Below are 448,711 nucleotides of genomic sequence, written 5' to 3' on the forward strand. Positions count from 1 at the left end.
TCTATAAAAGTTTATATCTGATAGAGACATCTAACTGCAGATTCCTTACTTTTGAATTTCCCGGGGTGTCCGACTGGATCCAGGAGATTTTTTGTGAGCAGTACTCCTGAGAGCTGGTGTTTGGCTCCACATGGCGTCAGCCACACGAAATGACATCCTCGTGACCTATATGGGCGCCACCTCGCTGCACTGACCTCTTTTCTTTGAGCTAGCCAACACTGATCCGAGAGAAGAGCTACCCCTCTATCAGTTTTTGACTGGATTTTTACAATGTTTTGTAATTATTTTTTTAGGAAGACTGGTTTTAAACCCTGTCGCGCCTTTCACCGCGCCATGTACGGTGCCAAAAGTAGGTTCTGGTTGCTTTTCCCTCTACTTTCTGGTAGAGGCCTTCATCCTATCCTATCCTAGAACTCCGAGCCCTCAATTAATTCATCAAAAAGGATAAAGTCAAGATGTTCATATTGGCTAAGGTCTTGTCTGCCCTGTACCCAGGACACTCAATGTGAGTGTTGGACCTGCCCATCGGTTTTACCTCTGGTTTACGGTAGGCCACAAGCATTTTCTCCCACTCCAGACTACAGCGGAACACCTGCATTTGATAGGGTTCACTATCAACCTGCTGAAGTCACACCTGACTCTGTTGCTCCCTTCCATCTGAGCTGTTCTGGATATTTTGCAGTTTTGGGCTTATCCGCCTGAGCGGCGAGTCCAGGATATTCAAGCTATGCTACCAATGTTTCAGCCTTTATCCTGGATTTCAGTGACTGAGGCTGCTGGGCTTCCTGCATCCTGGCAATGCCAGGTGTCCTATGCGGGCTCTGCAGTGGGACCTGAAGTTGCAGTGGGCGCATCATATGGGGAAATTCTGTGACATGGTCCAGATCCCAGAGGGAACTGTAAAGGACCTGCAATGGTGGCTAATGTAATGAACCGCACTTCGGTCGGAGGCAGACACTTCTCTCTTACCCAACTAGATCTCACAGTAGTGACAGCTGCTTCTCTGCTGGGATGTGGCGGCCACCTGGGATAAGTGGAGATCAGAGGACTCTGTTCTGCGATGGAATCTGGACTCCACATCAACCTGTTCAAGCTCTGAGAGATCAGACTGGCACGAAGTCTTTCTACCCTCCATCAAGGAAAGGCTAGTGCAGGTGTTCATGGAAAATACCACCGCCATGTGGTATTGCAACAAACCGGCTGCCGTGGGGTGGTGGACCCTCTGTCAAGAGGTCATATGTGTCTGGACACGGATGGAACAGCAGGACATTTCCCAGGTGGTTCAATACCTGGCAGGCTCCCTGAACGCCAGGGCAAGGGAGCTCCGCCGTCAAAGCCTAGCGAATCACGAATGGAGTCTCCTTCCGTAAGTGGGGCAAGGTCTCTTCCAACATTGAGGAGAGCCTTGCTTAGATCTGCTCACCTCTGCCAAAAACATGCAATGTCAGCAGTTGTGCATGCTGGAGGTTCCAAGGCGGCTCTCTATAGAAGATGCTGTAGGAAAGTGCCCCTTTTTGCATGGTTACCCCCACTTTTTGCCTGACGTGATGCAACTTGACTTGATGTGCCCTGGGTCCCTGTCAATCAGTTACCCAGGGCCTGTGTTCATTCCCAAAATTGCACCTTTGTATCCCCCAATTGGCACATCTCTGGCCACAGTTAAGCCCCTGGCTTAACTGTGGCCTGCTCGATACTTGAAATAAAACATAAGTATTCCTTTTTACTTACCTAATTGGTTTGGATTCTGTCTGTGTGTATTCACTCCTTATTTATTTTATTTATAAAGTTTTATATAGCGCGAAAAACTTCCCGAAGAATATCAGAGCGCTTTACAAAAGGATGAAAGGAAGGACATAAATGCAATATCGACACAAGTAAGAATACCAAACAAAAAAACTCCTACAATAACAGGTATTTTGCGGGTTACAGAGGGGGGGCACACTATACGGATAAGAAGAGCAGCATCAAAATGATGGTGTAATGGTTGTAGGATCAATGTCTTCTAGCAGGAGGGCCTAGTCCAATTAAGATAAGAATTTAGTCATTAGGAATCTTTTTGATTCCAGTTTGAATGCAGTCGTTGAGGAGATTCTGCATACTTCCGGTGGATGAGAGTTCCATATCTTTGGGGCAGCACCGCAGAAGGCTTGGTGACAGTTTTCTTTTTGCTAAGGATGAGTGGTTTCAAGAGGAAGGTGTCAACACTTCTTGACGCTCTACCACCACAGGATAGTTCAAGCTTTTGCGCTAGGTACCTGGGAGTTTTGAAGTGCAGGGCTTTGTGTTTCAGAACGGCAATCTTTAACTGGATTCGAGCTTCGTATGGCAACCATTTAAGAGATTTTAGGACTGGGGAAATGTGCTCATTTCGTTTAGTAAATGAGAAAAAACAAGGACCCCCTAAACAATGGATAGTTCAATTCCTAGGACAGGGACTTAAATGGTAGTGCCTCATTTCATTTGGTGCCAGTAACCCGTCTTGCTGCAGCGTTCACTGATGCCCTTAGTGGGGCCAGGGTGTATTTGGGAAGGCCACGTAGCGTAGCGCTGCCATAGTCTAGTCTCGGCAAGACAATCGCTTGGACCACCTTCTTGAAGTCAGATTGTGGAAGGAATGGTTTGATATTTCCAAGTGTCCTCCTCAAAAGATTAGCTCCCTTGCACACATTGCTGATATGATTTTTCATTTTCCGGTGCTTGTCCAGGGTGATTCCTAGAGATTTGGCTGAGTCTATGATGAGAGGGGTGCAGTTGAAAGCAATGAGGTGGTTCAGCCACAGGTCTGGCTTGGTGATGGTGTTTGGAGGAATGATGAGATGGGATTCAGTTTTGGAGGTGTTGAGCAGGAGATGGATCTCGGTTAACCAATTTTGAGTAAACAATAGGGTAGGTTTGAGTGAGATGATGTTTTTGGGGGATGATATTTTCAAGTAAAGTTGCGTATCGTCTGCATCCATATAAAAGAGCATGTTTGTGGAATTTAGTGAATTTGCTAATGGTTCCAAGAAGAGGTTGAAGAGGATGGGAGAAAGGGCTGTCCCTTGGACACCCATGAGTACTGGAGAGGGAGTGGTTTGCCTTGACTCTTTGTGATCTGTGGTGGAGGCAAGACTAGAACCATTGTAACACCCGACCCGAGAAGCCCATCCTGTTCTTCTGAATGGATAGGAGGTTGTCCTGATTAACTGTGTCGAATCCAGAGGAAAGGTCAAGGAGGATTAAGAGGCAGGAATCATTTTGGTCAAGCATTTTTAAAATGTCATCCATAATGTGCGTGAGAGCCGATTCAGTACTGTGCCCCTTCCTAAAACCAGATTGATGCTTGTCTAGGAGTTGGAAGTTCTCTATTTGAGCACAAAGTTGGGATTGTGTGTATTTTTCTAGGAGTTTGGCTAGGGTGGGGATGTTGGAGATAGGGTGGAAATTGAGGTCAACTTTATCTGCATTGGGTTTTTTATTTTTCTAGAATAGGTGACACCTGAGCTGCTTTTAGACAGTCAGTGATTGTCCCTTGTGATAGAGAAGCATTTACAACCCTTGTCCAGGTGGGGATGACAACATATTTGATTTCTTTGAAGATGGCTGGGGGCAACGGGTGACTGAAGTGGTTAGATGGGTTGCTATTCTGAAGAATCTTGTTGATGTCTTTTTCACTGAATGGGGTAAAGGTGCCCCATAATGCATAGTTCTTAGTGTTCAGGCTGATAGATTTTCACTTTACTAAGGTGTCAAAGGGTGGTGCAGACCCAGATGGTGGCAGGAGAGCCTTTATAGGCGAGCTCTTTGGTGATGAGTCTTGATTTCTCTGTGAAGAAAGCAGCAAGTTCGTCGCATGTGGGTGGGCTGCCTCCAGAGTCAGTGTTTTGGACCTACCACTAATTGCTGTTTGACCAGTTCGAAACGTTTCTTGGGGCAGTTGGCAGCTTGATCGAGTTAGTGTCTGAAATAGTCCGCTTTAGCACTCTTGATTTGTTTGTTGTAGAAGCTCCTAGTCTCTCTAAGGAGTTTTAGTTGGATTTCCAGGTACGTTCAGCTGCCCTAAGGTTTCGGCGTTCCGTGTTTAGATTGTCGTTGTACCACGGTTTGGATATTTTTGTTGAGGCATTTTTTTGTTGGAGTGGTGCAATGTCATCCATGATGTTGGAGATGGTCAAGTTGTAGGTGTCGGTGAGTAACTGAACCTCGACCAAGTAATCTTGGGAGGAGAGGGCAGATTTACAGTGGGCTGCTAGTTCATCTGAGTTTATTGATCTGAGGTCCCTTTTCCAGATCTTTGATTTAGTTGGTTGCCCCTTCCTCATCGACACCTCTCTGTTAATATAAGAGGATGCAGTGGTGGTTGGACCAATCGCAAGGGGTAATGGTATCCATTTTGATGGTATGCCTTTTCGAGATGAGGTCCAGACTTTCTCCCTTATTATGAGTAGGTTGGTCACAGTGCTGTGTAAGTTCTTGATCAGTTAAGAATGATTTAAGGCACGTTACCACATGGTCATTGGGGTTTGACCAGTGAAGGTTGAAATCACCCAAGAAGATTTGGGACATGCCAGAGTCGACATTGCCATAGAGTTCCATTGGTTGCTCGATGAAGGGGAGATTGTCTCTCGGGGGCGGGGTGATAAAAGTGTGGAGTTTACAAACCTTCCAGTTATTACTTGAGATGCTGAGACACGGGTATTCACAAGAGGAAGGCGAGGAGGACTCCATGTGAGAAATTGAGTGTCTTCCTATGAATACAGGTTAGGCCACCACCCAGCTTCTAAGCTCTGTCTAACCTGATTATGTCGTGAGTAGGAGCTACGAGGAGGTCTAAGATAGGAGTGGAGGCAGGATTTAGACACGTTTCAGTGAGGATAATGTCTGTCATTGTGTTGGATGAGGTCGAAGATATCGGGGCGTGTTTACTTGCAGACCTGCCATTGAGTAGAACACATTTAAGTCTTAACAGATTTATCGGTGAGGGGTCTGGATGACATTCACTCTCTTGAGGTTGTCTTTATGCATTACTCTAAGATTGTGAGGAGGTTCTCTGTTCGGATTTGAATAAATGGTAGTTATTTGTCTCTGTGGGATCATGTTGAAGTTGCACCTAGTAGAGTATGAGTTGTGAAGGTCATTGAGTTCATTGGATGCCAGGTAGGTCCCAAACCTTCTGGGGCGGGAGGGGCCATTGGGTAGGGGTATGGTTTTTGGGACGGAGGGGGCAACCGGCTGGCCCAAGCGATCCCTAACCGTAGATGAGTGAGGCTTTTGGCAGGTTCGTAGAGGAGAGGAACAAACTGATCACGCATAAAAGATCATTTGAGAGGGCTTTCAGGTCATGTAGTTCAGTAGTGAGACTTCAACTGGAGAGAGATAACATCCAGGCACACAACCACGTCTGAAAAGGGTGAAGGGTGTGTTGGGCATGCTAGCGGTGAGGGTGGGCCTCGGTATAGGCTCGTAGGTGCCAAGGTGATGGTGAGTAGATTGGTGGGGGGGGGGTGCGTGGAGTTGGTCATTTGGTACTGGCGGAGTTCCATGGACTTTGGATCTCAGGGTTGGAGCATTAACAAGGGTGGTAAGGCTATTGACCTGAGGGTCCGATACGGTCCAGACAAGAATGAGTGAGTGGGTTTGACCGATCATGGTCGCTGGAGGGCATTTGTATGAGGCATGGGGGGAGGGAAGAGGGATCATTTGTTGAGGACACTAACAATAGGTCGCACTGGGATCTCTCCACTCTAGGAACGGATAGAATCGGACTGGCTATCAGTGTGTCGAGTGAGCCCGAAAAGTTGCTCAATTTCTGAGTTGGGAGTCTAGAGGGTTCGGGGACGTCAACAGGGGACAGAGCCTCTGTGATCATCAAGAGTGATTTGGGTAGAGTGAGGACCTCCCAGAAGTAGTGGGGGAGGACTGATAATGTCCTGAATGATGATAGGGTGATTGTGGGTGTTATTGTGTTTCGCCGAGACCTCGTTTGTGAGTGACTGGAAGATATTGGCTTTCTTAACTAGATTGACATTGGAAGGTTGGATTAGGATGATACAATTTGTTATAGAGGATGATGGCATTGGCGTTTAGCGTGGACAAAGGCACTGTTAGTTTGGGACCAAGGGTGATTTCTTGGTACCTGGTATTCAGAGCGTAGAGTGGAAGACTTTGCGCCAACATGCTCTTTTCCTGGTGTAGAAAATATGGTCATTAACTCTAATACCCTTGTTTGTACAAAAGTAGATGTCCGAGATTAAGATTTCATGCCTAGCCCTGAGTATGTGATGCTTGTTTTTTGGTGTTTTTCGATAGGTTGGGTGGGCAGTTGATGATGAAAGCGTTGGAACCTGTAGGATCAGGAGTTAACTTATTTTTTAAAAGTGTCTATTGCTCGTGGTAGGGATTCGTCAGAGGAATATAGATGGTGTTAAGAGGATAATTTCAGAGTCAGATGTGTGGGGTAATGTCAATATGCCCTCCAAAAGAAGCAGTGGGTGGAAGCAGGGGAAAAACCAGCAACAAGCAGTGGGTGGAACCAGCCCAATGTTCATTCTATAACCAGCCCTTTTGTGTTGGATAAAGTTAACACGCCCATTCCAAGATGGCCATCAAAAGCAAAACCTTGATTGAGTGAATACAATAAATGCTTAACACACCCTCCTGGTAAGCCCAACTGCTCGACCACACTACCACAAAGGGAGCGGTTTGTGATTATGTAATTTAGCCTCTGCTATACCTCTGAGCATCCCCTGGACTCTGTGCACACTATACCTTACTTTGGTATAGTATATACAGAGCCAGTTTCCTACAGATCATTATATCTTGAGTGGTGCTCAGGCCTCCTGTATGCCTTTCAGCCCATATCGTCCAGAGTTCTCAAGAAGATCAGTAACGACTGGTCCCAAGTTATCCTTGTGGATCTGGATTGGGCATCTAAAGTATGGTATTCCGATCTCCTACAAATGAGCATCGACCCCCTTATAGGACTGCCACTGCAGGAGGATCTTCTTTCGCAGCAGCTCCTCCACATGAATCTGTCCGCACTTCGCCTTCTTACGTGGAGACTGAGTGGTGGCAGTTGACAGCTTTTGACCTTCCTCCTGAAGTCTGTAATTTTCTTCTGGCAGCCAGGCATCTCTTCAAAAAGACAGTATTCGCCTGCCGATGGAAAAAGTTTGTATCATATTGTACAGGAAAGTCTATTGACCCTCTTTCTCCCTCCCTTTTGGATATTAAACTTTTTATTTTGACCCTTACCCAGCAGAGCTCTGCTCTGGGCACTCTGAAAGGGTATTGTTCTGCCTTGTCTTCCTTCTTGCGGATGCCTGACCAACCCTCCTAATTTCAATCGACCATGGAAAATATATTTTGCCAGTGTCTTGTCTATATATTCCCTCCGTCCCCTTTCGTTGTGCCTCAGTGAGACCTTAATTTGGTTTTCACATTTCTGATGTGTGCTCTCTTCGAGCCTTTTCTCTGGTTGCACACTATCGCTACAGCCTTTCTCGCGGCCATTACATCTGCCAGGAGGGTGAGTGAGCTGCAGGCTTTATCATCCAAGCCTCCCTTCCTGTCAGTTTTTTCTGCCAAACTGGTGCTTTGCACTAGGGCTTTTTTCCTACCGAAAGTGGTAACACAATTTCATGTGGGCCAATCTGTTACCTTGACCACTTTTTATGCTCCTCTATATCCCTGTAAAGAACCATCCTGCACACCATTTGAGAGAACCGTCGTGTGGGGTTTGCTGATGCTCGGCAGCACAGTGACCTGCTTATGCCCCCCGAGGATCTGTGGTGAGGCGGAGCCACCACCTGTATGTTGTTGCCGTGTGGCCTGGCCCTGTGATTGCTGCCTAGCCATGCCACAGGCTACTTACCAACTTGACCTTCTGAGCGGTCCGCCTTTCCTTTGGGGGTGATCCAGTAGCACTTCACCTTCATCCTGTCTGACAAAAAGGGAGTTAGGAGGAACATATGCAGAATCACATACCTATCACCATTGTCTGTTTATAGGGTCCAAATGTTACCTCCCCGGACTTTTGTGCAATATTGAAAGCAATAGTCTCCCTCTTGGTCGCTCGCCAGTGGTATGGGTGAGCTACTTACGTTATTTTAGATCTCCACGCTGACCGATCACAGTCCAACTGGAGACCACACACCCAGCGCCGCAGTGCAACTGCACTCCCACCTAACTGGCCATGACTTAGTCGACATCTGGCGAATTAGGCACCCCAAAACGACAGCGGGCACCTGCGCGACATCTTCTCAAGAAGTATGGTCATGATTAGTCTACTGGCTTACTACTAGGGATGTCTGCGTGCGCACAACTGTCGAGCACTTAGCCCGGATGCTGTCGGTTCACACGCCGATTATCTTAACTCTCTTTGCAGTTGGTGCACTTGATCACCGTGTCATCTAGAGACTCCCCCAAAATACACCCCAATACCCTCTCTTTGATACCGAGCTACACAGCGCCTGTGCTGATTACTTCACACATAATGGCAACACTGTTGAGTCTTCTGGAGTGCTCTAAGAGGCCTTTAAGGTGTATATTTGAAGAATATGTATTACAGGCTTCTCCAACGAGTAACTTATGAGCTACTGGAAGCTCTCCAGCTACCCGTGAGTAGCTCTCCTGTCTGAAGTCCTGCCTACTAAATTAGAAGCTTTTGTTTGATTGAATTAGTATATGTGTACCAAAATTGGAAAGTGTGTATTTGATATGAAAATGTGTTTTTTCTGAAAGCACAATTTCCAAAATCTATTGGCAAATTATATTTGAATGATAAATCATGCAGCCTTGAGAGACTTATTACTAATATTACTTTGGTGCAATGGGGGAATCTCATCTGTGGCTGTTATGAATTGCCCTTGTAGAGGCATTTCAAATTGACTACATTTTTATTTTTTTTATTAACATTACTGCTGGCAATCCTAGGGGAAAGGATTTAGCTTAACTGCTAGGGCCATCGTGCTCAAATCTGGGGAACTGGGTTCAAGTCTCGGCAGCCACGCTCAACATCCTGTGATTCTGGGCAAATCACTTAATCTCCCTGTGCCTAGCCAAAATGAATGTAACACAGCTGGTGCTCATGTAAAGTGCTCGGATACCTTCGGGTCAAGTTCACACTATATAAAAGTTCGATTGAAAAAAATCCTGCATTGAGGAGATCACGGCTGGTAGGTAGCCTTGCAATGTAAACTTGTCTGATGTGTATAACACTAATATTGTGAGTAGCTCAGGATGATTTTCACTGAATGTAAGTAGCTCTTGTTAGTGAAAGGTTGGAGACCCCCTGATCTAAACAGACCTTGACTTGGGCACGCAAGGTGTATTATAAGCTTGAAACTCATTCCTTTGACACAGCAAACGTGCAATATCTAGCGCAGTTCTGCAATAAACTTCCAAATCTGGGGCCATATTATCAAGAAAGGACGCTACGGGGCGGAGCCGGGCCGGCTCCGCCGACCTTCTTCCCTCCCCGCCCGGTTTGCTAGCCTGCCCCGTGCGAAAACGGAGCCTCTGCGCGTCGGAAGGGGCACTGAGATGAGGCGTCTAACTCTGGTGAAAATCCGCGCTCCATGGCCGGGGCTGTGCTCCTTCGCGGGGTGCGGCCCGCCCGCTGCCTGCAGCCGGGACCTCGCGCTGTACTGCATCCGGCCGCCAGTTGAATAATAGTGGCCACACAGACCCGTGGGACGCCGGTCTCCCGTCATGGAGGCCACTCTACTCCTCAACATCGCTGGTGCCCGCAATTGAAATGATGCGCACTCCCTCTGTGCGTTTTGCTTCTTCCCCCCCCCCCCCCGGCATACTTCATCGGCAGCCGGACAATGAGACCTGCTCTTTGTTTCCCTGGAGGTACGCTGTTTGCCTGTCTACATCGCATTGCTATTGATGCTCCGGCTCACTGTTACCGGTGAAGACACAATGTTGCTGTGGTACTCCTTGGGCTGGGGGGCCCGTCTGCGCAGGCTAGTGTGTGGGGAGAGTGGCGACCTGTGTTGATTTATCGATGGGGCACCGGTGCACCTCGACCCCCTGTCTGGCGGGGGCCGGCGGTCCCAAAGCTCGTCTGCACTACGCCGAGGGAGTGCTCCCTAGAAAATGGCGACTCGATAGGTTCTGGCTAGTCATGGTGGCGGCCGGGTGTATTGGATACCGGAAGATGGCGACTGAATGCCCCCAGGGGATCAGAAGAATACGTTCTGGAACTGGCGTGAGGATGTTTTGATTGCCATTGGAGCGATGATTAACTGTAAGCCGACATCAGCTTTGCCCGTCACTCCTTGTGGGATGCATGTTGCAGCTCCCTGCGGAGGGGCCGCAGCCGACCGTGGATGCGACTTATTGACTTGTGTGCTCCAGTCTGTACTTTTTAGCCCGGCCCGACACTACGTGCCTGGTGTAATCTGTACTGTTGATCTTGCGGGCCCGTGGGAATCGAGTGCGCTCGGGGCGCCATTGTTGCTACTTGGGGAGATCTATACTCTCCTGTGGGACCTGAAATGCTGAACGATTAACACTATCCTGTTTTAACTGGGTGCTCCCGCTGTTGTGACTCTACTCTCTAAACAATTGATCGTTGCATAACATTATCCTGTTTCACTGGGTGCTCCTAATTTTATGGGCCCGAGCTTCCTGTAACAATCCTTTTTTTGAGACTGCCTCGCGGGTGGGCGAGCTCGATGGGGTGGGCCAGGGTTGGAGATGGTGATATTGCGCAGAGGCTGCTAACGGGCTGTTGGAGGGAGAGGGACACGAGAAGGTTTTTGTGATTGTGTAACCTTATGGGCTAACAAAGTATCGTCTCACCCTTCTGCAGCCTGGTTGTGTTTGATTTTGTATTGTTTATCGTACTTAAGGTAAGCGCCGGGTGGGAGGGGGTCGGGGGTTGGCCTGGGGTCCTCCTCCGCCTTATTCGGCACTATTTTCTTTCCTTCCTTATGGACTTTTCTTTTTTGGGGTTTTAGTTCTTATGGGCGACAGGCACACTGTTAGGGGGGGTAGGCCGTAGCCATCTACAGGAGTGCAGGGTGGGGGATGGGTTCTTCTTCTTTTTGTCCTTTTATTGTTTCTATGGCCCTTTCTTTTTCCTTCTATTTCCCTTTTCTTTTTCGGGATCTGGGTAGTATGTCTCTATAATTTTTTGTTAGTCTGTTCAGTTGGGGAGGGTGCTCCTATGGGGCTCGTAGGCATGAGGTATGGATGTTTTACCGGTGCTGGGTAGTTTTGTTTTTATTGATTATCCTGTTTCAGATGCGCCGGAGCCGACATTTCAAGCACAGTGATCCTGTCAGTGAATATCCTGCTCTATTGTAATTCCCTACTTTGTTGTTGATTGATTATACGTAACCGGATCCTGTTCTTCTTTAAACCTTTAAAAAGAAACCTTCCTTGCTCCTGACATATCTGTGTTCTGCTCAGGGTGAATGTTCTTTTACTTTGTTACAGGGACTGCGGGTGGCGGACCGTTGTTTTTGTGATATGCTTTACTTGCCTGGACCTAACTGTACTAGCGGCCGGCCACGCAGGTTGTAGGCCCGTACCTGTACCTGAGTAATGCGACAATAAAGGTTTTAAAAAAAAAAAAAAAAAAGAAAGGACGCTACATTGTCGCTGCTTTTATCGGCAGGAAACTGCTGCTAAAGCGGTGATAATGGGCTAGATAATATGCCCTTGTGAATTCCCATAGCAGCCCAGGTTAACACCAGAACATGGGCTGCTATGGGAATTCACAAGGGCATATTATCAAGCCCATTATCGCCGCTTTAGCGGCAGTTTCCTGCCGTTAAAAGCGGGGATAATGTAGCGCCCTTTCTTGATAATATGGCCCCTAAAGACCGCGTGGAAAGCGGAGAGCACTTCCTGCAGAGGGTGGCTACCGCACACCAATCGGAGAGGCAGATAGAGCGGGCAAGACTCTTGCAGCCCTGCTCAATAACTAATGGAGTGGTAGTTTGTGTATCGCATAACTACTGGATCCTGCTGGGGAATCTTGCTATCCTCAGAAGATATCGCCCAGATAATGCTTAGATTGTATGCTACTAATTACACCTCCACTGGCGAAGTGCCCCCTGGAAGGCTTGCTGACTAATTTGATTCTTTACTAGCACTTTCTTCATGTTTGAAGATTCTGCAAAAGCCTGGGCATGATAAACAGGTCTTTTATGCAAATAGTTATTCGTAGGTTTCCTGTTTTAAATGTGCACTGATAAGGAGATAATGCCAGCTGGGTAATTTTTGTGCTGGGGCATTAAAGTACTAGTCAGGCAGATAAAACCAAAACAGCCAGGTAGCAACACTATTGGCTGGTTCTTGTTGTATTTGGAGCCAGAATCGCTTAAACTGATTAGGTTGCATGAATATGGTGCTTCTATGCACTGGGCACAGCTGACTGGATTATACTGCAATACCAAATGGGATGATGGTTGGAGCTAATCAAACGCTCACCCCCAGTCAACTGATCTGGGTTTAATCCATCATTCTTTAACTCACTCTACCACCCCAGTTCAGACATGGCCATATGCAAATCAATCGGACCCTGTGCCTCATGGGAAGAGTCCAGCCCGAACTCCTAAGCCATGTCTTGCCTGGACCGGAAACAAGCATCCTGGGACCAGTTTCTGGCTAATCAACCATCATCAGCCAGGCTAGCTTGAATCCAGTGGCAAAGTGAGCAAGGGACCCACGTCTGGGCATACCCTGCCAACTTAGGGCGACAAAGCGATACCAAAGGGGATGATGGACGGAGCGTTGGAGAAAATCAAACACTCACCCCCAGTCTGTCTGATTATCCAGAAACCGGTCCCAAGATGCTGGTTTCCGGTCCAGGGAAGACCTGGCTTGGCAGTTCGGGCTGGACTTTTCCCATGAGGCACAGGGTCAGACTGATTTGCATATGGCCATGTCTGAACTGGGGTGGCGGAGTGAGATAAAGAATGATGATGGATTAAACCCAGATCATTTGACTGGGGGGGCGAGCGCTTGCAATGTTCAACACTCTGTCCATCATCCCCTTTGGTTTTTTTCTTTGACTGGATTATACTGGGCTGGTCCAAGATGGTTGTGTTGAGCGTTAAATGGTCTAGAATGGACTGGGCAGGGTCACACTGGTTCTGGTGGATATGAATGGAGCTAGAATGGAATGCAGCTGGCTGGGATCGCCCTGATGGAGGTAAGGGTGTTAGAGTGCATTGATCAGCGGTAGATTTGCTGGAAGTGTGCACACTGGGCGTCCCGGCTGTTTCTGATTCTGTCCATGGAGCTAAGATGCACTGAGTGGGTCAGCCTACTTCTGATTGGCTTTTTGCTGGTGTTAAAATGGACAATATTCTCATGTTTGTGCTACTCATTGCCCAAAACGTGGTAATTTGTGATATTTAGCTCCCAATATAGACTGCTTTGCTTATTTCTATTAGTGAAGAAGTGTCACTCATTTTGTCGCTCATTGGGCAGTAGAATGCCATTCATAAGTACACTAAAACCATGGGAATCTCGCACATAAGCAGTCTAAAAACCTTGCAGCTATGTACATACCGCTTACAGGCTACCAGATTTCCTATATGGATAAAAGTTAAACATCGCCCGGCCTTGTTCACCTTGCCTTGTGACTTGAGTTTGCGCACAAGAAAGTGTCACTCATAGTCGATGAAATGTCACTCATAATTACAGTGAAATTATGAAAATGTCACACAGCAATTTTAAACCCTGGCAGCTATGCAAAAGTCCCCCTCCTCTCTGGTGATTCTTGCAGTCTCTTACCCCCAGCAGCTTCTTGTATGCTTTGCAGTCTCTGCAGCACCCAATCCTGGACATTAGGCGGCATTTAACACATACACAAAGCGCATTCAACAGGTGAAGGGTGTTGGACAGCAGAAAAGCAACTGTTGCTAACCACACCCTTCAGTTCTTTTGTTATGCTAGCAACAAGAGGGCGGATCATCTTTGTTGGTGCAATTTTTGGAGTCCTTTTTTTATTAATTAAATATTATTTATGCATGAGCCACTCGCCTCCTACAGTAACCGTGGATTTTTACTTTGCAAAGAAAGTTATTTCTCCTTCAGAATATGGGTCGTAGCCAGCAGCAGCTGAGAGGTTGGGTTTTGTGTGGTTCTTGGTGTGTGCTTATTGTCCCTCTGTGTTCAAACATCTGTAATTGAACAACATTACCTTTGGAAGAAGATATTAATTTTCTAACCGAATGTCAACTCTCTCTACTCTGAATGGTTGATGCTGAGATGAGAGAACTTACAATGCAAGAGACTGCAGGGGTTGCTGGGGGCATAGTAGGCAAACTGTGGTCTGGGAGCAACCCTGCCTCCTTGCTACTCCTTAGGCCAGTGGTATCCAAACATTGCCCCCCGCCACGAGATCTGGGTTAAATCCATAATTCTTTTGCTCACCACGCCCCCTAGTTTAGACCTGGCCATATGCAAATCAGTGTTGACCCTGTTCCTTTGGGAACAGTCCAGCCCGAACTGCCAAGCCAGGTTTACCACGGGATTCAAACTACCCTGGCTGATGAAGGGGTGAAACCCCAAAACCCTTCCTAGGATGCTTGTGTCCGGTTCAGGGAGTTCTCGGCTTGGCAGTTCGGGCTGGACCGTTCCCATGAGGCACAGGGCCAAGACGGATTTGCATAGGGCCAGGTCTACATTAGGGTGACATGGTGAGCAAAAGAATGATAGATTTAACCCAGATCTCTTGACTGGGCTTGAAGGTTTAGATTTGTTCTGCATTCCATCCATCAACTGTGTGTCTTTTGCTCTCTCAAGTGGCACCACTAAGATTGCAAACATCTCTGTCTCAGCCCGGCACAGGACTGCTCCACTACTTTTAGTGACTCTACAGCATATATACAAGACTCTACCATAAAACAAGCATTGCAGGATTTACCATGATCTCTTTGCTTCTTCTCACAAGGGACACTTAGTGGGATTACCTCTAAAACTTCACTTGTTCTGTTAATGGTCTCACTCCGCTTTGAAATAGTCTGATATTGGGGCCTTGCAAGGTTTTAGTTACATTCACCATAGCCATTCTCTCCCTGAGGCTTGCCACACTTGAGTCCTTGCATGCTTCCTACCTATTGTCTCAGGGAGGGTGGGTGGATTTAAAGGTGTCTATTTCTTAGCTTTTGTTCTAGGTAGTGTGCTGTCCTGACACCAGTCATGAAATGAAGTATCCAATGTGCGCCTGCCAACTCTTCTTGCCAAAGGATTTCCAGAAATGTAGTACTACATAGGGATGAACAGTTATCTCTCAGCAAATTAATGCATGCTCTGGCACCTCTGGATTATTTAAATCTGTTTTACATTTATATTAATGAAACCTTCACCTACACCCACTAGTAATGTAAACTCCACGTACAACCAGACTATTACTAACGGAACATGAGATATTCTCAATTATTGCCACATTATCCCAGGCTTCAGTCTATTCTCAAGATGTCAACAGAACACCTCCTGAGTTAGAAAATAACTTCCAGCTTTGAAAAAAATTATAATTTCATGAAACTCTTGGATTCATATCTTATCATGATTTCCAATACTGATTCAGTTGATTAATCGCCTTTGTTATTTTGTAAAACTTTGTATCTTTGTCAATAGAAAATTATCATTGTGCAATAACACCCTCTTCTTTTAGTTGACAAACAATTGTTTCTGAAGGAATAACATCTTGTGTCACTGTCAATAGGGGGAGCAGAGGCTGAGATGAGACTCTTTGATGTTGGCACATTCCTGGCCCATCTTGCTTCTCTTATGGAGAGGTGAACTATCAAAGCTAATTCTGTGGGAAGAGACCCTTCTTTTTTTATATATATTTTTAATTTTAAAAATAATTTTATTACTTTCAACATAGAACATAAAACCGAAGAGAGACCCTTTTTCATCAGTCAATACAGAATATGAACCAGGGCAATCCACTGTTTCTCTTATTGTTAATCTTGTTTCAAGAGCCAAGACTCAGGCATCATGACTGGTGTTACCTAAGCTGCTTGCAACATAGGGGACTGTCGGGCAGAAGTAACCAAACAAGAATTCTCAGTGCTTATTATGAAAAATGATTCAGAAAAGGGGGTGGTGATGAACAGAGTGTCTGAATTAAGCAGACCACTCTTACCCAGTCCAAAGATCAGGGCTTGATCCATCACTGTTATTTAGCTCACTGCCCCAGCTCAGAACCTGGCTATATGCAAATTAGTCTGTCCCTGGCCCAGTGCATCATGGGAACAGGGCAGACCAAACTACCAAGCCAATTCTTCACCAGAAAGGAGACAAGCTTCCGGGGACCGGTTTCTGGCATTTCAGCCGTCGTCGGCCCGGCTTAATTGAATCCTGATGGAGCAGTGAGCAAGGGACTCATGTCTGAGTATACCCTGCCACACCTAGTATAAGAATTGGCTTGGTAGTTTGGTTTGCCCTGTTTCCATCATGCACTGGGACAGGAACAGAATAATTTGCATGTAGCCAGGTTCTGAGCTGGGATGGTGTAGTGAGCTAAAAAACGGTGATGGATCAAGCCCTGATCTTTGGACTGGGTAAGAGTGGTCTGCTTAATTCAGACACTCTGTTCATCACCACCCCCTTTTCTAAATCATTTTGTCCACCATAAGCGTGGAAGGGTATACTCAGATGTGAGTCCCTTGCTCATTGCACCATCAGGATTCAAGCAAGCCGGGCCGACGACAGCTGAAATGCCAGAAAACGGTCCCCGGAAGCTTGTTTCCTTCCCAGTATAATAATTGGCTTGGTAGTTTGGTTTGCCCTGTTCCCATCATGCACTGGGACAGGAACAGAATAATTTGCATGTAGCCAGGTTCTGAGCTGGGATGGTGCAGTGAACTAAAAAACTGTGATGGATCAAGCCCTGATCTTTGGACTGGGTAAGAGTGGTCTGCTTAATTCAGACACTCTGTTCATCACCACCCCCTTTTCTGAATTATTATGAAAAATGGGCCAACATTTATACCTCAAATGTAAACACAGTGACATTATTCAAATTGATATTGCTTACCTGGATGTTTTATAAAATATTATCTTGTAATAATTTTTAATGCATTTGTATTTTTTTTACCTTTAACAAAGGAAAAAAAATTTTTTATTTAAAAGTAACAAATGCGTTCAACCAACTCTTGACTTTACCTGCTCATCAGTTATAGTACTGTAGGCTACTGGTCCAGTTTCAGGTAGGTCTTTGAATCCTCAAAATGCGCCTCACATTGCCGTAGTAAGAAGCGTGTTTAACCACTAGTGCTCCACCTTTATCAGCTAGTCTAAAATAAATGTTTTGATCATTGACCAATTTATTCTGGATACATTTTTCTTTTTTAGGCATGTTGTTGAGCTTAATTTTTTTTATTGCATTTCATATTCTTGATATCACTTAAAACCAATGTTTCAAAATTTCTAGAATGTTATTTTTATACATGGTTGAAAGTTAGACTATGATATAATATCACTTTTCATCTTTGGGTAAGGTCTCCTCTGTGTTCATCCTAGCTGTAGAAAAACTGTATAAGCCTTAAAACTCTCATGAATTTGTACATGGCTACTTCATTTTCAAGGTCATTTGTATTGTATGTAGGTACAAATGAGGTATCTTTGTGTACTATACTTATTTTCTTATCTGTCAATTCTTTCCTGGAGATATTGATTTCAATGGTTTTTTTGTCTCGCTGCTGAGTGTTTGGCTTCCTTTTTCCTGTGTGTCCTTCACTTGAAGCTGAGCTTTTAAGCCCAAAATACTTTGGGTTGGACAATTGGTGCTTAATTTGGATGTAATGAACACGTTGAAGAATTTTATTTGGATTTAATTGAAGGAAACGAACATGTATTGATCATAATGAACGGACAAATAAACCAATACTGATTACTTTGCAAAAGATGTTCGTAAACTAACAGGATCAAAAACATAGAAGAACGTTGACAAAAGTGACTGTACTATTTCGTACTACAAGTGGTGTGGGCGAGGAGACGCAAAACCTAGTTGGTCAAGTGTATCGCGTATTTCCAGTATTAGGGTTCTTTGCCAGTGAACCCCACCAAAGTATTGTGGTTAGCCTAGTTTAAAGCAAGGAAGGAGCACTTAAGTAAAAATAAATAAGAGTTCCAGATGAAGGGAATCATTGTAAGCTTATACTGTTACTGCATTTAAAAGTATCGTCTTTAGAGATCCAAGGTGGTTCAGGGAGCACTATCATATATTAGGCGCAGCCTTGAGCACGTACAGGAGTGAAGGGATTAATCTATATATCCAGCCTGGCATTGGCAGGTGCAGTGTTGCAGTGTGGCTCTATCATCTGTAGATTCAGTATGGTGCTGGTTCAAGAGGGCTCTTTAATCTGTAGAGTCAGTCTGCTACTGGGGCAGTGGGCTCTCGTCTGCATAGACAATGTGGCACTGGTACAAGAGGGCTCTATCATCTGCAGTCAGTCTGGTGCAGGAGGGCTATATCATCTGAAGAGACAGTATGATGTTGGTGCAGGGTGCCTCTATCAACCAAACGAGTCAGTATGGTGCTGGTTCAAGAGGGCTCTATCATCTCTAGAGTCAATATGGTGTTGGTGCAGGGTGCCTCTCATCTCTAGTGTCAGTATGGCGCTGGTGCAGGAGGGCTCTATCATCTGTAGAGCCAGTATGGTGCTGGTTCAAGAGGGCTCTATAATCTGTAGAGTCGGTATGGTACTGGGGCAGTGGGCTCGATAATCTGCAGAGACAATGTGGTGCTGGTACAAGAGGGCTCTATCATCTGCAGAGTAAGTGGATGCAGTGGTGCAAGAGGGCTCTATCATCTGAAGGGTCAGTATGGTGTTGGTGCAGGGTGTCTCATCTGCAGAGTCAGTATGGTGCTGGTTCAAGAGGGCTCTATCATCTGTAGAGTCAGTATGGTGCTGGTTCAAGAGGGTCTATAATCTGTAGAGTAAGTATGGCATTGGAGCAGTGGGCTCTATCATCTGCAGAGACAATGTGGTGCTGGTACAAGAGAGCTCGATCATCTGCAGAGTCGGTCTGGTGCAAGATGGCTCTATCATCTGCTGAGTGTATATGGCACTGGTGCTGAAGGGCTCTATCCTCTGTAGAGTCTGTATAGATCTCATGCAAGAGGCCTCTATCATCTCTAAAGTCAGTATGGTGCTGGTTCAAGAGGGCTCTATCATCTGTAGAATCAGTATGGCACTGGGGCAGTGGGTTCTATCATCTGCAAAGACAATATGGTGCTGGTACAAGAGGGATCTATCATCTTCAGAGTCAATAAGGCGCTGGTGCAGGAGGGCTCTATCATCTGTTGAGTGTATATGGCACTGGTTCAGAAGGACTCTATCCTCTGAGGAGTCTGTATAGCTCTCATGCTAGAGGGCTCTATCATCTCTAGAGTCAGTTTGTCGCTGGCTCAAGGGGGCTCTATCATCTGTACAGTCTGAATTGTGCTGGTGCAGAAAGGCTCTATCATCTGCAGAGTCAGTATGGCAGTGGGCTGTATCATCTGTAGAGACAACATGGCACTGGTACAAGAGGGCTTTATCATCTGTAGAGTCTGTAAATCGCTCATTCAAGAGAACTATCATCTCTAGCGTCAGTGGGTGTGGTGTTGCTCTATCATCTGTAGATTCCGCCTAGCGCTGGTACAGGAGGGCTCTATCATCTGTAGAGTTTGAATTGTTCTGGTGCAGAAAGGCTCTATCATCTGCAGAGTCAGTATGGTGTTGGTGCAGGGTGCCTCTATCATCTCTAGAGTCAGTATGGTGCTGGTTCCAGAGGGCTCTATCATCTGTAGCGTCAGTATGGCACTTTGGCAGTGGGCTCTATCTGCAGAGACAATATGGCACTGGTGCAGAAGGGCTCTATCATCTGTAGAGTCTGAATTGTGCTGGTGCCGAAAGGCTCTATCATTTGCAGAGTCAGTATGGCAGTGGGCTGTATCATCTGTAGAGACAATATGGCATTGGTACAAGAGGGATCTATCATCTGCAGAGTTGTGCTGGTGCAAGAGGGCTCTATCATCTGCAGAGTCAGTATGGAGCTGTACTAGAGGGCTCTGTCATCTGTTAAGTGTATATGGCACTGGTGCTATATGGGCTCTATCCTCTGTAGGGTCTTTGTAGCACTCATGCAAGAGGGCTCTATCATCTGAGTCAGTATGGCACCGGGGCAAGATGGCTATGTCATCTGTGTAGGGTCTGTATAGTGCAAGAGGCTCTATCATCTGTAGTGGCCATCTGTAGAGTCCATATGGTGCTAGTGAAGTCCATATGGTGCTAGTGCAAGAGGCTCTATCATCTCTATAGTCTGTATGGCGCTGACGCAGAATGGCTCTATCATCTGTAGAGTCTGTATGGGGCTAGTGCAAGAGCTTCTATCATCTGTAGTGTTAATGTGGTGCATGAAGGCTCTATCGTCTGTAGAGTCAGTATTGCGCTGACACAGAGGGGTCGGTCATCTCTAGAGTCTGTATGGTGCTGATGCAAGAGGCTCTATCATCTATAGAGTCTGCATGACACTGATGCAGGAGGGCTCTATCATCTGTAGAGTCCTTATGGTGCTAGTGCGAGAGGCTCTATCATCTGTAGATTCAGTGTGGTGCTGGTGCGGGGGCTCTATCATTTGCAGAGTCAGTATGGAGCTGGTGTTAGAGGGCTCTATCACCTGCAGAGTCAGTAGGAAGCTGGTGTAAGAGGGCTCTATCATCTGCAGAGTCAGTGGGTGCAGTGTTGCACAGGGCTCTATCATCTGTAGATTCAGTAGGGCACGGGTGCAAGGGGCTCTATCATCTGCAGAGTCAGGCTGGTGCAAGAGGGCTCATCTGTAGAGTGTATAGCACTGACGCAGGAGGGCTCTATCATCTGTAGAGTCCTTATGGTGCTAGTGCAAGAGACTCTATCATATGTAGATTCAGTGTGGTGCTGGTGTAAGATGTCTTTATCATCTGCAGAGTCAGTGGGTGCAGTGTTGCAGGGGGCTCTATCATCTGGATTCAGTATGGCGCTGGTATAGGAGGGCTCTATCATCTGCAGAGTCAGGCTGGTGCAAGAGGGCTCTCATCTGTTGAGTGTATATGGCACTGGTGCAGAAGGGCTCTATCATCTGTAGAGTCTGTATAGCGCTCATGCAAGGGGGCTCTATCATCTCTAGAGTCAGTGTGGCACTGGTGCAGGGTGCTCTATCATCTGTATAGTCAGTGTGGTGCTGGTGCAGGGGGCTCTATCATCTGTAGTGTTAATGTGGTGCATTAGGGCTCTCATCTGTGGAGTCAGTATGGCACTGCTCCAAAAGGCTCTATTGTCTCCATAGTCTGTATGGCACTGGCGGAGAATGACTCTATCATATGGTACTAGTGCAAGAGGCTTTATAATCTATAGATTCTGTATGGTGCCGACACAGAATGACTCTATCATCTGTAGAGTCCATTAGGTGCTAGTGCAAGAGGCTCTATCATCTATAGAGCCTGCATGGCGCTGACGCAGAAGAGCTCTATCATCTGTAGAGTCTGTATGGTGTTAATGCAAGAGACTATCATCTGTAGAGTCCGTATGGTGCTAGTGCAAAAGGCTCTATCATCTGTAGTGGCCATCTGTAGAGTCCATATGGTGCTAATGCAAGAGTCTCTATCATCCTTAGAGTCCATATGGTACTAGTGCAAGAGGCTCTATCATCTATAGATTCTGCATGGTGCCGACACAGAATGACTCTATCATCTGTAGAGTCCACTAGGTGCTAGTGCAAGAGGCTCTATCATCTATAGAGTCTGCATGGCGCTGACGCAGAAGAGCTCTATCATCTGTAGAGTCCGTATGGTGCTAGTGCAAGGGGCTCTATCATCTGTAGAGTCAATATGGCAGGTGGTGCAGGGGTCTCTATCATATGTAGTGTTAGTGGTGTGCATGAGGGCTCTATCGTCTGTAGAGTCAGTATTACGCTGACACAGAGGGGTTCGATCATCTCTAGAGTCTGTATTGTGCTTGTGCAAGAGGGCTCTATCATCTGTAGGGTCAGTGTGGTGCTGGTGCAGGGGTCTCTATCATCTGTAGTTTTAGTGTGGTGCATGAGGGCTCTATCGTCTGTAGAGTCTATTGCGCTTACACAGAGGGGTTAAATCATCTCGAGTCTGTAGGGTGCTGGTGCAAGAGGCTCTATCATCTATAGAGTCTGCATGGCACTGATGCAGGAGGGCTCTATCATCTGTAGAGTCTGTATGGTGCTAGTGCAAGAAGCTCTATCATCTGTAGAGTCAATATGGCACTGGTGCAAGAGGGCTCTATTATCTGTAGGTTCAGTGTGGTGCTGGTGCAGGGGTCTTTATCACCTGTAGTGTGGTGCATGAGGGCTCTATCGTCTGAAGTGTCAGTATTGCGCTGACTGAGAAGGGTTCTATCATCTCTAGAGTCTGTATGGTGCTGACGCAGAAGGGCTCTATCATCTGTAGAGTGCATATGGTGCAAGTGGCTCTATCATCTGTAGAGTCAGTATAGCGCTGGTCAGAAAGGCTCTATCATCTGTTGAGTCCATATGGTGCTGGTGCAGGACGGCTCGATCATCTGTATAGTTTGTATGGTGCTGACCCAGAAGAGCTCTATCATCTGTAGACTCTGTATGGTGCTAGTGTAAGAGGGTCTATCACCCCTCGGTCCGCAACACTAATGTGCTGGCCCTCTGCTTGCGTCTCGAGTCTTGCCATCAGAACAGGTCCACCCATCTCTTCTGCACCGCAGGCACCTTGCCACAGACACTGCTGCCAGGGTACCACCCAATGAGACGAAGCCAACTTCTGACCTAATACTCCAGATTCCTCTGAGCAGAACATGCCTTGTCTGTCCCAGCAGGAAGGATGATAATCTCCTTCTGAGTAATGAGTTTAGGTTTGAGAATGAGGTAATGTGTGCCACTTTCCTTCAATGTGAATAAAACCAAATGAAATGTGTTGGTTTATATTTCTCTCAGCAGAAATGTGCCAACACGGGCTGTTTGTGTCGTAAACATGGGCCAGCTGCAATCCCCTTATTGAAATGCATCCATTAAAGATTACAAGTAGAATAAACACATATGAAAAGCACAAGCAACAGACCATTACAGGTGTCCGGTTTGGAACGAAGTGCAATTTGGGTGCACCTAAAGACCTTTTCAACCAGTGAGTACTGAATGCTAAGCATGGGTTTCAATGTATTCATAGCGCTGTGTTCTTCACACTCTTTAAAAAGTATATAATGTTTTCAGAAATCTGAACGTGCTTAATAAGCTTACAAATGCATGATTCTCTATTTATGGAATACAAAATTGCACAATCCTACTGTTATATAGCTGTCTCGTACCCCGCCACGCGAGAGGTCACAAAATCAGCATCGAACGGAAGTTATGCATTTGTATAAACAGGGTGGCCTACTTAGAATGGCATTTACACGGGTTCACACTCTGCAACTCTGGGCAATAGCTTGCTTAATCTCCACTATGGCCCCCCGCGGCGGGATGCCTGGCTTTCACCTTGGGGATGCCCAGTACGTGTTATCTCACAGGGAAAAAGCCAGGACGGGTTCCCAAAGCAAGCGCCTTGAGACCTTGCGGTGATAAGGCGCTATATAAGAACCTTTGACATTGACATTTACAGTCTGAAGTACAAATTGCCGTCAGTTTTAAATGCCCATGGGGGAAACAGTCTGTTTATTTGCTTGGTAAATACTCCAGGAAGTGTTCATATTTATCTAGTCATTGATTACACTAAAAAAGCAAATAGATGCACTCCCATTACTGTGAGCTTTAATTAAATGTTTCTGTAGCAATTTATGTTGCAGAGATTTGGAAATTATTAGCAATTATTGTGACATGCTCGTTTTCTTTTTGGTATGGAACTATGATCCTGAGTTAAACAGGTTAGGCCAGTAAGCATGTCGGGGCGTGGTCAGACACATGGCTAAAAAGAACAACATTTATTGTAAATATTTTGTTGTACTGTATTGCAACTTTATATAGCACTCACTTCCCCTATGTGGGGCACTGAAGCGCCTGCCTCCATGAGCAGCACGTTACACTGTTTGGTTGGAAAGCTATTTTCTTTGTTTTGGCCCAATGTGGGAAGTGTTTCCCAGTTGGACCACCAAGGTTCGCTTATGATGGTATGGAACACAGCGCTTAGGAGTGTGAAGAAAGAAGAAGTGAGACAAACAGGAGTTAAATTGAAGTTGTTCAGTAAGCTGGCAGCTTAGAACAGCCATGCAGGTCGGCTTGTGGTATTTATGTTCATAGTCCACTTACTGGTTACTGCAGTAGTATGTCCATTCTGAGATATTTTGTTTAAAGTTAATGGTCTTGGGCAGGCAGAGGTTGAGGGGATAAATGGTGGAGAGATCTTCTGGAATGGATTTAGTTAATATCATCTCATCTCTAATTATCACAGCAGCCTGGCCAAGCATCAGGAGTTAACCTAATGCATTTTTAGTGCTGGTGTCCGCATCGGTATACAACCTTTACAACGCAACTTTTACCACGACCTACCATTACCACGCATTTTTTACAACGCAGGATCCATGACAACGCATACCGTTACCACGCATGTATTTACAATGCAGGTACTTTTACAACGCATACCATTACAACGTAAGTATTGGTAAGTATATTATTTTATTAAAAATATTATTTGGTTTTTTTTGTAAAGGGGTATTTTTTGGGTTCAGGGTCAGTTTTGTTTTTTTGGGTAAAGGGGTATTTTTAGGGTTTAGGGTCAGTTTTCAGTTTTTGGGTAAAGGGGTATTTTTAGGGTTCAGGGTCAGTTTTCAGTTTTTGGGTAAAGGGGTATTTTTAGGGTTCAGGGTCAGTTTTCAGTTTTTGGGTAAAGGGGTATTTTTAGGGTTTAGGGTCAGTTTTCAGTTTTTGGGTAAAGGGGTATTTTTAGGGTTCAGGGTCAGTTTTCAGTTTTTGGGTAAAGGGGTATTTTTAGGGTTTAGGGTCAGTTTTCAGTTTTTGGGTAAAGGGGTATTTTTAGGGTTCAGGGTCAGTTTTCAGTTTTTGGGTAAAGGGGTATTTTTAGGGTTCAGGGTCAGTTTTCAGTTTTTGGGTAAAGGGGTATTTTTAGGGTTTAGGGTCAGTTTTCAGTTTTTGGGTAAAGGGGTATTTTTAGGGTTCAGGGTCAGTTTTCAGTTTTTGGGTAAAGGGGTATTTTTTTGGGTTCAGGGTCAGTTTTGGGTTTTTGGGTAAAGGGGTATTTTTAGGGTTCAGGGTCAGTTTTGGGTTTTTGGGTAAAAGGGTATTTTTAGGGTTCAGGGTCAGTTTTGGGTTTTTGGGTAAAAGGGGTATTTTTGGGTTCAGGGTCAGTTTGGGGTTTTTGGGTAAAGGGGTATTTTTAGGGTTCAGGGTCAGTTTTGAGTTTTTGGGTAAAAGGGGTATTTTTTTGGGTTCAAGGTCAGTTTTGGGTTTAAATTTAAATTACATTAAATTAAATTAATTAAATTACATTAAATGAAATTAAATTAAATTAAATTAAATAAATTACATTATATTAATTTTAATTAAATTAAATATTAAAAAATATTATATACTTACCAATACTTACGTTGTAATTGTATGCGTTGTAAAGGTATATGCGTTGTAAATACATGCGTGGTAATGGTATGCGTTGTCATGGATCCTGCGTTGTAAAAAATGCGTGGTAAAGGTAGGCGTGGTAAAAGTATGCGTTGTAACGTCATACATCCGTCCGCATCACTGTGCCAAAATGCTAAGTCATACATTTCTACCTTTTTGCACTTTAGCAGTACTCCTGGATATTGTTATTGAAACAAAGCAGCCTCAGGCCATAATGAGTCCGTGTCAGGTCGTGGAGAGGTGATTTGTTGCTATAGTGATGGCTTAAGCCCAGCTAATTTGTTGTGAGAATAAATTTAGCCTTTAAAAGCGCTGCCAGCATCAGGCAACCTAGTGCCCTAGTAGAGGGGTGGTCAGCTGCAACTATTAGCACATTGGAATGTTCAGAGCTACACTGTAGACAAAGGAGTAGCTCTGGGCTTATAATGACTGATATAAGCCTGAAACCCCAATATACCAATGTTTGTCCTCATATTTATCCCTTTTTAATTTAGAACATTCTATCCTCAGTGAGTGGAATGTTCGTATAGCCCTTCTGTCACTGGCTATACCTGTTGTTAAAGGCCCTCACCCTTGTTACAGACCCTTGCCTGCAGCTCGGGCCTATAACTCGGGTTCAGAGCTTTAACAAATGGTATAGCCCTCTGCAATGGGCTATAATGCTGCATTGGAGCACTGTGTGAGGCCAGTCCCAGCACGCCATGCCTGGGTTCAGAATGGCAGACAGTCGCTTGGCAGCACTTTACCTTTACTCTTGGCACAGGTGAAAGAGTTCAACACTGGGAAAGTCAGAACTTAACTGATTACAAGAGGCTCAGGATCATCTCAGGGGCCTTAGCTTGGGAAGTTAGTCAATAGTGCTGATGTGGCATCCTGTCGCAAGCCCACTGCTTGTTTTTTCTTGTGTGAAAGTGTCACACATTGAGTAATAGAATGTTACTCAGAAGTACATTCAATGTATTTAAATGGCACACCTAAGCAATGTGAGCACTTTGCAGCTGTGGGCAAGATGCATCAAAACTTGGGTCCACTTGATTATTATGACTCACCTGCAGGTTCAGGGCCATTTCACTACAGGTGTTCACATCCCTTCCTGGTAGCATCTCTAAGATAAACTTGTTTCTGGATCAGCATCTTGCAAGATAAAGTATTACAGCTCCTCACTATCATCCACCATGAAAAGAAATGCTCGCACACTGACTTCCACTATGAGCTGGACTCTGACGTGGCTATTCTGCTGTTGTGGTGTGCCATTTACTTAGATCAAGTTTGCTGCATTTCTACTATTTGTATATATATATATATATATATAACTCTAACCACTAGTGCCGTGGTTCCCAAACTGTGCGCCGCGGCACCCCGGTGCGCCATAATGAGGTGCCAGGGGCGCCACGCACACTAGGGTGACCAACCGTCCTGTAATTTTGGCCCTCACAGGGAGCAGCGCTGCTCCCTGATGGAGGCGCCTCGTACTCCTCCTGGGGCACAAGAGCAGCCCCACCCGCCCATTGTCATTCTGTATGTGACTGATTGCCACTTACTGAATGACAATGGGGCAGTCTGGAGTGTGGCAGCATGTAGAGGCCTCCTCCTTGCTCAGGATACAGCCGGACAATCTGTTAGAGAAAAAAGTAAAACGCCCAGGCTGCAACGTTAGAGAACACTTCATTTAAAGGAGCATGAAAAACAAGTTAATAATAAAAAGAACGGGTTATCGTTCTTTCTCTGTCCCGTCATTTTAGAACTGAAGTATTTTCAATTTTAGATTCAACAAAGCCATGGTTGCTGCTTTTTTTATTTTACTGAACTAGCAACCATTGACAAAGCCAATAGTCCTGGCTTGTTGTTGGTGTAATGATACTTGCTGTATTATATATCTGGATGCAATGACAGAAACAACATAATACAAGTCAGGCACAACACTATGCTAAGCGCAGATTTTTAGCCTAGGTGTTTTAAACTACGCTCTTAATTACATCCAACACCCCCTTTGAAGAGACCCCCCAGTTTTTTTACACCACTTAAAGCCCTGGAAACAACACCATGTTACAGTCACCTCACATCCTGGCACTGTGCATCATCTGTGACTCATGACTTCTACGTTTTCAGTCTGCCTATGTGCAGGAGTATAGTGAACCCTCCCCCACCCCACCCCTTGCTGTAGTTCGTTCTTGGTAGGCCTCTTCTGTTTGCAACTCTGCAGACAAAGGCGCAGCTCATGTGAAAAGGTGGGTGAGTAAATAAGTGAAGGAATGTCTGAATGGCTGGATGGATTACTGAAAGGATCAATGGATGAATGAAAGGGGGGAATGGATAGATAATGAAAGAAAGGATGGATGAGCGAATGAGTGGAAGTATGGATGAGAGAAAAGGTAAATAGATGGATGTATGGGTGGAAGGGTGGATGTATGGGTAAAAGGGTGGATGGATGGGTAAAAGGGTGGATGGGTGTGTGACAGGATGGATGAGTGAAAGGGCAGCTGAAGAGCGAGTAAATTGGTGGATAGGTGTGTGAAAGGATGGTTGGATGAATGAAAGGGTAGATGATGGGCAAGTAAATGGGTGGATGGATGAATTGATAAGTGAAATGGTGAATGGATGGATGAGTGAAAGGGTGGATGTAAGGATTGATGAGTGAGTGAAAGGGGGTTTTATGGACAAAAGGTTGGATAGATGAGTGAAGTGAAAGATGAGATTAATAATTCAAGCATTCCAACCATTATAATACCTTAATTGCGTCTCAGTTACTGTAAGGAGGACAACAGGAAGTACATACCCCCCACCGGTAAAAAAATGGTGGGGAGCCACGGCCAACTGCCGGTTAGGTCAAGGGAGCCACAGGTCAAAAAAGTTTGGGAACCACTGCACTAGTGTATGTAGTAGACCCTTGTACTCACTACCATCCCTTTGTGATTCCTAGAGTTTATCCATTTGTATCTCTTCCTTGAGTGACTTTACAACTTGTATATTTGCATTTTTTAGGTCTCGCCTTTACCATTCCGCAGGAATGGGAAATGGGGAGAATTCAAGTGCTCAAAATACTCTTCAAACTACGGCTTTTCCAGTGGTGTTTTCTTCGAGTTCACGTGGGCACAGGCACGCGCTTTAGTGCCATAAACTTTTTTTTCCCTGTGCCTTTCCTTTTTTTCATTGGCTCTTCACTTTGTCCACGCCTCATTGAAGCTGCTTCCTCCGCCCACCATCTCTCTGCCCTGCGCGTTCCTCTTGCTTCTTTCATTGTAGCTTTACAACATCGAGTCGTGCACTTTTTTAAACCGTAACACCCTGTCTTTCACTTGCTGAAACACGAACACCAAAACATCTTTCTGTTCCATTCACGCTCCGCAAACACGCACCCAAATACGCACAAACAGCCCAGTAGCTTCACAACATCGAGTCGTGCACTTTTTTAAACCGTAACACCCGGTCTTTCACTTGCTGAAACACGTACACCAAAACATCTTTCTGTTCCATTCACGCACCGCAAACACGCACCCAAATACGCACAAACAGCCCAGTAGCTTCACAACATCGAGTCGTGCACTTTTTTAAACCGTAACACCCGGTCTTTCACTTTCTGAAACACGTACACCAAAACATCTTTCTGTTCCATTCACGCACCGCAAACACGCACCCAAATACGCACAAACAGCCCAGTAGCTTCACAACATCGAGTCGTGCACTTTTTTAAACCGTAACACCCGGTCTTTCACTTGCTGAAACACGAACACCAAAACATCTTTCTGTTCCATTCACGCACCGCAAACACGCACCCAAATACGCACAAACAGCCCAGTAGCTTCACAACATCGAGTCGTGCACTTTTTTAAACCGTAACACCCGGTCTTTCACTTGCTGAAACACGTACACCAAAACATCTTTCTGTTCCATTCACGCACCGCAAACACGCACCCAAATACGCACAAACAGCCCAGTAGCTTCACAATATCGAGTCGTGCAATTTTTTAAACCGTAACACCCGGTCTTTCACTTGCTGAAACACGTACACCAAAACATCTTTCTGTTCCATTCACGCACCGCAAACACGCACCCAAATACGCACAAACAGCCCAGTAGCTTCACAACATCGAGTCGTGCACTTTTTTTAACCGTACCACCCGGTCTTTCACTTGCTGAAACACGTACACCAAAACATCTTTCTGTTCCATTCACGCACCGCAAACACGCACCCAAATACGCACAAACAGCCCAGCAGCTTCACAACATCGAGACGTGCACTTTTTAAAACCGTAACACCCGGTCTTTCACTTGCTGAAACACGTACACCAAAACATCTTTCTGTTCCATTCACGCACCGCAAACACGCACCCAAATACGCACAAACAGCCCAGTAGCTTCACAACATTGAGGCGTACAAAACATCTCTCTGTTCCATTCACGCATCGCAACACGCATCAGAATGGTAAACTTTTATGTGCACACAGCACTCAGTCACACTGCACGAAGGCCTCACTTGTACTGCATACATCCCTCACTTACACTACACACAGCACCCCGTCTGTGCACACAGCCCTCACTCACAGTGCACATAGCACTCAGTCACACTGCAACAAGGCCTCTATGTTGCATGTACATTAAGCATTGTTTGCAACAATACAAAACTTTTACAAACATCACAATACACCGACACTACATTTATACACACATTAGTCACATGCATGCACAAACTCGTGATCCTACTCTGTTCCCTGCCTTATATTCACTATCATTCATTCATCTGGACATTTCTGCCTTTCCCTCGCGGAAATACGCACCAAAACAACGAACATTTTCTAAAGTCTTTTCACATTTAGCACGACATGGCTGTCTTCTTTTTCCCCTCTGTAAGGTGGGGAGGGGCCGAGAGCAAAACGGCTGGGGCCTAACCACCCCAGGAGACTGAATTGCTTTCATCACAGTCGTAAAGATTCTAATCTGTTGTCGACCATCCGCTGGGAAATGCAAACGTAAACAAAAGAGACCTAAAGTCGCCTTCGCCCTGAAAACTATAAAACAAGGGAAGCAACTTTCGAAAGTATGTGTCAAGCACGACGTTTTTTAAACATTAAATTACATGCACGTACAATGGTATTTGATTTTTTTTCTTTAGTTTTGGACATTTTGAAAGTGCAAACTTACACACCAAACACGCATAGCAACATCCGTAACTGGCTGCTTAAGCCATTCACACACTACACAAAATAGATACTGCATAGACATTTTACGTTACAAATTTACAATACCACATTCAGTATGACCCTACAAAATAGTTCTACTATTATGCTATTCACTTTTAATTTTGGATAATAGTGTTGTGAGTGGTGCTTAAACATGAAGGCACATTTTTTTTCAACATTTTTTGGGCAACTATAATCGTGCAAATATTACGACATTCAACACACACAGTGCAGAATGCACACACTCAGTGCACACTGACCTAACTGACAGTGCACACAGGTTTTAGTCACACTGCACCAAGGCCTCACTTGCATTGCATACAGCCCTCACTTACACTACACACACCCCTCAGTCTGTGCACACAACCATCACTCTCAGTGTACACAGGCCTCACTGAGTGCATACAGCCCTCACTCTGCTATTTCTTTATGCATTTACTAACAATCTACACAGAACACCATCCCTCAGTATCTGACTGTACAATGCACAAAATCAATGCACACTGCCCTAACTCACAATGCATACAGCAGTCAGCCACACTGCACCAAGGCCTCAGTGGTACTGCATACATCCCTCACTTACACTACACACAGCCCTCACTGTGCACACACAACCATCACTATCAGTGCACACACTATCTTGACCCTATTCCGATGCTCCCTCCTAAGGGACACACATATTACACCACTTTGCCACATCTCTAAAACTATGTTGCATCTACCATCTCTCAGTATCTGACTGTACACACACAGTGCATAATGCACAAACTCAGTGCACACTGCCCTAACTCACAGTGCATACAGCACTCAGTCACACTGCACTAAGGCCTCACTTGCACTGCATACAGCCCTCACTTACACTACACACACCCCTCAACTGTCAGCACACAACCATCACTATCAGTGCACACACTATCTTGACCCTATTCCGATGCTTTGACATACATCACAATACAACACTAAACACAGCCCTCTGTCTGCGCACAGAACCATCACTCTCAGTGCACACAGCCCTCACTCATCTGATTGTACACACACAGTGCATAATTATCAAACTCAGTGCACTCTGCCCAAACTCACAGTGCACACAGCACTCAGTCACACAGCACCAAGGCCTCAGTTGTACTGCATACATCCCTCACTTACACTACACACAACGCTCACTGTGCGCACACAACCATCACTATCAGTGCACACAGTATCTTCACCCTATTCCGCTGCTCCCTCCTAAGGGACACACATATCACACCACTTCGCCACATCTCTAAAACTATGTTGCATGTACATTTAACATTTTGGGCAACAAATACAAAACATTGACATACATCACAATACAACACTACACACAGCCCTCTGTCTGCCCACACAACCATCACTCTCAGTGCACACAGTATCTTTATCCTATTCCGCTGCTCACTCCTAAGGCACACACACATCACACCACTTCGCCACATCTCTAAAACTATGTTGCATCTACATTAAACATAAGTTGCAACAAATACAAAACTTTGACAAACATCACAATACACCGACACCTTCTTTCTACACACATTAGTCACATGCATGTACAAACTCGTGATCCTACTCTGCCGCTCACTCATTTTGCGCAGCCAGCTCACACCACTTTGCCACATCTCTTGAACTATTTTACCTGCTATTTAGATACGAAACTGCCAATGCTTTGTACATATAATAAGCCCAGGTCTGCACAGCCTATCGTTCCGACTACGCTGCTCCTTCTTTTTGCTAACACACAGGGCACACAACTTCTAAACATATCACTAATGCATTTTTAAATAACCATCTACACACAATAACACCCTTCAGTATTTGATTAGCACATGCAGAAACACTAACACTATACATCGTTTTGTATCACACAGAACTCATCGATAGATTCAAAAGTAACAATATCTTTTTTTAAACTTAGAGGGTTGCACGTGCTCCTTTATTATACTTTTATTTTTAAAACGTCCAAATTAGGACTTTAAGGGTGATATATTTTTACATGACATGTAGCCGTACGTAGCTTTTTCACCCTTATTTGCCTTATTAATTATTGTAACAAAGCTACTTCGTAATATTACAATTTGATGAATTTAAGTTACAAATGCTCATTTTTTTCTTGCTGTTGTTGCTTGTTTCGTTGATGCGTCATAGTTTGTAGCCTGGGAAGTCGGTACAGGCGCCACTATCGAAACGACATCTACATACACATTCAAATTTTCACACTTGCAAGTTAGACACATTCTCGTCGGAGACATCTCCTGGGGGCAAGGAAAGGGTATTTACCCTTTCATCCTTTGTGCACTTCCAAACACCTTGCCGGCTAAATTTGACACTTCAGCCTATTTAAGATCACGAAAGGGTCATTGGGAGCCATAGCCTTTTTCGTCTGTTGACACACTACAGTCCCCGAAGTAACGACGCTGTATTTGCTCCGAAGACTACATATTCAAAGACACTACGCTTCCATTTGATCATGTAAGTGCATTTGTGTTTTTTTTTTTAATACAATACTTGCATTTTCTTTTAATTTTATACTGACTTATTCGTCTCTACATTTGTATATCTCTTTCTCCTCTCATCTTCAACATTGCTACTTCTACACATTATTCACTGTATCTCTCCACTTTCTAAACACATTTATTTTCTGCTACACTTTTCGGGACCTTTCACTGCACTCTCTTAACATGTATTTTATGCTGTGTTTCTGTCACTTTTTATCATTATTACTCTCTTATTTTCTCTTCCCGTCATTTTGATGCTTCCTATAACTCCATTGACAGCTCCGCAATAATGTAAAAAAAATATAGTTTTCTTTACTTCAAACAAATTCTATCGCTCGTACTGGACTTAGCATCATAAACTAAGGTAATACATGCTAATAAATTACATTTTTTCTTTTACAGATACAAGAGACTGTTTTAAAGTCATTCTGTCACAGTTGTGATCGTGGGAAAAAATATTAATTTTAGGTAAGTACATGGGGATGTTAATGTTGTCATAGAATTAACTGTATTCCGGAGACGCTTTTGGAGGGAAGTATTTTTGTGTTGGGTACTATATACTTTTTCTCGCTGGCTGTGTGCTACACATCACAGAACATGTACACTAGATCTCAACACCTAATCGTCATACACTTTCTTTCCGAAATAGCTGCGCACTCATTTTGGACAGGAAGCTCACACCACTTCGCCACATCTTACTAACAATTTATCTTGTACATTTACGGCTAATATTAACAGACTTTTTAAGGCCATTTGTACCATGCATGCCCAGCTCATCTTTGCTACTACGCTCTTCCATCCTTTTTATTAACATACAGTTCACACCAATTTGCAACATTTCATTAAAGCGTTTCACGCACGCCAACACGCACAACATGCACAAACAGGCCACAGACTCAATCTCTTTTCCATTCACGCATGTGAACACGCATACCTTGACAACATTTAGAAGTGCAGCTTGCAAGCATACCCTCCCTGCCTTACCTTCTGTCTCATTCATTCATCTGCACCTTTCTGCCTTACACTCGCGGAAATACGCACAAACACAAGCAGCACACACACACTCTCTCTCACACCCACCCCACACACAAATCAAGTGTCTCACACGGAAACACGCACACCATAGCTTGTCTCTCATTCATGGACACGTTCGGCCACCCCACCCTCTACTTTTAGTTCCGCACTGCAACACGCACAACAAACAGTCCACAGACTCTCTTGGAAAGGAACACGTTCTTTTACGCAATATATTACATGCTGGACTATTGGTATTTTGAAATGCTTACATTTTTTTCGTTAAGTACATGGGGATGTTAATGTTGTCATCGAATTAACTGTATTCCGGAAACGCTTTTGGAGGAATGCATTATTGTGTTGGGTACTATAGACTCCTTCTCGATACACATCACAGAACATGTACACTAGATCTCAACACCTAATCGTCATACACTTTCTTTCCTAAATAGCTGCTCAATCATTTTGGACAGGCAGCTCACACCACTTCGCCACATCTTACTAACTATTTATCTTGTACATTAACGGCTAATATTACCGGACTTTTTAAGGCCATTTGTACCATGCATGCCCAGCTCATCTTTCCTACTACGCTCTTCCATCCTTTTTTATTAACATACAGTTCACACCACTTTGAAACATTTCATTAACGCGTTTCACGCACGCCAACACGCACAACATGCACAAACAGGCCACAGACTCAATCTCTTTTCCATTCACGCATGTGAACACGCATACATTGACAAAATTTTTACGTGCAGCTTGCAAGCATACCCTCCCTGCCTTAGCTTCTGTCTCATTCATTCATCTGCACCTTTCTGCCTTACACTCGCGGAAATACGCACAAACACAAGCAGCACACACACACTCTCTCTCACCCCCCCCCCCCCCACCCCCCCCCCACCCACAATACAAGTGTCTCGCACGGAAACACGCACACCATAGCTTGTCTCTCATTCATGGACACGTTCGGCCACCCCACCCTCTACTTTTAGTTCCGCACTGCAACACGCACAACAAACAGCCCACAGACTCTCTTGGAAAGCAACACGTTCTTTTAAGCAATATATTACATGCTGGACTATTGGTATTTTGAAATGCTTACATTTTTTTCGTTAAGTACATGGGGATGTTAATGTTGTCATTGAATTAACTGTATTCAGGAAACGCTTTTGGAGGAAAGAATTTTTAAGGTTTCGTGAGCTTAAATGTACTATAGACTCCTTCTCGCTGGCTGTGTGCTACACATCACAGAACACGTACACTAGATCTCAACACCTAATCGTCATACACTTTCTTTCCTAAATAGATGTCATACACTTTCTTTCCTAAATCAATGCTCAATCATTTTGGCCAGCCAGCTCACACCACTTCGCCACATCTTACTAACTATTTATCTTGTACATTTACGGCTAATATTTCTGGACTTTTTAAGGCCATTTGTACCATGCATGCCCAGCTCATCTTTCCTACTACGCTCTTCCATCCTTTTTATTAACATACAGTTCACACCACTTTGCAACATTTCATTAACGCGTTTCACGCACGCCAACACGCACAACATGCACAAACAGGCCACAGACTCAATCTCTTTTCCATTCACGCATGTGAACACGCATACCTTGACAACATTTAGAAGTGCAGCTTGCAAGCATACCCTCCCTGCCTTAGCTTCTGTCTCATTCATTCATCTGCACCTTTCTGCCTTACACTCGCGGAAATACGCACAAACACAAGCAGCACACACACACTCTCTCTCACAACCCCCCCACCCACAATACAAGTGTCTCGCACGGAAACACGCACACCATAGCTTGTCTCTCATTCATGGACACGTTCGGACACCCCACCCTCTACTTTTAGTTCCGCACTGCAACACGCACAACAAACAGCCCACAGACTCTCTTGGAAAGCAACACGTTCTTTTACGCTATAGATTACATGCTGGACTATTGGTAGTTTGAAATGCTTACATTAGTTTCTGCAAACTTACACTACAAACATGGCAAACAGGTATTTTAAGCACATATGTATATTACATGGCCAGCCTATATTTTCGACTACGCTCTTCCCTCATTTATTTAAAACATACACTTCACACCACTTAGCAAGTTGTCAATAATACTTTTGCCTGGGCACAGATTGATTTATAACAGCCGGCTTTCATACTATAGACTTCCTCCAGTTCAACGTGTTCTTAAGTAGCACACCCTTCGTTCCGACCTTTTATTCACACAGCTAATACTGACAATTTCATAATAAAACAATAGTTGCCAGATTGACTTTCACATTGCTCATCTCTCTCGCATGCAAAATATCACCCACTTCCCCGCTCACTATCCTCCCTCACCATTTTTTTTTGAATGATGCCTGTAGAAAAATGCTTTAAAAAAAAATGCCAACTTACTTTAACAGGCTTTCTCACTATCATGCTTACAATCTTTCGCTTCATACTTCTCAGTCTTCTCTTACTCTCATTCTAGCCAAAATGATTTGGATATTTCTCACTTCATTAATTCTCTCTCTACTTCACGCACTCTACTTATTATGCAGGGCAACAAGCATACACTGTACACATCACACAGTTTCTCAATACTAAGTTGATTGTAAAACCACAAACAGACACACACATGCAATATATTATCATGACCTCTGTCACACTCTGAGACATAAGTATCCAACATTTCGAAACTACTATTGCATTCCCTGTTTTGTTTTAGGATTTAAAGTATTACTTAATTTAAAGCATATTCTAACAATTAATGTTACTCTCATTTCAGATCAATCTAGTGAGGTTCAATCAACCACAAAGCAAGGTAACTAATATTATTGTTTCTAAAAAAAATTAAGAGTTATTTATTTGGCTTACTTAAGTGAATAGACTTTAGAGTAATAAAGTATAGGGAGAAAAAAACCATGCATAGATGCTTAAAAGCCAGTTACCATCAAGGTAATACAAGATTTAATAGTAAATCAAATGGCAAGCAATGCTTACCAAATAGTACCTTTGCTATTTTGCACAATGTATCCAAACCAGTTAATACATGGAAGTCCAACGATCTAAATTATATAATGGACCTTGGAGATGCTTTATATCTACAAATGCATTCTATTAACAAAGAAACACTTATGCATCCAGATGATTTGCCTAAATATATAGAGCACAATAATATGTTTTATTCACTTACGCTACGCAACCCTTACTATGGTAATGTCCTTAAATCTTTTGATAAAAACTATCCAGATATTAGCACGGCATTACATTTAGGTGTTTCAAAGTACTGTGGGGTACTACTTTGTATGAGTGTATATGTTATTTCAATTTTTAGACATATGCAAAAATACTATGTTTTCGATTCACATAGCAGGGACAATGAAGGCAAGCCTCATTCAAATGGAACATGTATAACGTTAGAAATAAATTCTTTTGAAGGACTTTTGGAATATGTTGTAAATCTTGCAAAAAAATTGGAAATCCCTCTCAGGGTTGCCTACCATTTGAATTAACACCAATAGATATAAAAATAATTTTGAAAAAAACCTTCCAAAGAGCACTTACAGTGCACATGAAAAATAGTCATTTAACTCCAGTTACTAAAATCTTTGTACATACTACTCAAGTGACTGTCAATTCTATTTTAGAAGGGAGTTCTGTTACTTCGTACGCTTTAGCTCTTCAAAGTAAGGGGACTAATAGCAATACTAGTAAGAAAAATCTTTTGGCAGAGACAAGTATTTCCATTTTTGGGACAAATAAACAGTCTCAAATAAACTCAGACAACTTTTGCCTTTCAGAACATAGTGTGAAAAAAAAGAGAAATACCACTGCTGCACTAGGAACTCTTGACAATGTTGGCAACGAAGGTGTTGTAGGGAAAAAATCAACTGTAAGTTTACCTATTGTACAAAAACGCAAAGGAAATAAAGATACTTTTGTTTCTTCAGACGCATTACAGACGCAAAGTAAGGGGACTAATAGCTATACTAGTAAGGAAAGTCATTTGCCAGGAACAAGTACTTCTAATATGGGGACAAATAAAAACTATCAAATCAACTTAGATAACTTTAGCACTTCAGAACCTAGTGTGAAAAAAAAGAAAAATACAAATGTTGCACTAGGAGCCATTGCAAATAAAGGCGTTGAAAAAAACAGACCAACTGTAAGGTTAACGCTGGTACAAAAACGGAAAGCAAATAAACAAATCCATTTAATTATTAATAAATTCCATCGTGAAATCATGCATGGGCCAGAGTATGTTTGTACTATTTGCAACCAGTTGTGGCATAAACAAACAATTAAAAATACTCGCACCGTTTGTGAAACTGAAATTTTTAAAAGGTGTGACATTAGTAGCAAGAAAACAAATTTAATTTGTATGACTTGCTATGCTTACATCAGAAAAGATAAAATACCACCATGTTCCGTTCTAAATGGCATGGCATTTCCAAATGTACCAATTGAATTAGAATTATACGATTTAGAAGAAAGATTAGTTTCTCCTCGGATACCTTTTTTACAAATTCGTAGTTTACCACGTGGATTTCAAAAATCATTATCAGGTGCTGTAGTTAATGTACCTGCAGATGTAATGACAACTGTTACCATTTTACCAAGGCAAATGAATGATGCAATGACCATCCCAGTAAAATTAAAAAGAAAATTAATGTATAAATCGCACACGCATTATGAAAATATTCGACCAAACACTGTTAAAAGGGCACCTACATGGCTAGCAACCAATAGTGTCATGTTTAATGAATATGGTGTGACAATTAACCCCGAATGGGAGTATATACCTCCAGAAATCTACAATGTAACTGATAATTCTGAGACAAGCTATTCTTCAGATACATCTGACAACATGGAAGCAGGCAATTTAGATACTATGTTAAATAATGAAACAATTACCAGTAATAGTGTCAATGTATTAAGTTTAGCTCCAGCTGAATATAATACACCAAGAGGTTTATATGAGGATAAAGATTCTGAATTTTTGGCTTTTCCTACCATTTATTGTGGTGAACGAAGGCCAAACAATAAAGAAAGACATATACCGGTACATTATAGTACAATTTGTCAATGGGAATTAAGAAGTCATGATAGAAGAGTAGCAAAAAATATGACTAATGTTTACTTTAAACTTAAAAAATTACATATTAAGCAAATTCAAGGAAAAATTAATATTTCTATACGGAAAAAATATACAGATGGTAAAAATATTACTGCTAAAGACATTAAATATAATCTAGAAAATTTGTTCCAGTTTAATGAAGGTTATAAAGTTTTGAAAACTATACGGAGTTCACCTCCATATTGGGAAAGTTGTAAACGAGATCTATTTGCGATGATAAGACAACTTGGAATCCCAACGTTTTTTTAACTTTATCTGCTGCTGAAACAAAATGGCACCATTTAATCAATATATTATTGAGAGTTAAAAACTTAAATGAATGCACAGAAGAGGAATTCAATAACATGTCTTGGGAAACAAAATGTCGATTAATACAAGAAGATCCTATTACATGTGCTAGACAGTTTGACTTTCAAGTGAGGCAATTGTTTAATTGTGTTTTGATGAACGGGACAAATCCAATTGGTGAAATAGTTGACTACTTTTACAGAGTCGAATTCCAACAGAGAGGTTCTCCACATATACATGCATTACTATGGGTAGAAAATGCACCCGTCTATGGTGTTCACCATTGGAGGATGTCAATGCTTTTATTGAGCAATATATTCAATGTAATAAGTCAGATGACACTATTTTACAGCCTTTAATAAATTTACAAAGGCATGGCCACACTAAAAATTGCCGTAGAAAAGATAAAAGAACATGTAAATATCAATACCCCAAATATCCTATGTCAAATACTCTCATATTAGAGCCATTGACACTTGAAGGGACAGATAGGCAATGGAAAGATAATATTAAACGTATCCATGAAGCAATGAATACTGCAACTTTTTGCACACTTTCTTTTGATGATTTTTTAGGTGTTATTAAGATGGATAATGAAGAATATATAACTTCTATACAAACTAGTTTAGAAAAGCCTACCATTTTTTTTAAAAGAACACCAGATGAATGCTTTATTAATAACTACAATAGTACAATTTTGAAAGCTTGGCGAGCAAACATAGACTTGCATTTTATACTAGATGCTTATGCTTGTGCGGTCTATATTATTTCATATATCAGCAAATCGCAAAGAGGAATTAGCAAACTTATTGCACAAGCTGCTAAAGAAGTGAAAAACAATAGTAATGTCAAAGACCAACTTAAACACATAGCGAACAAATTCCTCAACTGCACAGAAATAAGTGCTCAAGAAGCAGCATATCTCATTCTTCAGATCCCATTACGCAAAAGTTCACGGGCATTTATTTTTATTAATACTAGCCGTCCAGAAAAAAGAACTTATTTAATGCGCGATATGGAAAGTATTAATTCGTTGCCAGAAAATTCAACTGACATTCAATGTGAAAATATTATTGTGAAGTACTGCAAGAGGCCCAAAAAATTAGAAATGTGTACTTTAGCTGATTATGCTTCAAATTTTAACTCTGCCATCCAAAAAAAGTATACCAGAGAAATAAATGATTCTGAAGATTTACTTGCTGAAACAAACTTTTTCAGCTCAGATAAGGAAGAAATTGAAATAGAATGTACTGAAGAGGATGTAGGAATGCAGAATATAAATAGCAAGTATTGTTTAAGGAAGCGGAAACGGAGGAAAATTATACGCTATTGCAGATTTAACAAAGACAAGGAGCCTGAAGAATATTATAGAGAACTATTAATGTTGCACTATCCATGGAGAGAAGAACATAAAATTATCGTAAACAATGACACTTACTACAAAAGATATCTACAAGTTAGAAATGTTGTTGATTCACAAGTTAAAATATATAACCATAATCACGGGGATGTTAGGAACATTACGAATGAAGAGTGTAATGAAAATCTTATATCCCCTCCTCTATCACCTCTATTAATACAAACAGTCAATGTATGTGATGAAGGGAACAATAAAGAAAATCATCATATATATGATGTGTCATTAGATTTAGGAATTAGAACAATAACTGAAGAACAAAGCTTAACTAACTCCATTCTACCTGATGATAAATACCTAAATATAATGCACAACCTAACTAGTCAACAACTAAATTTTGTTTACCATCACTTGTATTTGTTAAAAACTGAAAGTACTCCATGCTATACTTTTTGCACTGGAGGGGCTGGTGTTGGTAAAAGCTTTCTAATAACTGCACTACATCAAACATTACTACGCTACTATAATACAAAGGCAGGTGAAAATCCAGATAATATACATGTCCTACTTACTGCTCCAACAGGCAAAGCAGCACATATTATTCATGGACAAACATTGCATAGTACTTTTAAAATACCTGTCTCACAAAGTTTAAATTATAAACCACTAAGTCATGAAAATAGAACTTCTCTGCAAATGAAAATGATGCATGTTAAAGTTCTTATTATAGATGAAATTTCTATGGTGGGTCAAAATATGTTCAATTTTATACATAACAGACTACAAGAAATAAAATGTTCAAATGAACCATTTGGAGGAATTTCTATTATAGCTATTGGTGACTTTTACCAATTGAAACCTGTTTGTGACAGATACATTTTTCAGGACTCTAATAAGTTGTATGGTCCTTTAAGTATGAACTTATGGAAAGAACATTTTAAACTATTTGAATTAACTAAGATTATGCGTCAAAAAGAAGATCTCCAATTTGCAGAACTACTAAACAGATTAAGAGAAGGAAAGCATACTAAAGAAGATATTCTACTAATTAAGCAAAGAGAAATGCAACCTGATGAGAGTCTATTAGAAACAATCCCATATATTATGTCTACTAATGTTGAAGTAAATGAAATTAACAGACTTGTTTTGGATAAACATAGCAAGGAATATCCAGTGTATATTACAGTAGCTAACGATACTGTGAGTTCAGATGTATCAGAAAATGTAAAAAAAACTATACTTAACCAATTGCCTAAGGATCCAACGAAAACTATGGGACTTGCACATACATTACACATTGCTTTACAGCTCCGTTATGATTTAACTTGCAATGTGGATGTAAATGATGGTTTAACTAATGGCGCAACTGGTATAGTACAATTTGTTGAAATTATTAACAAGACACCATTTATAGTTTGGGTATCATTTGACAATATTACTGTGGGTCAAAAAGCAAGGCAAGAATATAAGCATTTATATCATGCCCAAATAGAAAAGTCATGGACACCAATACATGCTATAGCTAGACATTTCCAATACACTAAGAAATTTATCACTGTTATACGCAAACAATTTCCTTCACGACAAGCATCAGCACGTACTATACATCGCACACAAGGGGACACTATAGAACCACTTTATATACACTTCAATAAATCCAAAATTCATCATTTACATTATGTTGCCATAAGCAGAGCTAAATGTATACAGAACATATATGTTCGAAATTTTGATGAAACTAAAATTATAATACACCCAAAAGTTCATGAGGAAATGGAAAGATTAAGGACCGAAATGCAACTTGAAATAACTATACCACAATTAGAGACATACACCGCACATTTCAATATTATAACACACAATATACGATCACTTCAGAAGCATTTCACATCAATGATAGCCAATAGTAACATGATGCAAGCAGACATTATTTGCTTAACTGAAATCAACACGACAAGGAAGTCAACTGGAAATGATTTTAAGGTAGAACAATATAATCATATTATATTTGATAAATTTAATACATACAACACTAACCATGGGATGATACTGTACTACAAGAAAGATCTTTGTATATTACCTATTTATGAAACACACCAAGGGATAGACATTTTACATTACAGATTAATTCGACAGATTACCTTATTATTATAGTCTACAAACCACCACAGAAAATTATTACTGATCTTTTGGAATTTATTACCATTATCACTAATTTTTACCCAGAACACAAATTCATCATTATGGGAGATTTCAATGTGGATGTCTCTCAAAGCAATTCACAAACTCAAAAACTAATTGGATTCTTTGAGACAAAATTGCAATGTATACAACTTATAGACACTTACACAACAGACTACCAATCTATCTTAGATCATATATATACCAATTACATACTTCAAAATTATGGAACTTTAGAATGCTATTACAGTGATCATAAAGCACTATGGATTTCTATTTAACACTGTTTATAACATTTATTTCTATTTCAGATGATGACTATTGAAGAAATCAATAACATTACCTCCAATGACAACAAACCTTATGAAAAACCCATCAGAGTTAATGTGATCAAGTGCTCAAGTAAAACTAATTACAAGAACGCCAAACAAGAAAATAAAGTTCTATTTCATTTGGCTCTAGCAGATAAAACTGGTACAATTAAAGCAACGTGTTACCAAGAAAGTTTATATCAGCAGACACAATACAACTGTGGGCTACTAATACGCAATTTTATCATTAAAAACAAAACAATTCTGATAACAAAGCAAAGCAAAGCAAAGTTACAAAATTTCCGGCAATGTCTCTAACTCAATCCCTAATTCAAGAAGCTGAAAACATTTTGCAGCCTCCTGCACCATCCGCTTCGCCAATTAAGTAGAGGTCTTTTGTGCTGTGTGTCTCGCTGCTTCTGTTGTCAGTTAGTGTGTGTGGTATTGTCAGTGCCATTGCTGATATTTATGTTTGCTTTGTCAGTGTGCTGGTGTCTGTGTGTGTGTGTGTGTGTGTGTACACTATTTAGTGCTTAGATCTGATTTATTTTTGAGTGGGTGCTGTTCTGTGTATAGTCTCTGTAACACATTAGATATGCTGTTATGTTTCAGAGGCTTTCTATCAATTATAAATGATCTGTACAGCATCCAAATCTTAAAATTTAACAATGCGTGGAAATAGGTGTGCTAAATATACTCAGCTATTAGAAATGTTAATTTGTTAGGTTATCAAAGAGGAGCGCTGTACTCAGACATCAAAGTTCTTATTTTTTTAACATGGTTGGGAACAAGGCCGTTAATTTGAAAATAGCAATAGACCTTAATCACTATGTCTTCAATGCTTGAACAATTATTAAGTTGACTTCTGTGCTTTTGAATTTTAAACAATAATATTTTTTTTTAGGAAGAGGAAAGTAAACAGGTGCTCATCAATGGACAAAATACAGACATTAAAAGTATTACCTTAAAAGACTCCACTGATGACATCAAAGTCACATTATGGAGAGAAGCTACTCTATTCTCAATAAACATTGGAGAATATGTGATGTTGACTCATGTCACAGTACATGAATTTAATGGACAGAAAATATTGAACACGACAAGGCACAGCAAATCGAAAGTAAGGAACACACCCTCTCTCACGCACTCCTTACTCTATCACTTCCACACACACACACTCTCTCTTTCAAGTATACACAGTTTAACTATTCAAGACACTAACTCTCTCCCACACATTATCTCTCTACAACAGCCTCTCTCTACAACAGACTCTCTCTACAACAGCCTCTCTCTACAACAGCCTCTCTCTACAACAGCCTCTCTCTACAACACGCTCTCTCTACAACACGCTCTCTCTACAACACGCTCTCTCTACAACACTCTCTCTCTACAACACTCTCTCTCTACAACACTCTCTCTCTACAACACTCTCTCTACAACAGCCTCTCTCTACAACACTCTCTCTCTACAACACGCTCCCTCTACAACACTCTCTCTACAACAGCCTCTCTCTACAACAGCCTCTCTCTACAACAGCCTCTCTCTACAACATCCTCTCTCTACAACAGCCTCTCTCAACAACAGCCTCTCTCAACAACAGCCTCTCTCTACAACAGCCTCTCTACAACAACCTCTATCTACAACAGCCTCTCTCTACAACAGCCTCTCTCTACAACAGCCTCTCTCTACAACAGCCTCTCTCTACAACAGCCTCTCTCTACAACAGCCTCTCTCTACAACAGCCTCTCTCTACAACAGCCTCTCTCTACAACACCCTCTCTCTACAACACCCTCTCTCTACAACATCCTCTCTGTACAACACCCTCTCTGTACAACACTCTCTCTCTACAACACTCTCTCTCTACAACACTCTCTCTCTACAACACTCTCTCTACAACACTCTCTCTCTACAACACTCTCTCTCTACAAAACTCTCTCTCTACAAAACTCTCTCTAACACACACTGTAACATTTCGGTTGAAAAAAATGTAACTGTATTTCTTTACTAGAACAGGTAACAACGCCACCACAAGAAACTATTGATGTTGAAATATATGGAGTGGAAAGCACAAACGGAGATTGGAGCACTATAACAACTAAAATAACCAACACCGATATTTACCAATCAATGGACGTAGAAAATAAAACACTTATACAGTGGTTTATGTTGGACGAAGAGGTGGATGACATTGGTGAAGCCCTAATTCACTATTTGCCTCAAATATGTGAAGTTATATTTTGTAATGGCAAAATTACTAAAATTGTGAAAGAAAAGTCTGAAGATTTAATTTTAAACTGAACAATAAGAAAAAAAATGTGTACAAAGTTCAATAAATAAATATTATTTTGTGTTTTAAAAAAATAAATATACTAACTTGAATATAGCCACTTGCATGGTCATTTTCGTTGGGGGTGGGTATATATATATTTTTTTTTTTTTTTTGTTTTTTAAAACCTTTATTGTGCATAGTAAGCGTACAGATACGGGCCCACAACCACACGGGCCGGCCTCGAAAGCAGTCGGTAGCACAAAAAGTAAGAATAGAACGATCCAGCAGTCCCCATGAAAACCTACGTGATAAGTGTCCAAGACATGACTCAAACAAGGTGGAACCGCTAGGCACAGGAGGAGTAAGGTTAATTTTAAAAGTTTTGTAGATAAGAAGGATCAGATGCATTCAATCCACCTAAAGCAAATGGCAGGCAACGAACCAGCGAGTCAGCAGCAAAACAAAGGAGAGGAATTAAAAGCAAGAAAGGATAATAATCTTCAGGATAGATGCACAGTAAAACAGTACATGTCGGTCATCGCCCGCCCCACGGACTCAGTAAACCCAAATCCACGAAAATAACAACATCAACAGCGGAAAGAATAGGTATCACTACCCCGACGCACCTAACTGACCCAAAGGAAGAAAAAGAAAAGGAAACCAAGAAAAGACGAAAGGAAAAAGGGCCCATAGAAACTGAAACTAAAACAAAATCCCCATCCCCAACCCCCCACCCTGCACACATGCAGAGGCTACGGCCTACCCCCCCCTTAGCAGCGTGCCTGTCGCCCACAAACCGAACCCGAAATGTAGAACAGAAAAGGGAAAAAGAGAGGAAAAAGAAGAGACATAATTCACATAAGACCGGAGGAGGGCCAGTAGATATTCACAAAACCACCCTCATGTATCACTCCGGCCGCCCGATCCCAGACCCCGCGACCAGTACAATACCCATGTTCAACATCCCCGGCAGTCCATCAGCGTCCCAGCAGTACGATTGAGAACAGTCCTGACATGATGAGAGGCACACTTAACCCTGCCCCCTGCGATGCGCAGCAGCGACACAGTCCAGTCTCATGGCAGACATCTTGAAGGAGGCGAGCGAGCTAAGAATCCAGAACCGGGTGGGGGGACGACCAATAAAGTCCATACGAGACACAGCCATGTAGATATCAGCGGTGCAGGAAGTGACAACGTACAACACAGATCCACCAGAATCGACAAGCCCAGTCAATAGGAGCCGCGTCAGGATAGGGAAGCAATTCGTGCCGGGGACCTCCAGAAGGGCAGCTAAACATGGCGCCCGGCTGTGCGGCTCCAACCACATCGCATCTTCGGAAACTACAGTTCGCCCCAAGTTTAGCACCACCGCCGGCACCTCACAAATAACAGGATCTCGCACCTTCAGCGCGGCAATAGCAGCCCAAGAGGAGGAACAACCTAAGGCAGAAGCAGAGTGTGGCAAAGTGTCCTGCCCCTGTAGGCATCCACGACCAAACAATGGTGCTGCGGGTGAAATCACATCCAGCCGGTCTCCCAATACACGGGCAAATGTACATAGAGCCGCTCTCAGAGTAGCTAGGGCGCCCAAAACGTCACCGATCAGCACTGGTGCAGCAGTGAGAGAGGATTCAGCAGTCCTCCGCACGCCAGGCGAACAAACACAGCACTGACCCATAAGCAGTCCACCATCACCCTTCGTAGTCAGCTGGGCACCGCGCAGACACGAGCCATGGCACAACCAGGCTTGAGACACAGGGGAAGCACACTCCATTTGCACACAGTATCAGCGTAATGTGAGCAGGCAGCAGCTCCATCGGTGGCAGCCCAGAGTCCGCTATCCCAGGAAAGGAGAGCAGGCTGTAAGATGGCGCCCAGCCCAGCTTGTTGGGAGACAAAGTATCCAGCAAAGACGTCTCCGGGTGAAGGACACGATACAATGTGTTCCGCGCATCGGCGGCGTGCGGGTTCGCGAAGTGATGAAGCAGATTGCAGGGAGCAGGACGGGCCTTACGCCACCGTGTCCGATCCGCCGGCAATGGTGGCCGTTAGTAGAAGCAGGGCCGGCCCCAGTCCGAGAACAAAGACCCGGCCACCGCCGCGCAGCGCCAGGAGGAGGCGGAGACGTTCCAGTGTTCTCACTGCCGGGATCGAGCAAAAAACACACCAATAAATCCGGGGTCGCCTCCCGGTTCCGCCGGTGTTACACAACAGGAGGATCGACAACAGGATAGAGCGGAAAACGGGAGAAAGGCGAGAGGGTCGGCGGAGCCGAGGAATCAGGCGGCCATCATGGTTGTCGGTTAGTCTCCTCCTCCGGGGGTGGGTATATTTTTTAATTTTTTTTTATTAAATGTACCACTACAAGATACATTACATTAGCAGTTGCAGCTACGCTTTCACGAGGCACACACAGCAACAGCCTTCATTGCACGCTTTCACTAGGCATACCCACCACCGGCCGTAGGTGCACGCTTTCACCACATATTTTAACATAACACACACACAATTACAGGTATAAAAGCATGCTTTTTGGCTGATGAGTACTGCAGTAGTGTGCATAAATGAAACTGTTGTTGTGCTACATACGGCTGTGGTGGTGCAAAGTGATGGTGTGTAGTTGCTCAATTGTACTGTGGGGGTGCTGAGTGATAATGTTGTGTCGCTGCGTGTTGCATTGGTGGGGCTCAGTGATGCAGTTGTTGTGAGAAGTGCTACTGTTGGGGTGCTGAGTTATGCTGTGGTGGTAATCAGTTAACACCAACACAGCACCACTCATCACCACACCAGCACCACTCAGCACCACAACAGCATTACTCAGCAGACAAATGTCCCACAAACACAACATGTACGCTTTCACCAGGCACACACACCAACAGCCATCATTGCACGCTTTCACTAGGCATACACACACACCAACAGCCATTACTGCACGCTTTCAACAGGCATACACACCACCGGCCGTAAGTGCACTCTTTCACCACATATTTTAACATAACACACACACAATTACAGGTATAAAAGCATGCTTTTTGGCTGATGAGTACTGCAGTAGTGTGCATAAATGAAACTGTTGTTGTGCTACATACGGCTGTGGTGGTGCAGAGTGATGCTGTGTAGTTGTTCAATGGTACTGTGGGGGTGCTGAGTGATAATGTTGTGTCGCTGCGTGTTGCATTGGTGGGGCTCAGTGATGCAGTTGTTGTGAGAAGTGCTACTATTGTGCTGCTGAGTTATGCTGTGGTGGTAATCAATGAACACCAACACAGCAACACTCATCACCAGCACTGCACCACTCATCACCACAACAGCATTACTCAGCACTACACGAACATCACTCGGCAACACAACAGCATCACTCTACACCACCACAACAGCATCATTCAGCAACAACACAATATCACTCTACAACGACACAGCAGCACTATCACCACACCAGCACCACTCAGCACCACAACAGCATTACTCAGCAGACAAATGTCACACAAACAGAACATGTACGCTTTCACCAGGCACACACACCAACAGCCATCATTGCACGCTTTCACTAGGCATACACACACACCAACAGCCATTACTGCACGCTTTCAACAGGCATACACACCACCGGCCGTAAGTGCACTCTTTCACCACATAACACACACACAATTACAGGTATAAAAGCATGCTTTTTGGCTGATGAGTACTGCAGTAGTGTGCATAAATGAAACTGTTGTTGTGCTACATACGGCTGTGGTGGTGCAGAGTGATGCTGTGTAGTTGTTCAATGGTACTGTGGGGGTGCTGAGTGATAATGTTGTGTCGCTGCGTGTTGCATTGGTGGGGCTCAGTGATGCAGTTGTTGTGAGAAGTGCTACTATTGTGCTGCTGAGTTATGCTGTGGTGGTAATCAATGAACACCAACACAGCAACACTCATCACCAGCACTGCACCACTCATCACCACAACAGCATTACTCAGCACCACACGAACATCACTCGGCAACACAACAGCATCACTCCACACCACCACAACAGCATCATTCAGCAACAACACAATATCACTCTACAACGACACAGCAGCACTATCACCACACCAGCACCACTCAGCACCACAACAGCATTACTCAGCAGACAAATGTCACACAAACAGAACATGTACGCTTTCACCAGGCACACACACCAACAGCCATCATTGCACGCTTTCACTAGGCATACACACACACCAACAGCCATTACTGCACGCTTTCAACAGGCATACACACCACCGGCCGTAAGTACACTCTTTCACGACATAACACACACACAATTACAGGTATAAAAGCATGCTTTTTGGCTGATGAGTACTGCTGTAGTGTGCATAAATTAAACTGTTGTTGTGCTATATACGGCTGTGGTGGTGCAGAGTGATGCTGTGTAGTTGTTCAATGGTACTGTGGGGGTGCTGAGTGATAATGTTGTGTCGCTGCGTGTTGCATTGGTGGGGCTCAGTGATGCAGTTGTTGTGAGAAGTGCTACTATTGTGCTGCTGAGTTATGCTGTGGTGGTAATCAGTGAACACCAACACAGCAACACTCATCACCAGCACTGCACCACTCATCACCACAACAGCATTACTCAGCACCACACGAACATCACTCGGCAACACAACAGCATCACTCCACACCACCACAACAGCATCATTCAGCAACAACACAATATCACTCTACAATGACACAGCAGCACTATCACCACACCAGCACCACTCAGCACCACAACAGCATTACTCAGCAGACAAATGTCACACAAACAGAACATGTACGCTTTCACCAGGCACACACACCAACAGCCATCATTGCACGCTTTCACTAGGCATACACACACACCAACAGCCATTACTGCACTCTTTCAACAGGCATACACACCACCGGCCGTAAGTGCACGCTTTCACATTACTCGGCAACACACCAGCATCACTCCACACCACCACACAATATCACTCTACAACGACACAGCAACACTCATCACCTCCACAGCACCTGTCATCACCACAACAGCATTACTCAGCAGACAAACGTCACACAAACAGAACATGTACGCTTTCACCAGGCACACACAACAACAGCTATCAATGCACGCTTTCACAAGGCATACTCCCAATCCGCCGATAATACACTACATGACCCGCATCCCAGGACGACACAAGCAAACATGAGTCAATGCATGGCGACACGGACACAAGCAAAGTTTGAGCCAAGTCCATAATTACATTATCACACAAAGGGACTGTATACAATTTACATTAAAAAATCACAAAAGAACTCTCATTACATTTCAACAATTTGCATTGAAAGCTCGATCGTAGCAGCTCAGTCAGTGAAGTCTACTAATCAGACAAACGTCACAAAAAAAGAACAGAGGCAGTGCATACATACTAAGCCAATGGATACCACGACACAAGCCAGATACGGGCCAACAACGATCCAAAGAAGAGCCAGGTGCGAAATAAACAATTTACTGGGTGCGACCTCAGGCGAAACAACACTACAGGACCCGCATACCAGAACGATACGCGCAAACATGAGTCAAGGCATGCCGAAGAGACTACCTAAATACGAGCCAGTGATCGCATGAAAAAGGGCACTAAGAAGAAACGAGCCGGACACAAGCACAAGTGCGAAAGAAATAATTGCAAATTTCTTATTAACATTCAATGCACATAAAAGAAAATGATTATATTTTTAAGTGAAAATCCACAAAGGCACTCTTTAAAAAAAAAAATGGCAATTACCTGTCGATCGGAGCAGCTCAGTCAGTGAAGTGTAGAGATCAGAGAAACAACACACAAAGAGAACATAGACAGTGCATACATAATAAGGTTTACAATAAAAATAAAACATCACAACAAACACGGCAATGCATAGCGGCGACACAAGCCAGATACGGGCCAACAACGATCCAAAGAAGAGCCAGGTGCGAAATAAACAATTTACTGGGTGCGAACTCAGGCGAAACAACACTACAGGACCCGCATACCAGAACGACACGCGCAAACATGAGTCAAGGCATGCCGAAGAGACAACCTAAATACGAGCCAGTGATCGCATGAAAAAGGGCACTAAGAAGAAACGAGCCGGACACAAGCACAAGTGCGAAAGAAATAATTGCAAATTTCTTATTTACATTCAATGCACACTAAAGAAAATGAATATATTTTTAAGTGAAAATCCACAAAGGCACTTTTTAAATAAAAAAATAATGGCAATTACCTGTCAATCAGAGCTGCTCAGTCAGTGAAGTGTAGAGATCAGAGAAACAACACACAAATATAACATAGACAGTGCATACATAATAAGGTTTACAATAAAAATAAAACATCACAACAAACACGGCAATGCATAGCGGCGACACAAGCCAGATACGGGCCAACAACGATCCAAAGAAGAGACAGGTGCGAAATAAAAAATTTACTGGGTGCGACCTCAGGCGAAACAACACTACAGGACCCGCATACCAGAACGACACGCGCAAACATGAGTCAAGGCATGCCGAAGAGACAACATAAATACGAGCCAGTGATCGCATGAAAAAGGGCACAAAGAAGAAACGAGCCGGACACAAACCAAGTGTCAACGAAATTATTGCAATGTTCATAATTACATTCAATTCACACAAAAGGAAATGTATACATTTTTAAGTGAACATTCACAGCCACTCTTTCAATAAAATATCAAATAAAGCAATTACCTGTCGATCGGAGCAGTTCACTCAGTGAAGTGTAGAGATCAGACAAACAACACACAAAGAGAACATAAACGTTAAAAAGTATTTAAACAGAAAAATAGCTGTATGTTGCCGAAAATAGCACATTGAAGTGACGAAAGATCACAATCAGTACCCAAAGATAAAAAAAAGAGACACAGAAGTACTTCGGAAACACAAACATTTCATAATTAATTACCAAAAATATTTTTCGTCCTTACCGTTCACATTTCACAGAAACAATAGGTAAGTCACTTTGACGGAGTCAAACAGGAACGGTACAGTCAAAACCTGTAAATAAAAAATTATTATATAAAATTAACGTATTCAAAAACAAGCAAAAAACAGTACATCAACAGCCATCATTTGGCCTTACAGCAAGAATTACAGAAAACATATCGATAGCTGACATTTACAGTTCGACATGTTCATATAAACACTGCATCCAATAAAATAATTACATTTTATCATTATACCATTACCATAATCCAATATTTACATACGCGCAATAAATACATGACACAATATGTAAATAACTGTAAAATATTATATAATAAGTAGATATGGTAACGAATAAACAAGGCAGAATAGCAAAAACTCAATAATACATCTAAAAAATTGATAGATTTAATAACAATAGAAACACAATAAATAATACATTCATATTCATGTGGTAACTAAATTTTTTTTCAGCTTACCAGTCAAACGACGCAGGAACAAGAACGGAAGATGAACACGCCTTTGCCGGAATAACATTCACACCAATCTGGAAAGTTCCACGTTGACGCACGTCAAACGCAACGCTACGTCACAAAAAGTAGCAATGCGATTTGGCTAGAAATTACGTCACACTTAAATTTACATAAAAACAAATAGAAAAGTAGAACGCTAAATTCTATTACGTAACGGACGTAAAGGGAATACATAGCGTCCGCCATTTTGAAATACGTAAAATTTTAAAATAATTACAGTTTATAAACATTAAAAAACACATATGTATTAAAAAATAATACTTACCACAGGATAAACACTCACACTCACACAGCATCAAATATGTTACTTCACAAAATAATATTTTACTCACAAAGTACATGAAAAGTACACTATCAAAAAATAACTAAAATATAGAATTATAGGTTCATTAATATCACATTTCATAAATACTCCGCACAATTTTAAATTTTAGCTAAACAAACAACACAAGGACATATCAGGATAAATGGGAATAAAGTAAACTAACAACTAAAACCGAACTGCAAACTCAAAGGAACATCCACATGTGCACGTTCAAAATATGTTGCCTAACACTATTCGCATATTTCATTTCACACGAAAATAAGCATAAAAAACATTCAATAAACAGTTCGACATGTTCATATAAACACTGCATACAATACAATATTGACATTTTATCATACCATAATCAAATTTTTACATACGCGCAATAAATACATGTCACAATATGTAAATAACTGTAAAATATTATATAATAAGTAGATATGGTAACGAATAAACAAGGCAGAATTGCAAAAACTCAATAATACATCTAAAATATTGATAGATTTAATAACAATAGAAACACAATAAATAATACATTCATATTCATGTAGTAAATAAAAAAAATTTCAGCTTACCAGTCAAACGACGCAGGAACAAGAACGGAAGAAGAACACGCCTTTGCCGGAATAACATTCGCACCAATCTGGAAAGTTCCACGTTGACGCACGTCAAACGCAACGCTACGTCACAAAAAGTAGCAATGCGATTGGCTAGAAATTACGTCACACTTAAATTTACATTAAAAAAAATGGAAAACTAGAACGCTAAATTCTATTACGTAACGGACGTAAAGGGAATACATAGCGTCCGCCATTTTGAAATACGTAAAATTTAAAAATAATTACAGTTTATAAACATTAAAAAACACATATGTATTAAAAAATCATACTTACCACAGGATAAACACTCACACTCACACAACATCAAATATGTTACTTCACAAAATAATATTTTACTCACAAAGTACATGAAAAGTACACTATCAAAAAATAACTAAAATATAGAATTATAGGTTCATTAATATCACATTTCATAAATACTCCGCACAATTTTAAATTTTAGCTAAACAAACAACACTATTCGCATATTTCATTTCACACGAAAATAAACATAAAAAACATTCAATAAACAGTTCGACATGTTCATATAAACACTGCATCCAATAAAATATTTACATTTTATCATACCATAATCACATTTTTACATACGCGCAATAAATACATGTCACAATATGTAAATAACTGTAAAATATTATATAATAAGTAGATATGGTAACCAATAAACAAGGCAGAATAGCAAAAACTCAATAATACATCTAAAAAAATGATAGATTTAATAACAATAGAAACACAATAAATAATACATTCATATTCATGTAGTAAATAATTTTTTTTTCAGCTTACCAGTCAAACGACGCAGGAACAAGAACGGAAGAAGAACACGCCTTTGCCGGAATAACATTCGCACCAATCTGGAAAGTTCCACGTTGACGCACGTCAAACGCAACGCTACGTCACAAAAAGTAGCAATGCGATTGGCTAGAAATTACGTCACACTTAAATTTACATTAAAAAAAATGGAAAACTAGAACGCTAAATTCTATTACGTAACGGACGTAAAGGGAATACATAGCGTCCGCCATTTTGAAATACGTAAAATTTAAAAATAATTACAGTTTATAAACATTAAAAAACACATATGTATTAAAAAATCATACTTACCACAGGATAAACACTCACACTCACACAGCATCAAATATGTTACATCACAAAATAATATTTTACTCACAAAGTACATGAAAAGTACACTATCAAAAAATAACGAAAAGATAGATTTATACGTTCATTAATATCACATTTCATAAATACTCCGCCCAATTTTAAATTTTAGCTAAACAAACAACACAAGGACATATCAGGATAAATGGGAATAAAGTAAACTAACAACTAAAACCGAACTGCAAACTCAAAGTTACATCCACATGTGCACTTTCAAAATATCTTGCCTAACACTATTCGCATATTTCATTTCACACGAAAATAAGAATAAAAAACATTCAATAAACAGTTCGACATGTTCATATAAACACTGCATCCAATAAAATATTTACATTTTATCATTATACCATTACCATAATCCAATATTTACATACGCGCAATAAATACTACGATCTACAAATAAAAGATACAGTTGAATAAAATAAATCATAATAACAAATAATAAACACAGGATAAACACTCACAGTCACACCACATCAAATGTACTACATCATAAAATTATCTTTTACTCACAAAGTACCTAACAACTACAGTAGCTAAAAATTACCAAAATAAATATGATTATGTTCATTAATATCACCTTTAAGTAACAGTCGGAAAAAATTTATATTCTTACCTAAACAAACAACACAAGAAAATAGCAGGATAAATGGGAAAAAAGAAAACATACAACTACAAGAAAAATGCAAACTCAAAGGAACATCCACATGTGCACTTTCTAAATATGTTGGCTAACACTATTCGCATACTTCAATTCACACGAAAATAACATAAAATAAATTCAAGAAACATTTCCTAATGTTCGTATAAACACTGGTCATCCACGAAAATATTTAGTTTTTCTCATTATCCCATCACCATAATAAAATAGTGACATACTCGCAATAAATACATGTCACAAAATAAAGTACATACAATGCAAGAACATACATTTATGTTATACACAAAAAAACAAAATATTACAAGATTTCACATCCGAAAAATACATAGACTAAAACTACATACACATTCGCCGAGTTAATAAAAATTAGGTATGTAATAATTCGTATACAAACAATATATTAATAAAATATCAGTTGTCAGAAACATATACATAATATATCAAGTTTACAAACATTTAATTTCTTTAACATTAAGTGAATACGCTATTACAAATTGAGTCGCGAACACAACATTGAAGAAATTATAGAAAAACATAAATATACATTAATTAATTTAGACACACTATCAATAGTACATTCAATAAACTTTAAACATAAACATTCAAATAAACTCTTACCTGTTAAACAACGCAAAAACAGCACAGCAACAAGAACACGCCTTCCGCACACCACCATTCTCGATCTTCTGGAAAATTCCCCGGTGATGCACGCCAATCGCAAAACATCGTCAAAAACGTAGCACTACGATTGGCTGAAAAAAATGTCAATCAAATATAGAACACGGAAGTCTAAAGAAAAAAAAAACTAGACTGCTGACCTACTAAACGTAAGTAGCGTCAAGGGGACGTATTGCGTCCGCCATTAAAAAATTACAATCATTTAACAAAATTAATTACGTAACAAAACACTACACTAACACACACGCCACACACAAAATAAATTAACAAAAACATACATACAAAAATTAAAAACATAACAATTACATTTATTGCATACTATCATACACGCAACCCCACTCATCCACGCAACACCACTCATCCACACAACCCCACTCATCAACGCAACGCCACTCACACACGCAACGCCACTCACACACGCAACGCCACTCACACACGCAACGCCACTCACACACGCACCGCCACTCACACATGCAATGCCACTCACACACGCAACGCCACTCACACATGCAACGCCACTCACACATGCAACGCCACTCACACACGCAACGCCACTCACACACGCAACGCCACTCACACACGCAACGCCAATCACACGCAACGCCACTCACACACGCAACGCCACTCACACACGCAACGCCACTCACACACGCAATGCCACTCACACACGCAACGCCACTCACACATGCAATGCCACTCACACATGCAACGCCACTCACACACGCAACGCCACTCACACACGCAACGCCACTCACACACGCAACGCCACTCACACACGCAACGCCACTCACACACGCAAAGCCACTCACACACGGCCACTCACACACGCAACGCCACTCACACACGCAACGCCACTCACACACGCAACGCCACTCACACACGCAACGCCACTCACACACGCAATGCCACTCACACACGCAACGCAACTCACACATGCAACGCCACTCACACACGCAACGCCACTCACACGCGCAACACCACTCACACGCGCAACGCCACTCACACACGCAACGCCACTCACACACGCAACGCCACTCACACACGCAACGCCACTCACACATGCAACGCCATTCACACACGCAACGCCACTCACACACGCAACGCCACTCACACACGCAATGCCACTCACACACGCAACGCCTCTCACACGCACAACGCCTCTCACACGCCCAACGCCACTCACACGCGCAACGCCACTCACACGCGCAACGCCACTCACACGCGCAACGCCACTCACACACGCAACGCCACTCACACACGCAACGCCACTCACACACGCAACGCCACTCACACACGCAACACCACTCATCCACGCAACACCACTCATCCACGCAACGCCACTCACACACGCAACGCCACTCACACACGCAACGCCACTCATCATATTGTGCTGCTAAATTAAATACTTATAATGTCCCACAAGCGAGACCTATTGGCATCACTATACATCAGAAACACTACACCACAACATAACTCTACAACACCACAGCATCAAACAGCACAACACATGCTGCACTAAGAGGAAAAACAACATCATTCATCACAACACATGCAACACTCATCGCAAAACACATAAAATACTCACCACAACGCCGCAAAAAAACACACACTTGCATCGCTACACTCAACACTTGCAACACTCTACAAAAATAATGCATACGTCAGCAAACATAAGTACATCACTCTATCTACAATACCTGCATCATTCAGCGCAACAACTGCATCACTCACACCATACTCTGCATCAGTCAACACATCTCCAACATTCAGTCACACAACGCCTGTAGTACTCAGCGCAACACATGCATCACTCTACCTAACAACACCATCAATCTGCACCACCACAACACCACTCAGCACAACACCAATATCAATATGCATCACAACAGCACCACTCAGCATCAACACATCATCACACAATACCACCACAGCACAACTCACCACCAATACATCAACTACAAAATAAATTCCAGCATCACTTAGCACCACAAAAAAAAACACTCACCACAACCCAAACAAAACTATATTAAATATCACAGGAACAACGCAACATCAACGCTTCATCAATGTGCACTTCCCCATCATCACTCTAAAACACCAAAATTTTAATTAGCAGCTACACATATACACTCATCACCACCACAACACCAGTCAGTACCACCACAACTTCAAAAACTAAAAACACCAATAAACACCAACACAACAACACTCAGCACAAAAACATTATGCCATCCTATTTCTATTTTGCATTTTCCATCATTGCATCCCACTAGGTGATACACATCATAAATAACAATCATTTGCAATGCCATAGGTCTCCCATTTACTTAAATTGAACATAATGGCATTGTAAATTGTAGCGTTCTAGTGTTTCACGGGTCTCGGCCGAGACCCGGAAACACCACCACACAATGTATCACCTTCTGGCCAGGCGTGGCCAGAAGGCTTTAAATAAACGGACGGTCGTCGCTCGTGGCTTCCGGTCCAACCATCCAGCTAACTGTGTGCATGTATCATTCCTTTGTCAGCTTATCCCCAGGCCCACTTACCGGTTTGCCCAAGGTGTCCCCAGCTCCCCTACACTGGCGACGAAGGTGGTGCGAGGCTGCGTGGTGGCCCGAACCCTGACTGCGGAGCGGGGATATCGCTGACGGACCCGGCGTGGTCCTGTCGCCGCGTGGTGCCTGCTGTTTTCCCTTCGGCGGAGCGGTGTCTGGCGGCATAGTGTCCGGTAAGCAGCGTGAGCTGAGCTGCGTGGGGACCGGAGTGCACTGGGAGGCCGCAGGAGAGAGCGGAGTGATCCCGGATGCCGCTGCGCAAGGTGTGAGCATGCGCGGTGCCGCTGAGGCCGCGCTCTGGGAGGAAGCACGTGGGGAGGCCCCCGGCTGTGGCAGGAGGCAGTGCGGTGATCGCGGTGGCAGCGGTGTGGAGCACTGCGGAGGGTGTACGGCGCTGAGTGCGGCGTGAAGTGCCAAGCAGACCCTGGAAGAAGAAAAAAAAAAAAAAGCACTGGCTAGTGCAAATCGAAACTGCACAAGATACAATAAAAAGGGACAGTCTATTCACACGAGCGGCGGATAAAGGAGTAAAGGGTCTGAAACTTGAGTGGAGGCAAAGAGGAAGGAACATTGGTCATTTTGAACTGTGGTGGAGCATAACGCCTAGCAGGGCACAAATATGTCTAACCAACCCGATACAGCCAATGCGGGTGGAGCACAGCAAGCAGTAGCCCCAGCACAGAGAGTGGGGCCAGCAGGTCAGCAGGCGGTAGGGGCTGTGGTCCAGCAATCACCCCATGCCCAAATAAACCCCATTCCTCCATTCAGTGCGTTAATAGATCCCGGCACAGCAGCAATACGCTGGGGGGTGTGGCTAAGTCGCCTGAACAACTACTTCACAGCGACGAGGGAGAAGGACAATGAGGTTAAAAGATCTCTGTTGTTACATTTTGGTGGCGATGAACTGTACAAGCTATTTTTACATCTACCTAATACGGGAGCAGCTACAGACTATGATGGTGCCGTCCAAGCACTGAATGTGCACTTTGATCCGCAGTTGAACCCCCATTTTGAAAGGTTCAAATTCAGACAGTCAAGGCAAAGGGAAGGGGAAACTATGGATGCGTTCTATGCACGGCTGAGAGAGCTCATAAGCACATGTCCGGATGACGATCAGGATAAGGAGGTAACGGCGCAGCTAATACAGGGGTGCAGAAACAAACACCTAAGGACATTGATATTAAGGCAGCCACGCATAACACTGGACGAAATACTACTGCTAGCCCGGTCACACGAGCTATCGGACGTGCGAGCCGCAGCGATGGAGTCAGCCATCAATCCGTCAACAAGCTCGGATGTAACAGTCAAGACCGAGAGGGTCGATGCAGTACGGAGTTCTAACCGAGGGAGCAGAGGGTGATGGCCGACCAGGACACAGAGGCGAGCACAATGTGGTTCCTGTGGATATGAAGAGCACAATCGAGACAGCTGCCCAGCACGTGGCAAAAAGTGTGACAAGTGTGGAGGAAGTAACCACTTTGCTAGTGTGTGCAGAGGAGGTGCAAGAGGATCATCTCGAGGACGAAGACCGGAAGGAAAGAAATCAATAACTAAGGCGGTTCGGCAGCTGGCAGTAGAGGACACGAGAGACGACCACTCGATAAGAGGGAACAGAACACCAGCTCGTCACCCGACACGCCTGGATGACTCATCAACGGAAGATGAGGAGGAATGTTACTATGTCTCCTTTGTGAATGAGCTCAAACGGCGTCGTCGGCCCCAACCAAAGTGCCAGATCCAGATTGATGGGTCGGCTGTGACAGGAGTCATAGACACCGGAGCAACGATAAATGTAATGGGCATCCAACATTACAATGCATTGAGACCAAAACCCCAGCTAGTACCGTCGAAAGCACGAATCCTCACCTATGGAAGCACGACGCCACTACCGGTAAAAGGGAAGATGACAGTGCAAGTCAGAGCGGAGGATCAGGAACTAACTACGACATTTCATGTGATTGACAGAGAAGCAGACCTGTTAGTCGGCAGTCACACGGCAGAAGACCTCAAGTTAATTGTCTTCGCGAACGCAGTCAAGGAACTACATACGGAAGAAATCCTCCAGTTATTCCCGTCATTGTTCCAAGGATTAGGAACCATCAAGAGGCCCCCAGTCAAACTGCATATTGACAAGGCGATCCAACCAATTGCATTAAGGCACAGAAGGATACCGTTCCATCTTCGGGCGGCAGTGGAGAAAGAGTTAGCCAAGCTAGAGGAACAAGGGGTAATTGAAAAAGTGTCGGGACCAACGCCATGGGTGTCACCGATGGTGATTGCCGAGAAACCGAAACAACCAGGGCAGATTCGGATATGTATAGACATGAGGATGCCGAACAAAGCAATTAAAAGAGAGAGACATCTTACCCCTACAGTAGATGACATATTGACTGACTTGAATGGAGCACAATGGTTCTCCAAATTAGATCTCAATGCGGGGTATCATCAGTTGAAGTTGGCGGAAGAAAGCCGATACATCACAACGTTTTCCACACATCTGGGCCTGAGAAGGTATAAGAGGCTCAACTTTGGAATCACGTCAGCCGCTGAAATATTTCAGAACACTATCAGAGAAATTCTATCAGGACTTAGCGGAGTACTAAATGTCAGCGATGACATACTCATCCATGCCAAGACCAGCGAGGAACATCATCGAAGATTAAAGGCGACACTGAGAAGACTGGCGGAGTTTGGCGTCACGCTGCATAAAGAGAAATGTCAGTTTTTCAAGCAGTCGATAGAATTCTTTGGGTACGTGTTCGGAACGGAAGGAGTGAGAGTTGATCCCCGGAAGTCGACTGCCATCAAAAATGCTCCAGCACCGACAACTGCGTCGGAAGTGAGAAGCTTCATGGGGATGGCGCAATACTGCGCCAGGTTTATACCGCAACTTGCCACTATAGCTGAACCACTACGAAACTTGACGAAAAAGGAGAACCCGTGGAAGTGGTCACGGACGGAAGAAGATGCGTTCAACAAGATAAAGGCAGCGCTGCAGGACAGCACGACGATGGCATACTTTGACACAGCCCGTCAAACGGAAATACTGGTGGATGCCAGTCCAGTAGGACTAGGGGCGTTATTGACACAAGAAGCAGAACCTGGAGTATGGGTGCCATTGGCGTTTGCAAGCAAAGCCCTCACAGCTACAGAGGCCAGATACTCACAGATCGAGAGAGAAGCGTTAGCTGTGAAGTGGGCGTGTAATCACTTTCACTTGTACATCACGGGACAGCCATTCAGAATGATCACTGATCATCAGCCTCTAGTACCGTTGTTCAAAGGTACGGCTCCACATCCCCCGCCAAGGATCGAGAGATGGGCAATTCAGGTTTAACACTATCAAATGGATTTGATTTATAGACCCGGGGCCAAGAATCCGGCAGACTTTTTGTCAAGACATCCCCAGACAGAAGGTAGTGAGAAATTGGATCAGGAAACAAAGACAGAAAACTATGTAGACATGGTAGCCCAGCTGTCGTGCCCCCAAGCCCTAGCACCTGAAGAAATTGTGGGTCAGTATGGCGAAGATGCTGTCATCATGAGAGTCCAGGCCGCTATGGACACTGGGTCGTGGGAAAATTTCCTGAGGAACGTGGGTAACTGGGACGAAACAGATCGGAATCGGCTGTCCCAATTCTGGAGGATACACAATGAGCTAAGCAGAGCGAGTAATGGTCTAATACTGAGAGGAATGAGAGTAGTGATTCCCCGCACTCTGCAAGATAGAGCGACGAGATTAGCTCATGAAGGACATCAAGGAACGAAACGGATGAAGGCTAGAATGCGCAAGAAGGTGTGGTTTCCTTACATGGAAGACAAAGTGGATGTCCTGGTAAAGAACTGTCGAGCCTGCCAACTAACCAGTCTTCAAGAAGTGCCGGCACCCATCATAACGGAGGAACCGCCCCCAGCACCCTGGACATGGGTCAGTCTAGATTTTGGGAGCTTCCCGGATGGGAGAGTGACAGTAGTATTGGTTGACAGTTACACTAAATACCCAGTGGTAGAAGTTGCTCAATCCACAAGTTTCACGAACATACAACCGATACTTAGTAAGGTATTTGCGATGTTTGGTATCCCGCAGGTATTGAAAACAGATAATGGACCCCCATTTCAAGGACATGAGTTCAGAGAATTTCTGCAAGGTCTAGGGATAACACATAGGAGAATCACACCCCAATGGCCTCAAGCCAACGGGGAGGCAGAGCGCTTCATGAGGACTGTGAATAAGACTCTGAGGATGGCGCTAGTAGAGGGGACTGATCCCGAAGCAGCCTTGCAGCTATTCCTGAGGGAATACCGGAGCACCCCACATGGTACCACCCAGAGATCCCCGTGGGCACTAATGTTTGTAGGGCACAGACATGATCTGTTGCCAACAGCGGAGAACTGGAAGCAAGCGCCATACTCGCCAGAGTTGACTCACAATAGAAGGAGGATTACGAATGAGAAGGCAAGCAACAAGAGGAGGGCGCGGGATAGAACATTGGCGCCAGGTGATGAAGTGCTAGTGAGAATGCGTCGCCCAGGAGGAAAGTTTAGGACTCCATATGAAGTGGAGCCATGGACAGTCAAAGCTACTAAAGGTACAGCTGTGACCGCACAGAAGAATGGTGAAGAAATCACCAGGAATGTGTCATGGTTTAAACGAATTCCCTCCAGTGACAGTAACGAAGGTAATGATGACCCTGCGACTGAGTTGAACAACCAATCAGACGACGGCCAGAAGTCTTGTGATGGGGAGGATAATACCACCAGTCCACCATCCCCAGATACGAGAGCGCCTAGTCCTAAAGTCACCCGCGGACGAAGCTACCACCATCTCAGACCAAACCCCAGACCGAATCGGATGCTGGCGGACTTTGTGTGTTGACTCTGCAATGCTGAAGAAAAGAACATTAAGTGGAAATCTGACTTGGTCAGGGATGTAGCGTTCTAGTGTTTCACGGGTCTCGGCCGAGACCTGGAAACACCACCACACAATGTATCACCTTCTGGCCAGGCGTGGCCAGAAGGCTTTAAATAAACGGACGGTCGTCGCTCGTGGCTTCCGGTCCAACCATCCAGCTAACTGTGTGCATGTATCATTCCTTTGTCAGCTTATCCCCAGGCCCACTTACCGGTTTGCCCAAGGTGTCCCCAGCTCCCCTACATAAATGACAATAACTTTCAAAAAATGTTACTTTTAAAATAAATTGAAAAGGCATTGTCATTTACTATGCCAACAGCTTAAAGTTGTCTAAATGTAAGACTTATTGCATTGCAAATAGCCAATAGGGCTCGCTTTTGGGACCATCTAAGTGTTTATGCATGCGACATTTTATGTTGTTGCAACAAGGAAATTATGCTGCATAACTACTTATAAGGGCCCAAAAGCGAGACCTATTGGCAATGCCAATGCTTGTTTCCGTTTGTATCTTTTATGTAACTCATGTAATCCTAAATCCTTATGTATCGCAACTGGTTCTTTTGTAAAGCGCTTTGACACCTTCGGGTAATGTTCGCGCTATGGAAAATCGCATTAATTAAATTAAAAATAAAAAAAAGTTCGAGCGCCACGAAGAGCTTAATTTGACATCTACACCCTAATTAAAGAGTGATTCTTGTGCGCACGCGCACGGAGGCCCTCTGTTGTTGTTCCGCAGCAGGGCCAGAGCCGTTTCCGGCGCGTGCGCACTGAGGCGCACTATTGTTAGTTACTTCCGGTATGAGCTATTGACAGGTCTTCGCCTAAAATCACAAACCTCTGCGCATGCGTAGTCGGAGAAGTCAGGCAAATCCTCCGCGCATGCCCAGTGGCCGGGTCCGGCGCCCGCGGCCCGGTTGCTTCCGCGCATGCGCAGAGCGCGGCTCGGTGTAATGGCGTCGCTGGTGTCGGAGGGTCCCGGCGGCCCCGCCTCTCTGCCCGGGATCATCAGTCACTGCAGCGCGGGGCTCGGCCTGGGCCCCGCCGCCTGGAGCCGCTCCCTGGAGCGGGCGCTGGACGAGGCGGCGGGCAGCGGGGTGCTGAACCTGAGCGGCAGGAAGTTGAAGGAGTTTCCGAGGGGGACCCGGGACTTGAGCGACACCACCGGGGCCGGTGAGTGCGGGGGGCCGGAGAGAGGAGGGGGCCCCGGGGGGAGGAGGAGGGCCAGGGGAGGGGGGCCGAGGGGGTGTCACAGGCGGGGCGGGGGGAGGAGGGAGGGCCCGGGGTGGGGTGGGGTGGGGTGACAACTGCCGGCTCTGGGCAGGGGGGAGGCTGAGAGGCCAGGGGGGGCATGACATCCCCAGGCAAGAAGAGGATCAGGCATGAGGGGTGTGTGTACGAGAGAGATGGGGGTCCCACACAGAACAGCTGACACATGGAGGGATGAGGCTGAGACTGAGAGGGGCAGAGGGCATGGCATCCAGAAGAGGACCAGGAGTGAGGGGTGTGTGGGAGAAGAGATGGGGTCCCACACAGAGCTGCCGGCTCTGGGCAGTGATGAGGCTAAGTGTGAGAGGGGCTAGTGGGCATGGCATCTACAAGAGGATTTGGCATGAGGGGTGTGTGTAGAGAAGAGATGGGGGTCATGGCATCCCGAAGAAAGATCAGGCATGAGGGGTGTGTGTGTGGGGGGGAAGAGATGGGGGTCATGGCATCCAGAAGGAAGATCAGGCATGAGGGGGGTGTGTGGGGGAAGAGATGGGGGTCCCACACAGAGCAGTGAGGAGGCTAAGTGTGAGAGGGGCCCGGGGGCATGGCGTCCAGAAGAGGATCTGGCATGAGATGGGGGCCCCACAAAGAGCAGCTGACACATGGAGGGAGGAGGCTGAGTGTGAGAGGGCCAGGGGGGCATGGCATCCACAAGAAAGAAAGGTCGGGAATGAGGGGGTGTGGGAGAAAAGATGGGGGTCCCACACAGAGCAGCTGACACATGGAGGGAGAAGGCTGAGCGTGAGGGGGCAGGGGGGCATGGCATCCAGAAGCAAGAAGAGGATCAGGAATGAGGGGTGTGTGTGGGAGAAGAGATGGGGGTCCCCCACAGAGCAGCTGACACATGGAGGGAGAAGGCTGAGAGTGAGGGGGCAGGGGGGGCATGGCATCCAGAAGCAAGAAGAGGATCCGGAATGAGGGGTGTGTGTGGGAGAAGAGATGGGGGTCCCACAAAGAGCAGATGACCCATTGAGGGAGGGGATCTGCACAATCCTGTGGAGGGAGAGTGCTTCTGAGACTTACAAAATACACAGACTTATGGGACATGGGAAGTGGCAAGAACTACTTTTGGCAGACACTAAAACAGTGAAGATGATGAAGCAGGTTAAACCTACACCCACGGTGATGTACATTTTAGGATCATCTGTCCATAGATGACGATAGTCACACAGGGCGAGACATCAAGATGCCTATCACCTCTGTGCTGATGACACCCAACTCTACCTCAAGGCGTCCTCAGCACACGACATCTCACTTCTCGCCACCACCCTCAACTCCATCCAAGAATGGATGGCTTCTCATCACCTAAAACTGAATCCCTCTAAAACCGATTTCCTTCTTATCGCTACCTCAAACTCTCCACCCTGTTCAATCATGGATGGATAATCTGAACATTCTTGACAGTAAACCTACTATTGTTGTCAGTGCCAAATCCCTAAATCTCATCCTGGGCGAAAGACTTAATTTCCAATCCCAAGTCAACACCATGGCCAAGAATGCACGCTTCCAACTGTGCCTTCTCTGGGGTATCCAAGGTACGTTCCTGCACAAGGCCTGAAAACTCTTGTCCAATCTTTGGTACTCTCCAGACTGGACTACTGTAATTCTCTCCTTGCAGGCCTCCCCAAGACCCACTTACCTCCTTTAACATCCATCCTCTTTCTCGGCTGTGCGTTTTGTCTACGGGGCAAAAAGAAATGACCATATCACACCTATGCTTATAACTCTTCGATGGCTTCCTATTGAAGCTAGGACCATATACAAAACTGCTTCCATGACCCATAAAGCCATTCACATTTCCACCCCTCGCTATCTAGCAAACAAATTCAAAATATCAGCTGACACTAGATCTTTATGAAACAGTTAGTCTACTGCTTGAACCTCCAACTTGCAAAAACCAAAGGCTTATTGCGCAATCTTTCTCAGGTAATGTGACTAGAATTTGGAACTCGCTACTGCTAAACCATTGCATCACCAGTTCTTTCCGGATCTTCAAACTTGACCTTAAAACTATTCTCTTCCGAAAAAAAAATTCTCAGTAATCTGTCCTCTCTAAGATTCCCCCCCCAGGCATATGCCCTCACATTTAATGGTGTGACCCTGACTGTTACATGACTCTCCCTCTCGAGTTATAGCGACCTTTTCGTTGTAACTATGTAAATATGCATTTGTGTAACCTTAATTGCTTTAACTTTCTAAATATGTAATCTGTAATGAATATGTAACTTGTAAATACATAACTCACCATGAGTAACCGTAGTAGCTATATGTATTGTCACACTGTTACTCTGAATTTTTCATGTAATGTTCCTCGCTCTATTGTAAAGCAATCTGACACCTCTGGGTAATATCCGTGCTGTATAAAAATGCATGAAAAAATGGAGACTGTGTGGTACACAGGGCTTAAAACTGGGGGTTTCTAAAAGGGGCATAGTCGAGGAAACATAGCTAGGAATCCTTTGCAAGAGTTGTGGTTTATAAAATTGGGTATTGTTTAAAACATGTAAACTAAAATCATGGGCTTATCGTAACATGGCACCTGTCAAGTATTTTGATGTCTATACATGAGCTTTCTATTATTGTATCCAGACATATCTTACAGTACCGAACTTGCCCCTAAAGCAAACAAATGAAAACTATTGACTTAAGTCCTTGAAGTGTCTTAACGGCGCCCATTCTTCCTTTCACACCTCTTGACTTTTTAATCTTAGATATTTACACCCATTTGTTCCTCTGCTTTCCTGTTGAGCACCCTCTTATCGCTCTCTCACACATGGACTTCTTGCATCTCCTACACTGCACCCGCTAGCACACACAATGGAGCACCCTCTTATCGCTCTCTCACACATGGACTTCTTGCATCTCCTACACTGCACCCGCTAGCACACACAATGCATCCATGCACCTTTAAGCACTACATTTTCTTTTTCTTTTACTTCACTCTATTTCTACAGCAGTGTATCTCATTTCCTGCTTTTGCATAATGTCACAATTAAAATTGACACACATGACCTCTGTCAGTGCTCTCTGCAAAGAGGCCAAGGATTGGTTGAGCATGTATTATAAATACTGTTATAACCCAATGGGCAGGCAGTGTGACGCATAGTATCACAATTGCGATTGACACACATGACTACTTTGCTCTGTGAGCTCTGCAAAGCGGCCAAAGGAATGGATGAGCATGTATTCTAAATAATCTGAAAATCCACTGACAGGCGCTGTGAGAAACTCACACTGCCTCTGGCCTCGACTCTAGAGCTCTCAATCGTGGCCGGTTGTAATCACCCACCAACAAGTAGTTTACAAGTATAATAGGCTGCTTACATTTTTTACAGAAATCAACATCTGAAAGAACAAACGCTGTTAGAGAGTCAGAGTTTAAATAAAACATGTAAAATGTAAATAGAGGGGAGGAGCCAAGATGGCGATCGGGATGGTTGTATAAGCGCTTCGCTCCGTGCGCCCTCCCGCCTTGCACACATATCCTGATGCATATCCTAGGCAGCGTCTGTAAATTCGAATAAGTGAAGGGAAACTTTCACTTACCGTCTGCTTCTGCAGCCCCTCCCTGCAGGAGAACCGAAGAACTGTCCCTTGTTGTTTGGCGGCCCCCGAGGTGTTGAGACCGGGATCCCAAGTGAGGAGAGTGTCCGACCGGAAGTGAATCGTCAACGACCTCGGGTTCCGCTGCGACGCCTGTCGTAGAGATTCCGAGATCCGCGAACCGAAAGAGATGAGATCCACCCACTTCCCATAGGGGGCTACCCAGCGGAAGGCGTGATATGGCTGTGCCGGAAAGAAATTTGTGCTGCCCAGCTCCCCTTTGGTGAGATCCCCGGTCATATTCATAGCCCGCCCCGGGAGCCTCTGGGTGGCTCCCGAGAAGACACGGAGGCTGGTCTAGCCTTTTGGTGCCTCTCCTTTCTGTCGCCTGCCCCGACCTGAGATCCTGTTGAGAACCCTGCAGTGGCCGGGTGCTGGACCCGAACACACGGCGAGATGGAGGAACGGGAAACCGAAACGGCTGAGATGGCGGATGATGCCCTCCTGTGTGCCCGTCACCCGGGCAGGGAACCCAGTGCACGAGAGAATCCAGGGGTTTGGCACTGTGAGAGACCACCCACTCCCAGAGATGTCCTGGCTGCATTAACAACTTTGCACGCTACCCTGATCCGTGAGGCCCGAGACTTGGGGTAAAAAGTGGCCGCCGTCTTTGTTCCGCCATTTTGTGATGACACGAACTGTTCTCATGGTGGCGCCGCTGTGTCTGCCTTTGATACATTGACCCCGAATGAATCTGCTCTTGTGGAGTCGAAGATAGCTGTGGATCATGAGCTGGCTGTGGCTACACCGGTTATGCATGTGGTTGTCTCCTTGGAGCATATCTTTCAACTGCATGTGGAGGAACAATACCGGTCCATGGAGTGGGCGGCATTGGCGTGGTATCGGCGCTTTCTGCTTCATGTGACTTTTTGTTCAGGGATGGCGGGACTGTATTCTGATTTAAGACTGCTGGCACTGTTGATATCGTTCCGATCCGTCTCCCGCCGTGCATCATTGACGAGACTCCGGTGGCTTGTGTCCTATGGCACGACGGCATTGCCAAGTCCTCCCGGTGCGATCGAATCTTTAGTGCTATTTGATATCCTATCTGAAGACTGGTTCGACGTTGGTACTATCGACAGAAGAGGCCAAGGGTGACTTTGTTTGGGAACGTGGAGGGACTCATAGATGGTTTATGGTGATTTAAGGGGCGCTTTGCAGAGCTATAATTGATTGCGTTTTACATGATTGCTGCTATTTGTACTTTTCGTTCGCTGCTGTTTATATTTTTAGCATGCGAAGGTGGGAGGGGCAGGGACGTTAGATCGAGGGCCCTCCTCCTGTATATTTTCCTTTTTCTTTTCTTGTCTGTATTTCGGGTCTCTTATTTAGGGCGACAGGCACGCTGCTGGGGGGGGGTAGGCTGTAGCTATCCGCAGGGGTGCAGGGTTGGGGGTTGGGGGATGGGTGTGTTGTGTTGTTTTTCTTTTGTTTCTATGGCCCTTTGCCCTTCTCTTTTTTGATGTCGTTATCTTCATGTCACCCGTAGTGTGTTTCGCCATGAAGGATGGGACTTGTTCGCCATGATTATTTAGTGATTGTCGCGTCTCTTCTTCCGTGATGCCCCCTTCCCCTCATTCTCAATTTATGTCTATCGCTGGCGTAATTTCTTGCTTCTAGAATAGCTTTACTGGGGGTGTATATGATAGTGCGACATTGATACTACTTAATTTTTTTGTTATTGCAAAATGAACCGTCTATGATCCTTTTTTAGGGCTCGCCTGCTGATGCGCTTCAGCGCATAGCTGGCGAAGCTCTATAGGGGCTTATCCAGTGTTTATCCACTGGCGATTCCACTGGCGATTCCTTCAAGTGCATGTGCTTTTTAGGTCATTGCGCTTGCGCAAGCCCTAAAAAGCGCGTGCACAATGCCACCAGCCGCCTGCCTGCCTGCCTCGCATTACCACATCAAAGGCAGCCCTCCGAGCGCATTTCTCACCCCCTAATTATTCACGGCCGGCCGGCAGGCACATCAAAGGCTGCTGCTGCCGTGACTCGCATTTCTCCTCCCTCCTCCCCTATCACTGCCCAGGCCGGCCGTACTTTCTCTTTACAAGGGCGCCCATTCCTGAATCACTTGAAATCTCTCCACATTATTTGCATTTTGTTAATTAAAAAAATTAACTTCAACACAGCGTTGCACATTTTTCTCGACTTCGGAAGGATGAGTCCCAATCTCATTTGTACAAAGTGTTGTAATGGGATTATTGGAGAGTTAGAGAAACGTGCTCACAAGTTACATTTTTATGCAAATCATCTGAGTAAATAAACAATAGCATGGTGCCGTTTGCGTCCTTGACTTGATCTGGTTTTTATTTTTATTTTGCTATTATTCTCACAAAGGCTAAGAAGGTCTGCCTACTTTAGTATTAAGTGCTATACGTCGCATAAGCAACAGCTAACCATTCACTCACCCACGCAACGCCACTCACCCATGCAACGCCACTCACCCACGCAACGCCACTCACCCACGCAACGCCACTCACCCACGCAACGCCACTCACCCACGCAACGCCACTCACCCACGCAACACCACTCACCCACGCAACGCCACTCACACACGCAACGCCACTCACACACGCAACGCCACTCACACACGCAACGCCACTCACACACGCAACGCCACACACGCAACGCCACACACACACGCAACGCCACACACACATGCAACGCCACACACACATGCAACGCCACTCACACATGCAACGCCACTCACACATGCAACGCCACTCACACATGCAACGCCACTCACACATGCAACGCCACTCACACATGCAACGCCACTCACACACGCAACGCCACTCACACACGCAACGCCACTCAACCACGCAACGCCACTCAGCCACGCAACGCCACTCAGCCACGCAACGCCACTCAGCCACGCAACGCCACTCAGCCACGCAACGCCACTCAGCCACGCAACGCCACTCAGCCACGCAACGCCACTCAGCCACGCAACGCCACTCAGCCACGCAACGCCACTCAGCCACGCAACGCCACTCAGCCACGCAACGCCACTCAGCCACGCAACGCCACTCAGCCACGCAACGCCACACACACACGCAACGCCACACACACACGCAACGCCACACACACACGCAACGCCACACACACACGCAACGCCACACACACACGCAACGCCACTCACACACGCAACGCCACTCACACACGCAACGCCACTCAACCACGCAACGCCACTCAACCACGCAACGCCACTCAACCACGCAACGCCACTCACCCACGCAACGCCACTCACCCACGCAACGCCACTCACCCACGCAACGCCACTCACCCACGCAACGCCACTCACCCACGCAACGCCACTCACCCACGCAACGCCACTCACCCACGCAACGCCACTCACCCACGCAACGCCACTCACCCACGCAACGCCACACACACACGCAACGCCACACACACACGCAACGCCACACACACACGCAACGCCACTCACACACGCAACGCCACTCACACACGCAACGCCACTCACCCACGCAACGCCACTCACCCACGCAACGCCACTCACCCACGCAACGCCACTCACCCACGCAACGCCACTCACCCACGCAACGCCACTCACCCACGCAACGCCACTCACCCACGCAACGCCACTCACCCACGCAACGCCACTCACCCACGCAACGCCACTCACCCACGCAACGCCGCTCACCCACGCAACGCCGCTCACCCACGCAACGCCGCTCACCCACGCAACGCCGCTCACCCACGCAACGCCGCTCACCCACGCAACGCCGCTCACCCACGCAACGCCGCTCACCCACGCAACGCCGCTCACCCACGCAACGCCGCTCACCCACGCAACGCCGCTCACCCACGCAACGCCGCTCACCCACGCAACGCCGCTCACCCACGCAACGCCGCTCAGCCACGCAACGCCGCTCACCCACGCAACGCCACTCACCCACGCAACGCCACTCATCTATATGCAAAACGAAAAATGTCAAACTCTTCTATTGCGAGACCTATTGCATTTTCAATGCTTGTCTTACGTGTTACTTTAAATATATGACATATTCTGGATGTTGATCTGCCTTCGACCCCCGGACCGCTGTGACTTGTATATTATATTGCTCCTTTATCCTGATATGCGTAGCGGCCGGCCGGACTGGTTTTAGGCCCGTGACTGTCTATCTATGCTGATACAATAAAGGTTCTTTAAAAAAAAAAAATGTTAATAGAAACTACATCGCAGGCATGGATTACCATAACTGTTTTCACTGTCCCTGTTCAGAACTTGCTTATTGTTTTTGCCTGCAAAGTTAATGACAGGAATATAGGGTCCGGCGGTGACCCCTTTCAGTGTATGGTTTTAACTGCTGCTTGGTCTGAGAGTACGGGTCGTCCCACTTAAAGCCCAGATGATACCCACAGTCTCTGGAACAGGTTCCACACAGACAGGAGTCATAGACGGGTCAACTGTAAGGCTCGGCCCTAAGCAGGAACAGGCGGGTGACAGAGAATCCCACAGAGTGGGCGCAGAGTAGATTACCCACAGACACTGGGTAGTAACGGACCCCATGCTGTCACTGGATCCTGTTCCACACAAACGATATAGACGTATAGAGGCCCCGGAGACAAGGGAGCTAAACAATTTACCCAGTCAGGTGACTTGAGACACACTCGTTGGGCCAGGCTCACAGAGATACTCTGGTCACCAAGGTCTGGTGTCTGGCAGCAGGTGCAGGGGAGAAGGTGCAGAGACAAGACCAGTACGGTTGTGAGGATTGCCAAACTAGGAAGTAAATCAACGTTCTTAATGAGGCGTGTGATGTTAATTGAGCATTTCAGTTAAGGTGTTTTAAGAATTAGTGGGCTCAGTAACAATGAACCAGTTTGTTGTTCTTCTTGCACGCCGTGTTTGTTCTGCGGGGCCAACAAGATGCTAACCCCATAGTCTAAAAGTGCAAATCCTTCCACCAACTGTGTAATCTCTTATTGTTTTATTAGTATTTTAAAATCCTTTTCTTGTGATTTAATGATAGTTTACTGCCTTTAGCTCAAAGTTCTGTGATTCTGTCGTTTGCTACTTTATGTTGCTGTTTTATGCTCTCGTTTTTTGTACATAACTATTAAATATTTGATCCGCAGCAACCATCTGGGTTGACTCAATCAGTACTAGTTTTTGGCGGGTAGACGAGGCCATGAGTATAGTGAAATAAGGACTTGCCTTATTTGTTTGGCGGAAGAAGTCTCATAAATATATCCCCATTTATTGGTCAATTTGTGTGAAAAGTGTTTTCGTTTCATTGTTGATTTATTTGTCTAAAAATATGCATTTGGCATTGTTTACTTAGAAAAAAACGAATTTTCACTTTGTTTGCTTTTGCAGACATTGTTGATCGCCGTTGTGAACGGATTCCAAGTATTAACTAATGTTTAGCTTGTGCTAAGTACACGTTTTTAGTTTCTTCTTTTTTTTCCCCTCATTTTATGCTTTTGTATTGTAAAGCTTCCTGCTTTCACCAAGCCGTTAGCTGAAGGTTAACAAATACTGGCTGTAACTAGGTTGGTAATCATTCTCACAGGGACTTGTTACAATGGAGCACAAGGTTAGGGAGTTCTTTTTCTAATCCATTGTGTCCTAAAAGGAGGGTGATGAGGTCTTGAGCCTGTTCACAATCTTGGCTACGGAAGACTGAAATTGAGACATATACAATGAACCGTTGGAATAGTACATTAATTGTTTACAAAATGTAGGAAGTTTGATACATGTGCGGATATGGGTAAAACATTGACATGGATCTTCAGGTTCTTCTAAATGGGGGGATATTTTGATTCTTTAAGTGATTGATCCAAGCTCTTCACATAAGCATAGATAATTGATATTTTGGCGAATGCTGTGAAAGAATTTCTATAGAACAAATGTTTGAGCACATAATGGTATCAACATTGAATGTAATTGCGCTTCTGGAAGGTATAATTCATATGATTTTAGTGATACTTATTTATTTTTTACTATTTTATTTTGTAAGCATGCTAATGTTATGTTACTATGAATTTTAATGGCTTTCAAGAAAAATCACTAAAGCGTGAGTGATGCATTTGATTAGAATCCTAATTTGAAAACCTAGTTGAATTGAGCCCTGAAACGTGGCACATTTTTCAGAAATGTCCGAGTACATATCTATTATTGTTTGGAGTGCTGTATCACTAAATATTCAGAATAGTTCAATATTCGACAAACGCGTGCTTGTGATTGACCAGGTAACTGCAAGTCTTCTAGTAGGGATCACTTTAAACCACTCACTAGAAACTTGATGCCTTTCTCCAGCTGGGGACTGGCAAACGTTGTTTTTCAATGGAATTCCCAACAAGTTAATGTGACCAGAACTCAGTTGATGATCTATCTGTATGCTGGACCTTATCATTGGAAGTGAGACATTGCTAGAGATTGGGGTAACAAACAAATCTCAACTAGACAGAAGTGGTTAGCAGACATGGTGATTTGTATGGCGGTGGAGGGGATGTGGTACGGGGATGTCTGAGGAAGTTTAACACTGTCGGGGGTATATAGAGAACTTATTATGGTATCCGCAATGGGATCAAAAGTCTGATGAAGGTTAATTCCATTGCTGAGAGGTTCAGTGATGAATAATGAAGAGAATGATACTGTCCGTCTGGGCGGACAAAGCAAATTCTGAATCTATGCTGTTCTTTCGACCTGGTGTGTTACTGTGTGAATATATGGTTTAGGTTTGAAAACTGAATAAATACATTAAAAAAATGTTTGAGCTTTGCTGGCTTATGTTACAATGACTGTCTTTAAATTATATTTGTAAATAAGTTTAACGAATAAAGTATGACACAACTTGTGCAGTATATTTCTTCTACTCTTGACTGCTCTCTATTTCCTCTCTCTTACAACTCCAGACAATATGTGTGTACAGTTTGGTAAAGCCCTAATTTTCTGGGCATGGGTTGAGACCCCAATAGTCAAAGAAGTCAGTTAGGCCTCAGATTTTTTCCAGATTTAATTTGGGATGTTTAAACAGTTTCATAATACCACGATTAACAATCTGCAATTTTGTTTTCCAAACATATTAAAAAAAAATGTAATATTCAGGTCCTCAAGGTGTTTAATTATCTTTGTATTTGTATGCGATATGGATTGGTAATGAGTCATGAATCCAGAGAAGAATTTATACACTATAATTAGTGCTTTATATTGGCTGGTACTTTTTTATTTTGAGAGGGAGGGTACCAGCACTTCTCAAGAGCGACGTCATACTTTTAATTGGAGAGTACCTGCACTTCTCAGAAACAGATGAGTGTTTGGTGTCTGCATCGAGGCCCATCTACGAATCCATTGGTGGATGTCTTAGGGCAGAAAACAATGACCAACATCTGGTGTTTTTCTTTAGAAAACTGTCTTCAGATCGTTTTTATAGCTTTTCATAAGTTCACTTGCATCACTGTGTATGTAGTTTTAATCCCTGGTTCCAACCCTTCCTTGCCAGCTGGCACGCCTTCAGACAGCACAGCCTCACATACTTCAGTGGTATCTGGGGATTTGTAAGGGATTTGTACTTGCTTTCTTTCCCACTCTACACTTGCTTTATTTATTTAGTATTGTGTCTCACAGGTGCCTTCAAGAGCTCCTCAGCTGGTGTTTTGTTTATGGAAATGTCATGTTTCCTGCTTTGAAAAGTGGTTTTCAGTTAAACAACAAACACTTTCATTTACTTGGACATCATTTTCCTGTGGCGCTGTTCACTTCTAAAGTGGAGAGCTTTTACTTCAGCTGAGCTTAGAGACCATCTTCTGTATCGGTGGCTAAAACTGTACACCCAGTACGGGTCTCCTGTTGGCGTCCATCAGGGGTCAGTCCCTTCGGGTGCTGTTGGAGCTGACTGGTCTATGGGCCATTTAGTCAACAGACTCATTGTTGAGGGTCTCGGAACCCTCCCTGTCCGTTCTAAGGAATTAACTTTGTGTATTATAATTGCCAGCTCTGGTTTAAGATAAGTTTGTTAAAGCAATGTGTCTATTAAACCCAGATCTGTTGACTGGGTGTGAGTGTTTGATTGGTTCAGATGCTCTGTCCATCACCACCCCCTTTTGTACTGCTTTGTTCCCCATACGTTGGCAGGGTATGCTCAGACGTGGGTCCCTTGCTCACTTTGCCACTGGATTCAAGCAAGCCGTGCTGAAGACGGCTGGAATGCCAGAAACCGGTCCTCGGAAGCTTGTTTCCGGTCCAGCGAAGGCATGGCTTGGCAGTTCGGGCTGGACTGTTCCCATGAGGCACAGGGTCAGACTGATTTGCATATGGCCATGTCTGAACTGGGGTGGCAGAGTGGGCTAAAGAACGGTGATGGATTAAACCCAGATCTGTTGACTGGGTGTGAGTGTTTGATTGGTTCAGATGCTCCGTCCATCACCCCCTTTTGTATCGCTTTGTTCCCCATACGTTGGCAGGGTATGCTCAGACGTGGGTCCCTTGCTCACTTTGCCACTGGATTCAAGCAAGCCGTGCTGAAGACGGCTGGAATGCCAGAAACCGGTCCTCGGAAGCTTGTTTCCGGTCCAGCGAAGGCATGGCTTGGCAGTTTGGGCTGGACTGTTCCCATGAGGCACAGGGTCAGACTGATTTGCATATGGCCATGTCTGAACTGGGGTGGCAGAGTGGGCTAAAGAACGGTGATGGATTAAACCCAGATCTGTTGACTGGGTGTGAGTGTTTGATTGGTTCAGATGCTCCGTCCATCACCACCCCCTTTTGTACCGCTATTAAAAAAATCAAAGCACACAATAACTTATCAGTCACTTAAAACAACGAGACAAAGCTAAATGCTGCTATTAATGTAAATACACAAAAATCATTACATGTTGACATCACTTCAGGCCACCCTTGCCCTTTAAAATCACATATCTCACATAAAAGGTTGATATTCATGCCCTAAAGCGCAAACCAATGTAGCCAGGTACCAGGCCAAAAGCAAGGGAGAGCAGCTGCATGCTTGACGGGTACCTCCCAAATGCGTGGTGAAAAGGGCAGCTTTGTGCCTACCTGTAGACTCCACATAAACCTCTGTCACTTCTGGCCCGTGCGCCTGCCAGCCCAAAGCCCCAGTGCACCCGGGGCCCTCCGAGGGAGTTTCTTCGTCTCTGAGGCTTCTGGCTGAACTGTATTCGCACTGCCACACCTCCTGTGAGTGATGGCGCATTCCTCGGTGGCAGGTTCACCGCTGAGGCAGAGAGGCACAGCGGCATGAACCCCGGGGCAGTGCAGCAGGAATGTGGTGGCAGAGTCCAGGCCTGCGTGAGGCCCAGACTGGCATCTCTGAGTGATGCACCTGCAGCGGAGGGGGACTGGCTAAGGGGCCACAGCCTTCCAGGAACCAGTAACCTTCAGTCCATGTGTGGGCACTGTGGTAAAGCCTCACAGTCGGTTAATGTAAATCTGTTTTACGGAAACTTACAAAATAAACATCTGTGCCTTGATGGTCTCTAGATCACACTTGTATTTCAGCAAACATTTAGAGATGTATACCTGGTTAACTCTATTGCTATGTGGTGCTGACTGCATCGCATTTCTTCATCCCCCACATCAACATATTGCTTTTCCTTTGAAGGATGCACATATTTGACTTTTTCTCCCTAAAAAAGATTTGTATATTCACCATAACTTGCAGCGGCGTTGCCATTATGCCTTCGCGTTCCCTCTCCGCCAACGTTGTGGTTGTCCCCATACCCAAATGCTGGTTTCTCAATGTCTTCTGCAGCCAGCTTGGTGGCCAACCCACTTCATGTGTGCATTGCCTTCCAGGGAAATTTGCACAGTTAGTTGAGGCTACTGGTTCCTCCTGCCCCTTTGCCCAGTGCCGCCACTTGCTGCTGGGAATAGTCTTTCTGGATGGAAATGAACACCACTTGACAAGGCCCAATTTATTTTCCATATGACTTAGAACTGGAACAAATGCTCTGGTTGTTTTGTACTCTGCTGCAGCCTGTGGAACAGGGTTAATGGCCTTCAGAAGAAGACATCTCATTTCCAGTCTTGTTACCTCCACCAAAGCCTTTCTGAGTGCAGTAGCACGTCACTCCCTCAGGGCAACACATGTTGCCTTTGTTTGTCAAGGATGGGCTTTCATGCAGCATGTGGAGTGTAGCAGATGAAACAAAACCACCCCAATGAATTCTGCCCTTTTCTCCACCATGCAAAAATATCTGTTGCTGTGCTTTTACGGTTGAGTAGGGAGCAACTGGGAAAGTGTGTGGGGCAGAGAAGTGAGTAGGAAGCAGCAGAGGGGGGAGAGAGTAGGAAAACACATGCACTCCCATGGAGTACTAAAAAAAAACTGTTCCCTGATGTGAGCTGTGGAAGGATACAAGTCAACAGATTGAAAGAATGGTGAAGAATCTAAGCTCCCGGGGAATTACAAACCCAAGAAGAGGAACGAAAACCATCAATTAAATAGGCAAATCAGATTGACAGGAAAGCCAATCCATGATCAGAAATGGGCAATATATAGAGCGAGATAAAGCCCGCTCTATGTATTGATATTGTACAAAGTAGGTCGATGACAACTACTGAAAATTGTTTGAAGCTGAAATCCAACAATGCTAGATTCATGGAAGCCGTTTAATAGCCATATCTGTTTGTAATTTGGGGCATAGAACTGGCTCCTGGTCTGAACTGTTATAAATCGATGTGTTATGACCCTTGTTTTGTGCCTTGTTCGAAAAATTACTGCGCTTAAAAAAAAAAAAAGAAATATATATATTATACGAAAGGAGCAAAAACCTCAGTCTTAAAGATGTGTTTATTAAACTGTGTCACTGATCAACACTTTCCTGTTGGATTTTGATTGCCAGACTTAACTTTCTCGGACAGTTGGTCTGGATTACATTTTGCGAGGTAGAGCGTAGGTTTTATGTCCGTGTTAGGCGAGGCAAAAATGCATTCGCAAAAAAAACTGTTCTTCCAGTTTGTCTGCAGTTGGGCTTTTAAGTAGATGCTCGGTCTGGTAACATAAGATGAAAAAGCTTGCTATTAAATTTAAAATGATAGACTTTGAAAGAACTCTTATTTCTTTGGGGACTCAGTTTATAGTCTAATGAACTTTGTTGTAATGCATTTTTGTGAGTTTATGCAAGCCTGAATAAAAATTCAAATATCCATTTCTGAATGTTTGATAATATGGGTCTATGAAAGTCTGTTTTGATTTACCTCATCGCCGGTGTCAGTTAAATACCTATCTTGGCATGTAACCGTATTTGGCTGAGGTATTGTTGTGATTAATCCAGCCTTCTCTTCTTAGTTTGAAAGCAGTAATTCTATTTGCTTTTGTTGTTTTAATCATTTTAGTTGTTTGTCCTGCTTATCTCTAAATAGCATAATGTTTTTTATTCTAATTTCAAATGCATACTTTCGATACTTATCAGTTTGTTCATTATTTACATTTTTTTAAACTTTTGAGGGATTTTTATTTACCCATTCCATTTTATTCATTGCTCCTAACTGCGTCTTAATGAATTCAGTTTTTTATCTTCTTGCGCTTGATGTCCACCCATGCAAGTCCTCTTTGTGCGGTTTTGGTCAACTGACATCTTGTGCTGAAAGGTAGTTTACGGTACAAAAGGGGGTGGTGATGGACGGAGCATCTGAATCAATCAAACACTCACACCCAGTCAAAAGATCTGGGTTTAATCCTTCACCGTTCTTTAGCCCACTCTGCCACCCCAGTTCAGACATGGCAATATGCAAATCAGTCTGACCCTGTGCCTCATGGGAACAGTCCAGCCCGAACTGCCAAGCCATGTCTTCCCTGGACCGGAAACAAGCTTCCGAGGACCGGTTTCTGGCATTCCAGCCGTCTTCAGCCTGGCTTGCTTGAATCCAGTGGCAAAGTGAGCAAGGGACTCACGTCTGAGCATACCCTGCCACACTTATGGCGGCCAAAAGCGGTACAAAAGGGGGTGGTGATGGACAGAGCATCTGAATCAATCAAACACTCACACCCAGTCAAAAGATCTGGGTTTAATCCATCACCGTTCTTTAGCCCACTCTGCCACCCCAGTTCAGACATGGCTATATGCAAATCAGTCTGACCCTGTGCCTCATGGGAACAGTCCAGCCCGAACTGCCAAGCCATGTCTTCCCTGGACCGGAAACAAGCTTCCGAGGACCGGTTTCTGGCATTCCAGCCGTCTAGTAGTTTAGACTTAATGCTCAGCCTGTTAATAGTTGGAGAACACTGCAATAATCTTTATTAAGCCAGTACCTTTTGAGTTCAGCCTATGTCTATTTTCTCTCAAACAGATTTGTAATTAAATGTTTATGGCTAACTCAAAATGAAGAATTGTTTTAGCAACAGCACAGATCTCTACTGAATCTTGGCTGACATTCCATACATTTCTAACAGAATTCAAAGCTTGATTATGATGAACACCTGAATCGGTGACATTATTTTTCTTGAACAGATGTTAAACTGCAGGGACATTGTTTTGTAAGATGTTGTTTCACAGAATAATATCACCAGTCCTAATGTGGCTTTCGAGAAGGTAGAGGAGTGCTATGTGTATGCCAGGCGTGGCTCTGTCCAGTGCTCTTTACCTCAACCTCATACACTCAGGGTAGGATATGAGGATCGCTGACCCCTTCCTGCTCTCTTACTTACTGAATTCCCTCCGGTTCTGAACTTCAATTGGATTGTCACAAAATGGCAATGCAGGCCTCGATTAGTAAAAGAGTGCGTCTTATGCAAGGCACAAAGCAAAGGAGATTCTCCTTGAACACCGGTGAGTAAGCGGCCTATTCTAATGAGCGTCCTGCTCATGGTATGGAAATGTGCTCTGAGATCAGCTATACCTCCTCCCCTTTAATACACTACTCCATGTCTCTCTGAACTTTACAGATGGTCTCTGGGAGGTTTACCAATACATTACTGGTGCCTGTAGTACTTTGGACATTGAAGTTGGCACCTGTTCTATTTCCTTCAGAAGGATAACATTAGGTCTACGTTGCTTGCATTTAACAAGGCAGTCCTGTGCCAGTTTTTAGAAGTTCTGTTTATCACTTAACACTAAAGTGAGAATGTTTTCCCCTGCACCTTGGAGTCTAAATTTCTGCACACTGATGAGTCTCTTTTGGAGTTGTTCACAAATTTGTCAAGTGACCTCCATCCTGGATAATGTTTCGTGGAAGTGACAATTGAAGTCTGTTGATGGGTGGAGCTGCAGTTTTAACCCAGCTTCCTGTTTCAGAAGTAGGAAAATTAATAATGCATTCAAGTATTGCCAGTTTCCGCTCATGTTGTTCTGCCAGTTTGTGTTATGCAAATTAGTAGCACGCTTCTTAAATCTGTTTATTTAGGATCATGGTGCAAATAGTGTGACTTTATAGTTTTACACACCAGCTTTCTGGCATTCTTTTGCTGTACACTTTCAATTGTCTCTGCAGCCTTTGAAAGCAATTTGAATGTTTTGCAGTAAAAAGACCAACCTAACCGGGTTGATAATTGTATAGTTGGCAACATGTTGAAAGTAACCCAGGCTTTGAAGACTTCTTGAGCTAGACTAGCACCTCCCAAGGACTTCCCACGGAGGGAGGAATTGCTAGAGGTTCAAAAGTGAAGGCAGTTTGTTTCTTTGGGTGCTCGATGGACCGTTTAATGAGCACAGGATCCTGTGTAGAGACGGGTGTAAGCAAATAGAGGCTCATCTGGGCACTGATAATTGGGTGATTTAACAGCATTTATATAAGCGTGCCATCTGCCATGATATGGTCTTGTAGCACTTCTGGGCTGTCCTCACCTACCTTTAATTGTACACCAGAGTCCGATTAGGCTTGTTGATGTGTTTTAGGTATTTTGTTCTATTTGTCCCTATTTCTTAGTAACTGAGGCCTCTTTTTCTTAGTCTTTAAGTAATGAGTACATTCTTTTGTTGAGGACTGGTGACCAAACGTCTCTAAAGATTTCTACGCATATGCTAAATTGGTAGTTTGTTTGGTGAAGGCTGATGTGCTCTACTTACTTTTGCTTCGGGTTTATCATGTTGGGGATGTTTAATTGAGTGGTGTGATGTGTGTTTGAGCTGTTTGTGTTTGATGTCTTCATAATTTTATTTTTGTGTTTTTGATTTCTGCTAAGGCTGGTGGGCCAGTACTTTACTTTGCCAATGCGATTTCCTTCCATTCCTTCCCCTTCACTTGATTTTTTTTTTTGTCATTCTGGCGTGTTTAAGTAATGTCAGGTTACAGTAATTCAAGCCAAAACATATAGTCTAATTGCTCTAGTAAAAATCATATTTTCCAACGATGTGCATTAAAAACGAAAACATTTTTTTGCAGAAGTGGTTGAAGGTGATCATTTAAAATCTGACACAAAGCACAGGGTTGCGATCTAGCCATAGTCCAATGGTTTAGTACCGATGCCAAGGCACCTCGCTTGCAGGAAGTGGCAGAGGTTTCTCTGTAAATTCGAAACTCAATGTTGTTCCAGGTGGTGCTTGTGAGATGTACTTTTGTCATCAGTAAATTAGTATTTTAGGCCACTGCTGTGCACATCACTCATTTCACTGGTTTGAAAAACTAATTGTTAAAAGTACTCTTAATGGATTGTTCGAAAACTGTGAGCCTTATTTATTTACTTATTTATTTATTTTGGTGTTTTATAGAGTGAGAACTTGATCCGTTAGGGTATCAGAGTCTATCTATTTACTGGTATTGCTTTATTTCAGCTTTTCTGTGTGTGGCATTTTCTCAGTAACTCCCTGGAATCAAACTCACCCGCAGGAGATGTAGGCTGCTTGGGATGGCTGGCAGTCGTGCTCCTTCTCCAGGTTTGGCACGCGTCCTTCCTGTTATGTCATGCTTACACATGACTCGCTCTAGTAGTGAGCCACACGAGCATTTCCTGCAGCTCGAGGCTGCTGCCAAGTTTGACAGCATCACCCAGAGCGCCCTTCTTATTGCTTCAGACCCAAGAACTGGTCCACGGCGCTGTGCGGTTTAGACTGAGTCATGATTTACCATTCATGCTGGGAATAACATGCAGCCAGTTCTTGAAGCTTTCGAAAAAGTACTACTTTTGTGGTTCTGAGCTGGCCATGAGCATCGCCACTTCCTGGCCCAAGGTTTCCTGTCCTCCTTAGCAGCTTGCGGAGCATTGGTGTGGGGGTCCGACTCCCCTGTATACACTGGTTCCCAGCAGGCATCTATTACTTCATCAGCATTCGTGTTAGTACCAAAGCACTTTCTGTGCCTGGGTAGCGTCTATTTACAGTTGTAGGACTACCGTTGATCACTTGCGTGTGGTTATAGTTGGTTGAATATGGTTAGTAACGAATGCTTAAGAGTGTAGTTCAGTAATTGGTCATGTGAGTTAATGCGAGTGTCAATTGATTTAGCAAAAAAAAAAAATGGAAGTGTTTATTGATGGTTGTGGTAGGGAATAGAACTCCAGAAAGGGTGTGGACCAATGATTTTTGAGGGCCAGGCACATGTATCGGAGAGGCACAAGCTCTCCAGAGTATGGCTAGCTCGTGCCATGCAGGTCCAAAAGGACACTTCAGCTGCTGGCGGCCCGAGACCTTCTCTCATTTGCGTGGCCTTGTTCTTCCCCAACTAAGCTGCCTGTAGGAGGAGGGTGTAAGATATGATGGCAGGATAAAGAGTAGGGTTGGCCCCATAACTGATAATGATCCAGAATTTTGTCTTTACACATTTTCACTCCATTCGATAGGCTTCTGCTCATGGATGATGCGTGATTGCTCGCACTACTGTGTAGGGGAGAAACCTTAGGGAGCTTTCACATCTGTTAATTTCCGAGACTCTGATTGCAACTAGTTTATCATTGGACACTATTTGAAAGCTGCACGCTATATGGTGCCCCTGAAGGAGAGGAGATATTAAAAAATACTAAACAGAGAGTTTCTTTCATCTTTCATTTCGTTATTAACATTACCTGGTTGTAATGCTTCTGTGTGGTATGTTTTCCTTTTCGATACGGGTTCTGTTGTCTTCTTTCCTTTCTTGTAGCTTTTGGCTCGTTTGAGCATGATGTGGAGCATGAACCTTCAAGCATTCAAGGGTTGGCCGGCTTGTTTGCCTGTCCTTAGCACAGCTACTACTGTAGTCGCACCTTAAAAAACATTAAAAAAATATTATCAGCCTAAATTGTTGGAATATCCTCATTCACTTTGTTAAATATTGTCAAGCAGGGCACTCTATTCTCATAGAGAAACTGTAACTGTCGTGTCTGGAGTGTCCATTGTTGGTTGATGAGAACCACAATGTGCTCAATTTTCAGGATATCCAAATTTACTTACAGTAATTCTAAGTGGAAATTTATAAAGTGGTATCCTGACGATCAAGCATGATTCCCAGCCCTTGTGTGCCGGTGTTGGCTACCCTGATTAATTAACAGGTATTCTCTTTTCACACTTATGCCCAGTAGAGTGCTCGTCCACTGAAGGTACCCAGTGTATGGACATTTCTCTCACCATCTGGTTTCGTGCTGCTAAACACTTAGTGCTACAAGATGCAGATGGACCTTGACAGCTCTGGGAGCTGTTATTGCCAATTTGCCTGTGGCAGTTTTAATAGAAACACCAACGGAGACAGATACTGATACTCTCCAACCATTACCCTTTTCTCGTCTAGGTCTCGTGAGCTGTACGTCAACTATGTTGGCTGCTAAACTAAGTGTAGTATTGGTGCTTCTTCTACCCAATGGTAATTCCACAAGACAGCAGTAAACGTGTCTTCTTCCTTAGTGTGTGCTTTGTCTGAGCGACCATGCCTGATTTGTACACCATTTAATGTGATATTGAACATATGGCAAGTGTACCTAGCAGTCGATACAGAGCAAACCACCATGGTCCTTCAAGGCTGTGCCTTTCCTCACCTGTATGACACAGCAGACCCACTTCGGTGTGTGCTGCAATCTTCTCTTCATACTACCCACCTAAACCTGCTGAGTCTGTTCCATGAGTGTACTTTTCTGTGAAGAGTGGTTTTCTCTTTTCACACATTTTGCGAATCCTCCATATTTATGTATTAATTTGCAGCTGTTTTTTTTTATAGCTCCGCATATGTTACTTTGCAGCAATATGTTCATGATATTATTAACTTCTAGGAGTAACTTTTTCCACTGAGAAAAGGTTTATCACTTTTTTAAATATTTCATAGCGCCGCTCTGTGTCCATTGACTTATAATCCAGAACCATCAGCCTCTCACAGTAAATGTGGTTTTATTTGGCACTTTTTTTGTAAACGTCCACCTTTTTTTTTTTTTTTTTTTTTTTTTTTTTTTTCTAGCTTTGTGTTGATTGTACTGGAGATAGTCATTAGAACTATGCACAGTGTTAAAATGTTGCTCTATCTAAATCCCTCAGTGGCCTTTTCCAAGGACCAGAAGACGGCAATTGGACTGGCCGCCCTCCATGGGTAGACAAGTGATCACTTAAAAAATTGCGCCCCTCAGAATCATGGTCTTTGACGTGTTCCTGGTCCCTTAGATCAGATTGATCACTAAGAACATTTTTCCACTTTATTTTCCAAATCCTCCCTCTGCAGCTGATGAAAGATGTTTTTCATGTTGTTCTTCTCCTGCATTAATAATGGCTACCCGAATAAGGAAACAACTGAATTTGGAGTGCAAATTTAAGTGTGATAACTGATCCCATGATGAAGCATACAGATTATATCTCTCCTACTTTGGCCTTCTACCTTCTGGTCGAGCAAGGTTTTAATTTGGGACCCTCTTAGTGCTTGAGGCTCTGGATAATTGGGCACCCGTGTACCTCATCACATTGATGGTATTGCAGCTAGACACCAAAGGTCTGCTTCCAAAGGCGCAAGCTGTCCTCTTGGGGAGATATAAATGTTTTTGGAATAGAGGATGCTCTTCCCACACCACAAACCCTTGGGCCTTGAAACCTGAAAAGATTCTGGTAAAGCCTTGAAGTCCCCCAGCCCCTGATCGTAGTGGCCTCCTAACTTTATCAGTGATGCAGCCCTCACCAGACCAAGATCTTCCACCAACTTAAAGACAATATCTGTTGTCTAATCACTCTTTCACACACTTTCAACTTCATTCTGAAGGGACCACATGTCTGTGTTAAGTGCTATATAAAAAAGCGAAATGTAAAGCCTAGATTGTACAGTTAAGACTTCTTTTCCATGGTCTTACATACATACATCTACGTAGTGCATAGGGCATTTAGTCGCACTTAATTTTTTGTAGACTACTTCTTGCTTCTTTTGTGAATACATTTTCCCCAACTTTTCTATCATACCTGTTCTGTGGTCTGGTCTCATGGGTTCCAGCATCCACTCTTCTCCTAGCAGCTTCTTTTAGTGAAGTCCAGAGCACAACTGGCTAGAGGACCGGATCTAGTGCCACTCATTTGCTACTTTATTACCTCCTTTTGCTGTCTGTGGCAGCCAGTTACCTGTTTGCATAATTTTTATTGAGAATATTAACATACAAGTAGTATCACAGCATTATGAAATGCAAACCGAGATAATGATCCCCTTCCAGCATCGACATATAAAGTAAAAGGTAAAATATCATCAAGAAGTCTTTCTGCTGATTTTGAATGAAGGTGAGTCCCTCACTCTTTCCACCCTTAAGGAAATACTGCATTGTGTGCATGTCCAACACATGGTCCCAGGCCCTAAACCAGCACGTCTAAGTGGAAATTACTGTATTTCTAATATCACAGTTTAGCAGCAAAGTTGGTCGGTAGTTGGTACAGAAGAGCAGATCTCTTCCAGCTTTAGATATCCGTGTAATAAAAGCTGTATTAAATTCCTGACTGAGGTTTCCCTTCTCCATAGTGTTTATAAAAACCGTAGTTTGTGTGGCTGTAGGTTTATAAGAGTCAATCGGAAAGCTGTCTTCACCTGGTGCCTTTCTCTTTGGAATTGCGTTTATTGCTCCTGCAGTCTCATTCTCTGTTATAGCTTGATCCAACTCCTCTTTTGCTTCAGCTGTCAAGCAAGGTACCAGTGTATGATCTAAGAAGGCCTCCTCTTGCCTGAGTGTTCCATTTCTGATGTGTGTAGAGTCTGTTCATTTGGTGAAAAAAATGTGTCTCCTTGGTATTGGATGCATAGACCGAACCAAAAAAGAGAACACACTTGAATTGTACGCTTTGCAAAAACATGTCCGTAGTTCAGGTCGGACTAAGTGTTCAGTACCCATACTGGCGGACTCTTGTCCGATATGGTCACCACTGTAGGGCTAAGAATTGTGCAATTATTGAACCCCAGGAGCCCAGCCGATGAGGAGGAGATGAAAGTCCCCACCCAGCTTTATTTCAGTTTATCCGATTTTATTTATTTTAATTACAATTTTTTAAACTGTAAGGGATGCGTTTCTTGCATCAATGCGATATGCGGTTTCTTGGAGGCTGGATATACTAAGACCTTTTTGCACTTCACAAAGTTGGAGAGGTAATTAACATATGCTGTGCTGACCATTCCTCTAGATATTACTCAACAGATTCACAGTATTGTCCAATTCACTTATGTAATTTATATTTTTATCATTTTTTATTTCAGAGTGTAGAAACACACAAACTTTATTTTGATCAGCACATTGTCTGGTGGCAACCTTCAGGAAGAAATAGCATAACTTTATCAATAAGACAAACTCAGTTTGAAACCCTCCATTAAAGTCCACCTATGACAATAGAGAGGAAAACGTGCTCTTCAGTCAATGCCTTATGGGTCCTCTCTCCCTCGAAATTACTGGTGTTTTAACGGCATCCTTGCCACAGAAAAAACCTAAAGGGAATAGGTTGGAAATGGGGTAGCGTAGTCTAGATGGGCAGCCAAAACGGGAGTAGAGGAGAAGGACAAAAGAGCAGGAAAGGACCCCGAATTGAAGACTAGCAACACACAAGTTGTGGTTGGGAGAAAGGACTGAGAGAAACACTGAACTAGGACAAAAGAAAGAAGTGTAATGTACAAAAGGCTGGGAGGGTAAGGGACAGCAGGTAAATGACTTTGTAAGTGTTGGAAAGATAAGAGAGGCGGCATGGGAGCCTTGGTGCTAATCCTCAAATTGAAGACCTCGTAGGCACACCAGAGGCCTCTTGTTAATCAGATGGTTTTGTTGGTGTTTCCATTAATATAGAGTTACCAACCTCTGCAGGGAAGCCAGCAGACACCTAAGAAGGCGCAATTTGACTTTTGGGTATGATGAACTACTCCGGTAGCCTCCAGCTCCAATTGTATGCTGGTTGACTTTGCATGAATTCTATTTCAGCATGGACTCATCGCTGGGACATCTTCTCTGGATTGTTTCATATTTCCAGGCAGAGTACTTTTCAGCCTCCTCTGTTGCTTCTGATTGGCATTCATGCCATAACTCTCAGCCATCTGACCATGGAAGTTCTTCTCCCCCACCTTACTTCACATTGCTGTAGTGCACCACCTGAAAAGCCATTTTATCAGCAACATCTTTCATGCTGCTTGTGCTTCTGTTTCGGGGGTGGGATCAATGTTTCGGTTCTTGCTCTACACTTAATATACTTCACCATTTGACAAGGTGGCACACCATTCACATCACCTGCCACTTCTGATCAGACTACACATTGGTACCGGTGGCCTCGGTCTAAGGACATAAACTGTTTGTTCCTCCAGTGAGAGCATGAAATCTATGTTTAGTGGCTAGTCACTCCCTGTAACTCTATTTGCGCATTTCTAAAAATCATTACAGCATTTTTGATCTTTCTGTTAAACACTGTGGTGCATTCACTTCTAATTCCAACTCCGTTATGGGTGCACCATAGCCAGACTGTCACTACTGCGGTTCATGTTCATGTGATGTGATGTAATGTTTTGTTGAGCGTGGTCAAGGTACTTCAAACCTTTAAGTGCCCTACAGGATACAATCAGGGCTCGAGTTTGGGGTACACACAGGTACACGGCGTTCCCCCCACTCTTTTACTGGGTGGATGCCGTCCCCCCTGTCAAGAAGCTGGGCCCTATAGAAATATGCTGAACGTGTACCGATGTAATTTTCAGACACCGGTACTCGTTCAGCACGTGACATCATGACGTCATTTGCATAATGTCAGCCCCCCCACTTCTCTTTATAGGACCTGTGCCCTCAATACATTTGACAGTCGTTGTGTGAAATACTTGTCAATTTACCATTCACAATCTGTCTTGTTTGTATACAGTGATCAAATGTTTAAAGAAAGCCTTACAGACTGCCACCATCTTGTTCGTGCTTCATCTTTACGCAGAATTGGTTCAGTCCTGCAGTCGCCGTTAGTCTAGCAGCATTTAATGGAATAGAATGATGTTCTGTGCCTTTATTGGGCTTTTCGTTGAAGTGCACATGCTTGCATTCTTAGTAGTGCTTGAAAGTTTGCATTTTAAAATCAGTTAATCTGTCTAGATGTTGTATATTAGGCATGCCTTGAATAGGCCTTGCTTTTTCCTCCTGGTTTCTCAAGTTATCTTGTTTAAACTGTGAGTCTTGTTTGCATGGCAGTGGTCAACATGCTTGCATAGAAGCAGACCATGCTCATTTAACGAGGTAAATGCGGAAAATGCATTTGCATTCGTCATTTTGTTACTAGGTGCAAGTGGCCTGGTGCCCTCTATGGTCAGTGACATATGTACAGTCCATGTCACTGTACCTATACACGATGCCTGCATAAGAGATGTTATCACACAAATGTAAGCACACAATACAACTATTGCATTTTAGATACTTAAGTTTGTATAATTATATTATTTTAGCCAATCTAATTTTGGCTCTCACATGATTTGCTTTGTTACTGCTCCAAGCAAAGTTTTTCAACAAACTGATGTAGTTTCAGTAAGTGTATTTTAGTGTTCTTTGTAGTATGATGTTGCAGCTTGCCACTGAGTGAAATAGTGCATTACATCACTACTGCAAACTGTGCAAGCATTTCCTGTAATACCCCAGATGGTTTTAGATCTTAGTGAATGATATGGTGTTTTTTTATTTTTTTTAACGAAATTTGCAATGTTTTTATATGAGGCTGCTGTACCATACTCCGAGCTAGACTGGTGTTCATACTTCAAACATTTAAGAAGAAAAAATAAATTTGTTGGGCAAATTCCAATATCTTATTTTGGGAACATAGATTTCTGAGAGTCCGAGCAATGGTCTCCTAACGAGTACCACAGAAGCTACTGGTAGCTCGCCAACCCTTTGAAGTAGCTCCTCAAAGTCAAGCTCAGCCCAGTACATCATTCGGAGGGTTTATGCACATTAAAGAAGACAGCATCTCAAGACCCTTAGAGGGGCAGCTAGCCAAACAAATGACAGGGCTTCATTCAAACACACATGTTTGGCCTAGAAGGCCTGCTACTTGGCCAACTGTATCCACTCTCAATATAGCAAAGACACAGGGAGATTGGACATGTTGTAGTTCCCCCACTATCAAACTATGCATTTGAACGATGGACTTGGAAAGACGAGCGTTAGCAGTTACCATAGCCGAGTCACTTAGGTGTAGGCCCTCTGGAGCAGCAGAGAGGATGTGTGAGTTGATTCCATGATCCGCCTAGGAGCTGAGGATAGCAAGGGCTAAGTCCAGACCTGAGATCCAGTTCCGAGTGCTTTATTGTGCAGGCATGTGCGCTAATTTATGTGTCTGGCATTGTGTGTCTCCCTGATCAACCTTGTCGCTCGTTGAAATCCATGCCTGGTGTCAAGGACACAAAGTATGCCTGGCTTCCCCTCATATGGGGTTCACCATTGTTTGTTTCCGGCATACTAGTCCCATGCAAAATAATTGTCATCCTGAACATATTTTGTGCATTCTGGCAGCCATTAACATCTTGCGAGCGTGACTGGTCTAATCTTAGCTCTCACTGGCATAGTAATGGCCATGACTGATATATTCTGATTATCCTGCCCGTTATGCTCTCCAGCCTTGGCACAGTGGCGTTACTCATTTAAAGATGAGCAATTTTGGAGGCGTCCTTGACGTCATGACATGTGATTGCAAAGTCTGTAAATTTGAAGGAGATTATATCTACGTTAATGATTTGTACATGTGAGTACTGAATGCTGGTGTTTTGGCACTGCGTATATATAAATATAAAAATGTATTTTGAAGCCAAAAATGGTCTTTCTTTCAGATAAGGCATTTGGGAAATTGAGTTTGTTTACCCGAAATGGAGGAGGTGTTTTATAGAAAAAAATGTCTTTTCAGAAATGGAAGGCGTGTGCCTTTGGCTGTTATTTCATTGGAGGCAATACATATTATTTTTGTGATGTTTCTGTTGGTAACCCTGCTTGGAATATTTTAGTGGTCACTAGTGTATTGTTAGCGTATGTGGTCACTCTGCTAAAAAATGTGCTTGTAGCTCTGAACGATTTTCCTTGGGTAGAAGTAGCTCTCATGAAAAAAAGTTCAAAGCCTCTGGTCTGAGTAATGGATGTAAAATAAATCACTGCTAGTGAGGTTCTATGTGATGAGACTGAGAGAGTTAGAAGTACGTTCTCTTTAAATATTGAAGTTTGCTTTCCGCATCTATGCACATAATGACAGGGGTGGTTGCCAGTCATTGGATGCCTTCCCATTTTAGGTCGTGGTGCGCTTGCTGTATAACTCGCTTCTTGTGTAGTTCAGCATCTGCAGATTCCTCTGCTTTGGGCGTGTTAGGTTCTTGTGGCCAGACTGATGTCTGCTTTTGTGTGTTTGCCTACAGAGGTTCGTGGGTGAGGTGGTTAGAGGGGTGCACAGTAAGTGTGGGTGATGTGGATCGTAGAGTGAGGGTTTTCTTGTAAGACAGTGGTTCTTAGGGGGAGACTCATTTTCAAGTCCCCTACCTGACCTGTGAGTGAGTTATATCATGGGTTATCCCTGCAGTGTTCTGTACTGGGATGAGGATATGGGTCTCCTAACCTCACCCCGCCTAATTCATGCATGTTTGGTTTGTTTTGTTGTGTAGGGGAGATTCATTTTTTTTGCCCACAACCAATCTAAATGATTGCATGACAGTCTCCATAGTGTAGTGTTTGTTACTACTCTGTTGCTTCTTTGGCTGTGTTGCTGCACTAGCCTATTGTTAGTTTCTCATTATCCTCTAATGAGCACAGTCTGAGAGAGCAAGAGGCAGGCCCATTTAAGGGTTTGAGAGATGGACACAGGCCTTTCCCACTTGCAAGGCAAGCATGACCTTGGTGGTCAGCACCCTAACTCTGGCCATGGGATACCTTGGTGGCTGCTCCTGTGAGTCTACAGTAGTCTCATCCTAATGAGATCTATGCCTGGTGAGGGCAGTGAATACATTTAGGAGTGCCAAACAGACTTTATCAGGAACAGTAAGTTAACATCTAAGGGAGTGAAGCTGAATCCCCACTAATGGTGGGTTGGCCTCTCTGAAAGGGAGGAAGCAGGAAGCATCAGGTAGCTACTAATGAATGGAGCGTCTGGGGGAGAGGATGAGCAAGACAGACTAACAGATTATTTCTTGCTGCTTCTGCTTTCTTGCGCTTCGACTTGAGACGCTGCTACTTCATGCCCTTTACGATGCCGTCTCCATTTTTCTGAGACAATCCATGGTTGAGTACATGGTTAACTCTGCTCATTTCACTCCTGGATTTATGAAAAAAGCAGTGCTGCTAGCAAAAACATGTAACCTTTGTACAGGTACCCCATATTGGGGCCCCTTCTGCTAGGCCAAAGATCTCCAAGCCCTAGGTTTCTTCTGATTCTCTCTTGGTCCAAGAAGCAACTGTGTACCTTAGAAACACTGTCCTATCTTTCTGCAGAAGGCTTTGTAATTCCAGCCTAGTTAAACTATTGACTGTTTTACTTCTGCATTAGATTACTTATTTTGGACAGTGTTGATATACTTAATCTCAATGCCCCCTGGCACTCGGATGGAATGTTATAAAAATATACTTGTCCTAGGGGCAGGATGGTTCAGAATCTGCTAGTCCCGTAGGGAAATATGCTTGACCTTTTTGGTGTTTTGCAGTGAGATGACTAATTATGACAGCCTTCTCATTGCTTCAGAGCTCATATAATTGCCTCTCTGGTTAGGTTAGGTCTTACTTCAGAGCTTGGTTTTTAGCAAGGATTTTATTTTTACCTCTTTCCACAGGTTTAGCTAAAGGGAATAGCTCTAGGCAGGGGGTGGTAGTTCCAGAGCTGGAATGCCAGTTTATGCACATTTGCAAACTAACATTTGAGGGTACTAACTCACTCCTCTCCACACTAGAAAAGTTAGGAAATTTACCACTGACGAGGAGTGAGGGGAAAAAAGTGAATTTGTAATCACGCTCTAGATTTTTGCATGAGAATATATACATGTTTGGCAGGAATAGGTCGCAGTGCTCCCCAACATGAAGCTTGGGAGGAACATGTTGCTCAGGACAACCTGATATGTTGCTCGCCAACCTCCAGGATTTCTTTTTGTCAAACCTAGACTACACGCATGCATTTGTTTTTGAAGGGAGGATGAGCACACTCTCCTGATTTGTTGTTGACTCGGTGGCTAATACTCTGATGCTTCTACCCCGGAGGTGTTTGATGAGAAGATAAAGGTTCCAGTATCCTTGGATCTAAGTGAGTGAAGCTGAATCCCCACTAATGGTGGGTTGGCCTCTCTGAAAGGGAGGAAGCAGGAAGCATCAGGTAGCTACTAATGAATGGAGCGTCTGGGGAGAGGATGAGCAAGACAGACTAACAGATTATTTCTTGCTGCTTCTGCTTTCTTGCGCTTCGACTTGAGACGCTGCTACTTCATGCCCTTTACGATGCCGTCTCCATTTTTCTGAGACAATCCATGGTTGAGTACATGGTTAAATGAGAAACCATGAACACCACAATGAGAGTTGCAGCGATCAGTTTAGTTGAGATCATGTGTTGGTTCAAAAACCCCATCAATCAATTAGGGTTTGTATAGCGTGGCTACTCATCCGCGAGGGTCTCAAGGCGCTGAGGAGGGGAATGGGATGCTGCTGATGGGCCTGGGCGCTGGAGTGCAGTTGAAGAGCCAGGTCTTGAGATCATTTTTGAATTGTGTCAGCGACTGGGCTTGCGTGAGGTGGAGACGCAGGGTGTTCCAGGGCTTGGCGACAAGGTAGGAGAATAATCTTTCTCCGGTCCTGGTCTTGCGGATCTGTGGAATGGTGGCCAGGGCCAGTTTTGCGGAGCGGACATGTCTGGTGGGTTCGTGGAATGAGAGGTGGTGGTTGAGGTATGCTGTTTCTGTAATGTGGAGGGCTTTGTAGGCGTGTGTAAGGAACTTGAAAGTGACTCTTTCGTTGACTGAGAGCCAGTGCAGTTTTCACAGGTGTTCAGTGATGTGGCAGGGGATGTTGAGGGCCAGTCTGGCTGTGGCGCTTTGAATGTTCTGTAGTTTCCTGAGTAGTTTCTGGGTGATGCCGTCATTACAAACTCCACAGCACCATAATGGCTTTACTGAAAACTGGGAAGTTTGGTATCAAACCTCTCGTCACATTACACCCACTCTGATGCCAGTGTAGAATTTAATGAAAAAGGCACTCTGAGGGGTTCTTAGAGATGACCCCTGAAAAACTACAAGCCCCTGGTGGGTTCCCTGACAGGTACACACCAGCCTGCCACCGCAAGACATGTTTCTGGACCCCTGGGGTGGTAGCCTCCGCTCCCTGAGCCCGAAAACAAAGCATTTCCTGGGCGGAGGTGTTCACACCTCCCCCAGGCTTGGAAGAGCTATCTGTGGCAGGGGAGATTCAAAAGCCTTGCAGACTTTGTACTGCGACCCCTAACCTCTCCTGCTATCAGGAGCAGGCCCCCTTCCTTTCGCCCCTCCTTTTTGGCGGGAAGACGGGGGAGAAATTAGCCAGCCCAGGTAGTGTGCCTGCCTCTGCTAACCCCACCCATCAGGTGGGGTAAGCGATGTGAAGCCCACTCTTCAGTTCCCGCCATCTTGCAGATGTTGGTTCCTCCTGGAAGACTTCCTGGTACGAGCCTGCAGCTAAAAACCAAAACTTGCGATTCCCATTGAAAACAGGACACCCGATGTCAAAACAGCACCCTGCAGCCCTTGTGCCGCAGTGGGCGCACTTTGTGTGCTAAACCGGATCCCCCTGAGCCCAACACCAGGAGCTTTCTCCCACAACCCTGTGGCCTGCTCGTTAGCAGCCACCAACCGGAGGTCCCCTATCCCCCACTGGATAACATTGGGCCTCAGCACTCTGCCCCGGCTGCCCTAGTGCCGCTGAGGGTGCTTTGAGAGTGCATCCTCGACCCTGGGGATCCCTGCTTCTAACCCTTGAATACCATTTCCCACAACAAAGTACTTACCCGTTGACTGATAACTCTATTTTTCTCCATAGGATTGCATTAACTGCTTTTTCCTAAAAATTGTTCTGTGTGAAGTTTGTTTGTGTAGAACAATCACAAAACTGCAAATTTACTAAAAGTGATTTACTTACCTTTTGTCTAGGAGATGAGTGTGCTATCTAGGCATATCACACTGATTAGCAAAAGTAATCTGAAAATTAATCCAATAAGTAATGTGCGAAGTAATTTACAAAGTAGCTGAAGAGTAATTTCAAAACAGTAATTTACCTGTAATTCATTTAACTGCATTTGAGCCTTATTCAGTTGTAAAACAGTGCATAAGATATTGCAAAGCATTTATTTCACTTAACCTGCCCCAGGCTTGGCTTGGTTCTAGAAATAAAATAACTAAATATTTTTATACAAACAAAATTGGTCTGAGATCAGTCTTTGAGTGTGTGACATCATTTGCTGACTGAGTGTGTACAACAAATGCTTAACACTACCCTCTGATAAGGCCTTACTGCTCGCCCACACTACCACAAATAGAGAGTAAGGTGCTATCTACTTTTACCTCTGCCTACCTTTGGGTTCCACAGGACTTTGTGCACTCTATACCTCATTTTGGTATACTTTATACAGATATAATACCAAGAGTAACTGTGGGTCTACAAGTCCTGTCTGCAGTGCTGTGTCTCGTATTCAATTATTACAAGAAGAAAAAATAATAATAAACCAAAGTAACTCAAGTCCCACAGGATAACTCCACATTCGTGAAAGTACCCGTCAGTCATCGGTCTGTTCCGCCCTTTACATCATTTGGGCCTCCTCACACAGAGGACAACAATCCTGTAACTACTTTAAATCTGTAAAAGTAGATGCCTCAGTGTATATGGAGGTATGTGGCAGATACGCAAGAGACTGATGACTGAAAAAAGCAGTGCGTGCAAAAAGTGATGTGAAAATATAAAATTGGAGCGCTAGGAGAGAAAAGAATTTTTATTTTAATATCTCCTGAGTTTCCAAAGTTAAAAACCAGTGCGGAAATATAGCAGGTGATAACAAATAAGTAGAAGGGAGCACCGCGCTGTCCGTCGGTACTCCGGGCGTCCCTCTGGGCCATCTCGGGGAGGTGAGCCGTGTCCAGGTGAGGCGTAGTGCTTAACTTCTATTTATAAGAGTCACAAGGAGGATGAGTACCTGCTAAAGGACTCCCTGACCTGCTATAAATACATTTAAAGTAAGGTCTTCACTCATTTTTATTCTCACTTCTCATTTTGAGATCAAGCAGTAGCGAAATTGGTCCTGAGGAAAGCAGCTGGACACCACCTTGGGTCCCGAGTCTGCAGAAACATGTCGACCATTTAAATCATAGTAGTTATTTGTTATAACCTCTTGATATTATATATGGTTTTTATGGGGTATGTGACGGTGTTGGTCTTTAAACTCGCCCTTGGACCCTTCTTCTAACTGTAGTGCTATATACTTTATACAGAGCCAGTTTCCTACAGTGAAGGACTCAGTGGTGGTCAGGTATACGTCACACCCTGTGCTAAGAAGAGTTTTATCAACGCGGAAAATGCGCCATTTAGGACGTAATGGAAACTGTTACTGAATCATACGCACAAGTTTAAACAACCTATACAAATTAATACAACCCGTGGGTTAGTGGCAGGCAATCATCCCCTGACACAGATCCATACTGTGGCACTCTATTCTGGCAGCCAAGGTGTTTGTTCTTTGTGGCGTTGGGTGCTACTTATCCAGTGGACAAAATAAGCATAGCTTTGGCTACAGGGGATGTTAACACCCCTGCAGGCCACCCAGAGTCCTAAGGACGCACAGCTTGCATTTACCTTTCATGCCTATACTTTCCGAAGAGCTGGATAGCTTTGGGTGTTTCTGGTTAATTAGGCGTGGCACCCTGAGCTGTGAGCCACACACACACACACCTGTCTTCGGATCTGAACGTCCAGTGGTGTGTGGTGCAAGTCCTGACCTTGGGGGCTCCTTGGCGCTGATTGGCTGCCTCCTCGGTCAGTGAGATGTTTTGTCAGTTTAACCGCATGCGTGCGGGCGGAATTCCGCTCGTACGCGGAGTTTTGCGAAACCGCATTTTACGTGACGAGCTGGGCTCGTCATCAGCGTAGCAGGAGGCTACCTCATGACGAGCCCAGCTCGTCATCAGCGTGGAAGGGGTTAAAAAAAGAAAGGATTCCCCCTTGCATAATACTTTATGACGACAGATGACAGGAATGTGATTGCATTGTACGCTTTGCACGAAGGCTGTGTCTGAAAACATTGGCTGAGTCAGGCATCCGCAGAATTATTTCACGTTCTTTGTTTGTGCTTGGAATAACAATGAATCTGATTGCTGAACTTTCTGCTTCACGCGCGAGGTGTTGGTATGTAAGCACTTTGTATGTTTGGTAAAAAGAGAAGACATCCCATATAAATCTAAAAAATCTAAATCCGTATTTGTAAAGCGCAAACAACTACTCATCCTTAGGGTCTCAAAGTGCTGGGGGCCGTCGTGGAAATTAAGTGAGCTATTGCCCAGAGTCACATGGTGCTGAGCTGAGCTGCCGCTGGAGCCGGGGATCGAACCTTCAACCCTGTGCTCCGAAGTCAGCTGCCCTGGCCGCTGCACCACACCTCTCCTGTGTTTATTCTGTTTCTGTTGTTGAGGAACGACCTCCAGATTACACCCGTTTCTTGGTACTACGTAGTCTGATTGCCTCGTCCATTGTTAGCAGTGACTTGGAGATATCCCCAAACCTTCTGTGCTGTTGCTGTCCTCTACTTTTGCTGTGGCCCTTGCTTGGTTCCTGTCCAGATGCGATCTGGGAGAACTGAACACATCTTCCTTTTCCAAAGGATGCCCTTAGTTGGTGCATGTTCTGTTAAGTCCCGAGTAAAATGAGTTTCTTTGAATCTTGGAAGCCTGTCTCTATAAAGCAGTACTGTTCATGAGACTGTCTGATCAACTAGCCATTGTCAGGCTGTTTTGGTATGAAGTGGGGGAGAGCAGCCCTTTCTTCTGTAGCAACATCTTACTGCCACCCCTTGCAATTGTCGTAGGTTCTGACTTAAATTTGGTCTCCAATCTTCCACGGGCCTAATTACATGGTCCTTCGCTGCTTCATCCCTGTGCACAAGAAAATAAGAGTACTGGTTTCTATGAAAATGTTAACCTTATTTAATCACAAATATGTACGAGTCTATTGTTAATACTTTAATTCCTTCATACCCCAACTGATGCATCTGAAACCATTTAACGGTGGGATTATATGATTTTGTTGATGTGTACAAAGAATGCTATGGCTTTGGAGCATGAGCAAACTATGTTCATGTGAATGTGCAAAATGGTAAGTGAAACACTATTCCTTGTGTCTAGTAGCATCCTTGACTGTCCTGGATCTGGCCGTCGAGGAATCTACTAAACACCAGGACAGTGTTTGCACATTCACAGGACCTCATCTTGCTCCGGCTCCAAGGGCATAGCATTCTTAGTGCGCATGATTCCGGGCAGTAGATTTCCCCTTCATGTATTACCACTGCTGGATCTTCCTATGGAATGAAGACTGAGGACAAATGACTTGTTACTCTTCCTTTTGGAGCGATCCACTCGTTGTGGTATCTGAACCCACCCTTTTCGTTGTATGTCCTGCAGAGGGACCAAATTGAAGAAGGTGGTGCCCTTGCCTTGAATTACTGAGGCAAACTTGTATTCTGTCTCCAACCAATTACCTGAATGTATTCATGTATGTCTCCAGATATATTGTTCTGGTCCACAGTGGTGCAGCTTGAAGCATACCAGTGATGTCAATTTTCATTGCTCACTTACAAAATTCAGCTAGTTTCATCTTCTTCTAAAGGTTGAATTCAAAATAAATGCTCCTTTCTGATTCCACTAAAATGCTGGACTTTATTCAGGGATAACCTTCGAGAGGAAAAACAGTAATTGAGAGTTGGGAGAATTGGCTGCAGTTCCAAAGATGGCGGTGAGAGGTTTATTGCAGGCAGGACCCTGTAAGAGCTCTGAGAGACCTGTAGAGTAGCCAATACAATGCTGGAAGCCTTCAGGGGAGGGGGGGGGGGATAGACAAACATTTGACTTCATATCTGCAAGAGCTTGTTCATCATTTAGGTGTCAGCTTGATTTCCAATATCCCTATTAACCCACAGTGTACATTTAAAAGAAACCAAAAAACACTGCACTTTCCAGAATAAATTGAAGTACTCTTTTAGAAGATCCAAGCTTTCCTCTGTAGAGCTTACGGAAATGGAGAAAGTGGGTTATGATGGGCTGGAATAGGTCTGGCCCGAGAGTAGAAAAGTTGCATCTTTAGTTTGACAGAAGCTCATTCTTTGGTTCTAGTTGACAGTAGGTGTCTATTACAACACAAGCTACACCTTTCCACACATCTAAAGTGAAATTTAGGCTTCCAGTGTATGTCGAAAGATCTGAGACCACCCTCTGATCCTTTGGTGTAAGTTGCAGTTCAGTTGAGACCAGTTCCTGCCATGTTACAAAGGTCCTTTAATTGTAGTAGATGCCTAAGTTTGAGGCTTCAGACTAGAAAAGTAGAACAGTGTCCACTGGTACATCCCTGGCCATTTCTCCAAGCCATTGCAGAGTTATAGGGCCAAGTCACCCAAAGTGAGGGTTCCAAAAGTGCTGATTCAAAGGAGCCTTAAATCACACCGTGGTGCCAATTTCTAACCTTTTGGGTTGCTTTCAGGTAGCAAAGCAATAGTTTTGTCGCTGTAGGATCTTTGGTTCCAACTTTAGGAAATATACTGGGTCAGTGGTGCATCTTGTGCCATACTTGGACCCTGATATCCCAAACACAGCCAACATAAGCAAGTACATGGGCACTGCGGATAGGCCAGTATTGAGCAGTTCCTTTAAAAACCTGATGGCTACAAATCTTCATCAAGCACTAGCAGTTGTCCAGTGTTTGTTTTTTTCTTGTTCTACACACATTCCTGGAATATTTAGATCAAAATGTTTTAGTGCATCATTTAGCAAAACATTAATACTAGCTTACAGCAGTATAAGTTAAAACGTTTTGCAACATATTACAGCAGTATTAAACAATTTATTGTGGTGGGCATTGGAGCTAGCCTGTCCCAAAATCGAAAAAAATAAGTTAATCCTAGATGCCCAACCACAATTATCCAAAACAATTCTCTACGGACCTACAGATATTTTGAGGGCCTCCTGCTGCATTCATATATGCTGCTTCATATTTGAGGATAAGAGTTTTGTAACTTTAACAAACTCATTCAAGTATACATCGCAAAACAGTAACCAGTGGAGGGGGTAAGATGTGTTCCATGTGCCATGTTAGCAATTAAACCCATTCCTGGTGTAATCTGCTAAGTCTGACAAATCAGTTTCTATCTAGGTGAGTGGTACTTTAAAATAATTTTAAAGCATAATGTCTAACCCTTTAAGACCCTTTATGTTACTGTCTTTACAACTTTTGATAAGCCTCCCACCCCTTCATCACATTTTCTAGTTCTCTCTTTCTCTTTCCCTTTCTTTCTCTCTTTCTTTCGCTCTTTCTCTCTTTCTCTCTCTCTCTCTCTCTCTCTCTCTCTCTCTCTCTCTCTCTCTCTCTCTCTCTCTCTCTCTCTCTCTCTTTCTCTTTCTCTTTCTCTCTCTTTCTCTCTCTCTCTTCGAGATAATATATCTAACTTCTGCTGTAATCCTATGAACTGTAATTAATGCAAATAGCTTAGAAGGGAAAACCCACCCGTAGACCGAGCATCCGTCTAGATTTATACAACCCTTAATTCTGCTCCATGTAGCAGTTGAGAGATTACTTTTTTCTCAAGGATTTTAACACTTGCCATAGTAGAGTCCCCTAAGAATGTGCTCTTGAATGAAGCTGTCCCTTCAAAGCTTTAGGAGCTCAGAGTTATGTCTGTGCTAAATGTTTCCGCCACAAACAATTCTTGGGTCCCAATTTTTTGTGCGATTGGACCTTCTCTAGTGCGTTACACTACACTCTCCACATACTTCACTTGCCTATTGCCAAAGGCTGTAACCTTTGATTTAGCACAATTAATGGCTAAACAGTTTCTATGTACACGTCGCTAAATGCATCTTATTGCCTCTAGAGGCCCTTTTTAGGTCGAGCCTAACGTAGCGCGCATGCACTACTCTATTGGAGGCTTCTTGTAAGGACTTTAAACTTTTCTGTGTGGGTCTGACTCCTCCCACACATCAGATTGGCTTTTGCGTGTGTCTTTCACTAATGAAAGCACGCAAATGGCTAAAGGCGAGTGCCTGTCCTACCTCTATTGGTAATGTTGACTACCACAGCGTTTTGCTCTCTGGAGCAAGAAGCGGCGTGCAGGGCAGCAGCTGCATTCCTGTGCCCGCCCCACCACTCCTCTTGAGCTGCTTTTTTCATTAGCAGCCTGCGCTCCATGTTTGCACCCCCTCCGACTCTTCCTTGTTTGTTATTTGTAGCGCGGTGTGAGTCTCCGCTTCAGCTCAACATCCTGTGATTCTGGGCAAATCACTTAATTTCCCTGTGCCGGTCTTCCTGCGAAAAAATGAACATGACCGTGTGTAATGGAACTGGAACTTGTGTAAACCACTCAGATACCGTCGGTTAGAGTTGGCCTTCTATAAAAACTGCAAAAACAAATAAATACATTCGAGCACATTCTGATTCAGGATAAAGACTTTTGAAAGCCAAAACACAGCTTTAGTGTAGATTTTCATAGCGCTTACTGCCCCTGACGAGGCGCTGAAATGTCAGTGATCACAAAGCGCCCCTCCCTTTTTAACGACTTTATTGAGAAGTTGTCAAGAGATTACAGGACACCCGCAAAATGTTTACAATAAAGTGAATCTCCTCAAAACGAGAGGGTGACAGTCTGGTGCATCTTATAGGTTAATTGTTGGCTCGTAAGTAGAACGTGATATCAGCAGGAGTCAGCTGCCCCATCCCACCAGGACATATACCACCAACATACACACCAGCAAAACACACTACACACATACATCCCAACAACACCCATCATATCACAACTCACCACTACATTCCACACCATGTCACTTCCATTGCGTCACTACACTAAGCACAATTTGCACACAAACTTTACAGTACTGAACACAGCAGCTACATTGCTCTACAACATGCTTTAAAAACATTGCCAATATCTCTGACTAAACACTTATAAGGTCCCAAAGGCGAGACCTATTGGCTATGCCAATGCTTGTTGTGTTTTATTGAAGTCCATTGCATTGTCTGCAATTTGTGTTGTCCCAGTTTAGGCAGGTGGATACCCTCTGTGCCATATGTGCGGCCTCCAAAGTTATACATGCAAGGGCAAATGGACAAACCTGTTTGAGGCCAGTTCAGCTGAGATCCTTGGTGACCCACCAGTCCCTTTATCTTTCACTTCATACCAAGTGTCATTGTGCAGAGTCCTCATTGTTTCCATGAAGCCACCATCTAATCAGAAGGCTTGAACTTCAACCCACAGCAGTGTCTGTGATCTAAATCTCTATATACACCAGTGTAGGCACCGCTTCTTTCACTTAATCAATTTGTCACCCATGAATTGAGATTAAAACAATGATACCTAGTTAACTTAAGAGCTCTAAATTCTGTTTTCTTGTACCATATTGTGCTGCATCTGATGTGGCACCATAATGTGTGTGGATTCTCCCTTGAAACCCCCCTGCTTCCTCAGAGCAGCTTCCAGGTGACTATAATGTCGCTGCATATTCTGAACATTGTCTCCAGTGTTGTAAGATGATGGTGTAGGCCCACTCTGTGTTATCTGAAAAGTGCACCCTGCAAGAGCTGATGTGGGTGTAATTATTCTGCTGCTTCTACTAGACAGAACTTTTTCTTAAACCTCCGGTTATCTTCTTCTAACAATGCTTGTTTCTGTAATCTTGTAACTGCGCTCTCTGACAGATGTTAAGCATCCTTTAAATATAGACATCATATGCTTCTATCCTGTGACTACAACTTCTGCCATTACTGCTCCTTCTCAGACATCTGTTTTGTGCTTTATGCTCTCAGACATTAAACCGTGCAGTCCATCTCCCCAATCCCTGCTACAGCTATAAGACTGCTGTCCTCTGTTTGAGGCCGCAGTAACATGTGCCACTTTTCGAGAGATTCTGGATTTGAGATTATCTGGCACAGTGCATTAGATCACAGCCACTCATGATCTGTGATCTTGTTCATGGTTCTACACATTTGTTTTCAGTCTGTTGATAGGGGTTCCTCTCACTTCAGTTCTTTCTTCTCTCTCGCTTCTCCATTCTTTCTCTCATTCTCTCCCTTACCACCTTCTTCTCTTCACCTCGACAGCCTCACTCCTTCCTCACTTTCCCTCTTGAACTGTTTGCGCTCAAGCGATTGTGCTTGTGTGGGTGTGCCTAAATGGACTTTGTAATCCTGCTGTCCTGTATCTGATCTCCACTGGCAGCTCGCAACATTTTAAACAGCAGCCGCACAAAGGCCTGGATTATACAGTGTGTGTATGCAGACTATCTACAAAGACTTGGGGACCTGCATATTTTGAAGATTGTAAAAATCTTTTTTCCTTTGAGACCTATTGTATGTACTATGTGGACTTATAGTCTGCCTATTGGTTTTCATTTGTTTCTTTCAGTGTCAATTAAAAATCCTTGACTCCAAGTGGTTAATCTTTCCTATTTGTCCCTCCTTTTCATTTTTTGCTCACTCACATGGGGCAGTTCACCAGTGCTTGTAGCCTTCCACTTGTCGCATTTTAGCCACTGCAAAAGGGACTATTGTTTCCTTTGTCCAAGAACACTGCTTGCAAGCGCTTGATCTTTTCAGTCTCTCCGACTTCTGTCTCTGTAAACAGGGGTGTAATTCTTGTTTCGTTTTTTCTTTAAGACGACGTGCTTGCATTCTATTTACGAATGTGCTTGAAAGAGTGCGTGTATGCATTTTGAAGATCGGCAAGCTTCCTGACCAGAAGCACTTTCTTTTGAAACATGGTGCGGGCGTAGTATACTCTCCCAAATTTTCATGATCACACCCGTTTTAGTTAAACCTGGCTTTTCCCATTCGAGCTTGCGCAGAAGTCAGGGGAATTCACTTATCTGTCAGGAAAACCCCTAGCTGGCATAGGCATAGAGTAGAGCATCATCACTAAGAGCTCCTAGATTGGGGGGTGCTCTCTCGGGCATGGTAGCTCGTAGGCTGAAGCCGAATGTTGCTCCTGCTGGAAATTGAATCCGCGCGAAGCTGCATTTGCTGCGACTGAACTGCAAGGGGGCACTAGGTAGGAAAGGTTATGTGACTAGCATTGCACAGCACCCAGTCCTCCATTGGTATGGCCTTGTAGGGGATGCGGCTGCCTTGGCCCCCTTTCCAAGAGAATTTGGAGTTTACCTCCGCTAATGGAATGGTCGCAGTTTGATTCAGTCTCTGCTATAAGCTCATCTTTGGAATACAGGGGGCCTCCGCTCCTGTTCATATACAAGACACAGACCAGTAAGGTAAAAGGCAAAAAGAGTTCTCCGGGAATCCACAAAATTTAGCACTGGTGGGCATCATACACTAGGTGGAGTCAGAAGGGGACAGGGTCCGTAAAAACCATCCTATCTCATCTTCACAAAACTGATACTTTTTGTTGAGTTTTCAGACCACATAGTCTTAAAATCATGAATGCAAAAGGTAATATGGATTCTTTTTATATCCTTCAGCCCTAGGGGCATTGTTACCAACTAGAAATGCTGTAAAACATTTTTTTTTTTACTTTTTGCAAACATTGTTCGCATAGCTCTGAGTGTTAAGGGCCCTGTAGCAGGGATGGGTGTTTAAACATTAAGATTCAGTGTTTTATAGTGACTGCTAAGAAACCTGCAGTGATTAAGGCAGCTGCTGCAGAGATCTGCATGCTATTTTATTATATTGGCTTGCATCGCCACAAAATACTTTACAGAAGTGCTTTCAATGCGCAGGAGCTGTCCGGTGCTGGCTAGCGGCACTTCTTTAATTTGAAAGAGTACCCAAGCTTCTTTATTTACGTTCACATCACTGCCCTACAGCTTTAAATGCCTCTTGCTGAGTTTAGCCTGCTGGTTACAGTTTTTTTTTATTACAGAAGTTTAGCTCAGTTGGTTAATGGGTTTGTCATGTTTTACTCTGCTGGTTACGAGTTTCAACAGGTATTACAGGTGGTGGATTATGTGTGTAAAACACCTGCATGTAATTTGCAGGCCCTCTTTGTTTGAACCTTTGCTGGATTAACTCAATCTTTCTTTCTTACAAGGTTGATAAATTGCTTACCATTAAGTAGAGTAGTAATTAACATCTGTTATGTAGCAAAAATAGTCCTAATTAAATTGTGTGCTGTGTAAGTGGTTATTATCAGTGCGATTACACTCTTTGATCAGCATTCCGTACATAAATAAAAAATACGCACAGACCTAAATACCTTGCATTCATGGAGCTTAATAAAGTAAATTCTGCTCATATAAGGTGTCAAGCCAGCTTAGTGAGTTAGATATGTTAAAGGGGATGGGGCACAGTCTAGACCCCAGCAAGAGCTTTACACCCTTGAAGTCTCTCACGCCCTCCAGGGTCCGTATTAGTCAAGTCAAGTCAAAAACCACTTTATTCGATTTAGTTAAAAATCATAAAAGCATACTACGGCAAATAAACAAATCGGATACATGTTAAAATTTACATACAATACAATATATAAAAACAGTAAAATGGGTCAGGTTAAAAGAAGTCATCATGTGCAAAAAAGCGAAAAATACCACATTCCTCATAGTCCCCATAATATGGCTCATAGTTTCATCTAAAAAGGGGTCAGATTACAAAGGAGATCATCATGTGCAAAAAAGCAAAATATACCACGTTCATCAAAGTCACCAAAGGATAAATCATAATTTCCTCTTCCTGATTCGTACAGCAGCTACAAGGTAATTTGCTACGCTGAACATCACCAAGGGCGTATCTAGCATTTGCAAGTACAGTAAAGCTGGTTTCGCTTGCATAAAAGCTTTCTCTTTCAACAGAGGTATCAAATACTTCTGCCTTGGGACGTTATAGAGGGGGCAAAACAACATATGGTGCATATTATCTTGAATAGAAAAATTGTCACATTTACATACAGGTGCGTCCTCCGGCTTAAACCAGCCCTGTCTGTCACAGAGTACCAAGTAAATCTGGTTAAAACGGAACTTAACCAGGAGCCACCTGTGAAACGGAATGTTAACTAGGGTAAGATATGGTTGAATTGCCGGACAAATAATTGTCATATAATGTGCTCTAACCGTAGGTTTTGTTAACTGGAGTTGCTCTCTCTCCAGGATCTTGAGCTTGTAAAAATTTTCCTTAACCCAAGCTAAGTCTGCTTTTTTTAGATCCAGCGGGGAGGAGAAAATCTCCGGGCGTCCAAGTTCTGTTGAGCACTTTTTGATATATGACAGCCAGGCAATATCTTTGTGTTTGTCAAGTTTTAAACAATCCATCAGAATTTTGTGGTTAAGACCTAGGTTATTATTAATCCAGACCCTAATCCACAAAAGAATGGGTGCCATGGAAAGGATATCAGTAATGTACCCTACTCCAAGCTCCTGATGGACAGAAAAAGTGGCTGTTGACAGAGGGAGTCCTAACACAGAACAAAAAAACTTATTAACCTCTGTTTGAATGGTATCAGTTTTTACATAGCCCCAAACACCTGCTCCGTACCTAGCTATAGCCAATGATTTCGCCCTGTACAGTGCTAATAATGCACCACTTGGCTTCCCTCCAAGTCTCCTTGAGAAGCTCAAGATGGCATTAACAGAGCTCCTCACTGCTTTGGTTTTTGATGTTATCTGAGGAGACCAACTGCCCTTGTTGTCGAAAATTATGCCGAAGTAGGTGAAAACTTTAACATTAGTGATCACTTCCCCCTTACAATTAAAAGGTTTAGTATTATTTTTAGCAGCCCCAAAAACCATGACATGGGATTTAGAATTATTGACCACAAGTTCAAGAGAAGACATGAAGTCACTAAATGTATCCAAAAGTCTCTGGAGGCCAAGATGTGTCCTGGCTATTAAGGCGGCATCATCCGCGTACAGGAGCACTGGGATGTTAATGTCTCCTGCACGTGGTGTATCCGCAGAAGCAGCCAAAAGTTTCTTTTCCAGCCGCCCTCCAGGGTCCGTATTACAAATAGGGCACTCTGTCCCTGTCCATGCCCAGGGCTCCTTTAACCCCTTCACTGAGGCGGCTATTCCGCCGCAGTGCTAAGGGGGTGGGGCGGCCGCGCGGCGGGCGCATGCTGGTGACGGAACCGCTCCGTCACCAGCTGCGGATGTGCTGTGCTCATGACGGAGCGGTTCCGTCACAGCCCCGCCCGCTCAATAAAATGCTCAGCGCAGGCGCGGAATCCCGCCGCACAGGCGTGCCGAGCGGGCCGTGACGGAACCGCTCCATCATCAGCACAGCACGACCGCAGCTGATGACGGAGTGGTTCCGTCACCAGCAGGGGAGAGGTTAAAATGGGTGAGGGGACGAAGACTGGGATAATGTGCCTTGGGTACACAGAGTGTCCTTTTCCTAGTTCAGGTGCAAACTTGCACCCGCTCTTAGAACATGCACATGTACTGAGAACAGGGCATTAGAGGTTGCTTAAAGTCGCTTTCATGCCTTGCACTGTGCTGCTGACGACTGAAAAGCATTTCAATGTATTTTGACAAAACATTGTGTCAAAAATATTGTGAGATGCAAATATTGGAATGTCAAGAATATCATGAGACATAATATAGAAGCAAGAATATATTTTTTGTTGTTAATTATTATATCTTTTTAGGTTGAGGCCTCCGATAGCACAGGTGTCTGGCTTGCTAACGACATCTTGAGGACATTAGGAAAGCTTCCCTGGGAATGTATACCGCCTATTGTTCACCAGTAGCTTTGTGGTTTGTAACTCACACTTGGTTGCTTTCTATTTGTTGGCTTTATTTGTTTCAAGCTGTCCAGCTCATGTTTGTCCCTTCCCATGCCCAACCCTATTTAGTGTATTCGTCACCAGTGCTCGATTTCTGTAAACAAAACTTTAAAACATGTTCTTATCTTGTCACATTTGCTGTGCATCCGAAGGTCAAATGCAAGGCTCTGTCTTCCTGGGAGCTTGGTCTTTTTCTTTCCCTGACTTCAAAGTGAGAGAATTTATGTGACAATCATGCTGGCTCCAGGGGAGTGCTTTAGAAAGGCTGTACAATGTTATTTTTTTCTAGCACATAATCAAATTTAAATGTCTGTAAATTAACTGCAGATATTTCAGAATTGGGAAAGCCCAAATGAAATACTTTTGTGGAGTAATTCTGAAGTGTGGTGGAAACAAATATGTTAAGCCATCAAAAGAAATAAATACACCAGGTGATGAAATTTCTACACATTCTCGTTTGTTCACTGTATACTTTTACCAAAAACTTCAAGTCTGTTCAAATGTAATGGTGATTTCAATTGAAGACGTGTTGTCTGTAATTAAAGTGTGCTACCTCACCATGCATATTCCTCTCTACGCCACTCCACTCTGCACCACTCCACACTGTGTCACTCCACTCCAGGCCATTTCTTCTTTCCTGCACATTCATATTTTACTCACCTTAACCTAGTACACACTTTACAGGTTATGAGGTTTATGTGGCCTGTTTAATCAGCATGCATCCTGTAATAGATCTGGGCGAGGTTCTATACGCAGACAGGATTTCCTTGGCAGTTTCTTTCCAATGTAAATTATTTATTCGATACAAATATTTGTTTTGAAATCTTTTACTAGGGCCCTCACAGGAGAGTTGAATAGCTCTGTCTTATGTCTTTTGATTGAAAAATTCCGCCTGAACAGAGACCAGTTGTGCACCACTGCCTGTATTATTTATCTATGCAATCTCTCCATGTATAACTCAATCCAGAGGAAAGCTGACCCAAATGCCATGCTTGATTTTCTCGGAAATGTAATTTCAGCCCTGTGATGAAGTAATAAATCGGATCAAAGATTAGTGCAATGTTTGGAATGGCCAACTGATATCTATGGCAACCTTTACCCAAGGGTGCCACCAGAAAAGCCTCTGCAGACCTCTGTGGAACTCACTCCAGATTCTTCACTGGATAGAGTACTAAATCAATCGACCCCTCCTTGGGTTCCAGCTCCAAAATACAGGTTCTCCAGTATTCAATCTTTCATAGATTCACATGCTTGTATCTTCCCCGTCGTCATGGTGGGAGTCTCCCGGTATATAATAACCATAGCAGTAGAAGAAAAAACTGCCTGGAAGCCATAGAGTAGTGAAACCACTAGGTAACCTCTCCTCCTCATTATGTGGCCCAAACTACAGCCAATCAGCAGCCAGCACCAGCCTACACCATTCCCAGCAGAGCCACCATACCTCAGATTTCCAACCGCCTTCGTGTGAGAAGGAGTCTCCCTGAGCTCTGCTCAGCTTATTCTCTCTTCACTGAACTTTTGACCTTTCACAGTTGGAAGTCAGGTACAGCTTCGTCGACGACGATGACGACGACGACTCCGTCGACGGTGAGTGCCAGACCTTCGTCGACGGCAAGATCTTCGTCGACGAGTATCCCGCCGACGATGCGAATGATTGTCCCGTCGACGGCCCCGTCGACGGCCCCGTAGAATAACATCAACATATATTTCTATAAAGAGCATTGCTCCGTCGACGGGAGCGTTGACGAGCAAAAAAGGTGAATTTTCTACGCCCAAAATTTCACCCTTGCTGCCCTCTACCATTCTGGACTGTCAGGAATCAGAGGAGGAAGGTTCTTGTGGTGTTGCTTACAGTCCTTCGCAACTCCATATTAAACATCAGGATTCCGAGGAGGAAGACCACCAGGAGGCACAGGAACACTTCTCTTTTACGGAGAGGCCGGTCAAAGGCCAGATGAGATACGAGTCATTTCACCAGGCCTACCACTATGATGAGGAAGAAGAGGTGGATACGCCTGTGCGGGAAGAGGCCATGTCGGTGCCTATTTCTTTAATATCGGACCTTAGAAGCATGATTGATAGTTATTATCGTCGCTTTCCTGAAGATAATGCTCCTGCGGCCACTGGAAAAATCTCTCAACCTGCAAAGGAAATACCACTGGCTCAGCCGCCGCCTCCTCCTCTTCAGAAGGAGATCCAAAACGTTATTACAATTCGTGATGACTTAAATGATTCCGATCAGGATGATCAAGAGGAGGAAGGGGAACTTCCTCAGGATGAGGAAGTTGGAGATGAGTGGGATCAATATATTGCTCCAACGTCCCCGGCTTCACCTTTGCCTCAGTCAAGTTCTCCTCCAGAGGACATAGCAAGCTTTCATGATTTGATGGGAAAAGCGGCAAAGAGATTTAAGCTGGATATGCCAATCAAGGAAAGCGAATGCTTCCTTTATGATTTCAAGGAGTCCTCCAGGAAGTCGGTAAGAGCCATTCCTATTATTGAACATATATGGGATGAAGGGCTCAAACTAATGAAGAATCCTGCATCAGTCCCAGCATCCATACCCAAGCTGGACAAAAAGTATCGTGTTGTAGAGAAGGCTCCAGCATGTCTTATTGGTCATCCTCGGCCGGACTCAGTTGTAACTCAAGCAGCGCAAAAGCACTCCAAGAACCCTATGGCAACATGTCTGGTGCCCCCCGATAAGGAGGGCAAGAAGATGGACGGCATAGGTAAACGTTTTGCAGTCATGGCAGCAGCTTCTATCAAGGCTACCAACGCGATGGCCCTTCTGAGCCGATTCAATAGACAGATGTGGTCTGACATCGCTCCGTTACTGTCGCACCTTCCGGAGGACAAGAAAGAGGAGGCGACTACCATCCTGCAGGATGGGGCTAGAGCGGCGTCGGAGTCCATAGACGTGGCAATGGACATAGTGTCTATAGCTTTCCGCCAGATGGCAGGGGCGGTAACCTTACGGAGACAAGGATGGCTCAAGGCTACGTCCTTTCGGCCGGAAGTCCAGGCTAAAATATTGGACATGCCATTCGATGGCGAAAGCCTCTTTGGTAAACAGATTGATGAAACGTTACAAGGGATAAAAGCAGATACTGATACTGCTAGATCCTTGGGATCTTTACAGCAAGGTCGTTATCAGTCCTTTCGTGGACGAGGATCCAGAGGACGCTTTCAACAGCAACGTTCCTCTTACCAATCAAATCGGTACCAACCTTACAACCAACAGGGATACCGCCAATACTCCTCCAACCAGCAATACCGGTCCTCGAACTCTTCTTTCCAACAACAAGGAAGAAGAAGGTCCGCCGCCAGAGGGAAACAAGACTCTGGTCGCAGACAGTGATATTTATCAGGCGCCTCCAATTCCTCTTCAGATCGACCAGTTCCACTACCTCTCTCAGTTTCTTCCGCATTGGCAGTCCATAACATCGGACAGATGGGTATTAGACATCATTACACAGGGTCACACCCTGGAATTTTCGCAAAGGCCTCCAGATCGTCCTCCTCTCTGCAGAGTTCATCAACATATGGCAGCTCTCAAAGCAGAGATCTCATCACTCATTCTGAAAGGAGCGATAGAGGAAGTCCCATCAGACCAGCGAGGAACAGGGTTTTATTCACACTTCTTCCTTATAAGGAAAAAGCAATCATCAAAATGGAGGCAGGTACTGGATCTCAGAGATCTGAACACATACATAAAGAAAATTTCTTTCCGTATGCTGTCCTTGCAGGAAATTCTTCTACTGCTCCGCAAGGGAGACTACATGGTCTCTCTAGACCTGTTGGACGCATACTTCCACATTCCGATACACAAAAAACACAAGAAGTATCTGCGATTCATGGTGGTGGGGCGCCATTACCAGTTCAGAGTTTTGCCTTTCGGCCTGAAGTCTGCCCCCAGAATATTCACAAAATGCATGGCTCCAATAGCGGCGCATTTAAGACAACAAAGTCTCCAGGTGTTTCCATATCTGGACGACTGGTTAATAAAAGGACCATCGTTTCAGGCAACACAGAGATCCCTTCGGAGGTGCACAGATCTCTTCCACAAATTAGGCCTTCGGATAAACAAAGAAAAATCATGTTTTCTTCCGACTTGTACTCTGCAATTCCTAGGAGCAATCTTGAAAACTCAGGAAATGAAAGCTTACCCATCAGAAGAACGGGTAACGAAAATCTTGAATCTGACTGCATCTCTAGCAACAAAAAAAGTTCACTTCCATCAGAATATTCAAGTCATTACTGGGAATGATGTCCTCTTGTATCCCATTGATTCCCAATTGCCGTTTACAGATGAGACCGTTGCAAGAAGCCCTGGACAAACAATGGGTCCAAGCCCTGGGTTCCTTCGAAGACAAGCTGGTCATAACCCATCAGATCAAATGTGCAATGTCATGGTGGGGTATCAGGAGCAACCTAACAAAGGGCCTGGTATTCGAAACTCAATCTCCAAGCTACGTCATGACATCAGATGCTTCATTACGAGGTTGGGGGGCACATCTACAAGACCTAGAGGTTCAAGGCCTTTGGTCTCCTCAGGAGACAACACTTCACATCAATCTCTTGGAATTGAAAGCTGTCTTCCTGGGTCTTCAGGCATTCCTTCCCAGGATCCAAGGTTCATCGGTCTTAGTGCGAACGGACAGCACGACAACAATGTTTTACCTGCGCAAGCAAGGTGGAACGAGATCAAAACCTCTGTCGATTCAGGCACAAAGAATCTGGAAATGGCTGCTGTGTCAAAACATATCGCTGCAAGTGGAACATGTTCCAGGAGTAGACAACTCAAAAGCGGATCTGTTAAGCAGGTCATCCGACATTTGCCACGAATGGGAACTATGTCGAATCCAGCTGAATCGGATTTTCAATGTGTGGGGCAAGCCAAGTCTGGACCTGTTTGCAACTCGAGACAACAAGAAGTGCAGACATTATGCCAGCAGGTTCCCCCAACAGGGCTCGAGAGGGAATGCTCTTCACCTCCGATGGACAGGGATATTTGCTTATGCCTTCCCTCCCTTTCCCCTAATTCCCTTATTATTGAGGAAAATGAGATCAGAACCTTGCCAAATAATACTGATAGCCCCAGCCTGGCCGAGGCAGTTTTGGTATACAGAGCTTCTCCAGTTGTCGGTGGAGCCAAGAATTCAGCTACCACCAACCAGGGATTTGATTTCCATGAACAAAGGCCAAGTACTTCATCCGCAATTGACATCTCTAAAATTGTCGGCTTGGAACCTTTTGAGCACGAGTTCCAGTCATTAAATATCACCCCGGAATGTCGTGAAATCTTGCAAAGTTCCGCAGCGCTGTCTACCAACAAAACATATTCCGCTAAATGGAAGCGATTCTGTATTTGGGGCCTTGCTCATGCAGTACATCCTTTGACGTCTTCTCCAGAGCAAATTCTTCCTTATTTATTGCATTTAGCCAGATCAGGGCTTGCGCACTCGTCTATTAAAGTCCATTTGGCAGCAATATCTAGATACAGAAGATCTCCAGGATGTCCATCTTTGTGGTCTAACAGACTGATCAAGGAGTTTTTAAAAGGACTATTCAGAAGGTTCCCTCCAATTAAGCGTCCTCCACCCACATGGCAACTTAACACAGTCTTGTCACAACTTATGAAAGCTCCGTTCGAGCCTATCCACAAATCTGAACTGCAATTTCTGTCATGGAAAGTTGCATTACTGCTGGCGCTCACATCAGCCAGAAGGGTTAGCGAGATCCAAGCTTTTTCTATACAGGATCCCTTCATACAATTCAGGCCAGATAAGGTGATGCTAAGAACTAATCCGAAGTTTGTACCTAAAATACCTTCGTCTTTTCATCTAAACGAACCAGTGATCCTACCTACATATTTTAAAAATCCTTCTACAGCGGCTGAGAAAGCTCTCCATACTTTAGACATTGGCAGATGCCTAAAGTTCTACATTGAAAAGACTAAAAGCTTTCGCAAATCAAACCAACTGTTTGTCTCCTACTCGGGGCCCAGAAAAGGTCTGGCCCTGTCACGTTCCTCCATCTCCAGATGGATTGCATCCGCCATTGTTTTTTGTCAGGAGAAAGCAGGAAGGCCTCTCGACATGAAAGTCCGTGCCCACGATACAAGGAAGATGGCGACGTCTTCTGCATTGCTAGCAGGAGTATCACTTCCAGACATATGCAGAGCAGCGACTTGGTCGAATGTGCATACATTCACGAAACATTACTGTCTGGACACGGAATGGAAAACAGATGCGGCAGTGGGACAGGCAGTTCTACGACATCTTTTTAAATAAGGTACATGTTTATGAATGTTATTCAAATGTTTTTTCTATATAATGTGGTTTTTCCATATGTGCTAATATCTGAAATAGCAAAGTTTTATTGTTAGTATTTTCTTTTTCTGAAAGGAATTTATGGCACGCAGCCCCGAGAAAAGAAAGGGGTCTAGCCTAGAAACGCTCTAACTACAAATACTGCTATCTACTCTGATACAAGCATGTGAATCTATGAAAGATTGAATACTGGAGAAAGAACTAGTTACTTACCTGTACACTATGGTTCTCCAGTATTATCTTTCATAGATTCACATGCGCCCTCCCGCCTCCCCGTTTCCTTTAGGCAGACCACCTTTTTATCTCTGGTTTCCTGCATAGCTCACTCTTGGGCGGTAGGAAATCTGAGGTATGGTGGCTCTGCTGGGAATGGTGTAGGCTGGTGCTGGCTGCTGATTGGCTGTAGTTTGGGCCACATAATGAGGAGGAGAGGTTACCTAGTGGTTTCACTACTCTATGGCTTCCAGGCAGTTTTTTCTTCTACTGCTATGGTTATTATATACCGGGAGACTCCCACCATGACGACGGGGAAGATACAAGCATGTGAATCTATGAAAGATAATACTGGAGAACCATAGTGTACAGGTAAGTAACTAGTTCTTAACTCGGGAAGCAAGCCTTAAAAACACATCCAAATCCACAGAGGAGAGGTCTAAATGGCAGGATCCAGAAAGAAGCATATTCTTTTTTTGGGTCGAAGCCTGCCAGGCAGCGCAGCGGTCTGGTTTGCTAAAGACATCTTGGTGACATTCAGAAAGCTTTGTTGGGAATGCATTTCTCCCGTTGCTTACCATTGGCTTTGCTTACCATTGGCTTTGTAGTTTGTAAATCACATTTGTTGCTTTATATTTTCTGTCTTTATTTGTTTTAGGCTGTCCATAGTGAGTTTGTCCTTCCTCCCAAGGAGCAAAGCCTTTTCACACCAACTCCCCTCTTATTCTTCCAGGTGTGCTCCTTTGTGTGAACAGGCCTGTCAAAGCTCTGTTTTCCAAGGGAGCTTGGTGTTTACTTTCCTTTCTCACTTCAAAGTGAGAGGATTTATGTGACGTTCTTTCTGAATACTGGGGGCCCAGGACTTAACATTTAAATGAACTGTGCAAGTATTTCAGAATTTGGAATGCACAAATGAAGCACATTTTTTGGGTAGTTCTTTAGTGTGTAATGAATACCTTGGTATGATAAAGCACAAATCAATGCACTAGGTGCTGTCATTTCCACACATCATCTCTTTGCTGCATAGTTTTATTAGTAAAGCTCTTTGGCTTTGCAAATTTATTGATCATTTCCACTGAAAATGTGTTGTCTGTAATGGCAGTGTGCTACCCCACCTTGCATTCTCCACTCTATGCCACCCCACTCTGCCCCACTCCATTTTACACCACTCCACGCTACTGCTCTCTGTTCCGCTCTGCGCCACTTTACTCTGCACCACTTTGCTCTGCGCTGCTCCACTCAACAACACTCTATGCTGCTCCACTCAACAACACGCTATGCTGCTCCACTCTACAACTCTCTATGCTGCTCCACTCTACAACCCTGCACGCCACCCTCCTCTATGCCATTGACTTTTAGCCATGCTGGTGTACAATATGGCTAAAGCACATCGGCAAAGCCAATAGCTCTTGCATAGGCGAGACCTTTTGGCTTAGCCATTGCTTGTTGTTCTTACCCATATCTTTTCTGTCATCACACTCTCCTCCTAATTAATCTGCATTTGTCATATCTGCACCAAACCCACCACCATTTCCTCTTATCAAGAATTTATGATTAAGGTCATTACCCTATAGTGCTACAGTTGTGGAAGCAGTGGACCCAGGCTTTTCAGGACTTCTGATGAAAGTATACCGCCTCATCCAAAGCTGCGAGTTAATTGATGCTTAATAACATTAGAGATCCAAGCGGGTTATGTGCTCAGCCTGTCAAAATGCTCAAACACAATTATTTGCAGCTCAAATAAGTGTGTTGTTCATCAGGGACCCCTAGAAGCTCAGAATGTTGGTATTGATGGCAGGACATATCATTTTTGTAGTGTCTGCTGTCCTAATCTTTAGTCGAAAATGAAAAAGCTGATTAGCAATATTTGAACCCTATGGGTTGCAGGAGTATTTTAGCAGAAATTGCAATTAGCCCACTATGTTTTCTTATTGGTTTAGGACAGAGGGCTTGCAGGAGCCTTATAATCCGGTTCTATCCATGTGACATAAGGAGAGAATTGGTCGAAGGAGAATAAATACACAGTTACTGCGCCCAAACGCTGCTGTCTCTGCCTTAAGGTCCTTTTAATTACTTTCGACTCACCTAGCACCTCTGGAGATTGGGAGTAGGCAGTACAGAGGCAGAACACGATGCCACATAACTGTCAATACTGCTCTTTGTACAAGTGATGCCACATAACTGTCAATACTGTTCTTTGTGTAATGGGAATTTGCACCGCCCCTGTCCAGGCTGTACCTGAGCTGTGTTGGTGTAACTTGTACAAATCTTTTCAATTCAGAAAAGTCCAAATGTGTGGCATTGACAGTGTTTATTTACGTATGGCGACACAAGTTAAGAATAGGCTCACAGCAGGAAGGAACTAAAACCACACTCTACTAAGATATACATTGATTGTATGCGTATTTTCAATGGCTTTTCTTAGGATGACAATCCTTTCTGTAATTACCTGGCAAGAGAGGATCAAATACTGCTGTAAGGTGAACTAAATTATGTGACAAGAAAAGGCAACTTATCCGGCCTAACGTGGCATATTTTGAATCCGTGGTAACCGTTTTCTCATTTTTACACGTTTTACCCCACTAATATCCGTTTAACACCTAAATACAACAATCTTCAACAGAGAAGTGACCTGTCTGTTCATGAGAAAAGACCTGTCACTGTGTGGCAGCACACGATGATGTTTTTAGCAACTTTGATCCTTTTGAACTAGAAACATTCATATTTTTTAAATTATTGGCACTGTGTGACCATTGTGGCTAATCCACAATGATTAGGAAATCACCACTTCCTCAGAATCACAAAATCCCAGCAGCTCTGGCCATATGTCCTCTCTTTAGTACTGGGTATCCCTATCCCAGGCACTACAAGTAGCCCATTGCATTGGTGTTTGTCAGGATTGCCAATAAACTCAGGAAGCAGGACTGCAGGCCCATGTGAAACATTCAGGAAAAAAACAAAATATATTTTTCTTCTCTTATATGGACCGTGAGAGGGCCAGGAGGCTCCCTTGGGAGAGCCTGCCCACCTGCTAGAACTGGGCCTGTGAGGAATAAGCTGATGTTGCTAACAATTGGGAATGTTGCTTTCAGGTGACACACGTTGCACCTTTCTAATCTGTCACTATCACTGGCTTAATTGCAATGTTGCGCTTCCCTTCTTGAGTTTGTTGGTTCAGAATAAGTTTGCTAAAAGTGAGGACACTTCCTTAAGTCGCTCACAATCACCACCACCCAGATCCTTTCTTCCTGCTGTATTGAGTCTGTCCCCTAGGGCTTGTGGTCTTTCACTACGTTACTGTGGCTTGTATTAACGAGCTAATCCCTTGCGGCAACAGCTACATGCGTGGCCTATACCCTGATGGGGGACGTTTAATGATAGTTATAGCCCTGGATTTAATAATGCTGTTGGAACATTCCAGCTTCGAGGCCGAGTATTCTCAGTTAAACAGGGCGACACGTTGGCATCTGATGGCAGAAACCTGTGCCAACCTTCTGCCACAGCATTGTGTTCAGTGGAATCGAAATTTGCCTAGCAGTGTAACGGTAAGTTTCAATTCTATTAAGGACACGGAGGCGAGGATTATGCTTTTGTACCTTCTCCGCTGTTTTATTACAAAAGTCACAGCAGCCAAAACATACCAAGTAACAACAGCCCTACCTTAGAACAAAGGATATGGGCAAACAGAAAAAACAATGTCTATCAACTACAACTCCCATGAGTAGTTCCTGGCAGTCCATATTATAGTCCTTTCTTAGTCTCCACTGCAGCTAGACAGGACGTCCCCTTCATGACCACTTCCTCTTTCTTCGCGCGAGGCACGTTAAGTCATTACTGATCCTGCTTGGCACCATCATTTCCTATCAAGAAAAAAATGCCACAGCGTCAGCAGTGAAAGGGCATCCAAAGCACGTAAAAGCAACACTGTGCAGTCACATCCGCATAGAACTGGAAACCTAAGTACTTACTGCAGTACGGGCGGGTAATCTCCGCAGGAGACCGGGAGGGATAATCCTCGCCTCCGTGTCCTTAATAGAATTGAAACTTACCGTTACACTGCTAGGCAAATTTCGATTCTATGTCAGGACATGAGGCTTCAGATTATGCTAGTTTAAAGCTTACTCACCACCAAATGAGCAATATCAATCACCGGTTTGAAATAAAACCTTGTAAAGGTGGAGTCCGAAGACCAATCCGCCGCTCATCAGATCCTCCAATCTGGCTCCTAAAGAAAACGCTTTCGAGGCCATGGCCCCTCTAGCGGAATGTGCACCGAACTGTTTCGTGTCAATGCCTGCTTCCTGCATGATCCACCGTACCCATCTGGCGATGGTGGGAGAAGAGACAGCCTTGTGCGGCTTTCGCAGCGCGATTAGCAGCTGTCGTTCGCCCAGAGGGCGAAGTTCTACGGTTAGGTCCTCATAAACCTTTAGACACTGAACCACACACAGTTTGGGAGAGTCCTCGAAGTATGGATAAGAAATCGACCTTGAAGCACACTTCGTGCGACGCCCCAACGTGAAGACCACCCCGTCAGGGGAAAAAACTCTCGCCGTGACATCCAAGGCGCGTACATCCGATACACGTCTGCATGAAAGCAGACATAGGAGCATTTCCAACTTCGCCGAAAGTTCCTTTAAGGACAGATACTTGTTCGGCGGCCACGACAAGAAAAGGTTAAGCACCAGGTTAACATCCCAAAGAACCGAATAACGCGGTTCCGGAGGCAAAGACAGGCGGATACCACGCAGTAGGCGACAGACAAAAGGATGCTCTCCTAATGGTGCCCCCGCCACTGGCTGGTGGCCCGCCGAGATCGCTGACCGCATAGCATTGATAGTACGGTAAGCTAGGCCTGCCGCGGCCGACTCCGCCAAATAATTCAGTGCAGGAACGATGCCTGCGACCAAGGGATCCAGGTCCCGTCGAAGACACCAGCGGGACCACTTATTCCAGGCAGAGCGATACCGCTTTGTCGTGCTGCCTGCCCAGGTCTTTGAGAGGAAATCCTCAGCCGGTCTCGAAAGGCCCGGGAGCGACCAACTTCGCCCGAAAGTCTCCACGCCATGAGGTGAAGAGAGCTCTGAGTGAGCAGGTGTTGGAGCTCCCCGTCCGCGTTGAGAAGAAGCAGCGGAAACCGGGGGAGTAGGATTGGAGAATCCCAAGAAAGTTCCAGAAGAACCGGAAACCACACTTGAGATCTCCACCAAGGAGTCACCATTACCATCTCCGCCTGTTGGCGGCGCAGATGGGCCGCCGCTCTCAGTATCATCGAGAACGGGGGAAAAGCATAAGACTTCTCCCAGCTCCAGTCCTGGAGGAAAGCGTCCGTGGCCTCCGCTAGAGTGTCCGGCCTCCAGCTGAAGAAACGCGGGAGCTGAAAGTCCAGACGGGACGCAAAGAGGTCCACCGAGAACGGGCCCCAGGTGTCGTCTAACCACCTGAACACTTGTGGATCGAGTTTCCACTGACTGGAGTCCCGTAGGTACCGTGAGTGCCAATCTGCCACCTGATTGTCTTGGCCCGGCAAGTATTCCGTCGTTACCGACACCTGGCGCGCCAGGCACCAATTCCAGAAAACCTTCGCCAAATCCGAAAGGGCTTTGGAGCGAGGGCCACCCAAGTGATTGACGTATCGCACAGCCGAGATATTGTCCATGCGCAGCATGACGCAAGAACGAACTGTGTCTTTGGTCCAGCATTGCACCGCGAAGGACCCGGCCAATAGTTCCAGGCAGTTGATATGGAGTTCTTGTTCTTCGGATGACCAGGCGCCGCCTGTAGAAAACTCTCCACAGCGAGCGCCCCAGCCCGCACGGCTGGCGTCGGACTCTATCACCAAGTCCGGGACCGGACCGAAAATCGCCCGGCCATTCCAGGCTTCCATATGCGCAAGCCACCAATTCATTTCCTCCTTCACCTCGTCCGATAGGGGAACCACCGGATCGTACGTCAGGCCCCGTCGGAGGTGATGCGCCTTGAGGCGCTGAAGGGCTCGATAGTGCAGGGGCCCCGGAAAGATTGCCTGGATGGAGGAGGACAGCAGCCCCACCACTCGGGCAATCTGACGGAGAGATGTGTGCGATCGCGTGATCGTTTGGCGGAGGATGTGGCGGATCTTTCCTAGCTTCCTTGACGGAAGGCTTAGGGTGCATTGCACTGAATCCACAGTGAAACCGAGGAACACCACCGACTGGGACGGAACTAGAACAGACTTCACGCTGTTGATCACAAAACCTAGCCCCTGGAGTAAGGATATTGTTCGGCGCAGCTGCAGATCCAACTGCTTGGGACACTGAGCCATCAGCAAGATGTCGTCCAGATAGACTATCATCCGGATACCCTGGCTCCGTAAAATCTCCACCACCGGCCGGAGAAGCTTGGTGAAGCACCAAGGGGCCGAAGAAAGTCCGAAAGTAAGGGCGGTAAACTCGAACACCTGATCCCCGCACCGGAACTGCAAAAAACGACGGTGTGGGGGGTGAATGGGGGATCACAAGGTATGCATCCTTGAGGTCCAGGCGTACCAACCAATCGTTTGGAAGCAGTACATCCCTCAAAAGATGGATACCCTCCATCTTGAAATGCCGGTAGACCAACCAACCGTTGAACTCCTTGAGGTTGATAACCGGACGCTTCCCACCATCTACCTTGTCCACCAAGAACAAGTTGCTCAAGAACCCCGCCAGGTGTCGAGTAGACAGGCAGATGGCGCCTTTGCGAAGCATGTCTGAAACCTCCTCGTCGACCAGGCGTGCGTCCGCCGAAGAGAAAACGATAGGAGGAGGAGGTCTGACCTCTCGGGGCTGATCGTAGAATTCCACATGGAAACCTCGGACAGTCTGTAAAACCCAGCCGTCCGCCGTGATTGCGGCCCAGGCCTCTGGAAATAAGGCTAGACGACCCCCCACGCGGACCCTGTCCGCCGAGACTACACTCACCGTTGGAGGAGTTCCCAGACATATTCTTGAATCCGCCACGGAAGCGTTGTCCTCTGGTTGGATAAAAGTTGTTGTAGTTCTGCGAGGAGTTATACTGCCCTCGCCCGGAGCCTTGATTTCTGTTGGTCGTTTGTTGACCACCACGGCCGGTCGCGCGGCCCCCTCCACGACCGGCCCCCCTGGAGAAACGCTGGTGGAAGACCCTTTTGATATTTGACTGGGCCCTATCTAGGGAAGTGAAGGTATTCACGAACTTTCCCAGTTCCTTGATAAATGGTTCTCCAAAGAGACCCCCCTGTGCCACTGCCACCGCCTCAGAAGAGGCCAGATCCCCTAACTTAGGATCAAGTTTAATGAGGAGGGATCGTCTGCGTTCTGTGGACAACGCACAGTTCACGTTTCCCAGGAAAACCACCACTCTCTGCGCCCAATTAGAGAGGACTTCAGGGGAGATCGTCGCCCCAGACACTTTGGCCTCCTCAGCCATGTCCAAAATGTTTGTTATGGGGCCTATGGCATCTAACAGCTTATCCTGGCAAGCCCGCCAGGAACGATCAATCCCTTTCCTAGGGTCCTTAACAAATTTCGCTAAAAAGGTAGCCATTTTTGGATCCAACTCTGGGGTCAGGGCAACCTTCCCCTCAAGCGTAGGCCTGGGGCATTCCCCGCGCAAACAGCTCCTCGCCTCCTTTTCTAAGGGCTTGCGGAGGCGGCCAGCGACAAACTTTGCCACCTTCTCCCCAGGGGCCCAGGCCGCTGACCTCGGGTGCATTATTTCGTCCGGGTCTAGCATACCTGAACTGTCCTGTGGAAGTTCGGCTGCGGAGCCCGAAGGCCGCTCCGACCCCTCGTCATCATCGGTGTCCGCCGGGGTGGTTGGCGCCGGTGACAAAGAGGCTGAACTTGCAGGGCCACCCGAGGGGCCCGGGGTCGGGGAGGACGTCGGGGTGGGATCTATCGCCTTGGCCAAGAATGCGTCACGCAATCTCTCGAAAGCGTCTTTATCCACACCACGCGGCGCACTCGTCACCCCTTCCTTACAGGGTTTCTTAGGAACTGGGGGGGAACTCTCCGTCGGTGCCGTAGGATTAGCATGGACCCCCAGGTGTGCTTGAGTCACCCTCTCGCATTCCTGTATGATACGTGCCGAGAGGCGCTCTTCCATAGGTCCCACAATCTCTGAAACACACCTATAAATAGAGCTATCTACGGCCTGGTAAAACTAGTCATCATTGAGGTAGCCCTGCGACTCCTCTTCCTCATAATACTCGTCCCCCATCTCCTCAGATGCCTAGTAAGAAGGGACTAAAAGTCTACCTGAAGGATAGGGTAGCAGGCTATAGCCTGTACAAGAATTTGGGTCAGAACAAGCCTGCTCACATAAGGTGCCCAGCAGAACTGGGAATATAGGGAGGCACTCACCCCACTAGCGCGCTCGCCCTCTTTGAAAGACCGGGCCCCTGTCACCTCCCTGCGCGCTAGCAACTACTCACAGGAAGCCTTAAAGCGTGTAGTGCCTTTGGACGCCCGCAGGCGGCAACGCGGTAAAACTGCAATACAGACCCCTGGCGGGGCGTCAGTAATATAAGTGGGGCTGGATACAGGCTCAATGAGCGTCAATGTGAGGTGACCGGGCGAGCAATCGGCAGAAACGTTCTCCTCAGCGCGGCCCTCTGACGAGACACCGTGCCGAGGAGAACGAGGCGGTCTGGCTCCCCCTAGCGGCCGGAGGCGGCCAAAACGGGCAAAATCGCGTAGGAGCAAGAAAATGCTCCCGCGATTGACAAAGGGCTCTGAAAAGGAAACCGAGCACAATAATCAACCCCACAATAAAGTAGAAACACAATAGGCAATACAAAACCACCACAATAATCCACAATCCCAAACCAATTGAGGAGGAAGGGGAAAAACAACTTAACTGGCTGCGAAGCAGCGAAGAAAGAGGAAGTGGTCATGAAGGGGACGTCCTGTCTAGCTGCAGTGGAGACTAAGAAAGGACTATAATATGGACTGCCAGGAACTACTCATGGGAGTTGTAGTTGATAGACATTGTTTTTTCTGTTTGTCCATATCCTTTGTTCTAAGGTAGGGCTGTTGTTACTTGGAATGTTTTGGCTGCTGTGACTTTTGTAATAAAACAGCGAAGAAGGTACAAAAGCATAATCTGAAGCCTTCGGTCCTGACATAGAATCCCAACGATCTGATGAATGCTGTGTTAGTGTGTTTAATGTACTGTGTACTTGTAAATGTTACTGCAGGTTTATGAAGTTCTGAAGCCCAATGTAGACATACCGTGCTGTAATAAATTACGCATAAACAAGAAAACATCAAACCTTACTAAGAATGAAATCCGTAGGCATCATTGTCCCGTGTAGTAGTTATTATAAAGATTTTCCGCGCGTCTCCTAGCCTTGCAGCAGTTTTTAGGTCTCGCCTGTGCCAGCGCTTCTCTGCAAGACATTTAGTAAGGGCTTTAAACTTTGGAACACACGCTTGTGTTTTCTTCACCCGCTATTGGCCTGTGCATGCGTCTTTCTAAGAAAGACCGCACGCAATTGGCCAAAGGCAGGTGCATGTACCGCCTTCTCTCTGCCCTGGCCTAGTGTCCGAGCGAGCGTTGCTTTCCTCCCTCGTCATGGCTTATTAAGCACAGCGTGCACTTTGAAGCTCCAAACGCGGTTGCTTTCGCGTACCACGCTTGTTTTATTTATGTATTTATTTACTAGAGCGCAGTAATGCCTTTCTGCACAGAACACCCCTCCCACCTCCCAAACATCAACCAGAGCAATTTTTTTTGGGAAACTTGTTATTATTGGCATTTCGTTATCATAGCAATACAGACCATGTAAGTAATCACATATGCAAGAAAACGTAGGATGAAAAAAATTCAAGGAGAAAGGAAAGAAGTGCAAACATGTGAATCAACATCATGGGGAGCAGTGGAGTGGGTCTGCAGAGGCTGTACTGTGTTGTTGCCAAGTAACTGGGGGGACAGAACTCGGGGAAGGAGCATCTGGGCGTTTGCACGGGCATATTGAAAAGAGATGGGGGTAGGACGTTAGAGGGGTCACAGGCTTGTGCGTGCAGTGAGCCGGATTGCTAGAGGGCGGGAGTGTTGTGTCAGATTGGGCATCGGGCCAGTTGCCCCGGGAGCAGGGTAGAAGTGTGGGACTGCGGGTCGCCAACGTCCGGCACTAGTCGTTGGACAGGGGCTGTAGGTGCGCGGGGGGGTGGTCTGCCGGGGTGGATGTAACTGTAGGGGTGGGCGTGGTCGGGTCATCGGGGCGCATCAGCTGTCGGAAACGATGCAATAGCATGGCCCATTCCATAGAGATGGGGTGTTTACGGGCGCCTTTAGCTTCCTCTTCCCGCAGGGCGTCTTCTTCCGCCGCTGCCCATTTACATACTGCCCCCATCCATGCTGCTGTAGGGGGCCCTCTAATGACCGCCAGTGCATAGCTATACATCTTTTCGCTAGTAGTAACGCTAGGGATACAAAGCGCTTGTGTGTCGGGAGCTGTTTCGGAATGTGGAAAATGCCTAACGCGCTGGATTCCCAGGTATCTAGGGTTGTGAGGCCCGTGAGGTCTTTCAGTGTGTTGTGTACCGTCCGCCATAGGGGGTGGAGATCTGGGCAGCTCCAGAACATGTGACTGAAATCTGCATCTGGGGAGTGGCATCTAGGGCAGAGGAATTGAGTGGTGGGGTAAAATTTCTGCAGCCGCGTCGGCGTCCGGTACGCCCTGTGTAATATGTAATATTGGATGTTTTTAAAACGGGCGTTACTAGATGTATGTTTTGGGGCTTCGAGCGCCTTGATCCACTCCGAGTCGTGTAATGGGCGGCCGATGTCCTCTTCCCAGGTGGTGCGTAAGGACACTAGGGGGGGCATTCGAGAGTTCCCGTATCGCTTTATATAACCAGGTGACCAAATGGCGCCCTGTACCCATGTACAGGATTGCGTGTATAACTGGATGCGTGTCCGGTTCGCAGGTCAGGAGGTTGTGGTAGGGACGGAAACAGTCGAGGAGCTGGCGATATCGGAGGAATTGACCGGGGGGGAGATCGAATTCGGCGACGAGTCGATCGAAAGATTTAATCCGACCCTCCTCCAAGAGCAATTCCATGTCCGTAATGCCGCACCGTGTCCACTCGGCGAGCATGGGGGCTGGGAAGTATGAATCTGACCTGGGCCAGCCGATCAGCGGGAGCAACGGGGAATATGGGGTCGTCCTGGGAGACATCCGGTGGACCCGGAGCATACATTGACGCGCCACTGAGACCTGTAGAGGAAATGTGCACCGCGGTTTAGTGCCCGGAAGGAGAAGACGGGTGAGCTCTGGTGTCGTAATCCCACCCGTTGGGGTATGGGCCTCTTGTGTGTATCGGTCTGCCGTCCAGTACGACAGCCATTGGAGCTGGGCCGCCAGAAAGTAGGACTCGAAGGATGGGGCTCCGAGGCCCCCCTGGGTGGTGGGAAGCTGAAGGGTTTTCAAGGCTACCCTGTGCCGGCCCGATCGCCAAATTAGGGTACCTAGGAGGGAATTGAGGTCCTGAAAGAAGGACCTGGGTGGGACCACCGGCAAGTTGGTAAAGTGATGAAGGAGCCGGGGAAGCATTACCATTTTGGCCAGGGCGATGCGCCCTATCGGGGCCAGTGGGAGTCTGGTCCAGAAAGCAACTGTCGGCCGGAGGCCCGCGAGTGCCCTGCAGTGATAGCCCTCGAAGACATCAGCGGGAGAATGGTAAAGTCGGACCCCTAGGTATCGGGGGGCATCTGTGGACTACGAGATCTTTTGCGTCCCCAGCCAGGTATCGCGAGGTGGCAGGTCCGGGTGAAAGGGATATACCGTGGATTTATCCCAATTCACTTGGAGGCCCGAGGCGTCCGCGAATTCGGTGAGCGTGGTCCATATGGGGGTGAGGTCGGCTGTAATATCCCGGACATAGATGAGGAGGTCGTCCGCGTACATAGAGACGCTGTGTGTGACTTCCGCGAGTGGGATGCCCCAGTCTAGACCCCCTTGGCGTAATCTGATCGCCAGTGGCTCGACTGCAAGGGCGAAGAGGAGAGGCGAGAGGGGGCACCCCTGCCTCGTGCCTCGCCGGACCTCGAACGCCGCCGAGAAGGGTCTCCCAATCCGGATCCGCGTGGACCGGTCGGTATAGAGGAGTCACGTGTACGCCGTAAGTACTGGGCCGATATTGAGGCGATTGAGGACCGAAAAGAGGTATGGCCATTGGAGAGTGTTGAACGCCTTCTCCAGGTCCAGGATGAGGCAGGCGGAGCGTGGATATCTGTCCCGTACCTGGTCCTGAACATGGAAGACGCGGCGGATGTTCTGTGAGGTGTTTCTCCCCGGGACAAAGCCGCACTGGTCCGGGTGGACCAGTGGGCGTATGACCTGGGCGTATATGTCTGCCAAACCTTACCGAGAAGTTTACAGTCTGCGGACAGTAAAGTGATGGGGCGATACGAGCCCATAAGATGTGGGTCCCGGTGTGGCTTCAAAAAGGTTACAATTACCGATTCCCGCAAGGAGCGTGGTAACACACCCTGATCGAGGGCCGTCGCGAACACCCGCGCTAGGCGGGGGAATCACTAAAGGGGAAAACGTCGAATAGTATTCTAGCGGGAAGCTGTCGAGACCCGGGGCCTTATTGCGAGATGGGGTCCGCAGCTCCTGAGTAATTTCTGATGCCGCTATTGTGGCGTCGAGCGCGAGTTTGTCGGCATCCGAGATCGTGGGTAGCGGTAATGGGTCAAGGAAATGGGTGACAGACGATGAAGAGAGCGAGTTCGAAGCGCGGTACACCACGGTGTAATAGCGTTTGAACGCTAGAAGGATCTCCGCCTGGGAGCGCACAAGCTCGCCCTCCGGGGTGACAATGTCCGTGATCGGTCTGGTTTCGGTGTCTTGACGCGCCAGCCATGCGAGCATCGCACCCGTTTTGTCCCTGTCTCTATGGACTCTGGAGGCATAGGCCCTAAAATTATATTTCCTGAGATCGGCACAGGCAGCTTGGTAGGCTGACTTTGCATCAGCTGTGAGCACAGCGTGTTCCTCAGAGGGATCAACATGTTTAGTGAGTGTAGCTAGGCGCTGTTCCGTGGTTGTGAGTGCTTGTTCCAACGTACGCCGGACCCCTGTGATTTGTTTAATGCATTCCCCCCGCGCCACCACCTTGAACGCATCATATCAGTGTCGAAGAAGCAGTGTTCGTGTTGTGCGTGAAGTAGTCCTGTATGCTGCGCGTGTGCGAATCTCTGAACACCTGATCAGTCAAGCATTCCCTAGGAAGTCGCCAGGTAGGGACTGGTGGGTGGGGGGGCGCCAGGTGAGTCGCAGTAAGTGAGCGTCATGATCTGAGATGACCCGCCCCAAGTAGTCCGCAGAGACGACCGTAGGGAGGATCTGCGCTGAGCATAGAAACCTGTCAAGGCGGACCCGGAGGTTGTGAGGGATAGAGTGGAATGAATAAAGGCGGGCATGAGGATGTAGGTGTCACCAAGCATCGGTGAGCGCCCAGTGCGTGGCCCAAGCACGGAACAACTCTGATTGTCGGGGGCTGGGGAGCGCGGAGGGGGGGGGTGCGATCGGTCCAGGGAAGGGTCAAGCGTGCAGTTGTTATCGCCTCCTAAGATCCAGGGAATAGCAGTGAATTGGGCCAGGACTCCCATAAGGTGATCCCAGAACTTGTCTTGCTCAGAATTAGGGGCATATATGCTGCCCAGGAGGATCCCCTGGCCGTCTAAAAGCCCCTCCAGTAGAGCGTATCTGCCCTCCTTGTCTACCACCCGCTTAAGTTCCCGGAAGGGGGTGCCTGGCCTAACCCAGATTAAAGCGCCGCGCGCAAATGCCGAGTAGGTCGTGGCACAGAACGTTCCGCGCCATTTAGCCTGCAACCTGCCCAGTTCGGTGCTGTTAATGTGGGTCTCCTGCAGGAGAGCAATCCCAGCTGTCTTGCGCTTGATGTATGAGTAGACAGAATAGCGCTTACTAGGCGTGTGGAGGCCCCGTACATTTAGTGTGAGGACATTAACGTCCGATCGTGGAACTGCCATCAATCAGAGTTTGTATAAGCTTCTGAGAGCACCTAGGAGGCCCGGGGAAATGTGAGGTTGTAAACCATGTGCATGCCTGTGTATGCCTTGCTGTTGAGGGGTAGGGACAGGAACTGACAGGAGGGAAAACTGCGGTAACAAGGGGCGGGAAACAGTCCCAATACAGGGGATACGTCACTGGGGGCGGCATATCCAAACTAGTGTCCCACTAGGGGAACAAGCATTGGCATTGCCAATAGGTCTCGCTTGTGGGACCTTATAAGTATTTAGTTTTGCAGCACAATATCCTTGTTGCACCAATGATATTGTGCTGCAAAACTAAATACTTATAAGGTCCCACAAGCGAGACCTATTGGCAATGCCAATGCTTGTGCTTTTAATTACTGCTCTAAACCGCGTCATGGCAGTTTTAAAAAATAGAAAATGGTAAAATAAGAAAGAAAGAAAAAGAAGAGAAATGCATAGAAGCATAAAAAGACAAAAGAGAAAAATAAATGAGAAGATAAGAGAAATAAAAGAAAATTAAGGAACAAAAAAAGAAATTAAATAGTGAGAGCAAAAAAGGACAAGGAAATGACGAGCAACGTGATGAGAAAGGGAGGGGGAAAACAAGAAAACGATGGGAAGCGAGCAAAGCCATTAAAAAACACATGATACAAACGGTGCGAGGAGGTGGCTCAACATCTAACGCTGCTGCCTTTGGTGCAGGAAAACAGGGTTCAATCCTCGGGGTGGGCTGCATCATTCCAGTGCCTTTTCATAATGAATAAACTAAACGTAAATAAGTAAACAGCGTCGGGTAAGGGCAAGAAGCTGCCAAATGTGGAAATACAAGCCGGGAAACTGAAAGTATGGCCGGCCACCAGCCAGCCATGAATAATTAGGGGAGGAGAAGCCGCAGAGCACACGCTGGGCGAAGCCCTAACGTAAATAAGTAAACAGCGTCGGGTAAGGGCAAGAAGCTGCCAAATGTGGAAATGCAAGCCGGGAAACTGAAAGTATGGCCGGCCACCGGCCAACCATGAATAGTTAGGGGAGGAGAAGCCGCAGAGCACACGCTGGGCGAAGCCCTTTGATGTGCTGTGCGGCGGCCGTTAAAAAAATGCAATTAGGAGGAAGGGAGGCTGATGCGCGTGCTTGTTTGATCACGTGATTCACGTGAACTTAAACAAAACCGCAGCGCAAGAAGCCCTTGGTTTCACGAGGATTTCGAGCACTTGAATTCTCGCTCCGCTCGATGCGCTTGCGCGCATCGATAGGTCGCGAGACCTAAAAATACAACAAGAAACTGCGGGGGTGGCAGCGCGCGCGTGTATGCGAGGCTAGGCGCTGATCGGGCTGTTGTAGAAGTGATGTATGTCGCGCGTGAGCCTACAGAGGAAAACGCTGAAGTAGAGTTAGAGCATATTCGGCAAGTAAGGTGTACATAAAGAGGATACAATCCAGTCCCATATCACTCGGAGGTGCTTGGTCGTCCATCTAGGATAGCGTCCATCGTTTGCGTGATGACCAGTGGAGAGGAGGCCTGACCTATCCCCGACATTGTGCCATCACTGTCACGGTCTTTCTCCGGAGTGAAGAGGTGTGGCTGGCGTTACAAGTCTGGAGCTAGGGGCGACGAGTGCAGTTCAATCACCGCTCTCAGGGCATCTTGTCGCTCTCGCATGATCTGCGTTAAATCAGGCGATCTCGAAGGGGATGATCCGTGGCCTTTGGAGGGGCTCGTTTGGGGGTGCTGCGAACCACGTCTCCTGGATCTCCGTGAGCGACTGTTCTGGTCTCGTTGGGTTCCCGCCTTGGGTAGTAGTGGGCAGTGGAGCTCCGTCCAGTCTTGCGCGTCCTCGGCGGTGGTGAAGAAGATGGCCCTGCCCTTGTGTAGGACCTTGAGGCGGGCTGGGAACAGCAAGGAGTATTGGACATCGTTTGCGCGGAGGCGTCTCTTGACCTCGAGAAATGTGGGCCTCTGCTGCTGAACTCCTCGAGCATAGTCCGGGAACACCATGACATGTTGGTCCTCCACCTGCAAGGGGCCGGCCGCGCGGAGCACCGCGTCGCGGTCACGGAAGTGTAGGAACTTGGCCAGCATGGGTCTGGGAGGGAAGCCTGGTCTGGGCTCCCGGGCGGGGACCCTGTGGGCTCGTTCAATGGAGAAGAACGCCGATCGGTCCGCTTCGGGGGTGAAAGATCTGGTCCATGACTCCATATAGGTCAGGGGGTCTGAGTTCTCAATTCCCTCCGGGAGGCCCAGGACGCGGATATTACAGCGCCTCGACCGCCCCTCCAAATCGACTGCGCGCTCTTCAAGGGCCGCCGCGCGGCGTAGGACTTCCTGTAGATCTGTCTCCTGTGCCTTCACGGCGGGTTGCAGGTCGGTCAGTATCCTCTCCCCCTCCGCCACTCTGTCCGCCAGTTTGCGGTGATCGTCGCGGACCAAGCTGATGTCCGTCGAGAGGGTGCCCAAACGTTCCTCCATCGATAGTCGGGACATCTCTATGGCCGCCAGCACCTGGTCCAGCTTCGCCGATAAGGTGGGGTCCGTTTGAGGGTGCGGCCTCTGAGGACCGGGACGCAGCAGGGGTGAGTCCCCGGAGTGGCGAGGCGGTCTCTGAAGCCGGGGGGTTGTCACAGTGATGGGACGCAGCAGTGCCTAATCCCCGCTGGTCTCGCTGTCTGAGCCGGGAAATCTACCGGCGGTCACTCCACTGCTGCGCTGAGGGGGTCTCGGGGAGAGCAGTGTCACCGGACTGTGGCTGCCATCTTGGGTCTCGGTGAGTGCCTCCGGCGGGAGCAAACACGGAGGAGATGCGCCCCGTCCAGCGTCGGGAGAACCTCTGTGGTCGGCGCTCCGGGGAACAGGGATGCTCCGGTCACCAGTTGTGTGTGGAGGGGCCCACGGCGATCCTCGGGGCTAGATATATTGGCAGCCCGGTCGCTGAGCCTCAACAACACACGGCCGCCATCGTGGCTTGCGTAGCCACGCCCCAACATCAACCAGAGCGATGCGTGTCTCGTTTCTAATATTCGGCCTCTCTTTGCTCTCCCATGTACCCCCTTCGAGATCCTCCTCTCCTTCTGCCAGCCCCCTCCTACCCAGAAGTCATCTACCACCACCACCATGTCCACCGCCACCACGTCGGCCACCGCCACCACGTCGGCCACCGCCACCACGTCGGCCACCACCACCACGTCAGCCACCGCGTCAGCCACCACCACCACCACGTCAGCCACCACCACCATGCCAGCCACCACGTTCACCGCCACCACGTCCACCACCATCACCTCCCCCACCACCACCACATCCTCCACAATCACCACCACCACGTCCACCACCACCTCCACCACCACCACGTCCTCCACCACCACGTCCTCCACCACCACGTCCTCCACCACCACGTCCTCCACCACCACCACCAGGTCCACCATCACGACCACGTCCACCACGTCCACCTCCACCACGTCCACGTCCACCTCCACCACGTCCACGTCCACCTCCACCACGTCCACGTCCACCACCACCACGTCCACCTCCACCACGTCCACCTCCACCACGTCCACCTCCACCACGTCCACCACCACCACGTCCACCACCACCACGTCCACCACCACCATCACCACATCACCGCTACCACGTCGTCCATGTCCACCGCTACCACGTCGTCCACGTCCACCACTACCAAGGCGTCCACGTCCACCTCCACCCCATCACCACCCCGTCCACCATCACCACCCCGTCCACCATCACCACCCCGTCCACCATCACCACCCCGTCCACCATCGCCACCTCGTCCACCATCGCCACCTCGTCCACCATCGCCACCTCGTCCACCACCATCACCACCCCGTCCACCACCATCACCACCCCGTCCACCACCATCACCACCCCGTCCACCACCATCACCACCCCGTCCACCACCATCACCACCCCGTCCACCACCATCACCACCCCGTCCACCACCATCACCACCCGTCCACCACCATCACCACCCGTCCACCACCATCACCACCACCCGTCCACCACCACCACCACCACCCGTCCACCACCACCACCACCACCCGTCCACCACCACCACCCCGTCCACCGCCACCATGTCCGCCACCGCCACCATGTCTGCCACCGCCACCATGTCCGCCACCACGTCGGCCACCACCACCACCACCACCACGTCAGCCACCACCACCACCACGTCAGCCACCACCACCTTGCCAGCCACCACGTTCACCGCCACCACGTCCACCACCATCACCTCTCCCACCACAACCACATCCTCCACAATCACCACGTCCACCACCACCACGTCCACCACCACCACGTCCACCACCACCACGTCCACCACCACGTCCACCACCACCACCACCAGGTCCACCATCACGACAACGTCCTCCACGTCCACCACGTCCACCTCCACCACGTCCACCTCCACCACGTCCACCTCCACCACGTCCACCTCCACCACGTCCACCTCCACCACGTCCACCTCCACCACGTCCACCACGTCCACCTCCACCACGTCCACCACGTCCACCACCTCCACCACGTCCACCACGTCCACCACCACCACGTCCACCACCACCACGTCCACCACCACCACCACGTCCACCACCACCACCACGTCCACCACCACGTCCACCACCACCACCACGTCCACCACCACGTCCACCACCACGTCCACCACCACGTCCACCACCACCACGTCCACCACCACCACCACGTCCACCACCACCACGTCCACCACCACCACGTCCACCACCACCACGTCCACCACCACCACGTCCACCACCACCACGTCCACCACCACCACATCCACCACCACCACCACGTCCACCACCACCACGTTCACCACATCACCGCTACCACGTCGTCCATGTCCACCGCTACCACGTCGTCCATGTCCACCGCTACCACGTCGTCCACGTCCACCTCCACCCCGTCCACCATCACCACCCCGTCCACCATCACCACCCCGTCCACCATCACCACCCCGTCCACCATCACCACCCCGTCCACCATCACCACCCCGTCCACCATCACCACCCCGTCCACCATCACCACCCCATCACCACCCCGTCCACCATCACCACCCCGTCCACCATCACCACCCCGTCCACCATCACCACCCCGTCCACCATCACCACCCCGTCCACCATCACCACCCCGTCCACCATCACCACCCCGTCCGCCGCCACCATGTCCGCCACCGCCACCATGTCCGCCACCACGTCGGCCACCACCACCTCCACCACGTCGGCCTCCACCTCATCCACCTGCATGTTCACCACCACCATGTTCACCTCCACGACCACCAAGTCCATGTCCACCACCCTTGACTGGTAAATTGTCACTGGACAGCAGGGGTAATAGGAGTGTCAACCCCGGCTGTACATGGGACATTTAAGGATGTATTGGGTGCGAGAATAGGGGCTAGAAGTATTACACCAGACCCAAGATACATTTTGAAGAGGCGCAATGTCACAGGGGCTCCTGTGAAAGCACTCGCAGCATCTCTACCTCACAGCTGCATACCTGCACGAGCCACTCAAAACAAGCATTGGCATAGCCAATAGGTCTCGCCTTTGGGACCTTATAAGTGTTTAGCGATGCAACACTTGATGTTGTTGCACCAAGGATATTGTGCAGGATAACTAAACACTTATAAGGTCCCAAAGGCAAGACCTATTGGCTGTGCCAAGGCTTGTTTAGTTAGTTAAGTTTGTTGCTCCTGAAGCACCCTGTAAGAGCTACATTGTCTCTAGGGCGGGAGGGGCCTCGGTTGGAGATCTACTGAGCAGTGGGCTAGGTGGGAAGAGAATTCAAGATGATGATCTCAGCTTGACCGTGTATTAAAACTCAGGATGCTATGTTGTGTTTAGTGTGTTTGTATAGCTTATTACCAACACTTATATGCTCCTAGGGGCTTTTAGAATATGTGCTTTCTTTAAAGATTTGAATTCTCGTTAACCAGAATCTGAGTGGTCTTATGATACTGTAATTCTTTCATATTGTTTAGATGTCACTCATGTTGGTTTATGGCCAACAAGGCTAGGACAGACTATTGCATTAAGTAAAGAATTATGTTGGGCTGCAGCCACCTCCATCCTGCGTTAAATCTGTGTTGGATGTTCTGTGCATCGCTGTGTGCACCGAAGAGTGGGCTTTGAGAGACTGAGAGTATTCCTTTGTGGCCAGCAAGAGTAGAACAGACTAATGCATTAAGTAATAAATTACGTTGGGCTGCAGCCACGTCCATCCTGCTTTAGATCTGTGTTGGATTTTCTGTGCAACGCTGTGTGCACCGAAAAGTGGTATTTGAGAGACAGAGAGTTTCGGAGAGACAAGATCTTTACTCTGCCTCTTGCCCATTCCCTCAGGTATGCTTTTCACTACAGAGCTCATACCTCGGGACAGCTGGAGTGAAGGGGGCACTGGTATCCACAAGATACACTGGATGGTCCCGTTGGACTTGGCCAATCCCGGTCTTGGATATTTTGTCAATGTAAGGTTTTTTGTGTAGGAAGAATGGCGCTCAAGCTAAATAAAGCGTCTGTGTGGTAAGTTGCGTGTATGTACGGTGCCTACCAGTCGAGGGAACACACCTTAAAACCCCCGTATGTAAGTGAGTCCAGAAACACACAATTTCAAAGCAAAAAAAACAGTCCAGGGCACACGTGATGAAAGTCAAACTTGGTTCCATGCTATATGGTGAACAGGATTTTAGATCTACAACCGATAAGTAGTTTCACATGTGTTTAATGAACCAAACTGAGCGAGAAACCAGCCAACACGTGTTTCGTCACAAGTGGGACGGATCCCGTGACTCTTCAGGGCTGAGATGGCGTGGTTTGGAAGCTGGGCATGTAGCCGGTGTTAATTCCAACCCGGCCAGGGCATGTACTCCGGGTGCAGAGAAGCGGGTGCGTATCCGGCCAACCCGATCACCGGTAAAATTCGAGTGGGAAACTACTTATCTTGTGTAGATCTAAAATCCTGTTCTGTACACCATATCGCACGGAACAAAGTTTGACTCTCATCACGTGTGCCCTGGACTGTTTTTTTTGTTTTTTTTCCTGTCTTGGATATGTTGGATCTTTAAGAGCGCAGTACACTGAATGTTGCCTGTTTTAGCTTAACAGTGAGTGTGCCAGTCTAGAGAGCCGCAGGTTCCCTCCGGTGCAAGTAGAGCGCGGCCAAGAGATGTAGACGTCGGTTCTTCAGGTGGAGGCCCAAGAATGGGAGACCTGGGTTTCCACCTCTAATTTTGGGCTCGGATATTTTTCTCTTTTCATACTCTTAGATGCAAGGACCCGGTAGAGTTCTTAATGTAGATTGTATGTGATCATAGTCATTGTCCCCTCTAGAGCGCTGTTAACTTATATGGAAGTAATTTGCACAGTTGTAAGATCCTTGCTTCTGTTTTTATGCAGTGTGTGAAGGAGGTCATGCAACCCTTTCCAACATTCGAATGTGTGTGTGGTCTGCTTGGGAGAGTGTTAAATCTTAGAGCTACTCTTGAACTGCTGCACTGGGGTAGATAGTCTGAGTTTGTTTCCATGACTTGTTTCACCCTTGCTACGAGTGTGTGCATTACTTGGTTTTAATGTGTAGGCTGCCCAGTATACTTTCTCTACCAGATCTGTTTCTGCTTAACTTTGGGTTTGCTGTATGGAAAGAATGAGGAAATCTGCTTCGGTCCAACTCGCTTTCCGACGAGACATCCAAATTTTATCTTCAACAGCACGAGATCCGCCGATTGCATCGTGCTTCGTTGTGATGTGATAGAGCTTCAGGCTCATATCAGAGATTAAGGAAAAAAGATTTCAATAGAGAGACTTTTGTCTGATTGTAGTGAATGTTGATGGAATAAGAGGAGAGACAATAACAGCCGTTACCTCCTGCGAAGATCACTTTGATTCACTGGTCTGTCATAGAGAATGTGGAGTTGAACCCTTGCTAACAAGCTCCGCATACAAGAACCAGCATTGGCAAGATCAGTAGGGCTGGATTCAAAGTGGTGATAGTGTGGCAGTGTAATGTTATGTATCAGACAGTATTCTAGAACCAACAGTAATATGGTTTGGAAGCACCCCACAGATGCTGGCCTGTTTGACTTTGTTGCACCAGCGGTTTGTGCTGCAATATGAAACACAGCCAAGACAGCTGAGGGAAGGGGACACAGAGGACTTCAGGCACCAAACTAAAGCATGCATCAGGACTTCATTTTTAAAATTAAAAACTCTTTTTAAAATATAGCTTGATAAACTGACTTTTAGTTTCAAGGCACTATATCCGGTTGCCTGATTTAATGCCTCTGATGGATAACCAAGTGTGTTGGCCAGTCTAGGATTTGACATCCTCCCCTATAGATTACAACAGATTTCTGAAACCATGTTCAATTCACTGAGCAATCTGACTCGAAGGAACTGGGACACACTGACGACCATGAAGGGCTTTTGCTAAGTAAAATCCTGCTATATTTTGGCATCGTCTGCAGAAACCGAGAGAAGATGCCAAGCCCTGTATGAAGCAGCAGAAGGATGTGTGGGGTAGCCGCATAAGCTGGGTATACTGGAGGAGCTGGTGGTGAGATTCTGAACCGCGCCAGGATCCGCCATGCCTGAGGTTAGGAGGATTGTGCCTCAACTGGTAGCCGCAGAACTAGGTTTCTGACTTCAGTTCCATGCTGCTTTACGAGAGCTGGGACTAGTGACATTGCTTCTGAAATCCCAGCGTTCCCTCCAACACATTTGAAAGTGTGGGTCTACAACCGTACTGCAACAGATAATGGTGTTTGAGTTTCCCTGGCATGATATCGCTCAAAGTTCCGTTTTACGTTGTATTCCTGAATGCATATTGTTATCAAGTACACCTCAGTTGCAAATGAAATCTGAGATACTGGCTTGATGAGTTACTTGCATATGGACTTGGTATACTTAACTCTCAGAAGTGTTTCTTGTTTTGTAAACTTTGGCTTCAACGTATTAGACCCTTCTTCTGTGCCTAGGGCAGTGGAGCTGCCTCCAGTTGATGGCCACAGTGATAGCTGCAAATAAAATGGATTCATCTTGGATTCTACACTACTGACCCCAAAGATTGCTGGCGGGACATCCAGGGCACCCGCATGCACTTTAGCAAAAGTTGAAGGCAGCAACTACTAGTTTGCAGGTTTCGTTTTAAATCTCTGGCTAAGACTGAAGCTTTCATTTAGGGTCATTTGCTTTTATAGCTGATTATACCTGCCAGCCTCTTCTGGAAACAACTCAAACTGTACTTTTAGCTATAGTTGTTTGACGTGAATAATATTACAGAGGTGAGTGAAGCCTTAGGTACATTTATAATGCCGGCAAGACAGTTTAGCAACCTTAAGTCCACGCTGCAGAGATCAAGGCATTGGATACAGGCGAACGATTAAAACCCCATGGGAAGTCGCGAGTCCGACCTTGATCCTTCCAATGCAGGTACAATGACTACCATTCCGTTCAAGTGGCTAGGTTTTATGGTGATGGAAGTGCTCAGTGCAGATGTGTGCATGACCTACATAGCGTACACTATAATTCATGCAAATCTATCTCCGCGTTGTATCCTGGGATAATAGTCATCACACCTACTAATCATAGCACATAGAAACAACAAACCGTATATTACGCCTCTATAAATATTGTTGTTGCTGTGTGATATTACCTCCTATTAGTAATGCTTTATGAGCCACTTCTCTTTATAGCATCCGCTTCGACTCTGACCTTTGTGTTGGCTTTGGTCCCGATATTTTGTTTTGCAATAAGAGGTACCTCTTTTTAGGTCTAGTCTGGCCAGTGCATGCGCTGCTCTGCGAGGTATGCTGTATTCAGGGATAGGCTTGAAGCTCCGCTAATTTTCCGCCCATTTTTTCAATTGGCTCCTGATACTGTCCTTTCTAAATGGTTGCTTTTGTTCATGAATAGGCTTTGTAGTTCCTCCTTAGTACCTCCTTATCTGCATTTATAACCTCCCATGAGGACTGGACTTTTTACTTGTGTTGTTACACGGTCGGTTTTATCTACAGTCTGTGAGCACTATTTTCTCTAATGCCTTTATTCTAGCTAAGGTTGCAGGTACGACAGGCTCTCCCTAACCCACCCTGTTTTCCTGACAGCGCGGAGCCCGGTCATGGAAAAGGGTCCCTGCACAGGGCGCCACTTCTGCATGCGCTATGCTGTTTAACAAATGCATTTGCTTTGTAAAAGCACCTCATACCTCGCTTTCACTTTAATGGCGGGCAATCACTATTCTTTAAATGAGCCGCGTCTTAACAAAAAAAGAGGCATGGCCTACATTAAAGGGAAAGCGCGGCATGGGACGCTTTTACAGACAAAAAAAATTGTCAGCTTGAGAAATAAATGCTTTTTTTTGTAAGAGCAAGCCATACTGTGCTTTTACTTTAACTGTGGCCTCGCACCTTTCTTTAGATGTGCCACGTCTATAGAAAAGGGCGTGGTCGCCACTAAAGTGGAAGCGCAGCAGGGGGTGTTTCTTACAAACAAGAATTTGCAATGCAATACGTCTCGCATTTGTGAGAGTTTAAGATATTGGCATTGTTAATGACAATGCCTTTTATGTTTTAAAACCCAACACATAAATAAATGGTGATGTTATTTACAATGCCATTAGCTCAAATTCTTGCAAATGCGAGACCTATTGCATTTCAAATGCTTGTTCTTTTGTGCCACTGTTGCCTGATTTTGTAGATCACATGCTTGGAATGGTTCCAGACACAAAGACAGATCATATTCTTTCACAGCAGCAGCAGTAAGACAGGGGATTTTCAGGGAAACAGTACAGCAGAGCTGCTCTATCCTTCGCTGTGATCTGCATTGGGAAACGTAGAGCACAGGGAAGGACTTTCTTTGCCTAGAATCCCTTAATCACCGCAGCCAAGACAGTCACAGTCAAAAGACCTGGCTTAATCGTGCCAGGGAATGTGTTCCGGGTTAAAATCTTCTTTGAGCCAGTGTTGGCAATACGTAAATACGCAAATATTTTTGGCTAAAACTGAATTACTCCTGGTATTGTTTTTTTTATTGTTTTTTTTTTTACAAACCTCTCTTCGCACCATATTTAAAATGTGGCATTTTTACTCTTCATTAGTTGTAGAAATTCTAATGCATATTATATGCTTGCGACAACAAAAAAATTATTGGAGTAAAATGCAGTGGCAATTTTTAAGGATTAAAATGAAAGTCTTGTTTTCCAAGTGTGTTAAATAACCCCTGCCGTGGAAAACCGAACCGCCTGTGTGCAAAAGGAGCATCGTGCTGGTAGAATGCTGCCCTGAAGAAGGCCCGTCCTCTGGTCAGAGCGTACACTGGTGTAGACAACTTTCTTTCGTCCTGGCTTGAGGTTTTGACCTTCGGCACGATCGGTGCTACCGATCGGTGTGTTTCCTCTGCAGCTTTTTGTATTGTCTTTCGTGCCTCCCTTTCAAGCAGGTTGAAAGTACAGTTAACTTCACATATTTTTGTGGTATCTAAAATGATGTTTTCACTATTGAGTTGTTAGTGTAAAGGCTCGTGGGAACCTAGACGAGAAGCAGTCCCTGTCTCTCCATATGCTGACAGGCTGAGCCCGCCCCAGTGTGCCTCCGAGGACATTCCACGGTGACAAAGCGCCTTCTGCGGGGCTCTCCAGGCACATTCCTGCCCCGCTCTGTGGGCTTCGGTGCTCTCGATGCCTCGTCCCTTGGCGAGGTCTTGCGAAACTTAAATATTCCTAATGCATGGCTTTCTAATGCCACTTTTTCCTTTTCTTGTTTTCTCTCTTGTGGGATTTAACCGCAGACTGGTGTTCGAGACCAGAATGAATCTCGTAATCCTTCGGTTATCTCCTGTTCCCATTCCCCTCCTTCCTGGCACTGTGCCACCCGTCATACCCTCACAGCCTCCACACACTGGCCACATTTCTAAACACTCCGATTGTGCAGCTTCCAAGTTTACTGCTCGTGCGTGTGGCAAGTGTGCACATTATGAAGGTACCCGCTCTGTTTCACTGCTGTGGGATCTGTGCACCGAGGGGCTTTAAAGATCCGGAAGGGATCTTGCGGGGAGGGATCTGGCGTTAAACAGCAGTCAGTGTACAGGTTTTGCTGTCTGCTGTGAGAAATGACTGTTATGACCAGTGACTTCGGGGGATGTTCTTTTGATGAGAATGTCTTCCTAGCATTAACATATGTATGTTTAAAGCCCAGACAGCAGAAGCACTGTTCCTTTGGTCATTTAAGACTGCATTTATTTTTAATGTGCTTAAAATGTAGCATTAAGGACCCTCCCTGCATGTGGTATAAACGTGAGGGAACCCAATGAATAAAAGCTATTTCAAGAGAGCACTCGGACTTTATAGAAGTCCCAGTCATGTTGCATCTTCAAGTGAGAGCTGTGTATAATGTTTATCTACTTTTCGGTCCTGTACTGGTGTATCCTTGTTCAAAGGCACTAAACCGCTGTCCCTTTTTAGCTTAGAACTACCGTGCCCTGAAAAGAAGAAGCATACGTGTTAATCTGTGGTGTTATTTCTTGTTTTTTGCAGTGCTGTCTTGTATATGTTTTAGGCTATTTATTTTAGTCTGGTAACTAAAAAGTTAGTGTTGATAGAAGGCTTTGGAGAGAGACTACACAAAATGCTGGATGTCATTTTAAACAGGGTATGCTGTATGTGTATAATACTGGCATTTCTCTACTGGTTTGTTAGAATAGCTTTATAAGGCCGCAAGTTTTCATTCCTACGTGCATTATTTAGTATCCTCTGTTGAATGCAGTTCTTCTGTTGCTGCTGGATTCGGGGACACAAACACCCCCCCTTCCCATCCGTACATGCTGGACGTGGAATGCTTTGAGACTTGGAATGTAATGCTTTGAGACTTAGAATGTAATGCTTTGAGACAAGCTCATGCAGCAGCTGCCAGTCTGAATTTATATCAAGATGTTGGAAAGCCCTGTTCTAAACGCTTGTTTTTGCCTCCCTGGGAGTCTCTTCCTCCAGTTTCTGTTAAGAACGTTCATGATGTGCTGGAGAGCAACTTCATAGAGCTTTTTTTGTCCTACATCCGACACCACACATCTTCACACACATGCCTGGAAACTCCAGGGAGATATCGATTGAATGTCACTGCTGGTAACTGGTCACCTTATCTGAACTCAAGAACGTCTTCCTCTGATTCACTGTAGAAACTATATTTTCAGGGACTTCTGATGTACACCTGTTTAACTTCTTGAACAGGAACTGGGGTGTGTTTGCAGGCAGTTTCTCTGCTCTGTCGACCCCTTAACTGAGGCGCTAAAGTCCCCATCGGTCTCGGCATTTAGGAGGTGTAGCAGGCGCGCTACCGAGCTTCAGTGTCTGGAGGTCTTTCTGCTTTTCTTTTAATGTCTAATCATTTGCATAGTGGAATAGTGTACGATGTACCTCTGACTGGGCTTTAAATGTATTTACCTACCCATTTAGCTTCCATATTTCACTACTAGACCTATTCGCCCTTCATGCTGTGCTAGAGTAATCTTGGCCGCCATTTTGAATTACATAGAATTTTGCTATTTTTTTGTCCGTGGGCAAATGAGTAGAGAGTGTCCTGTCGAGAGACATCACCGTCTCTTAACTGCTCCAGCAACCATGTTTTTTTGTGGTTAAAAAAACTTGAGCAATGAGGTGTCTGAGATTTCCAGGTTCGAAGAGCAACATTGTCCATCATACCATGAGATATGAATATAACCTCCTCAACTTCAGCAAGCGTCTTCAAATCGGGCTGTTATTCCAGTGACATGTCAACTACTAACTGCATTTGGGTTATGTTGTGTATTTGTAAGGCGCACACAATCGCCCTCAAGGGAATCTTGGTGCTAAGTAGATGTGTGCCCAGCTCTGCATATGGCAGGTTGGTTAATTGAAAAGCCAGGTCTTCAGCTTCCTGTGGAATTTAAGAAGAGTACGAGGCACTGATGTGGACTGGGAGGTCGTTCCAGGCTTTACGAGTGATGCAAGAGCACGCCCATACTCCTGATCTGTTTCTGTATATACGTAGGAATTGTGCGACTAGGAGTCCTTTGGAGAGTAGGTGGTTGGTGGAGATGCGACTGGTGAGCTAGTTGGGGTCCTGACTTGTCTAGTGATTTGGATGTGAGTGAGGAGTTTGAATTGAGCGTGTTTGTGTATCGGGAGCCAGTGGAGCTCCCTGTGGTGTGGTGTGACATGAGTTCTGTGTGGGAGGTTGAGGGTTAGTCTGGCTGCCGAGTTCTGGATGGTTTGTATTCTTCTAGTGAGTTGCCTGGTGATTCCGGCATGGAGGATGTTTCCATAGTCCAACTTGATGTGAGTAGGGCGTGAGTGACTGTTCTGCTAGTGTTGCTTGGGAGCCACTTGAAGATCTTCCTCCGTATCTTCAGGGTATAGAAGCAGGATGCAGTGACGGCGTTAACTTGTGCAGTCATGCCCAGTTTGCTTTGATGATTAGTCTGAGGTTCCTGGTGCGTGTTAGAGTTTGACTGTCCACCAGTTAGAGTCCCATGATGAGGTGTTCTTACCGAAGATCCCTACTTCTATCCTGTCAGTGTCGAGCTTGAGAGAGTTGGATTTTATCCCGTTAGTGACTTTGGTCATGCAGATGGTGAACATATTTCTTTAGTTGGGGTCTTGTTCAAGAGGGCGGGTATGAGTTGCATGCCTGGTGAAGGCGAGAATGTTGATGTTGTGTGACCCATTTGATGCAGAGTATGTTGCTTTTTCAGGTAGTCGCACTACATTGCAATCATTTGAGGGTGTACGCACACCTTATCTCTCATATTGTGGTTAGAAAGCACCTGCTTCCAGGACTGGCATGGTGCCCGGGCCCTGTGTCTCATGAGTGGTCTTTAATTAGTCAGAACAAAGTCTGTGTCCACATCTTGCTCTTTCAACACACAGTGTCCAGTGGGAACCGACCCTGAGTTTCTACCTGAACACAAAAGGGCCTTAATAAGAATTCAGATTGAAAGACCGACTTGATTCCCAAGTCAGTTGGGGATGATCTTCAGGAGCAGCGCAAGGGACATGCTAGTAAGGCGATGAGGGGACCCCGTAAGGGCTGTCTACGTGATTTAGCCATCAGTCAATTGGCCCAGCGAGGTTTGGGTAAAAAAGCACCATAGTAATCGACTAGGAACATCTACCACCAGTTGGCATGGCGTGGGCTTGGGGGCAGTATTTGCGGATGTTAGATCTTTGGTTCGTCCTACAAACACTAACATAGCCCATCACTCGGTTCGCAAACACCGTACCCTAAACCCATTGAGTGAGTATCAGAGACTTGCGACCAGGGGTGCCTGTTCCAGAAGGAAGCTGGTCTATGAGCAGCGCGTTTCCTGATGGACTCTGCAGCAGTGACTTCAACCCTACAGCTTGGAGCTGAATGCAGTAGGAAGAGGTGGGCGCAGCAGTGAAGTGGGGATAGGTCCATAAAAGACTGTGAGTGCTGCAGTCAGACTGCGGACAGTAAAGGATGGAGAAGTGATGCAGTCTGCAGTGGGGGGCAGAATGGCGGCGGCTTCTGACTGGCCTGTCTGTAGTCCAAGGTCTGGTATCTGTCCCTCCTCGGTTTCCACCCTCCACATGGACCTAAAATCTTCCAGCAGACTGAACGCAGCTCAGACGGCCGCATTGGTGGCTGGATCAGATGCAGGGAGCCATGCGGGCAGCTGCTGTCAATAAGGCTCATGAGAAACATTCAGATAGGAGTGTAACCTCGATGTGTAACTCCTAAAAATAACCTCCCGACAGCAATAATAACCCCGATTTAAAACGGAGGAGGAGGAGGGCTGCAAGGCCTCGAAGCAGGCAGCTTCCTGGAGCGCTGCTGTGCTCTGTGAGCCGCGCCTTCCTTTCCCGCTCTTTTCACAGGACTGCTAGTGTGTTTTCTCATCGCCTGCTATCAGATCGGTGCTGCTTGACACATGTAAGTGGGTTCCAAGACCGAGCCGAGGCGTGCAGGTTGGAAGACGTCCAACACTCCGAGGCTGGTGAGCTCACCCCCTCGCTGCCATTCCCGAGCTGTGAGTCATGTCAGAGCGGCTGGAGTCACTGCCTCCTTTCTTCCTTTAATTCACTGGTGTCATGCTTCATTCACAATGGCCCTGTCTTGGCAGCGCCCTGCAGAGGGCTGGCACCAGCTGGACGTTGAATGGTGAACGCTGCCCAGTGCCTGTGTTCGCAGGAAATTAAAATGATAAATGGTTTGGTCAAGTGGCTGGTATTTCTTGCTTGACAGGTCTGCTGTGCCCTCTCTTCTCCCTTTGAAGACCGAGTTGGCCTCTCCTTTTCCCAGTGCGCCTTGTACATCATGGACCAGAGAAGGCGCTACTTTGCATGGGCCCTTCTGGGTCTCTGCAGTTTCCCTCTTGTTGAAAGGAATTGTACGCATTGGCCATCACAGATCAAACCTTGCACTGTCCCCCGTCTCTGGGATCCTGGTTATTGTTCTAGGTAGGATTATATCTGGTGATGATATGTCTGCATCATGGCTGAACCTTCAACCCGCCACTGACCAGTGAAGCCTTTGCCTAACTGGTGCAAACGGCAGTTCTCCCCGTACTTCAGGCGGAGATCACAGCGATGGTAAATGCCTCTAGATATCATGACCTTACTAAAGAAGTTATCCACAGGCCTCCGAAACATGTCCCCATTCTGCTTCTTCCGAAATAAATCCATAGGATTGAAGAGTTTGGCTAGCGATGTACCCTCTCTACCCCAACGCTATCATAGAAAGAGAGGTTGTTGGACAACATCCAAACAAACGTGTAACTGGGCTATCTTCTGTGCCATCACCATCAGGCCACAGAGTATCACCGAATCCACTATAGCTGGCGTCGGAGAATAGCTCCTTCTGGACAAGGTCCGTGAACTCCCCCTGACCCAGACTCTGCAGTCTGACTCAGTAGAGAATGATGTTCTATTGAGAAGGATATAACATTGGGAAGGATTGTCTCAACGTCTCTGGAATTAATTCATTGCTTTCACTCCTGTAGCACCAAATTCCAGTTGGGTTTGTGTTGCCGTCTCATACATCCAAGGTGGATCAAGGAACGTTTATCTGACCTGTTATTTATATATGTAGAGTCAAGTGCATCTTCTCGAGCAGCATCATTGAAATTCCATGAACACACCGAAGGCACCCAGATCTTCATCTCGCTCGACAACAGGCAGTATAATCTTCTTGCTTGGAGCAAGCATTCCATAGGCAAAAATGTCATTTCCTGTGTACGAGCAAAGCTGAAGCCAAGTATATGCTGCCTGGAGGTGCAGAGCTCCATTTACTATCTTTTCACTAACTACTGAACCAGGGAACACCTCCGTACACCTTTCTGAACATAAGGAATCCTTAGTCCGTGGGTGATCCGGAGCGGATGGTTCTCACGATGATGGTTGTTTCTTTCGTGGTGAAGGTCTTCCTGGTGGACAGGGTGCTTTCTGTGTGGTGGGTTGGGAGACTGGCAGCGAGGCTGTGAGGATTAATCCAAAGTAGGAATAGAGGACAAAAAGAGGAGTCCTATCAGGACCCAGCTGTTGAGCTGAATATAATTGGGTTTTGCCCGGTGTCTTTATCCCACCTCCTGCAGACTACCTACAGCAGCTTAGTTTGCACTTAGGACCTCTGTTTACTTTCCTGTTTATTTTCTTTTTTAACCCCTTCCATGCTGATGACGACCCCGTCCGTCATGCATCACGGTGGGCGTGTGCTGATGACGGCTGGGGGCCGTCATGATCCCGCCCATTCTTTAAAACTGCCGCACAGCGCGAAAATTCGCCGCGCATGCAAGGGGTTAAGGGATTTATTAAATGAGACTTGCCGCAGGGAAATTTAGCCAGAATTGCTGGATACATGGGTTTCTTTTTGGGTTTCGCCTGCCGAAGGCTGCGCTCTGCGCAGGCGAAATCCTTTGTTTACAATAAGGACTTGGGGAACGTCCCCCGGCTCTCATTGGCTAGCTCCATAAATGGAGGCTAGCCATTGGGTGCCGGATCTGTCCGTTAAGGCCGGACCAGATTCGGGGGCGTTCCCGAGAATTTTTCTCTTTTGGCCACGTCATGCGGCGGTGGGCGGGGCTTTTTTTTTGGCTGGTTGAGGTTTGTTTGGGCCATTTGGCGGCCGACCGCCGGCCGAGGAAGTCCAGGTGAGTGGTTCCTTTCCTGTCTGTTCATTTAGCTGTGTGGTCCTGCCTTCCTCCGTGTCCCCCCTCTCCCCCTCCCGCTCTCCCGCTCTCCGTGTGCCCTTCGCCCCCCCTCCCGCTATCCGTGCGCCGTTCCCGCCCCCCTCCCTCCCTGTGCTCGTGGTGCTTGTTTTCTCTACACTGGATTTCTTGATATACTTCAGGAAAAACATTATACACCAGGTCACCAGGATCATATGGGGGTAATCACGCACTTCATGGAGGTCACGGATTGCTGAGTGGGGCATAAACATGAAGTGCACAAAGTGGCGTAAAAACAGATGACGCCCTCTTTTTATGAGGCCTCAGACACCTGAACAAGGCTCTTCCTGCCCATTTTCCTTCCTTTCTGCGTGTGCCGGACTCGTCGTCAGGAGGAGCCCCAGATACTAATTGTGTTCTTTCGACGCCGCGTGAGCCCTGACAGAGGCAGATAAAACACAAAGGTGGCGGCCAGTCAGCAGAGCCGCAGCCCCGCTTTAATGGCGCAGGCCCTCGCGGCGGCGCCATCTTTTAAGTGTCAGTGTCTTAGCTTGAGAGTGGCTTTATAATCATGCCTCACGCAGCTTTATTGTACTACACTGCGCAAACTTCCAAGGATGGCAAAAAAGGCCTGCCATAAATAGTTTACGCACCATTTACATTTCATTAATCTGCTAAAGCCTTCAAAGTGATACCTGCGCGCGCTCCCTTTCAAGCCGGGCTCATTCCCTCACTCCCGCTGGCGCCTCATTCTTTCAAGGGTACTCAGCTGGGGGAAAGCGTCTCTTGAGCAGTTTAAATCCAGCGCGTCTGCCAATTACCCGCGCCCCCAGGGCGTCCCCCTGAGGGCGGCAGGGGCACGCGGCGAGGGGCGGCCCTCGGGCTGTCCGTGGGCCAGCCACGGCTGATACAGCAAGAGCGGTGCTGTGTGCAATCAAGGGTTTCCGCAGGGGACAGGATTGCAGTATTCTGTAACGAACAAACAGTCCTAGATTCTGATCTCACTGGGGCAAAGACAGCAAACAAGTGTGACTGGAAAACCGGCCCCGGATCACACATTCCGGAGTTGAAATCCGCCATCGTACAACTAATTGTGTTCGTAAAGCATTTTAGGCTGAGATCACCAATAGGCTTAATCTCAATACTTTAATTAATCTGAGGTATATGCAATTTTACTGCTCACACTTGATTTTGTTTAGGTTTGAAGTGTATCGACCATGCGCTATTAATGACAAACTTTCTACTAAACGCACGTATTTTAAGGGGTTTTGAGTCTGCCTTTGTCAGCCATCTGCTTTTTTGCACCAGAACCATCAGCCATTGGCTTCAGACATGGTCCATCTTATCTTGGATCAGCCCGCAGGAATATTTTTAGTCTCACTGTTATTCTATTGCCTGGCTGGGTGTCCCCTTCCTCTGCCACTGGAATGCATGAGGTACTATTTTCCATCTAAAGTGAGTTGATAAGCAGCCAGGCAACAATGGGTATCGGGTGTTGGCAAAATCACCTTAAATATGGAAGCTACAGACAAAAATGATGACCTCTTTCGCTACAAACCATTTTTCTGATGCTCCGGTCTATGCTTCAGGCCAACAGAATTGATATTTGTATAATATGCACACAGCTGATACACATACAATATATGCGTCAAGCCTATTGATTTTGCAGATGCTTACATAGATTGTAGAACCCTTTACAGTCAATGACCCACCAAACGCAAACCAGTCCTGGGCCAATCCCAAACGAAACACCAGCCTGAACTGCTGGGCCATGTCTCATAAGTGAATACTTGGGTCCACAAATTGTTGCCCCATACGATTATAGGTGAAACTCAACGAGTCGGTCCTAAAAGGCTAAATGTCTAGGCTTGCGGTCTAGTTATTCATTTTGTTGTGGGAGTCATGACTGATTTGTGTCTGGTCGTTGCAGTGAATGAACAAAACACGCAAGACTGGTGAGCGGACCTGAATAGTTACCGGTGGCTAGCTGAGATTAATTCATACTTTCCATCCATCATTTGTTGTCCTCAGAGTGGAAAGCAAACTCCGGTATGAAGCTTCCACTTTTAAACTAGAAGCGAAAGCTCTTGGAAAGACTGGGGAAAGAAAAAGTATATACGCCAGAAAGTCCAAGGGCAGTGCTCATTCACAGTGGTTGTGGTTGAAGGTTTCGGTTTGAATAGTTTCTTCTCACCGTTTCCTAGAAAGACGAGTTGTCTCTGGGCTCCTTAATGCTGGATGAAGATCATTTTTGAGGTGGGGACCAAGTCACTTTATGGTTCTACCTCCATGCCTGTTTTGTGGAAGGTTTGATTAGGACAAAGAGACCTGATCTGGACAATCCAAGGCCCCTGGTGGAGTGGTAGAGTGTGCCCAGATGACGCAGATAAATGAGACCACCGACACAAAGGCTTTGGTATGAAGGTTATGAACACAAGGGAGGTTTAGCTATTGGTTCTGAACCCGGAGGCCGCCAGTTCCTTCGGCACTTATTCAAACTGGTCAACCCTATGACAGTAAGTCGTGTCGACGATACATACAGTCACCATACATACATACCACGACCCCCTAAGCCCCTTTCACCCAGCCCTTCACTCGTGTCGGCTCTATACTTGCCAAACCTTCATTCCAAGACGCCTTCCAGTTACCCCAATCTCTCAGTCCACCTCCCCTTCATTTCCTCCTCCCTGCCTGTCTCTCCTGAGTCCGTCTTCTCCTCTGGTGCCCCTTCTTCCCACCATCAGTTCACGACCCTTCGCCTCACCTACCCCTCCATCACTCCACACAGACCCCCGCTGCATCCCGTCTGTTATTCAGCTCCAGCCCCTGCCGAGCCTCAGCCAGGCTCCCTTCCAACCCTCTCATCCTATCCTTCTCACATCTCCTTCACTTCGTCCCTCCTTCTCTCCACTACCCGCTTTCACTCAGCCATTCTTCCCTCTGCAGCCAGCTTGTCCGGCCCCCTTCCTTCAGCTCTCCTGACATTTCTTCTCTTCATCTCCTCCCTCGTCTCCCCCCTTCCATGCTGGCCCCTTCCCTTCGTACCCACTTCCTACGACCCTCCCTATCCCTACACCCAATAACTCTATACCTCCCTCGTCCTTGTATACCACGTCCACCATCCGTCCTTGGCGCCCCACCCCCCTCCCTACGACCCCCTCGTCCCTCCTTCACCCCATCTCTTTATGCCCGCCATTCCCCATCCACAGCATAATCTGAAAAAGTGTGGGCAGAAGGTGAGGTGGGGAGCAAGAAGGGGGAAGGAAGCGAGAGAATCGGGTGCTAGAAAAGTTTACACTATATAAAACTGCATTAAGTAAAATAAATACTTGCACCCATTCACAGCATTATCTGAAAAAGTGTGGGCAGAAGGTGAGGTGGGGAGCTAGAAGGGGGAAGGAAGGGAGAGAATCGGGTGCTAGAAAAACTCGAGGAAGATTACTTCATATAATTTTTTTACACCTCGGTTTATTTTATTTTAATTGTAACGGATCTTTGTGTAGAGTGCAGAGTAGTGAGTGTGCAGAGTAGTGAGTGTGCAGAGTAGTGAGTGTGCAGAGTAGTGAGTGTGCAGAGTAGTGAGTGTGCAGAGTAGTGAGTGTGCAGAGTAGTGAGTGTGCAGAGTAGTGAGTGTGCAGAGTAGTGAGTGTGCAGAGTAGTGAGTGTGCAGAGTAGTGAGTGTGCAGAGTAGTGAGTGTGCAGAGTAGTGAGTGTGCAGAGTAGTGAGTGTGCAGAGTAGTGAGTGTGCAGAGTAGTGAGTGTGCAGAGTAGTGAGTGTGCAGAGTAGTGAGTGCAGAGTGACTAGGGAGTGCTAGGGAGTGCAGAGTGACTAGGGAGTGCTAGGGAGTGCAGAGTGACTAGGGAGTGCTAGGGAGTGCAGAGTGACTAGGGAGTGCTAGGGAGTGCAGAGTGACTAGGGAGTGCTAGGGAGTGCAGAGTGACTAGGGAGTGCTAGGGAGTGCAAGGGAGTGCAGAGTGACTAGGGAGTGCTAGGGCGTGCAAGGGAGTGCAGAGTGACTAGGGAGTGCTAGGGAGTGCAAGGGAGTGCAGAGTGACTAGGGAGTGCAGAGTGACTAGGGAGTGCAAGGGAGTGCAGAGTGACTAGGGAGTGCAGAGTGACTAGGGAGTGCAAGGGAGTGCAGAGTGACTAGGGAGTTCAGAGTGACTAGGGAGTGCTAGGGAGTGCAGAGTGACTAGGGAGTGCAAGGGAGTGCAGAGTGACTAGGGAGTGCAGAGTGACTAGGGAGTGCTAGGGAGTGCAGAGTGACTAGGGAGTGCAGAGTGACTAGGGAGTGCTAGGGAGTGCAGAGTGACTAGGGAGTGCAGAGTGACTAGGGAGTGCAGAGTGACTAGGGAGTGCTAGGGAGTGCAGAGTGACTAGGGAGTGCTAGGGAGTGCAGAGTGACTAGGGAGTGCAGAGTGACTAGGGAGTGCTAGGGAGTGCAGAGTGACTAGGGAGTGCAGAGTGACTAGGGAGTGCTAGGGAGTGCAGAGTGACTAGGGAGTGCAGAGTGACTAGGGAGTGCTAGGGAGTGCAGAGTGACTAGGGAGTGCTAGGGAGTGCAAGGGAGTGCAGAGTGACTAGGGAGTGCTAGGGAGTGCAAGGGAGTGCAGAGTGACTAGGGAGTGCTAGGGAGTGCAAGGGAGTGCAGAGTGACTAGGGAGTGCTAGGGAGTGCAAGGGAGTGCAGAGTGACTAGGGAGTGCTAGGGAGTGCAGAGTGACTAGGGAGTGCTAGGGAGTGCAAGGGAGTGCAGAGTGACTAGGGAGTGCAAGGGAGTGCAAGGGAGTGCAGAGTGACTAGGGAGTGCAAGGGAGTGCAGAGTGACTAGGGAGTGCTAGGGAGTGCAGAGTGACTAGGGAGTGCAAGGGAGTGCAGAGTGACTAGGGAGTGCAAGGGAGTGCAGAGTGACTAGGGAGTGCAGAGTGACTAGGGAGTGCTAGGGAGTGCAGAGTGACTAGGGAGTGCAGAGTGACTAGGGAGTGCTAGGGAGTGCAGAGTGACTAGGGAGTGCAGAGTGACTAGGGAGTGCTAGGGAGTGCAGAGTGACTAGGGAGTGCAGAGTGACTAGGGAGTGCAGAGTGACTAGGGAGTGCAGAGTGACTAGGGAGTGCAGAGTGACTAGGGAGTGCTAGGGAGTGCAGAGTGACTAGGGAGTGCAGAGTGACTAGGGAGTGCTAGGGAGTGCAGAGTGACTAGGGAGTGCAGAGTGACTAGGGAGTGCTAGGGAGTGCAGAGTGACTAGGGAGTGCAGAGTGACTAGGGAGTGCTAGGGAGTGCAGAGTGACTAGGGAGTGCAGAGTGACTAGGGAGTGCTAGGGAGTGCAGAGTGACTAGGGAGTGCAGAGTGACTAGGGAGTGCTAGGGAGTGCAGAGTGACTAGGGAGTGCAGAGTGACTAGGGAGTGACTAGGGAGTGCAGAGTGACTAGGGAGTGCTAGGGAGTGCAGAGTGACTAGGGAGTGCAGAGTGACGAGTGCTAGGGAGTGCAGAGTGACTAGGGAGTGCAGAGTGACTAGGGAGTGCAGAGTGACTAGGGAGTGCAGAGTGACTAGGGAGTGCAGAGTGACTAGGGAGTGCAGAGTGACTAGGGAGTGCAGAGTGACTAGGGAGTGCAGAGTGACTAGGGAGTGCAGAGTGACTAGGGAGTGCAGAGTGACTAGGGAGTGCAGAGTGACTAGGGAGTGCAGAGTGACTAGGGAGTGCAGAGTGACTAGGGAGTGCAGAGTGACTAGGGAGTGCAGAGTGACTAGGGAGTGCAGAGTGACTAGGGAGTGCAGAGTGACTAGGGAGTGCAGAGTGACTAGGGAGTGCAGAGTGACTAGGGAGTGCAGAGTGACTAGGGAGTGCAGAGTGACTAGGGAGTGCAGAGTGACTAGGGAGTGCAGAGTGACTAGGGAGTGCAGAGTGACTAGGGAGTGCAGAGTGACTAGGGAGTGCAGAGTGACTGCAGAGTGACTGCAGAGTGACTGCAGAGTGACTGCAGAGTGACTGCAGAGTGACTGCAGAGTGACTGCAGAGTGACTGCAGAGTGACTGCAGAGTGACTGCAGAGTGACTGCAGAGTGACTGCAGAGTGACTGCAGAGTGACTGCAGAGTGACTGCAGAGTGACTGCAGAGTGACTGCAGAGTGACTGCAGAGTGACTGCAGAGTGACTGCAGAGTGACTGCAGAGTGACTAGGGAGTGCAGAGTGACTAGGGAGTGCAGAGTGACTAGGGAGTGCAGAGTGACTAGGGAGTGCAGAGTGACTGCAGAGTGACTAGGGAGTGCAGAGTGACTAGGGAGTGCAGAGTGACTAGGGAGTGCAGAGTGACTAGGGAGTGCAGAGTGACTAGGGAGTGCAGAGTGACTAGGGAGTGCAGAGTGACTAGGGAGTGCAGAGTGACTAGGGAGTGCAGAGTGACTAGGGAGTGCAGAGTGACTAGGGAGTGCAGAGTGACTGCAGAGTGACTAGGGAGTGCAGAGTGACTGCAGAGTGACTAGGGAGTGCAGAGTGACTGCAGAGTGACTAGGGAGTGCAGGGTGACTGCAGAGTGACTAGGGAGTGCAGAGTGACTGCAGAGTGACTAGGGAGTGCAGAGTGACTGCAGAGTGACTAGGGAGTGCAGAGTGACTGCAGAGTGACTGCAGAGTGACTAGGGAGTGCAGAGTGACTGCAGAGTGACTAGGGAGTGCAGAGTGACTGCAGAGTGACTAGGGAGTGCAGAGTGACTGCAGAGTGACTAGGGAGTGCAGAGTGACTGCAGAGTGACTAGGGAGTGCAGAGTGACTGCAGAGTGACTAGGGAGTGCAGAGTGACTGCAGAGTGACTAGGGAGTGCAGAGTGACTGCAGAGTGACTAGGGAGTGCAGAGTGACTGCAGAGTGACTAGGGAGTGCAGAGTGACTGCAGAGTGACTAGGGAGTGCAGAGTGACTGCAGAGTGACTGCAGAGTGACTGCAGAGTGACTGCAGAGTGACTGCAGAGTGACTGCAGAGTGACTGCAGAGTGACTGCAGAGTGACTGCAGAGTGACTGCAGAGTGACTGCAGAGTGACTGCAGAGTGACTAGGGAGTGCAGAGTGACTGCAGAGTGACTAGGGAGTGCAGAGTGACTGCAGAGTGACTAGGGAGTGCAGAGTGACTAGGGAGTGCAGAGTGACTAGGGAGTGCAGAGTGACTAGGGAGTGCAGAGTGACTAGGGAGTGCAGAGTGACTAGGGAGTGCAGAGTGACTAGGGAGTGCAGAGTGACTAGGGAGTGCAGAGTGACTAGGGAGTGCAGAGTGACTAGGGAGTGCAGAGTGACTAGGGAGTGCAGAGTGACTAGGGAGTGCAGAGTGACTAGGGAGTGCAGAGTGACTAGGGAGTGCAGAGTGACTAGGGAGTGCAGAGTGACTAGGGAGTGCAGAGTGACTAGGGAGTGCAGAGTGACTAGGGAGTGCAGAGTGACTAGGGAGTGCAGAGTGACTAGGGAGTGCAGAGTGACTGCAGAGTGACTAGGGAGTGCAGAGTGACTGCAGAGTGACTAGGGAGTGCAGAGTGACTGCAGAGTGACTAGGGAGTGCAGAGTGACTGCAGAGTGACTGCAGAGTGACTGCAGAGTGACTGCAGAGTGACTGCAGAGTGACTGCAGAGTGACTGCAGAGTGACTGCAGAGTGACTGCAGAGTGACTGCAGAGTGACTGCAGAGTGACTGCAGAGTGACTGCAGAGTGACTGCAGAGTGACTGCAGAGTGACTGCAGAGTGACTGCAGAGTGACTGCAGAGTGACTGCAGAGTGACTGCAGAGTGACTGCAGAGTGACTAGGGAGTGCAGAGTGACTGCAGAGTGACTGCAGAGTGACTGCAGAGTGACTGCAGAGTGACTGCAGAGTGACTGCAGAGTGACTGCAGAGTGACTGCAGAGTGACTGCAGAGTGACTGCAGAGTGACTGCAGAGTGACTGCAGAGTGACTGCAGAGTGACTAGGGAGTGCAGAGTGACTGCAGAGTGACTGCAGAGTGACTAGGGAGTGCAGAGTGACTGCAGAGTGACTGCAGAGTGACTGCAGAGTGACTGCAGAGTGACTGCAGAGTGACTAGGGAGTGCAGAGTGACTGCAGAGTGACTGCAGAGTGACTAGGGAGTGCAGAGTGACTGCAGAGTGACTGCAGAGTGACTAGGGAGTGCAGAGTGACTGCAGAGTGACTGCAGAGTGACTAGGGAGTGCAGAGTGACTGCAGAGTGACTGCAGAGTGACTGCTAGGGACTGCAGAGTGACTGCAGAGTGACTGCAGAGTGACTGCAGAGTGACTGCAGAGTGACTGCAGAGTGACTGCAGAGTGACTGCAGAGTGACTGCAGAGTGACTGCAGAGTGACTGCAGAGTGACTGCTAGGGAGTGCAGAGTGACTGCAGAGTGACTGCAGAGTGACTGCTAGGGAGTGCAAAGTGACTGCCGAGATTAAGCTAATGGCAATGTAAATGACAATGCCATTTATTTATCTGTTTTCAAAACCAACACATAAATACAAATTTTGTCATTTACAATGCCAATAGCTCTAACTTTTCCAAAGGCGAAACCATTGCATTGTAAATGCTTGTTTGTTTCCTGTGGACAACCGAATTACATGTGCAAGGAAGGACTGGCTGCACCGGGCATTTTGCATTTTCCCAAGAGGCTGTATGGGCGGGGGCTGCTTTTGTTACTGGGGGCCGCTTTTGTAGCAGTGCAGCAGTTTTAAAAGCCCTGCAGAGTTCCCGGTATATTCAACAGTTTTCAGGCAACAGTAAAAGTTCCAAGGTAACTCTGGTGATTAATTTGCCTGCTTTAGAGAGATCGGAGTTTTTTCTAGTGGCAGTTTTCACTCATCTGAGGTAGCACAGAGGGTTAATTTGCCTGCTTTAGAGGGATCGGAGTTTTATCTAGTGACAGTTTTGACTCATCTGAGGCAATGTTGACAAAACAAAGTTCATGGTGTTGCATAAGTATAGATCAGTTAAAGCTAGAGTAGAAATGAACACCGAGCCTCTTGAACAAACTGACTCATTCACATATTTAGGTGTTACAATGGGCAAAAGGATGAATTGGAAGCCACAGATGGATTTGATAGTCCTAAGGCACAACCAACTGGCAGGGGCCCTTTTAAAAGAATATCGTCTATCCCAAACCAAACCAGTTGCTCCTGTATTAACTATATACCAAGGGAATGGGTAGAGCCTCTATAATTTATGGAGCTGAACTTTGGGGTTTTGAAAATGTAGTTTTAGTCCAAGCGCAGAATACATTTCTGAGGGCATTGACCGGCCTTCCTCAGTCAACCCCTCTTTGGCCACTATATCACAATCTGGGGTGTATCTCGTTTGAGGAGGCCGCAGATTTTAGTCCTCTTGCCTATTGATGAAGGCTTTGGACTACCCCGGAGTAAGCACCCTAGGCACAAGCTTTTAAGCATATTAGGAATGCAGATAAAACGAATAAAATATCTTGGTTGCAAAGGATGAAGGTTACATTATCAGACATGGATCTCATCCATTTGTGGCTGGACCCAGAGGGGAATACTTTCCCTTAAAAAATAGATTGTAAAGCCTTATATAGGGACATGGTCAATCTGAAGTCTATTTCCCAGGTGAATGCCACTTCCTTAACAGGTCTCTTTCTGGAACACACACTGATTATAGGCTGGAAGCCTATTGGGACACCATAATGAGCCCTGGTGATAGGAAGCTCTATCATCAATTTAGAGTGGGTACTCTCCCCCTAAAATTGTTTTCAAGTAAGTGGGGGACGGTACAAGACTCAAAATGTTATTGTTGCCCCTGTAAGGAAGAGACTTCATCGCATGTTCTGTTTGTATGTCCTGCATATAAGGGTCCCCGCCATAAAAGGCTCAAGCCAGTTTGTGCTAAAATAGGAACAAGATCTTGCCAAACAGCTTTGCGTATCTTGAGAACTGATACAAGTGATGTCATAGTTACCACTATGGCAACATTTTGGAGCTGGGCGTGGGTACTTAGAAGGAATAGGTTGCAGGCATCATGTAACTGATGTTATCTGATATGGCGTATTAGTTTGTGTTTATTAATCTGTATATAAGATTGTGGTTTCTAGCAAACCCTGTGTATTTTTAGCCTTTTAACTTGATATATTTTTATATGGGATCTTATTATGAATTTTATTATGTGATTGTTTTAAAGTTATTTCTTGACTTTTAATATTGTTATTTTGTGTCTTTTATGATTGTTCAAATTGAATAAAGACTAATTGAATTGAACTGATTGTCTGAGGTAGCACAGAGGGTTAATTTGCCGGCTTTAGAGAGATCGGAGTTTTATCTAGTGGCAGTTTTCACTCATCTAGCACAGAGGGTTAATATGCCTGCTGAAAAGACAGTAGTTTATGTGTGTAGCTCAGTGGGTTACTGCTTTTGTCGCAGAGACCCTTTTGTTACTGTGCAGTTCATAAGTTACAATGGTAATCTAGGTTAGAAAGTTGTTCTTTTTCCCAGTCTTTCCTTATCCTAATTTTGCTAAAAAGGGTTTATTTATGTAGCAGTAAATTCTTATTAGTAAAGTCGATCCTAACCACTCTTATGTTACAAATCTCGGGTTTATGCTTCCCCAAACCAAGCAGTCTAAAAAAATGCATACCAGTATGGATGACATGTGAATCCTACACCCCCTTTGTTTTATTAGCATATTCTACCCACTGATTTATGTCTCTGTATGTGTGTGATGTAAAATGCGCCGACATTCAGCGCTGGTATGAGAGGCGCTATAGAACAAATGAAATGCATGTGAGAAAGAAGCTATGGAGAGATGAGAGGCACTGTTGGAGGCTGATAGTGAGGGAATCGTTGAAGAACCCCGGTAAAGCTTGTTGTATGCCGCTGCACTGTAAGGTCGTCATTTACTATGTTTGAAAAGCTAATACAATGGAATATATCATGAAAAATGTGTTGCAGAATGCACCGTATTTGCAAGTTTTTTTGGGGGGAAGAGAACAAGCCCCCGCCCTTTCATTGTGCTCCTGCTCGCTCGCTGCCCACTGTATGGGGGCTGGTCTGACAATATTTGCCTGGGCTGCTGTGGTTTCCCAGTCCGGCCCTGTACGAGTGCATTGGAATATACACACCTGTACATTTCTCTCCGGCCAAGTAAACATGTAAACAAACCGACAACAGAAAGCCATCGACATTTGTTTCATTGCTTTCATTTTACCAAAAGAGGAACACATTATTTTAAGAGAGCAGCTGGCCCGGGGGTGGGTTACATTTTCACTCTTAACTCCTCTTAATGCCCATTCCAGCAGCCCCCGTCTCATCTTGTCTCCTCATGCCTCAGCAAGAGGGCCCTGGGGGCGCTGTGATTGCACTCCGGCGCCTCCCCTGCTCCTGCACTAGCCCTGATTAACACCTGTAATCGACTGTAACAGGCATGTGTCTTTGATGGCCTCTGACCTTTTAATTTCGTTGTTGCAGCAGTGACGTTAGAAAAAAAATGTAGGCCAGCCAGGCATTCTTGACATAGTCGAAAGCGTGCCTTGGGGCAGGCCTGCTCTCCGCCCGGCTCGTTCTCAGCCCTACAGGTACCCTGCCTCCTACAGGTGGGCGCGGATGCTGCTTCCGTGCCTGTTCAGAGGCTGCCTGCTTCATACATACCGCGCTCCTTGCTTGTGCTTCCTTGCTTTCCTGCGTGCTCAGCGAATTTCTAATTCCGGTCCGAGCCCCTTAAAAACCCTTGGATCTTTCTATTCTTTGACTGCCCCCTTTCTCTTTCCTTGAGCTCGGGTAGCTTATGCCGCAGCGCTCGAACTGGATGTCCCTCGTGTCCGCACTTGACCTGCTAAGCTCTGTGTGTCTTATTTGGGGCAGAGGTAACGGTGCATTCTTGTGCTAGCGGTGGTGCAAGTGTCCCCAGGGAAAGGCCGGGTACACCGACCCCACAGCTGATGTTCTTTCCTTCTTTGACGTGGGGGGCATGGGGAGAGTTCATGTGGCCACGAGGCATCATCCACCCGCTTGGAAGTCAGCCACTATGCAGCTGGGGAGGTGTCCGAAACTAGAGCAAGCTTGGAAATTGTTGGGATGCCGGATTTTGCTGCAAGCAGAGCGGTTCCTGTGGATGGTTTCTGGTGTGTCATGGAGACTGTCATTTGCTCCCTTGTCAGACTGTCTGCGCTCCCGTGTCAGACTGTCTGCGCTCCCGTGTCAGGCTGTCTGCGCTCCCGTGTCGGGCTGTCTGCGCCCCGTGTCGGGCTGTCTGTGCCCCCGTGTCGGGCTGTCTGTGCCCCCGTGTCGGGCTGTCTGTGCCCCCGTGTCGGGCTGTCTGCGCCCCCGTGTCGGGCTGTCTGCGCCCCCGTGTCGGGCTGTCTGCGCCCCCGTGTCGGGCTGTCTGCGCCCCCGTGTCGGGCTGTCTGCGCCCCCGTGTCGGGCTGTCTGCGCCCCCGTGTCGGGCTGTCTGCGCCCCCGTGTCAGGCTGTCTGCGCCCCCGTGTCGGGCTGTCTGCGCTCCTGTGTCAGGCTGTTTGCGCCCCCCAGGTCAGGCTGTTTGCGCCCCCCAGGTCAGGCTGTTTGCGCTCCCATGTCGGGCTGTCTGTGCCCCCGTGTCGGGCTGTCTGTGCCCCCGTGTCGGGCTGTCTGTGCCCCCGTGTCGGGCTGTCTGTGCCCCCGTGTCGGGCTGTCTGTGCCCCCGTGTCGGGCTGTCTGTGCCCCCGTGTCGGGCTGTCTGCGCTCCCGTGTCAGGCTGTTTGCGCCCCCCGTGTCAGGCTGTTTGTGCCCCCGTGTCAGGCTGTCTGCGCCCCCCAGGTCAGGCTGTCTGTGCCCCCGTGTCGGGCTGTCTGTGCCCCCGTGTCGGGCTGTCTGTGCCCCCGTGTCGGGCTGTCTGTGCCCCCGTGTCGGGCTGTCTGTGCCCCCGTGTGAGGCTGTCTGTGCCCCTGTGTCAGGCTGTCTGTGCCCCCCAGGTCAGGCTGTCTGTGCCCCCGTGTCGGGCTGTCTGTGCTCCCTTGTCAGACTGTCTGCGCTCCCGTGTCAGACTGTCTGCGCTCCCGTGTCAGGCTGTCTGCGCTCCCGTGTCGGGCTGTCTGCGCTCCCGTGTCGGGCTGTCTGCGCCCCGTGTCGGGCTGTCTGTGCCCCCGTGTCGGGCTGTCTGTGCCCCCGTGTCGGGCTGTCTGTGCCCCCGTGTCGGGCTGTCTGCGCCCCCGTGTCGGGCTGTCTGCGCCCCCGTGTCGGGCTGTCTGCGCCCCCGTGTCGGGCTGTCTGCGCCCCCGTGTCGGGCTGTCTGCGCCCCCGTGTCGGGCTGTCTGCGCCCCCGTGTCGGGCTGTCTGCGCCCCCGTGTCGGGCTGTCTGCGCCCCCGTGTCGGGCTGTCTGCGCCCCCTTGTCGGGCTGTCTGCGCTCCCGTGTCAGGCTGTCTGTGCCCCCGTGTCGGGCTGTCTGTGCTCCCGTGTCGGGCTGTCTGCGCCCCCCGCGTCAGGCTGTTTGCGCCCCCCAGGTCAGGCTGTTTGCGCCCCCCAGGTCGGGCTGTTTGTGCCCCCGTGTCGGGCTGTCTGTGCCCCCGTGTCGGGCTGTCTGTGCCCCCGTGTCGGGCTGTCTGTGCCCCCGTGTCGGGCTGTCTGTGCCCCCGTGTCGGGCTGTCTGCGCTCCCGTGTCAGGCTGTTTGCGCCCCCCGTGTCAGGCTGTTTGTGCCCCCGTGTCAGGCTGTCTGCGCCCCCCAGGTCAGGCTGTCTGTGCCCCCGTGTCGGGCTGTCTGTGCCCCCGTGTCGGGCTGTCTGTGCCCCCGTGTCGGGCTGTCTGTGCCCCCGTGTCGGGCTGTCTGTGCCCCCGTGTCGGGCTGTCTGTGCCCCCGTGTGAGGCTGTCTGTGCCCCTGTGTCAGGCTGTCTGTGCCCCCCAGGTCAGGCTGTCTGTGCCCCCGTGTCGGGCTGTCTGTGCTCCCGTGTCGGGCTGTCTGCGCCCCCCGCGTCAGGCTGTTTGCGCCCCCGTGTCAGGCTGTCTGCGCTCCCGTGTCGGGCTGTCTGCGCCCCCCGCGTCAGGCTGTTTGCGCCCCCCAGGTCAGGCTGTTTGCGCCCCCCGTGTCGGGCTGTCTGCGCCCCCGTGTCGGGCTGTCTGTGCCCCCGTGTCGGGCTGTCTGCGCACCCGTGTCAGGCTGTCTGCGCCCCGTGTCAGGCTGTCTGCGCCCCGTGTCAGGCTGTCTGCGCCCCGTGTCAGACTGTCTGCGCCCCCGTGTCAGGCTGTCTGCGCCCCCGTGTCAGGCTGTCTGCGCCCCCGTGTCGGGCTGTCTGCGCCCCCGTGTCGGGCTGTCTGCGCCCCCGTGTCGGGTTGTCTGCGCCCCCACGTCGTGCTGTCTGCGCCCTCACGTCGTGCTGTCTGCGCCCCCACGTCGTGCTGTCTGCGCCCCCACGTCGTGCTGTCTGCGCCCCCGAGTCGGGCTGTCTGCGCCCCCCGCGTCGGGCTGTCTGCGCGCCCACGTCGGGCTGTCTGGCCCAACATGGTCTCTGCTGGATGAAAGTTCTCAGATGTCAAGGGTAACACATTTACATTGTGGAGTGTTTACAGGGGTGTTGCTGAGACATTAAAGCACAGTAAGATGTAAACTGTTTTTGAAAACATTTGCCACATAGAGTGCACGGCCAAACTATACCCTTCAGCCAGACGCGGCAATTATATAAAGCGACTCCATCATACCCACTCACCCCTCTATGCTCCACTAGATGCTTTAGCCCAACGACTGACTTTTTAGGAGCATCACTGCAGTCATCACACCTGACACTCAAACTCCACAATGGCCACACCTTTTAGCCTATGACAACCTACGGTGCAGCATGCTGCCTGTCTGCTAACGAGCTTTGCTTCTTCGTCTGGGATACAAAGCGATGCAGAAATGCAGCTACTCTATAGCGCCAGCCATCTTGAGTGGCATCGACAATATATGTCTTGCATGCAGTTGTGGTGTCCTCATGGCCCATGCCCTGCTGCCCACCTTACTACTTCCCTGCACTGTAACACTCCGGATGAGAGGTTTGATCATCACTGCAGGCTGTTCGTTATTTTCACACGGGGCAGACTGGAACGGGGCCAGCTTCCTGCAGTGTTTTTCCCCTTCATAATATCCACAATTGAATTCTGACGCTTCACTGGATAGTTGTGATTGGACAGAGTTCTGAACGGAGGCCAGTCGTGGTCACACATCTGGCTGCTTCGGAACGGAAGGATGTTCTTGTTGCAGATAGAAAAGTTAAAAATATCCCACAGATGTGTGCAGCGCCCACTGAGTGGCGAGCCAGAATGGACATGCGTTTATAGTTGGGAAGTCAGGCTGCCATGAAGTCCAGTTTAAAAAAGAAAAGAAAGATTCTCTAACATTGTTTGGGCCTTCAGTTTATTACAGTAAAAATTTGGCAAGTGTTGGGGAAATCCTTTTTGGTACGTCTCTGAAGGAATCTGTCTGAAGTTCTGGAGGAATCCCTCAATACTTTCTAAAATCTGTATCACAACAATGAAAAGATTGTTCCTTTTCTCATGAACTGAAAGCACACATGTTGACTCATTCAGCTTCCTCTCTCCCTATTGCTTCTTCTGTGAAGTGGTGTTGAGCTGAAGAAAGTGGTGTTTAAGGAGAAGAATGTGACAGGAAGTGGCTTGAAAGGAATTTGCCTGACTGGTGGTTTGGCGATTTTGAGTGTAGCCACTACTGGGTAATGTGTTGCAATCTGATTTCAAGAATAGTGTTCAAATGACTGTATCCTTCCTCACCACTTCCTGTGTGCTTCAAGAACGTTTTGCCATCTCATTGCTGCATGGACACAGCATAGTTTGACTCAGCATCCTTAACAGGCGCGTACACGTGTGCTACTGCTCTCCCCTTAGCAGCGCATGCGCGACTCTGCGAGCAATGCTGTTTTGCAGTATGTACTTCAAGCCCCGCCCACTCGCAGACCATATTTGTCATTGGCTTGTGTCCTTGCCCTTCGTAAATGCTGGCTTCTGATTCGTTAGTAAGCTTGTTCGTCCCTCCTTAGTACCGCCTTGTCTTCATTTGTAACTTCCCATGAGGATTTGCCCTTTTACTTTGCTTGTTACACGGTACGTCTTCTTTAGTCTGTAAACACTATTTTCTTTAATGAGTTTCTCTTACTGCAGGAGGGTCTTGTGTGCACAGTTGTGACCACCGGTTTGTTTAACTCGTAGCAAACGGGGAGCTCTTCAGGGGCCAAGGGAGACAGAAGGGGCAATTCAGCGATGTCTTCAAGCATTTGGAATGCAATAGGACTCGCATTTGCAAGAGTTTAAGCTATTGGCACTGTAAATGACAATGCCTTTTATTTATCTATTTTAAAAACAACACATAAATAAAAGGCATTGTCATTTACAATGCTAATAGCACAAACTTGCGTAAATGTGAGACCTTGGTCTGTTGCTGCTGCCAGCCACTAACTCCAGTGCTTCCTCATTGACTCTCTGTGCCTTAATGACACCTTCTCGCCCAGTGGCTCCACTTGGAATCTATGTGGTTCCCGTGCTGCTGTTTTTGCTTAACTGATTTAACCTGGTGGTTGAGGAGCAAGGTGCCAGCAAAGCTCTTTCGTATAAGGGCCCAGCCTTAAGAGAACGGGGAGCGGCCGGGTCGGTGGAGCATTTGATATCATATGACTTTTTATAAACGGGATGCTTTACCTCTCACCCTCAATTTTGTAATTGGAGGCTCCAACGCCTCTGCAATTACTCTTTCCTGGAGAAGACTCTGTTTCTTTTAGCTTTTAGTGTGAAAACACCGATATTTTAGTAATGGATTATCAGAAAAAAATAGGCAAACAATGGTATTCATGTTAACTTCCATTTAAAAAAAAAAAACGTTGTTATATATTCTTCTTCACGTTGTAATATCCCTTCACTTTTGACACTCACCGCTGTGCTATTTCACACTGTTATGCCACTAGTTGTCCGACGTATGAAATTTGTTTTCCCACCTGTTGGAAGCTTTGCAAGTTTCGTAGTACTTTGTGCATCAGGTGTCTCAAAACTAAACCTCCTGATAGATTGTCTGACCCTTTGTGTACAATGCTACTATAACGAGACTCGTGGGCCTACATCGGCATTGAGTGGCACATTGATGCGCAGTGCATATGCGCAGCCCGTTAGTGCCTCATATGGCCTTTTGACTATCAGGAGGTTATGGCCCATACAAAAATATTGAACACTCACTTACGCCAACATAACTCAAATAATTAGATAGCCAGTTACTCATTGATTGTTTCGTAGTACTTTGTGCATCAGGTGTCTCAAAGCTAAACCTCCTGATAGATTGTCTGACCCTTTGTGTACAATGCTACTATAACGAGACTCGTGGGCCTACATCGGCATTGAGTGGCACATTGATGCGCAGTGCATATGCGCAGCCCGTTAGTGCCTCATATGGCCTTTTGACTATCAGGAGGTTATGGCCCATACAAAAATATTGAACACTCACTTACGCCAACATAACTCAAATAATTAGATAGCCAGTTACTCATTGATTTCTTCGCCCCACATTGGCTTTTACGTTGGACATATATCATGACAAACTTTAATAATCTGGGTCAATTATTCCTTAGTCTAAATACATCTTATTTAATAGATTGATCCTAATGATGCATTTTCCACCTCAGGAATTTCTGCAAAATAACTTCAGAGGTTTGAAGTCTGAATGTGCCACCTTTTAAGTGCAGTTTATTAAGTAAGAGGTCAGCAGAACTTCAGGCACATCTAGTCTACAAATGGTATTACACAAAAGCTACGTGTTCTTTTATGTCGCCCCAGGACAGTCCTATATATTCTTTGGGTATCCAGTTTCTATATTGGACAGCGGAAACGAGTGTGTGAAATGGGCAGGCGTTGCAGTGTTTTTTTGCAGACCACTTTCCTCTTATTTAAAAATCATTGTGGGTCCTGCATGAATATCAAATAATCTCTGCCTCCACTGTTAACGTACATATAGTATGCGTACTGTTCTGTATGTTGAGCTGGCTGGTAAGCACAGTCATTTAAAACAGCATTGTGTTAATTTTACCTACAAATGTTTCCAAATAGAATGCTCCACATATGACAGTCTTCTGGCTTTAATCCTTCAGAATCACAGTGCACCGGTCTTAAAACTGCTTACTGGCCCTCCTTTGACCATAGATCCGCCTATTATAAGGTGGGGTGGCGCTGCTGTGGCTGAGGGGCACCAGTGGAGGCAAGCCTTTTGTGCATCTTATGTTACATCTTCCGGGGACACCAGGCTGGGGGTGAAATCAACGTGTTTGGGCTCTCTGCCCAACATCAGAACAGCAAATCGATTTAAACAAGGAAGCATTCTTATGAATTAATTGCTGTTCTGTTAGTACATGACAAACCGCCCAGATCAGCTAGACAGTAGGAAGTTGCCCGCTCCAGTTTAACTACAGTCATGCTAATATGCGGGCTGGAATTTTGTCCGCATCGAAGGGGGTGGTTTTTACTAAAACCCAAGCAAATTTTCCATTACATTAATGAATATGAAGGAATACCTGTATGTGAGTGTTCTGATCAATATTTCCTTAACTTGGAAGTAGCATGTGAGCAGTACCCAGGCCGGCTCCTGCATGGTAATGTGGGCTTTGTATTGATTAATGGCACAGTATGAAATGAGGGAACCAAGGGACGCATTCATAACTTTCAGATGTAAGGTCCACCCAGTTGGCTGTAGCCGGGGCTCCTGCAATGGGCAACTAAACACTGGGACATGAGCAACATGCTACGCAATATTACTGTGAACGTGGATCTCACAGAAAGAGCTTAGTAAAGTGTGGGCAGTGAGTAAATCGTAAAGTGATATATGAAATCGGATAGTTGGGGGAAAGAAAAGCCTATGCATTTTATGGATTGTTCTCACGTGTTTTATGTAATTCTTCTTTTCAAAGAAATCAGTGTGAAGGATAATTATAGTCCTGAAGAAGAGTTTCCACGAAACGCGTTGAGTACTCATTTTGTGAAAATTATTTTTGTTAGAAATGTTTGGAGAATAGATAATTCATTGAAAATTATTGAATAGATACTTGGAAGCATTGAACTGTGGCTTTTTGGGTTTCAGCTGTAATCCATTCAGTGATGCATACTTGCCTCTCTGGTCATAGGATGTCTGAAAAGCACCCAAATAAATAAGGTTAAAATATATGAAATGTGTGAGAGTCAGTTATCGGTTGACTTTTAAGAGTTCAGTCGTGTGCCAGGACACGACCTGACATCACCAGGGTGATTCGGAATTTGTGAAGCTTCGAGGGGTAGAGATGGTGGGATTAGAGAGGTCCATCTACTGAGCCCAGAGTTGTGGGTCGTTTCCCTGGTTTGTGTGTTGTGCCTTTTGGAGGAGCCAGAACATAGAGCACGTGTTGGCTGCCTATAGAATCCATTCAATCAGAATCTATACTTGATGGTTTCCAAATGTTGGAATTCGCGAAAGGCCCAGGCTTTTGAACCATGCATAGTACACGTTATTTCTCGGAGTAGTGCAAGTAAGCCCCCGGTTTCAGCACATGCTGGAGTACAGATGAGAGGTTTGCTTCAGACAGGGAAGATAGCTCCGTCATTAGAAAGATGTATCTGAAAGAGACACGTTAGTATTAGATTCCTTACCTTAGAATATCCCCAGGCGCCAGACTGGATCCGAAAACTTTTGCGTAGCAGTACCCTTGCGCGTCGGTAGGTGTCGTCTGCGGCTCCGCGTCAGTCGTCGGCGTCGCCATGATGATGTCGTCGGAGTACTTAGACGCCGCCTCCGCGTGCTGACGTCAGTTCTTCTTTTTTCCGCGCCAGCAAGCGCAGATCTGGAAAAAGCAGTAACCCTAGTCAATTTTTGACTAACTTTTTGATCGATTTTTGATCATTTTTCGAAGTCTTTTCGACTCCGATTGGTGCCGTAGGGATGCCCGGCTTTAAGCACTGCGAGGATTGCGACCGCCTGATGTCGGTCACGGATCCTCACCACCTGTATTTAACTTGTCTAGGCGTTGATCACGACGACAAGGCCTGCTCCGACTGCCGGGCCCTCTCTTCGAAAGCCAGACAGGAGCGGTCCCGCAGGCGACTCGAACTCCGGCAGTCGGTCCCGCGCCGCGAGAGGTCTCGGTCCCACGGGAGGTCGAGGGACAGGTCGAGGGCTCGGAGCCACCACAGCTCCGAGAGTAGGCCGCACTCCTCCGGGTCGAAGTCGTCGTCAGGTAAGAAGCACAAGAAGTCCAAGAGGCGTCATCGCTCTGCGGACTCCCCCCGACGCTCGCGCGATGCGGCCGGGGGTTCGGGTGACACCGCCCACGCGGCTCCGGAGTCGCAGGCGCCGCGTTCAGCTCCACACCCTCCGGTCCCTGGGCTCAACGCGACGCTGGAGGAGATCGAGCGCTTCCTCATGCCCATGAGGAAACTCTCTCCTCCAACGGGCTCCGCGGCGCCTTCGGGCCCAGCGGACCCGTCTGGGACCCCTAGCGGGTCGGGGGTTTCGGCCCCGACGCCGTTGGGTGCTTCGGCTCCGCCGCCGCCGCCGCCTTCGGGCCCGGCGCCGCAGGTTCCCGCTCTCCCGACGGCGCCGGCGCCTTCGGGCCCGGCGCCGCGTAGTCCAGTTGTCCCGGCGCCGCGGGACGCCGCTAGACCTTCTTCGGGATCTGGATCGTCGCCGGTGGACCTTACGACCTCCCCGGCGTCGGACCATCAGGTGTCGCCTCCGGTGCCGTCCTCGGGCGGCGCCGTCCCCGATGCCCCCTTCATTCCTGTTCCGACGTCGGGACGGCCCCGATGGGCGCCGCTCCAGACGTCGTTTGGGGAGTTCCACTTCTATGAACAGGCCCCATTAGTTAAAACCCTGAGTTTCAGGAGATAGGTGATGAAGAGGATTGGGAGGGGTCTGAGGACCCTCTGACCAGAGAGTGTCAGTCTCATGAGGACTGGGCAGGAGACCTTGGGGAGGCCAGTGGCCTGGACACCTCTCCAGACACTGGTTTTGTCTCCCCTCCTACCGTGGCTTCGGAGGAGGGGGCTACCTACAGCGTGGTGTTGATGAGGGCTGCCAAGGACTTGGGCCTTGAGCTCCCCGTCGCGGCCGTGAAGACTAATCTCCTCACTGAGGTCCTTAAACCGCAGTCAAGCTCGGCCGAGCCTCTGCTACCCTTTAATGAGGCTTTGACCGACGTTCTTCTGGGCACTTGGTCCAAGCCCGCTACGGGTTCGCCCGTAGATAGGAACGTGGCCAGACGCCACCGCCCCGCCCCGGGCGACCCATGTTTCCTGTCCACCCACCCTACCCCCGAGAGCCTGGTCATCCAGGCCTCTAATTCCCAGACCGCATTCCCGTCGGCGCCGCCGGACAGGGAATCCAAGAGGTACGAGCAGTACGGCAAAAAGATCTTCTCGTCCCTAAGTTTGGGACTGCGGTCTTCCAACACCGCACGCCTCTTGGGCCGCTACACCCACTCTCTGTGGGATACGGTCGCGGAAGTGCTGCCAGAGTGTCCGTTGGAGGTACGGGCCAAACTCGGCCAAGCCCTTGTGGAGGGCCGGGATGCAGCCAAATATTCCATACGGTGTGGGCTGGATACCACCGACTCACTGGGTAGAGCGATGGCAACGACGGTGGCGGTCAGACGCCACGCCTGGTTGCGGTCCGCCAACTTTTTGGCCGATGTCCAGAACACATTGATGGACATGCCGTTCGATGGCCGTCGCCTCTTTGGCGACAAGGCAGACCATGCGCTTGAGCGCTTTAAGGACTCCAGGGCTACCGCCAAGTACTTGGGCCTCTCGGCCCCGCGCCAGCAATCGGCTGCCTTTCATTCCTTTCGTGGCCACGGAAGGGGTGTACCCACACGTGCTGCCAGCCACGCTCCGCAGGGTAATACCCAACGCGGTGGCGGCCGTGGGAACCGCCGTCCCGGCGGTCGGGGACAACGGCGAGGTCAGTCCACACCTTCCCCCCCGCAGCATCCGCCTCAAAACCCTCCTAGTCTGTGCTTTCAGGCCCATGTGACGCCAGTGGGGGGCAGGGTTCGTCATCACCTCCTCCACTGGCGCACCGTCACTTCGGACAGGTGGGTGCTGCAGATCGTCCGAAGGGGCTACTCCCTCCCCTTCGAGGCGACTCCTCCAGCCATGCCACCGCAGAACCACCGTGTATCGGGGGATCTTTTGCGACTTCTGCAGGAGGAAGTTACGGCCCTCTTGGCCAAGGGGGCCATCGAGCGCGTTCCTGGGCCAGAAGTAGGGTGTGGTTGCTACTCCCACTACTTTCTGGTACCCAAGAAGGGCAAAGGGGGCCTACGCCCTATCTTGGACCTACGGAACGTCAACGGCTTCCTCCGGAAGGAGAAGTTCAAGATGCTGACACTGGCTCAGGTCCTAGCTGCCCTGGACCCAGGAGACTGGATGGTAGCGTTGGACTTGCAGGACGCTTGTTTCCATATCCCCGTCCTGCCGGCCCACCGGCGCTACCTGCGGTTCACGGTTGGCCACGAGCACTTTCAGTATACCGTGCTCCCCTTCGGCCTTACCAGCGCCCCACGGGTGTTCACAAAGGTGATGGCGGTGGTCGCAGCTCATCTGCGCAGGTTAGGGGTTTCAGTCTTCCCCTACCTCGACGACTGGTTGTTGAAGGCGGGCTCGCCCCAGACAGTCGTCTGCCACCTCCAGACTACGGCAGATCTCCTGCATCGGCTGGGGTTCTCCATCAATGTGCAGAAGTCACACCTGTGCCCCTCTCAGAAGCTCCTTTTCATCGGAGCGGTTCTCGACTCGGCGCGGTTTCGGGTTTATCCACCCGAGCAGCGGGTCCGGGATATTCAGGCTCTGATTCCTATCTTTCAGCCGTTATCCCGGGTCTCGGTCAAGTTGACGCTGCGGCTTCTGGGGCTGATGGCCTCCTGCATCCTGCTGGTGCATCACGCCAGGTGGCGGATGCGGGCTCTGCAGTGGGACCTGAAGTTTCAGTGGGCCCAGCATCAGGGCAACCTATCCGACCACGTCCTGATCTCGGGGGCACTGCGAGACAGCTGCAGTGGTGGCTCACGGACTCCGATTGGGTCAGCGGCAGATCCCTCTCCCTTCCCCAACCGGAGCACGTAGTTGTGACGGATGCGTCCCTCCAGGGCTGGGGAGGCCACATGGGAGAGGCGGAGATCAGAGGCCTCTGGTCTCCGGCGGAGGCCCGGCTCCACATCAACCTGTTGGAGCTGCGGGCGATTCGTCTAGCACTGAAAGCATTCCTCCCCTCTGTCCAGGGGAGTGTAGTGCAGGTGTTCACGGACAACACCACCCCCATGTGGTACTGCAACAAACAGGGCGGGTGGGGTCGTGGACCCTTTGCCAGGAAGCTCTGCGCCTCTGGCAATGGCTGGAACGCCAGGGCGTGACCCTGGTGGCTCAACACCTGGCAGGTTCTCTGAACGCCAGGGCGGACGAGCTCAGCCGTCGGTGCATGATGGATCACGAATGGCGTCTGAACTCGGACGTGGCGCAAGGCCTCTTTCAGCAAGGGGCAGAGCCTTGGTTAGATCTATTTGCCACCGAAGAGAACGCGCAATGTCATCGGTTCTGCGCGTTGGAATTTCCAAGGCGGCACTCGCTCGTAGACGCTTTTCGTCGCGAGTGGAGCTGCGGTCTACTGTACGCCTTTCCGCCTATACCACTTCTGTCCAGAGTGCTGAAGAAGATCAAGCGCGACCGGGCCCAAGTCATCCTTGTGGCTCCGGACTGGGCTCGAAGGTACTGGTATCCAGAGCTACTCAGTATGTCAGTCGATCCCCCGGTTCATCTGCCTCTTCAGGAGGACCTTCTGTCGCAGCAGCAGGGGACGGTCCTCCACCCGAACCTGTCCAGTCTCCACCTCCATGCTTGGAGATTGAGCGGCGACAGTTGAGGCCATTTGACTTGCCTCCTGAAGTCTGTAACGTCATTCTGGCAGCCAGGCGTCCCTCCACAAAGTCGGTATACGCCTGCAGGTGGAACAAATTTGTGGCATGGTGCACAGCAAAGGCTGTGGATCCTCTTGCTGCCCCTCTTTCTGAGGTTCTCCTCTTCCTTCTTTCTTTTGCCCAGCAGGGCTCTGCTCTGGGCACTATCAAGGGCTACCTTTCTGCCCTTTCAGCCTTTCTGAGGCTGCCTGATCAACCTTCTTTGTTCAAGTCCCCTATTGTGAATAGATTTCTTAAGGGCATCACACACACGTTTCCTCCTGTTCCGTTTGTGATGCCTCAGTGGGACTTGAACCTGGTTCTTACATTTCTGATGTGCGCTCCCTTTGAGCCACTTCACAACTGTCCTCTACGCCTTCTAACTCTGAAGACTGCTTTCCTGGTTGCTATCACCTCTGGCAGGAGAGTGAGTGAGCTCCAGGCCCTTTCTTGTACTCCACCTTTCCTTTCTGTCCATCCGGACAAAGTGGTGTTGCGTACTAAGCCATCTTTCCTGCCCAAGGTTGTCACGGCCTTCCACATCGGGCAGTCTTATCACCTTGCCAACCTTCTTCCCGCCACCGCATCCCTCTAAAGAGGAAGAGCGGCTCCACCGTCTGGACCCAAAACGTGCGCTCTCATTCTACTTGGATCGCACACGCCAGTTCCGGATGGATGACCAACTCTTTGTTGGTTACGTGGGCGCGAAGAAGGGGAAAGCGGTGCACAAGAGGACCATCTCACGGTGGATCATCTTGTGTATCCAGGCATGCTACTCCTAGGCTAAAAAGGAGCCCCCTGTGGGATTGCGGGCTCACTCTACCCGAGCAACGGCGACTACAACTGCCCTGGGCCGGGGAGTGCTCTTACAAGACATCTGTCAGGCAGCTACGTGGGCCTCGCTGCACACGTTTGCAAGACACTACTGCCTGGACAGCCAAGTCCGGAGGGATGGCTTCTTTGGCCGTTCCGTCCTCTGGGACTTTCTGGTGTGATTATTGGTTCGCAGACCCACCACCGGGGTTGGTATTGCTGGGGTATCTGTTCTAAGGTAAGGAATCTAATACTAACGTGTCTCTTTCAGATGCACAAGTTACTACTTGTGTAACGATATATCTGTAAGAGACATTAGTTAGTGATAGATTCCTTACCGACCCACCCATCCTCCCCGTTGTGCGAACCGATATCTAGAGTTAGGGTTAACCCCTTTCAGGGCCCTAGTTTCAATGGCACCAGTGTTGGTTTTTATCATGGCTCTGCGTTTCTGGCGCGGAAAAGCTGTGTCTAAGAACTGACGTCAGCACGCGGAGGCGGCGTCTAAGTACTCCGACGATGTCATCACAGCGCCCACGACGCCGGAGGCGGAGCCGCAGACGACGCCTACCGACGCGCAAGGGTACTGCTACGCAAAAGTTTCCGGATCCAGTCTGACGCCTGGGGATATTCTAAGGTAAGGAATCTAATACTAACTAATGTCTCTTACAGATATATCGTTACACAAGTAGTAACTTGTGCGACGGGTCTAGTAGAGAGCAGAGCTATTGCTGGAGTTAACAAACATTAGTCCTACACCTCAGACTACACAGAGTACCGCTTATCCCAAGCCGAAATTCAAGAGTACTGCGCCTTATCACAGACCCTGGCAGCCACGGGGGCGCGCCTGGGCGCGCTCCTTCCTAGTGATGTCCGTCACTCCGCTACTCCGCTGAATGCCCGGGCGCACAGCTGGGGTCATGGGAAGCCCTCGCTGCTCCATAAGTGAAGTCTAAATTTATCTCCGCGAATTAATAACAGACTGGTTTGCAAAAAGAGAAGCCAGCAGCCGACTGTGTGGGATGGACGAGGCCGCCGTTGTCCAGAGCCGCTTCTGCTTCTGACAGGCAGGGCACTGGTTTGGGAATTTATCCTTCTGCACACCATTCTCAAGGTTTTCAGCTGAGGATTGCCAGGCAGCACATTTAAATCCCAAAATATAAGGCCCAAATGACCTCTTTGGAAGACTTGCCTTAAAAGGTGAACTGTCCGACGTAGAATTGGGCTCAGCAGTGGCAGAAAATGTAAAAAAGAATCAAGCCAATTACACATTTATTAACAGTGGACCAGGCGCAATGGGAAACAGAGCGCTTTTACATTAGCAGGGTTTAGGTCAAAGCGTTATTTAGGGAACATCGATACCCTGTTGTGGACCAGTAGTGAGTGATACTTTCTGGGAAAGAAAAAAAACACACGTACACACCCACGCGGCGCAAAGACACCCGGCGCAAACACACCACACACACACTACATGCACAAACACACCCCATGCAAACACACCCCGCGCAAACACACCACAGACACACTACACCTTTAAACACACCACACCCCGCACAAACTTACCACACCCCGCGCACACACACACGCAAACACACCACATGCACAAGCACACCACACGCGCCAGCACACCACACGCGCCAGCACACCACACGCGCCAACACACCAGGCGCGCAAACACACCAGGCGCGCAAACACGCCACACACACCACATGCGCAAACACACCACACATTTCGAGGAGTGAGCTACAGGACTCTGGAGGAAGAAAGATTTGCATAGACGCACTGTCTGACAGAGTCTCAGGTTGAGTGTTCGCTACAGCTGACTGACCGCCACTTGACACAAATTAAAGCAGGGACCTGTGCTTTGGATTAATATTTTGCCTGGAAAAGTGTCTCCCTCTGCGGTGGCACGCAACCAGAATCACCAGTATGAGCCGTTCTTCAGGCAGCTGTGAGCGATGTATTTTAAGATGTCTATGATTTAAAAAAACAAAACAGCGGGCAGTGGAGGAAGTGGTTGAAAAAAAAAAAAAGATTTGTGTCACGCTTGACAAAGTAAATAATGAGACTCATAATATGTCTGGTCTGTCCGGCTCTGTAAACAGCCCAATGAATATTTAGATGCCTATAGGTGAACCTACAGCTACTGTAACATTGCTTTCCTCTATTCGAGAGTTTGTGAGGAAGATTATCAAGGGAAAAAACAAAGAAGATACCCAACCAACTCCATTTGCATCACTTTTTAAACATAGGGCAATGCCTGCAGTCACTTATTTTCTCAGAAAATGATAAATTATTAGAATAGAATTATGTCATCTGTTTCCTGGAGATAAGGTTTTCTGCATCAAAAACCTATAGTTAAAGTATTTGGTCAGATATATCCCAGGCGCGATCTAAAGACACTGGGTAATCTCAGATGAGTTAAAAATTCTATTATCTACAGCACTGAAGCACTGGATTGAGGTTAAATATGTTAACCTGGTTGCGCAAGGAGGATTTAAAGAGGGCCATTTGACCACAGATTGTTGTTTTAGTCTTGGGTAGAGGGCTCAGAAGGTGATTGAAACAAGTGGTAAATTGTTTGTTTTTCCACAGACTTTCTCACTCCTTTCAATTTTGTTAACCAAGAAATTTCATGCTAAAATGAGATTTTTTCAAAATTCCCGAAGTTGTAATATCAGTTTTTAAAAAAAAATTAGAAGCGATGTTGGTGGTCCCTATCTAAAGCCTGTTCTTATATCTTCTAAAGCCATGGTCCTGCCGCCAATCTTATATGGGACAGGGATGTTATGCAGATTGGTAGAAGGTGGTCCCTCCCTGAAATTTCTGTTCTGTTTTCCCTGCTCTTCAAAGCCACTGTCTAGTAGCGTCTCCCACCTTCCAGACCCAGGGCACCAAAGTATGGATATTGGACCTCGGATACCACCACTTCTGGATCTGTGCATACTCCGCCAGGAAGGACTGCTGTGCTGCTGAAAGGACTGCCACTCTGCTGAACTCCTGCTGTGCTGCCCCGCTGCCTTCCTTGCCTGCTAGTGAGAAGGACCGGACCTGCATCTCTCCAATCCAGACCAAAGTGACTCCAAGAACTTGCTGGCTTGCCTCCTGTTTACTGAAGTCTCAGGGACACAAAAGACTTCCAGCTCACCTTCTACAGCACCTGGACGCTGTCATCTGTGAGTACACCCTGCCAAGTTGTGCCACCTCAGTCCTGGATCCTTGGAAGTGGGCCTACACCTCAGGCCTGGATCATTGGAAGTGGGCCTACAGTGTGCTACCTTCTGTGGTCCTTCTCGGGACTGACGCCGGATGACACAAAGCAACACCGCACAGACTTATTTGCACTTTTATGCACTATTTTCACCAAATTCTTACAAAATTCACATCTCAAGTTCTACTTGATGGATGTTTGTCGTATGGTCTTGGTTTGTTCATTAAGTTAAACTTGTGCAAATTATTTTTGGGTGGTATTTTCACTGTTTTAAGTATTGCACACATACTTTACACATTGCCTCTTAAGTTAAGCCTGAATGTTCTCTGCCAAGCTACCAAAGGGTGAGCACAGGTTAATTTAGGGTGTGTATCTGACTTACCCTGACTAGGATTGTGGTCCCTACTTGGACAGGATGTATACCTTTGCCAACTAGAGACCAAATTTTTTACTGTGTCTTTCTGGCAGTTGCAGCCTCCAGGGCAGATCAAGACTTTCCATTTCGGGCAGATGCTCTTTTTAATTAGAGCAATGACCGCCCCAGTGTCTTATGCCTCTGGCAAACTGCGAGTGACACAGGATGCTTGTTCTGGTAAGTCTTACATTTAAACTGCACAGAGTGACCAAGGGGACCCTTCCACGACCAGGGTCACTCATTGGTTTGCTCTTTGGGCAAGTCCACTTTCTCTGGGTCAGCAGCAGCGCTTCCTTGGGGGCTGAGGGTCAGGACCCCCTCCTGTTCCCCTGACATAAAGAGTGTTTGTCAGGCTGAGGAAAGGTCAGTCTGATGGACAATCTTTATGTTCCGGTCGCAGCCGGGTGCAGTACATGTGCTAGAGGCGCAGGCATCTGGCTGGCTGAGTGGAACTTTTCAGAGCTGAAGATGTCTCAGCTCGTGGAGGCGTGGCCTCTTCAGCCTGGCAAAGCGCTTTGAAGACCTCATGGTGAAGGGCAGCGTCATTGATAGCCTCGGACCTGGGCGCTCCAGGTTTAAGCCCCGAAGTGCCCTGGGCCACGTGTCCATCACTGACCCCTCATTACAGAGTGGGGTGGGCTCAGCAACTCCTGTTCTGGGACGAGGTAGGGACTGTCCCCTTCTCTCATTGGCTGACCTTAGGTTAGCCAATGCGAGGAGGCGGCAGTCCCAAGCCTCCAGGAACTTCTGAGGCTTCTCTCTATAGACACTGCAGAGGGTAAGTTCTAAGTTTTTATGTAACGTTTGGTGTGTTTGTGTGTATGTATGAATGAATGTATTTGTTTGTGTGGGGGAGTGCGTGTATGAATGAATGTATTTGTTTGTGTGGGGGCGTGTCTTGCGGTGAGTGTGCTTTGCCCCCTGTTTGTCACCATGCTTGTAGGCTTCTAAGCGCTTTGGGCAGAAGACTCTGCCAGGTCAGGCAGTGTCACTTGTCAGAGGCTTCAGCAGTAAAATACCACAGGCCGAGAGGTATGTTTGTGAAAGGCACATTTTGTGTCTAAAACAGAAATGCCGCAAATTGTGGGGTTTTGGGCCACAAATGCTGCTTTTATGCTGCAAACTCCTGGGTGGGGTTGTCTGTCTGCAGCTCTGTGTCATACCGTAGACATTCTCACTCATCCTAGACACACGTGCCCTGTGTCCACATTACACTGCTCCGTGCCTGCCCCCACCCACTTGTGGTGTCCTGGGGATATCTGGTCGGGGTGTTTGCTTCCTCCTGTTCGAAAGCTCGCCTTGTGTCATCCACGCTTGTGAAACCGGGAAGAGAAGTAAACACATGACCTCACCCAGAGCCTGGATCTGCAACAGATGTGCTAACACCACCACTTCCTGCAGGGCTGGCTCTGCCTATCATGCTAGCTTCCGCCCCTTCATGGGCACAGGCGGTTCCGCTGAGGCTGCACGTGTGGTGCTGTGCGTGGGCGGAGAGGGGGGTGCCACATGGGTGGCTGATGTTGTTGTAAATAATGACGCACAGCGATTCGTGGCTGTGATATTTGTACAGCGCGTTCATAGGCCAAAGGCAGGACGCAGCAGTAAACGAGCAGTTAAAGGGCTGGTCGGGTCCCGGAAGCGGAAGTGGACTGTTACTACGTCGTGGTGAAATGTTCTTGATTTTAAGAAAGGCTGCTCTTCAGACTAGTTCATCAGGAGCTATAGAAAGTTCACTTTCTTGAGTGACTGAACATGTTGATGAGTGGACGCTATAGCTGTAGGCGTGTAAAAAAAATATAAACTGCATTTTTTAGTCAAGTGTCGAGAAAAGGCTGTCAAATTACGCTTTCGTAACAACCTGTGGGTTACTGTTATCTTGAGTCACGTTTTAACTCCTGCACGCACTTCACTTACAGAGGCTCATGAGATGCTGGCAGCAGACAGGTTCTGCAAGAAAATGTGAAACCAGTACATACTTAAAGGCCAGAAAGGTAGCCTGTGCGGTGAGGGCACCAGTTGCAGGACTCTGATTCAACCTGCGGTTTATTAGTTCCAATCCCGCAAGGGTCCAATTTGCCTTTCCTGCCACTTCCCCGGGAAATAGCGTAAGCTGTTAGGCAAACCGCTGCGAAGCAGCACGACTGCAGCACAGGCGCTGTATGAACACAGCACATTCTAATCTAGACTGACACATGTCAGATCTTTCAATAGTTCTAGCAGCATGTAAGAGTCCTTGAATGGGAACAGAATTAGAAACGTGCTCTGTTGATGCAATTTTATGTATGGCAGACAAACCACATCTGTGCATTGTGAGAATTTAATAAAAAAATAATAAATTGCTATTTTAATGGCTGGCGTTATTTATTCTGTTAATATTCTTCTCATCACACACCACGAAAAGGAGCCATAACGTGGAACAGCCGGAGAGTGTGCATGTTTTTAGGTCTTGCTTATCAAACGTAAGCTGTGTGCCTGCAAAAGACATATTGTCCGCTTACCAGTAGAGTAGTAAGGATGCCATCTGCCCTGGTGCCAGCAAGGAAAATGGCCGCTATGACTGCTTTAGGGGCAGAACATCAAGCACGTATCCAGCGTAGGAACACGGCTAGTTGCCGGTCTGTGAGCAATGAGACGCTCTGAAAATCTCCCTTCAGTCTAGATTCTAGACCTACTAATCAAGGGGTCACATAACACTAGGTCAGTCGGACCTGGTGTCCACAAGCAAAGCTGGCTACTACTCCATTGTGTCAATACCAGAACCAGCATTGCAGTAGTGTGAGAGTTGACAAATTCTCAATTTTTTACACTTGGTCCTGATGAATTGCCACCAGACCCTTTACGGGCTACCCAAGGCAAGAAACATGTCGATCTCTCACATCACACATTCCCTTTACGACCATTGCATCCAGTTAGGGAGTTCTTCTTTTAGTTAGGTTAGTGCACCCCTGGAATACAATTTAGACTATAGGGCAGCCCTAACCTATTTTAACACCACCTTACACTCACTGCACTACCTAGTCCACGCACCCACAAGAACCTTACGGCTTCATCAATAAAAGAACTCCGCTAAAGAGGCCCTTCGCGGGTGCCCGTCGGCCATTGCAGCGCCGGCCCGACAAGGATCCAAGTCCAATGATGAAGCATAACACCTCTCTGGGTGTGTGAGGGCACTTTATCAAAGACCTGAATATTCCCACCCACACTTAGGAACTGCACACTAATTTGCTTTATCAGTTTACGTTTGGGAGTGCACGACCTGGATAACAAACTCCTGGTTCCTCTTATTTGAAGAATGGCTTTATTATCACTCATTTTCTTCTTTCTTATTCGTTAGCTTGTGTGGCCTTTCCTTCCTCTTCTTGTGCTTGTCCCTCCCCTAGAGCACAGGTGTATTACTTGTGTCCATCCACCTCAAACTTTAAGTGCTACTTTTTTTTTTTTTGCGTTAAACACGCCATTAGAGTGCATGTGTTTTCCAGCGGTCTCCCTTTTGTACTTCTCTCCACCCGCTCTGCTCCGAGCTCTCTTGCCTGCGTGCTTCTTCCAGCCACTCTGTGACGTGATCACCCATGTCTGCTTTCCGCCCCTGTGTAGCATTCTCACCGGTTTGCATCTCTACCTAGCTCCTCGTCTCTCCCCCCCATTTGCTTCTCTGCGCAAGGCACTCTGCGTTGCTCTCATTCGGTATTGTGCGCTTTCCCTTGCACCCTCTGCGTTGCATCTCACAGCCGTGTGCTGCGTTGCTTCACCCATCTATGCGGCTTCTTTAACAAAACACTTTCACATGTTTTTCCCTTTTTAGGTCGAGCGTAGCGAACGGACCTCGTGTATACTTTAGTATACTGTGTAAATGGGGGAGGTGCACGCGCTGGGACTGGGAGGTGCACGCGCTTTCTGTCTTGGATCTCGGATTTGACCTCGTGAGCGCGCATGTGTGCGAGCGCGACTCTGCCATGCGCTTTTGAAAACGAAACCTCTCTTTGGAAAACGAAACTTAAGAGCCGCGCGACGTGAGCTGTCTACGGTAGAAGCTCAGGCGCGCGGCTCCGAGCTTTACACAGCAGCTACTCTGCCCGGACCAGGCCCACCGTCAAGCCCCCTCTGTGCCTCCTTTGAGGCCCTTCTTCTAAGCGCTGTGTGTTTCCTTTGCAGGCATCCGCACGGAGCAGGACTTCTACGTGCGCCTCATCGACTCCATGTCAAGCAGGTAGGACGCGGGGCTCTGCCGGGACTGCGGGGATGGAGGGCGGAGAGGCGGCTGGTGGGGTAAGGCCAAGGAGGCAGCGCTGCTCGGTTTGACTGCTTTCATCGGTACATGCAGTACGGGCTTCACCAGGGAAGGTGTGTGTGGGTGGAGGGGTGGGGATTCAGAAGCCCTACTCCATTTCATAGGCCCCAGAGTAAAATGATGGTACCACCTCCTTGTCTCAAGATAGACCGCAGTGAGCTAGTGGCGAGGGGGTCCCAGAGAACTGGACCGCTATTTCACAACGCAGCCGGGTAAGGCCCAATCCAGCGCAGGGGTCTGGTGCAATCGCTGGAGGTGTCCGAGGGTGGATCTCGGACTCCAAGCACCGGGTTGCAGGCAGTTCCAAGTGGTTGGACAGTGTCAATGGAGACCCCGCGCCGTCCAGCAATGACGGCCGAGATCATGTTTGCAGCTGCGAGGTATCCCCCAACCACTGAGGTCCCGACCCCTCAGGTCGCTACCCGACAGCGGCAGCCGAGCTCAGCTGGCTCCCCTCTCCCCGAAACAAGGACGCAACTCCGTCGCGGACCCCAAAGAACAAGCAGGTCCAGATTGGGCCGGATCAGGAGGCTGCACAGCAATTGAAGCTCGGCCCGGACACACCTGGGGTAGGGGGCCCCCGGCGATATATCTCAGGGAATAAGTAGAGGAGCAGCACCAGGAGTCTGATGGGCCAGCTGCAGCGAATTACAGCAGGTAAGGAGAGGCAGCGGGTCAGTGTCCAATTTGCAGTGCCCAGGTCACCTCCAGAGCAGGCAGTCCGCACGTGGGGGGGCCTTTCACAAGACAGTCCCAGCCCCCTGCCGCCGCCACTCACCAGGTCACTGGCTTGTCGAGCACCGCAACCCCAATCACGCAGCCTCGAGGGTATGTGCCAGGCCTCATGCCACTGTCGCCCCAGGCCTCCCGCTGCCCAAAAACGGCAGCCGGCACCACAGCAGCACCGCAGGAGAGTCGGGATGAAGCCTCAAATTGCTCCCGCCATCTCCAGCAATGGTTCCAGCACCCAATCAGGCAGGGCAGCTTAGCGTCCGCATGCAGGGATGACTGGCAACGGCTGCAGATGCAGATGCAGAGGTCCAGCCGGGCGGGGTGAGGACGGCACGGCGGGCGTCTCTCCAGGGGGTCCACAATCCGACGCCAGTCGCCGCAGCTTTGGGGGTCACCTCCACCAGGACAAAAGGCCAGAAACGACCACAGCAGGCTCGGGACGCGGAATGCAGGGGTCCTAGTTCAGCACACGGAGGCCGACATGTTGCAAGAAGGCACCCGGCAGGCAGGCCGGGCGTGGTGAAAAACACCAGATCGCCGGGCTCCCCACGGCCAGGATAAAAGCCAGGGGTGCAGCAAAGCAGCGGCAGCAGGAGTCAGGGCAGGATGGGTCCTGAAACGAGTGGATTGCTAAAGTTATCGTACCCCCTTAATTGAAGTTATACCACCCATAGAATAAGATATAGCCTATAAACTTCAGGAAAGAAACTGTAGGTATCCCAGATGTTTACTTCCATCACACCTATTAATTCTATATGGGTTACCACACTCCTCTGCCAGAGGCTCGAATTAGCTAACTCGTAAACCCTGTTGGACAGGCTCCCACCCAGAATATAGTCACTTAATCCTATCCAGCTGCACCGGACACACCATCTTCACATCATTCACCCTCCTAACTGTGCATTACATAAGTGGTGAGCAGCAACATCAGACACTATCACACTCTCAGTGTCGGACTGTTCTGTAGGTCAACATGGCAAAGCTTAATGGGCTGGTCTGACTGGTTGGTGTGTAGGCCAGACAAAAAAATACACTGAACATAATTTCACAAAAGTTCTTTAGAAAAGTATAAGCTATTGCCATTATAAATTACAATAACTTCTATTTAAGTATTAGTTATTTAAAAAAAATTAAACGCCATTGTTATTTGTAATATCAATACATCTAAGTCATGTAAATACAAAACATATTGCATTACAAATGCTATAGGTATCACATTTGCGAAAGTTATAACTATTGGCATTGTAAATGACAAAGCTATTAATTTAGCTATTTAAAAAAAAAAACATATATAAAAACTTTGCCATTTACAATACCAATAGCTCAAACTTTCCTAATGCGAGACCTATTGCATTGCAAATGCTTGTTATTTATTGCTCCAACTCAGACCGGTAAATAAAAAAGCATAAGCAAAGCCAATAGGTCTGGCCTATAACTTAACAGTTGGCAAAGTTTGCGTCTATCTGTGTTTTCGACTAGTGTACGCCCTTCCCTTCTGCCCTTCGCGTCTTCCCCTGTGTTCGCACTCTAATATTCCCAAGAGGCAGTACGATCGCTGTGCAAACCGCAATCACAAATTTATATATTAACGAAGACACAGGTTTAGCAATTTGTAAATGAATCGTTTCAGCTACTATACTTCTAACCGCAATTACTTTTTCTTACATATTGAGCACATATTTGCATGTGTCGACATGCTGCACTCTGAGAACCGAATGACAATCAGAACTGACAGGTATCTTATTAAATAACAGAACTCTGTCAAAGTCACAGAAATGTATACTTTTTCTTAATGAATGTCATCACGTTTACCAGAGTCTGGGTATTTCACACCTTTCAAACTGTCATATTTGGTTGCTTGTGAAAAAAGGGGAGAGATTTCCCTGTACAACCCAGAAAGGACCGGGAAACAAATCAACAAAAGGAGATTTCCTTTCTGAGTATTATAACTTTATATTTGACTAAAACATTTTTTTAGGCTTCAATACAACAGCAATTACCCCAAATAGTATAGTTCAACCAACACTAACAACTGTATGTATCAAAATATAGTTTTTATTTTGATATTGTCAAAGCAAAGAAAATACAATCATAAAATTTGCTAAACACATTAAAATCCTAATGACATCATCATAGTTGCATAGAATCATAAAAATCCTTTTATGTACAATACATTTTGGACAATACATTCAATTCTTAAAAAACCATAATTTTCAAATGTACAAAAAAATCGGTTAATAATGCATATTCAGTAAAAAGTTTGTCGACGCGTTTCGGTGATGTATTCTTTAGAACACCTTCTTCAGGACTTTCTAAAGGATCTTCTTAATCTAAAAACAGATACATAACAGTTTGTTAGATATTGAACTATCGGGGAGTTGTACCGCATCACTATTGACGGAGTCCTACTTTATCTTACATTTTAGAGTGGTCCTTTTATACATTGCCACATCGGGGTACTGGAATATTGTAATTGATGATAATGTTATCCCTCGCGTTGCGTCAGGGAATCTGTGCATAAAAAATACAAGTTTTGTTTCAGACTTGAGTATATGCTAATAGTACCTGAGTGCAGTATTGCGATAAGTTAATTCGGGTAATAACTAGTTCACCTACTTGTCTTTGCATCAATAGGTCAGCTAGTACAAAACGCTTATCCCGTTCACGTTTATGATCCTTGTATCTCTGTAAATTGATACTCGGGTGACTCTAGACTCTGCACTCCGTGGATCCGTTTGCCTGGCGTATGCACCTCTTTTTGTATTTAGGATGCTCTCACCAACAGTCTAGATAGATAACATATATGGTATTTACTATCTAGAGTATTTATATAGTTTATTCATTATATAGATGGTTCTCACTGGCAAAAACTCCTGACCACATTTCTTTCATTATAAGCGTTGATACATACAAGTTAGAAAATCTCTACAGGATGTGCTAGGAAGACTCTACATTTTGATATTGGAGATTTCAAACATGACAGAAACCATCTATGCTCCAAGTAAAGAGTACAGTGTGTATGGCTATAACACTGAATCGTTGTTCTGGCACTATTCAGATAGTACAATACCATTTCATGTCGGGTATTGCTCTTCATTTAGTGCTAGGTGAATGGCTATAAATTTGCGCCCCTCTTCTACAATTCATTTTAACCTAGTCCCTAGGGCTCGGCAGCTATCTAAGTAGTATCATATTTTAGTCTGGGTTACCTTACCACTAAGGCTACACCGGCAGTTAGAGGCTCCCGCCCCTGCCCACCGCACCCACGTGCTGTTGCCCCTCAGTTTACCTAACTCAAAAAGAACCTCGACCGAATAAGCCTGGTGACGGTCCCTCTTACCTCCTCTCTGACGTCCAGTCGTCTTAGCCCTTCCGTGTGGTGTACGAGCCTGTACCTAAACAGTGCGTTTATATACACCCACGCGCCCGGTGTTTCAAGGCTGATTAAAAACACCTGAGGCTCGGTAGTTACGGTTTTGGCGGCCATGTTGGTAGTTTTTCACCGTGCCATCAAGACGTACACATTCGAAGATGGACACAGCTACCAAAAACACTCCTGTACTCTTCATAATGTTATTTACGCCGCACACAGCGATTTTTGTAGAAAAATCACGCTGGTGTGCGAACACTATTTCTAATGCGCATTGTTGTAGACATTTTAGCGATGTATAAAAAGTATTCACTATTATTGTGTTCTTCTATTTTAATAAAAGAATCACGCTGGTGTTCAAAACGCTCTTGATAGTGCATATTATTATAGGCTTTTTTAGCGATATCTAAAGAGTATTTTAGTGTTTAATGTTCATACACTAAGCAAAATGTTGTCGGCCATTTTAGTAGTTTTTAGTAAAAATTTCGTCACGCGACACCGATAACCCATTGTAGCAAGATGGTCCTTACAATGATATGGCATATTATTACATTTAGATTTTACAGTTATATATACCTTCTGTATTCTGAGTATATGTTCAACAAATAACAATACATAGGCTGTAACCTGCTAACAATTGCAGATGTCTTGTTGGATTATTAACACACCACGTTAACATATATCCACTGTTAGGCTCTGCACATGTTCACTCTGCAATAGGGGGTAGTGCTTAATCAGCTGGTCACAACAAGGTCCCACCTCTCCCCAAGAGATGTAAAGTAGCAAAGGCCCATTTTTTAAAAACCTACAGGGTTTTACACGCAGAGTGAAGACGTCCATCCCCTTTACAATCCAGATTCATATTCCACTTCATTGGTGTATACAGTTGACTATAATCTTAATCTTACTGATCTACTTCACTAGTCTTTCCCATTCCTCTCTATTATTTAACCCTTCTGTATATGATTTGAATTTTGACATGAAGAACTGCTCTCTTTGTTTGCGTCTTTTATCAGTATTACCTCCCCTCACTGATATTTTAATTTTTTCCAATATGAACCAACGTAGTTCATCTTCTCTATGGTTCATAGTAGTCCAGTGTTCAACAAGGGGGGCGTTCTTCTTTTTATTTTTTAATGCTGATCTATGTTCAGAAAGGCGCAAGCGCATTTCTCTGCCTGTCTCGCCAATATAGCATTTCTCGCAAGGGCACATAAGGAGATATACAACATTGGATGTTCTACAATTAACATGTTCATTCATCCAATGCGTTATACCTCCTAGGTCGATTTTATCTGATTTTATTATGGTTTTGCAATGGGAACAGGTTCCGCACGGCAGATTACCACGGATTGGTGCATTGTGGTCAATACTTAGTTGTTGGCTCTTTTTAGGTTCTCTATACGTTTGTACTAAACAGTTACGGATAGTTCTGTTCCTTCTATATGCAAAGGTGGGCTTTGGTAGAATCGTCTGGCCCTTTTTATTTAAAATCGACCAATTCTTGGTGATTAGATTCCTCAATTTTATACTCATGTTATTGTAGTCTGAGACCATCACTATGCCATCCTTAGGCTGTAGTGATGCTTCTTTTGGTTCAAACAGGGAATCTCTGTTTCGATTGGTTGCTTGATCATTCAGTTTCTTTAGTTTGCTTTCCATTCTGCCCTTCGTTTGATTTCCCTTCTCTGACCTGGAGAGTGGCTGAGAGCTTACTGATGGTGAACAGAATTGTTCTGTGTTCTGCTACCACTGTTTCAAACTATACATTTCACTTGCATTCCTGTGGAAAGGCGAGTTGAAACCGGTTATTTCTTCTGTTTGAAGTGAATTACTTTGTTTTAGTGCAGCTCTTGCATGTCCCCCCAGTAATAATGTGTAGGTATGACTCATAAATACTGGGATGTTTCTGTTTGAAAGCTGTAACAGAGATGAACACTGTGCCTTTCCTTTGTACTAGTACATTATCTCCTGGCACACACTTGTATGACATGGGTGTGCTGTTTTCATTTGGTGTGATTTTGATACTGGAGTTTGTCTATTTTTAGCAGCTTCAGCACCTAAACCAATCGAAATTGAATGTGTTTTTCAGTACTATATAATCGAAAAGAACCATGCATGCATTCACAAGGAGTGGAGGTGGTGAAACCAGTGAACAAACTTCAATAAACAAGCTGCCAAATGAAATATCTAACCAGTAGGCAGGTAAAACCTATGTTAGGAAACACTCAGCTGCATGGGCCAGAATGCAGGGAAGTGGCCTGCGTGACTTGGAAGAACCGAGGATAGTGGGATGTTAAAAAAAAAAAAAACTACAACAAAAAAAAGGTACAAGTCATAAAACCTGTGTCCCATTTCAGGTCTCAGATAACGACTGCCGCCTGTCTGGCGATGGTGCTATTAGGAAATATAGTGCTTTAAGTTAGGATTCTTCTATATGACACTGTCACAGCATTGCACTTTACTACAGACCATTTGTACTCTCTTTGGAATTGAAGGAGGACCAGCATGCAGGTATACAGACTCTGAGCACAAACAGGCCCCTTACCCATACTAAGAAAAGTATTTAAGCAAAGCAACTGCACAAAACTGAAACTGAACACACCACGCGAGGCGCTAACAAGATCAATGTTGGAACTGCTCTGATGCAAGAATGTTCTGCACAAGCCAAGTCCGTCTGCAGTTTCATAGGCCCAACCTTGACGACTCTTACAGTCAAATCCTTTATCAGAGAAAGAGGCACCGATTTCTGTCGGTTCGAAAGCAATAAATTGTTGGGGAGCAAAAATAGCTTTTAACAAAAAAACTTCGGAATACAATAGTTTCCCTAACTAACGTTTAGGTGAGCAGTCTATTTTTACGGAAACTTAAGTGACATAATTACACTGCGAAGGGTCACACGAGGGTTGAGGGCTTTTGAAGTCGAAAATACAGTAAAATGAAAGCCAGGCGATTCCAAAGAGCGGCTGATGAAAATGTCTTGCCAAGGCCCGTGTGTTTCCGAAGTCAATCTCTGGCCATGCCTCAGTTCAGGTTTAAGTGTTGAAAGTGAAACTCGTGTGAGCAATGGTGTTTTTTTTTAATTTTATTTTTTTAGCATTTGCATTTCTTCTAGGGGGGGTCCTGCCTGGGTGGCATTAACTTGATCAGTGAAACCGATGACGGCTCATTGCGCTAGCCTGGGTGCAGCATTGGGAAACAACTTATTGAAAGTTTCTGGGGAACTATTCAACTGTCTGGCCCCAGAACATATCTTTTAAATGTAAGTGAGACCTGTTGCAAATATACACATGCATGCATAAACTGAATTCTAAAGAGAATAATATCCAGGCCCAAAAGGTATACGTTTCACCTGTTTTTTTTTTAGATTCTCTAGAAAGAACTTATGAAACCAGCAAAAACCACTTAGTCGGTGACCTGCTGACCAGAGAGGAGAAGAGAAGCTTCTCGCCAGCGCCCACGCATGCGCAGGCCAAATCAGCATCTGTAGCCCCACCAACCTCCTTAGCCGCCACTTTTAATATCAAAAACAAATATTATGTCAGTGACGTTTTTATTGTATTCGGGAAAGAAGTGATTCATGAAAGTTATTTATAGTGTTATCTCTGGACAAACCACGGGCAGTTATTTTTGTCCTTTTCTACTGAAAAGCCGCATTAAACTAAACATGCCCACTGCTGCAAGCGAGCAGCTCCCTAGCTCTGTCTGGGAAGCTGCTGGAAGAGGACATTGAAATAAAGGCATCCACTCAACAACTGCTGCAAGCGAGCAGCTCCCTAGCTCCGTCTGGGAAGCTGCTGGAAGAGGACATTGAAATAAAGGCATCCACTCAACAACTGCTGCAAGCGAGCAGCTCCCTAGCTCTGTCTGGGAAGCTGCTGGGCCCAGACAGAAACGAAGAGGACATTGAAATAAAGGCATCCACTCAACAACTGCTGCAAGCGAGCAGCTCCCTAGCTCTGTCTGGGAAGCTGCTGGAAGAGGACATTGAAATAAAGGCATCCACTCAACAACTGCTGCAAGCGAGCAGCTCCCTAGCTCTGTCTGGGAAGCTGCTGGGCCCAGACAGAAACGAAGAGGACATTGAAATAAAGGCATCCACTCAACAACTGCTGCAAGCGAGCAGCTCCCTAGCTCTGTCTGGGAAGCTGCTGGGCCCTGAGAGAAACGAGGAGGACATTGAAATAAAGGCATCCACTCAACAACTGCTGCAAGCGAGCAGCTCCCTAGCTCTGTCTGGGAAGCTGCTGGGCCCAGACAGAAACGAAGAGGACATTGAAATAAAGGCATCCACTCAACAACTGCTGCAAGCGAGCAGCTCCCTAGCTCTGTCTGGGAAGCTGCTGGGCCCTGAGAGAAACGAGGAGGACATTGAAATAAAGGCATCCACTCAACAACTGCTGCAAGCGAGCAGCTCCCTAGCTCTGTCTGGGAAGCTGCTGGGCCCAGACAGAAACGAAGAGGACATTGAAATAAAGGCATCCACTCAACAACTGCTGCAAGCGAGCAGCTCCCTAGCTCTGTCTGGGAAGCTGCTGGGCCCTGAGAGAAATGAAGAGGACATTGAAATAAAGGCATCCACTCAACAACTGCTGCAAGCGAGCAGCTCCCTAGCTCTGTCTGGGAAGCTGCTGGGCCCAGACAGAAACGAAGAGGACATTGAAATAAAGGCATCCACTCAACAACTGCTGCAAGCGAGCAGCTCCCTAGCTCTGTCTGGGAAGCTGCTGGAAGAGGACATTGAAATAAAGGCATCCACTCAACAACTGCTGCAAGCGAGCAGCTCCCTAGCTCTGTCTGGGAAGCTGCTGGGCCCAGACAGAAACGAAGAGGACATTGAAATAAAGGCATCCACTCAACAACTGCTGCAAGCGAGCAGCTCCCTAGCTCTGTCTGGGAAGCTGCTGGAAGAGGACATTGAAATAAAGGCATCCACTCAACAACTGCTGCAAGCGAGCAGCTCCCTAGCTCTGTCTGGGAAGCTGCTGGGCCCAGACAGAAACGAAGAGGACATTGAAATAAAGGCATCCACTCAACAACTGCTGCAAGCGAGCAGCCCCCTAGCTCTGTCTGGGAAGCTGCTGGAAGAGGACATTGAAATAAAGGCATCCACTCAACAACTGCTGCAAGCGAGCAGCTCCCTAGCTCTGTCTGGGAAGCTGCTGGGCCCAGACAGAAACGAAGAGGACATTGAAATAAAGGCATCCACTCAACAACTGCTGCAAGCGAGCAGCTCCCTAGCTCTGTCTGGGAAGCTGCTGGAAGAGGACATTGAAATAAAGGCATCCACTCAACAACTGCTGCAAGCGAGCAGCTCCCTAGCTCTGTCTGGGAAGCTGCTGGGCCCAGACAGAAACGAAGAGGACATTGAAATAAAGGCATCCACTCAACAACTGCTGCAAGCGAGCAGCTCCCTAGCTCTGTCTGGGAAGCTGCTGGAAGAGGACATTGAAATAAAGGCATCCACTCAACAACTGCTGCAAGCGAGCAGCTCCCTAGCTCTGTCTGGGAAGCTGCTGGGCCTAGACAGAAACGAAGAGGACATTGAAATAAAGGCATCCACTCAACAACTGCTGCAAGCGAGCAGCTCCCTAGCTCTGTCTGGGAAGCTGCTGGAAGAGGACATTGAAATAAAGGCATCCACTCAACAACTGCTGCAAGCGAGCAGCTCCCTAGCTCTGTCTGGGAAGCTGCTGGGCCTAGACAGAAACGAAGAGGACATTGAAATAAAGGCATCCACTCAACAACTGCTGCAAGCGAGCAGCTCCCTAGCTCTGTCTGGGAAGCTGCTGGAAGAGGACATTGAAATAAAGGCATCCACTCAACAACTGCTGCAAGCGAGCAGCTCCCTAGCTCTGTCTGGGAAGCTGCTGGAAGAGGACATTGAAATAAAGGCATCCACTCAACAACTGCTGCAAGCAAGCTGCTCGGTAGGAGTGTATGGGGGCGTCTAGGTTCTTGCAGAAAATATAAGTAAATATGAGGAAAGCCTGGAACAGGAAATGTAAATGCAAATAAAATATTGTCACACCAATGCTGGAAGTGCATTGGACCACTTTCAGCTTCGTGTGCAGGAGCAAAATACCACCGCTCCCAGTGAGAGCAGCCAACTACTGAAGTACACTGTTCAGGGCCCACACTCTATAACTGGGTGCGCGTCAGGAAACTTGAAGAAAGCCCTTCTATAGATGAAAATTATTTAATAAAAAAAAAATCGTCTAACGAGATGGCTGAAGCTGTCTCAAAGGCCAGACCTTAAGAGGGCTTGCGTCGTTTTCTAAGCACCTGCATGCGTGGTGTATGCACCTACAATGACTTGGCTGGTCGCTTCATAGGCTTTTTTTTATTCTTTTTCTTTTTCTTTACTGCACAGCATCACTAAAAACCATTGGCAAAGCCAACAGGTCCCAAAGTTGAGACCTATTGGCTTTGCCTATGCTTGCTTATTGCTGTGTGTAGAGATGAAAAGGTACTCTGTTCGCCCAATCGCGGCAAGATTTATGTAAAGGAAAATTTAAAATACTTTTTGCAGTCCCCCAACCTCTGTTGTAGTGGCTGTACCGTCAGGTCGATTTAGACCTCTCATTTGGGCCGGCGTGGCATAAAACCTAATAAGCTTGTACATGGGAAATTATGTGTGTATTTATTTGTGGTTTATGCTTCCTGGCACCCTTTTCAGAGTACTTTTAGAAACGTTACTTTATAACAATACTAACCAGCACTACTTTGTTTTGCCAAGTGATGTTTACTACAGAGCACAGTTCGCCACAGTAGTCTCATGCTGCTGAGCTGGTTTGCTTCTCTTTCAAGTGTCCTCCTAAGCAGAGCAGCCCTCTAGATACAGCACTTTGTATTGCGATGATGCTCACAGCAGGCAGCACTGGGACTTGGCTCCAAGCAGAAATGCTCACAACGTGGGCACAATAAAGTAATATCTCTCTACCTTGCTTCAATCAACCCCCTTGAAGCAGCAACTGGTGACAGACAAGGGCAGGCATGGCCTAGAAACCTCCTCACCTTGAACCACAGAAACTGCAGCCCCCTCTCACCCCAAACAAACCACAGTGCTCAGGAAGAACTAAACAAAAACCCCTTCCTAGCAAAGGCTTTGTGTCTTTTCTGAAGGTAACTTTATCTCCATCTTCCTTCTTTGGGTGAATGTCCACCCTCCAGCCACAGGAATGGAGGCAATCCACTTTCACCGTCTGGGGAAGTAGCCCCCCTCATCTTGTGCCATGCTAAGCTAAGGGGAACGAGAAGGACCCCCACTTTGCTTTTGTGATTACTACCGTGAGACAAGCTTAAAGAGGGAACATCAAGATATTCCTGCAGCATTGTCAGATTTCTTTGACACTTTTGTTATAAACCCTGTATATTCGCCCATCTTATGATCATTAGGTACCTGCTTCCTTCGAGCTCAGTTTAAAGCTCTTCATATTTCACTATGTATGCAGCAGCCATTGCTTCTTTACTTCTCCATTACTTCTCTTCAGTCCCCTGACTTGGTCTGGTGTCCTTGCTGAAGCTGTGGTCTAGTGATACCTAGCAGCGGGCACACGGTTCTCGTGATTCTAGTGCCTGACAAAATCGCACGATGTAGCACTATCTCACATTCAAATAATGGAGGTTTTCTCTACAGTTTTGTGACTGCAGGTGCAGGCGGTCACCGAAAGCTGCCTCAGTAGTCCTAAAACTCCCCATCAAAACTGAACTTGATGTATTACATCTGATTGCTGCCTCTTCTTTCAAACGGTACACTGATTTGCATACGGCCATGTCTGAACTGGGGTGGCAGAGTGGGCAGACGAACGGTGATGGATTAAACCCAGATCTGTTGACTGGGTGTGAGTGTTTGATTGGCTCAGATTTTCCGTCCATCACCCCACCCCCTTTTGTACATCTTCTTTCAAACGAGCCTCTCCTTTCTTTCCATCCTCTGCATGCCTCCTCTCTCCGAGCGCCGCGTGCTATGTCTCATTTATGCTTGCCTTCATTTCTTATGGTATTTCTGCCAATTGCTGAACTCATATTAAGAAGAAAGCAGCTGCTCCTCCTTTAGAAGTCATAGCCCTGTAATCTGACTACGTAATCTCAACTTCATCTATTAATCCCAGCAACCACCTGCATGAACTCACATATCCCCCACTAATGATGACGCCTACCTACTATTAGCTGCTAACTACACTAAGACACTTGAGGAAATAAATTGAATATTTCCCTTAAAATCACAATTTTTCCAATTACCACTAATAACCATTGGTTTACCCTCTTATCTTGACTTTCAGAAGAATGTACCCATTGGCGTAAAGCTCTTCAACTCCATAAAAGTATCACTATACAAGCACTGATGCATCAGCTGTCAAAAGCATGGCTTATTTACCTACTGACGTCGCTCCTGCTATGTGAGCTATTCCATTTACCTGTAGGGCAAGCATCTGTGCGTGGGGCCCAGAAGGAATGTGTTGCGTTCGTAGGAAACATTAAGAAGTGAGTCACTTTACATTTCTTACTGCTTCAACCTAGCAGGAATACCTTCTGTGCAGGCCAGTCCTTTAGAAATGGAATTCAGGACAAGCTTGAGTGCATTACTCAAGCTTGTCTCGCCCTACAGGATTGAGTCCCGTGGCCTGCATCGCGCTCGCCCGCTTCGTACCGCTCGCTGGCCTCCCAAGGCGAGACCCATCCATTAAGACCTGTTATTAAAAGTTCAGCGTGTTTGTCCCCTCCCCTAAAAAATGTCATAAAAAACTGAAAAACACTTCTTGCATCAGAGGCAGATCACCTGTAGTAGTGGAATTAACTCTACATAAAGGGTTGTACTTGAAACACCTTATAGGGGCGCACTCCCTCTGCACGAATGAGCAGTAGTCCAGTAGTCCACGCCACTGGCATTATGCTGTGCAAGAGGACAACCTTTTTTAAAGGTTGACGTAATTGAATGAGTAGAAAAGGCCCATTGGGCAGCAGGGGATGGCAGATTATGTGCCATGCTGTGTGACTGAAGGAAGATCGCGCAGCACGCAGAGCCACGGTTATCTAGGTATTTTAATATTTGAACATCAATCCAGACATTTTAATATTTTAACACTTTGATGCTAAAAATACACCCTACTGCTATTAAATATGCATCCATTTCTCGTAAAGAAAATTGTACCTATTCTGGACACCATGTTCCAAATATTATTCAACCTCTATTAATCATTTTGTTCAGCTTGGCAGCACAGCAACAGGAGCAAAGGACAATAGCTTTGGGTACCTGCCAGAGCAGAGCGATTTGTGTCAAACATGCAAAGCTAGCACTCAGGAGAAAAGAAGCCTACAATATACACAGGTCTTCTAACAGGCGTGCCTCATGGAGTCTGCACGTCAAGGCTGTGCTCGAAAACGTGTTTTCAGTTTAGGGTTCGCTTGGTGTTCACCTCGAACCCTTCTCAAGCTCAACTTTCCATTAAAAGCAGTCGTGCCAATCATATAGTTCACTCCACTTATATTCTACCTGTTTTAGTTGGAAGCATTTTTGGATTTTAAAAAGTGATGCAGTATGTTTGACCTCTTGAATAACTGTGCATGTGGTGGGAACATAAATGATCTAAAATTCAAACTACATATTCATGGCAAAGCAGGAATCCTTCTCCTATTTAAATGACATTTATTCAACATTTGTTGTCCCTTTTGTAGTCAAAAGGCCCTTTCAGCCCAGTACTTCAGTTAAGAATGTTTACACGGAGTGGGGCAAACTATCCCCTAATACTGCAGATTATTTTAAAAGTTACTTTTTCAGAGAGTATCTAAATATTAACGCATATACCTTGTTCTCGCATACTGGAGGGTGTTTCACAGTTATGACCTCCTGGAAAATCTAGTCTTTGAACTGTGTTTTGTTACATGCCGGAACTGCATGTTTCAGAACTTCCTGCCTTCTTGTAGCCATGTGTCCTCTGGAGACAGAAAGCCTCCCATAAGCTGCTTCGGCCTTTGCAGGTGCGCTGCTTTATGCATTAGGCAGCCGTTTGTTTAAAGTTCTCTGGGCCTCCAGGGCTGCTCAGCACACAGATCTTTAAACCAGAGCATCGGTGGTTGGGGACTCACTGGGCTGATGGAGGAACAGCCCTCTCCAGGGCATCAGTCTGATGTGTGCTTTCCCCACTGCATCCGTGCATAAAACTGGTGAACTAGTAAAGTTGTAGATACTTGAACGTGACCAGCCCCTTCAATCCATTGACAGTCTGTTTTTACTTAAAACACTCTCTCTTTTTTAGTAGCGAATGAGCTTAACTTTATCCTATACGCGTAACGTTGTCTCACATTCGAGTCTATCAGTGTGGAACTCAATGCAACCAGGCTGGTTTGCTTTCTAGTTCAGATCCACTGTCCGGTTCCGAATAGCAGCCTTCTGCGATTCATGAAGGGTTGCGTAGAGGTGGCTGGCTTAACAACTTACTGCTGATTAGTATACTGTAGCTGGCTTTACATATGAATGTCGCTTATTATATGGTAGCCACATCTCTTAACCGCAGCAACAGTCCTCCTGGGACAATGGGCTTCTGTACCATCTATCGTGTCAGTGTTCGCGTATAGATCCCCCACAATATGAAAATAAGCATTGGCAAAGTTGATAGGCCTGGCATTGCCTGCCAGACGTTTGGCTTTGCCATTGCCTGTTTTATTTTGTCATGTTTTTTAAAAACTGTATTCTTTGGTAAAGCTGTGTGGCCCTTGCCAGTATAATATTTCGGTTACAAAATCACACTTAGTCATAGAAGTCCCTGTCATTAAAGAGAGCTACTTTGTGTGCAGATGTTTTCTGGTGAAAGAGCAGGGTAGGTAGAAGTAAAATGTGAGCAACGCAACAGCAGACTGAAGAATGCAAGTTCCTGTACTTGTATTATTTTTATAATTTTAGTAGGATCCAAAGGACTTGGCTAACGTGAGAATTGAATGGAGTGAGCACAGTAGCAGTTTATTTTAACATTCGTACTGTCATACCCAGAAGCAACCAAAGTCTCCTCGTATATGTTTGAGGGCTTGTGTTGGGTGGAACAAGCAAGATCTCTTTTTTTGTGTCTTAAAAAATCTGATGAAACCATCGTTCAAGGGCAGGCCATGATGGGTTCATTCAAGCCGTCACCATCTTGCACTTAGCAGAGTTTAAGGTGACACACAGTTCTCCTGCTTTTAACTCAACGTTTCTACTAAGCAGAGAGTGAGAGCTCCAGGGCAGCTGGAATAATAATCAACAATGCTCTGGAATCGATGACAGAAAGGCTTTACTTGGAATTGGCGTCTCTTTTGGCAGACACATAATCAGCGCCAGAAGTTATTCCTTGAATTAGCTTCTTAGGGGCAATTGTCCAAGGCCCATTCTTTGAAGTAGTGCGCACAGAAGAGACTTTCAAGATATAGTTATGACTGGACTTCGAAGCAGTCCTGGTTTGGTATAGCTCCAGACCACCTCCAGTGAGAAACGGGTTAGCTGCCGTTGGCCATCTGTTATGTTTTATCTTGCCCAGATTTGCTACCCTAGAGTTGTTAATGTTGACAAGCCTAGAAGGGAACGCCTCAGTCATTTTCCTGTATTGGAGAGTGGTGAGCTTTCTCAGTTCAGTTATGGCACTAGGTCAGACTCCGGTGAGGGCAAATGGCACAAGGATCGAGTCCGGTGAGGGCAGTAGTTGAGCAGACTGGTCTCCAGGCATTCCTCCACGAAAGTAGCCTTGCACGTGGCATCCATCTGTTACTAGGGAGTCGTCAAACAAGGTCAAGTGGCTATCGGGCAGAGGGTGTCTGGCTGCTGTATCGCTTTCACCAAGGATGAACTTATAATGGATTGTAGTCAGTGTATCCTTTGAGAAAGGGGCATTACCCACCATGTGCACACTTCACCCAGTGCTGGATTCCATTTGCTTAATGGAGCGAAGGTGGAGAAGCTTGTAGATCAAAAGTGATACTGCAGAGATCTTCTGTCCTGCTTCCTAGCTTGTTTGTTGGAATCCAGCTAATGTACAACATATTGTACCTAAGAGACCAGGTAATGTTTTACATACGTGAGGCACCAAGACCACTCTGGGTATAAGGCTTAACCAAGGTTATTTATTTGAACACAGGAAGCATTGCATTCCCTGTATGTAGGAAGTGAGGGTTGTTTCCTAACTAAGTAAAGGAACTTAGTATTGATTCAGTCAGTGTATGAAACCCATACAGGATTTTGAGTTGTATAATCATTTTATATATGGGGTTTCCGTCGCAGAACAATACCGAAAAGTTAACCCATTGTTTAAATGGTGCTTTAATAATAACCGGACCAGCAAGATTATCTGCTGATCCCTTAGAGTCCTGGGATGTGGTCAGGCCTGTATACGTGATAGACTTGGGAGATAGGAAGTTATCATGCTTACATTAGAAGAGATTCCTAAAAGCATCACCCCTCCAATGACCTTTTTTGTAAAACTTGTGTTTATTGCAATTTAGTAGTAGCACAAACTATACAAGCATCTATTAAACATAACGAAATTTACGTCATCAATCTACCTGTTTGTGTCCCATGTGTGTTCTCCTTGTTCCAAGGAACCGGTGTATGTACCGTACACAAGGCGTGCAGGCCCTGGCCTTGCCGCCGTCCCCCGGCACCCCATGTGTGTGCAAGTTGCACGTGACTAATAACTCATCTGACTGTTCCAATTTTCGAGCCGGGACTTTCTGCATGAATGCAGTGCCACCAGTGTATTAACCTGTCCCACACATGTATGATAGGTATGTCGAAATCTCCTGTCTTGGATCACTAAGATGCCCCAACTAAACGGTAAACTTCGAACTATGTCCCAGGAGAGAACACTGCCAATACCGAGATGAGGCCGGGTGTTATGGCCGCACATGAATACCACACAAGGGGAAGAGGAAAACCACAGCAAGAAAACAAGAGAGGGGATGGTGAGAATTCTCCAATGCCTGGCAGGTTGGATCGCTCACCCCTCATCAACTCAATGGTCAGAAGTCTGGCCTTCGCCTACAGCCTCATTCTGGTCAATGTCCTTACCCTCCCCCTGGGTTGTACCTGAGAGCCCGGATGGCGTCATTACTCCGTGAATGTTCAGAGCCTGCTGAGTCGAGAGACCGTGGGTGCCCTGGTTGGACTGCCATGAGGCCATCGAGAGGCGTGACAGCAAGGAGGACACACTGCTCCACTCCGTGGCCTGGTGAGTCAGTGAGGCCAGCCAATAGATGCAAAGAGGTGCGGCGCGGCCCATCCTGTGGCTTGAGATAGCCCAGAGAGCGGTAGGGAGCCGAGTAGCTGTTACAAAATATGGAAACAAGGTAAAGAGAAGAGAAGGGTATGACACCATACGTCCCTTCAAATACCATCTATCACAACGTAAAGGTATGGTGAGAGTGATGCAAAGAACCGTGTGCTCAGAGTCCCAAGATTATTGGCTCTGGTGCATATGCAAACTTTGCAGGACTTGAACCTTAGATTCCTGTCTTCAGAGAAGTCATCTTTAGTGGAAGAGGAAACCTCACACACTTTTTAGTCATGCTTCATAATAAGTGTCCTTTCCCCCAACGCTGGTAGGACAATGCCACCCGGGCGGACTCGACCTCCTCGAAGACTGACTCAATAGGAGGGAGCTCTTGCATAAATCTTTCTGGAAAACACCATGTAACAGGGGATCCAGATGAATATTCTAAAAATATCTTACAGTTCGTTTGGAGTTTTACCTTTATTCGTGGAACACTAGGTAAGTTTAAAAATTAATAGGGTTGGGTACTAGAGTATAATGCCTCACACCCAAGAACTTGCCAACATGTTTCTTCCCACTATTGCTAGCCTAAAAGGTCTGGGGCATTCATCAGGGTATATGGATCTCTAGGGAGCATTTCTAAACAAAATTCTATTAGAATTGATTACGGTGGGTTACGGTGGATTCCTTTCTTCGGTCCTACCATATTTTCCTACCTGTTGGTAAGTGATTTGTCTTTGCAACCTAGGGTAGAAAAGTAAAAAAGAACTAAACCGGGTACACTGATTACTAAGGTATCTTAGTTATGCAAATAGACTATTCTTAGGTTATCAACTGGCTCACGAAATCTGAGGTCGTGGTAATACTGGTGCTCTCTATTTGAAAACAAAGGCGACTATTATTGAAAAGCAAAGCAAAGAATCCTATGTGGTCTATGGTGCTATGACAATTAGCCTGTTTAATCTACAACATTGGGTACTATCGTGGACTATACATAGGATAATTAATGTATAAGTCCCTTACCCTAAAGTCTAGGGGATACCAGCGTCATGATCAGAGAAGGTGGGGGTCCTTTTTAGTCACCCACTAACAGAAGGAAAGTGATTGAAGCAAAGGGAAGGATAATCATCCAGTGCAATAACATTTATGTGACTCATGTCATGGACCCAAGTGAAACATTTGATATGGTTGACATCCTTCAAATACTTTGGAAAAACCTGCTATTGGTTCCCCTCAATGATCACTAGTTGTTCAAATGATCTCTCTCGATCGTTCTGGACGAGAAGTATGTACTAGCATGCATATTACACTGATGATTAGAAACACACTATGCTGTCATCATTTGGTTATTATGCCAATTCTAATGCTCCCTCTGGATTCCCTTATTTAGCTATTGCGCAAGATCCTGCCATCGATCTTTTTCAATGGGAAGTCCAATTATGCACTAAACCATATCAACAACCACTATGTGTCACACACGCTGAACAAAAGGATAAGTGCCTGCCTTCATGTGGGATCATGTACAGTTCATACTAATGTATTGAAGTGCCCATACATAGTTTTGTATCTCCATATGAGACACACGATGCAACAATACGCTGTGGTACTTAGATGTCGGGAATGGATGGCAGTCCGTTTCCGACCTTAACTTATAAAGGAGAGGTGCTTTGCCAAAAATCAACTGCCCCACTGCCCCACTTACTTCGTGAAAAGGTATGCCCGGCTATGTTACCTATGCCGTGTCCCGCTCTGCCATGGTACAGATAGCTACAGGCTGGATGTCATGTTATAAAGGTGCTGCAGTGTACGCACTGTTACGGCGCCTGGCAGCCATTACTGGTACCGAAGGATCATGGGACAGGTGGTTCCACCGCGTTGATTTAGGTCACGAGGTGAATAGGAGAGAAATACAAAGCCAGAGAACTTTAACACCCTTTAATTCAATCTGTTCTTAATGGCAACATTTATGTTCCCTTACTTTTAGTGTAATTACCTTCATACGTGGTCAAAGATAAATTTCTGTCAATATGTGTAGGGTATTACAATCGCTGGTTGTCCATGAGGTGTTTCAAAAGAAAAATCTTTGTTGATAATTCCGAGACAGTGACAGAAATTGTAGTCCCTTATTTATTTATGGCTCATCAAATTAGCAGTGTCGCAGGGAACCAGTGTGTATTTGTATCACTGCTAGTTTTCCCATTGATACTACAGGCTATTGTGTCGTATTCCATATAATTAATGTGGGTACTACCTTATGTAATTACATGGATTACTTAGTCTCATACTGTTGCAAGAGGTTTTTTCAGCCGGTACATTTTTAAAGGTACTATTTTATGTGTGGTATACACATCAGTTGTGTCCCCTTAGATTACCCCAGGAGATTTCATCATTCAGCCCATACAAGCCCGTGCGTAGTCTATAGACCCATCGTTCTTCGAACAAGAGTAGGGTCCACTCATGTTAGGACGTGTCTCTGTGAGTTTTTCTAACACATACCATTCCATGTGTGCATCACTGTGGCCTGTTTCTATGTAGTGTTGTGTTTTTCTAGTGGCTTCTGTTTTACACCGAATGGTGCTGCGGTGTTCTGTTATTCTAGTACGTATTTTTCTCGTTGTCATAACCCACATAAAGAGATTGCATGGCCATTTGATTATATACAACACGTTTTTTGAATTATAGTTCGTGAGGCTCTTTAGCTTCCATGGTTGCAAAATAGGCAGAGAGACCCCCTGCAATGCGGTGCTATCCTGTAAGTAACCAGCACTGGGCAGCACATTTGTGTGCATATTTTTGATTGGGTGTAAAGCAAGAGAAATGTTTAAATATTCTGTGGGCATTTATTTTGTGGCATTTATGCTTTATTGATCGCTGGAAATGAATGTAAATATCAACTTTTCCCATTAAAGCTCTTCTTTAGGTCAGGCTGCAATATTGTACATCGTTCAGACTTGGACTTTGGATGACTGAAGGTTAAGCTATTCCTTTCCTAATTCTATCAACAGTGGCAAAGCACGTCACTGATTGTTAATCTGGTGTGGCCTTACTGCTATAGTAGAGTGGTGGAAGCTGCTGGACTACAGTTCAGTATTCATCACTAGGATGTGTTTACCTGACTATAAGGAGTTAAACAGCCTAACTAAGGTTTATGTGATAGGATGCTTGAGCTGTTTTTAGGTCAGTCCTGTGCAGTAATAGAGACCCAGCATGAGTGGTGTTTACCGTCGGCAAGTGCCTCTGTTGCTCTACTTGTTTGTTGTGCTCGCGAAGTCATTCCACACATTTTCCAGATGCCTCTGTCCTACTAGCAAATGATTGCTGCCAAGAGAGCTTTTCTTAGCAAAGGAGATGCCAGGAGCAAGAATGTGCTGGTTCTGTCCTCTCTCTACAAGGGAAGGAAACCCCAAAGAGGACCCTAAAGGCTGTGACAGTAACACCCCAGCACACAACCCTGTGATTCAAGTAGGTGATGACTGCAGGGTAGAGCTGTAGATGGCTCATGGATAGTAGGAACCCATGTCTCCACACAGCCTGGAGTTTGCAGGGTCACAGGGCTAGCCTTGCCTGGCTTCCAAAAGTCTCCTGAGCACAAGCCATACTGGCCATAATACGAGACATAGGCTCACAGCATAGAAGCTTAGAGTGTTGCAATGGACATGAACAAGCCTGATAGAATGTGAGTTGGGCAGTTAGAATCTGCCCTCCGCATCCTCTCCTTCTTGTTAGGTCTCGCCTGTCGATGCGCATGCGCATCGAGCAAGCGAGACTATGGGGGCTTATCCACTCTTTGTCCAACTTGCAAGGAATCGTGGCGATTCCTTGCCGTGCCCGTGACTTTTTAGCTCAATGCGCATGCGCATTGAGCTTAAAAGCGCGTGCACATGCCCCCAGCCGCCTGCCTTGCCTACTCTCCCGCCCCCTCACTTCTTGATTGCACGGCCGCTAGGCCGTGCCTCCCCTACTCTCCTCCTCCTACTCTCCTCCCCTCGCCGTCTGTTCCCGCACTCCTCCCACAGCCCCGCTCCGCCCCCTCCCCTGCCTGGTCGCGTCGCATTTCTCCTCCCCCCAGCCGCCTGCCTTGTTTATATTTGTATTTAGTCATTTGCATCCTCAGTTTCTTGAAGAGTAACAACTTGCTAGTATGTAAAAAAACAAAAAAACGCTGCATACAATATTACAAGCGAAAACATAAGTATTATTTTTGACCCAGGATCTGTGACTGCGTTATCTTGCTGACGGGACTGCAAAACATGCAGTCTCTTGCGTCACTTCTTAGCCTCCATATGTCCAGGTCTTCTTGAGGAATATCGTCCTATAAGCACACCAACTGCGAAACGTACTAAACATTAGGTTCGACAGTCCCACTTGTGAACAAGTGCTTCGAAAACCAGTCAAAGGAGCAGCTCGTCCCCACCAGTGCAAAGACTGGTAACCGGCGCAGGTCCACCCAAATGCACACAATATAGCCAGTCAGGGCTCCGAGTGCCACTGCCTTACCCACTACAAATTAACATGGAAGCCAAGCCGTTCCAAACGAACGCATACAAAAGCAGTATTTTCTTTCTGCCGCTCGCCAGTCAGACTGCAGGAGTACAGACCAGCCCCCTCCACCAAAGGCCACCCGAGAGGTATACATCTCATTAAGCGCCCGCAATCACTTTGGCGGCAACACTTTGATGACCTCAGTGAGCCTCTTGGTGTAAACATCCAGCCCTTCCATGAGCCCTCACAGAGTCCAGGTCTGCCCGCACATGCCTTTGAGATGTCTCTCAAGGACATACAACTGCCTACTGGGGTGAGCTAACCCTTTCAATGCCTCTTTGATAAACACCTTTACCTCATCCTGCAGGGGCTCCTCGAGACCCCCTGACATTTCCGCCACTCTTTTAAAGGCAGCTACACAGACTGTTTGGCTTCTGTGTCTGCCTGCTCACTTCCTCTCCTCTTTCCCACATTGCTTTCAACCCCAAATTAAACACAGCAAATTAAGCTTTCAACATCGCCATGCAGACCCAGCCCACAAACATGGTTTATTCTGATCTTTTTTTAATCACACACGTAGGCCCCCGCTCCGCCCCCTCCCCTGCCCGCCGTGTCGCATTTCTCCTCCCCCCTCCCCTTATCTGCCTTCCCTCCGTCTGTTCCCTCTCCCCGCTCCGCCCCCTCCCCTGCCCGCCGTGTCGCATTTCTCCTCCCCCCTCCCCTTATCTGCCTTCGCTCCGTCTGTTCCCTCTCCCCGCTCCGCCCCCTCCCCTGCCCACTCTCCCTTTCTATTCTCCTTTACCACTCCACTCTGGACTCCTTCATTTTGTGCTGTTTGACATATTTCTTCTCTCATCCAACTCTTCTGCGGGCTCCCCTCCTTCCCACTGTAGTTTGCAACAAATCCATCCTCCTTAAACCGTGTACACCATTTGCCTTTCACCCCTCCATTCCCTCTCCTGTCGCTCCCTTTAAATTCCCCCCTCCTTCCTTTTACTACCACTTTCCCTCTTTGTCACAAAAAAACCCTTTTATTCACTCGCTTTTCGTCTCTTTCTCCCCTCCTCTCCTATTCTTTTCCCTTACCCTGTCTTTTCTCCCCCTTTTGTCTTTCGAATCCCACTCTCTCTCCCTCCCCTCACCCCCTCTCATTCCCCAACCCATTTCAGAGCTCAGTTCCTGAAGTGCCTCTTGGCAGCCGTGAGCTGCGGGGTAATAGCGCGTTTTGTAGCATTCCCAAAATGCATCTTTGACAGCTTGTCCAATGCTTCAATCTCTCCCCCAAACCTAGTGGGGCAAGTGCTTCGCTGCGCGCCGCAGCGGCGCTCCAGCGCGCCGGTAATGTTTCCAACCCACTGATATATCATAAGCGCCATGTGCTGTTTTGTGGCTGAATTTTTTTTTAAAAAGGGGAGCGGATATTAAACATCATACGGTATGTTAATGTCAAGTACGCCTGGATAAACATTGAAGACTTTGCTCTGACTCCAGCGTGTGGGCTACGAGATAATTAACCTTTTCCAACCATCCCTGTATTTTTTCTGGATGTCCACTTCTACAATGTTAACGGCGGTGCACTGTTCCGTTTGTTGATTCGACTCTGCTGAGATAACACAGCCCCCTCCCCTGCCCGCCGTGTCGCATTTCTCCTCCCCCTTCCCCTTCTCTCTCTTCTCTGACATGCAGTGTGCGGCCCTAACTGAAGTAGTGTAAACCCCGGCGCACAATAGCCAACACCCTCACTCACCCTCAACCCCTCACCCTCACTCACCCTCAACCCCTCACCCTCACTCACCCTCAACCCCTCACCCTCACTCACCCTCAACCCCTCACCCTCACCCTCACTCACCCTCACCCTCACTCACCCTCAACCCCTCACCCTCAATCCCTCACCCTCACTCACCCTCACTCACCCTCACCCACCCTCAACCCTTCACCCTCACTCACCCTCACTCACCCTCACTCACCCACCCTCACCCACCCTCACCCACCCTCACCCACCCTCACCCACCCTCACCCACCCTCACCCACCCTCACTCACCCTCACTCACCCTCACTCACCCTCACTCACCCTCACTCACCCTCACTCACCCTCACTCACCCCCACCCTCACTCACCCTCACTCACCCTCACTCACCCTCACTCACCCTCACTCACCCTCACTCACCCTCACTCACCCTCACTCACCCTCACTCACCCTCACTCACCCTCAACCCCTCACCCTCAACCCCTCCCCCTCACTCACCCTCAACCCCTCACCCTCACTCACCCTCAACCCCTCACCCTCAACCCCTCACTCACCCTCACTCACCCTCAACCCCTCAGCCTCACCCTCACTCTCACTCACCCTCACTCACCCTCAACCCCTCAGCCTCACCCTCACTCACCCTCACTCACCCTCAACCCCTCAGCCTCACCCTCACTCACCCTCACTCACCCTCAACCCCTCACCCTCACTCACCCTCACTCACCCTCAACCCCTCACCCTCCCTCACCCTCACCCACCCTCAACCCCTCACCCTCACCCACCCTCAACCCCTCACCCTCACCCACCCTCAACCCCTCACCCTCACTCACCCTCAACACCTCACCCTCACTCACCCTCACCCTCACTCACCCTCAACACCTCACCCTCACTCACCCTCAACCCCTCACCCTCACCCTCACTCACCCTCAACCCCTCACCCTCACCCTCACTCACCCTCAACCCCTCACCCCCTCACCCTCACTCACCCTCAACCCCTCACCCCCTCACCCTCACCCACTCACCCTCACCCTCACTCACTCACCCTCACTCACCCTCACTCACCCTCACTCACTCACCCTCACTCACCCTCACTCACCCTCAATCACCCTCACTCACCCTCAACCCCTCACTCACCCTCAACCCCTCACTCACCCTCAACCCCTCACTCACCCTCAACCCCTCACTCACCCTCACCCTCACTCACCCTCACCCTCACTCACCCTCACCCTCACTCACCCTCACCCTCACTCAGCGCAACCACAGCATCTTCACTAAATATATTTAATAAACTTTAAGCTATTGGCAATATAAAATAAAATCCATTTTATTTACGTATTAATTATTAATTGTTTTTTAAAGCCATTCATTTTTTTTATATCAATACATATAAGTCACATATAAGTCCCGTTAATACAAAACATGTTGCTTTACAAATGCTAGAGGTGTCACATTTACAAAAATTATAACTATTGGCTTTGTAAAGAAGAAAGCTATTAATTTAGCTATTTAGAAAAAACAACACATAAATAAAAAACAAAAAAATAAATAACACCTATAGCTCAAACTTTCCTACTGCGAGACCTATTGCATTTCCAATGCTTGTTTTTGTTTGTGGCAGTTTAACATGGCACAAACTCAGCCCGAAAGTTTTGGAGCGCTTTACATGAGCGACACATTCTTCTTTTACACAAGTACACATTTCCGCACAAGGACTCATTCTTTTTTGTCTCCACCCGTAGCACAGGCCTTTTGTCTGTACATCCCTATATTCAATAATGGCATGACAAGCCTCCATCTTAGGTTTGTACAGAGCATCGCCTCCAGCCACCTACCAAGCCCTGCACAATACCTTCAGTTGGTAATTAAAATATTTATATTTTCCCAGCCAGAGCCAAAAGCCTGAGCACACAACTACCTGGTTCTCATGTGTCATGCTTTACCAGCACAATGTTGCAGCATCTTATATGTCCGCATCCCCGTCTCTCATGCAATGCTGTTTTTGGTTGTACTGTTTGTATTCGTTAATCATGGAATTAGTCATGGTGTAGCTCTAGGTTGTGTGCACCCTTCTTAAGAGAGCTTCAAAATGAGTGTGTTGGGAAGGAGTGGTGCAGTGGATACTTTACGGGAAGCTAACTTTGTTTATTGCAATACCCATTGAGACCCAGAAGTTGGAGGCTCCAGAGTCTCTCATTGTGCTCTTGGGCTCAAGTCAAACTTCGAGTATATCACCTGTAGCCTGGGCAAGACTACGAAAGCCGGCACTCTGAGGTGAACTGTGCTTAGCAGAGCCATGAGAACTTTATAGCGGGTACCTTTGTTTTAAGGAACCGTATTGGGATCTACCCTCGCACCTACAGAACTTTGGTTTTGAGGGATGTTTTATTGACTTGTGGTTTCTAGAAATCAGTGGATTTGGCATCGGAATGTGCTACAATGTTGTATTTTTAGAGCTTGCTTGTTCGCGACGCTGTCACATACTTTTACAAATTAACAGTAATGACTGAGAGATGGGCTTCGTCTCCACTCACATGTTGATTGTTCTAAATACAGCAAAACTATATTTCATTGGGAAGAGGTTGTGTGATTCCTCTGAAAGAGTGCTTCTGTTGTACTTCTTGGAAAGCTTAGGCTCAATCCGGTAGCCCTAGATTTAGTGCGTCAAGCCGTTGGTTACACATTTGAGATGTAGTAGGCCTGATCAGTTCAGTATAAAAAGTCACACCAAAGACAGTAGATCTGAATTATTTGTTGTGAAAGGCCAATGTTAAATCCAGTCGTCTTTTAAAGGTGGATTGTTATTACAATGTGTTAAAGTATGTGTGTATATATAATTATATATAGTTTTGGTGCACACACTCAGGCAAAAAATACGGTAGCATGTGGACAATTGGGGATTTATTAATTCATAAACCCTGCGTGACGCGTTTCGACCGAATGGCGGTCTTGTGCACACACACACACATTATATGTATGTGCTTTTTCTTCCACACAGACGGCACTCCTCGAAGTGCTTGATAGATTAATTTATTCTTTAGCAGACACAATGCTATTGATATTGAACCGTTGTGAACAAGGGTCCGCAGGAGCCGAAACACGTAGACGCTTGTGCCTGCTAAAGAATACATTAATTTATCAAGCACTACGAGGAGTGCCGTCTTTGTGTGTTAGAAAGCACGGAAAACATTGCATGTCTATGCCAGGGTGATTAACGAGCACCCGCGGCGTTCTGGAAGCACGCTTTACATGCACTTGTTGGAGGAATATATATATATATATATATATCAAACAAAACTCCTGGCCGCTTTTCGAAGCGGCAACTCAGCAGGCGCAGACCTCCTCTCAAAATGAATAACTCTGGCTCAAAAGTAAACCACCATCAGATAAAGGCAGTGGAATTTTAATTGCAAAAGTGTAGAGCGAGTGCTCTCCTAGACGCGTTTCACTCCATGGGAGGAGCTTGGTCACATGACGCGCCCAAAGTAGGTGTAACATTAAATAGTGCATGAGGAACTCAATCACCCGTAGAAAACAGGATTAAAAGCAAAACGAAATCAATAGGCATAACATTAATTCATCAATACCATGTTTCTCAAATTGTAGCATAGTGCTTGAGCCCAGAATGTAAAAAAGGTTCGGCATTATAAAAATAATGTGCTTAGTTCAAAACAAGGTCAAAAGAACACACTTCAAGACAATATGAGCATAGTGCTCTTAAGCATCATTCAAAGTTGGGACACATGATTCACAATTTCTTTTGAATATTCCCACAATCGAGTACAAAGTAGAGACTAAATAGTCTAAATTCAAATCTAAGAATAAAATTATAAAGCATCGCCTGATATCGTCACAAGTATAATACCAGTTTGGTGTATCATGCAGCTAGCTCAAGAACTCAAAAATTGCAGAAATAACAATCATTAGATAAAGGACCCAACTCTAATTTTGAAGAAGGTTCGAAAAATCATTGAGACCACTATGCTGAGCCAACCATGAAACATGATTCTAGTATGCCCACTGAAATAAAAAGTGTTAATGTGATAAGGGTGAAAAAAACTAAAATTATAAGCAATATATCATATTAACGGTTAAGGATGAAGCACATGAATTGAAAATCAGCATCATTCATTTCAAATAGCATTGAACCAATGAATTGTCAAATCATCGTCTGCTAAGTTGGATTGATTTAAGGTCCACCTTTCTTAATATACTCAAAAACACTAAATCCAACTCATAGATAATTATGCAATTCATCAATTGCATTTAAACCATTTGGGGCCTTGGAATCGAGCAATAAGATGAAATAAGTTTCTTTTTGTCTGAGGAGTTTCTCTCTGTCTCCCCCCGTCCGGGGTTGGGAACTGATCCTAGGAGTGTGTAGTGCAAATCTTTTAGTTGGTTGTCGTGAACAGCCTTAAAGTGGCGAGCCACCGGGTAATTGCTGTCGGAATTAACAATTGCGCGTATGTGCTGCAAAATACGCTGATTAGCAGGTAGTTTGGTGCTGCCAATATAGGCGAGATTGCAAGTACACTTTAGTTGGTAAATTACGTGGTCACTGCGGCATGTCAAATATTCTGTAATTGGAATTCATTTGTCATTAAATGCTGACTTGTAATGCGTCCCATTTACCGCGAATGTACACGCACGACAAGACGTGAATTTGAAGAAACCTGTCTTAGCTAACCAAGTTCGTTTCGATGTTAATTCAGGTTGGGAATGATCCAAGGCGTCTTTCATGGAGGGAGCCCTCCTGAATGTGATCGCCGGTTTCTGTGGTAAAATGGGGCCTAAAATAACATCCGTCAGAATGATTGGCCAGTCCGAGTTGATGATGCGTCTCAATTTGCGTTGTTGTGAGCAATAGGTGATAATGAGACGAACTGACTGGGTATCATTTTCCTCAGGAATGGTTACAATTTTAGGAGCCAGCAATTGATCCCTCGAATGTAAGGATACTTTCGAGAGAGCACGTTGCAAAAGTTCAAGACTGTAACCACGTTCTAAAAATTTCCTAGTGGATTCCTTCAGGCACTGATCTGCTGTGATAGTCACTACAGATCCTTTTGATTCGAACAAATTCACCAAACGGTATACTGTTAATTGTGTGGGAAGGATGGGCACTCTGGGCATGCAAGATTGCATTGCCCGCCGTTGTTTTCCTGTGAAGCTTGATGTGGAGCCTGCCCTGATCAATGTACATTAGAACATCTAAAAACTCAGCAGAGTTTAGTGAAATGGCAGCAGTAAATTTCAGATTACGACTATTGATGTTAATTTCGTTGACGAATTGGTGGGCCTCAACTGGTGAACCCTTCCATATAATGCAAATATCGTCTATAAAACGCCAGTAGTAGGCTAGATGTGAAAGCCACTGACTATGGGTTTTGTTTAGTACGTGCTCCTCCCACCAGCCAACATGTAAACATGAGTAGCTGGGGAAGAAGCACGAACCCATGGCAACACCTCGTTCCTGATGGAAAAACTCGTTTTCAAATTGAAAATAATTGTTAGTTAAACAGATGTTAATCATTTCTAACAACATGATGTTATGGTTGCGCAAACTGGCATTGCGAGAATCCAAATAATATTTCGCTGCCTCCAAACCTTGGGAATGATCAATGCTCGTGTACAGTGATTCTATGTCCATCACCAAAAAACAGAAATCAGAACACCAATTAACTTGTTTGATTTTAACCAAAAAGTCTGTAGTGTCTTTGAGATAAGAAAGGAGTGAAGACATGTGAGGTTGGAGAAAATAAACCCTGGGGGTAGAAGATTTGCAGTTAGAGAATCCAGGTTAAGCTATTTTAGAAGAGGGCTATACTGTATTGCCAACTGTAATTTTGTCCATATTTTTGTGGCTGTATGCTTTGATGTTGGTTTTGTAGGAAGACTTGGGCGCAATACAGTATGCTTCATTTTGTTATGATGCCATGCCAGTGATAAAGGCTATAAACCTGATTGGTTCATTGGGGAGATTAATGTCACATGCAATGGTTCTGATCAGTTAATCATGAAAAGTGTGCTGCTTAGAGGACCAATTTCTCTCTACATAACAGTATCAACTTCAGAGACCTAGACAGAAACTGTCCAGGTTATTTTCCGAGAGCCATCTTTAACAGGTTTGCACATATTGGTAGTGAGCACAACATCTGGTTTTTTTCCCCGGTTTCTGCGTGAGATGGGCCTTGTATTGCACTTCCCCAGGCTGTCAAAGTCCAGGCCAGAAAAGACCTTCATGTAGACCTGAGCCTGGATGGGAAGGTGAAGCGAACTAAGTGGAACAAATATGCTGTGATAATTTTTAGTGTTGATAAGGCTGTCTAATGTCCGCATAACTGTCAACAGGCAATGATCAGCATGAAACACAGTGTGTATTTAACATAAAAATTTGCTTTTGTAAAGCCAATTGGACATCTGCGACTGAATAACAGATGTTTATTGATTTAATATTGTTGCAGTGAGAGGTAGTTGGTGGTAAAGCTGTTTGTTGGCTGTGCATGGGTTGAGTGCCGACCTGTGGTAATTTTGGGTGGGTTCTGTGTGAATGTATGTGTGGGTGATGGCAGAGAAGCTGCACAAAGAGGCGGTAAAGCTTGTGAGGCATGCTCTAGTGTTGAGTGGCGTCATGGGTTCGCTCTTGGGTCTCACCATGTCCTAACTGAACCAAACAGAAGATCACCCTTGTCCTCATCTTCGCCCAGCTGAAGACACCCTAGACGAGGTGGGATAAAGGAAAACCTCAAATAGACTCTCCCACCTCAAGTCAGGTTTGACTGTTACTCGAGGTTGGGCTAGATTATTTCTTTTTGTGGCCTTCAGCTGGTGGTTTACTGTTTATGACTCCTTAGTGGTTTTACAACCCATGGTAGTGAACAGGGAATTCCTGGAAAAGGGTATTTTTGGGGTTAGGATTTTCCCTTGTGCATGGGAAGAGTTAACTGATATCAAATGGGTAGGTACACTGAACCCTAAATAATATTTTTAGGACATTGTACGAGTTATTTAAAAGCTTTAAAAACGTTTTGATAATGGATAACATGTTTTAGAAGTCTTTTTCTTTTTCTAAATGCTGCCATTTTACAAACAAATGTCATGCCGATGATTTCTACCTTTTGTTTTTAACAAATAGCAGCTACCATTAGCCTTATTTGGGAAGTTTAATGACGAAAAATATTTCTGTAGTTTGATTTTTGGGGTAAGTTGGATTGTCAGACAGGCTGGATTTTGTCTTTGCTTTTCCTTCTGGAGTGTGAATATTTTCCTCTGATAAGACTAGACAAGGGATTGAAATTTGCATGTTGCACTCAAATATGACAAGATGATTTGCCTCCGCATACTGCTAGGTACTGTCCTTCAACTTTTCTTTTTTGTGTTCAGGTTTGTCAAAGTGAGCCATTTGCCGTACCCTAGTATTTAAATATATATATGCTGACTTATTGTAAAGTGCTGCTTAATGAAGCTTAGCCAGTTTTGCAAGTAACTAGAGGTGAGGTTGATGTCTCTCTCTCTCAAATAAACAATATCTCTTTAAAGAATTAGATCTTCTGGCCCTTGCTGGGCGAAGTTGAATTTTTTTCTAATGGATCTAAATGCAATCATGTATTCTTTCTGGTTGACGGTGCGTAAAGGTGCGTCAACATTGTCACTCAAAGATATATGTATGAAAACGTACTGTTCTTGCGCAAAATCTTAATAAAAATAAAATTTAAAAAAAACATTGTCACTTAAAGACTTGCCCGGTGTGCTTCCTCCAAACAAGCTTAACCTGGATTAAAACAGACCTTTGTTAAGCAAGAGGTTGTTCTATTGGAGCCTTGCCTACATTTTGCCTATGTGATATGTTAACACCACTGGATGTACATTTTGCAAACTTGCATTGTGTGAATTGTGGTCTTTATGAGCTTAATTAATGAAAATTGACTTTTTCTTTTAGATTTATCCCGGAATCGGCTGGTTGAAATTCCGGCAGAGGTCTGCCACTATGTATCACTTGAGAGCCTTAACCTGTATCAGAACTGCGTTCGGTATATCCCAGAGGCGATCCTCAACCTCCAGGCCCTGACGTTTCTTAATATCAGGTAACTCTTGGAACTGAGTCCTTCACATGTTTAAATGCTATGTATTGGTACATTTCATAAATCTAGCTTGGTGGCAATGGAGCACTATCCATTATTGTGGGTGATGGGCAATTATTATACACATTGTGAACATCATGTGGGGAATATACATCTTCAAATTACACAGCTTACTTCACGTATTTAAAATTGGATTTCACATTTTTAGGCGTAAGGCAATCGTTTAACCCAGAATACCATGATCTTGTTTTCTTTAGTTAAAAGCTGAGGCCGGGAGTCAAACCTAGAGCACCACTTTCCAATGTGGGCAACATGTCCATTAGATAGCATCTCCTCCCTATAGGGTCCCTCGAAAGATTGAAATATATTTGGTCTCAAGTAATTTTATTTATCCACTTAGTATCTTTATAGGACCTTATTACGAATGGCCACTTTATTTTGAAGCAGCCATTAACCACGTTTGCAGGACCCTTCGTAATTATGAGATCCTCAAAAATACCACGTATCTGTGTACTTTCACCTGTAAATTTTGGTAGCTATTAATCCAGGCAGCCAACTCTCATGACGACATCCAGTAAGTCTTTACAAAACTGCATGCTTAAGTTTTGCTCCTTTGCTTAAATTCTAGTGGTAGTAACCCAAATCTTCTGAAAGATATGAAATGAGTGGCGATCAGACATTGATGTTTGAGAGTAAACTTGCTAACTTCCATGAGGAATGCATAATGGCAAAGAGATGTGAGAGTCCATGACTTGACAAGATTCACCTGTGGTGATGTACTTTGACATGTTTTCTGTAATAGGATCATGTTTCTCTGGGATCTTCCTTCACTTGGAGTACTGTTGTAGCTGCTACTGTCACAAAGTCTCTTGCAGCTTCTGTGATTGGGATTAGCACTTATTTAGAATTTTGCTCACGGCATGGGAACTGACCTATTTATACTGCAGCAAGCAGGTCATCGGCAGTGAACCATATCCAAGTATTCATTCTGTAATATGCTGATGCCTTGGGAGGGCTGTGTCTGCCAGCCTTCACAAAGTCATAGCACATAACACACGGGATGTGTGTTCCAAAACCAGAGTGTACATTTATGTAGCTGCTCTTGGTTCCCTAACTTATCCCTTGCACTCCCACCAATAAAACTTCAGCAGCACGAACTGAACGCTCCTTGCTACTGTCATAAGTGAACAAAACTGCAAAAAACACAGTTGATGGACAGAATGTAGAACAATGTCATACATTCACCCCAGTACAAGGATCTGGGCCTAAATCCATCGTTTTTTTTTTGCACTCCACACCACCCTGGGTTAGACACTTGCTATATGCAAATCAGCTCTGACCCTGTGCCTCATGGGAACAGTCCAGTCCGAACTACCAAGCCATATCTTTCCCAGACCGGAATCAAGCATCCAAGGACCGGTTTCTGGCTATCAGCCTTCATCAGCCTGGATAGCTTGACTCCAGTGGTGTGGAGAGCCTGGGACTCACGTCTGAGCATACCCAGCCCACTCGGGGTGAAAATTGCAAAAAACACAGTTGATGGACAGAATGTAGAACAATGTCATACATTCACCCCAGTACAAGGATCTGGGCCTAAATCCATCGTTTTTTTTGCACTCCACACCACCCTGGGTTAGACACTTGCTATATGCAAATCAGCTCTGACCCTGTGCCTCATGGGAACAGTCCAGTCCGAACTACCAAGCCATGTCTTTCCCAGACCGGAATCAAGCATCCAAGGACCGGTTTCTGGCTATCAGCCTTCATCAGCCTGGATAGCTTGACTCCAGTGGTGTGGAGAGCCTGGGACTCACGTCTGAGCATCCCCAGCCCACTCGGGGTGAAAATTGCAAAAAACACAGTTGATGGACAGAATGTAGAACAATGTCATACATTCACCCCAGTACAAGTATAAGTGAACAAATCAACATCTTGCATCCACCTGTGCAGAGGTGGTTATTTGAATATTTCTGCGGATTACATAAATAGTTTTCTGCACCATCAAATGATTCCCCAGACCGCATTGATATCAGTATCCTCAGAGAGAAGTCTTAATCAGCCCTTTATGAAATAATTCCCATAGTTTCACAGGTTATAGGAATTACCTTGTCTTCATTTCACAGAGAACTGAAGCTACCCTGTATGTATTATCTGTCCACATCGAAAGCTTATGTGGAGTTGTCGAAAATCTATCATTACTAGATTCTACGAAGGGCATGCGTTTTTCCTTTTGATCCTTATTAACAGAGAGTTTAGATTGTCTAGAACATGTTCTAATTGCGAGATGGGCCTGCTTTAACTTTCACTTAGCACCTACAGTATAAGAAGAGCAAGACTGTGGATATTGCTGGGACATAGAGCCTGCATAACTAGGCAGATTCAGGAGGTCCAGCAGCGAATAGAGTAATTTTTATTATTAAAAGAAATAGTCAGGCAATTCAGAATTTACAGTGTTTCTATCAGATGGAAAATCGCATTAGGAATGTTGGCTTTACATTGATCCAACATTACATTGATACAAAAGACCTTTAGATGAAGGGAATCTAACCTAACCTTTCCTTCTTGGGGCTTAGACCAGGTCTCCATTGACCACACTTAGATAAGAAAACACATCTGGTGCACACAGGCGATCATTGCGACAAGGTTTCTGCATGAAGTGCAAGGAGGATTCCACCCTACAGGAAGCATTAGTTTTTGTTTCTAAGAAGGAGTAGAGAGGTCTGTGAAGAAACAAGAAAGCCACACGTGGCATCAAGCACCTATAAGGAAGCAGGGCACACTATCAAAATACCCTTTCTTACCTGCTTAGAGCTATCACTCACTGGCTTAATGCTGTGCTTGTTAATAACCCTGGAAAACACTGGTGTAATGAGACTTGAGGGGGTCTCCCTGCAAGGTACGTGGAGGGCCCCCCTCTGGGCTCAATCAGGAGCTTTCCGGCCAGAGTGCTGTGCTGAGGAGGCCCCCTGGTGCATGGGGGGCCCCCACACCATAAGGGCTGCGGGGGCTGTGTTACGCTCCTGCTGGAAATGCGAAACACTGTCACACAGTCCTATTTCTTTAAGTGATCGGCAAGTTGTTCTGGCTTGACCTAATTGCCAAGAGTTCAATAAAGGGGTGTTCACTCATGAGCGTAAATCCCCCTCATTGACCAAACCATGATCTGCTCTAAACACGATAGTGCACTGTTGGTTTGAGTCTATCTTTTGCAGCAGAGAGCTAGCAAAGCTTTTGCACCAGCGGATTGAGCCTGCCTCTCGGAGGCCGTTGCACCAGCAAACCGATCTAAGAGGCCAGGCCTACATCCCTTGCTGAATGTGCCGCAAGGCCCAAGCCTCACTCTTTTACGTTGACTTCGTGGAGTTTGCTGAGTGCGCGTGGGTGTGATTTGTCCTTGTAAGCCTAAGTAGGCCTGCCTCTCTACAGTCCCCCCCCCCCCCCAGGTCCCTCATGCTCCCTCCAAGCACGTTTGTCTCCCTTCTGCATGAGATTTTTGAGAAAGGCAAGGCTGAGATGTTATGTTGTCTCTCTCAACTGGAAGCTCTCAAATTGTATGATGATGGTGGCAACCCACAAGGAAATCGTTGTTTTCCTGGATTCACAGGTTGTGTATATTTCACCATTTAGGGGAGGGGCCCTGAACTTTCCCTGTTGTCTCTTCTTTTTTTCTTTCAGTTTTTGGACATCAACCAGAAGATGGGCAGTGCTAGCCCTTTATGTTGAATGTAAGCTCAGATTCCCTGGTACATTTTCGCCATCCTCCTATTTTTTTTCTGCCTTTGGGTACGGAGGCACGGTCTTAAGCCCCAAGTTGAGGATAGTCGAAGAAGAAACAGGCAAAGTGTTGAGACACAAAGCAAAGCACAGAGCGAGGGAGAATATTGATGGGGAAACAGACTTTTAATACAGCTGAAAACTCAAAGAAAAGCTCAGGAGAGGGCGATTTTGGTGTCAGGCTTCGAGCAAATTGGGTTGGTGAATTCATACCGAAGGGGTAGTTGTTATTCCTAGGCATTCTCTCACTAAGCGAATAAACATGGAAATTGTTCAAACCCACATTCGCAATGGGGCAGTATTTTTTTTAGCTCCGCTTCAGTAGAAGCATAGTATGTCCTCATGTAACGTAACTGGTGCTATGTAAAGCGCTCTGATACCTGATTCGGTTCGGGTCTAGTTCGCGCTATATAAAACTCTGCAAAAAAAAAAGAAGCTGATGATGGCCAGAAAAGACATTGTCATGGCTGTACATTGTTTAAACAGCCGCTTTCTGTGCAGGACTAAAACAGGAGTCTGAGGACAAGGTCATTGACTCGCAGTTTCGTGTGAAGAATATGTTTGACCCCTTGAAATACCAGGTGCTGCAACAGTACAAAGCTAGCATGGTTCTGTCCAAATCTCTAAAAATGTGTATGACTTAGAGAAAATATCCTGAAGAACGGCACTGGTGCAAAACCTTAGTTTAATTTTTTTATTCGATGCACTTGCAATGTGCCAAATCCTCAAAAGAGTGTCCAACATAAAAGCCAGTCCAGAGAAAAGGCATAGCTAAAGTAGATTACGTTGCCATGTTTTTAAGGAATTCTGTTGATTGGGACGGTTGTGGATATTAGCTACAAGTCCTCCCTGAGTTTAGTGGACAGAAAGTAAAACAATTTCTCCCAGGGTCTGACCTAGTTAACTTACCGAACAGGTTAAGCCGATTGCAATAAACCTGATCTCTTGCCTAGGACAATATCTTATACATCTTCGCCTTTTATGGGGCGATGTGGTTGACATAGTCGGCAATGTAAAACAGTTCATAGCTTTAAACAACAACCCGTGAAGTCATACGAGTCCTTAACCATCTATTAAATTAGAATCTGAAAAGTCTTGATGGAAATGTCCAGATGGAAAACATGGGATTTTTAAGGTTTTGCAGTGTGTTGCATGGAGCAGAAACCTTCCTTTGGAATCATCAGGCGCCGTGGGGTTGGCTCCTCCTCTGGGTTATGAGGGCAAATAGAATGGCTTTAAAAGCATTTTCATAACTACTAATTTAAAGATCAACCAAGTTTCATTTGAATATTTCATTTATATTTATTTCTAGAACATACAAAATATATTTGATGTTGTGAAAGTAAATAAAAAAAACAACATTGCAAAACAAAAATTACAAGTGGCAATCACTCCTCCGGGCAAAAGACAAAACATAGAATATCTTTAACACGGAAAGAAAATCTAGTCATCCAAAACTTCACCTTAAACAACCTTTGTCTGCAAAATTACCAGAAATGTTTTTACTCCAACTGAGAAAGTCATCATTTGTTACCCACTAAACTAAATATCATTAAGGACGGTTTCATTAACTTTTAACATTTTATCCTGTGAACCAAACTAAAATGATCTTTCTGGGGGAGCTGTCACACTGAACAGTATATCCCTTCTGTAAATGGGAGAACCCAGTCAACTTCCTGCCATTGATCCACAAACCTCTCGTACCACCGCCTCATCACACTCAACCACGTGATTGATTACATCACCCTACTCTCCATTTTCGCCCATTGCTAAGTTAACTGACCTCTGCCTGCTTGCTACTCACTTAACTATTAGTTTCAGTCTCTAGGGTAAGCAGCTTTTCAATACAATTAGATCTAATGAAATGCTAAAAACAATATCTCCATGTTGGGCAGCTCCTGATTTTAAAATTGTGCAGATAATATTTTGCAATAACAGAAAATAATATAACCCTAGAACATTTTTTTTAATCCATAGAGCTTAAATCACCAAAAATAAATGTTGAAAATTGCAAAATAGTGTACAAGAATTGATTGCCTAAGTCCTATGTACCTACCTATTATCTCTGCAGCATATGTACCTTTGACCATGTCAAACAAAAGGTTGAAATGTTTTGGAGTATAAAATATCCAATACATGCTCAACAAATCAAAAATTCACCCCCAGTCACACATTTGGATTTAACCCATCTTTTTTTGCCCACCATGCCATCCCAGTTTTGGCCCAGCCATATGCTAATCAGTCTTGACCCTGCTCCCCATGGGAACAGTCCAGCCCGAACTACCAGGCCAGGTCTTCCCTAGACTGGAAATAAACATCCTGCGACCGGTTTTGGGGATCACCCCGCATGAGCAAGGCTAGCTTGAATCCAGTGGCACAGTGAGTACGGGATCCACGCCTGGGCATTGCCTTCCCAATTAGGGCGACTCCGTGCATGTGTCAGTTGCAGGTATTTGTATCATTCCGAGCTCGCCAGCTCAAACTCGTAGTGACTCAAATGCTATTTGTTCCTGTCCTCTCCAGATGTCACCCAGTTTCTCTATCCCCCAGCCATTCCCATTTCTTAAAACCAGAGAGTTCTCCCACTTCTCGTACCATGACGGTGTCCCATAGGGGAGTCCTCCCCGTCAATCTCCCTTCCCATCCTAGATGTTTGGAGGCTTCCTGCCTGGCCCATGCCACAGATTGTGTATGCGGTGGAAGTTGATTCTCCCGTCCTCTGCAATAGAGTGCTTCCAAGAATCCTCTCTGTCCCATTGCCCAATGATCTCCCCTAAAAGCCGGGTTGTTATGGTCAGTAAATGCCATTCGTTTATCACCATCAGTTGTGCCGCCCAGTAATACGTCCTGAGGTCTGGGACTGCAAGTCCACCCTCATATACCCCTCTTTGTAATTTACACAGTGCCACTCTTGTGCAACCACTGTCCTACAACAGCCTACGGAGCTCACTGTCTATACCCTGAAACACGTTCTTGGGTATTTTGTAGGGGGTATTCTGCATGATGTATAGCAGTCTGGTTTTCTACATCATTTTAAAAATTGCAGCCTGCCCCATTAGTGATATTGGCAGCTTCCTCCAGCTATCTACGGCGCTTTTATTCGCTTCAGCTGGGAATGCAAATTGTCCTCCAGGAATTCTCCTTCATTCCGTGATATTCCTATGCCAAGGTATGTGAATTGGAGCTTGGGAGTAAGCGGAATTGTTCGAATCAGTCTTTGGCGAATGTTTCCCTTTAACAGGAATATCAAAGACTTGTTCCAGTTGATCGTGTTCCCCGAATAGCTGCCGAACAGCTATTCGGGGAACACCCTGTTTACTGATATGTACGGGTTGGTCAGCTGCAGCGGTATAACATCTGCGTACAGAGATATTCTACCCTCTGAACTGCCTCCTCCCTTGATTCCTAATAGGATTGGGTCATTCCTGACCCAAGCTGCAAATGGTTCCAGGGCCAGTGCAAAGATCATTGGTGACAGCGGACAGCCATGTCGTGTACCTTTTCTTAGTGCAAAGGAACATGAGACCATCCCTTTTACCCTCACTCTGGCTGTTGGATTTTGGTATAGAAGTTGTATCCACTCACAAAACATAGGGCCGAAGCCCAGTCGGTGTATCATTTCGAACATGTATTCCCAATCCCCATTATCCAATGCCATTTGTGCACCTAATGACTGTATAACTGCCTCTTCCTCGGACCAGTGCAGCACCCCATACAAACTCCTCAGAATAAGCCTAGTGCTTCTTTGTGGCATGAACCCTGACTGGTCTGGCTGTACCAAATCTGAGATCACCGTCTGTAGCCTGGTCGCCAACGCTCTTGCTAAAACCTTCGCTTCTAAATTTAGTAATGAAATTCGTCTGTAAGACCCACAGTCCGTCTGAGCTTTCCATTTCTTTGGTATGACCACTATTGTGGCTTCCTGGATAGCTTTCAGGAATTTGTATTTATTTATTTTTAACCAAAGTTTGATGCTAGCAAGGGCTTCCAGGTGAAAATGCTTAGTGAGAGCCACGCAAGTCACTCCACCATAGATTTCCCCAGGTACCAGCAGTTAAGGTATTAAACAGTTTTGCAGGGTGAGAATCATTTATTTAGTTCCTTTATTTCTTATATTATCTTGGCAAATTGAATTTACTGGAAGTAGTATTTTTATATATTTTTTTTCTTTTATAAAATCATAACACAGATTTCTTTCTCTTTTGTTGAAATGTAGCCGGAATCAGCTGTCGACGTTGCCAGCACACCTTTGCAGCCTTCCTTTAAAGGTTTTAATCGCTAGTAACAATAAGCTCATCGCACTGCCTGAAGAAATTGGGCGGCTCCGACATCTCACAGAGCTGGTCAGTATCGTCCTTATTCATTGATCTATATAGTGTGGACTGATGTGCCATCTTAATGTAATAATGTTTTAAAGGTTGTTTATTTGTAGGCATGGTTTCGTACAGCAAGCATTAATTGGCGAAAGACTTATTTTGTTTTCTTTTTTTGTTTACAGAAGAAGGTGTTTATGAGTTTTATGTATGTATTTGCCAGATGCTTACCTGGACATTTTGTGAGATGATTTGGATTACAAAACATAAACAGGCCTTAAAGTGGGGAGGGGTTTCAGTCAGGATTTGTAGAGAGCGGCTGCATCACCGGTGAGGGTCTCTTGGCACTGGGAGAACATGCTGGCAGTTCTCCTATTGGTTTAACATACATATCTTGAGGTCCTTCCTGAACTGCTGGAGCTATGGTGAGGCTCTGAGGTTCAGGGGTGGGTTGTTAAAGGTCTTAGCAGCCAGGTGAGAGAAGCAGCGGCCTCCACTGTTCGTCTGGCAGATGTGTCGGGGATGAGTCTGGTGGCTGCTAAGGGGAGTGATTCAGAGCGGAGTTTCCTGGTAGGTTGGTGGAAGTTCATTCGATTGTTGAGGTACACCTGTCTTTCGTGTGTAGTGCCCTGTAAGCTTGGGTGAGCAGTTTGAACCGGCATCTCTTCACGACTGGTAGCCAGTGGAGTTTCCTGAGGTGTGGAGTGATTTGACTCTGTCTGAGGATGTCCAAGATGAGTCTGGCTGGATAGTTTGCAGTTTTGTCACGAGTTGGGCTGTTATTCCTACTTAGAGGGAGTTGCCATAGTCTAGTCTGCTGGTGACGAGAGCTTGTGTGACTGTTAGCCTGATGGGAGCCATCTTATGACCTTCTTGAGCATTCAGAGGGTGAGGAAGCAAGCGGTGGAGACGGTGCTGACCTGCTTCTTCATGGATAGCTTGCTGTAGAGGATGAGGTTGCGGTCGTGTTCGGTGGCTTTGGAGGTGGGACCATCTTTGAGTCATGCATGCAATTTTCAGATCTATTCTGGCCTCAAAAGGCAGCCAGTTCAAGGATTTTAGGTCAGGGGAAATATGCGAGTGTTTTTTTGATCCAGTGATAAGTTTCGCTGCAGCGTTCAAAGAGGCTCTCAGGGGGGCAGTTGTAGATAGGGGGGAGTCCGCAGAGGGCGACGCTACCGTAGTCTAAGCGCGGCATGACTAGGGCTTGTACTGCAATTTGGAAGTCCTTGGCTGGGAGGAAGGGTTTAAGTTTCCTCAAGGTATTGATTTGGAAATTAGCTCCCTTAGTTGCCTTGCTGATATGCCGTTGCATGTTGAGATTGGCGTCCAGTGTTATGCCTAAAGATTTCGCTGAGTCCACGATGGTAGGTTGGACATTGAGTGCAGTTAGGTGCTTAAGCCAGGTTTGAGAGGTGGAGCTTTTCGCGGGAGGTGAGATCAGAAGGAACTCAGTTTTCAGAGCATTGAGTTTGAGGTGATTATCGGCAAGCCATGATTGTGTGTTTCTGAGCATTGAGTTCAGTAGTTTGATGTCATTGGGGGATTGTAATTTCAGGTATAGTTGGGTGTCGTCTGCGTACATGTGAAAGTGTACATTAGATGCGTGTAACAAGGTGGTGAGAGGTTCCATGACCAGGTTGAACAATGTTGGAGATAGGGAAGATCCTTGTGGGATGCCTAATGTTACAGGCACTGGTGGGGACATCAAGTTGTTGCTCTTGAATTTCTGAGACCGGTCATGTAGAAAGGAAGTGAACCACTTGAGAACAGTCCCAGATAGACCCATTCTGGTGTTTAACAACTCGAGTAAGTTCTCGTGTTTGACTGTGTCAAATGCTGAGGACAGATCAAGAAGGATGAGGAGGCAGGTATCGTTTTGATCTAGGATTTGGAGGGCGTCATCAATTATGTGTGTAATAGCAGTTTCAGTACTGTGCCCTGCTCGGAAGCCTGATTGATGAGGGTTGAGGAGGTCAAACCGATCAATGTGTTTAGTTAGTTGGAGTTGTACGCATTTTTCCAACAGTTTGGCAAGGGTGGGAATGTTGGTAATAGGACGGTAATTGTTTGGGTCAGTAGGGTCAGCTGTTGGTTTCTTGAGTATAGGTGTGACTTGTCCAACTTTGAGGGAGTCGGGGATGCGTCCTTGTTGAAGTGAGCTGTTAATAATTTTGGTCCATAGTGGGAGGAGTAGTGGGATGAAGTCCTTTACAGCGTTAGCAGGAAGGGGGTCTGTGAGGTGATTGGAAGGTTTCAATGTGGTGAGCAGTTTGTTAATTGTTTCTTCCGAGTAGGTGTCAAAGGATGACCATGCAGCATTGTTCTTTGGTTCAGTGGGTGTTATGCTGTGGGGGTTGGAGTAAAGGTTTACGTAATTGAGGAGATCTTTCCTTATGTTATCAGTCTTTAGATTGAAGAAAGCAGAGAAGTCTTCACAGGATGGAATATCGCCTATTGTGCTACGCGATAGTTGGGGTTGTTCCTTGGATTTGCTTGGTCGAGCTGGAGGCTGAAGAAATCTGATTTTGTGCGCTTGATTTTCCTGAAGTAGGCGTTTCTCTTTTCCTTCAGAGTTTTAAGGTGCAGTGCCGAAGGGGCTGATCTCCAGGTGCGCTCTGCCATTCGCATGGCCCGTCTATCTTCGTTGAGTCTACCATCGTACCATGGGTTGGTTTTCTTAGTGGAGACTCTTTTCAGTTGCAAGGGGGCGTCCTCATTGATTATAGAAGTCATAGAGTTGAGGGGAGGTAAAATGTGTGGTGTGGGTAGGGGTCTGCTGGAGCTCTGGAGTGGATGGACCTCATGATGGATGCATTTTCCTTCTTGGAGAGGATGTTCCATGAGGTGAGGTGGTCTCTGTGTGCAACGGGTGATGATGTCCTCTTCGGGTGGGTTATGGTGTGAAGCCTTTGTGGATGGTGTTGATTTTGTTGTGAAAAAAGTATGGAAGGGTGTTGCAGAGAGCTTGAGAGGGTGTGATGTTATCAGTTGCCGAGGAGTTGGTGAATTCCTTGACTTTGTTGAAGAGTTCCTTGCTGTTAGAGCCGTCCTTGATGCGAGTGGCTAGAGCGATCTTCTTGGTATTCTTCAGTAGGTGGTGTTATCGATTGAGGGCGTCTTTATAGCGTTTTTGGTCCTCAAGGGTCTTACTTGTATGCCATCTTCTTTCCTTCTGTCTGCAGTCACGTTTCTGAGTTATAATTTTTTCTATGAACCAGTAGGTGTGTTGTGGTAGTTCCTTGGGCTTGGTGGGATTCTTTGGTGCAACTTCGTCAGCGCTTTCGGTAAGCCTGTTGGTGAAGCTTTCCACCGCTTGTTCGGTGTCTCCTGTTGTGGTGGGTAGGCAGGAGGTTAATCCACCGTTGTTCTTTTACCTTTGACCAGCTGCGCTGTGTCTCTGGCAGTGGAGCCGGGGTGTTGGGTGGTTCCAAGATTGCGAAGTGGACGCAGTGGTGGTCGGTCCAGGTGAGCTCAGTGTGGATGTATTGTACTCTGTTGCTGGCTAAGAAGATTGTCTCAAGCCTCTGCCCTGCGGTGTGGGTGGGGTCATTGACCAGCTTCTCGAGTCCGAGGTTGGACATACTGTCATGGAGGTTGGCCGTGTTAGCGTCTATCTAAGGTGTTCTCCAGGTGGAAGCCGAAGTCTCTTAGGAAGATGTGTAGATTTGAGTCGGTAGCGAGAGGGTCAATGAAGTCTGGGATGGCGTTGCAGAAGTCTGTGCGGGGTCCCGGAAGTCTGTATGTGAAGGCGCCACTGATGGCGGTTTTGCTGTTAATTTGGAGTTGAAAGTTGAGGTGCTCCTTGAAGGGGGTGAGTTGTCTGTGGTGGTAGAGCATTTGAGGTTCTCCCTGTAGATTATGGCGATGCCACCTCAGTTTCTGCTGGATCGGTCCTGGTGTGCAGTCTTGCATCCGTCGGGTGTGACTGTGGGGATGTCTGTAGCGGATGTGGGGTTCAGTCAGGTCTCTGTGATGAAGACTGTATCCATGACGTGGGTCGTGATGGTGTCCCAGATTTCCGTAGCATGTTTTCTGAGTGAGCGTTGAACAGCAGGCAGTGGATCTTATTGGAGGTGTGTGAGTAGGCCTTCTTTGTGGGTGTAGCGTGGGTGGTAACCTCGGTGTTGTAGGTGAAGTTGCAGTTCCGGCAGGAAAAAGGGCCTTCGGGAGGTATGGGCACAGTTGGTGCCCTGGAGTCTGGGATTTCAGGGCTCGAAGTTTATCTGAGGTGAAGCAATGGTGATCCGTGGGAGTTGGGGTCCTGGTGCTGGACGTGTTCCCGATGTATGCGAGTCAAGCCCTCTTGAGGGAGTCTGCTGCTTGGTCACGCTGCGGTACCCATGCTGTGTGGACTCCAAATAAACAAGGAAAGGGTTTGCTGATTGGTCCAAATAATGATTTGGATCTCTCTGAGGCAGACATAGAGGCCTGCTTATTATGTTAGTGTCACTCTATCAAGCTTTCCCACACCTTCCATGTCATGAAATATCACACACGACCTGCACCTGTTCATTAGACTATATTTTCATTTCTTGTCTGCTCTTTACAGAACAAGGTACACAGTTAGCACAAGTTGTGCCATTCGGGATTATTCAATCAGTGATATTTTACATTAGAGTGCTTTGAGTGAGTTGAGATGCCTTTTATCCCATTAGCTCGTTTTTTCAAGAATCCAGTAGTAGGTGTGTGGATGAAACCACCTGTAGTATTTGTGAATTCAAGATCAGTGTTGAGGGAGCATAGGTCAATGTAAGGTTTTATTTAAACAAGACAACATCTCCGGTTTGTGGAGAGGGGAGCAGTTGAATTCTTCCCCTCACACAGTATAACTCCAATGAAAGTCAGCTTGAAGAAGTGCTCCTTGGGATGTGGGACAGTGCTCTTGTACTGGTGGGTCCTGAAGATATTAAAAAGGGATACAATCTTCTTTTGCTTTAGACTGTCTCGCCTTCAAATATATAAACTGTAGTACACAGAGACAAGATTTTGAAATATTCCTAGATAAGAACATAAAAGAAATGCAGCAAAAGGAATTCCATTCTTTCTAATTCCAAAAAAGAATATAGGAAAGTTGAAACCATTTGCAAACCTTTGGATCTCAAAACTCCTGTGAAAAGGCAAGTTCCTCAGGTGTCTCTTTTGTGGCACTGTGGTTGGATGATGATTTCTGGATGTTCAAGATATATTTTACTAGAGTTAAGTTTTCCTTTCAAAGTGAAAATATCTGTTTCGAAGTTGAAGACCATCATTTTCAGTTCATAGTTCTACTCTTAAGCCTTATGTCAAGAACGTGAGTGCTCTTAGAGGTTCTGGCTGCTCTCCAGGGGTGCAGGTGTTTCCTTATCTGAGTACTGGCTTCTGAAGGAGGCCTTCTGTGATGGAGCTTCATTTGCTTTCCATACAGTCATTGAACTATAGGCTGGGATTTTCTGAGTTCAAGAATCGAAGCTCACACAAACTAGTTTATTGGAGCATCAGTATCTACTTCTTTGAATAAACTGCTTCTTCGAGTGACCCAGCACACCCGGGTGAAGCACCACTATTAATTGACATACATTTTCATGTTTTCTAATTTCTTAATAGACTGATAGGGTTCATGGTAAACTGGATTCTCTTTACTTCTCTTGTTCTGTATTGGTTGCTGATGATTCACACCACAAGGGGAGCCTTGTAACTCTCTAGTGTTGGTGAGATAGAATGTCTACCAGGATGTGGATTGGTGGACGCTGCACAGCAACCTTTTGAAAGGTACCATGGACCTTCCGGTCTGTTAGATTGAAGTGATAACAGAAGCATCTGGGTCGTTTGGCCCCTTAGAACAACTATTCTCAGATTGTTTTTCTTTCCAGCGTGTAAAGAAGTTACATTCTGGTCTTCATGGACAGTACACTACTGTGCACTATGTTAGCAAACTCTGGTAAGCAGTGTTCTTGAAGTTGTACAAGGAAGCGACGATCCAGTGGCATTCTTCAGTCCCCCAAGGACATAGTGGTTCAGAATGCTCTTTGGGATAGGCAGAGCAAGGGCCAGCTTTAAATATTTTCACACAAACAGTAGTCATCAGTAAAAGCGTTGTTAAATATTTCGGAATGTTGGGCTATCGAAAGGTGGATCCCTTCACACCTTACCAGAAAACATTACCCGTATTTCTGCTCAGTGTGTACCATAGGAGAGGATTAGATGCACCGATGGTCAACTAGAACAATCTAGTGTTTGCCTTCCCACCTTTTGTGAATACTTAAATGGTTTTGACAAGTTTTAGAAAGTGTCAGTGATCCCTGGTGCACCGAACTGTCCCTGAAGTAGCACAAATCTCCATCCTTCTCAGCTGTGGGCGATTGGTGAGGCTTCCTGTTAATTTGTTGCAGTAATCTTGAGGGGTGATGCACAGTCAGTTGCTGCTGCATCTAAATAGTCTGCAAGTGGTTTATTTCTGAGAGTTTAAGAGACTGACACTTGGCATGATGTCTCTAACTTGGTTGATGCTGTCTAGAGACTGTGAATAGGAACATGTTGATCCGTTTACAACTTGAGAGAAAGATCCGCATTATTCAGTATTTCAAAGGCTTTTTTAATGGCGAGACACATTAGAGTTCTCAGTTGTCGATAGATCACAAGGTTTCAATGCATCAAGGGCAGAAGAAGGGTAGAATATTCCAAACAATCCTCCTGGCAGTTTAGCCTTGCTAAACTGTATTCGCTCTCGTGGGTATGCTCTGTTGAGTCATGGGGGCCCAATCTTTAGATCAGTGGGATGGTTGCATTCTGGTGTTGGTTTGCTGAAATCCTTGCATTTTTTCTTTTTTCGAAATTGTTTAAAAAATGTAGGTAGTTGGGTGGTGTTTTCATCACTTTAGGTTGTGAGAATTCAAAAGGGAGGGACCAAGACTTTGAGGGACCTTTCTCCATGTTTTGGTTGTCTGGTTTTGCGTTGACAGGGACAGACTGCATTTTTGGAGTTTCTTTCTCGCAGGTTTAAGCTGCTGGGCAAAATGTTACAAATAAGGAGTTCCTTTACCTTGGAAAGCTTTGTGTACATGGAATCCTGAAGGGGAATGAATGTTTTGCTGAACTGGGAGCAATTGAAAAGATATCAAAGTGGTGGTGGGGGGGGTGAAGGGTTGGTGGGGGGGTGAAGGGTTGGTGGGGCGGGGGCTGGCAGATGGAGCGTAGATGGTGGGGTCACAGGTTTTTGACTTGTTAGGTTTAAATACAGTCTGGTTCTGGATTATTTTAAGTTTTTGTGCTAGAGATTATTAATATATAATGTTGCTATAATCTAATTTTGACAGTGCTCTGCCTTTTTTCAGTTAAATTCTGGGATTGGACTGAAGAAGCCAGTCAACTTTACTTAGCCAGGGTAGTTGCAAATTTCTATTTTCACCACGGAATTAATGCACAGAACGAGAACTATTTCAAAGTCTAATAGGATATCCAGGTTTTGTTCTTTGATTGCTGGGGTTGGAGATTGTCACAACCCTCCTGCCAATTGAAGGAATTGGATGGTTTGGTGCTAGCTTCACTCTCAAGAAAAAGTATCTCGGTTTTATCATGTTTAGATCGACATCTATCCTTCATCCACGAAAATGTATTCCAAGCATCTCGTTCTAGTCTCATTTTAAGCAGCTTAATCTCGCTCTTGCCTTAGTAAGATCTGAGTGTCATCAGCATGCATCTGGAGAAGTTGGTAGCGGTCTCCTATTGTGATCCTCTTCCATTTTTGTGAGTTAGCCATTTACTAAATAATCAAAGGCTGCCACAAAAAATAAGTCTCATGCTCTCACAGTGATTTCTTCATATTATGCTGCGTCAGACACTTCTACTTGCAGCACGGTTCACCCAATTCTGGAGTCAGGAGACCAACAGATGCCTATGGACTGATTCAGGTTTTAATTGAATGGTTGCCAGCCCTTGGGGATGGGGTGAAATTAAATTCAGCAGCCCCGTTCCTTCCAGAACAGAGCGATGGTCAAAAACTGCACAGGAAACCATTTAAGTCTGGCTAGTCCCTCTAATTCATGGCAAACGAGACAGAATACAAAAGCCTCCCCAACCCAGCCAGAGTTTGCAGACTGTCCCATAGTGCCAGGCAGTTCTAAGCTCCCAGTTCTAGTCAGTGGAAGAAGATGCAATCCTCTTAACTGACGACAGTGCCTTGGGTGCTGAAAAAATGCTTCTACCTGTTGCAGTAATGCAGGAGCACCATCAATGGTAGCCATATATGATGCCCTCTCTCCCAGACAGAACACAAGTTGTTGGAAGCACTGGCAAAGCAGACTGCCTGCAGATGTCCAGCTGCATCAAGGCTTCAGAGAGCTGTGGTGTGAGGGGTGACCTCAAGGGGAAATCGCAAGGATGCTTGAACACCGCTCTACTAGTAAACTGCAATCTAGGCACTTAGTCAACGTATAGTGCAGGGGGGAGTTCAGGGTAACAGGAACAGGATCCTCAAATGCACACTCAGTTGGGCTATTCCTTCTGTTCTAGATTGTAGCTGCTTGCTAAAATTACATAGTCATACGTTATACTTCTCACCACATGTCCTAAAAGGGCAGAAGGATGCTGCAGGCTAAAAATAAAAAAAAGCATGATTGATGGAATTCTGGATTCAGAGGACTACCCTTTTAAATGACTGATTTTTGCACCCTTATAGAGATGCTCAGTCCTCAGCCTCTTTTATTCAACCTCATTTCAGATCACACAAATCTGTGTGCAGCCATCCACATATGGAAGTACTGCACTGTATAAAACACAGAGGGTCCCCGGCCCAGTGTAGTGCTCTCACTAGGAGGCATTCTAAAGGAATAGAGAGCCAAGGTTAACAGACTAAATTATGCTGATTAAAGTCTAGCTCCAAAGTAGAATTCACTCTGCTCCTTAAGCCCACCTCAGAGAGATGTGGACAGGCACTGAAATACAGATACCTATGGGCATAACACTGAAAGCCTGACTGCAGAACAAGAGCTAAACAACAGGATGTCCTTTAGTCTGCAAATCCTCAGTTAAATATACGGGCACACGCTCCTTCGCCTCAACACACCTCCAAGAGGGATAGATGGAGCTATAGATGAAAGAATTCACCCGTAATTACATTAACGCCCATGTCTTCACAAAAGTGGCGAGGTATAGACAGAATCTCTGGTGATGCTGGTGTGTGGCATTGTCAAACCTAAGGGAACCAACTGAAGTAAGTCAAATGTGCCTCCTTGTGAAAAACCACTGTGATTAAACATTGGCCTGCTCACCTGCCCGTCCATTCAGGGATATTGCATCTCCCATTATTGCCAGACTGTTTCTATGTCTGATTAAGTGACATTTTTTATAGTGGAGATGACTTGCCACACTTCTCCACAGTTACACATACAGCTGTCTCTCTATGGTTGGTTTACAATAATTTAGTTTCTAGAATTTGACACAGCTGCATAGCCTGTCAAAGATGAGACTAGTCTCAAGTTGTAGGAGGTTCAATAAAATCAGAATTTGTATGTTGGGACAGGAATGCCCCCCTGCCCCTAGTGCTCACCTACATATGAAACTTAACCGGACTTTTATTGTTGCCCGGCCGTCATACTAATCCAGTATATACGCGGAGTGTGAATCGTTCATATGACTAGACCTTTTTCTCTGTGTCAAGGGGAGGCGACCCTACCTGCTCAACTTGTGTAAAATTCAGCCTTTGCATTAAAACGAGAACCACAAGCTGATATTCTGTGTACTTGTATATGCCGCAAATGTGAAGCACATGTATGGTCGGGCGGAGCCTGCAGATGGCTGCGCTGTGGTGCGCTCCTTCGGCCACATTCTCATCTGACGCCTGGAATGCTGCAAGTGGCTGATGAACCGCCTCACAGCATCCTGCAAGACATGGCAGGAGGTCAAAAGCAATAGCCCTTCCTGCAGGCAAAAATCCAAGAGAAATTAGTTGGAAGTTCAAAGTACGTTTTTTAAAGCATCAATGGACTATGATTAAATATGACAACAGTCCAGCAGGGACGATTAAAATTTGACCTGTAGCTCCCCAGTCTATAAAAACACCATTAGAAATGTAACCAACTAAAGGGATTTTGCCGCCACAGTAAGACCAGAGGCTTGAAGGTTTAATGACTACAGACTCTTGATCAGTAGCACAAAGCACCCTACCTCACTGAACACACATTACCCCCGCCCTGCCCCCAAGTCCTAATTGGGCTTTCCCTACGGCATTCGCACAAGGTTAGACCCTGCTGAAGAGAGGGACATGGACGGATGATTCTGCAGACATCGCAGCCAGAACAAAATCGCGGTTACATGCCAGGCTGAACATACTGATTGACCCTCCCTAGGCCATGGACCCATTTTGATTTCAAGTGTGTCACTTTTAATTAAATTGTAATGATTTTAAATAATTGTCAATAGCCTCTCTATTGTCTTTGCCCTTGCCTTTTGGACCCTAGTAAAGTCGTGAGAAATTACTCTTATTCTGAGCAGATTGTAATGTAAAAAGGTACCAGCAGCATTGATGATTTTGTAAAAAAAATTTTTTTGCCACTCATTGAAATGTGGGTGAGACAGCCTATGTCCCTCTGTGCTTTCACCTCCTGTAAAGCACTGCAACTGGTGAAAGCCTGTCCCTTAACAAAAGCACATGGCTTACATACTACGCTGCTGAGATTATAGGCGCTGGTTGCAGGGAGAGAATGGCAGACTCTGGGTGGGTGGTGCCCATTGTGAAAGTAAATTGAGACTGGGGCTTCTCCTGGGCTTAAGCTTCATCTTTGCTGTGTAAGCTGCATGCTGTTTAGAAGTGCCTCTGGGCTTTGAGAATGAGCTGTTGTTAGTACCCGATCTCTGCGAGTTCCCGCAGGGTTTTGTCGATTTGATGACAACTGCTCCTGATGCTCCAGATTGAGGCCTTGTTCTGTGCAGGACAGTACTCTGCTCTTTGTTTCCTGTTCTCTGCCCCGAGTCAGTATGGGGTCTGCTGAGTGTGAATGGTATAGTTACTGCTCATAGCTATACTAAATAGATCCCTGAACACATTCCTGGTATCAAATGTCACTGGATGCTAGGCCACTGTGGATCGCATTGAGCGTTCTAATGGTAATTGTAGTATGCCTCCGGATTGCAATTAATAGACACTGAGTAGTACTTAATCATTAGCCACGCCCGCTAACTACAGATAACCAAATGCCCCACAGATACTGTCTCCAATTTCTATACATGACTGCCCTGGACAGCTATAGTAATTCATGAATGTTGTCCTATTGCACAACCATTGTGACCAAAATCCACTGTGCTTCTTTTCTTTGAACACTTATTTCTCTCTGACAAAACTCACCGTCCATGTTATCCGTTACGGGAAAAACAAACCACTCACAATCCAAGCTCAACTGTGACTCCAAAAAGTCCACCAGGGCAGGTGACATTGTAAATCACCAGATCCGAAAATGAAGATCTTTGTACACAACATGAAGCAAAGTCTTTAAACTATAGATGGGAAAATAGATACCCTAACCCACCACATGGATGGTATGATGGAGAGACTTCACAAATATGCTTCGAGACTGGATGTTGTTGAACGAAGGGTCTTGGCGATCATGGACTATGCTGCAACAAGCAAGGATGCACAGACTAAGATCGAAAAGGAACTATGCTGTCCAGAGCCAAAAAGGAAGACATAGAGGCCAGATCACACCGACACAACATCAGCATTGTGGAAGTTCCTGAATCCACCCCGTCTGGAAGCATGGAAGCCTTCGTAGAGCGACTACTTAAGAGAGGAAACTTCTTGGCTCTTTTTGTTATGGAACATGCACTGCTCCCTTGCGGTGAGGCTGATTCTAGTAGCCAAGGCTAGACTTCTCACCAGTTGGCTTAATTAATAGGGATCATGATGCTGCACTTAGAAAGGCCTATGCAGTCTGAGAGATTCTGGATCTGACATCTCCCTTTTCCCAGATTTCACCCTTCAGGTACAAGAATACAAGAAACTTTTTACCTGTCAAGAAAAAGCCCCAGGATGAGCATGGAATATAGCGTGCTATAGCCTGCCTGACTTTGGGTAAAGATGGTGATAAATAAAATATTAAGTAATCCGCATCATGTGATGAAGACAGTGAAGAACCTTGGTACCCTCCGCCCTGTTGAAGGTGAAGTTGACAAGGTATGGATGACACCCTCTGTGATGGTGGGCTGTGACTGATAATTGCACATTTTATTTGCCTCCTAAACATTCGACATTCCCGCAAAAATACTACCAATTGAATAGGATAAAGTTAAGCAGTCTTAAAGTTCGGGGTCTGTCACACAACACAAAAACATATACCATATATACAGGCCTACTTGCATGTTGCTCAGGTGAACATGCACTAATGCCATGTAGGCATAAGCTAATACCCCACTAGGACATGAGGGGCATGCCCTAAAGATAACCTCACTACAAGGGTATTGTCTCGCTGTCAGTACCTATTCTCTTTCAGTTCGTGCTGGCTACTTACTGCTTGTGTATGTTTTTGTGTTGTCTGACAAACGCCCTGAACATTAGGACTGGGACAACAGAAGGTGACAATAAAATGACAGGGCATCCATATATGTCTTGATTAAAGCCCCAGACCCTTAGCGGCCTAACCACCAGGGCTGAAACACTTCGACACAAATTAAGCTATAAGGACACTAAATGTGTTAAAAAAACTGCTAAGTATTTTTAACCATACTGGAGGCACCCATGATTAAAAGGATACCTGGGTATCCAGCAGGTATTTTTAACATTCCAATAGGAGACCCTGTTGGATGTAACAACACAAGAGCTCCCTGGAATATGATTGAGCCCATCCTGGTGTATAGGGACCATGATGGTGAAGCATGACGCTAATAGGTTGTGGGAGGGTCAACAAAACCTTTGTTAGGCCTTACCTTCAAGCTTTTGGGTTTAGCCAAATGGGAACTAGTTGAAACCGGGGTATAGGATATTCCTAGAGTGAAATGTTAAACAGTTATAGGTTAATTTTCTTAGCTCAGCATCTTGTAGTGTAGCATAGCATGCTGGCTATTTAGTTAATGTTTGATGATTTATATATAACTTTGGTTACCTTTCTTTGTTACTGGAAACAGTAATGACTTGGATAACTCAGATAATCAATCTAACAACAGCTAATACCGTAACATGAGGAGAGAATGATAAATGCAGATTATGGAAACGATTTACTATATACCTAAATGTGGCCACTATTGCCTTACAGGTATTGGTTCTGGACTTGCTATGGTTTCCCCAAATTGTGAACCAAGAATTTGTTAAAACATGTTTGTTTTGTGTTTTTCAGTTGGGGAGGGACTAGTTCACTGTATGTTTGTGTTTACATTGGGATAGAAGCGGGTAGATTCACTACGACGGGAACATTTATTGAGAGTTGACAAAATTGGTCACATCCAGGCTTGCACTTGGGCTGGGTCAAGCATTCGAGTTCACACATAGGACGTGATTCACACATATTAACATAATGCATTAGACCAACAAAGATTCATTCGGATTACTAACTTGGGATGCTAGAGGCCTTAATGACAATAGAAGACTGCGTAATGTGTAGCTTTTTTAAAAATATGGAAATGTTAGATTCAATGATTGCACCGGATAGTAGATACATGGTGTCCATATGTGAGATTGAGCAAAAAGAATAGTTTTTATTTTCAATTATGGTCTTACCCTTCACAACCCGCAGTTTTAATAGTGACCTACAGCAAATCATTGCCAAATATCAATGTAATTCCAGACAATTGCCTGCGAATTAAATTACCTACTCAAACTGGTCCAATGGCTAAAGATGTGTCATCCTCGGGATCCTGGGCCGGTAATGCAACAGGTGCCAGCAGAGGGCATTTGTCCTTGATGTTAGTGTGACTATAGGGACCGCCCCTGACAGGATCCATGGGGTAGGACTAAACTACATCTTGTAAAAAAAATAACTCTTTTCCTTTCAGAAATTGCTGAGAGCTGAAACTTAAGTTTGCGGTTACCTTGACACAGCGTTGGGTGCACCTTAGCGAGTGCACATCTATGTGTCACCACTGGTTCTGAAGAAAGCCTTGCGACTTCGCAATCAGAAGCCGAAACATGTAGACTTGACCTTGTCACAAAAACACCCACGGATGTCAATGGTCAATTTAACCAGATAGGACATCCTTTTTCGTTTAAGCCTTGCCTTATCATTCCATCATTACATTTATAAGGATTGATAAAGGCAATCTTAAATCACTTTTCACTGATCACTCGTTCTGCACAACAAAACCCGCTCCTCTGTAATCAGGCGTCGTTGCCCACCCGGGAGGCATTTGGCCGCTTGGGTGGGGACCCTATGATGAAGCATGTCACCAACTAGATTGGTGAGTGAGAGTTCTTTAAAAAAAAAAAAAAATAGGTTTTGCTTCCTTGTTTCATTCAATGCAGGAATTGCTCCTTATTTTGTTGTTTGTTAAATATGTGGAGATATAGAAACCCTTTAGCCCAGGAATTCACCTTCTACTCTGCAGTGCAAAACACACATTCACGTATAGATTATGTTCTGATGGCCAAGGATGCAGTCTCCTGGGTACCATCTTATAAATACCTGACATAGTGTCTCCGGTGCCTGGGCGCGGACCACGACGTCGAGTCCTGCGTCGACTGCCGGGCCTTGACGAGCAAGGCTAGGCGGGAGCGGTCCCGCAAGCTGCTCGAGTTCCGGATGTCGGCCCCGCGTCGAGAGCGGTCCCGGTCCGGCCGGAAGTCGAGGGAGCGGTCGAGGGAACGGTCGCGGAGCCGCCACGAGCGCTCCGGAAGTCGTCACCACTCCTCTGGTTCCTCAGGTAAGAGAAACAAGAAGTCGGGGCGTTGTCATCGCACCCCCGACTCCCCCCGACGCTCGCGCGATGCGGCCGGGGGTTCGGGTGGCCCCACCCCCGCGGCTCCGCGTGGGTTGCCGACGCTGCCTGCTCCATACCCGTCGGTCCCTGGGCAAGGCGCGTCGCGCGAGGAGATAGCGCCCTCATGGCCATGAGGAACTCCTCTGTCTCCTCCGACGGGGCCTACGGCGCCTGCGGGCCCGATGGTCCCGTCCGGGGGCCCAAGCGGTTCGGGTGCTCCTGCACCGACGCCGTCGGGTGCTCCGGCCCCGACGGCGGCTCCGGCCCCGGCGCCGCTGGGCCCTTCAGGGTCGTCGCCGGCTGGTCACCCGGCCTCTCCGGCGTCGATTCCATCGGGGCAACCCGTGGTGCCGCCTCCGCGCGGCGCCGTGACTCCGACGCCGGTTCCGGCCGGCGTCGGGGCTCCGGCGCCGGCTCCGGGCGGCGCCACCCCCATTTCCTCTCCAGTTCCGGACGCGGAGTCGGACCGGCGTCGCCCGACGCCGAGTCCGGCGCCGATGGGGCCCATTGACCCCGAGGAGCCGGTCTACATCGTCGAATCCGAGTACGGAGATGATGGAGATTATGGAGAGGGTTGGGAGGGGTCTGAGGACCCTCTGACACGCGACTGTCAGTACGACGTGGACTGGACAGGTGACTTGGGTGATGCCAGTGGTCTAGACGAATCGCCTAACCCTGGTTTTGTCTCGCCTCCCACTGTGGCGTCGGAGGCTGGGGCTGCCTACTCTGTGGTGCTGATGAGGGCTGCCAAGGCCTTGCACCTTGAGCTCCCCGTCGCAAAGGTGAAGCCTAACATCCTCACCGAGGTATTCAAACCACAGTCATGCCCACAGGAGCCTCTGCTGCCGTTTAATGAAGCCTTGACGGACGTTCTGTTGGGCACGTGGTCCAGGCCCGCTTCAGGTTCGCCTGTTGACAGGAACGTTGCCAGGCGCCACCGTCCGTGTTCGGACGACCCTAAGTTTCTGTCCACCCATCCCACCCCTGAGAGTCTGGTGATCCAGGCCTCCACATCCCAATCCGCATTCCCGTTGGCCCCGCCCGACCGGGAGTCAAAGAGGTATGACCAGTTTGGCAAGAAGGTCTTCTCGTCCCTGAGTGCGGGACTGCGGTCTTGCAATACCGCATGCCTCTTGGGCCGCTACACCCACTCTCTGTGGGATACGGTCGCGGAGTGTCTGCCGCAATGCCCGCAGGAGGTACGGGACAAGCTCGGCCAGACTATGGTTGAAGGCCGGGATGCGGCGAGGTATTCGATCAGGTGTGGTCTTGATACGACCGACTCGCTGGGCAGAGCGATGTCCACGACGGTGGCGATTCGTCGCCACGCCTGGCTGAGATCCGCCAATTTTTCGCCGGATGTCCAGAATGCCCTGATGGACATGCCGTTCGATGGCAGTCGCCTGTTTGGCGACAAAGCGGACAACGCTCTTGAGCGCTTCAAGGACTCCAGGGTCACGGCCAAGTCCTTGGGTCTCTCGACCCAGCGCCAGCAAACGGGTTCGTTTCGCTCCTTTCGTGGCCACGGAAGGGGCGGTCCCACACGTGCTGCCAGCCACGCACCGCAGAACACTTCTCAACGCGGTGGCGGCCGTGGATTCCGCCGTGGTGGCGGTCGGGGACAGCGGCGAGGTCAGGCCACACCTCCCCCCGCAGCAGCCTCCAAATCCTCCTAGTCCGGGCTTTCGGGCCCATGTGACGCCAGTGGGTGGCAGGGTTCGCCATCACCACTCCCGCTGGCGCACTATCACCTCGGACAGGTGGGTGCTGCAGCTCGTCCGAAGGGGCTACTCCCTCCCCTTCGAGGCCACTCCTCCAGCCATGCCACCGCAGAACCACCGTGTGTCGGGGGACCACTTGACACTTCTGCAGGAGGAAGTTACGGCCCTCTTGGCCAAGGGGGCCATCGAGCGCGTTCCTGGGCCAGAAGTAGGGTGTGGTTGCTACTCCAACTACTTTCTGGTGCCCAAGAAGGACAAGGGGGGCCTGCGTCCTATCTTGGATCTACGGAACGTCAACGGCTTCCTCCGGAAGGAGAAGTTCAAGATGTTGACTTTGGCTCAGGTCTTGGCTGCTCTAGACCCGCAAGACTGGATGGTAGCGTTGGACTTGCAGGATGCGTATTTTCACATCCCCGTCCTGCCGGCCCACCGGCATTACCTGCGGTTCACGGTAGGCCACGAGCACTTTCAGTTTATCGTGCTCCCATTCGGCCTTACCAGCGCCCCACGGGTGTTCACGAAAGTGATGGCGGTGGTCGCAGCTCATCTGCGCCGGTTAGGGGTTTCAGTCTTCCCCTACCTCGACGACTGGTTGTTGAAGGCGGGCTCGCCCCAGACAGTCGTCCACCACCTCCAGGTGACGGCAGACCTCCTGCACGAGCTGGGGTTTTCCATCAACGTGCCGAAATCACACCTGTGCCCCTCTCAACAGCTCCTTTTCATCGGAGCGGTTCTCGACTCGGCGCAGTTTCGGGTTTATCCTCCGGAACGGCGGGTCCGGGATATTCAGGCTTTGATTCCCATCTTTCAGCCGTTATCCCGGGTCTCGGTCAGGTTGACGCTGCGGCTTCTGGGGCTGATGGCCTCCTGCATCCTTCTGGTGCATCACGCCAGGTGGCGGATGCGGGCTCTGCAGTGGGACCTGAAGTTTCAGTGGGCCCAGCATCAGGGCAACCTATCCGACCACATCCTGATCTCGGAGGGCACTGCGAGACAGTTGCAGTGGTGGCTTACGGACTGCGATTGGGTCAGGGGCAGATCCCTCTCCCTTCCCCAACCGGAGCACGTAGTTGTGACGGACGCGTCCCTCCAGGGCTGGGGAGGCCACTTGGGAGAGGCGGAGATCAGAGGCATCTGGTCTCCGGCGGAGTCCCGGCTCCATATCAACATGTTGGAGCTGCGGGCGATTCGCCTAGCACTGAAGGCATTCCTCCCCTTTGTCAACGGGAGTGTAGTGCAGGTGTTCACGGACAACACCACCGCCATGTGGTACTGCAACAAACAGGGCGGAGTGGGGTCGTGGTCCCTTTGCCAGGAGGCCCTGCGTCTCTGGCAATGGCTGGAACGTCAGGGCGTGACTGACGGTTCAACACCTGGCAGGTTCTCTGAACGCCAGGGCGGACGAACTCAGCCGTCGGTGCTCGGTGGATCACGAATGGCGTCTGAACTCGGACGTGGCGAAAGGCCTCTTTCTGCAATGGGGAGAGCCTTGGTTAGATCTATTTGCCACAGAAGAGAACGCGCAATGTCGTCAGTTCTGCGCGTTGGAGTTTCCAAGACGGCACTCGCTCGGAGACGCCTTTCGGCGTGAGTGGAGTTGCGGTCTATTGTACGCCTTTCCGCCTATACCACTTCTGCCCAGAGTGCTGAAGAAGATCAGGCGCGACCGGGCCCAAGTTATCCTTGTGGCTCCGGACTGGGCTCGAAGGTACTGGTATCCCGAGCTACTCAGCAGGTCCCTCGATCCGCCTGCCCCTTCAGGAGGACCTTCTGTCGCAGCAGCAGGGGACGGTCCTCCACCCGAACCTGTCCAGTCTCCACCTCCATGCTTGGAGATTGAGCGGCGACAGTTGAGGCCATTTGACTTGCCTCCTGAAGTCTGTGATGTGATTCTGGCAGCCAGGCGTCCCTCCACGAAGTCGGTATACGCCTGCCGGTGGAACAGATTTGTGGCATGGTGCACAGCAAAGGCTGTGGATCCTCTCTCTGCTCCCCTTTCTGAAGTTCTCCTCTTCCTTCTTTCTCTTGCCCAGCAGGGCTCTGCTCTGGGCACTATCAAGGGCTACCTTTCTGCCCTTTCCGCCTTCTTAAGGCTACCTGATCAGCCATCTTTGTTCAAGTCCCCTATTGTACTGAGATTCTTGAAAGGCATCACGCACATGTTTCGTCCTGTTCCGTTCGTGATGCCTCAGTGGGACTTGAACCTGGTTCTGACCTTCTTGATGTGCGCTCCCTTTGAGCCGCTTCATTCCTGTCCTCTCCGTCTTCTCACTTTAAAGACGGCCTTCCTGGTTGCCATCACCTCTGCCAGGAGAGTGAGTGAGCTCCAGGCTCTTTCTGTGAAACCTCCTTTCTTGTCCGTTCATCCTGACAAGGTGGTTCTTAGAACTAGACCTTCTTTCCTGCCCAAAGTAGTTTCTGCTTTTCACATCGGGCAGTCCATCACCTTGCCTTCCTTCTTCCCGCCTCCGCATCCTTCAAAAGATGAGGAGCGGCTCCATCGTCTGGACCCAAAACGTGCGCTTTCATTTTATATGGATCGCACACGCCAGTTCCGGGTGGATGACCAACTGTTTGTTGGCTACGTGGGTGAGAAGAAGGGAAGGGCGGTACAGAAACGAACCATTTCTCGATGGGTCGTCCTGTGCATCAAAGCATGCTACTCTTTGGCTCGGAAGGAGCCTCCTGTTGTGCTGAGGGCCCATGCCACTCGGGCCACGGCGGCTACTACTGCCCCGGGCCGGGGAGTCCCTTTGCAGGACATTTGCCAGGCGGCTACGTGGGCTTCGCTGCACACCTTTGTGAGGCACTACTGCCTGGACAGTCAAGTCCGGAGGGATGGCTTCTTTGGCCGTTCGGTCCTCCAGGACTTTCTGGTGTAGGTTTGTATTGGTTCGCAGACCCACCACCGGGGTTGGTATTGCTGGGGTATCTATTCTAAGGTAAGGAATCTAATACTAACCTGTTTCTTTCAGATGAACAAGTTACTTACCTTCGGTAACGATATATCTGTAAGAAACAGTAGTTAGGATTAGATTCCTTACCGCCCCACCCATCCTCCCCGTTCTGCGAACTGATACCTAGGGTTAAGGACATCCCTTTCAGGGCCCTAGTTTCACATGGCACCAGTGTTAGTTCTCACATGGCTCTGCGTGTTCTGGCACGGAAAAGCTGTGTGCAAAGAACTGACGTCAGCGCGCGGAGGCGGCGTCTATATACTCCAGCGACGTCATCACGACGCCGACGACGCGGAGCCGCAGGGGACGCCTGCAGACGACGCCTACCGACGCGCAGGGGTACTGCTACGCAAAAGTTTCCGGATCCAGACTGACGCCTGGGGATATTCTAAGGTAAGGAATCTAATACTAACTACTGTTTCTTACAGATATATCGTTACCGAAGGTAAGTAACTTGTTCATCACTCGCAAGTGATAGTGGATGTAGATATCCCAGACCATCAATTTACCCCCTCTCCCTCCCTATACCCCCCAACTTTTCATGGATATTCCCTTCAGAGTCTGAACTGGATTCAGTGTTCAGATCAGAAATTGCGGGAGCTATTATAGAATATTTTCTAATCACCATGGGAACAGTTGAGCACTTTGTGACAATATGGGAAGCAGTTAAGGCCTATATACGGGGTGTTAGAATAGCCACACATGTTCCATCCCTACGCCTTAGACTGACCCATCTAGTAAAAGAAATAGGCTTATTGTAATAATCACATTAGCAGATTCGAGATGAACAAACATTGAATTGAATACAGGCCAAAGTTTGCGACTTCTATGACTTTGCAGAGAGGGAAGCTGACTGCAGAGAGGGAAGCAGAGCACGTGGGAATATATGCAGTTGCCAGAATCTATGGCAAAGGCAGTCACCCCAGCAGAATGCTTGCTAAACTGGTGTTCCCCAAATGGACTGAGGGTATAATTACATGTATATAGTCCTCCCAAAACAACCCTTTTATGACTCCTCTTACATAGCTGAGCGATTAGCAAGCATGGCATTGCTTGAAAATTACCACAGAGAACATCTACTGGCCTGCTCACACCTGAAGATTAAACTAGTGGTTAAAATTATGCCAAGCAGTTGTTCCCCTGACTTGCACAGCCTTATTACGGACTTTTATAAATGAAAATATGCGCAAGACTTGACGCCGGTCATTGACACTCTTCAAAACAATTGTGAATAAGGGCTGCCTCCCCCTTACCATGCTGGACGTTTTCATATTAACAATTCTAGAACCATATACGTCAATGAGTTTATATTATCCTTTCAACCACTCTCATGCCTGAATATGGGGGAAACACAACATTTGCGTAAATTTGAGCAAATAGTCTTAACCACATTCATGCCTTATGTGGTGCTACCTGAGCATTCAAGATTCATTCCCGGGTGCACGACAGCCATTAATCCTGGGACCTTTTTTGGCACAATTGATCTATTAGAGCCAAACACCCAGCTGCAACTGCCTTTTCAGATGTCAAAAAGGCATTTGACTCTGTGGAACAGAAGTTTGTTGTGGTCTTGAAGAATTTTGGAACCTTGGGATTATTCCTTAAATTAGCAAAAAATACTTTATCTGAGTCAATAGTCTCATAACTGAACCCATTAAAATAAGCAGAGGCATTATCAAGGATGCCCGCTCTCCCTCGTTATGCCTTGTGGCTGAACCTCTTGCCTCTGCGATTATAGAACGATACGCTCAAAGAGGACTAATGTTACAGACTGATAATGATAGCATGTGCAGGTGACCACCTGCTATATATTAGAGAGCCAGACACAAATCTCACATTGATATTGTATGAAATTGGTAGTTTTTATGGCCGGTCAGGCCTGATGATAAACTGGGCTAAATCTCAACTTATTCCATTGTCAGATGCTACTGTGTCCTGTACATCAGAATCTCCCTGGGTAAGGACAACTAAACCAGTCCGCTGTCTAGGCATTAAGGTGTACAGTTAACCAGCGGTTGTTTTTAATAGCAATTGTGAAATGGAACTAAATTATCGAAGAATGTGCACAGAAGGATCAGACTTCCTTTATCTTTGAAGGATAGACTCGCGGTTATGAACATGGTGATTTTGCCACCACTCCTGTACTACTTTTTGAATATACCTATTGCTTTAACTCAAACATTATTCAGTAATTTACAGCAACTTATGATTAAACTAGCTTGGGCAGGAAAGCAGCCCAGGATTACATGGTCCACATTTATACACCTAAACGCACAGGGTGGCTTTGCGGCCCTGTACTTGGAGAGATATTATCATATAGCTGAGGGTCAATTCACTCACAATTGGATTTATCCTTCACATACACTCCCATAGGTATAGCTAGTTAAGATGCTGCAGGCTCTTCCTCATTAGCAGCAGGCTAGTTATGTCTGCTCAGGAAAATTAACTACATATCTCAATCGAAGCCCTTGTGTACACCTGTCATTGACTGTTGAGGCACTGTGATGAGGGGTTACTATATGCTTCTGAGGCAAAACTCGAATATTGTGCACGACGCCCTGTGTGTCTGGAGAAAAATACAAGTATATGAATGGAAAAATTATCCATAGGTCTCTGGTACCTGTGATGGAGTCGTGGGCTCAAATCCGAATTCAATGGTCCTATAGGCGTTTCTTCGTTGGAGGATTGTAAATACTCTATGATCACAACTTACTGAATTTCCTATAGAGCCGGCGCGATTTCAGGTACTGACCCATCTAATACGCAACACAAGCTCACTCCACATTATTTTGCGTGTTTATGCCGTGTCCTGGATTTACAAGCCACTGGTGTCCACAAAATCTCAACACACAACGGCAATCTGATATGGACACTGGGATTACAGAAGCAGTGGCTATTCAATTAGCAAGTAAAACTGTCTCAATTAACACAAGGAGTAGACTTGTACAATTTAAATTCACGTAGAGATTAATTATACCCCGCTAAACCTATATAAATATTGACTACGCTCAATTCCTGCTAATTGCACTGCTAGGAGGAAGCAGTGGATTCCATACACTTACTATGGGAATGTCCTGGAACACAGGCATTTTGGAACAATGTATTTTCAGAATTTATAAAATGATGGAAATAAATAACCCCCCCCAGGTCTACTACTAAATGTTTAGAATATATGTGTCCACACGTAAATATGCAGCACTTGTACTACTTTTGGCTAAAGTATGAACTGCTATGCGGTGGGGCAGAGGCCCCCTAGACTATTAGATTAAAGTCTTAACATACTGCAATACACTTTAAGATAATTTTAGCGTAGCTATATCAGCTTACCCTACACCAGTTCTTAACATTTTGAATTTGGTGGACCCATACTTAATCATTACTGGAACCTGGGGGCCCGCTGAATCATTATTGGAATCCAGGGAACCCACCTGACAAATTACTGGAAGCCGGGGAGCCCAACCAAAGTATTTTCGATAATTTGAACAACAAAACAATTCATAAAAAGTCCAGAAGCAAGTATTAATCAAACAAACCTACAAATGATAAAATATTTTATTTGATTCACAAACAAATATAAAAAGATCTAAATTTGAATGGGAACGTTGAATATTCTGTTTGATGCACTTGCACTGCTCCCATGAATCAATCTGAGGATACTAACTTAATTTTTAGGCTCTAATTTCACATTTCTTCACATTTACTGAATGTTACCAATTTCCAGTTCTACATTTTGCATCTTTATTTATATAGGCTTTATTAATTTGTTAATATTTCATTTTCTCAGCAGGTGCGAACCCATTGAGTAGGCTTTGAGGACCCCGGGGGTCCCTGGACCACAGGTTAAGAACCACTGCTCTAGAACGAAAGATATCTTGGTGTCGTTAAGCACCTAACTAGATAGCCGCACTTCGGAATAGTTGTCATTTTTAGCCTCTGTGTATATGTTATAATATGTATGGTTGCACGATGGCACAACACAGGGAAATACAGCGCATGCTTTAACCGCACATTTTTTACCCTACATTTTTTTCCCCCAGCGATTATGCTTTTACAACGTATGCCAAGTTTGGTGACCCTAAGTACTTTAAGAAGGTTAAGCTAAAGGTTTTGAGGGATCTAGCTAGAACATGGGGCAATTTTAGACGTGCTCTCAAACTGGACTACTATCATAGTAGGGCCCCACTGTGGGACTCTCCGGGCGCTCCGTCTTGGCTCTTGGATAGTCTAGCTCTTTCAGTCAGAGAGGCCGGACTTACATCATGGGGGGACCTGTTTGTTGAAGGAGTTCTACTTTCATGGGAGACCTTGAGTTCAATAATAGGAATTCGTTTCTCACGATTTAAATACCTTCAAATCCAGAGTTGGGCTCAGGCTTATAGTCAAGGCAGGGAAAGGTTTAAAATAGGCACTGAAAGTAATCTAGTAACCCACCTGATTGACAAACCACCTTTCAAAAAAGAGATTACATATTGGTATAACCTCATGTTAGACGAAATTGATGGCGAATTCTTGCTCCCCCACTTGCTCTGGGAAACATATATCACCAACACTGATGTGGAGAGTTTGTGGCTAAAATCAGTATTATTTGTATATATATATATAAAGAATGTATTTGTCGGGGGAAAGTCCCCACACCCCTCAACTTGCCTTAAATGCGTGTTAAAGGCACACATTGTAGAAACATACACGCGATAAAAACATGTGTGCTCAAAAATGCGTGGTAAAGTCACAACTTGATAAAAAAAACTTGTTGTAAAGGCTGTTTCCCATATGTATTTGCTGAACACCTGTTAATTAATATTGATGATAGGCCTAATTACAGTTCTGGACCGTCTAATTAATCTGTATGTATCGTGATTAATATGAACTATCATACAAAAAACTTGATGCCCCGTCAGCCATGTCAAGAGAAGTGAGGAACCTCTGGGTAACCGTGGACTCCGACCTGTCCCTGATCCCACTTCGGCGAGGTCACTAGGGACACCCGCTACACAGTTAAAAAACATGGAGACCCATTTTTACCATACCTGGGACAGTGACGGAAGCTGTAATCTATCTTCACTTTCATGGTCTGTAAGATGGACTGTACCAGCAGTCTATTCCCTGGCTACTTACAGGTGGCGACTAATGTTTAAGGCATTCTACAACCTTCTCCGAGCCTCCCATGGAAAAGGAGCATTCTATGTATAATACTCAGAAAACAGGATGTTGCCAGGGCCGTTTCTACCATTAGGCCAGGCTAGGCGGCCGCCTAGGGCGGCAAAAGGGGGAGGGCGGCAAAAAACATGTGTGTGTGTGAACTTTTGTTATATAAGTATACCCCTTTTATTTGTGCTGTACTCGTTAGAATACAGCTACCGGAGAGACTGTGATTAGAGTGAAATGTGGTGGCTACCATTGGCAAAATGCATTTTGCGCATCTCCTTTTTTTTCATAATTGTAACGCTTCACACCATCTGTAAACAGCACTAGAAACAGTCCAACAATTATTCCATTTAGAGCTCTCTAGACAGTGACATCTCTGCATGGACAGCGCTAGATAGATTATTGCATCTAATCTGTATGCAGCTCTAAATACACTCTCGCAAATCTTTTACTAACAGCTCTCTAGTCAATCTTACATCTTTTCTGTATACATCTCTAAAGGCAGTCGCGCAATATTGCATCTGCAGCTCTAAACAATCTACCACTTCATCCATAAACAGCTCTCAAAGCAGTCTTACTCCAAACAGAGCTCTAAACAGTCTGGCATCTCATCTAGAGACTGTTCCTGACAGTCACGTCACATCTGCATACATTGCTAGAGACAGTCGCGGAATGTTGCGTGTACCCAGCACTGCCCAGTACAGCGGAGCTGTTAACCGAGAAGTGCCTAGCATAGGAGTGCCCTTGCCTCAGCAGAAGTCAGTCAGCACAGCGCCGCCAGCTCAGTAGATGTCAGTATAGCAGTTCCCCTAGCCCTGCGGAGGCAGTAGTGTCCCCAGCCCAGCAGGCTCCTGTAGCAGTACCCAGCTCAGCAGACTTCAGTACCAAGTGCCAAGCAGAGCAGTGTTCCGAGGCCAGCAGTGCATCTAATGAAGCTACAGTACAGCAATGCCCACTGCCCATGCAGAATGCTTCGATCCCGTCGATGTCCTGCCCTCCCTCTGGTGTTCGGTACCCGGTAACAAGTCACGTGACCAAGTGCAGGTACTGTTTTCCCCCAAAAGCTACAATTCTGGTTTCTAGAAGCATTTTCATCCATTTGACACCCCAGGCTCAGGTTGGGCGCTCTTCTTCCCCACATGTAAGATTAACGGTTCTGCCCTCAGAGCTTGTGGGCAGTTACTGTTGAGGACTTTATTTCACCTAGGTACCAGTCCCAGTCCAGTGTATTCAATGCTACGTAGCATCCTGCGAATTGTACAACTACACTGGACAAAACAACCTCGACAACATGATCTGCTATCAGGATACATCTCTGAGGTGGACGCAGCTGCTCGAAGCCCCCTCATACCCGCTATAGGCTTTGCTCTCCTTACCCAAGACAAAGTTAACTGCAAATGCGTAGCGTTTGCCGCTGGATAAGGTACGACAGCAGAAAACAAACATGAATTAACAGCAAGTTTGACTGTTGAAACTACACACAACGTATCTTATTTATCCTCCAAACGCTGTTTAGTTCCTTACATCTGTTTAAATAAATCGTCTCTTTCCGGCATTTCTGTGCTCAAGTTCAAAATGAAATGTGCAAAGCTTACGTGATTTATAAAAAGACAAAAAATGATCCTTTCACTTGTGTGTGAAAACATGCTAAATGGGTGATTTTGTAAAATAGGCAGGTTCAAAACTGGGAAATCTTATGAGGATTTACATTACTATGACGTCACTGTGAATTAAATATGCCAATTAGTCATCCCATTATTTGTGCCCTGCAGGGCTTTAAGTGGGATGGAATAACAACTGTGTCCAATGTAACTAAGGGCATGGCCTAAAACAGGTAAGCTACAAATTTGTGTTTAGCATAGTGTGCTAGTATTTTGCTGTTTCTGTCATTGCATCCAGTCAGGATTATTTGCTTTGTCAATGGTTGTTAGTTGTATAGGATAAGTAATCAACACCTATGGCTAGTATATAATATTGAAAAAGCTTACACTTAAAGCCCTGGTGACACCACAACAATGTTGCTGCTCCTGAGTTTCAAAAAAAGAGAAGGGAAATCCAGTGAGAAACAGACACTCTTTAAAGGATTTTTTCCCTTCCCCTACAGCGTTCGCCTGGCATGACGTCATGCCATAACTTCTCCACTGGTGTGAAGGGAGCAGTGTGAGCAGTGTACATCGATGTGCCTGCTGACACTGCAGTCCAGAAAAAATGGACCACCTGTGCCCGGGCACAAAACAGAGCACGATAGAGACCCGTTTTGAGGCCCCCTTTAAAAAACTGCCGGTGCTTAGACGCGGTGAGATCCGGACCACTTAAAGCCCTGTGGGTATCTGCCTGTGTTGGGTGTGATTGGAGGTGGAAGAGGCCACTAGCCCTACTGTTCTCCCAACTCAAGCCCATGATAGCGTAACTTAGTTAATACCCTCAAAACAGGGCAATAACACTTACATAGTCGCAACAATTGACACAGATGATTTACTTTAATACGGATTTGTCAGTCCAGACTAGATAGAAAGGCGCCAAAGCAGGTCTCTCTTGCCCAACACCTGGATGACCGGGGTAGAGAGTGATGGTAGTAAAAGGGAGGGGGCGGCATTTTTCAATTCTCGCCTAGGGTGGCAAAACACCTAGAAACGGCCCTGGATGTTGCTTCCAGGTTAGCACCGTTGATCATTGTACTTACATATGAAAAGAAATTCATAGAAGGTTATGTATTCTTAAAGCAAGCAGGAAAACTGTAGTACTCCTTGCCAAACCAAATACAAATTATAAAGGAGCCCATGAAATTCGGACAAGAGTGAAAACCTGGCTCTTTCTAACCTAATTCCCAGACTACAAGCTCTGGCAAGCAGCCTGGAACTGCAAATTTTGACAAGCATATGCAGAGCCTATGGCAGTCGGTGTCCTCGGCCAGCTGTTGACGGTGTCTTGACAGAAACTGGTAACCCTCCAGTATCAAACACAGTGTTCATTGTTCAACACTTAATTACACAATCTGCCTCTTCTAACTATGCAATCATATGATGGCCCATGTAGGTGGTTTATAATCATTCATACCACTATAACTAACTGATTGATACCTTTGTTCACGCATGCACACGCATGTAATTCCTAAAGTGTTCTGTGATACATTGCCTTCCCCTGATGGACGCTGATGTATTGCACAGCTGCAGGGCCCAATGCTTCTTTATATTCTAGCCATTATTTGACACTTAATGTTAAGAACTTCTAATAGCAATCATATAAGGGATGACTTTAAACCAGTCTATCATTGCAGATCAATCTCCCTCCTCACCATATGTGGGTCAGCTTCCCTACAGATCAATAAGATTTCACAGGGGGCCACTTTCTTCTGCGGTGAGCACATACATTTGAACTTAAAATATAAAGAAGTTGTGAACAAACTAATGGGACCCACAAAGTTGATCACATTTGTCAGCGCAATGCAACCATAAACTGTCTCTCCCTCTTTCATATCCCCTCATCCATCACGCCGCTCAGCACAGCTTCCCAAGACAGGATGCGAGAACCTCTTGTCATTCACACGTGACATGAAATGTTTCCCATATAGGTGAAAACTAAGACAACTTTTCCAGTTACGCACTCGCTACCTGTGTGTGCAAGTGCTTCAGCACCGAAGAAAGGATAGTAAGTACCATGTAAATGCGGTATTACCGTACATTATTGCTTGTCAGTCACTATGAGACAATAGTGACAGGTAGGCTAAATAACTCACTGCACCACCCACTCTAGTCACTCACAAACTTCAATTTGTCAGAGCTGCCCACCTCGAATGACCAGCTGCCACATGACCACAAATAAAATACAGTTAATCCAAAAGGATGAGAGACAGCACACTTTCAAATCAAATGTGTTTACGTATCAGTCCAATTTCCATGCAATGTTCGTTAGTCCATGATTCCCATTTTTGTTAGGCAAGTCATAATTTGTTTGTTTTTCTTGTTTCCACACTTGAGTATCCAATAGCATAAAGACACAGCCAACACGTTTCACCCCAACACTAGGGCTTTTTCAGGGCACTGCAATTCTTAAGTAAGAATCCAATACCATGTACAGAGTAATTAGGAAGCCATTCACGTTCAAGACGTTTGGTTGCGTACTTCCATGTGTCATCCAAAGGCTGGATAGGTATCCGGCGTGAACTAGGATGAGCCAGACCTGGATGGTGCTGCCATACAAAGTACTCTCGGCTATGTGATTACGGTTCTCGAAAAGACATGCAGAACTTTGATTGAAAATGGACACACATGATTGTTCAAGGAACTAAAGGATACCGAAAACATGTAATTGTATCGTGGACATCCTTTGGGGCATCAGCAGGGTCTTCTCTTTCTCGTAGGATTCTCTAGTGTCGTTCTCCCTAATAAAGCTTTTCTGCATAATCTTTTAGTTGTTTGTAAATTGCAGGGCATGCCTCGGAGGCAATGGGCATGGTAGATGATGCTCTGAAACATAGGAGGTTGTGTAGTCACGAATGCTTAGATGTAATCCATGATTTCGTTTTATCTTTTCTGGGGAACTATTAGTCACCGTGAAAAAACCCTTTTCTGTCTTAACCCCACCAATTTTACCACTGTGTAACAAACTTCCACTAGTCCCCTCTTTGTCTCCGCCCGCCCGCCCCACCAACCATAACCTCTATCCCAGAGAGAAATTTGCTCATAATTAGTTGCTATCTTGGTACAGTTCTACCTCTGAGTATGTTCAGTAACGCGTGCAGATTCATGTTTTGTGAATCATTAATGAGAATCGGCACTTGTTAACGATACTGCTTGTGCACCTGGATGTCATTAAGGTGTGCGGAGGCTTTGTGAGTGGGGCCCACGTTGTCTTGGATGCATTCGCTAGCACTGAGGGCAATTTGGGAGTTGATTGCACACACTTGCTTAAAATTAAAAATCTTTTTCAAATAGTGTAGTTTTATTTTCTATGTATAAAGTTTTGATAATCCTATTAAAAACAGTATTCAGATTAAAATAAGTACCCAGAAGCAGAAAGATTGCTTAAGTATTTTAATTTTGTGCCTTATAATGAAAAGTTACGTTTTTTTAATGTATTTTAATATTATATTATTTGCTTTTTTTGACCGTTTATCCATCCTATTGCAATAGAGCTGCCCTCCTTTGTTTGATTCTATATAGTGCTTTCTGATCTGGCCCCTCCCCCCCCCTACCCCCCATACTACCAGAAAATTGGATTATAAAGGTGAATTCTGACTTGTTAAATATTTACCCAGGCTATGCACCTGTTACAACTGTCCCATGCCTTTGACGTGTCATAAAATATATGCAAGTCCCTTTTCTGTATTTTACTGTTTTGGGGATTTGGTTTTTGAGGTTAAAAAGGTTCAGTCAGCTGCCAGTTTCCCATTTGTGTCATAATGTGTGCAGACAGATGACAGGGTTGGTGACGTACCTTTTGTCTGACCGGATTTTACCCAGCTTGAAGTCCTCGTATGTGTATTTATTTATTTATTTATTTATTTATGGAATTTTTAGTGCGCAACTAATACCCTAAGGTGTCTAGGCGCAACAAATACTCAGGATTACAGCACCAATCAGAGCACGTTCTCATTGATTGAAAAGCCAAGTCTTCAGTGTAATTGCTGTTCCCTTGAATGACGAGCACACTCTCTATTATGATTGTATTTTTTAAGTCTTTTTTCCCTGGATATTGCTAAGAAGATGAAAAATGGTGGGAAGAGGAAATGCCCACCGTGGCCATCTAAGGCGGACAATTGTTGCCTTATGGTCTTCCTCTCAACACCAAGTTGCTGATGACCTGACAAATCTCTTCCTCTTTCCTAAAGCAATGTATTAAGTTATGTTAAAACCTTTTTTCCCCATTCACACAGTACACCCTCACATACATACTCCCACTCCATCTCGATTCTAACAGTATACGCAATATATAGCAACAGTTTCTGATTTTTGCTAACTATTAACTTTTTGGGAACCCATATGATCCTTCATCGTCCTCCTTTCCACCTACCATGCCTCACGCAACTGTTCGCCTTTGTTGTTAATTAATGAAGAACATAGTACAAAATGCCCAGATGAAGAGACTTGTAGAATTGGAGAACACTTATAGTCCATGCTGATGTCAGTCTTTTCTTGCAGGATGTGAGCTGTAATGAAATTCAGAGAATGCCTCCTCAGGTGGGTCATTTAGAGTCGCTGCGGGACCTGAACATCAGAAGGAATCACTTAGAACATTTGCCTGAAGGTAAGTCTGGGTTCTTAGTGGCCATTGGTGTGCTCCTCAGCCTCGCACAGTATGCCAGTTTACACTTTCAAGGTCTGAATGCCTTAGGTAGGTGTCTTAAACAGACACTAGCTCCTAACCAATGTTTTACTTCTTCAAATGTTTGCTCTAGAACTGAGGCAAACCAAAATTCAAGGTAGTAAGAAGTCCCTTTCCATTACATTTGTTAAAGTTATTGACTCCAAAAAGACGACTTGGGGACATATATCCGGTAAAGAAGAAGAAAACAAATTGCTCATCCTTTTCACAGGTTCTGTGTGTGCTGTAGTCATGGTGCTGTTCAAGAGAAAGGTATAAAGGTTCAAAACATCATTGCAGTTGCTCCTATGGGTTTGTTTAAATCCAATTTGCTCTGCTCTGCTCACAGTTCCAACAATTTTGAAGTAACTAAGAAACGTTTGCCCATTGTCTGATTGTATGATGACAATCCTTTTCACAGTTTGACTGCTGTCAACTTTCAGGGTGTTCATTTGTCTTTAAAAGAACAGAATTCCTTTGTTAGGGGATGATAGCAAATAGAAGACTTTGTGTTGTGCCCTGCTGACAGTGGGAGAAGGCCAAGTCAGCCATCAAGTCCATGAACATGGGTTGGCTCCTGTTGTCTTGGAGCTTGGCCTTTTGAATCTCCATCAGAGATGTTGGACATTGTGCAAGAGGCTAGGACGCTGGCTGCCAGAATCTATTATTCGGCTTATTGGAAACGTTTGTTAATTGTCTGCAGGGAGACTGAAAACACTGTGTACAGCCCCAGTGCAGACGTACTGGTTACATCCGCTTGTTGCATACAATTTACTTCTACAATTTGGAGCTTTTATTCAGCATTAGCCACATATTTAGAGGAACAGTAGTCTTCAAAAGTCCCCTTGTGTGCTTTTAAGCGTATTCCACCTGCCAAACACCACCACTCACTGCCTACCAGAACTGTGTGCCCCCTCCACATATCCAACTTCAATCTGAACTGATGCAAACGTCTGCTCTGAAACTCTTCATGTTATCAAGGCTTCTTATTGTAATCACTTTATTGCTTCAGCTTAATAATGTTCAAGGCTATGGTGGAATAGCCTTTTCTGCAGATGAATGAGAATGTAGTCTTGCAGACTCATCCAATACTTGTCCCTAAAGGAAAATCTGCTTTAAATACCATCAAAACTATTGTATTGCCATATTTCCCTTGACATAATCTGTGTTTGGTGAAGGGTTTGAGGATGTTGGGTCGTTTCTCATGTGTCAAATGCACCGATAGATAGAAAAATGCTGAATTCTCTACAATTTAGCAGTGATAAAGAAACATTTGACGCTTCAGCTTGCACAGTTCGTCACTTGTGAATTCTATTTCTGCCTTCTCTGACCTCACTTCCTGTACGTTATGCATACACTTACAATTATCAGACATTTTCCTTTACTCTGTTGATGCCTTCAAAGCCAATTATTTTCCAAAATAATTTTCCTCAATCCAGAATAACGCCTCAATTGAAAATACTCTGAAAAAAGAACTCTTTAACTGGTATACCATGACACTCCTGGAGATCTGAAAAGTAGACCAACATTCCTGAAACCTGAAAATGTTAGTCATAATTCAAGGATTCCCTTTCCTTTACATGTTTCCAAGTCTCGTCATTTACTTGAAGATTAGAAGCGTAATATTAACGCCCTCATAACTGAATTCCTCATCTCACCGCCCAAGCAAACCCCCATCGTGCATAAAAATGAGTGAAAAATCTCTCCGCTCTCAACTGCATTCCACACATTATAGACTCTACGTAATCTTTGGGAATAGTGCTGGATAAGAACTTAAACATACAGGATCACAACAACTCATCTACCAAAGGAGCGAACTTCCAACTAGGCATCCTAAGGAAACTAAAACCCTCCCTTCCTCCGGATGACTTCAAATCTGCTGTGCCAAGCGTTAGTCATCTCACAGTTGGAATATGGAAGTTCAACCCTCTGCGGCCTACCGAGATACAGATTAGCCCCTCTGAAGGCATCACTAAATTCTGCGGCTATGCTCATCACAGGCTCTAAGAAAACCAACCACATTTCCCCGTACTTGAAATCTCTAAAGTGGCTTCCATTTGAGGCAAGTATTCAACTAAAACTTGCATGTGTGACTCATAAAGCACTGCATTTGAACACTCCTTTGTACCTTGCAAATAAGCTAGAACTGTCAGGCCATGCGCGTTCCTCAAGGAGCTTCAGTACCTTGCTGCTCATATCTGAGAAATTAAAAAAATGAAAACGTTCAATCGATCCTTCTCAGGTATTGCCCCGAGAATCTGGAACTCTCTACCTGCGGAAACTAGATAAATTTCATCAACATTTTACTTCTAAAAGGAAGTGAAAGCTTCACTGATGAGCACGTTGTTAAGTTAGAAGCTTTTGTCTTACCAGAGTGATCTGGTGGCACCTCCAAGCCGACGGCATGCTCCTCCTCCTTCTTCTTCTATTCTACTCACATGTTCTTCTGTCTTCCTTGTCATGCACCGCTGCTTACTTTGTTAACTGGCAATTTTATGGTCCTAATACCTGCCTCTACTATGTCAGTACGTACATGTTTGTGTAAATCGCTGCTTTTCTCCCATAATTGTCTACATTACGGGTTCCGCAACTTATCTGTAAAGTGCTCTAATACCCTATAGGGTCATGTCCGCGCTATATAAAACCTTTAAAATAAATATTACGGTGATCATTAATTGTCTGAAGGAGATAATCAATTGTTTTTTGCAGAGCTTGCTGAGCTTCCTTTGGTTCGAATAGATTGTTCCTGCAATAAAATAACCACAATTCCAGTGTGTTATCGCAATCTTCGGCACCTACAAATCATTGCACTAGAAAACAACCCTCTCCAGTCTCCCCCTGCACAGGTGAGCTCTTCCTTGGTCAGGGATGGTGAGTGTGTGTTCAGTACTTCTATGGCTGTTCTTTGGTTATCAAACAAATAGTAGGACTCCTGTCAGATAGAGCATCTGTTCACCGTGCAGAAGTGGGTGAGTGATGATACCACAAAGACCATCCAATGCAAAACAAATATATTGCACACTAAACATATTTAGTTTGTTGGGTGCTATTGTTACTTGCAGGGGTAGCCAGTCATTCTAAATCTATTGGAGGGGAATTTGAATTTGACAAGAATAAATGGTATCTTGGTTCACTGTGCTCAGTAGGTATGTTTGTTCAGTTGTGTGTTTTCATAACGTGACATGGACTAGGTGAGGGGTGATTTACTGTCCCATGCTGAAACGTATTATTAAACATTTGTTAGTGTGTTGGCAAAAATCACTTTCAACTTTAGTGGTCCCTTCCTTTTGCATTGCCAGCTGCCGCTCTGACTTGTTACCCTGTGTGGCAGGGGCTGGTACCAGAGCTAGTATGGGCCGTGTTTTAGTGGACTCCTATGCGGACCTCTATCACGTACTACCAAGGGTAAACGTGGGTGGGTCAGATGTGACTGCTTATTTGCAGGTCACTACTGAGGTGTATCTACAGATGGCTCTGGATTGGGGCTAGTATGTGATGTTGGCATGCAAATGATCAATAGCAAGTGAGGGGTGGTATGAGATGACATATGATGTTGGATTTCAGTAGTGAATTGGAGACCCACATACTTGTGTTGGGTTAGAATAGCTTCCCAGACAGGATGTGGGTGCCTGAGCAGGGACATGCTTCAGTGCCTCCAATTTCAAATGAGATGGGGACGTGTTGGGATTAAATGTAAAAGACAGTCTTATTTGGGGATTTTTCCAGTAGTGAATGAGTATGAATTGGCACAACTTAACAAAGGTTTTTATCAGACGAGCGGTGTCTAATGTGCTGTTCAGAACTCCTTCTGGACAAAACTAACAAGTGTTTCAATCAGCATTGGGGTTTCTGTTCTACAGAATGAGTGTCCCCAACATGCTGATATCCAGCCTCTGATTTGTCGTCGGACAGTATGTGGAGGTTGTAGACCGCATGTACCTGCTGTTTTCAAGCATTACAGTTTGGTGAACAGCTGTAGACATCTCGAGTAAAGAATTTGTTGACCATAAATTACCTCTGTGCATTATTTATCTTTCTAGATCTGCATAAAAGGCAAAATTCACATATTTAAGTTCCTCAACATGGAAGCCTGCAAAACTGCCCCTGAGCTACCAGATTTCGACCGAAGACCGTTGGGCTTCGGCTCTTGGTAAGTCTGCTTGAATATCATTGACATTTTGTTTGTTCTTTGTGCGTTGAAGCAACATGAAGATTGTGCTGCCCCTTGTTGTACTTTATTGAGCAGGTACTTTATTTCAGAAATAAAATAAATAATCAGTACGAATGCAACCACTAGTGCATGTAGTTGGATTGTCGGTCTTACTTCTACTGTTTGGTCTGAGGTTTGAGATAGACTTTTGTTCATACTGTTCCACTTAGTGATTGCCATCAGTCTCCAAATGGCACCCGGCTGTTTCTGGTTTAGGCTCCAGTCTTGGTACTGCTACTGTTTTGCAGCTGCAATTCTTCATCTAACCCACTTTGTGACCGCCTTTCCACCCACATTCTGCTGTTTGACACTGACCTGTTTGTCATTTCAGTTGGTAATTTCTTCTTTGCCAGTTTGATCAGTGGTTCTGTGCATTGTCTTCATTGTGCCTCCTTTACTTAGTTGTTGGTTCCATGCTCCCATTTCCACTTGCTCCTGGTGCTAGTTGTGCTCCACCCTGCATCCCCCCCAAATGTGTCAGTTTGATGCTTACTCTCCTCACTGCATACCAAGATGTTTGTGGTTATGGGCACCTGGAAGCATTATGCCCTATAAGGAATAAAATCACTGTAAATGTAACTGCTTGCCCGAGTTTCTTTTCTGCAGTAGTAGTCAATCAGTACCCTTACTTCCAACTTACACATTTAAACATATTCACGTTTATTTCAGTCTTGATCTCCACATTGAATTTTCTTTTTTGGCTGTTTTGTGTGCATTCCATCTCATTTTATTGTGTATTTTCTTTTATATCAAATTTACCTTTAGTCTTTCAGTCTCTGTTTGGGGGACCAGTGTTTCACTCCCTTGTGGTGATATGTAATGAACTCAGGCTGTAGCCTTTCTGGATGAAACTCAGAATTGAATTGCTCAATTTATACCTGTACTTCTTTATTCTGTTTACTGCATTAAAACGTCTATGTAACTCAGTTCAGAAAATCAGTGTTTTAGATTAAGGCATTGATTATGACCTTTGAATTTTTGTTGCATACTGTTTTACTGTAGTTAATACTGAAAAATTACCAGACGTGTAATTTTGATTTATTTATAGATGGCTTTCTTTTTTAAGTTCAACATGTTTTATTTATTTTTATACACATTGGCAAATCTGTTACAGGGTTCGCATCGGTTGTACCAAGCGCAGCTTGTACATCAGTGTACTGAGACATTGTCACGTTTGTTTAGCTAACCCCACATGGCGATAGTTAGAAAAGGAAAAAAAAAAGACAGGCAGTAAAAGACAAAGGAAAGAGGGAAAGAAGTAGGAGACAGGCTAGGAGAGTTACATTTCTTATCAATTACATCTGACATTCTGCGGAGATGTTGACACGCAAGTAGGCCTGTAAGATATCACTGTTCATAGGGGGTACGATACATGAAATTGTACTAGATCATGCCATTAGACTGATGATCTATTCCCTGAAGCCTTGACATAAGCTTCCTTTAAGAGCCCTATAACTGTATGGTGATAAATTGAGAATTAAGGAGGCCTACCACCTGTGGATCATAATTGTTCAGGTGGAAACATTTCTGTATTTGTTTTATCGATCAGGTCTACCCCAAAGTTTTCAAGGGTATTAGGCGCTGTTTCTTCTTTGATGATTTATATAGAAATCAGACTGAACTATTAGAAGAATCCCTGTGCGATTATGCACAGGAGCCCTATCTCATTGGCAACCGTTCTGGTCATTTACCAGTTTACACGACTCGCACAAGCTACACCATACAAGCCAATAATAATGGATCCCTTCCAGTAAAGACATAACACTACATACTCCTCCGGTGCATACGCGTTAAAGAAACACCCACTTAATAATTCTAATAAATACATAGCAGGGAAACTGCATTAAAAACAGTCAAGAAAATAAAATTGTTGAAAGACCGGTTGTTGGCTGCCTGCCCCAACATGAGTAAAAAAACTTGACCAGATGTGTAAAATAACCCAAACAGTTACAGCTGTGATATTCTTTCCCTTGTTAGTTTACTTTTCTCCGTTGATGCAGTTGACTGTGCAGGAGATGCATACAGCGTATTCTAAAGGGTTTGGATTTGGAATTATTTCTTTGTAGTACCTTTTGTCTCTCTATTTTTTATTTTATTTTTATTTGGTGGTACGTCTTTCCCCTTTATAGTACCAGATGTACGCTCCAAAAATCCATGTGTGTGGTTACCATCCTCAGATTATTTTTTCTGCTCTTTGGCCAGAAAGCAAGTGGAGTGCTTAAGAGGAGTTACCGACCAAATGTCAAGCAAAATGTACACAATTAGTGAATAAATCGCAAACCGAAGGACGCTGAGGACTTCAAATAACACCAACAAAAAACGAATCCTGCATCAGGATTACCATCTAAGGAGCACGAGCATGCAGGTGACCTGTGTGCAACGGAGGACCTGGGACAGATGAGGGAGAAGGAGAATACTCCTTTTAGTTTCTCACCAAAGTTCTGTCACAGACTTTACCAGAATGACCCACACAAGGTCTGTAGCCTCTGCCTTCCTAACGATCATAGCAAAGAAGGCTGCAAAGCATGCGCTGAGTTCCAGCCCTGGACCCTGAAAGCACGAGGCAACAAAGGGGGGCACACTAGGCAATGATGCAGTCTGATCAGGAGCCGCTCTTACTATAACTGTTTTTCCACTGACGAGGAGGAAAATGCAGAGGAAACAACTTGACGGAAGGAGAGGGATCCATCGCCAAATGCAGTTTAGTCCATGTTAAAATAAAAGAAACTTTGTGGAAGTTGAAGGCAGAAAATGAAATCCAGTAACCCCTTTAAGCTCGCTGGTAGACCAAGCTGAGATTATGGGACTCAAAGGCCATACAAGCCCCATCAAAGTCAAAACACTTAGGTGACCGAAAGGCGGCAAAAGCAAAGAGCCCCACTGGTCCATACAACCCCTCAGGATCTGGAAAAACACTAAAAGGTGACCAGGGGAGGGAGAAAGAGGAAAAGGATGTATCGGTTGTGAAGAGAAAACCTAGCTGATGTTTAAACAGGTGCTCGAGGTTGACAGAGAAAAGCAACACTTGAAGGACGAAATGGTGTCTCCCTTACCAAAGAAGAAAGCATTTGATGAGTCACTCAAGAGATTTTGAACCCCAGCAAGACCTGTGGAGACCATGACCCAGAAGAAGGGCACACTGAGATGGAGCTCCTAACAACACCAGAACCCCAGTAGGAATAGTAAGGGCTGTTCTATAAGGAATAGGACCAAGGCTAAGAGGCTTCCTTGCAAGAGCTCGAGTCCCACAATGGGGATTGAGAGGACCTCCATGGCAAAAAGCCGGAACGGAAGTGCAATCCTATCTGTTGTCACCTTCACCGTCTGAGGACCTTGCTGTCAACAACACACTCATTTAAAGAGTGACTGCCACCTGGGTGTGGAATGAGAGAAGAGCAAATCAGATTCATATTTTTTACTGGATTCCTTCATGCCATCTGAGACAAAAAAAAAACAATAGTCGCCTATGTTGCTAAGCATCCTGGTGGAAAGAAAGGAAATCTATAGAGAACTAGCTTTCTCCAATGTAGTGGTGAGAGGGTTAAAAAGAAATGTAAATATTTCTCCAATATATCCACCTTCATCAAGGGGAATGCAGTAGCAGACTCCTTTATTGTGACAACAAGGAAAAGGGCACACGCCCACTCACGGGGTCACACTGGACAAGGAGAGTAATAAGGTTGAAAGGGTAGGTCCGAAAAATGAAGGGAGCAGCGGTCATACAGTGGAGGATTGCGAACTCCAAGATACCCCTGTTACGTTGATTTGTGTAGCATACGAATCACCGGCAAGGGTATGCAGGCACTTGAGCAGGTGTGTAGTCATGTGGTCCCCGCTGCATTATTCGAAAGCCAGTTCTTCAGCTTCTTGCGAAGCCGAAGTACTTTTATAGCCACCAGCAAAGGGAAGAAATTGAAGAACACATGCACCGTTCTCCCAAACAATACAGAATTAGGGCAAAAATGATCCTTGACTGAAAGACCATCTCCTACACCATTGAGCACTAGATGCAGCAGAGCCAGCAAATAGGCAGATGTGCACTGGCACAACTGTGAGGAGACACACTGGATTGTTAGTGTCAGAAGTTATACAAGAGGCTTATGCTTATGGGATGAACATGCCTTTCACACAGGACCTTTCCGCCACTGTGCTGGATGAAGCACTGCAACAAATCAAAAAGGACAATGAGGCAGAAAAGCCTATGAGTGTTTTGCAGTTCAGAGAAACTTTCAGACAGATGTGCCCCTCCTGCCAGGAGACCTGCGGGTAGAGGTAGCTTCCAAGCAAACATTCCTTAGACTTTTGTTTCACAGCAGCTAACATGCAAAGCACACCTCGATGGTGGCAATCCCATTAACACTACACAAATCCTTTCTAAGTGGATTTTGAACATTATACAACAGTGATGTTGCATAGAATTCTTACGAGCACTGCTGACCATTCCACTGTGATCTAAAACCCACACCAAAACAGAGCTTACTCACTTGTGGCCAGAAACTGGGAATCTTTTCATAAAGCAAGCTATTGAAAAGATGCCAGAAGGTGAAATCGAGCAATGTGTGTACTCTGTATACTTCCTGCTACTGAAACCGGATCGGACACGAAGACCAATTGTGAACGTGGGACAATTTCGCGGTTTCATAAAAGTTCAGAGATTCAAAATGACCACACTCGAAGCAGTCGCACCTCTTCTGAAGGAGGTTAACTACCTTGCCACAATAGACTACAAAGATGTGCCTTCACCTGCTGCTGAACAGCAAACCGAAGTTCATGAGGTTCGTTTTGAACACACTACATTTTCAGCTAAAAGTGTTTCCATTTGGAATAAAATCTGCACCCAGGGTTTTTACAAAATGTCGAGCAGTGGTAGCAAAGAATTTGAAAATGTAAAGGAACATGAATGCCCCTACCTTGATCGATGGGTTGGCAAAGACGAGCTTGTGAGCGCAATGCCAGAACAGCGCCAGCAGGTTGATGCCAACACTTCACAAACTTCCCTTCACAATAAATCCTCAAAGTCATCACCAAAACCCACAGAACGAGTATGTATTTCTGGGAACTACGGCTCTCCTATTCTGAAGAGAATCCTTGCTTTGACAGCAAACTTGCCTTCACTAGAAAGGGCAATCTCTGAAAGTGAGGACAATGGTGAAGTTAATATACCACTTATTTCCCAGGCCAGGTTACACATGCGGCGAGTCCAAGAATGGCTCCAAAACTAATCTAAACGGGCGACCAGGAGCTGGGAGGATCTAGTGGTTGCCATAGAGATGGTGCAAAAAGAGATGCAATGGTGCAATACAGCAAACATTTCCATAGGCAGACCTTTCAATCAACAACCTACCTCAGTGACCACCACAGTTGCCTCATACACGGGTGAGGAGAACACAAGGTGAAATTGAACATCAAAGAACGTTGAAATCCGGAGGAGGCAACACAACACATAAATGTGTTAGAACTGATGTTTTCCTAACCCTGAAAGCCCTTCACTCACAAGTCATGGGGAAAATGTCACACATATGGATGGACAATAGAACTACAATGTACAGACCGGTAGATGCAAAGACACATGTCCTGTTCAACTGGCCCAAAACATATGGAGATGGGCCTTTCAGAAGGACTTCACTTTAATAATCACAAACCTTCCAGGAGTTCAAAACAAAGAACCAGACAGGCTACGCATGCAAGCAGGAGCATCACAAACTCGCGAGCTAAAGCTAAACATAGTAAAAAATTGTGGAAAATACATTCAGAGAGTTGGGCACTCTGCAGATAGAACTTTTTGCAAACCAGGAAAATGCAAAATGCCCAAACTTTCTATTCAGGTCCCCACTCTGATTCAAAAGGGGATGCTTCAACGATAAACCCAGTTAGGGACATTTGCATATGCTTTTCCCATATGTGGGTTATACAGGTATGGTGCTGAATGGAATGGGGCAGGGTGATGATGATGCCAGTCCATCAGGACTTGCTAACAAGACAGAGGGGCTTGGGGGTCAAGTATGCCACACAGAACCCCCCATCATCTTAGCAGCATAACACCTGAAGACCTTTGATTCACACATCTAGGTCTTCCCCGAAAGATGTATGCACATTTTAGGGGAGGCTAGAAGACATACTACATGAACATGCTACACTGCCCAGTGGAGCAGGCTCATCCTCTGGTGTAATAGGAACTGTCTCTTGGCCAGTAGGACAAATAACGTCGCTATTATTAAATACCTCACTCAACTCTTAGATGAAACCTTTCCTATAGTTCATTTGTAGTACATTTGTCAGCTATAGCAGCTTACACAAGTGACACTATAGGAAAAAGACTTTTTCAAAATACCAGTGATTAAGAGATTCTTAGAAGGAGCCTAGAGAGTGGCACCACTGAGGTTGGCACCCACACCATTGGGAAGCTGAGCTTAGTGTTGGCACAACTGGTTGAACCTATGCACAAAGCCACACTCAAAAACTCAACTTAAAACCTGCCTTTCTGATGGGCATCACATCACTGCATAGAGTTAGCAGACTGCAAGCACTCACAATGCTGGAATCATGCTTACAAATCCAAAAAGACAAAATGGTGGTCAGGATAAACCCACTGTCTTATCCCAATGTGGTCTCCTGCTTCAGAATTAACTGGGCAATCAGCCTTTTTTTAACAGCCAACATCACAGGCAGAAAGGACAGTAAGCACATTGAAAGTCAGAAGAGCACTTGTATATTACTTATCGTACTTAATTCACTTTACACCAGCAACTAAGACCTTTCCATTCACCAAAGGGACCATTGAAAGATGGATAGTCCAGGCAATCCAAGCTTGCTACAGGTCAGCTGGAGTTAGCACTCAGGGTAAAACCAAATGGCCCACTCTACAAAGAAAAAGGGAGCAACGCTGGTGCCAATGTCTACATCAGTGGCATCTCTACAACAGCCATATGTTCCTTGGTACATACCTTCTCCACAAACTATGTATGGAAATACAAGCTAACAGAGAAGCACAGGTTAGGTAGAAAGTTCTAAAACACTTGTTTGCAAATGCAAACTCATCTCAACCCCACTGCCTAGTGAAGGAGAATACTGCAAAAAAATGGATGCACAGTATGTGAATCCAGATAAGAAAAATGCTGCAAAAGTAATTTTGTAACATGAAGGGACACGCCACCAAGTGGCCAGCGATGCAGAAGAGGAAAAATAATAACAGAAAAGGGACTTCAAAGAAACAGTTCCAGGCCCAGCCACCACAAGATTGTGGAGTAATGCACAGCATGTGAATCCAGGAAATTCTTCAAGCGGCCAAACTACTCTTATAAGTTAGTGGTTACTAGGCAAATCATTCTCTTCATAGTTATCCCATGGCTTGCTGCTCTACTGTTGAGGTGGCCAACCATACCTCAAAGCAGTATTCAATTTTCTGATAGTTGTAAGACCCGGATGTCTCCCCATACCGTCTCCAAACATTTCTTTTTGGTCTGTGCTGCCACTACAGACTCTCACAATCAAGCCACCTCAAGACTGTCTTTAAAAAAAACTATCTTTTTACAGAAGTGTGTTCCTCGTATTTGTGTTAACTATTTCTCCTCTCAAGAAAAATGGATTTAGAGAAGATGCTATCCTGGAAAAGGAACGTTACTTTTCTGCAACACTGAAGCATGTGTCATGTTTCCTTAGATAGGTGGGTCTGATTGTTTTCCTGGTCTTTTTGAATATATACAGGATGGAAAGATGTCAGCGTGCATGGCATTATGAGAGTGACCTATCATTGGGCCTGGTTTGAGAAACTCTCTTCCTATGAAGTTAGTTTATCTTCCAAGTTCCCCAAAATCTTAATCAGCTGTCTCTGGGATTGAAAACAAGTGCAATTTGTGGAGATGACCACATTGGAAATCTATTTATTCTGCACTTTTTACACAGATGTAAATGTGTGATTGGTCAATGATGTCAGCTTTGTTGACAATGGTACAGACTGTAAGTAAAAAGCAGCATTTGCTAAGGTTTCATTAATAACAGACGCCACCTTTGACCGAAAGCTACTGCATTTGTTGACCTCAGATGAGGTCTGAATCAAATAAAAAACAAATAGCATTTTGAATATTGACTGAAAGCTACAACATGGACTGGGATACAAAGCTGCAGATACCATGATGCTTTATCCTGCTGCAAGCTTCGGAAGCTGGTTTATAAAGCTTGAAACACTAGAGTAAAGACGGCCGCTAGCCATTGTGAGGCTAAAATCCAGTGACTGGAGGCATTGAGTGGGGCCTTGCACAACTCAGCAAAGCAGAGACGGCATTTCTTAAACTAGGCCTTCCATTGTTTGGGAGCCTTGATGGGACTTTTTGACTCATGATTTGAAGCTATAGGGACAGGAAGAAAGGAGGAGTGCGAGCAATGTGATGGAGGCTTTTGCACTCTTCAGAGCAATAAGCCTTGAACACCAGACAATGCATATATACATATAGGACTCGCCTCAAGCTATAAACGAGCATTGACCAGGCCAATCGGTCTTGCCATTGCTTCTGGCGTTTTGGTTTTGTTGCATCACGGTTTTTGTTTTGGGGAATCTGCTGGGCCTTCATCAATATAAAAAAACATTACCTGAAAGGGAAAAGAAATGTAACTAAAAATGTCTATAGAGTTATCAGTGATGGAACAGTTGTCCTGGCGGCAGAGACTAACTTTAGCCAAAAAATGTACAAACAAGTTTGTGTTCAAGCAAACATTGTCAGGACAAAACCAATAAATACTTTTTTTTTTTAATGGCTGGGAGGCAATCAGTGCACGCTAGTACTGTGTAAACCAGTATAAAGCTGCACATGTTCTCAGACATACTATGGGAAGTGATCTGACTAGATGGACCTGTTTGTCCTCAAAACTGCAGCCACATTACGCAGTTTTATATTACTGAGATGTAAATGCTGATGGTGTTGTGGAAGTGTAAATTGTGAGACATTTTTAAAGCATTCTCGCTGAATCCAGGCTTGGCGTTCACAGAACTTGCAGCCTGAGGCCTCCCATATTTGCCTCCATTAGGCCATTCAGCCAACCTCTCTGCAAAACATGAATGAGCCTCAGGAGCCAGGGATTGTAGGGGAAGCTCTTTTGGGCACAGCCGGCACCTCAGCTGGGGCGTAACGCACACTCTGGCTGGTCCTTAGGGGGCACTGATCACATTTGGGATGTAGGGGAGAATTGATGTGCATTATGCCACTAACCCCAGTCAAACCTATCACCTGCAGAGAAGTGGCTCATGGGAAGATGACGGTGTCCCTACAGTGTCCCTACATAAGCTGTAGGCCTGGCCACAATTCTTCAGTCTGGTTGATATCTGAAGCCTGGTTTGCTTCAAAGCAGTCTTGGTTTTGGCATGGGTGAGTTTAGAGACACTGCTCCCTCAAGCTGGTGTCACTGGAGCCCAGCGCCCCAATCTCTGCTGAGGGATGGAGAAACCACCCCCCTCCACCTCTTGTCTGCTTGGTAGTCCAGTTTTGTGAAGAGTGCAAATCTGTTTCTCTTCTCAACCTCCAATCGGTTGAACTCTTTTTATTGAACTGGAGCACAATCACATTTTTGAGTGTTTTTCCTCCAGTGCCTCTGGCCGGATGCACGTGGGGCTCCCTGAGCCTCTTTGTTAGGTGGCCGTGATGAGGGCAGGGGGGTAGCAGTGCCTCTGGCCGGATGCACATGGGACACCCTGAGGCTCTTTGTTAGGTGGCCGTGATGAAGGCAGGATGGTAGCAGTGCCTCTGGCCGGATGAACGTGGGACACCCTGAGGCTCCTTGTTAGGTGGCCGTGATGAAGGCAGGATGGTAGCAGTGCCTCTGGCTGGATGAACGTGGGACACCCTGAGGCTCCTTGTTAGGTGGCCATGATGAAGGCAGGATGGTAGCAGTGCCTCTGGCTGGATGAACGTGGGCCACCGCGAGGCTCTTTGTTAGGTGCCGTGATGAGGGCAGGGTGGTAGCAGTGCCTCTGGCCGGATGCACATGGGACACCCTGAGGCTCTTTGTTAGGTGCCGTGATGAGGGCAGGGTGGTAGCAGTGCCTCTGGCCGGATGCACATGGGACACCCTGAGGCTCTTTGTTAGGTGCCGTGATGAGGGCAGGGTGGTAGCAGTGCCTCTGGCCGGATGCACATGGGACACCCTGAGGCTCTTTGTTAGGTGCCGTGATGAGGGCAGGGTGGTAGCAGTGCCTCTGGCCGGATGCACATGGGACACCCTGAGGCTCTTTGTTAGGTGCCGTGATGAGGGCAGGGTGGTAGCAGTGCCTCTGGCCGGATGCACATGGGACACCCTGAGGCTCTTTGTTAGGTGGCCGTGATGAAGGCAGGATGGTAGCAGTGCCTCTGGCCGGATGCACATGGGACACCCTGAGGCTCTTTGTTAGGTGCCGTGATGAGGGCAGGGTGGTAGCAGTGCCTCTGGCCGGATGCACATGGGACACCCTGAGGCTCTTTGTTAGGTGGCCGTGATGAAGGCAGGATGGTAGCAGTGCCTCTGGCTGGATGCTCGTGGGCCACCCGAGGCTCTTTGTTAGGTGCCGTGATGAGGGCAGGGTGGTAGCAGTGCCTCTGGCCGGATGCACATGGGACACCCTGAGGCTCTTTGTTAGGTGGCCGTGATGAAGGCAGGATGGTAGCAGTGCCTCTGGCCGGATGCACATGGGACACCCTGAGGCTCTTTGTTAGGTGCCGTGATGAGGGCAGGGTGGTAGCAGTGCCTCTGGCCGGATGCACATGGGACACCCTGAGGCTCTTTGTTAGGTGCCGTGATGAGGGCAGGGTGGTAGCAGTGCCTCTGGCCGGATGCACATGGGACACCCTGAGGCTCTTTGTTAGGTGGCCGTGATGAAGGCAGGATGGTAGCAGTGCCTCTGGCTGGATGCTCGTGGGCCACCCTGAGGCTCTTTGTTAGGTGGCCATGATGAAGGCAGGATGGTAGCAGTGCCTCTGGCCGGATGCACATGGGACACCCTGAGGCTCTTTGTTAGGTGCCGTGATGAGGGCAGGGTGGTAGCAGTGCCTCTGGCCGGATGCACATGGGACACCCTGAGGCTCTTTGTTAGGTGGCCGTGATGAAGGCAGGATGGTAGCAGTGCCTCTGGCTGGATGCTCGTGGGCCACCCGAGGCTCTTTGTTAGGTGGCCGTGATGAGGGCAGGGGGGTGGCAGCATTGCATTTAAGCACAAAGTAACCCCATGTGCAGTGGGAGAAAGGGGGAAGGTTGTGCCCTGCTTTACTGTGCCCATCCCCCTGCTTTCCTCTCTCCTGCCCTCGATCACTCTTGAACCTAGAGACCATACATGCATGAATTGTCGTTTGTACTGACTCTGATTCTGTAAGTAATAAAGCGCTCTGCTGTCACTGTGATAGCCAGAGCTGGTGCCTGCTCTTAAGTACACCTGGCAGGTTTCCACCTGGCTCCAGCCCGCGGCCTCATTTGTCTGAAGTGATAAATCACAGTCCCTCAGATATGCACACACCTTACACATGAGCAACCTGCCCCAGGCTCTGCTTCCCTGGGTAGAGGCCAGTGCTGGGGAAACCCTAGACCCACACAGGCTGAAAGGCTTGAAAGACACTTGCTTTAACTCTCTTCGTTTCTGTAAAACCACCATTTATAGAAATCTGTTTGTATCAGCAGACCTCATCTGTAGCTTGGAGAATGTTAATCAAAGGTGGTGAACTGTTGAATTCCCACGTCGGTCTCTGCTGCCTGCCTGTAAAAGGAGACCCTTCCGTGTTACGGACAGTTTTCAGAAATGTGGTGCATGTGTACTGCAAAATGTATTCTGTGTCTGCGAACAATAGGGCCAGCGCCCTCAAAAATTTAAATTTCCTACTTAAATTGTGAGCAAACCCAGAGAATCACATTTTTCACCTTTTAAGATGGGTTTGGTGCAGCGAGAGTACTTTATGGATGCAATTACTCTTTCAATTACTTTTAGATTAGTCTGTTTTAAAATCTTCTTTTGAATAACCCATAAGGCACTATATTGCCCTATACAGATTCTAAAGCACCATACAAACTGTGCACATGGTGCGGAACAAACTGCCTTTCGATTAGCTAGGATGGGACATAGTACTGAATTTTTATAGTGCAGTTTTGAATATCTAAAGTACCCCAAGTTAGGCAGGGCAGCACAAAAAATTGGAGATGACGCTCTCCTTTAGTACAAGTCATGCGTGTGAGAAGATCTTGGCGTTGTTAACTGCAAAACTGATCCTGCCTTTCATTTTCGACAGAAATTACTTGTATAAGATATATTTTGCATAGGTATAATGTGAATGTGTGTTACTTGCACACAGTTTTCTAGGCTGTGAAATGTGAATTCAAGATGCTATGTTCAGAGGATACAGTCTCTCTCTCCATCGCATACTGTTCCTGTTTCCGAGACACAGCTTCTTTCTGGTTTTCATCCATTGTCTATTACATCATCCATAGTTTGACCCAAGCAATCTGGAGGGTTTTGATGAAGAATCCGAAAAGTTGCTGGTTTAGAACTTCCTCAAGCACTGAGCGGTTGTCCTTTGCCCCTAGCTTAAAATTGTGCTGTCACTGATTTAAGAATTGTGAATCCATAACCTGTCCTGTAGAATTTTTCAGCACTCTGTCACACCAGCATTTTCCTCCTTCCCTTGTACTCTAGTTCCTCCACATTCATTAAAGTCTTTAGTTATGTGGTCATTCACCCATACCCCCTACCGTTGGATTGGATAATCAAACATGTGGGTTCATGTGCAGAGAAGAGACGGTTTGCACTCTTGCATGTTTTCGGAAGGGCCTGGCACATACGTGGAAAAGTACTGAGAATATAATGCTAAGTTAAACTCCTCTTATCTCTGGTTGTGTGGATTTGGGGTGCCTTGCAGATTTGACTTTGCAGGACAGATATGTTGATGAGCAAGAGTGATGCAGCCCTTGTGCCTGTAGACCCTACATACATTATAACCAGTATTCTTTTCTTCTCCACAGTACGGAAGAAACGTACTTGAGCCGTCCATATGGAGCGCTCGACTCTGGCTTCAACAGCGTGGACAGCGGTGACAAACGGTGGTCTGGGAATGAGGTAAATGTTGCCAAGCTAAACATTTTGTCATCGCAGAGTAAGCTGAGCAAAGAGCCAGATGATGTTTGTTGTGAACTAGCAAAAGACTTGATAACAAGCAGATGCGATTGCTCTTGTGATGTTGTTTTCCATCACCTTCCATACCAAGAGAGAATCATAACTTGAAAGTGTCCTCTTCTCAGTGATATCTCTGTAATGTTGTTAAGGGTTGGGATTCTAAGAGCCTGTATGAAGTGGTTCTTTTAGGAGAAATCAAGTTCTTCTCTAGAGGGGAAGTCTTTTTTATGACTTAAGGAAATGGCGATACCAGTATCATTAAGGTTAATTTTTATGATCATTTGTATGTTCCCACATGAATCCCCTGCATCGTATCACAGCGCTGCTTGTTGCTCCAGAGAAACTCAGCTGTTTTGTTTTAGAGTTGTACTACTCCTTCCCTTCTTTGCTGTTAGCCAAAATGAAATGAATGCATCTAACAGAAATAATTCTCAGAGGTCATTCGGATGCTTTCCACAGCACAAGGAGGGCATGGCTCTTGCACCTTCTAGAGTTCAGTATTTGCCTTCTCTCACGTAATACCACAGATCTGGAGGACGCACACCATAAACATCTCTATTATCACACATTAGTCCAGTTCGATAATATCATTCATGTTGGAACAACCCCTCTTCTAAGCTTCCAAAACTATCATTCGGACAGTCTTCTCTTCATTTATCAAATTGTAGCTTTGCATTGAAGAAATCTGTCTTAAAAGCACTCAATCATGTCATCCAGCTTGTTTTATTTTGTCATCAGAACTTCTTCAGTGTGATTCCAAATTATCCCTTGCTGTGGAGCATCCTACAAATAGATTTGTAGTGCAATTCTGGCTAATTCCTCATTGTTTTCACAATCTCCACTCAAGTGTTGGAAAATCTAGAAGCCCAAAAACACACCTTGGAAGCTTTCTTAAAGCGATGTTCCTTTCATCACCATTCCAAATATTATTCTTAACTCCTGTCTGTGATTCAAAGCGGGTTAAAAATGTCCATATTCATTCCAAATGAACGGATGGATGTTATCAACATCATTGGTTGCCATCCAGGTCTGAATTCTGAGAGAATGCAGCCTCTCAATATATTCTAGATGAAAGATCTTCTTTGGCAGCAAGGAGCGAACGGTCCTGACTCGAACCTGTATGTGCTCTCTCTTCACACTTGCAGTTTAAGATCTAAGCAAATTGATATTTGGCAAAAGTGGTGTGTTGGCAGCTAGACACCCTTTCTGTGAAGTTGGTCTTTCCTTGACCTGCTTTGTTTTAAGTGTCTTAGGTATTTTCTTTTCATGGATTCAGTACTTGCTTAATGTTGCTGTCTCATTGACCAATGAGTGATAAACTAGGAACAATGAATCTGACCTGGAGCTGTTTCTGTTTTGCATGCGTCTTGTGGGCAAAGTTCTCTGCTAGGCCCCCTTGTGCTGCTCTCTTAAATGATCTCATGAAAGCGTTCCTTCAACACTTTTTCTTCTGTGTAGGATTTGAATTTGGAGTGATGTTTGAAACCATGTATTCTTTCTGCGGCTGCTTACTTTGGAGATTGTTTTGGGTGGGAGCTTATCTACTTGTAGGTTTGGGGAGCTACAGGTGCATTGCTCTGGTTGCACCTACTTTGACCCATCTCAAGTAAACTCGTTTGTAGGGTTGTTACTTCCTTCTTCCCAAATGTGGTATCTCAACTCTGTTTATCACTGAAGAATTAATTGCCCTATTGTTCCCTCATTCCGCAACGGTAGGGTAGCAGTTGCACATATTAAATGCAATGAAAGCCTCACACCTGAATGTCAAATAACCCCTCCTGGGACAGCAACAGCTAATTCTGGATTGCCAGTTGAAACCCCTGGGACAACCCTTTCTACCTCTAGCCTCAGCAGCCACGGTTGCTCCAGCAGTAGAAAGTACATTCTTGGAACCTTGTTGACTTTCTTCAGGTTTTGGTCCTTACCTTTCCACCATTTATTTTTAGCAAAGCATTGGAAGCCGTTGAGGGATAAGGGTGGGACAAAAGTAACCCAGTTATGGGTTTAGGTCAAATTGTGCATGATTTAGCTCTTGCCACCTCTGAGATTTTGGTTAATTGAAATACATAGCTTTAAAGGCTCAATGGAATATTACATAAACACAAAGTAGGTGGGGTGTCCTGTAGCGCCATAGGAACCTCATTTTGTGACATCTGTCTGGTAATGCATCCTTTCAGGTGGAGCCCTTCTGTGAGGTGGCTTAGTTATACTTACACAACAAAGTGTCGGGTTCACCCCTGTGATCACTGATATATGGGAGGAGGAATAAGGAGGACAGCACAGTGGTAAAAAAGTGCATGAAATTTCATTAGTGCATACATTGAGTCAGAACTTAAAAACAAGTAATCCTTGAAACAATCTCTTGACAAACACCTGCAAAGTTTTTTTTTAAATCTTTGTTTATCAGCTATATCATAAAACAGTGTAGCCATCTCCAATTGTGCACTTTCTAAACAGTGGGATGCCACACAAGAAGATACAGTAATTTAGCAGAATGAAGCTAATATGTCAGCCCCATAACCGTTTCCTCCACTAATCTGTCTGTTGCTTAAATGCGTCTTTTTGCAATTGGTAGTGTATACAAAAACACCAACTTTAGACTCCTGTGTGTGATCTGCATCACCTGGCTCGGGAGTTTTTGCTTGCAAGGTAACTTGTCAGAGACCCCCAGATATCTTTGGGCTGAGACGTCCTGGGCAGCAATGTACTATACAAAGCACACGTATCTACAGCCAAACATGCTACGAACGGAACATGTGACTTGCCCTGTTTGCATCTGTTCGTAACATGTAGTGCTTTAGATTACCCAGAGTCTTGTTGCAGATCTCTGTAATATTAGCATAATTACTCTTACACACCATTCTCATGGTCACCACTTTTTGCTATTCACCATTCCATACCTATGGGCAAAAAGCAATTTAACAGTGGAGTTGGTGATCATTCGAATTGCCAACTGAGGGACAAGTCACATGGTATCTTGTGACTCGAAAAGACTTCGAACAAAAACACATTTCAACATCCGAGCCCAACAGTAGGTGGCAGGAGTATGCAGAGCATGAGAATCTACAGCACTAGAAGCTAGAAACGCATGCTAATAGAGTTTGTAACACACCCTCACTCAGTCACTCTCACACTTACTTTACTTGGGGGGTTTCCATGCCCCTTCTTTTTTATTTATATCTGAAATTGACATCTTTGCTTTAGCGATAGAGCCCTCTAGAGCAGGACAGACCTGGAAGTTCTTATAAAGGTCAGATCGGGCCATATCAAAGTCCACTTGAAAGTCATCAAATGATTGATTGATGATTGATGATTCCTCCTGAGGCACAGCCGGGAGTGTTTGTTTTTTGTGTATCTGATATGTTTTTAACTTGGAAAAATTGTTTTTTAATTATCACTCACCCCCTACCTGTCACACGACTGCTGTGTGCAGGGACCTGCTTCTCACACTGAAACGAGCGTTGGGAAAGGCGGAATCGCCGCTTTTGAGAAACTCCATTATCCTCACACGGAGTAGGACAGGCCCACTACGAGGCCACATCCCCCCTGTATTCCTGACCTATAAAGATGTGCATGTTCAGGAAGCGCAGCGGACGAGCGCAAGCGGGCGCGACGAATGCGCGCCGAAGGCGCGCATAAGGCAAGCTCGTCTGCGCTCGTCCGCGCCGAGTCCGGGCCCAGGGCTACCCCCCCTATATCGCAAGTATCAGAGCACAGATACTATAGCACCGAAGCCCTCCACAGCCTGAGACCCGCTGCCAACATTTGTTCGCGGCATTCCTACCACGCCGACGCCCTGCCACCTGTCTGCCCTATTTGCCATACCCCATTGAACAATAAACCTAACCGGGAACTTATTCACGACTACCGCATGTTCCTACTGAATTGCCGCTCCCTGCCAAAACACTGCGCCGAAATGGCATTGTTAATAGAGGAACATAATCCAGATATTCTGTTCCTGACGGAAACCTGGCTGACATCTGAGTCCGACCCTGCGGTTGTAAATGCCCTCCCTACAGGTTTCCAAATCTGTCGGCTTGACCGACCCAAAGGGAGAGGAGGAGGTCTGGCAATTATTTACAAAGACCACTATCACTGTAGAGTTATTCCGGAAAACATCCCGGACTGTGAGAGTCTTGCCTTTAATATCGAACTCTCATCCACCAGTTGTTTCTCAGGTACTCTTGTCTACCGCCCTCCTGGCCCCTCAAAGCAGTTCCATTGTAACCTACCATCTAATATGGCCGAACGAATCAGCACTACATCTAACCTCACTCTGCTTGGAGATCTCAATTTGCATTTTGACTCTCCACTGGACCATATAGCTGTTATCTTAGCAGAGGATCTAGCAGCCCTGCAACTTACCCAGCGTGTTACCACCCCCACCCACGTAAAGGGTCACTTGTTGGACCCTGTTTTTAGCAACTGTCCTGATCTCCAAGTCGGCCCACCTATTCCGTTGCCATGGACTGACCATTTTTTGGTTCCATTCAGCTGGACCACGGTCAAACCTCCATTGACGGTACCCACCAGCAAGGTCATGCGAGCTTGGTCTCGCCTCGCAGTGGATAACTGGGCTACCGAACTTGTTAACACCGTACCCCATGATCACGAGGATCCTGGCCTAGCCAACCAGGCCTACGTCAACTGGATCACGCAAACCTTAGATATCATACTCCCTATAAGGAAGATTACACTGAAACGGCCCCAAAAAACAGCCCCCTGGTATATGGACTCCCTTAGGGATAAGAAACGTCTATGTAGAAGACTGGAAAGACGTTGGCGCTTGGATTATACGGCGGAAAAAAAATCCCACTACTGCGAATCCCTCAAAGAATACAAAATACAATTAAAAACAGCCCAGGCCACATATTTCTCCGACAGAATAGTGATGGCCAAATCAAAACCAAAGGAGATCTTTCACATTATAAAACAGTTAACGAAGCCCCCCCCTGCCGTGCAGGTTGAAAAGCCCACTACCCACTGTAACAATGTTGCTGAGTTCTTTTACCAAAAAGTTAATACCATCTACTCAGCCTTTCCCCCCTTGTCAAAAACAGCACCTCCCCTGTCTATTCCGACAAATCCACAGCACTTCACTCCCCCCAATCCTCCCAACCCACTTTGACTCACTTCCCCTTACTGGATCTCATAACTCTGGAATCCCTAGCAAAGAGAGTCAAATCCGGGTCTCCTGATGACCCAGCACCGCCAGATATAATATTGGCCGCCTCTCAGGTCACCCTACCTATAATTAGGGCAGTACTAAATGCGTCAATCATCTCTGGCACAGTCCCGGCAGCCTGGAAGCAGGCCAAGGTCAGAGCTCTACTGAAAAAACCTACTCTAGACCCAACTGACCTGGCCAATTATCGACCCATCTCCCTGCTACCCTGGGTGAGCAAAATCTTAGAGAAGCATGTAAACCATCACCTAGTAAACTTTCTGGAGAGTTTCCACCTACTAGACCCCACACAGACGGGCTTTAGACCGAAACATGGGACTGAGACCGCCCTCCTCATGGTCACCGAGGAAGCAAGAACAATTCTGGATCAAGGAGGATCAGTGGCAATGATCCTCCTTGACCTAAGCGCAGCGTTCGATACGGTCAGCCATGACACTCTGCTGCACCGTATGTCCTGTGCTGGGATCAAGGACAAAGCCTGGCTATGGTTTAAGTCCTTTCTAGAGGACAGATCCTTTAGAGTCTTCGAAGGTGAGTCCATCTCTTCAAGCAGACCTTTGAAGTGTGGAGTCCCCCAGGGTTCCTCTCTGAGCCCTGCACTTTTCAATCTATACATGAGGCCACTGGCTGAGGTCGTCCGCCCTTTCGGGATTAAGATCATCTCGTATGCGGACGACACGCAGCTGGTGGTCTCACTGACGCAGGATGATATCCTTCCTGCGTCAGGCGGGCTCAGAGAGTGCCTTGAAGAGGTGAAGACCTGGATGTCCTCTTCATCCCTCAAGTTGAACGGGGACAAGACGGAGCTGATGCTCCTAGGCCCCCCGGATCTTCGACTTCACACTGCCCTATGGCCCCCGTGTCTGGGCCCTCCACCATCTCCCAAAGACAACATTAAGAGCCTCGGAGTTTGGCTGGACAGATCCCTTTCGTTCAACACACAGGTCACGAAACTGTCAGCCACTTGTTTCGGCATCATACGGATGTTAAAGAAAATCTTTCCTGTCCTCCCTATGGAGGCCAAACAGGCGGCTATACAAGGGCTTATACAATCTCGCCTTGATTTTAATAATGTCCTTTATCTCGGCGCCCCAGATTACATCCTGCGCAGGCTGCAGACAGTACAGAACTGCGCAGCCCGCTTACTGCTGGAGATCCCCCGTAGACACCCAGTAAGGGCCGGACTGGTCAGCCTTCATTGGCTACCAGTTCGCCAAAGAATTCTTTTTAAGGCAATGTGCATTGCCCATCAAGCATTCTGGGACACTGGACCAATCATTACTCGTAACCTAGTCACTCACTACACCCCCAACAGAAGTCTCCGTTCCAGCCAGACCTTTCTAGCCGTGACCCCTAGAATAAAAAGATCTAGGTCTGGCGGTAGGACCTTCGCCCATAATGCCTCCAGGACTTGGAACGCTCTGCCACTTCACCTAAGAGCCAATTCCAACCTTACCTCATTCCGCAAACAACTTAAAACCTTCCTCTTTAACTCACCCATTTAACCCCGTTCCCCTCTGTGCTTCCGGATGGTTCTGGTTATCATTAGCGCTTGTATGCCTCAGGGCAACAATTCGCGCTTTACAAATACAAATACAATTACAATTACAATTACAATTTCATTTCTCCTCCCTGTCAGGGTGCCCAGATTTTGATATGTCAATTTTGTCCTGTTCTTATATACTTACGTTCTCGAGACCTCCCTGAGCAGCGTCTGACCTTTAAAAGAGTTCCCCTTGTTAATCTCTTTTCCGCCCAAACAATATTGCCTCCTGTATCCTCAACTTCATAACTGTAGTTTTTGAATTTGGTAGATTTCCAGTTATCTTTTCACCAACAAATGATGCAGTGACCACTGGTAGCCCTACCTGTGGCTGTATTAAAATCTCTTGCTCGTGCAATAACTGACTTAAAGAGTACTATACGTAAGGTCTTTGTTCCTCAGAGAAATCTCTTTAATACATTATACAACTTTTTTAAGTAGGACTCTGACCCAGTATAAATATACAGAAATTCTGGCATTGATCATATTGAACAAGGAAGCGTTTTCAAGAAGGGAAAGTGTCAGCTTTCTCTAATTCACAATATTATCCCTAATGTGGTTTATTGGTCTGAAAGGTTATGTTATTTGAAGTGTTAATGAATTGTGGTATTGTTGATGCCCAGATTTCTGGAGCCTTTCTCATCCTTATGTAAGCGATAACCTGCACTTGAGCCAATGGATATGGAAGACGTTGGACTAGTTGCAGTTTATACTGTCTGAATTGAATAAACAGCAGCCTGAGTATTGTGTATCACAGATTCGCTCACTATAAATGGACAGGATCTTCCTAGAGCAATAAACATGCTTCTCTCCATCCTTCCGCTGCATCCTTTGACCCAGAGTGTCATGATTCCTTTCTTTAACAAAAACTTTTCTTGAATCTTGTCTCTTTCAAACCTTCAAACTGTATTTTGAATAAAGAAGCTGTGTGTGCATGGATATTTTGCAGAATGCTGGTAGACCTCACCGTCTTCTACTCGGGTGCCGGCTCCCTTTATTTTAAACGATTGCAGCTTTTGATAATCAACTGCCCTGTTTTGCAGTCCAGTTGTTTGTCGAGCCACTTAGGATTTTATTAAAGGCAAATGCACATATATAAATGTATTCCTTTCTCCTCTCAATAAAGCCTACAGATGAATTCTCAGACTATCCCCAGCGCGTCGCAGAAGCTGCAAAAGATCAGAGACTCCGGCGAGAGAGCCAGTACTTGGATAGCAGAGGGAGTGTGCACCTCACCAATGGGGCAGGTAAATTCTGCAGCTGTTTGTTTATTGATAAAAAATATCAAGAAATCTGAGTTTTAAAAATGGTCATGTGTGGCTGAATGCAGTCTTTTGTATTTTTGCGAAGAGAGGAAATTCTAGTAATGTTTTTACTTCAAAGTCAGTGGGTCCATTTTGCTTCATGGAAGTCTAGTAATTTCATGTGTACGCTTGAAAATATTATTTATTTAAAGTTTTATATAGTGCGAACAAGACCCTTTCGGGTGACCGCGCTTTACAGAAGTGTACAAAAATATGGGATAGAACAGCAAGACATATAGTTACAATATATAATAATACACTATATACAAAAATAGATGTGTAAGACTAGGCAGTAATATACTTGTACATAAGGTAAACAGAGAGATAGGAGTGCATAGACTAGCATACGTCCAGGCCCGAGCATATTCCAGCGTGATAACTGGCAACAAACTGATATCACAAGGAGATGGAGGAGAGTTCTCAATGTAGGAGGAATTTGTTGGATAGGAAAATATTTACTTCCTTCCTGAAGATGTATGTGGATGAGTTGCATCTGATCTTGGGAGATAGTCAGCTGCATATTTTTGTTGCATTTCCGGAGAAGAATCAGGTGTATGTTTTCTTTTTCTGTAATTTGTGTGCCTTAAGAAGTAGGGAGCTAGTGGTTCCAGGAGATCTGCTTACACCTAATAGGGTCAGGTAGGATGGGGTATTATGGAGCAGCACTTTTGAGGGTCATACCAGCTATTTGAAATACATCTTGGCCTTGAAGGGTTATCATTTCAGTGATTGAAGGTCATGGTGACATCACCACTTTTTTTTGTTCCAGTAATGAGTCTAGCTACTGTAGTCAATGTAACCGCCAGCTGTACAAGTGAGGATTTTGGGAGGATTTTCTTCTGTAGATGAAGAAATATATTGGACAAATGGCTCTAGCTCTTTGGGAAATGTTCTTCATCTATTGCACAGTTACCATTGTGAGGCATATTTAGCTAGCTTCTCATTTGATTAAATGTCTTAACAAATTTGGTTCATTTGATGGTCTTTATTTAGGAACTGTGGAACGCGTTGTTGTGGCCCTAGCTAAATCCATTCCATAATTCAGAGGCACCCTCTTTTTAGTTTTATTTTGCTACATGAAAAAACATATTTCTTTCTCATGTTTTGCATGCATTATTTCTTAAGTAGTTTATTAGAAAAGTGAATTTTTTGTTCTTGGTGTCAACAAGTGTGTGTCTGTGTTAAACCTCCTGTATAGCTTGACTCGAGCCCCATGGATCAACACTCTGCGTGTATTGTTGTTTGTTTTTCTTCCGTCAGGTCAGTCAAAATAGACACAAAATGCTGAAAATCTTCGTTAGGGACCACGACTAGGGACACAACTTCAGCACCTCGGTGTTTATCAATGATTGGATGCTTTCAGCTTAAATGTCTCAATTCTCACATGACTGTGTCGAATGGTGATCTTTATTTTTCTGTTGAGAATCTAAGAATCTATAACTTCCACTAGCTAAAATGCTTTAGAGGGGCGTGGTAGCCAAGCCACCTTGTTTACGTCTTTCCTAATTGTCGTAGATTGATGCCATGGATTTATTAGCACTTCCTGTGTAACTTGTCTACAGTGGGTCCTTATTTAAAACTATTGCAAGAAGTGCACCATATACAAACTCAAAGCACATGCACTTTTCAAATTGAGTACATCTAAGTGTTGTTTTAGTCATACTTCAGAAGTAAGGTAAGTGTGGACTTTGTGAATGAGAATTGTCTTGGGTGTGTTCTTGTTTTGGCATGTTCCTCCCTAGGCCTTGGTTTAATTACCCGAAATCCTGCATTTTTTATAGTAGCAATTATTTTTTCCTCTTCATCCTGCCTCTTTTTCTGCTAAGATCTATAGCACTCCAACACTGGGGTACAGATCTCCGGGGAGAAAAGATAGGACAGGTGATTGAGGTATGTTATTCGGTCTGTGGTAGCTCTGTAGGGGTGAGGTGTAGGGAGACACAGATGTACTTATTCTAGTCTGCCCAACACAACAAGATTTAATCTTAGTGATGTTGTAGTGACTGCCTCCTTCAACTATTTTGCTTCTTTTGTCGCATTGCTAGTGTTCTTTTGTGACCCAGTTCGAGAATGTCTGTGTGGCATTGTGTTGAGAGTTGCATTCACTTTTGGTTTGTTGCCTTTGTGTACCTGCATTTTCAGTTGGTAATATTGCTTGGTGTGCCAAGCCCTAGCGGTGTTTTTTTTTTCTATGCGTGCGTATGTGTTAGCACTCATGCACACATTCTTCCTGCTGCTCATGGTTGGCAGTCTCAGCCTTTCTCCCTCCCAAGGTTGATAGCAGTGGGTACAAGTGATTTGTGTGATCACCCCTTTCTGATGATCCAAGAAGTCATTGGTGTTTTGTGCGAGGCAACTACTTACTATTTACTGCAAGCAATCTTCCAGCAGAGTGCTCTTCACCAGGATCTTATGGACTCACAAATTGTAACTGCTCGTGTCTTTGGCATTTTTTAAGTCCAAATGAGTTTTGTGTTTTTCGCTGACCTATCTTATGCTGTCTTCAATCTTTCCTTCAGTGGAACATGATCTTGAACAGATTGACTACATCGATAGCTGTGCCACGGAAGAGGATGACGATGACGACTCCAGGCACTCCAAGGGGGACAGCCTGAGCTCCAAGTTCATGGCATACATTGAGCGGCGACAGGTATCACACGAGGTATGACCTCAATCCTCACTGTTTTTTTCATTTTAGAAGTGGCGTTTATTACCTTTTCCCCCAAAAACATATTTAATTAGCATATTGATCAACGTGTGCTCCTTTATGGCACTTTGTATAAAACCAATAAAGGAGGGGGCAAGGGAATCCGGTTTGCAAGTTAAAGGATTGCAAAAGAGACTTGTTTAGCGTTATAAAACAGTTACACCTGCTGGGGAAAGCATACCATGATCTCTGAAAGTGTTGCCACCATTGAAATTACATATTAATGTTTTGTCTCAGTTGAGTAGCAGTTGCCTGATGCCTTTGATTATCACACAACTGTTGTACAAACAGACTGAAAAGAAGCAGTCCCTCCCTCCCCACACTCTGCTTCACCCTTTTACTTCCCCCCCTTTACTTCCCACTCTCCTTCCCGTTCATTTCCGTTATTGTGAGTTCTGGTATTTTTGCATGGTTGATACGAATGGTTCCTCCCACACTGTTGGGCCCGATTCATCCGGACTCACTGCCCGCAGTTCATAGTCTTGACTATAGGGCTCCTCCATTTATCTCAACAGACTTGATTTCTTGATTTACCTGCTCGTACTGTGGGGATTTCGTATATCTGTTTATTTGCCAGGCTGATTGTGATGTTCTTGTGTAATGTTTTCTTTGAAAATAAAAATAGAGTTTGCAAAAAAATAGGGATTGACAAAGTCAATACATCTGGTTGGTAAGCTAGTGCAATGAATAATTAAACAATATCACTGCTAACCAGCTGCCAAAACTTGGTAGTCCTGTACTTGCAATAAAAAACTTTAATTAAGAAAATGTTTTTCTCTGAACAGGTATAGAACCTTTTGTATTAGGTTGAGCCTATCAGACCAAGCAAGCTGTCTGTTTACAAAAGATCTATTTTGGGCTTACTAAGAATTACAGGGCCTTACAGCCCGCCCATTGCCTACCATTGGTTGGTTTTATTGTCCCACTAATTTTGGTGGTTCTTCTTCAGTCACTTTCCTTGCCCTTCTTGTCTTTGTCCCTCCACTGGAACTTAACATCTTTTTGATTGATTGACTTATTTCCTTAAATTGTCTACTTTTAGGGAACTTTTAAATTTTTGGTAAAGCACTCCAAGAGATGCATGTGTTTTCCAGCTTTCTTCTCCCCGACATGCTCCTCCCAAATGTGCATGTCTGCGCTCTGTGTTTCTCTAGTATACTTCTCACTCTTGTGCTCCATTTTTTCTTGCCCTCTTATGCTGCTCCCTGCATTGCTGACACTTACATGTGCTTCATGCTGTCTTCTCCCCTGCACTGTTCTCCCCTCACTTTGCTCTCCCTCATGCCATGTTTTTCTCTAGACCCCCCGTTCACTCCATCCACCATGCAATCAACCCTACCTTTTTAAAAAAAAAATTAAAAAAATAAATTCACAGAAAAAATGTTTTTTAATTTACTGATACAAGTGCCACCCCCATCTTGGATTGGTTAATAAAAATATAAAGGAAATGGTGCCCGCGTTATTCCGTGGGCATGCATCGATCATCACATATGCGCATACCAGTGAAATGAGGTGACTGTCAGCAGCAGTTGAATCATTGCAAATTTTAAAAATATATATTTTTCACAATGCTGCACAGTTAGGTAATATCCAGTGCTGTGGAGCATTGGCAAAGCTGATGGATCCCAGAGATGAGACCTAGTGGCTCTGCCGATACTCGGTCTTAATACGCATCTTAGGAGAATATTATACTGTTTGGTTCCAACACGGAATATCATTGGCTTTGAGTTCCTATTTTAGATCATACCTAAGTATTTAACCGCTGTATTAAGAGATTGTGAGAGGTCAAAGACGAGCACCTTTGCTAAGGTCGTGTTTTGTGGGATAGATGTCTCTTTTGTCAATCACAGATTCTTAATTAGTCATGAGCTTTATATAAGATTAAAGGTTTGCGCGTGATCTAATGACTAGCTGTTCTTGCAGCAGGTTGAGTCCAGTGCTTGAGTGACCTTATCACATAATTCAACATTTGCCTTTCCTGTGTTTAGTCTTTATTTTGATGGAGATCACATTAGCTTCTACTGAACTGGCAGCAGGAGATTTCAAGGGTGCTATGGAGCTTGGGAGTTTACTGCACATAGCAGATCCATTTCTTTATATGTTCATTTTAAATTCAACATCGTAAAAGAATTCACCAACCCCACCGCAGCCTCAAACGACATCACTCCCTCCCAAGACCTCTGCGATTCGTTATCCTCCTTCTTCTACAACAAAATTGCCGACATACATAACAGCTTCGAAAACAGCTCCAACGAAGAATCCTCTCCACCCCCCTCAGATCCTAAACCGCCCTCTAACAACCTCAGCACCTGAAACCCAATCACCACTGAAGACACCACCCACCTAATGAATTCTATCCACTCTGGGTCGCCAACCGACCCATGTCCCCACCACATCTTCAACAAAGCAGACTCCATCATCGCACCCCATCTCCGTGACGTCATCAACTGCTCCTTCAACTCTGCCACCTTCCCAGAAAGCTGGAAACATGCCGAAGTCAGCGCCCTCCTGAAGAAACCCACAGCAGACCCCTCTGAACTTAAAAACTACCGTCCCATATCCCTCCTCCCTTTCCCGGCCAAAGTCATCGAGAAAGCCGTCAATAGCCAACTCGCCACCTTCCTCGAATCCAACAACTCCCTCGATCCCTCACAGTCCGGCTTTCGAGCCAAACACAGCACCGAAACTGCCCTCATCGCAGCAACAGACGACATCCGAACACTACTGGACAACGGAGAAACAGTGGCCCTCATTCTACTCGACATCTCCGCCGCCTTCGACACTGTCTGTCACAGCACCCTCATACAACGCATCAGCAACATCGGCATAAAAGGAAAAGCCCTGGACTGGATCATCTCGTTCCTAGCTGGGAGAACTCAGAGAGTCCGACTTCCCCCATTCATTTCAGAGGCCACCGAAGTCATCTGCGGTGTACCACAAGGATCATCACTCAGTCCCACCCTCTTCAACGTTTACATGAGTCCACTCGCTTCCATCGCGCGTCAACACAACCTTAACATCATCTCCTACGCTGACAACACCCAGTTGATCCTTTCCCTCACCAAAGACCCCAACACCGCCAACACCAATCTTCACAAAGGCATGAAAGAAGTAGCCGTATGGATGAAAAACAGCCGCCTAAAACTTAACTCAGACAAAACGGAAGTGCTCATCCTTGGATCATCCCCCTCTGCCTGGGACGACTCATGGTGGCCTTCGGACCTGGGCTCAGCACCTACGCCCACAGACCACGCACGTAACCTTGGCTTCATCCTAGAATCCTCACTCTTGATGACCAAACAAGTCAACGCCGTCTCATCCTCCTGCTTCAACGTTCTTCGTATGCTCAAAAAAATCTTCCACTGGATCCCCGCCGAGACTAGAAAGACTGTCACTCACGCACTGGTTACGAGTCGACTAGACTACGGAAACACCCTTTACGCCGGAATTACAGCCAAATTACAGAAAAAAACTCCAACGCATCCAAAACGCATCAGCAAGACTCATTTTGGACATCCCTCGCCAAGATCACATTACCAGCCACCTGAAAGACCTCCACTGGCTTCCCGTCAACAAGAGAATAACATTCCGTCTCCTCACCCACGCACACAAGGCCCTCTACAAACTAGGGCCCGAATGCCTCAACACTCGACTATCCTTCTACACACCCACCCGCCAACTAAGATCCTCCAATCAAGGCCTCGCCGCAGTTCCGCGTATCCAAAGATCCACCATGGGGGGCAGATCCTTCTCCTACTTGGCAGCCAAGACCTGGAACTCACTCCCCACTCACCTCCGCCTTACACAAAAAAACACATCTCCTTCAGAAAAGAACTTAAAACCTGGCTATTCGATAAATAATGAACCCCCTCCCCAAGCGCCTTGAGACCCTCTGGGTGAGTAGTGCGCTATATAAATTCCTGAACTTGAACTTGAAAGTGATTTATCATGATTACTTAGAGGCGGCGTAGTGAATGTTAAACCGATCGGCACTCAGCACTGAGTCTCCTTGGTTTCATTCAGTGCACTGAGTCCCCTTGGCTGCGTACAGTGCACTGAGTCCCCTTGGCTGCGTTCAGTGCACTGAGTCTCCTTTGTTGGGTTCAGTGCACTGAGTCCGCTTGGCTGCGTTCAGTGCACTGAGTCCGCTTGGCTGCGTTCAGTGCACTGAGTCCGCTTGGCTGCGTTCAGTGCACTGAGTCCGCTTGGCTGCGTTCAGTGCTCTGAGTCCCCTTGGCTACGTTCAGTGCACTGAGTCCGCATGGCTGCGTTCAGTGCACGGAGTCCGCTTGGCTGCGTTCAGTGCACGGAGTCCGCTTGGCTGCGTTCAGTGCACTGAGTCCGCTTGGCTGCGTTCAGTGCACTGAGTCCGCTTGGCTGCGTTCAGTGCACTGAGTCCGCTTGGCTGCGTTCAGTGCACTGAGTCCGCTTGGCTGCGTTCAGTGCACTGAGTCCTTCTTGGTTGCAATCAGTCCACTGAGACATGGATCATCTCTTGGCAGCCCTGTATATATATTCTCTGTACAATATGAAGAATGTATTTTTTTTTTTTGCAGGGCTCACCTGTAAAGCCGACACCCATCAGAGAGCACCAAAGAACAGACGAGACGAGGAAACACTTACATCACAGCAGGTTGGTTACTAACGGGATGATAATTTTTTCCGATACAAGGCCGCTCACGCCATGTTGATATCTAGAAGTCAGTCAAACCTGTCACAATTTAGGTTCTCAAACCTCGCCCTGCATTGATTAATTTTAATGTATGTATTTTGGGCCTTTAAGCAACACCACATATTATATTAGACTGAGGCTTTTACTTAGAGTCCTGGCACATCCAGAGGTGGTATCGTAGTTGTTTGTGTAGGTGCTGTTTACCACTGCTGTCCAGGGCCGCCATTACTATCACCCTTGAATTGAATGTGCATGTTTCGGACATTTGCCGCTACAGTGGTAACAGATCACACCGCCAAGAAAGTGCAGTAGGGATCGGAAACTAATTAACACAGAGTCAATGCAATTATCGTTTAGTGTTACAAAGCGATACCAAAGGGAATGATGGACGGAGCGCTTGAGCAAATCAAACACTCACCCCCAGTCAACTGATCCGGGTTTAATCCATCATCGTTCTTTAGCTCACTCCGCCACCCCAGTTCAGACATGGCCATATGCAAATCAGTCTGACCCTGTGCCTCATGGGAACAGTCCAGCCCGAACTGCCCTTTGGTATCGTTTAGTGTTAGTCTCTAAGAAGAATAAGTTGTTGAGTTACAAATTGGTTAATAGAGCAGTTCCCTTCCGGGTGCTTCCTCCTGCCCCTTCTGAGACTGCCATACTCCGTCTTTCACTGCTGTGCTCTCCGCAGCACAAGTCCTAACTTCAACAGTTGGCGCATGCCTTGAAGAGAACCTGTTCGTGTGTTCTCGCTGCAGCCGGCTTCAGCTGCGTGTCAGGAGATGCTATTGTATACAATACTCCACATAGCCAATCCTTGATCCGGATTGGGTGGCTTTCATGTCCATCTCACTAGCCTTGCTTCTAATTGTTTCCATGTGTTTGACCCGCTCAAAGGAGCTTTTTATTATCTGGCTTGACAGCTCTGCTGTCGCCAGGCAATTATGTGACCATCACCAGAGCGGGGCTCCGGCTCCACCCACATGTTGGGAGTCAAGAGTACATGTTTTTATTGGAAAAAAGTGTGTGCTTCCACAAAATAGCCCTTGCTCTCCTCAAAGCTGTGATCCTTTTGTTTATGTATCCACTTATTATAGTGTCTTAGATCCTTAGACCCTTTAACCTACACTAATATTCCACGGTTCTTTGCTTCTACAGATATTCATATCCATTCCCATGCTATCTACTTGTAATGCTTCACATTCCCATATAACATTCTTTAAAGCCGGACCTAATGGTATTGCTGCCGGTAGATTCATCGTTAATCTGCGAACGCAGCATTCATTACCTCTAGGAAAACAGAGCGACGTTTAACCCGTTCCGTGCTGCCGTTGGCCGACGGGAGCACTACCTCCCTAGTGCTGCCGTCGGCCGACGCAGCCCCGCCCACCCTTTAGAACGCCCGCACCGTGGCGGAAAAACCACCGCGGTTAAGGTGTTAAAGACAGACCAGTGTGCTGTCTTTAAGTGTCACCTAGTGGTCACTAGAACAATTGCAATATTAATGAGGAAGATACAGCAACCTTGACAGACATTGAAGACTACTACAAATATACCCTTGGCAATGCCAGTCGGTATTGTATGCAGCGGTCAGACTGCATAAAGAGTAGTATGGGAACTGATCCTGGGTACAATGGGGGTGGGGTCAGCATGTGTGGGGGCGGGGTCAGAGGTCCTTGCAGGACAACTCGGATGGTCAGTTCGACTACTTCAGATACCTGTGGGTGTAATCGGGAGGTCTCTCTTTCGTGCCAGTGCACTGCAGAAATAGTGACGTGCATTTACAATACTAAAGGGTCCAAGCCTGTGACAGAAAGCACTCTGAATAAGTAAGTCATTAATTTAAAAAATGTAATACACTCGGTACAAGATAGGTTGCACGCAGTGCTGATTTTACCCAGTACAAATCTATTTATAGGTTTCCATTAAAATGTCAAATTCCAGATTATATTAATTAAAGTTAATATAAGCCCTTTAGATTTTCCGGTTAACCAATCGCACTCATTACATTTCTTTTAGGTAGCGGCACCTAGTAAAGCGGCTCGTTTCTTCTGCTGTTGCCTCCACCTAATATCACTTCACAGTAAAGAGGACCATTCACTAGTGGACTATTGTGGCCTCTGGTGGCTGACTTTTTAGCAACATTGTCAAAAAAAGTAACGCACTAACCCAGTACCTAAACAATTAAAGCCCCAATAAAAAGACACATGGTTAATTTGAGGTGCCAAGAGACTTGGGCCCAGTTCAGCATGTCTGTAGTGGGGACAGTTAACCGGTATCTAGTTGGAATGTTTTTTTGAGTGAAGATTAAAGGCCGTTTGAAAGATCTATCATTGTCATTATCGACAGCAGAGTCCCATGAGTGGGTTTCCAAAGGTGAGGGGACAATTTCTGCCCATATATTTTTTTCCAGCAAGAGACCTTCATGGGAGCAATAGGATTAATGGGTAACTGTGACTCAGAATTAACTGTGACTCAGAATTTGAGATCTTTGGATCCATGGGAACTAGAAAGATGGTTCCTCCCCGCTGTGGCACACTGGGAGGAACTTTACAGGGGAGGCCCAACAAACAGGCCCCCATCAGGTGTGCAAGTAAAAAGGCCTGTACCCTTCCTTTATAATCTGCTGCCACCACTGCCATTCAAGCCATAGCATGATAAGAGGGGCTGATATTGAACTTTACAATGTTTGAGGGCACACTTTGGTGTTCCCGCTTTCGGCAAAACCCTTATCTTGTAGAAAGATCGCGCCCCTTCAGATGGCTTGCACATCGCTGAGACCGCAGGAGGAAAACAAGTGGCACACCAGAAAACATGCAGAGGGTTAGGCAGCACAGCGTTGGAAGCCACGAAGAAGACCTCTTTCCCAGTAATACTTATCCTACAGTTGAGCACCGAGGGTCTTTAACCTCCGCCTCTTTAGCCACTTCAGACTCATTGGAGCTGCTCTAGCTTGTTTCCAGACACAAGCACAAACTAGGCTATCTTTTACACATGCTTCTTACCCGGCAATAATCTAATTCAATCCTAGAGGATGTTCAGTCACCATGGACAGACCGTGTTGGAAATATATTTTGATCCTGAGAGTGCTCTGTCTGGACTGAGAGAAAAAACACTTTGACTTTGAAAACGTATGGTAGACACTCAACCCAGTCTCTGTGAATGACTCTTATGTGACTTATGATGAGTTTCATCTTTGTGGTCACTGGAGCTCCAAGGAGAACTATCCTCTCTTGAGCCTTTCTGCAGATGAACCTCCACTGTGCTGCTTTAGATAAAACCAACAATGCTCTTCCTCTCTTAAAAAAGAACAAAGTAAAATCCCAATGCTTCATTTCTGTCCATATCTATTGTGGCACCGTTAGTTCCTACATGGAAATCCACCATTGAATGCTAGTTTCATTCCCTTGTCCAATACCATGTCCTCCCAGACCTTAAGGACTTGTGATCTCCGACCACCGCAAGGATTCCGGGGCATCGGCCTCTCCATCGAAGTGGGTGTGATAGACTCAGTACTCTCTGAAAACTAGAGCGCGAAGGGGTCATTCACTGCTTTCCACCGAGGGATGCGGGGATCGCCTCCACCCACCCCAGTGATTACCAATGTCTTTGACTGGTAACTTGTATTGTATTTTGTACAATGACAGCTCCTATATAATGATGGTGAAGTGTTGGTTATGAGTCTGAGAGCCTGGGGGATATGGCTGATGATTAAGAACCATTGTTACTGCCTCCTTGTTTTGGGTGTTCAGCCCATTTAAATGATATTAGAAAATGCTGCATTATGACTTGTAGATCCTGTACTCTCGGTCACTATCAATGCTGATGTACGGCCAGTGCAAGTAGTGGCTGTATGTTCAGGTAACCGCAAAATACAGGTGCAACATCAAATATAACTCTTGCCCATCCTTGAATGTTGTAACACTGTAAGTCACAAAATGGATTTTTTTCTCTATATAGTAAACAACAAAGCTTTTTCTAAAAATGTTTATACAACTTTTCAAAACATACAAGCAATCATGAAAAATGCAGGATATCTGATGATTTAATTAAAAGTGCAATAATTAGTACAAAGAAAAGGAAACTCCCCCTAATTTTTACACTAAAATAAATACAATTATAAAAACTGATCTCAGGAATAAAATAGGATCCTATATAACACATGGGCCATAATTTTACAATTCCTAAATATTCTAGTACTCCAATTAAAACGTTGACACATGTTTCAGTTGCTCTCATTACTTCTAAGCCAACTTCCTCATGACAGGCGCTGATATAGTCAGATGATTCCAGTTCATGTAGCAGCAGCGTTTATGTACCAGGAGTTAGGTATACATTTGTTAATACATTACATGCCTTTTTTGATAATAAATCTGATAATTTACAGAAATACATGCAACTCGTCCATACTCAGATGATGGAAACAGATCAAGTGGTTTAATCTATAAATGATCCTTTGAATAAAGCCCAGAGGTAGAAAAACTACATCTGAAATCAATATTACCTTTTTTTTCCTACAATAAAGTGCCAACCAACTCATAAGTAAATTCTATTTATTTTTTTGGAATGCTAAATCTCCATTGGCATGCTATTTATTTCTTGTCAGATTATATATTCTCTAATTATAATTAAGAGAAGTAAGTCTGGGCTAATCGTGGCTGTCGAGGTTTGATACATAGCTGATCAAGATTGGTGATTGTTTTTTTTCCATATAAAAGAGACACACATATTTGCATACAGGGAAGGCTGGCATCAAGCCAAGATCAGTCTTGCATTAAGTAACGGTGCTCAGAGCCAGTAGTCTTTGTGAGTCGCATGTCTGTTCTGTTTGTGTGATATTACAGAAACAAGAATTGTGAATCTAATGGTTGTCAACAAGAATTATTAGGTGGTTTTTTGCCACTGATAGTTTGTGGAATTCGTGTGGTTTGGAGGTGGGCAGTTTGCACTCCGTATTCTGCAGATAAATCAATTTCTCAGTATGGTGGTGGGTGGACCGCCAAAACATACTTTTGTAGATTGGCCCAGTGTTGTATAACGTACTGTTATGACAGGACTGCACAGAGCCACTATTTTCCCTTTTACAAAGTCACTTGGAAAATTAGCAGGATAGTAATCCACAGAAAGCTAGAACTCTACTGGCATTTCTAAATAGATATAAAAATAAGTGCATAACTTTAGGATACACACTGATTCAAATCCATTGACTACACACATGCATGTAAAAGCAAGCACTGCACCAGCGCGTCTTACTTCCCATATTCCAGAGGTCTGGCAACTCGCATTCGAAGGGACCTGACTTTTTCCCGCATAAAAACTGTTACCCCAGCGGACGATCATTATATTTTAGTACAAGGAATACAGGGAGAAACACTGGTCACCTTGATATATAGCTACAGCCCAAATACAGTTCGCCACAATTCTTTAATGATTGGCGACAGAGTGCACCTGCATCACCCACCATACGATTATTGGGGAAACTTATTTCAACACTTTCCCAACTCTCACAGTGGGGAGGCCAGGCCCCTCTACTAGACCACTGACAATTGCACCTGAATGAATAGGGCAGATTATAAGGCAGCATGATCTTTGTTTCATAAGGCATAATAGTTTCGAGACACCAAGAGCTTCACATCCTCTTCTAGGATACATAATTCTATGTTGAAAATAGACTTCTGATTGATGTTAGACGTATGCACAAAATCCAGCAGTAAAGGAAACTTACCAAGGTCTTTATAAAATCGTTTCTCGTTACACCTGTCAAAAATGGCCCCTAGATCTTTCTATGGGGTCATACTCTGTAATTTCCCTCTGAGGCAATGCCGGGTGTTGTGGAGAGGTAAAACAGGCCATATCAGAACATTGAGGCATTGAGCGAGACGCCTTCAAAACTCTCTTTATAGGAGTTTGCACGGCTAAACTTTAAGAGATTCTGGAGCCTATTAAGAGGCAATCTCACCTGAGCTGAAGTCATTCTTAGAGTTGGAGGCAAGATTTGCAGAGACAAGGAAGGTATAAATATTCAAAGATCTGAACAGTACAGATTTCAAAGATGAATAATACTGTGAGGTTAAGTTCTGGACAAATTAGCCACAGGCAGGATCTGCTAATGGAGAACCATGAAAGGGTTGATTGGTTTAGTGGATGTAATGGATGTAACAGAAAGAAGACTGGGTCGTTTATGACACAAGAGTATTCTGAATCTCTTACCTGAATTTAATTTGAGGCTTAATCACTTGACACCTGAGGGAAATGGAGTGTGGGTATCTAAATAAAGCTGCTTGTCCCAATACGCAGAACTTATATCTACTAATACAAAATATGTTAGGGGATGGTCATGAGGTCCACACTATGGATTCTGTTAAATTTTATGGTAATCGTCTGGTAACTCTTCCTTACCTTATGTGAAGTGGACGTTGTTGCACTACTAAAGCCTCAGAACACAGCATCTTGTTGTGGGTAAGTTAGCTTTGCAAATTAAGAACACATTACTGTTTTTGTACTAAATATATACAGAGATACAGAAGAATTACGAAGGCCCGAAACACTACCCTTATCACAGGACCGAGAAAGACAACAGGCAATGCGGAGTCATCCAGACAGGACAGAGAGGTAAACAGTTTGTTTCAGTTTCTTTTGATTATTTAAATATGTTGTTAAAAATATTTGTTTACTTATAGGATCTATCAGTGGTGTTTTCCCAAAGTCTTTACAGTGGCCCCATTATAAAGGCTTTGGATAAAATGCAAAGGTCCAAAAACATTTCCTCGACTCTTCCGTAGGCTAAAGTAATTGTATTACATGTATCTTCAAGTATTCCACTCCATAAGCTATCACCAATCAAGATTCTTCATGTACTCAAACTGCACCATGGGTCTACCCAACTAAGGTTGTCCTATTCCTATAATTCCCCAAGGCTCCCGAGATTGACCATTGTAAACCTGTGGTCGGTAAAGACAGTATAGGTTTCAAAGAATTGGTGCAACAACTGTTTATAAGCAAACCTCAACCCTTAATCACATTCTCTTTCTCCTTGAGACTCAAATAGTTTCTTAGCGTTGGTTGCAGAGCCTAAAAAAGACTAACAAGTGATCCATCACCTTTGTGCTTTACCTTCCTGGTAGCAGCGAGAGAACCATGTGAAATATTCATATTGGTAGCCTAAGAATCCTCCCTTTTTGAAGGGGGAGAGGGGAGGGACAGAAGGGGGGCAGGCAGGGATTGGAAAGCGTGTAGAAATACCTTTGTTCCTAGTCCGCACAGGTGTACTCCAATTAGGACGATTAATTGTAACTAATGCACTTGAAAAATGATAATTTGTTATTAATCCACATCGCTGAGATGACATTAAGCCACTATCAAGTGTACATCTAAACTCTGAAATGCCAACAAGGTTCCCCGGCCCTCTAGAGCTTGAGTCCTTATTGCTTACACCCCTCCTGGACTCCCCGAAGTTGCCTGCAGGAACTGTGCTCGCAGGCCCCCTCGACCGCAACTGCTCCAGTAGGGAAAAACCTGACGCCTAAGGACACACCTGCCCCTGTCGCCCCTGGGCCGTGGAGAAGAGGACCAAAGGAGTCTCTACAACCCCCTCCCCTTCTAACTGCCAGTCTCTGCCTCCCACCCCCCAATCATACCAAGTTCCCCAGTTTAGATGGGGCTTTCCAGTGATATGCTCTTAACAAAAACTAAAAATGATGAAATGACGTTGCTGAAGGAAGTGTATTGTGTTTTATAGGCCCCAGGTTGATGCTTCGTACCTGCTGTCGCTGGCGTCCAATTCTCACCAGGTACGTTGCTGATTCTCTGCCTTTCAAGCTTGGATCCTACACTAAGGGTTCCTTGATATTATGCACTGTAAATATTGTCTGAAATTTGACTTGGCGTGGAATAACTAATAAAGGTTTTAGTTGAAATGAAGATGATCTAATTTACATTATTAAATCATTTTGTTTCTTGCTAAATTGCTTATACATTTTATCAGTTCCAAACATTTTTAGTTATTAGAAGTATAGAGACTCAGTCACACCTGCCTTTAGTTAGAGCTGTGGCTTGCAGTTTATATAATGCAATGACCTCTGCACTTGGAGTTCAAGGACATACAATATTTTGCTAGTACATTATTCTGTGTTATCACTAGGGAAGTATATAATGGGTTTATGAAACGCTTGAAGCAACTTGTTGCTAAATTTATTTTTCATTGGATGCAGAAAAATCTTATTTTTAATTTTTAAATTGGCTAGTTGATCACAGCTATTTACTTTGAATTCTTTATTTTTACATTGTTCCCTTTTTAACATAGTAGTCTCACCCTCCAAAGCTCATTGTTTGCTTGTAAAGTAAGAGACCCTAAGGTGATCTCGGCCTAATTTCTGTTTCAGGAATTATTAGCTGGAGTAGAGGCATAAGAAAGTCCATTCTTTCTTTGCCATAAATATCACAACCCAATAAACAAATATTTAATGATGCCTCTCTTAGATCTAAGCAAACGTAAGCCCCTCTTTACCTAAAACGTGACATAGTGCTGTCATTGGTACTCGGAACAGCTGTGTCCCCTGCACTGTGATCTCTGTTTGCCACAGACTACTAGTAGGCGTTGTCCCGCGGCTTAAGGCGAGGCTCTGCACTCTTGCAAAGACTTAAAGTATTGCAGCAACAGATTCATGTTTTATGGAGCCCCGATAATTGTTCCGTCTCACCTACTAGGTTGGTATCACCTTTGCCAGAGTTTATGCCTTCATGACATCCCAGCGTCTACAATCCTTAGCGTGTCATAAGAATACTGATGCTGAAGTGATTCCAGCAGCAGCAGAATTGCCCTGCTGTGAGGTTGCTGGTCGTCTTTAATAAAATTTACCTGAATAAAAAGATCCCCTGCAACTTACTCAGAGAATCCTGCAGTCTTCATTGCATGTCTGCAACATAGATATATGTCGATGGGGTTTCAGCATCTTTTTAGCCAACTTTTATGTATGTCTTTAGTGCTTCTTCACCCAAAGCGTATATTTCCGTCATCAGAAAGGCCCTTCTAGTTGTATTTATATTTCCTTCATACAGGTGCATGGGGAGGTTTTGATTGCTTCCAGTTTGAAATTGTCTGTTTTTTTTCTTTGTTCTGTCTCCTGAGCTGTGAGTCCACTAGTGAATCTTCATGGAGTCTGTTAATGTCTGTAAGGCCAGTAATACAGCCTTGCTGTGTTCTTGGACTCTCTGTGACTGGCCATCACACACATTTGAAGAATGTTTTACAAGTTTGGCTCCCATGGTGATGGATTAAAAATAAGAGTGCATCTGTGAAATTACTAAAACCTGAGCGAGGGCTAGCAAGGAGTGATTCCACTGGATGATTGTAAGTTCAGCCTCTGAATATAGAGTGTAGAGGGTGCAAAGCTTACGTTTACTGGAAATGCATGGTTAGAGAGCTTGAAAAATAAGGAGTGTCACTTTAGTTTTGTAAATAGTTTCCAGGATTAATTTGCCCTTTTGAAACGGACACCCTACTGTAGTGGAAGTAACAGTCAGGAATAAATAGGTTTCCTTCAGAAAGAAAACCCGTTACCGTTTCACTCTGAAAATTAAAGGGAATGGATTGTTTGTAGTGTAGGACCATCTCCCCCCATTGTAAAAGGAGGAAAAGAGAACGGCTACAGAGACTGTTTAGAGGCTTATTTCCATAAGGTTGGAAAAATAATTATGATCCATGAGATTTAACACGATTGCTAACTTTCTTGCCCGACTGGATGTTTGTGTTTCATAGCAGTTGCTGAGCCAGTATTCAAAGGAGCTATTAACATGGAAAGAAAATAATATCAGTGTGAGAAACTCAACAATTAGGCATTGCGTCTGAAATTTAAGCCGCTTAATTTACTGTATCAATCCCAATATTACATCACCCAATTACAGACCAAGATTGTTCCATTTAACCCTGCACCAGTCACCTGTCATGGTGTATCTTGTTGACTAAGGCAATATTTATGGGAATAAAATGTTTTAACACATCTAGAAAGTGGGAACAAGAAGGTCAATCATGAGTGTTTCTTTGTCTCTCTCTCTCGCGCTCTCTCGCTCTCTCGCTCTCTCTCGCTCTCTCGCTCTCGCGCTCTCTCGCTCTCTCTCTCCCTCTCCCTCTCCCTCTCCCTCTCCCTCTCCCTCTCCCTCTCCCTCTCCCTCTCCCTCTCCCTCTCCCTCTCCCTCTCCCTCTCCCTCTCCCTCTCCCTCTCCCTCTCCCTCTCCCTCTCCCTCTCCCTCTCTCTCTCTCTCTCTCTCTCTCTCTCTCGCGCTCTCTCGCTCTCTCCCTCTCCCTCTCCCTCTCCCTCTCCCTCTCCCTCTCTCTCTCTCTCTCTCTCTCTCTCATGCTTGTCCATTATTGTGCCGTACGATGGCACAAAAAAGTGTCAGAAGCTACCCTTTCTAATGGATACTTCTAACAGCAGATGCTTCACCTTGTGAATATCTCCAGATGACAAAATGGATCTGAAGAGTTTTCTTACCATTGCTCCTGGAAGTGGCTTTGTGGAGCTCCATGTCGACTCCATCCCGTCCAGAAAGTGTTGAAGGAGCCACATGTAAGCGCCACCCCGATGCACTGACATGAGTTCCTTTCTTTTCGTGACTTCGGAGACGTATCCAATGCTACCACCTCCTTCCTAGGCAGTTGACAAGTAAAAAAAGTATATATTATAATCTTTCTGCAGTATGCAATGGAAATGTCATACCTAAAACCACAGGCTTTAATCAATGCATGGATTTTTGTAAGCAAATGTCTGTGACCGATCCCCACAAGTTGTGCCTCTGCTGTCTAGGGTCTGGCCATGAAACTCAAGTCATGCAGGAGTGTGACTTGATGAATCTGAAGGCGGGTTTGTCCCAACCTCTACACTCTCCTGAGAAGTTGCAAGGTGCCCCATGATCTCGCTCCCGGTCCCCTGCTGAGGAACTTCAAATGATCTTGATGCGCCCGAGTTTCCGGTCCCAGCGGCACTGCTGCAACAAATTGAGGCATTTAAGAATACCATGCTTCACATCCTAGGCACCTAACCAGTTCCCTCAGGTGCATCTTGGTGCCTCACAGATCTATGGAAGCTTCCAGTTGGGTTACCACCTGCAAGCCAGCCTCTGGTGCCGGCTATGCCTTCAGAACCCGCTGCAGGTTCAGCACCAACTCTGCCGTCAATCCCATGCCATGATCCTTGCCAGTCCCTGCTATGTCAATACCAGCGCTGAGGAAGACGCCCAGCTCATAGTTCTGTCTGACTCTGAACTTAATCAGTCCCGACCTCCAACGAAGACTCAAATTAATTCAGCTCCTCTGTGCCCGGCCCCCCATCCCTTCTGACTTAGACAAGACAGCCCTTTTGCCTCAAGGCTGCCTCCTTCATGGACACTTGGGCAAAACCTTGTATGTGCCCACCCTTATTTTATTTATTTATTCAAAGTTTTATATAGCGCGAACAAGATCCTTACAGATATCAGAGCGCTTCACAAAGACAGGGTAGGGGCAGTAGGAGTGAACAGAGATAATGGGAGTAGTATGGTAGTCAATAACATGGTGGGATAATAGTAACATACATAAAACATATCAATATACAATCAGGTAAACAAGTAATATAAGACGGTACAAGTCATTGATCCCACTATAGAGGTGCACCTTGGGTGTGTGGATGGCTTATACCAAAGTCTTAGTGAAGCGAGAACACTGAGTGGGGGCATCTGGAGAGTGAATCAGCGTGTGTCATATATTGGTAGTGACAACATCAAGTTAGAGGTAAAGTGCCAGAGGACAAGGTGAACAGTGATACAAAGCAATGCAGAGTCTCTGATACAGTACCACTCATGTTCAGGAGATCTTGGCAAGAAGGATGGTTTTCACCTCTTTCTTGAAGAGTGCAGTGGAGGAGATCAGCCTAGTTTCAGGCGGGAGCGCGTTCCAAATCCTGGGTGCCATTCCAGAGAAGGAGCACTTGTATGTTTTCTCTTTCCGGAATCTACGCGGTTTCAGGAGTAGGTTTTTTGTACTTCTATTGGACCTCGAACCTCCTGAGATAGACAACTTTTGAGCGAGGTAGTTGGGTGCATTGTGGTGCACGGCCGCGTGTGTCATAACTGCAATTTTTAGCTGTATTCTGGCTTCAAAAGGCAGCCATTTTAGAGACTTTAAGTCTGGGGATATATGCGAATGTTTTCTTGAGCCAGTAATGAGTCTTGCTGCAGCGTTCAGGGAGGCTCTTAAGGGTGCAGTTGTGGATAGCGGGAGTCCGCTTAGGGCCACAATTCCGTAGTCTATTCGAGGGATGACTAGAGATTGTACAGCAGTTTGGAAGTCTTCGGCAGGGAGGAAAGGTTTTCCTCAATGTGTTGATTTGGAAATTAGCTGCTTTTGTGGCTTTGCTAACGTGCTGCTGCATGTTGAGCTTGGCGTCGAGTGTGATGCCTAGGGATTTTGCCGAGTCCACGATGGTAGGTTGGACATTGAGTGCTGTTAGGTTATTGAGCCATGTTTGGGTGATGGAAATTTTCGCCGGGGGTGAGATGAGTAGGAACTCGGTTTTCAGAGCATTTAGTTTGAGGTGATTATCTGCCAGCCAAGATTGAGTGTTAATAAGCATGGAGTTCAGATGTTTGATATCTTCCGGGGATTGTAGCTTTAGGTAGAGTTGTGTGTCGGCGTACATATGGAATTGGACATTGGAAGCTTGGAGCAAGGTGGCGAGCGGTTCCATGACGAGGTTGAACAGTGTGGGGGAGAGGGAGGATCCTTGTGGAACACCTAGATCTGCAGGCACAGGTGTGGATAGCACATTGTCGATCTTGAACTTCTGTGACCGGTTGTGAAGGAAGGACGAAAACCATTTGAGAACAGTTCCCGATAGTCCCATTCTAGTGCTTAGCAGCTCCAGCAAGTTCTCATGTTTGACCGTGTCAAATGCTGACGAGAGGTCAAGAAGGATGAGGAGGCAGGACTCATTACGATCCAGAATTTGGAGGGCGTCATCAATTGTGTGTCATAGCTGTTTCCGTGCTATGTTTCGCTCGGAAGCCTGATTGATGAGGGTTGAGGAGGTCAAATTGGTCAATGTGTTTAGTTAGTTGTAGTTGGACACATTTTTCCAGCAGTTTGGCCAGGGTGGGGATATTGGTGATGAGCCGGTAATTGTTTAGGTCAGACGGATCAGCTGTAGGTTTCTTGAGTATAGGCGTGACTTGCCCCACCTTGAGGGAGTCCGGAATGAGGCCTTGTTGCAGGGAGCTGTTGATGATTTTGGTCAGAGAGGGAGGAGCAAGGGGATGAAGTCTTTTACAGCATTAGCAGGTAGAGGGTCAGTGAGGTGATTAGAGGGCTTCAAGGTGCAGAGCAGTTTGCGTATTGCTTCTTCCGAGTAGGTATTGAAATGCAGCCAAGATGCCTTGTTTTTAGGTTGAGTGTAAGACATTCTGGTGGCGTTGGGGAATCGACTTACATCCATGATGAGGTCATTTCTTATGTTGTCAGTCTTTAGCTTAAAGAAAGCAGAGAAGGCTTCACAGTGTGTGATGTCGCTTGTTGTGCTGGTTGATTGTAGTAGTTGAGTCTTTGTTTGGGTCTTGATTAGTTCGAACAGCTTTCTTGGCCTGTTTTTTGCTTGGTCCAGCTGGCGGCTAAAGAAGTCCGCCTTTGTGCGCTTTATTTTCCTGAAGTAGGCGTTTCTCTTGTTCTTAAGCCTTTTGAGGTGTAGTGCTGAAGGGTCCGATCTCCAGGTGCGTTCTGCCATTCGCATAGAACGCCTGTCGTCATTGAGTCTATCATCATACCAGGGGTTAGAAGTTTTGGTGGAGACTCTCTTCAGTTGCAGTGGGGCGACTTCATTGACTACTGTGTTCATAGAGTCAAGGTAGTGGTCCATCAGTGATTGAACATCCGAGGCACCTGAAGGGGGAAGGAGGAGATTGCCAATGTGGGGAGGCAGGGTAGAGGGGTTAAGGTTCTTCAAGTCCCTTTTCCATGTTTTGGTTTTGATTGGTTGAACTGGGATAGGTTTAACTTTTTCATTGATAAAGAAGGTGATAATGTGGTGATCAGACCAGTCGCAGGGTTGAATCGCCTCCAGTTGTGTTGAGTTCTCTTTGGCAATGATGAGATCGAGTATCGAGCCTTTGTCGTGTGTTGGTCTATCGCATATTTGGGTGAGGTCAAGCGCATTAAGGAAAGTTTTGAGACTATTCACCACTGTGTCTTTCTGATCATTCCAGTGGAGATTGAAGTCCCCCAGGTAGACTTGGGTTGTCTGCCGACCGGCATTGGAAGTGATCATGTCCATGAGTTGTTGGGTGAATATGAGATTGTCACCAGGCGGGTGATAGATGAGATGTAAAGCACAAGCTTGTTTGCCGTCGCTGGTGATGTCGAGGCAGAGGAGTTCACTGGAGGAGAAGGAGGGGGGGTGATTTTAGTAACGGAGAGGTTGCTCCTAAAAATGCATGCAATTCCCCCGCCCGTCTTGCCAGGAGACCTGTCCAGCCTAATGATGTGATAATTGGGGGGGGACTAGTATGTCCATAATCGGGGTAGAGGCTTCAGTAAGCCACGTTTCCGTTAGAATGGCCAGGTCCAGATCCCTAGCTGAGACGAGATCAGCGATGTCGGAGGAGTGTCTCTGGGCCGATCTGCAATTGAGTAAGATGCATTTGAGTTTGGGAGAGTGAAGGGTGGTCGAGCTTTCTAATGTGAGGGGAACTTTTCTGAGGTTGTTAGGGACGGAACCTCTGTTGTTGAGTGTTGGGAGCCTCAGAGGGTTTGTAGGAATTGTGGGTATGGGGATGTGTGTGTTGGGTATGTGTTTTACCGGACCTGGGCATAAGAGCGTAGTAGAGAGCATACGTCACGGTCCGACAAAGGGTTGAGGACACGCCGGGGGCGGTGGGCGTTAATGCGAACGGGGATAGTCGGCCAACGCGGGTGTCGTTGGAGGCGAGGGTATGTAGGGAGGGTGCGTCGTTTGTAGGGTAGAGGGATGGTGGGAGGTAGACTGGGCTGTGAGGAGAGAAGCTCTTTGATTGCGTGGACATCTTTTTTGATTTGTAGAATATCCTCTTTGACTTGCTGGAGGGGGGATAAAGTCTGGTCAGGAGGTGGATTGGAGATGGGGTTTGTGGTGAGAGCCATTGGTGAATCATTGAGTAGTGAGCTGGAAAGCGGGCAGGGTATCGAGGGGGTGGATATACTAGCGTTGTTGGAGGGTTCTGCGGTGCTAAAGAGTGGGATGGCATTCAAAGTGGGGGCCTTTTTGTGGGCGTGGGGTGTGGGTGAAGTAGGTGAAGTGGGCGGTAGGTGGGAGGCATAGGTAGTGACGTCAGTGGGAGACGGTGTCGGAGAGTGGAAGAGTGAGTGAAGGCTGAAGACAGTGGGGGAGACAGGAGGGTAGTGGGGGCTGATAATAGGAGGTGGGAGAGAGGGGGATGCTAAGGTGTGATCTGCGTAGTTAGTTAGTTAGAGGGTAATGGGGGCTGAGTATGGGAGGGGATAATGGGGGGGGATTTATCGATAGGCGTGTTGTTCTGGTGTTGAACTAGGTTAGGTGTGTTGTAGGAGGGAACTGTGCTGTCGGGGGTGAGCGGAGAGTTAAAGCCATCTGTAGGTGTGAGAGGAGTGTTGATGAAAAGTGTGGATGCCCGTGAGTTGGTAGAAGGGGTGGGGGGGTGGGTGGTGTCTGAGGGGGAGTGATCTGTGTCTGTGTTTGAGGTGCGTGTGGCACCTGCCAGGTGCTGAGCTGGGATAGTAGAGTTGCGGGTGGGAGATGGGGGGTCCGGGGTAATAGGTGTGTCCCTGATTGAGATGTTGATCCGCGTTGGAGAGGTGCTCTCTGAAAGTGGGGAACAAATTGTCTAGTAGTTCCAGGTTCCTGTCTGTGGATTGAGATAGGACAATCCCGTTATTGTAAATAGTGATGGTGGCTCTGCCTGGAAAGAGTTGGGATGGCGTGATGGAGAGAGTTAGGCTGTGAGAGGATTTCTTGGTGGAAGAGACGGTGAGTAAGGTGTGGAACACTTTTCTCCATTGAGCTCTGCGTGTGGTGTGGAAGATGATATCAGTGTTCAGGGATCCATTGACCGGAGAGAAGTAGGTGTCAGCAAAGGGTGTTTCAGGGTGTGACCTAAGGAAGTTGTGTTTAAAGCGTTTAGCGGCTTCTTTGGTGAGAGTCGGTGGGTAGTTGATTTTATATGTGTGATTGCCGATAGGATCCATGATGGGGCGGTGGTTTATTTGGGTGTGGGAGACTACACTATGGTGGTATACATGTACAGGAAAACAAGTGCGTAAAGTACGTTACACATTAACAGAGTGGTACTAGTGATCCGTCAGCAACCCAAATATAAGAGTGTGCAGAGACACAAATACATACAGAAGTTACACGGTATCGGAGTGACAATAATGATCAGCCAGCGTAACCAGAGTATCAAAGTGTGCAATAGAGCAAATACATTCAGTATATTGCAAAGTACAAGAGTGTGGTATAATACCAGTTACATGGATTAGCAGTGATCCTAAGGGGCAGAGGTGACACTAGTGAACCTCCAGAAATATAAGAGGTAGCAGTTGGTGCATTACAGGAGAGAGGAGAAGAGTGAGAGTGGGTGCAGGTCGTAGCACTCTGCAGAGTGGTGCAGACTACAGTAGAGGTATATTGTATGTGAGGTAGCAGTCGGTGCGTAACAAGTGAGAAGAGTAGGAATGGGTGCATGTAGAGGAAAAGTGCAGAATAGTGCAGACTACAGGAGAAAGTATAATACTGCTGAGAGCAAGATACAAATGCAAACCACAATTTACATGAGTCAAAAATCAAAAATCACCATTAGTTAGCAGCCAGAATATATGAGGTAGCAGTCCGCGCATTACACATGTTCAAAATACAGGCAGAAGTGACACTTGAGGGCAACCAGAGATATGAGGTCTATGAGGTAGCAGTCGGATTAATAGAATATATGAACAGAGTACAGATATACAGGGTACAATAATGTATGTGAATCAAAAATCAGAATCAAGGAATCGAAAGTGACATTAGTAGCAACCAACATATATGAGGTAGCAATCTGTGCATTACAAATGTACAGAATATAGGTAAAATTATAATACTGCACTAATAGGCAGAGATTCTTTCGAATATGAGGTAGCAATCTGCATTACAAATGTACAAAATATAGATAGAATTATAATACTGCAATAATAGGCAGACCTTCTTTCATGTATGAGGTAGCAATCGGTGCATTACAGAAGTTTAAAATACAGGTAGAGGTATAGTATTGCCATAATCGACAAACATCCTTTCACAAGATGATGTGAATACATAACTGAGCACAGTAATTGGTAGTTGAGATTAGTCTAAGATGCTAGGTTCTTAGTGTCTGTTTAGATAATGATGCCCGCCCGAGAGAGACTAGTCAAAAATGGCCGCCAAATAGCTGGGTTAGAGACAGTAGTTCTCTGTTTGTTGCTGTTGCTTAGCTAGCAGGGAAGAGCAGTTTCCCTTCCCCTTCATGAAAGCAGGGGAGGTGGAGATGTTAGTCCTCTGTCTGCTGCTATTACTTGGAGTATAGGGGAAGGAATTTCACTTTCTATCTAAGCCAGTAATGCTCCAGTTCGCTGGGTGGAATGCTTATCTCTGTGTGGGGGAGTTAATCTGAGGAGCCTCGTGGACAGAGGTACTGGAGGGGATTTATTGTTACAGGTTTATGGTTCCAGCCATTTTGAACAAATGTGGTGTTTTTAAAAATGGGCAGGCGGGTAGGAGAAATAAATACCTTAAGTCTCTGCGTGCCTTTTGAGTCTGCCAGCAGAATTTTCAGAAGCAATGATTTAGTCCACAACGTGTCTCAGTTTTTTCCGATTTGCCGAAATATGTAAATTGTGTGTAATTAATCTCCAGAGATTAGGTCATGGCTCCATGTCTGTATTACCGTGAGGGCAGAGCAGGTAATTACCCGGTATCCAACCGAGCCGAAGGGGGCAGGCTCCGGTCTTCTGTCGCATCTATTGCTCTTGTTGTTGGTCTCAGGGCTCCCTTCAGTCGATCCTCTGGGTGGCGGCGGCGCCACAGCCTCGGTCGCAGCCCTCTCCTGAGCCCGTGTCCTGTCTCCGGTGTTGCGGTGCAGGGGGGAGGGAGGGGGGACTGCCACGACCCTTTGCACCCCCGGCGTAGCAGCCGGTGTCCTCCACCGTGGACTGGACCGGAGGGGGGGGGGGGCACTTAACAATCCTCCGGCGTCGCTATGGCTCCTTTGTTGTAGCGCGGCCCTTGAATAGACAATTGGCACATCGTCATAAGCCAGCTTTTGGTGCCCCCTGCCTTCCTTATGCAGCACCCTACTCTGGAGAGCCTGGTGGTAAAAGGTTCCCATAGAAGCCAATCCCAATTCTTTCCCTTTGGCCTTCCAGATAGGGAGTAGAGCAAGATGGAAGCATTTGGTAAAGGGATGTTTTCCTCAACCAGCCCTGTTCCTAGATCCATCAATGCTAGCTGCTTGCTAGGATGCTAATCCTATGCGTTATAGGACAATATCGCGGAAATTGTGCCTGCAGTCCTGGAGTTCATGGCCCGTTTGTCCCTGATCTATCAAGATGGTCAACACGCTGTGTAGTAGGTCATCTGCTCTGAACTGAACACCACTGACTCTTGGGTAGGGCAATAAGTACTACTGGTGTTTCGGGTGACATTCGGGCATCATGAATGGACATGCCATTTGATGGCACCTGTATCTTTAAGGACAGGACAGACTCTGCCTTGGAGCGTTTCAAATAAAACAGAGCCACAGCCCACCCCCATGCAGCAATATTCTTTACCAGTTAAGTTTGCCCTTTTTGAGGTTTCGGAAGGGGCTTGGTTCACCTCCACAGCAACAGACCCCCCCCCCCCCCCCCCCCCCCGGCCTTTCGAGGCTGGGGTCGGCGATCCAGTCGACAACCTCCAAACCCTCAGGGACAGCTTATTGCTCAGACCTGGCTACTGCCTCCATATTATTTTAGCTTTCACTCGGCAGCACATGGCCATCATGTTTGAAGCAGGATAAGGTATTGCCTCCACTGGTGACAGGACATCACACTGACAGATAAGTCCTTCAGATAGTCCAACAAGGATATGCCCTACCATTCCTCTCTGACACGCTGCATATTCCATCAACATTACCTTGGTTATCGGTGGTCCATTTATCCATTTTGCAGTAGTAAGTCCAGGCTCTTTTGGACAAAATAACCGTAGCAAGGGTTCCTGCATCGGAAACAGGGTCCGAATGTTTCTAATGTTAATTCCTAGTGCAGAAAAAGGAAAGAATTCTACATCTTATTTTAGATCGCCTCATCTCAGTTTCTTCTTGATAAAGGACAAATTGAAGATGCTAGCATTGGCTCTAGTTCTGTCCGTTTTTCTCCGTTTTCCATGTTGCCCTTCAGCCTTACCAGCGACCCTTAGATGTTAACGGAAGTGATGGCGATGGTTGCAGCACATCTTTGAAGGTTGATACCATTCTTCCCCCTACCTTGACCATTGGCCGTTGAAGGTGGGCTTACCACAGTCAGTTGTAGACCACTTCTAGATTACGGCGAAACTTTGAAGGATCAACTTGTGGAAGTCACACCAAACATGAGTTCTTTGCATAAGTTACAGTACATCAGAGCTTTCCTGGATATGGAGCAGTTCCACGCCCCCAGTTCAGCGAGTCCAGGACATTCAGGCTATAATCCAAATGTTGCATCCTCTGCCCTGGGTCTCAGTGAGAGTGTCTCTAATGCTTCTTAGCGTTTTGCATGTGAATTATGCTAGATGGCACATTCGGGCTATGTAGTGGGCTCCATAGTCTTTGGGCACAGCGCCACCAAGGAAACCTCCCAAATTCTATCCAGTTTTCGGAGTAAACTGCATAAGACTTGCAGTGGCAGCATCTCAGTGGCATTTGGATCAGTGGCCTACCCCACCAGGAGTGGACGATGGTGGCGGATGCATCACTGGTGGGTTGGGGAGTTCATCTGGGAGGAGTGGAGATCAGATGACTCTGGTTGCTGGCCGAGACCCACTTCCTCATCAATCTATCCGAGTTTTGGGCCATTCACTTTGCGTGAAAGGCCTTCCTTTTGACCATCAAAAGGCCACTTGGACAACACCGGGACCATGTGGTACTGCATAAGCCTGACTCCTGTGCCGGTAAGGCCTTCAGCTTCTGGAACTGCTAGATTTTTAAACAGGGCAGATAAACTCTGCTGAAAACACCTAGCAGATCATGAATGACATCTAATCCCGGAGGTGGCGCAGGTCATCTAACACCACTGGGGAGAACCCTGTCTTGATCTCTTTACCTCCGTTGCAAACGTGCAATGTCAACACTTTGCGCACCCGAGTTCCCAAGTGCACACTCTCTTGGAGAAGCATTCTGAATAGAGTAGCACTCAGGTCTTACACATGCGTTCCCGCCACTGCCTCTCATGCACAGATTTCTAAAGATAAGAACGAGGGAGTCCAAGTCATCATACTGGCTCTGGATTTCGTATTGTACCCAGAACTTCTGGGCATGACCATCTCTCCTCTGATCAGGCTGCTGCTTCTGGAGGATCATCTATTGCAGCAGCAGAGCAGGATCCTTCAACTGAGCCCTTGCAATCTATACCTTCATGTTTAGAGACTAAGTTGTGACAGGTGACTGTCTACGCTCTCCCTCTTGAGGTAGTGGATGTCATTCTAGCAGCTACATGTCTGCAAACACTGTTTGCTCGGGATATAAGTTTTTGGCCTTGTGTAACTCCTGCCATACAGACCCATTACTAGTGAAGTTCTACATTTGTGCTGTCTTTAGCCCTGCACATACTTGCCATAGGCATTGTTAAAGGTTATTGGTCAGCTGTTTCTGAGCTTACGTGTCTAGCTGTCCTTGTCCTCTGTGATGCCGCAGTGGGACCTTAATTTGGTTCTCACGTTCCTTATATGTATTCCTTGAATTTCTTGACTCTCAGAACAGTCTTTCTTGTAGCAGTAACATGTTTGTTGCATGAGTCAGCTACAAACTCTGTTTATCCACCATACACCACCTTTTCCCCGGTGTTACAACTAAAGCGACATTCTTTCAGAAGTTAGTGCCGGCCTGTTTATTGGCTGGATGATCGGCTCTTTGTGTGGTTTACTGGGGTAAAGATGGTTAAGTCGGTGCAAAAAAGGGTCATATCAAGGTGACTAATTCCGGGGTTTAAGAACTGCTACACATTGGCCAAGAAGTAGCCACTGGCCGCAAGGTTGGAGTGATCATTCATTCCGAATCATGACTTCTACCACTCTGTTGGCACGCAGAGTACCTGTTCTGGACATCTGCCAGACCGTGACATTGGCGCCAATTTGTATGTGCAGAAAGCAGTACTGCCTTGATAGCCAGGTCCAGAGAAGGGTACCTTGCTTGTTCCAGTCTGCAAGGCTTGCTGGTTTGAGCCATTCCCCAGACCCATCACCTTGGGAGGTACTGCTTTGGCATCTAATTACAAGGTGAGGAATCAGCAGTCAAAAATATCCATCAGAAGAACATATTAATTACCTTCAGTAACACTCTGTCTGGTGGACACTAACCGCAGATTACTCACCACCCTGCCGCCTTCGCATTCTGTGGAATGTACTCTTTCATTTATCAATAGGAGAAGGTTCCAATTTAAAGATCTACACACTGTCATATCTGATTACTTGTTGGGATCCGTGCCAGACTGTGTGGATAGAATGAAGAAAAAACAGACGTCAGTGCGCTGGAGTGGTGCTTATATGTGGCTACGGCATCACTTTTGAGCGGGGCGGAGTCAATGCGAAGTCGCACAACTCCACATACTGGAGCAATGCTGGAAAAAAATCTCCAGATCCAGTCTGACGCCGAGGGTTTCACAAGGAGTCTACTGTTCGAATATCCATGGGAAAGCGCGTTATTGAAGGTAAGTAACTTGTCCTCCTTGACAGTCAACATGGTAAACTGAAAGGGGTTTGGAATTGTTGCTACAGAGTATGTGCAGCCCTTACATCTCACTTTGTCTGCAGCTCTCAGATATTTTGTATCTAAATTCGAAGTTGTCTGCTGGTCGTTTTGTATTTTTGATTTGCTTTAGAATCTGATAACCCTACTTATTTAGATCACTTGATATGTAATATAGAGCTGTATGCTGTAATGTGAGCCAAATGTGCTGCTACTTGGTATATTTTTTTAAATAAATAATGTATTACATTTAGTTCTAAGTATAATTAACCTGTTATTCAGATACATGTCTATTCATGTGCCGTGGGATGCATCCTGGAATTTGAGATACTTGTCCGATTCGCTTCAAGTATAATAAATCTGCAAAATAAAAATACAAAAACCTTAAGACCCTTGGAATCAATACAGCATCAATTAGACCTAATAATGAAGAAACGTACAGTCACATATGAATGTGTAGACAGAGTAAAGTGAGGCATAGTGGTCCAGACAAAGGCCTGTGCACATTTATGGAGGGGCGAAACCTTTGTAGTTATGTTTATTTCTGATGTGTTCCGTTTGGTGTCACTGAAATAGTGTACATTAGGCAAGTAATCAATTACATTTATTCATTGCCTAATTAATATTTTACTTTCAATAGCTAAATATGGGAGGATTATTTCAACTAAACCAGAGAAATTAAAAGTTGGCGGTTGATGGTCTTTCAGGGCTGTAAACCTGGTCTTTTCTTGAAATGTTCTGTATGTTTTTCTTTCTCTCGCAGACTGACTTGGAGTTTCAAAGGCGACGGGAACAGTTAGTGGAGCGGACCAGGCGAGAGGCGCAGCTTGCTGCTCTCCAGTATGAGGAAGAGAGGATAAGGAACAAGCACATTCAGAGGGACTCTGCAGTCGACTCTGTCAAAGTAATTGTCTTCTTTTCATGGCTTACTTTCAACTAAATTTTGTGTACAACCATTTGTAATGCAGTTGACACTTCAATTGTTTGTATTTTCTTGTAGAGGAAAGGAAACAATTTTTGTAGGGTCTTAGAATTTGTCACTGCTGTGACTTAACTTTGATGAAATTATTACAACCTAGAAAGTATGAACGGAGTATTAAGCAAAATAAATTATTTTGGTTTGACATTCATGTAATGTGTTTCTGTTCTGCAGCACAAGACGACAGTCAGCCCTCAGAAGAGTCCCCTGGACAGCGAGGTAAGAGAAAATTGACCAAAAAGATGACTTGGTCCTTTGCCATTTCCAGGGGTCATTTCTTTCATGTCCTAACCTTGCTTCGTAGAAAGCCATACTAAGAACCCAAAACCAGAATCTGAGGGGAAAAAATGATTGCTTTAGGCTCTTTTTGTGTTACTCTTGAACAGCACATTTTGCCAAAGATAATACCACATCTTAAAAGATCTTACCAGACAAGAAGGCACGTAGGATATGAACAACCTTAAACAGGCTGGCATCTGGAAATCATAGTATCATACATGCGAGTGCTGTGTGTTTCTTGATACTCCTAATGCACACCGTCTTATCGGTTTCATTTTCATATTTCTGCTCTATAATTACACCTTAATTGTTGTCTGTAGAATAGGTTTTCTGTCAAGTCTACTGTCAATTTTCTGACCTACTTGGTGTTTGCTGAGTGATATCATTCCTAGTTTTTGGTTTGAAATGCTGTATGTTAAAACACTCGCGCACCTTGGTGTCTCATCAGTTACCTTCACTCTTTGTTGTAGGATGTTTTGTTTGAGGGTGCCAAGTCAGTACACCTTTGATTGACCACTCTTTTTGAACTGGGTGAGGTCTTGTGTTAGCTTCTGCAGCATCAATATCAAGGTGCTTCTCCTGACCACAGATGGCTCTTTAATGACCGAGCTTCAACCAAATTCTTATTTCACTAACTTGTTTATGCTGACCATGTGTCGCAGGACGTTTGAGCTGTGTAGTGTAGTGCAGTGCATGTTTGCAGCTCTGGCGAGGTAAGCAACTTCATAAACTCCTGTTTTTGATGGAAGCCGATGCCCGTCTACTATATAAATCCTCAGAAACGATAAAAGGTAATTTAAAAGTATGAGGACCCATGGCCGAAAAGGGTGTGTACATTATTGTGAACATTACGGCCTCCTTGTCCATAAAAAATGTTTAAGCTTTATCTGGACAAAGGTCTGAATTTCACTTATCTACTGCAAAAGCCAAGTTCCACATAAGAGTTGTTCATTTACCAAGTTTGAGCCAGTCTCTAAACTGAAGAAGAGAATTTGTCAACCCATCTGATTTTGTTTTATAACTGTAGAAGGAAAGGAGAAGGTCTGGTTCTTTTCTTTTTGCAAGCTCTGATCACAGAAGGCGTTAGGAAACGGCTAGCAGCCGTTTTTCGTCCATTTTGCCCATATACAGAATAAATTATTCCATTGTACAGCTCCCATCTGTCCTTTCTCACCCATCCTTCTGCATGAATTAACGTAACTACTTATTTCATCGGCAACATCAAGAAGGTTCACGTGGATCCAAATTTTGACGTTCTAATAGAAAGGTTTCTGATCAAATACAAGACAAATGTTAAACTGACTTGTTTCAATAAAAATAGGGCCCAAAGCCACAGTCTTCTCTTTATCGTGATGTCGGGAATGCTCACTTATTTATTCAGTAAGGCCGAATTTTAAGATTGACTCCCTCAGGAGTTAATCTTGAAATGTTACATTCTTTCTTTGCCTTTCTGTGTGTCCTCCGACTTATCCTGAAAGGAATAGTTGGCTTGCATTTATAAGCCTAAATTATATGGAGCTTTTGTTCAGTATGTAGTCGTTCGGGATATGTGGCAACAATAATAAACTTCTGAGGGTTTCAAAGTTTTTTTGAATGTTATGCCCAGCAACTGAAATTTGTAGCATTCATTGTTTTAGGGGCAGCTAACTGCACAGTGGGCAAATGTTCGGGACATTGTCTCCTATTGAATCCTCATGTGTGCCATTGTAACCAACTAATTCATCTTCTGTCTTAAGTGCCCGGTCATTCAGTGTTTCCTACAGCTTGACCAGACAGTCCATGCCTTCTGCACACTTCTGTTAAGATTACAATGAGAGAATCATTGCTATCTTTCAAAACTCACTCGAGTCTTTCCTGTCATGCTGAGGAAGCCCTCTTTATCTGCCGTACCTTTATGAAATAATACATAATGATGGGGATCTGTATTCTTTTTGGGGAGTTTTACATAGCGCAAACTCGACCCGATGGCTTCAGAGCGCTTTACATGAGCACCAGTTACGTTACAGATGGAGACATTCATTTTGTTAGGCATGGGGAGAGTTTGTGATTTACTCAGAATCACAGGATGTTGAGCGTCCCTGCCAAGACTAGAGCCCAGTTCCCCAGCTTCCTGGTCAACCGCTCTAGCCATTAGGTTAGACACTTAAATAACATTTTCATAAAATATTTGATCTTATTCCAAAGACTCTTAATGGCAAAATAGATATGTTTCCACTATCCCTAGATTATCTTGGAAATGGTGATCAAACAATTGCTTTCGCAGGATATATGACAGTGGTGACAGGGAAAAGTGATCTTTACATTATAAGTGGACCGTCTTCACTGATCGCCCTCCTTATAGGAAATACATTCCAGACACTGTTGCATAAATCAGCCCTATGCTAATGTTAATTAATCTTATGCCCAGGGCTTTTGGGGATGCAATGGATAGGCAGGCACTGCCCTTGTATTAATTTTTGTAATCCGCCCAATTACTTTAATTTGTGTTTCACTGCTTGGTACCAGCTATATGGATTACATTTAAAGTCCATAGACTTGCGTAAAATTGATTAGCTTTCTAGCTCTGGAAATCATAGCAACATTAATTTGTCAAAGTAAGCTTACTTTTGAAAACTGCCCAATTCTCAAAGCCAGTTAGTCCTTTCAAGGTATATGTTCACACTGCTGTATCTAGAAGTCAGTTAAAAATCTCATGTGTGTTGTAACTAAAACATAAAGTAAGTACAGAGTATTTCCTTGGGCACTATGTGCATGTCATTTTGTTATACACTCCTGCATTCATATCCCAATGCCATTTTGCTATCTCCTTTGTCATCAATGTGCTGTTGCTGTCTGTCAGGGCATGATCTGTTGTCTGTGTTTGCCATGTAGTTCCATTGTCTGTTTTTTCTGACATTGCTTCATCTTTCTTCCCTCCCTCCTCATCCAAGTGTCCCTTTCCATCCAGGCGATGCCAGCACACTGACGACAGTGCCTTGTTAGTGGTAAGAGCACTTGCACGCTGTGGCCTGTAATACTACCCGGCACGATCAAGAATGCAGATCTGGCACGACTGTCGACTTAAAGTTGAAATGCAATCAAATAGCATAAACCATGAATCTGTTTGAGAAAAACCTCATTTTGATGATGTTTAGATAGAGAATAAAACTTTGCACGTAGATAAGCTGCCGCTGGAATGTTGGGTTAGCTACGGAGAACCAAGCCCTACATCCAGTTCAGTGAGTAAAATTCCTGAAGTGGTTTGTAGTGTGTTAATAGTTCCCAAGACAAATTAAATAGAACACAAGTAAGGACTTTATTTCGTTTTTTTGAGCAAGAATCATCTTTAAGTAGCTGCAGAAACCTGAGATGTAAAAGGGTTCCTCAGTTATTGTATGAAAGTTTTAGGATTTGCCGGGCCTCTGCTAGTGTACTTCTGGCTCACACATTTTAACTTTGAATGCTCAATGCCTACGCTTCTCTATGCAGGTAGTGAGGAATATGGTTAAATTGCCTTCCAATTCATGATACCTCATTGAAGTTGTCTTCTAATTATGCCTTTTTGGCAGTCTGTGGATTTCAGGATGAAAGAGAGCTGCTCTGTCAGTAGTGTGACTGTCTCTTACCAAGGTAAAGAACGCCCACACATGCTGTATATCAGATTTACTAGTTTAATTGAATGTATAAAGTAAACCCTTCAATGGGCAGTGTTCATGGCATTATAGAAACGTCACGCCCTATTTAGAAGGATGATTGCTTGTAGTGGCCTTTACAAAAGTCCTGTTTGAGGTGTGAGCACCAGTTTCACAAATGTTACATGCAGCCAAGCAGCAGCTTTTATTGTTTCACCCATGGGCTCATCCGACATAAACCTGCACGCCTCCTCTTTGTTGTTTCTAATGCAATTCATCTTCTCTAAATATTTTTATCTTTCTTTGGAAAGATTTTACAGTTGAATGACAGGTAAAAAGTTACATTTCAAATTTGACTCCGAAGTTCACAAACTTGAAATAAAATATTGCCCCAGAGGAGTGTTCTTAATGTCGTTTATTATGTAAAACCAAAGTAACTCTGCTGTGCTGTGATGTATTCTTCTATGGTCTTGGAGCTGTCTCACTTTGCAGTTTACTCTTGAATAGCTTATAGATATACTCACTGAGTTACCTTTTCTCCATCAAAATACTTCAAACTTCTCTTCAGGGGTTCACTTCAGGGCGATCTCAGTCTGTCAAATGAGTACTGCAAGAAATTTTTTTTTTTGTCGAGGGCGATCCCTTCTCAAGCAACAACCACAATCCCTGTCAGGGTGAACCACAAAATTACTAAATTAACCTGTGTTTACCTTCTTGGACCTTAGCTCAAAAACAGCAAGGCTTAACTTCTAGGCAATGTGTAAAGTATTTATGTAGCACACAAACAGAAATCCAGTTGGTAGAACTAGAGAGATTCAGTTTTAAAGTTTCAGGTAAAGCTAATACTTGAAAGCACGATGCACCACACGCGGCCGTCCCATTGACCTAGAATGGGGAAAGTCACAAGTTTAGGCGGACCTCGATGGAGTATAGGCTGGATACAGGAACCAAGTTAGTCCTGCTGAAAAAGTGACCTTCTCAAAGTCTGACGCAACAAGCCCACTTTGCGGAGGAGGCGGCCACAAAGAGAGTGTCTTATATGGTCGGCACTGTAGTGCGAAGAGCCGGCCTGGCAGTGCGGATGTTTGTTGCTGCAGTGTGAAGATCTATGGGGCGTCGCAAACAGTTGTTGCTGGAGCTTTGAGTTGGCGGTCACCGCAGGCTGTCATTGTTGTAGCTCAAAGTGCAGATCGCTCGTTGCCGGTTGTCACTCGCAGTCAATGTAGCACAGAGTCTAGTTTACCAGAGCTTTCTCTTGGCCGTCGTCATGGGTGGCAGAGTCTTGGCGCAAACAGTCCTGTTTGTGGTCGTGAAGAGCCCAGTGCTTCAGGAATTCACCTTTCTTTGCAGAGGAGTGCACTCTGATGCCAGCCAGATGTTCAGGACCTTGGCAGGCACCTATTGAGGAACAGGCACTCACTCTAGCGTTGGTCAGTAGGGCTCAGGCAGGTCCAGCAGGTCAGCTGGGCAGTTGCAGGAATATCTCTGGAGCTTATTGTGTCGCGGCAGCTCAGAACAGGTTATCAGTCAACTGACTTATAAAGTACTTTAAAGGCCCTGTGTACATGTAGTACTACTTCACCAAAGGCTTAAAAGTAAATTAAATGTACCAGTTGGGTGTAAGCCAAATATAAGGAGTGAGCACAAACATTTTAGCAGAGGGCAATTGCACATATTCCGAAAGCCAACAAAAGCCTATTTCAGCAATCAGGAGCGGAGAAGGCAACATGTTTGGCTTTAGACCACACTAGAGTCTGTCAGGACCTGACAAGTACAGCTAAGCTTGGTAGAAAAAAACATACCCTGTACTTACTGTGGCAAACTCTGATATGCCAGGAGCTAAGCAAATATGCATGTTTTGTAGTTCTTATTCTGAATCACATTTGTAACCCTCTTAAGGTCCTGTTAGTGCCACATGCTCAATTGCCCTAGCACAATGCATTAGTTTGAGAACCTTTCTACTTTCCAAGGCCCCTATAGGCACATCCATCTTCAGAAACTCACTTTAAATCTTTGTCTATACCTGAGCCTGTTGTACTAAGTGTGCCTGCACAGCATTCCCTAGTAAGCCAGTGAAGGAAAAAGAAGTGAACATATAGAATTTGTATCTTCCTGATTGCATACAAGCATCTGTGTTTGTTGCCATTTTTCGTTAAAAAAAAAAAAAACATGTCCATCAGCTGAGGGAGAAAAGACTAAACTACCATGTCAGTCAATGATCGAGCACATGTATTGTGTGTTCGAATAGCCCTGCTTCTCAGACCTGCTTTCAGGAGGCACCTTTTCTGGAGTTTATAGTCTCAAATAATGAAATTCATGTTTTATGCTATTTTTTGCACAACATAGTACTTCCCTTTAACCTGTCGATGTTGATGTACTAGCTGACACTGCATGGATTTGCTGTTCTGCCATTATGTTGTAATTTCATGTCCTTGGTTTCATAGAGCTTTAAGTTCCATGAACCAACACACATTACTTATTCAATTTCCAGACTTTTCCCACAGCTCCTTGCTTTGAAAGGTGTCAGAATGTGAATTTGATTTTTGTTCTTGTTGCTGATGTCTGAAGGCTGGTTTTGTGGTATCTTCATGAAGCCTGCAATAACTGAAGTGCTTACAGCTTTCATTGGAAGCCGATATCAGAACAGAAGATTTTATTCTCTAACGCCTCTTGAAAGATCATACTGGTTATTCACTGCTTAATGTCAATATGGTTGAGGGATGGAATGGGCATCTATGATGGTATCTGCTGCGACTTCCAGACCCTATAACAGCAGTGTAACGATGGATGCTAATCCACTGCTTATCATTACCTCCATGATTATCCTCAAATCTGAGGGAAATGTTCTAATGGCGGCAGCTGCAAAATCTCTTGTTCTGGTTCACTTTGCTCCTTCGTGTTTGTATGGACAATGTAGCTATGCGCTTTCAAACAACTGTCAATATAAATAGCTGCTGACTACAGTGGCTCCTCTCTGTTCTTCCTTTTTTAATTCACATGTTTTTGTGTGGTGTGAAAAAGGAAATGAAGTTAAACATCAGTAACCAGTAGATGCGGATTGTTAATTCAAAAGTCCTAGAACGTTTTACAGTTTGTTGAGCTCTGGCGTGAACTGAGCTCGAAAATGACAGAGAAAAAGAATGTCAAGGAAAGAGAAATATCTGCAGATTAGGGCTATATGTTGCTGGGGTAAAAGTAACAGGACAACCTAGATGGTTATTCACAATTTACCAATGTCTATGCTATTTAACGCTTAAACAACTTCTCCGTGCATTATGGATTAAGTCCATATACATAAATGCAAGAGGGAGGCAGAGGGAATGACAAGGGTGTTCCTCGGAATGCACAGAAAGGATGCTGGTAAGACCCTTGGGAGATTACTGTGGTTTTGGTATTCTTAGACTTTGATTTAGAATATCCCATTGCTGTATTCCGGTATTAGTTGGGCTGGGTTTTTTTGGTAATGGGTTCTCACACCCTCAGGTTTAGCATACTGTGCACGCGACAAGTGAATTTCTGCTTTTCCAGTTGGAGTCCAGTTTTGGAGCAAGTGCCAGCAGAAGGTTAACCCCATTGCATCCCCACCCTTCAAAACATTTTCAATTTTACTATTAAAATGAGAGCCTTTGATGAAGACTATAGTGGATTTCATCCACACCTTTATGCAGCGACGGGTGTGATTGACTATTTTATTACTACTTCCAGTGGGCCTTTCTTTTGATGAATTAATTGTGAAAGTACGCTTTTTGTTGACTTGCAGTATCTACCATGCTTGATTAAGATTTTGGGGAAATGTCCTATTTATGTAGTTTAGATAGAAGAAGGAATGGACTAGTTTCTTTTCGCTCTGGGGCCATTGAGGTTCCTGGTTACGGCAGTGATGGAACCATCTGACATCTTCTGCTGCAAGAAGGGCTTTTCGGTAACTGGAAGGTACCAGGTGCCAACTTCTCTCTTAGCTTTTCAGCTTGCGGTTTGTTTAGAGTAATTTGTTATCCCCGCCTCATTGAAAATTATTAATGGATTTTTCTATAGGTTTTAAGATAGTGGGTGGAAACGTCCTCAGCATCTATGTAGATAAGAGTTAATAATAGGAATAAAGGTCATATTGGTGATTTGTATCGTATCTCACGCCAACAGGATATTTGCGGGCTTATATGTGTGAGAGTAGTAATCTATTCCTGATCATTTTAATCATGAGTTCCTGAGTATCCTAAATGGTGTAATCAAAAGTATTGATTGCCAATGTCGTATGAGGTTGTTTTGAGGTATGTTAGAAGATGGATCTTGTCGTTAATGGTGAGAGTTAGAAGGGAGTACTATTGCGTAACTTTCTAGGAGAAGGCGACTAGAGAGGTTGAGCATGCTTGTTTTTTGTTTTGGGAGCTGGCAAGTTTGATACGACTGTGTGTTCATGAAGCTGTTGCTCCTAATCACCTTCTTAGAACAATGGGTGATGGCAGATCTGAACCACACTGGGCTCTGAGCAGTTGCAATGAGACCAGCACATTTGGAATACCAGGCATGAGGCCATTTCACTACTGTGTATCCCATTGTGGCCGCAGTCCGGTGCCAACTCTACTTCTGCGCCGTTTTGAAAATTGGTGCCAGTCCACTGGGGGTGCATCTGAATAACCGAACACTGTCACACTGCAAGGTTTTAACGCATGGAGAATCAAAATGTACCTGAATGTACAATATTGAGTTTGTATGTTAGTCTAATACATTGTTAGCAAATGTGCCACTGTTCTTGTCCTGCACATGTTCCTGCCCCATGGTATCATAAGTGTTGCATGCAGAGGATGGAACAAAATGAATTCTTGTTAATTTGGAAAGGCCGAAACTTGGCGGCTGCACCTTCATAACCACGACTAGATATTCTATACCCAGTTTCTGCCTGCAACGAGCAAGACATCCTTGCTCCAATCATTCAAGTTAAAGGATGGCAATGAAGCCTTTGAATCCTCATTTTAAAAATGGTTAAACCGGTTTAAAGTGTGCTTAAGGCAGATGCTAGAGGTGGAGAGTCTGGAATTGGAGTATTTGGAGAGGGCACAAAAGCATGTAATATAAAGATAACTGCATTTAGAGAAGTGAAAACAACTCTACCAGGAGGTGGAATAGGGTGATCTGGAGAGGCAGTCTAAGGCTGAATAAATGTGGATGTTGGCTTTTCGAGAGAAGATTGGTGGAATTGCAGGGCATAGCACTGTTCCTATGTTTTTATCAGATCAATGCGTGATCAATGATTGAAAGATCTCTGCATTTATATATATTTTCCTTAGAACAATTTTAGCGCAGTTCCATAGTTATCTGGATTGGGTTACAAAAAAAAAACATCCAGAGAACCGGTAGGTGTACACTGTTGACAGCTGTTGAAGCCTTATTTGTGTAAAATAACTTGTGATTACTCAAATACTCATGGTTATATTCTGCCGTATTTTTGTGTTTTTTCCCTGGGATTGAGTTAATTGGCCATCAATTCTTTGATTCCTTATGATGGGTTGTATGTCACATGGACTTCTCTAAAGTGCCATCTTTTCCTGTGAAATATGATTTCCAGCTTATGAGTGATATTAAGAGATCCATCAATTTGTATTGTACATCGGAATAAGTACTGAATCTTTGAGGATGTTTGCCTTCAGCAAGTTTTCACCGGTTGTCAAAGAAATTTGAACACTAAGGGAAGTGAAGAACAATTGGGGAGGAACTCGGAGTAGAGAGCATGTGTGACCACCATTGGTGAAACAATTTGGGACCAGGACTAGTGGAGCGGGGTATGATGTTTAACTTTAAGTAACTGGAATGCTTTTGTGAGGCTTAATATTGTGGCATACAAAAGGGGGCTAGGTCCAAAAATATTTACTCTGTGCAAAAGTGTCTATGAGATGAATTACTGTAATCATTGTACCTCCAGGTACAAAAGCTAAGTGCACAGTAAGGGTTCACTTCACCATCATTTATGTTTGACTCGTCTGACCGCAGATTCACCTTTTAATCCCCTCAGGCACTAGACTGAATCCAGAATTCAATAGCTCCTGCGTGCTGGCAGGTTGTGCCATCGGACTCTCCCTCCTCTCTGCACTGACTCCAGATGGTACGAGACAGAGCCACATATAGCCGACACCAAGTCTTCTTTTCCACACCCTTCTGTGCTGATTGGGAGCTCCTCTTGGACATTTCCCCTAAATCGAAATCAAGCGTGTCTACCAACTTTGTGTCTACCAAACTTTCGAAAACTGTTTCCTAGGAAAATGTTACACCCGAAGACTACAGTTTTCAGATAGCTGTCACTGACCTGAACAACATCATTTTTAAAAATGTTTTTGCCAAAACCTTTATTCAAAGTCATGTAACAACTGCTACTTGATACACCTGGAGGCCATCAAGAAGCACAAGGCCAGTTCTGTTGTAGAACGTAAGACGACATTCTGATCTTGTTCAAAGTTGTGGATTTGTTTTGCGTTCCCAGTTCTGTTCTCGTTCACCATCTTCAGGTATGCCTAAAACAAAGTTGACGGGCAAATTGTGGAGGAAGCTTAGATGTGCAAGCAGGGTTCGACCTCTTACTGCTGCTCCTGCTCTAGAGCAAGTGCGTACGGCCAGTGTTCCAAGCACCTGACTCCAATTGTGTCTTCAGGCTCTGAACCGATTCTGGCCCTGAAGCCAATGCACCCAGTGTTTCCCAGGCTACCTGTCACAGCTCTGTGAAACCTTAAAGAAGGCCACGATGCAGATAATTAGAGCGGTTCCGGTTCTATTTCGTGGGCCTTTGGGCCTAATGGATTTATTGGGGACTCCCCGTGGCGTTCTGCTAGTGGATCTTTTCTGCCGGTAATTACTGCCCCAACGCTGACCTTGACCCCAGGTGCACCGGCTCCTGACTACCCACCAATTACTTTGCTGACACTGACTCAGTGTATTCTCGATCTGTGTCTAGGTACGAGAGCACGAAGGCTTAGCATGTGGTGCTGGAGGGCTCGCTGCAGGTTCCCTTCTTTGGCATCGGTACTCTAAAGTCTAAAGCCCACTTTAGTTCAGGCTCCAAGGCTGGCCAAATTCTTGATCCGGCCCCTCCTCCCCAGCACCAAGTCAACAACGGGGAGACTGATCAACTTCTCATCCCCTCACTCTACAGATGACCGTCTTTAATTGGTTGTGCAAAACACTAGAGACCTGGACACTTCACTGGAGAAATACCTAAACTCTCCCTCAGTTCTGTCGACTCTTTTGCAATAGTGGTTCGCATTTCTATGGAGGTCGTAGACTTGCAGCTGACTGCTGTTGACCATAATGCTAATATGTGAACATAATTTACAACCTGAACCATCTACTGCTAAGCCCTTGCTTCTGTTCAGTGACGCGCTGATTGATTGCTGTACTGCATCTTGGTCTAAGCCTTGTTATGATCTTTCACTGAGCCCGCTGATTGTTTGCGACACAGGACGGCTATGGGAAACGCATTTTGTTTTATACAAGATCATGCTCCGAGAAAACCTAGTTGTTCAAGTTTCAACAATTAAGATTAATCCAATGATTTATGCCCTGTGGATTGCTCTACCCATGTCCTGTGGGATATGGAGTGTGACGTTCTGTCCACTCTTCCTGAATATGTCTGAAACTGATTTGCACAGGCAGTACAGGATGGCCACAAGCAAGGATGTTATAGCTGATATGAATTGTGTTGCAAGTGCCACGGGCTCCAGTGTAGTCGTCCTAATGCGTGTCTGAATGTGGATAGCCATATGTTTTTGGTGATGTCCATACCTCACTTACAGACATGCCCTTGGACAGAGCTGGGCTCTTCGGAAATGATTTTGTTTGTGTTTCAGCGCTTCAAGATCTCTAGGGAGACTGCTCGCTCACTGGGGCTGATCTTCCTTATTCTCCTGTTCCCCCACAAATGCAAAGAATTCCAGGGTTATTTCTGAAGCCTTGCCTCTTATTTGAGGCAGGCCTAACAGCCCATCCAAGAGCCTGCCCAGCCCTTTCACAGCTTCAAAGGCAGTGCAGTCTTCAAAGGCAGCGCAGTGGTCGTGATCTGCAACAAGGCTAGCACTCCTCCTGTTTGCCATCGCCTGCTTCAGATGTTGCCAAACCATTCTCGTCCCCACTCATTCAGTATTCTGAGGCTATAGCAGGCAGAATGCATTTTTGTTTGCCCGCAGGCGTGCTACTACCATGAGTCAGTAGTTGTGACGGACACCTCATCTCAGGTCTGGGTAAGCCTCCTGGACAAAGTGGAGATCAGTCTTCTTGAGCTGTGTGTTTGCATTCCACCAAGGCTTTTGTGCCATCAAATGCCCCGGTCCTGCAGGGATGGCATCATAGCCATTTCGTACTGGAACATGCAGGTCTGTGTGGGATCGCCTGTTCTGTCTGGAAGCTCTTCATCTGTGATGGTGGTTAATCCCTCAGGGAGTTTTCTTGGCAGTTAATCCCCTGTATAGTTTCCCTCGATGTTGGAGTGGACAAACTCAGCTTGTGCTTTCTTGCAGAGCACAAGGGGTGTTTGCATCAGGAGGTGGTGTAGGGCATATTTGATGTGTGGACTATGCCAGTGGTAGACCTGTTGATGACCTCGAAGAATGTGCATTGTCTGACCACCTGCAAATTGCAGTGTCCTCTTTAGGAGGTTCTTGTGGGGAGATGTTCCACCGTTAGTGGGACTCTGGTGTCCTGTGTGTGTTCCCGCTACTGCCTCCGATTCGGAGTCCTGAAGGTCTAGTTAAACAGATCGCAGCTCTTCCTTATAGCCATGAATTGGGACTAGAGCAGCTGGTATTCAAACCTAATAAACCTGATCTGTCAATCAATCAATCATGACATTTGTATAGCGCACTACTCACCCGGAAGGGTCTCAAGGCGCTTGGGGGAAGGGGTCCGCTACTGCTCGAACAGCCAGGTCTTGAGTTGTCTCCTGAAGGCGAGATGGTCCTGGGTCAGCCGAAGGTGGATGGGGAGGGAGTTCCATGTCTTGGCCGCCAGGTAGGAGAAGGATCTGCCTCCGGCGGTGGCTCTTCGGATGCGTGGTACGGCGGAGAAGGCGAGGCTAGCGGACCGGCGCTGACGGGTGGGCGTGTAGAAGGTCAGGCGGTCGTTGAGGTACTTGGGGCCCAGGTCGTGGAGAGACTTGTGTGCGTGGGTGAGGAGCCTGAACGTGATCCTCTTGTTGACAGGGAGCCAGTGCAGGTTCTTCAAGTGGCCGGAGATGTGGCTGCGTCGGGGGATGTCCAGGATGAGTCGGGCGGAGGCGTTCTGGATGCGTTGGAGTATTTTCTTTAGCTTGGCTGTGGTTCCGGCGTAGAGGGTGTTCCCGTAGTCCAGTCGGCTGGTGACGAGGGCCTGGGTGACCGTCTTCCTGGTTTCGGTCGGGATCCATCGGAAGATCTTGCGAAGCATGCGTAGGGTGTGGAAGCATGAGGAGGAGACGGCGTTGACTTGTCTGGTCATCGAGAGGGAGGAGTCCAGGATGAAGCCTAGGTTGCGTGCGTGGTCTGTTGGCTTGGGAGCGGTGCCCAGGGCTGGGGGCCACCAGGAGTCAGGCGGAGGGCAATGGTCCCAGGATGAGGACTTCCGTCTTGTCTGCGTTCAGTTTCAGGTGGCTGTTCTTCATCCACTCGGCGACGTCTTTCATCCCTTCATGCAGGCTGGCTCTGGCGGTGTCGGGGTCTCTGGTGAGGGAGAGGATCAGCTGGGTGTCTTCGGCGTAGGAGTCCCATCAGTAGGGTAGAGTCCTGCACCTGAACCTTCATACTCTAAACATTTACATGTGTAAAGATTGAGCAGAAACAGCCGAGTCTGTATGACGAGCCATCGAAAGTTGTATATGTGAGCTTTGTGACGCACCTCTCTTTCACCAATTCCTTCTGTTCTGGGCATTTTTGTTTTGTACAAGAACTGTCTCGTTGTCTAATGCACTCCAGTTTGTTTTGTTATTTTCCCGGTATGGTCTTGCTGTAGTCACTGTTAAGGGCTACCTTTCACCTCTGTTTTCTTTTATGACTTTACTTAATCTGTCCACTTTGTTCAAATTGTCCATTGTGATTTTAAAAGGCTTACTAGAGTTTTCACCTGCACCTTTTGCTTTGAGGCAGTGGTACCCTAACTTGGTTCTTACTTTTGATGTGCATGCCATTTGAGCCCAAGCATAGTTGTACTCTGAGGCACCTGAATCTGAAGACCCGTTTCCTTGTGGCAGTCACCTCAATGCGATGCACCAGTCATGTCTGAGCATTTTCTGTGCAGCCACCATCCACCTCTTTCTTCACTGACTAGTTGGTGCTTAACAAATCTAGTGCCCTTTGATGTGAGGCAGTCTATATCCATCCTTGCCTTTTTCTTCCCATTACATCCCTCTTAGGAGAAGGAGAGTATGCACTGGGTGGATCCCAAACAGGCTCGTAGAATCTGTATTGACAGGATTAGGTAGCACCGTCTGGACGATCAACTTTTCATTGGTTCACCAGAACGGCGAAAGCGTGGTAGTGCAAAAGTAGACTTTCTTAAGGTGGATTATCCTCTGTATTCAGCTGTATTATGATCTGGCCCAGGAGGACGTCTTGAAGGTCTTCAGGCGCATTCCACCAGGGCCAAGGCTCTCTCCTGACCTTGGCTCGTGGTGTTCTAGTGTTTATCTGACAGGCAGCTACATGAGACCAGTTCACAAGATATTATATCGATTCTCAGGTCTGCAGGAAGGGCTATTATGTCCTGCAGGACCTACCAGTGCTTACTTTGCCTGTAAGATCACTGTTCTTCTAGCTCTGATTGTGTGCCGACTTGATTATGCTAATGCCCTTTATGTAGAACTCCCACAATATTTACGGCAGAGGCTTCAATCTGTTCAGAAGGCTGCTGCTCACCTGGCCTTTCATCTTCCTAAGCGAGCCTCTATCACCTCTCATCTGAAGAACTTGCACTGCCTTCCTGTCAGAAATAGGATCTTATTTAAGACTTTGACCCTTATGCACAGGGTGATGCACCATTCTGGCCCAGACTGTCCGTCTTCTAGAATTCAACTTTGCTCTTCCTCAAGATCTCTGCTCTCTTCACATGGTCATCTGGCCAAAGTTCCTAGGGTAAAACGAGCTACATCTGTAGGCAGATCCTTTTCCCTTCTAAGTCCTCAAGCTTGGGACGCACTGCCTGTGGAACTTTTGTTAGTGAACAATGAACAATCATTTAGAAAACAATTTAAGACCTGGCAATTCACGTGCTAATTAGCTTTGTTCAAAAATAATTTCTGACTCCTATTTCCCTGTAGCACTGGGACACTCCTCTGAGTAGCTGTGTGCTTTAGACATCCTTCCCTCCCACCTTCCCACCCTCCCTCCCTCTTTTCCTCCTCCCTCCTTTCCTCCTCCCTCCTTTCCTCCTCCCTCCTTTCCTCCTCCCTCCTTCCATCCATATACACACATCCATTCATTCACTGTAAAGTCCATTCCTCAGACCCACCCCTTAATGCAGGTATTGGTTCGTAAGATGATGAATCTTGGGTTAGAAGCATCCATTAGAAGACAAGTTACCTTTAGAAAGGCTCTTTCTGTTTATCTTACCATAGACTGTCTGCCTTCTCTCCTCCCCATACGGTGGACTGGACCTTTTTTGTGTGGTAAAATGATCCAAGTCAGATTTTCATACTGTCTGTTGTCAGTCCCTCTGAATCGGAGTTTTCAGAAAATAGGGTGATGAACGGACATCAGTACACTGGGGTGGCACCTACCTGAGGCTCTCTGTCATAAACTGTGGAGGTGCTGTTGAGTACAATGGACCGACCAGGAATTTACAAGCGGCGGAGAGAAACGCCGGAGCAGCGTTTGCAAGTCGAACCCAGAGCAGCTCTTGAAACCAGCTACCACAGAAAGGAAACCTAATAGGAAAACAAAAGGAAGATGTAGTAAACCTTCAGTGTCCTCAAGGACGGGACTATGGAATAAGTCCCATGATATTCCCTGCTATTTACAGCACCAAAATTCCCCCAGCCCTGAGGAAGACCTTCCTAGAAATCCTCCCGGTCCCCTGCACGAAGGTCGAAACGCGTTGGCAACAACACAATTTACTGCCTTCTTCACGTGATTTAGAGCATTACCACAAAATTTGGACTGTACAAATGATATAATAAGTTTAGCAAACACAAGATGGTCTAAACTTTGAATGGTTCTTGAATTTTACTCTGAGCACAATTTGCATGTAGGACCACCTAATGAAAGATTATCGAGGATAATTTGAGCTCTGTGTATCCCAGTATATATGTAAAAAAGAGTAGGATTACTATAAGCTATGATTCTTTGAATAAGAATGATTTTGTGTAAATATACATGTATGTTGTACTGCTTTTTGATGTTTGTTTATTGCTTACAGAAAAATGGTGATTTATAAGTGTATGCTTATAAACTGCATATATAAAATGGCACTAAAAGAATCACAATTTGGTTTTCTACGAATGAAATAAAATGTTTCTGTAAAAGAATACATGAAAGTAACTAGTCTCGTTGTGCTGTTTGTCGTAAAGGCATAAAAAGGAGGTGTTGTCTATCTACCCTATATGTCAAAACAGTTAAAATCATAGCTTTCATTTACAGAAATTGACGTAGGCAAAATAATTACACCTACGCCCTGAGTAAGATTGTGAATTGATGGTCCCAGAGGTACCCTATTTTTGCTTCTTGTTGAGTACAATGATGTCACAGACCATACAAAGGTGTACCGCATTTTCAATGCGGATTCAGAGATATCACTTTAGTTGGCCATTGATCAAGCTCTCCAAACCTTTCCCAAAACAAAGGTGCCTTTCACAGACCTGTCCTATTTTGCCATTATGCTGGTTAATTACTGCTTTAGGTTTTATGACCTCGTAAAGGGTGTACCTGCTCTTTTAGCCTTGGATACCGTGGAACAGTATGTACTGTCCTGAAACTCTTGCAGTACAGCTCTAGTGATGCTTGCGACAGTGGTTGTCGTCTAAATAATAAGACTTTACGTGCTTCAGAAATCTTTAAGAATGTGTCTTGAAAGCGTTATATATGGCGTCCTGTGCCTTGTTTGAACCAGAATGCTTGTCTTCTATTCTGTGTGTTTGTTTTTGATCTGTTGCAAAGTTTTTTACTGTAATAGAGACAGGAATTCAATCTGTTAGTCCCATAATGTATAACATGATTGGAATGGTAAACAATGATTTTCCCCATTATTCTTTTTCTTACCTATTTTTCTCCAGTGCTGTATCTGTCACATTTCCTTGCAAGTTTCTCAGCATAACTGCAAAGCTTCTAATCATTTTGTCTCCCGTCACTGCTTTGTCGTACACACATATTTGGTCATTGTTTCACTTTGTTACTCTTTTGTTTCCTCTTCTTCCTGCTGCACCCGGTAGAACGGCTTTGAACCACATTTTGTCTTTGAGATTGACAATAACACCAACACAATTAAAAGGAGGCCGGGAATGCACACCCAGGTGATAGCATGCAGTGTGTGACCATGTAACATGACCGCGCATGCAGGCAGTGTCTTGCGTACATTTTTCTCATCGCCCTTCCTGCTGTCCCCAAAAGCCTCTCTGAGCCACCACCTCCTTCATCATTGGTGTTTGCTTACTCATTATCCATAATGTTTTGTTTAGCCCCTGTTTGGTACTCTCCATTTATTGCATGGTGATCATATTTGCATATATATGTGACTTTGCTTTATGTTAAAGTTGCTGCAAAATGCTCCACCAACAATCTTAATGGGAATTCTTGTATTTTCACATTCTGAATGTTTTTTTGATGGTCCATTGAGACACCACTGTCTTACAATGCGAATTATTGAAGGTCTCTCTGTCCCTGTTGACTCTTGTCGCCTCTGATCACTATCACTATACACTGAAGGGACTTGACCAGAGACGTTTGATTCCTCACCATGGGTTATTGTAGACTCTTTGTTGGCTCTCCCCTTCCTCCTGGCAATCACAGCACAGCAGCCTTCTCTCCTGACGTTAAACCCCTCTTCTCTCAGAAGAAAAATTGGTCAAGACCTTGAAATGTTAACAAGATTAATCTGCTTTGGTCATTCCTCTTTATGGTGATTCTTGATACCCAGAGTGAGTGAGGTAAATGCTGCAAAGAAAGGTAATTTGCACAGCAGAAAGAGGCGTGTTGAATGAATGTTAGATACCAAACATGGTACGATTAGAGGACAGTCGGGCTTAAGAGTTCCAGAGTGTTACCTTATGGTGAAGTACGCAAAGAAATGCTGGGTAGAGAATGAAAATTGCATACACAAAAAAAGCCTCTTTGGGTATTTGCGCATTTCCTCTTTTTCTGGAAACCCTCTTGTACCATTAGATTTCAAAGTACAGTACACTGTCTGAGTCAGGTGAAGAGATGCATTCTGATTGATACAGCCAGTCTCTACTTCCCTCCATCTGCCTACTTCCTTGTTGCTGTTTCTTCAGTCAGCTTGAGGTGGTGCGAGGTGTGCCAAGCTCTCTTCTGCTCGGTCATTCTAGCACTGATAGCAGTTTAACTCAGAGAAAGCTGATCACATGACCATAAGTAAGTGCAGAACAAATGGAGATGAACATGCTAATATGTGATAGGAAACCTATGAAGTGGATAGAACGAACAAAAAACAAAGTCTAGTGCAGAGTAGCGGTCGTAAGACCGTGAGATTACCTTGCATTAAAGTATATAAATCCACTTTTAAACTGTTAGAAAATCTATTTTTTTGTTGCTTGTAGACTGGGTTGGAAGAGTGTTAAAAAGTATCTTTATTACAGTAAATTTAGCTATGTGGAGTCTGATTGGCAGTTCCATGTGATGAGTGTTCGTGGTATGTGTAGCTGTGGAAACTCATGCCCTGCATATTCTTGCCATCTAATGATGCGCTTGGGTATGTACAACTTGTTTTTCTTCGAAGAAGTATTTCAAGTCACGAAGTTTAGTGGCTCCTCCTATAACTAGTAATGCGCATCGGCTCCATTGTTAGATTGTTTTTCTCCACCGTCAAGTTTGGACATGTGTCGCTGATGCTCAGAGTGGACCCAACGTGACGCTCCTCATCGGAGTCTTCCAGTGCCTCCACCACTGTTGGCTAAAAACAGTCTCATTTGCAAGAGCCTTATTGACTCTGTCCCGGTTCCGTTGCTTGCACACCCTGAATACCTTTGGCTCCTTTGAGACTGTGGCCTTCCCCCTGGTTCTTCTATTTGGTTACCATCTTGAGAATGTGAAGGTCGGACACATTTTGAGTACTGTCCAAAGTGCCGCTTGAAGTACTTATGGCAAGTTGATTAGGGATTTATCATAAAGGGGGGCTAGCATACCAGAGAACCCCAACTGTGCCCTGTCTGCCTTTAGAGCTGGTTCGGGCTGTGGGAGATGCAGCCACTGGTTAATAACCTTCAACTGTGATACCCAGTAGTAAAGGCCGATGTCCGGGAGCGCTATGCCTCCGTCGTACCAGCTTTGTGTTAGCTTGGCCTGCGCTATACGTGCGGGCTTATGACCCCACAGTAACACCGAGACCTGCGCTGCAATTGTTTTGAAATATGCGGCTCGCACAGGATATGGTGTATTTTCTAAAATACAGAGAAAGCGGGGCAAGGCCATTTTAAAAAGTGCTGCCCTGCCCAGCAGGGTCAGCGGCAGCGATTCCCAATGTCGTATGTCATGTTTAAGACGGTCATGGGGTTGTAGGTTATGTGCATGGAAGTCAACCGGGCTAGTTGTGATGTATATCCCTAGATACTTAAACCCACTGTCTGCAGTCCGTAATGGGCAGACGTCCGGTAAACGTGGTGGGGGGCCGCGCAGTATGTACATTGTGGATTTAGACCAGTTGATTGAGTAGCCAGATGCTTGGCCGTAGGCTGTGTAGACATCCAGAAGAGTGTTAATAGAGCCGTGGGAGAGGTGAAATATAATAGGATATCGCCTGCGTATAGGGATATTCTATCTTCCCAATCATCTGTCCAACGGAGGCCCCTGATAGTAGGCTCCCATCTTATCCATTCCGCCAAGGGTTCCAAACATGGCAAACAGTAACGGGGACAGTGGGCAACCCTGACGTGTGCCTCTAGACAGGGGAAAGTCCCTGCCGAGATATGGCCGTTAGCAGCAACATGCGCCATGGGCTTCTCATATAACAGGTGGATCCAGGCACAGAACTTTGGGCCAAAGCCAAAATGGCGTAGCACCGCAAATACGAAGGGCCAGTGGACCGTGTCAAACGCCATATGCGCGTCCAAGGACAATATTACAGCCGGTTCCAGAAGATATTCCTCGCGTGCCAGTACGCCATGCACTCTCCTTAAATTAAGCGTCGTGTTCCTGCCGGGCATAAAGCCAGACTGGTCTTTGTGTATGAGTTTGGGCAAATGGGACGCGAGACGCAGCGCCAACAATTTAGCAAGTATTTTAGCCTCGCTGTTTATGAGGGAGATCGGGCGATAAGACGTACATTGGTCAGCTGGCTTCCCTGGTTTTAATATAGCTACAATAGTAGCCGTGCGTTGAGCCAATGGAAGTTCCCCTGACACTAGGCTTTCTTTAAACATATTCAGCAGATGTGGCGCAATCATGTCTGTCAGATGCTTGTATAATTCAACTGGTATACCATTAGGTCCCAACGCCTTACCTGCCTGTAGCGCCTTAATAGCTAACTGCACCTCATGGGTCGTGAGGTCTTCGCCTAAGGCTTGCGCTTCTGCAGCGGTTAATGTAGGCATTTTAAGGTCTTTGATATAGGTGTAAGCCTCTTCCTCCGAGATAGTGGAGAAGTGTGGCTCAATGGTTAGAGCGGCAGACCCTGATGCAGAGGTCTAGCCCGGGACCAGGGTTCAATTCCCCGCCTTGGCGGGTCTTGGGCTCAAAAATTCCACGGACCTGATAATTCTCGCCTCGGTGCTTATTCCAATCATGGAGTCCCACTCTGCAACTCTGGGCAATAGCTTGCTTAATCTCCACAACGGCCCCCACAACGCTAAGGATGCCTGGCCTCCACCTTGGGGGTGCCCAGGAGTGGACACCTCACAGGGAAAGCCAGGATGGGTTCCACAGCGGTATTCGTACAAGCGCCTTGAGACCCTTGCGGGTGAGTAGTGCGCTATACAAGTATCAATTTACATTTACATGTAGAGGAGTATACCGTCATATAGTGCTGTGCTAGCATGTGAACTATTGTATGTGGATCCCTAGTAGGGTTCCCTCCCTCCACCGCAAGTTGTGCTATCCACCTGTCACGTCTGTCCAGCCATGCGAGTAATTTGCCCGCCTTGTCACCTACCTTATAAATTTTGTGTCGTGTATGGGTCATTTGTTGCTTGACCCCTTCAGTCAGGTGTGCTCTGTGTTGGCGCTGTGCCACTTGCAAACTGTGTGCCGTAGTGGGGTTCGGGTCGGTCGCATGCTACGTCTCTGCCTCAGCCATTGCCGTTCCCAAAGCTAGTAGTTCCGCCTGCCCTGTGCGTTTGTACGCTGTGATGGAGACTATTGCCTGCCCTCTAATCACTGTCTTGTAGGCCTCCCATAATGTGATAGATGAGGTCACGGAATCAGTGTTGTCTTGGAAGTAGTGTTTCGTCCCCGCCTTCAGCTCTTTCCTAATCTTATGATTGTGGAAGTAGCCAGAACGGATCGGGTAGGTCCGACGCCGTTTGGGCTGATGATGCGCATAACTAATCAACAGAGGAGAATGATCTGAGATGCCCCGTGGCCTGATTTCTACATTTACAACAGTGCCGGGGCCACCCACCGAGACCAGAAAATAATCAAGTCTAGTGAGACTATTATGCACGCTGGAATGGTAGGTGAATTGGCGTTCCAGAGGATTATACTTCCTCCAAAGGTCCACGAGTCCCATAGCCGTCAAGAAGCCCCCCAACCGTGATGCACCAGACACATCTAATCTGGGAGCGACTCTATCCACTAGGTTATCAGCCACCAAATTGAAATCTCCCCCAAGAAGTAAGTCACCTTCCGGGAGCCCCAGTAGGAAAGTGCTGAGGTCCGCTAGGGCCGTCGCCTGTAAGGCTGGTGGTACGTAGACCAAAACAATATTAAAAGGCTTCCCCTCCCACTGTGCGTGTATTGCAGCAAATCTACCTGCGTTGTCAGTTTAACAGATTGTATGAGTAAAGGGAATTGTTTTTTAACCAAGATGCCAACTCCTCCAGATCCGGAGGTGAATTCGGAGTGGGCTACCATCTTAAAACCCCATCTGTCCATTGTCTTCGTAACCGTGCCAGTGAGGTGTTTCCTGTAGGAGTATCACTGCCGCACCTTCCTTTTGAATGCATTTCAGAACCAGGCCTCGTTTAATTTTATCACCCAGGCCCTCGAGCATTCCAAGTGAGTATAGATAGGGACGGGGTTACCCCATCAGAGCCTTCCCTTAAAACAGCGGGCGAGTCAACCCCCATCATCAGACTTAGAGTTTTCGGGGCCCCCGTGGACCAGTGTGGGAATGAGGTGACAATCAGATTTTGCGAACCATAACACTGTGCCTTTCATTGCATATCCAAGCATCCCATGAACATAGAACATAAAAAACAACAAACGTACCCCCCCTCCAACCCCTCTCCCTGCCTCCCTGCCTTGCGGACTCCAAACTGCCCGCCACCCCAACAGAGTGCTCATTATCCCTATCAAAAAACATTGTTGCCTACGAGAGCATAGGGGGTGAAGTCCAAGGAGGACCAGATAGAGCCCCAACAGTTCCAGAGTCCCGGCTCATCACCAATAGTCTCGTCAGTAAGTAAGGGAGGTGAACCCCAACCAGCAATGTTCAGCATTATAGGACACATTTTACAGAGGAAAAAGATAAGTACTTCCCTTATGCCTACAGGAGTCATTCCCCAGAGTCTTTGGTCATGCTGTTTCCATCTCTCTCCTCCTGCTCGGTTTCCTCAGCTTCATCGGTCTTTCCTTGTCGTCGACGCCGCCCATTCTGTCTACTGGACCCCTCCGCCGGACGCCACCCTTCGAGCCAGTCATGTGCCTCCTCCGGAGTGTCGAAGAACCAGGTTTTTTTATCAGCCACCACTCTGAGGCGCGCCGGGAAGAGCATGGAATAGGACAATTCGCGAGATCTCAGTGTCTTTTTAACCCAGGGGTCGCCGCGCCACAACAATCGGCAGGAAAGTAGATATGTGTCTGAAGCCGTTGAGCCACACAGACGGGCGAGTCCGGGCAAAGATAGGCCTTGGTGCCAGTGGGGGATCCTCGGGCTCCTCGCCTCTCCAGGTCGGGAGTGCGGCGTTTATTTAATATTAGCTCGCCTTTCGGCGTGTCGGGGGCAAGGCCGGGCGGGGGAAGGCGCCCTGAGGGGCAGCTGCACCACTCACCAACCGCCGGCCACCTCAGCTGTACGCCGTGGTCCAGTGCGCTGGTTGTCGACGGAGCCCCAGTGGTGGGTCTCCCAAATCGAGGCCGATGCTCGTAACGCGGCTGCAGGCCGCAAACTCTCCTTCGATGCAGCTTCCGGCCCGAGGTTGCAGAGGTCTCGGAGTTGGGTCGTTGTGCGCCGGTGCACCTCCGCCACAGGTATTTCGAGCGTTGGGCTGTACTGGAGTAGGATAACTGGCCGGATATGTACGGGGAATCGGTCTCACCCATCTTGGCTAGCCGCCGGCCACGCCCCCCACCACCAACATTTTTAGGGTAAGATGTTGACGAGGAAGTGGGCACCCTATGCCGGCCAACCAGCGGCCTTTAGCCCTGAATTGATTCACCATTGCCCTCTGATTAACTGCAAAGACGTATTCTATGTCCCACCACCAAAAACAATCCGTCAACCACCTCTTCCCAGGGAGTCTGGCATTGAGCCCAGTGCTACCTCAACAGATGTCTAGGCTGCCACTGCATCCTAGCCATGGACATCAACGAGACAAGGCTTTGGATCCGACTCCGATCACGGCACCAGAACAGCCGCTTAAGACCTGGCCTTCCTCAGCACCAGCTGTTCCCTCAACTCCTGGTTCCCCGGCGCAGCTGGGCTGTTCGATGCCGAAGCAACGTTGGATGGCCAAACGATCTTTGGCGCTTAAAGGGCGGTCGGCGCCGACTCGCCCATCCACAACACATTCCTCAAAGGGCTCTCTGTATTTCGATGCCTCCCTTCTGCAGTGCCTTCAGGAGTAGCTTGACAGTAGGCAGAAGAGACTATTAATTCACCCGCAAACGGGCAAGATTTCTGCCAAACTGTCACCAAAAGTGTAGGACACTCTTCCTCACTAAAGAAGGTTTACTTTCAAGGCGCAGCTTGCACTGAAGCCACCACCACCTCCCGAGCTGAAGAAGTATCGAGACAGGGGCACTAGCCCTATACCCTTACATTCCTTCATTCATCCTCCTCTTTAACCTCCTCCTAAAATTCCTTCTCCTTTCCTTCTAACTACCCACCCCTCCACCCAAAGCCACTACTCCCCCTCCACGACATAGGCCATCTCCGCCATCCTCGCCAGCGGGGCCACCACATTCGTCCTATGGGGAGGGCAGTCCCCTAGATCCCTCTGATCCATATGATGCTCCATATAACCCAGAGCCCCAGGAGGATTCATGGTAGGATAATGGTGTTGTCCCCCAGGCAACGACTGCACTGACCTCCACAAGCCAAGCCTTCTCCACCAGTTGATACCACCTCGTATCATGAGGTCATAAGCATGGGAGACACCTTTCACAAGGTAAACTTACACACCATCATAGTGGAGGATGAATTCTCACACACTCTGTGCTCAACACGGTACTCAACCAAGCTTAAGGGTGTGTTAAAAGACCTTGTTAAGGCCAGAGTAGTTACTCCCAGGGGTGGAAAAAGTATAAATCCTCCCTTTCATACCCGCCTTGCATCAGAGTACAGCTCCCACCTGATTCTCTGGTTGTGCATACCCCCACAAGTGCACAGGGTACTGGGAAAGCCCCAACCCCTGACAAATAAAGTGAAAGATCAATGCCGTGGGCTAACAGGTGTTCATTCAGTCTGCCACCCACTGGCGCATTGCCAACTTGGTCGGCCTACTCGCAAGGTATGGCCAAGCACAGTGGGACAAGTGGGAAGACTTGAGCCAATATCTCCTGGATCTGAAAGAGACACGTTAGTATTAGATTCCTTACCTTAGAATATCCCCAGGCGTCAGACTGGATCCGGAAATTTTTGCGTAGCAGTACCCTTGCGCGTCGGTAGGCGTCGTCTGCGGCTCCGCGTCCGTCGTCGGCGTCGCGGGCGCCGTGATGATGTCGTCGGAGTACTTAGACGCCGCCTCCGCGTGCTGACGTCAGTTCTTCTTCTTTCCGCGCCAGCAAGCGCAGATCTGGAAAAAGCAGTAACCCTAGTCACTTTTTGACTAACTTTTTTGATCCTTTTTGATTGCTATTTCGAGTCTCTCGGATCCGAAACGGTGCCTTTAGGGATGCCCGGCTTCAAGCCTTGTGACGATTGCGACCGGCTGATGTCGGTCACAGATCCTCACCGCGTCTGCTTGTCGTGTTTGGGCGTCGACCAAGACGACAAGGCCTGCTCCGACTGCCGGGCCCGCTCTTCGAAAGCCAGGCGGGAGCGGTCCCGTAGGCGCCTCGAACTCCGGCAGTCGGCCCCGCGCCGTGAGAGGTCCCGATCCCATGGGAGGTCGAGGGACAGGTCGCGGGCTCGGAGCCATCACAGCTCCGAGAGTAGGCCGCACTCCTCCGGGTCGAAGTCGTCGTCAGGTAAGAGGCACAAGAAGTCCAAGCGGCGTCATCGCTCCTCGGACTCCCCCCCCCGACGCTCGTGCGATGCGGCCGGGGGTTCGGGTGACACCGCCCACGCGGCTCCGTCTGAGTCGCGGGCGCCGCGTTCAGCTCCACACCCTCCGGTCCCTGGGCTGAACGCGTCGCCGGAGGAGGTCGAGCGCTTCCTCATGGCCATGAGGAAACTCTCTCCTCCGACGGGCTCCGCGGCGCCCTCGGGCCCAGCGGGACCCGTCTGGGGGCCCTAGCGGGTCGGCGGCTCCGGCCCCGACGCCGTCGGGTGCTTTGGCCCCGACGCCTTCGGGCCCGGCGCCGCAGGTCCCCGTTATCCCGACGCCACCGGTGCCTTCGGGCCCGGTGCCGAGGGGTCCAGTTGTTCCGACGCCGCCAACGCCTTCGGGCCCGGCGCCGCAGGATGCCGCTGGTCCTCCTTCGGGATCTGGTTCGTCGCCGGTGGATCTGACGACCTCCCCGGCGTCGGACCCTCAGGTGTCACCTCCGGCGCCGGCCTCGGGCGGCGCCGTCCCCGGTTCCACCTTCGTTCCTGTTCCGGCGTCGGGATGGCCCCGATGGGCGCCGGTTGGAGAGTTCCATCTCTACGAACAGGCCCCATTAGATGAGAACCCTGAATTTCAGGAGATGGGTGATGAAGAGGACTGGGAGGGGTCTGAGGACCCTCTGACCAGGGAGTGTCAGTCTCATGAGGACTGGGCAGGAGACCTTGGGGAGGCCAGTGGCCTGGACACCTCTCAAGACACTGGTTTTGTCTCACCTCCTTCTGTGGCATCGGAGGAGGGGGCAACTTATAGTGTGGTGCTGATGAGGGCTGCCAAGGCCTTGGGCCTTGAGCTCCCCGTCGCGGCCGTGAGGACTAACCTCCTCACTGAGGTCCTTAAACCGCAGTCAAGCTCGGCCGAGCCTCTGCTGCCCTTTAATGAGGCCTTGACCGACGTTCTTCTGGGCACTTGGTCCAAGCCCGCTACGGGTTTGCCCCTAGATAGGAACGTGGCCAGACGCCACCGCCCGCCCCGGGCGACCCATGTTTCCTGTCCTCCCACCCTACCCCTGAGAGCCTGGTCATCCAGGCCTCCAATTCCCAGACCGCATTCCCGTCTGCCCCCCCGGACCGGGAATCCAAGAGGTATGACCAGTATGGGAAGAAGATCTTCTCATCACTTAGCCTCGGCCTGCGGTCCTCTAACACCGCCTGCCTCTTGGGACGTTACACCCACTCTGTGTGGGATAAGGTCGCGGAAGTGCTGCCAGAGTGTCCGTTGGAGGTACGGGCCAAACTCGGCCAAGCCCTTGTGGAGGGCCGGGATGCAGCCAAGTATTCCATCCGGTGTGGGCTGGATACCACTGACTCGCTGGGTAGAGCGATGGCAACGACGGTGGCGGTCAGACGCCACGCCTGGCTGAGGTCCGCCAACTTCTCAGCTGATGTCCAGAACACGCTTATGGACATGCCGTTCGATGGCCGTCGCCTCTTTGGCGACAAGGCAGACCATGCGCTTGAGCGTTTTAAGGACTCCAGGGCTACGGCCAAGTCCTTAGGCCTCTCGGGCCAGCGCCAGCAATCGGCTGCCTATCACTCCTTTCGTGGCCACGGAAGGGGTGCGCCCACACGTGCCGCCAGCCACGCACCGCAGGGCCATACCCAACGCGGTGGCGGCTGTGGGAACCGCCGTCCAGGTGGTCGGGGGCAGCGGCGAGGTCAGTCCACACCTTCCCCCGCAGCATCCGCCTCAAAACCCTCCTAGTCCGTGCTTTTAGGCCCATGTGACGCCAGTGGGAGGCAGGGTTCGCCACCTCCACTGGCGCACTGTCACATCGGACAGGTGGGTGCTGCAAATCGTCCGAAGGGGCTACTCCCTCCCCTTCGAGGCGACTCCTCCAGCCATGCCACCGCAGAACCACCGTGTATCGGGGGATCACTTGCGACTTCTGCAGGAGGAAGTTACGGCCCTCTTGGCCAAGGGGGCCATTGAGCGCGTTCCTGGGCCAGAAGTAGGGTGTGGTTGCTACTCCCACTACTTTCTGGTACCCAAGAAGGGCAAAGGGGGCCTGCGCCCTATCTTGGACCTACGGGACGTCAACGGCTTCCTCCGGAAGGAGAAGTTCAAGATGCTGACACTGGCTCAGGTCCTGGCTGCCCTGAACCCAGGAGACTGGATGGTAGCGTTGGACTTGCAGGACGCTTACTTTCATATCCCCGTCCTGCCTGCCCACCGGCGCTACCTGCGGTTCATGGTGGGCCACGAGCACTTTCAGTTTACCGTGCTCCCCTTTGGCCTTACCAGCGCCCCACGGGTGTTCACGAAGGTGATGGCGGTGGTCGCAGCTCATCTGCGCAGGTTAGGGGTTTCAGTCTTCCCCTACCTCAACGACTGGTTGTTGAAGGCGGGCTCGCCCCAGACAGTCGCCAGCCACCTCCAGACGACGGCAGACCTCCTGCACCAGCTGGGGTTCTCCATCAATGTGCCGAAGTCACACCTGTGTCCCTCTCAGAAGCTCCTCTTCATCGGAGCGGTTCTGGACTCGGCACGGTTTCGGGTTTATCCGCCCGAACAGCGGGTCCGGTATATTCAGGCTCTGATTCCCATCTTTCAGCCGTTATCCCGGGTTTCGGTCAAGTTGACGCTGCGGCTTCTGGGGCTGATGGCCTCCTGCATCCTACTGGTGCATCACGCCAGGTGGCGGATGCGGGCTCTGCAGTGGGACCTGAAGTTTCAGTGGGCCCAGCATCAGGGCAACCTATCCGACCACGTCCTGATCTCGGAGGGCACTGCGAGACAGCTGCAGTGGTGGCTTACGGACCGCGATTGGGTCAGCGGCAGATCCCTCTCCCTTCCCCAACCGGAGCACGTAGTTGTGACGGACGCGTCCCTCCAGGGCTGGGGAGGCCACATGGGAGAGGCGGAGATCAGAGGCCTCTGGTCTCCGGCGGAGACCCGGCTCCACATCAACCTGTTGGAGCTCAGGGCGATTCGTCTGGCACTGAAGGCATTCCTCCCCTCTGTCCGGGGGAGTGTAGTGCAGGTGTTCACGGACAACACCACCGCCATGTGGTACTGCAACAAACAAGGCGGGGTGGGGTCGTGGATCCTTTGTCAAGAGGCTCTTCGCCTTTGGCAATGGCTGGAATGCCAGGGCGTGACCCTGGTGGCTCAACACCTGGCAGGTTCTCTGAACGCCAGGGCGGACGAGCTCAGCCGTCGGTGCATGATGGATCACGAATGGCGTCTGAACTCGGACGTGGCGCAAGGCCTCTTTCAGCGATGGGGAGAGCCTTGGTTAGATCTATTCGCCACCAAAGAGAACTCGCTATGTCATCAGTTCTGCGCGTTGGAATTTCCAAGGCGGCACTCGCTCGGAGACGCTTTTCGTCGCGAGTGGAGTTGCTGTCTGTTGTACGCCTTTCCGCCTATACCACTTCTGCCCAGAGTGCTGAAGAAGATCAAGCGAGACCGGGCCCAAGTCATCCTTGTGGCTCCGGACTGGGCTCGAAGGTACTGGTATCCAGAGCTACTCAGTCTGTCAGTCGATCCCCCGGTTCATCTGCCCCTTCAGGAGGACCTTCTGTCGCAGCAGCAGGGGACGGTCCTCCACCCGAACCTGTCCAGTCTCCACGTCCATGCTTGGAGATTGAGCGGCGACAGTTGAGGCCATTTGACTTGCCTCCTGAAGCCTGTAACATCATTCTGGCAGCCAGGCGTCCCTCCACAAAGTCGGTATACGCCTGCAGGTGGAACAGATTTGTGGCATGGTGCACAGCAAAGGCTGTGGATCCTCTTTCTGCCCCTCTTTCTGAGGTTCTTCTATTCCTTCTTTCTCTTGCCCAGCAGGGCTCTGCTCTGGGCACTATCAAGGGCTACCTTTCTGCCCTTTCAGCCTTTCTCAGGCTACCTGATCAGCCTTCTTTGTTCAAGTCCCCTATTGTAAACAGATTTCTTAAGGGCATCACTCACACGTTTCCTCCTGTTCCGTTTGTGATGCCTCAGTGGGACTTGAACCTGGTTTTAACATTCCTGATGTGCGCTCCCTTTGAGCCACTTCACAACTGTCCTCTTCGCCTTCTAACCTTGAAGACTGCTTTCCTGGTTGCCATCACCTCTGCCAGGAGAGTGAGTGAGCTCCAGGCTCTTTCTTGTACTCCACCTTTCCTTTCTGTCCATCCGGACAAAGTGGTGCTGCGTACCAAACCTTCTTTCCTGCCCAAGGTTGTCACAGCCTTCCACATTGGGCAGTCTATCACCTTGCCAACCTTCTTCCCGCCACCGCATCCCTCTAAAGAGGAAGAGCGGCTCCACCGTCTGGACCCAAAACGTGCGCTCTCATTCTACTTGGATCGCACACGCCAGTTCCGGGTGGATGACCAACATTTTGTTGGTTACGTGGGCGCTAAGAAGGGGAAAGCGGTGCACAAGAGGACCATCTCCCGGTGGATCATCCTGTGTATCCAGGCATGCTACTCCTTGGCTAGGAAGGAGCCCCCGGTTGGACTGCGGGCTCATTCTACCCGAGCGACGGCGACTACCACTGCCCTGGGCAGGGGTGTGCCCTTACAAGACATCTGTCAGGCAGCTACGTGGGCATCACTGCACACGTTTGCGAGACACTACTGCCTGGACAGTCAAGTCCGGAGGGATGGCTTCTTTGGCCGTTCCGTCCTCCAGGACTTTCTGGTGTGATTATTGGTTCGCAGACCCACCACCGGGGTTGGTATTGCTGGGGTATCTATTCTAAGGTAAGGAATCTAATACTAACGTGTCTCTTTCAGATGCACAAGTTACTACTTGTGTAACGTTATATCTGTAAGAGACATTAGTTAGTATTAGATTCCTTACCGACCCACCCATCCTCCCCGTTCTGCGAACCAATATCTAGGGTTAGGGTTGTCCCCTTCAGGGCCCTAGTTTCAATGGCACCAGTGTTGGTTTTTAACATGGCTCTGCGTTTCTGGCGCGGAAAAGCTGTGTCTAAGAACTGACGTCAGCACGCGGAGGCGGCGTCTAAGTACTCCGACGATGTCATCACGGCGCCCACGACGCCGACGACGGATGCGGAGCCGCAGATGACGCCTACCGCGCGCAAGGGTACTGCTACGCAAAAATTTGCGGATCCAGTCTGACGCCTGGGGATATTCTAAGGTAAGGAATCTAATACTAACTAATGTCTCTTACAGATATATCATTACACAAGTAGTAACTTGTGCATCAGTACAGGCAACGGGCTCAAGACCTTGCTGCGGAGGACCAGACCATCTTCAACACGACCACAAGGTGTGCTCTGGACGCAGCTGACACCTCTACAAGGATTATTAACTCTAAAGTTCTGATCCTCTGACATACCTGGCTCCCTGCTTTTGGCTTTAAACCAGAAGTCCAGCATCATCTGATCATCTTGCCCTTTGATGAGGTACACCTCTTCAGGCCTCAGGTTGATCATATGCTGTACAAAATAAAGGAGGGCAGGCGTAGGCAATAGGTGCTCTTCAGTCCCCATCTCACTTTGGTCCTTTTGTCGCTCATAGTTCCGTGGTGGCGCCAAGGCAACCTTCCCAGAAGCTTCTATCTCATATCAGAGGCAAAATCAGCAGTAGCAAACCTCCCAGGGTTATTCCATAGGTGCCAGTAGGGGAAATAACCACAAGGTCAGGGGAAGAGATGGTGTGGCAAAGGGAGCCGCTCCTGCCAAGTCGGAACTCCCCCCTCCCCGACCACATTACACGTGTCGAGGGGCACTTGCAGCAGTTCCTCGTACACTGGCAAAACATAAGCTCAGACCAATGGGTTCTAACCATTGTAGAACAGGGCTACTGCCTGGAACTCACTGATCCACTCCGAAACATCCTCACCCCCGCAAATATTCCCTCTCCTCAAAACACCAGCTCCTCCAGAAGGAAATCGACGCACTATTATTCAAAAGCTCCATGTGTGTACTCCCTGTACTTTCTCATCCCCAAGTAAGACGTGTCCCTCAGGCCCATATTCGTCCTCAGGCCTCTCAACAAGTACATCTGTCCAGCCACTTTCACATGGTCGCGCTCTGGGATTCCATTCCTCTACTGCAACAGTGCAACTTCATAACTGCTCTCGAACTGAAGGATGCCTATTTCCACATTCCAATCCACCTGACATACCACCTATACATCAGGTTCATGGTAAGTGGTCATACCTTTCAATTCAAGGTTCTTTCCTTTGGGGTAACTACAACTCCGGCATCCAAGTGTTCCAGTACCTCGAGGACTGGCTGCTCAAGAGTGCAAGCAGACAGCAGTGCGTGGTACACACCCAGATCACCCTAGATCTTCTCCAGAATCTTAGGCTCTCCATCAGCCTGGGCCAGACCCACCTTCATCCCCTTCAGATGCAGCCCTTCTTTGGGTTACTTCTACATTCAGCTAATGGAGAGGCTTATCCCAGCCCTGCACAGGTTCATGCTTTCCATCTTCTGCTGCCTCTATTCCAGCCAGCCCACCAGCTAACAGTCAGGACAGTAGTGCGCTTCCTCAGCATGATGGCCTCATGCATCACCATCGTTCTGCATGCCTACTTACTCATGCGCTGTTCAAGAGTGCCTGGCGGCACAATGGTCACAAATGGAGGGTCTCTGGGAGGATCTAGTGTTGATTTGGGCAAGCACCCATCGCTTTCTGCAGTGATGGAACAGCAACAACCTGTTGCAGGACACGCCTTTTCTAAACCTGGTCCCCTGAGTGGCCATCACCATGGACGCCTCTCAGGTGTAGGACGCATTCGAAAGATATGACCATTCAAGGCATGTGGGCCCCCTTCAGTAAACCTTTCACATCAGTTACGTGGAACTACTGGCACTCCAACTGACTCTCAAAGTTTTCTTCTGCCATGTCTATCACAAAACAATCCTTGTCAAAACAGACAACATGACTACCATGTACTACCTTTGGAAACAAGGGGGCACCCGTTCTGCTCTGGTGCAGAACATTTTGGGTTGGCCGATCAGCCACACGGTAAATCTGCTAACTGAGTACCTTCTGGGAGCGGATAACAACTTTGCAGTCCTACTCAGCAGGATGTGGCAACAAGTCCACAAGTGGAAACTCCAATCCCAAGTCCTGCTTTGGATCTGTTCATAACCACCAAATACCCAGGTTTCTCCTAGAGGTTTCCACACTAACAGTTCATGGGCAATGCACTATGGATTGACTGGTCAGAGAAATTTGCCTATGCTTTTCCACCTCTGCCATATATGATCTGGAGGCTACGGTAGACATACCTCACCCTCATCCTGGTGGTTCTCACGTGGGCCAGACAACCCTAGTTCACAACCCTTCTAGATTGGTCAGTACAAAATTTTACAGAAGGTGTATTTCCAGAGATCTAAATTATGTAATATGGGGCAACTTTATGACTTCACCTGTATATTTTGTCACAAAGTAAATTGGATACCTTGTACCACGCCATTTGGAGCTCGTTCTGAATCTGATCTTTTTGGGAATTTGCAAATCCTTAATTTAAGTGGGACTGAGGAGTGGAGGGTCTGGAAGGGGCACAGATTCCCCACAAGTCTAAGTTAGGATTTGCCGAAGTATACATTGACCCTGCGTAGGCTAGTCCTTAATCTGAGCACCAGGGATATATCCCTTGGGTGGGTAAGGAACCGAGTTCCCAGCCTAGAACAATGTGGAACAGAAAATGGAAGTAGAAGGCCCATGGACAGAATCAGCCTGTGAAGGTTGTGGCTGTGCAACGAAGTGGGAAGAGATCCGGACACCTTGGAGGGCTGCCTGATTGTAATGATGCCTTGTACTGGAGGTCGGTTGTCTCTTTGGGTGTTGAGTTGTGAAGGTATGTTACTAAAATGGAGGGAGCTGTGCATTTGTCATGATCCAGTCTTAGTATAGTCTTTGTCTACTGGTTGGATGAACGTTCCTGTCCTTACTCCTATTGGACTCAATGTCGGAATGATATTTACACCCGTTGTTTATTTTTTGGCTCTTATTGAAAATCAATATAAGGGGTTAAAAAAGCAGATGTACTCACATTTTAATAAAATACTAATTATTTGTGGGACTAGACCAGTGCACTTCATCTGGAAAAAAGCCCACCATTGCTTTTTGCCATCATTGAATTTGGCTGCAGACAAATTCCTTCTTACCTTCCTGTGCCAATTGTGCATCATTTACATGGTGTACTTGTTAAAATCAGGTCTGATTTCCCCATTACTAAACTCCCTCAAAGCTTTCAGTAGATTTCAAAGTATATATCCAACTTCCAGCTTTGCCATTCTCTTACCATATTTTGTATGCAAGACTAATTTCTAGGCTAAGATATTAATGTCCGCACTTTGCTGTCTTGGCATCACCTGAGTCTGCTGGATATATATATAATTAAATTCAGTTGCTCACGCTATGTTAACGTATGAAGAAGTCTCAAAACACCTGTGTACAATGGCTCAGCCAATCCAGGAAATGTGGCCAGTTTGGTAAGTAAGCCGCCCTTCCTGTACTAGGTCCGTAATAGTTCCCTAAAATTATTTTTCACGTTCCTAAAGATGATTTGGGAGGGAAGATAGGAACCAGGATGTAGGACCCAAATGTGTATATCCATTAATAAACAGAATATATTTCTTAAATACGTGGAGTAGTCATTCACGTGTTATTGCTCTGACATTTTGTACATGTAAATATTGTCCTAATGCTGTCTAAGTCAATCAAGGCTATAGCTATGATGAACAAAATGAAAAAAAGAAATCGAAGTTTAATAAACTTTATTTGTAACTTTAAATAAAAAGACTGTATTGTCTAGCCAAATAAAGGAGTAAGAATACATGAATACTCAGAACCAGCTTCTTGCAGTTGAACAAATTGTCACTAATTTATATTCCATATTCCCTGGTTTCCTCTTTTTCGCTGGTAAGATTATGGTCTGCAGGAGTGTCCAAGTGTTTCAAGTTCATTTCTCACTTCTATTCCTTTGTCTAATGTGTTCCTTTTTAGTCCTTTCCTAAAAGTTTGGATTGTAGAGTTCCTCAGAGTTTAGTATTAACCCCCACAGCCTTTTCATATATCACTATTCTTTTGAAGGCTTTCTTATTCCTGGTCTGAAGCCTGATGCTCCAAAGAACTTTGTGGTCACCTACCCCTGTCATTGTAGGCCCATATGAACAAAGTCACTACCACCAGCTTCATACGATCTGCAGTTTTGAAGAATATAATTCACTTTTCCTTCCTGACTTATGGAAAACAGTAACATAGATCACTGCTCCTCCCTCTCTGGATTAAATCAGTGCGTTCTTTTTGGGGTTGCTTGAGTATCTTCTGGAATGACACCAGGCGGTCCAAAATCCGTATTTCTACAGCCAGTTCTTGGTGTTTGTCCAATTGCCTTAAAATAAGGACAATGAGGTACAAAATGGTTGCCATATCCTTGCAAGTAGGCAAATAGCTACATGCCGGTTGCAAACCGGTGGTTTGTGATTTGATGGGTGGTCCAAGGACCTGATGGAATGGACACTGGTCGAGGAAATTCGGATGAGAAATGGATTATAGTGACAGAAGATCACATTGATTGGAGGGAAATATATGAAAATCTGACTAGTTCTGATGCAGAAATAGATTCATGTGACGCATATTGAATCAGAAGCAACTTAAGTGGGAAGAAAATCTCACATAAGATGTAAAGCTTTGTGGACATATTGTTGTATTGGGAAAGTAAAGAAATACAAAAATGTGATTTGTGAAAATAAATGGCTTTGATCGCACAGTGGCAGACGTGTCTTTATCAGCATCAGTATTTGAACTCCAGGCATCCAAATTGACTTGGATCGCTTTTCTCCCTCGAATGCAAAGTATACCATTTTTTTCTGTAAACTGGCAATGTCAGACAACTGTGCACAAGTGTGGAGAATATTTAATAGCAATCTCCTCTGGAAATTAATAATTCTGTGGTACAGTGCATGGTAGTCATGGTTCTCATTTGTCTAGAGAAAGCAGTCTTCAGGCGGATGCTCTAAGATACTAAATGTACCTTCTCAGGAGTTTAATCCATGCCAGGATGTAGTCCGAGAAAGCATCTGTGGTACTTTTACAACTCATCATACCATAGACTCTGATGTTTTCCTTTTTGGAGTTCTGAGTAGCTGCCCTCTGATGGAAGCATTCCCATTCATCTGGGTTTTCAATGTGATGTTTGTCTCCTCATTGTCTTTGACATTTTCAAATAAGTCTTCAGATCAGTGTTGTTCAAGGTTCTGAATGGGCTCAGGAGTTACCAGGTTGCAGATCCCCAGATCCCCTCTTTTAAAGTGGTATAAAATCATTCAGATTGCTTGTGTTTTAATCAATCAATTCATTTGTAAAGCGCGCTACCTACCCGAGAGGGTCTCTAGGCGCTGGGAGGGGGGCGGGGGGGGGGGGGGTGGATGGGGGCTGCTACAGATCGAAAAGCCAGGTCTTGAGAAGTCCTCTGAAGGCCAGCAGGTCCTGGGTCTGTCGTACGCCGGTCGGGAGAGTGTTCCAGGTCTTGGCGGCGAGGTAGGAGAAGGATCTGCCGGATGGGGGAACTGTGGCGAGGGCGAGGTTGGTCGAGTGGAGGCTGCGGGTGGGGTGTAGAAGCTGAGTCGGTCGTTAAGGAATGCTGGTCCGACGTTGTGTAGAGCTTTGTGTGCGTGGATGAGGAGTTTGAAGGTGATCCTGTTGTTGACGGGGAGCCCAGTGCAGGCCTCTCAAGTATGATGTGATGTGGCCGTGTTTCCATTTCTTCTGTCCTATAATGTGGGAAGTATATTGCTTCCGAACATAGGCAGCCTACATATTGATTTTTGTCTTCTAGGCCCTTCATTGGCCAGAGTAGGAGGAGGTGGATGGCATTGTTGGAGCATGATGACTGTATAAGAGTAGATGGTTTAGTGTTGGTAGAGGATGTGATGAGTTACCTTGAGCCTCGTACAGTTTCGCTGTCTGTGGATCTGTTTGTATCTTTGCAGCTTGCCCAGGAAGAGTACCTGGCCTACAGTCTGAAGAAATATGTTTCTAAAATTTACATTTTCTTGAGGAGGCCTTCTAAGCCCTTTTCATTTGATCTTCCTGAGGTTTCTCAATGTCAGAAGCCAATGGTAGATGGGTGTCCTCCAGCTTTGTATACGACAGCTCATTGCGGTCTGAAACTGGTTGTAACTCATTTGATGGATCCACCATTCGAGCATTTACACAGCTGTGAAAGAAAGTATCTAGCTCTGAAAATGGCATTGTAGTCGCATTCGAGGTATTCTCGCCAAAATGTAATTTATTACTTCACATAATATTACCAGAACTGATGAAACTCTTATTCTTGTATTTGTTAAAGAAACGTCTTTGATATCGAACAAATGAAAAGTTATCCAAGAAACAATGGTGCAGATCTTGAAGTGCTTAGTACATGAGATGTCTTTGAAGGGCAAAAGAGCCTGCACCAGTCCATAGTGAAGAGAAAACCCCATTAGGATGTGTGATCTACTTCCCGGGCACAAGAAGGGGAGTACAAAGAGGAGTTGTAAGTGAAGGAGTTATAAAGAGCAGGGGGAGAGCTACAGACAAGCAGAAGACTGTAGGAGAGGAATCCATGCAAGGAAGGGAAGGAAACTGGGTGAAGAATGAAGCTTAAAACAAATACAAAGCCACACTGCAGGGTAACTTGGAAATGGGATAACAGTGGTAACTTACTAACGAGAAGAAAAAAATGAATGAAGTGATTTTTAAATGAAGGCGAAGGACTTTAAGAGCTACTGATTTGTAAAACTAGAATCATCGAGTGAAGTGAGTTGCAGGTCACGTTGGCCGGCTTGCAAAACAGGGTTTTCTAAGGACAAATTGAGTTTCACATTGAAGCAATCTCGGGTGGAGAGAGCTGAAGCTTATTTCTCCAACAGTGAAGTTACTCAGCTGATCTCCTGCAGCACAAACCATCATTGCGGAGAGAACAGACGCTGAGCTCAGAGCCGCCAGCTTTAGAGCACCCAGGTATGAGCAAAGCTCAAGTTGTTAACTTGCTATTGACCCAGCTCTCCCTCTTGTCTCTGTTAATCTTACCATGGGAAGAACTAGCATCCGTGAAAGCCGAAGATGTGAGGAGCCTGGTGAGGAGTAGAAAAACTGCCTCTGGCCTTCTAGCCTCATAATCCTCCCCATGCATACCCTCATTGTTAAAACTTTTCACTTTCTATTGAAGGAGGTGTGGAATATTGACTTGAAGAGGGAGCCATTCACCACACTGGATTAGTCACAAAATAGGTACCATGAGTAGGTCACCCGTGAGGCTTAGGAAAGAAGTGTGAGGATGATATTTTGAAGAGGGTGGAGGGACGTCGCCACGTAGGCATTGGTCACTTGTGCAAACCTGGTGTGAAGGTGCAGTGGTACAAGGGGCACACACAGTGAGCATGCTAATATTGCCACCAGTGGATTTATGAACCTCTAGCTATTTAAATATTTGGAACTTTAAACTAAGAACTTGCATTTTGCAAAGTCTCTTGTCATGGCCCATCCCTGGGTCTTCGCACAGTATTTAGAGGAAATCTCTAAGTTGTACCTGATAAGAGATCATATTATGAATGAGTAGGGATGGGGGTTTCTCTGTAAGAACACCTTTCACAACAATGTTGTAATGGAAATGTATTTTAATGCTCAGTAAGGGCATAAAAAGCCTGCACTTACATTGATACCTTCCTTTTAAATACTCTGTGAACATGATTTGTTATTTAGTTGATTCCAATTACTTGTGCACTTTGACGTATAGGAATACTGTTTTGTTTTATGAAATCTAAGCCACACATCAAGCCCCAGTATCCATTCATGCTCAATTGGCCAGTAGGATATTTCCTTCCTGAGGTTTCTTCGCTCTAAAAAGACCCTTTTAATAAAGCGATCAGTGAAAGGGTAATTGCCCTTTGTCAATATCTCGTAGGACTTTTGTGTTTCCTTAACTTTCAACTAGTTTGCATCATTTCATCTGTGTTCCTCCCTCAAGCCTAACGTTTGTAAACTGCAGATATTGATTGCCTCCCAGTTTGGTGGTATTCCCAAAACAGTGTTTTCTGAGGCCTTGGTCAGGGGTGAGTAGACGCTGCAGCTAGTCCAGTGGGTCCTGGATTCAAGGTTTCTCGCATGCTTCTACAGGACTGACTGTTAACTGGCACTGTCTTCTGTTGCCTCTTTCTCTCTTTCTGTGTGTAGCCTCTGTCGGGGTTGACGAAAGAGGACTGTGCTAGTTCCATGTCTGTTACCTCGGCCTTCCGGCTTGTCCAGGTATCTTCGGCTTCTGTTTTTACTGAATATACAAGCTTCTTATGCATGTAGCACATCCTGGAAAACAGCAGGCATAGGGTTGAGCGTAGGTTGGGGCAGGGCATTGCTATATTGCTGCATGGCCGCTTGAGCTTGCTTGTTAATGGGTGTCCGTTTGTTCACGTTCTGCCCAGTAATGCCTCATATTAGTGTCATAAGTCTGTTTTCATGATCTTGTTCTTATGCAACTAGAGCTTAATATTTAATAAATCATGGGATAAATGATGAAATGTCTGAGTTCTCTTATCCTCTGAACTGGAACAATGATTTCTAAACCATTTGGAGATACCTTGCCCTCCACACTCAACCCCAAACACTCCCTGCAACTCTCTACCCTCCTAGTCTCCCCACTCTCATCCTATAGCTAATCTTATTCCTACAGGGTACAAGGGAAAGTCTTCTTCTGGTCAAGGTGACCTTGACAATATACTCATTCTACCTCTTGTGTGCTACAGACTTTATGTAAAAGATCAAGGGCCACAAGTACAAAGGCTTTTTCTGATGCAAAGACAAAAAGGCTTTTTCACATGTACAGAGCCCTATGTGCGATGCGGAAAACCTATTATACCAAATTGCAAATTGGTTTGCGATTTGGTATAAGGAAGGGGTGTGCTTAGGGCATCCCTTCCTAATACCAAATCACAGTGGCATGTGTGAATGTTTTGGCGACTGAGATGCTGTCGCAAAACATTCACATTTTACCACCTACGTCAAGTAGGTGTACCCATTCGCAAATGAGAAGGGGTCCCAACGGGACCCCTTCCCCTTTGTGAATGTTAGTAAAAACATTTTTAAGAGCAGACAATGGTCCCACAGACCACTGCCTACTCTAATAACAAATGAAGAAGATCTTTTCATTTTTTTCCTTTAAAAAATAAAAAACATTGCTTTATTCAAAAACAATCCGAGACGGTGGTCTGCCGATCACTGACCTGCTCATCCCTGTGATTTTAGCGATTCCACAATCCTCGCAAACCGAGAGCTACCTCATTAATATTCTTGAGGTAGGTCTATTTGCGACCCATTGGGAATTGCAAAATGTGTCAAATACACATTTGTACATTTGTGTTTGCAAGCATCAAATACTCAATCACTATAATTCGCTATTTGGTAATTGCAAACGATTACTTTTGTACATATGGCCCCAAGTTATTGGATAGTTCATTCAGACTGTAAGCTGTAGTCTCCTCCTCAAACAACTCTCTAGTAAAAGTTCTTCACCTTAATTCAACAATATGTCCCTCTTGTTGACTACAGGCTCCTGTGCATTCTGGTAGGAGGACGGGGCATCAGATTAACCCCAGACACATGTTCTCTGAAGAATAGTTGCAACTGAAGCCTTACAGAATTAGACAGGCCCCCATCATAGCCCTTGCACCACATAGTACCAGCAAGCAGGAGAAGCGCTTATTAAAGAGACATGTACACACTGACAGCAAGAGATGTGCTTGTGACCTCTGAACTGTGTCTTCTGTGACTGTGTCTGAGACTGTATAATGCTAGAAGATGTGAAACACAAGGGAACTCCTACTGAGTGACCTTAGAAGTGCATGTGCTTCTAAAGGTGAGTTTTGTATCAACAAAAGACTTGTGTACACCAACTGCAAGACAGCTGACAGCCTTAGACTGCATTAAGGGCAGCATGTACACTGATGTCAAGAGAAAGACCATAAGGTCACTCTAGAAATATGGTGGACCTTGTATGGACCAAAAGAATAACTTAGAATGGTCCAAGACCTTCATAATGACCACCCAGATATGACTTGGAACGTGGCCAGTTACTGACCATAGAATTGAACATACTCATTCCAAGGGATAGACCGCTTACTGAAGAAACACATACAGGCAAACAAAAACACCTTCATTTGCTATCTGTGGAAACATGTTCCACCTTGAGAGGAGATAGCTATCTTAACAATAGGAGTAGCCCATACTTTGTAAGAGCGGGACGATAACAAAAACCTATACTTTTGAGTAAGAGTGGGACGATAACAGAGTCCTCTTTTAAACAGACCCCTCTTTTAAACAGACCTTTTTGTTAAAAGATTTTCACAAGAACACATGATAAACTAAACTGACACCATTCCCAGGCACAAATAAAAGACTTGAAAAATATAATTTGTATTCAAACACGAGACAAGTGAATAAAAAGCAATTGTAAAAGTAGAGATACTTATAGCAGAGCTCTTTCACCGAGCCTTAGATCTGACACAACTCTTGACAAGGCGAAACATGTTCCAGGGAGGGAGCGCAGAAGCATGACTGCACTGACAGTAAGAGATGTCTTTTCTGACCATAAAGACATTTACACTCTGACATGTGCATCTTAATAAATGCATTTTGACGACAAGAAAGAACCTCTTGACTAATAAAGGAAGCATATGCACTCTGAGAGCATGGGAACTTCTAGGGACAAGCCTGCTCACATTTTATCTTTCACTAGCTGTGTACTCTCTTGATGGTTCTACGTGTGAAGTAAAAATAAATTCTTTCTCTTGTTGTCACTGATATATTTCTATTCTGCTCCTTTTTTGCTTCTCTCTGACTGGATTCTGGTATTTATTATGTGTGATTTTAGCTGTTATGTAAGCCATTGCCACCTGGTATTTTCATACCATTTGGGCACCACCAGTGGCACGTTCACCACATCACTTCACTGTTGTTTTTCTTTTGATGTTATTTTTGCTGCTCGGTTTGCTTTTGTTGCTTTGTCTTGGCTGTCACAGATTGGCATCATATTATGTTTGCTCTTCTCAGTACATAACTTACTAACAAGTCTCATGCCCATCGTTGTACTCGCTGACATATGTACCTTTTTCTTATTAATTGAATAGCAGACTGCCCTTGTATGCACCCGCCTGATTCACTTGCACAAGTCCCAACTCTATTGATCAGAACTGGCTTAATGTGGGGTTTCTGCCACTGATGCTTACATGAAATTCATGATGGCCCCAGTAGATTGTATACAAATGAATCCTGTTTTTGGTTAGTTCTCTGCTTCAATCTTTTGCTGTTAAACTGTTACTTCCTCTACCCAGGTAATAACACCTGGTTGTTGCAATAGCCCTTCTTTGTATAACAACTACCTTATGTTGCTGGTTACTGATACCAATAGTTCTCCCTGGAAATAGCTCAATTGCACATCCTGTGCTGCTTTAAAACAGAAGACCTGTGCAACCTAACTTTTAGTATTTCTAACTGTTACATTTGGTGTTGACAGACCTATAGAATCAATCAGCTCTGAGCTTGTATACCATAAACCTCATACACACTTACCATTCACTCATCCCTCCACCCTATTTCCTTAATCACTTCAACCATTAGACTTGGGACACTATTTCCTTCTTGGCTTTTACTATGTCCATATCAGGTATGTTGATTCCATTTTTTAGTCCTAATTCTAGTGTTGTGTAAGTATGAACTCTGTGATTCTGCTTCAACAAAGCCTACTCCCCATGGAAGTAACTAGCTCCATTTTAATACTTGTATATTATCATATTAAATAAAACCAGGTGGGGACTTTTGCCTACAAACATGGTGTGTGCATACAGGTGCTGTCAACTCATCTGGTGATCCGATAGCTTGATAATTCTTCTTGTAAATGAGAGATTAATAATTGAGAGATTGCCTAAGCCAGGGCTAAAAGCGGCAATGTGCAAATGTTTGCTTGTCCATTTCAGAATGATGCATGTCTGTGTTACTTGTGTTCAATTACCAGTCGTGTTTCAGGGATGTTTTTCTTAAATAAATTGGAGGGTGATTTGCACTTCACACCTTGAGGTCCAGCTTCAATAAGCCTGCTTAGTTCTCAGAAAGCGATTTGAAGTCAGTTGTTGGGCCTTTTCCTCTGACAACACTCTTGCAGACCGTGTATGTTTGAGTTTGTGCCCGTGGGATCTGTCTCATCGTCCTATTTTTTAGGTATATTGAACAGGCAACTCCATTTGTATCCACCACCTTTTCTTTCTCGGCATCCTCTATCACTGTCCTCACTCTTAATGTTACAAATACACACACTGCGGACTTCAGATGAATGCCACCAGACCCCATCCCATTTGCTTGTTTTTTTGTGTAATCTATCACATACACCTTTTCCCATCTTCCGCTTTCTTTTTTGCTCCTACCTTGCCTCATGCCAGGTGTGGCCCACCCAGTTCAGCAGCAAAACAGAATACGGTGTGATGTGACTCTTTGGCACTTATATTTCAATACTGTTACATTGGTGATGAGTGCCTTACGTTTTGGATTTTTAGGAGATGAAATATCTGTCTTGCACTTCTTGTGAGAAAGTGCCATATTCTCTATGTTCTCAGAAATACAGATGAGTTCAGTGTGTCTAGAAGCTACAGTTGTCTTTGTCAATAATGAGATAAACCAGAGCATGCATAATCTGTGTGCTGAAATAGTGGTGCAGAAAAATGACTGCATTGCACTTTCCTTGGAGAATTTAACATGGTTGCCCTGTACGTGTATAAAATTGTAGTATGCCACATTTTGAATACCAGTCTGTAACCCGCATGTATTTACATAAAGTTTAGGGTTGTACAATTTAGCTACAGTTTCTGTTCAAGAGTTAATATGTATATTTTAAGATTGCATGGTTTTATATATCTGAAAGAGACACGTTAGTGATAGATTCCTTACCTTAAAATATCCCCAGGCGTCCGACTGGATCCGTAAATTTTTGCGTAGCAGTACCCTTGCGCGTCGTTTGATGGCCGTCGCCTTTTTGGCCACAAGGCAGACCATGCGCTTGAGCGCTTTAAGGACTCCAGGGCTACGGCCAAGTCCTTGGGTCTCTCGGCCCCGCGCCAGCAATCGGCTGCCTTTCACTCCTTTCGTGGCCACGGAAGGAGTGTACCCACACGTGCTGCCAGCCACGCGCCGCAGGGTAATATCCAACGCGGTGGCGGCCGTGGAAACCGCCGTGGCGGCGGTCGGGGACAACGGCGAGGTCAGTCAACACCTTCCCCCGCGGCATTCCGCCTCAAAGCCCTCCTAGTCCGTGCTTTCAGGCCCATGTGTCGCCATTGGGGGGCAGGGTTCGCCATCACCTCCTCCACTGGCACACTGTCACTTTGGACAGGTGAGTGCTGCAAATCGTCCGAAGGGGCTACTCCCTCCCCTTCGAGACGACCCCTCCAGCCATGCCACAGCAATGCCACAGCGTATCGGGGGATCATTTGCGACTTCTGCAGGAGGAAGTTACGGCCCTCTTGGCCAAGGGGGCCATCGAGCGCCTTTCTGGGCCAGAAGTAGGGTGTGGTTGTTACTCCCAGTACTTTCTGGTACCCAAGCAGGGCAAAGGGGGCCTCCACCCTATCTTGGACCTACGGAACGTCAACGGCTGCTACCTCCGGAAGGAGAAGTTCAAAATGCTGACACTGGCTCAGGTCCTAGCTGCCCTGGACCCAGAAGGCTGGATGGTAGCGTTGGACTTGCAGGACGCTTATTTCCACATCCCCGTCCTGCCGGCCCACCGGCGCTACCTGCGGTTCACGGTTGGCCACGAGCACTTTAAGTTTACCGTGCTCCCTTTCGGCCTTACCAGCGCCCCACGGGTGTTCACAAAGGTGATGGCGGTGGTCGCAGCTCATCTGCGCAGGTTAGGGGTTTCAGTCTTCCCCTACCTCGACGACTGGTTGTTGAAGGCGGGCTCGCCCCAGACAGTTGTCAGCCACCTCCAGACGACGGCAGACCACCTGCACCAGCTGGGGTTCTTCATCAATGTGCCGAAGTCACACCTATGCCCCTCTCAGAAGCTCCTCTTCATCAGAGCGGTTCTCGACTCGGCGCAGTTTCGGGTTTATCCTCCCGAGCAGCGGGTTCGGGATATTCAGGCTCTGATTCCACTCTTTCAGCCTTTATCCCGGGTCTCGGTCAGGTTGACGCTGCGGCTCCTGGGGCTGATGGCCTCCTGCATCCTTCTGGTGCATCACGCCTGGTGGCGGATGCGGGCTCTGCAGTGGGACCTGAAGTTTCAGTGGGCCCAGCATCAGGGCAACCTTTCCGACCATGTCCTGGTCTTGGAGGGCACTGCGAGACAGCTGCAGTGGTGGCTCACGGACCGCGATTGGGTCAGCGGCAGATCCCTCTCCCTTGCCCAACCGGAGCACATAGTTGTGACGGACGCGTCCCTCCAGGGCTGGGGAGGCCACATGGGAGAGGCGGAGATCAGAGGCCTCTGGTCTCCGGCGGAGTCCCGGCTCCATATCAACCTTTTGGAGCTGCGGGCGATTCGTCTAGCACTGAAGGCATTCCTCCCCTCTGTCCGGGGGAGTGTAGTGCAGGTGTTCACGGACAACACCACCGCCATGTGATACTGCAACAAACAGGGTGGGGTGGGGTCGTGGACCCTTTGCCAGGAGGCTCTACGCCTCTGGGAGTGGCTGGAACATCAGGGCGTGACCCTGGTGGTTCAACACCTGGCAGGTTCTCTGAACGCCAGGGCGGACAAACTCAGCCGTCGGTGCATGATGGATCACGAATGGCGTTTGAACTCGGACGTGGCGCAAGGTCTCTTTCAGCAGTCTCCGGACTGGGCACGAAGGTACTGGTATCCCGAGCTACTCAGTATGTCAGTCGATCCCCCGGTTTTTCTGCCTCTTCAGGAGGACCTTCTGTCACAGCAGCAGGGAACGGTCCTCCACCCGAACCTGTCGAGTCTCCACCTCCATGCTTGGAGATTGAGCGGCGACAGTTGAGGCCATTTGACTTGCCTCCTGAAGTCTGTAATATCATTCTGGCAGCCAGGCGTCCCTCCACAAAATTGGTATACGCCTGCAGGTGGAATAAGTTTGTGGCATGGTGCACAGCAAAGGCTGTGGATCCACTTTCTGCCCCTCTTTCTGAGGTTCTTCTCTTCCTTCTTTCTCTTGCCCAGCAGGGCTCTGCTCTGGGCACTATCAAGGGCTACCTTTCTGCCCTTTCAGCCTTTCTGAGGCTGCCTGATCAACCTTCTTTGTTCAAGTCTCCCATTGTAAATAGGTTTTTGAAGGGCATCACACACACGTTCCCTCCTGTTCCGTTTGTGATGCCTCAGTGGGACTTGAACCTTGTTCTTACATTTCTGATGTGCGCTCCCTTTGAGCCAATTCACAACTGTCCTCTCCCGCCTTCTTACTCTGAAGACTGCTTTCCTGGTTGCCATCACCTCTGCCAGGAGAGTGAGCTCCAGGCTCTTTCCTCTAAACCCCCTTGTGTTGCGGACTAGGCCATCTTTCCTGCCCAAGGTTGTCACGGCCTTCCACATCGGGCAGTCTATCACCTTGCCTACCTTCTTTCCGCCACCGCATCCCTCTAAAGAGGAAGAGCGGCTCCACCGTCTGGACCCAAAACGTGCGCTTTCTTTCTATCTGGATCGCACACGCCAGTTCTGGGTGGATGACCATCTCTTTGTTGGTTACGTGGGCGCTAAGAAGGGAAAGGCGGTGCACAAGCGGTCCATCTCTCGGTGGCTCATCTTGTGTATCCAGGCATGTTACTCCTTGGCCAAAAGGGAGCCCCCTGTTGGATTCTGGTCTCATTCCACTCGGGCCACGGCGACTACAACTGCCCTGGGCCAGGGAGTGCCTTTGCAAGACATTTGCCAGGCAGCTACGTGGGCCTCGCTGCACACGTTTGCAAGACACTACTGCCTGGACAGTCAAGTCCGGAGGGTTGGCTTCTTTGACCGTTCTGTCCTCCAGGACTTTCTGGTGTGATTATTGGTTCGCAGACCCACCACCGGGGTTGGTATTGCTGGGGTATCTATTCTAAGGTAAGGAATTTATCACTAACGTGTCTCTTTCAGATGCACAAGTTACTACTTGTGTAACGATATATCTGTAAGAGACATTAGTTAGTGATAGATTCCTTACCGACTCACCCATCCTCCCCGTTCTGCGAACCGATATCTAGGGTTAAGGTCATCCCCTTTCAGGGCCCTAATTTATATGGCACGAGTATTGGGTTTTAACATGGCTCAGCGCTTCTGGCGCGGAAAAGCTGTGTCTAAGAACTGACGTCAGCACGCGGAGGCGGCGTCTAAGTACTCCGACGACGTCATCACGGCGCCGACGACGGACGCGGAGCTGCAGACGACACCTACTGATGCGCAAGTGTACTGCTACGCAAAAATTTCCGTATCCAGTCTGACGCCTGGGGATATTCTAAGGTAAGGAATCTAATACTAACTAATGTCTCTTACAGATATATCGTTACACAGGTAGTAACGTGTGTGTTAGGACAAATTTGACCTTTATCTAGTCCCCAACAAGTGCTGGAAGTAGAAAAATCTAACCTTGTGGCAAACAGAATACACATTTCACCTTGTTATTACTTACTATACAAAAGACTCAGCCATCATCTATTAGCCACGTGTGAAAAGTTCACCCTGTGATTCATTAACCTTTGAAATCCTCTTTAGCAGCAATAACATGAACAAAGCATGTCTTAGGGCATTCTTTGTTTCACAGCTCTTTGGGTCCCTCCAAAGCTCTCATTGGGTTGAGGCCTGGACACAGACTTGGCATTTCCAAAAGCCTGATTTTATTTTCAGCCATTCAGTCATACATTTTCTGATGAGTTGTTGGTCATTGACCTGTTGCATGAACAACTTCTAAGCTTTGGCTGCTGGACAGATGGTCACACTTTTTTGCCTATAGTATGATGGTATAGAGAGAAGTCCTGGTGGACTCTATGAATGTGAGGCAAAGACGTCCCTAGCTACAAGTAGACTTTAATCAACGCCCCCTACCCACCACCATGCTTGACAAATGGTTTGCGGCTCTTGTGGCGATGGACATTGTATGTATTGCTCTAATCATGTTGTTCATTCCATCCAAACAACTTCAGTTTGGTTTCTTCTGTTCAGAGGACATTGCTCCAGAATTCTTGTGTCATTCAATAGGTCTTTTTAAAAATCTGTGCAATGTGGCATAAGTCCTACTTATTAAGTCCTTTGCTGATGGCAAAATTGTGAGCTCTGACTGCTGTGGCAGAGCCTCTTTCTCCCTGGATGTATCTTTAGCTTTCTTTGAGATCTCTAGAAGCATATGCTCTGACCGTAGAATGAATTTGCTGTGACACCCACTGCTTGGTAGATTAGCAATTGTCTTGAACGTTCTCAGTTTGCAAACAATATTTCTCACTTTGGATGACGCTTAATTATGTTTGAAAATGGCTTTCCAACGCTTCCGAGACTGATAGCAGCTTAAATTTGTTTTCAGTCTGTCACATGTGTCGTTGTCCTTTCCCCAAACCCGAATGCTCAAGACCAAACTGACCGATACTTCTTCTCAAAAGGCTGGTTAACGTTGGCTTATTATTTGTATTTAATAATTGATGATAAAGTGAAATTTGTGTTTGTGTGTTAGCCACACGATGTTGAGTGTATCTACTGTCAGGACTTTGTGAGGACTAGAAATGGTTAAATCGCATGCTTTTTAAAAAAATTGCTGGTAGTTTTGATGCTGTTTCATTTGTCTGCACTAAATATGGCAGAATTGGGTTGCGTTCAGCTTAGTTTTGCTGGGATTCTCATGCAGAATCATTCGGAGGATAGGTGGATAGGGGAAGAAGGATTCACTCAAGGGGTGGAGAGTAAGACAAACGTATTTCCTGTTGCGTTCCTTAGATATTTTTAATGCTTGATACAGCAAAAACTGCTTAACAGAATTGCACCACATATAGCAAAAAATATAGAACTTTAATTAAAGGAAACTCTTTTTGTTCCTTGGTGTACATCTGTCCCGTAGCATTTTAAAGGCTTTGATGGATTATTGGTGTCGCTGACTTGACTGGTTCAAAAACATCGATCTGAAACAGATTGTTTTTTTATTGCAAATCCAACTTTTATTGGCTGAAAGAGCCATTTTACTCCATTGAGGTTGGTCTTTGAATGCAGTGATTTGAGAAAAGGTTTGCTGTGCAGCCACTTCACAATGACAGCAATTAAGAAATCGTTCTCTAAACTGTCTTGTGGGAATGTCTTCAGGCTTGTGGTTAACACAGTCACTTACCAAACCTTGGGGGGATCAGGGTTCATTCCAGACAATAAGAAAATGCCTTTTATTTGATTGGAAAATGTTATCAGTGTGGCTAAATTTAAGAACTGCAAAGAAGTTTTTGAAAATGTTAGAAATCTGCAAACAAAATACAGTGGGATTGGGCAGTCTAAAAAACCTCAAATGTTGGTGGCCTTTGTTTAGTGTTTGTGCCCAGAGACTGCTGCAGTCTCTGTGGTAACATGTACAGGGCACCGGTCGTGGCCTGCAGCCAAGAGAGTGGTTGCATGGCATGGCCATAGGCCGTCCGGTGACTAGATTTCGTTACGGACCACAAAAGGCCTGTGCTCATTAGGGGTGACTGTATGTACATGGAGGGCACAGGCCATTCCCAAATGTCACCGCAGATTCACCCCTTAGTTTAGGGGTGTTCTGTGCATACGTAGTCTTGTTGCACTCTAAATTGAGGTGCAGCCCATACTCCCCCAACTCTTGCGGTAGATGTGTTAAACACCTTCAGCCAGTCCTGTTCCGATAGCTTGCTGTGTACAGTCTGTGGTCTCTGATCATAATAACCAACTGTAGTCAGTGTGAGGCCATAAACAGGGCTTTGGGGGAAATTAAGGTTGCATTGCTCCCCACACCAGAGACCGGTGAATGAATAGTATGAGACTTGAGCTGTCTACGTGTATGATGAGCAGTGAACAGCCTCTATGGTGTTTCTCAAGATGCTCCGAGAACTCCCAGAATAAAATACACCCAATTCAACCTTTTACATCGGGCCTACCTCACTCTCGGGCATATCCGCTTCATGATTACAGGGTATTCCTCTGAATAACTTAGATGCACACAGCCGGAAATACATTTTACCACATGATTTGGGAGCATCCAGTAGTGTTAAGTGCTTTGACAGAGGTGGTTAGAATTGAATGGCAAATGCTTGCACCAGGATGCCCAGGTGTCTATGCAGGGTGTGATGACCAGGACGAAAAAACAGGAATGATTGTTGGTTTGTGTATTAAGTAGTTATTTCATTTAAAGCAGAGCATTGCGATGGCCTGGAAGTCGCCAGCTGGCTCTGCCTGTGGACTGCCGGCTCAGAGATCTGAAGAATTAGAAGGTAGGGGAGGTGGGGACACTTAATGCACTATGCAGGCGGTGGGGTAGGGCACCGGACGGATGATATGGGCCGTATAGTTTGCAAAATTGGAGACCAAGCCTGATGGTAGACCTCCTCCAGGGAAGGGAGTGCACTCCAACATGCATATGGAATTTTGTGAAGACCGCTGGTCTGGCTAGACGTGAATGTAGGTCGGCTGCGAATGGAGTTGGGTGGGCTTTGGCAACTTGAAGGAAGGGTGGAATAGGCCATCCACTGTCAGAATATTATCCAAGGGAACCATATTGCTGGGCGTGTGTAGTAAATGTGGTTTCATGGACATCTGTAGTTATATGTGACACAAGTATTACGTCTCATTGCAGCCTCTGGAAATGCTTTGAGTCTTAGATTTGCATAATATTGGGTCTCCATTGTTCCTTCACCTATATTTGATAATGTTGTAACAGCCACTAATTCATAGCCCTAGTTTGCTCATCTGATTGTCATTTCAATGTAGACACCTTTTCTATAATTTCTAAAGTAAGTCATGCTTACATTTATTGTATTGATGCCTGATACTTTGTTCAAAATTCAATAAAAAAATATTAACAAATTATTGCATTGCTCACTATACTAATTAGGGGTTTTATAATTATAAAGTGACATCCCTTCTACTGAGATTTTTTGGTCAAGGTAGATGAGTGCATCAGTCTTCCTTTATAATTCTCTATCTTTGTCCACAGAGTGATGACCGATCCACAATCTCGCCTGTTTCACCTTCATCCCAAACAGGTAAGGTATCTTTGGCTGCCAACACATTTTCTCAAGCTTCTTTTGTAGTGGAAGGGATATTTCATTGTTTTCTTTACTGTTATCACCCCTTCCACCTTCTTCCTGCTGCCTGGTCGAGAGTCATGATACATGTGTAATAATGGCTGAATGGTGTATACCTTGCTTAAATAAGTTTATATTTTGGTGGAGCTCGGACACAAATTTAAATACATTCTGTTTCCAATGTCTCAAAAAAAACGGTGTCAAATACTCCTGAGTTGACGTAGTACCGAGGAACCCGGACTGCTAAGTTGGAGATAAGGAGTAGTTCAAGTTTCTGATTTGAGTTCAGGAGGCAGGCTGTTGACTGTGCTGGCCACCCACATACAACATTTTTAGTTGTTCCTTATTCAATTCTTCAATCAGCGCATTCTCTTCAAATTCCTGGAATCCTCCTTCTAACCTCTCATCCTGATATCAAAATCGCAGTGAACTGTCAGTTCCTGCTTGCACATCCTTCCTTTGGTCATACTCTGTCCTATTTTCTATGTGTTTAGCCCCATAGTCCTTATATGTTGGGATCACTATTCGCTTTACTTATGGTGCGGTATTATGTTACTTGGAGTCATTGGTTTTACTGCAGTACATTCAGTATGGGGTTCATAAACATTTCACTCCTGCGCTCTTTAAATTTGACATCTGTCACAATTCTTCTTAAATTAGTCACTGATGTTTAAACAACTCTTTTTAGGCATGAAGTTATTTAAACATGTCAAAACATAAACTTACAAACAGTATGTAGACAAAACTGCAGATTCCATTTCAGCACAAATCTCAGTTGACTTGGCTTAGCAGAAGCAATTAGATAGATAGATAGATAGATAGATAGATAGATAGATAGATAGATAGATAGATAGATAGATAGATAGATAGATCTATCTATCTTTCTTTCTTAATATTTGTGTTTGTTGGACCAAATAGAATGAGTCTTTTCTTCAAACTTGCAGCTGGGTAGCCGTGAAGCTAGCTCTTTAGTAATTATCCCTTGTGATGGTAACAGTTATATAAAAGCTGGGCATGTTCTTTGTATTAGTGGACTTCTAGATAGACACAGTATAGTCATGTCATGGAATCTGTTTGCTGTCTAAGCTGGGAGTTCTAAGCTACCACTCCAAATTTCCCTAAGACTAGATTGAATCTTTAATTTGTGTCCCAGCCAGCAAACGGGCAAAACTACTAGAAATCTGGGGAAAAAAACATTGATCCAATGAAGGATGTCAAGGACTTCGGATAACACTGACAAAAACAAAATACTACACCAGGATTACCACCGGAGGAACCCGACCGCAAGGTCGAAGAATAAATATCAAGGAACTTGGACAAATGAAGAAGATGGAGAACACTTTTTTTGATCCTTTACAAAGTGCCACAACAAATTGTACCATAGGGACACATGCAAGGTCTGTCTCCCCTACCTGCCGAAAGACCCTAGCTGTGACGGCTGTGCGGCGTGTGCATAATGTCAGCCTAAGACCTGAAAGCAAGAGAAAATAATGTTGGGTACACTGCTCAATGGTGCAGTTGCAGGAGAAGCAACCCTCACTCGGACTTCAGCGTATACAGTGACAAAGAGGAAAACACTGAAGGAACAGATTTGGATCTAGCAGAGGGATCCGATGCTAAAAGGCAATGTGGTCAACCTTGAAAACAGGAAATTTTGAGGAAGGCGCCAAGGGAAGGTGCACTCAGGAAACACCACAAACCTGCAGCAGAACCGAGCAGAGATGATCTGACTCTGTCATCGAAGACCCCTCCATTTCAAAACACTTCGCAACTTGCAGTAGGAAAATACAGTAGGAGCCCCACAATTCTAAACAGAAGATCACTGTAGGTGGTAAGCTCTCAAAAACAAACTCAATAATGAAAGGTGAAAGAGACTGGGAGAGGAAAAAGACATCAAAAGACAGCGAGGCAGTGACCCTGAAGAGGAAAATGGCACTAATGCAAAGCAACTGGCCTAAATGGGGCCCCTCTTGAAAAAGAATGACTTTGAGGAGTCATGCAAGGTGTTTCGTATCCCAACAAAACTTGTGTTTTGAAAGAAGCATGATGAGGGTAATGCTGAGCTCACCCCACGCCAAATCACACACGTACCAGGATCCCACGAGAAAGAGCAAGAAGACCCCTTCTATGAGGAAGAGGATGAAGTGGAAGAGTCCTTCCAGAATCTTGAAGTCCATAAAGGAGATTGGCAAGCTGTCGATGCCATCTTGTTGGATTTTTTTTTTATTTCTGTACTTTTGAAGCAATTGCGGCACCCGCGCTTTAGCTTAAGATGTTTACAGCTACAATCCAATTGCTCTTGCATTTCTAAAAGTTTGAGCAGTTGGTGTTGTATTATTTTTAGCAAAGCCAATAGCTTAATCTTTTAGCAATGCGAGACCTATTGCATTGCAAATGCTTGTTTTACTGTGGCTTCTACCCCTCTCCCATACCCAAAATTAGGGTTCCAGGTTTTCTAGTCCTCTTTCAATATTGGAGAAGTCACACGAGATTTACATGCAACACATCATGCATCATGTTTTATTTATCATAATGGTAGCCTGGACATATATATACCTAAAGTCCAGACAATTCGTAAAATAGCTACTGTTGCTCTCCATAGGACTATCCACATTCATAACATGTGCGGAGCGACAACATGGAGATCAGGTCACACCTTCTTGGGACCTCATGTCGTACTCTAGAACCAGTACACAAGTGGGTGAAGCAAAATTGAGCTCATTTTTACTTACCTTAATGTGTCCCGCAGAGCTAGCTTCCCATGACCCTTTCCAAGACATGACTTTCCACTTCTGTTTAATGTTTACATATATTAATAAGGACTTCAGAGAAGGAAGCGTTACCTACCTATATGATCCTAGTTTTCCATGATGGGGCAAATTCTTAAATAACTAGCCTGTCACCGCAGTTAAACTAGGGCAGTCGGCATGGATATGATGATCAAAAAACCTTCCTTTCCATAATTACCCACATTATTGTATGATGTCACAGCTATGCAGTGTGCAGCCTGCCGTAGGTATGTTCGCTCTAATTTTTCTTTCTGGAGACATTGTGTTCCTAGTTTTTTCCCTTTTCTGTTCAAAAGGTCAGACATAAATTGAACCAAATTGTCCAGATGCTGTAACGAAACCAAGCTTGTTTTAGGCATTTCTGAAACATTTTTGAGAAGGAGTTTCCAATTTATAAAGTGTTCAATGATACCACAAACAGATGGATCCTTTTTTCTTTTAAAAATGTGATGAAGTTCCCAGTGATGGAAAGTTATGTTTGCAAAAAAATCACCTGTCCTTACCCTAACTTTAATAGAAAGACTTGCCTTGCATTGAGGAAATTCTCTATATCTGATACAGGATGAGATGTCCTAATGGTGGTGCTTTAAAATGCATGATTTCCTGCTCAAAATTAGCCAGCCAAGCTCAATTGCATTTCCCTGAGCTAAAGCCTTTGCTACCTGGTGGCTCACGGTCCTGCACAAACCTGCAATGCAAACTGCTCTAGTAATGAATGAATCACTTAGGCTTCTCTTATAGAGAGGTCACAGCTGGTGACACCATGCAGGAAGATATGAATGTATAAAACACATTTTGTGTTGATTATTTAGAATGCTGTATGATTTTGGATCCATTCATGTTTGACTGACAATGTGCGCATGTTCGTTTTGCTGAAATGCATGAATGTAGTGAAGTCTACAAAGTACAGAAAAAACAGCATGTAAAAACGGTTGCGCCAGAGTCCTTTTGTTTACGTTTCATCAGGATCGAAGATGAATGGTACTCACTTTATGACGGTGTGTGTTGGTTGAAGGAGAGAGTGTGATAGTCTTGAAATTCAAGCAGTGGCCCTCGCTAACCCTTTGTAATTCCTCTCTCATCCATGGATACAACATATATATTATACTGTTGTATTGTTGCATGTCACCTAATTGTCAATTTTTCTTTTAATTCCTTTCTCTCTGCAATCCCATCCTGCCATGCATCCTCCTCGTCCTCATGCTTCTCCCCATCCTGTCACCTTGCTTCTGCCTCGTGTGAAATCAGTACACCTTTCCCCTCCGTATCCTGGTCCTACTGCTCCATCATCGTACCGAAGCCCCTCTCAGCGACCTGAGAGCTTCCTGTTCCGAGCCGCTGTCAGGGAGGAGGGAAAGAAAGGTAGGTATTGAACAGTATTGGTAGGAGCGCCATTTTAAAGCATTCAAATCCAGTGAATGATGTCAAGATAACTCTCAAAACCCAAGCGTTGTGCGACAATTGTTGGGGATTAATAGTGAAGCTGGACTGGGTAAAGAGAACAAATTTTTCCTCTACACTCGAAGCCCCCTTTGAATCTTGAACAGTGTTAACGTGTCGACTCAGACTTTCATCATCTTCATCAAATTGAGCTGCCTGATTGTATCAGTAATTTTTGTCTGAAGACTCCGTTGTAAGACATCCATCAATTAAGGTCTCTTTGTTAAAGTTTTTCTGGAATGTCAAATGTATCTTTGTTCAAACGTGGTTTAGATAGGCTGTAGTCAGAGGTTCTCTGAGTTTAATATACCCTTGGGGATAGTTTTTTTTGCAAATTAAAGTTCCCTACTGTGATCACACTGCAACTAATAGACAATTGAAAATAAAAATTGGAGTGTTGTGAAGAACCGTTTGTTTATTTTTTATTTTAGACAGCCCTAAGTTTTATCAATCATTTACAAAGAGAAGTCTGAAGTATTTGGTTTGTCATTGAGACTATGGTCCCAATTCCCATGTTCTGTCACGGATGTCAGAGTGGCAATGGTGAAAAGTCACTATTCTTTGTTTTTCATTTTCTTGGAACATTATAATCATCCCTCCTTACTCTTTCCCTTGATTGAATTCTCTTGAAGTAGCTTTCATCTTGACCCTCACTTTTGTTTATCAAAGGTTTTCCATTTTTGCTATTTTCAGGCCTTTTTGATTTCATGATTTTCACAGTTTTTATCTTGTGTTTCCAGCCTCAATTCTTGTTCAAGACCTTATAGGTTATGTGACTTTAAGATGTTGAGTAATACTTTTTTCACTTTGGCATGTTTGGTATTTTTCCTGCTCCCATTTACTGTTGTTCACTGATTTGCTTCTATTCAGGATTAGAAAAGAGGTTCCAATAGAACCCCGGATAGAAGAATGCCTGGGAGTAGGATCAGCATTGGAATTTTTTTTTCTCAAAAAATGTTGTGTAAACACATACAAGGAAATAGATACAGAACTGGTAAATAAATAAAAAAAATTGAGTTATTTTACTGTATGATGGGAAGAAAGTACACTTAATGAACCTGGCGTGTCTTGCAAGCTTGTTTGATCACTCACTCGCTTAAAACAAGGCAATATTTATCAAGTTTGTTTCACTCTACATTGAACATATCACAAAAGAAGAGTATATCGACTGTAACTTGTGTTTGGAACCGATAGACAAGAGGACACAGTTATTCCTTCACCCTCCTTCTGAACATTTGTTTACATAATAGGAAATAGTGTCCATTGGCCTCACAAAATACCTCTTTGACCTATTTCAACCCACCGGTCAAAGAAATTGTCACCTAGTCCCAGCAATGTTCTCGACCTGCAGTTTTACTCGGGATCTCAGATGCCGCAATCGCATAGCCTTCTCTGTAAGTTTTAAGACTAACAGTTTAGAAGGCCGTAGAAAGATCTAACAGAATTAAAACACTATATTGTCGGCCATCATTGCTGTCATGCAAGATTGCGGTTGTAACTGATTCAGTGCTTTTTGAGGGATGAAAGCCCACTCTGGTGATCATTTAACACACTTTAGGTATCCATGTAAATCTGATGTTGTTTTTTTGTCGTTTGTTCAACTATTCTTAATAGATGTGGATTAATGGAGATTGGCCTGTAGTTAGAAGTTTTCCTTGAGCTGCCGGTTGGTTTGGAAGGGGGCACTATTCCTGAAGCTAACTTTTCGCAGTAGGGCAATCTGAAGATTTTCGATAGCCAGACATCCCGTGAAGTCACAGAAGTTTTGTAATAGTAAATTAATTTTGTTGGAAGGTGTAGATTGGTAGAATGACCACTCAGGCTCCTTGTCACCTGAGAGCAAATATGTTCAGCCTATGCAGTTTCTAAACAAGTTCAAGATGTATTTTTTAGTTTTTCGGAGAGAGAAAAGTTGCAATTGACTCATAATATTTAGGATGGTAAAATCTTTATTTTCTCATTATCAAGCTTCCAGTTCCCAATTTTACTTCTGTGGATATATGGAATCAGTACAAAAAAAAAATGTTTCTTGTAAGTGACCTATGCGTGGCCTAAACTTTTTGATGATTTGTATTTTTTAAATTGGATTGTAATTTTGGCATCATTCACATTCAGGTCTCCTGTTCATTTACTTTAATTTTGCTTCTCTTTCTATGAACCATCGTTTGGTTTTGGATTGTTATTTATTTTTTCACTGGTTCTGGCATTTACTCATCTAAACCAGTTGACCGCCATCTGAGGGTTTCATCTACCAGTTTACTTAGGAGGCATTTAGACATTTTTCTCAAGCAACTTTTGCTGTGAAAACATTTTGTCCAGAAGCTGGTTTCAGAACATCAGTGCAACACATGATCCTCTCCCATCAGTATGTAGGCAGTGTGCTACACAGCCTATCGGCACCACTTTTGCACCCCTTTAGGCACCCTGCATAATTCAGCACATCTCATCAAGGGCTCAAAAAGGTTTGACGACATCACCTCAATTTTCAAGGCACTACATTGACTGCCTCTTTAGGCCCTTAACTTCAAGCCCTGCTACTTACTCTGTAAATTGTGTAGTTCGAGGGATACATTAAAATCAGAGGTTCTCTCATGTATTTGCTTTGAGTCAATGTAGTTAATGATCGAAGGCATAGTGAAGTCTGAAGTATATTTTGTGATTTCCATCCAGCACATTTTGCTCAGAGACCATACAACCAAAGCTAGTGATAAAATATATGTTACAGAACCATCGCAGATGTAACAAACTCGAAACAAACAGCTGTAGTGGCACACTGCTCCTTAGTACCCCTTGTTTTTCAGTACATTTAATCTAAACAGAGTAAAAAAAGTTGTCCAACCTCCATGTTCTAGCCATCTACTGTACTTTACCCAAAGAAAGAATTCAACAAGTGGAGACACAGTTTTTAAATCACTAATATATATCTGATCTTCAGTTTTCTCATCACATGCAGTAAGTTGAATCCATATTCAAGGAAGACACCGAAGTATGTACATTGTACATTGTATATTTCGAAACGTAAAAATCCTTTGATTGTGTGATGAATCCTCATACAGAAACAGCCAATGCGTTTTGTTCCTTTAAAGATGGAACTTCATCAGGGCAAGAGAAATAATTATGATGTCTGACCTTCATAATGCTTCTTGTTTTTTTTTTTAGGCCTGTCTATTTGCAAGATAAACCATAAGCTTGTTTATCGAGTGTATTGTGAAATCATGTCAGAAATCTAATCTACTGGTGCCGTCAGTGCACGTTTTCTTCTTTTTGTTCTACCATATACTCGATAAATGAGCTCATGGCTCAGCTTGCAAGTAGACTAGCCTAAAAATATTATGGTCTGTGGCCAATGGGGACATCAGAAATACTCATCTATCATCCAGCACGTCATAATGTGGTCACAATATAGTCAATATTCATTCTAGAACAATGTGTGATGTGAACACTCAAAGTGAGCCAGTAGAAACTATGTATAAGAAGCATGAAGCCAATTAAATATAACTGATGCAAGGAACAAAGCTCGATCTAGCAGTGTGATAAAATGATTACTGAAAGTACATAATTACACAAATGTTTCCTCTAGTTCAAATGTTCGAAAGCATGTATCTAGCAGTTGTATTATCTTCATTGCTTGCTATTAAAAGATCTATACGTGTATTGGACACATACCTTACATCCGCTTACACAGCTTAGTTGTCTTAATAGCTAATGTTAAGTAATTTGATTTTATAATGATTATATTTGGAGTTAGTATTTGAGATTATTACATGTTATGAACAGATTTGAAAACGTATAAAATGTTGATGCATTATACAACAAGCATTTACAATGCAACGGTCTTGCCTTTGCAAAAGCCACACACACAGAGCCCCCCACACACACACACACACACACACGCACACATAGATATGGTGTTGGTGGTGGATGTGATGGTGGTGGATATGGTGGTGGTGGATGATGTGGTGGTGGTGGTGGATGATGTGGTGGTGGTGGTGGGTGATGTGATGGTGGTGGATGTGGCGGTGGTGGTGGATGTGGTGGTGGTCTTTTGTCAGGAGAGCCCGCTTTGCTCCCAGGCTGGACAAAACGTAATGTACATGCACAAAAGAAAACTGTTCTTTACTCAAAATATATGTGTAATTTAGAAATATACATTCATATTTTTTAGTTGAGTAACAAATTCTTTATTACGGTCTCTGTGTATAAATATGTTAAATGAAGAAATGTATTAAGATTCATTAAAGTTACAGCCTCTATTGTGGGCATCAAAAGGAGGAAAGGGATTCTTTGGGAAACGAGTTCATAATAATCTGTTATAACATAGTTGTTGACTGGTGATTGCAAATATATATTTTTCGGACCACATTATGCATTTCTTAAGTAACTTCTCGGACTTAAAAAGCTGAAATGTGGGAGCGGCTTGGAATGAATCTAGAGTAGAAGGCATGCTTCACATTGCATACCAGCTATCTAGCACTTACATGTATGCATGTTTTAGTTAAAATGCTGGAACAATTACTATTGAGAACTTATACTGCTTGAAGCCACAATTAAGGTGGTTTGAGAGTACATGAAAATAATTATTTTAGGACAATCCCTTTGCTTGCAGGTGTGCCCTCTTATTCTATTTGTTTTCCAGCAGGTCCTACACCACCATCCTCCTCGGCTACTACCTCTAGTGATCCCTCCGACTCCAGGGGGAGACCGAGCACCAAGCAAGAGGAGGAAGATCTTGAGCTGACCGAACAGCTGCGGAAGGTCAGTGTCAGTTATGTACTCATGCTCCATGTCTTTGCAGAGCTTATAATGAATAAGTAAAATCAGCTTGGAAAGTATTTTCCAATTTCTGTGGCAGATGTAGCTTTTACTATTGAAACTTTGGAACTGCAGAGCGGCAGGTCTTTGCCTGTTGCCAAAGATGAAAATTCTTACTGTTGATTTTATCATTTGTAAGAAAACAAACTCACAAATAATCAATTTTGCGTTGTTGCTGTAGATGGTACAACAAATGACACAGTGTAAATGTCACTATCAGAACTTCAAAGTTCATTTAAATAATTGGGGGCATATTGTGGGGAGTAGAGGCCTCGTCAGTGTAAAGCGAAAAACCTAGTCGAGCTGAGTCCACCAGTGGCTATCCTGGATGAGGGTTCCTTTCGAGAGTGGTTGTCTTTAACCTGAGATGTTTACGGTGCAGTTGCCTTAGCGAGAACTTGGTAAGGAGAATCCAAGAGAAGAATGGAAGTAGGATGTGATGGGTGATGACCAGAGACTCTGATCATCTCATATTAAGCACCTTGTCCTCATGAGAGTTAGGCATCTACAGTTTTGGCATAAAATATTTCTGAATTGTCCTGGGGTATGGAGTACTCACAAAAGGAAACACTATAAGAATCAACAAAATTGACATCTTCATTTGTTTAAACGCTTGATCAAATTCCTTGCTGCTCCGCCCTGCGGAAGCACCCCTTTGTTAAATGTGGGACAGGAGCACCTGGGATTGTAGTTTCACAGTAACGCTACACCGATCTATGAGATCATGTTTTCTGTTAAGCTTTCGTTCTGAAACAACGGATTGATAGTGGATTGCTAGACTGTCTGAGCTTCAGGCCCTGGATATTAGTATTTTGAGCATCTAGTCACAAAATATCCAGTGAAGATCACATTGAAACGACTTCCTCTTTCAAGGAGATACTCTCCCTCTCAACAACTATCTGACCAAAAAGACCTTCGCGAGGATCAAGTGATTGAAGTGTGAATGGTAGCCTACATATGTATTTATACTATAACGAAGGCCTTTCATGTATCTAGCAGTTGTATTATCTTCATTGTTTGCTATTAAAAGATCTATATGCGTATTGGACACATACCTTACATCTGCTTGCACAGCTTAGTTGTCTTATTAGCTAATGTTAAGTAATTTGATTTTATAATGATTATATTTGGAGTTAGTATTTGAGATTATTAAATGTTATGAACAGATTTGAAAACGTATAAAATGTTGATGCATTATACAAAAATGGTCTTTGAGATGTGATTTTTATTCTTGTGTTTCTAGTAGTAAATACAAAAGCAGTGTTTCCATTTGTATGCGTCGGTGTGTTATACTCTGAACTTTTCTCTTATCTAGAACATTGAGTTGCGGTTAAAGGTTTCACTACCCAATGATCTTGGAGCTGCCCTCACTGATGGCGTAGTCCTCTGTCATTTAGCCAATCACGTGCGCCCTCGATCTGTACCAAGCATCCACGTACCATCTCCAGCTGTGGTGAGTATAAATCGTAATCCTATGATGATGACTTGTGAACGTGCTTCCTTCCTTCTAATGGCATTATGTCAGTCTGTGATAAGCAGAGGAGAGGGCCATTTGGAGGAGCCTCTTTACAATGAGACAGGGGTGCTTTTGGAACACAGACGCAGCAAAGTGCTGCACCATTTTGGGCCAAAGTGGCATCTACGTCTTTTTCCTTCTGTTGTGCTTTTAAGAAGAAATCATCCATTTGAAATGTTAGAGCCCTTAATTCAGTTCAGGGACAACCTAAGGGACAAAGGCAGGTTGGTGGTTTCAGGTGAAGGGGGTCCAGCTGAGGGAAGCAGCACACCTATGGGGACGGAAAATATAAGCTCTGTGTGTACGTCCAAGGAGAGGAAGGACTAGCTAGAATCAGAACCTGCCCAGAGTAGGCTGGGAGGAGAGAGCCATACATTAGAGGTCCAGGCTAATGAGGGAGGGGGGGGGGGGCGAGGGAGACATCTAGGAATAAGCATGCAGACAAGAGGAGGGCTCAGACAGAGCAGGCAGGTTAGAGAGAGGAGCCAGATTCAAGCAGTGTGAGGAGGAGGTATCTTATGTGATCCCAACCCTGCACCCAGTGGGATCAGATGGGGCAACTAAGAAGGTAATGAATAAAGTAGAAATACAAACTGGGGCATGAAGGAGGCTGATCAAGAGCGGATGAGAAAGTAAACTGTGCTACGAAGTGGGTGGATAAAGTGTATATTTTTAGGAGGAGGGGATGCTTGAATTGTAGGAACATGCAGATTGAGGGGCCAGGAGCAGCAAGCCCATGTTCAAGGCAGGGATTGGGGAGACAGCCTGGGAGTGTCATGGAAGACAGCCTCAGTTGAGTCAGGAAGGGAACCTGGACAGTTGACAAGGTTGAGGTTCGACAAGATGGGAGAAGGGGCTTTAACAGGATGAGGTATGATGGGGGCAGGTCGAGTGCTGGAAGAGGGTGAGTAGTTGTGTGAGTGATTCAGTGACTGGTGTCCATCTGGCTAGGGCAAATCTGTCTTATTACTGAAAGAATCAGTCACTGAGCAGGGCAGGGGCAAAGTAAATATGGATAGCAGGGAGATCGGGCTGTGTGGTGGGATAATTGGATATTGGGGGATCTAAAAACATTGACACAGATATGCCCCCCTCATGATGAGGAGCTATTGTGGTAGATGGAGACGGTGTAATATGAGAATGGGACCTTGATGCAGAGAATGAGAAGACACTTTAGAAATCTGGGATCGAAAATTCTGTAAATATTTATCTGGTATCTCAAGTATCAGATAAACTCACCATCTCCAATCCTTAGACAGTGAGGACGGACATTAGTAAATTGACTAGGGGTATGGTTCAGTTTTCCATTGATAATCATAACTGCTAAATAGGTCTGCCGAAGTGTGGTACCCCAGAACACTTTCCTCCAAATAGTATATTTTGTATTATATCTTCACCTTATTGTTTTTTATGTGACCCAAAAAATAATTTAGTATCATTTAAAATAGTCTACACATGCCAGGTCTGTTAATTTGCTGTAAAAAAGTGAAAACCCAAATATAATACAGAAATGTTACTGGGAAAACTAGGTGAAATTGTTTAAAAATAAAGCAAATGTTGGGAAAGGAATCTGGACAGCATAGGGATATGCTGCAGTTGAAACTGGCACTGCCCTTTAATGGCTCCAATTCCATGCACACTGATTCCTCTTCTCACCACACTTCCACCCTCATCCACCTTCACTGTAGTGGACTACTGGAATAAAAGTTGTGGATTCTTCACTTTTTTGTAGAAAAATGACAACCCATTGGTTTTGGTTTAAATAGATCTGGAAAGAGTGGGTGCTGGGACTTAAAATGGGCTTCTAGGTGAATGATGTCACTCTAGAGCTCGAATCCCCAGCTTACCTCATCAAACGGGCATGCTAGTATGCATATAATTGGCGATTGTTAGCAATGCAAGGGTGCGCAAAATGAACTGTTTCAAGTGAGAATGGTTGCTAATTCTCTTGCATTTATGGTCAGTGTGGCAATTGAGAACACATTTGTATGTTAGCGTTTGTGTTCCTATATGTTTGTGTGTGTGTGCGTTCGTTCGTTCAGTGGCGGTTTCTGACGCGCAACGTCTTGAAAACCAAGGAACTCCACAATGTAAAGTAAAGATTGCCGCCCACACTGTTGCAGTAAAGGTTTACTGCTACAAAACGCACGTGTCTCTAATCTATATCTTTCTCCTGGCAACCTGAGTTGTGTGCTGATCTATAGCTTACATTGTGGAGTTCCTTGGATATATTTACATATGAGTGTGTTTGTCATGTTCGCAGTACATGAGTTAGTAAGGTGCTAAATACTTTTATCTGTCAACTTTGTATAAAATAAATAAAACCTGCAATTTATCATTTTTGGTGATCTTGTAGTAAGAATTTTGCTTCTGTATGTAAAGTACAACACATGACCCCATAAAAGTAAAATGCATTTAAGAATTACTGTAGCAGGGGACAGCTGCAAGAGCAAGGTGTGTTGGTAGTACACACCTCTCATGGGGTAGTATGTGCCCCCTGTACTTGTTTTTTTGCAGTTGGCGAGAGTTCCCAAGGTTTATCGAGCACCACACTCCTAATTGGATAGTTTATTCTCTTCACTTGAAGAATTTCTGTGTGCCTCTTCAGAGCATTTTGCTGCCTCCTACTACTGTAATTTCCAGTCCCTGTTGCAGTTTTAGAAGTTATTACAATTCCTGTCAGTCATTACCTGCATCACATAGATGTCTGTTTCCCCCAAACAGCCTAAACTTACGATGGCAAAATGCAGGCGAAATGTGGAGAACTTCCTGGAAGCTTGCCGGAAAATCGGTGTACCTCAGGTAACCATTGTAGCATGCTGTCATGAAACAATGTGAAGAAACAAATGAGCCTGTACTTTTTACAGAAAGGGCGGTATTTAATAATCGCAGGTTTAAAGAGCTGCATTAGGTCGGTTTTGATTTCCCACCACCATTGAAGAATTCAGTTTTTTTCAGTTCATTTTATTCTTTCCAGCTATTGTATAGGCAGCACAGTAAATTAGTAGCCACGAAAATGAGACGCACTGTATTAACAATGCGCACTTGTAATGAAGTTCATTCAAAAGTGCTTATGTTGCCCTGTGCTGAGGGAAACAACTGTTAATAGTAACTGAAACGAGAGCAGACCCTTGTATCATCTCCTGAGCACAAGTTTGTACTCCCCAAGTTTGAAAGAGCAACACTGTGGGCTAGAATCGTAGCATTTTTTTAGACTGGGAGCCTCCAAAATATTAAAATATGGTACATTCTTGCGCGCTTGTAACTTCGAAGGTAATTGACCATAATGCTAACCTTTTTGAAAGGATGTACATTCCCCACATCACTTCAAAGACTAGTTTTCTCTTCTTATCCTCAGACGGCCAAGAAAATGGTCCTGTGAAGGCAAGAGAAGAAAATGTCGATAATGAGTGGGTCAAGGCTTTCTTTTCTGAATAGAAATTTAGCAGTCTCCTGACAGCCCCAAGAAACACTCAGTTTGCTTGTGGAAATCATGGGTTCTTTTGAAACTAGTTAAAATGTTGCTTTGTTCATGAATAATAAATGATGACATTTCTGTCACACATCTGACTCCATGTAAATACACCCATATCTTCAGCCTCTGGCAGAGTCTTGGCAGAAGCCAGCTTCCTCAAATTCTTCACCACGATTAAACATAAGAACATACTGGCAGATGCATCAAAGTTATGTTTTGCGAGTCCTTAATAGCGAATTTTAAGGAATCGCTATTAAAGACTCGCAAAACGGGATGCATGTAGGAATCGCAATGTTATTAGCGATTCCTACAAATTCCTTATTAGCGATTCGGTAATAGCTAATCGCTAATAAGGAATGGCTTTCCCATTCATTCCTATGGGCCTAAAGGCCCATAGGAATGAATGGGAAAGCCATTCCTTATTAGCGATTAGCTATTACCGAATCGCTAATGTTCCGCTATTTCAAGGGGGCCAGGGTGTCCAAAGGACACCCTGTTGCACCCCTGAAATGGACCTGTGCACAATGTTACACACACACATGCCCTAAGGGCATGTGTGTGCGCAACGTGTAACTTTGAAAAATGCAAAAAAGTGCATTTTCCAAAGTTTTAGCAAATTACCACGAAGTTCAAATTCATGGTAATTTGCTCCCCCTATTAGCGAATTCGCTATTTTTTTGGGGTTTCATGCATTGCATTTAAGGAATCTCATTTTGGGATTCCTTAAATGCAAGAGCAATTTAAGGTATCGCTATTTAGAGATTCCTTAAATTGCGATTTCTGCATTTGAGAATCTGCCCGTTTGCTCCCGGTATTTTCTTTGATGCATCTGCTTGATAGTTGCTAAAGTGTCTAACACTGATTTGATTCACATTAACTCACAGGAGTACTGAAGGGGTAGCTACCAAATGTGCAGGAAAACAGGTTGTGGAGTTTTTTTTCCAGTTGTCCATCAAAAGAATACAAGACATATTGTGCAGAGCAGTTGTTCTACAGGGCTGAGCTAATGTAAATGTAAATGTATTTCGATTTATATAGCGCACGATTCACCCAGGGGTCTCAAGGCGCTTGCTTAGGGAACCCGTCCTGGTATTCCCCTGTGAGATACCCCGGCAGGGTATTCACAAGGTGAAAACCAGGCATCCCGCCGCGAGGGGCCGTAGTGGAGATTAAGCAAGCTATTGCCCAGAGTCGCAGAGTGTGACCCCGTGAGTCGAGTAGGCACCGGAGCGAGAATTGTCGAGTCCGTGGAATTTTTGAGCCCGAGACCCGCCGAGGCGGGGAATCGAACCCTGGTCCACGGCTGATCTCAGCTTCCGGGTCTGCCGCCTCTAACCACTGAGCCACACTTCTCCACATGTAAGTGAATGAATGAATGAATGAAACGGTTCTTGTCTTGCGCAAACTTAGCCCGATGGGCGTCAAGGCGCCTAAATCAAATATAGGAGCTAAAACCCCCTCTCTGCAGCAATCTCTCATTGGTAGGCCCTCTTGAAAAAATAAGTTTTAAGAGCCGTTTTAAATGACTCTAAGGAAGGAAGAGTTTTCATTTCAAGAGGGATAGAGATCCAAAGCCGAGGAGCACATACGGAGAAAGCTTTGGCTCCCCATCTAGCAAGTTTGAAACGGGGCACAACAAGTTGATAAAGTCCCGCAGAGCGAAGGCCTCTTATAGGAACATAGCGCGTAATAAGAGAACCAATAGCACTCGAGGAACCTTCTGTCAGCGCTCTGTAAGCCAGACAAAGAATTTTAAAAGAGATTCTGTGCTGGACAGGAAGCCAGTGGAGGTCTTTCCTCGCCGCAGTGGCAGAAGAGGTTTTCGGAAGAGCCAGCACAAAACGTGCTGCAGCATTCTGAACAGTCTGCAGTCGGTGTAAAAGGTTCTTGTTGACTTCCATGTTCAGAGAGTTGCAGTAGTCTAGCCTCGAGCCCACCAGGGCGACTGCAACCTGTTTGCGCGCCTGGGGGGAGAGATACCCGCGGATTCTGTTCAGTATCCTAATCACACCCCAGCAGGTGGCCACGGTCCTGTTGACTTGAAGGGATAGGGAGAGCGCGGTGTCAAATATAACACCAAGATTTCTGGCAGATTGGGAAGGAGTGGGGCAGATACCAAGAGAAGGTGGCCACCACTCACTCGACCAAGCATCTTGGTCTTTCACAAAGATCAACACCTCCGTCTTTTCGCCGTTCAGTTTGAGGGAATTTATAGTCATCCAGTCTGCCACATACTGCATGCATACCCTGAAACTGGCGGCAGGTGTCTTGACAGAGGAGTGGGCCAGTGATACCATGATCTGGGTGTCATCTGCGTAGGACACCACCTCCATCCCCTGAGATCTAACTAGTCTTGCCAGGGGAGCCACATAGATGTTAAACAGGGTCGGACTTAAGGCCGACCCTTGTGGCACCCCACACTGCAATGACTTAGCAGGGGAGAGGTGGTTCCCAAGCATCACTCTCTGCGCCCTTTCCAACAGAAAGGAATTGAGGAGACTCAAGGCCGGCCCCATGACACCAGCTTCCCTAAGCCGAGATGTAAGGATGGCGGGGGACAGGGTGTCGAACGCGGCCGTGAGGTCCAACAAAACCAGAACCGTAGTTTGGCCAGAGTCCACTTTGCGTCGGATGTTATCGACCACACAAGTAAGAGCGGACTCCGTGCTGTGGTGTTTTCTGAAACCATGTTGCGTGTTATCAAGGTATTCAGTGGAGTCAAGAAAAGAGGACAGATGGAGATTCAGATGCGCCTCAAGCATCTTAGCGGGGAGAAGGGAGATCGGCCTAAAGTTTTTCAACAAGGCCGGATCGAGGGATGGTTTCTTAAGAAGAGGTTTCACAATCGCCTTCTTCCATACGGGCGGAGAGGAGCCCTGGATAATAGCTTTATTCATCACCTCAAGCATAGGAGGAAGAAGGCTATTTCTACATTCTTTCAGTTTTTTCAGTGAAAGAGGATCCAGGGGGGATGCCGATTTAATCCTGTCAAGTAACATGTTCAGTCCTTCAAGGGATAGAGATGGAAATTCCATGAGTAAGCGGAAAGGACCTTTACCTAAAGAATCAAGACTGGATATGACAGGCGGGATACTTTGATCCAGGGCATGACGATGAGCTTCCAAAGAGACATGTATGTCAAGAATTTTATTATGAAAGAAGTCAGAAATGCTATTGCAAAGTTCTTGTGAACTAACTACGGGGTCTGGGAGTTGCAGGGAGCATAAGGTGTCCACGATTTTAAAGAGCTCCCTAGAAGAGGAGAGAGAGCTGGTGAGATTGGAGAAGTACTCCTGCTTCTCTATTACCACTCTCCGTTTATATTCCCGCAGTGCAGACTTGTGAGCCTCTCGATCATTGGTATCCCAAGATTTCCTCCAGTTTCTCTCACTGCTCCTACAACCCTGCCTCAGAAGTCTCAGCTGATCAGAAAACCAAGGTGCCGTAGGCTTTCGGGTGGGTGGGTTTGATATCTAGGCTTACCCGTCTGTGATCACTTTGAATGGATTTTTGCCTAAGAGGGGCTACAAAAAGTGTATGTAACTTTGAGTTGCTACTTCAGCTGGCTTTTGGGTTTGTTAATGTTCTTGGAAGTGTTGCAACTCAAGGAATCAATCTTCCTGACTCTCTTGATTGCACCCTGAGCTATAATAGCTCCGTTTTTTTTTTACATAATCACACAATTTGATTATGGCTGCTTCCCTATTTACTCAGCGTCTCAGCGTATCCTCTTCAGTACTTTAATCTGAGAGGACTGGTAAATTTGGCCCTCTTTTCTGCTAGTGAAGGACAGAACACATTTATTATTTGTGAAGTTTCTCGTCTCAATACTCTCTCTATCCATTTTATACCCTATCTGACCTAGTATGAGGTCGCTACCTAACACACAATGCCTAATGGTATCCTTCCTCCATTCCAGAGCATGCAGACTTCTTCCTGTCTCCCATCCTGAATGTACAATCAGAAATATGGAATCCAAACCATGTTTCATACCTGTAGGAAAGCGTCCCTGTTTGACAGGGTCACCCCCACTTTTTGCCCGGTACATGATGGGATTTCAACTAAAAGTGCACTGCGTTCCTGCCAACCAGGTCCTTAGTGCCAGAGCTGTTCCCCAATAACTGTACAATTGTTTCCCCCAATTGGCAAAACCTTTAGCACCCTCTGTAAGTCCTAGTAAATGGTACCCTGGTACCTAGGGCCTGAGGTACTAAAATGGGTTCCTAAGGGCTGTAGCACATATTGTGCCACCAAATGGGACCCCTCACTAAGCACATGCACAACTGCCATTGCAGACTGCGTATCTTGGTGCAGACAAACGTGAAAACACATGTCACACATTCCTTTCGGCAGAAGCATGGTCTTGGGTAGGTTGCAAGGAGGCAGCACCCGCACTTATTTCCCGGTTACTTGCGGGCGTCCATAATTCTGACCACATACGACTACTACACGCAGTGCTTGGTTTCATTCAGGAGTGGCTTCCACCTATTTAGCTGTGACCATGATAAGGGTATACAGGTCCTACGCCGCCCTGATTGAGACAAGAGGGTAATTTTTACACTCACCATATCACGTGCACTTTATATATTTTTTACTTGCCGGTCCTGACGAAGCGCTAACGACCTATGGGTAGGCTTTCCTGTTTTCAGTTTCTATTTTTGGTAAATTCTGGTGGTGTTTTTTCAGTGTTTTCCAGTGATTTCAATACCTCAAAAAAGCAGTGCTTTTCAGTGGTTAGTCGTTTTTGCGCCGTAAAAAACAACTGAAACGGTGTTTTACTGGTGTTTATGGAATTCTTTGCTTTTATTATTGCTTGTTTCTCGAACACATTTAGTGCAACCATCTATGCTACACCTAGTCAAGGAATCCCTCAACTGAGGCCCTACAGAAGGTGCTTAACTACCAATTCTAAGGGTAAAAGCATTGGTCTGATGCCTACTGTGCTGCAGCACATTCCTCCCACAGACACGTATAAATAAATGACTGCCAGAAAGGTGCTTGTGAAGAGGTGGATGTGGTGGTCTGTCTTGGAGTGCGGGAATGCTGCGGGTATGAGAGTAGGTGGGGTGGTGGGGTGGTAGATTGGTGCTAGTGTTGGTTGGTATGAATGCCGCTGTCATTTCTACGGTCAACAGTTCCCCTGCATATCCGGGCCAACAAGCTATCGGTCTGCAATCTGAGGATGCGCCGGTTAATTTCGTGCAGGTTCTTTGTCCATTTTTGTATTTTTATTTTTAAAGAGACATCCTCAGCCTGCTGTCCCCTCCATCAGCCTCCGTTTCCTGAGCTGAGAAGCAGTTGAGGCCTGAGATAAGGATCCTGCAGACGGGTCAAGGTGTGAGTGGCTTGTGTTGGGGTTTTCGCTTTGCTTCACCACCCCAGACCCTGGCGCCACCTGCAAATAAAATATCAAAATGGCTTTGTTTGTAATGGGGCACTTTACAGCCGGCCTTTGTCTTGTGATGGGACAGGGTGTGGGTGTTTTTTTAAATATTTTTTTTAACAGAGTTTTATATAGCGCAAACTTGACCCATAATCGGGTATCAGAGCGCTTTACATAGCACCAGTTGCATTACATGAGGACACATACATTTTTTTAGGCACAGGGAGATTAGTGATTTGCCCAGAATCACAGGATGTTCAGCGTCATTGCCGAGACTCGAACCCGGTTTCCAAGATTCGAAGTCAACAGCTCTAGCCGTTAGGCCAACTCCTTTCCCTATATATAGACACACACACATTTTCTGTATATACGTTTGTCACTGCATTGTCCCCCTGAGTATGTAAGATGAGATAAGAATTTTATTTGCATGATTACTTAAAACCATTGCAATAAAATAAATAACAGAAGTGTCTTGACTTTTCATAAGTTAGGACTGAAAGTTGCAATTTGATTTTTGTACAAAGTAGTTATACTGGATTTGCACCCAGTATAAGGAAAACATTTTTTAATGAATTTTGTTGTATTTAAAAAATATTAAAAAAGGTAAGTGGAAGATCACGAAATTCAGTAATATAAAAGTTAATAGTTGACACTCCAATAAAAAAAGAGCAAATGTTCTTCTCTAGACAACCGAGCTGATGTTTGCTGGTGGCCAGAGTACAATTAGTCTTCAACACTGGATCCAGGTGGATGGTTCTAATGTTCAGAGTGGGAAGCCAGAGCATAAATATGAAGTCTGGGGACTTAAAGGTCCTAAGTTTTGAGGAAGGCAGATTTTCAGCTACATAATGGATGAGCTAGCGAAAAGGTTGTGTGCAGCGTCTCTGTGGAGAAACATGTTGGTTGCAGTGCGAGCCCTGAGCATGTGTTTTATTTATATATATACATTTATATATATATATATATATATATATATATATATATATATATATATATATATATATGTTGCAAAAATGAAGACGGAGATAACGAACTTCAAATGCGTTTTTAACTTAAAAGTCTTGAATGTGACGCCTAGGAGATGTGTCCTGTCTACATTTACCGCCTGAACGCCGAAAGCAGGTGGCACAAGTATGAACATACACATGGCATGTGTGCATGCATAGCGGGTGGCTGGGACAAAAGGCAGACACGCTGCTGTTTATTGGCACAAGTGGGGAGAGGGTTGTAAGCCCTGTTAAACATAAATACATTCGTAATAAACACCCAGGTGCTATTTTCGGGCCGGGAAAGGGGCCAATCTAATCACTCTGTCGCAAATCGAAATCTGGAGACACATTACACACTCAAGGTCGTTTTGTTCTCCGATTTAATTACGTGCCCACAACTCTCAACTGAATGCCATTTTCCTGTTACGCTCACTAAGACTGGGGAGGTGGGTCAGACAGAGTGGCGTGGTTGGGGCGCACTCGGCCTTGCCCTCTTGCTAAGCGCCGATTTGTGACCCTCTTGTCTCGCCACAGCTCTTGGAACAGTCAGTGGACATAAGCCCCTTGTTAAGGACTGCCTGCCCCCCATTGTGTTTATTTGGTGCAACCCAGTGCTGGGGGCGCCATAAAAAGGTTTTGTCTTAGACTTTTATTAACTGCTAGGAAAGGAATAGCCCTTGCTCAAAACCTTGTCAACCAAACCGCATTCCAAATGAGCGGCAAGAGCACTTCCTCTGAAATGCAATGGTGTAACTGGTCGTCCCAAATTGTATGAAAAAAGCGTTGAACTTTTTTAATGAGACCAGTTATCTAAGGACGAGTTGGCAGTCTTAAAACTCATTAAAATGTTATTTTAATTAACACTCAAATTCGTTCATATTTTAGAAGTTTGATTTCGGGGTGGGGAGGAAGGAGAGCACATTAATGCACATTTCACCATTACCCTCGTGGTGCTGAATGAATCTTTGACTCCCAGACCCGGCCTCTGTGCGCTCTCTGACATCTCTCACCTGCGTGCGCTCCTGGTGTGAATCCATCAACAATTAGACACCCCTAGACCAGCGTAGCTGCTCGCCGTGTTTTGAGCGCAGTCCCTGGTGGGAGGAGGGGAGGGGGGGGGGGGGAGCTGAGATGCACGTAGAGAAGGCAGTGCTGGGAGCAGTGAGAGATGCCCAGTGCTGCATTTCTGCACTGAGGGTCCAAAGCTCCCCGAAGCCGCCCCTCACTGATTACACTGATGGGCAGGGCAATGGCGGACGATATGGGGCAGGAGGAGGCCTCTCTGCTGGGACAGCAAGGAGAGCCCACATCTCTGCAGACAGGTACGCCATATTAATTATTTTTTTGGACATCACTTGCACAGCCCTTCTCTGCGTTATGATGTCGAGTGCATGTGTGCTCCTAGGCGTCTATTGTTTCAGTGCATAAGTACGAGGCAAAGGCCAGGATCACACATTTTCGAGGAGCCAGGATTACAATTCCGCTACCCTAAACCTACGACTGGCCGTCTAATCACTACGCAGCGCCTACAACAATTAGCCTGTGCTTCCCCAAGCGATTTTCAAAGGTAGCCTTGTTAAGTAAATGGTCTTGTTAAAGATATGTGAAGTACTCCTCGGGTGCGGCCGCATTAAGACAGACGGCATACAACAACAGATCCCCCCCCCCCCCCCCCCATGTGAGCCAGGCAGGGGGCCTGGTGTTGCTCTGGCCCTCGGGCCATTCACACCTCGGCTCTCCTGACAACTCCGCGCCAGGCCACCAAAGGCAGGCCAATGCTTTCAAATGCTTTGGCTCCATCAAGTGGCCAAAAGGCGCAACAACTCTGAAAATCAGTGACACTCGATTTAAACCAGGTCAGCTGATTTTCATCCTGTAGTGTATTATCGTTCAGAATCGGTTTTAACCGAATTCCGGACTGCCTACCTATGGGCAACGGAAAGCGCGAAACATGTTGACCTTGATAATTGACACCTAGGCAAAATATGCTTCGTGGGTCAATATTTTTCAGCAGTATTGACTGCCAAGGGTATACTTTTAAACCTATCGCTGCATGTTTACCCTTGCTTTAATTTTAATCTATCACACTGGCACGTATTTTCATTACCCTCCTCTTGACCCATAACCCGCACACCCGCATGCAACATCCGGCATTCCTCTAAAAGATCTCCGATAAAGTGACCCTTCGGGGGACCCGTAGGGAATTGCAGCGCCGGCCCTACGAGGAGCAAACGCCCAATGATGAAGCATGACACTCTTCGGGGTGTGTGAGGGCAACAGAGGAAACACAGTGTCTTTCCCTCTCATAAGTTTGGGTCCTTCACACCTAGGAATCGCCTTTTCTCCTTTTTCTTGCCTTTCTTTCCAATTGTTTAAGTATGGGTGACTTTTTGCACCACAATGCATGGGTGACTTTTTGCACCCTGGCACAGGAACTTTGTCCTCCTTGTTGGTTAAACACATCCCTGTGTGCCATGCCCACTACCACTGCATATGATATTTGTAAGACACCCCTACAGTAGGCCTGACAGCTCTAAGTCAAGGCGCTTAATATTATATGTGAGGGCATATCTGCTCATGCTCTGCTGGTCTGCCGTATTGCTACCAGTGCAAGTGACCAGGGAAACCATCTTAAACCATGTACAGGACACTGGTGAAAATGAGTTTGCCAGCTACATAACTTCACTGAAAATAGGAATGTTTGGTACCAAACATCTCGTCTTGATAAACCCACACTGATTCCAGTGTTGGGTTTACCATACATGAACTCAGAGGCCACCTTAGAGGTGCCCCCTGAACACCTACCAGCCTCTGGTGTGCTTGCTGACTGGACTCTGACAGCCTGCCACCCTACTACAAAACAAGGAAAACAGGGTCTAAGGGGAGTTTAAAGACCATGCCTAGGTTGAACCCCCATCACAATGATTTAAACACAAGAACACCTAGGGGTCTAGAGTAAGGTACCTTTTGTACCCTTAAACCGCAGCGCAAGCTTGCTGGAAATCTCTGGTAGGGGTAGGAAAGAGATGAAACTGAAGTAGAAAGAGGTGTAAGTGATTGTAACAGAGAAACCCGCTCGGTTTTAAGGATTCCCATCAAACAATTGTATGATAAAATTCTATCATTTGGTCATCCTCAGGGATCTGGTGTCTCTAGATCATTGAGACCCATATGTCCCCTGTAGTTGAGCGGGGTCAATGCCCACAAGCACTCAGTAACCAGTGATAGACTGAAGATGGGTATAGGTGCAGTGCAAAAAACAAAAAGTGGTGAATTTAAAATAGAATAGAGGGCAGAACAGTGGATTTATTAAGAAGCTGTCCTCTTCCTAATTAAAATCAACATGAACAGTGCAAGTATGCAGTATGGAAGCAAATTACTGCATTTAAGGCCAACATGTTTCAACCTCATAGGGAAGGACCCAAGGTTTTCGTCAGGGCCCTGTTCACAACGTTGCTACTGCGTAGTGACAAACTAAATAATTACAACTTTAACAGATCCAGTGTAATAACCAACAAAGGATACAGCGTTTGGGATCAGAACTCCGCCGTACAGAAGGTTCCAATCAGTGATCTACAGGAAACAACACAAACACCCCAAGTATCAGAACATATAACATTTAATTCCTACAACCTCCAGTATTAATAAAAGGTCAAAAAAGTACCACTCACCCTGTTCTGCCGGGGAGTAGACCTCACCTCACCTGGACTCTAACTCAGGAAGAAAAGGAGGCCACGCTCTAAAAAGAAATGCGAGGCATCAGGAATAGAATACAGTGCAAAGGTATACTAACCCTGCTTGTCAAATTCTGCCTCCACAAGATGTGTCATGCCTCTATTTCTAAGTATACTTCTTTTCACAACATACTCGAGAAAAACTAGCTCTACCTCATAACAATACTCTCAACTAATAGTTTCAGACCTAACTCGTGGCCAAAAAACTATAGTCATAAGTACTTCCATGTACCTCTCGTTATACACTTCTAGGTGATGAGGTCTCAGTGCTTCACAGAAACGGCATGCCAGACAACCATGCTCGCATACACACCAGTACGTTAGTGCAAAGCCTTACCTCTCCGTCGTTGCCCCAGTCGAAAACTGAGTAAGGGGGAGGCAACGAGGGGGAGAGGTATCGGTCATTAAAAGCCGACACCGGGACACGCCCATAGGGACGTCCACTCTGCTCCCGTCAATCGCAGGTCGCGTTACAATGCTGACCGCTTATGTTGGAAAAAGTTCGGCGCCGCCATTACGTGTTTACACCGCGGTCCACCGAGGCCATCACTCGTAGTAGTGCGCTGGCTGTGCGCATGCACAATAGTGCTCGCCAAAGTCCCGCGAGAACTTCCGAACTACAGTATGACGTCAATCACGTCTGCCCTGTAGTTCGTTGCCCTAAACCTACCCAGGGAACAAAATGAAGCAGCGCTCCAGCTATCAAGGACCTAATCTATTTAGGCTGGGGACTGTCTAGAAAAAGTGTCTACTCCTAGACAAACACTGTACACACTTCCCACTATTTGGAACCCTACCGAGTTCTATTAGGAAACAATAAGCCTCTTTCCATAAATTAAGATGTGAACGGCATAGTTAGACATTGCTGCAGTCAAGATACCAGTGGGGACTCCACGCTTCCTTAGTTTTCTTTAGGTGACCAGTCGCAAATCTTAAACAGGCTATGTCTCTGTGAGCAGTAACAAGACATGCCAGTCACATCCAGAAAAACCCTCTAAGTTACGCGTAGCATGTACGGTGCTAATGGACAGTACTGCCATGATCATTACAGGGTGGTCCACGGGATTTCGTCGTTGAGTCCCTGACTCTCTAGACGTAATACGTAAATCCATTTCTGTTCTTTCAAATAGAGAAACCGTGTGAGGTTTGTAACGTGATTGGGTATAAACGGTTTCTCTAAGACAACCCAACTGAACTCGTCCTCTTTATGGTTGAGCTCCAAAAAATGTTTGGTTAGTTTGGACACCGTTTTCTTACATTTGAAAGAACTTTTGTGTTCAAGCATGCGGGTGCGTACTTTGCGGGTTGTCATGCCCACATATCTTTTGTTGCACGGGCAAGTGAGAATGTATATTAAATTTGTGCTGTTGCAGTTGGAAAAGTGCTTCAGTATCCACGGACGCTCAGTCCCTATATCTATTTGGCTTGTCTTCTGTGTCAACCCACACATAGAGCACCCACCACAGGGGTGGTGCCCCTGCACCGGTGGTAGTTGCCACAGAGTCTCATTAGTCTCCCTCCGTACCTCCCGTGGCCGGGTATGTATCAAGCAATCCTTTAGATTTTTAGAGCGCTTGAAGGCGAACAACGGGGGTTCAATCTTGTCAGTGGTACTGTTAAGAATGCGCCAATGGCGTCTGACAATTTTCTGCACTAGATTTGACTTCTCATTGAAAGTGCTCACAAAAGTCAGTCTGGTTAAAGGTGGTTTCTCCACCGGCACCTCCAGGAGGGCGTCGCGGTTATTGTTGCTCGCTCGTTTTAAAGAACGTCTTACCAGGGTAGTGGGATAATGTCGAACCTGCAATTGTCGACAAAGATTAGTGGCATGTTTATTGTAGGTCTCATGAGTGGAACAGTTCCTGCGGACCCGGAGGAACTGTCCATAAGGGAGGTTCTCACGCAGGGACCTGGGGTGTTGACTCTCAAACAGTAAAAGTGAGTTTCTGGCCATGGGCTTACGGAAGAGTTCACTCTGCAGGCCCTCAGATGTAGCAAAAATTGAGAGGTCCAGGAAAGTGATCCTCTCCTTACTCTTCTCGATGGTAAACCTCAGGAATCTATTCCGGCTATTCAGCCATTCATGGAAGTTCACAAGGGACTCCTCATCGCCTTGCCATACCATGAAAATATCATCGATATATCGTTTGTAACAAATAATCGATGATAGAAAGGGGTTGTCAGGTGCCAGTATTTCTTGTTGTTCAAAAGTATGGACATATAAATTAGCCAAGCTCGGCGCAAATATGATGCCCATGCTCGTCCCAGAGATTTGTAGGTACAGATTTTCTTCGTACCTGAAATAATTCTCTTTCATCGCCATTCTGGCTAGCGTCATTATGAAAAGAACCGTTGTTATGGTATCCAGAGTGACGGAGTTCAAGATGGAACAGATAGCGTTCAAAGTGTCATCCTGGGGGATGGAAGTGTATAAAGATACCACATCCATGGACACAAGAATGTCAGTCTCTTGGTTAAAGTCAATGCCTGGCAACAGACGCAAGACATCTTTGGTGTCCTTTAAATAGGAAGGCATGGTCAACACTATGGGTCTCAAGAAATAGTCAACAAATTCTGATAACGGCTCCAAGACAGAGCCCTGTCCTGAAATAATCGGTCTACCAGGAGGTGGTCTCTGTGCCTTATGCACCTTTGGTAAGGTATAAAAATAGGGGACCACAGGATGTTCAACCTGTAAAAATTGAGACTCATGTGGGGTGCCTGCCACCCTAGACACTGTTCTGACCTCCTAGGGTGAGAGCCTTTGCTCTCAGAAGATCCAGAACAAAAGCCTGTCCCGGAAGAGGTTGTAACACCCCCTTAGTTAGCCTTCTTGGGATGGCGAGCTTCAACAGAGCTGATGCCTCTCAGGGCAGCACTAGCCACCTGAACAGGTGGGAAAATTAGCTAGTCAGATAGGCGTACCACCCCCAGGCTAGTACCACCCCTAAGGGGGGCTAACTGTGAGGTGGACATGATTTTTCAGAGGTAGCCATCTTTGTGATGGCATACCTAGGAATTCTGGGACAGTGTTATGCCCACTTCCCACAGGAAGTGATTATGTAGGGCATAGTGACCCCAATGGTCAGTAGCGCATTGGCTGCTACCCTAGACTCCCCTAACACCCATAAATCCAGTATTTTGAAGAGCCCCTGGGACCAGAGAAGCAGATACTAATGACCTAAGAAGAGAAAGGTTACTGAAGAGCCGCAAAAGGAGAGAAGACTGAAGAGAGCACCTGACTTTGCCCCAACCCCGCCTGCCTGCAGCCCTCATCGGATACTGCGCCAAAGTCGACTCGTCCTGCAGCTGTAGATTCCAGAAACTTGGGAAGACTGCCTGCCTTTGAAAAAGACTCAAGTCCTCCCAGGAACAGCAGACCTGTTGTGAAGAAACTCCAAGGGGGAAGACTCTGAGGCCTCCAGAACTGCCAACACCTGGCACCTGAAGCAACCTCTGCCTCCTTAGCGTCCGGCCTGAGTTGAAGTATGCCAATGGTGTCAGCGAAACCCTCGAGCTAAAGTCCATTGGGGGTTCACCCCTCCTGGGCCTGACTGCAGCCTCTGCTCACAGGCTCCCTCTACTGCGACTGCTCCTGTAAGGAAAACCCGACGCCTAAAGACACCTTTGCCCCTGGGCCTTGGAGAAGAGGATCAAACGTTTCCCCCTTCCCGAGCATGGCAAGGGCTGAGCCCACTTGCTCATTCAGCCCGACTGGCCTCCTGGCCAGAGCCTGCAGACTCTTATGGTAGTGCCCGAACTCCAGTGAAATACATTAGGCTCCCGATGCTGTTTGGTACCCTGCACTCGGCCTCCCTTGTGCCGCTGGTGGTGTTCTGTTGGTGCTGCTTTGGACCTTGCCCACCACTCAACTTAACTCATGGAGATTGGACTTGTAAGTCGCTGTAATATATCTGTTTGCAGTACTTGTTCTTCCTTCCATAGGATAACATTGCAAAACTCCGGAATTGGCTTCTTTTTTAAAGTTAAAAGAATTTATAATCAAAAGCGTATTTAGCTAAACGATTTTTCTCTGATGCCTAAGCATACATAATTGCTATTTTCATAAATTGGTGTGGATCTCCTTCTTAAGTCGTGTTGTCATTTATCAATCATTGTGTGTATTTGCAAATGTCTTGCACTCCTCTATGTTAAGCCTGAGGGTGCTCAACCACACTGCCCACTTATAGAGCACTTTGGGATTGCATAGCAAGCCCCTGTCCACTAGTAGGGGAAGCCCTGGACCCTTTACACAGTATATCACATATTTGATATATCACATAAAGAGCCAGCTTCCTACAATACCTCTCCCAGATTCTCTTTTCGTGTTTAGCAACTTGCAGTCTAAGTGGTTGATATTGGCACATCAAGAGGATGACTGGCAACCTGTTTGCGATTGGGACATCATTTGAAGTTCAAGTTCAATTAAATGGCCAAAGGGCCACCATCACGAACACTGTTCACTCTTATCAGTATGTTCCAAGGTAGAAATTGTTACCTTGTTGCACCTGTGACGCATTCTGTAGTAGGGGATCTCTGTGTATAGTCATAATCTAGTGAATAGTCCCGCCCATGTGCGTGGTCCCCGGAGCAATCAAAAATAATCTCTTACAGTGTCCAAAAATGCAGAAATGCATAGACACTTACGAGAGAATTTAAAGACAGATAATGCAGCCTAAAAGGCTACACTGTCCAGTACTTCAACTAGAAATTCCACCATAAAATCCACAAAACAGCAAAAAGCCTGTACAGATTTCCATTGCTTTAACAGCAAACTCCCTCAGGAATGATAGAGAGAAGAACCTGGACAGACAAGCCCCATAGGCTGCCATTATGTGGCTCAAAACAGGATACTGTGCCTTTAAGAGAATCTTCCAGAACCTTCTCCCAGTATCCCAGAATGCATAGCAGGTCCAACTTACTTTCTGTTCATTTTTCCGGCTCCTGCAAGCAGGACCCTGGAGCATTGAGCTCTCCCTTTTCAAGGGTTTTGTTGGTGTTTTTTCACTAAATTCGATTTTGTGTACTTTTAAAGTACTTTGGTGACTTTCTTCTTGGTTTCCTGCACCCTTTTGTTGTCCATAATGCCTGCATTATTTGACAAATGCCCGGAGTGCTCCAGGAAGAAGGCTAAGTCGGATCCCCATGAGGTGTGTATCCTCTGCCTTCCCTCTTACCACATCCCAGAGGAGTGAGATCTGTAGAGGCTTCTCTGGCAGGACCCTGGAGGAAGATCAGACTTCAGGGCCTGGAAGAAAGAAGGCTGAAGGCTCAAGGTGGGTCTGGAGGGGCTTCTACTGCCCATGCTGAGGCCTCTGGGGGGCTCCCCAGGGGCAGGAAGTCCAGCAAACATCCACGGTCTCCGTCTGGGTCTGTTGCTCTGACCACGACGTCGAGAAGAAGGTCCACGGCCAGTTCCCGGTCTCCCCAGGGCTCTGGGTCGAGAAAACGTCGCCCGTCGACGTCGAGGGACTTACACAAGTCGCCGTCGAACCCGGTGTCGATTTCTTCGCCGTCGGCGTCGAGTGGACGGCATCGGAGGACCCGGCGTCGGCGCTCGCCGTCGAGGCGACACCGCCGTTCACCGTCAAAGGCGAGGACATCGTCGTCGTCGAGGGGATCCTCATCGTCGAGGCCGCCGTCGAAGAGGGCAAGGTCGCCGTCGAGGCGGAAGAGGTCTCCGGCGCAGAAGAAGTCGACGTCGAGGCGATCGAGGTCGACGTTGAGGTGATTGAAGAGGTCGTCGTCGAGGTCGCCGTCGAGGCGTAAGCGCTCGCCGTCGAGGTTTAGAGGATCGTCCATCTGGTCGGGATCGACGTCGAGGCATAGAAGCCGGTCGACGCCGAGGCGTGTGAAACGGTCGACGCCGAAGGGCCGCTCGACGTCGAGGGGACCACGTTCGACGTCTGAACACCGGTCTTCGACGTCAGGGGGTCGTAAGGACAGGCCGAGGACTGTGGGGGGCTCCCCTCAGTCAGGACAGGATGGTGGTTCGCCGGGAACGGCGTACTCAGAGGTGTATACCCCGAAGAAGACTATTACACCTCCTCCTCCTTTGCCTAGAGGTCCTCCTCCGAGGGCTCCGACCCCTCCTCCATTGCCTCCTCTACCTGCTCTTCCGTCAGGACCACAGGCCCCGGTGCCTGGTGCTCCTCCTCCGGTTCCACCGAGATCGGTGTCGATGCCCAGACTTCCGACACCTCCGAAGAAAACTCCTAAGTCGAAGGTTCCTCCTAAGCCCAAGACATCCGTCCCGGGGAAGCCGGCGGAGCGTCCCAGACCCAGGAGTCACGCTCAGGGAGGAGAGACAGATCTAGGAGTGGACACGGATCCTCCTCGAGATCCAGACATCGCCATAGGAGGCATAGGTCCAGGTCCCGTTCAACCTCTAGGACCCGTTCATATTCACCTACATTGCCGGATTCACCGGAGACGAGGGTATCTCCGATTGATGACATTGGCACGTTCCAGGAGGTTCTCCTGAGAGGGGCGGCGAAGTTGGGGATCAAGGTGACGGCCCCTACGCCGTCGACCTCTGTGATCTTCGAGACTTTGCACAAGAAGCACCTGTCTCGCCCCCTACTACCTTTGGTGCCAGGACTGGTTGAGCCTGCTGAACAGCTCTTCCTTACGCCGGCGGTGGTGAAAGCCGCCCCCTCCAGGCTTGTCAAGAAGTACAGGGCTCCAGAGTCGGACCCGGCCTTCTTACGGAAGGACCCAGTACCTGATTCAGTGATTGTGACGGCGGCTAGGAAACTACATGCTACCTCCCCGTCCTCCACTGTGCCTCCGGATAAGGAGAGCCTCTGGATTGACTCAGCTGGACGGAAGGCGTGTGGGACGTCTTCCACGACGATGAAGGCCTCCAGCGACTCGGCGTTGTTGGGGCGGTACGACCGTGCACTGTGGGATTCCATGGAACAGTTTGCGGACCTTGTCCCGCGTGACAGGAAAGAGGACTTCATGGAGATCGTCCACGAAGGGATGCTGGTTTCGAACCAGGCCATCAGCGCCGCGGCGGATATCTCCCTGTTGGCCGCGCATGGATACTGCCACGGTATCAATCAGAGACGCCATGCTTGGCTCCGGCTGACGTCGCTCAAGCCTGAAGCACAGCAGCGTGTGGCAAATCTGCCGTTTTCCGGCGACACCCTCTTCGGGAAACATGCAGATGACGAAATGGCCAGGATGAAGGCCGAGGCTGAAACCCTGACGGCGGTGGGCTTGGAGAAGCCCAAAGAAAAGAAACCCTACCGCCAGTTCCAACGACGGTTCGGTTCGCAGGGTAGAGGAAGGGGACAGTCTTTTGGGCAACAGCAGCAGCAGCAGCAGCAACAGCAGCAACAGCAGCAATACAGAAGACCCTTCCAGAAACGTCAGAGGGGTAGAGGTGGACAGCAGTCCTCTACCGCGAACAAGGGCCCGGCTGGGTCTCGACCCTGAGCGGTTACTTCCCCTTCGTCCGTTACCCGCTCCGGTGGGGGGAAGCGTTCAATTTTTTCTGGCAGAGTGGAGAAAAATTACTCAGGACAAGTGGGTGCTGAATATTGTTTGCAATGGATACAGTCTTCGGTTCATCAGCCCTCCTCCATCGATTCCTCCGGTCAGCTCGCAGTATCAACTGCGCGAGCTCCAGGCGGAGGCCGACATCCTTCTAAGGAAAAGGGCGATAGAAGATGTACCTCTGTCTCAAAGAGGAAGAGGTCTGTACTCCCGGTTCTTTCAGGTCCGCAAGAAGGACAAGAACGAGTTCAGGCCCATTCTGGACTTGAGACAGGCAAACAAATGGATTCGCAGAGAAAAGTTTCGCATGCTGTCGTTGCATCAGATTTATCCTCAGCTGCAGCGAGGAGACTGGCTTTGCGCCATAGACCTACAGGATGCGTACTTCCATGTGCCCATTGCACACAAACACAGGAAGTTCCTGCGATTTCAAGTCGGCACCAATCACTATCAGTACACGGTACTTCCGTTCGGGCTGAAGTCTGCGCCCCGGACGTTCTCGAAGTGCATGGCAGTGGTAGCGGCACACCAGAGGAAGAACAAGGTGTTTGTCTACCCGTACCTGGACGATTGGTTGATCAAGGCCTCCTCCTTCTCGGAAGCTCAAGCACACTTCCAGAAGACGTGCGTTCTCTTGAACAAGCTGGGGTTGCACATCAACATGTCCAAGTCTGTCCCGACTCCGGTCCTGTGCATCCAGTACTTGGGAGCCTCCATCGATACGCTGTCAGCAAGCGTGTCTCCTTCGGAAAAGCGACGTTTATCACTCCTTCGGAAGGCTCAGGCTCTCATGTCCACTCCATCCACGACAGTGAGGACGGTGTCTCCTCTGCTGGGATCGATGGCCTCTTGCATCTTCCTGACACCGCATGCGCGGCTGCACATGAGACCGCTGCAGGTGTGCTTGGAAGATCAGTGGGACCAGAGGAGAGGATCTTGGGACGACAAGATACGACGGTCTCTACATGCTCTTCAGTCTCTGAAGTGGTGGTGTTCAGCGGAGAATCTCCTCAGAGGGGTTCCCTTCCACAAGGACATTCCCACTCAGACTATCGTGACGGATGCTTCTCTCCTGGGATGGGAGAGCGCACTCCGGAGACCTGCAGATTCAAGGGACGTGGTCCCCGTCGGAGTCCACGTACCACATCAATTTCCTGGAACTCAGGGCTGTTCACTTGGCGCTGAAGGCTTTTCAACCGTCCTTCCGGACCAACTCTCTGCTTGTACAGACGGACAATACGACCACGATGTATTACCTCAACAAGCAGGGGGGCTCGATATCACGCACTCTGTCTTAGGAGGCGCAGACGATCTGGCATTGGCTTCTGGCTCTCGATAACGGCCACTCATCTGCCAGGTGTGCAGAATGTTCAGGCAGACGAGCTGAGCAGACTGATTCAGGAAAACCACGAATGGGTCATAAACGACGAAGTACTAGGTGAAGTCTTCGCAAGGTGGGGAACTCCAGACGTAGATCTGTTCGCCACCGCCGAAAACAGCAAATGCCAAAATTCGCCTCCAGGTACTACCAGCCGTGGACGCCGGGGAACGCGTTATGGATCAACTGGTCGGACAGCTTTCTGTACGCTTTTCCACCCATTCCCCTGATTCCAGCGGTTCTCATCAAGCTCTCCCAATCCAGGGCGGAGATGATTCTGATTGCACCGGAATGGCCCAGACAGTGGTGGTTCACAGACCTGCTTCACCGGTCTCTCCTTCCTCACATGAAGCTGCCGTGCAGGCCGGACCTTCTCACGAAGTTCGGGGGGCGGATGGTGCACCCCAACCTCTCGTCTTTGAGTTTGGCGGCATGGCTCCTGAAATAGTGCAATATGGCCATTTGAATCTCCCAGAGGATTGTATGGACATACTGAAGGAGGCTAAGCGACCTTCCACTCGGACTTCTTATGCTTACAAGTGGAAGAGGTTTTGCATCTGGTGCACGTCTAAGAACTATGGCCCTACGACATGCAAGGAAGATGTCATCCTTCCATATCTGCTACATCTGGCGCAGTCTGGCCTTAATGTCCATTCCATTAAGGTTCATCTGGCTGCTTTGACTGCCTACAGGAAATGCCCTTCACAGACTTCCTTCTTCCAGATCCCTGTGTTCAAGGATTTTCTAGAAGGCTTGAAGAAAGTATTCCCTCCTGTCAGGCTTCCTTCGCCTTCATGGGACTTGAATGTGGTGCTGTCCAGATTGATGAAGGAGCCTTTTGAACCTATTCATAAGGCTTCGTTGCAGCACCTGTCCTGGAAGGCGGCGTTCCTCGTGGCCATTACATCGGCCCGCAGGGTGAGTGAAATTCAGGTGTTGTGTTGCCAAGAACCTTATACTGTATTTCATGCTGCTAAGGTTGTTATGCGTACTCACCCTAAGTTTCTTCCCAAGGTTGTTCCTGATTTTCATATCAACCAGACTATATCTTTGCCTACGTTCTTCCAGAATCCTTCATCTCCAGCGGAAAGGTCTTTGCATTCCCTGGATGTTAGGAGGGTGCTGAAGTTTTATCTGGATAAAACCACGGATATTCGTAGGTCAGACCAATTGTTCATCAATTATGGATCTGTCAGGACGGGTCTTGCGACCTTTAAGCAGTCTATCTCTAGGTGGATTGTGTCCTGCATACAGCTGTGTTACCAAAAAGCTAATAAGACCTTAGGAGGTAAGCCTAAGGCTCATTCCACCAGGGGCAAGGCTGCCACGACAGCATTGCTCCGTAATGTTCCGATTGCAGAAATCTGCAAGGCGGCCACTTGGAAGTCGGTTCATACCTTTGCTAAGCATTACTGCCTGGACTCTGATGCTAGGGCAGATGCTCAGGTTGGACAGGCTTCACTGCGAAATCTGTTCGCACAATAGTGGTATTGATTTTCTTTTCTCCACCGCCGCTTTGGTGTGGGGATGGGCTTGCCATTCTATTCACTAGATTATGACTATACACAGAGATCCCCTACTACAGAAGGAGTAGTTTCTGTCCTGTAACTCCAGTTCTGTAGTAGGGGTATCTCTGTTATAGTCATAAGCGCCCTCCCTCCTCCCCGGTGGAGAGAGAGACATATTCCTTTATGGAATGCTACAGGTCTGGCGTGTTACGCCTTCAAAAAGAACTGAAACTAAGTTGGACCTGCTATGCATTCTGGGATACTGGGAGAAGGTTCTGGAAGATTCTCTTAAAGGCACAGTATCCTGTTTTGAGCCACATAATGGCAGCCTATGGGGCTTGTCTGTCCAGGTTCTTCTCTCTATCATTCCTGAGGGAGTTTGCTGTTAAAGCAATGGAAATCTGTACAGGCTTTTTGCTCTTTTGTGGATTTTATGGTGGAATTTCTAGTTGAAGTACTGGACAGTGTAGCCTTTTTGGCTGCATTCTCTGTCTTTAAATTCTCTCGTAAGTGTCTATGCATTTCTGCATTTTTTTACACTGTAAGAGATTATTTTTGATTGCTCCGGGGTCCACGCACATGGGCGGGACTATTCACTAGATTATGACTATACACAGAGATACCCCTACTACAGAACTGGAGTTACAGGACAGAAACTACTCCTTCTCAGACATCATCGCTTCCTGATTTCATTCATCGCCTGATTGCCATTGAGAACTTCAGCCATGTGTGATATAATGTCTTGTGCGGTGTTAGTCCTGAATGCCGCCAACTGAGCAACTCTACACCAAAGCCTCAAGGACAGATCGTCCGTAACCTAGGGCAGGAAAGTCCTGTGAATGGTGAATAGGCATACACCTGCCCTGAGTGCACGGCTGTTTGTATTTCTGGTCTCTTGACTTATGTGTGCCCTGACGTTATACGTTCTAGCATTTGCACAGAGCTTTAGGCCTTCCTTTTCAATGCAAGCTGTTGGACCTGCCCTGTGATGTGGAGGCCCTATAGTAGACAGTGGACTACTGTTACTGTACTGGGTAGAGTACATAAAGCGATGATGGCAGCTACAGTGGTTTTTACGAAGCCTTAATTTGGCCAGACCTTTTTTAACTGTAACTGGAGAGTGGCCTTCTGACCCCTCTTGCATAAAGCTGAACTGTTACTTGATACCCAGTTATTTCACCACCAGAAACTCACCATCGATGATTGCGTTCTTGGCAATGACAAAACAGCAATGGTAGCACTCCAAGCTATGTAATGAGGTTCTCATCAGCGACCAATCCTGAAATGTAATGAGAACATGATGCCAAGCCAGCTGAGACCTTTCCCTGTTTGCTATTATCTTTGCACAAGGAGAGTACCATTGTAACTATTTTGGTTAAGGCTGTTACAAGAGAGGAGAAAGATCAGAACAACAAATAAATGTTATGCATCAGGTAAGAGGAGCCTGAATGGCAAGAGAAGAAGTCTTTTTAAAGTATACGGTGCAACAATATTGAAAAAAGAATTCTGCTGACCACCCCTTACTTTCTGTTTTTGTTTCCCATGGTTCTGGAAATAGCAGATTCACTTCTGTGTATGACACAACAGGTCCATGAAAGGTTAATAGAACCCTTTAAAAAACTCCAACCTTATCCAGCTATACCACACGTAACCTAGATACTCCTCGCTTTGCCTCAGAAAGTACTTGCATCGCCACCACAAGTTGAGATTCTGGCTCACCAGTCAGTTTTTTGATCCTGAACGTCAGAACAGTCTTGAAGTTCCTGTTAACCATGGGCTACATCCTGCTTCACCGTATTGGCAGAGTGGTACTCCCTCCTATGTTCCAACAGTTTTGTCCCAAGTCCTTTGGCCTGAGTGAAATAAAATGTGCCTGGAATAGGACATGAATGGGAGTGTCTTGGATTTATCTTGTGCCATTGAAGATGGCTTACATCCTCCTCCAAGAGACTCCCCTTCCGATCACCGTGAGGTTTATACAGTTGTGGCGAAGACCTCCGCAGCTATTGGTCTTTCTACAAGAACAAGTGTTAAAGAGCGTGTACTGTGATTTGAGTTCACAATCTAAAAAGTCATTGTTGAGTATAATTAGTAAGAATTATCTGTTCTGCTCCAGCTATAGTCAGTAGTATGGGAAAGAAATGTAAACTTAAAACAGACTGTCCCAAAATATGAATTAAGCAAAAACTAGGTTTGGTGATCATGGCTGCAGGACAAATATGCTCCCAAACACTGTATCTCTTTGTTCTCATTGACAAAGAGATAAGACTCATTTTTTAGCAGACAAGTTACAGTAATTGCTGCCACAGTGTTCTACATTCTGGAACTCCTCTCCATCCAAGATGACTGCGCGCGCCTTGCCTCCCTTCCTTGAATGTCCGCCAGCTCCCAAAGCAGCATGAACAAAAGCCATTCTCGAAGAGGAGTGTTGGGTTCTGGTCAAATTTTTGGGCACTTCAAGTTATGGTACTACTTTCACATCTCTGACTACAAAGGCAACACTCCTGATACAAGTTTGGCCTTGGAGTACCAACTTGTAGCAACCTGTTTGTCCCAGGAAATAGATATCTGTATGATCACGAACCACGGTTCTGCAAGCAAGTGCGTGAAGCTATCATGACCGATAACGAAACAGCTAGGTTAACTGTGTGTGTGCTGATAAAAAGTATTGTTTTCTTTTGTGGATGGTGTAAGGAACTGGGTGGCGAAAATTAATGGGTTTCTCTAATTAAAATCAACATTAATACCAGACAATCATTCAGGTATACAGAAATCAAGCAGAGGCAATAGCCTTCCCAGTTGTGCCTTTATTGCAAGGAGAAAGGGGATTGCTCATCCTGTGGCCCAGACGTCGAAGCTAGTCTGACACCTATTACCACAGATGCATGTCATTTGGCAGACGGGTGACTGCCACTATTCAGTTTAGGCTTACACTAGAATTTATCAAAGAGGATCTTGCAGCGACTCTGAAAGAGGAATAGATAAACTATCTTTGCATTCATGAATAGTAGCTCCTAACTTCTTTAAACAGCCTAGGATTCTGCCTGGACCTGATAGATGAATCTATTACTATATTAGCTTTAAGGAAAAGTCATTTTATTGAATGTAAAATGGTCTGACCAACTGAAAGCCAAAGTATAGAGAGTGAGAATATATGCTTTAATACCGATGGTTAAATTGTGCATGTAGCCTGCCTCACTGTAAGGCGCTGCACAAATTGTTCTAAAGAGTCGATATGAATAATGCTCAGAAGTTGGGCCATGTGATTATCCTCAGGCTTATCGATATGGATATTGAAGTTCCTACAATAATCGTGTGTTTGTACCAATAAGTGAGAGCTGTTATTGTTTCATTAAAGTCCTGAAAGAAAATATCTGGCAGGACCAGGAAGATGATAAAGGAGAGTAAGAGAGAGGGATTAGTGAACAAAAGCAATAATTGTGAGGGGAAGAGCTTCAGATTTGGTTTGTATTGGTGAGGGGGAGGTTTAAAAAGTTATATATTTTAAAATAAAACCTGTGAGGCCCAAATATTATACATTTCGAAACTGAGGGAATCGCCTATGTTGTAAATCATTGAGAATACTTTCCCTGAGCACACCGACCACCCTTTCCTTGGAGGGCTGCTATTCTACTTGAATTCAAGGACTCACAATTAATTGTTTTGCTTTTTAAAAGTTTATTAAAAAGGATTCCAAGAGCCTCCCTTTCTACTAGGAAGAATTCTATAGAAAATTGGTCTGGATAGAATACCGAAACAGGACAAATATTTTTATAGGTAAGTAACTTTTTTCTTTGTATTCTTCATTGTAGTTTAGGTAGCAGTGTATCCCTTGAAGCAAAGGAGGTAACTGCAAGGAAGTTACAGATCTTCGGATAGATTGATCCATATAGAATCCTGGCTCCCACTGCTTCGTTTTGTTCCCAGGATGTAAATCTACTGTGAATTCCTGGCACGAAAAATAAAAATACATATTATTTGAATGTTATTCATGCACATCCATTCTTGTTGAGAAATTCTCCCACAAACCTGTATCTTTAAATTGAAACTGGAAACATCTACTGTTGACCGCATTTGTATCATCTTCATGAAATCTGTTGGTCTACCTAGCCATGCCGTGTTACCCTTCCGGGTAAGGAGACCCATATGAAATCCAATATTGCCTTGTCCAGGGTTGGAATCAGTTGAAGATAACCATGCAGAAGTTCTGGTTTAGCAGTTGAGTAATCTTGTTTTGTTGCTCATAGGATCTTATTAAATAGGGATGGCAGTTGGTTGATGCCCATTGATGGTCATGTTGCATTGCCTACAGCAACCTGTTAACCGATTATTTGAAAATGTTCTTTACTTAGTTTTTTACCTAAACTCTAAATTCACAGGGGTGAACAACAAGTTTTAGTTCTCCAGACGATAGCATGCATTCTCTTTAATGTAACATGTTTCTTGAGTTGGTGTGATTCCAGTACTCTGCCTTGCTTTGTTGTGCATGGATGTACTAGCATGACTGACCTGTGTTTCTATCTGTTTTCCTTTCCTGCACACGCTCGGACAGGAGAATCTTTGTTGTGCTTCTGACATTCTCCATCTAAACCTCCTCAGCATTAAAAGGACTGTTGAAACGCTTCTTTCTTTTGGGGCAGAGGCTGATATGTATACCCTTTCCACACAATTTCTGGGCTTTGTGGTTTTCTACTGCACTGTTCTGCTTGCACTTTCTGTCTTCTACCACTGGATATTTTCGTTCTTGCCAAAGAAAGTTGGGTAACTGGTAAGGGCTCATTTCCAACTGCAACGGCTATGTTCAGCATTGATAGTGTTGTCTTTTTATCTAAAGTATTTTGTACTGGTATATTTTTTTGTTTACCTAAACAAATCTTGCCTGTGGAGTGTAAGCCATGGATCACACTATTGACTGACAATCTTCTTGTCTGTGTGTGTCTGTATTGGAAAGGTGAGGTGACCAAGCCATACATGGTCTGTTGCCTACAAGCACAAAGCTGCTGAAGACAGTGGGCCCTCTTGAGCATGTGTTCAAAGAGCCAGGCCTGCTCTGCCATATGCAAACCACTATGGAAGCACCCAAAGCCTAGTTGCTCCCAAGGGCTAGGCTTTCTGAACTCTTCTACCTACGCCACATTCGTTGCACTGTCCTGCCTAACAAGGAAGATCAACATCATGGTTTGATAGCACCCTCCTACCAATATCTGTGGGAACTCCAGCTGAAGCAGTGTAAGCACTGCCCACAATGCCCTGCTTCATCTGGTGTTGATTTTTTGTGTTTAGCATGGACATATTGTTGGGTTGTAGGTTGTCTGTGTTGTCATCTTCTAGCTCGTGAGTTGTCATTTGGCTACCCTGTATAACATGTTTTACATTACCCTTACATAGCCTTTGTTAGTGGTGTATCTGGTGTTTTATGTATTGTAAACTCCATCACTTTGTTATAACATGTTTTGCCTTGATCAAATAATTTTCTCTTCACTTGTCACCTCCACCTTCATTCATTATTCTTCAGTTTCTCTTGCATCTTTCATCTCATACACTATATTTGTTGGGTATTTTAAACCCTGCATTGCCTCTGACTCAAGTCTATTGTCGGACCACAATTAGAACTCATTATGCCCTTCTTACAAAGGCCTTCCGCTGTCTGCACGCTTTCCACTCGTTGCAGTGCACCATTCTTTTTTCAGTGCTTCGATCAGAACAGTCTTATAGTAAGACTTTTCTATTTTCTTAAGCGTTGACACTTATTGGTTCACTTAAAATTATCAACTTGACGAGATCCCACATTCCAAATAGTACACCATTTAAAGTATCAAAATCCATATGGGTTCTCCTAGGTGGTTATAATTACTCTGCTTCCTAATTAAAGAAAGCCCATTATAAGTTTATTTTCTTGTATATTCCATGTACTGTGTAACCACTGTTTAGACTGCTTACCTCATATTTCAGTTTGTCCCTGTATTTTCCCTTTCATCGTTTTTTTTAGTTCAGCTGGATTCTTAGTTATTGTTCAGATTTGGTAGCCAAGTCTGACCAGATTATCTGGTGCTGCAAACACCATTTTTGTGCCATTCTTAGAGGTAGAGCAATTTCTTTAGACATCAGAAAGTTATACTATAGAAATGTGAGCGTGTTGCAAGCTCTTCCCTAAAAACAAATTGCCCCTAGAAGCATGACACATTATTCGAAGAGTGTCTTAAGCAGTGCTCCATATCTTGGTCATAACGCCTTCTTGTACCCTCAGATTGCAAAACATCTTTGTTTTCTAAAATAACTTCATATTGATTTTTAGCTGCAGGGTACACAAGAAGCATTTTAAGGCCTTGCTGTGGTTGCCGCTGACTTGTGAAAGGGGCTTTGCAAGTATATCCGCTCCTGAATGTGTGCTGATCCAGCAGATACAGTTCGCTTTGAGAGCATTGTCAACTCGGTCTTTCCTTAACATGCTTGAGTCCTCTGGTCCCATTACAGCCTTTTGGGTTTTAAAAGCAGCCCTAGACATTTCAGTGGTGTCAGGAGTCACAGTAAAAGTAGCACTTGCAGAATGAAGCTGGTTAGTGTGAAAGATGTTGCCACTTCTGATAATAAGGTGGGAGAGGAGATGTTTGTTTCTAGTGTCCTTCCACAGGGACAGAGAAGTTTTATGAAGTGTTGTCTTTACGTCTTCTCATTACCTCAAACTCTGGCTGATAGAGGAAACACTGGTGGGATCTCATTGGCTGGGGAGCTCATACCATTTCCGTGTTCCTAAGCAGGAAGAGGTCCCCATACGTTCTCTGGCGTCTACTATTTTTCTGATCTCAAAAGTTTGTGTTGCCTGCAGTTTGTGGCATTGGCTCTTAATGATCACATTGGCAGTGTTTGGCATCCCTTTCAATTTTAAAGCAAAAGTCACACCCAAAGTATTTGTTCTCGGTTTGACCCGTCTTTGAGCTATTTCTTACTGATGACAAGAGTGTATTTCTACCTCAGCCTTGTTCTCTAATCTGATGAGCATCAAGCTAGTGCTACTATGCAGTTCAAAGCGCCTACCCTGGAATTTAGCCTTCTTTTTGGTCATTTTAGCAGGAGATCAGAAAGATTTATTAATTCTTTAGTTGACCCACTGAAGGTTTCACACTTGTAAATGACACCCAAAGCATTAATTCAGCACTTAGAAAATCTTTATGCCATTTGAATAATCAGAAAATTTGACAACCCACCCTCCCTTTCAGAAATTCACAGTAACCAATCGATAAAGCTGAAATTTGTATTACCTCCTTATTTAAAACTGTAAAAAGCCCTTTCAGCTACTACAGAAAGAGAGCAAACATTTCCCCCCAGACCAAGCTTCTCCAACAAGTAGTTTGTGAGCTACTTGTAGCTCTCCAGCTACCTACAAGTAGGTCTCCTCAATGCAACCAAACCTGCTACATTAGCTTTTGCTTGGTTGAACTTAATATATGTACACCAAAATTGAAAAGCATTTATTTAAGACAAAAACGTGCATTTTCAGAACTCATAAGCTGATGTTCGGAGAATAAATGGTTAAAGATCCAAAGCACATTTAAAGCTGACATTGAGTGAGAAATAATGCTGTTTGTTGAGCCCTATTACTAATATTTTCCCCTTGGTGCCAGGGGCATTTCTTCCTTGGCTGTTATGTATTCCCCATGTAAAGTCACTCCTAATGGAAATACGTTTTTTTAAGTTTACTGCGCGCATCCGTGTCGAACGCATCAAAGTGATTACTGTTAATAATCTTCCATATGGTGGCCCCAAATGTCACCTTGTCTTGTGGTCACAATTAGAGCACTGATAACCCTAGTCACTCAGGATAATTTTCATTGTACACAAGTAGCTCTCATTACAGAAAAGGTTGGAAACCTCTGCCCCAGACAAACAACTCAGTGAGCTTCTCTAGACAATGTTACACCTTGTTTTACAAGAGATCAGGTAGCTGAAACCATTTTACTTAAAGGGATTCTGTTACTGGTGCTCTGCTGAGTGCCAGCATTCACTTTTCTTCATACCAAAGGGAGAATCATTTCTTCGGTAGTTGCTTGTAAAATACACGCTGAAGCCAATTCTGCTAAGTTAGCATTTTTTATCCAATGAGTGTTCTTAGATTCCATCTGACTTCCCTCAAAAGGTATTAGGTTTGATTGTGGAGTCTTCAAAAGAGTCTCAGGAAAGAGTTCATTACAGAACGTTTCTTAAGCTCTGGTAACTGTGCTTTGAGTACTCAATTCTGTGGATCCTGCATCTGTGTCATCATTTCCTCATTTTCAAATGGCCTGTAATCCAGGGAGCTGGAAGCATGGGTGGAGAATACCAGTAACAGGCTCAAGATGCATGGGTGGTGCTAAGCATGCCTCAGTGGAGGTTGTTTCCATTGGCACTGACCATCTCAGCCAGCTTTCTATGGCTACATCTTTCCCCGTTGTGATTTTAACAGGTTTTCCAATTACAGGAAATGTCTACAACTTAACCAAGTTTTGTTCCCACCTTCATGTGCAGACCTGTCCTCTCGCTATCATGACTTTACTGTAGAGTTTCATCTCTTGGAATTCCTCAAGTACTTTCACTCTGAAGTAAGGGTCCTTAACTCCATTTAAACTTAACTTTGCACCTTTATACTCTGATCTAAAGTGTCTCCCGGCAGCATTAACGATGATTTGAGCATTCCAGTTCATGTCCCTCAGTAAGCCATTTGCTTTCAGTACTGGAAGCCCCTGTATTTGAAGCTCCTCTTGCACATTTCTTGTATATAGCATGCTATGGACTAAAAGTAAATTCTCTCCTGTTAGTTGATGGGAACCTAAAACTGTGATGCTAGGAGTATTTTACTGTAAAATTGTGCCTTCTGGTTTTACCTGCACCTGTGGTGGCTGATAATGTCAAATATTTTACGTCACACCTGGGCTCCAAGAAATGTGGAACCCCCAGTCAGGGACGCTGCACGGCGTTCTTAATATGTTGTAGAATGCTTTGGAGCAATGCTGCCAAAGACAGATCCTGAACACAAATTGACCAAGCTGAATTTATTTTGTTGGTGTGTGTGGTGCATGGTGTGAGGAGTAATGAAAATGTTATGCAGGTATGTATTTTACAACTGAAAAGCACAATTCTGAAACAATGTTCACAGCTGGATCTGGCTATTATAATAATAATGGTCGTTTTTGATTTACCAACATATTGTATTTTTTTTTAAAAGAATTCCTGAACATCGGCAGTTGACCATATGAGATGCAGGCTTTAACAGCACATACTCGCACAACGGAACTGGCCTATTTACTAATGCTTTTATATCCTGTTTCTATATTAAGTTTCTTCTAAGGTGGGCAGTGCATTTTCAACACTTCTATTAAATTCTTTGTAAACTATCCCTTTTTTTCTTTGTTAGTTACCCTGTAAGACTGTTGAGGATAAAAAAACTACTCCAATCCTCCGAACCATCAGAATAGGTTTTCAACCCTCATAATGACAGCACAGAATACTTGTTTTGCAATCTCAAAATTCCTTACCCACAAATAACTACAGAGCATCTCTCTGCATGTTTTGGAAACCACATCATGAAGTACATTTTTCTTCATCCATAGCTCAGCAATAGATTTCTTGGTTATCAGTTTTGTACTTTAACGATATTTTGGATGGCTGGTGAATAGATTCCTATCTTGCCAGAGTTAAGTCTCTGTTTTCTTTACACTTTACTTTTTAGTGTTGTGATTGTGCTGGAAAGATGGAGCAAAATCTAAATAAAGTTTTTTTTATAGACACTCATTTTATTGAAGGCCGTATATATGCCTTTCGCTCTGCTGACAGACTGGAGCTTGCGCAGTTTGGTATATGAGTACATTGGGAACCCAGATTATCTTTTTAACATACATGTTTATAATTGGTGCATACTTTTTGGCCGTTTTCCTTTCAATAAATCTATGGAAGGATGTGGCAATGGTACTTCATAGCTGGCACCATTGCCAAGTTAGTTTGACTGAGCATTCTCTGTATGTAATGCAGGCTTTAATACAGAGCCATAACCTAGATAATTCCCCCAGTGACCTGAAGGACATTCTAATACATGAGAGCTCTTTATCATATCTGTCTATTAGTCTGTACTGTTAGTGTCAATTGACAGTATAGAAATATATGAACGATCAAATGTTGAGGAAGGACAATAAACGTTTCTTTGGCTCACCATTTAGCTCTATGTGTAATCCTCTCGTTCATCTCTTATGGCATACAAATCTAGTTATGTTCATCTGACGACTATAAGATCAAAGGGCTCTGGGAAGGCCCTACAGCCCCTGTAACATCACAGCAATTTGAAACCTGACCCGGAAAGAACAACTTAAGATTTGGCGTCTCATGAGTTTTCCGCATCGTCGTCACAAGGAATTTTATAGACCAGTTAGGTTCTGCATCATGGGATCTTCATTAATATTTATGAAGACAAGATTGTCTGCGAACCTGTGTGGGATCCCAGAAGCCCTCTTATAAAGAGAACTCTCACTCCATAAAAAATGTATGGCTCGAGGGCCTTTTTTTTTCTTCATGAAATAAGTAGGATTTAATGGTAATCTTGAAAATGCAACTGGGATGTTTATCCTTTCTTTAACCCCTTCTGTGCTCCCGTCGGCTGTTGGGCGAAGGGAGCACTACCTCCCCAGTGCTGCCAACGGCCGATGGAGCCCGCCCACCATTTAGAACGCCTGCACCGCTGCGGAAAAACCGCCGCGGTTAAGGCATTAATTCTCCAGAGTGAAAATATAGAATGAAAACATAGACAAACTGTAGTAATCACTCCACTCAGGTAGATGATGTTCAAAAGGATTTATTCAAGTTAGTTGGAAGATCAGAAGTACAATAGTATTCAGCCCCACCAGGAGCAGCCAGCAAGGCGCTCAGCCCATCTCCAACTGTGTGATTCATACACCAACATTCTAAGTGACATCATCTCAAGAGTGTTCCACTGGTGGAGCAGTGGAAGACATGTAAAACATAATAACCAAGATACAACACAAACATGTTACAGTTATACTATTTGACTATGCCTCCTCACTGAAGCTCTGCTACTCTAGAGCGCCATGAAGCTCTGCATTGACAATAAGCCCTCAGTTTCTCTGTAGAACAAATATCCATTATTATTTTACTTCTAATTTTTTAAAGATTTCTATTAAACAAAATGATCTATCTTCACTGTGTCCACTTGGGTGTGAAGCCTATTGTGTGACAATAAGGGTTGTTTGTCAAGTACTTTCTATTTGGCATTTTCCTCTACTGCTACTTCATGTTGGCACTTTCTGACCAGTAGGGAAAACATCAACGAAAGAAGATGATATATTTATAGCTTGCTTATTTGGCTTTAGGCGGAAGTGTGATCAGTTGGTCAGAAAATATTGCTCAGAAAGCCGAGGGCTGGGGGTGGAGTGGAGGAGAACGTTTACAGGCTGGGATGGGTGTGCTGAGGAAATCTTCCAGATCTCTCTTGCTCTCATTCTAAATAAGGTCCGCTCCGGACAGCGAGGAGCTGGGGGGTTCTGCTCTCTGATTTCAACATGGGTCTTTCTGAGATCCACTCCTTCCTTATTCTGTATTTTAAGCTAATCCATCTTGTAATGTCAGGGGAGGGGGACACCATTAGGTTATTACTAACTTTTCCGCTGTAGAACTAAGGGGATTTGATATTCCTTAGCCATGTTTTACTGACCTGCTAAATTATTCTTATTGGACCTCAGGGAAAGTCTATTGTTCATGCCTCATCGTCTTAGATTGCACATCAACTCCTCATCCGATCAGTGACGAGATCTTTCTTTACTTTGTCTTGATCCATTACCTAGTCTACTCCAGGACACTGGGTGGCACCTCTTTGACTGGCACCTTACTTCTGCCACTCCACAACATTGCGAAGACCATGTTTTGCATCTCCACATAGTGCAAAAGGCAGGTCATTTTTCAGGTGGTTATCTTTAACCCCTTGCATGCTGATGACGGCCCCATCCGTCATGCACTACGGCGCTCATGTGCTGATGACGGCTGGGGGCCGTCATAAACCCGCCCACTCTCGATTTTGCCGCACCGGCGCAGAATCGCGGCAGTATGCAAGGGGTTAAACGTTCCTGTTCTTTACCTTACTCACAACTTCACAAATCCTACGGCAACTGGAACATGGAACACAGAAAAAATAAGAGTAATGTCTTCACCCTCCACACCAGGTCACAAGAAAGAGCAGATTCTCCAGTCCTACTGTGTCACTGGGGCATACCATCTCAGAAATGGAGCAAATTGTGGTTGTGTATCATCATCTTGAATTATAGTTTCTGTGTATGGAAACTTCAAAAGGTTTCTTTATTAGTAACTCAGGACTTAGTGAATGAGTCAAATCTGGCATTCTGTATGCGCTGTCTTAGTCATTTGGTGCCTGGAAAGCTTGCATCTCATAAGCGGTCAACTGCCTCATCGAGTGTGCCCAGAAAGTGAACCTTCTACCAGCCATGGAACTTATAATGTTGTATAGTTTGCACTTGACTGTATATTACAGTTTCCAAAGCACTTGCGACCTGAATGCCTCACCATTGCTCTGGCGCTTTAAACAAGTGTACCCTGTTCTCAGTTTGGGGAAGGCAAATATTTGTGAAATGCCAATTTCTTCCCCCTTAGTGACAACTTGCCTTGCTGTAACGCTGTCCGGTGTGCCTGTGTGATCTGTAAAAAGTTGTGTTTGGGCCTTGGTGCCAGAGCTGGAGAACGTGCAGCCAACTGTACTTAGGAGTTTGTGTACTACAAATTTGTAAATAAATGCCCTGACTGGTTAAAGACTAAACACTGTCTCCTCTGTGCTTGCTGTTATGCGTTTTTTCTGTATGGGTGTTAGACCTGTCTGGCCTTTTGCGTAGTCCCACCAAGTTATTATTTATTTTGTCCCCTTTTTGCCCCTCATGCCCTTATTAATTTTTGTGTCCACTAGATTTTTCAAGGTGTTGGTCTAGGGGATAGGTGTTCTTTCACCCTCATAGCTTTTCACCTCAGGCCTAGAGGCCTTTTCTGACAGGAATAAAGTTGGAGTCACAAAATGGTGGCTACCAACTGTACTAACTGCCAAACCTAGAACCTGTCCCATAGAGTAGAATAGGGCGTTCCAGAACCTTCTGGTCCCTTCTGGACCCCTGAGGGTCAGCCTATAAAAGGCGGAATGCTGGACGGCCATTTTGTCTTACTAGAGAGAGTCAGCTAGAGGACAGGCTGTAGCTGAAGGTGGGGGTAGGATAGTCAGAGGGTTGTCCTATTGATTCACCACCCTTCCTCCCTTGGGTTACCTGACCTGACCCTGCTGATTTAGATGGCTGGAGACCCTGGGCGCCTGACCAACCCCTAGTCTAAAAATACAGGGGTGTGAAGAGGAGAAGGAGACTGCGGTGCTGCGGAGCGCAGTCCTCTGCCCAGTAGAGAGACTTTTATTGAGCAGTGCTTAGAAGAAGAAGGGTTAATCTTTGTGGCCCCTTGTGCAGCTGTCAACTGAATCCTGCCCCTGGTTGCCGTGACTTTCCCCTAGCAACAGAATCCCCCGGAGTTTCATCACTTACTCGCTGTGGCTGTATCTGTCTGTGGAGAGGGGCCAACCATTGGAGGGGCGGACGCAGAGTGAACCTGAGCAGGGTTACCCCCGAGCCAGCGCCTGGTGAGCAGCGCAAGATCAGCGCTGTGGTCGCTGGTAATGTGAGTAGGGGAGAAAGGTAGCGAGGCATCGCTTGTCACAAAAGCAGCCCTGTAGTGCTTACCCCGGTCCCGGAGTGTGAGGAGAGCGAGGGGAGGCGCCAACGCGAGAGCGCGATCTCCGGTGGGGAGGCACTGCTCCCTCGCGCATGCCCCGTTGAGCCGCCGGGCTCTGTGAGGCAGAGCCGGCTGAGAAATAGAAGCGGAAGCGGCGCTTTCCTGCGCAGGTCAGCCTCGGCGGTGCCTGCCCGTGATTGAGTGGTCTGAAGCTGTGGAACCGGCAGCGGTATCGTCCGTTAATTAAGGGAATTGGTATCCCCGCTTTTCCCCGCGCCAGCACCGAGTGAGCAGCTGGCTGGGCGGGAAGTAGCGGACTCGGCAGCTGGGACTTCTGTGGAGCCTCAGATTAACAGCGACACGTGGAGACCTGGGAAGCATCGTCTCCACGTTACAGTAAGGAGAGCGTGGGGAAGGAGGGAAGACTGAGCCCTAGGAATTGACCTCCTCTACTCGAGAAGCAGAGGGGAGGGGTCCGTAAGAGTTCTGACAGAGAAGGGGGAAAGTGGTACTAGAGCTGACAAAGAAGTAACTTAAGCTCTGGTCATTCTTCCTCAACCGTGATACAAGCGGTGGGGAGTAGCCTGAGGAAACAAACTGCAAAGAGAGCGCTGATGGTGCCTGTTGTTTAAGTAAAGGTTCAAGTTCCTCATTGAGGCTGCTGGTGTCTATGTAGAATTCTGGTATATGTGAAACCTCTCAGCAACTGTGTACCTGATGGGGGGTTAGAGGTGCGGTGGGAGAAAAGTTTAGGGCACCTCATTGAAGTCAAATCTAATCAATCCTGGAGTCTAATTAAATGTACTATGGATGTTGATTAATGATATAAGTTAGCATTTCTGAAGGTATGGCTACTGATTTTATGTCAACTGTATGTAATGAGCTGTGATTTTTCCAAAGACATAAGAGTAATATTAATTCTCCTGACGGAATGTATAATACTAAATTGTGAATACAAAGAATAAGAGAACAGAAAGTATTTTTATAAACCAGCTCTTATTTTTCCATACATTGGTGTAGCGTCATTTTTGTGTGTTATTGCGTTGATTTACTGCTGGGTGGTCTGCAACCTTCACATCTGTGCCTTTAGTGAATGTGTCTTACCCTAGGCCAGGCTACCCTAGGTGACCTGACATCCCAGGTTCCAACAATGGGTATATACACATATGTTAAAATTTGCAAGAGATGCCAGAGGGTGTTCAGAAATGGTGGCGTGGATTAATGTTCTTTCTGCTAAATTCAAGCCTGTGTTGATCCAGAGTTGGATACCGATCTTATCACTGGGGAAGGGTGAAGGTAAGTAAAACACAGCTTTTGTACTTCAGAAAGTTATGACATTTGTGCATTTATCCTTGAGGTAAAGTTTTCATAAAAAGAAAAATGTATCTCTGCAAAAAATCTAATATTTTGCAGAGAAGCAGGCATTTTTCATTGTGAATTAAAATTCCACAGTGCGTAATTTTTTCTGGGTTTTTTTCCCGCTTACATTTACCCATGTTTTGTAGATTTGTCACCGTTTTTTTTTCCCTCAGCCTTTGAAGTTCAATTCTTCTTTTGTTAAAAGACTCATATTTATTTTAAAGCAAGCAAAGTTATGCAGGTCCCTTCTCCAATGTATCTGCTTGAAACTCACCCCCACCTGTATTCTCTCTTCCCACCTGTATTCTCTCTCCCCAAATCATCACTGTCTCCGCAAACCCTCAAACCTCCTTGCCCCTCTTCACTGATCATATTCTTCAGGCGATGTATACAACAGTCTTTCATAGGATAATTTAGCATCCCTAGTCATATCTTTGTGTAGGAGTTCATACATGCTAGCCTTACATTATCATTGTTTGCCACCTACACCACCCCAGAGCCATTAGCAGTCAAGGAGCTTGCATTTTCTTTTTAAATCCTTGATGATGTTGGAGTAGCGAAAGTTACGCAACTTGGCCTCCCCCACCTACCATCGAGTATTTGTATGATAGTTTCTTTTTCTTTACCTCTGCTTTACTATGACAACCCACATTCTGCTGTCAACACTATTTTATTCTTTGTTTGATGGCTTCAGGTGCTCTGAATCACAATACCACAATATGTCCCACACTACTACCTCCACCATCATTCACTTAATACACATCCACTCTTGCACCGATCAGTAATAACCTTTCATTTCATCATAATCCTTCCAAACTGTTTTCATTACTCACTTGTATTCAAAATTCCATGTGCCCCAGCCATGTAACGTAGATATGACGTACCGTCTGTTACCAGTGTCTTTAATTTATTGCAAAGCATGGTTAAAAACATTGAAGATTTTCCACGTTGCTCCTGTACATTTACAGAAATCTCCAGGCAAGTTTCATTAGTTCATGGGGAAAGAATTCAGACCTAGCTTAGCGCATTCTTCCTTTTGACAAATAGCATGCATGAACATGCTTTATTAGAGGCAGAGCCTTATTTCGTCGCAGTGGCCCCTCGATTTGCTACTAGAGAACATTGAGATGCTGAATAAATCAAACCTCATTACCTCCTCTATACCTTAATTATTGTGGGTAATACAGCTGCGTTTACATATGTACAGCATTGCAGGAAGGACCACGGTCTGACTTCTTCTGGACAAATTAATTTTGAACCAGACAACAAAATTTAGCACAGCTTTGAGGACTTTGTGGCCACATTTATTCTAACATCTATTATTTAAATATATCTACAGTTCTATGTGTGAGGGGTAGTGGTTCACATAAGTAACACAGCCTTCCTTTTAAAGTAGCACAACAAACCGGGTATTTATGACTGATTTTGTGAAGGCCAAAGTTTGATAGTCGATGTGTACCTTTTTTGTCTCTCTGTATCCCGAATGCCCTCAAGTGTGCGCACCTCAGAGTCTTCTAATATGTTGATAAGATAACGATCAGCTTGGATTTACATTTGCAATATACGGATAGTTTCCTTTTAATCACATTCAGGAGGTTGATTGATCTTTGAATACTCACTTATTACCTATTAATCAAACACTTACACAAACTAGACATCCTTATGAGGTCAGATTGCATTCTTTTAAAGCCCAAGGGGACTTATCCCTGGAACAAAAATGTAAGAACATTTTGAATGTTTTCATAACCATGCCTTCTTCCATACTAAGCACAACATTTTGAGTAGGTCATAACACCTTTACTGTTTGTTATGCTCTAGGATCCTGCAACAGCAGACATTTATTATCGTGCACCACGTTTTGGTGTCTGCAGACCATGTTGGGGACCTTTTCTTTCTAAAAGTGTGTCCATCTGCCGTGCAAAATGGTAGGAATTAATTTAGCGGTCTTTAAATCAGAGGTTCGCATTGTGCAGGGCCTCACAAAGATAACCAAAAGACGGATGCATGTGAGAACTAACTCCTGAATAATCAAATGTTTAAAACGCATACTCTAATAACACAACTTTTTCAGTAATGCACAATACTGTGCATCTCCAGTGGGACCATCTTATTGTGTTTAGAATCACAGTAAGATGTTTGTAATAGCATGGGAAATGTTGTATGTTGTTCACTCAAGTGTTGCCTTAGTAGTGTCCCAAGACATAAGAAGGGTTTGTGAATCTGGTGAGAAGGACCTCCAACGCTACATTAATCATTGTGGCTTTGTGACTTCAGTGCCCATCTCCTCTTACTAGGGTTGAGTACAAAGTATGTGGTTTGATCTCCTCAGTCTGTTCCTTTATGGTGCATGGGTACTTTATTACCAAACATGATGGCTTCTGTTCATGTTATTGGACTCTGGTGGCACAAAAACAAAGAACCTTCTTCCTGTTGATCCCTCGTGTAAGCTGTGGCTGATGACAGTGTGTGGTAATTCATAATGAATAGATTTAGGAAATAGACTTGTTTAAGACCTAACCTTAACAATTCTGCTGACACCCCATTAATCCCTTTATGGTGACCGTGCCACCCATAACAGGAAGTCTCAAGAGTCCAAAATACCACTAAGAGGTCCTCTTACCAACTTCATTAAACTAGTATTCCAACAACAAGTACTGAATGATTTACTATTTAAATGTTGTTTGAATAAGAATATACTTTTGGGTAGATATGTTTTGCTATTTCAGCTTCAGAGTCTCTCATTTGACCTACAAGGAGAGGTATTCTAGTATTCTGCTAGACTACTGAATTTCTTGTCCTTCGAACGGAGGCCAACACATGCTCTGAGCTATGGAATCCTTGCTGTTCCATGTTCTTTTTTTCCTAGAAGAAACTCATTTATGTTACTTATTGTGCAAGCTTAACCTCTGGAGAGTAGTTTAATATGAATAACCCGTTTCATTTCATCCCAGGGAAACTTTATGCTGTTCCTCCACAGTTCTGAACAATTAAAGAATTTAGCTGACCTGGATTCTTTGAGCATTTCACTTCTCACTTTGGTTAGTCTTTTAAGGGTCAAAACACCCTCTAAACCCGCTCCGGTCAGCCGCGTCCATTCTGGGCGTTTGTTGCGGAGGGCGAGGAGGAGCCCTGCACTTCCGGGTTCTGTCGGGACAGGTCAGCGCTCTAGCTGACACTCGTCTCTCTATAAATGTGCATGGGAAAGCGGTCGCGCAGCGGACGCGTGCAGCGGGCGCGACGAAGGCGCGACGAAGTCTCGCCTAAGTCAAGCCCGTCTGCGCCCGTCCGCGGCCGACCGGGGCCTGGGGCCATGACCCCTGTGCATTCCGTATCTTCCCACATACGCTATGAAAGACAACAACTGCTTGATTTGTGCCCCGCAAATATGGGAATATGCTGGCACACGATGGAAGCACTAACTCTTCATAACTGCCCCACCTGCCCCTTTAAATTTCTACGAGAACCTACTAGTGAAACTGACAGAGGAAGGGTCAATGGTGGCTTGATAAACTGTAGATCTCTAAGCAAACACAATACTCACATATGGAACCTTCTCCTGGATGAGAGGATGGATGTTCTCTTCCTGACGGAAACATGGCTCAATGAACATTCAGACCCGGATATAATTGAAGCCATCCCGCCAGGTTACTCTCTTAACAGACTAGATAGGCAGGGCGGGAGGGGTGGAGGAATCGCCATTGCCGTAAAGGCCCCGCTTGAATGCTCTCTGGTGCCCCTACAAATAGACAACTCGGAGGCCGGCCTTTTCACTCTCAAATTGGGACCCCAGCTTACTGTATCGGGAATCCTGGTATACAGACCCCCCGGGAATCTGAAGGAATTTAAACCCAACCTAGTGGAGGCTATAGCCCACCTAGCCATTAGGAAAAGTAGAATTTTGATATTAGGTGATTTTAATATCCACCTGGAAGATGATCGATCCAGAGAAGCTACTGACCTAAAGTAAGACTTGCTGCCCTACAAATAGAACTAAAAAATAAGGCCCCTACTCATATACATGGACACTTATTAGACCCTATTTTTAGCAGTTGGAAGGGTGTGAGCGTGAATCAGCCCGCGCCGGTTCCCTGGTCGGACCACTTCTTAATCCCTTTCAAAATCCACTGCCCGAGTACCGACACTCACAGGGGAGAAAAAAAAAACTATCAAAGACGTAAATGGAAGCAATTCTCACTAGACACCTTTAGTCAACGACTAGAGTTAGGAGGTCCTCCAGGAGGTGATAATTGCGAAAGTGCAAATAGCAATCTTGAGAAGCGCATTCTAGACGCACTTGATGAGTCAGCCCCGATGTGTCCATCAAAGACTAATACCCGAGATAAAAAGTCTGCCCCGTGGTTCACGCCCGAGTTGCAGATAGCTAAATCAGAATGCAAAAAGTTGGAGCGCAATGGCGGGTTGATTTCTGCCCTCAAATTAAGAATACTTACAAGGAGGCACAGAGAAAATATAAAATCACACTTCGAAGATCTAAGGCTGTACATTATAAAACTCGTATTGAGGAGGCAGATAATTCCTCGCGAGAATTATTTAAAATTTTTAAAGAAATCTCTGTAGTAGCTAACAGTAACATTTCAGAAAAAGATTCAGTCGAGGAATGCAACAGAATAGCGACTTATTTCGCTGGAAAAGTCCAAGACATCTACGCCACCTTCTCAGGCGATATAAGCTGTGGCCGAGACTTTGAGGAAAATATAGGAGCAAGCAGGGTAGATGACTGTCTCAGAACCTTTGTGGTACCCCCTATAGAGATACTCACCAACATCTGTCAGAGTAGTAAATCAGGTTCTCTGAGAGATCCTGCACCTCCTCGGGTGTTGGGGGAAAGTATCACGGTGCTAGAACCCTATATCAGGCATGTACTTCAACTCTCTTTTGCCTCCGGTACTCTCCCTGCTGATTGGAAGAAAGCGATAGTTCTCCCTATCAAAAAGAAACCAAACGTTAGTTTGAAAGTGCTTGATAACTTGAGACCCATTTCACTACTACCCTACTTGGCCAAAGTGGCTGAGAAAGTGGCCAATATACAACTTATGGCTCACTTGGAGAAAAACAACCTCCTACACCCCTCTGTCAGGCTTCCGACCGTGCTTCTCTACTGAGACGGCCCTATTGAGAGCAACGGAGACTCTGCGGCAAAAAGCGGACTCCGGACATACCGTGGCACTGATAATGCTTGACCTCAGTGCAGCGTTTGACACTGTAGCTCACTCCATCTTGCTACAGTGTCTAAACAAAGCAGGGTTCACCGAGGCTGCACTAAGCTGGCTTAAGGCGTTCCTTACCGACCGCAGCTTTCAGGTCCAAAGGGGCTCCTTTAAATCCCCTGCCATCGCACTTGAACAAGGGGTGCCGCAGGGCTTGGCTTTGAGCCCTAGTCTGTTCAATCTTTATATGGCTCCCTTGGCAGAAGTGGTACTAGCGTTTGGAGTGGAGTTAGTTTCGTACGCTGACGACACCCAACTGCTGATCTCTCTGTCCCAAGCCCCCGACACAGCTGCATCCAACTTCAAGGCCTGTATGCAGGCCTTAGCAGGTTGGATGAACTCTCACTGTTTAAAACTTAATGGCTCTAAAACGGAGGTCGTGGTGATTGGTGGTAGCAACTCCAGTTGGACAGGGGACTGGTGGCCAACATGCTTGGGCCCCACGCCCAATCCCAGCAAAGAGGCAAAGAATTTGGGAATATGGGTTGATCCCAAACTGTCCTATGAGGGCCATGTGAATCGCTTAATGGGAAAATGTTTTGGGATACTGAAAACCCTCAACCGCACATTGGATTTACTCCCTCTGGAGGCCCGACGAACCATGGCCCAAGCCCTAGTGACATCCCGCATGGACTACGGCAATGTGCTGCTCTTAGGCACTACGTAAAAAAACCTAAGACGAATGCAAGTCCTCCAGAATACTGCTGCTCGGTTAGTGTTGAGGCTCCCCAAAAGAGCAGCATCCAGTCCAGCCCTGGCATCGCTACACTGGCTTCCAGTCAGAAAGAGAGTGTTGTATAAAGCACTCGTAATCTGCCACAGGATTGTTTGGCATAAAGCACCATCCTATCTCTCTGACTTGGTTCAGATCTATAAACCTACTAGAGCATTACGCTCAGTCGGGATAGGACTACTAAAAATTCCCCATGTCAAAAAAGCAAAAATGGGCGGACGCTCCTTCAGACGGCTGGCAGCCAGCAACTGGAACAAACTCCCGGTCAGCTTAAGGCTAGAAGGATCTGAAATGAAGTTCAGGAAACTCCTTAAGACCCACCTGTACAATAACTAAGCCTCCTGGTTAGCCCGCTATCTGTATCTTTCTCTCTCCGTAGCGCGGGGACACGCCGAGATGGCGTCACCAGGCGCTTTATAAATCCCCTTTATTATTATTTATTATATTATATTATTACTTGGATAGCAGAGCACTTTACAAATCAAATGTTAAAAGGTCAAAAAAAGCCAACTGGTATCAGAGGGCGCCAGGCACCAGAAATACTTCTTTTATTTAACAGTAAACACACTTCTTTCAGTATGATGGTGGCAGCATTAGTGAGGACTAAGAATTCCAGTAAAAATCAAAAATGCATTGCACACATCTTTTTTTATACCAGATTCCTTGCCCTTAAAACACAACTCTAAAATGTTTACAAACTACACTCGCACTCTTGTGTAGAGATAGCATGCACACATTTCCTACAGAGAAACAGAACGCACAAAATATACATATATCAAAATCCTACATCTACACAACACGTTCTTTGACCCTTTTACTCTTAAGCCATGCTTCATTTCCACTCTCCTCTAGAACAAAGCGAGACATTGCCAATGAAATTACTTCTTTGTGATGGGTATTTCGAATTTCACTTTGGATCGCACACTAGGCGTATTTTAACTCCTCTTAGTCTCCTTTGCAGTATTCGTCTGGTTTTACTCCTTTCTTTTAATCAAAATATGTGCTGAACTTTTGTAGCTTTCCCTAGACATTCATCAGATTCTCTGAATACTTCAAATTCTCCCCTCTGACCCGCTTTCCAGGGCTCACCTTTCTTTGATCCTGACCACTCATCTATGCTTTCCCACCTTGGTGGAGTGCTGAGTGATACAATACTTTTGGAATGTTTTTACGAGTTACCAATTCATTCCTTTGGTTTTGATCAAATTGTAATCTTTATGTAACTCATTTGCTGCACTTCTCCGCTATCTGTTCCTTCTGGAATAAACAGTATGTTCAATCCTTTTTAAAAAATTCATACAAAGTATATTCTACTCTATGGTTTTTCACTATTATTTTGAGTGAATCGTGTCTCTGGATTACACCCTTAAAGAACCCAGACTACATAAGTGGTGACCTTGCAGACAAACCCTTCCTGCACCCACTTAAAATAGTGATTCACCAAAACAAATGCCAAGGACCATCTTTAGTCTCCAAATATGAGCCTAGTAAGGCTTAATTTCACCTGAAGCCGAACCACTCAATGGCTGAAAATTTAGATGTTGTTTTATTGTTTCAAATTGCTTTATATTGGTGTACTGACGATTCCCATCCTGGTGATGAGAAATATTGACGCATGTTAATGTGTGAAAGGCACCAAACCTGGAGAGCTGCGGTTTTAGGCAAGGAACCTCTGTACTAGTCTCCATTTCGTTTGTATGTCTACCATTTTACAGCATCTGCTACCATGTTCACCTTCTGTAGTTGGATGTTTGGACCTCACAGCAGGAAACCCCTTGTATGTCAAGAAACACGTCCATAGGTCTCTGAAAGATAGCGTAGGTTGATAGCATCTATCTTTAGCAATATTCCACCAAAGAATGACAGATGATGTTAAAAGCTGTAGATGGGAGTGTGATTCTGCCTCTTGGTAGGCTGAGGATCGTTTAAGTGCCTTAAAAACGTAGCCCGTCCAATGAATGTCAACATGTCTGTGAGGTTCAGAAGGAGATATGTCTGTCAGTAGAATGTTCTCCTTTTGGTCTTTTAGGCTTATGCTCATGCTCAATCTGTCATCTTGTTGAAATGTAGTTACAGTGGGAGCCCACCTTCTGCAGGATCAATCATGCTGCTTGTGTCAAGCTACATCAACTACTTTTGATATTACAATAGCGTTTAATAAAGTAAAAGGATCAAAGCAATGCCACTGTGTCACCAGCACTCACTGAGCATTCCTAAAACAGAGATATTATTGATAACACTTGCACCACGTCAGTCAAGTTGGGAAACTATCTGGACTTAGTTGAAGAGAATTTAGCCGACCAAGATGGAAAAGGCTAGAAACGTATTCTGGGTCAAGATGGTGACGATGTGGTGTGCTTTAATGAATGAAATGAAAAAGAAACTTGCTAAAGCGCACTGCGGCCAAGCGGCTTCCTGGCGCTGAGGGTGGGATCCGGATTCTACAAAGCAACCAAGGGGACTAACCGGGGAAGGCCTGGGAGAAGAGGAAGGTTTTTAGGGCTTTACGAAAAGAGGGATAAGTAGGAATGGAACGAATGGACAACGGAAGGCTGTTCCAGAACTGGGGGGCCTGAACCGAGAAACGGGTGCCACCAGTTCGGGATTTACGGAAACGGGGTACTTGGAGAAGAAGAGATGAAGAGCGAAGGGTACGAACAGGGGTATAGGGAGTGATTAAAGAAACAATAAAAAGGGGAGCAGAATGGGTATAGGCCAGGAAAGCTAAGCAAGCCAATTTAAAAAAAGATCTGAAGTGCACAGGGAGCCAATGGAGGGACTTGAGTACAGGCGTGATGTGAGAGGATTTGGGGAGGTGAAAAATGAGACGGGCTGCCTGGTTTTGAATGGCCTGTAACCGTCGTGTTTCAAAAGCCGGAATGCCCACATAGAGACCATTCCCGTAATCAAGGCGGGAGGTGATGAGGGCCATGACGATGGATTTGAGGGCATTCGAGAAGAAAAACCGGGAAATTTTTCGAATGAGACGGAGGGACAAGAAGCAGGATGAAACGACGGAGCTGACTTGGGCATGCATGGAAAGGTCATTGCTGACCTTGATGCCCAAGGTATGGATGGAGGGAACTGGTAGGGGGGGGGCAAAGGAAAGGGGCCAATGAGTCGGGGACCAGGGATTAGTGGGACCACCCGTGAGGACAAGCTCCGTCTTGTCCGGATTCAACTTAAGATGATTCATGGTCATCCATTCCGAAATGAAAACTAGGGTGGAACTGAGAAAAAGAGGAGAATCAAAAGTGGAAAGGTCGAAGATGAGCTGGAGATCATCCGTGTAGTTATACACGGAGACCCCCAGCTCATGAAGAGAAAGAATGAGAGGGTAGATATACAGATTGAAAAGAAGAGGAGAAAGGGAGGAACCTTGGGGGACCCCACACAGAAGAGAGCGGGGGGGGCGGAAAAACCTGCGAGATGAACGGCCTGGGACCTGCCTTGAAGGAAGGATGCTAGCCAAGAGAGTGCCACTCCCCTGATGCCGGCTGCGCTGACACGGTCGAGAAGAATGGCATGGTCGACCGTGTCAAACGCAGCCGACAAGTCGAGGAGCACCAAAGCTTGGGGAAGATTAGAGTCCGCTTTTCCCTTGAGCTCATCCAAAACAGCTGTGACCACGGTCTCAGTGGAATGGCCCGGGCGAAAGCCCGCCTGATGGGAGGCCAAGAGGCAGTGTTCCTCAATATGTGAGGACAGGCAGGATGTAACATGGCTTTCCAAAATCTTCCCCAAGTAGGGAAGGAGGGAAATGGGCCTGAAGTTAGGGGGGGAGGAGGGATCCAAACCAGGTTTTTTGATAATGGGGAGTACTATTGCGGTTTTAAAAGAGGAAGGGACGGAACCGAGAACCAGCGAGGAATTAAGCAGGGTGAGAGGGGGTACAGGACAATAGGTGAAAAGAGTTTGAAGGATCCGGGCCGGAGCACAGTCAGCCGGAGAGCCGGACTTGACTTTAGCAAGCAAGAGAAGAAATCTTTCAATAGAGATAGGAGGGAAGTGATCCAGCAAAAAAGGCGGCGGTGGGAGGGGGAAGGTGGCTCGGGGTTGAGAGACTGCGGGGATATTGGCTTTAATGGTGGCAATTTTGTCAATGAAATAATTGTTGAGTGCAAGGCAGAATGATTGGGAGGGGGCGAAGCTGATGTTCGTGCGGTCGGAGGTGGCAAGCTGCTTAACAAGGGAGAAGATCTCACGGGGTTTGTTTACAGAGAGAGCAACTTTCTCTGAGAAATATTTTTTTTTGGCCGACACAATTGCTTTCTTATAGCTGTTAAGCAGAAGTTTGTATTTGGTGCGGAGTAGGGGACAGTATTTTTGCCTCCAGTGGCGCTCCGAGCGCCTGAGACTGAGTTTAAGATCTTTAAGTTCACTCGTGAACCATCTATGTGCGTCATGTGGCCGGACAGATTTGACTTTCTTGAGGGGGGCGACCATATCACAGGAGGAAGAGAGCCAAATACTGATGGCGTCAGCTTGGGATTCGAGCGGGAGATCCGTCAAATCAGGCACTGAGGAGGCCAGGGAAGAGGAAAGAAGAATAAGGTCCGTCTGGTTCCAGCTACGGGCTAACACATTCTTGGAAAGAGGGGGTTTGGCAGAAGAAGCAGAAAAAATGCTAAAAGAAATAATAAAATGATCCGACCAAATGCATGGAAGAATAGAAGGAGGAGAAATTTGGCGACGCAATGACCAAATTTGGTCCAAAATGTGGCCCTTATCGTGAGTGGGGGCGGTGATGTGAGAAGTGAAATTTAATGACTGAAGGGTAGCAGAGAAGTCTTTAGATGCAGAATTTTCTCTGGGGTCATCAGGCCAATAATTAAAATCCCCAAGTAGGACAACTGACGAGTTGTTTACCGCCAATGTGGCCAAGAGGTCCTGTAGAGAGGGAACAAACTGAGACATGGACAGGGGAGGACGATACATGAGCACAAAGGTGAGGGGATCAGTAAGGTTAGTGGACCGAGCTACAAGAAAATCCACATTAGGTATAGGTGGATGGTCGAGAAGCTGGAATCTGAGCGTGGAACGAATAATCATTGCCACACCACCACCGGTTTTTCCAGCCTGGCGGTCAGCGCGAAGAACATAATGAGTGTCAGGGAGAATAGCCAGAAGGTCAGGAAGTGAGTCTGTGGAGAACCAGGTTGCGGTGAGGAATAAATAATCGGGAGAATCCGAACTTAAAAGATTAAAGAGCTCGATTTGGTGCTTAACTGCCGACCGAGTGTTAAGCAAAAGAGCAGTGGCTGCAGATGGTGAAGATTGGGGGGGGAAGTGCTACCGAAAACGGGGGAGTGGGGGGGGTGGAAAGGTGAGGAAGGGAAAGTGAACAAGGAGGGTGAGACGCGAGGACGCCCAGTGTGTCGAGACGTTGCGCCAGTGAAGGAGAAAGAGGACTAAGGGCCGTGAGAGCAAATAGTTGCGCCGGTGTGTATGACAGAGATTGGGCAGGGTCTATGGCCCCTGGTCCCGGACGGGCGCAGACGGGCTTGCCTTAGGCGCGCCTTCGGCACGCAAACGGCGCGCCCGCTGCGCCCGTCCGCTGCGCGTACGGGGGAGACACATGATTTGTAGTACCGTTCTGGGCGTGGCCAGGTGAAAGTGGGCGTGGCTCGGGGAGCGGCTCGCTGATGGCGGCGAGCGAGGAAGCCTGGCCCGCTGCAGCGTCTACCTCGGCTGCGCGGGAGGCAACGAGACAAGGGAGAGGTCCCTGCGAGGGTAGGTGAGTTTGATTAAAAATAAGCAAAGTGAACACAAGACAGGACAAAAAGTCTTAAAATATCAGGGCTTCAAGTAAAGCTCCAGCGGAAGGCAGGGGAGAATCCAGTCCATTAATGTAGGAGGTTACACAATCCTGACAAATCTTCGAGTATTCAAATATCCGTGTTGTTGTTGATCTCTTCAGGGCAGCTTCCTCATTCTTAATGCACTGACTAATGGATGGCTCAACAATTTGATAGAGATCTATTGAAAAGTTTCCTTTCATACCTATGACGAAGGAGCTGGTTACTTTTGCAAAAGGTATATGGCTGCTTTACTAAACGTACTGTGACGCTAGTCTTTGTAGAGAAAGCAATGTCTTAAATTAGCACGTCTGAGCTAAAATGCCACCTTTTTATAGCTGGGTTGGTGCATGTTAGGTGCCATCCTACCAGAAGGGCGCTGCTTCTTGCATCGTTCAGTGAGCAAAAAGAAAGCTGCTGTCAGTGGTGTAAATGTGGTGTATATGTGGACACAGATCATCCGTTTCCAGTGCTCCTAAATGTTTTATCTGCTGTTCCTGCCCAGTGGATGAATGGAGAGTTGCATTGTTAGCGCTCATACTCTTCTGTGCAAGGGTTATGGGTCAACGGAGGGATTCAGAGTGCGCTGCTGGGTTCATGCATGTCCCTTCGTGTGTTGTGCCATAGTCGTGGCGGTTCATACCGTAGATGCTAGAAGTAGGGGGGCTGGAGTGCTCAGCACCCCCAGAATAACCATGATGGAGTTCAGAATGTGAATGAACAGTAATGGTGCCTTTAAATTTTATTTTTATCTTGTCACATTTGCTGTGCTTTTAGAAACAGGGGATAAATGTCAGTCTATTCCTTCTGAATAACTGCTTCTTATTTTTTTTAACATGGCGATTGGTGTTTACTTTTCTTTATATGACTGCAGAGTTAGAGGAATTTCTAAAGCAAACTATCTGACAATTGTGCTGCGGTATAGAGAGCATATAAGGAATGGGTGTAACATATTTTTTTTCTACAATGCAGCATGTAAATACATGTAAAATAACAGTGCAAATATTTGAAAATCAATCGGATTTGTAAAGCGCATGGCAACCAAACGGAGGTTTTCTCAGTGCTAGTGGAAAAGGACCAGACAAGACACACGAGCTCAGAAAAGCCAGGTCTTAAATAGCTTCTGAAACAAAGCATAAGAGTTGCATAATTTCAATGTATTTGCTGTTAAACTATTCCATAGCTTAGGACCCAAGTAAGTAAAAGAACAACCATCTTGTCTAGGCTTTTTGCTCTTGGAATAGAGGCTAAAATAGAGTTTCCAGAGCATAGATCTAGCCTGGGGATATACCGATGTATGAACGGGCATCTATAAGTAGGGTCCATTTGATACCATGCTTTAAAAATATAACAGCCTTTATATGTTTGGCAATTGGGAGCCAGGGTCAGTTGCGAAAATGTTTTGAAACTGATTCAGTGCACTTAATGCAGCATAGCAGACAAGCTGCCACATTCTGCACAGTCTGCAGCTGTTTCAGCCAAGTCCAGTCTTTTCTGCAAGACCGAAGAGTTTACGAACTCCACACATTTGTCCATAGGACGCTGCAGCTTAGGAACATTGTTCAGAGAAACTCTACTAAAATCAAATGGGTTTAACTTTGTCCATTTCCTCAGACAGGCTGTCCGAGTTGATTGCTTTTTTTCTGAGACATATCCTAACATCTGAAAGGAGATCAAGAAGTGGTCTGACCAGCTGAGGGGGAGTGGGCGGTCCATTTGTATGCTAGTTAAATTAGTACAAGCATTGAAAATGCAATAGGTCTCGCAATAGAAGAGTTTAACTTTTTTCGTTTTGCAAATGGATGAGTGGCGTTGCGTGGATGAGTGGCGTTGCGTGGATGAGTGGCGTTGTGTGGATGAGTGGCGTGTGAGAGTGGCGTTGCGTGTGTGCCCCCTGTTCCTGCCTGTGTGAGATGCGCCCCCTGTTGTTCCTGTCTGTGAGATGCTCCCTCTGTTGCTCCTGTCTGTGTGAGAAGCATCCTCTGTTCCTGTCTGTGTGAGATGTGGCCCCTGTTCCTGTCTGTGTGAGATGCGCGCTCTGTTGTACCTGTATGTAAGAAGCGCCCACTGTTGGTCCTGTCAAGTGTGGGAATGAGTGAGAGAAAAGAGAGCAAGAGGAAAAAGAATAAAGGTGATAGAGAGTGAATGAAGGGGAGTCAAAGAGAGAGAGAAATAAGGGGAGATAGAGTAAATGAAGGGAAGGGAAGGGAAGGAGAGAGAGAGAGAGAGTAAATGAAGGGAAGGGAAGGGAAGGGAAGGGAAGGAGAGAGAGAGAGAGAGAGAGAGAGAGAGAGAGAGAGAAACAAAAAACACAAGTGATAAAAAAAAGTAAGCCCACAGCACATGTTACTTTGCCTAATGGGAGAATATAAGAAATTGACAGAGTGCGCAAACCACAGAGTTAATGGCCAATAAAAATAAGTCGAAAATGAAAATTTGTCGTTGAAAAAAAATTCACTCGTCTTTGCAAAAATCGCTGTCGTGAAAATAAGAGCAGGACGTGTCTAGTGCGGAGCGAGGTAGGCGCTCTTCCCCCTGGAAAAGTTCCTGCAGAGACTGCTGGCTGCAGAGCCTGGGCTGTCTTTCTTAAATACACTGGCCCTGGCTGGCTGCCAGCCCTCCGAGCTCAGATGCAATCTGAGCTGTGAGTGACACCCCCCTTCTCTGGATGCCTGCAGTAACCAGGGCGATATCAGTGCACATTCAAACTAGTGGGGGCTGGGGCACCTCCCCGCCGCTCTTCCCCCACCACCTTCAGCATCAGCCAGCCTGCGTCCTAGGGCTCTGGCAGAGCAGGCGCTCGTCGCCGCCCCGAGTCCGTTTAAAGCACCATCCTCCCGAGTGGAGTATCGGGTGTTGCGACCAAGGGGTTGGGGTGGACAGTGGTGTGCAGGAGAGCCTGCGTGTGGATGGAAGCTTGCAGTAGTCTGGCACCACTGTGCAGCGAGATTAGGGACGTGAGTGGTAGAGCGCAGGAGTAATGAAGTTTCCAGTAGCTAAGCTTTCAACAAGAGTGCTTGCACCAGACACGCTTTCAATCGGAGAGTGCAAGCAAACCTGCCCCACATAAGCTTTCGACCAGAGGGTGCATGCAAGCTTGCAGCAGCCAGGCTTTTAATCAGCGATGGCAAGCAAAGTGAAACTTGCAACAGCCAACCAGAGTGTAAGGAATATGACGCTTGCAACAGGAAAGCTTTCAACCAGCGAGTGCCAGCAAAAGGAAGCTTGCAATAGCAACGTGTTTGCATATAGAGTGCAGGAGAAGGGGAGCTCGCAGGTGCGAATATTCACTAAGGAGCGTGCAAGGTAGGAGCGCCCTAGTTAATGCTAACACGCGAAAGGAAGCTTGTAGGAGACTGGTCCCGTAGGCAGCGTGACGCGGAAGGCAGGGTACAGATACAGAGACTCGCAAGAAAAAAACATGATTCTTGCAGCTAACATGTTTCTTTCTGGAATAGTAGAGTTGGGGGGCAGCTTCTCTGGGCCAGGTAGGCATGCTGCGAGAGGGTAAATGTGGCTCTGCAGGGCATTGGGGTTCAGCAGATCGGGAGATGGCAGTACCCCGAGCTTCAAAAGTGTGTTTGGGGGGAGGGGGGTAACAGGTTGTACGTAAAAGGGGTACTTGAGCCTGTCGGACTCCTCCGATAAAAAAAAGTTTGAGGCAACGGACACTGAAAAAAAGAACTATGTACTCTGTAACCATTGGGGGGGGGGTTGGGTTCAGGGGAAGTGGGGAAAGGAAAAAGCTGCAACAAAGTATCCGCAGCTGGGAGGGTGAGGGAGGCGGCACACACAATTAACTCAGACTTTCTGCCGGTGTGCACTGCGGGTTGGCTGGACGGCTGAACACACGGCGGGCAGGGGAGGGGGCGGAGCGGGGAGAGCGAGAGCGGCATGTGGGTGTGAAGAAGCCGGGCCTTTGAAGTGAAGCTAAGCTTCACTTCAAAGGTGTCGGAGGAATGCGGGCGGCTGTGCACGCGCTTTTAAGCTCAATGCACATGCGCATTGAGCTTAAAAGTCACGGGCACTGCAAGGAATCGCCACGATTCCTTGCTTCTTAGTTAAAGCTTGTATAAGCCGCAATAGGCTCGCAAGCTCGATGCGCATGCGCATCGACAGGCGAGACCTAAAAAACCAGGTCCAAAAGGTGCCCTACAGCATGAGTATGTCCTTTACTGTTGAGTCAAGTTTCAGCGCTGTGAGACGGCCCAAGATAGAATTAGCTACCTGACAGTTGGCATCATCAAAGTAAATAATAAAGTCTCATAAAGCAGATAAATTCGCAAATTTGAGAATGTACGGTGATAAAGCTTCTCCTGGGCTAGAGAGCTCCTTAATCCAACCGAACCTAGTGGACGATAAATTAAGGAACCAGATTAAGTAAACTCTTGGGAAGATTAATAGAAAAGAGATAACATTCACAGTCTGGGATGAATAAACAAGTTGTGACTTAAAAAGTCAGATTTACAAATTATAGCTAAGCCTCCTCCTCTTTATATCCCAGCGGGAGAGCAGCAAACATATCGTGGGAGTAATGTTCTTGAAGCCATGTTTCGGTTTCAAAGACTACATCCGTTTTGTAGTCTAATAAAAGATTAAATATTTAAGATGAGTGCTGCACCAAAGAGCACCTTTTTTTGTAACCCTGAAGTGTGGTGGAAACAGATTTCACACTTTGCCTTTTGTGCGCTGTATAGTTTTAGAAGTAAAACTGCATGTCTTTGTGAATTTTGTGGCCATTTCAGTGGTCAATGTGCTGTCTGTAAATCGTAGTGCGCGACCACACCATGCTTTAGTAATATATTTGCGACTCTGAGCTCCAAAATGAACCACCAGCTACACATTGCACCCTCGCCACTCTCCTGCTGAATGGGTGTGATTCATTTGGTATATTTGTCTTTCGTGTGACCCTTATATTTTTCATAATCTCGTTGACATCAGTGATGTAATATCAATGCCTTTGCCCCATTGTGAAAATTGTTCCAGCATCTCTGGAATACAGTGCTTTTAATATTCATGGTTAGACATAGGGTTTTGTCTCTTAAGTACTTTTAACCCCTTCGCTGCGGCGGCTATTCCGCCGCAGCGCTAAGGGGGAGGCGGGGCCGCGCGGCGGTCCCGTGCTCGTGGCGGAACCGCTCCGTCACGGCCCTCGGGTGAGCTGTGCTTGTGACGGAACAGTTCTGTCACGGACCCGCCCATTAGAACGTCAGCGCAGGCGCGGAATTTGCGCGGCGCGGCGAGCGGGCCGTGACGGAACGATTCTGTCACCAGCACAGCCCACCCGAGGCTCGTGACGGAACGGTTCCGTCACAAGCATGGGAGGGGTTAATCCACTGCATTTTTAATGGCAAATGGAGAGCTGTGATTGCTAGTGTCCTAGGTTTGAGACATTTTACAAGAACTCTAAAGTTGACCGGTATCGCGTGGAGCTCCAAGTTAAAACATCTTTTATGATATAAGGACTTTTGCTGTTGAAATGTTAATATGTGTATTTTTGTTTAATTCCTTGCACGCAGAAAGGGTGAGACTGCAAGTTAATGTTTATCTGCTTTTGAGCTTCTTGATCCAATGTACATTTCTCTGCCAAAGCGACCCTTAAGTCCTGTGTCTCTTTTATCTCATCTCCAATACCATTCTAGTATGTTTCACTCAGTTTTGCTTATTTTATTTTTGAGTTTCATTCAGTGTACTTAATGTTTTCTCTGTTTTTCATTTGTTAATTTCAGTTGGTTTTTAAGTTACATTGTTCATCCATCATTTTTATTTCTTTTTTTTGTTTTGTTTTGCCTCTTTCCAAATCTCCCTCTTTTCAGGAGTGCTTGTGCCTTCCACTACACATCCTTGAAGAAAAGGGCCTGGCTCACGTGGCGGGGACTGTGAAAGCTCTTCTTGAACTGGCCCCACCAAAACACCAACACTCGTCTGCAGTGTGAAGGATTGCCCCAGGCGGCGGCGTCATACTGAAGACCGTGATGTTCTTCCTGCCGTTTCTCCACCACAAAAAACACAAATCAGCACTGGGCGGATCTAGCCCATCGTCAGAACTATGTCACTGTTTCCGAGAATCTGAGCGGGAAGATATTTTTATTCCTCCACTTTTTTTGGAGAAGGCCTCTATTTCCATTTAATAAGTATGGAAATTGTGGTTAATTATTCAAGTATAGACTTTGGGTGCCTGTGTCGCAATGAACATGGATTGAGAGTAATGTCCCTGCACCCCAGGTGCTCCCAGGATGTTTCACATGAAATGCGGGGAGCTGTGGTAGTGTGTCCCCGGTTGGGCCTGTGAAGCGCCGAGAGTGGCAAGAGGAGTACGGTGTCATGTGATCTGGCCTAGCAGGCTTCCCTTTGATGCAAGGGGTTTCATAGTTGGTTAATTCATGACCTTTACATGTGTGAAACCAAAACATCTTCAATCAAGGCAGCCTTATGAGGGTGGCACATTTAATGAATCAATCCTACTAAAATATATAATATAAGAGACTCTTCTGTTCTGGAATGGTCTTAGACAGGGCCGTGTTTGTAAGTGGGAAAAGAGTTAGGAACATTCCTACAAATGGTTCAGTTGAAGTTCACTTTTCAAGTGATGTGGTTTTTTTTCACCTCTCTGAAAAGTGCAGAGTCGTCTAGCCTGATAACTGAGGCTTTGTCACAGAGTTGCTGCTTGGAGTGACATGTCCTTTGGTTGATGCGGTCATCACAATTGAAATCTTGCTACCACCCTGTAGCGAGTGTTGGGAGCGGGGCAGCCTGTGCTCCTTCCATTATAGCCATGCAAAAGAAGCGTTCCCTGGCTATCGGCTCCCTGACCCTCTTACGAGCTCTCCTTCCTTACCGTCTCATTCCCTTCCCAGCAGTAAATTCATACCACACTTGTATCTCCGGTTCTCTTTTTATCTTTTATCAGAAGCTGCTCTCTCCATTTCCTAGACTTAGGGTATTGTAAGTCATCACAACAAAGGGTGCTTAAACAGGCAGTTTATTCCCACATGACTGCATCTTTGCCCCTTACTAACATGCCTTTAAGTTTCTCACTGATTTTGCTTTTTACAGCTACTTTCGTTGTGACTTGCTGAAAGCTTATCTTCCTCCAGTGAGATGCCACCTGACATACTGTTGAGAGGGAGTTTGATGGAATGTTAGAGATCGCTTTAAAAGCCGCAGCCTTGTTTAAAGAACATGCATTGGGTAAGAAGTGGGAAGCACTTGGTGTTCATATTTGAAGCAGCTGTTGTAAGAGAGCTTTGTGTGCTGGGAATGGACCGGTGCTGGAAGGTCAGGCCAAGCTACAGGGGCTTTGCGGAGGAGCTACATTGAAGTCAGTCGGTGAACTTTTGAGTGGATCTGGCATAGTGTATCGCAGTGAAGAATACAGCAGCAGGTTCTATTTGAGCCTATGTGGTTGAGAAGAGACTGTTTTTGAGAAGGTCTTTTAATATTCACCAGCTAAGGGGGTATGCACTGTCAGGAGAGTCATACTGTGACAATCCAGGTGTCCAGCAGTGTTACATGCCTAGCACTTGTAAAGACATGGCCGTTTGTGGTTCAGGAGGTAAGAGAAAGAGCCCAGAATCTGTCAGCATCTCACTGATAGGATAGCCTAAACCACTATTGTTTTGAAGCCCTGAAGTTCTAGCATCCCTTCTACTGTAACTCTTTTATAACAACAATCAGGGTATACCTTCAGCACAGGAGACACTTGCAAAGGTTCATGGAAACCCTGTGTTGTGAGTTACTGCAGAAAAGCTGAGGAGGCAGGGAGAGCAAGTACACCTGAGAACAAAGAGGACCACCTGTGTCTTTGGCAGGAGCAAAGTGCAAAGGAAAGTACTTCTAGGGCTGTTTGCATCAGGAAATGAGAAGATTCAGAAATGTGGCCTTATGGTCAATAGATCAGAGTGCTAAGGCTAGAAAGACTGAAAAACAACAGGTACTGACAGCGTATGAGAGCGATAACCGCTTCTGCTAGATGGACTGAAGAATAAGGCAGGAACTGAAGAACATGCTTCGTCACCATGGAATGGACATTAGGATGGGCTAGAACTGTTGGGCTCAGCATCAGCGGACGAGACCAGTAAATGACAAGAGTACGTGTGCTGGAGAATAAGGAGCTCAGAAGCCCTGAACTGATAATCAACCGACCTGGTAGAGCCAGAGGGCCGGCAGAGGAAATAGAATCAGGCAGCAAAAGCAAGTAGAGAGGACTCTGTGAATGTCCGAACACGATCAATGAAGCGGCGGAGGTATAGCAGCGAAGTACGGGTGAAGAGAGGCGGAGGCATAGCAGAGAAGTAGAGGTGAAGCAGTGGAGGCATAGCAGAGAAGTAACGGGCGACCACAGTCGCTGAGGCTACAGAGGGACAGCAGAGAAGCAAAGGCCGGGTGAGAAAAACTTGCCCATCCGCTGTAGGACAGCAAGTACTGGCAGGAGTAGAATGTCCAACACGACTTTCAAGATGTGAGCTTTAGTCGACAATGGCTAGTTACATCTCATATTGCACAAAGTGCAAGAAAAGCCCATCCAGCAATATAATTCCTTGAATTATTATTCTTTGAGCTGTTAATAGAAACCAGTTCAATATATATGAAAGTCATTAGCGTTTCCCAAATCATGTTGAATATTTTGGTGAGAATAAAAGTAGTATGGTGCATGTCGACGCAAGGACTTTTAATCAGACTTTCTTTGACCCCATTTTCTGTTCAAATGTAGTCCTCTAGATCATGTTCCTTCCTTGATCTTCAAGCTGGGAGGTCTCAGAGGAACATTTAAGATTGAGGTCCTTTTACCCTCATAAAGCATGTGCTGTTCAAGGTACCACGCTTTGCAAAGGTGAGAAACCCATGCGCTATGTATTAAAATTACATTGTCCGTTGCAAATGTCTTTGCAACTCACTATGTCAACATTGTCAATTTTTTGGAAGTCATAAGCAGAAGAGTTGTTCACTCCTTTGTGAATCGCAGGTTAAAGCACATTAGATTTCAGTCCCTCTGGCAGTCACAGTGGACTGAAGGATTACCGAATGGCCTTGTCAGTCACTGACTGTTTGCACAGTGGAAGGTGTCCATTAGGGACACACTGTGCGAGTGACTGCTGTGGGCCTCAGGGGGAGGGTAAATGGAGTCACACAGGGGTCTCATCTGCCTCGGTATGCTCCCCCCGATTTCCCTTTCGCAAAGAGATACTTTATGTTGCTGGTGTCCTGTGAGGCAACTGAGACTTGGTAACAAAGTTGGATTGGTTAGAAAGACTGTATTATGTTTCAGACTGTGCCTCCAACAGACAGGTAGGTAAGTAATGGAGGCAACAAAGACACTCCAGACAGGCTAAACTAGCAACGTGGCACCCACTACACACGTGACCGGCATTACCATATAGCATGAAGGCCTAGATCGGTTAGACAGGGTGCGAGGATTTGTTGAGGATGTGTTGACCTCAAATTGATCTTGCTAATGAAAAGGCAATTCTGCAAGCACTAAGCAAGGCTTGTCCGTCTCTGCTAAAATCACCCTGCAAAAGTATGCGTAATATTGGTCTGGCACCGTAACAGGTTAAAGCTCTGCGTATTCTTCAGCTGATCTGATGGGTGTAGGAGCGGAATTATGGGTTATGGCCGATGTTATAGGAGCCTGTCTGTAGACACAGCTTCTAGTCCTTGCAAGTCAGGCCACTTTTGCTTTTACCAAAACTGTGAGGTTGGTAATAGTTATGAGCAGTAGGTGCAGAATTATATGGAGCAAGTGAGTTCAAAATGAATAAATATCAAGCAACAAAAAGGACTGCAAGAGAAAAGTCACCTTTCCTGTCCTCACTTTCCTGAACTCTTCAGAGCCAGTACACTAGCACGATTCAGCCACATCCACAGATCACGCTCCAGTTTAGAAGACAGGTGCTTCGCCTCTGATGGGCACCAGGGTTTGAATTGAGCCAAAGGGCGGTGCCCTCAAGATTAATATAACAGTGCTCCTTCAGGCATTGATGCTGCCACCTCTTTTCAGGAGTGCCTTACAAACAATGCGGTTTGTGGATAGAAATACCACTAGAGCCAATATCAAGTGTGGATTAGACTGTTGTCCGGGGAAATGCAGTCTTGCACTATCACAAGAGGTGATAACGGTTTGTCCTATCTCTAGAAGTGATGCGGTTTGTGGAGTTCTGCTATCATTCGATGTAATACGGTTAGTGGCAGTGTGCGATTCACTAGACCCGTTGTTTGTAACACTTGGGTACAGCGCTAGCACCAAGAGGAGTGTATATCTCTGGAGCTGATGATGCATGTGTGAGCAGTCAATGCAGTTTAGGAAGTTCTGCTACCACTAGAGGTGGTGCTGTTGGTGAAGGTATGCCATTACTCACAAATTGGCTTGTCTTTTTTTGCATGTAACATGTTTCTTTTAGATCCCCGTGTGTTGGTTCATCTGTTTTCTTCACACCGGACAGATTAGAACAACTATATTGTTCGAACACAAGGATGTCTTAACCAAGTGCTGACTCCCTCCCTAACTCCTACTTGTATGTATGGCATGGAGTCTGTGTGCATGTGGGGTTGTTCTTTTGCATCAAGCCAATTAATCTGTTTTAGTTCAATTCAGCATTTACTGTTTTCTTTCCATCTGTATAGTGCTCCTAGGAGAATTCAGCGCCTCCTTCGAATCATTGAGCTCAACTGTTTTAATACCAGAAATACTGTATCTACTTTTAGTCCATTCAAAGAACTGAGCTGGCTGATGTGTCCAGAACCACAATATCCGTCTCTGAACTCTATTGAAGTGCAAAATGTGTTTTATTTAAATAACCGAAAGCCCTTGTGTCCTTCAGACCAGAAGACTTGAACATGGCATCAGCCCGTTCGTCCTTGATGGGATGCATGCATTAGAATTGCTTCTTAGTGCCACAGCAGCTCCTCATGTAGCTAACATGTAATTCACAGAGATTTCCTTGTACTTTTATCTGCACCTTGTTAGTAACAGGTTTGACAGTAATTCTACAGCAGACCGCGCACTCAAGGACAAAAGGCAGTGGTCTTCATAGCGAATCAGGGAGCAGAGACAGGAGTCCAGATAATGGTGTAAACGGAAGAATTCCACTGGCTGAAATTCTGTATCGCAGGGATATTCCAACTTAACGTTAAGTGATGCACCGACATCAACCATCTGTTATAGGATCATATCCAATTCTATGGGTTTTAGATGGGAACCTAGGCTTAATGCATATTCATGGTGGCGCTACAGAATCCCTAGCTTGTGAGGCTACACTCCGTCTCACAGTAGAAGAGTGGAATTTATGGAACAACTTGTGTGTATTCTTGAGCAAAAGTCCCTCTTTTTTAATGAGTCACTTTGCCATTGTTGGAAACTGGCGGCATGCATTGAACAGGGAGGGGTTTGTGCATTCTAGTCCCGAATTGTCTATTGTGACTAATTGTGGTCTGGGGTCAGAAAAAAAGGACAAATGCGGTTAATAGCTAATTGTTTACCTGCTCCAATATAACTGTAGATGTACCCCAAGCACGAGCCGCATTTGAACAAGTGAAATATAGGCTTTAGCGCACTTGGTATTTTTAATGATCTTCTGGTTCTTTGGTTGATATGATTCACACTTTTGAAGCAAATTAATACACATTTTTGTCATAATTTTCTCAACCCATAAAGCACTTTTTCTATGGTGGAGAGTCTTTTTTGATCATTCTTTCCACCAAAAACAATCGCAAAAAGATCTCTGGTGACTAAAAACCAGTCCAAGACATGATGAGGGCACCCGTTCCCAAATCCTGCATCTGTTTTCATTAGTGTGCATAGCAGGAAAGCTAAAACAGCAGAGCCCCTCCCACAGCATGTAAATAGAAAGCTATGTTGTAACTGCTAAATTTACCATTGCTGCAATGACAGCTATTGTATAAAACTGCAGTTTCTTTAATTGAAGTAATGTCTGGATGGTTTGAAAACAAAAAAAGTTTTAAAATATTTATTGTAGTTTATTTTTAAATAAATTAAACTTTCCAGTTTCATTACCAATTCATTAAAGAAATGTGCTTGCCTTCCCTGACAAACACCCTACTTTAAAAGAAGGGATTAAGTACTGTTGTGTAATGGCTGCCATGTTTGCATGTTTCTGATGGCAGGCTCATGCAGTGTTTGTCATTGTAGGCTTCTAACAAATTCTTCCATTATTGCACGTGTGAAGTTGTTCTGCCACTTTAGCCGAGTGATGGTAGGTGGCAATACACACCTTTACAGGGTTTTATTGTAAATTAACCTTTTGTGAAGTTTGTTTTAAACTAGGGGAGGAAGTAAAATGATTTGGATCCTTAGACTTTGCATTTGTACAGATAGTGTATTAAAAGTCTTTTATTAAATAGTCTGATATGGTTTTATCTAAAACAAAAGCTTGTAAACCTGTAAAGTATGTGATTTTTAAAGCACCAGCCTATATTTGTATGTCTGTAAATACATTCCATAATTTTTAAGAATGTTAAAAAATATAAATGTCAATATACATGACCTGATAGCTCTTTTTTTAAGTTGCCTGACTCTTGCGGTTCATGTAAAGCTCCAGCATGTTAAAAAAAATGTGGGTAATTTGAAATAAAGGCTATAGTTTTAAAACTGACGTCAGAAGTGTTTGTCTTTTGTGGTTAAGACAAATGTGTAATGGTGTTTTCTGAGAGCAGTGAGAATGTAATGTGGGTCCTCTGTAGATAGACCACAGGACATGCAACCTTACTTCCAGCCTTTGTGATGGTGAGAGACAAAGGCGATTAACGGTGAGGTGAGGGAAGGATGTGCGCTTTCTTTAGGGTTCTGGTACAGAATGCAAGTGAAGTTTAGACATATTGCACTCACTTAATGTTCTTCTGCTGCTGGTCCTTCATGCTTCTAATGTGGCACTCGGGTGACTCTTTGGATCGGATGTGTGCCTATCTCCTGGCTGAAGGTTCAAGTGCACTAGAGCCCTCTTGTACTCCCAGATGTTTATTATGGGGAAGGGGTTAGATTGGAAATAGCATATTTGGAGGTAGATGATGGTTCAGGATTGGAGAGAGTTGTACTTCACCACGGATCTTGGATGAGTGTATTCTTGTCCTCATTGGGTTTTGTTGTATCTTATGTCCTCCCTCTTTACCTTCCATAACCTCCAGGCAAATGTTCTCTTACAGGGGATCCTCATCAGTAATATTCCTGTCACATGCTGGGGTCCCGGAGCACTTTAAAAAATGTGTGTGCGTGTGTGTGTGTGTGTGTGTATATGTATGTATATATATATATATATATATATATATAAAATAAACTTTGTATGCAGTACTTTACACACACACACATCTGTATATATCTGGAGTCTAAAGACAGGCTAAAAATAAGCAGATTACATTGAGCTTTGACTTTGAAAAGAATCCAATTACATAGAAATATGTCCTTAATGAAAAATGACTATAGAAAATCTTTCACAAACTTTCTTTATAAAAGGAAAGTGAATATAAGACCTTTTTCGCCAATAGGCTGCTATTCACAGAATAGTAGAGAAAACTGGCACTATGCCTTTAAGAACCTCACACTACACCCTTATCCTATCATGCCTCACAGGTGTCCGTTAGGTCAGTTCATTTTTCCAGCTCCTGCAGTGTGGATCCTGGAGCACAGACTACCGAGCTCTGCCTTTTTGGCAAAAAATACCGGAAATCTTTCCACATTCTTATCGCCTGAACCCAGAGAGCATATATCCTTTTTTTCTGACAGAAAATGCTTGTATTTCCTGTCAAGAATGCCTTCTCGTTTTATGAAGTGCCCTTCCTGTGGGAAGAAAAAGGCTCAGATCTTCATTCTGTCTGCATTGTTCGCCTTCCGGAGTCTCACAATCTTGAGACATGTGGTCACCTCCAGAAATGTTTTACGCGTACTCTGAAGGACAGAAAAAAGAACAGGCTACATGGTCTCCAAGAAAGGACAACTGTTTCATCAAGAGTCCTTGGGGAAGGTTAATCGTCATCCAAAGAGCCGTCCTCTCACTGAGAGGACTCTCACAGAGGGAAATCCAGAGACACATCACCATCACAAGATAAGACTATCCGGATCAACTTCGAGAGGTATTTCATTGAGAACTGAACAGTTACCGGTGTACTTGCCATCAAGAAGTACGCCATCAAAGGTAGGATCAAGCCATCACTCGACGTTGAAACATACTCGATGTTCACTGACAACAAACACATTGACGTCAGTCGATGTCCATCGACATCGAAGAAGCAGGTCTCAACAGCAAAACCAACACCAAAACTGACGTTGAGGGAAAAACATCGAATATCATACACAGTGGAAAAGTCAGTCGAGAGAGAAGCTTTTGATGTCAAGGGACACACCAATATCCACAGCTGAATGTAGACCTCGCTCTACATTTAGGGCCAGATCGCATTCACTTTTAAATTTCTCTCCACCCTGGCATCAAAGTCTATAACTTAGATATTTGCCTCATACCCCTGACTCTGAGTACTTACCATGAATGGTCACACCTGGGGTCCGAATGTCTGGTACACCATCTCCTAGGGGAATCTCCATCTCCCCATTTTTCTCCAGGCACGCCATCCGTGCTACCTACAAATCCAATAGGGCCTTCCATGTAGCATGCATATTACAGCTTCACCACAATAAATCTCCAAAAAGATCTACGGATCCGTGACAACACCATTCCAGATCTAAAGTCACAGCAAAATCCGATCTACTTCCAGATCTAGAAGATCTCACAGGTCCAGATATTGATACAGAAGGAGGAGATCTCCATCTTCGTCTACGACTACTTGTTCATCAGTCAGGTGACAAATCGACTTATACAACTCCTGCAGAATGTCTCCTATACACGATATTCTTACCTTCAATGACGTGAAAAGAAGAGGCAACGAAATTCAAATTACTGCTACTGTGATTTTTTAGACTTTACATCATCCAACAGCTGTGTGACCATTGCTTCTCTTGGTTCCTCGTCTGTTAGAGCCAGCTGTTATTCCTCACACCTGCATTTATAGCTATAACAACCTATAGAAAATCTCTGGCACAAACTTTTCTTTTTAAAATTCCTGGAATTAAAGACTTCTTAAGGGCATATAAAAGTATTCCATCCAATTAAGTCACCATCCCCTTCTTGGGAACTTAACATTGTCCTCTCCAAATTAATGGGTCCCTCATTTGGACCCATTCCTAAAGCCTCTTTACAGCATCTAACATAGAAAGCGTCTTTCCTATTAGCAATCACTTCAGCATGCAGAGTGAGGTAAATTCAAGCATTATGATCTGTAGAACCATACACAATTTTTGACAATAGAGTTGTGATAAGAACTCATCCCAGTTGACTTTCTAAGGTGGTTTCAGATTTCTACATTAATCAAACCATCTCCTTACCAACCTTCTTCCCTAGTCCATCCATTCCAGCTGAAAGGTTTTTACACTCACTTGATAAGAGTAGCGAAATTCTACCTCGTTAAAACCAGAGACATAAGGAAATCAGATCACCTCTTTATTAATTATGGCCCAGTGAGAACATGTTTGGCATCGTCAAAACAACTATCTCTCAGTGGATAGTTTCTTGTATGCTTCTCTTACCAACTAGCTAAAAATCCTTACCTAGTAGACCCAAAGCATTTTCTGCAAGGGGGAAGGCTGCACCTGCAGGTCTGCTTAGAATAGTCTCCATTTCGGACATATGCAAAGCTGCTACATTCAGATCTGTACATACCTATACTAGACATTATTGTCTTGCTTCAGACTCTAAAGCTGATACTCAAGTAGGGCAGGCTTCTTAGAGGAACCTTTTCGGGTGATTGTTGGGGCTGTTCTTATTTCATGTCTGCATCGTGTAGGATGGGCTTGCTATTCTATACAGTGCTTATGACTATTGATGAGTATCCCCTGGAAGAGAAGAGAAAAGGTTCTTACCTATTGCCAGTTCTCTTCCATGGGAATCCTCATCAAAGTCCTAAGCACCCTCCCACCTTGGATGGAAACTATTACAGCTCTCAACAATTCTTGTACCCAGGATTCCTAATCTCAATAAACGTGACCTGACCTGTCACCTGTGAGGCATGATGGGAGGGTGTTCCTTTTCCTTCTAAAAAGGTTTGTGAAAGATTGGCTATAGTAATTTTCTATTAATGACATGTCTATGTAATTGGATTATTTTTAAAGTGCATAATCAATGTAATGGCCATTTTTAGACTTTCTTTAGGCTGTAGTGATATATATTGCGTGCAAAGTTTATTACATATATAAAAAAAAAAGTTTTTTAAAGTGCTCCAGGATCCCCGCACGTGGCCTTGACCATTCATGCTTATAACTTTGATAAGGATTCCCCTGGGAGAGAATTAGGATTACAGGTAAGCAACTGTTCGAGTCATATGGGCTGCAGATGGTACATTTATGAATAGATCGCCATCTGGTGTTGGGCTCGGATGATTGCACTTGTTTTTCTCCTGGAGAAGTCTTTTGTAGTCACGAGACTGATGACTCCTCCTTTGGGTGTTAGTGTGCATGGACATCGGCTTCATCCTTAGATTGTTTTTTTCCGCCATCTGGTTCGGATGAGGATCGAAGCGCTCCGGAGCAACTTCGAGAAAAGAGTTATATTTCGGCGCGTATTCTCTTTCCAATTCGACGGTACTGTTATCGAGCGCGAGTTCATTTCCATTTCGACGCGCTTCGACGTCAACAACAAGATTTCCAACTTCTACGTCGACGAGACCGGGAGGCCTATCTCGACGTAGTCCAGCCCGGAGTCCATGGAAAGGACTCCATTCAAAAAATGTCCAACGTGTGGTGCTAAATTCCCACACAAGGACCTACACGAGGTGTGCAACCTCTGTTTATCCCCTGAACACGAATCCAGGGACTGTGAAGCCTGCGCGGCATTCTCCTCCAAGTCGACGATTAGAAACCGTCAAGCCCGAAGACACGAGGCGTCGAGAATGCAGTCAGATGCAATCCCGGAGTTGTTCGAGGCCCAACACCCCGAGGAGGAAGAAGAAGATGAGGAAGAGTCGGGGTCGGAAGCGGACGAGTCTGACATCGAAGAAATCGACATTCATCAAACCGTGAGTGACGACGTCCCTTTGCCAAAAAACGACTCCGATTGGTGTCGACCCCGCCTTCGAGCCCGGTCAGACAACCGAAAAAAGTTTCCGACGCCCCGCCTTCAGGCTCGGCATCGAAACTGAAACCGAAACACTCGGCCTCCCACTATGTCGGATCCGAGAAGCGGTCGACATCGACACCGAAGCTCCATACCAAGGAAAGCTCGCAGTCGAAACATGCCATGTCGAAACCGAAACATGCTTCGACGTCGAAGACTTCCTCGGACTCGAGCAAACTCTCGGTGCCGAAAACACATAACATCGAGAAGCAGAAGCAAAAGCACCTTTCGGAACCAGAAACTTCGGTACCGACACAGGAGCAACAAACAGATCCAAAACAAAAGACTTTGTTTATTGATCCACAGACTGGCATGGTGGTGACAAAACTACCTAAAAAGAGGAAGAATGAACAGTCGGAGGACAAAGCTCCTCCTCCTAAGAAGAGAACAATGGGGACAAATAAAACTCCTCCCCTTTCTCCACAACATAGAGACACACCCTCTTCTCCTCTTCCTCACACTCTGCCAGCTATTCCTCCACCTTCTACACCACGCCCATCTACACCTCAAACAGATGTAGAAAATGACACAGGGGAGGGGGAACTTTCTAGGGAGGATAGCGACACTATCCCAGAAGACACAGACCCATGGGAAGATTATAACGCAGTGTCAGATAATGATAATGACCCTGACCTGTATCCCTCAAAACCCTCACCACCTGATGATAATACAGGTTTTGCACAATTAATTAATAGGGCAGCAAAATACCACAAGGTAGATTTACATGCGGAACCTCAAATAGAAGATTTCCTTTTAGAAACACTACCTGCTGCACAAAAAACCTCAGGGACCCTACCAATGCTTAAGGGTCTCCTCAATCACACATCAGACCTATTTAAAGACCCTGTGAGGGCTAGGGTATTAAACCCAAGAATTGATGAGAAATATAAGGCAGCCCCAAAGGACCCAATATTTATTAAGGGACAAATACCTCTGGACTCGCTGGTAGTTACAAACGCTCGTAAGAGGGCAAACTCACTAACTACAGGAGAAGCTCCTCCTCCTGATAAGGAGTCCAAGTTAATAGATGCCTCTGGCAAAAGAGTAGCATCCCAAGCGGCAAACAGCTGACGCATAGCTAATACGCAAGCGCTACTTGCACGTTATGATAGAGCTCATTATGATGAGTTAGAAAAACTCATTACACATCTCCCTAAAGGAACATCAAAAAAGGGCAGATCAGCTCATACAAGAGGGGAAGTTAATAACTAACAATTCCATTAAGTGCGCCTTAGACGCAGCAGACACTGCAGCAAGATCCATAAACACTAGTATCATGTTAAGACATGCATGGCTCTGAGTCTCAGGGTTCAAACAAGAGGTACAAACTTCCTTATTGATCCAGCCTTTTGATGGGAAAACACTTTTCGGCTCAAGTACAGATGAGGCGTTAGAAAAGATGAAAAAAGACACGGAAACGGATAAATCAATGGGAGCATTGCAACAGCCAGCTCAAAGGGGTTCCTTTCGTAGGTCCACCTATAGAGGCGGATCAAAGAATACAGGCACAAGCCAGCAATCAACCTCTTTTACACCAACATCACCCAAAGGTAATTCTAGAGGCAGTTACAGAGGTAACACAAAGGTAGAGGTCGCGGAAATAACAACAACCGCAACTCTCCTACCCCAAAACAGTGACTTCATACAGCTCCCCCAGACCATATAACACCGGTCGGGGGACGCCTATCACAGTTCCTACCTGTCTGGGAAAACATCACATCAGACAGGTGGGTGAGACAAATTATCCAACATGGTTATTGCCTAGAACTCACGGCTACCCCGCCAAACATCCCCCCCAAACAGCGTCCAATGAGTCAAGATCATCTGACATTGTTAAAACAGGAAGTACTATCACTGCTACAAAAGCATGCCATAGAGAAGGTTCCACAACATCAACAGGGAACAGGAGTATACTCTCTGTACTTTCTAATTCCCAAAAAAGATGGGTCTCTAAGACCAATACTGGACCTCAGACCTCTCAATACATACATAAATTCGGAACATGTCCACATGGTCACGCTCCAACAAGTACTTCCTTTACTGAAGAAAGGGGACTTTCTTTCTACACTGGATCTAAAAGACGCTTACTTTCATATCCCAATTCACAAATCCCACAGAAAATACCTCAGGTTTGTAGTGGAAGGACAACATTATCAGTTCAAAGTCCTTCCGTTCGGAGTCACAACAGCACCAAGGGTGTTCACAAAATGCCTAGCAGTGGTTTCAGAACACCTAAGTAGACAACAAATACATGTCTTCCCTTACTTGGACAATTGGCTAATAAAGGCCAAGTCACAAAAGGAATGTCTTCAGAACACACAAAAGACAATTCAGCTGCTGCACCAGCTAGGGTTTACGGTGAACTACACAAAATCCCACCTGCAACCAAACAAGGTTCAACAATATCTAGGGGCTACTATAGATACAGAAAAAGCCAAAGTATACCCCAATCCAGTCAGGATTCAAACAATGCTCACATTGATTCAAAGATTTCAACCACAACACTCACTAACAGCTCGAGTGTTCATGCAGTTATTAGGGATGATGTCCTCCTGCATACTGGTAATACCATATGCCAGACTACAAATGCGTCTGCTTCAAAAATGTCTAGCAACACAGTGGAATCAGGCTCAAGGTCAGATTACAGATCTGGTGTTGGTAGCCGACCGCACACATCGCTCTCTGAAGTGGTGGAACACAACAAACATTTCCAAGGGGCGGTCGTTCCTAGAACCAATTCCACAAGTGGTGCTAACAGCGGACGCATCGCTCACCGGATGGGGAGCGCATATGGACAAATATACAGTACAAGGAAGATGGAGTGTACAGCAAAGAAGACTGCACATCAATCATCTAGAACTACTAGCAGTGTTTCTAGCATTAAAAGCTTTTCAAATGCAGATTCTCAACAAAGCAGTCCTGATCAGAACAGACAACATGACAGCAATGTATTATATTCAAAAACAGGGGGGGACATACTCTCCAACTATCCAGACTGGCGCAGGAAATTTGGAGATGGGCCATTCCTCAAAACATCTATCTGTTAGCCGAACACCTACCAGGAGTTCAAAATCAGATAGCAGACATCTTAAGCAGAGAGTCAGAACAAATACACGAATGGGAACTGCACAACCAGATACTGCAACCATTCTTTCAAGAAGTCTCTATCACATGTCTGCAGTTTTGCGCATTTGAGTTTCCAAGGCTGCTTTTGCACAAAGGTGGTTTTAGTCTCTAGTGGTGCTCGGACCTCTTGTATGCCTTTCTGCCTATACCACTCCTCCCCAGAGTTCTCAAGAATATCAGAAACCACCAGCCCTAGGTCATTCTTGCCGCTCCTGATTAGGCATGGAGAGTGTGATATCCGGAGCCTTTGAGATAGAGTGCAGATCCTCCAATCAGGCTGCCTCTTCGGGAAGGTTTTCTGTCGCAGCAACAGAGCAAAGGTCCTGCACCCAAACCTGAAATTGCTTCGCCTTCATGCGTGGAGATTGAGCGGCAACAGTTGACAGCTTTTGACCTTCCGTCTGAAGTCTGCAATTTTATCCTGGCAGCCAAGTGTCCCTCAACCAAGACGGTATACGTCTGCCTCTATCCGCATCCATTTCTCAGGTTCCCTTATTCATTCTTTCCTTGGCCCTGCACAGGTCAGCTCTGGACACATTAAAAGGTTACCTTTCAGCAATGTCTGCAGTCCCCAGATCTTGTGTTTCTTTTCAAATCCCCTATTGTACATAGGTTTTTAAAAGATTGCCAACACATTTTCCCACCAGCGCTTTTTATAATGCCCAGTGGGACCTTAATCTGGTTCTTACTTTTCTGCTGTGCGCTCCCTTTGAGTCGCTTTACAACTGCCCACTCAGACTTCTCACCATTAAAACAGACATTCTAGTGGCAATAACAACTGCCCAGAGGGTCAGTTAGCTACAAGCGCTCTCTGCATGTGCTCCATACCCCACTTTCTTCCCTGATAAACTGGTTCTTCAAACTAGGGCATCTTTCTTACCGAAAGTGGTTACCTCTTTTCATGTAGGCCAATCCATCACTCTGCTTACCTTTTGCAGTCCACCTCACCATTCTAAAGAAGAGGAGGGACCCCATCAACTGGCCCCAAAAAGCGCGTTGCCACCTTGATGGCACTTGTGAGTTCCGGGTAGACTATCAACTCCTAGTTGGGTAGGTCGGAGACCAGAAAGGGAAGGCAGTACAGAAGCAGACCATCTCCCGATGGCTAAATCTTTGCGTCAATATCTGCTATGCACTGGCCAGAAAGCAACCCCGAAGGGTTTGCACACTCATTCTACCAGAGCCGAAGCTGCAACCAATGTGTTCGCTCACTGAGTTTCTGTCCTGGATGTCTGTCCGGCAGTAAGGTGGCAACACGTTTACGAAGCACTACTATCTAGACATTCAGGTCTGGCAAGATGGTCATATTGCCCATGCAGTATTACAGGACTTCTTAGTATAATCTTATTGCAACCCGCCTCTGGGGAGGTATTGCTTGGGTGTCTATTCTAAGATAAGAAATCTACAGCTAATAGTCTCTATCAGATGAACAAGTTACTTACCTTCGGTAGTGCCTTATCTGTTAGAGACTCTTATCTAGCCACAAATTTCTTACTGACTCATGAATTCTTCCCACTCTGCGACTGGATTATAGAGATAAGGATTTATCCATATCAGTGCCAAATATTTCCCCATCAGTGGTCAATTTTCCTCGTGAATTCTTACTTCTAAAGTGGAAACTCTCAAAAGAAACTTATGTCAGCACACGGGGCGGTGCCTATATAGGCACCGTGCACGTCGCTTCCGGTGCGGACGACTGACGATGCCATATGGAGCCAAATCGGACTACCTACCGGCTCACAAGGGTACTGCTCACCAAATGTTTCCGGATCCAGTCTGATGCTTAGTGAATATTGTAATGTAAGGAATCGGCGGCTAGATAGTCTTTACCAGATAAGGCGTTACCGAAGGTAAGTAACTTGTTCATTAAACCACTAAGAATGAATCATTATGATGCCACTACGAAATGACAGAACACAACTTCTCTAGTGATGGTGACATCACAGAAAATCATAGTGCATCCTAGGAAACTAGAACAGACGAACATTGTATTTTTACTCTAATACCACTCTTAATCAGCATACTTATGTACCTAATAGATATGTCCACTTAAACCACAATCCATTGGCTCCTTTGTGTTGGTCGTGTGCTAAGAATTTGAGTTGCAAAGTCAGGAATAGGAGTCTGCAGCCACTTTGGGTGGGTTGCTTCAACACAGGGATGGGGACAGAGAGGCGATACTGAGGACAGAAGACAACTGATGAGATCAGCTGGCACATGAGATCTAAATTTCTTCCACCAGGTGGAATGAAAAGAACTACTGCAACAGCCACAAGGTGGTTCTGACTGATATTCGGCGAGTAAGGAGAGGAGGATGGGCATATCGTCTATACATCAATCTCCAGCACCATGCTGGAAACATTAGAAAACCGAGCACGAATACAACACGGTGCTGATATACCCTATATGGGGGTATCTCTGTGCTTATGCACCATTCCCCAATAGCATCAACAAACATTTCTCTTATGTACTCCTTGGGGCATTACTAGTCTGTCTCTGATGTGGATCTTCTCAACAGGTAGTGATAAAAGCTGTCTCCAAATAAACCACCTTCAACAGCAGCACAATTCAATGTGTAGCCCTGCACCTGGATGTCAACAGACCTTTGGGAGTAGCACTAGGGGAAATAGAACAAGCATTGGCATAGCCAATAGATCGCCTTTAAGACCTTGTAAGTTTTTAGCCAAAGCTATTGGATTTGCCAATATCTTTAAGCTATGTTGTTGAGCAATGTGGCTGCTATAAACAAGTTAATTTTGAGCAGCAATAAGATCAATTACTTACTGCAAAAAACACATTTCCATAAACATGACAACATTGTGCTGAAAAGACGACGCAATGATAACTTTTCCTTCAGGAGTCTACCATGTTGTGCAAATCACATAGTGAAAGTGGGCTTTTAAAATCTATAGTATCTGTACTTTGTGGAGGAGTTCATTTTGTACAATAGAAGCATCATGACTTTTGGATGACAGGTGCAAGTCTAAAATTCAAAGATAAATATCACTAGGCCAAAAGAATACGGAACAAGAAGTTAGATTATTTCATTTACATTGAGTGGGAAAATATAGCAACCACCAAAATTCCATTACATCTTTCACTTTCTGTATTCCAGACACTAGCACCGGCATTCATGTAATGGGTCCCATAGATGACGACCTGCTGCTCCTTCACTGGGGAAGAAGGATACTAGACCGTACTCTGGCCTACAAAGTGTGTTTTATAAAAATTAAAAAAAGTATGTGAATATAGTGAAAGCAAAAGACGTAGGCAATACTTAACTGCTTAATATTGAAGTGTGAATACTAAAAACAAGCAGTTGGTTGGCGTGTGACCTTCAACTGACAGCCTCGGGATACGGGGGAAGGCACAGAGCTTTGAAGTCACATTATCATTTATTTTATTTTATTGATAAAGTTTTATATAGCGCGAACTTGATCCCGAAGGATATCAGAGCGCTATACAGGTTGAGGCAATTAAAGAACTTCCCACCCTATTCCCCTATAAACCCACATCCCACTATGGAACTAAAAATGCAAAATTAGAACAGGTCTATTCTATATATTTTTACGATACAACACAAATGTAATCTCTTGTGAAAACATATTTTTTTATGCTATATTGAATCTAATATATTCATGAAGAGAAATTATTTTATATTAAATATAGCCGTAAAGATAAATGTGTGAAAAAAAGTACACCACCATGCATGTATTCACTATGTGCAAGTTTGAAAACAATGCACCGAATTAAAAGTGGGCATGTCTGCCGAAAGGGTTAGGGTACAGGGCCAGATCATGTACAGAAAGCACTGGCCAAGTGTTTGAAAACACTAATCTTCTAGCGCTACAAAGATGGCCTTTGAGGTGCTCAAACGGAACAGATAAGCTACAGAAAGAAGTGTGCAGGTCTTTGAAAGGGGGACACTACCCTTAAGAGAAATCCCCTAAGAGGGTTAATTAAAGGAAGAAGTGAAGTTTAGAGTGCTTTGAAGTCTGTTTTGTGCTAGGGATAGTGAGAATGGTAGGAGCCTGATGGGTCCTTACGGTGGGTACATAAAGCACTGCCAGAAATGCATAGTGCCTATTTAACATTCGCAGCGAGGATGGCTACAAAGTGCAGGCCTTGGATGTGATACTAGCAGCGATCCCTCTGGCATACACAGACTCCGCGCAGAGATGGTGTCGGACAGAGCTCACAAAGCCTAGCAGACTTTGAAGCCACATATTTCTTGCACTGAAGAGGTGGAGTCGCTAGCAGGGTCGGCTTGGGTGCGAGTGTTCCGGATGATGAAGGCTCCACCCATGATCCATTCCAGAGACTCTTCAAAAAAGTACCGCTAGCTGCCCGCATCACAGCACGAAGTACCAGCGCATATCCCTCAGCCATACAACAGCCAGGCAGTTTCAGTGTGGATGCCCCCTAAAGATAAAGCTATGTGTAATTTAAGCACACATGCAAGCCATGCACCACTGTTATGTGGGAACTGGTCCAGAATTATTGTTAGCCCCCATAAGGAGTTTAATGAACTGGGAGTGCCCATAGTTCCTTCTGAGATTGTGTGAACGATGAATAAATGTACAATCTGTGAGGAACCCAATAGGACTATGGAGATACATTCAGAAACAAATTATCTTTCCTTCTTGAACGGTGCGTGAACAAATAAGTATTTGCCCATGCCTTGTAGTGTTAACAAAACAGAGCTCTTGAGGTTGTGGTGGCTCCGCTGTCTTGAGAGCTGTGCTGTGTGGCTCTGCTCTCACCTTGACTTACCCCCGGCCTGTCCTCCTACACAGAACAGGGCAGCAACGCGAGTGAGGTCAGGGCGGACAGTGTAGGATAATTTACAGCAGCAGTACATGGGGGCCTGGACTGGCAGGAAAATTAAAAGCATCCTGCTACCACAAAATGTGCTGAGTGCAGACAGGCGTTATGATAGTGGCAGTCTGCCCAGTGTCCATCGGGACTGCCCTGAGAGGTGTCAGGCGCAGAAGATAAAGCAGTGATTGGCAAGACTGCCCAAGGCCGCCAGGTCACTGTCAGGGACACTACAAGGGCAGGCGGTGTGAGTGGCAATAGCTCTTTCTAGCGGGTCGGTTTTATGGAGGTGAACACTTCTGTAAGTTTTCCCAAGCAGCAGTTTAAAAACACAAAGAGCAGGGAAGGAGAATGCAGAAGGGATTGTGGGGAGGGAGCTTGTGGGAGAGACGGGCAAGCCAGGAAGTGTAATGCGACGCAGGAACTTAAAAAAGTTAAAGCGACGCGCAGTCTTGTGGAGGTGGGGTGGAGGGGACGTGCATGGGGACCAGACACACACAGCGTTTCCCTTGCGGGAGCGGGCTGCGGCACCATCTGTTTTGAAGATTATTGCAAACAAATGGCGCCGATGCTCGCTCCCGCAAGGAAAACACCAAACGTGCACGCGTTGCAATACAAAGCAATGCAAAACGTGCACGCGTTTAAGCAAAAGTGGTGATCGATTGCAAAAGGTCCCCTCCTATGCAGCGCGCTGCGTAGGCGAGACCTAAAAAGGTAAACCCTACCTGAAAGATTCAATCTACACCTCCAGATTCTTCTGCCTTACTTGCCACGGCTCACTATCAGCCCTGACAGCAGTGCTTGGAGAGAGATGACTTGCAGGCACAATATCAAATGGCCTCTTGGAATTTCAAAGTACTGTGGCCGGTAGGCACTACACTCTTAGACAGGAAAGAGGCATGCTTATGACTATCCATTCGAAAACATATGACGCGCTGTCACTAACACTTAATTATCTGTCCCAAGACAGACTGTAGTCTTGTGTGAGCTTGACAGTACGCCCCTTTAAACCACAGATATTCCACACCAGCTGGCTTAGGTACACACATACTTTGGAATTGCAGATAAATACCCATGTGGCTACTTCACTTGGAACCTGGATCAGAACTTGTGTACAAGGGGGACCCAAAACTAGCGCTGGCGAAGGATCCCATTTCCATGCTTCTGCCTGTACCAGACGTCAAGCTATTAGGAAAGTAGGTGTCAACATTACAAATAGACACTTTTACCTGGTGGAAGTGTTATATGTACAGATAAGAGAGACATGTCTTGGAAATTCTGGACATGGAAAGGTATAATGACAATTAATGATGTTACATGATGCACTGTCGAATGTTTGAGGCTCGGACTTCATTTCCATTTGTATATCTTGCCTAGAAGTATCAGCAACGATCTCCCGGTCTACAACACCTCGAACTCATGGCACATTTGTCCCACGGACTATGTGTATTTTTTTATTACCTCAAAAAAATGGTGCTCATATAGGGTAATGCTCTCAGGCTTATGTACCATTCTCATGCACCACCTGTTCTTGATGGGTTGCCCACCACCGTAAAACTGTATTTCATGGCAATTATCGGATGAAACCTGGGGGCAGTTTCTCTTACTATATTGCTAGAGACGAAAAGAAGTCCATCTCAAGTTTAGCTATTCAACATCACGCATGCATGACTCGTGCCCCGTCACGTTTACAGGTTGCAAACGTTTGCCCTAATTTCAATTCCTGGAGATGCCGTCAGCTTGTCTGACCTAGTACAGAGTCTGTGGGACTGTCTAGAGCTCAGACGTTACTGGTCAAGAATTTTTGAAGATATGAAAGCTTGTTCGTTGCTTGCCGCACTAATTTCTGCAAGGATCGCAGTACTACATAACACATCCAAAATCCTAGGCATGACATATCATGAGAAGGTACTCCATGTTGCTTGCACTGGCCATATGAGGCATCTTGATACCATGGAAGCATCGCAAAATACAAAACCTGGTTGAAAGATTTGTATGTCACACCCTCACACAAAAAAGTAATTTACAGACAGAACAACATGTACCCATTTGAGGAAGTCTGGTGTAGATTTCTCCTGACACTCCAGGCCTATTCTCCTCCCATTAAAACTTAGTGTAGGAAGGAGGACCTATTCAGATTCATAAATGTCCTCTAGTCTACACTTGATGGCATTACAAATCATTTTTAAAGTAGTGGAGCCCTGAAAACATACATACAGAGGCGCATCAGTGGGCAAAAGCTTTTATTGAAAGTGTAATAGAATGCTGTGTTTTCGTATATTCTCATTGACTCTGACTGTCTGTACCTTCTTAGAGCTGGACTGCCTTTTGCAATTCCTGAGTGTGTTTGATGTTGCCTGTATGATATGTCTCCCACTCTTCGGGGAATGTAAATCTGGGCATGGAGGAGGTAGACTGGAGTGGATTGTATCTTTAATGTTCCAGCTGGTCTTCTTTCTTCCATTCCATCTATTTTACTCTATGATGCTTGAGTACTTAAATTACAATCCGAACATGTGGACCTTACCCTATAAGACCGGTCGGTGTATTGTTGATATGTTTGGTGGAAGTGTAATGGTAAGTACTGTATGATGTTTCTTATAGAGAATTGTTTAAAAAAAAAAAAAACTACGGATGCTCCTCTCACACCACTGCATCGTAGTGCTACGATTTTGATTATTCTCATACGATGTATGCTGACGCTTTCAAAGCAGAGATCCTAACACTTCAGGGTACACAAAAGCAAGCAATATGGGTTTACCTTATCCTTAAAGCTGTATAAATTTCCAAGACCCTCGTCTTCACTGGTAACCAGTAGCTCAAAGGATAAATGTTCATGTTCTTTGCTCAGTCTTCCAAACAGGTAGTGAACGTGGCCCAAACCACTTACAGAAATTAACGAAACATTGCATTCGCTATTGAAATTTGAGATCAAGCAGGAAAAATTTGAAATGAAATTCAATTGGAAAATTAAAGGATACAGGAATATTTGTGTGCTGGGCTCAAACTAAGTTCTGACAATAAAAATCTACTAAACCTGAGTCGCATCAGAACAAACAAAATCTGAAGTGTAGCCTTTAATGGAGGCAGGGAAGTGATACCAAGGCAGTCAGGACATTTAATAACACACCAGATCTGATGGATACATTTTCCTGCACATTTCTCAACCTATGATTTATTCTCTGAGCCTTCACACTGCCAGGAAAAGCTTTTGCAAAGGAATCTCTCTCCAGCTTCACCGTGTGGCCTCATGCGGTTTCAGCCACGACTTCACCTTTGGACATGGTTGCCCCTTACAGTGGACAGTGCAGCAAGAAGGTATTTATCATTTCTATATAGGGTGTCTGGACACAGCACAAGAAGTTGAGTCTGGATTTCCCTTACCTTGAGTGGACCTATTGTTAGTCCTTCCAGCTAGAAATGCTGGATCATCCCAGGACATCCTGCCTGCAACCCTGTGGGCCACTTTGTAGCTGCAGATTGACATAATTGAGGAGAGAATTCTGAAAAAGAAGACTAAGACAGGATGCCCAGAAGTTTCTGTCATCCTTATAGAGTCTCATTAGGGTCTGGGGTACAGGGGCATTTCTGAACTCCAGCGTGCAACCTAGGCTTCAAGTTCTGAGGGGGAGATTGTAATAGTGGAATATTTTATTTATTGGGAGCTGTATGTAAGGGGAATAATACCATTATCATACAAGCACCAAGTATACTGAATCGAAGAGCTTGACAAATTATTTTCACTGTTTCGAATGGAGTTTTATTAATATTAACGTAGCTCAAAAATTATTCAGATTCATTCCTGACACAAACTATGTAAAGATCGGACTATATATTTGTTTTATGTATAATCACACTTGGCTTTTCAGTCATATTTGATACTCTGTTGATAAACTTTCTCTGATTGAATTTTACTAGTAAGAGATATATTTACAATTGTAAGCCTTCCATTTAAAATGTGATTTTCTCTTCGTAAAGGTTGAGAGAACCAGTGGATTCATTTTTCCATTGATTGACTCGATGGTTGTGGAATTTCTCTACCACTCCGGTCTGGAGCAATCTGTTCATGGAGGGGCTATGCTGGTTATTACCTATAGAAGCATTCTTCACATCTGCGCTAGCTGCCATTTTATTTTTTCAATCCTTGTGATGCACCCATTTTATATGAAAAGATGTTAAAAATTCATTCATTCTTGATTGTGAATACTTCCAGGTGGTGATCAATTTCTAGCTTCTTAGAGATGTTAGCCCGTTGGGTGCTTCCGCTTTTTTGCGGCAGTGCGGCCGACGGCAGCACTAGCGAGGTAGTGCTGCCGCCGGCCATTGCCAACGGGTTAATATCCATAATGTAACTAAAGAAGTCCGCAGTTATTAGTGTATATCCTCATTGT

General features: G+C 45.7%; 1 protein-coding gene across 8 annotated transcripts; it reads left to right on the plus strand.

Moving 5' to 3' along the window:
• Positions 1 to 65,063: 65,063 nt before the first annotated feature.
• Positions 65,064 to 431,819, plus strand: LRCH3 (leucine rich repeats and calponin homology domain containing 3). Of its 8 annotated transcripts, XM_078665635.1 has the most exons (23): positions 65,064 to 65,323; positions 212,093 to 212,237; positions 220,225 to 220,351; positions 251,162 to 251,267; positions 254,034 to 254,170; positions 255,365 to 255,474; positions 268,501 to 268,594; positions 276,506 to 276,626; positions 279,203 to 279,345; positions 283,947 to 284,023; positions 290,579 to 290,674; positions 291,801 to 291,852; positions 306,783 to 306,923; positions 307,173 to 307,217; positions 310,208 to 310,261; positions 324,261 to 324,341; positions 345,782 to 345,853; positions 357,721 to 357,769; positions 361,849 to 361,962; positions 366,677 to 366,795; positions 368,168 to 368,305; positions 371,093 to 371,170; positions 425,025 to 425,287. In XM_078665635.1, the coding sequence occupies exons 1-23, from the start codon at positions 65,080 to 65,082 to the stop codon at positions 425,142 to 425,144; spliced, it is 2,463 nt and encodes an 820-aa protein (XP_078521761.1). In that variant the 5' UTR covers positions 65,064 to 65,079; the 3' UTR covers positions 425,145 to 425,287. The 8 variants fall into 8 exon arrangements, with proteins under 8 accessions (XP_078521761.1, XP_078521762.1, XP_078521763.1 ...); XM_078665636.1 differs by lacking the exons at positions 324,261 to 324,341; positions 345,782 to 345,853 and having other exon boundaries at positions 425,025 to 429,103; XM_078665637.1 differs by lacking the exons at positions 324,261 to 324,341; positions 345,782 to 345,853 and having other exon boundaries at positions 366,680 to 366,795; positions 425,025 to 427,731.
• The last annotated feature ends 16,892 nt before the right edge of the window (positions 431,820 to 448,711 follow it).

The sequence above is a fragment of the Lissotriton helveticus genome, chromosome 11, assembly GCF_964261635.1.
Source record: "Lissotriton helveticus chromosome 11, aLisHel1.1, whole genome shotgun sequence".
NCBI classification, from domain to species: Eukaryota; Metazoa; Chordata; class Amphibia; order Caudata; family Salamandridae; genus Lissotriton; species Lissotriton helveticus.

Bases quoted from the DNA above. Each gene is read 5' to 3' on its own strand.
- LRCH3 (XM_078665635.1), top strand. From the start codon at position 65,080: ATGCGCAGAGCGCGGCTCGGTGTAATGGCGTCGCTGGTGTCGGAGGGT. The intron at 65,324-212,092 runs GTGAGTGCGGGG...TTTTTCTTTTAG, and splicing joins GAGCGACACCACCGGGGCCG to ATTTATCCCGGAATCGGCTG. The intron at 284,024-290,578 runs GTTGGTTACTAA...AAATATATACAG, and splicing joins AAACACTTACATCACAGCAG to AGATACAGAAGAATTACGAA.